General features: G+C 42.9%; 31 protein-coding genes and 1 non-coding gene across 70 annotated transcripts; 16 read left to right on the top strand and 16 right to left on the bottom strand.

Moving 5' to 3' along the window:
• The first annotated feature begins 49,116 nt into the window (after positions 1-49,116).
• LOC128757839 (adhesion G protein-coupled receptor B1-like) lies at positions 49,117-67,005 on the top strand. Its single transcript, XM_053863418.1, has 32 exons — positions 49,117-49,557; positions 51,550-52,358; positions 53,001-53,150; positions 53,227-53,325; positions 53,407-53,568; positions 53,731-53,895; positions 54,262-54,426; positions 54,503-54,667; positions 54,743-54,844; positions 54,912-55,018; positions 55,088-55,282; positions 55,398-55,466; positions 56,418-56,526; positions 56,612-56,755; positions 56,839-56,908; positions 56,989-57,091; positions 57,448-57,491; positions 59,107-59,233; positions 61,649-61,752; positions 61,831-61,933; positions 62,027-62,177; positions 62,309-62,378; positions 62,451-62,517; positions 62,599-62,684; positions 62,841-63,012; positions 63,082-63,177; positions 63,251-63,290; positions 63,369-63,985; positions 64,072-64,107; positions 64,194-64,298; positions 64,492-64,542; positions 65,162-67,005. Exons 2-32 carry the CDS (start codon positions 51,656-51,658, stop codon positions 65,357-65,359), a joined length of 4,575 nt encoding a protein of 1,524 aa, XP_053719393.1. The 5' UTR covers positions 49,117-49,557; positions 51,550-51,655; the 3' UTR covers positions 65,360-67,005.
• Positions 67,006-74,841: 7,836 nt separating this feature from the next.
• Positions 74,842-76,323, top strand: LOC128757739 (ATPase inhibitor A, mitochondrial-like). The gene is made up of 3 exons (XM_053863246.1): positions 74,842-75,036; positions 75,882-75,994; positions 76,059-76,323. The coding sequence occupies exons 1-3, from the start codon at positions 74,965-74,967 to the stop codon at positions 76,198-76,200; spliced, it is 327 nt and encodes a 108-aa protein (XP_053719221.1). The 5' UTR covers positions 74,842-74,964; the 3' UTR covers positions 76,201-76,323.
• Positions 76,324-76,601: 278 nt separating this feature from the next.
• On the top strand, positions 76,602-85,130 carry LOC128757097 (heterogeneous nuclear ribonucleoprotein R-like). Of its 5 annotated transcripts, none has more exons than XM_053862143.1 (13): positions 76,602-76,763; positions 77,485-77,639; positions 77,712-77,830; positions 78,711-78,818; positions 78,905-79,018; positions 79,112-79,288; positions 79,407-79,542; positions 79,623-79,828; positions 79,901-80,050; positions 80,468-80,589; positions 80,674-81,209; positions 83,209-83,265; positions 85,039-85,130. In XM_053862143.1, the coding sequence occupies exons 2-12, from the start codon at positions 77,486-77,488 to the stop codon at positions 83,250-83,252; spliced, it is 1,866 nt and encodes a 621-aa protein (XP_053718118.1). In that variant the 5' UTR covers positions 76,602-76,763; position 77,485; the 3' UTR covers positions 83,253-83,265; positions 85,039-85,130. The 5 variants fall into 5 exon arrangements, with proteins under 5 accessions (XP_053718118.1, XP_053718119.1, XP_053718117.1 ...); XM_053862144.1 differs by lacking the exon at positions 85,039-85,130 and adding an exon at positions 84,817-84,835; XM_053862142.1 differs by lacking the exon at positions 85,039-85,130 and adding an exon at positions 84,584-84,724.
• Positions 84,735-88,513, top strand: dnajc8 (DnaJ (Hsp40) homolog, subfamily C, member 8). Of its 3 annotated transcripts, XM_053862148.1 has the most exons (11): positions 84,735-84,878; positions 85,039-85,130; positions 85,591-85,659; positions 86,654-86,755; positions 86,859-86,915; positions 86,994-87,060; positions 87,140-87,234; positions 87,315-87,386; positions 87,519-87,610; positions 87,691-87,766; positions 87,998-88,513. In XM_053862148.1, exons 3-11 carry the CDS (start codon positions 85,591-85,593, stop codon positions 88,115-88,117), a joined length of 750 nt encoding a protein of 249 aa, XP_053718123.1. In that variant the 5' UTR covers positions 84,735-84,878; positions 85,039-85,130; the 3' UTR covers positions 88,118-88,513. The 3 variants fall into 3 exon arrangements, with proteins under 3 accessions (XP_053718123.1, XP_053718122.1, XP_053718120.1); XM_053862147.1 differs by lacking the exon at positions 84,735-84,878 and having other exon boundaries at positions 84,995-85,130; XM_053862145.1 differs by lacking the exons at positions 84,735-84,878; positions 85,039-85,130; positions 85,591-85,659 and adding an exon at positions 85,854-86,270.
• A 446-nt stretch (positions 88,514-88,959) lies between these two features.
• On the bottom strand, positions 88,960-90,157 carry si:ch211-81a5.8 (uncharacterized protein LOC560648 homolog). The gene is made up of 3 exons (XM_053862149.1): positions 89,708-90,157; positions 89,269-89,356; positions 88,960-89,204 (listed from the first exon to the last, which is right to left on the bottom strand). Exons 1-3 carry the CDS (start codon positions 89,932-89,934, stop codon positions 89,043-89,045), a joined length of 477 nt encoding a protein of 158 aa, XP_053718124.1. The 5' UTR covers positions 89,935-90,157; the 3' UTR covers positions 88,960-89,042.
• A 1,533-nt stretch (positions 90,158-91,690) lies between these two features.
• Positions 91,691-99,952, bottom strand: clk2a (CDC-like kinase 2a). 3 transcript variants are annotated; one of them, XM_053863528.1, is made up of 13 exons: positions 99,636-99,952; positions 98,567-98,787; positions 98,219-98,492; positions 96,928-97,018; positions 96,218-96,284; positions 95,831-95,947; positions 95,455-95,621; positions 94,915-95,009; positions 94,673-94,799; positions 94,202-94,284; positions 94,005-94,084; positions 93,851-93,941; positions 91,691-92,817 (listed from the first exon to the last, which is right to left on the bottom strand). In XM_053863528.1, the coding sequence occupies exons 1-13, from the start codon at positions 99,903-99,905 to the stop codon at positions 92,629-92,631; spliced, it is 1,872 nt and encodes a 623-aa protein (XP_053719503.1). In that variant the 5' UTR covers positions 99,906-99,952; the 3' UTR covers positions 91,691-92,628. The 3 variants fall into 3 exon arrangements, with proteins under 3 accessions (XP_053719503.1, XP_053719502.1, XP_053719504.1); XM_053863527.1 differs by having other exon boundaries at positions 94,673-94,802; positions 99,636-99,951; XM_053863529.1 differs by lacking the exons at positions 96,928-97,018; positions 98,567-98,787; positions 99,636-99,952 and having other exon boundaries at positions 94,673-94,802; positions 98,219-98,366.
• Positions 99,953-100,592: 640 nt separating this feature from the next.
• setdb1a (SET domain bifurcated histone lysine methyltransferase 1a) lies at positions 100,593-104,179 on the bottom strand. 3 transcript variants are annotated; one of them, XM_053862743.1, is made up of 10 exons: positions 103,982-104,179; positions 103,471-103,642; positions 103,288-103,394; positions 102,574-103,212; positions 102,237-102,404; positions 101,940-102,138; positions 101,791-101,864; positions 101,376-101,566; positions 100,848-100,966; positions 100,593-100,762 (listed from the first exon to the last, which is right to left on the bottom strand). In XM_053862743.1, coding segments are annotated over exons 2-10 (1,665 nt in total). In that variant the 5' UTR covers positions 103,638-103,642; positions 103,982-104,179; the 3' UTR covers positions 100,593-100,761. The 3 variants fall into 3 exon arrangements, with proteins under 3 accessions (XP_053718718.1, XP_053718719.1, XP_053718717.1); XM_053862744.1 differs by having other exon boundaries at positions 103,556-103,642; XM_053862742.1 differs by lacking the exon at positions 103,982-104,179 and having other exon boundaries at positions 103,471-103,792.
• Positions 104,180-104,293: 114 nt separating this feature from the next.
• Positions 104,294-108,202, top strand: LOC128757443 (homeodomain-interacting protein kinase 2-like). Of its 2 annotated transcripts, none has more exons than XM_053862746.1 (7): positions 104,294-104,442; positions 104,692-104,867; positions 105,035-105,127; positions 106,342-106,523; positions 106,592-106,715; positions 106,776-106,892; positions 107,035-108,202. In XM_053862746.1, exons 1-7 carry the CDS (start codon positions 104,436-104,438, stop codon positions 107,551-107,553), a joined length of 1,218 nt encoding a protein of 405 aa, XP_053718721.1. In that variant the 5' UTR covers positions 104,294-104,435; the 3' UTR covers positions 107,554-108,202. The 2 variants fall into 2 exon arrangements, with proteins under 2 accessions (XP_053718721.1, XP_053718720.1); XM_053862745.1 differs by having other exon boundaries at positions 104,936-105,127; positions 107,035-108,201.
• A 2,204-nt stretch (positions 108,203-110,406) lies between these two features.
• On the bottom strand, positions 110,407-124,780 carry cers2a (ceramide synthase 2a). Its single transcript, XM_053863806.1, has 11 exons — positions 124,408-124,780; positions 119,596-119,769; positions 119,341-119,458; positions 118,580-118,698; positions 118,447-118,504; positions 117,581-117,631; positions 116,514-116,606; positions 116,241-116,369; positions 115,428-115,534; positions 113,611-113,764; positions 110,407-111,578 (listed from the first exon to the last, which is right to left on the bottom strand). Exons 2-11 carry the CDS (start codon positions 119,766-119,768, stop codon positions 111,432-111,434), a joined length of 1,149 nt encoding a protein of 382 aa, XP_053719781.1. The 5' UTR covers position 119,769; positions 124,408-124,780; the 3' UTR covers positions 110,407-111,431.
• A 1,814-nt stretch (positions 124,781-126,594) lies between these two features.
• Positions 126,595-157,156, bottom strand: celf3a (cugbp, Elav-like family member 3a). 3 transcript variants are annotated; one of them, XR_008414326.1, is made up of 15 exons: positions 156,830-157,156; positions 155,121-155,273; positions 151,268-151,350; positions 139,321-139,369; positions 138,055-138,183; positions 137,661-137,740; positions 137,280-137,423; positions 136,960-137,104; positions 136,436-136,585; positions 136,215-136,274; positions 135,309-135,416; positions 134,209-134,352; positions 132,574-132,706; positions 131,857-131,960; positions 126,595-127,524 (listed from the first exon to the last, which is right to left on the bottom strand). XR_008414326.1 is itself a non-coding variant. In XM_053861739.1 (14 exons), the coding sequence occupies exons 2-13, from the start codon at positions 155,263-155,265 to the stop codon at positions 132,579-132,581; spliced, it is 1,365 nt and encodes a 454-aa protein (XP_053717714.1). In that variant the 5' UTR covers positions 155,266-155,273; positions 156,830-157,155; the 3' UTR covers positions 126,764-127,524; positions 132,574-132,578. The 3 variants fall into 3 exon arrangements, 2 of the variants coding, with proteins under 2 accessions (XP_053717714.1, XP_053717716.1); XM_053861739.1 differs by lacking the exon at positions 131,857-131,960 and having other exon boundaries at positions 126,764-127,524; positions 156,830-157,155; XM_053861741.1 differs by lacking the exon at positions 131,857-131,960 and having other exon boundaries at positions 126,765-127,524; positions 138,055-138,180; positions 156,830-157,154.
• A 1,667-nt stretch (positions 157,157-158,823) lies between these two features.
• rprd2a (regulation of nuclear pre-mRNA domain containing 2a) lies at positions 158,824-178,024 on the bottom strand. Of its 5 annotated transcripts, none has more exons than XR_008414449.1 (13): positions 177,622-178,024; positions 173,896-174,025; positions 172,148-172,299; positions 171,037-171,089; positions 170,839-170,965; positions 169,936-170,111; positions 169,422-169,749; positions 168,446-168,763; positions 167,605-167,778; positions 165,924-167,524; positions 162,569-162,692; positions 161,769-162,524; positions 158,824-159,833 (listed from the first exon to the last, which is right to left on the bottom strand). XR_008414449.1 is itself a non-coding variant. In XM_053864033.1 (10 exons), the coding sequence occupies exons 1-10, from the start codon at positions 177,794-177,796 to the stop codon at positions 166,086-166,088; spliced, it is 3,072 nt and encodes a 1,023-aa protein (XP_053720008.1). In that variant the 5' UTR covers positions 177,797-178,024; the 3' UTR covers positions 165,288-166,085. The 5 variants fall into 5 exon arrangements, 1 of the variants encoding a protein (XP_053720008.1); XR_008414446.1 differs by having other exon boundaries at positions 158,825-159,833; positions 161,769-162,499; XR_008414448.1 differs by having other exon boundaries at positions 158,827-159,833; positions 161,769-161,890.
• Positions 178,025-178,371: 347 nt separating this feature from the next.
• Positions 178,372-184,756, bottom strand: ciarta (circadian associated repressor of transcription a). Of its 2 annotated transcripts, none has more exons than XM_053862414.1 (6): positions 184,594-184,756; positions 183,293-183,604; positions 183,140-183,215; positions 182,978-183,056; positions 181,314-181,470; positions 178,372-180,276 (listed from the first exon to the last, which is right to left on the bottom strand). In XM_053862414.1, exons 2-6 carry the CDS (start codon positions 183,602-183,604, stop codon positions 179,887-179,889), a joined length of 1,014 nt encoding a protein of 337 aa, XP_053718389.1. In that variant the 5' UTR covers positions 184,594-184,756; the 3' UTR covers positions 178,372-179,886. The 2 variants fall into 2 exon arrangements, with proteins under 2 accessions (XP_053718389.1, XP_053718388.1); XM_053862413.1 differs by having other exon boundaries at positions 178,373-180,276; positions 181,314-181,473.
• A 1,847-nt stretch (positions 184,757-186,603) lies between these two features.
• On the bottom strand, positions 186,604-189,083 carry mrps21 (mitochondrial ribosomal protein S21). Its single transcript, XM_053862968.1, has 2 exons — positions 188,979-189,083; positions 186,604-187,443 (listed from the first exon to the last, which is right to left on the bottom strand). The coding sequence occupies exons 1-2, from the start codon at positions 189,059-189,061 to the stop codon at positions 187,263-187,265; spliced, it is 264 nt and encodes an 87-aa protein (XP_053718943.1). The 5' UTR covers positions 189,062-189,083; the 3' UTR covers positions 186,604-187,262.
• A 1,805-nt stretch (positions 189,084-190,888) lies between these two features.
• crabp2b (cellular retinoic acid binding protein 2, b) lies at positions 190,889-194,233 on the top strand. Its single transcript, XM_053863067.1, has 4 exons — positions 190,889-191,068; positions 192,731-192,909; positions 193,683-193,799; positions 193,872-194,233. Exons 1-4 carry the CDS (start codon positions 190,987-190,989, stop codon positions 193,920-193,922), a joined length of 429 nt encoding a protein of 142 aa, XP_053719042.1. The 5' UTR covers positions 190,889-190,986; the 3' UTR covers positions 193,923-194,233.
• Positions 194,234-196,287: 2,054 nt separating this feature from the next.
• On the top strand, positions 196,288-202,523 carry scamp3 (secretory carrier membrane protein 3). 2 transcript variants are annotated; one of them, XM_053862214.1, is made up of 10 exons: positions 196,288-196,620; positions 197,510-197,590; positions 197,815-197,925; positions 198,954-199,074; positions 199,149-199,277; positions 199,615-199,774; positions 199,955-200,056; positions 200,164-200,281; positions 201,358-201,515; positions 201,585-202,523. In XM_053862214.1, exons 1-9 carry the CDS (start codon positions 196,570-196,572, stop codon positions 201,505-201,507), a joined length of 1,023 nt encoding a protein of 340 aa, XP_053718189.1. In that variant the 5' UTR covers positions 196,288-196,569; the 3' UTR covers positions 201,508-201,515; positions 201,585-202,523. The 2 variants fall into 2 exon arrangements, with proteins under 2 accessions (XP_053718189.1, XP_053718188.1); XM_053862213.1 differs by having other exon boundaries at positions 201,358-202,523.
• Positions 202,524-202,981: 458 nt separating this feature from the next.
• rnf115b (ring finger protein 115b) lies at positions 202,982-208,777 on the top strand. 2 transcript variants are annotated; one of them, XM_053863274.1, is made up of 10 exons: positions 202,982-203,145; positions 203,582-203,776; positions 204,990-205,048; positions 205,132-205,189; positions 205,261-205,472; positions 205,604-205,654; positions 205,726-205,804; positions 206,881-206,974; positions 207,417-207,532; positions 208,253-208,777. In XM_053863274.1, the coding sequence occupies exons 2-10, from the start codon at positions 203,663-203,665 to the stop codon at positions 208,373-208,375; spliced, it is 906 nt and encodes a 301-aa protein (XP_053719249.1). In that variant the 5' UTR covers positions 202,982-203,145; positions 203,582-203,662; the 3' UTR covers positions 208,376-208,777. The 2 variants fall into 2 exon arrangements, with proteins under 2 accessions (XP_053719249.1, XP_053719248.1); XM_053863273.1 differs by having other exon boundaries at positions 203,559-203,776.
• A 2,133-nt stretch (positions 208,778-210,910) lies between these two features.
• ash1l (ash1 (absent, small, or homeotic)-like (Drosophila)) lies at positions 210,911-239,706 on the top strand. Of its 5 annotated transcripts, none has more exons than XM_053861820.1 (27): positions 210,911-211,070; positions 211,785-211,878; positions 218,333-219,076; positions 220,027-224,353; positions 225,340-225,991; positions 226,288-226,461; positions 226,548-226,642; positions 226,800-226,873; positions 226,955-227,000; positions 227,095-227,203; positions 227,595-227,801; positions 227,878-228,024; positions 231,486-231,594; positions 231,698-231,847; positions 232,055-232,122; positions 232,229-232,395; positions 232,723-232,875; positions 233,095-233,149; positions 233,474-233,606; positions 234,092-234,352; positions 234,628-234,714; positions 234,818-234,908; positions 235,545-235,683; positions 235,748-235,920; positions 236,363-236,529; positions 236,698-237,133; positions 237,523-239,706. In XM_053861820.1, the coding sequence occupies exons 3-27, from the start codon at positions 218,507-218,509 to the stop codon at positions 237,612-237,614; spliced, it is 8,682 nt and encodes a 2,893-aa protein (XP_053717795.1). In that variant the 5' UTR covers positions 210,911-211,070; positions 211,785-211,878; positions 218,333-218,506; the 3' UTR covers positions 237,615-239,706. The 5 variants fall into 5 exon arrangements, 4 of the variants coding, with proteins under 4 accessions (XP_053717795.1, XP_053717794.1, XP_053717793.1 ...); XM_053861819.1 differs by having other exon boundaries at positions 211,780-211,878; XM_053861818.1 differs by having other exon boundaries at positions 210,911-211,154.
• A 383-nt stretch (positions 239,707-240,089) lies between these two features.
• Positions 240,090-244,323, top strand: lrrc71 (leucine rich repeat containing 71). 4 transcript variants are annotated; one of them, XM_053863380.1, is made up of 17 exons: positions 240,090-240,227; positions 240,899-240,937; positions 241,020-241,097; positions 241,160-241,264; positions 241,342-241,417; positions 241,491-241,565; positions 241,636-241,704; positions 241,771-241,930; positions 242,284-242,367; positions 242,459-242,533; positions 242,645-242,761; positions 242,832-242,883; positions 242,963-243,021; positions 243,664-243,690; positions 243,796-243,907; positions 243,967-244,055; positions 244,153-244,323. In XM_053863380.1, exons 1-17 carry the CDS (start codon positions 240,158-240,160, stop codon positions 244,267-244,269), a joined length of 1,404 nt encoding a protein of 467 aa, XP_053719355.1. In that variant the 5' UTR covers positions 240,090-240,157; the 3' UTR covers positions 244,270-244,323. The 4 variants fall into 4 exon arrangements, with proteins under 4 accessions (XP_053719355.1, XP_053719356.1, XP_053719357.1 ...); XM_053863381.1 differs by having other exon boundaries at positions 244,133-244,323; XM_053863382.1 differs by having other exon boundaries at positions 241,007-241,097.
• A 747-nt stretch (positions 244,324-245,070) lies between these two features.
• Positions 245,071-246,757, top strand: rps27.1 (ribosomal protein S27, isoform 1). The gene is made up of 4 exons (XM_053861840.1): positions 245,071-245,127; positions 245,600-245,708; positions 245,778-245,888; positions 246,496-246,757. Exons 1-4 carry the CDS (start codon positions 245,122-245,124, stop codon positions 246,522-246,524), a joined length of 255 nt encoding a protein of 84 aa, XP_053717815.1. The 5' UTR covers positions 245,071-245,121; the 3' UTR covers positions 246,525-246,757.
• LOC128758274 (small nucleolar RNA SNORA35) lies at positions 246,297-246,426 on the top strand. The gene has a single exon (XR_008414478.1). It is a non-coding gene; the product is annotated as a small nucleolar RNA SNORA35 (small nucleolar RNA).
• A 673-nt stretch (positions 246,758-247,430) lies between the features above and the next one.
• LOC128756946 (small conductance calcium-activated potassium channel protein 1-like) lies at positions 247,431-302,412 on the bottom strand. 3 transcript variants are annotated; one of them, XM_053861836.1, is made up of 13 exons: positions 302,212-302,412; positions 266,495-266,666; positions 264,283-264,386; positions 258,596-258,826; positions 256,568-257,415; positions 254,292-254,387; positions 253,653-253,940; positions 250,613-250,734; positions 250,405-250,546; positions 249,985-250,095; positions 248,680-248,807; positions 248,163-248,241; positions 247,431-248,050 (listed from the first exon to the last, which is right to left on the bottom strand). In XM_053861836.1, exons 5-13 carry the CDS (start codon positions 257,384-257,386, stop codon positions 247,829-247,831), a joined length of 2,007 nt encoding a protein of 668 aa, XP_053717811.1. In that variant the 5' UTR covers positions 257,387-257,415; positions 258,596-258,826; positions 264,283-264,386; positions 266,495-266,666; positions 302,212-302,412; the 3' UTR covers positions 247,431-247,828. The 3 variants fall into 3 exon arrangements, with proteins under 3 accessions (XP_053717811.1, XP_053717812.1, XP_053717810.1); XM_053861837.1 differs by having other exon boundaries at positions 248,172-248,241; XM_053861835.1 differs by having other exon boundaries at positions 248,172-248,241; positions 250,405-250,734.
• Positions 266,170-292,649, top strand: chrna11 (cholinergic receptor, nicotinic, alpha 11). Of its 2 annotated transcripts, none has more exons than XM_053861839.1 (10): positions 266,170-266,356; positions 273,523-273,662; positions 274,073-274,117; positions 274,914-275,023; positions 275,111-275,190; positions 279,213-279,380; positions 279,461-279,655; positions 282,790-282,876; positions 283,629-283,684; positions 289,767-292,649. In XM_053861839.1, the coding sequence occupies exons 1-10, from the start codon at positions 266,305-266,307 to the stop codon at positions 290,499-290,501; spliced, it is 1,668 nt and encodes a 555-aa protein (XP_053717814.1). In that variant the 5' UTR covers positions 266,170-266,304; the 3' UTR covers positions 290,502-292,649. The 2 variants fall into 2 exon arrangements, with proteins under 2 accessions (XP_053717814.1, XP_053717813.1); XM_053861838.1 differs by having other exon boundaries at positions 283,575-283,684.
• A 1,523-nt stretch (positions 302,413-303,935) lies between the features above and the next one.
• snx27a (sorting nexin 27a) lies at positions 303,936-320,306 on the bottom strand. The gene is made up of 13 exons (XM_053862594.1): positions 319,935-320,306; positions 315,652-315,877; positions 314,827-315,019; positions 314,681-314,745; positions 314,208-314,312; positions 314,048-314,126; positions 313,738-313,901; positions 313,228-313,317; positions 312,827-312,976; positions 311,341-311,469; positions 310,836-310,895; positions 309,090-309,138; positions 303,936-308,369 (listed from the first exon to the last, which is right to left on the bottom strand). The coding sequence occupies exons 1-13, from the start codon at positions 320,237-320,239 to the stop codon at positions 308,299-308,301; spliced, it is 1,686 nt and encodes a 561-aa protein (XP_053718569.1). The 5' UTR covers positions 320,240-320,306; the 3' UTR covers positions 303,936-308,298.
• A 9,479-nt stretch (positions 320,307-329,785) lies between these two features.
• On the bottom strand, positions 329,786-352,621 carry LOC128757361 (PDZ domain-containing RING finger protein 4-like). The gene is made up of 9 exons (XM_053862578.1): positions 352,489-352,621; positions 338,847-339,112; positions 338,487-338,589; positions 336,144-336,242; positions 334,477-334,539; positions 332,547-332,648; positions 332,296-332,415; positions 331,156-332,172; positions 329,786-331,093 (listed from the first exon to the last, which is right to left on the bottom strand). The coding sequence occupies exons 1-9, from the start codon at positions 352,555-352,557 to the stop codon at positions 330,521-330,523; spliced, it is 2,412 nt and encodes an 803-aa protein (XP_053718553.1). The 5' UTR covers positions 352,558-352,621; the 3' UTR covers positions 329,786-330,520.
• Positions 352,622-359,992: 7,371 nt separating this feature from the next.
• cntn1b (contactin 1b) lies at positions 359,993-369,244 on the bottom strand. Of its 2 annotated transcripts, none has more exons than XM_053862203.1 (24): positions 369,102-369,244; positions 367,764-367,836; positions 367,659-367,694; positions 367,041-367,167; positions 366,791-366,972; positions 366,337-366,432; positions 366,063-366,275; positions 365,891-365,990; positions 365,642-365,826; positions 365,005-365,129; positions 364,684-364,801; positions 364,471-364,621; positions 364,274-364,401; positions 363,083-363,255; positions 362,895-363,018; positions 362,650-362,817; positions 362,414-362,563; positions 362,278-362,348; positions 361,957-362,209; positions 361,767-361,888; positions 361,500-361,689; positions 361,311-361,432; positions 361,017-361,173; positions 359,993-360,946 (listed from the first exon to the last, which is right to left on the bottom strand). In XM_053862203.1, exons 2-24 carry the CDS (start codon positions 367,813-367,815, stop codon positions 360,867-360,869), a joined length of 3,123 nt encoding a protein of 1,040 aa, XP_053718178.1. In that variant the 5' UTR covers positions 367,816-367,836; positions 369,102-369,244; the 3' UTR covers positions 359,993-360,866. The 2 variants fall into 2 exon arrangements, with proteins under 2 accessions (XP_053718178.1, XP_053718179.1); XM_053862204.1 differs by lacking the exon at positions 369,102-369,244 and adding an exon at positions 368,966-369,088.
• A 653-nt stretch (positions 369,245-369,897) lies between these two features.
• On the bottom strand, positions 369,898-401,414 carry nrcama (neuronal cell adhesion molecule a). 2 transcript variants are annotated; one of them, XM_053861728.1, is made up of 32 exons: positions 401,260-401,414; positions 400,710-400,911; positions 387,864-387,997; positions 386,705-386,722; positions 386,464-386,569; positions 385,778-385,971; positions 385,393-385,515; positions 385,145-385,315; positions 384,516-384,627; positions 384,150-384,334; positions 383,499-383,630; positions 383,276-383,419; positions 382,115-382,226; positions 381,887-382,053; positions 381,675-381,822; positions 381,031-381,155; positions 380,808-380,837; positions 380,046-380,147; positions 379,780-379,977; positions 379,643-379,713; positions 379,276-379,501; positions 378,381-378,496; positions 377,847-378,054; positions 377,652-377,774; positions 377,347-377,523; positions 377,241-377,267; positions 376,239-376,304; positions 375,427-375,549; positions 375,194-375,349; positions 374,679-374,810; positions 374,452-374,530; positions 369,898-372,902 (listed from the first exon to the last, which is right to left on the bottom strand). In XM_053861728.1, the coding sequence occupies exons 3-32, from the start codon at positions 387,949-387,951 to the stop codon at positions 372,668-372,670; spliced, it is 3,894 nt and encodes a 1,297-aa protein (XP_053717703.1). In that variant the 5' UTR covers positions 387,952-387,997; positions 400,710-400,911; positions 401,260-401,414; the 3' UTR covers positions 369,898-372,667. The 2 variants fall into 2 exon arrangements, with proteins under 2 accessions (XP_053717703.1, XP_053717704.1); XM_053861729.1 differs by lacking the exons at positions 375,194-375,349; positions 375,427-375,549; positions 376,239-376,304; positions 377,241-377,267; positions 380,808-380,837.
• A 1,881-nt stretch (positions 401,415-403,295) lies between these two features.
• Positions 403,296-409,317, bottom strand: LOC128757229 (calcium-independent phospholipase A2-gamma-like). 2 transcript variants are annotated; one of them, XM_053862337.1, is made up of 10 exons: positions 409,250-409,317; positions 406,576-407,319; positions 405,998-406,147; positions 405,767-405,918; positions 405,465-405,559; positions 405,227-405,398; positions 405,103-405,160; positions 404,841-405,035; positions 404,491-404,686; positions 403,296-404,316 (listed from the first exon to the last, which is right to left on the bottom strand). In XM_053862337.1, the coding sequence occupies exons 2-10, from the start codon at positions 407,215-407,217 to the stop codon at positions 404,042-404,044; spliced, it is 1,935 nt and encodes a 644-aa protein (XP_053718312.1). In that variant the 5' UTR covers positions 407,218-407,319; positions 409,250-409,317; the 3' UTR covers positions 403,296-404,041. The 2 variants fall into 2 exon arrangements, with proteins under 2 accessions (XP_053718312.1, XP_053718311.1); XM_053862336.1 differs by lacking the exon at positions 409,250-409,317 and adding an exon at positions 408,577-408,796.
• Positions 409,318-409,415: 98 nt separating this feature from the next.
• On the top strand, positions 409,416-412,992 carry LOC128756996 (dnaJ homolog subfamily B member 9-like). 2 transcript variants are annotated; one of them, XM_053861943.1, is made up of 4 exons: positions 409,486-409,504; positions 409,571-409,640; positions 410,885-411,117; positions 411,392-412,992. In XM_053861943.1, exons 3-4 carry the CDS (start codon positions 410,901-410,903, stop codon positions 411,748-411,750), a joined length of 576 nt encoding a protein of 191 aa, XP_053717918.1. In that variant the 5' UTR covers positions 409,486-409,504; positions 409,571-409,640; positions 410,885-410,900; the 3' UTR covers positions 411,751-412,992. The 2 variants fall into 2 exon arrangements, with proteins under 2 accessions (XP_053717917.1, XP_053717918.1); XM_053861942.1 differs by lacking the exon at positions 409,571-409,640 and having other exon boundaries at positions 409,416-409,504.
• Positions 412,993-417,389: 4,397 nt separating this feature from the next.
• On the top strand, positions 417,390-423,287 carry LOC128756995 (aldo-keto reductase family 1 member B1-like). Its single transcript, XM_053861941.1, has 10 exons — positions 417,390-417,463; positions 418,280-418,444; positions 419,787-419,903; positions 419,964-420,041; positions 420,950-421,072; positions 421,141-421,247; positions 421,590-421,671; positions 422,334-422,417; positions 422,487-422,569; positions 422,914-423,287. Exons 1-10 carry the CDS (start codon positions 417,398-417,400, stop codon positions 422,954-422,956), a joined length of 948 nt encoding a protein of 315 aa, XP_053717916.1. The 5' UTR covers positions 417,390-417,397; the 3' UTR covers positions 422,957-423,287.
• On the bottom strand, positions 420,913-430,697 carry akr1b1.2 (aldo-keto reductase family 1, member B1 (aldose reductase), tandem duplicate 2). 2 transcript variants are annotated; one of them, XR_008414344.1, is made up of 11 exons: positions 430,502-430,697; positions 429,603-429,770; positions 428,596-428,712; positions 428,342-428,419; positions 427,500-427,622; positions 427,137-427,243; positions 425,349-425,430; positions 425,203-425,286; positions 424,463-424,545; positions 422,313-424,403; positions 420,916-421,244 (listed from the first exon to the last, which is right to left on the bottom strand). XR_008414344.1 is itself a non-coding variant. In XM_053861939.1 (10 exons), exons 1-10 carry the CDS (start codon positions 430,565-430,567, stop codon positions 424,361-424,363), a joined length of 951 nt encoding a protein of 316 aa, XP_053717914.1. In that variant the 5' UTR covers positions 430,568-430,697; the 3' UTR covers positions 420,913-424,360. The 2 variants fall into 2 exon arrangements, 1 of the variants encoding a protein (XP_053717914.1); XM_053861939.1 differs by having other exon boundaries at positions 420,913-424,403.
• A 3,400-nt stretch (positions 430,698-434,097) lies between these two features.
• Positions 434,098-470,205, top strand: tfec (transcription factor EC). 4 transcript variants are annotated; one of them, XM_053861382.1, is made up of 9 exons: positions 434,098-434,134; positions 439,571-439,777; positions 462,674-462,910; positions 464,166-464,267; positions 465,897-466,017; positions 467,274-467,330; positions 467,426-467,501; positions 468,134-468,281; positions 468,711-470,205. In XM_053861382.1, exons 2-9 carry the CDS (start codon positions 439,577-439,579, stop codon positions 469,206-469,208), a joined length of 1,440 nt encoding a protein of 479 aa, XP_053717357.1. In that variant the 5' UTR covers positions 434,098-434,134; positions 439,571-439,576; the 3' UTR covers positions 469,209-470,205. The 4 variants fall into 4 exon arrangements, with proteins under 4 accessions (XP_053717357.1, XP_053717359.1, XP_053717358.1 ...); XM_053861384.1 differs by lacking the exons at positions 434,098-434,134; positions 439,571-439,777 and adding exons at positions 455,477-455,616; positions 455,806-455,941; XM_053861383.1 differs by lacking the exons at positions 434,098-434,134; positions 439,571-439,777 and adding an exon at positions 455,520-455,941 and having other exon boundaries at positions 465,897-465,942.
• A 2,582-nt stretch (positions 470,206-472,787) lies between these two features.
• Positions 472,788-487,280, bottom strand: LOC128757189 (uncharacterized). Its single transcript, XM_053862294.1, has 20 exons — positions 487,220-487,280; positions 485,286-487,083; positions 485,034-485,207; positions 484,750-484,923; positions 483,413-483,586; positions 483,042-483,215; positions 482,787-482,960; positions 482,592-482,638; positions 481,772-482,324; positions 480,634-480,706; positions 477,705-477,906; positions 475,771-477,568; positions 475,519-475,692; positions 475,235-475,408; positions 474,963-475,136; positions 474,433-474,606; positions 474,062-474,235; positions 473,807-473,980; positions 473,612-473,658; positions 472,788-473,344 (listed from the first exon to the last, which is right to left on the bottom strand). Exons 1-20 carry the CDS (start codon positions 487,254-487,256, stop codon positions 472,788-472,790), a joined length of 7,026 nt encoding a protein of 2,341 aa, XP_053718269.1. The 5' UTR covers positions 487,257-487,280.
• Between the last annotated feature and the right edge of the window lie 84,604 nt (positions 487,281-571,884).

The raw sequence follows: 571,884 nt of genomic DNA, 5'->3' as shown, positions 1-571,884 counted from the left end.
TGTGGTACATTCTGACCTGAATGAAAGGTGCTACACAAATAAAGACTGTAAATAATCATGGCTTATACTGTTGGTGCCCTTCTTAGAAGTACTTCAGTATTTTAATGCAGTTTTGTGACAGACCCTGAGCACTTGCAGACCAGCACGCAGCATACTAGTTAGGAAGAGGCTTTCATAAGCACCTCTTTGAAGCTCACATACACCCGAGGTCACTCATACACAGCACTGGCTTCTAAGTATTTTATTTATTTTTCTTTTTACACACTGAGGATAGGTCAAGCGGGCAATCTGCATGGTAGCGTCAATGGTTGTTTTGCTTTTGATATTGCAACCCCTTCCCAGGTCTGTAGTTTTGCAAGTGTACAAGTCAGTATAGAACAACTACTGTTGGTGGATCACTGGCAGGTCGCAATTTGCCCGAATGAGAGGGAGAGCATCCTTTAAAGTGGCCAGCAATTGAGAGGTGGAAATTACCCCCTCATCTTCGCTGTACATAACAGACTGCCACAGAAACTGGACTTACATTTCCAAAGTGACACAGCAATTGTTGGATGTGATCAAGTAGGGTAGAAGAGCACACGAATGTAGGTCACAGCGTTACAGTGTGGCAGGACAGGAAACAGCAAAATAACATAAATCGAGCGGAGCCTACTTCAACTTTCTTCAACCTTCCTGACAAGTGCATCGCCAGGTGGGTATACACAAGTATCCAGGCTGCAGAGGTAAGATAAACCGGTGAAGAAGGACAAACCAACCATGCTAGAAGGTACTTTTGGAATTGAAAAATTCACCTGGATCAAACTTCACTGCTACTGAAAGCACACACTTGTGACAGTATAATTACCCCCACATTACATTCTTTTTTTCCTTCAGGCGACTATATGCTACAAACTTAATGTTTGAGCCAGTGCAATTAGTCAGCAGAAATTGTATGCTCTGTTCTATTATCATTCAGTCATTAACTGACTGTGAGGTCCTTGACCCCAACACGATTCCCGGATTAATGATATTTAATCGGTTTCTGCAGTTCATTATCGCCTCTAAACCCTGGCTGCCACATCCACAGCAAACTTCCTTACACAGGAGAAGTCTTGAATGCATCACACCAAGTCACTTGGATAAGAAATTTGAATAGGAAATATTGTGTTCTATGTCTACATAGCTTGCTTATTATATGCCTATTGTGTTGTAGTCTGGACCACCTAACCGAAGACTGTGTCAGGACCGAGACAAGGAGTTGAGAACCTGAGATTGAGACGAGACCAATACCAAATTTGATATGGGACACAGAAGCATAAGTCTATTAGTAATATAGACACACGTTAATGTATTATTACACAAGTAGTTTGTTTGGTCACGCCACCTTATTGGTCTTGGATTTGGTCTCTGTATCCTCAGGTCTCGACCTCGATTTGAGGTCCACTGCAGGGCACATGCAAACAGACCACCACTCTCACACTGGTGATCATCAGCTGACCTCTGTGTGTCCTGGGACTGCAGGAGGAAACCCAGAGGGAGCATGCAAGGATGCAAGATCAGGGTTGCCTATCTGTATCATAGCACACAATAACAAATGCCCTCGTCACGTAACGCTGTCTAAAATTTGTTTTAATACCCTCTGAATGCTCTGAATATGGGTGTAAAGTTTCCTTCTACAACACTGCAACTGGCCATAAAGCTTGTTGGTGCTTTTGTGGCCGTCAGTCTGCTCACTGAGAGGTGATTCAGGGTTGGGAGGAGGACTGCAGCACTGGTGGCATACAAAGCATGACAACCGGAAGTGGTGCTCTCCCCAGATTCATCTGAGAGGGGCAGTAGAGAGCCAGGGAAGTCTCCTCTGCCTCTGCATCAGAGACCTGAGCTTGTGGAAGAACACAGCATCATGTAAGTTAGGTGTTTTCTCCAATGTGTCAAAACAAGTTAAAAACTAATAAGTTTTTTTTTTTTTTTATCTCCAATGAAGGACACAGCGTCTTGTCTTAAACATAAACAAAGACAAATGTGGGAAGCAGTGAGTGTGAGGCTTCTCTGTGTATCTGAGGGGGTGTGTGTCAGTGTTGGTGGGACAGAATGTGGGATTCATTTTTAACCAGGGAGCCTCCTGCTTCATGCCTGCTCATCCTTCTGCCTACGACCTGGGTCTGATGTGGGAGGACGTTGCGTGTGTCAGCTGCTGCTCACACGCCAACCGGGATTCGCTAACTGAAAATAAGATTAATCACAAAGAGTGGGTCTTTGTTTACATACTTATTATGTGGTGTTTTGCTTTGACTGGCAAAGTGAATCATTTGAATATTATTTATTATATTATTATTATATATGTATATTTTTTGTACTCTGTTTTTCATTTTAAATATATTTTTCATTCTACATTAATTCACCTTTTTTCTGTTTTCATCACATGTTTTCATGCATTACGTTTTCACATTATTTTGACGTTATTTACCAATCCATTATATTTAGCACATGGTAAACGGTAAATAATGATTCATCAATCTACATAGAACTGACATAGATTGATAACCGCTCACACACACTTGTACCATGATATTTGTGGGGACATTTCATTGTCATAATGCTTTCCCCAACCTCTCACCCAAAATCATGGGTCTCAAAATGATCCACAAAAGGGCTGCAGTGGTTGCATGTTTTTGTTCCATCCAATGACCTTTTCACCAGTCAGGTGTATGAAGACAGCAATCGAAACATAAACCGGCACCCACTGTGGCCCCTTTGTGGATCAGTGGATCATTGAGACCCCTGCCCTAAACCTAACCATCCAAAACAAGTGGCCAACCTAAACCAGAACTCTGGACCAAACTTAAGCACAATAGTAATGACCTTTGACCTTATTTTTGTTTTATTGTTTTACTCACACGAGTATGTGTGTTTCCAAGAATTGGTCCCCACAAGAATAGCTAAACAAGTGCATGATTGTATCTGACCTCCAGTATGGCTGCAGTGTTGCTGTGTGGAATGTGTGCTGATGGATTTAGCCTGGTCTGTTGCAGTTGTTTACTTTGGGCCTGCTCAGACTGAGCTCTGCTCATTAGTCGACAAATGCTGAGACATTGGTGCAGTTTTGGATAACAAGGAGAAGATCAAGACAAATAGATACTGTTTATATGGCTTTCTTTTGTGGAGCTCTGGAGCTGGCCGAAAGAAATAAGTTCTTCTTCGCTAGTTCGTTCACTCGCGAAGAAGACGATGAAATGGATCACGACATGAATAATGAACAACATGAAACACTGGTTGCATTAAAACTGGCTTCACAACACAGATGCTACTTTACTATATATGTGTGTATATATATATAGATAGATAGATAGATAGATAGATAGATAGATACCTTATTTTCTTATTCTTATTTAAACTCCCTTTATTTTTCTTATTAAATTTGTAGGACTGAGCCTTTGTTCAAAAAGATGAACTAGTGTAGGAAGTTATGAAGAGAGGATCCCTATATTGCTCAAACAAAGAAAGTTTTACCTGTTGTGGAAGTTCAGGTAAGATGACAAGCTTTTTCAGGGCAATTTCACCCAGATTACACCACAGAATGAATATTATTGAACATCTAAATGTGGCACACTCAATGTATTGACGTCAAAATTACTTGATATCCTCAGTCAACCGCAAACATATTCCATCTTTCATTAAGTCGTCTTCCTACGCATCAACTTTTCAGTCTCTGCTTGTTGTTGATGACATGTGGATCTAGGTCAACACTTTGAGTCACAATGTCAACTCACATATTGGGAGACTTAGTTTAAGACAATGTGCGCTGTAAGTCAACATGAAGGAGGCGCTGAGCTCTCACTGCAGCCATTTCATCATATGCTGTATTCATTGCCCCAGCAGGGTATGGACTCGACATTTGCGCCTATATCTGTGGGAAGACGGGGTACATCACGAAGAGTGAACATGTTGGCGGAGGTGTTGCTGTGCTGCAACGGCAGGGTTTGAACTCCTTCGTGGCATCTGTTTGCTCATTACTCCATCAATGACAGATGCTATACAGTACATGAGTGTGATGGACTGTCACCCACATCTACTGCATGTGTTGTCCCTGGTCAAAGCACCTATAGTCCTCCTCAAAATAGCATTAATTGTTCGTAAACACCATGTTCCCGCTGAGCTACACTTAGAATGGCGGTGGAGGCGGTGAGCAAAAGAAGGTAGATGATAGTTATAGTCCCTATATGTTCATAGCATGATGTATGACACCGTGTTCCATGTGTCGAGAGTGTCATGTATGACCACCATACGCCTGACACATCACAAATGCCTTCCACATGATCAGACAGTCCATGTACACAAAAACTCTAATTCATGCACTAGAGAAAAGGTCTTACTATAAGACTTGCGGATACAATTAAACAAAGGTGTGTTTTTTTTTCTTTCATTTAAAATAGCTTTCTGAATAAAGCACGGACATCTTCGAAATTTGATGTTCCACATCATGATAATAAAAATGTCTTTTGAGACGGGATGTGTTTTTTATGTGTTATTATATTTTCATCGATGGAAGTGGGAGTCATTCATTTGAAGCATATGTCTCACATGAAGACATGAAATTACAGAAATGTTTCTTATCTATTCATTTATTGGCATACGTTGTGTGTTTTGAATATAAGATTCAACATTTGAGTTCAAATTGTAATTTCTATACAATCTTGAATTGCACAAAGGGAAAGCCACACAAAAAATAACTGAAGATCTGAAGAAGACTGAAGAAGAGGCAAGGTCCTAATCTTTGAGAAGACAAAAACATATTTTATTAAAATAAAACATCTTTCAAATTATGTAAACATAAGCAGAAATTCATGTAAGATTGTAGTTTCTGTTGTGATGTTTTTACACCTTGATACATACAAAATGGAAACTTGTCTCTATTTGAGCAGAGAGTTACGGGTCTCTACACACTCGGTTTCATTCACTGACCTCATGAAGGAACGTCCACTTCATGTTCTTAATATAGAATGTTCTTTCTCTTATAAAATGCAACATTTGATTTTAGCTTTGTTGTTTGTGACATGCAAATTGTATCTTCTGAACACGATAACACATTGTTGATATTGACATCCTGCCATACACATCAGACATGTGTTTTCTAGTCCACATCTTCTTTATCTGTTCAAGAAACAAAAAAGGTGAGTCAACAATATTGGACTATTGGACTCCCCTGCAGCTCAAAACAGTTTCATTACATCCCATTGACTTGTTTTTCGTGTTTTGCAATAAAATGGCCAGTGGAGCAAAAAATAGCTTTCAAATCATTGTTCCCACTTTGTGTTTCAATTTTCAGAGTTGAATCTATTATGCTGCATTTACCCCGGCAGAGACGGCACTAAATGAAAACAAACAGCGCGGTGGGTCAGGATGGCGCCTCCAGAAACGGCTCAATCAATCTGGCCTTCAAAGAAACCGGCGTCAGAAAAGAGGTCTCCGTGATGAGCGATAATTGGAGTTACATTTTCATCTGGGTGTCTGTCTGTCAGGGAAGCTACTGCAACATCATTATGAAGTTTGCAGCTTGGAACCCTTTTAATCTGAAATCTACTCTGGTGAGCACAGAGATTAACACTGCGCACTGCAATGTTCACTCTATAATTGTCTCAGCTCTGTCTTTCAGGTTTACAAACCCAGGATCCTGCCACAAACAGATTTCTTAAGGTACTGGATGAACGGCTTGTTGAAAAGGCGCTCTTGACTGCCACATGGCTCTCAACCTTTAACTGAGGGTGATGCCCATCTATAGTTGAGGACTGCCACAAGTGTTTTCCACTTTGCAGATCGACATGGTTGCACAGCCAGAACGTGTATGCCTGCAGTAGTACTAACGTCATCTGACAGCATGTATTTCAATGAGGTAGAATCACAAACCAGCCTTTCAAGATGATGTTCTTCGATGCATTAAATGTGAGTGTGGTGCAGTACAGATGCTCTTAAAATGACATCAATCAAAGACCAAAAATGTTGACATTGCAGTTTATTTTCCGTATCTAGTAGTATTTTTCGTATTTAGTATCATCACCAGTCCCGCCACAGTTGCTCTGAAAAGCTTAGGATGGTTTCTTGTTCCTGGCAGAGATTGCAATGGGAGTCAATGGCGGGAGCCAGAGCGGTGATGCGACGCGTTGGTCTGTTGGACAACGGCGAGGCACATTTATAACTCGCTGTCACTGCCACATTCTTTGGCAGACGGATCTATCTATCTAAATCAGTGACTCTTGAAGGGAACGTGTTCAGCGGCTCACTGTCTCGGTCTTACTCCACCCCTCATTAAAGAGCCTTATGTTCATCTAAATGCACAGAGAGTCAACAGTGCTATTCTTCAGCCTCTAATCGTTGAACAGTGTATTTTTGGCCAGGACTGTAGCACGAGGAGCTGCTCTGGAATTGATCGTAGTTCTCTTCATAGTTGCAGGAAGCGGGTAATGAATTGTGAACTGCAGTGCATGTATTTATTTTACATATTATACTCACAACCAGTGTTGGGACTTTATAACCTGTAACGCGTTATTAAGTAACCCGTTATATGAACTACTTTATATTTTAACGCATTCCTTTACTCATTACTTTACTCTTTGAAAAATAAAAAAAAAACAGTGTCCATAATACGCATTAAAATCTTCCGTGGTGGACGTGAAGCCCACATTAGTCACGTGACGCAGCGCCGGGCATGTGAACAAAATAATGGCTGCAATCGGTGACGGCCCAATATTCTCATTATTTTTCCTTTTTATCTGTAAAAGACCAGATAAATATTGTAGTGGCGTGCAAACTATGTGGAGGCTCGAAAACACTATGCTCATCCAAAACAAACAATTCCAATCTGGCGAAACATCTGGTGTAACATCATCAAAGTGCACGCTTCGACCAAGCTCATGGAAAAAGCGCCCGAAGCTGACGCTACCATGGAAGAAGCCACTGCAGCCAAACAGCAGAAGCTTGACTTCAGAGCGCCTGTTGCACAGCCTTCATCTCAGAAGCAGTTGAACGCACTAGTAGCGAGGTATGTTGTGGAAGACATGCGACCTATCGCAGCTGTGGAGTTGTCACTGCAGTTGACGTTTCCAGTTGGTCTAGTTGTGTTGCTGATCATCAGCATCTGTTCTTTGTTCCTGCTACTACTAAGTGTTTTTTGCACTGCTAAAAGTATAGGTTCTAATCTAAATGATTCCTATAAATATCGCGATCAAAAGTTTCAATATTGTCATTCGTTCACTTGTACTCATTGCACCTTTACTTTGTAATGGGATTGCACTTGAAGTGGGTTATGGCTTATACAACAGGCCACACAAATAACAATAATGGGGCCGATTCTGTCCCAATGTTGCTCGTTCCTGACCCAGCCAGATGACCGTGACTGTTCTAAGATGATTATGTTTGACCTCCGCTATAATATACGGTTTAAAAAAATAGTTACTTTCGCTAGTAACCAGTTACTTTGAAAGTAATGAATAACTTGAAGTAACAAAGATACTTTTGAACGAGGTAACCAGTAACTGTAACTAAGTTACTCACTTAAAGTAACTTGCCCAACACTGCTCATGACCACGTTTTACTTGGGAAGCCAACTTGGGATTACTGTTGGTAAAGTCGTCTAGTGTTTTCTGGGGAAGTGATCGCTGGATTATTCAGCTCTTGAACTAGCTGTTGATTAAAAAAAAAGAGTACATAGAATGCGAGATGCTCCCGGTTTATGATGACTATCAAATATCTGAGTCTACAAGAGGGCATTCATTTGTCAAGCATAAATCTGTACATTCCCATTAGACTTTTTCTGCAAATCTGCTCCCAGGTGAATCTTGACTTTCTCTGATGAAAGGAAAGGTGTGAGGCATTAGATGAAAGAATTTCACTGAGCACAATTTGATGATTGAAGCATCATCTCCGCATGGAGATGGACAGTATATGATCACCAGCCCCACACACCGATGAGCCTCAGGCTGCCACGTGATGACAACACAGTGGATCCCCTGAAGATTCATGCTGCATCACCGTAGATGATATTTGTCGTGATGTGGCTGAGAACTTGAGGCCCATTCCACAAAAGAGAATTCATGTTTCTACTATGTTGTCATTGTTTTTTGTTTTGTGCTATTCAGTGCTGTATTTTCTTCTCTGTATCAATGACACGGTCAACAAACTACTGTACAGCTGAAGCGTAAATGTGAATTTGAAATGAGAATCCAGTCTCTTGCAATCAAGCTCTCACATACACTGCGTTGTATAACTACAACATGAGTATGCAATCTGACTGTCCACATGACAATGACAAAAGACTTGACTTTCTGATGGCACTGACATGTTCATTGACAGGAGGTGATCTATGGTGTTTTGCAACACATTTCTTTTGAGAAATACACTTACTGTCCTGCTAGTAGCAAGGATAATTCGAGAGCAGTATCAAAGCAACTGAGAAACCCCAAGCTTTAGTAGGTGCGACAGAGGATGCTGGATAGTTCATACATGAAGACGAGATCGTCTCTCTGAAGTGGTGCGCGATGGGATTTCGTATTGTGGCTAGAGCGCAGCATAATTGGTCTGTAGTGGAGCATGGCGCAGCAACTGCAGCATGGTCCTTGTATTTCCACTATCATAGAGCCTTGAACTGAACATGCACAACTTTTTACATCAACCGATCCATGGACCATGGCCGTCTAGCAAAACCCCCCACTCCTCCTACCTCCTAACCCAGAATTACGCCTCACTATTTGAGAAGCACTGGATTAGGGTTAGGGAATGCTGCATCGGACAATACACTCCGGAATTTCAACAGCGTCCACGCTAGCTCGCATGCTAGTATGTAAAATTCAGTGCATCAGTCATTTAACATCATAACATGCAATTTGTTTTGTGTTAGCACAGGCTGCCAACTCTCAAGCAATCGCCATGTGACTCACGCAAATGAGGCTTGTTTCAAACCTCAACTCCCCACTTTTGTTAGCCGAGCGACTTGCAATGTGAACAGCAATGTGAAGCGAAGGACATTTTTAATGAGAATTTAATGAGAATGAGAATTTATATCTTTTGAGTTGGGGACAGAGTGGGTTTTTTCATGAAGCGGAGTGTAACTTTTTTCATTCCTTGCATGTCATGTTGCTCATGTGGTCCAACAATGACTGGCAAGTCAATGTCATTTGTTTACATTTTTGATTGTTCTTTTTACTTTTTTTTTTTGCATTTTTTTTTTTATTCAACTTCATTCTTATGCTGTCACAAGTGGATTTTCATCTACAAGAGGCATGGCCGAGGCATCTGTCAAATGCTATACATAATACGTAAAAAACTGCGGCACTGCACCATCTTTCTGTCATGTCTAAAAATCGAGGGAGGAAATCAAGCAAGATTGTTTCTAAACCTGCACTGCTGTAATATTGTCTGATATATAGAGTATAGAATTGAGTCTGTTGTCATGTTTGTTTTCTCGTGCTTTTATTCTGTCATTCCCCGTGCATGTATTTCCAGTTTTTGTGTGTTTCCGTTTCCTGTTTGTCTCCCTTCAGCTGTTGCAATTGTGGCTGGGAAAAAGTGGGGGAAAAAATAATGGCAATCAGGCTGTTGCAGCACAAACATAACCATCAACACCATATTATTTTTCTTCAAGTGTTGGGTCTGACAGACAATTTATGCTTGACAAACACAAAATAAATAACACCTTTAAGAGAGTGAAAAATGTGGAAAATACAAGTTTAAATAAAACTGCAGAGAGATATTCTTTGCTCCGGGGCAAAATCAAATAGAATTACAGTCTATTATGTCACACTGCAGAGAAAGGCCAATTTAAAAAATAAAATGATTTACTGTTATTCATAGTCATTAAAGCCTTTATTGTTAAACACAGTTTGCATGTCAGATGCAGCCTCCTGAGTCATCACCCTGCAGCTGTGCGACATGTTATTAGAGCTGTACGCCTCAGTGCATTAAAACGCACCTCACTTTCTTTGCTTTCTGTCATCTCAAATTCACCGACTCACTCTATGCAAATCTCTCTCACTCCCCATCTCTCTCTCTCCGCCATTGGACGACCATTTAATTCCACTTTTCATTGCTTTTCTATGAGTCTCGCAAACACTCCACATATTGTCTGCCTCATCCTCGCCCACCACTTCCGCTCGTTCCTGGTAGCCCTCCCTATCGTCAACGCTCTCGAGCGCTTCTGTCTCACCGCCAGGTTCACATCAGAATAATGTGAAGCTGTTTCGCCTCTGCCCACAGCTGTGTGTTCTTCTGTTTGTCCGTTTTTTTCTGAAAAAGGCCTTCCTCTCATTATCCTTGGCCTCTCCTTTGTTCACTGCTGTCTCTCTCCTTCTTTGATCGTGGCTCCCCCGACAGCTGGAAAGTAATTCGCTAGAGAAACTGTACGTCTGCAGGACTAGCGAGGACCACTTTTAATTATTCAGGTCACCAGCACTCCAAACAAAGCACTAATGGTGTATGGAAATTCACATCACAAAATCACGCCTTTTCTTGTCGGCATCCATAATACATAGATGCCCACACTTGCATTGGAAACGAGAGCTACAGTCAGACGGGACCATTGACTCACAGAGAACCAACCATATACTGGAATGTAGCAGAATTATTTTGCTTTTTTTTTTGTCCCTTTGGACATTAATGGTTTTATTGTTGCAGCGCATTATGAGACTGTATGCCATGTTTCCTAGGAGCCCCGTTTGCTCCCACTAGATAGCTTGAGATATTTAAAAATAAAAAAATAATTCCATTTTTCCATCCTAGAGCCGTTTTTGAACACATGGAAAAATCTTCACTCAGAAAACATGTGCCTTGATGAGATCATCTTTCCATTACTGTTCTGTGCTATTTTGGGAAGTGGAACTTCTTTGAAGCCCAAATGGATCCTGAAAAAGATGTGTATTTTCACACCCGTACCTTCAGCATTCACTTCCTGTAGACCACAGACTTAAAATAACTGAGTGGGCAACGAGAAAAAATTGCACACCTATAGATTAAATTTCCTTCTTTTACTCCTTTGTCCTTCTTTCAGATTGATGGATGTCTGTTTTCATGGAGATAATTATAGGCCCTTTCTGTCACTGGTCATTGAGGGGTTTCTATAATAAGAGCCTCCGCTCTCTTCCCAGACAAGTAACTGTAAGTTGGAATCCTCACGAGTAGGTCAGTCGAACTAAGGTTGCTTAGAATGACTAAAAATCGATTCCCCAATTGTTTCACACATTAAAACAAGTGACACTTTTTACATTTCGCTTGCTATTAAAGCATAATGTCACCTCTAAAGTCACGGTGAATTGAGCAGAGCAGTAGAGTTCACAGCAAATCTTCAATTTTAATGTGTAAAATCTCCCCAAAGTGCCCATCCCATTTAAATAACACTCTAGAAAACAATCAGCACTGACCCCTAGATGGTCGCCACCTGTGGCATCATGTCCTATATTTGCTATTGTTAAGCTGATCCACCAAAAAAAGTCTTGTAAAATCATTCTTGAACTCAACTCAAATGTGTCTCATCATCATCTAGCTAAGCGTGCTAATATGAAGACCTCTCTTTGTGAGTTGTTTTAGGAACCTGCTGCCAATGTCTTTCAACAGCAAGTCTGCCATCAGTTTGCAAAAGTGTAGCCGTGTATGTTGGCTGGCATTGCAAAAAGAAGCTGTCTGGATAGCTGCAGATATCTGCCCTGCTTGTGATGGACAAGAAAGTGAGCTTCTGTCAATAAAGTGGAGTCATGACGCGTTTGTCTTCCTTGCATTTTGTTATGACAGTATTATAGTTGATCATTAAGAAATTATTCTGTTCCACTGTAAATGTGACCAAACAAGAACATTTTAATGGCAATAGCCGAGTTATTCAACTTCACTTGAAAAATGACTGAACTATGTTCTGAAATTCATAGATCCATCAACATAAAATGTATTTATTCAACAGTAGATCAGAGTTAGGGAAGCTGCCTTGCAAGCACCACTTGTATAGATACTATACTTTTTTTTTTAACTTAACTGCTTTTACTCACATTTAACTAGGCATTAAATAAGTCACCATTTGTGTAAATGAAACAAAATATAGTCAATGCGTCTATGTTGTATCATGGGAAGTGGCAGGATGGTTGTCCGTGACATGTTTTCGCCATATGAGTGCTGTGGTCCATGAGGTGCCACCACATTTTTATCATACGGATGTGTCTGATAGACACTCTTGAGCTGCGATGAGGAGACAATGAGACAGACAAGTCTCAATACATATCAATAACCACGTACACTGTATACCAGGTGTAGCAGGAGACAAGCTCTTGTGATGATCGACTGATGAAGGTGCAATTGCAGTGATGCTTGGATATTGAGTGAGAAGAGGAAGATGGTCGAATCAATATTCCAAGTGAAAGTCAGAGCTTTTATGTTTTTTTGCGTTTGGATCAATGGAAAATAGCTGCAACAACAGCTCTGGGAGAAGAGTGTGTTTGAAGTGAAGTGAGATCAAAACGCACTTTTGTCTTCATCTGGCCAAGACGGAGCAGGTTTGCTCATGCAACATACAGTAGGCTGGATGCTCCTTACTCATTACGACCACCCAGCTGTATGGAGAACATTATTTAACCAGCCAGGTGATGCGTAGGTTTAAGAAAGAGGTGACACTTTGAGCACATTTAAATATTTTACACTGAGATTTCACCCAGTACCTTTCTGTTATTTCAGGGGCATGAAGTCTGACATAACCCACTCTGTAAATGATTCACACTCCCTTTGCATGTCACCACGGGTAAAAATCACATTAAAGCAGCGCTGTCCCTCCAATGGAACAATGAAGCAGCGGTTTCATTTAGCATTGATTTCTCTCAGAGCTCACGCTGAGCCTTTGAGCAGTTTTGGGTAAATTTCTCTCAGACAAGCACAAATTAGATTTTCTGTGGGAACAAATCTTCAGTCATTCATTGTCAGTCAGTCATTTTCTGCCACTCACTGCAGGGCTGCGGCACATCCTAAATGTAGAGCTACAAGTGAGTTGAAATGGAGATGTTGCCACAGCGGGAACTGGACAAGCCAGTCCTAATGGAAGCAGACTGAAGGGGATGCAATGGAGGCAGTCTAGTGAACGGCGAGATGAAAGAAGAGGTTTCCATTTATTTGAAAAATAAAATCTTTTTATCATTAATCGTATGGGTTTGTATCTGTAAGAAAGAGAACTAGATGGTGAAAACTATCACATCCAGGGGGTCTGATGTAAATTGCCTGGGATGTTTGGGGAGAGCAAATATAGTTAAGGTGAAAGTACAAGAGTTCGGAAAAATATGGACATTTTTTTCAATGTAATTTCCTCCCTTTGTAAAAGAAGTGACACAGTGAATTACGATGTTGGACCAAATTGATTGAAGTCTGAAGTCGAAGGAAATCTCCAGACACATTCTAACTGTCCTATAAATAGTATAGAAAGTGTGACCATTATTCCTACTCATTCAGAAAACGTACAGTTTATTTCAGACGGGATGAATCACTTTGACATCTTCTCATTCTGCTTTGGGTTTCAGTGTGACGCAAGTGAGCTCTGATGCTCGGTGGGAGTTGGCAGACGACCGCTTCCCATGGCTCAAAATTGTCCTTCAAATATGGACCTATTCTCGCTTATCCAACATTAATTGCGTATGTGAGAAGACTTGAAGGGAAGTGATGTCAAAGTGTGGGTTGCAATATTATTTGGTGTTTTCTGCCAAATCTTTTTCTTCGCCTTGGCTGCAATTAGCTCGACAGCAAAATGGCTGTCTCACGAAGGCGCCACTGAATTACACTTCGATCACACTTGCTCCAAACTGGCACCGATGATTTAGTTTGTTTTTAAGGTATTTTTGTCATATCAATGTGGATTCCACTCCAAATCCATGTCACACTGTTATTATAGTCACTTTAGTTTGCTTTAAAAATACATTATTTTTGAACCACAAAAATAATGTCTGTCATTTGCTTTTGTCCATATAATCTTTTTTAAATCCCATACTTCTCTTGCCCTAAAACCCTCCAACGGCTCTTCTAGAGGATCCATGACCCCAAGTCAACCGAAAGACAAGCCTCCTTCAAGAACAAGGAGGCATCATGACCTGATTGTTCAGCCACATCATCTTGCTAATCTCCATTTCCAGTCTGTCTGGTCCAGCCACCCCTCGGAGAAAACTCATTTTAGCCACTTGTTTCCACAATAACGTTCTCTTTGTGATCAAGTTCAAGACCTAAAATATAGGGTTCGGATCTCTGACACCGTGTCTTTCGGTACGAGTCGCACTGCAACCATCCAATATTTGGAGCAAACCATTTATTGCAAGACCAAAACAAACTTTTCCTGAAATGATTTTTGGGGAGTGTGTGCACGGAACCCAAGTGCCAGTGGTGACCGGCAGCAAAGAGACTGGACCAGATTTAACAATGTATTAATCTACACATTAACGCATATGAACGGACAGGAGGAAGAAGTGAGGGTGTCTACGAACCGGGGGCAAACATGAACAGAACTGAGGAATACATCTGGGAACAGAAAGCAAACAAGAATCAGAACACTCACACACCAGGGAACACAGGACCAAAGCAGTCAATCACTTGCAGAGTACAAAAAAGTTAAGGAAGACAGAATACACATACACGGTCAGATACTCAATCGTGGTGAAATACAAAGTCCAGTTAAATACAACAGAGAGGAACATGGTGGTCAAAACTTACGCACGGGAAAAAGAGAGGAAATAAGTACAAACTAAAAGAGAGTGTTGGAAACACGCATGCACCGCTGAAAAAACAAAGTGTGTGACAGAAAAGAACTGAATCAAGATAAATTCATCTATAAAAGTTCAAGGATCAGAGAGTGAACACAAAGGGAAACTGGACCGAGAATCGTCAAGAAAGAGGCAAGTCCCCAGCATGGGGGCAATGACAATCTGGCACTCGGCACCGGAACGGCAGAGTGTAAGAGCAGGTGACGTCCACCGCACAATCAGTCCCGGGTGTGTGCAGATCAAGCTCAGGTGCACGTGGAGGGCAGAACACAGGAAATGAACAGACAAAATAAAAGCGGATCACGACAGAATGAGTTCAGTACAAAATCAGGGGTTGGCCACGACTCAATACCCAGTCACAGTGACATCACTCCTGCCTACATTTATAAATGTCCCAAACATTATAAGCACACATAATAGGTGCAAACATCCAAGTTTGGCTTCAAACCCTCATTACTTCCTCTTTTAAACCAATTACAAGTTGAAAAAATATTGAGTGCACGGAATTTCTGCATTCAAGCGTGTGACTCATCACAAAGGCCTTGGCTTGGTGCATTTGATACAAGGACCAACAAGCTTGAATTTGATGAACTATTGTTGCAATAGTGAGAGAGGACGACCGAAGACAGGAGAGTGAGTAATAGCAGAGTGAGTCAGTCGGATAAACGTGTAAGGATCGAGTCCTTCGACAGCTACTGCAAGTGAAAACATGGAAAACAGAAGAAGAGAAAGTGTTTTCGAGAGGACAAAACCATTAACTAGCTTCCACAATGTTCACCCTAAATTCAACCTTACACAACTTGGCTTGTTTACCAACATGCTTCAGTCCCATCTGTGAGATCTTCAACCATCTGGTTTTGGATTTTCACTGCCGAGATTCTGATGGGGCTTTTCCCTCAATATTCCGGGATTAACGGATAATTATCAAGTAAACAGTGTCCGTGAGGACACATGCGATTAGCAACAAGCTCAGAAACACTAAATGAGTGGGAACTTTTCACAAGTTCCATCATCACACTCCAAGTGAGGATGATTTTCACTGTGAACGATGAGTTTCTTGCGACATTTTGGGGGAGTGACGGGTGACGGTTCTCAAATAAGGGACAGAATATGCGGTGCCGCTTCAGTCAGCACACTTGAGCGCGAAGATTTTGTAGGCGCGTCCAGATGTTGCTGCTGATAAGTGACATCGCACCTTGAGCAACGTTCATGACATTCAAAATTCTAATTAGCACTTGACGAATATTCAAGTTGCTATTTCTTAATGGAGACACCACTGGATGAGTCGTTTTAGATCACAGGTTGCTTTTTTGTTTCTTGACCTTTTTGTTTTTTTCTTCTTGCAAAAAGAGCAACTAATTTACTGATTTTATCGTCTTCTAAAATGATGTTGGACCACTATTGAACACAGCAGTATGTGTTCAATGATTGGAAATATTTACCTTACAAAATGTACAAAAGCCCTGCCCATCGAAAACGTTTCGTTTTGGGGGCGCTGAAATCTCCCCGCCGTACAGACCCACTCCATTCACTTTGCTACTAAGAACCACTCGCAGCCAACAGCCCCACATCCTTGCCAGGCCAAAGCTGACGTGCACGGCGTAATTGAAACTTAAGTTACCAGCGTATCTTTCGACTCAACCAAACTGAGAACCATGAGGGAAGGTGGCGACAGAAACGTTTTTGAATCCATCTCCGACCACTTTTTGTGTCAACTACTGGTCAAATGACTGAGACATGGCTCGGTTCTGTCTGTCACTTCCATGGCTGTCGTATCCTCTCGTTCGCTGAAATGTTTTGTAACGTCAAAACAGAGCATCATAATGACAGGAGGACTTCAACATGTGAAACGTATGCATGCGTCAGGAACATTGGATTTGGCTGACAACATGTTACTTTTTGTTTGTTTTCTGAGAAGGCCATGTTTAGTAACTCCAAAGGCATCTCATATTGAAAGCTGTTAAGTGGACTTTTTCATCTCTTATGGAAACCGAAGTCATCCTTCCATGTGGCCAGTGCTTTTCGATAGAATCATATGTTCCCCTCCTACAGCATTTTCTTCAAAATAAATATATTGGATTAGGATGGGGTCATGAGTACTTGGCACCACCCTTCATACCAACAACTATTGAACTTATAAAAAAGGCCGAATGATCAAGAAAAATCATCTTAAACACTGATCTTTACGTGTGCTGCAGACTCTTTTTCTCTGCTGACATGGACTAAAGGGTGGATAATCATGAGCTCTCATTGTTGCTTCATGCTTGATGTTACTTGGTATATATAGCACATGGTTGCCCATATGAGGAACTATATGCACCAAGCAACCCATACCCCAACTGTGTCCTCTCTTTTTTTTTGTTTTTTTTTTAACGTGTTGGACGTGGGGGAAACATTTGACCCAACTGAACATTCAGTACCGAAGGCTGACACCTGCGTCAGCATTGGACGAAAAGGTCCACTTGACAAGGTGATGCCTTACAAGTGGGAACATTATATTATAAATATATAATACAAATGTCATTTTAACATTTGGCTTCTTCTAATTCATTATGGATCTAAAGTGACGTCAGGAAAAAAACATTTCAGGCACTCACCCCTTCCCGACTGGTGCTTGGAGGGCTTTCAGTTGAACTCCGTGAAATGTTCGTGAAGAGGGAGTCTTCAATTTTTCATTAAGGCGCAGCAATATTGCATCATTTATGTGGTATTTTTAAACCTATGTATTCAGAAAATTACATAAGTTAAAAAAAATAAGTAAAACAGAATACAAAGGTCACCCATGCGTCTTGATGTTTAAAGCCTGTACAACACCACATTTTCAACCCCTTGTATCCTCCAGGCTACTGCCCTGTTAATCTGTAGCAACGAAGATGTTCCACAACTTTAGATGACGTCACTCTATGCAACTGGGTTCAGTATATAGACAGCCAATTGAATGTGCAAGTCTACAATGACTAGGAGTAAGTTTCTCCAGTGACTTGATGTATGTGCTGTTCTTGAGATGTGATGTTATGTATATGTAACGCCCAGGCCATGATGAATGTAGTCGACATTATAAACTACAGAGAGGGCAAAGAAGGGTTTCAGATTAGCATTGTTTTGAAAAGGTAGTGGTATTGACAATCATGGTTTCAATATGAGTATTTTCATCTATGGAGTCATTCACTGGGCACAACAGCATTTTTCATAAAAGCACAACAAAGAAGCATGGGGAGAAAGATAGCAGTAAATAAGGTGGGAAGAGAGGAAAGAAATGGCAACACAGAAGTAGCAAAAAGGAAGAATGGCAGAGATGGTTGCAGGGAAGGAGGGAATGAGGTAAGGAGAGTCGGATGAGTAAACAGGTATGAAACATAGAAAGAGAAAAATAAGGACAAAGGATGGGAGGTCAAACAAACTACTCTCTTCAGGGACATAGATGGAAGGTAGAGGTAAGTAATAAAGAAAAGATGGAAAAGAAGTGAGGAGAGAGTCAAAGAAAGAGGAATCGAAATAAGAAAAAAATAAGGTCAAGACGGAAGAGTTTGAGAAGGTTGAAGTGGACAAAGAGAAGGATTCACAATAGAAGGATAAAGGCAAGAAAGAAGGAAAGAAGGTGGCAGAGAGGTCAGAAGGATGAAAAGAAGGACTGAAGTAACAAACACGGAGAAGACTTAGATCGATAGAACATGAACAACGAAGGAATGCAGGAAAGGAATAAGGAAATGAAGCTGGTGAAGAATGTACCGAAGTAGTAAAGAAGGTAGGAAGAAAAGAAGGACGGATGAGAGTCCAACCCACCAGGCTATGATTACAGTCATCCGTCACATTTGGTTTGTTCCTGTCTCGTTCAGTTCCTGTCTGCGTGATCATGACTCAGGCTGGAGGCCACGGCTCGCTCAGGTTTTCCGGAAAATGATATTGTTTTGTGTCTAAGGGACTGAGTTGACGCCAATCAAACGCAGGTACTGTGGTTACCATGGCAACAAAAGGCTTTCCTGTTCACAGTTCAGAGGAAGACTCATCAAGTCTTCTCTCAGGTGATCCCTCAGAAGTTTACTCTGTAGTTGCTGTACTGGCCTGTCAACCAGTCCAATACCCTGCTGCAAAGGTCAGAGAGAAATAAAGCTTCAAGGATGGCGTCATCCAGAATGTTCTGAACAGAGATGCAATTGCAATTGATGTCAATCTACCAGTCATCTCCATGGCCACATTAATTTGAAAGAGTAGGAGATTATGGTCTTGCACACAAACACAATTAACATGACATTTCTGAATATAGGTAGAATAGGTTGCTTCCATTGTCATTGCGGATGTAATTTACTACAAAACTATTCAGACTTCTTGGCTACTGGAGCGTATTAGCGTGAGTATACGTGTGTGAAAGATATAGTCAGTCTTCTTGCCTCTCTCGAGAACAAGACCCCGAGATACTTAAACTCCACCACTTGGGGCAAGAACTCTCCACCGACCCGGAGAGAGCAAACCACCTTATTCCGGTCGAGAACCATGGCCTCAGACTAGGAGGTGCTGATCCTCATCCTGGCCGCTTCACACTCGGCTGCAAACCGCCCCAGTGCATGCTGAAGGTCCCGGTCCAATGAGGCCAGCAGAACAACATCGTCCGCAAATAGCAGAGATGAAATTCTGTGGTTCCCGAACCGTATCCCTTCCTACCCCTGGCTGCGCCTAGAAATTCTGTCCATAAACGTAATGAACCGAACCGGTGACAAAGATATAAGAAAGTGAAAGATATAGTCACACCTTAAAAACATCCTTTGATTACGAAGTACATCAAAGCAAAATGGAATACTTTTTTGAAAATTACAGAAACACTGCAGGGTGCATATACTGTATGTCCTCAGCAATAACTATGGGGTTTATCTCTGAACTAGACTCTATTGGTTACATCTTTTGTTCAAAACTACCATGGCAACCGCCGCAGATGTAAACACCACAGTAGTGTTGTAGTACTTGAAATCAATCTTGGTCTTGAGACAAGTCTCAATACCACTTTTTTAGGGTCTCGGTCTCTGTGCTGTCCTCTCCACACGTGCCACTGTGCATCTATACAGCCAGCGAACTTGAAAAGACACTGTACACAAGAGATTCTTTTCTTGGTTTATGGTATATTGTAACTACAAATGTACACAAGGTGCACATTCAGTGTGGAATGAAACACATTGCAGCTTTAAGACCAAAGTTTCTCAAGGTTCAAACATGACGCACATGCAGTCTGTTCATGCAGCTTTTTTACCGAGCTCTTCGATTGCAACTGAGAAAATACACTATAGATTATATATGGAGAAACAAGAGCAACCTACTCTACACACGTATTCGAACGATTCTTATTTAAGAATTTAAGAAGATGTCTCACTCTGACAAATGTACTCATTGTTTTTAACGTTTGACAAAATGAATTCACCATATTTACCGTCACTTGTTAACTTATCTTGAACCTGAAGACATAATAGTCTCAGAGACTCCTTTTATATACTGTCCTATAAAGTATATGTATATACCTCCAAATGTCTTGGCCTTGACTTGTTCTAGCTACTCTCCAGTCACAATAATGTCTTGGTCTCGGTTGGTGTGGTTTTGACTACAACATTACATCACAGCACTAACATGCCATAGATTATTTCTTTTGTTTTGTTGTCTCTCTATCCCCAGCATGAACATGACATTCTTTACGCATTTAACGCAATTAAAAAAATGGAATTACATGATCTTTGGATTCCGAGAAGCCATATGCATAAGTAGAATTCTGTAACATTCATATCCCGCTGACATTATACAGAGTTGCCTGGTTATACCAGCACAGGAGGGCACCGATCACGAAATAGCCTCTGAATAAACAGTGGCTCACCTCCATTTCCTTCTTACAATTTTCTGCTACAAAATGAAATCAGAAAAAGTGAATTCTGGGTTTGTTCGTGTCCATTCTGAAGTAAAAAAAAAAAAATCAAAAAACAGGACTACACGGAAAGCTTGTTTTTCTGCATTGGGAATAAAAATAAGAGAACAAGACCTATTTTTTATTACAAAGTGACTCAGACCTACCACACACAGATTCCAAGGCCATGCTGGGATGTTCTCTGAGAACATTTAACAATAAAGCTAGTAGGACAGGGACATTCCTTGCATGCCATCATTTAGGTAAGACCAACAAATTCTCTGTTCACGTCTATGTGAAACGATACTTCAACGTCATGCATGTTTCCGCCATTAAACAGCCTTCACAATGGGTTAGCCACTCGGCTTTCCCGCCATAAGGTTTACAACTTTTTAATCTCCACTGGGTGTTTTGAGCAGTAGATTTATTTGGCTACAACTTCAGCATTACAATGAATTCCCCCACAAGTTTTGACACCTGTGACTTTCAATGTCTGGGAGCAGGACATCTGTTGCAACTCCAGCCTCCACTGTCTTCCGTCACTCTTGCCAGTGCAAAGCAACAACTTGTCAGTCCCAGCATTTTCCCTCGGCAACTTGTTTGACCAAGACTGAACTGTACTTTAAGGTTGTAATATTGTTGATGTCAATGCCTGCATGATGCAACATGCTATAGCAGATTTTCTGCCACCGCTACAGGGCCAGTGTCTACTCACTCAAAGACCCAAAAATTCACCTACATAGGCAGAGGCACGTGTCCAGCCACGCTACAGGAGACCTCTCTGGTAAGAGACTTCCATGGTGTGCCATCGGATTCGAACCTCTGATTTGTTGGATTATGGTGCAAATAACTGTTTTTCAGAAACAAAACACTTTTTTTGTGTGTCATAAAAAAAATGATGATTGACGCTAAGCCAGTGACACAGTACAGTTCAACAAATGCATAACACTGATTGAAGATGTCACTCTCAGATTGCAAACAAAGTTTCAGTCAAAAACCAGAAATAGAAAGAAAAAGTTGCTCGAGAAATAGTCCGGCCAAAAGGAAATATTTAAAAAAAAAAATGAATGATGAATCAATAAAAGCTTCTCCAACCAAAACCATGCAGCTATGCTCTCACTGTTCCAGGAAGTGATTTGGTCTATTCTTGTTATCAAGATTATTTTTAAACATATTACTTCTCTAGCGGTTGGCCTAGCAACATGGTCCTGCTGCTCCATTCCAGTGTCTCCCGGCATCAGATTTACGTAAGCTGGCCAACTCAAGTCGACATCTATCACTCCGATAATGTCACCCACTTGACACTTCTTTTACCTTTTTTTTGTCCTCTTTGGTAAATAAAAACTGCTGAGTAAAACTCAAAAAGAATCTGCTGAGTCAATGATTGAATTGTTAGTGGCTCACCTTGTTTGACCGTATTCTCAGACACTGAGAGCTGAGACACACGGGGGGGTCATTTTTTATGTGACCACCAATGATCTACTGCGGGATCTCATCCTAGATCATGATCGAGGTTCAGCTCCTGTATGGTTGTGGTGCAGAGGGGCTTGTTTAAATTCAAATCTGTCAAAAGGTATAAATGCCTTTGTCATTCACTTGGGATTCTGTCACTGACTCACCTCAAAGGTCATGCAGAAGAATGTTCCTGGCAACAGAAGCTTCTGCACGGCGACATCTGTCACATGTGCTTAGCGTGAACCCGATCCCACCTGTCTAGGGCGCCACTGGAGAATCTCCTAATTGAAGTGTTCTCCTTCAAATGACCATCAGGTTGCATGTGTTGGGCTCACAGCCCACCTTCATAGACAGTGCTTTCAAGCGCCTTGTGCTGGTCACCACCTCACACAGCGTGTCTTGCTAATTGCTTCTCATTCCACCATGATGTCCATCTGCCCTGAGTAGGTGTAGTTTACGCCTGAGCGCAGAAGCTGCATCCCCACGGTGAGGTTTTGTAGCAATGAGAGCTTTATTTGGAAGCTTCTTCTGGCTTCATCAGTCTTCATATATATACAGTGTGTGAGTGATAGCTTTGCCCTCTGGCACAATACTCCCAGTTGCAGATGACACTTCGACCTCCCATCCGTCCTAATTCACGTGACCTCCCCCATCAATAAGCAGGTTTGCATGATTTAAAACCCACACATGAATATAAATAGAAGATTCCCATCTCTGACGAAATACATGAAAGCTCAGTCATGACAAATGCATGAATGGGGGAGTGTGAAAACAGGAGGAAAGAAAAACCACCACCCTGGAATCACTAAGAATCTTTGTGCTCTCCGGATACCGGTGTATGGATGTGACTCCTACTCGCCCAAGCTGCTTTTACGAGCGCTCGCAAATGTGTGGGGCGGGATTCCTCGATGGTCTATTTTCAGCCGAGTGAAGTTGCTTTGAAAGATGACGACTTGACCCCCCCCCTCACTCAGCTCACACTGTATGGGTACAGAATATCTAAGTTAATGTGATTCATTTTTACGCAACAGATTCAGGCTGCTCATTGCGTAAAAATGTTGCCAATGACTTAAAGTGGTTATCACACCATAGGAGAGAGAATCGTCTGTAGTAATCACCCATCTATTTCCTTTATTCAAACTTAAGTGAGGGCAGAATCCTGAGGTTGACCAGAGGTTGACCTCTTGGCAGCACCTTCAGCCGTGATGATTACGTCTCCATCCTGGTGAACAAAGGGCAGAGCCAGAGGGCAGAGCTATTGATTTAGTGCTCTTCATTTGTAACCATAACTACAAGTCGCCTCTGAAAGTACAAGGACAGGAATTAGCCTGAAAGTTTGCTGAAGGGATGGGATCAGGAGAGGCTCCAGGTCAAAGCCTTCCTTCACAGTAACAGAAGCCAGTTTGGGTGGTTTTTCCAAGTTCTGTCATCTTGAGATGACATCAACTATGAGAAGGTCTCTATACTAGACTCTATACTTTGTTATTTGCCACGGTCATTTCAATAAATCCTCATGGCCGTGGCGCTTTCAATTGAAGCACATGCTCCTGACGTTATGGGCAGCGCATCCTGTAAAAAAAGATCTAGAGGGTGGGGTTAGGTTAGGCATGGTGCTGTTTTTGTTGTAAATGCAACGTGTCAATTGCTATTTAAATCCCATCAAACAGTCGTGCTTTTCAGTATTGATTGAGAGAGCTTCATTTGGGACTGAAGTGAGCTTGTAAATGTTTCCCTGCATCCGTGCTTAAAACACTACATGGGATAGAAACAATTTTAAAAAAAACAAGACCTATACCTCGTTTCCTCGTGTTCCTTTAGCATCAGTATAGTATGTAAAAGTCCACTTTCCAATCGTCGCTATATTACGAGGTTGTTATTTCTTGCACTTAGATGTCTGGTATCAGATGGAGTCAACACTGACATATATTTCCTCATCATTTCCTTCTTGGACTTGTATGACGCGTTTGGTCACCGCACCTAAGAATCCAAGTCCAATTACCACAAATGTCCTTCATTTAGCTTCATTTTAAATATTCTTTAATCGCTATTTTGTAACCTTTGTCCGTTCTGTGAAGGCTTGTATTTTGTGGTATTACTTCCTTGTGTTCTTCCTCTTGTTCCCTTGACAGTAGTAACACCCAGGTGTAATCAGCACACCTGTCACCACTATTCAAGTTTCCTGGTTCCACTTTGTAGTGTCAGAGTGTCCATGCTCCCATTTTGGTGAAGTTGAGAGCTGTATACGTCCATGGTAGTCTGTTGAGTTTATCTCTGGAGCTTGAGCTTTTGGTGAGTTTTGTCCCGTGAGTTTATCTGAACCTTCTGGCTTGTTAATTCTGGCTTGTTCTCTGATTCCAGTCAACATGTACAATTTAACAATTCAGTTGCAAGCATACCTTGTTCACATCATAAGGATCACAAGGAGAGCTAGGTCTGTATGTAAGCATGAATTACCTTCAATATCTCTGTTGTGTGCGTTTGTTCCAGAACATTTTATCACATCATAAATAAAAACACTGCAGCTCCTCATTTATCCTACATTGGCGTCATGGAGTCTCAACACACATGAATCATTTTGAAAAAAAAAAAAAAAGCTACCAACTGTACTAGAAGTGTAATTGCACATCCACTCATGGTTTTCTTTTTTTTTTCAGGCAAATTGATGCATTTTAAGTCTTTTCTGTTACACACAAAAACAATGTTAATGAAGTTATTCTTTATTGTAAGTTGATCTATATTTATTTCTTTTTTAATGTAATGTTAACAAGGATACACTGTTATGCAAACGTGTCCTTATAATAAGCTTATGGACAAATTATACTATTGCCTTCATTTTCTATGATACCTGTAACAACTAGTAATGGAGGCGGTCTAGTTCTGCGTACATTTGCTTCCTATTTTATATCAAATTGCATATATTTTCAATGATCTTGACAGCCACATTAAATCATTTGCTGTGAGAGTTAACAATAATGTATTGTAAAAAGATATGAAAGGGAAATCATTGACAGTGAGATGGAAGATTAATCACAAAGATGAAGCTCTGAACACAAAACAAACAATCATATCTATCTGGCTGCAAACATCAAGACTGCCAGACAAATCCATGTGAAGGAGCCAGTGTGTCCCTTTGCCAAGATTATGGCTGTGACAGTTACATTAAGATTTCACCGGTATTGATCTCCTTTCAAATGCCGTCAGGATGGGAGGGTGGATTATTTCCCTGAAATCATCATGTAACTCACTTGTCCGCTGTTCACTGCACCTTTGTACTCACAGCCTTTATTTCCTCATCAACAACCCTCTTCAGTTTTTCTTGACTGTTTTCCCCTGAAGCAGTTACAAAGGAGACGTCTCCAGGGTGCCACACACACACAAAAAAACAAATCAGATGAGTCATTGGATTACTGTAATTTAGTTTTGTCAGGGGAATGTTTGTTTTTGTCGCAGAAAATTGATGGTTAATAGAACAACAGAACATCTTATGGTGTTGTTGACAACAGCTTGAGGTGTCAACTTCATGCTGACGTTCAAGGCTAAACAAACCGACTTGTGAGATAACAGCCTTCAACCTAAGTAAGTTATTGCTGTTGCATCATCTGGAGGAGTGTTCAGTGCTTGCAATGAAGTTCACAAGCTTAAAGTACCTTGAAAATGTACATGGCTTTTATTTGAACCAGTCAGAACACAATTCTTGCAAATGTGCCTGCACTGTTGAGGCGCACTTTAAGGTGCCCATAGTAAAGTAAAACTGCAGAAATGTCAGCGTTCAACTGGTCCACGGATCTATACAAGAAGGCGTCAGATGAATCACACACTCGTGCAGCGAGTTACGTAAACTATAAAGCCACATTTTCTACATCAGTCCCATTATACAGAGGTTGTTTTGCACCGGAGCATAGATGGACAGTCAATATCCCACTATAGGACACGCAGACTCACTCTGCATGAGTACTCCTGTTCCTGAATTGAAACACCGATCGATGAATCAATGACACAGTTGCTGCAGCTCCTTCAACCCTTTCCCTTGGAGCAGTTAGTCTGGGGTGCCACACAAAAAACATTGGCTGCTCATGTCCCAGCTATCTACACTACGCAGTTTAACGGCTAGCAGCACACAATACGTGCTGTAAAGGAGTGGTCACGTGGGTTGCAGTGAGGACACCCCGAGGCTCTCCATGGTTGGTCACAATAATAGTTACTGAGCCATTCATGACTGTTCAATATGGGACCAATCTTCACGGAGAATTTGCAAAGCAAGCAATTCACAAAAATGTGTGTTAGAGATCTTGCCATTTTGCCTCTTCACAAAACATAAACCATTGCTGTTGATGAGTGGGTTTGTAAGATTTTTTTTCATGAGAGTTGAACTTATTTTAGTGAATGCAAATTGGTAAATCAGTCCCTTAATGTATTTCCTCAACGAAACACATCTAGGGGTGAAATGATCCTGTTATTAAAGGAGGATTTTATCTCCTGAAAAAGGAATGCAGCAGCATGAATGAGTGATGATTAAAATAGTCAATGAAGAATGCAAATGTATCTCTTTCCTCCGTCCCATTTAGCAAGGTCAATATTTTAGGAACCAAAAAATGAGATGTGAGCTAATCTGTCATTTATAAATCATTGTTAAAAGGCAAAATTTGGCGAGAAAAGAAGAAAAAATTGAATAAGGCAGAGAAATAACACTTAAAAAAAATTAAATAATATTGTAATAAGGTACTACTCAACACTGAAAAATTGAAATAGATCAGTAATCGATCGGTGATAGTCATACTTGAAAGATTTGGATTCTGACGTGGTCCTGTAAATATCTAGTTCCCTTCACTCTTCCAATCCTGCTGTCATCCCACAAAAAACATGGGCACGTTGAACATGGTTTCACTTACACCTCAGCTAGTTTTGGGCCAAAAAACAAATGATAATTTAGAAATTTTGGAGCCCCGTACAGCGACATCCCTTTCATCCTTGCCGACACCCTTTTATCACACCTGACACTTTTCTCCAATGACTCCATCCTGCCTGTACGTGCTTCTTCACCTCTTTCTCACACTCTCCATTGCCCTGGACAGTAGAAGTACTGTAATATAGTACACTGTATATTGTATGTACTGTATGCTGTATATAGTATATACATATATTAATTAAAATAGTCAAAAGAGTGAAAGAGAAAATTTGGCGTAGACATTTACCATAGCTTTTCCATACTTTGATCTAATACTCTCTGATACATTTCTAAATATCTCGCATTATTCATGTTGTTCTTTGGGAAGGTTAATTTCCCCCGCAACCGTCGCTCCTTCTTCCCCCGGTAATCTTCTATGCAATACTGTATTTTTGTCCCTCATCTCTGATGTTGTTGTTTGTGCTGATTTTATGGAAATCTTCTTCTATCGGGGCCCAAAATAACAGCCTGACCACACCGGGAGTTGTTTTTGAGACGACCATTGACGAAAACGTCTTCCCCATGAGGCCGTGTGCTGATGAAACACCACAGTGGGGAGTTAAAGATGATTGACTTCACACTCCAACCCACACTGTCCGCGGTGAAGACTTGTCACCGCCGCTTGCTGCCAAAATACCACCAGAATGACGCATCACATGTCATCTGTCGCTGCGTACATATGGGCCAGGATTGACCAGGATGGCTGCCACGTTATGTTGGACAAAACCGACCACTTGTTTGTTAGAGAGTTGAATCATCTGTGGCTTTTGACAGAGTGGGCCGCCCACGTTCCACTACGAGTGGCCTCAGTTTGCCGTCACGGGAATCCACGCCTGGGCTTTCCTGTTTTATTTATGGCCATGATGAATGAGGAAGAGTCCAAAGGTTTGAAATCACAAGGAGAGCCCACCTACAATCGAGTTTTGGTCGAATCGCGGCCAAATTCGTGTGGCGAGTCACTCCCACTGACAAACCTCCCATCAGCCGCTGACGTTGCAACGACAGCTTTTATACGTAACTGTTTTAGAGGTGCCCATTTGTTCTGTTTTTTTCTCCGGAAATCCAATCCCACATACTAGCTGAATAGCTTCGCATAGCGACCACCATTTCCACAATGTCGTCAGGCCCCAGTCGTGGTTTAACACTAATATCCACGGCACCTTCAGAGTCAGGACTTTAGGTCACTCACGTCTTCTTGTTTAAAAAAGTCGCTCCAAGAAGTCGATGAGTTGTGTTTTTTATACAGCACGGAGTACAATAATTGAATTACAAGAATACAAACGTACAACAAAAGGCGTCACCAGAACCAGGAGAAATAAACAAAAGTCCAAAACCAAAGCATCACCAAACAGAGTCTGTAACTAGAGCAACACGGAGCAAATAGACAGAGGGAGGCAAAATTCAAAACTCAGAGCACCAGGGTTTTAGAAAGAGTGAACAAAAGAGAAGTCAATGAACGGATAAATGAACGATGGAACAAGAGCAAGCGAGGAGAGCTTATTTACCATAGGATACAAAATAAAAGCGAATCATGACACATGCCATGTTATCAATCCCATGATTCTTTGCAGGAGACATGAAGAAGATTTCATTATGTCAGTTCCAATGAAGTAATGAGACCTGTGGGCAAAAGAAATCCAGAAAAGGGAAAGGTTTTATCATAGTATTTGTTTGGATGAATTTCAAAAAGTGACATTTCATAGCTAACACTGTAGCTAGTTCTTGGAACATGGAAGAGCATGATAGGGCACCTCTAACTTCTTCTAGTCCCAAACACCAGTCTAGTGAGTTTGACTGTGCACAGTGTTTAAAAAAAAACCTTTGGCATCTGTTGAGAAGAATTCAGCTGTTTATATCTGAGGATCCAAATACAATATTTGCAGCATAAAACTTCATAAATATGACTGCAATTCCCAAACTGACATGTTCAAAGAGCTAAACTGCCATTCCTGAAAATGCGTTTTTTTTTTTAAAATAATGATCATAAAGAGTTAGCCGACACGTTGATATTTATGTTTATAATGTGCGTCGAGCAGAGGTGCCCAGTGCTGCGGGACACAGGAGTGGTTCCCGACAGAAGTAGACTATGATGAGTGGAAGATCATGAACATGTGTAAAGAACGTGTTGCCTTATTTTGCACTGTGAGATGTTTTTATATAACTGAATTAGTTTTTCTCCGCTCAGTTGTCTCCTCTCATTGACGTGTCGCTGCCTAAGTGTATTTATAATCCTGGCATTTGGACAAATAACAGGCAGCCTGAGCGTTATTTGATGAAGTCGCCAGTCTGCCGTAAAAACTGCACCAGGCTTTAGGTGCGTCTGGCGGCTTGCTTGACCACAGTTTACTGTGAGTCTCACGCTGATACACGGCAGCCAGCAGATGCTTTTTTTTTTTTTAATTCAGTGTCTGGCACCGCAGCTCGTAGCAGCCCGTAACAGTTACGGCAGCACAGTATCCCTGCATCTCACAGTCACACAGCGATCTACCACTACAGTAGCACCTATAACCCTAGTGTTGACTATTTTAAATGACATTCGACTGACGTCCAATCTGACTTACGATCGGTTCCACGACCGGTTGATTGGAACCGATCCTGGTCGTAAGTCAGATGTTACTTGTATTGTGGTGTCCTTCAGTGCTTCAGGACTCTTGTCCCCTTTCTATTTATAGGGATACATTCTTTCCTTCAGGTGAATAATGCACTCAGTTTTCCGACAACAACAAAGGCGATAAATTACTGTTACTATTTTGCGGTACCACATTGCTAAAGCTGGGTGCTCTGTTGCGTGTTCTGATAAAATGCTCAAAAGGAGTTTTTTTGTCTATGAGAATTAACTGCTGCCCTTAAGTTTCAAACAAAATATCTGTTACAGTGGAATCACAAGAGCCTTTGTTGTGATAATGTTTCAAAGATGAACCCTTTGGTGGCTAATCTCTTTACTCTCTTCTATCACTGTCTCATCCTTTTGCACATTTTCTGCTGAGGCTTCCTTGTTTTTCACTCAGAATATGCAGACCACACAAATGAAAACTCCCTCAAAATATGCCTTCTTAAATGGTGACGCTCATTACTTGCCTATTTTATGCAGTTTTCAGCTGCGCCCTGAATGACCTCACCTCACCATTTATTTTCCAGGCGGGACTGGAGACCCAGACTTTGCAGGGGCAACTGTGCCAAAATTACCTGTAATGATTCGGTCTTTGTGTGTCTAAATTACAAGTCGTGGCTGTCATATCAAAACATGTACTCGTGACTTTTTTGGTCACGGTGGCTTGTTTTTTTTTCTTTTTTTTTTCAAATGCGAGTCATAGATTTCCGGGCAGAATCACGATCAGGTTTTACTGAAGAAATTACATGACAATACAAATTAATTTTATGACATTAGCTCATTCTTCCCCTGAGTGTTATGACTAAGTTTTGTGTTATTGTGCAAACACTTCCTTTCCGGTGTCATCAAATGGACTTTTTTTTTTTATTTGTAGCTATTTTTAAAGGACTATTCCTTAGTTTTTTGGGACCACGTTTTGTCCCAATATCCTCTTATATTCCTCATAACTGTCTCAATTACCACTCAAGGTGTCAAATTGCGACTCTATTCCAAGTGGACTTTAGCGTCAAAGTCAGTCTTTTGCATTGCATGTTGATACATAGGTGTTCCACACCTCATCTGCACGATGGCAGAGTTAGTCTTATCCACACATGCTCTGTGAGGGCTTGGCCTTATATCCACACCGTTCCGGTGTTTTCACTCACCATACCCAACACTTCTTAAAACTGAGTTCCAAAGTGCATCAGTGGAACCAGAAACCAGGTTTGTCCACTGAGGTGATTTTCTTGACTTTATCCCAATCCTTAAAATCCCTTGGCCTTATTTGTGATTCGACCCCTAGAAGTCCTTATCCTGGTCCAACTAAATGTGTTTTTATCACCGCTGAGCCCCATATTTTTTTATCATTCTGTGTTCAATCCCTAAAGTCCTAGGTTTGCCATTGACATTGACACATGCTCAGGTCTTGAACCATAACAGACGTTGACTTCAGAAAATGATTTCAGCTCGGTGACTATGGCACTGTGGATTCTGCTCAGTCGGCAAAACAACTACTTTCTGATGTCAGCTAATACTTCAACCAAATTCAGGAAGGGTGGCACGCATGCTAATGTGCCATGCGACCAGAGACTGGCACATCTGCTGCCTTGTTTACTCTCTCTTCAACACAGCCTTCTCTGAATGAATTAAACTTTATCACAATGAAAAGGAGAGACTGCAATTACTGAGCTTTAGTTGTGATGAATGACTTCCGTCTATTTTCCAATCAGCTTTCCTTCCTACCAAGCGAACCTCTGGTGAGGGGTTAGGGCTCGCTGTTGGCCAGTCTCCACTCCAATGAAGACTCCATACCATACCATATTTATTTATAAAGCACTACTAGATCATGACTAAGTTCTGTACAACTGTAAAATCAGGATAAAACAAACATTAAAAACAATAAATGCATAACATTTAAACAGGGAAGATACACAAAAAATTACTATATAATTATAGTAATGTATAAAAGCCAAAGAGTAAAAGTGCATTTTAAGAAGTGTTTCAAAAGTGGGCAGTGATAGTTTTAGAATTATTTGTATCGTTCAAATATTCTAGAGTTGCCATTAAAGATTGATTTATCTTTCTGCCGGCGGTGGAAGTCTGGTTTAGGTTAAGCTTAGCTATTGTGTTTGTTTCAGCCTGTCTCCCAGCAGGAGGTCAACACACTGAACAAACCACTCCAAATATGTAGTGAGCTTCAATAAGCATTGCTGTTTCATAGCATTCGTGTGCGGTGTGTGTCACATGGTACATATTGCATTGCATTCTTTACACAACATTGCTGTTGGGGCCAGAAATATCTCATTTGAAGGCATCGTGTTCTGTTGAAGTCTTAACATTGCTGCAAATCCTCATCTATCTTGCCATTTTCGAAATGATGCAGACTCTTTATTTTGTTTACCTCATCGAATGCAACATATATAATATACATGATATAATATTTTCCATATATTATTCAGCATGAGTGAATCAGACATCTCTCTCGCTCGACGGGCAGCTGCACCTCATCCCCTTGATTGCCCCCCTGCACACTTGAGGAGCGGTTGGAGGGCGTTGCAGTGCCAGTCGTGTTCCTCTAAACCTAGTGGTTTGCTGATCGTTCCCTCGCTGCTTTGTAGATTATTGCGTTGGTGTGTTTTTCCTGGTTTTTGCCCTGCGCCTCAGTATTTCAGTGAGTTTGTTTTCAAATATTTGTTCTCTCATTCTCAGTTCCGGTTCCTCGCGCCCGACCTGTCGAGTGATTTTCTCTTTGGACTTCTTGGACTTTGATCACCCTTTTGTGTTGAATTTGCCTTGTTTTATTAAGTACATTTGGACTAGTTCTGCCAGTTCCTACTTCCTGCTCCTGGGTCTCCACACTCCCCACAACAGAGACCTGTTGCCCAAGTCCTACCTCTCTATGAGGACATAATTTTCTCTTGTTTCCTTCCTTTCCAGTCCAAAATTGAAAAAAAAAAAACATACATTGGAGTTTGGGGAATTCCTTATATCACATAACAGAATTAGAAAAACTTTATTAATCCCAAGGGAAATTTTGTTCCTAACTAAACATGAATGGTAAACAACAAAAATATAAATATGAAATGTAAAAATCTAAAATGCAAAATACAAAAAAATACAAAAATACAAAGAAAGAGGAAAGAAGGCCATTGAGATGACAGAGATGAATTGTACAGTTTTATTGCCACAGGAAGAAAGCGCCACGTGTGTCTCTCAGTCTTTGAGAAGGCTAGTCTCAGTCTATTAGTCCATGTGCTTCATGTGCGTCCATGAGCTGATAGAGGGGGTGGGTGATGTTGGAGCACAGGATGCTCCATAGTTTCAGGAGCATCCTTCTCTCCATAACTGTCTCTAGTCCAGTTTCACTCACACCACATCACCAGCTTTGCGTATGAGTTAAGTCTCTTAGTGTCCACAACCATTAATCTGCTGCCACAGAAAACCACAGCAAACACCATGGACTCATAGAACATTCTCTCCATTGTCCCGCAGATGTTAAAGGACCTGAGCCTCCTCAGGAAGTAGAGGCGGCTCTGTCCTTTTTTGTAAAGGGCCTCAGTGTTCCGAGCCCAGTCAAGTTTATTCTCTATGTGGACCCCCTAGATATTTATAGATATATATCCTCGACCAAGGGGGTCACAGGAGACTTGGTCCACCTCAGGTCCACCACCAGTTCTTTGGACTTTGCCACATTGAGCTGCAGGTGGTTCAGCTCACACCATGCAACAAAGTCCTCCACCACAGCCCTGTGCTCAGTCTCCTCACCCCTGCTGATACATCCAGCTATGACCCAGTCATCAGAGAACTTCTGAAGGTGGCAAGACTCTGACCAATAACTGTGTGGTGTATCAATGGTGAAGAGGAAGGGAGAGAGAGAGAGCAAGTCTCTGAGGTACAGCCCTGCAAATGAACTTTCACAGGGAACATTATTCAGTGTTGATCTTTTTTATGTCCTTGTGTCCTTTATATTTTCGGTTTTTTTTTTTGTTATCATTATTATTATTATGATGGCTCTTTGTTGTCGTCACTTTATTTTGGCTTGACGGCTCCACACTTTAGTCGCAGGATATTGTGTGACCCCAGAAGAATTTTAATTCCAGACTGTTTGGTTTCAAACCATGGAGTAGTAAAGTCTGTATGAAAGGGATCCCCTCTGCTACATACTGTATATAGAATAGTTCTTCAATAAAGGGTTGTTTTCATCGGCTCGTGGAGCTGTCAAGCCTCCTCGCTGCCAAGACTGTGTCTTTTGAATTTGTGTTAAACGCCATTTTCTAATTGCACACATCAGGCTACCTTCATGAAGGAGCAGCAAATGGCAAGATTAACTTGTCACGCTGACAGCCCACCTATCTAAACGGGAGACATTGAATCATAGAAAAAGACGCCGATCGACAGCCAAGAGAGAAGACGTAAATAGAAGTGGCTTCATGAGTCTACTGTGCTGCACCCACTTGTCACTAGCTCCGCTGTGTGGGTTTGTCAGGAGCCTGCCAAACACAGTATATTCACAATGCGCTCAGATGACTAAAATGTCACATAATGATGGCGCTGTTGTGGGGCCTTGAAGAATTAAACAATGATTCAACTTTATGACGAAGTTTCTAAACGCTGCTTAATGATGTGTTAAATGTAGTGCTGACGGGCCTCAAAACTTTATCTAGACAAACAGGGGCCTTAGTGAATAGTTGCAGTTTTACCATACATGCTGCGGAATTTACTTGATGGAGCGTCACCGAACAGTTTAGAAGGCTTAAGGCTTCATTATTCTGGTCGAGCGTCACTCACTTACAAGGCACATCAAAATACATTAGCGCTGCAAATGAATACAGCAAGATGGGAATATTAAGATTCTGAGAGAAAACAATTATGGCAATATGTGGAGGGGAAAAAAACGACTTAATTTTGAAATACACAAGTTTGCGATCCAATACAAGAAGTTTGAGGATCATGTGTGAATTTCCATAAAATGTGATATATGTTTTTTTTTTTTCAGGCCTGCCAACTCATTTCATGTGGTCCGTAAGAGCTGGGACTTTAAGCAATCCTTTTTTTGTATTAATGATGTCATTCCTGGTGCACCACATCATAAAATGTGAACCAAAATTTGCATCTCCAAAATTTGGAGACTCAATGAGATTGCGCTGATTGACGAAAAATTTGAACCTCTGGAACAATGCATAAATATGCAGAAGAAAATGCTCATATCTCATCTACAATGTGGCTTCTTTTGAATTGCAGCACTAAAGAAGTGTAACTCTAGTTGGAAGTAAGTCAGATTCAGATCAATGTCACACAAAGTGAGAACCGGAAACAAGCCTTTGTGACATCACCTGAGGTAGATGCTGTTGCAGCACCATTAGTAAACATGTAAAAAAGCTCTCCAGCTTCAGTGTCAGAGGAAAAATGTTGCATGACAGCTGGATGTTCTAATCCAGTGAGCAGATAAGACAAGGTTTCTAACCAAGTGATGACGAATATCATGAGAAACAGGTGAAGCAAGTTTAAATAATGAGGGCCAAGTGGCAACCATCCCTGTTTTGCTTTGCAGGATCTGAAAGTTTGCTTTGAAATTGGTTTCGAAACCGACAGCAAATGCCCATGGTTTTCCAACATAAAGAAGCAATGATGGTAACTCTATCAAAACCACACAGAGAAGCTAACAAGTCCCACTGTACCCAAACGCATTATGCTTTGTACTGCTGACCTTCGTAATAGAGTTTTACATTACAGTTCAGTCTTGCCGAGCCCTCACGTTCAGACACGTCTCATCAGCCTCTCATAATAGTCCGAGTCGCCACTTCCACAGTGACGTGGTTCAAATAAAAATGTATGTCTACATGAACCTGCTCTCCTTCCTCTCCTTTATTTGCTGCTATTGCTTCTACTTTAAACACTTCTGTGCACTGTGCACCAGTGTTTGTTGACGTTGGCTACCTCTAGTTACATCACAAGATGGCAGAAGCCTCTGACCCACTGATGAGAACCTTGTCAGAAATCACAACGTAATTCATGGAAGTATATGGAAGCTACATTCCTTTTTAATAAATCGATAGTTTAACAAACTTCAGATAGAAGCACAGACAAGTGTTTTTTTCTGTAGGAGAACTACATAGCGGCTTTATGCAAAATGATATTGCCATTCTTTGCAGTTACCGACTGTTCCATAAATTCAGATTTTGCACTGTCTGTCACTGTGGTTAAGATCTTGGCTTCTGGTGTAATTGATTTTGACACATTTTAACAGCGAAAGTACAGGGCTATCTGCCATTACATGGAATTCCTTTTTCACAAATCTTGAACAACTCGTAAGTTGACAGCATAAGTGTCTTTAAGGGCCAAGATCATCTCCAGAGTAGATCTCAAGTTGAGTGAGGTGAAAATTGCCTGGGAGTCCTGGAACGGTAAAATTCAGAGAGAACATTTGGTGAAATCTTAAACCCAGCTGGGTGCATCTCTATCTCAATGGTCTTGCTACCTAACCGGAGTCTCTGGCTTGAATCACATCACTCAGTGTCCGTTCACCCCCTTGCTTTGTTCGGCCGACCTGACCTGATGCAAATCTCTTTTGCAACATAAATCTCTGATCCCCACAAGACCAATATAAGAAATTAATGTATGCTAAAGATAAAATTGCTTGAGTCAGAACACTGCTGTCTATACAAACGTTCACCACTCCTCAGCGACCAAGATCAAAAGTGTGGAGGAACACTGCAGTGCAGCAGTCGATCATCTGAGCGTTTATCAAAGCCACACAACTAAACGCCCTGCGGCATCGAGACAAAGCACATGAGTCGCTACATACAGGATGGTTTAAGGAGACGCAGGGGGAAATCAAATGAATTCTGTGAATGTGTTTGGGTGTTTGTACGGACTTGAGTGGTGTAGAGGTGGAGATGAAAGGGCTTGTTAAAAGGAAGATGTGAGGTGTAAAACTACAAAGCAGGCTAAGTGGGGAGTCAAGGATCGATAGGCCTGAAAGTGAAGGGACGATGGAGAGGGATGTGGACGCTCAGTTCATCGGGTTTCTCAGTCAGTGTGTGATGTGGTTTCAAAGTTAACCTCATTATTCGGCGAGTGACAATCTGCTTGTGTGTTCATCCGTGCATATCTGAAGCTGACTGAACAACACAGAACAGCATTTACACAGCATGACTCCAGACAAAAGGTGGCCACCACAAACACATCAGATTCTAGGCACTGCAGGACTGATTCAAATTCTTCACAAATACATCGCTGGCTTAAAGTTATTGATTTTTTACTGATGCAAATGAAAGGAGCTCAATAAAAGCAACAACTTAGTCAACAAATAGCCCCTTTTTTTAAGAGCTTGACCCCACTTAATGCTTAGTGTTTTGCAGGTGTTCTTTTTTGCGTTTTGTCAATATTTTCTTCATATTTTTTATATAGTTTACTTCTGGCAGATTATTTTATTAATCATTTGGCTATTCTACTCAAACAGAGGTTTCCATGAATCCCTTGATATGAATTACTCTCTATAGCTTGCATCAACTACGAGTGGAAGAACTCCATGAATTTGCGAACACAGGAATTTCTATCGCGACTGATGTAGACATATTGAATGTTTCTCCAGTCCCAATGTAACTGAAGTAGAAACGTCATTGAAGACATAAACAAGAAGCACATGCACTAATTTCATGGATTTAAGTCATGCTAATGTGCTTAGCTGCTGCTGTTTAAAATTCCAATTCATTTCTTGCTTTCATATTTCAATTTCACATATTATACACTATTATATTATAGTCATTTCATCTCGATAGTGACATCATAACCAAACAATCCAATGTTCTCATTCTCTGTTGGAAAAATCCTTTTTTTTTTACTTTTTTTTTTTTTTTTATATTTTTATTTATTTATGGTCATCAGCTCAAAAAATGGAAAAATGACCACTAGTTCAGCTGGATGAAATGTAACAAAAAGCAAATAATTTCATCGGCTAAGTCATGCTAATGTAATCTGCTGCACTTTTAGAGTTTCAAATTCCAATGAATTTCTTGCTTCCTGCTACATAAGTTTGGCAAAGGCTTCATACATCATTATAATATAGAAGGTGCCTTATGCTTTTAGAAGGCATGATAATGCTATGCATATTTGACTGACAGATTCTGATCATTTCAAAACTCTGCATCTCAAGCTATAAAATAGTAGACCGGACATCAGATGAAAAACGGTTGTTGCATTGTAGATGGCATCACCTGACATCAGTATTAACTTTATTGTCCTTGGCCCTCAGAAGTGGCATTGCCACCCTGTCGACTATATCAACGTGTCATTTGTAAGAAATGTAAATTTAAGGAAATGGACTAGATGAAAGCTCAACGATTCATTTTCACCGATGGATGTTTCGTCATTCTTTGTTCAGACATTACCGACTATACTGCAATGAATAACGAAAAGCCCTTGAAACTAGAGAATCCACGGAACACTGGCTCACAATTCACCCTTGCAATGATGAAAACACCTTCAGAGCACAAAACAGAGATCATCCTGTTGTCGCAGCAGCTCCGGCTCTCCTCTACTGCACAAGCAGAGAATGTGAAAAAACACTGTTTCCTGGAAGCCCAAATATGGCCAGGCTCGGATGAGGTGTGCAACAGATGAGTCATCACTGAGACGCCCACTCTCCATGCTCTAGCATTTGTGTAAGACAGACAAGGAGACGAAGGCGGTGAGACAGGCGTAAGGGAGGACGCGGAAACCGCAAAGAGCAAAATAACCTCAAGCCACTAACTGATGCTTTGCGCAGTGTGCCGTGCAAAAACCTGTGAATATGGATTGTTTTGCATGTCAGAGTTCTCTAAAGATCTCGTTTTTCTGACCACATTATTCTGAGCAGCCCTGAAGACACTGGTGTATGCTTGTTTGCACGCAAGGCATTAGGCCATCGATTTGTGTCATGGTGGGTTTTGGAGGGGATTCCTATGCTTGCACCTGCACTTTAGTTAAGACTCAAAAAGTAATCTCTTCATCTGCTCATGAACACCGGAATATGGAAGCATATGTCATAGCGTCTTACGGCTCAAGCAACATCGACCGCTTGTATTGGTGGGAAGCAGCACTACTTTGTGCCTGAACTCTTCACCCTATTTCAATGGGAGATGCCAGACTCCTACCAAATCTCAGTGACTTGTTCCTCCCACCTGTATTAAGTGTGAAATAAAGTATATTATAGACTATCATAGACAAGTCATTTCATCTCTATAGTGACATCATAACCAAACAATCCAGTCAGATATCAAGTAATAATATAACCTTCAGAACCTGAAACCAGAAAAAACAGAAAAAATATACATATATATACATTTTTATTTTTAAAATGTATTTCTTTTTTATGTATTTATTTATTTAAGGACATGAGCTCAAAAAATGGAAAAATTACTCCTAGTTCAGCTGGATGAAATGTAAGTGGCCCAAAAAAAATGTGTATCTTTAATAAATAAATACATAGATAATTTATCCATTAATGTTGAGGACGGCTTAAAGAATTAATGAAAGTCAAAATTATTTCAAGGGAGCTTGTCAATTGCAGCACTGAAATTTGTTGAATAAAGACAGTACAGAGACAATAATATTTTTCCTTCTCTGTCTGGAAGACATTGATTTTGTGCAGTGAGCAGTGACTTGAAATCATAGGGTTTTTGTCAGACAGAGATTCAAGTTATTGTGTTATACATTCGCTGCCAATGAAGCATCTCATCTTTTGCAATGGCTTTGAAGAGTCTAAGCAGCATGTAAACCATTTGTGACGTGAGGTTTATTCATAGAGATTTACAGTGTAACACACATTTCAGGGCTTTTGAAATGACTCTTGAAACCAAATGTAAGAAGTCATTTAAAAGTGCTTTGAATTCATCATGATATTAATTAGCATACGTCTTTAGGTTAAGTGCTTTTGAATGTTTTTTATGCTCATTTAATTTTTTTTCAATTATTTAAAAAATGTTTGCAAAGTTTTCGTGATTCCAACAGGACTTTTAATCTAAACTGAGTTGACGTGAGTGTGACTTCATTCTGGCATATTTATTTGTAGCTCTTGAATCACGTCATGCTTTTACTGCTATGCTAAAATAATATAATATATACTGTCAATATATACTCTACTATATTCATATTATTTAAATGAGCATTAACTACAACAAAATCCAGCAATTTAAGGTTGTAGCAAGGAAAACAGTCTTCTTTTGTTTGTATTATTATTAACAATAATAATAATTGTAGTTGTATGAAAACACTGATAAAGCAGATAACACTGAAAATAAATTTAGATTTTTATCAGTTAAAGGTTCACTTCAACATGAATGTCTTGCTTGCCAACCAAATAATAATTCAAAAAAGGTTGTGATAAAAACGGACGTACTGTATATATAGCTCAGTTGCCCACGTAGGTATTTGTCTGGTGTGATTTCTAGAACCTTCATCCATTTTGTGAAGAGCGTTCCCTGCTTTCACAGTGCGAGCACGTGACGGAGAAAGAAAGAGAGTTGCTGTCGAGAAAAGCCACGGAAGAGGATGAGTCACGGCACCAAGGAAAAGCACTGTTTGTGGCCTTCACCCTTGTCGGGGGTTCACCCAGCCACTCATTCACAGGTACAGCCATGTATGTCTTTCCTGCTGCAGCAGGGTTTCTCACTGCGGACCCTATTGTTTGTTGAATCCTCACGCTGACTGTCAACTTCAAAAAAGTCCAGTGAGTCACCTGGCAACAGGCCCTCCGTGTACTTCCCTTTATTAAAATGCACACCACCTGCATCAATTGAGGGGAACTTTAGAGAGGGTGACTAAGAGCGATTTGCTGTGCCCTGCATAATCTCATGCTGTTGATTTGAGCGACAGGGAAACCTCCACTTGATCACTGTGTTCTTGCCAACAGAATCAACAGACTGCTTGTTTCTCATGAAACAAAATGACACTGACCAAACAGGACGATGTGTCAAAAACAATTCCATTGCCAAATGATGTTCCACAGCTGGTGGTGTAAATGACAAAATACCGTAGTAGTATTTCTTCAGTTTTGTCCAAGCAGCCACATCAGCCAGCAAGGATCCGGAAATATAAAAGATGAGTTGTATTCCAGGCTCACTGTGAAACTGAAGCACATTTGAGGTGCTTAAAAATGATACTGGATCACAAAAAAAATCTGAATAGTGATGTCCAAAATGTGAACGAAAGAAAATACCTGCAGAATAGATGCCGTTTCTGTCATCAGACGTCATCAATTCAAGAAATGGTGGACACACCTCATGAAAAGGAAAAGGTTGCTTGTCCAGTGTGACGCACGTCTGTGAAGAGTGTGTTTTGCATCTGATGACTTCCGATAACTAAAATGGTTTTAATAGGGCTGGATTTAAAAGATTCAATCTGTATTGATTTTCTTTACGTGGCTAGATATCGATTCATGATATTCTGTAATTCATTTGCTACCGTCTGTAGTTTGAACCAGAACGTAGACATTAGCATTTTTAATAATGACGGTGAGGAGGCAGCAGGGATTTATGAGTGAGTGAGTGTTTTGATTGACAACCAAATGGTTTGAGTCCAGGTGACCACCAACATCCTTCACTGTGCACTATGCTGTTGCAACTGGTCAGAGGTTGCGACACCTACGTTCCTCTCCGCACTGCAAAAAGAGTCACGAAATTATAACATGTTGTATTATCGTAATAAGTTGTCTTATTGACATGATTAATATGGTGGCTACTGTTGCCACCAGAAGCCAAAATAAGTGCAAAGTACAGAACATGAAAAGATATTGAGCAAGAGAGAGAGAAGAGGGCAGTGCCACAAGGTGCAGCGACAGCCTTTTTGGAAACCTCCTTTGCGCTTGAATTGAGGAACATTTGAGTGGCTTCTCACTTTCTCTCCATTGACATCCATTTATATTTTTTGTTAACCTAGGTCTCATGAGGTGGAAGTAGATGGGCGTGACTTAGACTGCCCATAGACTTCCAGAGCCAGAGGAGACATGAATTCAAACTTCATTTATTTAAGTAACAGATCATTATTTTTACGGTCTTTTTTTTTTTTTTACTTTATCATGCATTTGCTCAGTGGGTTGAGTGCCATATACATTAATCCTGGGGTAATGGGTCTGCTCCTGGCTCCACTCAAAAAAAATTCTAAACTTAACCAATGTGTGTTTTATATGCAGTGGGGTGGGATTGAACCTGGGCCCAGGGTTGGACATGATGAAACCCGACCCATTGGTTCTGCAACAAGTACCACTTGGAATAATTTGGCTGCAAAATTTTTTGTTATGTATACATCAGGTTTGTAACCTGCCTTGTTCCTGAACACCCCATCAACTCCACAGTCGTAATGTTGACAGTTGGATTCTGAAGAGAAGCGTCTTGATATGTTGAAGAAAGGCACAGTAACTCTTGATACCGCTGAGTGTGTGGTATTAAAGAGGGTAGTGGTTACGTACACACAATTTTCATTCAGATTTGAATTAAAATGTATTTCCTTTCAAATGTCCTGAAAATGACAGGTGTTTCAGCCATCTGCTTTTATTGATCACTTAAGAATATGCCACCATTATAAATATCAGATATCGGATCAGATGTGCGTCTGAGGCTGTCCGGTCAGCTGACAGGGCAGAAGTGTGGCATTGATTTTTTTTTTTAAATGAAACCCTATTTCAGTATTGACAGACTCTTCCATCTCAGTCTGCTACAAAGTGGACAAAAAGCGTTGTGCTTTTAGTGACTTGGGTGGATAGATTCAAATAGAGATCATGAGTTCAATAGTTTTAGAATGGTAAAACATATTCGGTTAAAACTTGTTTTTTTCTGTCCTTGGACCGAGAGAGTGGTTCTCTCAATCCGAAACCTGCTTTAACACTGTCTTTCCTAGGATTTGTCTATGACCACAACTCTAACTTTTTACTATTGAATTTCATTCTGCCCCTTGGGAATGGTGAGTAATAACACCAGTAGTATCTCGAAACAGTTTGTGGCAGTAATTCGGTCATTAATTCACAATGACGGCTCCATGTCAGAGAAACAATCTGTTCAACTGGCCAAAGGCATTGTCTGACACTCATCCTCCTCTGCCATGCGCAGTCACTACATTTTATATTGTCGGTGATTTTAGCTAGGCAGTTATAACAAGAGCTGTTTTGAAAACATCCAGACTGACCCTTCAGGAGCAGAACTGCCTGCACTGGTTTTCGCTTCTGGCTGAGCACCAATTGCAGGGAGCAATTGGTGTGAGATAAGTGAAAAGGTTTGTGTTTCTCAACCAAAACAACAGCGGTCTGGGCAAGAAAACATTTTTTTTTTTTTCAAAAACCAAAAAAAATGCTCCGTCCATCCACCTATGCTTCTACTTTTGCTTATATATGAGGCTACCACAGAAAGATTAAATTCAGCTTGATAATAAATGCTTATTATAATCAAAGAACCTTATTTTCTTTTACTCAAAGGCTCCCCCTGACACTGAAGATTATCCTCACTTGGCCAGGTCGAAGGTTAAGACTATATTTGGCAGTGCATTTCATATAAAAGCACCTTATGCAAATCGATTACACCAAACAATGTATTTTACTGAGAATAAATGAGAAGGTGTGCAAGGGAAGTTTGGGAATACAAACAGAGAGGTATGATGTAACTCTTACCTCTTCCCTGCAACAATGTGGCGCTTGTGGTTGATGAAATGAAAGTAATTCAGCTACATGAGGATAAAAAATGGAACACTTTCAAAGAAAATATGTTTTGTTTTGTTTTTCCCTAAAAGTACTGTGATGTACTTGAAAAACAAAAACATAATTTAATGTAATTCTATTTGGTGAATTGTTTAAATAAATCTTTCACTTTGAAAATAAGCGCAAGTTAAAAAGCAATGTTTTTATGAACCAAGAAAATGACAGTGTCCAAATATATCCAGCGTCTCCCAAGGATCAGCGCTAAATGGACAATAAAAGCGGCGTATAATTTCCTTCGCTGGATGAGACATTGCCACTGAATATAACCCTGCGGTGATTGTAGCAGAAAATGAAAAGCGGCTAGTGGGCTACATTAATTGGGAAGAAAATTAAAAAAAAAAAAATGTGGATTGAAAATTGACTTCAACATTATTGCAGCCTAATGTCATCAAATAATACAGGTGAAATGATTGGAAGGGCGTAATTTGAGGTCTTAATTTAGTGACTCCAAAAGGCGTCGTCTTCTGAGAAAGGCTGTCAACGCGTAATTTGCTCATCTTAAATATGAATTCAAAAGCAGAAGCAGTAGTGATTTAAGCAGTTCATAATTAAAACACAAGCACAGTTAAAAATATTCCACCACTCACTCATGCATGGCAAAGGTATCGCCAGCAGCAGAGGCTCTGCACCACTTGGTTGACTAGATGACTTCGCCTGTCGTCACTAGACTGAAATAAGTGTCTCTAAAAAAGAGAGTTGTTTACAATAGCGACATTACGAGCGCTGACCCGGTGACCACATGAAAAATGAGCGTAGTTTCCACATTCATCAGCTATTTTTTCAGGCTCACCTGTCTCTTCTCACGACACAGTAGGTGACCTGCCTTCCTTTTTCCATGAAGGACACTTGAATGGCAGAAACAGGGCAACCTGTCCCGACGAATACTAAAAATCCTCTCCCCGGATCCCAGTGTACATTTTCGACAAAAATAAAGACACTTAAAAGGTGTTTTTTAGCACATGCATTTAGTTAACTGACTTCGTTCGAGACTAAAATCTGACTGTAGCTGGAATTTTCCCATGGTTGTGTAAGGGTCATGTTATATGTTAAATTAAAGAGGGTTAATTTCATTTGAAAATAAGTGTGTTCAATCTAGTGACACTATTCTCACTTCTATGACACAGATCTCTTATTCATCACTAAGATAAAGAAGTGGGGGAAGAAGATTAATAAGATTAAGAAAAGACTGTAAAATAAAAGTAACTGTGAGCTGCTGTTAGATAAAAATAATACAGCTTTATTTGTAATATTTATATGTCCATTAAAAAAGAAAATACTTAGATTTGTAGTTCATATTCCACTTTGGACCGTGTTGTTTTTGCTGGGGCTGACAACACACAAAGCATTCTGGGTGTTTCTCAATCCTAAAGTAGGTGCTGGCAAGTCTCTAAATTGAGGAAGATACTTTCCTCAGCCTTGCTCCTCAACTAGCCTCCTGAGAATCGGGGCCAGTCCTTGCACTCTGTGGGAGCACACGTTTTTGAGGTTGAGAATTAAGGAAGGAATTATGGAATTCACCCTTATTACTTATTACTGTTGATCAGCACAATCTCATAGTTTCCTTCATCTTGGGTGTGATATCACATTGCTTCATGTGCTGCACTTGAAATTGCTGCTGTGAAAAATGTTCCCTAAAATAAAGTTCATACATTATTAATCTGTTATTTCCTTTTTTTATAATGAATTGATCATAACTAACCTGTTAATGTATATTAATAGTTATTTGTTGTTGTTGTTGTTGTTGTTGTTGTTGTTGTTGTTGTTGTTGTTGTTGTTGTTGTTGTTGTTGTTGTTGTTGTAAACCCAAAGTTGTTTTTTTTTATTCTTTCAGATATCTCATATGTTATTCTTTTACTTGGTTGACCAGTCTTCTGAAACATAATCAAACTGGGAACCATACAATCTTTCAGTGTATTTTTGGTGCCTTCATAGCTGAACTGAATGTGACCTGACCACAGAGCGAAGCTCAACTGTCCACACCAGGTCATGGTAAATGGTCTTGAGTAACCATCGACCTTCCATGTTTCCTTCCGATAAACCATGCCCTACTTCTTTTTTTTCTCTTAATAACAAGATGTGCTCCGCCAGAGCGTCACCACTCTACCTTCCTTTGATTACTTCTGTCTGGTGCTGACCATCGCAGCATCCACAGAGCAGTTTTTAGACATCAGGATTTTGGCATTCAAACGACTGCTCATACAGGACTGAACATTGGTTTGAGTTCTAATCCTCTTCCCAAAAGGATGACGCACATCATCTTCTTCACGGACGCTTGACCTGTGTCGTCCGCTGTACTCGCTCCGCCGAACCGGAAAATAAAAGATACACCAAGATGGTGCATACTGAAGCACTTGAGCAGTCAATAAACAACGTGTCATTGTTAAGTCAAAATTCCTGCATCTATCTAAACGATCATCTTCTCCTCCCGGCTGTTTGGTGACCTTGTTTCTCAGTAATGAGAGGTTTCATGTCAGACTGCACATGGCGGGATGATATGGGAGCGCGTGACTGAACGTTGCAAGACATCACTGACTCTCGTGGAACAGAGTGAGGGGGCAGCAGGCAGTGGTGATTCCTGAAACTTGACTAATATGGGCAGTTGTTTATGTAACCAGTGCCCACGCCGCCCTCCCAACTGTGGCAGCACAGAACCATCAAACACTCTACCAAGTAAAGACGACCCATATGTGCGGACTTCTGAGCCAAAGACCAGCTGCCACCCATTGGTGTTAGCATTTTAGCACACGAATTGATAATCTGGTCATCTAAAGACACTCAAGGAAGCACTCAAGAAATTGTATCAAAGCATGTGAGCACTATTAACACTGACAATGACTGCAATTACTTTCACTTCACTTGGCAGAGAAGAATAGTATGAGAGTAGACGACATGTTGAACTCATGTGTCACATGTTGAACTCACCTGCTGGTTGAATCAGGCACATTTCATGTGAGTTCACAATAATGTAGTAATTACAATTACATACCTGCGTCATATCACCTGTCGTAATAAAAGAAACTCAGCAGGAAATATATTGTCTCACAGCTGAATGAATTCTTTTTAAAAGTTTTCTGTCTGTAAAGCATCACATGGTACATCAAAAGCACAGGACACGAGGGTCTGCTGAAATAGGCCGCGGCACAAAATGGGCAACTCCCATCCTGCTAGCTTGGTTGCTCAATACATTTGAGCATTTCGGGATTATGTGAAGCACTATATATGGTATGTAAATCTTTGTGTAGAAGTACTGGATAAAGAAACAACAGGTGCTTTAAGGTCTCAGGCGCCATCTAGAAATGTAAACTTCATGTAGACGGAAGGGAATACGACGAAAGATGACGAAACCAATGTTGCTTGTGTTATGGCTCATACAAGATATGGCTAGCTGCCAATATTTCTCGTGCAATAAAAGCCTTCAGTATTTTAGAATATTGACTTATTGTCGTATTGATTATATTATTTTTATTTTTTTTATTTTTTTATTATACAGCTGCCATCCTGCTTCGGCTGCCATTGATTTTTCAATTTACCGGACCCCATTTTGTGTCTTGTATGCTTCCAACCCTGAACCTGAATTTGGATAGTTACCATGGTAGAATTTATCTGTAATCCTGATTAGAAATTAATGTCTTTATTTGCCATTTTGCCTGGTGTCAACTGATTTTACTGTTTGACCTTGACAACTCGCGTTGGTGTTTGTTCCCCTCTTCATTAAGAGCATGGCAATGTCAGTTGCAGGTGGCACAGGTGCGTATTTAATCCCGCTTTCCAAGAAACAAGTAAATATAGTTCCTGATGTGGTGCATAAAGATGTTACCATGACAACACAGAATCATCTCTCAAACCATCTCTTTGGATGTGTAGGTCTTTCCTATGACTAAGGGGCCGTCAAGCCAAAAGACAGAAGGACATCTTAAATCTCATGAATTAAATATTATAAAATAGGGCAGTGTTATTACACTGCTTGCTTAAAATATGTTGTTTAATTTAATATTATTTTATTCAAATATTTTCAATATAAGTAATACAAATAATTGCAAGGTGTTTTCATCAATATTGTTCTACTCATTTATTTTGGGGGACATAATTAGCATAGCTGACTAAATGAATTTAATTCAGAAAGAAAAAAGAAGGGAAAAAATAGAAGCTTCTAAAAAGACTTCATTTGGTGACCACATGAAAAATGAGCGTAGTTTCCACATCCATCAGCTATTTTTCAGGGGTTACAGCGTTGCTTTCTTTTTTCCTACCTTTTTCCACAAATATTGACCTATCAGATTAGTTAGAGCCACTTAGATTATGACTTTTTTTCAAGATGTATCGTAAAAATAACCCCTAGTCCAGCTTCCTTCCTCTTCCTCGCTCTCCGGAATACACTGAAGATGTACGGCACTTCACTCCCTGACTCATGAGCGTGTGGAGTTTTTTTTTCCTACTCTGTCATGTAGTCACCCACATCAGGTTATCCCTTTTAGACAAGCACCCAGAACCACCTACAGTCCTGGGAGAGAGAGAAAAAGGAGTGAGTTTCTGAGGGGCGGGAGAGAAGAAAGGGAATGGAAATGATAGATGTGTGTACTTGGAAAGGACGGAAAGGTATTTCCTCTGCAGCTTTAAAGCAACAGGGATTTCAAAACTGAAATACAGTTGCTCTGGATGGGTGCCAGCGCTGTCTGCCACATAGATTTTAAACACAAAAAATATAATCGTTATCGGAAGAGTTGTTTGGAAAAGGTGTTTTTCACTGGTTACAGAAGAACGTTTCATCCTCTTGACAGTAAATAATCAGTATTCAGAGCGAATGACTTCCATAGCTTGGCTACCCTCAACTGTCATATGATGGAATTACTGTCAGACAGATGGTGGGAATTAGCATATATTAAGCAAATGTGTTTCATCTCTGCGGTAGACTGTTTGCAGGGCTTCAAAACCCAGAGTTCAGTTCCTCTAATCTTGGCTTTCTTTTCAAATAAAGACTCTGCACAAACTGCAGCAAATCATCTGGATATTTAAGGCCAAAAAATAAGATGTTTAATGCATCAACCTGACGTTTGGAGCTTCCGGGTAAGATCCTGCATTCAGTTTTCAGTTAGAAGGCTTCAACCTCACCACCACTCGTCCAGCCCTCTTTTTAGATAAGCACCCCATTCTGAAAAATCAAGTTTGGGGATTTAAGCATCTCATATGACACATTACTGCTTTTTTTTCCGTGGCTCTTCTTCATCCCTTATAAATTTCAAGTGACTGAACTGTCTTGGCAGGAAAGTCCTTTAAGATAATCCTCCTGGAATGCAGACAGAGCTGGTCCAGATCATGCATTTTAATTCAGCTTCAGAAATCTGGATGAAAAGTGACAGGAATAATGAGGTAAGGGTTGTCGTCGAAGGTTGTTTATTAACTGCGAGCTCAATATCATCCACGTAATGTTGTCATCTGACCCCTCCTCTCCCTCTCTCATCCTCATTGATTCAGCTGATCCTCTTTCCGGTACCTTTGGCTCTGCGTTGATATGTGCGTAGTTCGCTGTTGATAATCGTTTGTCTGTGTCTCCGTGCACACTCCCGTCCCTCCCCTCTCGTCACATCGACTCTCCCTCCTTCCTCTCTCGCTCTCCCAAGCACGCACACACACAGGGAAGGAGAGAGAGAGAGACTCGCTCCCACGCACACTCCCTCCGTCTTGCTGCTGTCTCATTCACTCCCGTGCGCCATCCACGCACTTGGATCGGGGGGGGCGGGGTGAGATATATACCTGCTGGAGGAGGCCACAAGCTTCACTGAGACTGGACCCACTTGCAGTGCAGAGACCACAAGCAAGAAGACTCCGAAGCCGGGAGTAGAAGTACCAACATTTTTTTTCCACTGGAGCTTAGAGAGCCGCGCTGAAATTCTGCCGTTCTTGTTCTTGTTCTTCTTCTTCTACCGCGGACTGTTGCTACTGGAGCTCCGATACAACCGATTGGTCACACCGCTATACACCAGATCCTTCTGGCTATAGCAGCTAAACATCGTTGGTAGTAAACTCTTTGGAGTTTGGTAAGAGTCGCCCTTTTTTATTCTTCGCTTGTGAGAGTGGACTGCACTGAGACTTGGGATCGAACCCAGCTTTTTGAGGGTAAACGGGCGGGGAAAGTTGGCGCAAACTTTCCACGGCTTGTCGAGCTGCGAAAGTTTTTGGCCAAGACTTCTTAAAAGTCCGCCTGATTTTTTTTTACGACATACGAAGTGCAAGGTAAGAACTTCTTTGCTTTCGGCAATTTATGTGAAAACCTTTGAAATGCATGTGACTCGATAAATCTAAAACTCTGCTTTGCACAGTACATAGTTTCCCCGCGCAGACTTGTCCGTGAACGCATCAACTTCTCCAGTTCGTCGCTGTCCATGGTGCTTAAACTTTTCTGGTTTTCTCAGCCTCTCGAAACCGACGGGAAACTTTGGCAATGGTCGATTTGACTTCAAATGAACCCTTTGAAAGTATTTAAATCATCCTCTCATGGTTTTAGACATGCAACATGATTCTTTTTTATTCCAAGAAGAATGTTGTCGAGCTTTCAATGACTGGGTTTTCAACATGCTGATCGTCACAAACAGATTGTGTTCCGTGATTCTGCACATGTTTTGTTGCTGAATATCTCATGTAGTTCACACATCCACAGAACTAAATAATCATGAGAAACCGGCACAAATGCATGTCACATTTTTTGTTGGATAAGTGTGACACCCCTCATATTCTGCACCATCAGCATCAATGCACTGAGCTGTCACAACACCCCATGTCATGATCCTTCTGCAGATCACTGCTCCGGCGCTTCCGGTCGGTGTTTGAGTCGCAGCGCTCTGCAGAAATGCTATTGACGTCACCAAATGGACAGTGTGTGTTTGTGACTGTGAGGCTGCATAGAAAATCACCACAGAGACAGCTGGACCTCTTTTGTGATTCATCTCATGGCCATTCATGGAGCTTCCGGTTGTTTGGAGGCGGTGGAGAGACTCCCACCATCACAAAGCAGAAGGGCTTCTGCTCTAACGCTCCCACAGACTCAGAGACACGGATGCACATTGACGAAATCATGACTTGTCTGCCTGAAATGTGCAGCAGGTGTTCCTTGAAGTGCACAGAGATATAGCCGTGGTGCGGCTGTACGCTTCATGGTATTGACTCCGCACCTCCAGACACAGTCCCAGTCTTTCAAAGCTTAATTAATTTTCCAAAGCTCACTCATCTTTTACCTGCCAATCAAACAGGAGAGTAAGGAATCAGCGTCTCCAGCATGCACGTCTGCAGCTGGAGACTCTGCAAGAGATATGTATCACTTGCACAATTGAAGAATGAAGTAAGGTGCTGAAGGTTTGGCATTAACAAGTAATATACGGTCACATATTGTGCACCATGTATTAGTGATTAAATGATTAAACAATAAACCCCACTTTTATTGTTATTAACCTCCTTTTATATTTTTTTCTTTTAGCTACCAGCAAATTCTGCCTTTGGCAATGTGAACTCCAAATATGTTTGAACACATTGCATTGCAGTTTTTTCCATTGCTTTGTGCAGCAGCGAAGCATGTGCCGATGCAATGCAATTCTGTGCAGGCGACTGAAGTATTCCAACGTGGAATCGCACCTGAATTCATGCAGCAAAGATCCCTGAAACATTTAGCAACCACTCAGTATTTTCCAAGTACTTCAAAAAAAAAGCCCAGTAATAGTTAAGAGAAGTGCATTGGACAAATGACAGCTCTAATAAGTTGCCCATGGCGATGCATCTGCGGACGTCAGACTGACGCACATCGAGTCGCAGCTCAGTTTAGTGTGTGGGAGGAAAGTAGAGATACCATTCTGCTGTGAAGGAGTGTAATTGCACCGCCATCGCAATTATCTAGCCGAGAGGACTGACCTTTTAAATCATTGTATCACTCATGATTATACCCTGATATGAACTGTGAATGATGGGAACATGCTTTATATGCATCAGATCAGGGTAGATGCCCCTTATCTCCAGTCCTGAATACACAAGGAAGCTGGACAAAGGCATGTGATAAGGATGCAATGGTGCAGTTAAAGAGTTAAAAAGATATTAGTTCTCATTTCACACTGCTGTCTAAGTCTCTTCATAAATACAATTTGCTATTTCAGCTGAGCATTGGTGCTGTTGCTTGACATGCTACTGCTTGAAAGGGATTCCATATTGATACATATGTTTATGTTTAATATCTCCCTACAGATTTAACAGGCTGTCCTAAGCACTGAAATTCTTCAGGAAAGTTCCCTGTATCAGTTGAGAAAGCAAAGTGTTCAAGAAGCATCCATTCACTCTTGGTGCTGACAAGATGGCGCTGTCAGCGTGTTCAGGCCCTTGTGTGGCCCTTCTCCTGCTCTACTTTGGTTTGACCTCCTGCACTCCTTCCGGACCGGCCTCTCCCACGTGTGCTACATTAGAACAGAGTCGCTTCTTCGGTGTGTTCTCCTCCGCCACCACCTTGCCCTCCACTCCGTGCTCCTGGACCCTGCAGAACCCCGACCCCCGTCGCTACACCGTCTACATGAAGATCACCAAGCCCACCGACTCCTGCACTCCTCGCCAGATCCGGACCTTCCAGTTCGACTCCTTCATCGAGACTTCCCGCACCTACCTGGGAATGGAGAGCTTTGATGAGGTTGTCCGGCTGTGCGACGCTTCGACCACTGTCACGTATCTGGAATCAAGCAAGCAGTTCCTGCAGATTCGCAAGGTTGCCTCAAGAAATGGTCTGGCAACGGTGACGGCGGAGAACGATGTCAGCGAGTTCAAGGCTGAGTTTCTGGTGGTCGGAAAGAGGAACCCAAGCATGCCTGCTTGCCAAATGCTGTGCCAGTGGCTCGAGAAGTGTCTGTCCAGCAGCACCCACGATTACCCCTGTGGCATCATGAACACCCCATGCCAGTGCTGGGAGGCCCCCAAGAGGAAGCCAGGGAGCTGCTACCGAGGTGGTGTCTACGTCGAGAAATGCCTGCCAGTTCCCAAGGACAACGGGCGCAGCGCAGAGATTACAAGTAAGTGTGCGCATAAGAAAAAAGGTGAGCAGACTCTGAGGTTAAATAAGCGATTATTGGATGGTTTGAATCATGTTCTCTTCGCAGAGCAGCTCCGCACTCGTGTGTCCTGGGTGCTGTTGAGATTAGTGAGCCTCCCTGCAGCTCTTGGACACAGTGGCTGTGCAGTCTGCTAACACAATCTAATTTGAAGTAAATCAAAGGGGATGGAGAACTTTGCCCATGCCTCTTCACACCTAAATTGCAGTGCTGGCAAAAAGAGCACACGTAGCCTGCCATTAATCTGGTCTTGGGAGTTGTGATAGGGTAAACACTTAGAGGACGGCCGCCTGGCGATAATGTGCCTGTCTGATGGCGGTGTTTGGAGGGGGGCGAGGGGGGTGACCTTACAGCGAGACGGTGATGGAGACCAAAGAACAGCACTCCCGGTTGGCATAGCAACAAGTCTGCATTACGTATTGCTCGGCCCAAGTTCAGATAGTCATGAGAGAAATGGAATACATTGCAGTCGCACACAAAACCATGTCCTTTTTCTCTGCAGACAGAAGCTTACCAGCATAACGTTTGCAGACGCTGAGTCATGGTTCGAATTCTGTGTTAGAAAGCATCAGAACTAAATGCCTTTCTCTGTGTCTGCTGCAGAAGGCTGGGCTGTGTGGGGACGCTGGTCTGTATGCAGCCAGGAGTGCGGTGGTGGGGTGCAGGTGCGAAGCCGGAGCTGCCAGCCTGAGGATGACATCTGTGAAGGAACTGTTGAAGAGGGCCGCGCTTGCAATCCCCAGCCCTGCATTGGTAAGCCTGCCACTCAGTTGCTCGACGACTGCCCCAGGTTCCACAAGCCTGACACGCCATTTGCTTCGACTATTAGGCAAAGAACGCAGCAGGAGTCAGGGTCTGCGTGCCATCGTTGGCTTGAAAAGAGAAAACGCTGATGAGCCTATTCATGGAGTTGTTGCCACCCAAATCGGTAATAACACTGCGCTTGACCACCCAGGCAGCTGTCATGTGCTTCAGCATGGAAGATCATTGTTTTGTCGGTCTGCATTAGGTCCTAAAAGTGATGAGTGGTCGAGCTGGACTGCGTGTTCAGTCACCTGCGGCGAGGGCTGGCAGAGCCGCACACGTGTCTGCGCCACCTCTTCATTTTCCAGCCAGTGCACCGGATCCCTGCGTGAGAACCGCCCCTGCAACAACACCGCCGTCTGCCCAGGTGAGTCTTCTTGGGATGTTTGTGCCAACAATAAATGGTGAGATAAAAGGGACAAGAAACTTCTGCCATCTAGTGGACACTTGGGGAATGACACTCCTGCGCTTGCTTGTTAAATCCATCAGCCATTTAAACCCGAACCTTATTCTTTGTGCCCCTGTGCAGTGGATGGAATTTGGGATGAGTGGACTCCCTGGAGCTTGTGCTCATCCACGTGTGGTCGTGGCTTCCGTGATCGCACCCGCACATGCAAGATGCCGCAGAATGGGGGCGAGCCCTGCCGTGGCCCCTCAAGGCAAACCAAGTTTTGTAACATCGCAGTGTGTCCAGGTGAGTCAAGAAATATGTGCGTGACTCTCTGTCCACAGGGAAAAACGACTTATTCAGAAAGAACCAATTAGATGTCCATTTAAAAAGTCAGAGAATGTGTGACACATCACACTCACAAAAGCCCAATCAGTCAGTGGCATTCTGTTTGTTATTGGTGACTCACCCCTTTGAAATAAGACCTTTTTTTCAAGCTATTCGAGGTTGTTCAAGGTGGGTGCCATGAAGTCGTAATTACTGTCTATGACCAGCAGATGTAGCTGTTGAGCTGTTAAGGTGTCGGCCCTCAAAAAATGTTTTTGCTAGTATTCTTTAATGATCTAATGACAATTGCTAGACACTTAAGACCACTGCTTTTCTCCCCCACAGTGGACGGCTCTTGGAACGAATGGTCCGCCTGGAGCGCCTGCTCTGCCTCCTGCTCTAATGGCACCATGCAAAGGACTCGGGAATGCAACGGCCCCTCATATGGAGGTTCAGAGTGTCACGGAGGCTGGGAGGAGACAACCACCTGCTTCCTGAAAGAATGTCCCGGTGAGAGTCAGTCATGAGCAAGAAATAAGAATCTAGCCAAAATTCCAAACTGATGACATGTTGCCTTGTTTTTAAGTTGATGGACGTTGGCATTCGTGGAGCTCATGGGGCAGCTGCAGCAAAACTTGCGGCGGTGGAATCCAGCAGAGGCAGAGGGTTTGTCAGGGGCCTTTCTTTGGTGGAGAACCTTGTCCTGGTGAGGCAGGAGAGCAGAAGCGATGCAACGAAAAGAGATGTCCAGGTGAGTTTTTGATAATTTTGTGAGGAAAATATACCGAAAAGAACAGATATAATGATACCCTTTGAATCTCCACAGAGCCCCACGAGATTTGCCCTCAGCAGAGCGCTGGAGATGTTGTCTGGAGGGAGACTCCTGCTGGAGAGACAGCTGCCGTCTCTTGCCCTACTGATGCTGCAGGTATGTGATACACTCAAGATAAATTCCCGCTTTATTTGCATGTGCACTCATTTTGCGAGTCCTTCAGGTGTGATCCTTCGCCGCTGTGCCCTCAATGCTGTTGGTCTTGCCACCTGGGAGAACCCAAGTTACGTCAAGTGTGTCTCCAAGAACTATGAGAACATTCAGATGCTGGTAAGATTCAAGGAATCCACCTTTCTCTTCAGTGTAAGATGCTCAGATTAACCTTCTGTTTCCATGTAGTCGAGGGACTACATCGCCAAAGCACAGATGGGCCAGAGTGTGGATGGAGTGGCAGAAGTGATTTCCCGTCTGAGATTCTCCTCTGACCAAGGAGCCAAGTACAGCGGCGACCTCCTGGCTGTAATGGAAATCCTGAAAAACACCACTGAACTCTACCAGAGCACACGTCTGAAGCTGAGCAACGCTGATGTGGAGGTACAACGAATGTTTGATAGAACATTTCAAGTGGCACCAAACTACATCTTTGCTCAAAAATGGATTCAGATTAATTCGTCGGTCGTCTCACGCCTTGCACTGTAATGATTTCCAGAACTACGTCCAGGCCATCAGCAACTTACTGAAGGAGGAACACCGTGACAAATGGGAAGAGGCACAGCTGGTACGTGATAACAAGGTGCTTGTATGAGTGAGAAAACAAGTGGTTCTTTTATCAACTCCAGAGAAGCTTTGAGTGCTTGTCTGCAAATTGGAGCAGAAGGCATCAGAATGAGTGTGAATCCTATGAAGAGTGGAGGATATGATAATCTACTGGAGCAATATGTAGTGCTAAATATATGCACAAGTGTGTCATATTACTGTATTACAAAACTCGTACTGTATTCCCAAAATCGTACCTGGTGCAACACAGATATTAGTGATGCAAAGTTATAACTGTTGAAGCTTTTCACACAAAAGAAGGGTTTTCTTTTGAACAGTCTATTGTGTGACCACCGTTAAACAATGACTAATATCACTTATCTATTCACCTCATCTATTATTATGAGATTTATTTATATGATTATAGCGGAATTATGCAGAACTTAACCTGGCCAATAGATGCCGCTAAAGATGAGAAATTGCAGCCTTGAATAAAAATGCACCACTGTACCAGCACTATTGTTGAGTAATATAATACAGCGTTTTCCGGTATTTTAGACTGTATAAACGCGTATAGAAAACTACCTCATCGAAGGGAGAGGCTGAATCACAGAAAATCACAACACCCACATTGCAATCTGCGAGTCTCTCTGCCATCCCACATAGCAGTGGCTCTAGTGGGGGACACATTGCTTATGCACCTTGCACCCACATGGCTGCAGATCTGCGTCAGAGAGCCACACTGTCCTCCCTCTCTCCCTCCCTCTCTTTGAAAGAGAAAGAATTGTAATGAAAAGATATGAATCAACACACTGCCCATTTATGGACTTTTGACTGCCCTGTGGTTGCATAGCAGCAAGAAACGTTTTATTCTTTTCTCCATCGGCTGAGTGAGTCACAACAGGAAGGAAATCCATATAAGGGCAGCATATGTCTCTAGTTTTAACTCTTAGAATGTCCTCTGTCCGTACAGACGGGTGCCAACGTTAAGGACTTTCTGCACCTGGTGGAGAACTTTGTGAACATGATCGGTATGCAGATGAGCGGCTTCCTGGACATCTATGAGGTCACTGAGAATCTAGGTGAGAGTCCTGTTCAGTGACTTCTCAATGTGATAATCATCCCTTTATTCTGACGAGAAAAATAACGTTTTCTTATTCCCCCCAGTGCTCATCATTCACAAGCGCCCCACGTCCACAAACACGAACTTCACCATTCCCACCAAGGGCTGGAGAGGGATGCTGGAATGGGTCAGAAACTCAGAGGAGAAGATCTCCGTGTCCCGGGAAGCGATGGCCATCGAGCAGGCTGGTAAGACTGAAGCAACGGTTCCCGTCAGGGATCAGTGTCTGAGGAAAAACGTCAGCGCAAACAGTCCCTTTGTTCTTTTTCAGACGCGAATGACGCGTATGTGACCGGCATCGTCCTCTACAGAAGCCTTGCCCCCATCATGTCCTTCCACAGGTGATATAACTGCTCTAAAATGGCATTTAAATGAATCCGCAGTGACTTGTCTCACAGTGTGACTTCCCCCTCCGTTACAGTAACACCACCTTGCTCAACTCCAAAGTGGTGACAGTGATTGTGAAGCCGACCCCAGCACTTGTGTCGTCCCCCGTCGAGATCGAGTTCCCCCACCTCCACAACGTGAGTCCCTAATGGCTTTACTCTGTCTAATGGAGTCTTCAGGGAAATATCAGCTGGCCTCCGGGTGTTTTCTCACCAGCCGGTCTGACATTTGGCTGGCATTTGCAGTGACACTCTGACTTTTGCTCATAGTAAAACTGTTAGTCCAGGCAAAACCTGCACCCAGTCGGTTGGCGTTGATGATGATCGCAGTGATGACTCACGCGGGGTAATTATAAGCTGATAAGGATCTGTTTTTAGTTTTTGCGAGGGAGAGGAGGATGAACGCAGATGGCTGGGCAAAGTGGAGCCTCACACGTTTATAGCGGAGGAATGTTCCTGTGTCTGCATACTCACCGTCTGTCTCCTCTTTCCAGGGCACCATGAATGAGACGTGCCTGTCATGGGACGAGAGCGAAACGTAAGTCCTTAAAACACGGCCCTACACTTGCGCACATCACCTTTCCCTGTTCAGCCACCACAGATCCCTGTGAGACACGCAGCTGCACCTACTCCTTACAGTGAAATACACTTCCTCGATAAGACACAGATATTTTGTTACTAAGCAACTGCTGCACATCACCATCCCCGCTCGCATATTGTTTAGTGGATTGAGGCACGAACCGTGAGAGATGGCTTGAGCCGGTTTATTTGTTTGAGAGCGTTTCATTACAGTCATAGGTCACACTGAAGAGTCAATGTTTGCTGCTCACATGACACCAGGGATGCATTTGCATCACTGTAAAAGCAGGTGGCCTTGCTGGGTTTGGAGAAGCCCTCCGGGTGGACCCTTCCCTCCAGAAGAATACACAGGTAGACCATTTGCATTTAGATAGACTAGTGGTGAAATAACAAATGCATTCGGGCTGCACCTCACCGTGCCGCCAGCATTAGGAAAAACAAACCTGCATCAGAGGAGGAAATGTAATCAACTGCTTTGGAGGAGGGAGGGGCCTCTGAGCCGCCGGAGAAATTAGATTCATTTCTGACAGCGGATGTGATTAATGGCAGGAGAGGCAAAGTGGAAACAGCAGAAGCGCTGGTAGAGTTTGGGGTCAGTTTGTGTGTGCGGTGCCGTCTGGTCACAGGAAATGCCTCATTAGCGCTGAACGCCAACAATAACCAGAAGCATTAGGATGAAATGATCTGCAGCGCTCTGTGAAACACCAAACAAACAGCCCCTGAAGGAGCAGCATGTCTGCTCTGTGGCTGCTTCTGTCAGATGCGCAGTTGGACTCTCTGCCTTTACCTCCTGCGCGTTCCCAGGCCTCTGTGCCGCGTGATCCTGAGCTGTTCGGACGTTGGCTCACAACAAAATATCCCACAGTCAATGATTCGGAAAAGTTGTACTCTGCTCCCTCAGGTGTTAGATTGTTGGGCATCTGCACGCTCTGAATGATTTATCTTTAGTGTGATGTGCAACTTTTTGAAATCAAACTGCAAAGCACGTCCACTGATGTGAATATGAACATGACTGCATAGTTAAAGATTATTGCTATGTAATAACCATATAATGACAAAGAAATGAATAGTGGTTATCCTTACATTTTGTTGTCGACTAGTTTCAGAAATTTGCAGTAACATCACAACCTGCATTTTTAATTCCATTTTATATTAATTTGTTTGTTTAAACGGTTTACATTGTTGCCCTCGTTGAGGACTTCTTTCAGAGGAGCTTTTCAAAGTAGGAGGAAATCAGACCGAGTGACTGATCAGAATGACAAAGGGGGGACATTTTGTACTTCGCCCCAAGTGCCCTGGTTCTTATCCAATAATCTGACTCAAAGAAGCCTGTTTCATTATTTCAGCCACAGTGGGAAATCATCATCAGTGATTCCTCTTTATTATTCATCATTATTAAAGACTGTTTGGTCCTCCTAGGATAAATCTGCCTTCGGAAATGTGAAGTAAAGTGAGGAATTGTCAGCAGAGATTTGCCAGCACTGACAGCCTCTCTCCCCCCCACCCCTCTCTCTGCCTCCCTCGCTCCCTCCCTCCCCCTCGCCTCTCCTCCTCTCCTCCCCTCGCCTGTGCAGTTCCTCCCTGCTCGGTTCGTGGTCGGCTCGGAGCTGCAGAGCGGTACCAGTCAACTCATTCAGAACCAAATGCGTGTGTGACAGCTTCTCCACCTTCGCCATCTTAGCGCACGTCAACTTCGACTCGGTAAGTCCGCCGATGTATCGCGCTTAAATGCCGGATGCTCTCCGACCATCCTTGGAGAATGTGCGCGCGTGCGAGTGCGTGTGTGTGCGAATGCGGTGAAGCTACTTGTTGTTTTTGAGCTCCGACCCTCCGGCTCCTCTTTGTCTCGGTGCAGGTAACCGAGGAAGTGTGCCATTGCGCATTGACGGACGACAAAATTGCATCCATACATCGCTATTTCACCGCTATTTTTTTTTTTGCTTAATTGGTAATTTAATTAATTAAGTTTAGTCTGCACTATTTGAGTAGCATGGTAGTCAACGTTTAGATAAATACTGCGTCCGTTCTACCGACCAATTGTCGTGTTTTAAGCCTTTTGTGCGCAAAAGCAGTGTGTAATTTTCCTCCTTGGACCGTGTTGCCACGGTTGCAGCTCCTTCTAGTTGCCTTGGTAACGGCTTCTGCAGCGCACACTGGGCCTGTGTGATTTTTGATAACGGAGGAGACAGCCCTCCCCCATCCTTATCATCAACCTATAAACATACAGCCTGACACAAACAATATGTTCTTCCCTTCATATCTGACCACACCACATTATATACACACACACATATATGTATATATGTATATATGTATATATATATATATATATATATATATATATATATATATATATATATATATATATATATATATATAGAGAGAGAGAGAGAGAGAGAGAGAGAGAGAGAGAGAGAGAGAGAGACACCATTTCCATCTCTTTTAGTTTTAGTCGATTGTTTGCTCCGCCATCCAATATAGTCTTCCTCATGTCTCTTCCTCAAATCTCCAGCTGTGGGGGGTGGAAATACAGGAGCCCATATCACGGTCAAGCAATACATGAATTCCCGCTTCAAATCGATCCCCATCACCATCTTTACTGCCCTCTTTCCTCTTCCTCTTCGGCCACAGCAGCAAGGCCAGGAATGTTAGTTAGGTCGACCAATGAGAGACAGATGTCTGGAGCCAACCCCCCCCCCTCTTTACCCCAACCCAGGCTGCCTCTCTGTCCATCCTTTGATGTGGGGTTGTGGACGGTTTTGATAACCACAAGGAAGATCATCTTGATACCACAGTCTGTTGGTTCGCATTTGTCGTAAAGTAGTTTCTGTCTACCGTTGCATTTCAGTTTTCATGTGGGGATGCCTTCTATAACCTCTGCATACTTACTGTCATTAACATAAAAGACCTTGCGGAAACAGCACAAATGGCCATCTTTTATGATTTCATAAGTAGCCATCAAGGCCTTGCTTGAAAGTGTCTATCAAAATTTAGATAACACAAAGTGTACCTTTGTTACAGTTAAATGGAACAGCAAATTCTTATTTAATTTTTTGCAATACACAAAGGAGTATTTCAAAGGCAAACGTCATATTTAGGTCAAACTGAAAGTCTCTCTCTAGAATCCCTGACACTCACTTCAACCCAGATAGAGAAAGTAGTGAAAAACTGCAATGACCTTGTTCATATCCTCCCGTTCCAATTTTTTCTTACTTGGCGTCAAAGACAACTCATTGGTCTGCTACCCACCATCTGTTTTGTGATCCACTCAGAGAGGTTTTTTTTTTTTTTCAAAATTTCCTCTCTAAATCAAATATTGGCCGCCACAGGCCGAACGTGTCTTCTTTGAAATCAGGTTTTGAGGCATGAGATGCTGTGAACGCTTTCCAATATAGAGGTAGAAGCATTTTCATCCCGCAATAGGAGGTTCTATATGAAAGAGTTAGCTCACAACCAGCTTATGATTTATGGCTTTCCTATCATATTTCAAGGACAACCTTATCAGAGGCGCTGGATTAGCTGTGAAACTAATTAAAGCCTAAAGCTTGTGAAAACTGAAACCTGACCACAATCTTCCAGGCGTGTGTCAGTGGCTTGTTCAACGGCCAGAAGAAGACTTGTATTATTGTTTCCGAGATGGTAGTAAATAGAACATGGAACTCTTGCATCGCACCAGCGACTGAATCCTTGCATCCTCGTGGTAAAAACAAGCTTGCGTGCATCTACTTCAGTCCCTTAATGTCATGTTCGGTTCGGCTCTGTAATTACGTCTATTACTTATGATTTAATCAGGTGTCTGGTCCGGACTGACCCTGGGACTTGAGCAACCCCGATAGTAGGAGAAGATATATGTGCACTATGCTCCTCGCCTCATTTGCTGCCTGGAAAGCTCAATGAAGCGACGTAGTGACCCTGACCGTTTGTTTGGTTTGCCTCTTCATCTTTCTGACACGTTCACCTTGGGGTCACCTTGCCTGAGCGGCGGCCTGATTGTGCCATTCAACTCTTCGCCTGCAGGGAGCTGTCTGCTGCTCCAGATAGCGCCTGGCTGCTGTGCGTGTGTGTGTGAGATTGAGTTTTTTAAAACCTGTTCTGTCCTGCCTCCTCTCTCTGTAGATCATGGACAAGGCTCTGCTCCCATCCGTGACTCTCATCGTTGGCTGTGGGGTCTCCTCTCTCACCCTGCTGCTCCTCATAATCATCTATGTCTCAGTGTGGAAGTAAGTCACACCGACAAGCAAAGCCCTCTCCTGAGCTTTGAACGGCACAACTCACGCTCTTCCTCTACTAAAACCTAGGTACATCCGATCGGAGCGCTCCGTTATCCTCATCAACTTCTGCCTCTCCATCATTTGCTCCAATGCTCTGATTCTCGTCGGACAAACTCAGGCTCGTAACAAGGTAAGGCGGCTCTTCGAGGCAGTTCCGTGTGCTTCCTTCGGAAGCTCTTCAGCGCTGCATGTCTTCACCGTTCCTTTCCCTGGGCTCCTCTAGGTGGTTTGCACTCTGGTAGCTGCCTTCCTGCACTTCTTTTTCCTTTCCTCTTTCTGCTGGGTTCTGACTGAAGCTTGGCAGTCCTACATGGCTGTCACTGGCCGTCTGCGCAACCGAATCATCCGGAAGCGTTTCTTGTGCTTAGGCTGGGGTAAGTTCTAGTGGCACTTTCCTCTGTAGTCTCCTGCTAACTTCTCTTAAACCTCTTTCGAGACCGCTTTGACTAGTCCTTGCATTATTGAGTAGCTTGCTAATCTTAACACTCTAATTCCTGCCGGACAGGTCTGCCTGCCCTTGTTGTTGCCGTCTCTGTCGGATTCACCAAAGCTAAAGGCTACGGAACAGTCAACTAGTAAGTGTTGCTTTTCCTTTGTGATTCAGTGTCTGTCACGGAGCGGAATATTTACTTTTTCCTTCTCTGTAGCTGCTGGCTGTCTCTGGAGGGCGGACTCCTCTACTCTTTTGTCGGGCCGGCTGCAGCTGTCGTTTTGGTACGTGTATATGTCACGCAGCACTTTTCACTAAATCACGTCGCCATTCTCTGTTTAATCGCACGTCCCTCTTGTAAACAGGTGAATATGGTCATTGGTATTCTGGTCTTCAACAAGCTGGTATCCAAGGACGGCATCACTGATGTGAAACTGAAGGAGAGAGCTGGGTAGGTCTTATTGATCGTTTCCGAGCACTTGGGCATAATCGCCCCCATCAGTGCCGTTAAAGCTGTATCGATTGATTTGCTTTGAAATCAAACCACCGGTGAGAAAAGTGAATGAGAGTTGACGGAGCTGATGTTCCGCTTGTGTTTATTCAACAGCGCATCTCTGTGGAGCTCCTGTGTGGTCCTCCCCCTGCTGGCCCTCACCTGGATGTCCGCTGTGCTGGCCATCACCGACCGTCGCTCCGCCCTTTTCCAGATCCTCTTTGCTGTCTTCGACTCCCTTGAGGGATTCATTATTGTCATGGTCCACTGCATCCTTCGCAGAGAGGTATGGACAGTTCTTTCATCTTTGAGGAACATGTAGTCGGAAATAATAAACTAATAATACTCATTTCAGGTTCAGGAGGCTGTCAAGTGCCGAGTGGTTGACCGCAAGGATGATGGCAACGGAGACTCTGGCAGCTCCCACCACAATGGGCACAACCAACATTTGGTAAAGTTGTGTTTTATTTGCTTTATGTGTGTCACTGCCTGGAGTTCCCGCTGATTTTATGTTCCGCTTACAGCAATCTGATAATGAGAAGGATGGAGATTCCGGCAGACAAGGTGAGGCCCTCGCTCCTTAGTTTAATAAAGACAGCTTCGGCTGAAGTCTAATGGATTTGGTTCATATTCCGCTCGTAGGAATGAAGAGTTCCTCGGAGGAGAAGATGTCACAACCTCAGCTTCCTCTCCCCATGGGCTCCAATTTCCACACTCTGCCCTCCAACCCCAGTAAAGCCCACATGCAGGCCGTCCCGGAATACTCCAGCCACACCCTCACACTCAAGAGAGAGAAGAGCCGCCTCGCCGGTGGAGTCGACCCGTCCTGCGGACAGCCCGTCTACGTGTGCGAGGGGGAGCTCTTCAAGCAGTTGGACGCGGATCTCGCTCGGGCAGAAGGTGGCGTTGCTGATGGCTCTGGTTACGTCGTCATGCCCAACACCACCTCTACCTTGAGAACCAAGCCCAAAGACGACCCATCAAAATACAACATCAGCGTTGAGCAGCTGCCCCAGGCTAGACTCATGCACCTGAGTGGACCCTACGCCGAGCCACAGGCAGCTTTTGGGATGAAGTCGATCCCCTCCGACCAGATCAGCGTGTCATATTCCGAAAGGGACTCGCCCATCCAGAACATCCACAACATGTCAAGCGAGTCCCACATCACCCACAGCAGCCTGGAGAACACTTTTGAGTCCATGAACTCCATGATGTCCAAGAGTGAAACCATCTCCACGCTGTCCATGAGCTCGCTGGAGGTACATTTGGATAAGATCTTAGCGCACATCCAAGTCCTCAACCATTTCATGAATTAACTGGTTATTTATGTTTTCTGTTTCTGCAGCGACAGAAATCCAGGTACGCCGAGTTGGACTTCGAGGTGACTATCATTTGTATTTGCAGAATTATCATTTCCATATTCTGGAAGAAATAGAAATTTAAATAATATCTTTCTGTATGCAACAGAAAATAATGCACACAAAGAAGCGCCACCAGAACATGTTCCAGGACCTGAACAGGAAGCTGCATCACGCTGAGAAGGACAGAGAGTCACCCGCCTCAGACAGCAAGGTAAATATCTCTTCATCCAACAACAGACCCATCAGACATCACTGATACATCTAAAAAAGACTAAACATTATAGACATCACAGAGGCGACTTGTGGTCACGACAACAATGACACAAACAAGTGATATTTGTCTTGAACCTCATTATATGGAGGTCATTTGAATAAGGATGTATTTTCTTCCTTCCTTCTTACAGTCTGTGAGATGGAGTGTGTCATCCGCAGGAAGTGACAAAACGAACCACAGCGTGAGTGTTATACAACCTCACACTCTTAAATTTAGGCATCTGATATCACAACTGCCTCAAAGATGAATCCTTCCTGATACTGTTATTTCTCTGCTTCATGACGGGGGAATGAAACCCGCGAGGGGTAGAATATTGAAGCCCCACCCAACACAATATCATTTTCTGTGTGCCTCAAATTCATTTCACTGCTCACGCCGCCCGTTGCTTCCCAGATTGTTCACATTCACACTCTGGTCACACTTGGATTTCTCTCCTGGCAACAATAGATGTGTCCCAATTAAAGACAATAACACCTTAAAGACACTTTTTCTCTCCCATAAGTAATGCTATTTCATTTTATAGACCAACTTATTCATTGCTATATTTGAATTATGGGCTTTATTGTGTCTTTTGAATTGATTGAAAATATTTGTTTTATCTTTTGTCATGGTAACACAATTGTCTATTTTATGGTGTTGTGTTGAGGAAGAGAACTATTTGCCACTGAAAAGGCTTAAAACAGCGTTCCTCCATAATGCAGCACGTCTTAAATGGCTTTACATAAAGCAAAATGTTTAGGTTGCTGTTGGTTGGTGAGCAGCTAAGTTCTAAAATGGCTCCCTCATCTGTATCTCTGCAGGATAAGCAGCAGGGTCCTCTGGAAAGACCATGGGAGAGTGTCCGGGGACTACCACAGTCGCCTCCCGCATGGGTGCGCAAAGACCTGGAGCCTCTTGCTGCCTCCCCTCTGGAGCTGCACTCTGTGGAGTGGGAGAAGACCAGCACCACCATCCCGCTCGTCGGACAGGACATTATTGACCTGCAGACTGAGGTCTGAGGTGATTCAACAAAGCTGCTGCCTAATTTCACCTCAGTTACCATTTTTGCTTTGGGTCCCTCTAATGGAGACCATGAACGGCCAAGAGAGTAGGTCCAAGAATCTGTGTCTTCAATCCTCCACCAGACCTGGAGAAGAGGATGGGCAGATGGTTGGAGGAGATGAAGTGGTTTGATGTAGCTTCTCTGTGCATACTTGGCATCTGGTGTCAGTGTCAAGAGTCAGCATTCGGTGGTTACCACGGACCAGGACTGGCCGTGGCTCCAGAGGCGCTTCACTCGAGAATTCCCTGAATCCTGCCGCCGAGGCTCTGCCGATGTGGTTGGCATGTCTGTGCATCTTTTTTCCTTCAATTCAACGTTGAAGAACCTATGAAATGTTGTGCCCGCCCTCATTGCCAAGAGGAGCAAGGGGAACTCTTGACTGCATCTCTTTCAGAAATCGGACTGTGAAAAGGAGAGCAGAGGGAGAGGCTTCACGCCTGGGTGCATTGTGTATCTGTTTTGTGGTTTATTTATTGACTTCTTTCTCTTTGTTTTAGTTTGAACGGCTGCGACTAGATACTTGAGTCGAATGCAAGACTCTATGAGAAACAAAGTATTTTCTTTTCCTCTGTAATAACCGTCCTGATGACATTAATACCTACTTGGTTCCAATTTCCTCTCCCCTGTCATGATGTTCAGGCACAGATTTGATCTATTTTTTTACGACGGAACACAATATTAGGTTCAAAAAACGATGGATCTGTAATGTGTTGTCAGCCGGTATGGACTGCATTGGGACAAACATACGGAGTGGTGATGGAAGTGGTTCACGTTCCTGGTTTCCCCCGGCACTTCTGTTGCTTCGATACTGAAACACCAGCACCAGGACTAACACAGACTCTCACACAGGAAAGAGCAGTGCCTCTGGAAATCGCTCGGAGTCAATGAGAGGCGGTGGAGAATAGTGCCGCCTTTGTTAGCACAAGACGCAGGCTCTTCCATGTTGGATTTAAGGGGTTTGCAAGACCTTTCATCATCGCCATTTTGTTTCTCAGCCTTGCAGGACTCTTGGACCGAGCCGAGGCTGCTGACACTGATAAGACTTCCAGCAAAGTGTCAGCTCCTCAAGACTTCAACACATATGTGTTTTTAGCCATCAGTGTGATACAGTGCAATATGATGGGCGCTTGATGCTCAAGCAAGATTTAGACCGTTTTTTCTTACCAATGTTTCAAATTTTGTACGGCATCTTCCTTATATTTACAAAGCATATAGATGCTTTCTGAGACTATTGTATAACAAATCTGTATTAGTAATTCAAGGAATTTATTCTTTAGAGATTTGTTAGCACAAGACTCCATATTTGGAGGCCTACGTGACTGGTAGACAATTGTGGATCTATAAAGCATTATCTAGTATGAATGATAGCTTATTAATATCTTTAAACTGTGCTTCAGGATATTTGTAATTACTCTGTGCTGTGTAGCATCGAGTAATTGAACCTCATGTCTTCTGTATCTGTGCGTTTTGATTCCCCTGTCTGGAACTCAACGGTATGTGCCACCACCTGACCCCACTGTTCCCTCAACAGCCCCCTCACCCCCCAGCCCTTCCAAACCTCCAGTTACTTGTTCCTACAAATTTCTATTTGTGATACACTGTCACACCTCGTTTTGTATGTCCAGTTTAACCACCTGTACATGTACAGTTTTCACAGCACAAAATGAATGTGAATTATTTCTAATAAAAAGAAAACTATATATTACGAAAGAAAACATGCATCTTGTTTTAATGACTGTGAAACAATATCGTACTCCATCCACCGGGAATCCTTTGTCAAAATAGTAACATTAATTCACAAATACCAAACAATGTTGAAATAATAATAACTGAGCAGAGATTACTGTGCTGTACTTAATGGCAGCAACATTGAGTGCACAAAAGACTACTCTTATCTTAGCTATCTAACCAAACTACAAAAGTATGACTTAAGGCATTGTTTGTTGTTGCCACTAATAAAATAAACAACAATATCCAATATCTTAGCATTATCTTACTACACATCATTCAACTTTATTGCCAACTTAAATATCCTTTATGAACCCAACACTGATATAAATTTAACAATTCTATATTCTATCTGCTTTAGACAACAATAAGGGTTCAAATATAGTCATGAGCTGCAGATTCCAAAACAGTTTTCAAGCTTTAAAGATGATAAAAGTCCAGTTCTCATTTGATCTATTTTCAGGGAATCAAAAAATAAGAAGATGGAAAACGAAAAGGCCTGTTTGACAGATGAGAGAACGCAGTTCTATTTGGAAAGCTTTGGCCAGTTTAAATTTAGCGTCACCTCCGCTACACAAAGCTCTGTTTGTCATTTTCACCTTCATCATGATAAGGTCTGTGTTGCTGTTAGCGATACCCTGCACTGAGGTTTATTCAGATGTGACGGATCACATCACGCATGGCTGGACTTTGTGGTGTTGTTCTACCTTAGGCCCTCATGCCATCTTAGCCATTGCAAATACCCACACATGTTCCTCTGCTTTTGACATAAGGGCAAGGAAGAAAGAGATCGAGAAAAGAATCTGAGATCCAAAAAATCCAAAAAAAATCTGTGCCCAGTGTTCTCTTGCTTCACCTGATCCAGAAAACGTGTTTCTGTGTGCAGGCAGTGCTACTTTTCTACAAGATGAAGTGGGTGAGCAGATGTCTCAGACGCTGAATTCCACCCAGTCATTTTTAACATCCTTCTGAAATCACCCTACTTTCTTTCCCTTGAGAATGTTTGTTGCCTTCTCTCTCTTTTGCTGTATATTTCAGCCAAAGAGACACAACTATTTTTGCATTCATATTTTTTTCTTATTTTAAATGTATTTATTTGTTTACTTTTGTAAATTACACTGGTGCCAGAAAAAACATCTTTCTTGTTTTTTTAAGCTACTGTATGTAGATCAAGTTTGGAAAACACTTTGACCTCAGCTGTGACAAGTGGATAACCCTGATATGTGATGAAGACTATGCTAAAGTAAACTATGATGGTGATGGAAGTGTGCTAGTTTTGATGAATTCTCCCCCGACATACAACAAAAATGCCACCATCTTTTGTGTGCGCCATGCTCCATTTCTTGTGGGACATTTGTGTAATTGCTGCTTTGGTGAGCAGTTTGTGGCATTTCATTTTCAGTCAAAAAGTTAGCACCACAGAACTGCGGCATGCTTCAGTGAAACGCATTATAAAAGTGAATGCAGAACCGCTTTTCTAGGACAGGATGTGCAGGTCCGCCGAGCAGGCAGACAGATTGAATATAGAATAGTCAGAGTGATGAATATTACAGTGAGGGACAATCTAAATGCAACTGAGAGAGGTATTTCAAACGTACAGGGGTTATATATGATAACCTACATTTATGTGGGATTCAGATTATTAACATACTCAGCAAACGTGATGTGCTGCATATAAATTTGAATATATTGTGCATTCCATGGGATAGTCTGGGCCATAAAGATCTCTTTACAATGTGAACTGTTCATGACACACATTTCCCACACACACACAGACGCACACATACCGCTATCTTTGTGTCATTGCCTTTCATGCCTCTGAACCGAACCACCCACAACAAATGGCGAACCTTAACCAGTACTCCAGTAACTTAAAACAAATTATGCTGACCACATTATTTTTGAAGTTTTTATCCTGGAATTGAGACCTACTTGTGAGGACAAAGTAAAATATCCTCACAGGTAGGTTGGTGTGTTTCCAAGACTTAGTCCCCACAATAGCTAAACCAGGTAAACACACATGTTTGTCCTCCTATTTTAGTGAGTATTGTCATTGCCATAATGCTTTCCCCAGCAAACCTTAACCTTTACTCTTAACCAAGCTAAAACCCCATTATAATAACACGGCTATTTTGCAGTTTGAACCCTCAAAATGAGGCTTAATACACTGAGGACCGACCAATATGTCCTCACTTTGTTGATAAAAAAAACTCATACAGATCCTCACACAGATAGAAGCACAAGAACACACTCACACATCTCATCTCAACACCCCACACTCTCTAATGTGAAATCCAGTATCAATTAGCACCTTGCTGTCTGCAGCAGCGAAGCCCATCCTTAGCTCTTAATTGAAGGCTGTTGCTATAGCAACAGCAGATTAGGAACCCCTGTTGGCTGAGAACTCCACGGCTTCACAGAGAGCTGAAGGATTAAGGCAAATAATGACGTGAAAACGTCCAATTGTTCTCGTCTATCTTGGCAGAAGTAGTAATAATGATTCATGGCCCCTTTGTCTTCTGTATAGAGACACGTATAAGCCACAAAATTAAATGTGATCTTACCATCACCATTAAATTCCTTTACGTAAGCTCTTTTAAGAACAATGCATTTACGATTCATGACAATAAATCCTAATTTTACATGGAAAGATTAGTAACGCGTTTTGTTTCTTTATTATTTCTTCATCATGAAGGCAAGACTCCCTCAATATTTAGAGCAGGACCTGCTCTACGTGCGGCCCGGGAGCCACATGTGGCCCCCTGACTGCATAAGTCAGGCGCTAATGAGGTCAGCGTCTCACTGAGGATGTGGAGGGGATCCAGCTGGGATGTTTAAACAGTGCAGCAGCGAATGATTTCTGGTTTTAGATGATCATAATTGATGTTTTTAATTCATCCGTCTTCATTTTTGTAGTATGTAGTATAAATGTATTTGTCACTTTTTTACTCAGTTGCTTTTTATGCACTATTTACCTTGTTTTTATGTCAGATGTTTATGACATTGAAATCTTCATGTAAAAATCATTTATTTTCTCTTACTCAAATATGAACTTGTTAAACAATATAGTAAAACGTTGATTTTTTTTTTTTTCCTTCCAAAGATTATTTCAATTCCTATTTAATTTTGGGTTAAATGTACAATCTTGATTCTTGGTGTCAATTTTCATCATTTACATTTCAATGTTGACTTAATAATAATTATTCTTCTCTGTTCTGGGGCTGTACCAGTTTCACATTCGAACATGGTCCTGGACGCGAAAGCAGAGCTCAAACTGAACCTATGTTGAGTTTCCGTCATAGGTAACGGAATCTAGGGTGCCGTGAAAGAATTTCTGTGGTTGGCTGGGCTGTAAAAATAAACAAATGCACCACGTGGGCACTGTGAGGTAAGGGCCAGTAATATTGACTTAATGGCACAACCATTAAATTTGATGAAGATATAAAATTAGTGTCTAGAATGAAGCGGTGGTTGAGTGAGATGGATGTGACTCAGAGAGACGACTCTGGAGAGCAGCCACCGCTCAAGCACCAAGTTTCCCCCTTGCCAGCAAAACCATTTGATCCTTCCAGGTGGCTTTTTGTCGACTGTCCTCTTTGAAATCCTCCATCGTGGTCATGGCTTGAACTAACTTAAGTTGAAATTTCTGGGATGACTTTCAATGGGGAACCCAGCTCAGCTCCATTCTCACAGAAATGAGCAGAACATCTGATTGTCCAGCTCAGAAATATGAGTTGCTCTTTCACTGACTAAGAGAGGTGAGTCAGGTCTTGAAGGTACATTAACACCAGCCGTTCAGTAAGTCGTCCCTGTACACCTTTGATCAGAGCAGAGACTCTTCATATTGACCGAGATCAAGAGTCAGACACATGTTTCTGCCGGGAGCTGAACGACAGCGTCAAAATCATTGATGCCTTCATGTCCATGTGCAGAGCTCAAGGAGGCGGGTACACGCCCCAAGATAACTCACAACCCAGGAATTTGACTAGTGCTTGAACAAATCTGTTTTGTCTTCCGGAGCATGACAAATCCCATAAGTATGACTCAAAGTCTCCAGAACTTTTACTGCAATCAAAGAAAGTCAAAGAAATTGTGGCACATGGAAAGAGCTCTTTGCAGCACGCATGCGGTTTAGTAGAAGTTCTAGAGGTATATCACAGTGCTGTGAAGTACAGTCAGCTCCTCTTGACAATGTATTGCAGTATAAAAGAAGTGCACCACCTGTGGTTTCTGCTGTGATGGATTTTAGCTTGGCGTGCGTCATCGGTTATAGTCAGCGCCACTTGAGTATGCTATCCTGGCTTTCAGACCCCAGGCACACTGCAGGGGGTGCCCGAACATTCGAAGGCTAATGACCGTTTCTGCTGTACAGCGCTGACAAAATGCTGAAGAGGTTTGATGTTGAGGTCCACTCAACACGATAAAATGAGTCCCCATGTGACTCACTGTAAATATGACCAATTCAAGTCAGAGCAAAAGCAATCGGCTTTGTCTCTAAACTGGCCATGATGCATGACAATTCTGAACGATAAAAACACACTGCTTCATTATTTCCATTCTTTGTTTCATTATTTCTGTAGGACAAATTAAAGTAAAAAGTAAAAGTAATGAACTAATAAAATATCTAAGCAAGGTAAGGTTATTAAACTGAATATTTAAAGTCATTAGTATAGATGACTAAATAAATAAAAAGATGAATTTTATTAATTCTGTATCCTCTTGTTGAGAAAAAAAAATTTTGGGGTTGAATTAAAACTGACAAATTGGAAATACGGAAATTAATTGATAGCCAAAGGGTAATGCACATATATTGTGTACTGTATATTTCACTAAAATTGGACTAACAATGTGTTGTGGGTTTTTTTCTGTTTACCTCCCATTGCATGAAGAATGAATGTTCAGCTGGTGGGACCTTACAGAAAAGTGTCCAGCCTTTGTTAACAAAGGACACAGCGAGGGGAAAGCACTCGAACTGAAAAGTGGCCTGTTGAAGTCGAGTCGAGATGAGAATCCATACAAGTGGATGGCTCCTTCTCGCGACAATCAAAGTGGCCATAACGGTCAATTCTCCTTTAATTATTGCTGAAGCTGAGCACCGAGTGATACCAGGTTACGTGGACCTGCTGTTCTATGGTAAAACGGCCCAATGGAACACAAAGATTCTGCCGCCTCTATCACGCTCGATTATCACCATGGCAACCAGTGATATCTGGGGGTTATCTGCCTGGGCTGCAGACAAATGAGTGTTCATACCTTTTCACTCGATTGAAGTACATTGTTGATACATTGAGACGCACAAAGTTGTGTCTGACATTTTGTTCATATTTCCTGCAGAGCTGATGTTTGAAGAAGGTTTACTGCACACTGATGTTTAATCAGTCATATTAAATTACCACATATGTTTCACATTAATGGTCAGTATCTTGGCAGATTTATTCACTGTATTTCATCAATAGGTGAAAATACAATTCGATCACTTGTTATGTATTTACAGAGCACTTTGCATGTGCGGTTACAGTAGAAGACAAAACAAAATTGTAATTTGAAAAACAGAGGAACACTGATGTACAGTGATATTGGCTCCTCCTGGGCATTTTCCATCAAGAGTTGCCACAGCCTCAGCCTCCTCCACTTAAATCTACCTTGATCATCCTCCCTTGTCATTGTCCTCATTGATCACATCCATGAATCTCAAACATGTCCATTGTATCTCCACTCCACAGGTCTGTCCTCCTTAACTGTAAAATTGCCATCCCATAATGCGAATACCGAAGTTAGTGATAGCTGTGTCCAACATTAGTGATCTGTATATGACCTTGTATATCTGTATATGACCTTTAATGGACCGGCGACCTGTCCCTGCCTCCCTCCTTATGTTGCTCGGCAACATGTGACCCCAGAATAAGCACCAGAAAATGAAGGGATGAAGGTCATATATTTGCTCACATTCATGAAAAAACACTTAAATTATGGTTATTTTTTTGGTGTTGTGCATATCATAGTTTCAAGTGCAAATATTTGCATGCACTTCTCCTGATGCAAGAGTGATAAAAGTTTATCATTAGAGTCATGACAGTTCTTTCACTAAATGATCACAATGGAGAATTCTATCACTTCTGCGTGACCTTACTCTGTCTTTGCTCAGGTCTTGGCTGTTGCCAGGTAACTATTTGCTATGGCAACATATGAGCCAGCGAGGAGAGCAGCTCTGAAAGAAGTCAGGTATCGGGCTGCTCTCTTTTCTCTGAACCGGAAGTGAGTCCAAAGAGCATTGAGTGTACTTAAATGCACACGGATGTGCTCATTTAACAAAGTTGATTCTGCTTCCAGCGATGGCAAAAAGTAAATATTTTGCAGCAGTTTATTTGGAAGTCTTCAACATTGAAATGTAGAGTAGAACATGTATGCATTTTCATTGTGTGTTTGCTTTTAAAATCTTTTCTTTCTCTGTGTTGCACATGGATATAAATAACAAATGTGCTTCTGATTGGACCTTTGTGGGTCAGGTGTACTGTAACGTTCCTGTTCACACCATTTCCAGGCAGCTCTCAGAGACATCCAAAAACCAGGTGGCATTGACACAAAAAGCCCATGAAATGACACCTTGCTATGCAGAGTCTCAGCAGCTCTCAAACTTTACAGTGGCTGATGGACATCATCAACACCTTACTTACCTTGTCAGATAGGAAGACACACGTGATCCTAGACAGAAAACCTGTTTAAATCTGTGAGGCGCTTGGAGACACTGATTTATCCTAAATGCATTGAATCATGCAAAAATTAGCAAATAAAAAATAACCAACTGTGTGTATGGATTCTGACAAATGGCAATATATATATAATATGTATTTTATAGTAGTAATATTAATAATATTTAATAGCTGCATTTACATACATTTATCTTAGTATGTTAGATTAAAATGACGACTCAAATGGCAATAGTGTAACTGCTTAGTCACGTCTCCGAATATGCACCAATACTGCCACCGGCTGTTTTACCAGTGTAACAGCAGCCAGACTTGTCCAAATTCATCTTAGAGAACGAAGGTTGCAGAATTACAGAACACTCTTGATGACTGTGTCCAATGCTATTTTGATCGTTTCTGATCATCAATGTCAACATTTCCTGTTGTCTAATCTTTACTTTGCCGTACAATTGTCGTAAAAAAAGGAGCGGCAGCGTCAGCGACCATGAGCTGAATGAAGACTTTTTTTTCTTTACCACTGTGACTCATCGATGTCCTGAACACCCACAGGCTCGGATATCTTGCCAAGGTTCTCAAGTGTGTGTCTCATACTGGGAGATGAGCCGTCCATCCACTCTCTTTGTAAATCAAATCAACATGGTGATGTCAGCAGTCGACCGGAACCAGACATGGAAACGAGTTCAACTCGAATAATACACTTGCTTGAATTTGATTTGGTTTGGATCTATCTAAATGAGGCAGTATATACATAAGACTCATTCAGCACATTGTTATTCTTATTGTTGTTGTTGTTGTTCTTGTTATTGTTGTTGTTACTATAAGAATATACATTATATTATTATAAGAACAAGAATAACACCGTCAGTTCACTTTCCTTACGCACATTATATTGTTATTATTATTATGTTATTATTATTAGTATTATTCTCAGAATATATATTATATTATTATTATAAGAATGACACCGTCAGTTCACTTTCCTTGCCACTTGGGGGCAGCAGCGAGCCATATGCTGCTTCCACCTTAGACGAACACTTGGAGGCAAATTTCCGCATATTCGTGATATACGTTGAAGCAGACAATCGTCTCGATCTTCTTTGCTGGCGTGTTTGCATCCGTCGCGGTAATGTCTCGATTTCTGCTGCGGTCAAAGCTAAGAGACTGTCTGGTCTCGCAAGTCAGAAAGCGGTCTGATCAGGTAATGACGTTTGACGTTAGCATGTCAGTATAGCATACTAGCTAGGCTAAAGGCTAATGCAATTCATAATTCAGTAATCGCAATAGGTTTTTTGACATTGCTATGGCTTAATGTTTCTGATCCCTTTCTGAGTTGTGCTTAAAGCACATATTACTGCAGTGTATTTTCATGAATAGCGTATACTTTCAATCATCGCCACTGCAATGGTGTTTTCCTGCAATGTCACTAAATAAACCAAAAGATTCACTGTGATAGATCGCGTGATGGACAGTGTCATGCTTCCTAAAAAGAAGGACATGAACGATAATCGAACAGTTCTCTGTTTTCCATGTTTAGTCTGCTACTTTCGGCCTTGACAATATGATGAGTTATGTAAACGAGTCGCTCCCATTTGACTGCCGATGCTGTGCAGTTGACTGTACGTGTCTTAAGTGGCCCGACTGAGGAAAAACTGCCTGATACCTGTTTCCCAATTGCACTTGAATGCTGTGCAACTGAAAATGCAGACGTGCCTCATGTGAACTCAACTTTCTGTGAGAATCGGAGAGTCCTTGACTCCACTTTATTTAATTTGGACTCCACTTGGTAGGTTGCTGCACTAGATAATGTTCCATCTAAATTCGCATACATGTACCTTTCACTATGCAACGTTCGATTTGTGTTCAGCTTGCATGTTGTTTCCCTATTATTCTAGCATTGATTGATATGCTTCACATTATTAATGAAATAATAATGTTCATGACAATCTCCTCTAACATTGTAAATAACTTACATGACAAGTTAGTTATTTACAGAGTGTTAATTTGACAAACATGATTATTAAATTATTCTTCTTGTGTCCCTAGCTTGGTGAGTTGGGGTCAGGGGCCGGTAAGGGCGGCGGAGGAGGAGGCGCAGTGAGGCAAGCTGGAGGTGCATTTGGCAAAAGGGAAGCAGCTGAAGAGGAGCGATACTTCAGGTGAGACGGTATCTTGTGGGGAGTTAAGTGAAACCTTGTTGACCAAGTCCCACTTCTCCTGCAGGCAAAAGGAGAGGGAGCAGATGGAGGCTCTGAGGAAGCACCATGCTGAGGAGATTGATCACCACAAGAAGGAGATTGAGCGCCTACAAAAAGAGATCGATCGTCACAAGGGAAAAATCAGGAAGCTCAAACATGATGACTAAACGTCATTTCATTCCTGCCAAAAGAAAAACAAATATCATATACCCTTATAAGCCCATGTGCTCTTCTGTATGAGATGTCATGAGTACGCAGTGACGAATAAAGTAACTTTTTTTTCAACAATAGCTGGTGTTTCCAGTTTTCTTTTTTAAATTACTAACTGTGAAATGAACCACATTGTTGAATGCATGAAGAATTGGTTTTATTCAAACTTTATTTGAATCAGAGTAATTCTCCCTCTTCTATTTCCTTAAAACAAGGGGTTGAAGTGGTCTTCTTTTCTCTAATAAAACTGTAAACTGTGTATTTCTTCCAGCTTATGGCGGTAAAAGGATGGCAATACAAAACACGCCCTATGGTGCGTGATCTCTGAAGTCTCGCGATGTTTGCGACGCCGCGGCGTTGTTCGAGCCAGTCGAAGACGAGAGTCTGGCTGTCTGGAAATTTTGTCTCGTGTTTGATTCCAGCTTGATATTTTCCACAATAGCTGGCTTTTTATACCCACGACGCGTTTTTTGTTTTTATACCGAGCCCCGCACTGCTGCTAGACTCTCACAGGTGTCCGGTGAGTTCGGCTAACTGTTTGTTTGCACGCCGGTTGTGTTTGATTTGTGTGAGGCGTCTGCGGCGCGCGGCCTACGATTGTTCTGCTAGCTCGCTTGCTAACCTGCGTAGACGTGGATAACAAGTACAAAAATACCTTGAAGTTGACTTGTGGCTTTTGTAACGTCAAAAGTAGTGCCAGGTAGGTGTTGTGGGTTCGTTGGAACATTTCAAACGTATTATTTTGAGCGCGGCATGGCGAGGGGGGCGGGACGGCCGCACACAATGCCGACACAATAACACAAACCTACAGGTCGCTTTCACGACATCACTGCTTATATAATGTCAAACAACTTTAACAACAGTGGACCGTTTTGAAATTCTAACCTCCTGTTTTGATGTGTCAATCATGTGGCATGTCTGGTTCCAGATTATCGGCTACCCGGTGCCTATCTTAGTGAATACATTTCTGTGATATAAAACTGTAACAAAATGTCATTTCCGTGTCGTCAAAACATCTCTGTGCATAAGAACGCATGTTCCTACAATGATTTAAAGGCCTCTTAACCATCTGCTTTTAGTTTGTAAATGTTAATATACCTTATTCGTTATATTTTAACGACTCTCACCGTTATAACTGTTAGAACCCGTTGAACCCAGATATATGAAGGAAGTTATTATTATCACCCGTGGCAGCCATACTTTGTGTAAACAATGCAATACTGTCCATGTCCATGTAACAGAATGGCTGGTGCTGAGGTGAACGGGAGCTCTGTCCTTGTAAAAGAGGAGGAAGAACCTATGGATGTGACCACCCGCACAGAAAACTACCAGACACTCATTGATGTAGGGCTTCCCCAGGAGGTGGCTGAGAGTCTTGACAATATCTTTCAGACAGGTGAGTGCAATAACTTCTCAAAGAGTTTGTTCAAAGAGACGTGAGTTAACAAGTTGTGTGTGTTAAATGTAGGATTAGTGGCCTACGAAGACCTCGATGAAAGGGCCATCGATGCACTGCGGGAGTTCAATGAAGAGGGGGCACTTTCAGTGCTGCAACAGTTTAAAGAGAGTGACTTGTCCCATGTACAGGTATGTCCATGGAGCATTTGCATTTGCTCTCTGTTGAATATCTGAAACATGCATAAGAGAAGGACAGATCAGTTTTGAAAACAAAATCCACAGATGTTGGGCGTGATTGTAATAAATGGTGTGCAAGTGTTGGTGGGGCTGGGACCTTAAGAACATTCAAGAGGTAATTATGGAACAAGGTTCTGTGTTTTCACAGTGGCCTGTATGTAGGTATGTGCTCTAGATCTGAATACATATGTATTCAGACGATATATGGCAATTTTTAGAAAGTTTGAAATTTGAACCCCCTGAAACTCTATTACTACTGAAACACTTTCTTACAGACAGCGTCAGATACACTTTTACATAGACACAAGTGTGATGGGACTACGATCGTGGCTCTATGCAGGCACTAATGATGGAAAATTACTGCCTTCAATTTGTCATGTTTTTCAGTTCAGGACGTGCTGACAAAAGTTTTTTTTTCATAAATATTTTTATTGCACAAATAGTGTAGAATACACTGGTAATATACCATAATATTTTGTTCTTGTTTTTCAAAGAAAAGAAATGTATAGATAAAATTTATTTCAGCCTTTGCTTTGAAAACAAAGCATCGTTTGCTCATTCTAACCATGTAATAGCACCACGTGCCACTATTGGGCTTCGGTGACTGTTCGCCACTGTACCTGAATGTTGTTTTTTTAAGCAGTATTGGGCCAATTATTCTGTGCATCCCTGTATGATGGTGTTTACAGCTCATGTGGAATACATTTCATTTTTATACATGTACCCTGTCACCAAAGATGTATTATGCTTTTCTAATACTTCAACATTGATCATAAATAAATCAATGTTCTTGTTTTGTTTTGTTTTTTTTTTGTTCCTTTCTTAAATTCAGAATAAGAGTGCATTCCTCTGTGGTGTCATGAAGACATATCGACAGAGGGAAAAGCAAGGAAGTAAAGTTCAGGAGTCCTCCAAGGGACCAGATGAAGGGAAAATAAAGGTAAATGAACTTGAACTTCAATGCTATAAAATACTTTTAATATACACGGTGTCTCCGAGTGAAACATTTGGGTGTGTGTTTTTCAGGCTTTGTTAGACCGCACCGGCTACACTCTGGATGTAACCACAGGACAACGAAAGTATGGAGGTCCACCACCTGATGGTGTGTTTAAAGGAGCCCAACCAGGAATTGGCACTGAGGTAGAGTATGGGAACATGAGAGTTTATTGCAAAATGCCGCTGGTGACTTCAGATGAGATTAACCTTGTGAACTTGTCATTCTTGGTCCTTTAGGTGTTTGTTGGTAAAATTCCAAGGGACCTTTATGAGGATGAACTGGTGCCCCTTTTTGAGTCTGCTGGTTCCATCTGGGATCTCCGATTAATGATGGACCCACTTTCTGGTCAAAACAGAGGCTATGCCTTTATCACGTACTGCAACAAGGATGACGCACAAAAGGCAGTTAAACTTGTAAGTGTGACACAGTTTATTATATTGGGAACAACATATGCTGAATCAGTTTTTCTGTCAATTTGTTTTACCTTGGCAATAGTTGGTGTCTAACACTTGGTGTGTGTTTGTGTTCCAGTGTGATAACCACGAAATCCGCCCTGGAAAGTATCTAGGCGTGTGTATATCTGTTGCAAACAATCGACTCTTTGTTGGCTCTATTCCAAAGAACAAGACCAGGGAAAGTATTTTGGAAGACTTTGGCAAAGTAACAGGTCAATATTGGCGTTGAGACACTTAATCTGCAGACATTAGAGAGAGGTTGACCATTTCACACATGTTTTTCCACTCTCAGAGGGGCTTCAGGAGGTGATCCTGTACCACCAACCAGATGACAAGAAGAAGAATCGAGGTTTTTGTTTCTTGGAGTATGAGGACCACAAGTCTGCAGCGCAGGCCCGCCGCCGCCTAATGAGTGGAAAGGTGAAGGTGTGGGGAAACCCAGTGACCGTGGAGTGGGCAGACCCTGTTGCAGAGCCAGACCCTGAAGTCATGGCGAAGGTCTATAAGTCTACCTTTTACCGTCTGTGATTGGTCTTTGCTTCAGATAGTGATCTTGTACTTCATCTGCAGGTGAAGGTTCTTTTTGTGCGAAAACTTGCGACTGCTGTCACTGAAGAGCTCCTGGAAAGCACCTTTTCTCAGTTTGGAAAACTGGAGCGGGTGAAGAAATTGAAAGACTACGCTTTTGTACATTTTGAGGAACGAAATGCAGCTGTGAAGGTGAGTTGTCACTTTTTATCTGAAGGAAAATGGTTTGATAACAGAAACACTGAATTCAGTTAAATACTGTCATCTGTAATCTCTATAATGTAATTGTGATCATTTATTTTTTATTTTCATTTTATTAATTTTTTGAGACACCCAAGTTCACGTTTAGAATGTGTTTTTTTTTTGTTTACTATTGTACTATTGTACTTGGCCTTTCATCAAGCCATAACAGGCAATACAAATTCATGCACTAAAGCCATCAGCTGTGCTGCAAGAACTTGTGTCTACCTCTAATTTCTTTCTTCTTCTAGGCATGTGTTCTGAATGAGTCTATAAATGATGCCAAATCATACTAGAGCATACCAGTCATTGAGGTTTCACTGACCGAGTCCATTAGTTCACTTATTCATGCGAGTCCATCTCTCATAGGCTATGGATGAGATGAACGGGAAGGAGCTTGGAGGGGAGGAGATTGAGATTGTCCTGGCTAAGCCCCCAGACAAGAAGCGGAAAGAAAGACAAGCGGCTCGCCAGACAACAAGAGGGGGAGGGTGAGACCAAACACCCACATTTTTTAAATGTCCCTCAGGTTTGAAGCTTAAGATCTCCCTTAACACTGTGACTTCTCTTTTAAGGTATGATGAATATTATTACTACCAACCTCCACGCATGCCACCACCCGGCCGTGGAAGGGGGCGTGGCAACAGAGGGGGTTACGCCTACCCTCCAGATTACTATGGATATGACGATTACTATGATGACTACTACGGCTACGACTACCATGACTACCGTGGTGGCTATGAAGACCCCTACTACTATGAAGATGTGTACAGCGTGAGGGGCCGTGGCACTCGTCCCAGCAGAGCTGGCCCACCTCCTCCTCGATCTCGTGGTGCACCACCTGCGCGAGGCAGAGGAGGCTACCCCCAAAGAGGCATGCCGCTGGGCGGTCCAAGAGGTGCCCGTGGAGGGCGTGGTGCCCCGTTCCAGCCCCAGAGGGGGCGCGGCCTACGCGGTGTAAGGGGCAACCGTGGAGGAAACGTGGGTGGAAAGAGGAAGGCGGATGTGTTTAACCAGCCTGACTCCAAGCGCCGCCAGACCAACACCCAACAGAACTGGGGGTCCCAGCCGATCGCTCAGCAGCCTCTGCAGCAAGGGGCCGACTATTCCGGTAACTATGGTTACAGTAATGACAACATGGAGTTTTCACAGGATTCTTATGGGCAGCAGTGGAAGTAAACGCACCAAATAAATTTGGCTTTGACAGACAAAAAAAAAAGAAGAAAATTGATGCATAGGTGTGGGGAAATTGGCCTCAATACTTCTGTTACATTTTATTTGCTATATCTCATTACAAATCTGTATATATATCTGTCTTGAATTGGCAATTGGCTCAAGATGATGATCTGGAAAGACCTTTTGGCTGAAGAACATAACAGTTTCTGGTTTCCTCCTCTTACTACAATTGTATGGCAGAACCAAAACGTGTCATTGTTCCTCTTCGTTCTGAATATTCTAAGGCCAAACATGAACATTCTCAAAAGTGGACATTGACTATCCAAAGTCTGAGGACATTAAATAAGAACTTGCTCATGCTTCTTCCCCTACCTCCCTCTCTTGTACTCCTTTTATTTGTGCTCCCCCATAGTTGCTTAGGGCCTTGCTTGTATATAAATGCGAATGCTTAGACCTTCATATTTCATTTTTTTGCAATGGTGGAGAAAAGAATCCACAGGAAGGATACAAAAAAAAACAAGATTTGTAATGTTCACGTGTATGCGTAGCAGTAGAGGTCAACAATTTGTGTCTTGTTTTTTTTCTAAAAAAATTGAATTCATAACTTCCTATGTTTTCTTTGAACATGCCCATTAGAGTTTGGTTTGGCTTACCTTAAAAGCCATAGAATTCTGTTCTCTGATGGTCTTTGTATTTATAACTTTTAAGTTTGTTTTCATTTCAATAAAACTCAGCTGAGAATCAGTCAATTGTCAGATACTCAAATTCAGTGTTGTCATTCACAATTATCACATTGGAATAAAGATGATCTTTTTCAGCTCAAATTTTCATACTCAAATTTTAATGAGGAAAATGTGCATTACAAAAGGAAAATGTGAAACTCTTTTTCTTTGACCAATCTTGAAGATTAAATGAACATTCCTGCTGACCTCTGCAGCATCTGCTGGACGACCAGGAGAACTTGAAATTGCTCTAAGGTTGTGCCTGTCTTTCTTTCTGTGTAGAGATGTACACCTCCAATCTGAACCTGTTATAAACATTACAGGCTTTGGCATTATTGCCAAGTGTCACAATGGTAGTCGCTAGTTAGCATGTAAGCAGAGCGCACCATGACTTGGCAGTTGTAACTAAGCGCATTGTCAAACAGGTCCTGATACTGAACCATGTGTTGGTCTGGTCACAGGCTCGTTTTTCCACTTTGTGAAGGAGGCCGTCATGTCGGCGTGCAACCAAGAATACTTTGGCCTAGCCCTTTTTTTTACCACACCTGTGCTCAGACCCATTATTCCCCCTTCTCTCGTGTTGCAGGTGGTGTTCTTACGGCCATTTTTTTAAACATTGCTGTCGACCTCGATCAGTCATATATGAGTTGTGTAGTGTTGAATGCCATGTTTTGGTTGACCCATGTCACCACTGGTGTCTAAAAGTCTAGCATGGAAGTATTTTTGCCCCTCAAGGATTTGAACTTTAGAACCAGCATGGAATTCACATTCTCCCACTTGAGTCTTGCCATTCTTCTCAAATATGAGTTTCTTTCCTCCACTTCCGGTGTTGGATACCAAAAAGTATCCAAACCTGGCTGACTTTTATCTCTGGCACTATACTGAAACATAGCACATGAAACGTGTACATCTGCTCACAAAAACAGACTGGGACAATCTTAATGTTGCACAGAGATCCTGAGACGATTCCTTGCGCACATTTGATCAGATCTTTTAAGTTACCTGGAATTGTGACCCCATTCTACAAAATCGCTTCATCTTCTCCACCTTTTCCTCGAGGATCAGACCATCCAAATGGTTCAAATTCAGCTGATCGTCAAATGAAGTCAGAATGGTTTTGTATACCAAAGTCCTCACCTTTTAACTGCCTTTTGACACTCTGCTACTATTGTTGTGTTTCATGTGTGTGTCCTCTTATTCCAACCTGCCTAGGTGGAGGAGCAAAGAGAGCGGCACCGCTAGAGGAACTCACCTGAACGGTACTGCAGGGTGAGCTAGCTTTGCGCAGAGTACTATCTCCTCTTCTGTGGCTTAACCAAAATGACTGAAGAAACGCCTCGAGTCCACCAATGATCAGTTTTGTCGTTTTTGCCAGCAAGCAAATTCCACCCCAAAAAAAAAAATCCAGGGAATTTCTGGTAATTTATTCTGTTTGCTTTTTACTCAATTGGAAAACATTGCAGCAAAAGTTCGACCTCAATTTCTAACTCTTTTAGAGCTGTAGTTTTGGGTTAATTTGTCAGTTGTTGATTCAATTATCAATTGACATCTGTCATGAACAAGTGATAAGCAACCTTCCCAGATTCATGTGCTAAAGAATTGAGAGCTGGTTCTTCCGGCAAACACTCTACAACGCTACAATCAAAGTGCTGCTCCAGTCAACGAGCCAGTCATTGTAATATTGTGTCAGACTGAGTCAACATAGTGTTGAAACCTTAAAGGTACAGAAGATATAACAACTTGGAACCAAAAAGTGCCTTATTTTCTTTTGCATTTTTGTTCATTTTGACTTTAATTTTGTGGTACAGTCTTGTTGTCCGCACATTCTTTGCCCTGTGCAATAAAACCATTGGCTCAGTTGCATATCTCTGGACCAAGGAATGGAGTCTGCTTTTCATTCTTGTGGTACAGTGGGCGAGCTACTTTGTAGGTCTCTCGAGCTTGAAAGTTCCAATTCAGTCTCAAATTCTATCATGTGACCATAAATATTTCAGGTGAAGTTCAGGTCCTGTATATACATGTAGCGTTTCTTTTGAGAGAAAGTGATGCATAGCCTTCAGTCTTTCCTGGTTCCATACAGCACAGTGGTATAGATTGTGACCTTTAAAGAGCCGACACATTTTCACGGTCACCAGGTACTCATGACTGACAACCGTTTGCAGTGTGCTGAAGTCATTTCAGGGTATTATCTTTCCAGCACACCCGTTCCTTAGTCTAACCTTGATCCAGTCTTTCAAATCTCGTGTTCCAGTAATTCATCAACACAATGGCACTTCATGGTTGAGTACTATGATGAAAGATGACATTTCCCTCCCCCATTATTCCTTGAGAGGCAAGTTGACAGCACTTTGAATGTAGAAGAGAGGCCATTACAAACTCTATTAATTGAACTAAGGACATGGCCATTGTTTCTTAAATCAATGGTTAAAATATTTTATAGTTCATCTTTGGTTCTCAATTGATTATTGAATAAACAAGTGGCTCTACAACTACTCTTGCTTTCCTTTGCTTTCCCTCTTTCTCAGTGGTCCCTACGTAGTTCACAGCGGAGCTAAAAGTGCCTTTGTTTTCCTCTTTTTTTCCCCAGAGAGGTGTGTAAATGAACTTTGTGAGACCAATCTTGGTTACGATTCAGTACTTGGGAACAGGCTGTTTGCCCATGTAGCTGTGAGACCGTCAGCTCAGCTCATGTAAACAAGACTGATGTAGGGACCACGGTTCTGAAGCCCGCAACTCCTTTGCACATTCAAGTACCGTCCAATTCTGGAGTGTCATTCTCACATCAGAACTGCGGCTTTATATGTTGCCTCTTGTCACCAGGCAGTAAAAGCAGCTGCCCTGGCCCCAGTGACTTACTGGCTCAGATCAACGGGGGCAGATTGGTAAGATTGTTCATCTAAACTGATGTGGTGGTTTTCTGCTTCCTTACCCACCGTGCCACGTGTTCATATTGCCTCCTGAAGTTTTCCTTTTTTTATTTCGTTTCCACAGGCTGCCTCTGCACGGTGATTTGATTTGAAGGAAGCTTTTGTTGTCTTCTAGTTTGCAGGTGACGGCTCCTTCTAAGAACGAGGCCCACACAGGAGGTCTGATCTCATTCAGAAGGGAAAGCCCCAACAAACCAGCTGCTCGAGGTACAATGTGATCAGGTCGTATTAAGATGGGGGGTGATGGTTACCATGGAGGCGAAGTAGGGAAAAACGGGTGTCGATGAGCATCCTGACAAAATAGATAAGCTACGATGACCTTATTTTTCTTCTTCTTCTTGGAATACCTTTCTTACCGTTGACTGTAGTGCTTTGTAGAGGGACTAATGTAATAAACAGACCACTGTCAGTTGGGCTTTTTTTCAGGGTGCGTATGTTTATAGAATAATTTTCAAGCATTTCTGAATCCTTGAAAATCACTCGCATACCATGTAAAGTTACACTTCTATTTTCAGACTGGTTTTACAGTGTGCATTCTAGCTACTAGTGTAAAAGTCAGCAAAAATCAAATATATTTGTGATTTAAGAAATATCAACCAACACCCAGGCTTTAGACATGAATGAATCGAGAGTGCACTGACTGTCAGTTGTCTTGTACTTTTCCTAGATGCTGGTGAAGGAGGGTTTGTCGTGTCGCAGGCCCTGGCTCAGCTCCACCAGGATTGAATGGAAATCTGTATGTGTCCATGGTAGTGATGATGAATAAACATTGGCTCAGTCGTGTGTGCTGTTCCTCCCAACCATCCGTGGTTAAGAAAAGCCCAAGGCTTCATAAATGTTGCCATCGTGATTCAAAGATTTCATGAAACATTTCTCTGTGTTAAGCCATCGCCTTCCTAACAATGTTGTTCAGTTAGGCTTTTAAATGACTGCGACATAATGGGGGAGGAAAGGTCTGGCAACAGAGTCACGTGAGGTGGGAATCTCTTTTGACAGAACGCAAATTCGAATCCATGACGTTTTCTCCCACATTTAAGAGGAATCTGTCAAAATTTTGAAGATTAAACGTAAGCGTTAGAGTTTATGAATCCGTTCGTCGCTTATACGATCACGACCACTTCAAAAAAAATTTTAGTATCGCGTCATAACGAAACAAAAAGTCGTCGAGCTTCAGTCGATCATTCGTTTGCATTGGCTGCGCAAACGCGTGCGGAAAGTGCGTCTAGGTTTACAAGCGGCCCGTCACTGGGTGACGTCACACATATCCAGCTAAAGATGGCGGCCGCCGGAGGAGAGTCTTCCTCTCACAGTGTGTCGGATGAATTATTCCAAAACTTCTACTCCGAGGTATGATTCAACACATGCGGATCTGGACGTCACGTTGTCGTTTCGTTGTTCAACTCAAATGTTCGTCCTCGTGATCTTACTTGCTCTGCTCACCCTGGTCCGGGCCCGTGAAGTTGTGAGCCGCAGCTAGCCGCGAGCTAACGTTATTCGTTGTGTTTATTTACTCACCGCTTATCCTTCCAAGTGAGGCGACACTCTCAGTGTTGGCGTCTTGCAATCTCCTAGACACTAACCTCCGGATATTTCACCGGGATTATTATTGTTATTTGGCTATTTTTCCATCGTGCAGGAAAGAGTCGACCTCAACACGTTGGTGTGTGTATTCTGAATGTTGCTGCCTCTCTGTTCACTCACTGGAGTGGTGTCTCTGCGTGCGGTTACAGGTGAAGCAAATTGAGAAAAGAGACTCTGTGTTGACCTCTAAGCAGCAGATCGATAGGCTGCTGCGGCCAGGATCCTCCTACTTCAACCTGAACCCATTTGAGGTACTGACGCTGCTTTGCTTCATTGTCCTGTGTTACTCTCACACACACGTATCCATCTTTTGGGTCCGTGTCTGCTTCTTTAAAAATATGTCCCTATTTCCAGGTGCTGCAAATTGATCCAGAGGCCACAAATGATGAACTGAAGAAACGATTCAGAGCAGTAAGCAATAAAGCAAGCAGTTTCCTTGAGACAGGCTCGTATTTGAAGACATCAATATTGTCTGTGTATTCATTTCAGTTATCCATTTTGGTTCATCCAGACAAGAATCAAGATGACGCAGAAAGAGCACAGAAAGCATTTGAAGGTATTTAGTTTAGGTCCCTGATCTGCTTCAGTAAATGGCGTACGGTTTCCGTCAACTGTGACTTACATTCTCAACACAGCTGTTGATAAAGCGTACAAACTTCTGCTGGATCCAGAGCAGAAGGGAAGAGCCTTAGATGTGATCAATGCTGGGAAAGAATATGTTGAGCATATGGTGAGTGCCTTGTGCCTATCGGGAAAGTTAATGCGTGTAAACACTGTACTCATGTTTGTTCTGTTTCTGCTTCCTCACAGATAAAGGAGAAAAGAAAACAGCTGAAGAAGGAGGGCAAACCACAGTATGTGGAGGAGGATGATCCAGAAGTTGTAAGAACTGAATTTGACCGTAATATACTGGCGTCTTACGTCTTGAATATTTGCGCTGTTGCTTCCTCCTACTGTCCAAAAGCTGAGCATCATCTATTTGCTTGCTGCTAATGTTGTTCTTCACATGTTTAGTTCAAACAGGCCGTGTACAAACAGACCATGAAGCTTTTTGCCGAGCTGGCGATCAAGAGAAAGGAAAGAGAAACTAAGGAAATGCACGAAAGGTAGACAAGTCGTGTCGCCAGCAACCTGCAGTATAGAAGGTATCTGGTCCACTGAAGCGCGTGAATTCTGTCTGCCTCAGGAAAAGAGCGAGAGAAGAGGAGATCGAAGCAGCAGAGAAAGCAAAGCGAGATCGAGAATGGCAGAAAAACTTTGAGGTTTGTTTCAGTGCAGTCATTGCTACTGCTATCTGTTGGTGGTGTTGTTGGTCTCGTGTTGAAGAAAGTGAAGGGAAGGGGGGTGCTCTTGTATTTCTCTTCTGTTCACACTGCTTCTTTGGATGCAGTCACTTACGCATCATACCACCATCACAAATACTAGAGTGTGGCAGTAGAACATAAATGATCATCTTCCCGCTTCTTTTTTTTTCCTCCACTCATTTAAACTAGGAAACGAGAGACGGCCGTGTGGACAGTTGGAGGAACTTCCAGGCGAAAGGAAAGAGCAAGGAGAAGAAGAACCGCTCCTTCCTCAAACCCCCCAAAGTAAAGATGGAGCAAAGGGAGTGATGCTAAAACCAGGACTTATTAACTCGACACAAACCAGTGTGTCCTTGTGGTTCGCCGTCTGAAGAGTAGCTGCCGTCGACAGCAAGCCGTCACCTAACTCCTCAACCATCATGACATGAGTTTTGTATTGTTTTTCTACTGTACATACATGACCCCTTTCATCCACCTGTGTGTTAGATGTTGTCATTTGACTTTGTTTTTTTTTTTCCCAGGATCGTATAGAGTTAAGATGCTAGCTAACAATAATGTGGGTTTTTACTGTGTCAAAGGAGTAGCTGCTTCATATTCAATCTTCCATTTCTGAAATATGAACGCTTGTCCAGCGTCACAAACTGTGTGTGAACCAGGAGTCCCACGTGTTGGCTTTTCTGGGAAATAAAGGCGCATGTGTTGTCACGTTTCTCACGCGTCTGTCGTTCAGAGGAGGGGAGCATGTGGGCTTCTAAATGGCTACAGAATTGGAGGCAAAAGCTGAGGATTTGATGCTGTGTTTTTCAACCGCTTTTTATGTGACGAAACACTTCCCGAAGTCCCGAGTCACACCATCGAAGGAACCGTGGCCCGTGCGCAATTGTGCTCAGTCGAAACTCTTGTGGTGAATCCCTTATTTGTGAAACATTGTAGCTACTGACACTCGGCTATTTTGACTTATTTGCGGGAACAAATTGCAGAAAATGTTTAAAAATACTCCAGAAAGAGTTGTTTTGGTGAGCTATTCTGTTGGACCAGAGGTGTCACACTGTCTTGGTTTTACAGGATTTGCAGTTGAAGTTAACGTTTGACCGAAGCTTTTGAATGAACCGTGTGTATAATATGAGAGCAATAAATCCCAACATTGAGTGTTAAAGCAAGAGCAGTTTAATTCCAAGTTTTCAAGTGGAGTCTCTTTGGCAGGCAGCTCTCTGGAAAAAGAGTCTGAACGTATTCACATGACTTTGCATGGGTCGCCTCCAGCGCTGGGTGCAGCAACAGCAGCTGATGCGTTGGCGCCTTGCATCATCCCATCAAGGCTGAGGCCCTGGAAGGCCCCAAAGAAGGACTCGTCCTTGGCGGCGGCTGCTGGCTTCTTGGCAGCGGCGCTGGTGCTCTGTGGGAGTGGAAGCAGCTCACACCTCAGACAAACCAACGACTCACCGGTGGCCTGGACTCACCCTGGGGAGACAGTGTTGTCTCCGGAAGTGCGACCTCCTCACTGACCTCTCCGCGTTCTTCTTGGCTATTATCGCTTGCTGCCGCTTCCTTGTTGGGGGAGAAGCGACGTCAAGTCGTTACACGTGTACAAGTCGCTTATTTATATTCTCTAAATCCTCCTAAGCCCACGACGCCTGACACGTTTAACACTTCAGTGGTCCAACGCTTGAAGCAAATCCTTGGTTGTCTCGCGCGGTCTTTTCACTATTTATGAAAAAAAAACTTTTAAAATGCCATTTTTAATCTTAAGCGTGACATTTGAGAGGTGTGACTCGACACTCATCTGCTCCATGTTCAAGCATCAATGGTTTCTCTGACCTCACAAGAGCAAAAGAAGAGTTGGCTATACTTACATACATATACTGTACATTCTCTCTCGGCATATATAACCAGGTTTACCTCTCCCTCTTCAGCTCGGCCTGGTAGGCTCGCAGCCATGAGTCTGGAACCTTCTGGCTGCTGCACGGGAGACTTCGTCTTCTGCTGATGCTCCTCCGTCGCGTGAAGCTGCTCCTGCGGACGGACGCTCGAGATTTGGCAGCGTTTTTGGCCGAGGAACTTTTGGAAGACACGCAGCCGTAAGTGAAGTGCTTCAGCGGAGCGCTCAGTGACAGGATGGAATCCATATTCCCAAATTCGCTTCTACAGTAAATGCAACCCAAGCAATGGAGCTCTCAGGCAGGTGCTACAGATCCATCGCCAGGTCGGAGATGACTCGTGCCTTCCTCGGTGTCGGCTCTTATGGGGATTTGACCTATGACCTGCCCAGACATGAAAACAGGATTAGATGACGCCACACGTCTGGCTGATCTCTTTAACAACGGGAGAAGCAGCAGCGAGTGTCTCTGCTGCTTGTTTACATCAGAGCTTGGGCATGAATGAGTTGGTTTACGTCCCATGGGTGATGTGTTTTGGAGAGGATGCGAGGTGGCTGGACACGAGCCAGGAAGGCATGAGTCAGCTGGAGTCGGTGACTCAGTCAGTTCAAACAAACTGTAGCTTTTAAATCCACAGCAGATCAGACAAGCTTCCGCTTCACCGGAAGGTTCTGGAGAGTCCAGTTGTTGCATTTGGTGAAGGACAAGATTCAGGATTATGACTTGGGCCACAATGATGTCATGTCTCATCCAACTGCTGGATTGTTGTTTACAATAGCAGCCTCTTTTCTTTGTGGCTCCATCTCAAATTCTCATCTCAAACTCTACAAATGATCAGCATAAGCCTGTTTTTTAATCCTAGAATATTTCCTGTATAGAACAGAGACATGAAATGTAGCACATTCAACACGTGTAATGGTTCCTGGTTGACCTTATTTGATGAAGACTCCTCAGCTGCAGCCGTGAGACACCATTCAAATGACGGAGACAATTGAGGTCAGTGAACTTGGCAGCGACTGGAAACAGGTGGATGAGATTAGGAGGCGACACCTGCCCATGTTTCCTACACCGGCGAACAGATCACTTGTCAGTCTGGAGTCAGGAGCATATCACAGGCATTTCTGCTGGATACATTTGGCCCACTCTGGTCCGCCTCAGTCACCCTGACCTGATCACCGGGCTCCGCCCCCTTTATCTGCTTCCACCTTACAATTCATTTAATTCAGTGGTTTACAGTATGAAACCATTTGTTTTTCAATTACACAAATGTAGTAAAGACCACTCATATCATCTATTGATGTTCGTACTTTAGTGTTTTGAGTGAAGAACAAGAGCAATTAACAAATAAATTTTGGTGTCAAGTCTTTATTCAGAGGTGAAAAAAAGATTTTATATTTCAGTGATCTTATTACAGTTTTTTTGAGACTTCAGTCTGTCATTACTGATGTCTGCCTGTGCTTTTATGTTTAACTAAACTACAAAAACTGTATTTTTAAGAAGTGTGTCACTTTTCAAACACAGAAAATACAAAGGCTGAAGAATATCACAAGTAGTGAAAAACATATTGAAAGTAGCTGAAACCAACAAGTGATACATTCTTAAATAAAAATATGAACCCTGAAGAAAATCAATTTGGTGCAGCACAAAACTTCCTCACAGAAGGGGTCAGGTTCATTGCTCCGCACATGGGATTCTTTGTTTTCCATGGAAATTGTGGTTCTGTCGCTTATATATACCTGAGATGGCCACATTTTTATGGAGACTTCACTGCTTGAATGAGCTCCATTATAATAACTGCATTATTATTATTGGTCGGAGAAGCACTGTCCAGCGGCTTTGTGATCCGTCTCACTAAGGTCAAACGGTTCCGTCATGCCTGCTGCTGCTGGCGCCCTCTGCAGTTTAGCACGAGAAGCTCAGCCGCCACAGACGGCAACTGCTTCTGAACTTCACGCTTCAGTCAATTTAATAAATGTATTTTACGAGCAAAAACACGAGGCAGACCTCTTGGAAAGATGGCCTTTAATTAATCTTCACAATCATACAATTATTTACACTTTTATACGCTTTATTTAATACAAAAAAGGACAAGTTGGGAACTCTGAAAACAAAAATAAATGCATGGCTCAATGCTACCATCAAATGCTCAGTCTCCACAGACGTCGCTGCGGAGATGTTCTTACACACCGAACAAGGCAGTCTGAGTGTTTAAAAAAAGTGTGCGATTGTCCTGTGATGAAGAATCACAGAGCCAATAACATATGAGAGTCATGCGCACACGCACACACACGCACTCACCAACACTGTAACAGATAATTTAACTTTAGGACAGGAAGTAGAATCCTGGAGTGTCCACCACCTTGACCCATCTCAATAGAAATCTCACTTTGTTTTTCAACATAAAAAAAAAAACACAAGTGCAAGTGCTGGTTCAGCGTCATTCAAAGATCACACTGGTGCAGCTTCCTGACTCAACAGCATGTTTGGCCCTGCACATTCAGCTGCGCCTCATTTTCCCAAGACCTCAGAACGGGTTTCTGCTTCTGCAGCTTTTCTCCTTCAGTCTTGTTGTAGGAATCCAAGGAGGTGAGCGGCCGCCTTGGCATGCTGAGGAGGGTAACAGGACGGATACCAGGAAGGAGGAGGTCCAACGGTCAGGAGGAAGACCAGAGCTGCATAGAGAGCTACATGTAGAGCGCACACTACCTTGTTTCTTTTCCTCACTCATGGTTCTTGAGCACCAGAATGGATTCGCACATAATCTGACGGTGGTTTTATTTTGGTTTTGGAAGAAACTGTTCCACCTCCACTGATGATACACAAGACTTTGGGAAGAGCCCGGGGAGATAGCAGTCCATGCTTCGACAACCGGGAGAAATGTAAACCTCCAGTTCCTTAATCTGTACCCCATTGTTGAGCGTCAGTCTGTGGAGGGTCGCGGGGTCACCGACTGATGTCGCGATTCCCCTCCCAGCTCTTGCTGCTCGTGGCTTCTCCATATCCGCTGCTCTCAAAGAAGGGGTGAGTCAGAGAGTCAGCGAGTGCAAGACGTTTTGAGGGCTCATACTCCAACATGCTTTCGATGAGGTCAAACAGCTGGTGGTGTTCCTCCGCCTCAGACAGCAGGTATCTCTGCAGGTAGAGCAGACAATATGGAGTGAGGATACGCTACATAGATTCATCCCATAAGACGACCGCAACTGTCAATGGGACACAGTCATTTTAAGTCTCTTTTATGACGTCTCTTTCACTATGGCATCCAAAAAGAGAGAAGAAAAAGTTAACAAACCCTGACTCGCGGTGTTTCATCAAGAGTCAGTAGGTTTAGGGGATGCATTTTTTCTAACCGCTCTCGTTTTGACAGTACAAGACAATGCCACTAGGGGATGGTGTTGCGCTCATCAACAAAAACTAACCATCGACGACAACGTGTCCCTGCAACTAGTTCTGTCCAGATACCTTCCCAATATGGTGACAATGTTTCAAGAAAACCACATTTTGAGTTCAATCTATTTTTTATTTTTTTAACCAAACAGCTCTGCGACAGCTGGTTCTCCTTCCGTTGGCATTTATGTTATATTCACAGGGGAAACGGAACTTAAAGAGAATAAAATAGCATTTTGTCGACTAAAACTAGACAGAAATATAACCAATGTTTGTTGAATCAAACTGGACCCAAACAGCTACAGGATGACTTTGTCTAAGGACTAAAATAATGTGACTTTTAGATAAATGTGAAGTACGTATTTGACTGAACTGAATAATAACTAAATGAAAGACTGACACAAAGTCTAGAGCTGCCAACTCCACTTATAACTGTGCGGTTTATCTATAATAGTAATTTATAAGTTAACTTGCCTAGACATACATGCTACGAAGCATGAGACAAGGCTCATTTGCGTGAGTCGGCAGCCTCAGCAAACCGAAGCAAAACAGGCCGACGCCCAGGGCGAATATTAATAGAATGAGTGCCAGTCTAAATCCACAGATACTTAATACAGTTCAACTTAAACGTACCAAGAATAGAAGAAAGGTTCACTGCAGTTTCCACTTCTTCAATTACTTAGAATTAAACCTTATATTTCCATATTTCTCTATGTTAAGGAAGCGACGAAAAGGAAATCAGATGACCGCTGGAATGACATGCTGTAAGGCCAACACTTACTCTTAGAGGTTTGCAGTTTTCTCGGACATATTTTCCTGCTGAGGAACTCTCGTCCCAGTCCAGTCGGCCGCGGTAGAAATATTTCTGCTTCCTGCAGTTAGAGGGAGCTCAGTCATGTGACGTCTTTCTACACAGAGCCGTCAGTGTTTCTCACCGTGTCTTCCGGATCATTCTGGAGGGGACGGGGCCCATGATTCGCTCCATCATGGCCAGGTGCTCTCGGTTGTCGTGAGTCTGTCGGAGTAGATGTAGGATAAATGAGGAAAGAGACCTCAGAGATAAAGGCTGAAGCTTCACTGTTGAGAGCGACGTTTACTCTGCCTAGTGCAGCTGTTTGTAGTACTGACGTACCTGAAACAAGGTGAAGCCGAGGTAATACTCAAACAGGATGCAGCCGATGCTCCAGACATCACAGGGATGACTCCAGCCCAACTCTGTGAAGGCAAACACTGACGTTCACTTTTTACTTTAAGCTCCATGTAAGGAATGAACGTTTGTCAACCATTCAGTCACTAAAGTCGCAGCATGTACGGAAGCTGAGCTGCAAATACGAAGCCTGATGTGGTTACTTCCTTAGACAGGCCGATACCGGACGCCTGTCACTTCAATATGAGCTGCATTTGAGGGTGCGTTTATATGAAGTACAGTGAGAAGGAGAGTGACGGCAGCGCTCCTTCTTCGACTGGTGACAATGCTCCTGTTCGCCCGTGACTGGAGCCAATTCAAGGTCAAACATCATTCCAGCAGGAATGAAAAAGGAAAATGCGGAAATAGCAGCAGAGTATATTAACAGGATTTATACATGAGTGTGTCTGTGCTCACCCAGGATGACCTCCGGCGCTCGGTAATGCCGCGTGGACACGATTGTGCTGTGATGCTCATGGTCAAAAGTGGCACTTCCAAAATCCACCACACGTATTGCTGTGTTCTTTATCGTCCTCTCTTCCCTCTTCTGACAGAAACGTGATTTGGATTAAATCAAGTATATTGCAAGGGAGTTCCCCACAAATGACATTCATAGTTAAGACAGGTAGGTCAATTTACAGACGGATTATCACTCTCACCTTCTCCACGTTGTAAGACATTGTAAAGTCTGAGTTGACAAACAGGATGTTTTCAGGCTTCAGGTCGGTGTGAGTCAATTTATTGTCATGAAGAACTGTGCAGAAAAGAGCATGACATTAGTCATATTCCAGGTGACCCATGCATGGAGAACGCTTGGACACAAAGCTTCAACATCGCCTCATGTTGGACAGTGGTTATGACTGGTTCACTCCACTTTGCAGGTCCAACAGCAATGATGTCTGCAGGTAAAACAATGTCATATAATACCTTCAAGGAATGGTCTATTGTGGTGTTCCAGATCTAATTTAGCACTTGATGTTTTACTTTCTATTTTTGCTTTTTTGCCATCGGTCCTCAAAAATTCATTATCAATGAATGAACTTGCTGAACCAAAGAAAGAACAAGCCGTGGTCTACAAAACAGAACACACAGCGAACTGAAAACTTTGTGAAGCATTACATGCCTACTGTAAATACAGCAAACTGGAATCCTTGACTGGTTTCTTTGATCAAGTTCAAAAGAGCCAGTTGAATACTCACACTTGACTGCCAGACAGATCTGGTAGGCCATGTGTCGGACCTGACAGATTGAATAGGGCAAGTAGTTGTTCTCCTTCAGGAAGTCAAAGGTGCTGAGAGCAAGGAGCTCAAAGGAGATGCACATGTGACCATGGTAGTCGAACCAGTCGTACATCATCACACACAAGCTGAAAAGTGAAGACGGCACACATTTAGACACGGAAATGTCAACATGGGAGCCAAGGATTATTATTGTCTGAAATGGATTTAACAATATGGCTGATTCAGAGAGTTTATACCAGAGGTGCTTGACAGTATCAAAGGTGCTCCATAAACAAAATGTGAGTGAGCTCCTGAACAACTATCATTCAACTGAAATGAAAAAATATACACTCACAACTTATTGTCAGGATCCTTCTCATTGATCTTCTCAAGGACATTTATCTCCAGGCGGGCTGCTTCTTTGTACTTCTCTACATTTTTGATAATTTTGAGAGCCACATGAGATCCTCCCCTGAGGAAACAAACAAAAAACATAACATTACACCAAATAGCCAACTGAAACAGACTTTCTTCCTTCTTCTTGCGATTAAAAGAGAGTAGCAATGGCCAGTCTATCAATCAAGCTGCTTTTCTAAATCCTTTCAATGGGAGTCTCAATGTGCTTCAGTCAATACGGGCAGATCCAGCAAGCCATCCACACTTGTTTCAGTGTATCACAGTGACATGTCACGACAGACTGCAGAATGGCAGCTGTTGTTTTACAGCTCCATGTGTTTCTCACCTGCGGTGATCAATGCACTGCATCACCCTCCCAAATGTCCCCTCTCCCAAAGTGCTGACAATCTCATCTGTAAAATGAGAGAGAAGCAGAGAAGAGGGCAGCGGGGGAAGAAAGAGGAAGAGAATCAGACATGTGGACCACGTAGAACACAAACTCATGGCAGACAGGCACATCAATGGTCTTGCCCAACCCCTGTCTACATGCCTGCCTACTTGATCTAGAACATCTGCAATAACTACAAAATGAAGGAAAGAATTCGACTAACATAGATGAGATAAAGGGGGCAAATGTAAAGCGCTCCCTTTATTTCCCCCCAACAATGATGATAGGTCCTTGACAAGTGTCGTGTGCTGTGTCTACCTGGCGTATGTGGCAGTGCTGTACGTTCTACTGGTGAAGATCAATCTTGTGGGAGATTATCACTTAAGGACCCACTTACGGAAAAATACAAGCTTGCTAGAACTACTGATTTGAAATGGCGTCACAGGAACAACAGTGGCAAATGAGATTCTATGTTAACCTGTGAAACAGTGAAAACACAGCTTTAAAGGAATGTAAAGTCCCTCTCAGTCTCTCGTGCAATTCACCCTGCTATTTTGAGCTAGATGGAAGAGCAGTCTAGCATCATCTGGCACTCCCTTGTCATCTCAATGCTCTGTTTCAAAACTCATGTGGAGAAGGGTTACGATAAGAGTAGGTGGCATGAGTACATCTCTCTTGCAGGACGTCCCCGCTCCGACAGATCAGGTGCCCTTCCTCGTCGTCCCTCACACTCAGTGCCCGCGTCCGGCTGTTGCTCCGCTGTTTTCACATCAGCAGGTCACGGCGCAACCAGAGGGAACGGGGGAATTCGGGGACAGCAGCCATGGCATCAGGCAGCAGTCGGAGGTGGAGGGATGAGGAGGGTGGTGTTGACGTGGTTGGAGGTGCGTTTGGTGGGGCGATTCACGCATGACACCACGTGAAGGAAATATATAACGATAGGAATATAGTGCAAGGGAACAAGTCAAAGATCACATCCTCTTCTCCTCTCCCCCTATACCTTTAAAACCACAGCTGCTAACAATATCCATTCAGCATCGCAAAAACCATTTCAGCAAATATGCAACTCATTCAACGCTCAAGAAGGGTTTAGAGAAAACAGTGGAGACAGGACTGCAGAGTAATCCAGGAGGAAAGATGATCGGTTCTTCATTCAAAATTACACTACCAAAGTGATGTAACAGCCCTCAAAAATGTAGCACTGTCATGTCTACAAATATATATGTCATTCAATGCACACCTGCAGAATAAAATATTTTCGACATTGTTTGGCAGAACATTTCCATTGTTACCATCTGCCCTGCTGATAATATGAAGCATCATTGCAGGGGGTTTACAAAGAATGAGGATCAGAGGAGCCTCAATGCTCATTTGACAACGTAATCAAATTGCTTTTAAAAAAGAAATTGGGTCACAAATATATTTAGAGTCTACACCTGGAGTTTATATTTAGACCCAAACGTTCTTCAACAACATACAGAAACCCCATGTTGTTCTTTGTGTCGTAACTCTGTGCAGCAGGAATCTCTTGTTTCCAAAAGGGTGGTGAAATGGTAGAGTAGTGGTGTAACAAATGAGCAAACCCCTCCACTCAGCTCTGGAATCTATACATTCTTTCTATCTCAGTCAGACATTTTTGTGGATGAAATCTAACAGTGTTATCATAAACCTATGTTCTAGAATATCTCATTCTTTGAAGACCCCAAAATAAATTTTCGGGATGACAATAAGCTACCATAAGTCGCATTATAAAGAAAATGTTCTACCAAAAAACCCACCCACGCTAAATTAATAATGACCCCGCAAAACAAATTAAAGCATAAAGATTGCACTACTTACCCAGTCCTGGGGCTGTGAGGAATAATTTGTTAGAAAGAGAAAGAGACAGAGCAGAGTGGAAGAAACCGAGATGGAGAGGGTGAGGAGAGGAACAGCAATGCCTGGAGTAACCGTACTCACCGATGAGGATTGGCTATAGGACCTGGTTCTACGCCGCCTTCGTTTGTGCTTACGCCTGCTGCCTTTCCGTCGGTACGACTCGTCGTGTTCACGCTCTCTCTCCCGTCCTCTGCGGTAGTCGTACATACTTGGAGAGAAGTTGCGTGAGTAGTAACTTTCAGCCGCTCCCTGGGGCTCCCTCTCAAGGTCGGATCTCTGATCCATGCGCCTGTATCCCTCGCAGTTCCGTCGATCAAAAGGCCTGTGGTCCATTGAGCGATTGTCATAGCTGCGACTGAATCACAAGACATATAATGGAGTGTATGATGACAACAAAGAACAATTATCGCTTCATAAAAGCAAACATACCTCCTTGATCGAACATAGCTTTCCTCCTGTCTGTGAGCACGTCCCCGTCTTCTATCTCTGTCGCTGCTGGAGGAGAAGGATGGCGATCTTCTGTGTCTGTGTCTTCGTCCTCGATCCCTGTCTCTGTCTCTATCTCTGTCTCTGTCTCGGTCCCTGCCTCTGAAACGATCATGGTAGCTGCCTCTGCTGTTCGATGACGAGTACCGTCTGGGATGAGGCATCTGAAAGATATTTATATATTTGTAATATTAGTGCCACAACACTAACAAAAGATCCTAATGCAGGTGCATACAACTAAAAGTACACCACGAGCAGCATCAAATAACTGTTTAATGTTTGTATAAAAGTCATATTGACTACAATCCAGTCGCATGAGGTCACATTCCCTTTGACTGCACAACACTATGTTAAACATAGTCATGTGGAGAAAACAGTCGTGACAGTCATGAGTGAACACGTTTGGTGTGTTTATTTCTTTTCGCATCATCATTATGGTTTGCTGACCAAACAACAACTGCTAAAAACAGACTGGTCTGAAATGACTACAACAGAATTAAGTGGTTTAAATATCACGTTCCCGGTCCATTAACACGTGCAAAATTATTATTTGTCATTGGCAGGGTTCGTGATTAACAAGAGTTGTGGTTATCTTGAGCCCCAACAAAATTCCAATTGTCTTTCAAACGGTTATATGGAAGGCTAAATGCAATGAACATAATATGAAATGCATGTTCGTCGGACAACGACGAGCAAAGGGAGGATACAAACTATAACGCGTCGCAAAATAACGTACTTATCTTGCAAAAAACAGCGTTTGAAGTACAAGCTATGGCGCGTGCCCTTTTTCGTTTGTCTCGTTTCCAGTGTCGTTTGCATGATAAGATACATATAAGAAAAAAATACGAACACAATTAAACCATTTTCTCCCAAAAACAATGCTCACTGACAAGTTAGCTCATAGCTAACACTTGCTAACGTAAATATTTCGAACGCCATTTTAGCATAGCATGTTGCTAGCAGTTTCGATCGCCGTTTGACGTCTTTACCTCAAATGTTTCTATTTATTTACCGTTTTAGCGGCGAGGCCAGTGTGCTTGTCCCACAAGAAATCCGTGATTGCGGTCCAGTTCAGCTTCTCCCTACTGGTAAGTTTGGTTAAAGTGTGTAAGCTTGCGGGCGCCTGGCTAACGTTTCCCCCGCACTGCTCGTTCTGGTTCAGACCGGCGCTGCTAACGCCTCCCTGCGCCCGGAGTGTCACTGCGTGGAGACACATCAGCAGCTTCCACTGACCCACTGCGCTCCAGCGTGTGGTCAAGTTGGGAAATGGATTGCTGGGCATGACATGTTGCTCTTCATCCTTCCCGCTTGATTTTCAAAGCACAAATTCTATGTCAAACTTCAAAGTGACCTTGCATTATAGCAAAACGACATCTCCCAAAACTGACGGCAGCGAGATCAGTAAGTTTCTGAGCAGCTGACTCATCATAAAGTGTATAGATTTGAATAATATGCATCGCATTTTAACAGATTGTTGACCTATAGAGTCAAATAATTATTCCCTTGGGCTGACGACAAACTCTTAACCTTAATCCAAACCCTTGTTTACTTATTTGGTGGCTGTTTATGTAAATAAATAAAAGGCAGAAAGCAAATTTCAAACCTCGCCGAAGACAGGACTGACATACTGCAATTACAATCCACCAAACCGATGAACCACCAACCAAGAGAAAAAAACTTACAGCACCATTTTTTATTTTGACCTTCTGTCTCAATATTTCCACCTGTGTTTTTAACAGTGATCTTGGAGTAAAGGATTGTGGCAAACATAAAAGGAGTCATAATATAGAAAATGCCAGTAGGATACAAGCATGTCATGGACCATACAAGGACTTATATACAAGGTTTTTGAGGTATACTGTTTTTGTGTTTTTTTTTCTGTTTGATATGCGTTAACACGAAAAACTCATAAGCTTGTATCATACTTAAATGTGCGGGAGAGTTGTAGAAAAGCAAGCACAAAAATATCTCTCATTAACTGGGAATTATTTATTCAACTCTTAAAATCCAGCATCATTTCATTCAAGATGCTCTGTCGCTCTTCTTTACTGTCAAGTCCCACGCAGGATGGGTGATGATGATGATGATGATGGTGGTCACCGTTGAGTAATCAAATCCATGATGCACAATTTAGTGTATCTGAAACACACAGGAATTTTTTCTTTTGACAAAGCGTATCATCGAGTGAATCCAGGAAGCATGTTAAGAAGCTCCGGTGACATACCATACAGCGGGTGAATTCTTCTTGTGTGACCAACTTTTCTCAATCCACTTTTTCTTCAGGTTTGCCATATGATCCAAGCGGAGCGAGCCTCTGTAGAGCCATTCTGTTTGTTCATCATTCTGAATGGTGCATTTAAAATGATGAGAGTATTTAGTGCGTGAGCATTTTATTGACTTCTTAGTTATTTGTCAATTAAACCACAAGAAAATGTAATTCTATTGCAGCGGGGGGTGGGGGGTGGGGGGGGTATGAACAGGCAGTGATGTGGCATCCCATATTGAAAGGCAACTGTATCACTCTTAACATTGTCCATAGAAAATGTAACATTTTATAATCACTACAATAACTGGGAGGGAGGGTCTTTGTTTGTCGAAACACATGACTAAGGACCAACAGATGGTTTGGACACATAATCCTCCTTTATATTAGAAGAAAAACAATTTATTAAAGTTGCTATTCAGTGAGGTCAATGTCAGTTTCATTAATGGTAAACAGAGATGAAGCATGTCTAGGACAAAGAATACTCACTTCATATTTGACTTGAACCATACTGCAGTCCGTCCTCAACACTTCACATCTCTGCATCTCTCCATCACGTTCTACTTTCAGCGGCTGCCCAACTGAGTACTGGATTTGAGGGGGGCACGGCCAGAACTGAATATACTCCTTCACAAATTCCTTGTGGCTTGCGTTACGTATATCGTCTAACGGGTCTTGCACTGGAGGAAGAAAACAAGAGGTGATCACACAAATGCAGAGTTTGTTTACATCCGAGCAAATTATGAGACCATCTGGTGTATATGTCGTGCAGCGGGTGAAGGCTCTCTATCTGAAAGGTAGTGCTTTATGATTATTCCTGCTCACTTCAATGTCATGTTACAAGTCAGACAAGCTGGTAAAGCAAGACAAGGCACTTTTAAGGGACTTTAAAAAATGCACTTACGCGGTTTGTACACCAGTCGGACAAAAGTCAAGCTCACATAGACTGTTGTTCTGTTGTCAATGAAGACAAGAAACCTAGAAATTATATTCCAAAATGAGCATCAACATGTAGCAACTTTGCATGGAAACATGAGGAGTTTTCAAACTTACCTTAGGTGGTTTTTCCTCGAGGGGATTTCTGCAACAATGCCAGGTCTGTAAACAGCACCCTGGAGGCCACCCACCACCACACGAGCACCAACGTACAGGTGTTCTGGCTCCGGAACAATGTCCAAAGCTATGTGGTGCGGAGAGATGAGAGTCTTCTTCTTATCTCCAAATAAGACCTTGTACTTCATCAGACCTTGTTCTGGAAATAGTTGGGAGATGACAAAGACATGAGCATGATGGACCACCCACACGGCAGCAGCTACTTTTGAATACAGTTAAACCAAAACATTCTTTCACCTTTCTCGACAAGAGCTTGTACTTCTGCTTTCTCCCAGGACATTGAAGACTTCTGGGCCAGAAGAACCATGCCCACAGTGATGTCCTTGTGCGGAACAGCTCGAGGAACTTTGGAGTTGGCGTCCGTCGACTGGCAAAGAGTGGTCACCATGTACACTGGCATGACACCTTCAGTGCAAGAAAACGGAAACATGTCAAAGACATGGTACATTTTTTTTATGGTAGCAAATACGAGAACGAATCATCACGTGAGGATAATCTAATCTAATCTATATCCCACTTTTTGAGAGCAAGAAGACCCCAGACAAGATAGGTAAGTCAAGTTAGTCAGACTTACTCTCTCCTTTCGTAGTCTTGTTTGTGGTACTTCGTGCCGGTGCTGCAGGTGTCGGTGGTGGTGGTTGTTGCTGCTGCTGCTGTGGTGCTGGTTTTTGTTGTTGAGGTGGTGGTTTTTGTTGTGGTGGTGGTTTTTGTAGTGGTGGAGGTTGTTGAGGCGGTGGTTTTTGTTGTGGTGGAGGTTGTTGTTGTTGTTGAGGTGATGGTTTTGGTGGATGCTTTTTCTTTTTCATGATTTTCTTCTTCTTGGATGATTTCTTTAACTCAAAATCTGAAAAGTTTTCATCATCCTCCGACAGCCACAGAGAACCTTTCCTCTTCTTCGATGACCGTGATTCATATTCTGAATCGTACTCCTCCTCTCCCTCTGGCTGCCACAAGGCATCATCGGATTCCATGTTTTCTACATCAGAATCATAGTTGTCTTCATTGTTGTTGGTGGTGGTGGTGGTGGTGGTGGCAGTCAGGCTTTTTGCGAGTCGAGCTTTTGGTTTAACATACTCCTCAATCTTCCACACAGGAAGTCTAGTTAAAATCACCACTGGGTTATTTGCCACAATACTTTGGAAATCCACTTGGTTCTCTTTTTTTCGTGAAAGAGAAGCTGATGTTTGGTGGGACAACTTCGAAAACACATCACCTACAAAGCAGTAGTCAGTCAGTCAGAACATAAGGACAATCCAGGCAGGTTTAGCAGGTAAATCATGACTCGCACCTGAACCTGACGGATCATCACTATCATCTTCAGAATCCACATCTGTGTACTCCAAACCAAGCGAAGCGTAGAGGGTCTTCACCTTTGATTCAAAATCATTTACAGACCTGTAAGACACAGTTTTTGAATTCGTGCACTGATAGGAAGCAAGCAACAATGAGTGTCGAACAAGGTCAAACATACTGGCAGAGATCCAGGAATAGTAAAACTTGACTCTGAAATCGTTCTATTAAATTTTGCAAGTGATTGCAATTGTCAACCGTCTCACTGTCGTTTAAGCCCATCGCCCGGACTCTCTCTGCGATCCATAACTTCAGCTCATCTTTTGTCATCTGCATTTCATCCTCCATTTTTGCTGAAAGAAACACCACAAAACACGTCAGTGCCATTTGACCTCACCAAGTATACTCAAACATTAGTTGTCCTGGGCTCAGCAGTAGAGTCCGGCTGCTTATATAATTTAAGTCAGTTGACTTGGAAAGAAGTTTAAAGGAAGGCTTTTCTCTTGATCATAAAGTCACTCCGGCTAAATGGTTTGTTTCACGTAAGACAACAGCAGAAGTCCCGCCAACGAAATCAGAAACGATATCCGACCCTAACTGACTTTTGAACCTAAACACCCGTTATTCCTTCGTCACCTATCGCACCTGAAGTCTTGTAATCGCAATTCTACGTAAAGGATGGCGGTCATTACCTGTAATCTAACAACAGCGCCGATGCGTGTGGCGTTACAGCAAACCCCCAGCACCGCTCGCTGTTGGCGGACTCTACTTCGCTTGTGTTCAGAAGCGCCCGTGCGCCCCCTAGTGGTGCGGAATAGTCATCTGGATTTGAATTATAATAGATAGGTATACTGTTGTGTGAAAGTGGTCGTTGATACTCTCGGGTTCTGGGATCAGGTGATCACAACGTCGCACTCAAGTGTTGACCTCCTTTTAAGATGAAGGCCTTATTAAAGACCAGAGCATGACATTTGTAAAATCAGAGCAATGATGACATACAAAGAGTCATCGTGGATTCCTTTTATTCATGTGAATCAGAGCCAAATAAATCAAGCAGGTTCGGGAGAGCCACCAGTCCAGTGTCCCGCTGATGGACACTGACTGGCGCTGCTCTGGCTCGGAGAGTTGCATCCTGTCTGATGCACCATGGCGAGTACGTACTTTAAAAACATGTGATCTGAAAATAGCAGTATTGTGTTCAGAGTTTTTGTGCTGAATGACTTTTGTTTTAGAATGTAAAGAGCAAGGATTATGCTTTTAATGTTGTGGTTGTGCACTGAAAGGCTCTACCTCCTAATGTTCTGGTGTCAGCCTATTTACACTTGGAGTCTCAGTCCACCTACTGTTAGATGTGGACCTGTCCTGCTGGTGGCCACTGACAGCCATGCCTTTTTGTGTACAGTTCAAATCCCGATACAAAAGGGAACCCTCCTCGCCCCTCACTTGGCAGTGCAGGAGCTTCTGGGAGAGGGGACGTTCGGGGTGGTGGTCAAGTGTCTAGACCTGCTCAACAAAGAGTCAGTGGCAGTGAAGATAGTAAAGAGCGGACACAGTTACACCCAGATGGTGTCAAAGGAGGTAAAACAGCAACACTAGAGTCTTAGTCACAGAGCCTAAAGGAGTCACACTGAAACCAAACTTTGCAGATTAAAATTCTCCAGCAGTTGCTGACTCTGGACTCAGACAGCTGCAGCCTGGTGAGATGGTTCGGATGGTTTCCCTATCAGTCACTCATCTGTCTGCAGTTTGAGCTTCTGGACCAGAGTCTCTTCGACTTCATGAGGAAGAGGAACTTTCAGCCGCTGTTGTTGGCCGAGGTCCGCCATGTTTTACACCAGGTGAGCTGTGATGACAGGGATCAGGATTTTTGGATAAGATTAGTTTTTGAAATTCAAAAGTTTATTTTCATAATAGATGGAATGAAATAGGAATGTGGTTTCTAACCAAATCATATATACAAATCAGAAGCTTAACAATGCTTCAATGCTATTTGCTTGCTCACACACATATGTATATGGCACTTCAATTTTTATACAAGGTGATGTCAAAACCAAAACATCCATGATAAAGAGATTAAATGAGATGAGCTGATGGATGGAAAATTGATGTTTAAAAAACTTATGATAACAAGAAATTTGCAAAAAAGATTCTGTGCAATCCATGCAGCAGAGTTCACGCATCACTGGAGGAATTCCACTCTCATTTTTAAACATTTTTGTACAGATTCAACTGAATATTGATCATTCATTTCAAATATTCAAATTTATTAATTATAAAACCAAATTAAGTCGTTTTTTTTGTCCTCCAACCTGTTATAATATGAAGCACACATAAAAGAAATATTGTTGGAAAAATAAATTATTTCTGTGTCTCATTGTGTCAGGACCGATATTTTAAATAATCACCAAAAGTCAAGTTTTGCGTTTTAATCCATTTCTTCACTTGTCTTAATGTTCATGTGCATTTGTGTCAGTTGCCATATTTCAAAATTAGGGATGCACCGATACCGGGCTTGAGAACTCCTACTCGCACTTACAGGATGGTAACCGATACCATGAAACCAATACCACTTATACCACAGTAGCATGCAGTTTTTGAATTTTACCAAATTTGTACTGTAGTACTGTACTGCGCTGCCTGTAATGATGTCACCCTTGTGTAAGAACAACATACTGAGAAATGATCATTTAACAGACAATATATGGAAAAATAAAAAACTCAAAGTAACGTTATGTGTAATGGCACAATACTCTGTATCTGTGAGTACTCAAATGCAAGTACATTACTTGTTTTGGAATAAAAATGGTATTGGTGCATCCCTAATTATTATTACTATTATTATTAGTACTGCTAATACTAATAATGATAATAATGATAACATATGAATAGACCTCAGTGGTGATAGTTGGAGATATTATTGAAGCACAAATGTACAGTAGAAAACTGTTGTCAATATATTTAAATCAAATCTTTTTAATCCTAAATTTCAATAGTAGATCAACAGATGTTTGTTCTGTCACTGGACTGAGAGGAAGTTGCTCATGTTCCTCAGATGACCACAGCACTACTTCACCTGCAGTCACTGAAAATCATTCACAACGACATCAAGCCGCACAACATCATGGTGGTGAACCAAAACCAGAGACCCCTACAGGTCAAGCTCATCGACTTTGGCCTGGCCTGTCATGTGGTGGACGCCGTGTCTGGGACAAACGTTCAGTCCTTGTGGTACAGGTGAGTGAGGCAGATGTCGGACAAAGTGCTCAGGAGGCAGCAGACAGGGATGTTTTCCTCACCTCAAGGGCACCAGAGGTCGTGCTACGAATGACATTTTCAGAGTCAGTGGACATGTGGTCTCTGGGCCTGGTCGTCTTTGAGATTGCGATGGGATTCCCACTTCTACCTGCCCGTCATGAGTACGACTTGGTGAGAACACAAAGAGGCTTGTGGTGCAGCAGCAGATCAACTGAGGATTGTTGTCCACAGATGAAGTTCATCGTGGAGACGCTGGGCCCACCTTCTGTCAAGCAACTTGGGTGTGGTCAGAGGAGCCGGTACTTCTTTGACTTTGTTGAAGGCAGCCAGAATATCTGGACTCTCAAGGTGCCTCCCATGGACCGAACAGTCAACAGTATTTTGTTTCCGCTCATCTGTTCACATGTGCAACACATCCCTGTGCCCTCCCATCCTTTCCAGTGTCTCCCCCACTTTCCCTATAAACTAACGGTCCGACCTGTCTCCCCAGACTCCGAAGAAGTTTGCGTCAGAAACTGGTCACTGCTATGTGGACAGCAGGTACGCCTCCTTCAGGTCACTGGAGGAAGCGATGGTGAGCAGGATTTGGCAAACAGGCGACACCGATGTGAACAAAGCACGCTGCTTTGTGCACCTGGTTCAGAGCATGCTGCGGGTGGACCAACAGGCCCGCGCTGTTCCTCTGAAGGTGCTGCGACACCCCTTCCTCACAGAGAAGCCTGTTGGTCCGCCTGCCTCTGAGGGAGCAAGAGACGGCATTATCGCCGACAACTGCAGACAGACGATACACCAGCCTGCAGGTGTTGTGTATTTTTGCACTCATGCTTCATGCAAGGCTCCACTGATGCACCAGCCGACCTACTTGGTGACACATCAGCACATCAACCCACACACCAACCGACCTACCGGCCTTCCACCCATCCACGTGCATCCCAACTTCACGTCCAGAACAGTGAGATGCGTGCCGATCTACCAGCAGGCCCAGGTACTGAACTATCTCCCCCGCTGACCAACCAGGACCTCCCAGCTCCAAGCTGAGTCAGCAGAAAAACATCTGTGACGTCCAGATTGGTCTCACCTTGTCAGACTGACAGTTCGATAGAGCCTGAGTCTTGTTGACGATCCAGTATTAAACAGCTCAAAAGACCTAGAAAGACCCATAAGCTGCACTCGGCAAACCGTGGAAACAAATAATAGTAATGTGGATCCAACAATTTCCACACTGTGGCTCAATAAATATCATGATCAAAAGAAAAAAAGTGATTTTATCGCATCTAAAACTGAGTCGACTCATCATACAGTGACACACCTCAACCCCCACCCCATCACTCATTTATTTCTGGACCACAATTATGCACAAAAATATGTCATCAGATATACAGACGTTAAGTTGTGCCATATAAGTAGCCACAATTGTCATTCTAGTGTTGATGTTTTAAAATAAAAAAAATCAAGCTATGAAATAACCTCCATTTTGTTATGTCGCATGAACTGGAAAATCTGGACAAAACTGCCAAACCTGGATTGAGAGGGAAATCCTGCATTACGACGCTTCATTTTTGTAAGAAGTGACTCAAGTATCATGTGACGTGTGAAGGGGACATCCTCCCCCAGATATCCATCCAAGCTGTTCTTTCCATTCTGACTAAAACTAAGACTGACTGAGGTTCAGAACAAACCTGAGAGTAAGTCGAAACTGGAATTTCGGATTCAAATTCAAATCTTTATTTACAGTGAATAATATCCGGTGTTATATTGCATTTGCTCCTGAATCCACCAGTAAAGAGATACAGTTGAAGAAGTGAAATCTTCATTAAAAAAAAAAAAAAAACGAATAGTGATTTTCTTTTATAAAAAAATGTCCATGCGCTCGTCCCCATGTGGTCAGGTGATCTGCTCCTCCTGGTAGGTGGAGGTGGAGATGGAGCCATAGGGGTCCACCACCGTCTGTGCGCAGCGGACCACGGTCACCAGCAGGAAGAAACATAGCAGGAAGAGGAAGAAGAGAGCGAAGCCCAGATCCACGTCCACCTCAAACTGGGGAGCCGACTGAGCCCTCTGGTCCATGAGGGCAACTTTGGTGAGCCGAGATCTTCCTCTGAGAAAGGTCGGGTTCAGCAACGCTGGGGGGAGAGACAAACTGGCTTGGAATTTGCAGTATATGATGACTCTTATAATTTGATTGTTATAGAAGGAACATGCAGTATGTGTTCTGTTCTCTGAAATTTAGTGAATCTGTGTTTAAAAACTGAAATGAAATTGGCACCCTGGTTCAGTCCGCACAAGTCTCACTCAGCACAAACCAGTATTTGATGTAAAATTATAAGTACTTTCATATATCCAGAGGAAAAAAACTAGCTGAATGTTCAGCAGCATGTACACATACATATACACTACTACGAGACTCATGCATTTAAATAATTATTTTTTCTAAAAAAAACAGCCGCAAATAAGAGCAGATTATTGTGGAAAAAGAGTGATTTCCCGCCGGTCATTTTCTACTCGACACACAGATTGAAAACGGTGACGGGCACTTACCATTCCTTCGGCTTGACACTGTCTGACAACGCAGCGCAACGGTCAGCGCACCATGGGCTCCAGTGATCCTTCTCAAGTCCAGTTACGCAAGACAAAGTCATCAGTTTCACGAGTCACTACTGTCCCACAACTCATCACAGGAAAAATGAGCCGTGCGGCACGGCACATACCTGCGCACGCACACCTCCGCACGTGCGTGGTGCGCCGGAAGACGCGCTCAAAGGCGCGCGCACTTGAACTTCATCGTCGCGTGTTTGCAAAAAACAAAACAAAACAAAAATACCGGTCGCTTCAACACAAAAGTATGGAACTTATTATAATAAGCGCATGTGCAGGGTCGCGCGCGCACACGCAGGATCACACCGCTGCACCTCACGACCTCCCCCCGGCGCGTAAAGCCTGCATTAATACTTAAGCAGGAATTGAATAACGGTCAGTGAATCAAACACCCGGCGTCTTTTGTGCGGCTGTCAGACGCAGATGCAGTTGGCTTCTCCCCGCCATAAGGCCGTCACTTCAGGTGACGCCGACCTCATTTATTAAACACATCCTGAGCGGAAGGAGAGAAACTTGATGTGAAAGCGGAGTGAAAGATTTCTAGGGAGGTGTAGGCCCAGAGGAGGTTCGGGGCGGAGGGTGGGAGGAGGAGGCGGCGGGACAGGAGATGCATTACAGATTAAATTGTGGTGCGGGCAGCAGGTGCAGCCTGGAAATTGACCCAGCCACTTTAAGATGAACGTGGTTACAGTGGAGCTGCCAGCGCTGGACCGGAACCGGGGCCGAGGCCGTGGAGGAGAAGTGATCTGCCTCCATATGAAACGAGCAATTAAGAAGTGGTTGGATGAAGGAGGGCGAAGGAGGACACCGGATCCCGTCGCGCATTTTATTTCTCCGTTCTTATGGAGGGATCAGAGGCACGGCCCATTAACCCATGAGCGCCTGGTGCATTTGGGCCAGGTGAGGCCCATGGTGCTGAGCTAGTCTTCACAAGTGGTTTGCACCGTATGGTGACTTGCCCCTGACTTACAGAGGAGGACTTTTCTACCAAGTTCTGACTTTACCTGCCAGTTTTTACAGTGAATATTGACACCGTAGAGATGAGACTTGCAAATATGAAGGTAAATATGAAGTCAGATATTAGTCAGGTATGAAGGTATAAAATGTTGTCATCTTTCACACAATGTTCCTACAGCACAGTAAATCAACATTTCATCAGTAAACAGGTTTTTTTTTAATCCAGGTGAGAAGCCTGCAATGTTGCCCCTTTAAGTCACCAACAAAAGGTTTAGTTTCAGAGTGAGTGGCTCGTGAGAGGATGAGTTTGGTCAGCCTGCAGAAGCTTCTGCGACTGGTGTGGAGATATCTCACTTGTTATGGAGAGAAGAACAACAAAAACACACAGTAGATATCAACAATTATTATTATTATTATTGTTGTTGTTGTAGTCAATCATCAGCATGAAACAACTCAGCAACAAAAAAGCAGAATAAAAACTTTCAGCTCTTGAGAGGAGCGATTGGACGTCGCAACACTGTTGACAACCAATGACAACGGATGAAATGATGAAGGCACTTTACAAATTTGGTGATTCTTTGGCGCGTTTTTTTTTTACAAATGCCAAGAGGCTGCGAACAAAAAAAAAAACAGAACGAGACCTGAACTTTCCGAGTGGAGAAACACATAGGCAACACTTTGTTTTCATAGTCAGAGATGGTGACCAAAACTATAAAGTGCATCTTAGGAGGACTCCGGGTGAAAAACAACACTGAGAAGAGACATGTTGGACTCTTTTTGAAGCTCTCACTTGCACATTCACTCTCATTTGCAACACCTTGCTCCAGAACCAGAAATGATTAAAACATAAAAGTCCAAACTTTTACAACAAACAAAAGCGCAGTGCGTTTCAGCGAAGGAAACACAAATCATTGTTGAGGTGGCAGCTTCAAACATCTAAAACATCAAATCTGATTTATTTTGGCTTCATGGGGCGTTGAAATCAACATGCTGACGTGAAGTGACAAGTCATCATGGACATCATGGTCAGCTCAGCTCAAAATCAGCAGTCAAGTTGCAGTGCTGCCAATGCTAGTCAGATAGGCTGTGCAAACTGCAGTGCCACCTCTGGTAACACCACTGAAGCTACAAGCAAATATGCAGGACACGAGATGACCTTCGAGCACAGTGACTCGAAGGGGTTTGTGAAATTTAGTGCAACCCACTGGGATGTGGAATCATGAGTTGTAACCAGCCTCAGAAATTAGTGTGGATGTGACTCTGTGTGAGACCAGAGTCACAATACCATTCTTCTTCTTCTTCTTCTTCTTCTTACAGTCCAGTTTGACCCTCTCATCAGTCTCCCTTCCTTCTTCTGTTGTTGTTGAGTGGCGTGTGCCCGTTTTGTATGTAGCCGTTTTTGTATGTGTCCTTTCTCTCCACATGATCCTCGTCATCCGATTCAGTTTCCTCTTTGTCGCTCCGCTCATCTTCAACGATTTGCTGTCAAATGGAGGAAAAAAAAGTTGACAAGAATTCGAGAAAAGTTAAACTCAAAACTAAAACCAGAAAAGTTTTACATTTTTTTGACTTTTTTTGGCTTTAATTTCTTGCCCATCTTTTGTCTTTACTCTATACAGTGGTACCTCGGTTTTCGAACATCCCACAATTCGAACAAATTGAAGTTTGAACAAAAATTTCGAGACTCTTTTGCTTCGGATTTCTAACGAAATTCAGAACTCGAACGCCCCCGAAATAAGCCGGAAAAAACATAACGTGCGCCGAGCGATCAGCTGACCCACAACACGCTTTGTTATTGTGTATAACGCAGCGTCTATATGCAGACGTGTCCTGTTAGCTCCATTTACTGACAGTTTTTTTCTTCATATTGAGGTGTAAAACCTTTCCTGTCTCCGCACTGGACCGTGGTACAGTGTCACAGGGGAGGTGCTGGCTCTCCACACCTCCGAGGCTGGAGCGCGTACACCAGTGTTTGATGTCCTGTTGTCTCGGACAGGGATGAGGCGAGTCTGGGACAGAGCGTGACTTGGTTTATGACTTTGTCACAGCCAAACTGCACAGAAGCGCACATTCAGAGCTGGACACGCACCGGGCACCTCTTCACTTCAGGAGAGACGTCACTCACTCGGCAACCCCTCCCACATGCAGCAGACACTCTACATTCACTCCTACAAAAGCCTATTTTAAGGCTTGGAACGCATTATCTCTTTTTCCATTAACTGTAATGGGAAAAATCGATTCAGATTTCGAACAAATCGCTTCTCGAACGGCCGTCTGGAATGGATTGAGGTCGAGAACCAAGGTACCACTGTATTATAATAAAGAATACATATATTAATATATATATTCTTTATTAGATATTATAATAAAGTAAATACATTATAATATATTTGTTCTTTCTTGGATTGTATTTTTATTTCACATTTGATTTCCCCACATATTTACTGATTTATATTAACAGGTATAAAGTATGAACATTCATCAATACCAGCACATTATGACATTTCTTTTTTTATTTATAAAACAATTTAAAATAGTCTTCTTCGAAATGTTTTATAATCATTTGACAGCCGGTCATGTTGCTGCCAGTTTAATATGGCTGGAAAGTGAATAGCCCGCCTCCACAGACAAGCGATATCTCCACAAGTCTCTCATTTCCGTCAGTATTAAGTAGTAGTAGTAGCAGCAGTTCCGGGCTGTAGCGCCCTCTGGTGGCTATATGACAACATTCGTTTTTATCCTCATTTTTTAATATACTTTATAATCATAAATAATTGATGAATATTCTGGGGGTTTTTTTTCTACTGTCACTTCCAAGTTTCAAAATAAACAAGAAAGTGTCACATAAACTGACTTGATTTCGCCTATGAGCTCATTATTGCTGCTCTAAAAATCTAAAGCTCTTTGAATTGAACATTTATTCCGTCCCTCAGGTGCTTGTGTGACTGCAGACCAATTTTAATCTGTTTTTGTCTTGTTTCCGTTATGTCCTGTTTGTCTTGTTATGATAACTGACTGTTTCTAATCATTTCACTGTAACAGCTGTAACAGTTTTGGCTTGGATTCATTCTTCTGATGGACATTTTCCCTCCCAATAGCCATCATATCATGTCATGTCATGTCCTTTCTTGACAGTGTTACCCAGTAGTTTTGATCTTCTTGGAAAATCATTTTTTAATAAAGTCAGAACAATGGAGCAAATCAAAGGAACTCACCTCCATCTACAGCTAAATGAGCATGTGTGTGGTTTACATTACAATGATGGGGAGAACCACAGATACTGGAATTGTTTATGAATGACACATAAGGCTTTAAAATAGAATAAAAAGTCAACATAATAAGTGAGAATTAAAAATGTGGAATCATAAAGAGTTAGAAATGAAAAAAGTCAGCTGGGACGCGAGCAGATGATAGAGTCATGTGTACGTTTTGTGTTTCATGGCTCAGACCTCATACCGATCTCACTGTAAAACATGAAGACGTATGTACAGGAAATGACTGTGGTTGAACTCACGTTGGCTGGCAGGAACTTGACCACCATGCGCAGGATGAGAACGGCCCAGAACACGTGCAGAACCAACAGCACAATCAGAAGTCCGTTGAAGAAGTAGAAGCCAAAGAAAGGCTTGTAAAGGGTCAGAGGGTAGACCCACGTTGTGTGTATGATCCTGGGAAGGAAACAAACTTATTTTAAGAGAGGAGAACCGAATTGACCGTTGAAATAATGAATGGAATGAACAAAACTCAACGTAGGATTTCAGCTTACATCAGCATGTGGAGAAGTGAAGCACAGTTACACAGTGGTGGGTGATAACGCTGTAAATATATAGTAAGTCTATCATATCATTTCTCATCCACCATGAAACATCTCCATTGTTTCAGCTCAAGCCATTTTGCATGATGCTGTGGACTCTGGGTCAGGATGTGTGTCGTCACGCCTGCCTTGTCACGAGAGGCAAAACTGTTTCACCACTATGAGGAGTCCATGACGGCACACCGTGCTCTCCAGCTCTGCTGCGTGTGGCAGCCAACAAGTCGGAGCAGCGCTGGAGGCCTTTGGTTCATGATTGTAGTTTACATATTTGAATCCAGGAAACTCTCAATGATGACGTTTGTAGATACAGAGTCTCAGAGTCCGTTGGTTTTGTCTATTGTGAGCGGTCTATTATATCAGCAGTCAACACACAAAGGGCTTCCTGCAGCACCGCTGCCGCCCCAGCACAGACCACTGCCAGCCTCGCTGTGTTCTGCCAAAAAACTGTCGCGCCACAACAACGGCAACCTTGCTGGATAGATCAACTAGCCTGTTGTGGTATACCAGCGTTGATGATGATCGTAACATTTAAAAATAAATGAATTGTCAATATCGTGTTAAAAATGTGCAGTATGTATGATAATGGGCCGACTGACATGTTTTCGTGGATGCAGTGCTTGTTTACACTGGTTACCCTCTGGTATCAGAGCCAACTGAAACTTCTAAAGTTTGGCAGCAACACCAATGTTGTGGAAACGCTGCAGCTGCGACTGGTGTCGGCACTGAGGAGTTCGAGACAGAAATCCTGCATCAGATTCACACCAACAGCAGAGTCTGTGTGAGTCAGAGAATGTGGCTTTGAAGAACAGAAGCCCAAATGTGAAGCATGATCTACCACACCATTTATTCTTGCTACATCCTCCACGACTTCTGTGACATGGTCAGAAGGAAGCGAATGAAGGACAGTGCGACCTCTGCAATACGTTCAGATCACATCACATGTCACAGTCCAGCAGGAGTCCAGAATAAGGACCAGATTCCCTCTCGGAGTGCAATGAAGTAAAGGGTAGAAGAACAGAAGAGGATGCAGCACGGAACATCAGATAACAATGATGTGTTGTAAATAAAGTTTACAGTGATCCCTGGGAGACGCTGGCCACCTGGTGCACGTGCAGTGCGTTCCACTATAGTGGGCGTCAGTCTGACAAAAAATGAGCTGAGCTAAAGGATGATACTGCAAAGCTGTCCTGCACCTTTGTATTCCTATTGTATTGTACCTTTGTATATTTTCCCACAGCTGAGAATGTGAGTTGTGCGAGTCGAGAAATTAATTTTTAGTCAGTAGATCATTGACTTTTAAAGTACAGCTCTCATATCTTTGGAATTTAGTGTTTTTTCTCCTTTAATAACCGGAGAGAAAACGCAACATAAAGTTACAGATGAGTTTCAATGATTGTACGATTTATTATCGTTTAAATTGTTGCCGATGTCGTGAAAATATTGGGATTGAACTTTTCAAGCAGGTTTATTCATGGTCATGGCAACAGGACAGGAAGAACAGAGAGCATTGTTCCTACCAGAAGGGCAAGATGACAAGCCGAGTGACGATAAAAACTGCAGCAAACACGGTGAAGATGATGTTGCAGGTTCTCCTCCAACCTGCGTAGTTGAACATCTTGGCCGACTGGAACAGAGAACAGAATCTAGTGTAGCATCGTGTTGACCACTAGAGGGCAGTCACCGAGCTCAATTGGTTTCTATCCAAGGCCGCGGTAACGACGCCAGACCGAGGAGCGTCTCAAATGAGTCGGTGGACAAAACTGTCTGCACATGGACTCTGACACATAAACGGCCCTGAACATGAGCTGGAAATGACCAGTTAAAAAAGCAAGTCGAGTTCAGCTGCAACCGAACACAAATCTTACCATTACATAACAAAATGATTTTAGACACATATAAAAATAGTTTGATCAATAAATGGCAGGGACAAACATTTATTTATGGGCGAAATTAGATGACATTTACATTTGTGATAGTAGCGCTACGGCAATTATCTGACACTAATAAACAGCAGTGTTTATTCAGCGCCTTCTGTGAACAAATGAGGTCCAATCATTAACCAGCAATCCGATAAGAGAGTCACAGGGCGCATAATGACGCTGTCGTCTGACTCTTTTCCCTTATGGACTTCAGGATTGCAGCCATGTCCCCAGTTACCCTGTACATTATACAACATCGGTAAACATCGGTAAATCATTGTCCACAAAGATGCTGCTCATCTTTTAGTGTGAATCGGAAGCAACTGCTGCGAAACAATTCATGCTGTTTTATTTGTCATGTACCAACTGATCGTTGGTATTTCTTAAAGAAAAAAAATAGTGGTAACAAACCTCCATCAGATAATCAGATGCATCGTGTACCAGCATGATCAGAGTGCCTCCTCTGATATAGTTGACCAGCCAGGAGAAGCTGATGAGCATGATGGTGGCCACATGGTGAACAATTTGTTCTTTGAAATCCTGCAGCGAGAGACACAAGAATCCATCACCAATGAACAGTTCATGACTGCGATTAAAATGCAGTCCGGAATTAACCATGGAAATTTCTAGGCACAAATGAAATGATAAAAATGAACTCTCAATTAAAAAGAAAAAAAACCTTACCTTACGTTTGACGTCTGAAGCAATACTGAAAACCAGCGAGAGGTAAAAGCCCAGTTCCATCATGTAATACCAGTACTGGGAAGTGTCCAGAGGCTGAGAAAGTGGAACACATTTGACTTAAATACATGTCATATCTTTGAGCTGAAAAATGACAACTGATGAATCATTTACAAAAAGATAATACACCAACATACCAATGATTTATTCGTGACTCAGGTTTTTATACATGTGTTGTTGTGTGTTTCACACAACTTTAGCAGACAGACTAAGGAATTCCAAAACTCTGCCAGTCTAATCCCTCCCTCGAGTCCACGGTTGGGGAGGGGGGCACCGGCACAAAGTCCAAAGTATAGCTGAACCGCCACAACGGTCTCAGTGTTATGGGGAGAACAGCTAAATGTTCACCATCCTAGGTGTCATACAGCAGCAGCAATAATGTTGCTGTTTTCAGAGTCGGTCTAACAGAGGCCCATATTTCACTCCACCCAGTGATAGTCAAAAAGCCATGCAACTGCTGTCTTTGCAGTATCAACACACAGTAATGGAGAACATTGTCAACATAATACAGCTCTGTTTGTAGCAACAAGACCTCCCAAATATTCTGTAAAAGTAGTAGTAGTAGTCTGAAGCTAGTGTGAGCAACACAGCTGATAGAAAGCAACAAAACCACAGTCACAATAAACACCAGTGATGCCATCATTTGCCAAACAACCTACAAACCCTCTACAGCACACCGGCTTAATGAAAACCCACAAGAGGATCAGTGACAAGACGTTACTCTCACCGTGCATGACTCAGACTAACAACAACAAAACTGAACTATGGAGGGAAGTCCAACTCATTACGGTCAATTGGAGCTGAGGTTATAAAACCATTGAGTGTAATGCTGATCCATCATCCTAACAGTAGCGCTGCAGCTGTCCCTCTATGCTTGTGGTCCAGCAGAACTTTCTGGTGCCCAAAGGCGGACCACAACAGCACAGTGGATAAATTATTCAGAGGACATTAGGAAACTTTGTGGTCAAAGATCAATATGAGGATGTGGTTCAAGTCCCAAGATTGGTTACCATTTTTGGGAAGTTCTCCCACATCAGCTTCAGATCGTAGAACCATGGTTTCTGCAGGAGGAGACACACAGATGTGTTGGTTATTGTCTCACATTCACACCATAACATTCCATCAATGAACACTTGGAGGATTAAACTCACACTACGAGCTAGGGTTCAGCCTTAGCTTGCAGGATAGCATACCTGTCTGCTTTCCTAAACTTTATTTAAAGAGTATGATGCCTGAGGCTGAAGACAACACGCAGCGACAGACCAGTTTAGTTAAGAGGATAGCAAACAGAGCTACACAAACTTAGTTAATGTAATTAATGCTCCTGTGAGTTTTGAAGTTTCCACTTCTTTCACAGGACAGTGGAGCTTCAGGAGCACAGGTTTATATTTAACATGTGCAGTAGACGGTTCATTATTATTTTTCTTTAACTTTGTTATTGCAAACGTTGACAGACACAAAAACTCATTGTCCCCTTATCACGCTTACTTCCTGGAGTAAAAGAGCAATGATATCCCTATCTCAGCAGAACACTCACTTCAACAGTTAAGAAAATAAGGATGGTCTAATATTGTCTTGCACAAATGTCAGGCACCGTTTTATAGGTCATACGAAGATGTTCTACAAGTGGGAGGAGCCTTGTTCTGCTGCAGGTCCACTGACTGTTTAATTGACTGGAACAGAAAAAAAGCGATTCTCTTCATGTTTACTGCTTCGAGCTAAAATAAACATAGGCAAAAATAAATATATTAGTTAGAAACTGAACCAACTGACTCACACCTCACCACAAACGAGTCCACCACACAGTGTCCTCACATCACACAAGGCAGTGGTTTTAATGAATGAAACAATGGTTTTGGCTGTATAAAATACTCACATCAATCAGAGCCAGCAGTCCAGCAAAGAAAGCCAGAAGGTAAAATGTGAATCTCCAACTGTTGGCGAGAACGGCGGCAAAATCCATCAAACAAAATGCACTTAAGTCTTCATCCAAAGGCTGCAGGTCCTACCATGCTTCACAGAACTTCTTCAACTTGTTGGGCCGCTCTTGGTTCCTCCGCCGCCTGAACCATCTCTGGATCTGTCGCACTGAACAGCCTGTCTGCTTGCATAAATCCTCCACTGAACTCTGAACAGGGGCAAACAGACAAATCAGAAACATGAGAGTGGATTTCAAGAAATGAGACGACCACAATAAAACAAAGAGGCCTCATGCAAGGTACGTCCATACGCTCTCTCGACACACCACCCCCACATTTTACTTGCGATTGGTGGTAGCCAATCGACATCAAAGCCACTTCACAGCGTCTCTTAAGATGCTTCAAAAGTAGGCCACAACAGAAATGACACAATGCGCGAGCAAGCAGTAAAAGCTCTTCGCTCACCAGTTCCCTGCAGGTAAGATCCTCTCATGTCGCTGACATTTAATGCCATCCTGCTGGCGAAACCATCAATTTCCCTTCCACATTGGCAACTGATGAACATGTCACTGTAGGATCAGTGCTCTGGCTGGTTTATGTGGCATGAATGGAGGCAAAAGCTTTCCAACTTGAGCATCAGTTGCTGCCCGTCTCCGCCCGAAACGCACCACATGACACATTGATTTAACATATACATCACCTTTGAGGCATCAGATCCGTTTAGAAATTAGATGAACAAGTATCTTAAACTCAAAACCACAGCCCAGATCTAAGACCTAGCTTCCTTTCAAACCAACAAAACATAGGTACACTAACGTTCTGACATTGTGACTGTCTTCCACAGCACTTACCTGAGTCAGATGCTTTGATGTGTTGCAGAAGTATGATTCCAGAACTGGGTTAGGTGCCGCACACACCCTTTCTTTGTCTCTGATCCCCAGCAAGGAGGCGAGAGGAATGGCTACCGTCCTGAGCAGAGAACACACAGAGGCTCACAGCGAATGAACACAATCTGCGTTATCTTTATCAGGAACATTTTCTACGACTTGAAAAGCAAACATTTGTGGGCCTCAAACAAGCAACACTGTGAGAAAACATCGACTTGCCTCTCAAATATTTGCCTTACGACGAGAAAGCAGAGCGCGATGGGGACGACGGCCCACAGGTCCTGAGCTTTGGGGAAGATGACCCCATCCTTGTCTGTGAGATCGGCCCAGCCGTGGCCTTCAGGAAACCAGATCCAGTCGGCCCAGAGAAGCTCCCTCAGCCGAGACAACATCCTGAGGATCAGAGACAGAAGGAAGCCATCGTGTTGTCATTGCTTGTAAAAGCACCAGACTGTTTCCAGGGAACATGACATGGCCTGATCGGTTCGGCAATTTTCTCAGCCGAGTCAATATCCGGATGACCGGAGACAGTGTGATGAGTATGAATCGAGTGGAAGTGATTAATCTGGCCTAGCATCTGACACAAAGACAGCACATGGCCACTTCCTCTACCACGAGGTTTGAAGAGGCCAGCACTAGTTGCATTCGTCACAAAACAGGAAGTGCTCAAGATTTGAGTGGCGTAACACCAGCAGAAACAGTGAAGAAATGTTCCTCACTGCTGTACTACACTATCTAGGCAGCTCCCTGAGAACCAGACTGGTTTGTTTACACAGACGAGATATAGCATCACGTTTGCCTCATGTCTTTTGCCACTGTTAACAATGTCCTGCAGTGGTTGGTTCATAACAGAAGAGAAATGTAGTAAGTAATCATGTTTCTAGAAGACCATAGGGCACAATCTTCTGTTTTTATATCGCAATGTAGATAAACAAATGCAAAAGGAAGACATGTTAAGAGAGATGTAATGAGAAAGCTCTGAAGGAAATACGGACAGAATGAAGCCACACAATGGTTTGTGGTAGAGTGATGAGAATACGATAACAGAGGCGTCTCAACATTCAGAGGCTCAAAAAGTCTGTTAAAAGTTACTCAGTGAGACACTGCTGCCCCTCGGGAGTGAACTGCATAACTGGAATAGCAGAGTGCTTTTTAATGAGTTGACCGTTCACCGCTCATTTATTTTCTAGTCATACACCCCAGGACACGGACAATGGTTCGTTCTGAACGCAGAAATATTTTATATGAGTTTAAGGCCGACAGGAAAACAAGCTAGGACAGGCGTTGAGTTTAACATTCTTTCAGTGGTCAATAATTATCTATTCATGTATCACATATAACACAGATGCAGGATGAAGTCCGCAGACATTAACATGGAAGCAAGTGGAATCTCTAACCAAGACGCATGTCATGGGTAAATCATTTCAACAGGTGCAGTCAAACGGTCACTAAACCAGCATTTCAAAAGCTTTTCTTTTTTGTGATGTCAATGCGGCTTGCAGTTTCTCTTACAAGAGGTCAAGGGGTGACCGCTGGTTAACACATTACATGTCCATGGAAGGCTATGGCCTTGACATAAGCTTTGTGATGGATTGTAACTTCATAAAGGAAGTTGAGTGATATCAACATCTGTAATCAAGGAGCCTATACCTGAACTAAATCTCATCTTATCATACTTATTTCCTTGAGGAAGCGAGTAACAACAATGATATCACTCTGCAGATGACAAACCTCGGCAGAAAACACTGCCAGCGTGGTCCTCTCGTAGCGTTAATAGTTGACAAATAGTTGATAAAGGTCAGCAACTCCAACGGTTTTATAGGTCATATAAAGACCTTCATAAGTTTAGCAGAAACTCGTCCAGCCACATGGCAGTTTTATTGACAGGAACAGAAAAAGGCAACTAAAAAAAAGGAAACTTTCAAGTATTACACTGAATAATCAACAGTAGCCATTGGACACCTTCCAGTGGCTACGAATCAGCGCTTGTGAATAAAACAGGTGAAAAGAGCCATTGAGGTTCTTGGATATTGTTAAGGATGAAACGTTAGCGGATTAAACTGACTTGGTGTGGCAAACTGGGGATGGGCAAATTCTTCCAATTTTGCTGTCATATTACGCTTATTCCAGTGTTGCTGTTTTTTAGGTAAGAGATTTTATTCAATCAGAATTCACTTTGTATTTTCAGGCTGCATGAAATCTGCCCAAGGCCTTAAGAATGAACATTGAGGGCGTCTGGGCAGTGAACGTGAAGGGGCACGTATAGTTAACAGATAGCTGTGATAACCAGATCAGATCGTGAGTTGTCAAAATCCCAGCTGATAGCCTGACTGGACCGAGAGTCCGAAGCCACGCCCCGGTCCCATAACCCCACCCCAAGCCCATTCCCCTCCAGACACGCCATGTCAACGACTGACTTTACAATTTGCTTTGTAAAAAAAACAAGCTGTAAACAACTATTTCTACAAAAATGACTTTTGAGTCTGAGTCACAGAAGAAACGCTAACAGAGATGTGAGTTCATCTCTGGTAAAGTTTCTCATTTGAGAAACGTTAACAGTTTAGCTGTTGCAACAGTCACACTTTCAGATGCAGGGGTCTTCTGAGCAGCTGTTTTATTCACCCTTGACCATAAATTTTGATCATTTCCATTTATATATTTATGCAAGATAAACATATAGTTGTATCAGCTGTGTATCTGTTTTCTGAACTTTCACAAATTTAAACATTCATTCATTCAAACAAAACACATCTCACATCGCTTGATGAAATAAATAGAACCATGTGAATTTTGATCCCTGTGAAACTACAGTGCTGTGAAATGCAACGCTCCACAGCACAGCTCTCTGCACAGCACTGCTCCAATTACAAACCTATGAGTTAGTTTTGTAGACGATTGTTTAACGTTTGGAACTTATCTGCGGTTTCCTCTCTCTCATCAGCGTCAGACATCCCATCAGTCACAGCGCGCTTTTATGCAGCGAGTGTGGCGACTCGAGAGATGAGGACAACCGTGAGATAAGACAATTAGGTAAACAAATATGGTGGCCATGATGGCCAAGCTACGACTGCACAAGGGAAAAATGGCAAATTTCGATCATATTCGGCGAAATTACCGGGAGGAAACACTCTTTTCAAGATGACACTAGGAGAGGGCGTTATACAGGCACTAAGAATTGGACATTTAGGGCATCCTGCTGAGGATACGGGAGGACGTCCATTGTTTCATGTTCTGCAGTTGGTGCATACCTGGGACGCCCAGACGTCCTCCTAGCTAATAGCCTGAGTACAGTACTGTAGAGCCTTCTTGCAGGCCTCACATTAAGACATGGGATCAAATGCCACCAAGATAAAGAGGTTCATCACACCAGACCAATGAACTCACAGACGTTTTATTGACATTAAAGCACTCAAGGTACTGTACTCATTTGTGTGTATTCCAGAGGAGTACGGGAGCAGGACTGGCTGGCTTACCCAGGCGGGGAGACGGTTTGTCTGTAACTTCCTACCATGTGCGGGAGCCCTGGCTTACCCCTCAACCGAGGCAAAGCTTTCCTTGTTTTTTTTTTTTTTCATGTTTAGAATGCTTTTAGAATTCATTTTATTCAATCACATGAAATTAATAATAATGTACCAAAATGCCAAATATAGTGGTATAATAGTAGTTCCACACGGTGTCTAAGGAGTGTCACCAATTCACTGTCAGTCTGACCACAGCTCCATGGAGTGATACATCTATAAGCTTCTCAAAGAAGCAAAAAGAGTAATATAAAAAGTACAATACAGAACGTACACCGCCTGTTTGAGTACTGAGATGACCTGAGCCACAAGCAAGACAAACACCGTGTTGGTCATGTTTAGATAAGGCAGAAAGAGGCTGCTAGTGGAACATCTATGAATTTAACAACTGATGAAGAGGAACACAGAAGAAGCGTGAACTTCTACCTACTATATGATGGAGCCATGTACACTCCAATAATTAGAAAAACTCATGAGCAAAGGACATGAAAAGTTCAATAACATGAAGGTAATTAAAACATTAATTTGACCCAAAAACTTCAATACTATTCTAGAGAGATAACTTGGAAGTTCTGGAAAAAATGAGAGGTGGGAACAAGGGGCAGCGATATTAATAAGCGTTCCGCAATATGCTCCTTTTCAGCCTCATGATAATGTTTGATGTAATGCTTATGGTATATGCACAGACCAAGTTACAAAAAAGGCACTTCAATATTAGAGTAAGCTCATGGCAAAGGTGACTTTTAATATTTTCCCTACTTTTGCAAAACAGTAAACGCCACCAAAGAACACTAACACAGCCTGGCTAATACAACACTGAGCTATAGTGTATTGCAGTGGTAAGTTGCATCCCTATTCCAGGGGGAAGAGGAAGATGAGGTGGTATTTATGACCGTCGTGTAAACCATAGAAACAGAGTGTGACCGGCCGATGCTTGTGAGACCTTGTAGACCGCCCTCGTGCGCACAGCCGCAGTTGAAAGAGCAGCAGCATCCTGCCACTGTTCTCTCTGCGCTGTTTGCGTAAACTCCGACAGGGAGTGGTACACATGAGGCAAGCGGGGAGTCTCCCGGACGTTAGCGGTCCAAACCGTTTCTTCAGTCAACATGACAACCCAAGACACACACATCCAACTTGTACACTTCATCGTCATCACATATGGCCGTCCATATTCTTCCAGTTTGCCAAATACAAACTTTTACGCACGTCAACGTTTGATCTAGAAATAACGTTCTGTTCCTCGGCCGAGTGCGCGCGTCCTTTGGTAACTCATCGACGTTTGGTTTCCAAAGCGAACAAGAAGAAAGCGGGCCTGCTTTGATATTCGGGAACCGTTTGACGCCCACCTTTGATATTCGGTGCGCTTTGAAGACTTCAATGTTATCACAACTCGACACGCTCACTTTTCTCGTCCACAAAACGATGCGTTGAGCACTAAGAGAGAGCAGTCGAGGCATCTGCAGTGACAACGTTAGTGGCGCACACACTTCAGCTAACGGTGCCGCCGACTTACCTGATTTTCCAGACGGGCAGAACGGTGAACTCCGTCGGTGTCCTCTGTCAGCCGCCGGCAGAGAGACGAGCGAACCCTCCTTTCAAACCTCCACCTCTTTTTTTCTGGTAGTTTCAGGTAGCTGTCGCCATTAATGACACACCAAACTTGTGGCACGCTCAATGAAACACTCTCTTTCCGCTTCTCGGAACTTCTCCGGCAGAAACCAGTAGAACTCGACGAAAGTTCTACTTAAAAGTTAACTTTATATTTCCCCGCCAAATTTCGCGACTTTTGACACGTTATGGTCGTTGAGCTGGAGTTAGCCGGCTCCTTGAATCAGTCAGACGTGGTGGGTATTATGGTATGTTCTCCGAGGGTCTGGGGGCGGGGCGCGAGCGGCTGAACATGAGAGACGTGACGAGGCTTCTGCCTGTGTATGGAGTGAGGATCGTGCCGCCGTTCCGCTCCTCCAAAAAAGAGCAGCGCGACACTTATTGTTGCTGTTATTAAGTACAAAAATCGCATTGGTGGTTGAACTACAAACAAATGTTTGGATCAGTGCAGCAAAAATGAATTAAGAAAAAACCTTTTCAACTATTGATTTGGGAGCCATATGTCATGAACAATCCTGGCTCTAAACTGAATTGGTTGGAACACATGCTGACATCTGGACCTGGGACTCGTTTTGAGAAGCTTCGGTACAACCAAGTTTACTATAAATTCCTGTCTGTGCCTAATGCCAGCTGACATAATGTAGCATCCATGTGATCGGTGCTTGTGGTAACAAAAGAAATGGACGGAGAAAAAGACAAAAATAAATACCTCCTGACTTATTTGAAGAATAGTCCTGATAACTAGAAAATTCGGAACAATTTAAAGCGTATTCATCCAAAAATACTCTTACAGTTACTGAACAGACCAGCATCATTTGGTGGAGGAAGATCGTGAAGCCAAAGTCTGGGCAGCTAGTGGCTTCCCTGAGGGAGGACGAGTTGGAACTAGACTGCCTCCTCATGCTTTGTAGCAGTAATCACCCCTCATACAGCCGGCGTGCTGAAGAAGGCAAGTCGGGGCCCATCTGAAGTAAGAATCTCACCCTTTTTTGTGGTTTCACACTACCTGCAAAAACTTGTGCTCTGATCAGTATCTCATTCAGTTGGTGGAAATGAGTGGATTCCCTGCATTCTGCTCATTGCAATATCATGCAAATGTATAATAACATAAGCTTATGACATGGAGACATAAACTGTTATCCAGTCTGTGTTGGTAAAGTCGGACTAATGCGACAAGTCATGAATCAGTTTTTGTATTGCACTCTTCTAAAAAAAAGTTGTAATCACGGTACATTTCGGTTGAAAATATCACGTCTTAATTCGATTGACTTCATTAATTGATGAAGTTTAAACGCAGCAAATACCTTTAAGTCTAAGACAATTCATGTACATTATATATTTAAAGTGCAAGGGAATGTAACACGGATCAGTACATTTTTGGTCCACTAGGTGGCGACGAAGACCTGACAACGTGCCCCTTATTTGTTATTTAAAAGCGCTAATATTTGTGTCTAGTCACGTTATGCGAAGATCCTCCCAAAACATCCATCTATTCTGAGCAAAGAAGCAGCTGCTCAACTCCAGCCTTCTTAGGTAGGTATCGGAGTAGTGAGGGGGCGATAATTATAATGGGGTTCACTTTAGTTTAGGTGAAATATAACTTAAAAAAAACAAAAACGTCTGTCTGTAATCTCCTCTCATATGATATTGTTGCTATGTTTCACAATGTCTTTTATACAAGACTAGGGTTGTCACGCAGTAGAGGTGATTTTTTTTTTTGTAACTGTTTTTCTTTTGTTTTCTTGTTTTTTTTTTCCTTTTCTTCTATTTATTTTTTATTGCAATGTTATTGACATAATTTCTTTGTTGGAATACTGTCGGGGGGGAATAGAGAAAAGAAGATCTTGATCAATGAGATGTATATTTCTGCTCTTATGTGTCTATAAAAATATTGCGAAAAAAACATCTGTATGTACAGTATTTGTACTTCTCATGAAGCGCTCTTAACGAGACATTTTGTCCTTCTCAGGGCACCGTAGTTCATACAATTTGCCCTACTTGCTGATTAGGCTGAAATAAACGAAGAATGTGTTTGTTTGCATGTGACAGTCCGCGCATGTCATAGCTCTACTGTGCTTTTGCTGTTTTCTTCAATCCTTTCACTTTCCAGGGTTGGTCTAGTAGCTCAGATGCGTGCAGATCATGATTGGATTTTCTATGCTACTGAAACTAACAGGTTCCAATGGCCTTCAGGCTTTGTGTGTGGTGGAGGCAAAACGACCCTTGGCAAAATGAGGTTCTCTGATCTCATCTCACAATAACACCACGCAGACCAGACACACGTTTATCCTAAATTGTACTTTATTTTGTTTTTAAAGACAATAAATAAAGAAACATTATTCTTTGTTACTCCCATAGGTACATATTTTTAAATTAAAAACTCTATCATAACTTTTTTTTCTTCATCGTCTCAAAGACCACAGGAATACTTCTATAGTTAAATCAATAGTAAGTCTCGCCTCAACCCCTCCGCACCCTTCCCTCCCAACAGATTCAGTGTTGAAAACAAACTTTAAATTAAGATAGAAAAAACCTCTGGCCCTTCCTCCCAGTTTTTTTTTATGTAAAAGTGGTGGCAGGATATTATTAGCTTGTTTTTTTTCAGTATGTACAGTGAGAGGAAGTGGCCAAATATAAATAATAAAACTAAATCTACTTAACAATATTGTCAATAGTAATCATAGAGAATAGTATTTTCTTTTCCCTCCAGCATTTAAGACGAATCACAATATACATCAGAACCCTGTAGAGTAGAATAACATCATTGATATGCTTTTTGTTAACATGTAGATCTGGCTGACAGTAGAGATTATGTACATGGTATAATCCAGCTGTGGAATGATTGGAAGTCCGGAGCACTTCTGTCAGTGTTCAACCTGTCCACTGCTGTGTTAGAAAGCGCACACATGATCACGATACTGCGTTAGAGAAGTGTGGCTCCTGTGCTATACGGTTGGTCAAGCAACCAAACAAGGCTGGGTCATCCCGAGTGGCAATTTTTTTTTCTTGATTGAACTCTTTCCTGGAGGCAGAAGAAGAGAGAGGAGAGAGCAGAGGTTAACTGAACGTAAGATTGCAAAGAACAGCAACAGTAGCCATGTTTGGAAGGACAGTAGTGACCAGAGTATTGAACTTCTTCTGAACAAGACACCTTGGGATTTCAGTGACACAAGAGTGGGGTTTTGTTTATGAATAAAGCTTCATTCATGAGGAGATCATTTCGTCATCATCTGTAGCAGGAGGATTAGTCCATCACACCACGATAGTTGCTTTAAATGAAAATAAAACAAACAACCTAATGAACCTAATAAAGTTAGAGTGAAGGTATGAAACTGACAAAATTTTCAGATTTTCTCTGTCATTTCATGAGAGAATTCTGTTTTATTAGTTCAGTCCTTTTTAGTCCTTTAGTCCTTCATTCCTTTTTGCATTAATTGATCTCTGAAAAAATAAATACATTTAAAAAATGCGTAAATCTTTTACACCAGTATTTTCTTGTATGTATAATCGTCACGTTTATTGATCTACATTGAGAATCTTAAAATAAAATTGATACAAAATAAAATACGATATAGTCAACACATTTTGTAATGAGTGATTACACTTTGTGATAACTGTATTTGTGACCTTTTGTTAAAAAAAAAAAAAAATAATAATAATTCAACACCAAAATAATCATAAATAAGAAGCACATTCTATGTTTTAAGACCACACTCTGCCCAGGACTTTTTGGGACGTGTGGTCAGCATGACATTAATAAATGGACATCAGCCAATCATCTATGTCCAAATGAAGTGTTTATATCTCCAGAATGTGCTGCTTTGAGCAGATATTTTTTCCATCACATTTTTCCTGAGCCAAAAAATAGCAGCACTTGCAGAAGAAACCGCACAGTGGAAGCAGGTCAATAGTTGGCGCTGTGGCCCCATATGATGAAACAAATTTTATTCCTGTTTGGTTCCTGACAAGAGCTGTTTTTTTGTTTTGGTTCTCACTAGGATTTGACAGTTGAGTCTGGAGAGTCAAGCATTAAACACTGGTGTCTTATTCAGAATCTCGCCTGAACATTCGGATACTGCTGTCCAGGTAAACAAAGCTGATCAAGAGTCCAGTCTTTAGAAGTCTGCATACACACGGCTTGCACCGAAGTCTGAGGGGATTCTGGGTAATCAGCTAGTGTCCATGCAAGTCAAACATTCATACTGCTGCAATTGTGTGCACGTTCTTGGGTAAAACTTGCTCATCCTTTTAGGGCAGGCAAATTCAGAACATGCACAAAGGGAATTCTGGGAAGTGTATTTCAAAGTTCACTTTATACATAAAGGTTTTAAAATGACTCGGCTCTACAGAAATCTGCAGGTTAGATCTTTTTTTTTTTTTTTTTTTACATGGGATATGTTTTACAGACATTACGTGCTTTACATTTTCTGGATTATCTGGATGCTTAATAATAAAAATACATGGCCTTGCTGAAGTTTTGTTGCCATTCATCCTTGATCAGAGAAACACAATCTACATATGCCAAAACATGGGATTCCATGAGAAACACTGTCAACCTCTGATCTTATTCAGAGGTGATTTTCACAATAATACATCTATCACTTATCAATAAATCTGAGGATCAAAATGTTTATTTTGGCTAAATATGTACGGGTTGATGTAAAATGTAGTGATCCTATTCAAGTGCTTATAGTGAAAACCTGCAGATGTCTTGTATCTCCATCTATTGGAGTCAAATATATTTTTCAAATATCATTATCTTCATGCCGGCTTTTGCGATTCAATCCCAGAATTCCTTTGGAGGAATGCAGTTCCTCAGCCAACAGCACAGGAGCAGCGTCATCCAGAACCTTCTTAGGTGAAGTGAGTTAGTCTGAGTCGGTACAAACACAAATAATAACATATTGTTTACAGTAATAGACACAAAACAACATGATATAAACACACACATCTTTTTAAAAACTCTCACACATGAAAACACCTCCAGTTTAACTCAAACACAGCAGAGAAAGAAACCATCAGGGCCTTCATGGTTCACAAACAAAACATCTGACTTTGAGCGCCCCCTATAGACATGAAACATGTCCTGTTATTGTTACTGTTGCTCACATTTTAGCCACCTACAGAGTATGAAAAGGCAAAAAGAATATGAAAACTGTGGTATCCAAATGAGAAGAATTTGGTAACATGCAGCGACTACAATATTTAACCCTACAAAATCTCTGTTTCAAATCATCTTTTTCAAAAAACAAGCCTTCCTCTAGCAATGTTCATAGTAACCCTAGAGTGCAACTGTCAAAGTGTAGAGAAGCCTAGGTTTTTTTTTTCTTTTTACCATAAACTTAAAAAAAAAAAATAATTTTAATACCAGTTCATTTTAATACCAGTTAATGCCAGAACTGGTGCCTAAACAAAATGCTCTGTTTCGCTAATTCCTTTAGCCTATACTTATCATTACGTCACTAGTCCTGATGTGCTCATTCAAGCAACCCATCGAGGATCATGGGATCACTGACGCACCAGAACGTACAAATGGTGCTACCTCTGCTCGAACCCCTTCAACATCACAGTATCATGATGAAACAGTGTTTCGTGTTTGATCTGTGACAGTGGACAACCCTGAGCTAACAGTTACGTTGATGGTTAGCATGGCGCTAACTGTTGTTGTCAGAGAAAGTTGTGTTTGTTTTTAATAATGTCACACACGTCTGTGCTGCTACCATGCTTGTTTTTACAGTGGTGTAGAGAAGTGTTGTTGAACTGAACTCAGGAAGTGCACTAAACGCATTGTATTAGATGTCATGTTTATACTGTTATTATACAGTATAAATATTATGTTATTTATACTGTGTTACACAATGAGCAGATATATTAAATGAGGTACATGCATGTACATTGTATTGAGTTGTTCACATGTACCGATGAAGACCTCAGTTTCAAATAACTGGAGCTCTCTGTCAACTGTTTCTGGCATCACAGGGTTCATTTCTGTTCATAAGGTCAGACAGCACGACTCATTCCTGCTTCTCTGATGCTAAATCCACGGAGCTTTTCGAACTCTAAATGACAGTTACTCAAGTTCCCTTGTCATTTGTGCAACACAGCAAACCCACCAAGAAGTTTTTAAACTTCTTGATTTGACTCTTTAACAGTCGATACAGAACAGTTCCAGTGAGTAGTATCATACATGGAATTGCTAAAATCTTAAACATACCCAAATCTATTAATACTTTTTTTTCCCATTGAGAATCAAGAAGAGAATCGCTATGGAACTGAATCATTAGGCAGTTTCGATAATGGAATCAGAATTGTTCAAATATTATCAATTCCCATCCCTAAATTCTGTGAAACCGTAGCAAAGTCAGCAGCTGGTCATAAGTTAAATTACAAACATGAAACATTTTATTGTGAGGCTGCTCTGTGTGGGAGTTGAGTACCGTTGAAAATAGAATCTGATAGAGCCCCTTCAATGGTTGTGCAGTTTTGAGCGCCAGGACTCACTAATATGTCTGTATCTTGACCCAAATGTGGCTTGGACAGATGCACGTTCTGGTTAGAGACTGATCATACCTACACTCTGAGTCATCATGTGACAAGTATGGGTCAATTTCGATGTCTCTCAGCGTAGCGATAAAATACATCTACTGCACTACAATTAAAAAAAAAAGAATGTCATAAGAACAGGCTGAAATTACGTATCTGTTTTTTCACCCTCACAGTTTTATGGACTTGTAAAGCACCGCAGTCCTGTCGAAGGCCCAGGGTTTGTGACTACAGCACAGCACCAACAGATACACACACAAACTGGTCACCCCTTTACAAGAACACCTTCACAACAGTTAGAGTCTCACAGAGAAACAAAATTCAGTCACAGAGCAAATTTGGAATCAAGTTACAACAAGACGAAACCCCCCTGCACTCACCCAAATACTACCACAGCAACCAACTAAACAGAGGGAGTGTGTAAGAATGATAATCATGACAGACAACAGAAAAGACAGTAATTAAATAAAAGACAAGGTCAAATGTTCAATTTCTGATGAGAATGTGGGACACTTCCTCATTTAGGTTTGTTGCTTTTATTTTGTTTTTGCCTTGAAAACAAAAGGCGTGTCATGATAATCAGTTACTTACAGATGCTGAGGTGAAGTGACAGTCAATCAGTGTAGGTAGGATTCAAACCAGGACAGAAAAAACACAGCAAACACAGACCACGGTCGCCACAGTAACCCGCCATGCAGTTCAGCATGGTGAATCAAGGCAACGGCCCAAAAAATCAAAATCAAAATATTGCTAATGGCAAACCATCACAGGCAATATCGCCACAGCAACCAACACAGCCCAATTAACTTACAACGCAGCGAGAAGGTAGGGGGAGGATTTAGCGGTTGCTAGGCAACCATAGCCATAGCGACGAACGTCTCCACGAGTTATGTATGGAGAGTCTTGAGAGTGGTTCTGATGTTTGGTTTTTTTTTTTCAGGAAAAATGGCATGTGGCACAGCACAAAAACAATAGAATGAAAAAGTGAAAGAAAAATTAATGACGGACAGCATTCAAACCTGCGACAAAACACTGGTTAAAGACATGGTCTGTTATCATTTGCAGCCAAACATGTTCTGAAGTGGTCATGTGACTGCTCTGCTTCTCTGATCACACAGTCACTCAAGAGCTGTCTAGCTATATTTTGGGGTTGTCTCTGAACGCATACCTGCCCCTTTAAAAGCGCCTGCAGGGAGGCGTGGCTGCCACTTCTGCCCTCTTCAGAAGCCTAAAGCTCTAATGACGCAGATGAACATAGTCTTGAAGTTGTAACTGCTTGCATTTTACTACACTGCCTGAGGGTATATGTGTTTACAAACAATGGCTTGTTCCAGAGCCTCTGAAGGATTCAGAGAGCAGTGGCCTTATTAAAGTGTACGTCCACTGAGGAGTTACTGACTTCTTCTGTTGGAAGACAGACTAACTACTGAGCTCCCATTTGCTTCCGTGATGCAGTCTCTATAACAGCGGCCTGTCAATAATCTCACAAGTCACTTCCTCCCTGATCACGTCCGTTGAAGCCACTCACCTCTTTCAGTAAGGCCTGTTGGCATCCTTGGGCCTCTTGAGCTGAACCTTCAGTCTCTTCATGCCGATCTGAAAACCGTTCATGGCCTGGATGGCAGTCTGAGCGCTGGACGGGTTGTCGAAACTCACAAAACCTGGACAGAAGACATACAGATGAGACGCCCTTCTCGATAGAGCACAGGCAGTCTCTTCCCTCAGTCTCTCTCAGTCCCCCACAATCTCTGTGGTCATAATGGTTTTGGCATTATATCTTCCACCACTTATGATATCCAGCATTGGTCCTGAGATCAACTAAGGAGAGAGCGTGTCGGCAAGATTTGGTTCAATCGTACAGACCATTTTTCTTTGCCTAACATTCAAAAAGAAAAAGCATTTGGATAAATGTGCAGAAGTTGCTCACCAACACTGGAATCACATCAACTTTTGCAAGACACCTTAATCGAAAACACCAACAGGTTCTGTATCACGTAGCCCAGTGTTTTTCAACTGGTCATAGACAGACTGTGCCGCAGAGCTAATGGAGCTAACGTCTCACTTCAAAACTTTATTGAAACCATAAAATTTTGTTTCGTAGTTTAGAAGTTGGCTAAAAACTAAATGCAGATTGTGATGAAATCAAAACAGTTATTTCAAATAAATTAATTCTCATGTACATTTGGCATATAACCCACTCCTTTCTGGAGACATTTTTAAGCAAATACTGTACATTTTCAGCTATTTGTTTCTGCAAATAGCATGCCAAAATACGAGAGATATTTTTTCACAAATTAAAAGGGATTTTCAACAGGACTTTCGACTGAACACTACCAGGATTTGGCTGAGGCTCCTTTGGTGATGTGCCTCTGGATTTTTTCAATGAACAAAGTGTGCTGTGTCTTAAAAAAGGTTGAAAAACACTGACTGAGCCAGACGCCCTCCAGCATCCTACAAGTGTGCCAAAACAGGTCATGTATGCTATTGTTGGTACTTACTAAGGGCAGGGTTTTCGGTAGGCTCTTTAATAACATTAACACCCAGTGTACCAGGAGTTTTCTCCAGAGCAGCGGCACATTTACTCCAACAGCCTGTGCCACCTATAAACTCATCGATTCATGATCGTTTTGGACACTATCTTGACTATGCCACTACAATAGAACAATACTGCATTGACATGGGTGATTCGCTATGATTCCCATCATGGAAACTGAGCTCCATGTTATTTGTCAGCTTTTGAACCCAGAGGTCTGATGTTCAAGACCCGGCGGAGACCCTAATTTGAACATCGTCCTGTCAATATATTTACAGTGAGGTCACACAAAAGAGATGGACTATCCTTGTGTTAATGTTCTTGCAGTGGAAAAATCTTTTAGTATGCTGTATGATGCTGCAAAACTTATAGAATTTATTCCATCATTTGTTTTGTTTTTTCGGTTTCTGTCTCTGTCTCAATCTCAAAAGGTCTTGCTATGGTCTCGGCTCAGGCGGTCTTGACTACTCTAAGACCTACATTAAGCATCTTAGCAAAAAAACTTAACATCTTAAGAACTCCTGCCAAAAATCAGTCGATCTCTGTTTAGTCCTCCATACATAAGCTTAAAACAATGTCAGAACACAGCTAAGAAACAGACTTTGTGTTCAAACAATAACATCAACTCACCAAAACATTTGCTTTGGTTGGTGGCTCTATCCACAAACACCTTGGCAGAAATGACATTCCCGAAGGGCAGAAACATCTGCAGGATCTCAGAGTCAGTGAACTCCTGCGGGAGGTGGTAGATAAAGATGTTGCAGCCCTCTGGGCCTAGAAGATGGAGGACAGATAAGAAGACACAGCATGACATTTCCTGTACGCGTTCCTGTGAGCACTCAATGTTTATTTATGGCTGCAGTTTCATTTCATTAACGTTATTAATGGCCAACGAGCAAAAAGCACTCCCGCCACTCATATTACAAGAGCCGCGACGCACTGCTAGCTCTAATAGCTGTTAACATTGTAAAGACCAAATGCTTGAATGTAATTTGTATTCCTGATTAAACAGGTCAGTCCAGCAGGAGTGAAGGGAAGAGATCAGATTTCACGAGGAAGTGTAGGGACACTGAAGACAGGGAGGCGATGAAGACAGAAATGCTGTTTTTATATTAATTGTTTTTGTTTGCCTCTGTGCACTTGTAAACATATTAACCTTCATCAAGGAGGTTTCCGCCTTCATGGATTTTAGTAAAATCTATTAATTTCGACAATGAGGAAGGAACACACGCACTTCATTTAGCTTGAGAGAAATGCTGTTATATTTTGGTGGTGTTCTGAAATATTACCTGGATATTAGAGATATTTGTTTACTTTGTGTTCAAGCTCATAGCTCATTTGACTGTTCATGATATAAATGATATTTCCAAATACTGATGAGGCATCTAGCTATAAACATTAAATAAACAAAAGACAATAAAAGTGATTATTATTATTATGAGCGAAAATTGAGGTTGACTTTTAATTGGACTGAAAAAGTAAATTCTGTGAAGAACCTCAGTAAATTAGTTATTTTTTTTTAGGTCAACCAAATTTTAATCAAGTGCGCTTTTTAATATTTTGCAAAGCTGTATTTATTACATATAAATGTTCATAAATATATATAGTGAATGGTGTTAAAATTTCATTTTTAAGCGCAGACTGTCTTCATCACTGTGACAGACTGCGTTGCTGTCAGAGCAGTTAAGTGAAAGTGTGCTCCACACTGTGGCAGCAAAGGCGCGTCTGACCTTCTCGCTGCTGCAGCTGGGTGGGCTGTTGCTGCGGCTGCTGGGCCACCAGGGTGGGCTGGTGAGGGAAGGGCTGACCCACTAGTCCATAGGCAGCAGGGTAGGTAGCTGGAGAAGAGAGGAGCAGGTGAGTGCAGAGCAGCTCAGGAGACAGACACCCTTCCTTCCTTTACAAACAGTATGCGACAGCCTGTCGCCCACAGACGCACCAAAACTATATTGGTCCTTGTGTGAGTCACTAGATGGAGCTGCAGGGTTGTAGCATCCGCTCGTATTTGCATGATTGGAATATAAATGTGTGCTTTTTATAACGCGGCCGTTATATAACGATTTAAGAAAGCTGAACGCTTCAGGAATCCATGATGACATATTTAATGAAATTTGGAATTGTAAACAGAAAGAAACGATCACAGCCCGGGGAGGAACGGATTTAACATATATGAGTGCTCATTTTGTTGGTTTTGTTATTGAGATTAAGATGTAAGATAATATCTCTGCTTTCTTTTTTTCCCCCACAATATTTAGTTTTCCTTCTACCTTGTAGCATTTCTAAACACTTTTAAGTATCCTTTTTTAAAATATAAATTTTGTGTCCTAATACATTTCTTAAAAATACATTACAATTTTTTTTTCAGATGACTCATGTTTATGAAAAACAGGTCTTCATGGCTCATCATATTTAAGACAAACTCCTTCCTCCAGGTCATAGGCTGCATCAGGAGATGAAAGGCATCAATGGTCACACTTTAAAGCAGTGGTGAGGGGTCGTCATTCTCACAGACAGACGGACAGTCAAAGATACATTTTAAATGTAGCCTCATGTTGTCAACTACATATTACAAAATAGGAAAAAGTGTAGTAACACTAGGACATTTTTTATACACACCTGATATAAGACTCGCTCACCTGTGTAGTGCTGCATTCCAGTGTACGCCTGCTGCAGCGGGTCCAGAACAGGACTCTGAGCTGTGACACAGTCAGTACATTTGTTATACATTCATTCCATTCAACTTTGTCATTAAAAACTTGGGCTATAAAATGGACTGATTTACTCACAATTGTTTTAGATACATTCATTTGATCATGTCTTTCACCTGCAAAAATGTCAACGGCAACATTGAGCTCACCTTGGTAGGCGTGGACCCCGTTGGTGTAGAGGGCCTCGGTAGCCGACTGGCCGTTGGGGGCGGTGGGCACAGACTGGTAGCTGTTGACTGCGATGGGCGGTGGCAGAGTAGGAACTGGTGTCGCTGCGATGGAGGGCGGAGTGCTGGTACCTGTGGCAGAGGAGTCATTTGAGATCAAACACGGCATGTACGCGTAAGGATCAGGAGTTCCAACTGAGAAGTGACTTTTAGCTTTGCAACAAACTTTCTCTCACAGTCTACACATGATAACTTCAAATCCCTCTTGCACTGTGTGTCCTTTAAAGTGGGAGTATTCCACAAAATAATAGCCCGCCCTCATAATAATCTTTGCTCCATCAGTGCAGTAACTAACCAAGTCACATTGTGCCTGCCAGACAACATATAACTAAAGCTAATGTTTGCCTTCTCCGTCTGGTTCTTCTCTCTTCATGTATCAGGGCTCATATTTCAAGCCAAAATCGAATCAGGAGCGGCCCGGGCCAGACATGTCGTCCTCTTATTACCTGAGGAGGGGGTGATGGATGCGATTGGTGTGGCGATGATGCTGCTGGGGTTGAGGGCGGCGAGCTGCTGCATCTGGACCGCTGCCACCGTGGCAACAGGAGAGAGATATGCCGACTGAGCCACCAAAGCCTGCTGCTGCATCAGCTGGACCAGAGACAGATTCAGAGCAGAGTCAAAGGAAAAGTGGATTTAGATATCAAATTAAGCAGCAAATCTTTTATAAGATGGCTCATCCAATGATATACATACACTTGGAAGCTGTCTCACTCAAAAGCAACAGATGCAACAATGGAATAAAGTGACTTGTAGCTTTTCCTACCGCCTGTGTGTAAGCGTTGTACGCCCCCAAATGCAGGGTCATGGGACTGATGACCCCCAACTGAGAGGCCACCTGCTGCATCCTCCTGAGACCTCGCTCCTTCTCAGAATCAGCAAACTTCACCACCAGACTGGACGATGCTCCCTGTCGAGCACAAGAGGAGAATCTCAACAGACTTTTTCACACTTCAGAATCACAAAGAAACAGTGTGAGGTCCTCTGTGTGGGTTTTTGTCATTTGTTAAGTGTTTTTTTACACTTTTCTTTCCCATCATGGTGACAGAAATGAAGCTTAAAGTATAGACATGCTGCTGTTGGATCTGCTGGGCTGCAGACACAGTGTCAAGCATGTGTATGAGTGTGCGCTCGCTCAGTAACCTACAGGTAGAGTGCGACTCCCATGCAAAGCATTGATGGCAGCCTGGGCCTCTGCGTTGCTCTGGAACTTGACGAACGCACAACCTGAATGACATAAAGTCACGTTAATGTTCAGATCAACGCTGACAGACAATTACACCACACACAGCTCCGCGTGGCAATAACCCATGACGTACCTCATCAGTTACCATGACAACACCAACACAGGCTACAATTGAACCTGAAGCATTAGCCATACGACAATACAAAAGTATCTGCCATGAGAACACACACACACATACATGTATCCATCTCAAACACATTTGCTCTCATTTTACAAGATGTGATTTGGACACGTTCCACTTCACTCACGCTTCCTTCCTCACATGAAAACATGTCAGGGCCATTAGTGACCTCACCTTTGCTGGTGCCGTCAGGGCCGCGGAGCACCGTACACTCCTCTATGCTGCCGAATGGCTCAAACATCTTCCTCACGTCAGCGTCCGCCTGCTGCTTCCCCAGCATGCCCACGAACAGTTTCCTGTCTTCTGAGGGAAAGGGGGTGTTCACCAAGATGGGAGGGAGATGACACAAAATGTTTGAGGGAAGAAGCAGAGGGGGGAGGGGAGGGTGGCAAGATGTCACCATATATACATGCATCACTAATCCGAAGACAGTTTGACAGAGAAGGCCCAGAGGGGGCGGGGGGTGCTGTTCTGGACGTCAGGACGTCCGCACACGAGACATGGCGGCTGGATGTGTAGTCATTATAATCTAAATTGCACTGACACAGCTTCCAGAGCTTTCAACATTGGAGATGAACTATTCTCTGGGTGATGAGTCATTACGGACGCATCTCTTTGACATCAGAGGGCGTGCTGGGAGTGCGACTCTCCACTTGACACGTTTTCTAAGGATTAAAAGAAAGCAGGTTCTCTGGGAGTAACACCCCGTCTTATCAGAAAACGGGAGTAGTGTCTGAGTAAAATGAGTCAGATTGGCCTGCCTATAGCAAACAATCCAGTTCTCATGTGTTCCATGGGAGACGTGTAGACAGATCTGTAGAGTCTCCATTTTTTCAAATCAGGCTGCTTCAGTTCGCTCGTCTCACAACCGCCACGTTCCATTTGTCCTTGGTAGCAAGTTGTATTCTGAATTGTAATGTCTGAGAAGCAAATGATGCATCCACTTAAGGCAAAAGTCTGACCGAGTATTCGCTGTGTAATGCGTAGCAATAACAGTGCAGTTGGAGGTTTGCTGAAGCTAATAAAGAATACTCATAAAGGAGTTAGTTTAATATTATTTAAAAGAAATAAAATAAAAATAATACAAAAATTGATTATTAAAGCAGTTTTAGGCTATGTGAGTCAAACCTTGTTTACACCCTGACTAATCCGAAGATCTTGTTCATACAGACTGGATATCAGTTTGTCTTGCTGTACCTCACTAGTACATGCTAACGCTAAAATGTGGGCTCTTCTTAAAGGGCTCTTGCAAACACTAAAGTGCTTCTTTTGGCCCCAGTAGTGAACAAGAAACATGGACTCTAATGGACGACCCATTTATTTTAAGTGGGTATAAATGTGTGGAAATCATTTTCATTTTTAAATGGTGGCAGAGAGAAATAAAAGAAATAAGATATTAGTGTTTTCATTCATGTTGTGTATTTGATGATTCACTCTTACCCCCTCTGCTCTCACTGTCAGCCGGTTTCACCTGGATGGGTCGATTCATCTGTGAAGGAAAAGACCGCACTTTAGTCGAGAATGAACGTCAGAGTTACACATTGGCTCACTGAACGTGACACTGCCTTCAAGAGAAAACAGAAGCACAAATGTTCTGTCAGATGGTAGGTCTTGACATGCAATCACATGTCAAGGTAGATCATTCCGTTTCTTCTTTCACAATTCACAACCCACCTCCGCCCTGCCTCCTCCTCAGCAAACCATTCACTAGTACCACTCATTCTCCTGACTGTACGAGACAAAATATATTATGAAAAAAAACAAAACACAATGAAGCTAATGCGGTGATGTAATCCCTCCACCTTCGAAAGCCGGACATTGCTGGGGGACAAAAATGTGTCATATGTTTGTGAAAGCTACAACGACAAGGACACTCTCCACCTCAAACATGAATGACATTATTTGTGAAGTCGTGTGTGTGTGGGCACGCGTGCTCGTGTCATTACGTTATCCAGTCTTCCACCCTTCAATCTGCAAGTCTCTCAAAATCAAATCTAATCCTGAAGTCTATCTGTCCATCACCCCACCATCACTCACACTCACACACACACACACACAGACAGCAAACCAGGAAAAGCACACACCCACAAGGGATTGGGGAAGTGATAAGATTAAGAACACTCGCCGGCTAATCTGGATTACAGGAGCACGCAGCATTAGAATAGCGAGAGATTGTGATGGAGAGCAGAGCGACGGGGGTATTCAGGGTTAGAGAGGAGGGAAAGGAAAACAGGAACCAAAAAGAGAAGGCAGCATTAACATTCACCTTTTCATTATTCATCAAAAGAAAAGCTGCTGAAATTCCATTTTTTTCCCCTCCTCTATAATTGTCGAAGCCCATTATTTAACAAAAGCTCGACCGAGCATCAGCGTCTTTTCTTTGGAGATCTGACACAGTGAGGGTGGAGGGGTGGGGGGGGGCGCTGCTGCGTGGAATAAAGACAGGAAGAGTATGATTGGGAGGGATTGAAGGAAAGAACATATGGGGCAGAGGATGGAGGAGGGGGAGGAGCTTGCGCCCAGAGCTGGAGTGACTCTGTTAACTGTGACTTAATGACGGTCTTAATTATGGAGCTGGTGACATTTCAGCCAGTCACTGATCCCGTGTCACTGATTAATCCGCCGCTGTCGCTCACTGGGAGACACTATTGATCGGGGGCCACGGTCCAGCGCCGCCACGACCCGCATGTTCAAACACTTCACAGGCATTTGAACCAGCAGCACCTGCTGAAAAGAGCCCCCTGTTGTTGAGCAGCCATTGACTGCTGCAATTATGGCCGAGGGACAAGTGAAAGGAGGAGGCCCTAGGACCATCCTCGAATCACTCATGCAAACATGACATCTGCTTCTGCGCTCTTTGGGGAATTTTCAAGGCAGGTGTATATCTTAGCTAAGTATTAACAGATTATATTGCGCTTGCTTTCCAAGGTTTTGCTTTTCCAAACCAGAACGGAAGGATGAGCCAGTCACAAGTGAGATTGAACTGACAAGAGGGGTGACATCAACATCTCACATTTTCCTGGATACTCAACAAAAGCTTCTCACTTCCTTCAAGTAGGTCAACCAAATCAAGAGGAAGCACTTCTGAGCACACGCAAAATACAGGGAAAACAGCTTGGACCTTCTGGAGAAGACGACGGTTTTCAGGATTCCCTCTGGATGTGCCTCAAGAATGCCTCAATCAATCTCACTTAATGTTTGCAATTGTTATTATTATTGTGGTAGTAACCTTGTATTTACAGAAAAGACCTTGAGATAATAAACCGAAAGGCACTGTCTCTGCCTGTGTTGTAAAATATGGTAATGTGACATATATAGTTTGATCATTTGAATCCTATTCACTTCAGCATGTTTCGGTACAAACAAAATTCAAACAATCCATTCTTTGTTACAAAACCAGGATTTATATGCCTTTGAATCTAAAACTCCTGTCAGAATAAAAAACCAAAATATTCACCCCAGTTACCAATTTTAAGAGTAAGGGAAAACAAATCGCATTCTTAGCAAACAATGACAAAAAAGGTCAAAATGAATCTTGAGTCAGATGCTTTTTAAAAAGGTGGACCAAGAAAGAACACACAAGAGGAGCAGTTCCCAGGAGATTACATGTTTAAAAAGGCCAGGACAACACATTAAAAAAGGCTTAAATATGTGCCCTACTTTCCTCCATACATGGATGCCAGTGTTGTTGACCTTCATGACTAATACAGTCAACTGGGCCATGTTGCGATCACTGGATTGACCCAGGAAAAGCAAGTCATGAACAAACCGCTTTTCGGGAAATTTTTAAAAAGTTGCACCACAGTACTGTTTAACACGAGCTGCCCAGAGGACGATTTCCGCGATTCGGCGGCAGAGGGACAAACAGCAGAGGCTGTTGATAAGGAGAAGCGTGGCAGATGGCGCAGGAGATTGGAATTTGAATATACGAGAGAGAGAAAACAGAGCGAGATGGAGGCCATCAAGGCTGGGCCACTTCAGATCGGCAGGGCAACCAGTCCGAGCCGCCTCTGACGAAGACACGGCTCAGATTGCCATCGTCATGACAACCTTGGAGATCAGGAGCCCACATCAGCTAAACAGGGTTGTTCTGAACAACAAGACAGCCGGAGGGCGATGAGTGAGAGGTGCAGAGTGGCACGGGGATTATATCTACAGGTGTGAGGAAACAAGGGGAAGATAACAATTACACCTGTGTTGGAAAAATACTAACAAGGCCGTTTTCCCTCAAACGTCTTGGGCTCTCGTGGCTATCAACACGCGTAATGAATGTGGAACAGCAGTTAAAGCCGATGTGAAATGTGTCTCACAAAAGACATCGAGCTGCTGGAGAAAGACAACAATTCAAATGTGTAGAAAGAGGGGCAGCGGCGCGTGGACAGAAGGGCACATCGTGGACGAGTGTTGCGCAAACAGAAGCTGGCGATGAGGCCTGTTGAATGCTGGCGCTGCCTTGAGAGCAGATGCAGGAGCGGAGAGAAAACATCTCCTCTAAGCCTCCGCGGCTAACACACACTTTACAGTAATTTGCTCTCTCCCTCCTCCTCTTGTTGCTCCCCCTCCCCGCCACTGTTGCTCTTAGGCTTGTTTACAAAAACAGGGGAGACACACAAGACAAACCTGCCTGATAAACATCCTATCAAACAAGACGTTCGGTCTCCCTCCCCTCGTCCCCAAACATGGTGATATTATATTGAATCATCGTCGATCCCAGCACCAGTCCTCTCATGTGCTGCGGCATAGACTTAATCTTTTTTTTTTTTTTTTTTTTGCGCTGTGAAAGGGATTTGGTGAGGATTATGACATATTAAATCCATAGATTATCCAATCAAATCACAGCTCGACCCCTTCGCAATAATGCACGACCCTCCTCAGGCGCAGCCCAGTCAACGCCGAGTCAATATTTTCATTTATGGTGCCATCTTTAATATGTCTCTCCAGAGATTGATGATTACTTATTTAAGTCGGTGCAGAGGGGTGATGTCTACGTGGACGTCGCCGTTATTAACATCTATTTGTTGTCTTCTGTGGAACAGAAGCCCCTCTGAATAGCAAATACATCAGCGTGGAGCATCTCTGCTGCTCTTTGAAGAACATTTACAGCAGGGGAGGGTGGGGGGTAGCTGGGAGGGGCCAGGGAGGAAAGGGGGGCACAAAGACAATTTTCTGTCTTTTCCTCCCCTCTGCTCCATCACACAGCGCTGGTCATTGCATAGTGTTGGTCGCCTAGCAACCTGGCATCCCATGTCCTAGCTGTCTCTAGGCAACCAGACCTGCGACCGTAATCAACCTGCCACTTTCCTCCTCCCCGCCCTGCGCTGTTCTCCCTCGCTTTCACATCTCCTCCTCGCAAATACACTTATAGCCGCACGCACTTGTGAAAACATCAGGGGATTGAAGACACACAGGTGGAAATTGGTACATACGAGACGAAAGAGAAAGAGGGAACAAAGGGGTGGAGGCGAGGAGGGGAGCGTCTCCATGTGGCACGCAAACTCCTCGGGATTCAAATCAATCTCTCAGCACTCACTGCACAAAGCTCGTACAGTTCAATAATTTTTAATCAATAATCCAGTCTTGGGCGTCAAAGCAGCTTTCCAGTGTCACCTTGTCCACCCACAAGATTCAATACATTTTCCAAAATCCACACTGAGCTGAGAGCAAGCAGACAATCGATCGAATAACTTTTGTCCATAGAGCACATGACATATACATTGAGAGCAAATAAAAAGTCCACACCAAAAATTCAAGACACCGCCCTCCCTAACCCCCCACACCTCCACTCACGACGGGCTTATTTCCTTTTTAAAGGCACTACATCCACATAGACCCACATTTCGGGCATCTGTACACTATGAGCCAGGGGGTCGTAATGCTTTGGTTGATCCAAATTAGTTCACCCTAATCCAAGTGCAGCCACAGAGAGGGGAAAAAGTGGAATGTCCTCTGTGGGATGGGAATGTGATCTTTCCTGAGGTGGTGGTGTTCATACAAATATAGATCGTTCTTCATGAGTGAGGGAAGGATGGAGCACTGCAGCTCAGTCTGGTGTGGTGAAGATAAAGGTGAGCTACAAGACAAAGTTGTTAATCTACAAGAGAGAAGATCAGGAGGAGTTGAGCCTCAAGGATCTCTTTGTAGTGGGGTGTCCAGGACATCGAGTGGCCATCCGTTTCAGCCGACAAAAACAACTTTGTCTCTCATGTTGTGCCAAAAAACTAGGTCAATCTGTTAGGGGTCTCAAATCATCATCAGAACCTTCTGGGCCCTGCCAGTCTGTCACACGGAATAGTGTCTCTACTTTGACTTCACATCTAACTCAACCACTTTTAAGGGATACACTGCATTTGCTGTGAATATACCTTTAGTATGCAACCAAGCTATAGGTTGTGGAAGAAATGGATGGACTTTCCACCCTCCCCTCACAACGGATAGAGGCATTATATTATATTTGCTTGCCATCGTCAAAGAACTATTTGCCCCATTTAAAGTTTACATCACTGTCTGCTTCTTCTCAAATATGGCCAGAAAATCTCTACAAATATGGACCTCAAATTCAGCTTTAAACTGAGTCACAGATGACTGAGCTTCCCCTTCACTAGAAACACATTGGCATCTCCTGTTATACTTATTATTACCTCATCATTACACATCAGTATTTGGTTGCGTATAACTATATAACACACAGCGAGACACGCTGTACATTACCAACACATGCATGAAAAAGCGACAGCCCTCTGAAGTTATCAAGTTAAAGCATAATCTTAGTTAGTCAGAATAGCTTCGTCAGACCAAACAAATCCAGATGTGAATGGAGTCAAGGAGAGTATTTAAAAAAAAATAAAAATCACTGCAGTTGACTCTTGATACTTTTATGTCTTCCTGCTGCTAAATATTCATGGCAAGCATTGTTTGACTCGACTCAGTGGAGCAGGGGGTTGAGAAGTGAATCATGGACAGATTTCTGTCTGCGTGTGTGTGTGTGTCACTCATATTTCTGATGCATTTCTGCTCCCGTAACATCCACCAGTATCCACACATGCATGCTCATTAGATTATCAGCCTTGGGTTCAAAGAGACTAATGAGTTTTGAAACAACAGCCCCTTTTCCCTTTTGTGTGTTTCCTCTCTCGCACACACACGACCGCCCGAAACACACTCCTCCACCATGACAGATGCCTGTATTTAAGCTGATAAACACACTGCCTGGATGCACATCCTGCCCCCCACCCTCACTGCCACTAACTGTTCATTATGTCAAACTCCCCCCATCCCCCCCACTTTATTGTCTCCCCCTTTCGTTTATCCAATTTCTCCCTAATTCACACCCAGGAACAACCTCTACAAATCCAATCTGTGTCCATCATAGCAGCCGTCCCGCAGTCACGTGGATGCGATGTGATTCATTTTCATCTATTGTTGTCACCTTCCATGTGCAAACATGCAAACACGGGCTGGAACTTAAAAAAATGATTTGAATGAACTCATCATATCAACATGCTGGATTCCACTGTTCATGGCTGAGTAGAGCCTGGATAAGTGTTTATAGGCATATTTTAATGATAACAGGAAAAACAAAAACAGTGGGAGGATCCACAATAATCACAATAATGGACCGTATTAATGTAATGAAATGTAGATTTATAAAATTACAAGATCCAAGGTTCTCACTTGTTTAGTTTTAATAGAAATATTGAGATCAGTTGTCGCAAAACAGGAAAGTATTTTGATGATTATAGCAATAATAAAATGCATTTATTTGGCACTCTCAACAAAGTGTATCAACAAAAAATATGAACCATGAAATTGATTCAGTTTTTTTATTTTAATAATTAGGAGACAACGATGAAGCTCTGCTTGAGGAAGAGATTTACATAAAACTAGGATAAAACAAAACAAACAAAAAAAATGAAAATTTAAATGCTGAAATGATCACAACAGACCACAACAGTGCTTTTAAAGGGGAAGAACCAGCAGTAATATACTTGGACAGGAATATAGTACTTTACATGTGGCACACACAGCTATACAAAGCTAGCAACAGAGGTTTACCAGCAAATTATTTAACAATATAGTGATGGGATGAACTAACCCAATATGGACTTAGTGTTGCGACTGTGTGCACCAGGTGGATTGATGTGCCAACCAGCTCACTATATTTTATTCTAAGCCTCCTTTAATATGAATATTACTTATCATCCAGAATAATTTAAGTCATGTGACAAATGTGTAGCACACATTGCCCGAGGAGTAGGGGATGGAGTGGTAGATTCACAGATCAAACTATTTAAACAAGGAAGTAGGAATCACACTATTGTTGTCTTGTCAAAAGAATCAGTGAGTTCAACAGTAAATCAGTGTCAGTCACTGACTGGTGATAGGTGCTTCTTCTTGCCCTTTAGATGAAATTAAATTATGCTATTTTTTTCCCCACAAAACTGGGCCCGACATCACAGCTCCATTTCATGTCAAGAAGCAATTTCAAAAGGTCCAGGGAACAAAGTGGTAGAGTTGATGTAACAGAACACTGAGCTGTAGTTAACAAATCTTCCTGACATATATATATATATATATATATATATATATATATATATATATATATATATATATATATATATTACTACACACCACTAAGAGTGAACAAAAGCCAATATGTTGAAAAAGCTTTCTTGAAAGGCAATAAAAGCAAGTGTAAGTGTGGAAAACTCTGACTCCCATTTTTACAACCACGTATCCGCTGAGATTCAAACACCCAACCTTTAACAGAGGCATCAGTAGGTTGCATCACCAGAGGTGGCCAGCTCCAAAACAACATCTCACTGTTGTTGCTACATGAATGATAGGACGTCACCAGCTTAGTTTTCTTCCAAGTGTACTTTGGCATGGTCACATCCGACGGGTATGTCGGACTAAACTGATGCCTCAATGTTGTCAAGAAAAACAAAGCCATTATTAGCATCTTTAATGAGGCGTCAGTTTAAATCTCAGTGTGATGCAGCACTGTTGCACATTTAATTGATTCTAATAAAGTTTTAAAGCCTGAACTTATAAATAAACACGACGTAGAAATTCAACCAGGAGAGACAGTTTATGGCTGCAATGTTCCAGCTGCTGAACATTTGTGGCAATAGCCTGCTTTCCGGCATAAATCCTGCGCTATATTTAGCTTATGCATTTATTCCAGACTATTGATAAAACCCCTGTCTGCTCGTTCTGAATCCTTATGGCTCACTAAATGTCAGGCTGAGTCAGACGCTCCACTTAAACGCCAGCTGGTTCCTTTTGTTTTTGAAACAGTGATTTTACACCCTGTGTGCCAACAATAAACCTAACAACTTCCTAGCATCTATACCTGCGAGTGCGCGCGAGCATAATCTGCGGGGACGGAAGCAAACAGACATTTAGGCGCACAAAGCACACACCTCCCATTGTCGGCACCAGCACGAACACCTGTCAGCTAACACACTCTTTCTCTCCCACGTCAACAATAATCAATAATCTATTTTTACTTTCAAAGGAAATGCGCTCATGCTAACACCTTTTTTTTTCATCTTGTGCAGCCACTTTTACCCGTGATCAGGTTATCATGACAAGTCATCATGTGTTGACAGCCAGCTTGACTTGTTATAAGTCAAAACTTAAAACAAGTCAAACTCAACGCCTGAAATTGAAATCCCAGTCCACAATGTGGGTAGAAAAATCGTATTCATGGGTCTTCTGTCTGGGCGGCTAATTTAAGAGCAATGCTTGTCTGCATTTAGTGTTTTCTTTCCATCTTCCATCTTTTCCAATTCTTCATCACCAGCGACTTATAATGCACTCGCAATCCATCACTGCATCATGAGATACATTGGCAAACATGCTTTTTAGGGTTATCACTTCTCTAGCTTTTGAAGAACTTTTTTGGCTATAACTGTAGGTCCATATAAAATGACATGTCAAGCAGTGTGACTGACCAACAAGTGACTATCTACGTTTCCAGGGTATCTTCTACCTTTCACACAACAAAGCTAGCTAGCGATTAAGTGGACCAGGTGTAAGTGTGTCAAAGTTTTTGCATGCAAGATTATTGAATGAATTTATATCAGACAAAACTACATTTTGTTGTGATATGTAAAACAATGGCCAGAGACACAATGATTGCATTGCAACCCCTGACAGGGACCAACTACCAAACACAGTACGCAATGCCAATTTGAAACATCTCATTGCAAAATCTCAAGAGTCTGTCCTCATCAGAAGCATCGGTGATCCCAGTTTATACTCTCACTGGCTCACGATGGAGTACAGCAGGGGTGTCTAAACCGGTCCTTAAAGGACCAGGTTGGTACGGGATTTTGTTCCAACCCATGTGGCGCACACACCTTCACCATTCAATCGATTTTCAGTCAGGTGCTGCTTGTTTCAGCTGACACCTGACCTGTTAAATCGTGTGTGCTTGACTGGTTGGAACAGAAACCTGCACCTACTGCAACCGTTTGTGAAACATTCCAGTGCATGGCACCTGGTCCATTAGGAGTCTTGCCAAACCGCTACCAGGTGAATTTGATCATACTGTAAGTGGAAAACGCCTGGACAGTTCCATCTCCTTGCCAAAGGTTCATTTTAGGATCATAATTTGGGATGAAGTCAGCAGCAAAATTGTCAATTTGGGAAGTTGGAGACGATCTTTTAGTAGAGGTCATGTGACACTGCAAAGTCACTTCATGACCTGGATGATGTTTGACATCTTTGGGTCAAGTTCTCCTGTGATCTACCATGGTTTTATCATCGTGCATCAGACCACATACACTACTTCAGAAGACTCATGGCGCCCCATGAGCCCTTGAAAGGCACTGTCCACTGCACAAAGGCACAGAGTCGGACACAAAACGGAAATGATCTCTCTGTTCGACATAAGAAGCATTGTATCAGTTTTTCTCATTAACTCCACACGACGCTCTTCTCTCTCCATCTCTCTCACCTGAGATAAAAGAGGAGACCAGGTGTCACCTGCTCGCTCGTACTCACTATTGTCAGCGGCGCAGAATTGACGCGTGGGACTTTTCAGAGGGGAAACGTTGGAAATAAGTCAGCCCTGGGTGTTAATGACATCCCTTACTTTCTCTACTCTCAGCCCCTTCAACCTCCAGCTCACATAATTGCTTTATTTCTTTTGTAGCGACTCATTCACGACATGCCAAAGTTAATTATTCTTCCTCGACGCAGGTGCAATTAGACGACAATCACACCACAGCTGGGCGCAGGGTGGGCCACCGCTCTTGTCTGCGGGGGCGTGCACGGAGCTAATAAGATGCTTTTTCTTCAAGCTGGGGAGGAGGAGGGAGCGAGCTGAGGAGGCGCAGGATGGTTTAGCTGCTTCTATAGTTTAGAGATAAGAGAGCAGAGGGGGGAGAAGGCTTTAGCAACGGGGGGGCTCGGCCCGCTGATCCCCTCCACCAGGTCAGGAAGGTCTCGCTACTGTCACGCTAACAATAGGATTTACTTTGTGAACACTCTAATTCCAGTCTGCTGCTTCAACCTGTCGTCCAAATTCCACCTTTGTCTACACATTTAAACCAAAGGAGGAATTGTGAGCTTCTATATGCGCCCGAGTTTTCCAGCAGCTTTCCCGCCCAGATTACACGTTCATCAGACAGAGGTCCAGAGAGACCCGTCTTCAGGTGGAAACCTGTGTCACCTGGGATGTAGTGGCTTTCCTGACTTCTAGTTTTCTATTTGCTTCAGGACAGGTTAAATGCATTCAGAGAGAAAGCCGTTTCTCCCCACCAAAATTCAGTAGTCACTCCCATAGTAAAATAAACCAGCAGCATTTACAAGCATGAACAGCAGGTGAAACACGTAGATGAGCCATTCAATACAGCAGAAAAACATCTCACTTTTCGCGAAAAAGAAAGGGGATAAAGCTTGCACCAGACAAAAAAAGGACCCTTCTGTAGAATAATTGCTACTTAAATCAAAATTTAACTTTATTCTCAATGACTATTAACTCTAAATTATGCCTCTGATGGTAAAGTGTTTTTTTCTTAGAATCGGCCCGAGCAAGCTGTGCGTGCTATTCATAGATGGTAAGCTTCACATCGGCTGACCAAAAGTACACAATGTATTTCCTCAGGTAAAGTTTGCTCTGCGGTACGCATCTGTGTCTCCACTGTTCAAGTTCAGATGGGTGCAGGAAAAAAAGGAAGCACCCCCCACATTGCCAAAAATACAACAGTAGTCACAGGAGGCGGAGCTTCACGTGTCACCACGAGTGGTGATTCGATATTGTGTTACCCACAGAACTCTTTACAAAGTCTGATTTTGCTGTAGTGCTGAGCGTCCAAATGCTTTCAGACACATAGATATTCAAAAGGAAATTACTAGTTTCATGCCCCCAAACAAATCAACAAAGAAAAGCTTGAGCCGTAAATAATTCCACGTATTTAAGCGGCTGATCAAATGGAAACATTTTAACATAAATATTTGCAATTCTCTTAATGAAACAAGATCACTTGCAGATATTAAAAATACATTCATAATCAACTGGTTGTAGAAGCAATTTGTTACCCACTTGACTCATTATAAACTCCCACAGAATCCTAAAATGAGGAGACGCAAATGTTGGAGAACCAAAATAACTGCGAGAAGCCAGAGAGTAGGAAGTCGCTTCACGCTGGGAGAACACATCTCATAATTCCTCGCCTTGTCACCTCTTGTCTTCTATTGCGCGCACGCTGCCGCTGTCGTCTCATATTTAGCTGCGGAAATGTCATTTGGCGGCACACCTGCTGTCAGGCCATGCTAATAAAGCCAGCTTTAACTTTGATTAGGATTCACAGGCAGCGGCGGCGAGATCACACAGAAGAAGACAAAGTCACTTCAGCCTGGTTTTAATCACGGCACGTTGGGAGATGAATCACGGCCTGACTGGACGGATACGTCTGGAAGCGTCACGTATGGGGAAGGCGGGGGGGAGCGGGCCAGCCTCTGACCTTTATTGGAGCATATTGGCTACAGGGGGAGCTGGGTCGGCTTGTCACACTCGCTTAATGTTCATAACATTTGTGTGTGCACCGCGAGCTTCCGCCACAATGTCAGATATTTGGCTGGGGTGATATTTGTGGAAGCAGACCTGGACAAAGTGCAGCCCGGGGGTCTCATGTGGTCACTGAAACATCACATTATATTTGGTGTGATATGGCCAGTGTTTAAATTGGACGCCGCTTCGTGTTTCAAAAATAGTGCTCTTCTCATGAATTATTCTCATCTCTAAAGTTTCCTGAATAAATTATTACGTTCTTATTTTGATGCTTCTTACATCCAAACCATCTTAAAGTTCAGGAACCAGTGTGAATGCACAAAAACACAAAATCCCATCTCCAAAAGAAGAGACGCACAAACTCACCCCAGGTAGAGTCTTCTGCTCATGCAAAGCATTCTGGGCTTTGAGGGCGGACTCACGTGCACAGTAGGTGAGGAAAGCACAACCTGAGGGCAAGATTTGATTCATCAATTACTGACAAAATGATGAGTGAATGCAAATAACACAGTTTTATGGCGAATAAGAATAGAATAGAATTTTTCAGTTCAACAAATTCAGGTGTCCCCATTGAGATGTTGTAACCAAAATGCTGAAGGAGGTGAAGTAAAGTTGTATTGATGATAAAACCTTACTTTTTAAAATTGAGTCGCCATTTTGGCCACTGAATCTGATGCTATTGTTAAGTACTCCTGGCCTTCAGTGGCCAGAGAAGAGAGGAGTGTTGAAGGAGCAACCCAGCTCATGGGAAGCAGGTGGACAAAGCTAGCTTGAGGTCTATACCTTGACATCACATTCTAATCCAAAGTGTGTCTGGTTTATCCCATGTGACTTTCACTAACCCCAGCAGGAGTAAAAAGGAAACCCACTGACTATGAGGGTGGTCATAACGTTTGTTTGAGGACATTTTAAAAGACGGCGAGCACCTTGAGGAAATTTTGTACACAATTTGTAGACAATTCTAAATACATATATAAAACGCACAATGCAAAATCGGGTCACTCAGTGCTGATGAGCACCATAAAGCTCCTTAATTTAGTCATGTAGTCAATAAAACCCACAAAAATCGAGTGTTGGCAGCGCCACATTGCTGTAACTAATCTTAATTGGCCATTTGCCCTCCACGCCTGCGGGCAGAAACATGCTGCCGTTTATAGCGCCATTATAAATCTGCCATTTCCTGCTTTGGTCGTCTTTAGCAACATTTGTGGCTCAGCCCACATTTCAAATCTTCTTACCTCGAAATTCAGACGACTCGTGAAAACAAATAACATGGGTATATTTAAAAACATCCTTCGGGAAATGTGAGGGAAAATGGAAAACAAAAAAAACACAGGGATCTAATGGTGGAATAAAAAATAGGCAGGGAATTCATGTTTAATGTCAGAACGCAGAACAGCGAGACGCCTTCATTGACCTTTAGGGTCCTCAGCGAGGGTGAATATGTAAATATGAGGCGAGCAGATGAGGTGGGTGGCAGAGCAGCCGGGCCACCTGGTTCCGAAGGTTTAGCACATTTATCTGGAACCTTTGTTCTTGTGCGTTCCGGCCAGAATCACAAACAACAGATGTGATAATTGAGGAGCGCGTCTCTGCTGGGATGCTGGGAGTCTAACCCGACCCAGGGGTGACTGATGGAAGCCAATAAAGGACTGACAGAAGAGGAATTACACTGACTGGATGATCTTTAGCTCACCAGTGTATCCTCACATTTGTGGTCGGCACGTCAACCCTCTGCTGCATGACCTTTGGGGTCCCCAGCAATAGTCGTAATAATCCATCAATAATTAATTTTGGTATTTATGAGTGTACTTATGAAAGGTTAACACCTGTATTAATCCATAATAATCTAAGCAAATCGAATAAAACAGTCAATTTACATCAATCATGGCAAATACAAAGTAAAAATCATCAAATTTACAACATGGATGGAAATGATTGTATTTTAGATGTTGCATATTTTCTCATCACCAGCCAGTTATTTCATCATATTGTCATCGCCTTTTCTGCAAATTTTATATCAGGCTTCATTGTTACATGTATGTGAATAGGGATTTTTTTTTTAATTGTTACAATAAAATGACACTTTCTTCCCCTAAATTCTGAACACAATTCATTCACTAGCTCTGCCAAGGCGGAGGCTGGGTTTTGGACAACGTCTGTTTTGATGAAAGGATCAGATTTTGGGGCATTTTGGCACTAGTTCAACAAAGCATTCTATACAAGCAAGAACACAAGAGGACATCACTGTAGATAATGTAACCTAACAGTTTGCTCTGGATCATGGTGATATTGATCCGATGATCCATAAGCTTTTCATGGAATTGGATACTGTACAACCCCAAATCAGACTTGTGTCAAATTTAATGGTTGCAAATACACATGCATCCATGATGAAATTTAAAGAAGGAGTACTTACAAAGTAAGTAGGTAAGTGGAATTAAGAAAAAGGGATTATATATTAGACATTGGTTGTGATCTGGATCACCGTGTCAGAAGAAGACAGCCGTGATCATAAGTCAGGCTTCCCTCAATAGCGACCTGACTTCTGATCGTATCCGCAAGATTCCACATTTCAACCAAATGTTTCCATGGTTAAAAGATACATTGAAAAAGACCAAGAAAATTCACTGTCAATATACACTTAATTTGCCAGTCTGGTGAGGTGGTTTCTATCCTGATGAGAGACTTGTGATATCGTTCATATCGAGGGGCCTTGGTATAAGGGAGGGAAGGGTTTTTTGTTGTTGTTTTGTACTTCTCTTTTAATCTATTCTACATTTGCACCTGTGTTTAATATTTTGTCTGTGTGTGTGGGGGTCCTTGTGGGGAACACACCAACTTGTGGGGACCTTATGGATTTGGATAAGTTTAAGCCTCAATTTGAGGATGAAAACGTCAAAATAAATGGGTCATTATAATTGAATTTAAGTTCGGTTTAGGTCCTGGTGATTTCTTTTGGATGGTTAGGTTTAGGGTGAGAGGCATGAAAGTCAAAACAACAAAACATACAATTACATGTAGTATAATCAAATTCATATTGATGGATGAGGATGAACTGGATGAATTCAGGCAGTCGGAGGGGAAAATATCAGAACCAACCAACCAAATGTTTAAATTTGAATTGGTGTCGACACCATATGAAGCCTTTAGAAATCATCTCATCTCAAGAAGGTGGAGTCAATGAGATCAACAAGTCATAAATGCTATCTGGTAAGCAATATGGTTTATTTAATTACAATGCACCGCTGGTTTGAAACACCAGCGTCTTGATGTGGCGACAAATAAAACAGCAGCTGTTAGTGTCTCAGCTTCCATTTGCCACCCTGTGCACGGGAGCTGAGCCAGAGCCCCTCTGAAGGAGCGCAAAAGGCGTCATGGACTCGGGCAGGCTGCCAGATTATGACAACAATAGCTCACACTCACACCTTCTTAAGATCTTAAATTGAATTTCAGAGCCGAAACCCAGGGGTCCTCAGAGGACACCAGACCGCTGCACAACATTCAGTCCATGCTAAATGAAACAACTTATTTAGATTACAGCGCCTGTCTGTTGAATCCAGTTAGTGAATATGTTACTTTGATGCTATTTAAATGTTCATTTAAAAGCCAAATTAAACCTCATTTCCAATTAACTCTTATGTATATGTATATATATATATATATATATATATATATATATATATATATATATATATATATATATATATATATATATATATATATATATATATATGTTCGATCACAGAGGGGAATAGAGGGGTTATAGGGTGTGTATACATGCATATATATATATATATATATATATATATATATATATATATATATATATATATATATATATATATATATATATATATATATATATATAGTGGCTGGGAACCGCAAGAACATCAGACACATAGTGAAGAATAAATGGCAACAGTTTTACCTTTTCTGTTCACAATCACTTTAAATAACGGAATATTATTAAGAGTATTTCTCAAGATGAGAGGAGAGGAGAAGCTCTCCGCTCAGTTTAGGGCCTTTGTCTTTGCTCAACATCTCTGGAGAGCAAGTTCGAGTTACGGTTTGACACAAAAGGTTATCCACATGAGCATCCCAGGGAGGCTTTAAGCATAGAGATATGGAATACATTTTAAATTCAGCCAACGGCGTATGAGTTCAGGACTCTATTTTAAGCTGCTGTTAGTGTCACTGACTCAAACTCTTGCAGTACCTTTGTGCATCCCTGTGTACTTGTCCTTTATCACCGTCAGCTCGTAGATTTTGCCGAACTGCTCAAAAATGGGCTTGAGGTCCTTCTCCTCCAGGTTTCGGGGTATCTGCCCGATGAAGAGCTTGATGGCGTCCGGTTCCTTCATTGAAAAGTCTGGACAAACAGAGACAGAGGTTGTCAATAGAGCCTGTGAGGCTGGAATCACACTGAACAGAAGGTGTGAGAACGAACCGCCGCTTCCTCACTCTGGTCACAACCCACTTCAGGAAAAATATATTTCACTCTTATAGAACTCAAGGGACAACATGAATGCTGTTAGTGAGTCTTTTATTCACTCGGTTTCATCCATTTTGGGTACTTTTGGGTTTTGGGTACGTGTCTTAATGGTTAATGTCCTTTTATGTAGGCTGCTTTAGTTGCTGCCAGGCAGCTGGAGGAGGGGTAGACCCTGCCATCACAAATCACATGAAACCAGCAACCATTTATACATACACTCACACCTTTGAACAAGTTAACCCCATATGTTTGTGGTCTGTGGGAGGAAACCAGAGTGCCATGCACACACAGGAAGAAAAGAAAAGAAGAGAGGGTGACATCCCTAAATCTGAAGTCAAACCCACAACCTACATGTTGCCTTTATCCTTTCATAACTGGGTGCGTTGCCTCCTCACATATTCAATAGAATTATTATGAACAATCATTTTAACAGCATAAATGTTATTAGACAATAATAAGCAGTTGGAACTAGGTGACATATTAATGTCACCTTGTGCAGATGACTTTTCAAGTTAACAGATTTGTGATGTAAGTAGCGACACACAAAGAGAGTGACACACAGGTGCTTTTATGAACTAGCTTATGTCCTCACCTGACTGGTCAGACTCAGTCACAGAGAGGGTCAAAACACAACTAAATACACTCTTTTGACAAGCAATCTTAAATGAAGTAGTAACATTTGGTTGATTTGGTGCTAAATGTTAGTATTGTTGCAGTGCAATATGGGACTTGCAGTGCGAGCAGTGCAGGTGCCTTTCACTGATGTGCCGGGAATGATGATAGACTTTGTGTTGCCGGTCATTCATAAATACATGGAGGGCAGATGTGGCCCACAGGTCTTCAGTTCAGTTGGAAAAAGATCTTCACGACAAATAAGCAGCGAGGCTGTCAGAGACCGGATAACCTGACTCCCACCCCCGTCGCACACGTTAGGCTGCTATTTTGACTTATATATATATATATATATATATATATATATATATATATATACACACATATATATATATGCACAGTCGTGCTACACTAATGCATCTAATTTATATCACATAATACATTTCAAGAGTATATATCAGTCTGATCCAACATTTATGAACAAATGGACGCTTCACATGGGACTTACCATTCATTAAATAATAAAAATATGATGCATAATCGGTGACATGCTCCAGAATGATTGCAAATCATGAAGATCAAAATCAGAATATATTCTTCTTTTTTTCATACCAAATATTTTTCCATCGCTATCGTGGTGATTATTTTTGTTTTTGTCTGCTGTAACCAAAAAATAAAAATAAAATAAAATAAAATAATAATGCAAGTTAGAAATAGGAGACTACTAGAGATGACAGGAGACTGGCGGGATACTCCACGTACTGCCCCCTCCTCCCCCCAACAAATAAATAAAGATAAATGTGAACAAGGGTCAACTGTACCTGTGGTTCTGCTCGTCTCAGTGAATGCGCGTGTGTCGTGTCTTCCACTCGCGGTTCTGTGCTAAGAGAAGGTTCGGTTCATGTGTGACAAGTCAGGCCTGATCTCTCCGTGGAGCGACACAATTGTCAGCCAGCGTCGCTCCTGTCATCGGCGCGCGCGTGTTTCCTTCTGCGGCGTGGAAACAAGTCAGCGTGGTGGAGCGAGCGGAGTGATGGACGGAGACGAGGAGACCGTGGGGAATTGGCAGTCTGGCCGCTCGTGCTCCCTCCTCTCCCTCCGTGTGAGTCTCGTTTGACGTCGTAAGCCGGTGTCTCCCTCCCTGACCATCCCACGTCCTTCCCTCCCCCGGGCCGTCATGTCTCCCGCCAGGGGCCGTCGACAAGTTACCAGCAGCAAAAAGATCACACCATTCATTTATCACTTCTTTGGCAAATTAAAAAATATATATATTTACCTTCCCCACCAAATGACCTGCGCTGTAAATTAAGTATCAATCGCGAAGAACGAGTGATAAAGAGGGAAAAATGAGTGATTATCAGATGGTTTCTTTGTTGTACCAACAGCTGAAGACACTTATGTATAGGTGAAGAAGCAAACGGCAGAATATTCAGTCATTTCAGGGTGTTGTTATTGTAATATAGCCTCCTTTCTGAGTCATTGCCATATTCTGTATCTTTTTCTTTTATATAGTACATCTAAAATCACACTATCGTTGTAGATTTCTTATCATATAATGCTTGTCCTTGTATTCATTTCAGATGTTTCGTGACTTTCTTCATACAACTTCTATTGTACGCTACGCAACTATAAAAATAAACTGTCGATTTTGTGTACTTTTTTTAATTTAATGTATAGAATAAAAAATAAACTATTAAGATGTGTAATACAACCAAGAAAAAAAAGTCGAATTACAGGAGTAAGTCACGCATTGTATAACCTTTAAATTTGAAGTGACATTCAATAAGATAATTTCATTTCCGCCAGAAGGCGTCAGATGGAGGATTTGCAGGATATTTATAGCGACTACAATTGAATTGTCTCCTTCCCCCTTATGCAAAATGCAGGAGGCAGTGACAAAAATGTGACTCTGGAAGATTAGCTTGAAGACTTTGACTTAAATATGAATTACAACAGATTAAGGCTCTCCCTTAAATATGTTCGCATCTCCTTTGAAACATTAGGAATGAAGAGCTCCTGCATGTATTATCATTACGATGGCTCACTTTGTGTAGGGGCCTCAACTGATGAAAATCACAGCGTCCACCATGAACAGACCGTTAACCGCCATCAGAATAATACCGGAGGACAAGAAAACACTGAGGCAAATGGACCTGAACGCATCATCTCAAATGATCTTGAATTGTTTTAGTGGTAACATGAGAATGATGAATCCCGCTTGTAATCCTGCCCTGAGGCAGTGATTTGGGAACGTGCCTTGTCAGGCCAAATGCGACGAGACACACCTGTCGAATAACAAAGGCTCACTTGACTCTTGAGTCCTCAACGTTGCTTCATAATATTTAGTTTGCTCATGCGATTTGCCACTGAGGATCACACTTTCAAATTGTGGTGCAGTTACTACCCGAAGATTGCGTCAACAAAATAGCACTCCACGTTTACTTGCTATAAAAATATTGATTCACAGTTTGTGAGTTTTTGTGGAAACACTTTGGCGGCTGATTTACTTAACTATAACTAAAAGGTTCTGAATTATGTTCATTTCAGAGGCCTTTAAATTGATGTTATATCCCATTGGAGCGCTATTGTTAGTTTCTTTTGAGGAAATGCTCCATAAATCTTAAATATCAGGCAGTAGAAATGAATTGATTCGTAGCACCCCATTGAACGTGACGGGTCATAATCACAGCAAATATTACCCTTGAGGGCCACTAGGCCCATACTGTGCTCCCAAGTCGGTAGAACAGGCTGGGATCACTTATTCTTTGGTTCAGTCGTCACATAACCAAAGAAAACTTTTCAGATCGTCACGGTACAGTATGTATGCTCTGACAGAAGTGGGGATTGGGGTGATGTTGAGTGGCATTCAATGTGATGTCACAGCTTTTGACCTCAAGAGCATGGTGCTGCCATGACTAAACTAATTTTAAAAATCCATAAGTAGTCAGATTTGGAAAAAAAACAGACATTAAAAAGAGATAAACAGTTGAGACTTGCATCATTATATGAGAGACTGCGCATGTCATGGTTTGCAAGTTGGAAGGGAAGCAATGACATTCAGTCAACTCACCAGCACCTCGGAAAGCACTGGTGGAACACAGGAGTGTGAAACGGTGCTCGAGTTGTGAAAAACAGTGAATTTGCACAGCACCAGAATTTTTATTACAAGTGAAACCAATTGCACAACAGTGGTGCTCCATATGAAAGAGCTAAGCCACAAGGCGAAGCAATCTTCGTCCTGACTCTCACCTTTTGTATGGTCATGAGCTTTGGGAAAGAACAAGACCTAGGATAAAAGCTGCCAAAGTTAGTTCCCTTTGATGGGTGGCATGTGTTTACCTTAGAGGTAGGCTGAGACTGTCACTCAGAAGAGACTCGGAGTAGAGCAGCAGCATCTCAGCATTGAGAGGAGTCAGTTGAGGTGGTTCTTGGGCGGCCAGGTGGGAGGAGACCAATGGGTCGACCCAGGACCCGGTGGAGTGATTGTATCTCTGCGTCTCAGGATCCTCCAGTCAGAGCTGGCAGACATTGCCCAGAAGCAGGATGCGACCCGGGGACAAATAAGCGGGCGAAGATGGATGGCTGGCGTGCGTCATATGATACAAAAGCAGCGTTGAATAGGAAGTGAACTCATCAATTCTCCATAACTTTCTTACAGGACCACTTTGAAATGTTTTTCTCTGTTCAAGTGCAGTGAGACAGTTAGGGTAGGATCCTTGGAGAGCTGCCTCGATTTCAGAACCTGGTCACAGATGCCGAGACAACTGCTTTGTTTTGTGCACCGCAGACGAACAGTAGGTCACGTCAACGTTAGAAAGAGGTACTCTGTTGATAAAAAAGATAAAATGATACAGTTTCACACAAGGTTGAAAGGCACTTTCTGCATTTCCTTTTTTAATTACTGCAGGTGAGCATGCAAAAATAAATAAATACAGAAAGATACAATTTGCACTCATGAAATTGCTCTCAAGTTAAAAGACTCAGGAAAAAATGTGGATTTCTGCCACTCAGAAAACATCATAATACATGCGAATGCCACAAATTTCATATTTTGGTGTTGCAAATGTACTATCTGGGTGCCAGACCCCATTTTGCAGCTGTTTTGCACATTCCAGTGGGTACAAACTATCAGTAAATCTGCCCTGAGGCATATTTTCTTTGCAAGTTAAGGTAGATCATCGCGGTGAAATATTTATTTTGTATTTATAATTATATTATATATAATTTATATAATAATAATAATATAATTCATGTTTCAAAGGAGATACCTCAAACACAGGCGCTTTGAAATGTAACACATTTCAGCAAGGGATGAAAATATGGATGTTTGATTGTACTGGATATGTAACATCCTGTTGAGTTCAACTATGCACTGTATTAAGAAGCAATTAGAAACGTACAGGACAATTAGTAGCAATATCAATTAGACTTGAGAAAGGTATGAAGCAAACAAATTCAGACACAAATCTATGTTTCTCTCTTTTCACTATTCTAACTCCTCGTTGTTATTATAACACAAATATGCGAGTGGGATTACGACGACTTTATGCATTTTACGTTTTCTCCTCATTGCAGACACTCCCTAACATCAAGCTACGCAAGTCCGCCTTTTGTTCTGCTTGAGGAGCTGTCCGTGGTTCTGACTCGGTCCAGGCCGTCAGAGAAGCGCGGTGCCGACGCGGGCCCCGTCACTATCGCTGATCTGCTCCGAAACATGGACACTAACCTGCATCTGTCACCTGGAGCAGCATGTAAACAATGAGCCCACATGACAGCGCGCTGGACACACCGCGCATGCGCCAATTACAGTCACGCACTGCTCGTTGAGAATTGTTTTTCTTCAGACAAACGCATCTCTGCAACATTTTCAGATTCTGAACGGTGTCGACAGACTGAGGGGTTTTATGGTTCAAGCCACCATCTGGAGTTAAGCCGAGTCCGGATGGACTCACAACAAACAGTCCTAAAATAGATGCGTTTCATTCGCCCACAGCGCCATCTAGCGACATCAATTCTCATGATTTCACTCGAAACCTATTTCACAACTCTAAAAAGGACACAGACTAAAAACATGTGGCGACTCCGAATAAATCATTCCGATCTCGGAGATTTTATTTTACAGACACGGAATATATGTAAATATGTACCAACAAAGCAGGAAAAACCACGTCGAAATATTGGCGTCATATAAATGAATAAAAAAACTATAAAAAAAAAAAAGGCATGCGGCATGGTTTCTAGGGGTGTTTTTGTTTTTTAAATTTGAAAAAGAATAAGTATATTTGTTACCTAGCCAGATAGCAATATCATGGAAGTAATAACTGATAGGGAAATGGTCTGCAACAGGGAAGGAATGGTGTGTTTGTGCGAGTGACAAACGGAAGGCTACTGCCACCTGCTGTTCAAGTGATCTCACTTGAATTAGATTATTAATGATATTTCAAGTGCGGACGTATCTCATGAAACAGATGACATACATGGAATTCGGTCAAGAAAAAGAAAATCACAATAACATTCTTTGAGGAGTTCTGTGCTCAGGACTTTCTAGTTTGTATAAAAATGGCCAAAGCTCTATATATGAATGAGAGCTTTAACAAATCTGCAACACATTTATCAAAAACTCCTGACTTACCAAAACAAAATCGGTTTTGTATCTCTATAAATAAATATAAATAAATAAATAATTACATTAAAAAATAAATTTAAATTAAACAGATTACAAATGAGCCTCAACATAAGGACAGTTTGCCTCATACTTACAGTAGCAGCTCCACTGCTGCCAAAACTGGAGCACATGTGAGCAAGACTGTCAGAGCCACATGGGGCATGAAGAGTGACTCACGTCACCAGATCCAACTGACAAGAAACTCTGTGTCCATTCTCTGAAAAGTATCAAGGAAATGTGTAAAACCTAATCACAGCAGGCTCAAGCAAAAAATGTAGTCATGACAAAACAGGATAAACAATGCAATTTCATTTTAATGTTAAAGGTGATGGAACTTGAGTGTCAGTGTTTTTGATCATCAGGCTTCTTCAAAATAGATAACTTGAACCTCCATTTAGGCCTGGAGTTTCAGGTGACGCAGTTTATGGAAGAACCAATAGAAGAGTGTGAACACAGTGAAGAACAATAAATTATATTGCATGATACTCCCCCAGCCAAGAAGGCCGACATTAGGCAAGTGAGCCCAAGAACAGCACCAGAGAGCAATAGAGAAAGATTGTTTGGCTTGATGATTCATAGTTTCTCCGACATCACCTGACCCAGGGCGACTCGTTCCTTGGAAGGCAGGTACCATCTCAGGCTATCAAACCGCTGAGTGGTCACTGTGGTGCAATTCATGTTCTCCAATCACCAGCGTGATACTAGCAGCGGGGCCAAACAATGTACTCCAACTTTCTATTCCTAGTTTGCTTCCCCAAGTCGCTGATCCATCACTTTTTGGTGCTGACCAAATCAACACATCCACAGGAGTTTCTGCGTTCACGAACTAGCAAGCAGGAGAAGACAAACTTCTGTAAACTGTAAACTTCCAAGAACATTTGTGTGATGGACTCACTCAAGTGTTTGTCCTCTGGAATCCAGCTAACAGCATCAAACAGCATCGCCTCCATCATCCTCCCGCTTCAGTCAAGAGTGGAAATGGCTCTTCATCAGATCCGACACTTCAAAGTCTCCGAGCCCTGAGGGGTGGTGCAGACATGAGAGGAGGGTGAGGAGCAGCACACCTCATTCAAAAATACAGGCGCTCATGCAGAATGACAATAACGCTGACAGCTCCACATGCCAGCAACTTTAAACAGCGTTTTGATGTATATGTGGCTCATAATTATTGCTCGGAGTTGGGTCATAGAGTTAAAAGGTTTGCGGTCCTCATAGAGGTGGAAGAGTGGAGCTAACACATTTGCACTGAAATGAAATTGTTTTTCTTTTAACCAACGCTACTATTAGATCAACCAAATAAAAATATATGACAATGTCTTTGATGTAATTTATGCACCAAAGCCTTGTCATGAAAGCTCTGAAATTCTCCACCAATCCTTTAGGTTTTGACAAAAAAAAAAAAAAACAATTCACAAGACATTCCAGTAGTAGTTCAAATGAAAACTTTACTCTACTGCACTTTAAAATCCACATACTACTGGGTCTTGCTGGTTTTACTGACTGAATGAATGAATTCCCACCACCTCCTTCACTATTAAGAAAAGCTTGATGTTCATGTTAAATATAGAGAATTCACCATAAGATTGTAAATAAAAAAGAAAACCTAAAAGGGAAAATATTTCTTAACAATTAACACTCAAATTATTGGTCACCCAAACCACCGATTTTCCTGAAACACTATCAAACTATTCTTCGTGTTCTTGCAAACACACCTCAAACAAAAAAACTCAACTTTCATGTGCGAAACAGAGTGATGGAACTTGTTCATGCAATTAAACAACATCCTTAGGAATTAGGAAGAGATTGATAACTAGAAAGGCACTGAGTCAGTTCATACATCCACTATTTTTACCTAATAATTTGTGTTTAATACATTCGGATGCAGCCATGCTGAATGAGAAAACCTTCAAAACGTTGGTTAAGCCAGAATTTGTTCAACACACCACAGTTTACTTATAACAGAGATACAAAAACAGATTTTGTTTTGCAAAGTCAGGATTATCTACGCCTCTTTTGAGCTGGTCATGTGACAGTAAGTGATAGAAATGAATAAGGAAACAAAACCACCCAGCGGAACATAATTCCCAAGTTAGCCAGTTTACAATCAACCCTAATGTTTTACATAAATGTATTTGGATAAAATCTGTTCATGAATGTACCAGCAGGGGAAATTAAAAAAAATGAAAAAAAATGGAGTAAATATATAAAGTAAAAATAATATGGCCCAAATAACACACTAAACATTTCACTGAGTGGATGGCTTTTTTGAAAAAAACTTTCGGAAAACTTTAAAAAAGCTTATTTGCTACAAAGCTGGGCTGCTACTAGGATGTTCCACACATTTTAGAGGAAGAAAGGTCGGTATGAATTCATGGGTTATAGCAGAATCTTAATCTGAAAACGAGGGATGGACCGCTACCGGGGCTTGAGTACACATACATAAAAAGGATATTGGTACCACAAAACCAATACCACTTCACAGCAGAGCGCATCTTTTGAATGTCATTTTTTGACAATTTTGTTAAATTTGTGTTTGCACTGCAGTGAAACTTGTGACTGTCACCCATGTACGAGAAAAAGATACCGTGGAATCAAATAACAGATGATATATATAGAATGAAATAAAATCAAAGTAACTTTATGTGTTATGGTGCAAGTACTCATAAACGAAAAAAAATATGGCGAGTGTGACAATCAATATTAAGAAACAAATGTAAGAAATTATTAGCTACAAAGCATGAAGACATTACACAACACTCAAAAGAGCAGAAAACTAAAAAGTTACTTACTAAAGGATAGAATAAGCAACACTTGAACTAAATTACGACACAGATATAAGAGACAACCGTCTACATCATCTACAATCATCAATAAAGATAATAATGTAATAAAATGGTTCGGTTTACTTCACTATGTAATTTACTTGGGTTAGCAAGTATTTATGGAGCGCTTGTGTTAAAATGTAACATTTATTATTTATTGAACTGATGAATAGTAACATTAAGTTGGAATAAGATAACGCAGTTCTTGCTGTTTATATTTTTTTCTCAAATGATTTTTGAATGGTGAAGAGGTAATATGGGCTCACAATACTACGGTTTCACAATATTTTAAAGAGGCATCTATTTAGACCTTTCAGTGGCATTTAAAGTGGTAGTACTTAACAAACATGAAGTAACTAAAGACCAGATATTGACATTTCTATTCAGAGCACATGACTTCATGATTTCTGGATTTGAGAGTTCTTCACATGCATTAAGGCTTTTAACCTTGTGGGTGAAGCTTCATGAAGCACTTTTTGTGGCCACTAGGTGGCACCCTCTGCTTTAATACGTTTGGCTCTGAACAAATAGTGTAATGAAATCTCGCATCACTTTCAAAGCCAGTGCACCTGAAGACCTCTCTGTCTGAGGACACCGCTTCATGAAGCTTCATCAGCCCATCACTGCCAACGCCCGCGCTTCCAAGTTTCACTTTGAGAGGACTGACTAGGAATAAGGTTCCTAGAGTGGACCGAATATGCTGAGTGTCATTGAGGGAATATGTACTGCCTGGGCGCGCTTACAGGCTGATTTGGAGAAAATAAATATTGTGTAGAAAAACCTTATTAGGAAACAATAACATTTGCGTCTGAAGTATTTCACACAGCATGTTGCAACTATGAATTATTTTAACAAAGTGCATCCTCTGAACCTGCAAGGTTTATTTTAAATGTATTGGAAGCCGCGCACTTCTCGACATTGAACTCGGTTCTGTAAGACGAAGGAATGAAACACAAACATTTGTCAACTCAGTTTTTTATTAGCCAGTACAGGTCAAACTGTTGAGGTGGAGCAGCTCCTCTCCAAAAAAATGCTTCTGCTGCGACTGAGTTGGAGGCTGGCGCAAAATTACTCTTGCACCTACTTTGAAATGAATGTGTGTCCTTCTCAGATGAATCCACAAACACAATATTCTGAAAAAAAAACATTCTCCACACACTCACCTGTTATGAACAAGTGGATATGACGCGTTTTTTCAGATTTAAATTATCAAAATCTACACGAAATTTCTTGTTACTGAAAAACTAAATTACAGCACCACTCTATGTCACAGCTGTGCTGCTTTAAAACACAAGCGCACACTCATAACCAAACACACACACACACACACACACACACATACATACATACATACATACATACACACGCACACAAACCTTTACAAACAAAGCAAAGACTTAAAAATAAAAAATAATTGGATATATCCACCTCTTGTTTTCTGTTCTCTCCTGTCTTCACTTCTCAGCAGCTCTGGCTTCTCGCGACGGTTGCATCATCTCAACACAACAATGCCCTGCTTCCTTTCAGCGTGGGTTGGGCCCCGGCAGGTCGGAACGACACTCCCAAAGGTTTGCGAACATCTCTGTCCAGTTAATATGGTAGAGGTTTGAAGGGTCTTAAAGGACCCATGCCTCTCCCACCTCTTGGACCTGGATATGGCCCACGCAGTCTAGGACCAGGCCCTTCGAACCGTGGTGCATAGGGGTGCACTCTAGGGTGAGGCCGATGAGCCAAGTGTGGAGGCCTCATTGGGGGTCTTGTGCGTGGGCGATGCATGCCCAGGTCTGGGCCTGGCATCCCCGGAGGGTAGCGCAGAGGAGGTCGAGGCCTGTGGTGGCCTTGAGGGTGGTACATGTCATCTGGGTGAGGCGGAGGGAGGCGCATTCGAGCCCTGAAGGCGGGGTTGGGGGGCCTCGGTGGAGGCTCGTATGGATCATTTGCATACTGTCCATCTTGATAGTAATCATTGTCAAGGTACTCCTGGTCATGGTACTGCATATCCTCTTCATAACCACGTGGATTGTCCTGCTGATGGACTGGGCCATCATAGGGCAACTGCTCTCTGGGCAGCATGGGTCTATGCTCATGGTCCTGAAAGTCCGCACCACCTTCACCTCTGGTCCTGTCAGGTTCCTCAATACATGCATTTGGTGCGGGAGGTAATTCTGGCACTTTCATCTCATTCGGATTGAAACCAAAGATACCGGGAGGTGGCATCTGTGGAACCGGAGGGAGGACGCTCCCAAAGACAGAAGAGGCTCTTTGCTGAACTTGCTGGGCTTGTTCTGCGTTGTACCCCTGGTTCTCTCCTGCACCCCCAACTGTGGGGTTGTAACCTTGTTGAAACCTCCCCTCTGTGAAGGTACCGCCGTGCCAGGGACCTCCCCTCTGGGTACCCTGACTGGGTGTTGTGCTTCCGTAGCTGCTCGACTCTCCAGTCACTGGCCCGCCGCTTGGCGCAGAGTTGGCTTGGTAATATGGATTCAAAGGTGCAGCTGCGGCTGCTGGTTGAGAGTACTGGAAGGACTGGTACAGCTGGCCGTTCTGGGGCTGCTGCTGCTGCGGAAGATAAGCATTCTGCTGCATGTTGCTCTGGAACAAAGTTGAACCTGCAGACTCTTCAGCAGCTGAAGACACTGCCTTCCCCATCGGCTTATCAAGAGTCTCGTCTTGAGTTGGGGTGCCCCCGCCCTCATCACGGACAGGTGTGCCACTTTGAGTATCTCTGGTTTGGATCCCCTCAAGAGCAGGAGAGTTATACTGGAAGTTACTGGCAGTCTCATTCAGCGTGCTTGCTTTAGCCTGAAAGCTGCTCATTTGGGGTTTGGTCATTAGATCTCTGTCTCTTTGTACCACCTCTGCCAGATTAGTGGCTGGGTTGTTCTGAGAAGCCAAGTGGGGTACTGAGGTAGGAACTGAAGGGTGTGATTGTTGAGGTGTTGGAGTGGAAGACGGAGAAGGAGTCTTGCCTGAACTGTTGGAAAGTGGAGGGATGTGTGTCGGCGGGCAGCTCAAAAGAGAACTGATGGCTGTTTTTGAAGGAAAAAAAAGAATATTAGAACACCTCACCTCAAAAAGATTTATCAAACATGGCTCATTCATAACTCACCGTCCTGGATGCCTTTCCCTTGGATTTTGGACAAAGCGCTGAGCAGATCAGCAGGGCTCATGTCGACCTTTGGGAAGAAAGGCTTGACTGCAGGTTTCTGTTCCCGAGGAGCAGCAGCAGGCGCTGAGGTCTCATTTATGTTGGCGCCAACAGCCACAGCAGGTGAGTTGTCCACTGAGTCATAAATGATACTTTTGTTAGTAACCAACACGACACACAGTTCATTCACATTTCTTTCCACAGTTCACCAAAGAGAAACTCACACACACTCTGTCCACTGTATATTGCGGGATTAAAATGCTACTCGCTGGCTGGTACTGTATGTTGCATTTCCGCCGGAGGTGTTTATTAAAGGTCACACTATCTTTTGTCTTTGGTACTTATGCCATGTCAAATTATGGGACTCAGCTCGTGATAGAACCTTTACACAACCAGCAAGAAAGCACCCACTCACAATGTGCATTCACATCAAACACTTTGTGCGACTCAGACCGTACAATCGCCGGTTTCCAGCCACCAAAGCGACTCACCCCCCACTCAACAACACACGTTACTGTGTCAAGCGCTTCAGCATTTGATGCAAGAAATGGCACCTAAAAGATTATTTAAAAATTACCCTGTCGCCCCAAATGTGTCACATCCCAAGTTCCCAATCTCCAATGGCTGTTCTATATTGATGTCACACATCAATCCTTTGCTTTTCTTATTGGGTGTGCACTCAACAATACCAATGCCAGGCTTTGGAACCTTTCTCAAGCAGTCCTGGGACCATTAGCATGAGCGCACATTCTGCAGCAGCACTGTTTGAATAATATGAACAATTTCTTGAGCTGTCACTCACCTGGCATTTTCGGGGTGACTGAATTGATGATGTTGAGAATGGACCCAATTTTACCAAAGTCCAAATCTTTAGCTGCTGGAGTGGGAGTTGTCACAGGGGCCAAAGCTGCTACCGGAGCAGGAGTTGCATATTGAGCAGCTTGAGGAACTGCTGCAGCAGGATTTGTGTACAGAGCTGCTGCAGGAGCTGAGGCCGCCGGTGGAACTGAAGATGCATGCGTCACTGCATGGGCAATTGTTGGGGCTGTGGATTGGGCGTTTGGTGCTGGTGGTTCGGTGCGATCAGGGGCCGGACTCGGCACTGAAGCATGCTCCTCAACTAATGTGGGAGAAGATGGGTGAGATTGGTCACAAAAAAAAAAAAAAAAAAATACCGTAATTTCCGGACTAAAAGCCGCTACTTTTTTCTGAACGCTGCAGCTTATACAACGACATAATTCATATATGGAGCGTCATCTCATCACATCAAACCGATGAAATCACCTTAAAGCTAGCTACCTTTAGGCGCTCAAAATGTGGCATTTTCGCGTGCGAGTCGGCAGCTCTGCCAACATAGCTAATCTCCTGGAGGATCGGAGAGTGGTAGCAGCTGAGACCGGCTGTGGTGCCGGAACTTCAGACACGTGAGCACTTTAATGTAAATAAAAGATGTGATGTGTTCATGATTCATGTTCAGAACATTGCGGAGTTTGTTTCAGGAGTAAGCACCCCATTTTCAAAACTAGTTTAGAAGTGATCCTCATGCATTTTAAACCGGGTTCACCACTGACCCTTCTAGGGTGCAGACAGCACCAATGCACCCACGGCTTACAGAGCCTATCGAGTAAGAACCAGATCTATTTTCCTTCTTATATCTAGTGGGTGTAAGCTAATATTCCAGTGCACTCTATAGTCCGGAATTTACGGTACATAAACATATAATAGAAAAGATGATGTACTGCTTTCAATGATCTAACTTTTATCTTCACAGTGCTTACACATTGCTCCTTTGTCATCCATTTCTACATCAGACAGGTCCATGTCCTCCACCTCCCGGTTATCGGTTTGTCCCACAGGCGGGGGCGACCCTCCGAGGATTGAGAGTGGGCTCACTGCTGGTGCTTCATCGTAGGCCTCGTCAGGACTCATGTCCATGGCAGGTTTATCATCCCCCAGATTATGGAACGGTGACTCTGAGCCAGTTGGAGAAGGTGCATCCATGGAAGGTGAGGGGATGGGGGACTCGTCAAAGTCCGGTAACGTGGCTTTCAGGGCGTCAAGCTTACGCTTCAATACCGTGACCCGGTTGGCAAATGTCTGGTAGGCCTGCAGAGGAAAATCTGAACTTAACAACCCTTCTACTTTTTATTGCATTTCTGTATTGCTCTTTCAATCATTGGTTAGAAAATCAAGAATGGTAAATTGGTCTACAGCAATACAACAACATATACTATTAGCAGTATAGGACGGAATGAGTCTCACATGATCACATTATGATACATGATCACTTACATTTGCCACAATCTTGACCTCTTTGTACTGCATCTCATAGAAGATGTCAGCATGGCTTAAAGCTTCTAACAGAGCAGGTCCTGTTTTGTTTTGTTTGTCAAAGAAGGTAACAAACTCTCGCAGCAGTGAACTCCCCTCCTCAAAATCCTTGGAGAACTTCTTTCCTCCAGCTTTATCTGTAACAAGGCAAAATTGCAGTTTAATTATGAAGCTTTATGTATTGTCGGGAGGGAACAACAGGAAGAATATGACATGACTAGAGGTGTGACTCGATTCGTAACAAATTGCAATTTGCAATTTCATATATGACACCAGAATGATGAAATTTAAGGAACATCTGGACATATGAGCTTAAACATCAGGAAGGAATTGCTGCAGTGGTAAGCAAACTCTTCTGCATGAAGTGTACAGAAAACATTTTATGGGCTTCAATCCTGAAACACTTTTAAACTTCCAATTTTCCATACATCAGCACAATCTCATATAGACTCCATCATAGATGAAGTAGTTGTGTAATGAGATGTACCTGGAATTGGTGCACTGAAAATGTTACTGCACCAGAAAGAAAAGTTTATACACAATACAATTGGCAACAATATTTTTTCTGATATTCAATTCAAGGAAATTAACACGTCAAAGACCTAATCTGAAATACATTTCATAGGGGTCAAGGATACCATAATTCCCAGACTATAGAGCCCACCTGAATATAAGCTGCACACCAACTAAATTTAAAAAGAGAAAAGTTTATGTCCACACAAATGCCGAACGTGAGAAAAATGTAGTGGTTTGACGCATGCCCTGTATCAAAGGAAAGTTAGTGAGATAAAATGCCGGGCTATTTTCTTAAACGCTAATGTAACATGATGTATTCTAAAACTAGGTGATGGTATGAGATTAGACCTTTGAGTTTCTTGAGCCCCTCCGTGCTGCAGATGTCAATTCGCATCGAAGCCAAATGTCTCTCCTTCAATTCCACCTCCTGCATGGTTCGGATGTGCGAGGACAGTTTGTCCACCAGGGCCTGAGGCTGGAAGTAACAGCAGACATTAATAAAATCATAGCAAAAATCTTGTACGCGTGTTGAAATAAACGTCTTACCACAAACTCTGCAACAACCTTAGACCGTAGATCATCTTTCAGCTCAAGTGGAGCTGTTGTGAAATGAAACAACAACATTTTTAAAAGTTGTATTGACAAGAGCAAAAATCTGAATCAGGAAAAAAAACGGTTATTCACCAGGAATGTAACAAAACTGTGTTTTTGTGGTGTTGGGTACCAATAATAATAAAAAAATGAAACAATATATAACACTTGTTGCAAACTACAGTTCTATTCTCGTTCCGCAACACACAGAACATCTAGTAAACTTTCGAAGTTCAATACTGTATGCAGACTTTGAATCGAACTTCACGCTGAAGCGTAACCACGACGACAGAGCCAACCATGGATGATACTCTACACCATAGACAACAGGGGAAGCAATCAAATAAAGAGCAAATATGTGAGACATGGGTCAGTCTAAATCATCTCTGACTGGTGCTGTATCACTCTTGCTTCGTCATCATCACCAGACTGTGCAGTGACCCGGGGGAGATATTGCTGCCATGGTGCCACTGCTGAAGTGGGTTGCCAGATTTGACTGCAGTGGCACTGAGCTCGCTTCAGGTCCATGGAACATTTTTGTTTTTCTATTTCAGTGATTTGAATAACTCCTTCAATTACATTCTGTTGTCGATCTCGGTTGGGTTTAGGCCTACTGAACGTCGTATGACTGCTTCATCAGCCTTTCTTTTACTTACCTTGCTTAACTCCACCAAAGTCTGACTGTGGCTGTTCTTGTGATATTGGGTTGAATATATTTGGTTACCAAATGTTCAGTGTATCCTTAAAAATGTTGTAACCCTGTAATCCTAATAATCCTAATAGAGGAAGTTCATACATTTCTAACATTCGAGATTGCCACCCTTGCAGATATCTCAAAAGTCAGCTACAGTGGTTTACTTCAAATGGCATTAAGAAGGAGATTCAGGATGAGGGTCGGCTAAGATGTGTAAAATGCTTACAATTCTACTTCCATGGTTTAACACTCTTCTACAGAAAATTTAAAACAGAGATAACTTTTCCATTTTAACAGAAAGATTCTTAAGCCAAAGGGATACACACAAAGGTAAATAGTTCCCGGAAAAGCAAAAGTAAAGTGCACACTCACTTTTCTGCTCCACCCCTGTCTCAGGTGAAGACTCAGCTTTGGAAAACTTATTGCGTAGTTCAGCGATCAGCGATCCAGAATACACACTTCTCTCATTCCAAATGGAGAGTATCCTGTCCACTGATTTGATCACTGCAGCATCACCTTTGTAGCTGAGCAGAAGAAAGCATAACAATGTGAGGACAGGTAGGATTATAAAAGATTTCAACATTAAGCATATAGAAACAGTAGCTCTAAACACAATGTTTCATTTTAAAACATTAAGTAAAATAACACACTTATGTCCTGCAAACTACTAAAGAAGTTGTAATGTTAGATCAAGCAGGTTTTAAAACAATTTCTCTCTCAGTGCTGGGATGAACTCTAAGTAGAGATTACACTTTTTTACTTCCCTCATTCGGAACAATTAGGAGTCAAAGCACCCTTTTCAACAAATATTAGACAAACCTCAGCTACTTATCTAGAAATAATAGTGTCAGCATTGTGAGGAACAGCAGTGTGACCATGGGAGTGTAGCACAAGGGCCAGTATTATATCAATGAGACCAAATGAAACAGTAGCCAATTTCCTAAATTCCATTCCTCAAGTAAAAACATGAAGGAAGATTCAATAAATGCAGATAAAGATACAGGGGTTATATGTGTTTAGAAGGGATGATGAAGATATATTAGAGACTGACTTTTAGATTTGATTAGATTACTGAGGTAAACTCCCAATGGGAAATGCCAAAAGACAAAGTCTAGCTGTATGAACTGCAGTATTCTAACACTCCGTTATAATGAGAATTTGATGAGTAAGAACTCTGCAGATTAAAGTTCCAAAGGAGCAAATTGATCCATAAGAAAATGTACAGCGTGTTTATGAGGAGATCAAATGAGGAACCAGATAAAAAAAATAAAGAAAATGTCATGAATGAATCAGGGAGTGACATCAATTCTAAATGTATCTAAGAGACTGTTGAAGGTGGGAGATCCTGAGAACTATCTGAGACTGTCAAAGGTTGTGACATTGTGGCGGTATGGGGCACAATCTGAAACATGGACTGCCTGACTTCTAAAACAGACTGGACTTTTCCAGCACGATGCCCACCAATTGGTACATGTGTTGAGAAAAACCCATGAGAAAAGATGAAGATATGTTTTGGAACTATTCTACCTAATATTACTCGAACAAGTGTTGATTCAGCAGAATATAAAAACTGCTTGCTTGCCACCAAGTACAGTCAACTAGAGTGGTCCCTTGATTTTTCACGCCAAGCCCAACATCGACAATGATTTCCACTAACATATAATTCTTGGTGAAAAATTAAAGATAATGCTCCACACAAAACAAGGTTTAAATTTGTAAGAAACACGCTGACGTTTGAAATTGGGGTTGAACATTGGTCATAAATCCCACTGCGATTGGGTCAAACGCAACCATTGAGCAACCAAAGTTAATGTGTAGAGTGACAACAGAACACCATGCAACCATTGATCACTGCGCGTAAGAACAAACTGTAACACCAACATTTAATACACTATGATAAGAAAGCTCCTATGTGACAGCAAAGGCAACATGAGTATTCAATTAGAAAATATGATAATCCTCAACATGTTTAGTTTAGACTTATAGTGACTTTGAAAGGTGATTCCAATTGAGTGAGACAGGGCGAGAGGCCACAGACAACAGAAATGGTTTATCAAGTACGGTCCTTATGTTGGAGGATTCTGTGTTTAGTCTATGTCCACAACCCTCCATTGTCTTACCTTAGTTGAACAAGGGCTTCTGGGAGAACGTCTGCAAATGCTGTCAGGTAAACGATTGCATTCTTCCTTTTGCAGTTTTGAATGACGTCATTTGCAAGAAAGAATAGGTTGAGCTTGTGTCTGGAATCACCTGTGGGATCAGAGACAAGCTGTTCAGTTTGAGAGACACACTTGATACATGCTACACTGCACAATGGTCACGTGATAGCCGGAGCAGACTGAGGATCCATTTTAAGGAGTGCATTCACATAATACTTATAAAAGAATATTCGAGAAATTTATAGAAGAAGAGTACAAGAAGCTTGAATCCAAAAACACATATGCAGAGGTGGCGAGGGAGAAGATTTGCACTCTTAATTCCAAGTAGCATTTCCAAAATACATAATGACACCTCATTTGTGTGAGGAAATAAAATAAAGGCGCAATATACAATACATTAAATTGAAAAATAAAACCATAATGGTGAGAAAACACGATACCACTTCATCAATATTTTCAAAAGAAACACAAATTTATTAATAATGTTTGTCAATTGTTATTTCACTAAAAAGTTTGATTGGGAAAAAAATGTATTTAGTAATAACAGTATTTCACTTTGTTATGTATTCTACTAATAAACCTCACCTGAATGTAATATATATTTTCACTTTGAACAAATTTACAGACCTAACACCAGGGCATCTTGAATTACATAATGGTTATTTCAGTGGCACTTGATTGTTCCATCAGTTTAGTGACTGAGCTTATTGAAGAATATGTTTTACTATAAGCAGGTCTGAAAGATTGCATTGGTTCAAAACAATATTGAGATGACAGAATGCAATTTTAGAATCGCAAAAAACTACAGTTTTAAAAGTGAAACCGTGCTGTGGAGTGGATGCCAGCTCCACGAAATCACAGAAAAACTAGCAACCTACTCCACCAGTCACAGAGGTGCCACGCTGTGACAGTACCATCTGATGACCAAGCAGTAGCAGTCAACTGTCCAATCCATGTCTCATATATTTGCTCTTCATTTGATCATTTTCTCGTTGTCATGGTGTCGAATATCAAGCATAGCCAGTTCCGTAACGGCAGTGAAGCATCAGCGTAATTTGAAGCAAACACAGTTGAACTTTGAAAATTTACCAGATCTACTTTGCATTCCATCGACTGACTCCCTCCCAGAGTGATCCATTGTACCCAGTCTAAACGTAGAAAAAAATGGAAGCGCCAGGAGTTTTTTTGTTTTTTTTTCTGTGACCGTAGCTGGGTTTATATTCTATACTGCAGTAATTTGTTCCTTTCTTAGGTTTTAAGTTCATGATAATTATATTCTTTATTTTCAGAGGTCAGCAGATGAATGATGTGTGTTGTCATTGAAGTAGTCACTGAAAGAGTTTAGAGGAGACAGGTTCATCTAGTGGGCTCTGAAAGTTCTAACACTGTTTCACAAAGCTTCATAAAATCATCACTACAATATTGTCTAAATAAATCGCAAGTACATTTTCAAATGTGTCATCGTTCAGCCCTAATTATACGTTAAGATAATGATATAAACCTCAGCAATAGAGTTTCCTTTCGGCCCAGTGCTGTCAGGTTGAACAACAGTAAAATCTGAGGGACTGAGTGTCCGTCGTTGATTGTCAATAATCTGTTTATTTATTATCTACAGATACAATTAAAAAAAAAAGCTGTGCGCTGTATGAAACCGAAACCCAAAAGCACGACACTTAGCCAATTGAAGTGTGGATGACTGCAGCTCATGATCATGGTTTTAATTGTACTTTTGACAGAAGAAACTCTCAACAGTTGAGATTTTATTAGATCAACCCGTGCGTCTGTCTGACGAGACTGCAGATCATCATGGTCGTCTGATCAGCTGATTTATGACCCGCTCCATGTCTGCTGCGATAGAAACACGGATCCAGGCAAAGCAGCATGAGGAGATTCTGGGGGATCTTATGTAGTTTTAGTAGTTTAGTAGTAGCGCATGTTTAATTCAAGAAAACAGTAAACAATGGCATCCGTAGTTACTGAGACTCTGTGATGATTTTATGTGATGATCCACAGATATGAGTAGGATATTGTATTGATATGTGATCCAAGTTTGTTAATCGAGTATGATTATATTCTTAACTAAACATGTTTTGTGTATTTTTTTATAACTCAATGAAGCACGCCCTCAGCATGTGCACATCTACTGTGGACATCCATCCATCCATCCATCCATCCATCCATCCATCCATCCATCCATCCATCCATCCATCCATCCAAATCCACAACAAATAGTGCACCACGATTGTATGTATTGGGGAGCCTAAATGAATATATGTGGGTTAACTGATCTCAGATTTACTGAGCGATCTCATCCTGCATTAATGGTCTCTTTAAACGCATCAGGTAACTCGCGATCCAGCCATCCTTGCATGACTGAGTGGAGAAACTGCCGCTCTGCTCTGATTCAGGTAGAAATTGAACAGCTGTACATGCTGTTAGCTGCTGTCATCTTATCATTGGGTGCGTTCAGGCAGAGCCAGGCAGGCGCACCAATCAGCGCCGATTTGTACAGAATCCATCGTGGGAAGTCAGGCTTTCTTTCAGCGCTGATGTCCGCAAGGATGACGAGTTTCACCCACCACCAATACTACAGTGGCTTTAAACAGCGTCTTTGGCTCGATCCTCTCAGGGACAGCGAGCTGATCCCTACACAATGCATTGTGGGAAGGTGGGGTGTCCAGAATTGCGCTGTTTGGCTCTGACATCATCAGTACCAAATCCTGAGAGAGTCCCAAAAACGGGGCGGGAACCAGGCACCCGGCAGTTGCTTCTGAACCACTGCGCCCACCTGACTTCCGCCTGGCCCCCAGGGCAAGCTGGGATGGAGTGGATAACCACCTGACTGACTCTAAAATTCAATGGCAATGAGATGTTTCACGTTCTTCGGTCTCAGACCACCATTTTTTTCTTTATAACGATTTTCATTTTATTTTTTTATTTGCATGGCCCTCATACACCGTCGTACACAAGCTACGTGTTGCTCTTGTTTCCTTTTTTTTTTACAAACTAGTTTGAATGCACCTTACAGGTAGTAAGTAATAATAATGTGAGCGCTACACATAAAGTTTATTTGCCAGGACCAGCTTCCAGGATCTGCAATTTTTCAATTCCAGATCCCACTTTAAGAGGCTTGATCGGGTTGATAACCGATACCAGGATCTGTATCAGTGCATCCCTAACTGTGATTAGGAATAACTTTATAATTAGTGACAGACTCGAGTCTTAAATTGTCATAAGTTTTCTACTCCACTAAATGTAGGGGTTGAGAACAGATATTTCCAACTGACACCATACTTGAAAACTTCATCCTATTGTAGTGACAGACAGAACTCCATCTTTTGATAAACAGTGAAGCTACTACTAGTGCAGATGTTGCAGAGATATGTATACGAGCAAATAAGCCATTAGAAAGCTCCACAACTGTACAACAAACGTTGGTTATTCACAACTTGCTGGGAGAATCACAACTAAGGACCCACTGCGGAAACAAGCGGTTGATTGGCTAAGCTAACAGTGACGTTAGATAACGTTGCATAAATAAAAGTAGTGTAAACTTTACCAACACGTAATTTAGTGGTGTATTCGGGTCAAGGGAGGTAAAAGTTGGACTTCTGGATGATTTATACTGGCTATAATTAGGTTTACCCTCAAACCGAAGCTACACATGCACCAGGAAAGTATACTTACATCTCTTCAAACACTTCAGCCAGTGTCGGACAATGACGCTGTGGTAGTTCTTGTTGGCGATGCACCAAGCAGACAGTCCCTGTATGGAGTCCTGAGTGTTGGTCACGCTCATAAACTTCCTGTCGACAGTGGACTCGAACGAGCCGCCGGAGGAGCCTCCTGCTCCCGCTGCCATGTCGAGACGAGTCGCTGAAACAGCCGAGGCTAGCACATCATCTAGCCTGCTGGCTAAACGGTGATAATCTAGACTCTTGTTGCGGGTGTTACCGAGATACCAAAACAAAAGTCGGGTTAGTTCAAACTTGAATAATCCTTAGATGTTTACAGAAACCACTCGGCGCATTGTGACGTCCTGCGCTACACTCCTTCTTCGTCCATCTTGAATGAGTGGCCTGACGTGGCTTTAGCACCCCCTTGGTGTTTGGGGTGAAAATGCATGATCGCCTTCCAGTTGATTTTAACCCGATCATCGCTCGCTGTAAATCGAATTCCAGCATTGTAGTGCAATAATTTAAAGTAATTTGCAACTCTATTGTAAAAAGGAATCTCATGGCAAAACATTTTGGATTGTAGTAATAAATATACATAATCAGGAATATAAATTTGAGTGAACACTTTTGAGCTCATGACTTAACAGTTGCAGAGTCTTGTCATTTTTCTTGTGTGTGTTTTTTTTTACAGTAGCGTATTTTATGGAACAAAGGGAAGAAGTTGATTCTGAAACAATAATGGAAAATAGTTTAAAGAAAACAACTTGCAGATGTTTATTCAATAATTGTGCTTTTTCAATAACAGAACATCACCAGGTACTATTTTAAACGTTTACCCAAAATCTCCATCTAACCACTTAAGGTCAAAATACGTATCACTCCATACAGAAAGAGGTTTGATGAAACATATGCAGAAGAAGTGTTGACAAGAATGTAAACTAAGACCTGTTCTGCACTGACTTGCTAAACCAATTTAAATACATGTAAAAACCAAGGCTGAGTGGTGACAATCCACCAAAGGAAAAAAAAAAGTCATTCAACATGAATGATAATCAATTGAAGACAGTGGTACGATGCTAACACACTATCAGAAGTAGGAAAAGGAATATTTGTTATTCAAATTTAAATTTGACGATAAAGCACTTCAAGTAACAGAGCAATATATTTTGTGTAGGCCCTCATAACAATATCCAAGAAACTTAATTCTGTTAATGCTTTTCTTGCCATATATTAACAACTACACTAGAGTTCAACACAAAATTGTTTCAAAACAGTCCACAGTATTTTGAAGCGTTACACTTTGATAGAAAACAACGCCACACCGAGCTACGATGACAGATGCGTAACATTTCCCCCTGTAACAAAAAGTGCTGTTTTATAAATAAAAAAGAAAAATAGTTTTTATATCAATGTTTTTTTTTACTTTGACAGGGTCCTCACCACTGTGTGAAGCTTCATATATTCTCTGTTATTAACAGTGAAATTTTTATTTTAGTTTTCTCTTAATTTACCCCCCATTTCACCAATAAACATTATTTTCCTTTACAAATCAATAAAAATATTTCTGATTTATTTTGGTTACAAAAATATTTTGTCACCATGTTGACAAGCAGTTGGCCTCTACTGCACATTATATTGCACTTCTGCTGAACATGACGGACTCACGTCTGTAAGAATGGCATAATTCAAAAGCAGTAACAGAGTAGAGCTCAGAATACTGCGTTTTATGTGTTCACTATTTGCATTCACATCCAAAAAAACATAATAATTAAATAAAAAATGGAAAATAAATGACATCCCTTCTGAAAATATTTTTATGTCATGTGTTAAGTTTATCTCTCGGAGTCACCCAGCTGGCTATTGTGTTCATTAACATAGGAATCGAATCGCTTTTCACTCAACACTTCACTCTTAATTTAAGACAATATTCTTTCTGTAAGGAGCAGTTACTTAAGCGGTTACAGCTGGACTGTGAATAGGGAATTGAAGATGCACAATTCATCTCAAGGTGCAAAATGAACTACTAATAACTAAGATGGAAGCATAAGATCACAGGCATTTTATCGCTAAACGATTCACCTGTGTCACTTATTCTCACCAGCCAAACAGTGCAAAGTCAGCAGTAGCTTTACAAAATAAATATGTTAAAAAGAATAGTGCAATGATTTAAATGGGGACGGAAAGTGCCACAATGCGTAGTCGAAAGTTGCTGCACGTCAATCTTTCTCCCTCTTTCTCAGAGTAACGATTTTATGGCTTTTTCCTAAATTCAAACTTATGTAATCCATTCCGTCTTCACTCTGACCGGCATCCTGCTCATCCAGTTGGTTACAAGTTCAGTTGAGGATAGCTGAGGCAAGACAGAGCTGGACGATATGGAGTTCTCCTGTGTACACGGGCTGCTACACTGGGAGGGTGGACGCATCTCTTCAGCAGATTCACGCTGAGGCCTTTCAAAAGTGCTTCTCTTCTCTGGAAACATGCGATGCTCAGACCACTGGTCATCTGCAGTTTTTTCCACCGGACGTCGGGGTGTCTTAGCAGCTCTGGGAAGACATGTCGTGTCAAACACTGGACAGCTGCTGTGTTTTTCATCTCCATGATTCTTTTGCCAGTCGGGGCTGGTGCTCGAGTTGTCAGGGTCCACCCAGTTCAGCTTACGCTTCTGGAATGAGAGGATAGAACCAAATATAACACACAGCAGAATCATTGAGCAAGGCAGTTTCGGTGTCGGTATCAGTCATGTGGTTGGGTTTTAGAGACTAGCTTCGGGTTAGTTTTCATTAGATTTAGAAAACAAACACAATAAAAATTGAAGGATGAGCTAATGGATCTTGATAAGCAACTGAGCATGATGAGTTGTGAAATCCCCAAACCCAAATGTCATTTTTCTGCCAAAGCTAGTTTCCTGTCTGCAGCATTTCATGAAGTGTAGTGCTTTAGAATATTGTGTTGTAAAGTCGAAATCTCAGATTCTGTTTCGGTCAATACAATCTGGTTATCATTCATGAAGTACTTCCATTTCAAATATATTTATGATGCCTCAGGAAAAACGGAAAAAAATGGCTGTTGAAACTGACGCCATCCCCTGGAACAAATACTTAATTTGGCAGCCAAATAAACAGGGATCTTATTTAATCTCAACTCACCAAGTGAAATCCTACAACTCTGCAAATGCAGTTAACACCACATTTACCAAGCAAAGTGCAACTACAGATCTGGTCAAAATGTTACATGCAGACAGAATAAATCTTCATCTTCATCTATCATTACATATTCACTCATCCTAACTTGTTTACATGAATAAATCAACCATACCAAAAGGGTGATAACCATTATAACAAGGTTAAATGAGCAAAACTGCTAATAATCATCATTCCTTCAAACCAATTTAAGAACATTTTGAATTCAACATAAGTATGAAGTAACTAATCCTCAATGTAATAATAACAATTATTTCCTTCAATTATCCATAATTTCTTCACAGTCAGTTCAGTTAGCGAATGCCTGGCTCCCGAGGTCTGGCTCTCTCAGAGCATCTGCTTCTCTCAGGCCTTGTCGTTCTTTACTCTCATACAATACTGAATTGTATGCTTGGTTGCATCACTTGAGTTTATGTATATAGTATATATGATATAGTGTGGTAGACTGGGTTTATTCATACACAGTAAGCAGCCAGTTAGTATCACGATTCCGTCATACCTTGACCGGCATGTGGAGCTGGTTCTGCTGCCAGTGAGGAGTGATTCTGGGTGTGGGCGTCTGGGATTTAGCACATGTGGACTGAAAAGCTGCCACATGAGGGAACCACATTTTCAGCATCATCTCAATCTGCAGAAGGTTATGTAGGTGTTTCTCACTGCTGACAGAAAGGATGGAAAAAAAAAAGTATTACCAAAACTAAACAAGTCTGAACAGCCTACTATAATATATATATATATATATATATACTTATTATTAATATTAGTAGTAGTAGTAGTATTAGTAGTAGTACTACTACTAGTCGTAGCAGTAGTAGTAGTGTTAGTAGAATTAGTAGTAGTAGAAGAATTAGGGAAGCTCAGCTGCCAACAAGGGAAAACATATTTTAGAATCAGTATCACATTATTTGATGAAATTATCACATTATTTCATTATAGTATCATGTTGGTTGGTTTGATTAATGATCTTCCAGGATCAGGCAACCACTGTTAAAATGATGGCCAAGGTTGATACTCTAGACGGCTTGTGGGTTCGGCCAGAAATGAGGGTTCAGTTACACACCAAGTGACATCTTCTGCACTCGCCTGTAGGAAAAATGTTTTTTCCTTAAGTTCACAAAGCACTTGCTGAGATTGAAGAAGTACATGGTGAAAATGTGGGCAGAAATTCGTTTCCTTAAAGCTTTGGAGGGGAGTCTTCACTCTTTCATGGTGGAAAGTGGCAACATGACGCGTTTTGTCAGGTTGATGCAGTGACGCGCACCTGTCACTGGAGGTCACTCCAGGTCAATGTAAATCGAGTTGAATAACCACATTCTTCCACGACTAATATTGATCTGCTAGTTTCATGTATGAGACAACGCAATAGAAAGTGAGACTCAAGTCCATTTTCTCTTCAACTGTATTTCACGTTTTTTTAAAACATATCTCACATCCAATCATGAATATACTATTATTAACGTAAAAGAACTTTAATGAGGTTGTATTTAAATAAACTGTAATAAAAACTTGGCCACTACAACTGTCAATTATTATAAGTTTATTCCCACAAACGTGTGAGTGCCTTCATTTTCCAAGCACTCAGACTTGTTTCTGCTTCTTCAATCCCTGTGAGTGTTTAGTAAACATCAGGAAAATACATGTTGCCTGCAGGAGATGTGACTCTCGCTGATCGTCCAGGTGGTACTCGAACACAACCATTAACATGAAATAACATGATACTATCGTGAAATAACGTGATACTTTCATCCACTTTCACGAAATGTACTCAAAATCATTTTCATATATTTTGTAGTGTAATCTATCCTTCTGTCGACATTATGTACTTTTAAGTCAAAGAAAAAGAAGTAAGATAACTAGGTAAAATAACACATAATAACACAACTGAAAAACAACATTTTGGCCAAGACAGCAATAGTTCCAATGATTATCTCTAATCCAAAAAAAATAACATTCTTTTGTAATCTCTGATCTTTGCCTAGGTTTCCATTTCAGAAAGTGGGAGGTCACTTATGGCAAATAAAATAGGATTTAGTCATAACTACTACACACACAAAGCAAGCAAGCAAGCAAGCATTAGACTTTGATGTCACTTGACCTATGTGATTATACTTTTGGAAAACAGTTGATCACACAGTCAATTAAGTTAGCGTGATTGTGGCTTACCCCATTTCAGGCCTTTGCAGCATCCCAAGAATTCTTTGTAGTCTGTCTATTGCAACAGCTTTCTGCGAGGTGGTCAAACCTGCAAGATAAATAGCATCATTTTACAGCCCAGTGTAATCTAGATTATTTTAATATCAACTCAGTGTCGTTCAGAATACAGACCTTTGTTATACCTCCCCGTCTTGAGTCTGTGTAGAAGTTGGTGCAGAGGGTAGATAAACCTATGTAAATCAGCGCACTGGAAAAACAATATGCAAGTTACTACAAGTAAGTTATTAAAACTTGTTTGAGAAGGAGATGATTAAGAAATCAGACCTTTTTTGCAAAGAACACATTTCCTGGGGTGCTGGCTGGAGATTCAACGGTGACGCCGTCCGCAGAAGCAGAGACAAGACAGTGTTGGGAATTCCCCTTTTTGCACTCGGCGAGTCTCTTCTGTGGATGGCTCAGGAAGCTAATGCTGGCTCCGTCAACCACTGAGAATGGTTTATTTGCCCTCATGTCCCACTCTCCTTCAGATACATCTGCTTCATCCTCAGTGTGTTCACTCTCGCTGAAGTGATTGCATGGTGTGGACGGAGGAGAGTTGTAAAATAACCACTTGGAAGATTCCAATGTGTTCATCATCTGATAGAAAAAAGAACAAAAATAGATGTATCTTTATGTGGCCTTTACCATGTGAACACAACTCAAATGAATCTCTTTCTACAGAGCCAGGGCTGGTTATGTCTTCCAGTTTGCCCCAGTATTCCTCCATAAGAGCTGGAGAAAAAGGATTTCTGGCTGGGCTTCTTTGTTTTAACTGCTGTAAATGGAAGAACATGGACAGATCTATTTAACATCTCACCAATGAAAATGTTTTTGGGGAAAGGGCAGATAACTAAAAAGAAAGTAGTGACAAGAAAAAAAAAAAGATAAAAGATAGATCCTAGTGTACCAAAAATGTACAGTGAAAGTACAAGTAGAAAATATTGCCATTGTTTACATTACCATCAGAAAAAAGTTTCAAACTCTAAAATTGGCAAAGAACTTAAGTACAACCATTTACAATCAGATATGTCTCGATAATAGGCTAACTGAAAATAAGAGACAAACTAATGCCGACCGTCAGGTTTTTTAGAGATATGAAAAGTAATTTGTATTGGTGCCTAACAAGCAAATGTGGCCAAAAAGAACAGCGTGTACTCAGTTGTTCACGTGACCTACGCTTGGTATTGTTTACAACATGAGGGTACCTTAGAGTCACCTGAGGATAACCGTTTGTTCAACCTAAAGTTATGTAGGGTGGATTTACCGCACATAACGACAGAAAGTCACGACGAAGTTACTCCCAATAACAAAGCAGACGTCAGTAAATACCATATTATAAAATGTGTCGTTGCATAACAGTTTGCCAGATGACGTTCTCTAAATTTCAAATTGTATAATAAGGCAAAAAATATATTACGAATAACGACCTTGTTTGTACTCTTGCAGGAATTAACCAAAATACAACAGACTTTGAGTAATTTGGGGGAAATAAAAACAATTACATAACGTAACCATAATGCAACAAGCTATCTCGACAAACTCAACTCAAGAGTTTACTGCCAAAGAATTAGATTAAAGTTGCTTACCTCACGGAAGTAAAATCGGAATACTTAAAAAAAGGAACTGCACTTTATCTCGTGGAAGTTTTCTTCACGCAGCTTCAGACACAAATATTTGACTGAAGGCTGAACAGACCGTCTGCGATCCAGCGTTGTCTTCGGTTAATGTGCGCATGCGTGCTCGCGTAACTCTGCTGGTACAGAGAGTCCTCAGTGTCGAGACATACGGCGCACGTGCGGGACTGACACAGCAAAGTAATTGGCCCGTGAAAAGTAGCAGTCTTTCTGATTGGTTCATGTTCTAACCAATCAATAGACTTGCTATCGTTGATTGGCTGGTTTTCGCTGAACACGGCTGCACGTGTTGTGAGTGTGGCTGGACTGAGACGTGCAAATACTTCTCTAGCTCTCTGTTACTATTACAGGTTTTATAGAAATATCCTGACGTTTGACCAAACCATAACTTGTATTGCCATGTTGTTCAAATGATGAACTTCTTGTTTATTTCGATCAATGCAAAATACTCAGGAATGATGGAGTGAATTTAAATATGGATATTTTTCTTCAGCTACTTTGTGTTTACATCATCAACTTTACTATATTATAAAGTTAAGGTGGTATCTTTCTGAACGGAATACATAATTTCCACTCTCTCAGCCACCTCACCCAGGAGGGCATTCTCCAAATTTGTGGCACCTAAGAACTGCCTGTGTTACAGTTGAACCATATATTAATGGAGACAGTTACTTTGGCCAAGGATGCCATGTTTTTGACAGTGGCGGTTAGTCTGTTGTCTGTGTTCAAAATGACTTGCGAAGTGAGGCACACAATTGGACAAAATTTTAATTTCATGTGAAACGGGACACAGAACAAATGATTGAATTTTGTGAGCGATCCAGATCATCGTCTGCAATGAGAGATATGACCATTTTCAATATTTGGGTGCAGGAAATTTTCTGAAGGATTCTTTGTCATTGGGTTATAGAGGGTTTGCACGGCGTGTCATCAAACCCGGAAGCCGCCATGTTGGAGATACTCACTGCTCAGCACAGAGCGGTACTGAAGGCGATTCTGCAGCGTTTCCTTGAAAAATGGTGAATTACGGTCGTGTTTTGGGTTGTACGAATCGTTCTGATTGTGAAAAACCTTTGGAAATTTATCAACTTCCAAAAGTTATGGCAAATAATGGAGAACAATACCACAAGTTGTCGGAAGGAAGGAGGCGCTTGTGGTTAACATCCGAATATTTTGCTCATTAAAAAAAGAAAACGTATAGCCTAAATGACCGTTAATTTGCATTGTATTGTGGTGGAAGAGAATACACAGAACTTTTATCAAAACAAGTTTATTGATGCCAACCCACACAGTTTTCAGAACGTTCCCTTAAAAAGCTCTCTTTCTCTCTCTCACACACACACACACTCAAAATGAAACATCAAAATATTTAAATCACATTCTCATATAAGGTGCAAATGTTGTCGACTCGGTTTCCTGACCCATCCGCACACCATCTGGTTATACTCCCCCGAACTTCGTTGACATTTCAGGTCCTCGGCGGTGGATGGAATAGGCGAAAAAACAGGTAATTGATGATATCAGGATACGTCACCGACGGCAGAATGTCCGGATCGCCGTTCACCCACGACGGCGGAGCCAGTTCGTACAGGTCTGCACCACCAATAAAGCTCAACTTTTCGAAGTGTCACCCATTTTCGTGTTCCCTCTCTGTATGTCCTGTCACTCCCAACTCGTTTCGACGAGCCTTTCTGGGTTTTTTTTGCGTTTTTCCATCGCACTCCATTCACAGCCTATGAGGATGTTTACAAAGAGTATCTCCAACATGGCGGCTTCCGGGTTGGATGACGCGGTGGTGATGCACCGTGAAAACCCTCTATTGTGTTGTGAGCGAAATGAAACTGCTAAGTGGAGGTTTGTACTCTCCAAGTGCTTTGTCTAGCGTTTTTAAATTATTCTTCGATTGACAGCAAAACAATGCACTGAAAGGAAGCTTAAAAACCATCAGTACCACTCACAATATATCAGTAGCTTTTTATTGTAGAGAATCAGTGCATCCCAATAGTTTTGCATCAAGGTAAATGGCAGACCAGCTTAAGGGGTTTGATATCACGTCTCTGTAGTAGATAAAGCCGTATAGTGTTACATAATCACATAATCAGATTAGTATACAGTAGAGTGAATCAAGTCTTAGGCCACTTTGTGAAGAGAAACATTTTACAGAGCTATTAATACTGGTGAGGTATCGAATACCACCACTTTATTTTTATTCAGCATAGGGGACAACATGAGTGTCAACATTTTAAAAAAGGATTTGTGGTCAGAAATCTAATACATGCGTTAGCCTTGTTATGCCATCTGTATTCAGCATAACACAACGGCCCCTGTTGTACCATTTCAAGGTCTTTAAACAGTGAGATTAAATTGGTGGAGCATGACAGTGTTTATTTATTATTTAATTTTCCTGATAACTTAATATTCATCAGACTGCTCTTGACATAGATAACACTTATTTTTTATATAGCAAACATCGACGAACAATAATGAAAATTGAAAATGCTGCATTTTCTTGCACATCAAATTCTTCCACAACCATATCACTCAGTATTTAAAGGTTGTAAAATGTCCATTCTGGTGTCCCATCTTTAGTCAGTCCTCTTCTGATCCACAACTCCATCACACTAGCATCCGAGCCATGGATCTTCTCTGTCTGTTCTGGAGATGAAGGCTATTTTTCTGGCCATTTCTGAGTGGTAGATACGCCTGCAGTTCTCGAAGTTCTTTCTCTGGCGCGCTATACAGGGCTTCTCGTAGTAGCGCTTCCGCTTCACATGATCAATGATCCCATCCTGGCTGAGAAACCTGGATAATACAAAACACATCCGTTGTTATACCATATCTTTCTTATATATAAATCAATGTTCATGCATATTTTATTTATTTTTACCAAGGAGTTCAGAATTAAGAATCAATAATGTGGAATTCCTGTGACATTCATGTAGTTCACTGAAATGGTTCTCAAGTGTTGAATAAATTAGGGATGCTCCGATCGATCGGTCACCAATCATGATCGGCCGATTTCAGTGTGATCGGTGAATGCCGATCACTACCTGTCACTGCCGATCACAACAACTGATCATGTGTGATAGCCCGAGCTCTCATGAAGCCCTGCTGGTTGTGATGCGTTCCTCCCTACTTGCTGCTCACTAAACAGCGGTATGTCTGCTGTGAAGATACTTTCAACCCGTCATGTAAAGTTTGCATCCTGCAGCACACGCATGGGAAAAGTCTGTGCAGGGAAGCGCCTTCAAATTAAATATGGCATTTAAAGCACCAGCATTTGGCAGAGTGCGGAGAGTTTTCTGGGCTCATGAAAGTGTGACCGCTGATTCATCTGCATGAGGCTGTTAGCGCAGCTGGCGCCTAGCAACATCTGCAGGTCTGTGCGTGACATTTGAGATGATAAAAAATAATAATTCATTTCACCGAGCTAGATGACCAGCCTGTCTCAAGTGTTGTTTACGCGGAGACAGAAACGACCGGATCAATTACCATTTTGGAGTCAGGTGCAGAGTTTGTTAGCCAGCTGAATCTGAAACTTTTGAAAACGTCCGGAGTGGAAGCTTTCATAAATGCAGTGCTCTCTGGCTTGGAATGCCGCAACGGTAGGTAAATCTTTCACGGACATAGCAGAGTCTCTAGAGATTCACCTGCGACGTCTCACATCTAATTAAATGTTTTTTAGTTGTCCTTTTGACTGAATAGCTGCATTCAGCAAGGCTTTTCTATTTTCTGCCACCTTGAAGCGCTATATTAAACGTGTCAGAATTAAAATGATTTAAAGTTCATTTTTTCACACAGAATGTCTGATCATTTTGAACAGAAATTAACTGTCAATCCATGTGATTGGTATCGGTGACCGGCAGCAAAAATCGTGATCGGAGCATCCGTAGAATAAATGTTATGTTATCTCCTTGAATAAGATTATCACTTTAGGTGTGCCTTTGTAGAATTTAAATAATCTGTGACATTAATAGATGTGATGACTTATAAATAGCTGCTTTATGCTTGTGGTCAAACTGTAGCTGTGTTGGCATGTTGGATGGTCGGCAAAATACACACTGATGACGTTCACCTGGCGATCACATCAGATAGCATCAATCACCAAGTTGCGCCAATAAAACATTGGGGATTATGTTTTTATTCCCAATACAGACGCCAGACCCGAAATCGAATTTCTATTTAGATTTCAAGGGCGACACGGAGTCCAAACAACATTATTGCGCATGCGTCACTTGTGACTTTGAGCAAATGATGTTAAAACGCGGCTAATATTAGCTCATTGCTTCTCATCAGCAAAGATACAGTTCAAAGAAAAGAATGATAAGATGTTTAACCTTGTCAAATTCTTGTACGCGGCGTCGACATTGCCATCCTGGACCATCACTGTCCTCGCAACGAAGCGAAGGTGCCTCGCCATGATGAGTGTCGGTGCATCTGAAACATCCACCGACTTGAAACATGGATGAGTAGCAAAGTTCCGGTAAGAGGTGGCGTGATTATTCACCAGACCGCTAGGTGACGCTTAAACTTTAATTGTTCCTGTAATTTAAGGGTAAACGACAATTCCAGGCCTTGCAATTTCAGTGATACTTTATTTCTTTATTTACGCGCGTTGACAAGTCACATTAATCACCTTTACAATTATTAACTCACTTGAATTCCATTATCTCAATTTTTTTTTGTACTTAAATATTTTATGTGTACAATCATTGTGTTACAAGGGCAGACAAAAACAACCAAAAATACTATAAATACTAGAATAAATGCAGTTAAATTTAATAAATATCTGGTGGTCAGACCTACCCTTCTTTTGACCATCTAACACTAATGTGTGTTCTGTGTGTCCCCTCATTCTATCCTTCTACTCCACCATGGCCGGCTAGTTATTCTCTATCCGTCTTTGTTGGATGCCACTCCGGATATTCATGAATTCATGAATTTGCACGAAACACTGCTGTCTTTTATGGTCTCTCATTGTATTAAAGATGGGATGAGTCCATCTCCCATGTCGCTGAAATCCAAGCTAGGATACAGTATCTGCCTTCTACCACACAGTGGAATGTTGGTGATTCATGTGGGTACGATAACATCATGGCTCCCTTTGTTAGATGAATACGCTGCAACATATTTCCAGATCCTTCCTTTCAGTACCAGACCTGATGAATTTTCATCCTCATGGCTCACACAGAGAAACTGAACAGCAGGCAAAATGATTTAGCAAAAATATGCATATGCATACAATATGCATACAAACCGATCGAGTGCTCAATGGAGAGTATGCCAGCTAAGTATAACACATTTATAATGTGCAGAAAAAGAAGAATATTTAATTTTGGACGGCTGCTAGTGTGGGGAAACTTATTAATTTTGCAGATCTGACACAAAACTGAGCATTTTACTAAGCTGCCAGGTTTGCTCTCACAGGAGGTTGATGGATCGTATCCAGTGTATATATATATATATATATATATATATATATATATATATATATATATATATATATATATATATATATATATATATATATATACACATAGCGAGCGGCTGACATTGTTATACTTCAATGACACGGTTACATGCAGTGTCGGGTGATGGCAGACCTCAGTTTGTTTGCAAACACAGCATGCAGGGGGACGGGATGTTGCGCACATCAGATATGAAGACACTGATGTGTGAGTGACACCAAAGGGCTTTTTATCGCCTCCAGCTGGGATCCTTATCTTCTGTCCTTTCCTTTGCAGGTAATGAATCCCCCAAAGATACAAACCATGTAAACTATTTCACTCTCTTTAAAAAGATGTGTTTTATTTAGAAGATATGGCAAAAGCAAAAAAGTTTTTCACAATAAAATAGTAATAACTTCGGACGATCTGAGCTTTATTCACAATCAAAGTGATGTGTAACATTTGTAAACACAATTGTTATGTTCACTTATATTTTTTTTATTCATTCAAGTGGATTTGTGCGTTCAAAATCTCTCACCTCACAAAAAGGATCCACGAAAAGTGTCTCCTCACATACATGTGACCACCTTCTAAGAAATAAAAGCATTTAGCAGGTTTATTCATTAACATCATGGTTGACTGGAAGTCGAGTTTTCATCTGGTATCTAAATCTTTCACCCCTCTGACAGAGGCGTGGGGCAGAGCGGAACGCTGGGGGGTTCCCTCCCTTCCACGCCTCTGCATTGGCTGCAGCATCAGAACCAGGAGAGACATCAGCCAATGAGTCTGTGAGACGGGAGGTGGAGACAGCTACACAAATCCAGATCCACAGTGCGGGGACAGACTCAGAGTCACTGCCGGACAACTTTTGCTCAAGTCGTTCACCATTGGCATCAGAATGGAGAAGAACATCACTGACTTCTCAGGAAAGTGGAAAATGAAATCATCAGAGAATTTTGAGGAGCTTCTGAAAGCAATGGGTGAGTAAGAGAGCAAGGACATCGCAGTACATTCATATACATTTTCAGAAATACAAGCTTGTCTGCTTCTGCCTTTCAAATGCAACTTTATTAGCATTGATTCTTCTGACTTCACTCCTGTATTTTTAGTCCTACTTTGTTTGGATGAGTTGATCCCTTCTTTTCAGAGCCAGATGGTTCTTTTTATGATAATATTTTCTAGCTTGTTGTATTGCGAGTTGCATTGAAGTTGCCCTTGTCAGTGCATGTGCACGCAAAATTAAATTATGCATTCTCAATCCTGCTTTTGATTTTAATAAGAAGAATTAGAATTTGAGGTTTGTTTATTAATATATGTGTTTATTGATGTGAAAAACTTTTCAACATTTCTCTGTAACTTTGCCTTTTTGGCTGCGAATTTCACGTCTGAGTGTTTGGATGATGGGATGTGCCTCATTGCCTTAAAGTATGAGGGCATATTTGTGGAAGAATAAAATACCTTTCTGAATCAATCAAAAGAGCCAGTGACTACTATCAGATCAAAACGTAAAATTTTCTCGGGTGTTGGAAGCAAACACAAATAGGGAAATGGAAAATCAAAGCAGTGGTCAAAAAAAGCAAGGTCATAAAAGTCCTGCTCTTTATAGCAAATCAATTTTTGTATGATCTTTTTTGGGTCATGATGATTCCTTACTAAAATTTTTTATGCTTCTTTTTTGTATGAATATAAATATAAATATATCTGATGCAGTTCGTCTCATTTTTAATAATAGAAATAAACATTCAGTTTATTGCACTTTTGTGGAAATGAAATCATTTGAATTGAAATAGTTAATTTTATGCAATTAAACAGTTGAAATGTATCTTATAAATAATCATGATGATATGTTTTCCTAAATATACTGAGTTTTTTTATTAATAAAAAGAAGACAAAGTTCACTCGCGGCTCCAGTGTTCTGCATCAGATTCTGTACTGGTGAAGTGAGGAGACATGGGTTCCAGAAGTGGGGGTGGTGTAAGGGGCTAGGGGTTCAGGTGAGGGCCAAGCAGTGGCATCCATTAAAAATGTGAAGACAAACAGCCTGTGGTGGAATGTCAGATTACACTCATCTGAGGCAGGGTCCTGCTCATGCGGTTGTAATTAGAGCCAGTGTAAACGGAACTAAGCCCTGACATGGGCCCCCGCAGCCAGCCGGCTCTGGGACTGACTTCCCTCCGTAGCCTCGAGCGTCCCTGCCCTAATCCCGCGCTGTGTGTATTTTACACTGAATACCACCACACTCACAGATGGGCAAGGCTCCAGGTCAAATAATCTTTGTGTCCTGCTACAATCACTGTGGTGTTTTCTTTATTGAAAAACTGGAAGAGGCAGCTTTTACAAGCACGACAAACACTAAATGCAATGTGTAATCTTAGGTCTAGAAACGAATAGTCCTGAATCATTCAAGAATCCTGCATCTTAGGTGGAGTGAGAATAAAGTAAATAACTCAACACTGTACATGTTAAGTGCTCTGCAACAGGCAGCATAAAATCAAATGTGTACTCCTGAAACCTTTCAATTTCAAAAAATGTAACTCTCTAACTTCACATAAAAAACACATTTGTCTCAACATTAAAAAAAAAGTTTTTTAAAATATTTCAAATTCGACCATGGCTTTTTACATTTGGTTTTCCTGGCTCAGGTGTAAACATGTTCCTGAGGAAGATTGCTGTAGCAGCTGCCTCCAGCCCTGCGGTTGAGATCACCCAGCAGGGGGAGAATCTGTCCATCAAGACATCCACCAGTGTCCGAACAACCCAGATATCCTTCACCGTGGGTCAGTCATTCAACGAGAACACGGTGGATGGACGACCATGCACGGTATGTTTCACCTCCTCATGTTCTGTCGTGTATTTGTAGTTCTGGCATAATCTGGTCCTGAGAGAACTTGAATGTGGTAGCTGTTGTAAAATCAATATTGCTAGTACACATTTTAGACATTGCATATCTGCCTTTCAACCACTGCCACCATCACTGCTACTGCTATTGCCACTTCCACTATTGCCAACACGACCTTTTGAGACCCGAGCCTTTCTACGGGGTAAATTTATTTATTTTCTCTGAGCAATTTCGGATGCGAAAGACCAAATAACTATATTATTTACTTATTTGTTTTGGGTGGGGTGTTGTTTCAAAAAACTGGACAGAAAGTTTTCCATAATTATGGTGTTAAGTTAAAGATGGTGTTAAGTTGTCAGTACACAATGCTACAGGAAGTGTTCCTCATTGTAGCAAATACATAATAAAAGATAAAGAGATTAAGTTATTTCTATGATTATTATTTATATGATCATTTATATGACCTCAGATCTTTCAGTTTACCTTTGGAGAATAATTCAAACCTTTATTAACATTTATACATGCATCATGACTTTATGCAAGGAACCTCAGTTGATATTTATTTGGTTTATTATCTGTGTAATATTCCAGCTGCAACATCATCTTGTATTTGTCTCAACTTTGACCACATGATGACTCTGTTCTTGGTTATCAAGAAAGAACAAAGCATGGTCTTGTGTCAGGCCTGAAAATGTTAAAACATGATCCAGCAGCCATGCACACATTTTTATGACCCTGCTATGTCTTAAATGAAGAGTGTTCCGACGTGGGAAACGGACAGCAAGATCAGATGCGAGCAAACTCTACAGAAAGGTGAGGGGCCGAAGACGTCATGGACCCGAGAGGTGACCAACGACGGAGAAATGATTCTAGTGAGTTTCAGGTGACAGGCTCAGCGTGAAAGAGAAGCCCCTTCTGACACCAGTCTTTCCTTTGCTCTGCAGACGATGACGGCCGGGGATGTTGTGTGCACCAGAGTTTATGAACGAGAATGAGGAAATGATTTAGACCTCCGGCTCCATGCCTGGTTTACATTTACCCGCCCCGTTCCCGCGTCTGTCAGTTGGGCCGAGCTTTGTCCTCTTCATCAAATGGGCTACACAACATGCAATAGTTCAAGGACGTTTTGAAATGTGTTTGTCTGTTTGTCTGTGTTATCCATGTGATCTCAAGGCAAAAGATCTTCTCCAGCAAACTCTTCTTATCATTATTACCTGACGCTTGCCTCTCATAAAACAACAAAGTATCGGCAAATGATGCATGTTATACACTAATAAAAGTATCCAGTGAATTTAATCTTAATCAATAAAAGCTGTTTTTGTCATAAATTCCTGTCTTCCGCTGCATTCCTTCTTCACCCCATTTTCCCCTTTCTCCATTGCACGTATCACCTTACATCACCGTTCAAAACCCCACACCCTTCCATCTTTCCGTTCATGGCTCGCCTTGTCCTCTGTGTGCTCTCGCTCTTCATAACTCTCCACAATATGCTCTCAATTAGTTCAAATACTCCCAAAGAAGTTTTATAAACTTGCTTTGAGAAGCATTTGGCAGATGCACCGGGGAAACTGGGAGTGGAAAGGAAATGAGTGAGGGACGGTGAGAGGGCAACAAGGAGAAAAATATTGCATGGTATCATAAGATTTACCCAAGAAAAAAATGTTAACAACAAAAACAACATTGTTGTGCGGTATTTTTTACTTCTACATTTCAAATCAGTAACCACAGATATTCTAATTAAATTTAAAATTACCAATAGAAAGAGAAAGAGAAAATATACAATAATTTGCCTCACAAATATGAGGCTTTATGTTGTTACATCTCACAGCAAAGCTTGGATTACCACCAGCAATGGTTTTTCCAGGTTCTTCGAGCAGCACCAAGACGTTCCCGGGTTTATGCGCACACTGAACAGAGAGGCTTAAGGTTCTCAGTGAGTAAATGTGTGTGTAATGTGACAGAAATCGAAAAGCGAAAAAAGATTTTGTGTGACTAAGAATGCATGACTTACACAACCACCTCATGTGTGCTTGTGCTCTGACTCGAAGTGTTGAAAAGGCTCAGTGTCTTATTGTGTCAGAAACCACAGTCCTTCAAATGCACTCTGGGGCGGATGGAAAGTTCTCTGCTCCTTCATTTAATGAGAAACCTGGTAGAAAGCATGCACGCACACACACACACAAACGCTGCCTGTCTCATTGGCTCTAAATGATCCCTTTGACTAATGCTTGCTGCCATCAAAGTTCTGGTCGAAACCTCTCCTTGTTAGCTGGGTCATTTTCCTCACACAACTGTTATGCCAGTTCATTCCTGAGGTAATGATGTCATGGACTGTGTATTACACGATTGGCTGTGGAATGCTGCGGTTTTAGGACCTGAGGCCTCCAGAGTAGTTTTCGATTCAGGGCCATATGGTTGAATCGCAGCTGGTGGAGAAAATGAAGAACTTCAATTTACAGGCAAACTCAGGTGCTGCCTGAGGAACTGGACATAAATGAAAATGGGAAAGCAAGTGAAAGTGGTAACTTGGCAATGATTGCTGTTTTATTATTTACACAGCTTCTGTCACTCTAGTTTGGAGGATTTTTTCTCATGTCTTCATGCATGCTCACTGTAGCATGGTTCTGGATCATATGTGGGTGGGAGGGAATAAGAACAAGAACATACTGAGATCAAGAACATTTACATTTTCTTTAGTTATACCTAGAGCTGCGGCAACGCGACAGTTAGATGAGGTGAGGTTCTGACGCCTGATGTTGACATCGTGCTTTGTAGAGAGAGTCAGAGGAGAAGCCAAAACAAGATACAGTACAAGGCGCTGAAGTGAGAGGGATGTAGGGAGTCGGTAGATTGGAGTTGCAGTGGGTGAAAACAGATAACTTCAGGTGCTAGGGTCAGTTGCACAGAATCAACACCAAATGAAAGTAACATAAAGCATCAAAACTTAAGATCAGAGAAGCGGTATATACAAGACCCAGTGTGAAGTGTACGATTATGAGCAGAAGCAGCGCCATCTACTGGTGACACATAAAACTTGACTCGTCATCTTAGCACCGAAGAACTGATGACGATGAACACATATTTTGTAACAAAATCGTTTTTTTTTTAAAATCTAAACTGAAGGTTTAGCACAATAAAATGTAAAAATACTTCAATATCAGTAGCGCTGCCCATAAACAATAATAATTACGAAATAAAAACCTCACCTATTTTTAACATTTCACAACCTTTGAATCAAGCATAAGCACATTTAAATTAATACATCTCGATAACACGGTTTTAAGTTCCCGTTTTTCCGCCAGCGTCGCGGACGCGGTCACATGTTTCCCTGCCGCAGCAGTCACATGACCGCCTGTCTGGTTACTCCCAGTGCCGCGGTTGTTATTGCTACGGAAGAAAACGTCAGATCGCCCTGCAGGCTCGTGACAGAAGGCGGCTCGAGTGTGACCCGGCTACCCCCGGACTGGCGGCTGACGTTAACCGAGTTTAAGTGAAGTGAAAGACATGTACAGCGGAGGGACAGCTCGTTAGCTGACTGTACTGTTTGTAGTCACCCAAACCGCCTGCTTATTCCTCCTTCTGCACTGAGCATCCGCTCCAAGTGGTTGCTACTGTCAGCTAGCTTTAGTTTGATCTGTCATCATGTCGAAGTACACCAGCTTCCCGGAGCCGCTGGAAGACAACCCATTCCAGGTGAGTCCAATACTTGTTGTCAGTGTTCGTTTCGCTTTTGATATGATGCTAGAACTATCATGTTTCACGCGCTCATGTGACCAGTGCTGTATCACTCAGGCCTTTGGAGCTGTGCTCGTGGCCTTACAAACGTCGTTGACCAGCACCAAATAGGTTTGAATGCTACTCAAACAATTGCTTTTCAGAGTCAAAATGGAGTTACGTTGACTGAGTGGCTCTCAATTGTATGGTGAACCGCTGCTTCTTCACAGGTGGTTGAGCGTCTTCTAAGGATGCTCTTTTATTTCTTTACCGAATAATTAGTTGGTGATAAAGCTGGCTCATGATGGTGTAATGTTAATAATCCTATAGCAGTCTGTTTGCCGACAGTAGCTTTCCGCACACATTTAAATATAATCGTGATCTAAAACCAACTCAATTGTGAGTCAATAATAAACCAAGAGGATCTGACCCAGATTTACTGGCACATATACCTGTAATTTATTTTATTTTAACACTATCATATGACTTAAATACATTTAATGTCAGGTGATGTGATCGCTCTGAATTCTTCCATCACCAGCTTTAAATCTAACAGGATAGGTTTTGCATGTAAAGCCTTGTGGAGCAACAACTATGGTGTCTTCAAGTGTGAAATGCCGACAATAAACAAATAAAGATGGGGTCGTTTGTGTGTTTCTAACACACCTAGGTCGTACGTGCTGGGCTATAACACATCAGAAACAAGTGGTTTGAAGATAAGCAGGTCAATAACAGAACTCCCTGTCCGACATTCTGATCAAAATTCACCTGACTCGGTTACGCTTTGATTTCAATACACAGAACATACAAGCTCTGAAATTTCCTGTTTGGCTCCTCTTCAAAACTATTCTGTCTTCTGTGCTGCCAGGACCCTGCGGTCACTCAACACAGCAGCAACACAGGATACGCTACGCTGGACCTTTACAACCCATTTGATAACACGACCAGGGTAAGTCTTTTTAGATTTCAGGTTCCCTTGATGAGCGATTAGTCTGACCAGAAATGCTCAGTCAGCAGGTCAGGATACATCGGTAGACCTTATAATGGTCTCACTTTTTTTTGACTCAGAAGTCAAATTATACATCAAGGTTTTGAAATGTTGGTTAGCGTAACAGAGCAAATGCTTTCAACTGAAATAACAGTGATTTACACTTTCATTTTTTGATGGTCCAGCCTCCTCCTCCCTATGAAGCCACTGCCCCGCCTGCTCCTCCGGCACAGACTCCCCCCAGCAGAACCACACCAACAGAACCTCGGAACTACGGATCCTATAATAACTCCCAGGTACAGTCAAGCAAGCTAAAGACCGTGGGTCTCTCGATATTTTTACGTTTCCCAATCCATAGCAAAGCTATCTGGAAATACTTATCAAAGAAAGTACTGTGAGTTAAATGGGAATATTTTATATAAACCATAAACTGATGTGTTAAATAATTGATATCATGTATGTGGTTTACTTAGCAGTTCAGAACAGCCAATGAATAATAAATGTGTTTCTCATTTGACTAAACTCAGATTCAAACCAGAGCTTTTAACACTGAACCACAACAGAAGCTACAACATGAGCAATGATCTGAGTGTTACAGGCCAACTACAGTACTGCAATACGTCTGCAGTACACATACTATGTAATACCACCTTAGAACGTAATCACCTACAACTACTCCACTCATAACAACTACTACTTAACCTTCTCTTCCTCCTACAACCAATACTGGATCAGGTACTGCTGCATATCCTTTTTCTTCCCACCACTGCCAGTAGTCTTAATACTTAAAACCCATGACGTCCTCCACCAATATTAATTCATCATTCCCTCAAAGATTAGTATTATTACCCCAATTCTCCAATTCTCTGGCTTCCATTATTTGTATTAAACTGATATTATTGTCATTTCATTCACCTCTGCTTTAAAATCTCCCTTCATAATTACTGAAAATAGTGTATCTGATTAATCTTTTTACACTGCTAATACATCTTAAACTTTGATTGTTGACTTATGTTCACCGCTCAGTTAAATAGAAAACATGGTCCCATCATGACTGCATGATCATATTCAATGCTCTCCAGGAGCATGTCTTCCTCCTTAAGTGTGACAGGTGTAAGAAGTAGACTGTGGCAAAAAAAAAAAATCAGGCATCATTAAAGGGTTAATTTTACTGTGGTTCCTGCTATTTATGCAAATGTTATGAGGCATCTGTCGCATCTTGCAAGTTCAGTGGACAAGTCAGGCATGTTTAGCTGTAAATAAGTAGCTCTCATTTCTGCTCTTTTTTTAAACCGTGACCTTTCAAAACGATTTTGTGTCCCAGCCAGTGGTAACTGCTACGACAACTGAGCTCCTGAAGAAGCAGGAAGAGCTTGAGAAGAAAGCCCAAGACCTGGAGAGGAGAGAGAGAGAGCTAGAGTCTCACGGCCTCGGCCCTGGAGCCTGTAAGACGGCTGTGTTTCAACCAACTCATTAATGATTTCCCTGAAGTCAAAGAACATGTTTTTCCCTTCATCAGCCCGTCAGAACAACTGGCCTCCGCTGCCATCGTTCTGTCCCGTGGGGCCTTGTTTCTACCAGGACATCAGTGTGGAGATCAGCCAGCGCTTCCAGAGGATTGTCACCTTCATGTACTACTTCTGGATGTGTGAGTGGCGCAACAACCCAGTGGATCTTTAAGATCATTCCAGGATGATGATGTTGTTTTGTTGGCTGCGATTCAGACGCCATAATTTAGATTCCATCTTTGGCGCCGTCATGTGGTGATCCTTTTGGACACTCAAACTGGCCTCTGCTTTTGCTGTGTGAATGAGCTGCGCAGTTATGGGACTGGTGTATTTCAGCTGTGCATAAGTACGTCCTGCTTGTTTGGGTATGGACTGTGGGATATTTGTAATGAGTGCACAGTTGCTGGTTAACAAGTGTGTTTGGACAAATTTTTGGAATAACCTTGAGTCTCTTTTTTTTTTTTTTTTTTGATCCAGTCTGCACCGGCACACTGGTGCTTAACCTCTTCTCCTCTCTGGCCATCTTCTGTGTGGACACGGCAAATGGTGTTGGCCTGGGTCTTGCTATCCTCTGGTGCCTCCTCTTCACGCCATGCTCCTTTGTGTGCTGGTATCGTCCGGTTTACAAGGCCTTCAGGTTTGTTTAGGAACAACTCGCACAACCCTTCTGAACACACTGCCATTCACTACATTCCTTTTGCTCTGATCACTCTTTCCTAAGAAGTGAATCAATAATGTTTGTTTTCCACCCATGAAAAATATGGTGTTTTTTAATATCAAATTACAAAGAAGACTATTTCGTGTCGCCTCTGTCCAGGACCGACAGTTCCTTCAACTTCTTCACCTTCTTCTTTGTGTTCTTCGCACAAGTTGTGGTCTTTGTCATCATGACCATCGGCATCCCAGGATGGGGGTTCAGGTTTGTGATTTTTTTTTTTTAGGTGTTCTTTTTAGTTAAAGATGTAAGACCACATCACTGCTGAAGCTCACGCTGAAACTAATATTTTCATCGTCTTTTTATTTCAGTGGATGGATTGTTAGTCTGGCTGCTCTCAAGGCCAGCGTGGGAGTGGGTGTGATCATGATGATCACTGCAATCCTCTTCACCGCCCAACTTGCTATTGGGGTTTTCATGCTGAAAAAGGTAAAAGTTCTATAGAGGCACCTCTGGGTTTGGGGTGGATGAGGCTACCTTCTGGAGAAAGAAACCTGAAGTTGCCATGGCAAATGGGTTGTGAAATATAACATTTTACCCTCTAACAATGGTTCTCAACCCTTTTTAACAATGTTCTCCTTTTTAAAATATTTTTCCAAACAAGTACCCCCTGACAGACAATACTTTAGTCACCCATAAACCACTGTCTCAGCACTGTGTAAATGTTTTAACTGCATACAGTTATACGTTATCATTATTAATAAACCATTTTACCTATTTAACTGGTAGCGTAGACAAATATATAAAAACAGCTTATTAAAATAATAATTAACTGTTTTAAATTCGTGCCGAAAAATTGAGACTTGTGGATGTAATTCCCACATACACATCAGGTATGGGGAGCCTAAGTCTCCGCCCCCTTCCAGTCGGTCCATAGGACCTAAGATTGGGGAAAAAAATGAATGCAAGTCTATGGGGAGATGAATAGCAGGGCTCTCATGGCATTAGAATGCATCCTTCAAATTCATAGACATATGAGGGATCTTTGGTATATTTCAAGCGAGATCAGAAAATAACTTTTGTCTTCTCAGCTAGCACAGTGAGTAAACCATGACTCCTTTGTTATAGTCCAGATGTCCGGTTTTCAGTGATCTAGTGCGTGATCATAAACCATCCTAGTACAATATCTGTACATTATCTGTATTGAATGTATCCCCGGAGGACCTAGCTCTAGGGGTTACATGTATCTCCATTTGAGAACCACTGGTTTATAGACTCAACAATGGTTTGGACTGCGGACGGGAAAACGGCTGAAAACCTGGTGGGGGTGTTGGGTCTCTTTGGCGTTTTACTGCTACTACTGAGGTTTACATTTGGTACTGCTGTATCATAAAGTGAGTTGGACACAGCATGATGCACCAACTGCTCAATCATTGGCCAAAGGTTATCGGGAGATGGGTCAAGTCTCAGTAGGATAGTTGAGCGACAATGTAGCATGTAACCTGATTAAAAAGTGTGAGTGTCTGGCTGTGTGGTGAGCAACTACATCAAGTTTGTCTCCTCAGGTCCACAGTCTCTACAGGCAGACTGACGCCAGCTTCCAGAAGGCCCAGGCTGAGTTTGCCACAGGTGTCATGTCCAACCAGGCAGTTCGCCAGGCTGCTGCCAATGCTGCTGCCAACGCTGCCCAGGGCGCCTTCACCGCTCCCCGATAAGAGCCAGGGTGGGTGAGAAGGAGAGCGGTGGGAGGAGTTTCTGCCTGGGTGAAGATTTACGTTTTTCATCCTGGCAGGTGACTGGAATATTTTCATTCCCGCCTCTGCTTGATACCAAGTGCATGAGCGACACAGGGGTTCAAAGTGTGCAGAGGAAGCAGTGCCAAATGAGGAGTCGTGTAAGGGATGTAAATGTGGTTTGTAATCGAGACACTGTAATAATAAAAAAAAATGACAGTATACAAAAGGACATAATTATGGTGATTTTGATAGCATTTTGCATACATGCACGAAGCTCCACGGCTCTGCTTTTTTTTTTTTTTTAAATCTGTTTTCATGCTACGCTTCATCTAAAAAAAAAAAAAAAAACATGTTGCACAACCACAGATAGTTTCTGTTTGATATTGGGGAAGTCTATAACAAGGAAAACACAACTGTCATATTTGCAGTCTGCTCATGCCAAAGGGAATGGGAGCAACTGTTGTCATTAAAGTGAAGCCTAGACTCCAAATACCTTCGCCAATAGTCTTACATTGCACATTATGATACATATAAAGTATAGGAGCTGAACTTTTGAGTGATTCAGAAATGCTCAGGTCTTGTTTATATTCATCCATTTGCAGACACATTGGTCAAATCTCTTCCATAAACCGCACGAGCATCTCTACTCAAATGGTGAGAGCTCACTTGTACAATAGATTTCCATCGTGGATACAAAAGTATGAATGTCTGTTTTCATTATTCTTGACGTTTTAACATTTGAAGGTAGTGGCGTGGCTTTCGCCGAACTTTGTGTTTCCTGTCTGTCTATAAGACGCTTAACACTGAAATGATGCCATTCATCAGTTGTTTTGGTTCAACAGCATTTCTAATGAGCTATCGAAGTAACTGTGTTTTTCTGTTATTTAAAAATGCCTCGACTTAAATGCCAAAATCTCGTTTGTGTTTGTCTTTGTTGGTTCTGTATATGGTGATAATTACAGTTCACTCGCTTGTTAAAAAAATAAAAGTCTCATGCTGAAGTTTGTGTCCGTAATGATTCCAATTCTGTTTAGGTTGACGCAATGGTATCAGGTTACGTCCAGCTGAGGCTTTTATTATGGTGAGCCTCAAGTGAGTTCCATGTAGCAGCCTGGTGTGACCTTCCAAAAAAAAAGTTGCTGGAGCAAATCCCAAGTTTTTCATGCAGCAGGTGGGGGCAAACTGGAAATGCAGCCAGGGCAAACACACAAGCAAGGAGGCTGTGTCCAGACGCAAAGTGTCTCAACGGCGACTGACCACTACTGCATTGTGCCGCTCAATGTCTTACTGCCTTTTAAATGCTGTTGCTAGGAGATCGATTTTTTTGCTCTTTATTTTAAAACAAAGGCTTATTATCAAGATGTCGGTAATATAAATTCATAAATAAGATGAAGAACACTGGTTGTATGTGTTAACAAATTTACTTTATTTCTATAATCCATGATCCAGTTTAAAACTGACTCTCAGAACAGCGATCTTTGGGTGAAGACCAAAACACTTGTTAGTTTACAGTGACTTCTAGTTTACAAAAACTGCCCACAGTTTAGGAGCACTGACCATATCGCTTGAATATTGGCCTCACAGAGTGAATATTGAGATATTGAGGAAGAAAAATGGGTAAATAAAGTCACTTCTAGACTAATGAACTGCTACGTTGCAGTGAAGAGTTTGATCAACGTGACTGAACACACATTTCCCAGCCGTTTTGCCTGACTATGTTTGGTATCCTACTTAATTTTTTGTCTGTAAAATATGATAAACTAAAGCCACCACCTTACTTCATGTTCATTCACAGACTTATCAAAGCAACATAAATCATGTGACACACACACACATATATACATACATATATATATATAGCTCTTCTGTTCAGAATAGGCTCAAATGGTTCAATGTATGTAAAGACTCTTACTTTGGTAGTAGCGACACCTAGTGCACAAGAGTGTAATTGTTTTGGTTGCTCTTTTAATGTGAATTAAAATGTCATGAAACTTTATTTCCATGACATGTTCCACTCTGATGTGAATTAGGTGGCATGTGGACTGTGTCTCAGCTCAGGTGGATTTAAATCCGGACCTATTCGCGGCTGCTCGGAGGTTCCACACCGACCAGGACTGATACGGACAGGACTTATATGGGCACTGCGACGTCAGGGCTTCGCTTCGGGGTGAATATGGCGGAGGCTGCTGCACCAGCGAGCCGGTTCTTCTGTCATGGCTGTAAATGCGAAACCAAACCAAAACTCCCGGTGAGTTCTTCTCCCAAACTTTTGAGCAACACACACACACACGCACGCACGCACGTGGATTCGAACCTCGGTTCCGGCACGAACGCTGCTCTGCTGCACCGACAAGACGTGATCACACTTATTTGCCTCCAGATCAGTTGGAATGCCAGTGTTTTTCAGTGACCAGGCTGCTGGCGGCGGAGGTTTACTAAAACTCGACACTGTCTATCTGTTAGTGACCAGTCTACAGGTCCGTGTTTCCATATTTAGACTCGCACGGTGGGCGTGTCTGAGTCCAGTTGTCTGCATGACATAGTCTGCCACCTGACCCCGGTGATGTTTGGTGAGGCAGAGGTTTTACGTCATATTTAATCAGTCGACAGTAAAGGGAATGCACATTTGTCTCCCTGACCACTGCGGTAGTGCAGTTAGAAGAGATGAGTTACAACAGATAACGCTGCAAACATACCAGGAGCACGGCATGACCATGTCTCATGGCTTCATAGTTGCTCGGGATTTTTGCGCGTGGATACAGTTCAGCTCTGTCGCTCAGACCAGAGCGAAGTGCGGCCCGAGGCCTGTAGTTACATGGCCACCGTCACATACGGCGAGTGTAGCACAATGACTTTTGTCTTTTTTTTTTTTTTTTACAGATAAGATCATAATATTTTGTATTTTGTTTGCCATTACATTTCAATTCTAAATGGGACTTGTGAGTGAGTTTGGCGTATTTTAAGTAATACATGCTTTATTTGTCAAATAGAATTTTTCTGAATGTATTGCAACTCAAAATAAATTCTTAAATATTAAAAAATATAGACTATTTTGGAATGATGTGCCCTTTCATGTTTTTGGCATCACTCTTTAACAGTTACTACTTAAATAGATCATCTTCATCTATCTAATGATTTATAATGAAGATCTCAAATTAAATGGATATAAAATGAGGTGTTATGTAGTGATATCTCATTTTATAATGTGTGATCACAGTAATTAATATCTTTATTTGCAACATTTGACCCTTTTTCCCCCATTTGATATTGTTTACATTTCCCCCTTTATTATGTTTGCTGGCCACTCACTCCAGTCCTAGTGTATTAAATTCAATTGCCCCCCCTTGCTGTAGTTTCTCCTCAAATGCAAGAAGCAGAACACACATTAACAAGTACAACTACTCTCCAGCAATTGGTTGAACTTCAGACTGGAAAACAGCCTGTGTTTCTCTTCTTTTTAGGACTTTACCTGTCCTTCCTGTGAGTCTGACTTCATTGAGGAGGTACCAGAAGACTCCAGGTACTGATGAGTCATCACTTTTTGATGTCGGGAACTCCTCACAAGTGATGTTTTGTGTCTTATTTTACGGCTTTGTGGTCTAGTCTCCTGGAAACCAGCATGCCAGAGACAAGTGAAGAGTCAAACTCAGTGTTCTCAGAAGTAGGTTAACTCAGCTACATGCTAAATCCCCACTCGTCTGACTTGTGTTGTTTATTGTTTTGCTTGACAAGTTATGGCAGTTGCTGTTCATGGAGCGCGCCGCTCTCTTGTCACACCCGCCATCTTCAGAGTCGGAGCAGGACGACAGCGAACCCCTGTCAGCTGGTCTAAGCCGTCACTCTCCTGATCCCACCGTCGTCGATGAGGATTCAGAGCCAGAGTCTCTGCCCCAATCCGAGTCGGAGCGATCGTCCAGAACGCAGCAGAGTCCTGCAGTGGAAGGGTGTGTGGACACGGTATAGAGCAGAATCAGAACTGTGTGCAGGCAACAGATCGTAACCTGTTAAATAAAGCCTTATATGTGGGTTCTAAAAGTGAATAAAACACACACCTTCCCTTCTCCTCTCTCTCAAGGATGCTGCAACAGTTCATGGACCACCTCTTTTCCAGTGATGGAGCTTCTCTGTAAACAACATACAGGTCTCTTTGTCAAGGTGTGATGATCTCCCCGCTGATATGTTTGATCTCTCTCTCAGATCAGATGTGCTGCAGCTGTACTCCAATCCAGGAGACTATGCGTGGGGTCAAGGAGGACTGGACAACGTCATCTCAGAGGTCAATGATGTGTGATTCTGTAAAATGTGGTATCTCAGGTACATTGGGTCCCATGTGTCCATTGGATTGTACAAGTGTTGCATTGAAGAAAGTATAGGGTTAGTGTACCAACAAGGCTGTACTAAAGTACATCTGAGTAAGTGTAATGCTCACGCCAGGCAATGCATAGTGAGTTCAGATTGTAAAGGCTGGTGCGTATCATGTTTTAAGTTTGTGTGTCTGTCGCGAGGTCAGTGACTGTTCCAGACCTCATCTGCTCAGCCATAACTTAGATCTGTGAGGTGGTAACACTCTCATGTTTCTCTGTCCGTCATTAAGCAATGCTGCTGGGATGGATTTTCCCAGAATTCCGATGAACCAAGTGGAACCATCATTATTTCATTTGGAGCTTTATGACAATGCATGTGATATCACTTAAGGGCAATGCAGGAATGACAGGCCTGTAGCCCCTTGAACACACCAATCATCTACTTCTGGAATGTTTGCAGCGTGAGCTCTTCCAACCTGTTCTTAATATTGGATGGCAATTTGGGCAGATCCTGACATCAGGGAGTTATTGGCTCTTCAAAGCGAGGATTAAACCCAGTCCTTCAGGCCTGGGGCAAGTTAACAGAAAGATGGGCGACATTTGGGCAGTTGCTGCTGTTGTTGAAGAACTTGGTTTTGCAGTATATAACACATGAGCACATATACAGTATATTGTCTTGTGATTTTTCTTGTGCGACATAATCACATCACCAGATTTTGAACTTGGTTTGCGTGAGCATTACTTATAAATATTCATTTGGCTGTCAGCTTGATGACTTTATCTATACACTCATCTAACTTCTGGTGGGTTCCTCAATGAGGACTCCCATTGAGGGTGTTCAGAGTTCTGACTCGAATGTCTTATACTATCTAAATGCCACGTATTTCATTTGTTTCCTTGGACATCCATTCCTCTCACCATGGTAACTTTTAACTGCTGTAGAAAGCAGGCTGATCTATTGCAATCAGGACGCTATTGTTCCATAGCAACCGCAGTTCATCATCCAGTTATGCCATCTCTGACATTGCTATCTGCATCAATTGTCTAGTTGGCTGAAGAAGTGGACAACACAGGCCCACCTCCTGCAGAGAAAGACATGATTTCCTCGCTGCCTACCGTTTTCATCTCTCAAGAGCAGACAGGTTCGACTCGTCCGCTTATCCATCATATCCATCAATACCCTGGAATTCAACCTGTATTACTGCTATTTCAAGTACTGCCAATAGCTACTGAATTTGTGGGAACTACTCCCTCTACTATAGCGATTACTCTACTACTACAACTGAATATGATGGTGCTTGCAGTTTTGCTACTCATACTGATTCTTTGACCACTAAGGCATTTCAGCTTTGTTTTCTACTTCTATACTGTACTAGCATTTTAATACTCTGGATATTATTGCTGCTACTCCTGCATTGTAGTACAAATATTAACTCATCTTTATACAAATCAATTGCTCTTATAAGACAGCCAACAATAAAATGTGTTTTTATATTTCAGAGTTAATGAATAACTGTATTCAATTTAGAACCCATTTCTTTTTTTCCTTGTGTGTCTTCCTCACATATTTGTTTGTCATCTCAGAGCGCAGACTGGAGTGTCCGGTTTGTAGAGAAGAGTATTCATCAGGGGAATCAGTTCGGAAACTTCCCTGTCTCCATTACTTCCACAGTGAATGTATAGTGCCTTGGCTGGAGCTGGTAAGAGGGACCACTGGCTGTGCTCAGTTTGATGAGATTGTTTGATGAATGGCTAAAGGTCTTGTGGTAAGGTCCAGTGGAAACAAGTGGATCTGAGGTGGTAAACTTCCCAACAACATACATGTCTGTATTCTTCTAATAGTACTTTAAATCAAAATCATTGCCTATATTGCCTTAAATTATTTCAGTATTGGATCATTATACAAGATTCTTTTTAACTTAGTTTAAAGCTTGGCTTTATTTTTTATGAAGCAATAGAATCCAGCATAGTCAAATAAAATCCATTTTCATTTTGAATGTTTTTTTTGTTGTTGTTGTCAGCCACAGGATGTCCCCTGAATGGTTCGTTTGTGTTCTGACACCTGTCTTTCAACACCACTATTATCTTTTGCAATTTGAGCCACTGACCCATTTGTTGGTCCACATCTTTTCTGTGTTAGTTTTTGTCAGTACACTAAAGCTGAGTTCATGTTATAATGGTAAGAGGAGATTTCGGCACAACATCACGTAGGATTGTCCTAGTGGTTATGGCTATATACAGTTCATAAATCAATATTTTTAATCACTAATCCAGAGTAGTGTAGCAACCTTTATGTAGTCATGAAGCCTCAGGATTTCTGATAGCAAACTCAAGTGTTTATAAATATGCTTTTGCGTGTGATAAATGATAAGGCCTGTAAAATGGTTTTTGTATTGAAGTTACAACGTCTCCTTCCACAGCATGACACCTGCCCTGTGTGTCGAAAAAGCCTGTGTGGTGTCGATAACACCATCCCAACGGCAGCAGGGCGCCCAGCTGCTCGCCCCATTCGGACAGATCCACAAGAAAGTCAGACGATCTGAAGCAAAAGAGGTCTTGGTCAGTTGTCCCACTCAGAAGGCAAGACCCTTGTTGCCTGTGATTCTTATGACTACTGAGTGAGTTTAGCACCAGTGATGGGGAACTCAGCTCAAACTCAGGTGATACAATTCTGTACCACATCGAAGGATGTTGCAAAAGTGGCGAATCCATCCTATTTCAATCAAGATGCCGAGATGTGGTCTTCCCAGGGCTGACCCCTGATGTGGTTTCCTGATGGACTGATTTGATGATATGAACTTATCATTCATGCAAAATGTTCCACAAAGTGAGAGCATCACACAGCTGTATGACGACTGTTGGTGAATCAGAATCCTTGTACTGTGAATATGTAGTGGTGAAACTATCGCTCCTTTTTGGGGTCAACCTGTAATTAAAAACTTGAACCTGTTGAGTTTATATCATCAGAATGCTGTTGTACTGAAACAAATTGGATAAAACAAAATGGGTTGTGATTCATTCGAGTATATTTTGTACAATATATGGGTTAAATGTAAATGTGCACCAAAAATAATTTCCTCTGTAATCAGCTAGGATTTAAATTTGAACTAAAAAGTTCCAAAGATATGCACCTAGCTGCATATAATAAAACAACATTTTACCTTTAGCAGTCAGCATAATTTAAAAACATGCATTCAACTGCTGCTGACCATGTTGCTGAAACCTATAAGTGCGTTTCCAAGTAGGCTAAAGTCCACCGTTTTGCTGTCAGGGTTTACATTTTTTAGTATTAAAAAGTATTTGATTTAGTATTTAAAAAACACACAATACAATTCTATTTCATCACTTCTCTTTTTGGTTTAGTTAATTAGCCATAAACTCCACTGACAGCAGCCACAGGCAGAGTCATTGTTTATTTATCGGCCAGTTGATACTGCTGATTGAGCTGTTTATACAGTGATGCTTTGTTGACAGTTGACTGTCACATATACGGTCCAGACTACACACACTTGCCCAACGTTAGCTTTTCAAAACACTCTAGAAAACTTGTAAGTAATTTGAGCTTTCTCTAATTATAACTACACTGGTGTGATGTAGTTAGTTTTCCTCCAAATGTACATTTACATTACATTACATTTGATGTGATCTTACTTTTACGTATTTATTTGCACAACAAAACAAGGAACTATAGGAAGCATGCAATAGTGAATACGTTTTGTGCTGTGAAGTTATATTATTTTATCGGAAATTGTTGACGACAATACACAGAAAATGAGTACATAAACCTAACTGAAAAAGGAAAATACATCTTCAAATATAAATAATGTGAGAAAGCTTTTTTTGAAGTCGAGTGCAGGTGAGGCCGGGTTGTGTCAAGTTTTCCTGATATGCACTATCATAAAGATACATGGCCCAGTTTAACATCTGGCAGACACAGGGCGGGTGGTGCAAAATTGTCCAAACTCGTCCCACTTCTCTGTCAACTTTGACTTCTGCCATCGCTTGGGAAAAAAAAAACTCAAAATGCTGCTCCTGCTGACCAACAAAGTTGTTATCATTGCTAATTTGCACTCACTAACTTGACACGCAGAATGGGCGATGACCAGGCTGACAGAACTTGGCTGCAGAGTACGATGCTGTAAAATGTTTTAATAGGGGCCCACAATTCACCTGCGTATTTGAGACAGCGTGTCAAGAAGATCAGGTATGAGTGGGGTTTTTAACCTCTGTGATGAAGGTTATCTATTGAGGTTCTTTTTGTTTTACTGATTGTAAACAGAATAGCTCCAGAAGGGACCAACGTATTTCAGTATGACTCTCAGGGTTGGTTGCAAGCTACATTTCTTACAGAGTTGTCTCTTATTCTTCTCATATGTCTTTAAGGAACTCTGCAGTGCTACTGCAGTCTGTTTGAGCTCATCATACGTGGAATATCTAAAGTGAAATGGATTGATAAAAGATACTAAAAAAAATCTTAGCTCTATGTGCTTTTCTATGTTTCTATGGAAATGCAATATACTGTATGATTCTCACGCAAACATCCAAGCTGTGTTAGTGCTCGGTACATGTGGAACCAATGGATGAGGTTATTGTATGTTTAGGGTGTTTTACATGTCTTAATTTCATCATTGGTTGAGCCATGTCTGCGATACTTTTACATTTTGTCTCTTGCATTCCACATAAACTCACAGTGGACAGTCATCAAATAAATCCTGTTGGATCGTTGGAGGAGAATGTGGAGTGCCCAAAGGAAACACTCGGTCATGAATGTGTCTCAAGCTTGACAGGTATTGAAATGAAAGGAATGCAATAAGGGTGTCAAGTCTTTCAAGACTTTTGTAGGACACAACAATGGTTTTGTTTCAAGTACCTGCAGACGCTTAGAGAAGTCACTCGCAAACTGCCTAGTACCCGGGCATTCAGTGGAACCCAAAAATAGAAACTAATACATATTTTCATTGACCAGGGGCCGCAGCAATCGCGTTTGCTCTCCCCTCCCTCCCTCCGTCCCTCTCTGTTTCCCGGGCGCCCTCCTCGCCTGGTCCGCCTCCCTCCCTCCCTCCCTCCTCTCTGGGAGAATGCCCGTGTTGTACTGACACAGTAGCGGGCTCAGTAGACATGGAGGCCCGATTAACGAGCCAGGCCCGCGCTGACACATCCAGGCCCAGCTAACGGCGAGGCGCTGTGTTTTTGGGAGCATCTGTGGACTGCTTTCGGACTCACTCGGCTGTCAGAAAGGTGGAATTATACGCGGACGAGGGAGGAATACAAGAAGACTCGCTTCGCCTCTGTTGATTCAACGCAGGCGCCATTTTGTTGACAGTTAGTGTTTTTTAATAACCTACGCTACGCGGCGTTTGTTTGGTCTACCGATTGGAATATACTCCCACATTTTCATGCGTATTCGCGATATAGCCTTTGGAATGCGATTGTACTCGGAATACGCTTTTGGCCGACGTGCTAGTGCATCGTTAGCCTCTGTAGCTGAGATGTAGTTACACGAGTGGCAGCGAGAATGTGACGGAGATTCTGTGCATCACTCGTCCCAAGCTCTGTCATATTCTCCTGGTTTATTTGGCTCTTTAAATAGTAGATGGTCGGTTTCCAGCGGAGAAACGAGCGCTTCATTGCCCTTCAGCGACAGCGACTTTCTGTTATTATTGGTCCGAGTGTAGCTGCTAGCGTCTTACTACATGTTTTTACTCTGATTTGGAATAAAGCCATGCGACGTAGCGATTTACAAATACCGAATATCATCGTCGTATTTCCTACGTCAGTCCTGTGCTATTGAGTTTATATTTTGAGGTTATGAGTATTGTTTAGACAGCACTGACTCAGACATAAGCAGATCTGCTTATTTCAATGCACCCACGTCCCGTAAGAATCAAATCTGTTTACTTTCAATCGCGGAGAGACGCTTACGTTTTTGTGTTTTGGTTCTTGCTAGTTCAGCACTTGGAGTTAAAATGTGTCCCCCACGTTGATGGACAAGACAGGAGGGAACGCAGCCGAATAATGTGAAGCTATATCTGGATAAATAACTGAGGTGAGTTTGATTCAAGAACGCGTCTCTTTTTCTGCAACGACCAGTTCAAATGAGCTCGTCGGATTTCATGAAGTAATGGATGCTGTTTCTTATATGTGAAGTTGTAGAACGAACTCATTCGTTTCAGGTTATTTAACAAGTGTTTGATGCTATTCACTGTATTGTACGCTTGTTCGTCACCGATGTATAGTCGTAGTTTTGTATTCTACTCGTGTGAACTTTCTTATCACTGAGGAGAGCTCGGATTTGTGTCCAAACTGACACCTGTCATTCCGGTCAGGGGTCTCTCTTCCAGTCTCGTTTCCTTCAGTTAGGAGCAGGTCCCCCGCAGCGCCCCCTTTATGGTCGGCGTCTGTTTGTTTTTTTTTCCTATATAGAGGTATTTGTTTGTAATCATTTCAGTTGTTTCGATTAGGATCTCTCGCTAAATAAATAACAGCACTCCCACTTAAACTCTGCAGAAGTATATAACAATTAAATATAGGTGCCTCTTTTCACTCCACCACTGTTCAAGACACAGCATGTTGTGCTTAGAAGGAATTTGGCAACATTTCCCCCTTTTCACCTCAGCACTGTGCTAATACCAGAGGAGTTAGGGCCATGGAAGTGACACAGAGCTCCAAAGGCAGACGCCAGACCTCCTATGAATGATGTGGGGGTGGGTGGCGTGGATACTATTGCTGTAGCCAAAGGGAAATCAGCAGTTATGAACGTGTGCAAAAGTGAGTAAGGAGGGAGGGTTTGAAGGGGAGGAAAGAAAGAAAGAGGAGGGGGCTGAAGAAAGTTGTTTATAGTCATCTGGACTGTACCATTTCAATGATTTTTGTTCAGTAGAAGGTGGCCCTGGTTCATTATTATTATTCGTCAACAAACGCAATTCAAGTCACTGTTATCACTAATTGTGTCTCAAATCAGATATCATTACTTAGGATGTTTGTAAAACAAGCATTAATAAACATAATGTATCTTGGTTTGTAGATGCTGAACTAAATCATCAAGTCAATGCAACATATTTTATTTACTGACATGCTGTCTTTTATTACCATGCCATGCTGAATTACTGCCACTTTTCTACTTGTCAAAACAACAAAAAATAGTATAAACAGTGATCACTAACAGTGATCTGCCATCAGCTACATTCAGTATGTGTGAAAAGTAACAACAAAATGACATACTCCACTTGCCATTGGGAGGCCACCAGTTATAAGCAGCTTGTTTACTTTGACGTAAGATTCCAATGAGGTGAATCTCAGTATGCTAAATCAAAGCAACTTGCAACTATCTTTCTGCTGCTTTTGTAACCTGAATTCTTGTTCAGGTTATGAAGTAGTCAGAGTGCTTCCCTTGTATTTCTGCATCAACTTCAGTAAACTACAGGGTTTTTATCATCGTGCCTAAAATTGAGTTAACATGGTCATTTATTTTCTATTGCTATTTCCTTGTGGGTTTTAGTACTGGAGTTGTTTTTTTGCAAATGTTTCTATAGTGTTCAGACTGACATGCTAGTCATAAAATTATGAGCACCTGTCACAGTCTTTTGCTGTTCCCCAGCTGTGTGGTTGCTTGGGTAGGACTGGCTTGTAAATGTCATCTTATGTTAACTTTCTCAACGACAATATCCACCAGCTTCAGTTGTTGAAAACGTTATGCCTGACTTGATGAAAGGGTGATTACTGCGCTCATTTAATTTAGCATGTAGTGTGAGCAGCCACATACCAAGGTATTCCACTGTCTGAAGTTCTGAAGACCAGCACTTGAGCATAAATGGTAGAATAAGTATTCTGGCGGTGGCCTGGTCTGATTTGCCAGTTTTCCAGTATTTCACCACAATTGTTGTATCAGTTGACACAGGTCTCTCATTTTCTAAAAGACGAAACATATCATTTTTCGTTGGACACTTGATACAAGAATACATCCACAGAAAAAGCCCCTTAAAATGTCAAATTGAAGTATTTTGAATTCACCTCAGTCACCACGTGTTTACAAGTAAAATCTTTGAAATTCTATCAAGTATATCCCCTCCTTGAGAATTCACCAATTCAACAAATATGTACACATGGCAGGCTTCAAGCTAGGATTTTGAAACAGGACGGACTACAAAGCCGCGCCCACAGCCCATTCCCCTCCCAACACACCATGTCAACGACTGATATAACATCTTACAATGTAAAAAAAAAATCCTGTAAACATGTTTGTACAAAAATAACTTTTTTTTATAAAAACAAACATCTGAGTCAAATAACTTATTTTATATTTTACATTTAATAAAACGATTCTTTCCCAGCTCTTTCAAGCTATCATGTCTCCAGTTTTCTTCATTTCTATGATATTTTCATGCATGCATGCCAAAAAAAACCCCGCCAATATACACCTTAAAGCCATGAGTTAGTTTTGGAGTATGGAACTTATGTATTTTCCTGCTGCCAGCCATGTCAGACATCTAATCTAATAATGACGCGCTTCCGTGCGAGATTATGCCGGTAAACATGCGATGGTCATGATACTACTACAAAAGGGTTGAGAAGCTGCGAAATTCTTACACATCCGGTCAAATTACAGAGTGGAAACACCCTTTTTCATGGAAACCAGTGTGATGAAACTATGAGTAGGGCACTAATAATCAGGAATGTAGGGCGTTCTGCTGAGAAAGTAAAAAAACGGGTTGAAATCATATATTTACTCATACTTATATATTCAATATTAATTCAAACATCTGTGTCAGTTAAATATTAGACAAGTTTTCTAGAATGTACAAAAGACAAAAACGTAGCACCAATAATCAGCATAGCCTTTGGAGAAATAGTAAAAAAGAAACCGTTCCTCAGTGAGATTTGGAATGTGACTGCAGACTTGTTTTGAGTGTTTGAGGTGTGAGGAATGTTTTGGTTCTCGTTTGGGCTTTCCTTGGGATGTGTGCCATTAGTGCCTGTCAGAGAGTAGGTGTTCCGACATAGCTGCTGTCTGAAAGCCCAAGACATTGCTATATTTACTCTTTTCGAATGCCTGGTGTATTTATCAATGAGGGAGAACGACACATGGAACTGAGTTGGGGCAAATGGTAGACTAAATGTGTTTTTGATTAAGGTTGGACCACAGTGACTTAGGTTCAGTAACTTTAGACTGTTTTCCACTTTTTAATTGAGGGGGATGTTGGAAAAGTTGGGAAAATCTATAAGACAACCCTGATATTGATGGACTGTGATGAGTCGGTCAGATGGGGGTTATTTTGATTTGGTATGTGTGAAATGGAGCAATCGAAGTACAAACAGAAAGGAAGGAGCAGGGAAAGCACAGGCAAAAAAATGGACTGCGTTTTCCTTTTTCTATGTGGTTCAACAAAATCTCCACTGTTGAGGCCCCGTAATCAAAAACAAGCAGACAGAGTCCCCAGCTATGCCTGAATGGCTTTTATGGTTTGATGCATTGGTCTTGAGGCACACTGTACTAGTCATCTTTTTTTGTAGGGATGCGCCAAATTGAAAATTTGAAGCCGAAGCGGAAACAAGTTTCAAATGTTTTAGATGATAATACTGAATATCTAATGTGGTGAAGATTTTTATAATTTTTTTTAAAAATGTTGCATATAGTCAACATATTTACATACATACAGAAAGTTCATTGTGTAGATGACTTTTTTATGTTTCACACTTTGATTTTCAAATAATAATATTAAAATTTCCCATTATATAATGAACTTTTAATATAAACAGATGGCTCTGGATTGTTTGGTTGAACACTCATTGCAGACTGAAATTCTATTTTCAGTCTCCAACACTTAAAAAGAACCGAAACCACTGTATGCAAACTTTGAATCACACTTTGTATTTAAGCGTCGCCATGATGACGGTTGGTACTGACCAGAACTGGCGCTTAGACACTGTAGTCAACAACGACGTGTGACATGGTTTGAAAAGTCAAAATCATTTCCACTTGTGTTGAACTGCTCCTGCTTGGTCACCAGCCGACTGGGCAGCGAGCCAGGGAGTCGAAGTTATCACTGCTGACGTGGAGAGTTGTGTTGCTGTACATTTCTCGGTGCTTTGAAAATGGAGGAGTGTGTTGCCAAAATTTTGTCAGCGGAGGTCATTTCACCCACGCGGCGCATTTTTATATCGACATATTCTACTACGTCATGTTGTTGATAAGAACTGAAAATCATCGTCCAGGCAGTTTTGCATGGTGTTTAATTGTGTCACACATCGCTATTTGGCTTTGATGACTTTTTGCCACTGAAGCCGAATGTCGACTTTTTGCATCCCAACGTTTTTGTAGGCGTTAAATCATGTCATAACGTGCTTTCTTTTAGTGTAGCGCTGTTTATCTATAAGCTGTTTAATCCATGTTAAGTTTGTTTTCAAAGGAAGTCCAACTTAACAATTTAAAATTCAGTTAAAAAAATGCTTAATGTATTGAAACTCGTACATCTGAGATAAATGGATGTCAAAAATTTAGTGAATTATTTGAAATGAAAGAATGGCAATCTATGGTAAATGATTTTGTTCTGCCTGTCAGCCTTCCGAGTCTGTGCCTTTCAAACTATCAATAGTTGGAGATGTATGAGCTGGCAAATCCTGTAATGGGCAGATAATGGTGAGTCAAACAAGCATGACTTCAAGACAGCTGGTACACTGATTAGTGTTGCAGACAATTTGGGCCTAAAATTGTGCTCTGGATGGAGCATTGATCAATTGCCTCACTAAAGAGCAGGTTTCGGCTGGCTTATTTAAATCTGTAATTCAACGTCTGTAAGGAGCATAGTCTTCATTTGCGTCATTACATTCTTTCACATCTGCATTAGTCAGGAGGTAAGACTCTAGAAGAAACCCAAATGTGGACTGAAAGTCCCTAAAGTACCAATCCCACTGGCTATGAGTAATCCATTGGAAAGATTGGGCATGTAAAAAAATTACCCCATGACCTGACATGTGATAATCAGCTGAAGAGGTTTGAGAGTACATCGGAGTAGACCATGAAAACCATGTTTATTTGTTTAACCTCACATTGCAGATGGTTGACAGTTAAAAGGTGGTATTTTACATTCAAATAGTGTGTTGTTATGGAATTATCAGATGTTGTAGAGTGCACGGAAGCTACCAGCATATCGACTGTCACTGTCCTTTGATACTTCTGGCAGTCAGGAACAGATAGTGAGATCCTCTGTTTAGTCCCAGAGGGCCAATAGGGCTGAGGTCACATCTCTGCTAACACTCTGAATCACTTCATCCTTATTAGGCACTTCAATTGGTTGGGTGAATCAGCTTCAATCGTTCACTATTGATAGGGAGTCTCAGCTGCATGGATTAGGTTGTCCTTAATTGAGACATTCTACCCTCTCTTATCACTGTGGTGAAGAGAAGCTTTCCCAAAGTACTGCATTTGCTCGTTTACACTAATGTCCTGAAAGTGGCTCATTTGTCTTGTTTAATTTTGTGTTTGGCACTGACTCATTCAGTACTGTAAGTGAATGTACCATAGTTCAATGTAAAGTGAGAGCATTCTGGAGCATAATTTATTGGAATCATTTATTATGTATAATATTGTATATTATAATGTTGTTTTGACTTAATTTTCAATATTGGTATTTCATTTAGTAATTTGGGCTATTTCCCCCTTTTTGGGGAATAACTTTTTTTTTTTTTAGTAATACTTCATCAGTACTTGCTACTTGCTAAGACCTGTAACCCAATTTGTGCTTTTGCTTGTTTCAGGGCTGCCCTCTGACTTGGCATCCATTATTGTTTAGACATTAAGACAGTATGTTTGATTGATAGTCGTAATTGCCACAATTGAAATTTTCGCAGATTTATTTAGGCAAGCATATAGTTGCTTGGGGTATCAGTGCACGTGGCAACAGGGTTTCCTGCTTTTTCCTGATTTTTGTTGTCGTTTGGTTTTGTTTTTACCCCTCAGAATGTAGCTCTAACTGTGTCTAGTTTTTGAAACCTGCCATTTTTAAGAGAAAATAACAATTTAAGCATGCTGTCAGTGGCAGTAAAAAGTAGGAGAGTGTGATTTGTTTCTAATCTAATCTAGTCCAAACAACAAACCCTCAGCGACTCAATTGTACACACTGTTTTGGCTGCATTTCACACATTTTCAACACAAACAAAGTTGTGTTGTATTTACATTCTGTACTAAGTTCATCATTGAACATTGGGTTCTAACTGCTCATGTGCTGCCCTTCCTATTTGGCATGGTTGAGAAGTTGCATTACAAAATGAACTTTTTATGAATGACTGACTGAGTTGGTGAAACTCAGGCTGTTTCATGTTTAGAAGTTGACATTAATGGTGTTAAGTGTGGAACTCCACCTCCTGTGTGACATTTAGTTTTGTAAATCATCAGTTGCTGTCATTTCATTTTTCTAATTTCATTTAGGTGTTCTATATTCATAAATGCACTTTACTGCAGTGATTAATGTGAAAATTCTCTTCTGCTTTTTGTTTCTTGACAGCAAAAGGACAGAGAAAGTGAAAGGGCAAACAGGAAGGAATAGGAAGTGAAAGCAGCCTCTCCAAAACCAGGAGACCTTCCTCCTTATGTTATACCCTTCACCCATCTCTGGTTTCCTGTCAAATACTACCTATCTCCAGTTATAGTTTAAAAATACACAATTTCTTCATTTCAAATGGATCAGAGGGGTCAGGGGAGAACAGCAACTCCTCCCCCACCCTCAAGTGCTCCTGCAGGAGAGCGAGATAAAGAGGGCGAATGTGGAAAGAAAGAAGATGAAGAGGAAACAAAGAGGGATCGAGAGAAGGATGGATCTGTTGCAGCCTCTGCTACAGGTGCCAGTGGGGAAGGTGGCGTTGATGGTGACCAGTCTCACTTTTCCATTAAGGAAAGTAGCCTGTCGGAGGGCAATGTCAAACTTAAGATTGGCCTCCAATCTGCAAAACGGACAAAGAAGCCTCCCAAAATCCTGGAGAACTATGTATGTAGACCAGCTTTCAGGGCAACAGCGAGGCACACAAGTCGTGGAGGAAATGGAGCTCGAGGAAACCGCACTGTGGCAGGTGACAAACTAATCAACAAAACCCAGAGTCCTGCTCAGAAAGGGAAAGAGAAGGAACCAAGTCCCTGTGTCAACAAAACTGCTCCGGCAGTTACATCCTCAAAATCTACAACACCACCACCACCTGGGAACCCGACCACCCCTTCTCCATCTCAATTGAATGGAACTGCACCTGCTAAAAGGGTAATGATCAATCACGTTTTATTTTGTTTTGGTAGAATTTATGCCTGGGAATAGCCACAATTGTACCAAATAAAATATTTTGAATATGTTGAAATTGCCCTCACAGGAGTGTCAGAGTAGTGGTTCCCAGCAAGTAATAACAGCATAATTGCATAGCTAAAGAGCAGAGCATAAATAGTTCTTCAGCTTTCTTTGTATTCCGCGTCACCCTGCCCATTCCCTCTGTCTGTCTATCCTCTCACTTTGTGGCCTTGTTCCATAAACCCCTCCCCTGGTTGACCCTTCTCTCTCGCGCTCCCTCTCTGTCCTCAGTCTGACCCTGATAAATGTCATTGAGTTGAATGTAAAGCTCCACCCACAGAAATTCCCAGGAAGGCTGGTTGGGCCGAAAAGAGTAAAGAATTTACTGATTTATAGTATAGGCCTTTCTCCTAACGTGCCACACTGGGTTTAACTTGGCCTGAAACATTTTCTTTTTCTGAAAATACATTTTCATTTCTTTTCTTACAAAATGCCGTTATTACAAATTTTTCTGCGGGGGATTTTTCTGAATCCAGTGTGAGAGCGCATAACAAATTTTAATAAATACCAATGTGAATAAAAGTCTGAAAACGATTTAAAATTTGAATCAATAAAAAAATCATTAAAATCACTGTGCCTCTTTGTTTTAAGCCTGAGCTCCAGGCCTTATGCAAATTCTAATCCATTTCTAATCCACCATTACATTTAACAATTCAAGAAAGAAGTTGTGTGTTTTAATCTCAGTGATATATAAATTTGAAATTGAAATGAAATACATTTTTTACTTTGATCACTCATTCTGATCATTAAAAAATGTGGATAAACTTTAGTCTCCAGTTCAATCACCAGTTCCATTGTTTCTTCTTTTGCACAAGTACAGAGATTTATAATTAACCATTTTAATGTCTGTTTTTTTTTTTTTTTTGCAGGGTTCACCAAAGATGGATTGTAAATCTAATATGAAAGTTGAGGCAAAACCCACAGCTACCCCTTCCGAGAGATCCCTTAATCTTCAACGCCTTCCGTCAGATGGCAAAAGTCAACCTTCTGGAAAGAAAACATCATCACCATTGCCTCACCCTCGAACATCTTCTCCCTCCCAAACAGTACCCGCTCCAAAGGACCCCACATTTGAATGTCTTAAACCTCCTCAATATACCTTCAACGCTGAGTGTCAGAGGGATAAAGACAAGACTGTACAGCCTTGTGGCACTCCCACTGTCACTGAGAAATTGGCTCAACTTATTGCAACTTGTCCTCCAACAAAGACTCCCAAACCAGTGAAAACTGTTAAGACGGACGCCACGCCTTCTCTTCTAAATTCAGGCTTTATGGCTCCGACTGCTAAACAGCGAGACAGAGCTTTGGCCAATAGGAATACGTATTCAAGAGTGCTCCATCTTTCTCCAGCACCTCCTGTGTCTAGACCTCCTGGTCGACCCTATGGATCGAAGAACAGGGATGGTTTGGAGAGTCCACCTGTGACTGCGCTCCGAAAGGAGGACACTGATGAGTGTGGGCAGGCCAGCAACTGTAGCACCAACATTAACAGTAGTAACAGCAGCAGTCGCAGCAGCAGTCCAGCACAAAACTGTGGTAGTAGCCGAGTGCCAATGTTAACTGCAGACAACAGTGACAAAAGTACAAACAGTACTAATAGTAATCCTAAGCCTCATTCACGCCCTATTCACAGTTTACCCCACACCGCATCTACGTCTTGTTTGACCTCATCATCCGGTACTCCCACTGCAGAACAGAGACCAGTTAGTTTTGGCAGTCACCGTACGTCACCTGATCCTTCACAGGAGTCCCCTACTCAGGCAGATGAAAGCAGTGCTAGTGAGAAGGAGCAGGATGCAGACAGTCCTGAGAATATTACCAGCTGTCCTTCCATCATGGGAGTGAGTAAGCCAGAAGTAAATAATAAGGGACCCAGCACTCACTCACAGCGAGTTGAGAGAGGGAAGAGTACCAGTCCATCTAAGCGCAGTCCCATCAGGGAAAGTAGACCTTGTCGGCCAACTACTCCTCCTGTTCCTGGAAGAAGAAGAGCATCTTCTTCACCAGAGCCTGATTGTGAAGATGATCCACCATCACCTCTCAGAGGTGAATCTGCTGACTCATCACTTGACTCTGATGCAGAACAGGAAAGCAAACCCCTTAAAAAGCGCAAGGAAAGAAAACATTGCTGGAGTGACAATCCAAGAGTTGGTTCAGAAAGTCCTTTTGAACGAACCATACATTTATCATCAAGCATGGAATCTTCCTCCCCAGTGAAAAGACCTGTGGGCAGGCCGCCAAATCCAAACAAGGTGAGACCAAATCCTTTGGTACAAAATTCAGTTTCTCAGCTGTTCACATCCCAGCCCCGAAAAAGAGGAAGGCCAAAATCTAAAATGCCAAGACTTGATGCTCCTTCCCATGGACGCATCTCTAGTAAGTTTGCTCCGTCCAAGGTCTTCTCATCTTTACTAAAATCCAAGGAAGAACAGGACCCCCCTGTTCTCCATCCAGAAGTTGATCTTAATCTTGCAAAGTCAATACCTAGAAAACGTGGGCGACCAAAGCGTCTACCTCCAACTTTACCACAGGAAAGTCAGCCTCCAACACTGGCACCAGAGGCAGGGGAAACGAGGGACAAAATGTTTCACAGCAAAGGGAATGGGCAGCTTATCATGAAGACTATAATAGGAAAGATCAACAAAATGAAAAGTGTGAAACGAAAGCGCATTTTAAGTCAGTTCCTCATTGGCCCAAGACCAGAGGATGTCCCCAAACCCACAACACCTGGGTTGACTAATTCTGCTGGCCAAGCATCCAAATCATTGTCCTCACTTGCAGCTTTTAGTGGGAAACTGGGACCCCAAATTAATGTCAGCAAAAAAGGGACAATATATATTGGCAAGAGACGAGGAAGGAAACCTAAGTCTTCATCAACCTCACCATCATCCCCCTTCCTGTCCCCAAACACTACTTCGCCTCTACACCACCATCAGAACCAACATCAGCTTTCTTCTTCAGAAGTTTTCCCGTCACCCTCTTTGTCCCAATCTAGTGGAGGACATAGTCCTTCAAGTGATGCCAGTTTTCTAGAGCCAGGATCTGTTCACTTTGCTGGGCACTCCCACTATTCAAATTCTCACCATAGACATAACGCATTCCCCTTTGCTGCTCCAACTTTTTCAGCCCCTAATCCTCGAAATTCTGGTCTTATTTCCCCATTGTCCTCTGTGGCTGCAGCCTCTGTCCAGAAAAAGTCATCTTGTCGTGGCTACTACACGCACCATCACCATTACCGACAGCAATTCCACCAACACAAACTTTCTCCCCCAAGACCTCTTCACCCCACCTCACCCGCCCCTCTCAGCGAGCTAAAAGAAGCTACCCCATCACCTGTCAGTGAGTCACACAGTGAAGAGACTGTTCCAAGTGACAGTGGTATTGGAACAGACAACAACAGTACTTCTGATCGCGGTGAGAAAGCTGGTGGGGCAGGTGGTCTAAGTGGGCTTGGGATGCCATTGGGCTTAGGCGGTGGCTTGTTAATGCCTGGGGTCATCAGTTCATCTATGGGCGCGGGGATGAGTGTTACTTCGAGAGGTAGACGGCGGCACTCTGCTGTGCTTTTGGAGCATCCTTCACCTTCACCATCACCGCATGGTGCAAGGTCATCACCTGATCCTCGTAGACCTCATCCAGCTGCTCCTCCCTCATCTTTATTGGGACACAAGGAAAAACATAAACATAAATGCAAACGTCGTAACCATGGCTGCCCTGGCTACGACAAGCTCAAGAGGCAAAAAAGGAAACGCAAGAAGAAGTATCTACAGTTGCGGGCGAGACGGCATGATCCTGATTTTCTTGCTGAACTGGATGAAATTGTCCTGAGACTGAGTGAGATAAGGATAGCTCACCGAAATATGGGACACCACCATGGCAGTGGTATATCCATGGGATTGGGAACAAACAGAGTACCAGGAGTGGGCAGCCATATCAGCGGTGGTGTTGGAGGACTAAGTGGCCCTCCACCACACCATTATGTCCACCGAGATATTTTGCCCACAATATTCAGGGTGAATTTTGGCAGCTTTTACTCACATCCCGCATACTCATGCGATCCCTTGCACTATGTTCGTAAACCAGATATGAAAAAGAAACGAGGAAGACCCCCAAAACTGAGAGAGTCCATGTCTGAGTTGTCTTTTGTACCTGGTCTTGGTTTCCCACTGTCAAGCGGGGGCTTTTATCATCCTTCATACAGTGTTCCTTACTCCTCTGGACCTCTTGGATTGGGATATTACAGAGGTTATCCCCCTGCCAGTGCACTCTTCCCTCATCCACACCACCAGTCACCTCACTCTTCTGCCACACATCATTCGCACCATTCAACATCTTTTCCCCCACCACCCCACTCTTCTTATATGCATCATCCACACTCCTCGCATCTCCTATTGAACCCAACAAAATTCCACAAGAAGAAACATAAGCTACTTAGACAGGAATACCTGGGTGGAGGAAGGTCTCCTGTCTTGTTTCCTGCCATGTCATCTGAGCTGTCTTTTAATTGGCATCACAAACACAAACACAGGCACAAGCACAGGGAACGTTGTGCTGACGAAGAAAGAGAGGACACTGTGCGAGGTGGATCAGGAATCCGTGCATCAAGCTCAGGAATCTCAGATACTGGAGATTCTGCAAAGGGGGAACGAGTTGGCAGCTTGGGAATGGCAGAGTCTATTCAGCGATGCCGCTTTGGACGTGATGCTTCGGGTAAAAGCACCATCAAGCAAGGAGCCTCCACTTCTGCCAACTCTCCATCTTCTTCATCCTCATCATCTGCTGAGAGGTACAAGCGCAAAGAAAACTCTTGTCTTGGTCCGTCAAGGCTAACGCTTAGTAGCAGCTCGAAGAGTCAACGTCCAGAGTCCTGGTTCAGAGTCGGCTGCCCAGATGCCTCTAAGCCACAGAGGAGTCATGTGGTTGCTGCTCAAGGTCATTTTTCAGATGGATTAGCTGAAGATCCTGATGGTTGTTCTGACAGTGAAGATGAGGAAGCACCCACACCAACTGAGGAAGCTGTGCCTGGTGCCCATGAGTCCCCAAACCTGACAAATTTGTTTGCCTCTGCCCTAACCCATTCTAACCTACGGGGAGGCAAAGGAAGGAAAAATGATGTCCAAGACAATGGCAACTTCTCACACATGGATCGGCCATTCAGGAAAGACTGCTCGACATCTGCAGAAAGAAGGGAATTTGGTAAGTGAATTTTGGCATCACGCATTTCTTGTGACTGCCAGTGTCAGCTATGGTTGAATATTATTAGGCAATGTTGGCAATGAATGTCAAGTTGTTAACATGTTTGTGCTTTGCTAATCTGTAAATGCATGTTTCTTAAGGGGGAGAGGGGAATCACAGAGCAATGTAGGCAGTATGGTGGAGTTCAAGTGAGGGCAATCCTGGATTAGATCTTTGGAGCCCAGGGTCAATCATTGGTCGCAGACTGGACTGTGCAGAGTTCGAGGGCCAAGGATAGGTATTAGACTGGCTGATGTTAAGAGTTTAAAATGTGTCTTGAGAAGATGTAGAAAATTGTTAATGCATGCTTGTCACTGCAGCTGCTGTTCTCGGGTTGAATAAATCATTGCTGCTGTAACCTCCTTTCACACTGCTGAGATACCGGTTAGTGGTCTGCAAGGGTCAGTGAGATATGGGAAACACATTTCAACTAAACCTTGACGTAAAGCATAGGGTGTTTAAAGTGCTTCAGAAACATGAATCAAAGACTGGGAAGTATACTTAAAATCTTGTAAAATTAAGTATTGTAAAGCAGACACTAGTTTCAGGATGTCTTATGACATCTACTGAGACAGCTGCTGGATGCACGTCTCAAAACATATCTATTAGTACAAACCTTTTTTGAGGCTCATTTTTATTCATGGGTAACATGCAATTAGCAAATTTTTATTTTTTTCATCAACACAGGAGATTTTGAATTGATCTTTGTTATGCATGCAGATAGATATGTTTGAAGCAGATGCAGCCACTTAGTTTAGTGTAATAAATTAATTATTACTAATTATGTAGTTACCTTAAATGTAACTATATATAGAATCCTTTTTGGAATTCTTTACATCACGGATGGCTTTTTAAGTGTGAATTTTTTTAAAGCACTGAAATGGACGTGCATTGTGAAAGAAGATGAGTGAGAGAGTCTAAAAAAATGTTTTTTTGTTAAATTAAAGGGACATCAGGTATTCAGGCAAAAGGCACAGCGACGGAGCAACATGAAGGATCTGTGAACCCCAGACAGCTTCACCACCAGTCTTCTCTTTTCCACTCACATGCAACGACTGCCCACCGCTCCCCCTCCCAAGACCTTCATCTGGAAAGGACTGGACACCACCTCTCCCATCGGATGCAGCAATCCAAGCACAGCCTTTACCATGTCAACAAAATCTTGCGTGCCAAGAAACTCCAAAGACAGGCGCGTACAGGAAACAACATGGTGAAAAAGAGGGGGCCAGGACGTCCTCGAAAAAACCCATTACCCTCCCCGCCATCATCCCCACCCCATGAGCTTGAGTTGAATCAGGCCAGACTTAAGGACAGAGGGGTAGAAGGACAAGCAGCGGGGAGGGTTTGGGAAGGAGATACTGTCAAAGATGCCATTGAATCAGTGGTTAAAGGCCAGCGAAGAAAAGGTCATAAAAGAAAACATTGGGAAAGAGAGGAAAACCAGGAAGATGAGGAATATGAGTTAGAAGAGGGGGAGGTAGTGGGGCCTGTAGTCACTTTTTTAGATGGAGATGGGAATTCAGGAATTCTGTCGGCAAGATCAAAACCTGGTTCTGGAAGGAGCTGGCTCACCCAGGAAAAGCTCAGTCACTTTCATGGGTGAGTTTATGTTGCAATGTTTTGGTCACAGAATAAGTTTTTAATGATTGCATGTCTAAGTTGTGCGATAACTGTAGCATATCTGATTTATTTGTCGAGAAGTCCTGTGTCTAAAAAAGGAGATTTTTGTCATGGTGATTTAGACCTCGGCAAGGAGTTTTTCTTCACCATGTTCTGTGTTGTAAAGTATTCTGTCATGTCAGTAGTTATAATAATACACTTCTCCTGTCACAGAAAACTGAAATGAGCACAAGGCTTCTAGAACTGAAACAACTTGATATATGCCTTGTTTTTAGTTCTGTGATTGGCAAGCAAGATGGCCGTCGCACCCCAGAACATCCAGGTACCATCTCCAGCGAACAAGATCCAGCTCTCGGCATTACCAGCCAGCGGGAGAAGAGGGTAGCCAGACCTCCCAAAAAAAAGTTCCAGAAGGCAGGCCTTTATTCTGATGTGTACAAGACTGAAGAGTGAGTAGCTATCAATCTAGTTATTTGCTTTGTGTGGGAAAACTCGACCCATGTAAGCCGTAATACTTCTTTCTTGCACGGCTTAGCCCCCGGAGCCAGCTGCTGCAACTGAAGAAAGAGAAGCTGGAGTACGTTCCCGGAGAACATGATTATGGATTGTTTCCGGCTCCGATACATGTTGGTGAGTTTTTCAAATGAGCTGTTTGTTTTGAGATCAGAAGTCATAACACTTGACTGTGTGTCATCCATTTTAATGAATATTAATCAGGAAGTGGTTTTAGCAGTTTTATCCATATAACCTTTATTTTCTGCACCCTATTTTTTTCCCTGTTCATTAGGGAAGTACCTGAGACAGAAGCGCATTGATTTCCAGTTGCCTTACGACATTCTGTGGCTGTGGAAACATGACCAGGTTGTTGTTAATATCGATTTTAAATTGATCAGATCATCTTGGAAGATAAAAGCATGTCTAAAATCTAATCTTGTGTTTCAGCTGCATAAGAGGCCTGATGTCCCCCTGTATAAAAAGATTCGATCAAGTAAGAATCAAAGTTGAAGTTTTATTTTTGACCATTCATCTTGATAATCACCAGCATTGTTAGTGCACATACTCCATCTTGTTTTGTCTCTCAGATGTCTATGTGGATGTTAAGCCTCTTTCTGGTTATGAAACAACAACATGCAACTGCAGACCGCCACAGGACTCCACTGAAAAAGGCTGCTTGGACGACTGCTTGAATCGGTAAATAGTGGTTTAGTGAACTGTTTACCCTCAGTTCCTCATTGAATGTGTGGCATTATTTTGTCGTGCCACTGAATAGAAATCTCTGGCTTTATTTATTTATTTTTAAATCCCATGTAGCTAAGCACGTACTTGTTCCCCACTGGTGTTTTTTATTTGTCTAACAAACATGGTTCTGACTGGGACTTAACCCTGTTACTGCTAACACTCAGATGAAGAGTCTCCTAGCGAGCACAGTTGGCAGGTTTAATGTCAACTCAGTATTGATTTTGATAATCATTGCTCATTTCTTTTTGTGGATTTTACAATGTAATTGTTTTGTGTGAACTCATGTGGAAAGAAGGACACTCAGATAACCTTAAAAATGTATGTGTTTTTCTATTTTCAAAAGAATGAGCTTTGCTGAGTGCTCTCCTAGTACTTGCCCGTGCCGTGACCTGTGCGACAACCAGCACATCCAGAGACATGACTGGGTACAATGTCTTGAGAGATTCCGTGCAGAGGGAAAAGGGTGGGGCATCCGCACCAAAGAGCCTCTGCGATCTGGTCAGTTCATCATTGAGTACCTGGGTGAAGTTGTCAGCGAGCATGAGTTCAGGTGAATTTAATCAAACACTCTCTAATGGGGACCTGGGGGGGTGTTCAATTCCTGATTTAACACTATTGTATTTTAGGAGCCGGATGATGGAGCAGTACTTCTCCCACAGTGGCCACTACTGCCTGAATCTGGACAGCGGCATGGTGATTGACAGCTACAGAATGGGCAATGAAGCACGCTTTATAAACCACAGCTGTGAACCCAACTGTGAGATGCAGAAGTGGTAGGTGAATTTTTCAATGTCACTGTGTTTTCGGGAGCAGTTTAAGCTTTGGCAAAGCCTTTTAAGGCTGTGCTATTACGCTGGCAATTTGTTATGGATGGGTACGATAAGGGGCTTTTATTGTTCTTAATGCGGGGTGCTTTCATACTAGTTGGATGGTTATGGAGGAAATGCTGTGCAGGTGGTCATTAAGTCCTCATCCAGGTAAATTGGATTCATAGTAGCAAGTCTGTTGAGAAGGAGCTTCCTGTAGACTATAATTAATTTGTTATAAAAGAAGGTGATAGTCTTTTGAAGCAGCTGAAATGAAATGATGCATACACTTAAGCTCACCTTGACAAGGGGTCCGTCTATTGTGGCGTTTATTAAAATGGCTTTTTAAGTGTGAAAATTCAAAAGCACAGAAATGGACGTGCAGCGTGAGAGAAAATGGGAAGATGCTCAGTAATAATCTAATATGATAAGGTTGGGCTACAAATATGCGTTGCTCAGGAAACCTTCAATGCTTATGCAATCATTACCTTCACTTAAGTGTTTGCCCACCCCTAATCCTACTAATGAATTTTTCATCAAGAAAACAAACAGTCAGGGTGTTGCATAACATAAAATGTTCTCTCATCGACCATTTTTGGGTCGCCAGTTTCTTACAATAACTGCCATCAACCCGGAATATTCAGAATAGCTGCATGCTAATGAGCCCTGACCTTCTAACACAATCTAAAAACTGCTGCTTCGACAAAATAACAATATGTAGGTCAGCAAACGATTCATTAACGTAATGCTGAGATTGAGATGAGTCGCCGGGATGTGAAAATATGTATACATCCGTTGTTTTTCTGTGATTTTCTCTTGACACATCCTATTTTATGTTGATAAACGTAACATTCTGGCACGTCGTGACTCAAGGAGAGTGTTTCCCACTGAATACTTGGGAACGAAAGCAGCATGTAATCATAATAAAAGGGTTCTAATTGTGGATTCTGCTCCTCTCACTTCTGTTAAACGAACTGGAAAATAGACAAGTGGTTTTCTAAATGGCTCCAGTTAACTGCTAATTGTGTTTCTGGTGATTTTGGTGAGATAGAGAATGCTTTATCTGCTCTGTAATTGTCAAGTGAATGTTGGCAGTGGTGCATTGAAGTTTTTCATAACGTCAAAATGAGTGGACATAGGCTTCTGAGTGGCTATAATGCTTGTAGAGGAGTGTTACATTGTGTGGATGACCTCAAGTTTCACATTAACTTGAGCAAATATTTGCTCAGAGGACAGCGCCTGTAAAGATGAAGGTGATTGAAGTAGAAAAAAATATATTGATTGTAATCTTATTCCGACAAAGTTTTCTCAACAGAAGGTGAAAGGTATTCTGTTACCTGGTTCAGTTGCATGAGGACTAGGGTAACTCAGCTCTCTCTCAAACTTCATTTAGAAACATGTTTGTTGTGAAAATACGTAGACAAGATTGCTTTGAAAAGCAGTTGTGTTTTGTCTTAAGAACTTGTGCAGAAGTCTGTTTGTTTAGGTTGTCATTTGTGCTGACTCGACGAGACAGTGGAGGTAGAGACAGTCAAGTCTTCAATCACAATACCTGCAACTGAAAATGAGGCATTAATTTTAAAAAATCAAATATTATTTGAGTGGTTTTTAAAGCAAATATTTCACTTTTATGTGTTTCATCTGGTTTTACTAGAACCATAAAAATGACATGATAATTCTGCTTAATTGGGATTTTTGAAAGCCCTGGTTGACGAATCTTTTCAGAGAAACACGAAACATACCTGCTTTAATTTCTAAGTCTCACAATCAAATCCAGACCGGTTCTGTTCTGTATGTTCTGTCAATGCAAAGATTATTAAATTTCAACTCGCTGGGTTTGTTCAGTAAGAGACAGTGGTTATTGGGCAATAAATGAAAGGTTACTGTGGAATAGAAGCCATCTCAAGGCTGGAGGATTTTCAGCATGAAGCCTGACGACTCATCCGTCTTGTCACAGAAGAGCGATTGCACATGCCCTGGACCTAGATACAGCTGTGGTGCCGGAAGACTAGATGCTGAGCCAGCTTTTTGCCCCAACAGAAGGAACGAATTAGCACACGGCTGACAAACACAACAGCATGCTTTATTCTGTAGCGACGGCCTGAAGCCCTCTTCTTCAGCGAAGAAGATGAATTCAGTTAAGAGTGACCCGAATAATGGGCCAGATCGGGCAAGTAAAAGACCTCTATTTTATCGAGATATAAGAGGTCTTGAATAAATTATTATTCAAACTCTGGGACTCTGTTCAGAATAGATGTCGGGCATTAACTCCGTGTTTGACGTGGAAAAACCCTAATCACACAAAAATATTAAGTCCTGGGAATGACTCATCAAGTTTGGGTGCAACCGAGACTGTGCTTTTATCTTTCCAATACCAACTCTGGATATGCATTATTTATGAGATAACTGAACTATCTGAAATGAAACAACAATGTTTCAAAGCGCAGTGATTATGATTAGATCGCAAGTAGTCAGGATTGCCTTTCCGTCCTGGAATCTTACTTCTAGTCTTGAGTCGTTCTAGCACTGCTGTAGCTACAGTTATGTTTTCAATACAGGGTTTAAAATAAACATTTGAGATGCGACTTGAAGAGTTGAGTTGAATGGGTAACAAGTTTAAACATCAGGGTGGAAGTCCTTCTGCACAGACCAACACCTTTTGTGCTTCTAGATCGAATTTTTAAAAACTTTTTGTGTGCACCTAGAATTTGTGTACAGAATGCGCCACTCAAAAGACACTTCAGTACGCCATTGATCTGCATAATTACACGAATACATTGAAAGAAATTCAGTTGTGGAAATTATCAAAATTAACCCCTAAAAGTCTTAGCCATGGTAACCATCAAATAATAATATTAATATTTCCCTCATCAGTCACACTACAGCAACACGCTAATTGTAATAATAGAACAGAAGATGATGGGTCTTGTGATGAAATAGAAGTTAAAATACAGGATCTGATGGTTGGAGAGCAACACTTAAAGAGGCGGAGAGAATGAATCGCCTTTTGGTCACTTCTTCTCTTAATAATCAAATTTGTTTAAAACCTCTTGTTGTAATGAACTGTTCCTCTGCTTCTCTTTAACAATTTGATACATCCAAAGGTTCTGGCGGGTAATTTATTGGTGACATAACAAGAACTACACTTGCTTTGCTTTGTTGGCTGTTATCACTTTTTTTAACTTTACAAATTATAACTGTTACTTCTGCAGATAGGTGGTATCTCTATCTGCACAAGTGTCTTACTTGAAGGTGTCATTGTAAATATTAATTTTAAGGTAATAATAAAATTCGCACTAGAAGGTATTGCTGCTGCTGTTGTCATATCTGACCATAGTGTAATTTATTTTTTACGCCAGTGTCCCTTAAAGCTAATAAATACTTCTCATTTCCATGAGCGTATTAAGAATTTGATTTCCTTTGTGTAGGTCGGTGAATGGCGTCTACAGAATCGGCCTCTTTGCTCTGAAGGAAATCAGCAGTGGCACTGAGCTCACCTACGACTACAACTTTCATTCATTCAACACAGAAGAACAGGTGAAACCACAGCCTTAGTTAAAAACATTCATTCAAAAATGTTCCAGGTGTCGTTTGGGAGGCGAAGGCTAAACAACTAAATGTGGACATTTTCCTTTTGCAGCAAGTGTGCAAGTGCGGCTCGGAGAGCTGCCGGGGCATTATCGGAGGTAAAAGCCAGCGCATTAACGGCCTACCGCCCAAAACAGGAGGCACTCGCAGACTGGGTCGACTCAAGGAGAAACGGAAATCCAAACACCAGCTTAAAAAACGAGTGAGTAATGAATCTATATTGCGATGCTGACAACCATGAAAATAGATAAACATAACCTTGTGCAGCCTAAGGACAATTTGGGACTGTGCGCTCTGTACGTCTCTGCCAGGTTCTGTTTGAATCAATCTTGCTGTTTTTCTTTTCCCATAAACATTATGTCAAAATAATCTACAGTACACGCTTGTATGGGTTGTGCTGCTGTTTTAGGAGGAGGAATCGAGTGACTCCAATAAGTTCTATCCTCATCTAATGAAGCCCATGTCCAACAGGGAGAGGTACATACTCACAAACCCTTGTGATCCTTGAATTAATTCAATATGTTAAACTAATTGGTTGATTTTAATATAGACAGACTCAGTAATCTCTTCCTTGTTATGTCAGAAACTTTGTACTGAAACATCGAGTGTTCCTGCTGAGGAATTGGGAGAAAATGAGGGAGAAGCAGGAGATGCTCAAGAGAGAGGGTGAAAGAGAACGAGACTCCAGCAGCCTGTCCTTGTACACTCGCTGGGGAGGAGTCATTCGAGATGACGGCAACATCAAGTCAGGTGTGTTTAAAATGTTATTGTTTTAATGACTATTTTGCATCCTTTTGTAATCACACTAAATGAAACATGGTCTCATTGAGTTGCCCCCCTTTGTATAAAAAATGAGTCCATAAATGAATTTTGGTTTGGTTTGGTTGGTAGTTCATACGTCACAATAAAAAATAAAAAAAAAATCTCTTACAAATGACATTGCCGATGGAAGAATAACTTGAATTCTGTACCTGGTTACGAAACTAAGAGTCTTAAGAGTCAAAACTGAGAGCTACAAACTTTACATGTGTGGTATCTCACTAATGATAAGCATAATATTGTCTTTTTCATTTTTAGATGTGTTCCTGACACAGTTCTCAGCCATTCAGACGTCTCGCTCTGTGCGTACACGGAGACTTGCAGCTGCTGAGGAAAACACAGAAGTCACTCGCACTGCTCGCCTCGCACACATCTTCAAAGAGATTTGTGACATGATCACAAGCTACAAAGGTCATTGTCAACCCACAGTATTGGTAGATGTGGTATATATTGATTTGCTATATTTGCTATATTGATGTTTACTTGTATACAAGTAAGTAGTCTTTGTTTAGTTGATTTCAGCTTAGACTGAATTTGTTTTAAATTCACTCTGCAGCAGACACTGTTAAAAAACCGTATACACATATGATCACAGCTTGACATCAGCTTTTCGCGTGTCTCTTTTGTCAGACTCAGCAGGTCAGACACTTGCAGCGCCACTTGTCAACCTCCCATCAAGAAAGAGGTAAGAGTTTGAAGCCTGCATGGCAAATGGGTCATTTATTTTGTTTGACTGTTTCCGTGCTCTTGTGTAATCTGCTTCATCAGTGTTCACCACCCACATCGCCCAACACATTTGTGTCAAAACCGTCACAGATCATTGTCAGTCTCAAGCAGCTAAGAGTGCTGTTATCGTGGTCCGGGCTTCTGCTGTTTTGGCTACAATAAATGTCAAAATTCACAGCAAAATGAGATGATGAGTGTTACAGTTGTGTTTATACGCAAGCCAGGGCATGCATTATATTAACTATGTCTTTTGAGCCAAAGCCTCACAAATCTTTTGTCACAGGAACAGTCAGTATTATGAGAAAGTGTCTGACCCGCTGGACCTGAGCACCATTGAGAAGCAGATCCTCACTGGACACTACAAGACTGTTGAATCGTTTGACACAGATATGCTCAAGGTTTTCCGCAACGCTGAGGTAAGCGGACAAAGCTTTGTATTTCAGATTAGAGCGCCCAGATACCGAGAGATTGGACAGGTCACATGACAACAACACGTGGCCTCAAAATGTGATACATTATGATAACTGCTGATCCTGTGCATAATTTACCTTTATGTAGCCCTGCTATTCAGGACAAGGGCCACTTGTGAGTTCTCCAAGAAGATTACAAATCCTTCTAGAGAGGTTTGAAGTGGATGTCTAAATTAGATCCACTTCACAGGTCTCTGTGGATCCATTTTGACTACTTGTGAGCATTTGAGGCTTCACAAGTATTCAGCCCATGCTAATATGAGACCAGTAAGAACATAGTGCTTTTATCGGCACAACACAACAAGTAAGCCATCAAGGATATGCAGACATAGACGTTCTTTAAAGGAGACTCAGTAGTACCTGAAACGCTTCTGTTGTCTTTAGCCACAGAGAATTCTGTGTATGCAACTTTGTTTTTTTTTTTTCACTAGAAATATTACGGCCGGAAATCCTCTGTTGGCCGAGATGTGTGCCGGCTGCGGAAAGCATACTACAGTGCGCGAAACGAAGCGGCTGTACAGATAGACGAGATCGTGGGTGAGACGGTTAGCGAGGCCGACAGCTCGGAGTCCCTGGAACGAGACCACAGTCACACACACGGAGGGTCCCACGACAAGGACGACGATGTCATTCGCTGCATCTGTGGGATGTACAAGGATGAAGGCCTGATGATCCAGTGTGAAAAGTGCATGGTGAGTTGAAGCCAGTGTTCCAATATGCATGGGCATTAAATAGGAAAATTCCTCCCAATTATGTTTTTTATCCAAACAAGATAATTGTATGATCAGAATTATAAAGTACTGCCTTGTCTTTCCATACATTAGCTATAAACAGTATTACATGGCTCTACAACGTAAAATCTCTTTTATAGATTTAGTACTGTTAATGTTGTTATTTTTAGAAATACTGTACCTGTGCAGTTCCATTACAAAAGAATATCAATCCTTAATTATTTCTGCTTCTTAAGGTCTGGCAACACTTTGACTGCATGCGGCTGGAGACCGAAGTGGAACACTACCTATGTGAGCAGTGTGATCCTCGGCCTGTGGACAGGGTACAGTTTGTTTTAATTCAACCAAAACATTTAATATGTTTGACTTTGGAGGCATCATTATTATATTTGGTAAGGTGGACTTAAATATTTTCCACTGGTACAGGAGGTTCCCATGATACCCCAACCGAGTTACGCTCAGGCTGGCTCCATCTACTACATCTGCCTCCTGAGAGACGAACTGCTGCTTCACCAAGGTACAAGTCATCAATGTGGCTGTAATTCAGAACAAGTTCTCTTTGTGTGTAACATCTAGTGCGTTGATAGTGTTCAATATGGAGGTTCTGAGGCGAGACTTAAAGGAAGGCAGGAAGGAGGAAGGCACAAAGGAAAGAGGAGGGCATCAGTTTAGGGTAAGAGTGCAGAGGAAAGGTTTAGAGGAGAGATGTTGTACTATACTTGGGTGATCCAGACAGCAGCTGAGGGAGTGAGGGCTGGGAGGAGAGAGGTCAGTGGCACACAGTGTGAGAGTTCGCTCCTTGATATCTGTCACAGACACCACAGCTCTAATGACTGGATCAATTCTGTCTTCATTTACCTGCATGTTTATCTGGTGTCTGTTCAATGTCACTGTCAGCACTGTAAAATAAATGAGCCGCACGTCAAGTGTGATGATGGGATGCCTGTGTAAATTTGACCGCAGAATATAAATCCCAAATAAGCGTTAGGTTGGTAATACTGAAGTTAGTAATCAGTTTACTTATTTGATTTTGGAGTAATATGCAGTCATGAAATGTACTCTTACTGTTATAATACATGTCCATGGATATAAATGCCCTGTTTCTGTCCATGAGTTATAAAGCTGCAAATGATTCTCTTCTGAAATTGTGCAGGAGACTGTGTGTACCTGATGAGAGACAGCAGGCGCACACCTGAGGGTCAGCCTGTCAGACAGTCCTACCGTCTCCTGTCTCATGTCAACCGGGACAAGCTCGACATCTTCCGCATAGAGAAACTCTGGAAGAACGAAAAGTGAGACTGGAGTTATAAAAGGCTTTTCATCGTTGCTGGTCCTGACTCTGCTTTTCTCTGATAGGGGTGAGCGTTTTGCTTTTGGCCACCACTACTTCCGTCCTCATGAGACACACCATTCCCCATCACGACGCTTCTACCAAAACGAGTTGTTTCGCATGCCACTGTATGAAATCATTCCTCTGGAGGCGGTGGTGGGACCCTGCTGTGTCCTGGACCTCTACACGTACTGCAAAGGTGAGAAAAGTTTGTGTATTATCATGATTATGGAATATGTGGGAGGATGAACAAGTAATGCAACACCTTCAGTTATCTGTTAGTATTTATAAGTAATTTTCTTTGGATGCAACAGTACAATTATTATGCATGTTTTTATTTAACTACAATTAATTAGTTACTATTTAACAAATTTTACTACATTTGAAAATAAAAACTGTCATGCCGCTAAACATTGCATTAAAAACAGCATTTTAGATGTGAATGGTGTGTCTCGCTCAGACCCCCGTAATGTAGACATTATTACTTTTAAGTTACTTGAAGAGTTTACGGTCGCGTTGGTCTCCTAAAAATACGGCTTGATCCAGAAGATGTTCTTGTGACACAGTCCATCATTTTAATGAAACTGACTGGTATATGCAAGGTACCCACTAAAGTGTTTCTGCTCCCCATAACCCTGCAGGACGACCGAAGGGGGTGAAAGAGCAGGATGTCTACATCTGTGACTACCGCTTGGACAAGTCTGCTCACCTGTTCTATAAGATTCATCGAAACCGCTACCCCGTGTGCACCAAGCCATACGCCTTCAACCACTTCCCCAAGCGACTCACGCCCAAGAGGGATTTCTCGGTAAGATTTGATGCTATCAGAGCCATGCATTTATGCTTGTCATGCATGTTCTGGATATACGTTTTTTTTTTTTATTTAACAAATGTCAAAATGTCATCAAAATTTTTTGTTGAACTGGGACATTCCTAAAGACCGGATCAAAACCATGATGTCAAAATTTGTTTTCAGCCTCACTACGTTCCCGACAACTACAAGAGGAACGGAGGTCGATCTGCTTGGAAGAGCGAACTACCTAAAGGATCCGAGGGTTGCGAGGAAGATGACTGCGAGCGGGGTGACGAGTTCCTACCGGAGGCTGACGAACGCAGAGTGGCCGAGGGTGACCAGGATGCGACCCCACAAGACCCTGAACTCCTTCCAGGGAAGACTGCATTGGCAGCAAGGGATGATGATGAAGAGGAGGAGGAAGAGGAGAGCCTGGAGCTGGAAAAGTGCAAGGAGCTGAATGTTGTTCCTACCGAGAGGATGGTGGAGATTCCTGACCTCCCACCCTCACTTGCCCCCTCCCCGCTGCACCACCCTGTGATAGGAAGGAGGGAGGCACAACGGGAACGACTCAACAAGATTCTGTTGAATCTGCTGCACAGAACGCCCAGCAAGAACGGTGAGGGAGAGGGCACAAAAACTGATTTTTGAAAGTCATAGATTACACCTCCCTTTTGGATCACTCTTTCCCCTCTGGATTTTGTGAGACTAAGTGGGGTTCGTGATCCTCCTGGTTCCTCACCTCCAGAACATTGAATTAAACTTTGCCTGAGGGACAAAGTACAGACTTTATTTTGTCTGGTTTTCTTCAATAGTCGTCTGTCCTCTCCTACAGTGTTTTCTTTTGCTACTTTGATACCACAGTGGGGTTTCCAGAACACCAACTTTTAGAGAAGGCCTCCAACTGCTGAGGATTAAACCGAGTGCGGAGGAGCCCTATAGCTTGGATTAGTGTCTGTCAGCTCTTTCTTTCTCAGCTAATCGCCCACTTTTTTCTGTTCTCTACAGCCATAGATGTCACTTACCTCCTGGAAGAGGGTGCAGGGCGGAGGCTCCGGCGACGGACACTTGGATTTGCTGATTTTGTTTTCAGGAAGTGAGGTTTCCGTTTGCGGGAAAAACATAAAGCCTTATACTGTTAGAGAAGGCAGCTGAAAACGGAGACACAGCAGAAAGGTGTCAAAAGCTGTGTTGGCTGGCTGACCGTCTCGAACAACAATGCACCCCAGGGGGCCTCTTCCAGTTTACCTCTTCCAAAACTGTGTCGTCCAGACACTAGAGAGGCATGAGCCAGGTCGGAAATTGCTGACTTAATTACTATTTCTGCTTCTTCAGCAGTTCCGGAGAGTGGGCAGAGCCGACATCTTGTATATTTATGATGCAAAAACATAGGAATTGTGGACGAATAGGTGAAAATGCTGACATTCAAACTGTACAGATGGAGGAGGATCTGACCAAGTGGTACAGAGGAAGCGTCCGCTCATTTCAGTCGGTAGCGAAGGAGAGTTGCTCCCCCTGTGGAACCTGGCTGCAACTTCAAATGGCTGCTTGAGGAAGCAAGAAAGTGTGGTTGCCTAAATGCTGCTTGTGAGAAAGTGAGGCGATGAATATAAACTGCACTTTTGGTACTGTGGATATGGTGAAGCTTATGTATCTATAATGAATACACACTAACACAATACAGTATTGGATGATGCAGTTGAAGCAAAGCAAAACCAGTTACATCAAAGTCTTTTTCCTGTTTAATTGTAGACTCATTTAGGTCTTTTAGGTCTTTTATTGAAGAAAGGAGGGAGGGAGGGGTCAAGTGTGTGATTTTTGTCTAGAGGTTTAAATTCTTCTCAGTCAGCTTCAGCCCTCGTTTTGAAGTAACATGATTCACCAGCTAAATCCGGCACGAGGGATACCGGCTTTAACTGTAACGCCTTACGCAGCCGCACTCTCCGACTGCCTTCGTGCGAGTGCGTGCCAGTCTCAATTGTGTGTCTGTATTCTTTTAGATTTCTTGAAGATTTACCTTTTAAGAAAAAGAAAAAAAACAAAAAAAAACAAGGGCTCGTTGGCAATTAACGGTTTTAAGAAAACTAAGGACAACAACAGTTAACATGAAATGTATCGTGATGGTCGTTATTTTCTTAGCTCTGATGGGTCAGGGGTGTAAATTGTATATTCAGGCAGGCGCGGAGTTCAACATTTATTCTTCCTGTCTTTAAAACTATACTCCTTATTGCCATGGCAAATGTTTTTTAAATTGCAACGTTCAATGAGATTTCTTGTCCTCCCAAAATGCCTCTTGAAAAGAGGGGCAACCTGCAATGTTCCTGTGTAAAACTGACAGATGCGACTTCAATGAGACACTAAGAGGGAGAAAGAGCGTTATGTATATGTATATATTTATATATATATATAGATATACACTTTACATCAGAGTGTCTCCAAAAGCAATATCTTAAATTTTTGTCTATTATTGTAGTGTACAGGACTCTGCCCTAAATGTATTATTATTCTAATAATATTATAATTTTGTTTTACTGTAATGAAGACACTTGTAGTAAAAGGATTTTTTCTTAACATGTCCCCACGACGTAAAAATGAATGCTGATGTTGGTTGCCTGTAAATGCAATTCATCTATGTGATCAGGAAGAATGTCACATCAACACCGCAGGCATTGGGACGTGGCGGTGACCGGGCAACACCTTTGTCACTAAATATTGTTAATAATATTTCTTTTTCTTTAAGGAGAAATGTACTCCTTGTTTTTTGCTGCAAAGTGTTGAACACTAAAAAAACAAACCAAGATGAAAAATGTTATGATATTTTTAAGTATAAAGTAAAAACTGTCAGTCCAGTACCATGCTATTATTATTATTTTTAATCTTTTAAATAAGAAATGGTTCCGTTTTGTGATAGCGGTCATTGTATGATGCTTGTTCTTGTATTTGTGCTTTTTCTCTGTGTGATTTGTTTAGTTCTTTTTAGACAATCACAAAATAAGATGCAAGCATTGTATATGGCAGTCAAGCGGCCATTTTGTGATGTGTACAGTTTGTCAACAACAACAGAAAAAAAAACACTTCTCTCTCGTTTCAGAGTTTGTAATTATGATTCTTAAGTCATGAAAAATGCTGTTGGTTTTTACTTTTTGTTTTATATTTGTTTTGTTTGTTTTTTAATAAAAGCACTACATTATTGTGACAATACTCTCTTGTACTTCTTTTTAAACAGGAAAACCGGTTGAAATTAAATTAAGCTTATTTCTTAGCAAAGTCAACTCACCTGTTTCAACGTTTCAAAGCTTTAGTTCATGAAAAGCCAACCTTCCCACGGCTGAATAACGAAGACTCGAGCCAGGAGTCGCTCACTGTAGCTCAAGTACTAACCGCGAGTGAGCGTATATTCTCGCGATAGTTCATGAAGTCGCGCTTCAAAACGAATGCGCAAGTAAAATTAAATGCATTTTCTCATACAACAATACTGTAGTTGTAGTGAGCACCTTATTTATTTTAACAATATTTTAAATACCTCATTGTTCGTATCATCCATGACGAAATCTCGCGGCTCGTCGTTGCCATAGCAACTTGGTTTGTGACAGACGTGTTTTTTTTCGTATCATATGCTTTATTTTAACCTGAAATAATCACGATGTCCAAAAGAAAAGTAAGCAAAGACAAGACGAATGCAGGGAGTCAAGAAGAGGAGGCTAAAAACAAAGGTAAACAACGAGGCTGTCGTAAAAACACTCGCTTTTAGCTAATTTTTAATGTTAGCAAACAGCAAAACTACTTCCAATTAAACCTTATATTACCGTTTGTTATTCGTATTATAACTTTATTTGCTGTGATGTGTTTACGCCTTTAAACTCGGACAGAATGCCTTTCATACTCACCAGCATTTTTCAAAGTGCTCGCTTCAATAAAACGTGAATGAGTTGCTGACTGAAACATTGGACAAACACGAGCAGAGCACTTCTTGTATTCGGTTCTGCCTGTTAAACAATATTCCTGCGCATCAATGAGCAAGAAAAAAGAGCCCTCGAAAGGTGGGATTCATCTCATGGCAAATTCACCGCGCACAAAACAAAAAGAAATCACAGGCCAGTGTGTTTAGTTCGTGTGTCTTTTTCTCGTGCAGTAACAATCACAACCTACAATAATACTGATTAAAACATTAAAAAATAGCAGTTTTTAATGTTTTTGATAAACACAATGATACATGCTTCGCCCCGACAGTGTCCCGCTCATGTCATTGGCCAGGTGGTCATAACATTATAGCTGCCATTTAACAATGAGGCAGACAGTTATTTTCTGCATTTATTCTGACATATAAGTGATTAAGCTACAGTTTAAAAATTATTTCACAGAGAAATATCTATATTTTGTACAGAACCAACCATCAAAAAAGACACGCCTGTTCTTCCAGCTGGTGAGCAGAAACACAGTTTTGTGTTCAAACTATCAGAATGTTTCAGTCAGGTGCAAATAATTCATTCAGTTTCCGCTGTCAGATGCCAAGGAAGGTCAAGATCCTAAACACAAGTCGCCGTCCGTTGCTGCGCTGCCCATCACTGATGGATGGAGTGCAGGTATGAAGAGTGAGGGCAAAATACGCATCCATGTGGACCCATCATTGCTTTTCACTTTCTAGGAGGTGAAACTGTGATAGACTCTGCAAAGGCGTGGTCCCAGATATGCAATAAACTGGAGCAGGATGAGAGAGATTTCTTCTACACCCAGTGTTTGAAGGTTCTTGGTGAGTGAAGTCTAAGGTAGGAGCAAGACTCGATGAAGGAATTTCACCTCCTCTCATTGCACGTTTCTTCCTCACAGGCTGGAAAATAAGTGAGAAAATGGTCAAACTGCTGTACCGGCTCCTACCAGGCCTGAAGCGTCTGGAGAAGTTTTCGTGAGTGTTCATCTGCTGAACCTCAGAAAGCCTCTGTTGTGTCACCATGTGCCTTTGCGTTTGACTGTTGCAGTTTTTCTAACACAAGAATGAGCAGTGAGATGTTCACTTCCCTCATCAACACAATCCCCTTGTGCACGAGTCTGAGGTGAGGCATTTTTTTCCTTATAACCTACTGTTATTCATGGTTTACAACCAGTGTGACATTGTTATCTCAGGGAGGTGACGTTGGACGGCAACCCTCTTCCAAATCACTGCTATCACCTGCTCTTGTCGGACGAATGCTCGTGAGTCGTCTGACACAGAAAGCTTGGTTCAAATATTCTCCTCATAACTCTGCGTCTCGGCTTCAGCCTGACTCACGTACGGCTGCGAAACAACCAGATATCGGACGAAGGCGCCGCTCTGATCGGTTGCGCTCTCTCCACTCCCAAGTCGACCAACAAGACACTGCTGTCACTCAGTCTGGCCTTTAACAATATTGGGGATGTTGGTGCTGGACACATCGCCAAGGTAATTCTGATTGTCGTAGTTGTCAGGGATGGAAACGATGAAACTTCATGCGCCGCATCTGTCTCAAGAACACGCTTGACCCATATTCAGTTAGAAAAAATGTAAATGAAAATAAAAATAGATTTCTATCACAAGGTCAGCCAGAATGTGTCCCCTATGAAACCCACTTCACCATGTAATGAATCCAACCTTAGGATAGATACGCTTGCCCTTCCTTTTAAATTAGCTCTAATAAAGGAGCAAAGCTTGTCCGTTGACAGTGTTAGATGAAGTGAAATGTTTCAATATATTTCTACTGTTGGGGAAAAATGCTAGTTTTGCTGTTACACTGCTTTTTCTGTCCTGTCCTAAAGGGTCTTCGACTTAATCGCACGCTGTTGTTTCTGTCGTTGGCCAACAATTCGATCGGAGACGCTGGAGCAGCTCAACTGGCAGCGGTATTTTATAAGCATCATTTATTTATAATATCATCTTATTTAGAAAAGTATTTTATTCAATTGGACTTTATCTATTTTTTATTATTTCCAGGTATTTTCTGAGTTTGCGCTCACTCATGATGAAATTATGGAGAGGAGGCGTCTCATTTTTGACAAACTGCAAATGGTGAGTCTTTCATCCAGCTGGTTATTGACTTAAATGGGACCTGACAAAACGTCACCAGACTTCAGAATCATTTTATTGTGATAATGTGTGTCTTGATGTTTTGCGTACCAGCCTGCAGCTGAGGTCGAAGTGCCTGTCCAGCCCAGTGAAACGTTTTCACCCACCGACTTGCTTCCCGCTGTGCCAGACAGCTCTTCCCCTGTCAACAAAGCCAACGCCAAGAAACCTGTGAGTGACAGATCAGCCCTGCTTCACACTGTGTCTGAGTTCATGACATGTGAGTCTGGCTTCTTCGCAGGACAGCAAAGCTGACGAGAAGCTCAAAAAACCTCCCAAAAATAACAAGAAAGGTAATCCGTTTTGTTTCCAAATCTAAATATTGTTTTGCTCACAAATAAAGCGATTAATGCTTTTGTTTCTTTCTTCCAGCTGAGATGAAGCTGCCTCCGTCTAAAATCACCAAGCCTCCACCTAGACCAATAACAGATGTATGTAGGTTCTGTACTACCACGACTGTTGCCAATAGTTCTCTTGTTGCTAACACTATCTACTTCTCCTGCTACTACTAACAGTACTACTCTTAATAATAGTAGAACTACTGCTATGACAACAGCTAATACTACCCCTGGTTGTGGTACTACTAGTGCTGCTACTATCACTACTATACTATCACACTAAAATAAAGATGTGATCTTGAAGGAGTGTGCAAACTAACCCCAAATACGAACCAGAAAGGATGGAAGAAGGGAAGGAATGGAGGATAAAGAGAAAATAAAGCGTGAGAAAGACAAATGAATAGGACAATAATTGTGAAATGAAGATCTGAACTAAGATAACGGTGTAAATGATGAATGACATGCAAAATAGTGAGAATAACATGACTTAAGAAAATACTAGCTCCCTGGATGTAGCTCCAGCACATGCATGCCCCTCTAGCTGTTGGCCCCGCTGTGCTCTCTCTCTCTCTCCATTCCGACTCATGGTGAAGTTGTTTGTCTGTGCCACATCTGTATCTTTATAACAAAAAGGCAACATCATGAGCAAAGCAGCAACTCCTATGTTATATGATTATTATTATTCCGTTCACTTCTTCTCTCATGATTTTTAAGAGTCTCTCTTTGCTCCCGCAGGAGGAATTCATCACACCCCCGGAAGAGGTTTGTGTGCTCTCGCTCACGAAGGAAATGATTTTTCGAATAAAACCATGGAAAGAAGAGGGCAGTTTGTGTAGCCATGGTTTCCCAGTATGATGTCTCTGTTAGAAGGAGGATGTGAGAGCGAAGGTGAACATACTGCTGGACAAAACTGGCCGGCGGAGGGATGGAGAGATTTTTCTGCCCGGCAACACATGTCTGGCCTCACTGAACCTCTCAGGTTAGTTGCTCAGGTCTTGTTCATCACCATGATTTTACAACCGTGTGATGTTTGGGAAGGAAACCACTTGACGGAGAAGTCGTTGGCTCACTTCCTGAGGTCCCTGCAGGAACAGGCTCCTGTCGGTGTGCTGCGTCTGTGTCTACAGGTGAGGCCCAATGTTTGTGTCATGTCTGTGTCAGGACAAAGAAATGAACCTCTGACGTTACACTTTCACATTCTTAGAGAAACAACTTCCCTCTCAGCTGTCCCACTTTCGAAATGATCGAGGAGCTGATGAGCTACAGAGACCCGATCATCAACAAACTCTTCACAGAGGAACACGCCTAAATGGATGGTTTTCTTTCTCTCAGCCAACATGAGACTGTTTTGTGTCTACGAGGTGAACCAACGCATGAGACATCTGTTCACCCAAGACAAACACATAAAAGATTTTGCACACTTTGATTTGTGTTCTTCCTAATGCAATGCTCCACTTTTTATTTGGTATTACAATAAACTTTAACAGTTGAGGTTTAGAGGATTGTTGAGCCAAATATGTCCATCTGTCACGTTAACTAGCCAGCCATAAGTTTGCATTGATTTAATTTATAATGTACCTATGTGTGTTGTTTCGTGAGCAGTAGATTTCACTTGTGGCATAACTTTTTTATTAATTTTATTTATAATTTTATTATAATTTTATTAATAATTAAACTGTATTGTATATTTGTAGACATTTATATATCAGGATGATTGTTCTTCACTCTGCATTTCCCCTTAGAAGTTGCCATTGGAAGTCAGGAGTAATACAGATTATAAATAAAAAAAAACAGTCATAAAAATGACAAGAAAGAAATTCAATTTCACTATTTGTGTATGATTGAAAATGTTGAATTTATATCGCTGACAAAATTGACTGTCACCTTAGAAAGGCTTACAGAAATTCGGGGAATGTTCAAAGGAAAATGCATGTACGTTCAAAAGAAAAGAAAAAAAATTAGAAGAAAAGTTCTTGTATATAAAATGAAAAAGGTGAAATATCACAAAATATAGGGTAGGAAATACAAGATTTGACTTTCGTTGTTTATCAATTACTTAAAAGCGGCATCGCCTACCTCACAAATATGGCGGACGAGCTCCTAAATTGTCGTCACGTCCGGCAGACTGCCGCGATATGAAGGCCTTGCTTCCGGTAAGACCTCCTTTTCGGCAGCGGCTGTCTCCACGCCAACATGCCAGTGAGTACAACCGCCTTCTCTCCAGTGTCAGTACCAGTGTATATTACCGTTGTGCTGGTTTGTTTTTGCTACATTAGAGCCCGTAAAACTTCAACAATCGCGTATCTGGTCTTAACTTATGATATCGGTCAGTATTTATGAGGAAAATTATCCGCAAACTTGCACATCTGAGCGCATTGTGACTCAATATGGCGGCGCGCACACCGCAAACATGTCATGGCTGAGATGCGCGTCTGAATTTGTTAACCGATCACATTGGGATTTCTTGTTAAGACGATGTGGTTTATGGCGTAGCTCCCGCTTACTCACCGATCGAACGTGTTTTTCGGGCGTGAATGTGTTTTTACGTAATGTGTAGCAGGCCGTCCGGGAAGCCTGGCTAACGTAATGGCATCCTGGCGCAGTTAGCTAACAGACATGAGGCGCACCAAACGCACTTCTGCTGAATCATCGACTCTGTCTCCATTTGTAGCTCGCAAAAGACTTGTTGCACCCATCCCCGGAGGAGGAGAAGAGGAGGCACAAGAAGAAGCGTCTAGTCCAGAGTCCAAACTCTTACTTCATGGATGTGAAGTGTCCAGGTAACGTCTTGTTGGACACGAGAGTCCAGAGAATGTTGACGGCACTAACGCACCCCTGACCTCCTGCAGGATGTTATAAGATCACGACAGTGTTCAGCCATGCTCAGACGGTGGTCCTGTGTGTTGGCTGCTCCACAGTCCTGTGTCAGCCCACTGGAGGCAAAGCTCGTCTCACAGAGGGTCAGTATCCAGGTGGTGCCTGAGAAAAGTGTTTTCTTTCGTTCACAATCACGCTCACTTGCTCTTGAAAGTATCTTGTGTGGCGTGTCACTTGGGCACTACTTCCTCAGAGGTTGTCAACGTTGGTGTAGATCTCCTGTCATGGGAGTGTCACGCTAAAGTGTCAGTCACATCAACAATTCAAATGGTGAATTGCTGTTTGCCTTTAGTTTTCCTCTGACTTCCCTCATCCTTTTCTGACAACTTCGTCAGCTGTGTTATGGCCTTTTACTTGCTGATCCCAGGCGATCATGTCATGGCTACATGTTGATGCTGCTTCAGACAAATGCAATGGCATAACACAGTTCTGTTTGGGGGACTGCGCTAATGTTTCATGGGATTGTACTTAAGCGTGTCCCTCATAGTCGTCGGCACTGTCAAGTGACTGGACCTCCTGTGTGGTGGTTTTCCAATCTCATTCCAGTGCTAGAGAAACCTCAGTTTGCAGAAGGGTTGAGTTAAACCACTGACTCCCCCCTTTCGAAGGCTGAGGACAAATCCTGTGGACCTTCTTGGGTTAATAGATGTCCATGCCGCTTGTATGACTCTTGTATGTGTCTTCTTCCAGGATGCTCCTTCAGGAGGAAGCAGCACTAGTTTTCCTCGGAGCTGAAGAGAACGGGATGGACTGGGAGATATCAGCGTCTTCTGTCCACCATCGGGTGGTCAGCTCAGTGGTCAAGGGTTCTGGAGACGGATCGGACATCTATGTTCATCGACCAGATGTTGCTGTAACTCTACCCCTCCAACCCTGTTCTCTTAATAAAATTTTCTTTTAAATAAAAGAGTTTTGGTGAATATGCTCGTGAATAATAAAATCTGACAATGAATTTCAATGACAAAACTTTATTTCAATTTACAGAATAGTGCTTTGAGACGTGTAATGTTTTTCCACATTATGTTCATCTTGACGTGACCAAAGAAACAGGGTGGCTTTTGTTTCGTGCTGTATTGAACATAAAAATGCAGTCTATTGATGTAAAGTTTCCATAAGTGCAAATGTAAGACACCATTAAGGAAGTACTTGACCTTTTAAATTTTGTCCAATTTAATTCACATGACTGCTGGAACTCTTTGCCCTAGCATATGGAACAAACTGATATTGGTACATCATGTCTCGTCCTAGTTTCTATTCCCCCCCCAAAAAAAAAACCGTTGGTGCATTGACACGTTTCTCCACAAGAGGGCGCAGCATGAACGCCATTTTCTAAACGCAGAGCTCCAATAAAATCGCTTTGAGCCCTGGTTTTCTTTGACACGTTACAAGAGTGGAACTGTGGGTTGTTATGCAGCTTAAATGATTAATTTATTTTAATGTAGGATTTCTCAGCACTATTTTGCCATAGATCGTGATAAGTGAGGCTGTTAACTGTATTAAAAGTGCATTTTCAAATCCTGTCATGTAACACCGATGTCACTTTGTGGAAGACTTGTTAGCACTGTTGGGTATTTTAGCACTTTATGCCTATTGTGTCTCACTGAGTTTATGGTCTACTTTAGTACTCTACACCTTCCGAGTCGTGCCGTGTTATTTACAGAAAAGTATTAACCATGGATGTGAAATCTCACGTCTTTGACCTCTGTGTGATATCGACTGGAACAGCACCTCTTGAGCACTGAAGAGGTTGTGGTCAGCCATCTCAAGCGTGCTACAGTGATGGTCCTAAACAGTTTATCCTAGCCGTGTGTGTCGGGTGAGTTGAGGTCACCTTCTGCTTTTGCCCACTAATATCAATGGCTTCATGAGCTGCAACTGTGACACCCGTCACCAGATTAGCAGTTGAAATTGATCATCGTGGTATGTAAGATTCATAAAAATGAAAAACAATTTGGGATGTTTCTATTCAAAAGCTAATGTTTTCATTCTACACTTTTTTTAGTCCCAGATCGACCGGCCGCCTCTAGCCGTCAGCGGCGCCAGTCTCGGCCTTCACCTCCCTCTCCCTGAGGAGGTGTCTGATGGAGGAGTTCTGGGTGGACAGTGTGCTGGACAGCAGGGGCATCAGGCTCCTGAAGCCCTCCCTCAGCTCCTCCACGTGCTTCTCCAGGACGTGGATGTGACAGTCCAGCTCTCCTCTGCAGCTCTGGACCTCAGACAGGACGTCGTACATCAGGTTCTGCATCTGTGCCCAAGGTCCCGGCCGAGAAAAATGAGTGACGGGCGACACGAAAAAAAGTGTCAGACATTTCACACTGAACTTTCATGGCCCAGTATGAGCTGCTGCATCCACTTGCCTCTCTCACCTTGCAGAGATCCACAAGTGTGTTTCCTTGATCTGCCAGAATCCTCTTCTCCATCTTCACTCGCCGGAGTCTGAACACACGCTTTCATTTACCGCGCTATATTTTGACCCCTGTCTGTGGGACCTACCGAATGTTCTTTTTATGTGCAGTAATCATATATGACTTAAAATGTATATTTTGTTGAAGCACTTTTCAGTGCTCAAACAGATTGACTGACATATGAGTCAGTATGACATGAACATATTATGGCATTTTACTTTAAGTACATTATTATATCGCATTCATTATAATCCTATTCTGGTCCCAACACTGAGCTGAACTAGACTGTATTTCCGGACTTCAGCAGTTGAGACATTGTGTTACTGGAGTCTGAACTACATCAGGGTAAAGCACCGACACAATCACACAATGAAAAACACTGGACTGAAATGCCTGTATGCTTCTGGACTCTGGGAAGAAATCAGAGTGAAGATCAGAGAGGGGCGTGTGGGGGAGACGTGGCTCTTACTGGTGGATGGCCAGCAGCAGCTTCCTCTGGTGCATCCGGACGCGGGTGTGATCCCTCTCCCGGGACAGTTTGGTGTGTTTGTAGATGAGCCAAGTCTCCCTCAGCACATTCGCTGCGGCGATTTTTATCTAGTCGGAGACAGAATCACTCGGGAGTTATTTTATGTTGATGAGCATCATAAAGTGAAAGTACTCATATTTCTACTTTGTAGTCAGCGTTGGAACTTTCCCAAGTGAGGTGAAGCTGGTGGAAAAGACTTTGTGAGCAAACAGAAACTGAAGCGGAGTAGCAGAGTCTCTCGTCTGAGCCTCTCAAACACCCGGCTTGGGATGAGGTGACCTTGTTCGCAATATTGCTCTGCACTCTGAAGCACCTACTGGAGACTCACCATCAAAACTCTGACCACGACTCCCACTCTCATGCCACTGTGGATAGCACATCGAGGAGAATGAAGTGTCACTCACTCAGAGACCCCCAACAACCAGCCAGATCCTCTTCTGCCCCACACGCACACAAATAACATCCCCCATTAAAGGTCTCATAAATGTTTAGAAATAATGGAATTTCAGTTGAATCCATAGGCCTGAGCTTAAAGATCAGCGTGGAAGTGCTCCAGCCATGAGTGAACTCTGCTACCTTGAGTGTGCAGAACTGCATATTTTGTGTTTCTTTAAGCTTCAATTTTCCGTCCATTAACGGATCTCATTTCGTCTCCTTCATCAGGGATGTGTTTTGCATCAAAGAAATGTCTAATGAATGAATCGAAATTCGTCAGTGAAAGCCCCATCCCTAGCAGGAATGCATTCTTTCTGAAACACATTGAAAAATGTCCAAATAATAAACGTTGTTGAGCAACATTCAGCATAGTTGTTGCAGCCCAGTTTCACCTCAAATTACCGTCACAGTAGAGAAGTGACAATGTTGTGCGGTGATGTGCGTGTTATTGAAGAGCCACCACAGATTTATTCCCAGTGTTGGGATTCGACTAGAGGTGAAAAAGGACAGAAGATATATGATCTGAAGATGGAGTCCAAGTATGGGCCAAGTCCCCTTTACTACTAACTTACACTTGTGTTGTGTTTTCTTGGTTTGTAGAAGTCAATTCCAGTGGAAAAGGTCATGGGAAGCAGTGGCTTAGGATGTGGTCTGTTTTATCAAATCTCTTGCCCATGAGAGAGTTTCAACTTGGCGGCCAGTTGACGGCCAACACATGAATTTGAGTCTTAGCTAAGTCTTAGCCTAAGTCTTCTTGAGTCTATCGAACAATAATAAAACATGTCCACAACAGCGTTTTTGATACTTCACCCTCTTGGAAATGTGCGAGTCCATCATGAAGTTGTGCACGTGTTTCTCTGCTCGAGTCAACTCCAACTTCCTGGCCACGACCGCCACCACCAGCACGGTGCAGCCAGCTCCCTGGGAGAGTCAGAGTTGTTACAAAGCAGGCATCAAAAACAGGCTCAGATGACCTGTTCTAATGTTACCACAAAACCTTTAACAGTCATATGCTGTTGTAATGCAATATATACTTGAACTTCAAAATCTCTTCTGCTCCGCAGCACGATCATGGATTGTGTTTGTGTGGCTCTGACACCTGCCCACCGTGTCCTCCTGCACTTTAATGTCCTTGTTTTAATCTTCAAAGGCCCGACCATCGCATTATTTTTAATCCCACAAAATTAATGCCCTAAAACAGAGTGAATCAATTCGGGGAACACTGCGTACCATGATCCCAGTGAGCAGGCAGATGCTGCGGCCACAGTAGGTGTGAGGGACCACGTCTCCGTAGCCGATGGACAGAAAGGTGACGGAGACCATCCACAGAGCCTCCATGTAGTTGCTGCTCAGGTCTCTGTAGTTGTGGTGCCTGCAGGAGCGGAGGGACCAGAGAACATTGGACTCGACACTCGTGCTGCGGCTCAACTCCACGTACCTCTCGCACACGTGTAAGCCCCAGGCGGCCACCACCCACAGAGACACACTGAACATCATCAGTACCGTGCCTGGGTACGTGGTCATCAGCGTCTTGCCCACGAATCTGGTGTTGAAGTGGATCTGCGGTGGCAAAGGCGGTCACAAGTCAATAACTTCACACACTCATTCTGCAAGTCCCATAACGCACTGCAACAGCTGAAGTTGAAGCAAATTGTTACAAGGGTCAATGTTTTTTTGTTCTTCGGGACCCTCTCTGTTGTCAAGATCGCCACCCCTGCTGGACCCCACCCTTGCTCGTCCTGCTTTGAGCCAACCATCTTGCAGGACGCACAAAGTGACGTGGTGGCCCCCAGACCTTGTGTTGGTCACCCATGATGTGAAGGAACAAAGGAACATTTATCGGGCAAATATAAATAATAATTCCTTTAATGTTACAATTCCTCAAGTTTATGTTTCTCAGTTTTGCAATGTATTTGTCATGGATTTTAATGGTTTATATATATATTTTTTTCTTTCTTTCTTTCTGTTTTTTAAATAATGCATTTTTAAGACAATTGGTAAGGTGGCCTCTCACAACATTCGTAGTCTATAGGTCAAATGTAATCTCCCGCCTCTGGGTTAAGCCTTTCATGTGTTTAATCATTTTAAGTTCCTGCGAGTCAGTGACTCATGCGTCATTCATATGCTGGTTCTCAAATGTGACCATGAAGCTGCTGGGGTGAGACCTGGAGCACAACTCCAAAAGCATTATTCTTCCGATACATAGGTTTTGGCTTTGGTGATCTGGCCTATTTCCGGTAGCACCTATCAGATTATATAATACTGGGATAAGACTTGTTTTCAATCTGGCTGAAACATGGACCGGCAGTTTGGCACCGCGACAGTGAGGCAAAGGTCAATCTGTCCACTTTTAAATAGCAGTAATAAGGGAAGGGATTATCGGAGGGGACGTGGTCAGCAGTGGCACAGGCAAGAGAGAGAGTGGGGCGTGACAGCGCCACTCACTCCAGCCGGACTCCAAAATAAACTCTGTTGTCATACTTGTTTGTTGTTTGAGTAGTTTGAAGTGAATGTTTTACTCTGAGCCATTTTTGAACAACAGTGGTGATAGATGGTTGAAGGTCATGGACACAAGCACAATGCTGCGAGAGCATCTGGGACTGGCCGTCTGCACAAGTATAATGGCTGAGACGTCTCTTGAACATCGGACAGGGTTAAAGGTCATCTGATGGCGACGGCTGTCCAACACCTCTTCTCTTATCTTCCTGCTACAGAAGTGGAGGGCTGAGATATCAAAATCTCAAAAATAAGACATGGACTTGGATCATTTTTTTGGCCCTGACAGCATGTACGTGGTGATTCCAACATAACTGACATTCCTGTGAAAAGTTTCTGCGAGTCACGCATGTTTATGTTTACATAAGCTACCTGAGCTCCTTCAGACGTCCACTCAAGATACCACAATCTTGTATTGTTAATTTTGTCGGACACGGTCGACCCTTCAGGTGACTAGCGTGTGATGGGAGGAGAAAGTAAGCAAACGTCACTGTTCGTTGGTGTCCTGGGAATCTATCCGCACTTCATCTTCCCACTTTGTTTCAAGTCAGCTCTGAGACCCTTCGGTTTGAAGGGATCATTTCAAGGGATAACCAGCGAGTGCCCTCGGTCTTATTTGGACACACTACACTTAGACATGAACTTGCTAACAGAGTGTTTGGACACGAGCGTTGACAGGCCCTTTTAAGGCCCACTGAGTATTTGTTATTCAGTAATCGAATCTCAAATACGCATCAAATGTAAATCTTGTTTGTATTTCCTGTGTTATATTTGGTTGAAGTTTGGCTCCCTTAAAAAGCTTTTGGGGAACAAGCAAAAAGTTGCTTCATGAAGTCTGTCGGTGCAGCGCAGGTGTTTATACAGTGCAGTGTGGCTTCAGTGTCTTCTGTTGCATTATTCAGAAATGGATGAATCATTCTTTTACCTGGATAACTGCAGATAGATGGAGGAACATAGTAGGTCCATTTTAAAAATCTATTTGGAGGGATCACTACAGTTGACCACGACTGTTTTATTTATTTTTTATTACTATTATTATTATTATTATTATTACTATTATTATTATCAAGGCCGGGGCATATTTCATAATCTAAAAACAACACAGTAGGGAGGATAATATGACATGAACAGCATCCGAAGCATACTTTTATTTATACACGACTGACTTTTATCATAATTCTGATCATCTGCTTATGTTAGACCACCAGTGTTATATAATAATGAGCAGGTGTCAGTCGTCTGGTTAATGTGCCTAAAGTAGCTCCAGCTCCAGAGTCAGAGTTTTTTAACATTTGACCTCATATATGTCATTCCTCATTTTTTTTAATCCAGAATTGTTTGGTTGATGACAGACCTCTGTGGCAGAAACAGCAGGCATTGTACCATGCTGATAGATACACTGCCTTCCCACCTCCACAAGGCAACACTAACAACTCATGTATTACAGTGAACACGCCACGAGAAAAAGTAGCATAAATGTGGGTTGACTCCTCTCTCTCACTTCTGTAGACCAATGCCAGTTGAAGGAAACTGACAAAACAGACTTGAAAAGGCGAGAACAAAACACTGCGCTTAGCATCGTAACAACCCCATATGATGCCATTCAGCCCATCGTTCAGGCCGATGTCTAGCGGCAGGATGGGCCTAACATAAGGGCATCACCAACATAATCCAGCAGGATGGAGACGGCGGCGTCACTAATCAAATCACGCCTGCCTCGGACAGCTGCAGCAGCTCTGCTCCACAGGAACATATGATCCCGAATGTGGCGGCAAAAACAATGCTGTTGATGGGGGAATGATATTACCCATGAAATGTACAGGTTTACTTATTCTGTGCAGTTCAGTATAGAGGAGCTGAAGACTAGGTCGAAGATGAAGCACGATCCATTCAGGAACTTAAAGAAATAAATGTCAGCTGAAAACAAGCAGCCAATCTGCTAAAATACAGATTCCAGATTCAACTAAAGCCCCTCAACTCACCTTGTTCAGCGCCCCGATGCTGCGAGAGGCCGTGTCGGTGAAGAGGCGGCTGTGCAGCATCATGGCTCGGCCCAGCAGATAGAGCCTGAGGAACATGGGCAGCGCCAGGACGATCTCCAGCTCCGTCTCTGTTATAGCTTCCTGAGAGTTGGAATGCTCAAAGTACTCCAGCAGACCCACTGGGTAGGGATGGATGGCCACCACGGCCAGCTCCACCGCGATCAGCGCCAGGCGCTCTGACGTCAGCGCGATCCGCCAGTCCTCGGCACCAATGTCATGGACATACAGCTACAGCAGAGCAGAGTCATTGGAGCTTGGTTCATTGCACATTTTATACACGCCAATATTTAGTGAAGTAAATATACGTTCCAGTTGAAGTTGAAAGATGCAATGTGACTGAATACAATGAGATTCAAACTGAAATATTTTGGACCTGAAACGAGACTTTAAAGGATCCCTAGAAGCTTAGAAGTGATATACTGTATTTGTCAAATAAAAAGTAATGCCATTTCATCCTTAGCTCTGCTCATAATAGAATATTTGTTGGATTTAATCAGTTATTAATGGACACCGGCACTTTCTCTCTGACCTTGAACGGAGCCACTGTATGTGCTCATCACTTTGAAACAAGCTGTTTACCTGAACTTCACAGCAGTGGTACGCAATGATGAAGCCGAGGAGGATGATGGTAGACAAACTGATGATGGACTTTAGCCCCAGCGAGTAGATGGAACTCTGTGGGAGAGACGCACAGGTTCATATTTATAACCATGCGAGGACTATGTGGGTTCCACCATATTGCCATAATGGTTTCTCCGGCCTCTCATCCTAAACCTAACCATCACTCCTAACCATACTTCAACCCATTTATCATGACCTAGTGATTCTGAAATACTGTCCTCACAAGGTGTTTTGCAAAGAATTGGTCCTCAAATGAACAACATAAACCCCTTTCTCACTCCCCCCATAACACACACAGAGATTTTTGTGGGGGCCTCTCATAGCCATAACCCTTTCCCCAGCCTCTCACCCCGAACCTAACCATCCAAAACAAATAGCTCACCTTAACCAGGACTCTGAACTAAACTTACACCCAATAATAATGACCCACTTATTTTGAAGCCCTCATCCTCAAACTGGGGTTTAACCTTGTGGGGTCCAGCAAAAAGGGTGTTTTTTTTTCCCCAAATTGGGCCTCACCAGGATAGACATGCTTAAACACACATGCGCACACAATGGAACACAATGTCAGCTGAGGGTCATGTCGATACAAGGCTCCTGGTGTAAGAGCTTCACTAAATCTCTGCCATCTAATCTAATCCCACATACATTAAATAATCTACTTGGTGGATTTAATGAACATGATCTGACAGGGATCTCTAGTAATGTCTGTGTTGACCATGCTGCATCACTCTTTATGACAAGGTTCATGATGATCAACTCAACAACGATCAAGGGTCATATTTGGTGAGGGCAAAATGCATGGAGAAAAAATAGAATACCATTTTCTGAAAATGCTATTTCAAATAACGTCTGGCGTCATCAAATATAACAAAACTCAGGAGCAAAACTTCTTCAGCTCAGTTCAAAAATAAAACTGTCATTTATGGTTTTGAACGTTATGAAATTGCAAGTTGCTCGGTAGGTGAGGAGCTTACACGTGTGTATTGCAGACCTGGGCAAAGTGTGGCCCAGGGGCCATATGTGGCCCTTTGCCTGTGTTTTTGCGGCCCTCATACGGTCAGTCTAAAAGTATACAACTGATAACTTGTCATTTACTTATACAACACATTCCTGACTTAATTTTTGTTTCTTCTTTTCATGTCATTTTAGTATTTCCCTCAAGGTTCGATGAATGAAATTCGAAAAATATTTTGAAATAAATCGCCTTTTTTTCTTAGATGTTTGTTCCATAGTTTTATTATGATTTCTATTAAACTAAAATGCATATAAAATTATTTTATAGGGTTCATGCCATAGTTAAACTTCTTAATATCCTTGCTTCCATTGAACCTTTTTTGGTTTATTTTGTCCTCATTACTTAAGATTTTTTTCTGTCACATTTCGCAGTCATCGCTGCCTTTCTTTTGGCATAATGGCCCCTCACAACAGTTACAGTTCATAATGTGGCCCTATAGGAAATTCTGAAAAACTGGCCAGTAGTTGCTGCTGCTTTTCATTTCCTCTTTGTTTTAGAGAATGTCTGGCTCACCTTCTTGTCAAAGCAGGGTGTATTCCATATGGTTGTCGGCCATCCTTTTGTTTGTCTTGTTGTTCAGCCTAAATCGTTTACATCAATTTTGTCATTAATTTGCGCTTCATTTTTGTGTGAATTCTTTGTCTTTTTGATTTTAGTACTGTGTGTTTAGTTAGGTGCTAATTGCACTGCAGTTACAGAGTGAGTGAGTCGGTGTTTGACTCTACGTCCTGTGGGAGAGAATATGCAAACATACAGTATGTTGGAATAGAAAATGACGCATACGAGTGAATGAAAGTGCAAGAAGTTAGTGACAAACTGAATTGAATTAATCAGTCATGCGTGAAGAAGTTACTTGAACGACTGCATCTGCAATCTAATGAGTCAGAGAGGGAGGAAGGTACCTGAAGCTGTGGGTGACAGAGTGACTGGCTGTGATTTAGTGCTTGAAGTGGGAGTTGGTTCCTAAGTGTTCTGGGAATTATTCAGCGGGAGAATGTTTGTTTGAGTCACTTCAGTAAATGAGCGCTCGCGATTCATTCCAAGGGCAAGAAATCACTGGTGACTCATCGGGTGTGTGAGTCACCAGTGAGCGAGTGAGTAAGTCAACAGTACTTACACAAGACTGACAATTGACAGAAACCCTGAGACTTCAGCTAGTGAGAGATGAGTGACAGGCAAGCTAAGAGCAGATGGCTTCATCCTGGTTAGCTCTGACCTTGCTGTAGACGCTCCAGGAAAGCTCCGTCTCCATGACCATCATCAACACTCCAAACATTCCCACCGACACAGCGCAGTCGTTCAGCTGCTGCCTCCTGAGAAACAGGGCCCTCCGGCGGACCAGCCTCCAGCCAATGTTGTGGGTCTTCCAGTACCTGTCGTCTTTATCGTCCTCCTCTGGACTATCCAGGGGGATCGGGCCGCTGCCCACCACCATTGAGCCTTCCAAGCCGGGCAGGTGCCCTTTGGCTTTAGACAAACTGGGGTCTTGATGCGCTTCGCTGTGGGACTCATCGTCGTCTTTACTGGTGATGATGATCTCAGGAAGGCTGTGTCTGTCGTGCATTTCCATGGAGAGGTTGAGCGGCTTCTGCCGAGCCCGTTTCTCCAGCTCGGAGCGACACCTGCACTTGGCTGGGGACGCGCACGGGGACCTTTGGACATCTGTGAAGGAGCCGAGGCTCTCCTGGACCCTGTGAGGGGGTTTGGCTTTGCACTGACGGTTGCGTGCAGCGGTTTGTTTGCATCCTCCGGGTTTCCTCTCACACCTCTTGTCTTTGGCTCGAGCTTTGTCTCCTCTGCGGTTGGAACAGGGCGCGATGTACAGGTGGCCATTGTACAGAGGTGTGGTGGCCATGGCCTGCGTCCTCTCCAGCCACACAGTGTGGTCTGTGGACGTTTGGATCGTGTGGAGCCTGCCACGTTGGGGAGAGCAGGCCTGTGCGGGGTGGGGGATCCTCTGTGGGAGGAGAGAGCGCATGTCTTCCACTTCACCTTCATCCACCACCGAAAAGTTCATGGAGGCGGAGTGATCCATGGTGGAGGCCTGTCAGCAGACTGTACAATCTGATGAGTCAGTAAAAAGCAAAGTAAGAATAAAAGAGGCGGGCAAGTAACTCGATGACACCTTCTCTAAAGAGTGGTAACAAGGACAACACTTTGCAGAGAGTCTCCTTAACATTCCCGTGATGTCCCATATTTCTTTCATCACATAAGAGATGGAACGATCCAGACAGAGGAGTCATGGTGAAGTCTGGATCAACGATTACTCTGTTTTGTGGCTCCGGCTGTTTTACCCTTTTTTTTACCCTTTTAACTTCAACTGTTACAGCGCATTTTGAGACTTTTCACCAGCTGGCCATCAAAACAAGACATAGTGTCTACAAATAATTCCAGTATATGTCGGGGTGACATGTCGAGACCAAATAAATTTTTATTCTTAGTTACCTTTTAAAGATTTTTTACCTCTCGCTGGAGTTGAGGTGTGTTTTTGTGCCTTTGTCTATCCACATCAATTACTGTCCGTCATAAATGTGTTCTGCTATATCTGAATCAACACAGGTTCAAATATCGTGTCTCAGGACTCATTGGTCGCTCTTCTTAAATGGCTTGTGACTTGCGTGAAGCTGACCTCCTATTTTGGCTCAGACTTATTATTGAGGAGGGATTACATAAGCATGTCCTGTCTTCCCTTCCCTTTTGGAGCAATGCATTAAGATTCAAACCTTTCTTTTCTTATTTGTCCTTACAATTTAAGGTGTAGACGTTTACATTTTGGAAGGTGAAGCTGTTTTTTTTAAGAGTTTTAAGTGACGAAAGAATCGCTCAGCAGCAGAGAGTTTGTCACTTAACAAGTCAAATAGGAGTCATTTCTTTGTCTTTGAAACTTCAACAACTCCATTAATGGGACAGTCTAAAGCAACACAGTAGATCACAGCAGAGGTTAAGCGTGGAGTAGAACTGCAAACGCCACTACAACACTGTAGTTTTACTTTACTCTCAAAAACTGATAAAAAGAGGACAAGGTTTTAAATGCATGTCAAGGGCAGAGATGAAGGTGAAATAAAAAATGAAAAACTTCTCGGACTCTAGCAGCACACCCACATGCACGCAAATACATGCAATACACATTTTTAAACATACAAGCAAAACTAAAAACTTTACTTGACCATTGAATTTGTTTTCTTTGCATGTTCTTGCAGGTGAAAAAAAATCGTCATCCTCAAAATCTAGATAAAGATCCTACCTTCTACACGTCTTCAGGCCTCCTCATTGACTCTTGCTTCTCAGTCTGTATAATTCCACCAAACCCGTCCTCCCCGTGGAATCCAGCCGGACCACCAAAGCCTCTCTGCCGTCATGGAACATGTGATCTGGTCGTAACAAGTGCCCTCTTTCTGTCTGGTTGGACCTTCCTGAGATCCATTAGCTGCTCCAACATGTCGGGGCCCCGCCCGGCCCGGCAGAGGTTACGAACCTGGGTGACGACATCTGAGGTAAATAATCACGACTCTCCGTTACAGGCATTTATTCCCTTATTTGGCAGCGTTTCCTGCTTAACGATTGTCCACCATCAGGACATCTTTAAGCTGCCGAGGGCTTAATGACCACAAAGAAGTTGCAGATGTTCTGTGGAGAAAGACGAGTTTCTTCATCTGTGTGAGCGTCAATTAAGTCATTGATTCGTTATTCTTGCCGGAACAGCTTCAAGCTCCTAATGTTTCATGTGACTTTGTTTCAAACTCCCTTCAAAAAGGGACATAATCTTCATAAGAGTCACCCAGTGAACACTCCAGATTAATCAGCAGGGGCCTAATACTTGAGAGATTATGAAATATGAAATATATCACCGAACAATATGCATGCCGACGGGGGAAACGTATTAAGCATTAAAGTCATAACAATGACATTCGGCATCATTTATTTATTTAAATCCCGGTGACAGATGGGTTTACAGATAATAGAGTGGCCGGCGAATGGAAAAGCCCAAGGAGCCCAGCGAGGGTGGGGCCACTGGCGGGATTGAGATGAGCATTATCTAATCTGCAGACAACATGCTTTTAAAGAAGGAGAGAAGGACAGAGGTGGCGCGTCGACGGAGCGACACACTGGGGGCTGAGTTTAACATCCACCTCTTGGTAGCAGATGAAATATGTCCGACTTCTGAGCCAGATGCTTTTGTCTGGACTTTTTTTTTTTTTGGCTGTATTCTGCAGACGGGAAAATCCCTGCTGGAAGTTGATACAGATCTGAGCCGAGAGTGTAAAAATACCACAACAGCCAGACAAATGACAAACTGACTCTGCAGTGCGGGAGCGGTGTCCCTAAATTATGTTGTCATTAATAGCGGCGAGGCTTCAAATTAATTGGAGCCTGAAGCCAGATGCTTATAAATCCAGGTGGTAGCTGCTGGTTAAGTCTCTCTGCTCATCTCTCCTCCGTGGCAGGAGGCCAGCGTCTCTTCAATTAGTCACTTTAACCACGCGTCACATGCTGGCAGCTTAGACAGACGAATTAAAGGCAGATTTTATGTCCACTAATTGCTGTGGCTGCGAACAGCCAACTCTTTGGAATCATTGACAAGTCTGACACAACTTTCATTTCATTTTTGTGCGCTGTGAAGATAGTGGTTTTTGTGTCAGACTGGTGCCTTCATTTGAGCCCTTCTTTTGTTGCTTGTGCGGGCAGCAGTGATCAGAGAGGAAGCCAACTCTCTGAATCTATTTTGACGTCTGATGGGGCATTTACTTAAGTTCTTATGAGAACACACAAGCCCACGCACAGCGACGGTTCGACGGCTACTCTGACCTGTAGCATCAGAAAAGTAAACAAGCCTTGCCAGCCAGAGTACTGATGCGCGTTACTGGGATCTTTTTGTTTTGTCTGATATGTTAATAGGCTGGAAGAAAATTGGAAAAAGCATTGCATATAAAAAACGCAGACCTGACATGAACCTGCAACATTACGTTCCACAGCAATCTTCTCCAACTACTATACCTCAGTAGTGAAGGAGCTCTAAGATTTTCATACGGTAACGTAGTATGTTTCACGCATCATGTCACAATAGATGTTGACGTCTTTGAAGTCGAATTTTACAGTTTGTTCATGGTTTTAGCCACAGCTGGTCACATGACTGGAAATAATATAAATGAATGGGGACATCTTTTTGTTGTTCAAAAATCCAAACTCGCCCAAAGAACAACAACAATTTTTTTTTTTTTGCAAAAGGAGCCCTTTTATTGCTGCTCGAGCACCTGCCCTACATGTTGCAACGTTCAATCAGAACTGAATCTGAATTAAGACTAAATGTAGAAGGGGCACATCATACTAGAACAGTTTGTCAGTCCCTACTATTTTATTTCCTATTAAAATAAACTATTGTATACAATATGATGAATAAGTAAAGAAAGAACCCAAATCTTCTACATAAAAATTATTAATCAAGAATTTAAGAATTTAGTAATAGTTGAAGGAATACTGGATCGATGTGAACATAAAAAATGTCAATGCAGCAAAATGTAGTTTAGATATAGCAACATAAACTTAGTCAGACCAAAAAAAAACAGTACTTTCACACAGACTTCATGAGGCAGACACAAAAACATGCAAAGAGCTTACATTTGGTTTAGGAAATGCAATGTTCCACTAAAAACAAACAAACAAAAAAAACAGTAGTAGTTTTCTGAACTATGTCTTGAATCCGACTGAACTTCTTTTGTCTCAACCAAGTGGTCCACTGCTGACTTTGTAAATGAAGTGACGTCTGGCCGCACACAGAAAGAAGTGTGTTTGCTGAAATGAATATGGAGTTTGGTGTGTTCTGGGAGGTAAAAATTTTAACCACATGCATCTGAGTTTACAACGAGGACTTTTTTGCATGCAGAAATTGAGTCTACATTTCAAGCGTAGCGTGTGTGTTGTTATGTTTTGCCACCGTGCACAAATGTTATAGCAACAACTGACACCATTTCTTTTCTAGTTTAGAGTGGTCTAACCTCACAGATGCTTTTACTTTAGAGATCTCTCAATCCCATTTTTCAGAATTGCTGCTCGTGGTTACAAATGCTGTTATGGTGAATTCACGGTTCAGTAGATTAGCTTGTACCATTGCCCCCAAATGCAGAGGTGTCAATCACACAAGCAGCCAAATGTCTGGACACAGTCCACAAAACCAGCAGAACAAAGTGTCTCCTTTAAAGGGATTAATATCAAATAACCATGTATATCCATGTCAACACACATACTTGCAATAGCCTGTCGGATGGCAAAGCTGGAACACAGTAATCCTCATTGGTCATGATGATGATGATGATGGTGCCGTTTTTGGTGTGCTTTGAATTCGGATTGAATTTAATAACCACTTCAGCCCTGTGTTAAAATGTTTTTAGGCAAATTAGCTCTAATGCTGTGCGAGCACTTTAGTACATGCAGACGAGAACCTTGATAAATCTGTGAGAGCACACGAGGATACTCCACTTCACACTGAGACTCTGCCACATGAAAATATATTTGGGTTTCTGGGAAAAAAAAAACAAACATTTTTCACATTGACCCCACCAAAACGCATCATTTTGAAAGCATCTAGTCACGTTACACACTTCTCAATCTGCACTCTCAGCAAGGAATCAATTTTCCCGGCCTCCACGCTAAATATTTCACAGCATGAATTGTTACTGGCTTCAGAAGCTCCAGCTCCGAGCCGTTGATGAACGTGGCAGCTCAGCGAGAGGAACGTCACGCGGCCAGCTCAGGACTGGAGAAGAGACACGGTGACGAATCAGACGTCACGCACAACTAGATGCTCTTGCTGAATACGTCGATCGCCGCGTTAAGTGGAGGCGACGTGTCAGCGTGGCCGAGACCGTAATCCAATCAGCAGAGTAATTAAAAACACACAGTGGAGCAGCTCCGCAGGCTAAAGGCTGCACTGTCAGACCTGATATTGAGTCTTTAGGCGGAGACAGTCGAGCCGTGACCAGGACTGTATTGAGGGGTCAATCACACTGGAGGAAAGAGGAGGCGAAGGTTTAGTATGCAGCATGAATTCGCTGACAAACACAATAGGCAGGACTGTCGCTGAACCAATACACTTTTGGTATTGATAAATAACAAAGCCGGTGATGCATGGACACGTCCTGTTGTGCTTGGTATCATTCTTCTGTGCGTCTTATTCTCAGAGCAATTCTCAAACCCATTGCTGGTTCCATCAGCGGCTGGAGCTGGAGCAACAGTCACTGTGGTTGTAGCCCATCGAGGTTACTCATATTTCTGTTCACTATTTTTTTGTACAGGCATCATATCACATTTTCTGGGGCTTGTTCCCAGAGTGCCAACTGGGTAATCAGCCTGCAGCTGTTGGTTCCTGACTGCATTTTTGCTCTGTGGGTCATCAGAATACCTGAGTTCTCCCTTCACCACCAGCTGCACTGCTGTCGTTGCACTGCCAGCAAAAGCTCCATTATAACACCTCAACTCTTGCAAATACTGTTTTTTTTTCCATCATGTTGTTTGTTTTATTATTTATGACTATTGACCACAGGTCTCACAGTATTGAGCCTGGGGTGTCAAACTCCATTGGGCCACAGTCCCAGTCCAAACATAATTCAACACTACTCTACTTTAAATTATTAGAGAATGCATTTTAGCATAAAGCATCACTGTGGTTGATCTGATTCCAGCATGTAACGCAAGTCACCGTTTTTTTCCTTGAGGCACAAACATACATCCACTTTTTTCGCACCAGCTCATCAATGTCCCTTCCGTCTGCTTGATGTTTCAGTTTTTGTCGGGATCAAGATGATCTGTTTGACACAGGTTTTCTGCCTGCTATTAAACAGCCTGACGCTTGAACACGGCCAACACTTAAGGTGCCGATTCTAAATGTTTAACGCTCTTACAGGCTGTGTGAGATGACTCGACGGGCAGGATTTGGCCCCTGGGCCTTGAGTTTGACACAGGTAGAAGTCACTGTCAATATCTATTTTTTTAAGGGCTCTTTCTTGATGGCAGTTGCGTTACAAACACATGGAAGTACTGCTTTTGTTTTGCTAAAATTAGTCTCAAAGCAAGTCACCATCTTTTTTCCTTTCATCTCGCTCAATTTCTTCCTCACCACTTCCATCCGAACATGAGCACGAGCCGGTGTGTAGTTAAGTTCCAAACCACCAGATGTCACCCACGCCTCAGTGCACCCAATCTGTCCTTTTATTACATTAAAGGGATTGTGTTTTTTGCCCTCTGTGACGGTGTGTGGCACTTCACTGCTCTAGACGCCCATTTATTTCGGCTCTGTGAGCTTGAAGATAAATTTGGGGGCAAATTTGCTCCGATTTAAGCTCTGAAGAGGCGGCAGCAGCAACAGGAAGCTCCTTGTGAGATGATGCATGAATGTCTCTTCCATCTGAGTTGCGGCTTCCTCTCCCTTTAGCGGTGACTTAGCCATCCTTCTTTACGCCTCCGAGGGCCACTTTCCACGGCCTGTGCTCAGCCGAGCATGAATCTGTGCCTCGGGACTGCGCAGGGTGTCTGACAGGCTGCTTGGGAGAGGGGTAATTCCGAAGGGCAGCGGAAGTAATGGGGTAATCTATTATACAGTCCAACTTCCAGCTCCTCTCTCTCTGAATGGTGGTTTCTCGCTGCATCTGCCCTTGCATCAGCATTTTGCGAGGACAAATGAGGAGCAGAGTTTAACTATGCACATTGCTGCTGCCCTCCTGCAGAGCCCAGCACTTTCACAATTAAACTGGACTCCATCTACCCAGCTGATTCAGAGCCCACCCCTGCTGCTGACACACACTCACACACACATGCCCAGCGGTGCATGACCACAACCACCGTAGGCTGTTTTCTCATGTGTAACCCGAGCCCATATATTTATGATGTGTCAGGCGACACGAGTTAACAAACCATAACACTCTCCTCAGTCAAACCCACCTGGCGGTCAGATGTGCACATAACTCGGATGAAGCACGAGCTCTATCTTCCTTTCTGCTATTCACGATGGTCCTGAACGTTGGGTGGTGACCAAGAGAACAAACCTGCGGAAACAAGAAGAGAAAACTCATTTCTCAGTGTGTCCGGACCTGCGTCCTATACAGCAGTGATTCTTAACCATAGGGCCGGTGCCCATGGTTGAGCACCTCCTAGAGGGCCACTAAAAGTTTGTCTTTTTTTTAACATCTTTAGGCCACGAGACACTCAGTTTTAATTTGAATTTCCCACGTATGGTGGCAGTAGTGTGTCACTGAATTGACTTGACAGCTGCAAATCTGCGATAGTTACTAACTACGGAGAAGTTCTTGAAAATAAAAAAAATGATAAAGTGATGTTGCCCCCCCAACAGTAAAAACGGTTCATGATCGCACCTGTTGAAGCAGTTTTGAAATGGCGATACTTTTATTTACACTTCACTCATATCCTCTTTGGAGTTTAAATAAAATATATCATTTTAATTTTATGATATTTAGACATGGTTTTATTATATTTATCTTATTCACCATTTTATTCTGTTTTTCCAATTTTCTCAACAGTTTGCATCAAGTGTATTTTTTTTCTTTAGTAAATTTGATGAATATGACTTGCACCTGCTTCTGCTGCTGGTTGGAGTTTTCCATGACAAATATCTTTGCGCTGATCACATGTATCATGTAATTTCCCATTTGTCCGGGGAAAGGTGGCCCCCGAGATAAAAAAAAAAAGGTTAAGAACCCCTGCTATACAGTACACACCACTTTAAACCATGCACCTTCAGCTTAAAACAGATGGCAAGTAATGGCCAGAAAGTTGTGTATTGAACTGACCACAGCACAAACCAGATGGGTTTGAGGGTAATGCCACGTTGTGACAGACCAAACCTTAAGTGCAGTCATTAAGTTTGAGGCGACCATCCAAGCAGCCATTCCAACTTTCCCTGCAGCTGCTAGATGAAGCTGGCTACAGTGTCATCACGGATATCACAGCCATTTAATGTGTCTGCAACTGCACTTCCCAGGCTGCCTCTCAAGGACAGGGCTTTTACAGCTGTATATCGCAACTTTTTGTTGAGATACAAACTTTTAATGAAACAATGTAATAACATAGTACTTCATGCTGCTTGGGACTTGATGTCAAATCAGCCTTTCGCGGCAGAAAAGACGCAGCTCTCACGCTTCCTCAAAGGCTTCTCATTCAAGACAGCGTGAGCAGATTGTTTTGGTCACCCAGTTGAGCCCTCTCATGGAGACTGGAACCTACCACAGGTTGGAAGCAAGTCCAGAATGAAGGAAGAATGCATGTTGGGATCAATATCTCATGTCACTCTGAATGTGACCTGGAGACATAACAAGCTGTAATCCACTCATGTCATTCCAAGACCTGGGAAGAAGAGTCGATCTGCAGCTCTGTCTTATTGTCCCGGGTCACTCATTGCATCCACATTGCCAGGTCTGGACTTCACAGTCTGCATCACAGAAAAACTCTGATTGGAATGGGGCCGTGGTCAGAGGTTTCCCAGGACTGGGTGTCTCTCAGAGCTTGGTGCTGGATTGGTTCAAGTCTGCCAGACTGAACTTGAGCTCTTCATTAGAGTCTCCATCTCTTTATTTTCTGAAGCGGTGTGAAACCTCGAGTGGAGGTCTTGTGGTAACCAACTCATTAAAAGTGCTCAGGCTTCATTCCACTGCCACATCATTAATATCTCTCCTTCCCCAGCTCTCCATTTTAGTCCCACCTCTTCACTGAGAGACAGGGAGAGAGAGAGAGAGAGAACAGAGATAGCTCACATCTCCTCCTCTCTCTCTCTCTCTCTCGTCTCTCCTCCAGCACATGCTCTCACTCCTGCCCACTGATGCTTGGTGGATGCAGAGCAGGGGATTTCCACCATCTTCCTGATTCTTTCTTCCTCCTCAACCTTCATCCTCCTCCTCTTTAAACAGCTGGAGCGTCTCCTCTTGTGCCTCGCCGCTTCTCAACACCAGGATGTGGAACTCAGCTGCTTTGCTTCTCACTGGTTTTTCAGCGCTGATCCACGGTGAGCCGCCTGCCTCCCTCTCCCTCTCCCTCTTTCTTAGTTTCAACAAGGCGTCTCTTTAATTAACAAAGTGCAATGGCTGTCTCTGATGTTGGGTTGGGAAGCCAAGCGCCGAAGAAGAGAGAGGAAGTGATTCACCTGTTTGCTTGCCTGTGCCGCTCATCGCCTTTTTGGATACACTTGCTGATTGGATGGAGGTTTGATTCTGCTGCATGAGCAACGTTAGCTGGATGTGAATGTGACGTCCAGGCTGTGCAGGGAAGCCGCTGCTACCTCATGCCCTTCGTTCCATCTCCAAATGCCAAAACGCCTACAAACAAACATTTTGAGTCAAGAAACCTGTTATGAATACATGCTGTAAAATAAGCTCAGAAACAAGAGCTGCGCCAGAAGTCAAAGGACTCCAGCGACTGGTTGCAACTTCTCTACCGGCAAACAGTAAAACGTCACGTTTAGAAGCAAAAGAACAAGCCACAGAAATGTGCTCCCTCCGATTGGGTCTTGTTCTGTTTGACATCCATCGACACACCATGTCAATCTCAGGAGACTTGGATGATCTCCAGCGCTTCTGCATGTCACATGGCGCCAGCTGATGAGGTTCTAAGATCTCACTCCATTGATTGGCCATGAAACCTTCAATTCAACTGTGTGTGGGCAATTTCCTTTGATCTCAGTCTAAGAAATGACTCTGAGGTAATCGAGAGATGCTTTCATCGTGTGGCGTCAGGGGAGAAGGTGATGCACTTCCCGGTTATTTAAGACTTAAGATCAAAACTTAAGATCCACAGACCATATCCTGCGACATGATTTCATAATGTCTCTTAGTCATGGGCTCACCACTCACTCCACTTGTCCCACAATGCAATGCAACAGTTGACGCTAAACGAAAAGCTATTTTTTTCAGTCGAAAGAGAAAAAAAAAATCAACTTGAAGATATGCATTTTTTTGTAGTTGAATTGAGACACTCGCTCTTGAGGGAAAAGCTAAGCTCCAGTGACACACCGAGCTGGAAAGCCTGCCATCATGTCACATTTTATTCTTTATACTTTGCATGAACTGTCTCAGCTAAATCGAGAACACCAGTCTTTCTAGCAAAGACAGCAGTGCTGTCGACCACAGCGTCAGATTTGAGTCCCACAAACATTAGATTACCAACCATGACTCACACCAAAAACACACCAATCACAATACAGCATGAAATGACTCACTGAGCGCATTTTTGAAAATTTTATTTGCTTGCACCATTTATGATTTTGTGTCGCGATTTAAGCCTTTTCTCCTCTTGTCTGTATTTCCATTCCCTTCACGCACACCAATCTCTTTTTCTCTGGCTGTTCTCGTAACAGGGCAGAACATTATTTTTTTTTGAGGGGAATCTTAAAATAAACCAAGCAAACCAAGTGCACATTCAAGAAGCCTCCATTTGCTCAGGCTCTGCCGAGAGCTCGGCGCTTTTCTTTTTCTTGGATTCAGGTAGATTGAGTGAGGATGATTGAGTGGGCTTTTATATAGTGATGGAGAATCAGACGTGTTGGACAGTTTCCCGCCGTGCTACACTGACACACCGACGAAAGGGGGGCGTCTTCAGTCTCCACAGTGCAGCAGCTCACGCAGGCTTAAAATGCCTCCTTTTAATTGTTTGTGGTTCCTTTTCTATGAGAATGAGACGGCATTGTGTAGCCAGAGGTCAATATTCAACACCGACTTGACCTGCCTGGCACCATGACCATCACATACTATGCTGCCCAATACATCCGTACCTCTGTATTTCGCTCCGAAAACGGTTCCATTTTCAGACGCTTTTGTTGCTAACACACCAATAAAGGGTTTCGTGTGTGAATATGAATGTGGTTGAAGTAGAGCGGTCACCAGACGGAGAGATTCAACAGAGGTATTCAGACATATTCTGGAGAGTCGCTGCGCATCTGTTCTATATACATGTGAAATGAGCCTTCAATTGCTGTCCTATTGTTGTGGGCTTTATTTGGTGACTGGCTTCGCACAATTTAAGGGACAACATGGAGCTGCTTAGTAAGCTTTAGTAACATTTTAGTCATCCATGCATAATTAACACTCATATATAAGTCATTCATAAACTGATTGAATTATTTACAGCATTTCTTTTCTCCTTTCATTTTCTTTGTATTGAAACTGACTGCGATGTCGGGAGACGTATTCATAGATTCTGTTTGGTCCATGTGTTGACGGGTGCAGCGAGGTCAGCAGTGTGGACTTGAAAAACAAGCAGATTTGTTTGGTGGAGTTTATCGTGAGGGTGTGAAATATCTCTGACAGAGCCTGACATGTCGCAGGATTGTTTTGAAGACAGCAGCACTGTTCCGAACTGAGCATGTTTATAATGTGATTATTTTCTATATGCTGAGGAGTCCAGCCCTCGGCGAGGACTCGGCCCTGAGGGGAAATACAGCAAGTCTGATTGACAAAACACATAAAATGTCAATGTTGGACACCTCACCAGGGTTGTTCAGAAAAAAAAACCTAGAAAGGAGGAGTAAAATTAAGCTTTAAAAGGCTGGGACATTTTGAGAGAAAAATATTCAAGTAACAAAGACACTAAAGGTCAATAAAAAAAGAGTATATATATATATATATATATATATATATATATACAGTATACATACATAAATAAAGTATGTGTGTGTGTGTGTAAATGGAAATAGTGTGTGGAAAAAATATACATATACATATAACATATATTAGCATTTTTAAATATTTCTTTGGCATAATTTTAGGCCATTTTTAGGTTAGAATAGATTACATTAGACTGCTTTATACACCTATTCTATAGGTTCACTCTGACTTCACAAGGGCCACATCAATGCAAGCAAAGGGCCACATGTGGCCCCCGGTCGCGCTTTGCCCTGGCCTGGTCCAATTGTAAGCAAAAAAGCTGCATGTTAGTTAGGTGCTGCTAGTTCACTCCCTGCCTGTGAGATGTTTCTTAAGATGCTGAGCGATTACTGGCCCAGTGGTCTGTTCTAAAGCAAGAGCACCAGGAGGTTGTCAGGGGAGATTTGGGCTTGTCATGTCCGGAGCTCGATAAACCGTTGAGCCAAAAGACTCCGGTTTGAGTCCTTTCTTTAAAATGTATAGTTAAATAGCCTAAGATGGGGAAGTCCACCCAGCCATAAATTCAAGAAGCGCATCACAATTCATGATCCTCTTCACTCTGGCTTGCTTTTCCTGTCCATCTGATTTATTCTAAATAAGTCCACCCTCGGTTCACTCAATATTTTATGTGAGTATTACCTCAGAGCATTTCAGACTAACTGAATTATACATTCATTAGGCCCAATTGTGGCCTGATAAGGTCTCCCACCCGCACCAACTGGATTAAGCTGACTGAATATTCTCCTGCTGCCCCTGACTGTCTGCTGTTTGCTGCCTCTTGTTTTTTCAACTTATCTATTGTATTCTGATTGACACCCCGGGCCCTGTTTTCTCTCGGCGAATGAGAAAAGCAGTCAATTTAATTACTGCCGGTAATAAGAAAAACCCTAGTAATAAGTTACGACGTTTGCCTTTGACAAGAAGTCAGAATGATGAAATTGGAGCGACATTTGACTGAAGACTTGATGAACGCGAGGGCTTTGGTTGCTATGGTGAAGCGGATATTTGCAGTGCCAGTTTACTAATTCATTCATTTCTTCATATTCAGTTTCAGATTTTCACTCTGACTTCTTCATAACATCTATAGTCTGAGCTCTTTGGTTTCTATCTTGGCTCTGTCACTTGTCTTCGTTGCTGTAAAGACACCTCCTAGAAAAACCACAGATGACTTGTCTTACTTACTGTTGTAGAGGACAGTTAAAGTCAAGGAAGGTAGCACTGAGGCTTTTGGCTTATAACACATTCCTGAACACTTCTCAACTGACAGTCACAGAAATCCTTTGGAGTATGAGCTACCTCAAGTGACTCCTTTATCGTACAGTCTTCATTCTACTATGAGTCTCAGGTTGATGGCAGAGCTCCAGTGCCCTTGTAAAAGTCAAGAGCCCTAGGAAGAGGTGTTTTCTTATCTTAGACTAACCTGTAGTACAAGCAGGCAGAAAGACAACAAGATCATCAGTAACAACGTGATATTAATGTTGCATGTAAACACACAGTCGACCCTCAGAGAGAACATGAAGGAGCACCGGTGCTGCGGAGAAAACAACCTCTTTATCGGCACAGTCTGGAACCAGAGACAACTATTAATATTCAGCTGCGGGGATTTCACGAGTACGTGAGAGGAGAACACTGTTAAATAATTCAAGTTTGTGAAAGCTATAGTTTGTCGAGAAGGAAACGTGTTTTAGTGAAAAGGAAAAGGGAGCAGTGAAGGCAGACCAGCGACGGACCGCAGATGTCAGGTCACCACTAAAGTCAGGGCAAAAAAGTTTTTGTTTCTTTGGAGTAATGTTGGCAGAATACACACTTGAAAGTTATGGGATCAGATGAAGGCCACAATATCAGTTATGTGGACTAATTTATTCCCCAATCTCCACATTTCCATATATAATGACATTGGTTTTACACCCTCATCTTATGAGGCGAGACATAAGATTGGGTTCATGAGAACCAGATGAGAAATTCATTGAACTGAACACTATTTTTCGCGACTGTCTACCTCAGAAAATAGTTTAACACAGAGGGTGAGGAGCAATACGGTCCCACTACGAGTATCGAGCATGGTTAGCAGAGTCATTGCGAGGACAGGCTGGGCTGACCTGTGCCCCTCTGGATTCTCTTCTCAGGTTCAAGATGAGAATGTGAAGCTGACGCGATTTCAGTTACATGGAAACTGACCCTATGTAACAGATAGTTGAATTAAGGCAGACACTGATGTTTGCAGATCTTTTTTTCTGAACTAAGTCACACACAAGTCACTTTTTTAAAGATTCATTAAAATAAAACATTCCTACTTATAAAGCATATAAATGACAAACTAACAATACAAAATGCAAAGTACAATGAACATGCCAGAATACTGGAATGTTGCCATATAACCTGACAGACCGCTCCCTTTAACAGAACTCAGCTGCTCGTCCAAAAACAATAAACTCCATTAGAATCGGTTTCGCCTGTGGTTCACTCTGGTCAGCTTAGCTTTCAGTCGTTAGCCTGTAGGTAGCGCTTGGATTTGGTGCGGTGATTTGAGGCCAAGCGTCTTGTTTCAATGGCGTGTGGGTGCACACGTTGCAAACTGCAATACGGTTGTCACTTTCCTGGACTGGCTGGCTCTGTCGTGTGCAGCTGCAGGTCTACTTTGCAGCCTCACAACAAGTAGTGTCACGTCCTGCAGAAATGTCTGCTTTGTTTTGTCATTGTTACATTGTGATGTTAAAGTTTATAGAGTAATATTGCTCATCATGTATGAATATAAATAGCATTATTGAAATAAATAATAAAATGTTTGTCATTTGGTTGGCTTATTGTGATGACATCAAAAATGCTAATATCGGTGCCGAGAAATCGGCCTGGCCGATCAATTGGTGCAGCCCTGAACAAAACACATATCAATGTTGCGAGTTGTGTTTTCTGCTTTTTGTGGTGTTTCCACTTTGTTGATCATGCGAGATCCCTCGATCGCTGCATGGACACAAGCTGCGATGAGATTATCGGGGCGCATTACATACTTATAGCATCAGTCAACGACAGATTCTTTTTACCATCTTCATGTGTGGGTCTCTGACCGACAAAAAAATGGCTTATGTTTTTGAAAATCCTCCCGATAGAGCCCTCAATCTTGCATATCTGTTGTATGGGGGTGTGGAAAGGACAAACTGCCACAGAAAGTCAAGCCTGAAGTCACTTAAACTAAGCAGACTACAAATAGATGTTTAGGTCACTCAAGACTACTTGGCAAGACAGGCTTTACTTAAATGAGACTTATCTTTGCAATTGACTCTTGCGAGAGCTTTTGCCATGAGAACTGGTCACATGACTAATAATTCATTTTCATCCAAAGGTATTTGTTTTTGCATTTCCACAGTGTAAGGACACTCCAGCAAAACTGCGCAAACTCCCTATATTTTATCTTCTCTGAGAAGGTTAAAATACACTCATATCATGTCAAGGAGAAGGTGGCTCTGTTGCATTAAGTCTGGAAAAGAAATGTGGAAAAAAATCATTTTCATTACATCACTTATTATATTAAGTGAAAAGTGACCTTGAATATTTGAATGTTGACTTTAAAACATTTTCGCCCCCATGAAGGGACTGGGAGTTTTGAGATGCTTCAGAGTGCAGACCTCTTTATGACAACCTGGCAGAGAGGTTCACTCCGCAATGAACTACTTGAAGGCACCAATGGAAGCTGAGATGGTAGCATCCGTACAAGAGGTCTCTGAGGTCCTAAGTACTGTGAAAACCCAACAGAAGAGCTTTAATGATGCATTTTAATACCCCATCAGACACCATGTGACACACCTGGGATAGTCTGTTGTTACCCGAAATACATGTGCATCTCAAATGTTTTCACAAAAACCTTTTTATCACGGTTGATTCTGTGATAAGAGAATGTGACGTGACTGATGGCACAATTTCAAATCCTTTTACATTTGCAAGAACCTTCTGTGACTCAGGTCAAAGGCCTCTCTGTGAATAAAACCACCTCCAATGATGATGAATGAGAGGCTACTAAGCTCCACAGATTTTTCAAACAGATCCCAACTTCACAGAAAGAGTTGGTTCCATCACGCAACCTCACACTCACTCAGCTATATTGCCACATGTGTGACATTTACTGTGGTAAACCTTCACAGCAGAACTAGACATTTGACAGTCTCTGTCTGGAATACAGATTCCAGTGTCAAAATCATTATTACAATACACTGGTTTCACAAAAATATTGACATTTTCTCAACTCAGGGTGCTTATTGAATTTTAATTTTGAATGAAATGATGGCTGCACCTTGGTATCATCGTGTCTGTAAACGCTGCTTATACAAGCATATTTTAGTGGAAACTGTTGACTGACTGAGGCAGGCAGTCAGTGCTCATGTAACATATTTAGTCAACATGAAGCATAGCTTTGTATGAACATGTTTTGTGCAAAAAACAAATGTTTTTTTTTCCATGTTATAGCCTCACACTCAGGAAAATTCTCCGGCCAAGCATCCTCGTCTTTACATTCCATTCATTTGCATCTGTTTCGTCTCAGTGTCGCTTCAGGGTCCACACCAGCGGAACCTGCTGAAGAACCTTCTGAAAGACTACAACCGGATGGAGCGGCCGGTGGGAAACGACTCGCACCCGATCACTGTCATCTTTACTCTCAGCTTGATACAGATCATGGATGTGGTGGGTTTTCTTCTCAGCCAGATGACGTTAATATTCATATTCCTAATCCGCACAGAGACAGTGAGAAAAGACAGAGGACGTCTCCGGTGTTTGATCACTTGATGAGATTTTAAATCCACTATTCATCCTCAGAGGGGCTTCCCCTCTGGTGTTGCCCTGGTGAATCACAGCAGATGTGAACATTTCTCTATCCAACGTTCATGTTAAAGCACAACAACAACAACAACAACACTCGCAAGAAAAAGATTTCTGTTGCCTGCCCTCTTGAATTAGCGGTTTGAAACATCAAAGACACTTGAGACACGCTAGCAAAGCCACACACTGTCAAGTGAAACATCAGAGATATCCACCTCTTTTTATCCATGGGAGCAGATGAACTAATGTAAAAATGGTTGTGTCATGTGTTGCAGGATGAAAAGAACCAAGTTCTCACCTCGAACATGTGGCTGCGCATGGTAAGACCTCCAGGGATGTTTGGATTAATCTGCTGCTGCTCGCTAACTTGTTTGGTTTTTAAAAAAAAAAACTTGGCCAACAGCTTTTCAAAACATGTTCAAATAAACAATGTGGATGAAAGACTTGAGGGGTTTGAGTTTGAATCCCAGACAGAAACTTGGCGGTAAATGGCCGCTAATTTAATTAGCATCAGCTGGAGACATACATTATTATGTTACTTAGTTTTTTAAAGCTATTTATATTTGTTCTGAAGAGAAATGTTGACATATCTATGCACATTAGACAACAAAGTATTATTTACATGGTCATGAACACAGATACGTGGCAAAGAAAGAGGACAGTATTAGATGTCCACCTGGATATTGGTCTGTTTTTCAGATTCCCCAGGTGATATTAAAAACAAAACAAAACAAAAAACAACAACATTGCTCTGGCAAACCTTCAGAGTGAGCCATCGGAATATTTTGGGGGATGTTCCCCATTGGCTAAAGTGGGTTGAAGGTGAGCTGAAGGCGGGATGCAGTAGAGTCAAATCTTGTACTTAAAACAAGTTTTGGTTCAGAAATAGCGGGAGCAATTGTGACCATGGCGTATATGGCCATGGCTGCATTAATAATAGTTCAATAGATACAGCAGAGGAGAAACATTAATCCATATATTACAGGCTTAAGCAACAATGTTTTCATATAATCAGCAAATACACTCAAAGGGAGAAAAGCACAGCATGCATGAACGTTGTAATTAAATTGACTTCTTGTGTGTGTGTCTGTGCGTGTGTGTGTGTGGGGGTATTAGAGCTGGTATGATCATTATCTCCAGTGGAACCAGACTGAACACCCTGGAGTGAAAAACCTTCGATTTACAACTGACCAAATCTGGACACCAGACATTCTTCTCTATAACAGGTAACCACACACACACGCCCTCACCCTCACAAACACACACACACACGCGTTTCTATTCTTCCTCACGCTCCTTCTGTACTTCCTCAGTGCAGATGACGACTTTGACTCCACATTTAAGACCAATGTTCTGGTCAACTCCAGTGGCTATGCTGAATATCAACCTCCAGGTGTGTTACTGGCTCTTCATTCCTTTGTCAACATCACTTAGTCCTCTCATTTCTCATTCATTGCTTTTCCTTGACAGTCTATCCTTCACTCGCCATCTGTGTTTCATCCATACAGAACTGCATGGCACTTGTGCCTTTTACATTAAAAAGGCTCCTAAATAAGAGATGACCATCCTCTGGTTTCCTGTCTGCCCTCAAACAGCCAGAGTAAAAGTTCCACTGGGTTTTCTTCAGGACGTTTTTTATATCCCAGATTACTGCAAACTCAGGAGTTAAACCCGGGTGTCGCTGCTGGTGTCACCACTGTTCCAACAGCCTAAAAGTAAAAGTCTGCGATTTTGGGTTGAGTGGATTCCACTCCAAGTTTATTAATAGAGCGATGCTGACTGTGATGTAGCAGCAGCAATCTTGTTCTTAAACACTTAAGGGAATGAAAAACACTCTTGGTGCCCTCAGACACCAGCAGGTTTTCTCTAAAATGCTTTGATATCGTTGAAATAATTACCTAAGAGCGACAGAAAAACGGAAGGAATATTTTGGGGACGGCACATTTCTTCACGCCAGCATGCAGACGCTTCCTGGTGTCACTCCAACAAACAAATATAGGGCAGCGGGTCTGCAGGCTGCGGGAGGTAAATCAAGCGTCTGGATGAGTGAATAATTCACAAGATGCATCCCAGTTCTCACCTCCTCTTGCATCCACAGAAGGAGGGGGAAAGAAACAGGCATCTCCAGTGCAAAGGTATTTCTTGTTGTGTGCACTCACAACCCTTTGAGTCAACAGCAACAGCCTTCACACTCCACAATGTAGCAGGTTTATTTTTGGAACTCCTGATTTTCCGGCAGTAAATCCAATTGTATGCATGCGTGTAGGTGTGTGAAGATACCCAATACACAAGCACTATACCTTTAGAGCGGCCAAGACGATATGCATGAGAGCAGGGAACTACTTTTTAAGTGGGCAAATCAATATTATGGATATTTATCCCTGTTGTAGCTGTCAGGTTGAGCATTTCCTTTACGTTTTAAAACACTAACTTGAGGCTCCAGCTACCTGAAACACGGCAGTATTTGGTCACACCTTATTTATTAGCAATGAACCATCATTGCTAAGACACCAAACTGCCACTGTAGACCAGGGCTTCCTCAGCATCGTTGAGCTAAGAAGCTAGAGACCGCAGCACTACCATCCGCATCAACTGTATGAAAAAGGGACAGCTATATATCGCTGGATTGCAATGCGCAATGAGAGACCATTACTTAAGCCAAAATCCCAAGATGCTAATCACAGTGTCAACTGTCAGCGATTTAGAGTAGCATGCTTGGAATAAGAATTGCTTCACCGTTCAGAAAATTATCAAAGGACTGTCTTCTCTCTACTGATGTCTGGAGTGATAACAAAAAATAAGTTTGCTGAGATAGTTGGGACTTGTATTAGTTGTTGGAGTGAGCTTATGTTATTGGCTAATAACAATAGACACTAGACACATTACACATGACAGAGGTACAGTAGAGCAGCGTTTTTTTTTTTACCTTTTTCAAGTCACAGCACACTTGGTTCATTGACAAAATGCCACGGCACACCACCAAATGAACCTCGGCCAACACGCACTTGTGCTTTAAGTCCTATACAAAATCCCTATTCAATTCTGACACACTTGCAGAAACAAATTGCAGAAAATGTATTTGTTTCAAATGTGTCCAGAAAGGGGTGAAAAATATGGCAAAATATGTCATGATTCATGTATTTATTTACTTACTTATTACTCTTACTTTTTACGGTTTTATCACTTCTCTTTTACATGATGTCATTGTAGTTTTGAGTTTCCAGACAAATCCTTAGCATGCTTTGCCTGAACTTGCTTCATAAAAAAGTAACAATTCATAAAAGTATTTTTCTCTCTTCACATTTGGGAGCACATTTATTTTGTTGCGCATTTAGTTTTTCGCCAACCTTTAAACCACCAAGCAAACTTTGACTGTCTATGACTATCAATAAAGTTTTGAAGTTGAGATGTCACGTTAGTCATTAGCTTTGTTAGCTCTGTGGTGCAGACAGTCTTTGGCATTGCGGGTCAGACAAGGATCACTCCCTCCATGGTTCTGTTTTGAAAGTGTGTGCTCAAATGAGAGGCCGTCAGGTTTAAAAACAGCAGGATGTTGCGCATGTGACTGGCTTCTTCGCTGTGAGTGTGTAGGAAGAGGAGCTCCGCGCACCACAGCGGCGTTGCTTTGACCGACGGACAGTGCCTCAACATACTGTAGCTCTACAGTGCAGAGTATAGAAAGAATGTCAGCGAATCCATGTGATCTCCTCACCTAGGTTGCTCGTCTTAACATTCTAATTGTAATGATTTAATAGCATCATATCGCCCACCTATGTCTCCGTGCAAATGAGGTGAACTTGGATAATTTTCCCACGGCACACCTGACACTCACCCGGTTGAAAAACGCTGAGCTGGGACAGCAATGGCTACAGTCCCACAGTGCCCTTTGTAACTGAGGCCTGTTATGATCACCATGTAAACCTTCATTTAAGGCCTTTATCATCACCCATTCATCTTCCATACACAACCATTTTGCAGGTCATGCACAAGGGTAGGAGTGTCGGGAAGAGGAAGTTGAACACAGTTAAGTGTGATAGATAATTAGATAATTCTCCTTCCCTCTTGCAGCTCCACTCTTAGTTCACCCCACTGGCTCATTTGCATGTCGGCACACTCATAATGAATGTCTTTGAGAGCTGCGGGTGCTTAACCCAGTGAGTTGCCAAAAAAAATCGGTTCATGTTTCAGGAAGCACTCGACACTGGTGTGTCATCTGCATACATTCTTGTAACATATGATAAAAGGGCAACTTAGTCAATTCAAGAAATGGAACTGGCTTCCACATGGCAGCCGCGGCACTGCATCAGTCTGGATCAGAAAAGGCCAAGCTCAACAACATGCACAGGAACCGCTCGGGGAAGTTAAAACCAATCGTCTGTTTACACAGGGAACCAATTCCCATGGAAGGCTGGAATACTAAAATAATGGGGATCAAAATGAAACTATTTGTTGGAGTATTTGTTATAAACTTTGTGGCCACACTTTAGATAAGGGAACATATATTACCATATTTAAGCCACTTATTCATATGTGTATTTGCAGCATAACAGTCACAGAGTTTTTTAAGACTGACTAGCTTTTACCCTGGAATAGTCACTTTAAACAATGTCATACTTACCAAGCACTAACTGTATATAAACAATTATTTAGTCTATTAATAGTTAATATGTGTGGCCCAATCTAAAATGTTACCAACTTTTATGTTATTTGATCCTGTTGGCGTGAAAACAACAACCGTCAATTGTGGTGCTATGTGAGTCATAATATGTAAATGGAAGATAAGAAGTTTATTTTTACCTAATAATAGAAACTGTGTTGAAATTCATGTAATGTATGTAGTGTAGATGCACTTGTTACCTGTCATGTGCGAGAGTACTGTCTCAACTCAAGAGCTGGACACGTGATTCAAACACCCAGCAGTGTGTGGCCAAAGAGTCAAACGGATGTGAATCATTGCTGGAACTTAGCTTTCTGCAGTTTGGCTGGTTTGGAGCAAAGCACTTAACATAACACACAGACTGTAAATTAAACACACTTCTACTTGGGTACTGTAGCAGAGCTCCATTCACAAGCTTCAGAAACCAATTGTATCCACACGCTTTTCGCACAGTACAAAGCTCATATTTTTAACAGGTATATATCCATAAATGACAGCATTATTTCTCAAATATTCCACATGCACTTTGGTATGGGTCCAGTCAAGACTGGGTGCAGATCATTCAGCAGGGGCTGAGGAGGAGGACTGTTGTCAACTTCATACAGGCAGAAGGTTAACTGTAGTCAGTTTATTAGGAGGCTTCTCATGCAAACATCTGGATTTCTGCGTCCAGCACAAATCTCTTTTTGAACAGAAGTTCATAAAAAAGGTGAACAGTCAGCTGATCAAATGCTAAACTCATATCACTTCACACACAGGGATCTTCATGAGCACCTGCAATGTGGACGTTCGCTGGTTTCCCTTCGACATCCAGCGGTGTAAGCTGAAGTTTGGCTCATGGACGTACGACGGCTGGTTGCTGGACCTACAGGTGAATGATGCCGACATTTCGGGCTACATGGCCAACGGAGAATGGGACCTCATTGGTAAGAATCGGAAGCGATTCATCACATCTCCTTCAGCCTTGCCTGACTGCAGCTCTGTATTTTTGTCTGGCTCTATTTAGGGGTTCCTGGCACCCGGAATGAGTTATTCTACGACTGCTGTAAGGAGCCTTATCCGGATGCCACTTACATTGTTACGATACGACGACGAACTCTCTACTACGCGTTGAATCTGCTCATCCCTTGTGTGCTGCTGTCTTCAATGACCCTGCTCATCTTTGTGCTGCCGGCAGACTCTGGGGAGAAGATCTCACTGGGTGAGCCCACAAAAAGCAGGCTGAGAAATACTTTAGAATGTGACCTGGCAGAGGTTATAATTAGACTTTGGGGGATAAACTCAGAGTATCAGAGACTGAATGACAAAAATCTTCAAATTGCCTGAACTTTCTCAACATCTGGAACCTTTGAGTTCTGTTGACGCTACTGTCAAAATGAGCCGTGTAGCCGGTGAGCTTGTAGTTTTGCTGCGTCCTCAAGCATGCTGCAGTGAACACAGGTTGACGTGTGTGTGTGTGTGCAAAGAAAGGACCGCCACAGTTGGTGTGTGTGACATGCCATTGTAGATGTGTGTTGTTGCTTGTGGAGGCACAAAAGAGCATGTGGATGTTTGTGTGGAGATATCAGGGATGCGCCTCTGGATGGGCGAGCAAAATGCATTGAGAAATTATTAAAGGAGTGGCTGAAGATGTTTAGGGATGAAAAAGGGATGAGGGTGAATGGGAGGGGGATGCAGGATAATATAGGGGAGAGTTGTGAGGGGGAGGAACAAGAATGGATGTGAGAGGTGACTGATAAAGACATGTGGAATTGGGAGAGGATGAGAAACGGCGCAACAAAGGAGGGAGAAATGGAGAGGGGAGGCAGACAAACACACACACACACACAGGGAGTGTCTGGAGATATTTGTGGGGATCTAATTTTAAGCTGCTGAGATGCCACAAGGAGGGTGTTTATCTTGGATGTCTATGAATGCTTTACTTAGAGAAGCACAAATTATTTTCAGGAGGTAATTTAACATATAATAAAATTTTTAAAAATGTAAAAAAAAAAGATATTTGTAAATCAGCACAGAGATCAGATTAAGTGATCCCCTTCCTAACAACTGACAGTGACGTGACAGGCCTAGTGCTGTTAGTATCCTGGTTAATAGTATATCAGATGACTAATAAAAGTACCTACAGCAGCCTTACTATTTGCACTTCAATTTTTTTTTAATTGTGTGTCTTATTCTCCTTCCTGTAATCGACCACAAATAATAATTTTATTATTTAGAACATACATCTTCCACATCATTAAAATTTACCTTTCAGAAAATCAAATACATGATTTAAATGTTCTTAAATTGTTCTTAGGCAGAGAAATAAGGTGAAAGCCACATTTTTCCATGTTTTCATCTACAGTGTCAGCAAGATGACGCGTCACCTTAGTACATGTACTGTATATAAAGGAACGTGGGAGCCACAGTCTTCATCCATTTCAAGTAATTGACATATTAAAATAACAAATCTGCATGAGACACTGCATGGCTAAGATGTTGAGTGAGAATGGAGTCGCAGGCCCCTGCAACTTTCAATATACAGGTGGTGTTTTGAGCAAGGTGGCCATTTTGTAAACATTTATGAAACCCAGAGACATTTTAGACATTTAAAATTGTATTTTGATGCAAAGGTAACCTTTCAGTGAGATTCGGTCACTGAGCATATCATTTGTACGACTGGGTGTCCAGCTGCAGCAAGGTGTAGCAGTGGTAGGTCACGCACCCTCAAAGCAGTAATGTCTGTGGTTCCATTGCAACTTGCTCTTTCCAGTGTGGAGTTTGTGCGCGCTCCTTGTGCTTTTCCACTCAGGCTTCCCCTTTATGGGTTAATTGATTATTCTAAATTGTCCGTGGGAGTGTATGTGTGCTCTGCGATGAACTGGTGACCTGCCCAGGGTGTCCTCTAGCAGCGATAGGCTCCACCCCCACATCGCCCCAGCAGGTGAATACGCTGCAGAAAATGAATAAATGAATACCAAAAACACATTTACAAATTTCTCTGCATTTGATGTGAGAACAATGTACATTATTTACATCTCATTAAATGACACTACATTCATTCCATTTGGGAAATTATGATTGAGATGGGAAGCAGCGACACCGTTGTCAAACTATATCTGTTTAGCAGCTCGATACAGGATGCATTATGCCGCATTTCTGCTCAGGACAAAAAAAAAAAAGCCCGGCCTTTTATCCAGAGCCAATTAACCTATCGATGTAATTAAGGCTAGTGAATTGATGAGCTGCCTCCCAGGAAAAACCCTGTCACCGGCTCCGTGGCACAGACACAGAGAGCCACAGCCGCGGCCCCAAGGTTAGACAAGCTGCTATTTAATACGCCTTGATTCATTTATAAGCGACAAAGGAGAGGGCAGTTTAATTTTTCCAATATCTATAATGGGCCATCAAAGTGAATCTCTCCTGTAGGAGTTTAAGTGAGACGTGTCAGAGTGACTTCATAACGCCAGCTGAGCACGCGGGGACTCCCGAGTTCTTTGCTGCACCATTTTAGAGAAGATTTATTCAGAATCAGAATCCAGAAAGAATTTCAGCGGTTATGTTTTTTCCCCCCCAGAAACTGCAACACTTTTTACTCATTATCCCAGTTTCGGATTGTGTATGTGTTTCCTACCGACTATTGGGTTTAATTGCAGTCACCAAAAATGGCTTTTCTCGTTGAGAGAGTGAAACTGGGCCGAGGTTTAGCACGATGACTAGGAGTTGGAATGCCACTATTCCCAGCAGTGTGCTCACAGAGAGGCTATTCAGGCAGAGCAGCCCCGGCGCTGAGGATACTAGGAACACAGGGATTTAATCCGGTGATTCGAATATTTGCCAAACAAAGTGAAAATGTATTGCTTCAAGCACACAATCTCAAATTACAGTTTCACTATGTTAACAATTACGTGATACTGACTTATAGCAAATGTATGATTTTCTTTTGACATCACCATAACCAGGGGTGTGAAGCTGATCCACAAAACAGCCACAGTGGGAGCAGTTTTTTGTTCTAACCCAGCAACAACATACGGGTTAACACCCCCCCAGAAGACCGTCTACATGGCTAGACTACATTCATTCAACCTTAAGACCAAAGCTGAAGCCACAAATATGCAAAAAATATTTTTGTTCATTAAATACATAATATAAAGTATGAATTAAAAGTGCCCATCAAGAAAATGTTTCCTAGTTATACAATAGTAATAGTAGACATACAGTCTGCATTGACAACATTTAATTCATTTGTAAGTGCACATGTAAATAACCATGATGGAGGAAACCAGACGACACACCTGGTTCAGACATGGATCCTTAAATCCAGGCTTACAGTAATTGCATCTCTTTTTTCCACAGGTATCACCGTCTTACTTTCGCTCACAGTTTTCATGCTGCTTGTGGCCGAAATCATGCCGGCAACTTCTGATTCTGTGCCTCTCATAGGTACGTATTTTGTCTTTTAAAACAAATCAGCTAAAAAAGCTCAAATAAAACAGAACAAAATAGGGCACAAACACAAAAGGGACAAACGTAACAGTCAAAACTTGCTCCTTGCCCCTTCCTCCACTCTACAAATACAACTTCAACATTTGTTCAATTCTCATTGTAACTGAAAATTGAAATTTTTTTTTAGCTGTGCCAAACACAAAACCAAAGTATAGATGTGTACTGTACTTTCACATGGACTGTCATCTATGAATTCTGCTCATTTATTACTCTAATATTATCTGTGTGCTTCACCATAAAAACAAAAAAATGAATAATTTAACCATGTTGTATTCTCTGCTTCAACTGCCAATCCTGTTGTGTGACTATTATTCCAAGTAGTTTTCACCTGACTCAACAGTCATTACTGTATCACCTTCAGTTAGTTTTAAGCATTTTAAGTTCCATCTATTTTGTTACTTATCAAAATATACAAAAATTTCACACCTTGTTTTGATCATAATACATAAAAAATATCGCCATCACTCCCACAATGACAAAAAAAACCTTCTGATCTGATGTCCAAAAGTAATTTGACAATGCAATATCTTACTTTGCAGCATGTTTTCAATGTTGTTGAAATACGTGTTCTATTCTGTTTTATGGATGTTTTTAGAACGTCACAAATGAAAATGATCTTGTTCCGCTTCTGCCAGGCCAATACTTTGCCAGCATCATGATCATTGTTGGGATGTCTGTCGTTGCTACAGTGGTGGTTCTACAGTACCATCACCATGATCCAAACGGAGGACACATGCCAAAATGGGTGAGGATTAACTTCTTCTCTCCATCATTTGAATCAGCATTAAAAACTGTGGAGCCTTGGAAATCATTGATCCCACCCCCATATGTATGATCTATTTATGGTATTAATCTCCATTTAAGTATCACTCCCATATGCTTTAGAGTGACATTTTATTAATGTGTGCTCCTGTGCCAGCTCCTCTCCCCGTTCTTCGCCGCCCCGTCTTTCCCGGCTATGACTCATCCGGCAGTGTCAGTCTGCTTGAGCGCGTTTATCAAATGCCTCAGTGCAGACTTCAACAGGACTGAGTTTCAAAGCACTGGGCTTTGTAGGCGGATTCAATTTTAACTCATTCTTTATTCTTGTATTTTCTTTTTCTTTGATGTCAATAATGCCGCAGTCTTTTTCACACAATATCATTCCAGAGTTTAGTGTCAAAATATAAATTGTGTGTGAATGTGTGGAGCTCATGCTTTGAATGAAAAAATAATCCACAGCAAGCTAAAGCAGCCGTGTTGTGGCCTCCTTTAATGATTTTGTTCATGCAGAAAATCGGTAAACTACTCGGTTGCTGGTGCTGGGGACTGATACTAATAAGTGTAAGGAAGTTTTTACTTATTTGATTGCTGCATCGTGGTTGTTTGTGGTATCTTATTTTTTAACTCAGTGAGTGGATCGCTGCAGTATTATGGCTCTGTATAATATTTTCATAATGATAAACTGATTGTCTTTCTGCGTGGGACTTCTGGTGCGGTGTTTATTGAATATGTCAAGGCGAGTGGGTGATTAAATAATTCTTCATATTGTTTCAGAGTGAAGTAGCTTGACAACCAACCAGGGAGACTCCAATCTGCTCCGAAACATTTGTTATTGTATTACACAAGTGCAGTCGCAACTAGCAGTAGGATGAGTCTCTGCAACACACGTTTTCTCAGGTAGTGTACAGGCCTGCACATTATAGCCCAAACTTTTTATTTTTTTAAGCTTTCAAAAAATCTATATATTGACAATATACTCATTTACTTCAGTTCACTTTTTTTAATTGTACTAAAAACACATATGTAACAAAATAAATAGATATAAACTTGAATTTGTTGAGGCGAGAATGTGATCATGTTTCTTTCTGAATACTGAATCACACAGTAAATTAACAACAGCCAAACATTTTAAACTTCTTCAAAAGCAACAAGTGCAAAGAGAACAACACAAAAAAGTTTTTTTTTTAATGTACATAAATATGAAAAAATAATAGTCTTTTCAATTATGATGTTCCGTGAGTAGTTTCAAGGGTGACTGAAGGGACTGCTCAATGTTGCTCAGTAACCAACAATATGCAAGCAAACTAGCGTTTTCCAGAGAATGTCTGGATTGGCACCAGTGGTAAAAGTTGTTGCTTTGTTCCTGGGACCAGGCCTATGGGGCTGGAGTGTGTCAGCAGTTCCTGCATGATGAAGCTATTGATACTGTAGACTTGTCTATAGTGTTCCTAAGACCTGAATCCAGACGAGCACCTCTGGGACAGAGTGCACTGTGCCACATCCACGCCGCAAACATCCCACTGCAGACTATCCAAAGGTTGACTGAAAGCCTGATCCAGGTCTGGCAGAAGGTCCCTCAGGAGAGGCTGTCTCGTCAGAAGCAACACAGTACAACACACACTGCTGACCCTCATTGGAATTCTCACTGAAGGTGAATCACCCGGTGATCCAATGTTCCGCTTATATTTTCAGTATGACTCTGCATCCAGACCTTCATAAGTGAATTAACCTGATTGATCACTATTGCGCCCAGGATTTTGGCTCGAGGGCGTCTTGGGCGTCATGTAAAAATGGACGCCCTCCGGCACCCGGACGCCCTGTTTCCTCAGCAGGACATCTTAAATGTATTATTAGTACCGGTATAATGCCCAACTCGTTGTGTCATCTCACTGGTTTACATGAAATTGTGTTTCCGCCCGGTAATTTAGCTGAATATGATCCAAATTCGCAGATTCTCGAACCTTTCGCAAGCGTATTTTGGCCATCGTGGTCGGCATATTTGTTTACTTCCATAATCTGGCGGTGATCCAGACCTCACAGCATGGAAATGCGCTGCTATTGACGGGATATCAGACGCTGATGACAGGTGGAAACAGCAGCTAAGTTCCAAACTTTAAACAATCGTCGACAAAACTAACTCATTGCTTTCTGATCGGAGGAATATTAGAAAGTCCCCGCCACCCCTGCATCTCAATGTGTTACTGAGAACGTTTGTTATTTGACTCAGATGCTTGTTTATTTGTTGTTTACCAAGTTATTTAGTACAAATAGATTTTTACACTTTTGTTTTATACAAAGCAAGTTGTTGTCAGTCGTTTAAGCGTGTTGGGATGGGGTGGGGTTAGGGTGGGGTTAAGGGATGGGGCAAGGTTTTGGACGCCCTGTTTCAAAATCCTAGCTAAAAGCTATTTGTTCTCGACAACTTCCACTAAGTAATAACTTAGAAATCATGAAAAATGGGACATGATGGTCTCACAGTAGCTCAGACACCGATACGAGCAGTTGAGAAGTGTCCGTAGAAGATGCTCTGATTTTCGTTGGGAGTGGAGGAGCGAAAAGGAAGGATAAGATCGGAAACAACTATATCAGAGGGACAGCACATGTAGAGAAGTTTAGAGCCAAAGTCAGAGAGGGTTGGACACACAGAGAGGAGTGACAGGGAACATGTTGGGAACAAGTGTGTTACATGCAAGTAGCAAGCAAAATAAGTAGAGGATGAAAACCATTGAGGTTCATGTGATAGTGATGTGATGAAGGAGGATGTGGAGAGTGTAAATATGAATAACCCCTTCTAATGCCGTGCCAACTCATTTAGCTGAGTATCATTTTTTCAGAACTCACTCTGCCAGCTGGGGCTGGTATGCGCTGCGTGAAGTTATGAACAGACCACCACCATAGCTTTGGCACAAGAATAAAAATGGTTCCCAGGTCAAATAGCAGGCCCAGAATGTATCTCTCATTCCAGTCCTTGGCCTGACACCATAGTGTGAAGCCACAAATCGAGTGGGGGCCAATCGGCATCCATGATGCCAAACCTCAAACCTGCTCTAGATTGGCAACTTTGGAATGGCTGCCATTAATCTGAATCAAGCAGTTGATCGGTGACATGAGTGACAGTGAGCATGTCGCATGTACACCTATCCTTAAAGTCAAAATGACATAGCACAGAGTTTTAAAATCCCCACCCCCTCGAGCCCAAAGCCCTTTCTGCACCCAGGCTCAGTGCCAAGGTTTCATTTTTGAATCCAGTATATTGTGCGCTTCAGGCATGGCATGGGAAACAGCCAAACACCTCTTGAATGCACTTATTTGATATTTGAATGCGCTACAACAAATAGAATCATGACTTGACATTTTCGCGGGAGAGCAAAAAGGTCAGCACTTATTGATGCTAAAAGTGTGTTGAATGCATGACAGTGCAGATGGTGTAGGTATTGGCAGTCAGCAAGGACAAATTGTTGATGAATGGCCTGTTCAGCAAGTCCAATGGCCAATTAACAAGCTAATTGATGCGGTTCAGGAGGTCATCGAACCAGCGCAGTTCATAATTGGAGCCCCGTCACGAACAGCAACAACATCAGGAGCCGCTAACTCGCCAGAGATACGCAGCCTAAACTCAATGAGTGGTCATCTGGACCTCGGCTTGTCAAACGCTCTACTGAAGCCGTCTGGATTCTAATGTTCCATTTTGCTCTCATGCAACATGACTTCATCCAAACACTGCTCTGTTTACATGTTTAAAACACAACTAACCCTTGCATCTTCCCCCGCAGTAGTTTTTCTCCACAAATGAAGGCATAGGCTGTAAAGGCTCAGCCTCAGTCAGCCTTGAGTCCCAGTTTTCTTGTTTGTACATTTGTATTCTCCCTGAACCCTGAGGTGTACTAAAGGCCGAGTCCTTCTTAAAAGTTACAGTTATAGAAGTTTTTCCTTTTTTGTCTTGATGCTCTGAATGCAAAGCTTGACTGACTCGAACAGACCTGCACGATCATATCTACAGCACAAACAATAGTTGAGATGAAATCTATTATGCAGACAGGCGTATTCTTGAACGGTTGTTAGAAATCTGAAGTGTTTATGAGAAACCTTTTTAATATATGTTTGTAGGCGAAAACACTCTTGTCACAGGCATGAGAAAAACAAACAAAAATGCAGGAATACTTGAATTATGTTAGACCTCAGTGTCATTTTAAAGCATGGCATCTTCTGGAAATGCCATTATGCAACAGATCTTTAGTGCTCAGACAGACACACTGGCTTGATGTTTCTATCAAGCTCTAATGTATTTAAATCCACTTAAAGCAGTGTAGCTACATTTTGCAGAGAGTCATGAGGCTGAAGACAGCACAAATGTAAGCCTGCACCTCATTAGCTTGAAGGTAGAGATGCGTGGGAAGATGCGTATCGAGATCCTACTTATACTGCAGGAAAGATACAGAACCATAAGTTTACTAAATATATCATCTCTTTTTACCATAAATATCATCTCTTTTTACCAGTTCTCATTAATTCTGCAATTTTCTGTTTCAAGTGAAACTGCAAGCACAGTGTAGGGCTTTAAACTTAAAACACTTGATGAAAATATTGTACTAACACATGAGTGTTACGAGTCAAACATTTCTCACGGATGAAATGGAACTACAACATTTATATGCTACCCGTATCGATTAATATCGACGATCCAACCACGTGGATCAGTGCTCGCCAGGTCTGTACATCCATCTAACATCATTTTAAAACATAATTAATCGATAATATCGATATTAGGAAAATAAAACATTTTATTTCATCATTACAGACTTTTAGAATGACAAACACGTGAATATTGGTCGATGGATTTGGCATGTCTGCGACTGTGACGGTGATGTCACAAGCGGAGCTTTGGAAACATTTGGAATTTTGCAAGACAGATGTTCTAAATAGGTCGCGGTGTGTTGGATTTGTAACTGTGAAGTAAGTATTGCGGCAACGCGACCAAACCTGAGTGCTCCATTGTTTGTTCATTAAAATGAAAGTAGTAGGTGATCCACCTGGAGAAATGTTTCAACTGTACTTTTAGTTTAAAAAACATCAACTGAAGTAGTTCGTTTTTTTTTAACTATGCAGAAATGTTCTACTATGAACCAAAAACAAAAGGTACCAGCACCATTTGTTCAGGTTGAATTAAAATTCCACCTAGTTGCATTATTTCACATTTATACAGGTTAGAATTTGGGCTAAGAAGCTACTGAATCGATTTCAAGTAACTGAATCATATCATTCATGACCCAATACCGTCTGTGAATCGTCAGCCTCAAACTGTGGTGCGAATCAAATCCTCAAATCGAATCATTACACCCGTAAATCATATATATCCTAAGTTCCATAATGCACTGCAAGAGTTTAAATTATAACAGCAAGGTTTCCCATAATACTAATACTAAAGAAAATGTCACTCAACAATGGCAAGAGACATTGATCTTACTGAAATATTTTGGTTGTGATCCATAGGTTCATTCAGATTTTCTTCCTATCGTTGCTCATAGGGGGCCAAATTAAAAATAAGTGAATAAAAATAAGAGAATAAATTAATCAACTTTCATGTGACTGTCGTGACACACACATTACTTTATGATGCAGCTGAAATATTAATTGATGGACGTAGTTTTATTCATTTCATTGTATACTGTGTATGATGTGAAACAGCAGATGTGAGCGCTGTGAGTTTTTTTTTGAATAAGCACTTGGTAAAGCAAAAGTTCAGCTCTCAGACAGGCGGTTGAAGTGGCGACTGAACCATCAAAGCAATAAGTAGTGGCTGGCAGAAGCTGTTATGCAAGTGGCATGAAAATGGTATCAGCGAAAGATGCAAAACAATTGCGATGGATAGAACTAAAAATAGTGCAACATTATAGCCACGTGCCTAATGAACAAGCTGGGAATCCTAGTTTGCCATTCCATTCTTGAGTTATGAAGTTGTTTTATTGATTCCATGCGGTTTTTAAGTCATGTGAAATGCGTTTCATGGCCAGGTAAGTGCTGTCAAGTCACCTGATTTTAATAGTATGTCTTCATCCTCTCCAAAGGTGCGACTGGTCCTTCTTCAGTGGGTGGCCTGGTTTTTACGTATGAAGCGACCTGGAGAGAACGACAACCCAGAGCGGCCGCCCTGTGCTCCACACCTGCGACGCTGCTCTTCGGGATCCCACAGTGGAAGCATCCCCAACCCTCCTGACCCCACTCTCCATCCACTGCACCCACAGAACTTGGCTCCAATTCAAACAGGACCGCTTCATGGAGGACACCCTCACCTCCACACGCAATCTAGCGCAAACAACAATGGGAACCTCATTTACATGGGCTTCCAAAGTATGGAGGAGTCGTCCGTACACTCAGAACCTGTCCAGAGGAATAACATCTCTGCCGGACCTCCTAGAGTGGCAGGGAGCCCGCCTCCGCACCTCCCATCTCAGTTTTGTAGTTCCCCACCCCCACCCACCCCTAATGCAGACACTGTGGGTTGTCCAAGCACTGTATCGAGTGGAGGGGGCTTCGGAGGTGGAGCAGGGCTGGGAGGATGTTCTTCAGCTGGAATCGGAGACCCCCAGCTTCAAGCCATCTTAGAAGAAGTGCGCTACATGGCAGACCGCTTCAGGGAGCAGGATGAGACTGAAAGCATGGCTGATCAGTGGAAGTTTGCCGGTGCTGTCATCGACCGCTTGTGTCTGGTGGCGTTCAGTGTTTTCAACATAATATGCACCATCTCCATCTTGATGTCCGCTCCAAACTTTGTGGAAGCTATTTCTAAAGACTTTGTTTGAAATCCAAGAACAGGGAAAAGGGTACGAGACGCATGAAAGAACGGTGGAATATCGGATGAAGGCTAGTGTGGGCAGTGTTCCAGGAAAACACAATTTTCTGGGGACTAAAGGTACTGTGATTTGTGACCTCGAGGAGCTAGGAAATGGAAAAACAAATTGTTTTCTTTGTGATATGTCGTGTTTCGTCAGATGTGTGGGAGAATCGGAGCTGAGTTAATACAAAGTTGCTTATTGGTTTCTTGACGCAGCAAAATGGATTGAGATTAATAACGAAACTGAGAAGAGGCAGGAGGAAAGTAAATGAAAGTGAAAATAAAAATCGAATGCAACTTTGACAAAGTCTTACAAGGGAAACTGACTATCAGGAGGAAAAGGAAAGGCAGATAGATTGAACCTGATAAGTAAGAGATGTTTCTCTGCCTTTTTGCTACTTATTTTCCCAAAGACGGAAGACAGCCCTTCACTCCCACGCGTTGGAAAAAAAAGTAGATCTTTTAAAAAGATGTGTCGAGGAGCAGGCGGGTAAAGAAGAATAACATTGCGCAAGGACAGAGAACAAAGAACAGCGGTAAAGGAAAAAGACTTTATCCCTTGCGACACCGGCAGACTGAGGCAGAGTTTCTAGTTTGATGTCGATACACACACTGTGGACGAAAGATCAAGAACATGACGGGACAGACGAACACCAGGAGCTCATCTTGGATTTAATCTCATCTGTCTAATGACCGTCACGTTGGACGTCCTCAGTTTATCCTTAGAATGAAACATCATTAGAAAAAGATGAAGTTATTACCGGAGCGAATTCCCACGGCCTTATCTTTGGGGGCACAATTACCAATCTTCAGCAATCTGCAGAGATCAAAAGCTCCTTCACAGAGGGCACACTGAGCGACGCTCATATCAGCAAAATAGAGGCAGGTAGTCGGGGCAGAGTGGAGCCCAGGCATAACAATCTCTCCTTTAGAAGCAACCTAAATGTCACTAATGGTTTCCACAACAGACACACAAGTCAAATTGGACTTGACTTCAGTATTTAAGGGTGGCTTTCGGAGGCTCGAGCTGTGTTTCAATGAAAAGTGTCATCCTCTCTTTCTGATTTTATTTATGTATTTATTTTGTATCAAAAGAAACAATTTAATATTGACTATAATATTGATGCATTTCACACAGCAAAACAAATAATGAAAATTGATGAATAAAAAAAACTGCCTTAAGGTATTTGCATTAGTTTCAGACAAGGTTAAATGTGTTTCTAAATTTCAGGGCCACGACTGAGGAGAACAGATTACAATTGGTGTTGGCTAAAGAAGACACAGAAGATTAAAAAGCATCAGGGAGAGGATTTTAAACAACACTGCTGGACTCAGATGTATTGGAATCTGCTCCAACATGTGCTACATGAGGGTTTAAAACCAATGGTGACTCTTTGAATTTGGAATGTTGTCAGTACGAAACAACCCAGCAACTGATGATATGTGACCATCATTCATAATACTTCACAACAATGTTGCAAATGCATCTTTAAAGTACAGAATATTCCTATCTGAACATATTAATGCTTTCCATTAGACCTCTTGTTTGGCAGGTACCTATGCACTGACTATGCTCCTTTTATGTTAGAATTCAAAAATTAATCAAAACGAGTATTCATCTGCGTGAAGCCTGAGATTAAGAGATCACAGTATTGTGTGTGCAAGCGTTACACATTGTGGAAAAGCGGCGAATGAGGCAATACAAATTAGTTCCAAGGACAGGTATTAAAGTATTTCAAACTTTGAAGAGTCTCATCTACACAAATGGCATCCAGATACCCCCCACCTACGTTACGTACAGAAACGTAGGTGGGGGGTATTCGTAGGTATAGGTATTCTGTTAAGGATTCTGCTGTCAGATGATTTTTCTGGAACAATTACCTGGATCTTATTTTTGAGTTTATGTTTTGGACTAACTCACCGTTTCAATCACTATACACTACAACACCATCATCAGCAGCAGTTGTTTCATGTTAAAAAACAACATGTAACTGCTACTCGACATGAAATCTGGACACTGAGTTCTGGAACCTTGACGGGGGCACAACAATGACATGATGACTGAGGTTATGAAAAGGCATTGTGTCATTTATGTTTTTTGTATTTTCTCACTGTGAATAAATGGGAACAACTCTAACTTGTACTCTTTCATATTTTAAAGCCTTGAAAAATGCATTATACTCTTCTTTATTACTATTTAATTTCATTCAGCCGTCTCCAGCCAAAGCAACTCCAGCAAGATCGTGATTCTAAAATAAGACATGATGTTTTATTAAGTCTTAACACTGGATATTGTGAGACACTTTATGAATACATTTTAAGAAATTTTCTCTGTGTTACATAACCCTCCTCATTAAACATACACAGTATCAATGATCTAAAAATGCCAATACTTAATTATGATTTTTTTTCTGCTAATTTTGGCAAAGAGGAGCAACAACATTTACATTTCCCTTTAATTCAAACTATAGAAACCTCTTCAATTGATCATGTCTAGATTTCTCCAGGATATTTTTCTGTTTTGCACAAGAATATAACCAACTATATTTATATAGCACCTTTCAGAGCGCTGATTTTTATTTAGGCTCTGCTCACTGAAAGCTGTTGTTTTACAATTCTTCTAGATGGTTTCTCAAGAATGGATTTTGGTATGGTTCAGTTGAGCGGACTACAGTGTAAGATTCAGGGTTAACTAGCCACATAAAGAGCTTTCCCCTATGTTGTACTTCTGATTCCAAAACTGTTCCTAGTTTGTGAGGGTCTAGATATGAAGTGAAAAACAAAGGCAGCCAGAACTCATGACGCACATGGTCACGGGTGAAGGCTTGTCACTTGGGTCAAATCTCAGGAACGGTTCTTACAGCTCGGTGTCAGAATATGAAGCGTACCCACGAGCCAGGTGGCAAAGGTGCTAGCCTCTATTAACACTGACAAAGGCATCAGCACCTGCCATGTCATGTCTATCAAACATCATTTCAGATCAAGCCCCCAGCTTTCCCTGTCCCTCTTGATTCACAATGTTGGAGACTCAGAAGGGTCCGTGACTCATACAACATGTAAAGCAAATGACGACTTTCCACCAGACATTCATTTCAAATAGCCATATACCAAAGCCAGTGACAAAACTGGAGATGCAGGCTATCCAAGTCTGAACTGCACAACAAAAGTTTGGGATTTCTGAACAGGGGTTAACGCTTAATTTAATTATGATAGAGTTTAGGGGACGTCAAAAGCCTTCAGCAATGGAAATAGATCACGCGACTCACCATGGCAACACATGAAACAAACTGTCGCTCCTCAGACTGAGAATGGAATGAAAACATTCATGAATGTTTAATCAGAAAGTGAACACATTACAAGACAGAACGATGGCCAAGGCAGTGTTACTGTTAAAGAGAGAGAACATAAGTGTTTGAGCGCAGCCTACAGACTCAAAACAGACTTGAATGGATGGTCTCTCACTAAAATGAAGTATAAAAAACATTTTATGGCATAATTGAATTGCAGGCAAGTGTGGCGTTGTTCACTCTGTCCTCATCAAACAGCAGTTATAGAATAAAATGCATTTAATCATCAAATAAAGACATCTAATCTCTATAGTAATCATTTATTAAAGCTGCTGTGATGAATACGAAATGAACACAAACGTATGTAGTGGTATGTTTAACATTAGTACTGTATGAAATTGCCTAATGTAATCTAATGTAATCTAAAAACCGTGTACGACCTATAGGATACAGACTAAACAGTTGCGCTGTTGTAGGTTCTTTTAACATGTGACTGCTACACCCAGCCCCCATTGCATGTAGCGTGTGACACGGGAGATCAGAGTACTTAAAACAACTGTTCATTCATTTTCTGGAAGCTGCAATAACACTTCACATCCAGGTGGTGTAGCATCCAATCGGGGGCAGGATTTCTGTAGTATCTGCAGGGTTGGGTCAAGGGGTAACTCAGTGTTTTGTTCCCTCATACCGGGTCGCTAGTAACTGACAGAGTGGTTTGCTGATCCTGCTTCATGAAACCGAGAACTCAAGAGTTTCTCTTCACTTCCCGGAAAACCCACTCTGGCTTATCACTTAACCGCCTTTCTGAAACGGGCCCAGCGGTGACATGAGCTTTGACAGACAATAAACACAGCAATATGGCCACGAGATGGATGGCAGGACAATTTCATTGGACGTACAATTAAAATAGCAATCAGGACACGACCCATCTGGCGCTGTTTAACAGGCCGTCCATGATGTTGACTGTTGTGTGAAGCATTTGGCCAATAAAAGGCACTTTAACAAGAGACACGCTGGAAATGGAAGTAAACAAACACGTTGTTCTGTTCTATTTCGAGGAACATCCATTTTAAACATTTTTTTTTTTGTTTGTTTGTTTCAAGACATGTTAGCAAAACCACGTAGAGATTAAGCGTCAGATTTTTTGGTTCCCAAACCCAGGAATATTGACCAGTGAGTATTACAAGGCATGAGACTAAGTGAAATATCGTGACTTGTGCAATTGGTCCCTCACGGCTTTGTGACATATTGAGCTAAGTAGTCGTTCACTCATCTCATCAGTTTCCTGTCTCTTTAATGTCTAGAGTCTTAGCACACAGTGAGTAAATATCAGTCCTCAGGGGAGTTTAGTGACGGATGTTCTCCTACTATCTCATGTTGATAACTAACCATTGAAATCTGAACACACCACCTTTAAAGAAGGATCGGCGTTTACTGGTCGACCCCCATGTCTCCATGAGTTGTCTGGCACGACACCCGTAAAGAAAAGAAAAATGACAGAGCGAGGGGATCAGAAAGTGCTGACACATAGTGAGCGCCGGACAGGACTTTAATTGATCACTTGTACGGAGAGAGAGGGGAGAAGAGGATTGGAAGAGATGGGGACAGTTAATGGAGGAAAGAGGGGGCATGTTGGGTAATTCATCGGATTTATGAGCGACGGTGGCTGCTATATGGCTGCTCAGACGATCATAACTCAGACGCAGACATCAAATGAAAGGCCACTGTGCTTTATCACAGAAAAGAAAATATAAATTCAGCGAATAAACACAAATTATGAAGCATATTTACACAACTTGTGGTCCACCTGCTGATTAGTGGATGCTGTGTGGCCTTCAGTGTGTGACTCAGTCAGCCTTGAGTGAAGAGTCTGGGGTGTATTTATAGTGGTGTGTGGTCTTTATTCAGCCACTGCAAGGCTTCCTGCTTGATGGACCTTCTCTCTTCCTCCCCAGGCTTGAAAAATGTGCAGTGTAAGCAATCTGGCGCCACTTAGATTTACTGTGTTCACTCATACGGTAAGAAAGAGGAGCAGACGTTGGGATTCTAAGGAAGAAAAGCAAGGAGAGGGCTGTTTACAAATGCACAGAATCAATGGGTTGTTGTTCTTACTCACCCAAATCTTATCTTATCCAGAACACTGACCTACAGCTTTGATGTTATACAGATAGCGAAAGACAGCGGAAGCCCACTGGAGGCACATTAGACCGCACATAGATAAGTGAGTGGAGATGCGCGAGCTAAAAAAGATGCAGCGAGTGCCCAGAATACAAATGAGGCAGGGATAAATGTAAAAGTTAACCTTAAAAACGGCTTAACGCAGCAAGTGATCGCCAAGGGAAACGGCGTGAATGCTAATACGTGATGCTCTGATTCTCAGCATACATTTGCACAACAAAACAAATACCAGCTAACTCTGTATCGCTATGAGCTTTCAGTATTACTTAAGGTTATTGGAGGTTGTACTTAATACTGCGGGGGATGAATAAAAGGTTATTCTGCCAAATAATCTGTTCACTTTTTGATACATTTCCTATTGTTTCTCCTAGAACAGGGATATAGAAATGATAACTTGAACTTCATAATCCCGCCAACTTTCCTCCGCAGAACTCGATAAAGAGCTAGTTACCCACAGCTATTCTGGGACTCCCAACATGAAAACAATGGTTTGGGGCAAACCAGTCTCTTTTCTGTGCAGCCAGTCGCGACACACGTGGAAGCTTCCTTCCTACACACTTAAGCACTGCGTGGGTCTCAGTCTGCTGCGCTGCATGATTGCATCCCAACATCCAGCAGCCGAGCCTGATCAATGCCTTTTAATTACCAAGGGCCCAAAGCACTGGTCGATAGCGCTGACGAGAAGCAGGAGGAGATGCTCCAGACCGTGATTGATGCGCACTCCTCCCTGCGAGTCGCCCTACAGATGTGTTGTTAGGCTTGATTAATCCTGCCAGCCATTCACTCCAGCGGCCGCGGGACAGACCAGCCGGGGACCCGGAGGTCACGAGGTTAAGTGGGCACCGAGTGTTGTGTTGTGCCTTCAGCAACAATGCTCTCTCACACGGTTCATCGTGGCTGGATGAGGCTGTGTGTGATTGCTAAGCATGTAATACTGCATTATGTCAGTTAAATTGTATTGAGATATGAGATATTCAATCCCTTTAAAAGCACTATAAATCGATTTGGTATTTGCTTCTCTGGACTACGCAGGGATAATAAGCTTAAACAAGACAAATTAGGCAGAATACAAAGAGAGACCGGAATTCTTGGAGGCCAAATGCGGCATCCATCATAACAAGAAAAAGCCCTTTGTTAGCGTTTTGCAGCACATTTCAAACTGGGCATATGATAGAACGTTGAAAAGTACATTGTTCAGTCAAAATATGATTCTAAAAAAATTCAAATACAAAGCTGGGCAGTTGTCCACATGGGGCATAACCAGGAGTGATCAGGTTTTGATTCAGGAGTGACATAGGTTCAGTTTCCCTCAAACTTGGATCGCTAGAAAACACTACTGTGTTCAAGCACAGCAACCAGGAATTTTGAGCGTCATGTCCCACGACTGTCCACTCATGATGAGATGCGTCATACTCACAGTGGGTCCAGAACAAACTGTTGAAATCAAGTGGCATTGATATTTATTAAACTTCCTGTAAGTGATTAGAGCTTTGACTCCTGCACAACATTCTAAAGCAGGGGATCTTAACCTTTTTGATATCGGGGCTCACCTTAAGCAAAACAAATGGGTCTTAGGCCCATGCAAGGAATAGAACTGATTCTTTACTGTGATCACTGATTTCTGAATTCAAAAATATGGATTTCATTTGTACGCAATAACCGTACATGTGAACAAACCAAAATCTTGTGAAATTACATGAAACCATGTGATTAGCGCAAAGATATTAGTCATCGAAAAGTCCAAACAGCAGCAGAAGTCATGTTCATCAAATTTACACAAGAAAAAAAGAAGAAAATACACTTGAAAATTGGAAAAACTGTATTTCATTAATGAAATTCTGAGGAAAATAAAACAACATCTAAATATAAAACATTCTATTTTTTGAACATAAACTCTGCAGAAAATAAGTAACGTATGAATGTATCGCCATAAAATGTAGTAATTAATTTTAAAAACTGCTCCAACAGGTGAACAGTTTTTACTGTTGGGGGCACCATCATTTTCTTTCAAGAACTTCTCCATAGTCGGTAACTATCACAGATTTGCAGCTGTCAAGTCAATTCAATGACACACTACTGCCACCATAAGTTGCAAGTGTATTAAAACTGTAAAACCAAAAACTTCCAGCGGCCCCTGGGGGGCACTCGCGGCCCAACCATGGGCCTCTGCCCTATGGTTAAGAATCACTGTTCTAAAGGACTTTAATTTAACAGTTAAAAAAGTTTAAATTAACAGTTGCTAAGAGTGGGAGAACTCTGCCATTCACATCTCAGTCTATAAGAACTGTTTGGAGGTCTGTAAGGGGAGGGTAGGATGTTGCTTTATTATTTCATTGCCATCTGACTAATGGGCCTTTAAAAAAAAAATTACATCCACCTTTTTTAATAAAGGTTCATTCCAGCAGTTAATCTTCCGAAACTCACCTGCCAAGAGTCTTTGTTCCGCTGCATTCTGTTCTTTATGAAGTCATGAGGTGAATTTCTTGCCCAACGGATGATGAATACCGAATACTCAGCCTGTCATTCATCTATTTTTTTTCTCGACCAAATCATGTATTTTGAAGTCAATGACTGCTGTCAAGGTTACGCATTACTGCCAAACTTCATGTTAATGGCACCACGATCAAATCTAACATTTTAAAGTTGTTATGAAACATCTCAGAAAACAGTGGTTTTAAAATAAAATAAAGGCATTTGGTCGCAATTAACAAAATGCTACATGGGAAGAGATATGAACATTGCTTCTTTGCTCAGAGGACAATTATTTTGGTGGAAATCCTTATTCATGACGATTTCCCATCAGTAACATATCAACCCAAAGTCAGGTAATGAACCAAATTTCTGAACTAAATGCCAAACAAACAACGTATAATCTAGTAAAGATACCGTAATTTTAATAGGCTTTAAAGATTTAATAAGTAAAACAAAATACATCCTTCAGAGAAATAAATTGTAAAAGCTTGGCAAAGTAGGAGAATGCTAAGGTTATTATATTATCTTAAATATTTTATATAATCTTTTTTTAAGGAAATAGGATTTAAACTAAAGTTCAAAAGTCATTTTTCTCATTTCTAAAATAGCAATTACCTCCTCAGTCTAGAGGACTCCATCATGGTTATGCAGCAGGAACTGACAAATCCTATTATACAGCCATAATGCAGCTCACTACTGACACCCCAAGGAACAGAACTGACTGTTCTTAGCTTGAAGAACGGATCGCCATCCCTATGAAATCCTATTTCAATTTTTCTGAGATCATAGAGTCCATTCCTCAAATTACATGCAACTGATGAACTCGCTCCGTTCACACACACAGCAATTTCGGGTCCGTCTTACTCAACAACTGATCAGTAGTGGTGGATCTCCTGAGGATGATGCAATGCAATGCAACTCTGTAATAAATGAATGAATATGGAGCAGTGAAAATACAAAGAAGAACTAATCCTTGATCTGTACTGCTAATTCTACCAGCTTTATACAGTTTAAACATGTCTGAACTGCATAACATTTAGTTTTCAAATGCTAATTTTCCTCAGCATGACCACTCACAGGTCAGAACAGTTATGTGAACACACAATAACACACATTGAATGTTTAATATGGAAGGAACAGCCTATGTTAGAAAACGACCAAGCATCCCAATTTATTGCACTTTTCCCAGAACGGCAATCAGGCTGACAAACTCTGTGTCTAATGGGCAATTTGGGACGTCTTTGCACTTCAACTGTATTTTGATATCATCCATTGCAACAAGTTTGACAAAGCTTTGCTGTCGCAAGATTAGCCACCCCAGTGTGGGTCATGTGTAGGATGGAAATGTGACCGAGGGATCTGAGATGTTCCTTCGCCAGCGTGATGTCATTGCTCCACCAAGTCCTGAGACTCGCTCCAGCCCTATATATACTCTCATCTATTGTAGGCTACCAGGTTCAGAAGTTGAAAAGCACCTCAACTTTTTCAGTGCAGACATCTACAATAACTATGGTTTATTTATATGGCACAGTCACAAACTGACATATATAAAATAAAAGAATGAAAATTGGACAATTGATGAAACAGTTGAATATTGTCCAAAATTGTAAAGGACAGCACAGTTCAGATAAAAGCATAATATAATCTAAAAAAGGTCACTAAAATGACCACCAAATCAACACATAACAACCACTCTGTAAAAATGTGTTTTTAAAGGGGATTAAATGAAGGCACAGACGCAGCCAGTCTTATCTCCTCAGGCAGGCTGTTCCAAAGTCGAGGTGCCATGATGGAAAAAGCTCGACCCCCCTTTGATTTCAGCATCCACTTTGGAACAACAAGAAGGGACCCGCCCGAGGATCTAAGACTGGGAGCTGGCTCATACTGTAGGTGGTCAACATTTCTCTATAAAGCAGGGGCTAGAGAGGCTAGACAGATTAGACATCCTTTATGCCTACCATAGTGAGTGCAGCTATTTTTTTCTCCCTTTTCACATAAGCCCAATTCTGGACTTATTTTGGCTTTTATAAAGATGCAGAAGGAAAACCTGCGTGTTTCCTCCTCGAATCTAAGGACTCATCTCTATGACCACCGCGCTCAACTATACAGCGAGAGGTAAGTGAGTTACTCTAATATGAAAAAGTTGCAGTCTCTCAATCTAACGTTTCTACACTTCTTAAATAATAGACACAGTGGTTCCCTAAAATTCTAATTTTAAAGCAGCAGAGTCTGCACATATCTGCTCACGAACCTGATCTGTACTGGAACTAGCGTGAAGTGTTTCCACTATGTGTGTGTTTAATAATAATAATTAAGGGTGTTGGTGATAAATAATCCCAATAACATTACATCTTCCATGTCAAGTGAGGCGTTGCCAGCAGAAATGAAGTGAGGAAGTGATCATTACTAACTTCTTAAAGACAAATGGTTGTGAAGTGATGCACTATTCTGTCATCCTTCTCATTAGACAAAGCCAAATGATGTGATTCATTAATGAATAATGCATTTGTTTTGCATTTATTTATAGAGTGGGCGTGCAGCAAGCAGTGATGCAACTGCTTCATCTCCTGGGGAAAGACTATAAATGTGTTTTATTTAATTTGATTACATGGTTTGTGTATTTCTTAAACACCTGCAAGTTATTATTTGTGTTTGAGTCATTCTGTGTGTTATGCACAGTGGATGAGTGGTGTGCACTGTTGAGTCTGTCTGTTGGTTGGTGTGACTGCTCTTCTCAGTGGCCGCAGATGGCGTATGCAACGTGACGTGCATGTTGATGTTAGAGGTGTAATGGAAGCCAGAGAAGCTTACTAGTTTATTTGTCAGTCGCAGTTATTTTGTCGTCTCCAGAAGAAGGATTTCAATAAATCCCGTTAAAAGGAATAACTGGATATTTTTCTTGCATTGGAAGACACACGTTAACTACAGGCTCGACTTCCACAACAAAGTGTGTTCTGGGAAAGAATAGATGGAACCACACTGACAATTTGTACCAAATAAATCATAGTAAAATGATTGTGTTAAATGATTCAAGTGTGGTCAAATACTTATTGAACATTTTGAGCACAATACCACGATACTAATGGTCCCACACCCTTACATCCCTGATAAACTTGCATCCTTACAAATGTTACCTTCGGTAAGAGATATTTTCATAATAAATCCAAACATGTAAAACAAATTTTTCCGAACACAAAAATGTGGGCTATAAAGAACATGTTGATTGAAGGACTTCTAAAGAAAAATGCGTTTCATTGCACATAATATTTATCATATATTTTACTGACTTATTGGATTGTTCGAAAGACGTCACTAAAGATGTATTACATTGAGGGAGGGAGCCCAGTTATGTAACCTTAAGTACAGGCAAGATGCAATGGCATCTGACCATGACCTGGAATGTGAACGAATGACTCTCAGTTTCTCTACCTATGTAATATAGTGCATTATGAGGCGGGCATTTTGGAAACTTTAGCTACTATAAATAACCAAATACATGCATTTCAATTTGAATTTGATACTTATATATGCAGGAAGTATATATAACTATGTGTCTATATGACTGTAAGAAAAAAATACACAATGTAAAACCCCTTTAAAGTGAAACATTGCCATTGCTAGCTCCTATTCGTTTTTTTTGTTCTCATTAACAGTGCCACATTTTGCACTTCTACTCTACGTCAAAGAACGCAGACTTAGCAGGTAGACATAAACACACACACACACAGACCTCAGACTAACCTGCACCTGTCCAGTCGAAACGGCCATTTTCCCCTCCTTCCTGAACTTTCCATGGATCGGTTCGGAGTGACAGTGAGGAGTGCCGCGCACCTTCACCTTCCTGCGGCGCTACCAAAACAACTGGCGTTGTGAGAGTCAGTATATACTAAATTTCTCCACTGGGTTAAAACTCCGCTGGACACAAATGTCGTTTAAGGGGAAAAAGAAAATCGTAAACTTTGTTTTTAACTCACCAGACATCCTGTAAAACGGCGCCCCTCACAGGACGGATGTCATATTGCAAACTGCGCACCATGGACAGATCACGTCACTAGGGGCCGCAATGTGGACGTTTACAATACTAGAAAAGCGCTGACAATATTACGGCTGCTCGATAAGAGTGAGACAAAAAATAGAAATTAAATTGATGCCCAATAATTTTGGCTAAGACCGTAACAATTCGCAATTTATAATGTACTGCGATAGCTGAAAGCTGTGACCCCAAATAATCCCATGACAGTTCATAACAGTACCATTGGCCATTTTAATTCAGCAATATGTGTGTAGTAAAATATATTTATTTTTATATAATTTCTTGTCATATTTTAATTTGATCGTCCAACCAGTGTGGTGACATTCAGCATCTGCCCCGAGGTGTAAATAACATGGGTGTGCTCCCTGGAGACTCCCTGCCAGGCAGTGGAGTGTAATGGGCTGGTGGACATTTTATTAGTGTCAGTGCTCTCCGCTCATGGAACACTGATGTACTGAGCAGCACTTCTGCGGCTGCTGCTGGTATTAGCATTAATTAAGGAACAGTAAAACAAGAGCTGTCACCTCCAAATGAGACATCGCAGTCCATCATTGGACTGGATCGTGGCCAAAACCCCCCACAGAAATTTTACTTTATGCTGCCTTTTGATAGTGAGCGGGAACACTGATCGGCCCACTGCCAACAAACTGTCACATCTTTTCTCAGCAGGCCTGCTGATGAAGCTCAAAGTGCTGCTGAAAACACAAAGAAAAAGGCTGTCGCGTTCACTTCAGCGACAAACTACAGAAAAAGCGGCTGGATTTCGTGCCAGAAACGTTGCTCTTAATCTATTCGCCGTTATTTAATTCAAATAAATGTCCTAGGATTTTCATTTGGCAGCTCACCAGAAATAAAGTGTCTTAAAGCCTCCACATTGTGCCTTATTGAGAGTTAAAGAGACATGAAAATGCCGTTTAGGGTGATTTTTATTTAAAAGCCTGATAGTCGACGCTGCAGATTGGTGATGTAACTATGTCTGAAAGAGACAGATGAGGTCCCCCCGGATGGCAGCAGAATCTATATACTGATATATTTAACAGAAGCTGCAAATTCTCCGTGATGGCTTTTAATTTGCTCCGCGGTTAAGGTAAAAAAAAAAAGATGACAGCAGGAAAATTATGGAGTTGAAGTAGAGCGTCTTTCGTGAATGAAACGGCGTCTCTGGGTGTCAGTACGGTCAAGGTCTGAAAGGTCTGGTAGCTGGCGAGTATGCAAATGGTGGCAGCCATGCCTAACACACTGTGTGCTACTGTTGCGTAACCTACGGAAACGTAAAGAGAATTCTGAGCAGGACTGTTCTTAACAACCACAATTACATCTTAAAAAAAAAAAAGGAATATTAACAGCGTAGAAGTGAGGCAGTTCTGAGGTCAGCTTAAGAGTAGCACTTCAAGGCACTTTATATGCAAATAAAGACGCAACATTGTTCCCAATATATAATTTTATTTAAAATTCTTGTACAATTTATATTTTTACACATTTTAAAACATCTTTCTCATATGGTTAGTAAACTTTATTTGTTTTAAGATATAAAACTCTCCATTTTGTAGTCTACTCCAGCATCAGGTGTTAATAACATTGAAACACACCAGATTGATCTTTTTTTTTTAGTTTGTGGTTAGACAGTAACACCATGTCCACACCAGTGTAGAACCAGCAACTGACATGAGTGTAGGACTTATCACCACCCTATGCCCAGAACAGGTTTGCTTGAATAAATCAGAGTATGAGAAATAATAGTGCATTTGATCCAACAGTTATTTTTTCATTTTAAACAGCTATATACAGGCTATGTTAAAGACACACACACACAAACAAGGCTTCCGTTTTCGACAAAAGTCCCCGAACAGTTCTAAAACAGCACTTAAAACCTGCCTTCATTTAGTCCAGGACAGGAACTGCTGCAGCCAAACAGCAGAAAACACTCAGTGTTTTAAAAGCATCGTTTCACTCTTAAACGGTGTCAGCTCCCGCAGAGGTGCTTTCAAACGTTTGAATCTGCTCCAAGGTCGGGACAAGGTTTGCATTTAAAGAATCCTCCCTTTTAACAGCTTCATTTTGAGTTCATATCCTGTAATGATGCTTAAATGGATGTTATTTCCCGAGGTCATGCACCACACACCTTTTCAAATAGTTTGAGAACTGCGTCTTCAGCTCAACAGCAAAATAAGGAACCAGGATAAAACTGAATGCCTCGGTGACATCAGAGCAGGACCGGTCACATTCCCTCGGAAAGCAGTTGGGGTTTATATGCCTTATAATTGCTCCTATAACTTTCCATGATCATAAACACTGATTATGCTCCTCAAAACGATCTTATCATTTTAAGAAATGGAGGTTATTTTTGAAGTCTGCTCCAATTTGCCTAGAAGGGAAGTATAAGCGAGGTTTCTGGCCTCTGGCTGCTGGTGAATCGGCTTCTCTTTGAGGACGGCCAGCACCAAGCCCATATGATGAAAGCATCGCGGCTCCAAAAAGGACTGAATCATCACAAACCTGACTGCAAACTCGGGAGTTGCAGGACTGACAACAATCTTACATCTGCCAGTGCAGAATATTTTAGATCATAGTAGAAATGGTAGCAGACTCCGTTGTTACTATAGCAACTGCATCGCTAAAGTGGCAGCTGTAAAACACAAACTGAGGTTTTAGGCCTTTCAATGATCCCAGCATCCAGAACGCAGCACTGACTGACAAACAATTATATAAAATTGTCCACCATACAAAAACATTCTTTTCAGCTCATTGGATTTTCAAACAGTGGTGTCGGACAGGTACCTCACGGACACGTGACGACAAGCGACAGACCGCACAGATGGTGACACGGAGTATAGAATGGCACCTGGTGATGACCAATGAAGACACATCAAGAATCGATTTTTGACAAAAGAAATCTGCTCTTCATCCCATTGACAGTAGCTCAGACCACAGACGACATCAAATGGTAAATAAAACACTGCTCTGAATGCATTACTGGGAGGCATCGGTGGGCTTACCGGATTTACTCAAACAGAGGGTTGCACTGAGCTAGCGGCAGCAACTTAGTGCTGCCACGGCAACCGCATCCCCCGTGATGATTGGCACCGACCCTGAAGAGGGGGCAATCTCACCTTGTCCACCGCAACACAAGGGAACGGGCTGCGGTTCTGCACCTCTGATTCTTATTCCATCCATCTTGAAATTGGCTATTAATTTGGACGTCAAATTGACCCTCCAGCAATCTTCACGTTCTCAATCCCTCCATCAGCTTCTCATGTGCTGCCTCGGTCGGGAATGTATTGCTATGGGAGGCTGTGTCACTGCAGCCTTCACCCGCGAGGCAGCGTCTGAAGGAGGGCAATGAACTGAATATACATGGTCGCGCATGTTTGCCCTGGTGTAAAAGTAACAGCCTTGAAGGCTTTTGTCAAAACAAAAATGTTTATAAGCTCCAAATAATAAGCAGAGCAAACAACTTCACATGTGTTTATTCTCTGTGTCAATCTTCAAAGCTCAAAATTTAGGTGCTTTTTTTTTTTTTTTTTAAATCCAGGACCTTCCACTTCAATAGAGACAACCACAATGATCTGCATTATCTCAACCACCATATTTGCTTTGTAGTCATGAAACATAAATTTAACCAATAACATGGTAGATCATTGACTTATATAGGTATGTGCAAAGGTTTTGTCTTTCTAACAGGGCACCCCCTAAAACCAATGATGTCTCCTGGATCTCCACTTGGCCACAATGATAACCTTGAAAAGAAGGCAAAACTCTAGCTCGCCCTAACCAACATTCCTCCCAACAATGTTCTACGATCAAACTTTTTTTTTGTCTCAGATGAGGTAAACCTCTGCTGACCGTTCTTGAGCTCCCTCACAATAATAGTTTGACTTCAGAACCTGCTGCTGTGGTTCTCCTCTCATACACGTGTTCCCCAGTCCCAAAAAGGGCTCAATAGAGGCTGGGATTCTTCGCACAGACCCTCAATGTTTGAATGAGTAATGGGCAATACAGGCTTGTCTGTAGTCATATCGACTTGATCATCCTGCTTGACCGTAGGTTTAAACCGGGGACACGAGTACTGGGGCTCATCACCATCACTAAGCAGCAGGAAACAATTGAAAGACATTGTATAAATCAGTCAGACCAACACAAAAAAGTGGCTCAGCACGCCGACTGCTGGAGCCACTCGTCTCCATCTGTTTGGCATCTCTTCATTTGCGTTCACACAGGCAGCACAGCGCACACTTGTCCGAGCAACATCACCACGAAATTGGGCGCACACAAACATACATTGAGACACTATGTGAAAACCTGACTTAAACAAAGGCATAACATAAACACAACATGCACCTCAGTAAGACTGTGAAACACTATTGTAACCAAAGTGAACCAATTGCAAAGTTATTACAACTTTATAGCAGTTTCATGAGTTGCTAGTGTTTCCACCGAGAAACAGAGCCCTTAGAGGGATAAACATAACTATTGCGTTAGTTTGCTTGCCAACATATCAACTTCCATTACAGAAAAATGTAAGGAATAAAACACCTGACTTTGCTTAGAGAAACATCTTGTCATGTGCATTCAACACAGAGATCCATAATACTGTTATATCATCTTGTCCACTCACAGACACGTCTCACAATGGACACAAATTAAAGTAATACTTAGCAGGTAGCTTTGTTAAGCCCTCGTGTGTGAGTGAGCTCGCTAGAATTTCGACCTTTGACTCCACCGCCCTCTGCTGTACGTTCAGGAAACTGCAACTGAGCAGGTGACTCGTTTACAAGGACTGGTGAGCAGCAGTGTGTATTAACGACAACATCATTGGAGTTCATATTTAACCTGAAAAGATTACTTTAAAAGCCTAGTGTCAAATTATATTACGTTTTAAAGGCTATAAGGCCAACTAATTAAAAGCAGTAATCCTTACTCCTGATTTCTACCCTTGATAAATAAAGCCCCGTAGCAATAATAGCTTGTTTTGACGTACACTGCTTTGTATCTGAATGACAAAGTAGAACTTTCAGTCCATGTAAACGCAGCTAAGCACTACGGTCAGTGAGCTTCAATGTACAGACTCATCCAGCATTTGTATTTTGAGTGTTTTGAGAGTGTATCCTCCAAGCTACGTGCCATGGCCTCACTTGCCTGAGCTTAATGTTCACATTAGTATTTAACGCTGCCATGACAAATTTACACTCACGTCATCTCGACCGAGAAGTGAACAGAGAAAACGGAGATCACATCGGGCAGCTCAACTCATATTAGATGAAGAAACAAATAATTACAGCTTTTATATTATCTATATATATATATATATATATATATATATATCAGAAAATGATCAATAAAAGCACACACAAGTAACCACATGATCTGTTTTCTGTTATCTACATTTGTGTTACCTGGGGTTTGTGGAACAGAAAGCCACGTTCATGTCCAGCGAGAGAAGCAACGCTTTCACTCTCAGCCCCTCCGGAGTCGGCTCCCCTCCTGACAAAGAATTGCCACTGTCTTGCCAGGAAGTCAGCTTCTAAGTCGAATGGCAACTCCTCGTCATGCCGTATGTGCTACATCTGATCACTTCTGCTTAGTTCCTTCACCACTTCACAGGAGGCGTGTGCATGGGAGGACAAACCACAGAGCTATGAGGGTTCATCAAACCACTATGACCTTTGTTTGTTAACTCCTTCCTCCATGGATATGACAGATGTATTGAAATTATGAGTCGTAAGGGCATGAAGTCTGTTGCTCTGGTTCAGATGAGAGGGGATTGGTGATGCCAGTTCGGTTGGTAAACACCAGTTTTACGATGTCACAATCTCTCCCCTTAGGTGGCGCCATGGTTTCTGCTGTGATTCCAGAGGAGGCAGGAACTCTGCAACAGTACAACACAGCAAAAGGTCAGAAGAAATCTGTTAATCTGTTGTTTGCCAAACAAATCTCTGTGCTGCTTATCAAACATCTCTGTTCAAAAGCATGTGTTGAGATCAATATTGTTTTCCATATTTACAAAGGCGAAATGAATGATGACGATAATAAAGCACTATGACTGACATGGTTACATTACTATTCATCGTTACGGAGTTACTATTATTCTTTGAACTTTGAAAATGTTGACCAGCACAAATGTTCAATCTTGTCTAGCAAATTAATATCAAGTTTCCATGCCTATAATATTGAAATGCAAGCATGACATGTTAAAATTGTATCATTTCTTAAGAGGGCACTTACATCTGAGATCATCTTTAACTCTCATTTTCAATATGTTAAAGTATAAAAAAATTGAAAACATTTTCTCGACAGCTGAAAGCAAAGTTCATTCATAGTTCATCACTGGTTTCGTGAAAAGCTGGAAAATGTTTTGAGGCACATTTTTACTTTTGTCTCTGACATGTGCAGATGAATATCTCTAAAATCACGAGTGACTTGTATAATATCGACAAGGCACAGGAATCACTCACGCACTTTATCAGCAACAACAATCCATCTTAGCTCGTGTTGAACAGGTAGGCCTTCATATTTTGCATTCCATGTGTGTTTCTTACAAATACGTACGTCAAAAACTCACATGCTTGTGCCATGTGTGGATTCTTACCGGTGCTGGCGCAGTTTTTGTTGTCTTTGTCAGATGCCTCATCCTCCACCTGGTCAATCAATGAAAGAGAAGTTAGAAAAGGTAATCTCAGTTTTATGCACAGTATTTGTTTATGCTAATATTTGTGAATACAACCTTATTAGTAGGCATTAAAGCATAACTCATCACTACCTAGGGTCAAGTAGTCACAACCCCCTGCGCATTAAAAACTCTTGATGAAGAGCCTCATTCTTTGATTTGATTTCTACCTATTTTACACAACAAACACAGGTAACTTAATATAACACTGTATTCCATGAAAACATTACAGCCCGCACTGAAGAAAGCAAAATAACTGCCAGTTTAAGGAGGGAACAAGCAGAGGTCATGAGTACGAAAAACAGCGTAGCAATGTACAAGAAGAGATTATATGACAAACACACACACAAGGCATTGCTGTATCGATCAGAACCCGGAAGAGCAGCCTCAGAGTATGGGGTGCCAATACTTTTTAGTATCGACCATTAGAGGTTTCTGTTGCGACATTTAACATTTGCAAGGATTTCTGACCATTTTTGTAATTTAAATTAAATTGTTATTATTCTATCAACTATACAGAGTTAAAGCACTTGGTGCCACTTCAATTTATTTTTTTTTATTTGTTATTTGTATATCTGTTATCATAAAATTGAAAAGAATGTTATTTATTTCCTTACTTAATTTTATTTAAAAAAAAAAGAAAACATCTGACGATATATATATCATTACATGCGTCCAAATATTTCGTTTTTCTTTTTTTCTTAATTTTTTTAAAATTACCACTAAATGATAAGATGCTATACTACTACATAATAAAATAATATTGATTATGAAGAAAAATAGAAGTTGGATTTGTATTTATTTGAATTTTAGAGGGTTTCTTTTCCACACAACTTACTTTCCATACACTTATTGATTTTATTTTGATTTCAATTTTATTCAAAATCGATTGAAAATAATTACTTTTGGTCACACTTTAGATTAGGGAACATAATATTACCATAAAGAAAGAATGTATTGGTACATATAGTAGCAGCATATCAGCCAGTAATTGAACATTCTTAAGTACTTGTGTGTCTTGTCTTGTCATGCCGGACTACATTTTACCCAGGAATGGTCACAAAAAGTTCCCTTCAAACAACATCATAATGACTGATTATTGACTCTAAAAATCAAGTTATTAGCTTATTAACAGTTAATATATGTTCCCCAATCTAAAGCGTAACCACGATTTTAATGGCAATAATAATAAATCAAATGAATGATTACACTTCGTCATTGTGTGGAACCCCTTGATAGAAACACCATGCAACGTAGCACCACTGGAAATGTAATGCCCCAATATGGAAGCTCCATTTCAAAGCTTAGCCTTTATTGATTGTCTGTATTTATTAAGTAAATGATGGGATATATAAATATATGGTCCAGATTTTCCTTTCCCACTGGCAAAACTACCTTACAGTGCATTCCCTTTTTTGTACCCATTAAAAATGCAACCAAAAAATATGCTAAACATTAGCAGCAGTAGCGTTGTAAATAACTGATCAAAATGTAGGTGGTGGCCACGATATGGCTGGTGCATATTTTTCAGAAAACAATTGAACACCTCAAAGACACAAGAAGTCCTCACAGAAGGTAAAGCTTCAAACTATTACAATGGTTGAGCCTGATTTACAATTTCAGGGTCGTGGTCTTCCTGAGAACGGAGAGGAAGGGAGGAGTCTTTACCTGTTTCCTCCACTTGAGCTCACAAAAGACCCGCTCAAAGCACTCGTGCATGTAGTTGAACTGGAAGAGAGAGCAGGAACAACTCACAGCTGAGACATTTCCACCCGACATCATAAACCAGGGTCTTTGTTATATAAAGGGGAGCAGTGTTTATATTTAATGGAATCCCCATGACCTTTGTGCGCCTGGAGCAGCAGCTAGCATATAAGAGCCTGACTTTAAACTGAGGTGTTTCAGGCAGTGACTAGAAATACACAGCATCAACACTGGCAGCGCTCTGATCTTTAACTTTCTATTTGATATACAAAGAATCCATCCAAAAATCATCTTCTAGGTGATGATAAACCTTTTTCTTCAGAATCACATAACATTCTTGAATAGAAAAGACAAAGCGAATCTAAGTTTACCATGTAATCCACAGTTTTTTTTTTGTTCTGGGGAATTGGTAGCATCTAAGTAAGTATTAAGTAAGTATTTGAATGACCAAACAGATGTGCTCACTCACATATGGAGTAAAGATCTTGACCCAGCGAGGCTTCTTCTCCCCCCTGGAATATTCAAAGCAGAACGCCATGCCTTCCTCGTCTGTGTCCCAGCGTTGCATCTCCGCCCACTCAAATGCTATTACTTGGTTCTGAAGAAAAGATGAATCATATCAGATATGTTCGTACACACCGAAATAAACTTAAAAATAATCTGTTTACTAAAGCAACACACTGTGATTCACTCCACTCAAAATATCAACATAAAGCAAATACTGTGAATACAGCACAACAGTGTCAGAGGCCTCATTGAACCAGATATTGACGGAACAAGTCACTTGTGTAAAGCGTGAACCACCACTTGGAAAAATAAAAAACGAGTGAGTACTTTCTTGTTGTGTTTTTTTGCCCCGTACAGAGATGTTTAACCCCTTCATTGGTAAACAGGTTTACTTAGATAACATAGCAGTACAGAGGAAGGGTGTGCTATGAATTCGTTTTTTGACTGTGTACAGTCGGTTTAAATGGGGACAAACAATAAAAATGTGTTGGATTTTTCCATCTTCTTAACATAACTCATAACAAAAAGCATTAGAAGCGAATTGCGATGAAAGTTTTCACTCTTGGCCATTTATTATTCAGTTTTTCTGCCAACTGATCTGCTCAGTGTGGTTGGACTTAAACAGAAAAAAAACTAAAGTGACACACAGGTTCAAACATGGAGAACAGCAGCACCCATGTCTGACTACAATGAAATTGTTTTCCAACTCATTTTCTAATGCATAAACCACTTTACTACTTGCGGTGCAACTGGCTCATTAACACTACTCGATATCTCACTTTCTTTTCCACCCTGGATTTGATCTTTCACTGGGAAGCCTGTATCGGTGTCAACATGTGGCAAGGCTAAACCAGTGAGAGTGACTCGGTGGTCGTTCCAACTAAAAGATGAGCCGTGACCCAAATCAAGAAATAAATTGAAATTACTTTCATGAAACATATCCTAAGGAAACAAAATAAGCATTTTCAATCTTAAACAAAACAGAATATAGTGTAGTTTAACAACAGTTTACTCTAAGAAAATCAGCTAAGTATTTTGCCCGAGTGCCTGCAACCCCCCCCTCACCCACAAATGGAGAATCAATACTTTAGGTGCAGGTCACCTTGTTTCAGTTGACATGTGCAGTCAAAAGTAACAAATCTGCAAGATATTGACTTGTTGGGTTGTTAGCCATATTGCACTTGAAACACAGACTCACATCAGGAGGAGTTCTTCTACTACAAAGACGTCATGATTAACCAGACCCTCTCTGCTTTTCATCACCCTCACATGCACTGCACACTTCATCGGTACATGCAAGCAGAGCTATAAAGAACAAACAAACTCTGATCCTTTACTGCAATGATATATGTATATCCTCACCAGCATCATAATAGGGGCATTGTTAAATAACAATATGAGGAATGCAGCGCGCACACATACACATGCACTCACTCACACATACATACCTCTAGTGTTCCGTCCTCGGTACAAGCATGCAGTTTGAAATGATGAATGCTGATTGCTGTGATGACGTGTCCCTTCCTCCTGGAGTCACAGGAGCAGTGGGGGAAAACCAGCTCATTGTAGCCTTCACAGGTGCGCAACAGGCTCAGGTACTGATGGGTAGATGAAAAGTTAAGACTCATCCAACACAGCACAACACAAACAAAACAAAAATCCACAATAAGATAAACCAATTTGTTCGATATAAATTTAATATCAACTACTGGATTCATCGTGAGTGAGTGAGTGTGTGATCACCATTTTCTATTTGCTCTCTAAATTGATGATGGTTTTCGTTGGCGGGAGGAAAAAAATGGCACTCTTCTAACCCCCACCCAAAACAAAGATGAGTCTGTGGACTAACCGTGTTCATCTTGCGCTGCTCTGCCAGTTTCTGCAGCTGGTAGGATTTGTCCTCTGTTTTTATGAATCCCTTCTTCACATCCTCCAATGCCTGAAAAGAAAGGAGGAGGGGCGGTGAGCTGGATCATTCATAGGGCCACCAAATTATGCGATTGTGTTTCAAAATTTTGAACCACTTTCTAACTTTGAAGCCTCAGAAATGGTCTGTGTAGTGGACACGGACTAAAATTGGCTGAATGTGTAGCGAACCCGGATTCTTCTTTTCACCCAACACCCACTGACGTCTCAGTTACACGATAGCTATGCTGATCCCAATGAGAACTTTGCAGACTGATGACACTGGCCTCAACATTGGAAATACATATCATCTTTAGAGGACACCAAACCATGCCTCATGTCTCTGCAGTACTGCTTAGGAAACGGCTTGCTTGCTAACTTAAATATGCATGGTAAACAACAACAAGAACACTGACTCTTCATTTCCACCGCGGGACGTTTCCAGGTCAAATACCTGGTGAAAACAGTAGTGCAGTGCTAGTGGGTTGTCTCGCAGCAACTCTTCCTCCTGAAGGCTGAATAACCATTTTCTTAGCGCCAAGCAGGTCCCGGGCACCGCTGATGTGTAGTTCTGCATGTAAAGCTTGTGTGGAAATTCATTCGGCGCCAGCTTCCGGACTGAAAAAGACAAAACCGAGGGATGATGATACTGAGCTGGAAGCGACATCTGTGCTCATATTACCGGTCATTGCTGAACCAAAGCATAATGACTGTGAAAGTGGCGACGAGAAGTAAAATTCAATGGCGATGGAGTGAGTTCTCACCGAACGAGTGGTTGATGACCTCGAACAGGGCGAAGTAGCTGGCCATAATGCTGTCCATTCCGACCTTTAATACCAACGCCTGGAGGAAGAGCGATGCTGGTGAGTCAGGCAACAGCAACAACAACACTGGACAGAGTGTGTGCAGGTTTAGGGTTTCTACCTGGTAGACCTGGTCAGTGGTGCTGTTCTTGCGAACCCTCACAGAGATGGTGGTCTTGTCAGGAAGAGCGACCCGGAGCTCTACATCAGTCAGACCGTTGTAGTTCTGAACAGTGATGTAACATAAGAAAAAGTATGAGTGACTCCTTCATTACTAAACTTTTAATAAGTCCCTCTGTTGTTGCTCAAGGTTAAATTGAGAAGTAAAAACAAAACCAAATAAAATAGAGTAAATAAATAATAAAGTTAATGCAACATTAATGGATTGGAAAAATATGTGAAATGACTTAAGAAAAAAATGATTCCTTTAACCTCGAACCATTTAGTGCAAACAGAAATCATTGATCACAGAATAATAAATTAGCTTTGTGAAAAAAGTCCTGGCGACTGACAAAAGCCTCTAGACAGAACATGTATCATATAGCCGTGAGGAGTTCTATAATGATGAAGTTATTGTTCTTGGGTGCACTGTACCTCATCTGACTCGGAGAGAAACTCTTGCATGATGTCACTCTCTCCAATTACTCTCACAGAACACACTACAAAAAGACAAAGAGAAAAATGTGGAGAATGAAAGGAAAGCATTTATACAACAAAATGAAGACAACAAGTGATTTTACCTCGCTCAAGATATTCCTCCAGGCCTCGACGACGACCATCCAGCTGCTGTTCCGAAAGAGAGAAAGGCCATTTTCCTGGAAGCTTTGGGAAATTAAAGTTGGAAAACTCCCTTTTCAAGTTCTGGTGGAGTATGGCAAATTCTCTGTAGCGCTTAGAGCACAGCTGTCTTCCTGACATGTACACATTGTATACCTAGAAACACAGAGAACAGGAAGAAACATGACAAGCTGTTGAATGCAAAATAACACGATGGGACGTCATGCGCAGTTGAGCAAGGTTGCTTGGAATTATCTCACATTATATATATATAGAGAAAAATAATCGATCCAAATAAATTTAAGATTATGTTTACAGGTTCAGTGTAACTATTCTGGTATCAAATTAGAAAAATGTGATTCATCAAGATTGATTTATTAATAATAATGTTTTTTTTTTATTGTTTTTTTATTCAAATCAACATTGCAGTGTGCTGGTAAAAGAATACGTTTTTTGAATCGTAAAGGCTGCAATTTGTGCCACAGAGCTGATGCAAGTTCACAAGACCATGGTTTCACAGGCGTCTTCGGTAGTGACAGCACCGCCCGATGACCATGCTGGTGCGATTCGACAACAGTTTTATCTGACACATCTAGCAGATTATCTGGACTAGGATTGTTTAACTCATACAGTCTGCATCCAGTGTTGAGCAAATTACTACTCTCTACTCTACTTTTTATTCCTGTTTTTGCTACCTTAAGAGTCCGACCATCCAGCAGGTTCAGAAAACATTGATAGATCAACTATGTATCTAAGACAAATGGACAGAAACTTTAAAAGGCACTTACCACAAACCTCTCTGAATGCTGCTCTACGTGTTTGTACGTAGGAACTGAAATAGGCACGGCCTGCTTGTCGCTGTAGTCGTAGTTTGGCTGGATGTCCTCCCCTCCTTCCAAGCCATCAGCCTCCTGCGGTGGAACTGAGAGCACAGCCAGGACCAGCTCCTTCTCCCCGGCACGGATCAGGTCCACGACCTGTTTATGTGTGGCGCCTTCTACACTCACGCCATTACTGGAGGGAAAGAGGAGCAAGAAGAGCTGTGAGACACAAGTGATCATGCCCTTCTACAATAGAAATCTCCACCTGGAAAAAAAAAATCCTATGTATACTATGTAAATGAATGGAACAATCATCTTAAGTTGTCATTTGTACAATAACAAAACATGTGCTTCAGCTGAACTACTCAATTGTTCTTTGTAGATTGTATTGTGAGTAGATCTACATGCACTGAATGTACTTGATCAAAACAGCAGTGTATTTGTGACCATATAGTCATACATGGAATATGGTGAATGATGAATATTCTAATCGCTTTTTGGACCAGTGACACACCTCCCTGCCAGGCCAGATGGTGCTGGCATCAGGTATCATTGCTAATCTTCCTATGAGAAACAGCAGGAGAGCGGAAAGAAGCTAGCATGCTGACGCCAGTTTGGCAAACGCACACCACCGAAACCTTTCCCTTACACACAGCTTACATTATAGAGAACACACCAAGACAGTAGGTAAATGAAGAAGTACAAATACAAGGAGGCTCAATCTGTAAGTGTGTGTATGTCAGCCATTGGCTGGATAATCAGCCATGTGAACAGACTGAATAAAACATCAATGTTTTTGATTCACTCTGATCAGCTGATTTGTTTAAAGCTGACAAGTGTAGTCTGCTATCAGTCTTGCTCAAAGACTGTATGCAAAGTACATTTGTACCACCGTCTTTCACCACTGTAGCCTGTTGAATCATAAATAGTTGGCTAGAAGACATTTGAGGCACAGACGTCTAATTGTCTTTCTCAAAACACATTGTTCAGCCCAGTCTGCGATAGCATCCAGATGAAAACACTGATACACATGAAGTGAAAAAGAAACAAAATCAAAAGTCTGATCATTGTCTTTTCAATCACCATTTTATCACTATTTATGTTTGTGACAAAGTAGTACTACAGTACATGAGGGATTATGATTTTTCAAAGATCTCCGCTGCTGAGATCCCAATAAACTAAAAATAAACTTAGCATCATCAATTCAGTTTCAATTACGTTTTAATCTGATACTGAATATTGAAATTACAAGATCAACAAATTAGAAATCATGCTGATACTAAATTTCAGAGCTACAAATATCGCATGCACGCTTTCTCATTTGAAGCCACCGTCTGACATACACAACCTCACCCCCAGTTAGAACTGACAGAACACAGTCTGTGACATTAAGAACATCTCATAAACTGTTTTTTGTGTGGAAGATGGACGCGCATTTATGGAAAATTGCACAGGGGGAACCTATTTGAAGAATGGGCAAAACAAGCACGACGGAGCTCCCAACAGCTCTGCCTCTCTCAACGAGAGAGCTCCAACCTGTGTGCAACGTCGTCACAACAGCAGTGACAGTTGCTGGTTGGAAGTGTACTGAAAACCACTGAAGACTTGAAAGTGGATGACTGCAGAGGAACAATTGCTCATGCTTAAACTGAGACAGCTGTGAATACACCGAGTGCCTCTTGTGTCACTCAACACACTGAAACAAAACTGCAGAAATTGCAGAAAGAGCAATCATGTATAGAAGTTTCATAAGCCAAAAAGTCACTAAAAACATGGCATTCTACATCAGAACCACTTGATAATGACGGTTGATGATCAGCCTGTGCCCGCAGAGTGCAGACGTGGAGTCTTAACTTCAGTATGAGCTAATGTATGAGGTGAACTGTGAAACTTGAAGAAAGAGTAGATCACAAAGGCTAGTTTTACAGCTTCAATAACTGGTTTAAGTTAATTTTGAAGGAGTAAATGTTGACTGTTGTTGGTGCACCGCATGACAAAGGATTAAAATATTTGTCATTTGTATTCTCACCTCAGTAAATGCAAGTTGATTTCTGTTTTATTTGCATACATTTTTTTGTTTATAACTACCACAAATCAAAATGGAACGAAATTTTGGGGAAAATGTTTAATAATGCCCATTATATTAATATATAGCTTAAATGAACAATGTCCCACAATTCCAAGGGTCCGAAATGTACCGTGCCAAGAGCATTCGGCATCTGGGTTAACTGCAGGCTCATCCTAAATAAAGAAGCCTCACTGCCACCAGACCTCATTTATTATTTAGCATATAAGTTAATGTTACTTTGCGCATGAACGTCAAGATCTAACACAAGGGAATATTCATAGTTTTCACTCCAGTGATGTTGGACTTTTTCAAATTATTAAAAAAAACATATAAATAAATTTTAAAAATGTCACCATTTTAAAGTTACAGACCACACTGCTCATCAGGCAGCTGCTTGATGATAAAACTGGTCAGGTCCTCTCGACGCTGGAATTTTTTTTTTTTTTTTTTTTGCCACAGACTTCTGCTTACATCAGCTGCTTTGAAGAGTTGACTTGAAATAACTTTCTCAAAGTCTCCTTCAGTACATTGAAGTTGAGTACCAAGCACGGTGACGCTCAGTGCAAAGTGTGTTTCGTAGTCTGCGGTGCTCAGCTTTGAAAAATGACACCATCCACTTTGATCCAGTTATTTCCATCCAAACTAGCTATAGCCTCATCCGTGGCTAAGCAGACTTGTGCCAACAGGACAAAATTCATTTGTTGTGAATTTAATGCAGGTTTTGTTTGAATACATGGAATATTTATTGTGCTTTTTCTTTAAACAAAAGGCCACTAAGAATATTTTTTTAAATGCAAGAATAATCAAATAAAAGTAACTCTTTGTAAAAAAAAAAAAAAAAGGCTATATACTATTAATGCAATATCTAAAAAATAAAGAAAAACTAAATGACCACACGTGATATTCCGTATTTGGCCGAACGCATCACTTTATTCAGCTTTGGTCACAACTTTTCATTTCTGTGCATCGCTAGTTTCGGCTATGTCATGACACACTACACTACACAGGGCGTGTTTTTGAAGAGAAAGGTCATCAAAACTTTATTCACGTTTGTAATGAGTAAGCAGCACTATCAGATCGCCACCAAATAACTAGCCATCTTTAGAAAAGCAAAACATTAACAGATGCATATGAATAAAGCAAGTTCTGAATTGGTTAATAAGTCACACGGTGTCCACTGACCCACGTCACATGATCCAGAGTCAGCTAAGTTTCAAATGAGGAAATAATGTTAAAGGATCAACAAGCATGGTTCCTTGTTTTCGTATCTGTCCTCCACTGTGACTGAAGTAAGAAAGTCAGTTTCTGTTCCCACAACTGCTGTCAGTGGACCAAGAATAGCACAAAATACCACAAATATGGTAATCTCCCATTTCTTTCTTTACATTTCGAAGCAACATCTGTCAGGTAACAATAAATAGTATCATGGTGTTAGTGATCGGAAACAGAGGAAGTTTAAATAAGACTCAGTTTCCTCGTTTCAGTATCATAAATCACTTTCTCTCTCTTTGGTTAAATGTGATGCAAGCTGACTGAGGCTGTCAGCACCACATAGTTCAACATCACAATGGAAACAAGACAAATGATTTGTCTGAATTTCCAACAACATCGTTCACTACAGCATCATTTGTATTACAAACAACCTCGGAATTCTATGTTTTTACAATCTTAGGTAGTAAATAACACCGGCAAACACCAACATGGAAAATCTCTAACGTCCAAATATTGGAAACATAGATCAGGCCATTGTTAAAGCATCACACCGAGATGTGACTCTTGACTGGAAAACAGAGTCGGTGCAGTGAAGGAGAAGTGTGGTAGGTCGCAGAGACGTATTACGAGCACAGAATTGTAAAAAAAAGGAGTGTTTTCTAACGGCTAAAATGACGTGGGCTACGCTGCTAACATGCTAAAGCTAATCAATATGCACAGCCAGTAGTGCTACTTATATAAGCTGTTTACGCAGAGACACAGCACCGAGCAACCACCTGGAATCGGAAGCCACAGACCCAAACTGTGGGCTTCAGCTGCCGAGAAGGAAAATCCAGACGGAGTTTGTCATGTGAGCGCATACTTTTGTTATCATAACAGACAAGTGACGCATACCGTGAAGACGGCTGGTAACTCGTGCTTCCAGCAGAGCCCGGAGCGAGACACGGGGAGAGACAAAAATCGAACTTACACCTCCAAGATGCGGTCTCCCTTCGCGATGCCAGCCCGGTCCGCCGCTCCTCCAGGCAGGACGGCGCTAACGTGCTGGAGCGGAGCGTACAGTTCCCCGTTGATGCTCCGCAGTTGCCCCCCTTCACTAACTTGGCCGCGCACATTGAACCCGTAGCCGGACTCGGACTTGACAATCCTCACCACCCGGGGACCGGACGTCACCATGGTGGCGACGTGGCCCGCGTTTGACAAACCGACAACCATGCCGTTTCGGAACGCCGAAGGAAGCACAGACTGACTGTCGTCGCCTCCAACATTCGCCATCTTCTCCGCAGGCCCTTCCTTCCTCCAGTCGGAGCCGTCTGGAGCTGATGCCCCGGCGCGTCATCTCCCGAAGCCCCGCCCATCGGTGACGTCGGTTCAGGAGGCGAGTCAGTCCAGAGAAGGCAGCTCACTCAACGCAGTGTCTACGTTGACCCGAGCGTTTCCAACATACACGGAACGAGAGGATTATTTAAAAAAAAATCACGGAAAAGTAGTAAAAGTACCGCCGAAATGGTTGAATTGCACTCACTGTACTTCAATAATTCCACATTAACTCGCAGTCTATGCGAAACAGCAGCAACAAAACCAAATAAGTGATCCGAACATTTAAAAAGTCAAATGTCTGAACCAGAATACTAGCTCACTTACTGCTTTTTATGTACTATTTAATTATTCTTATTAGTATTTTTAGTTCTTCTTGGACATGAAATGTAAACCGTTTTTCGTGCTGCAAAAAGGGCTTATTTGAAATGAGTATTCATCCTCAGGCCTTAATTCTTTGGATTCTTAGGTGTGCTGGCTCAACCAAACTGAGCAGGAGGACTTACATTAGCTCATCTCACATTTACCACAGAATTCACACCATCTAATCTGTCACCTGCAACGGTCTTGGAAACTGGAGAAGGGCCGCCGATTCCTATTTCCACGCATATCCTCCTAAGAAATACTTAATTTTTAAACTTAATACAGATTTATCAACGTCAATGTCCATTGTGATGTGCGTGTTTTTTTTTCTTCCGTTTTATTATTAATACATTATTTAAGAATTAGTCAAAGTGAACTTTTACAAAGAAAGAAAACCAAAATAATGAATGAGCATTTATTCCAATCCTGTCATACATTCAGAACGTGTTGCATGACAAGTTACATGACAATTTTATAACTGTAATATCTCATGGCTTCTTAGGTGATATATTGCATATTACTTCAGTTCATTTTATTCTGTCAATATTTCTTCTTACATGATACAGAGACTGAAAAGGATCATAGTTCTTATCATTTCTGTCCCTTATTCCCACATTCCCCATTTTTTGGATCAGTAGCTGTGTGTAACATTGTGTCTGTCCCTTTGTGTGTCTGTGTAGCATTTCTGCTTCTAAGCATGATCAGCACTGTTTGTCTCCTTCTTTGCCCTCTCCATTATATACGTCAGCTTGTTCTTATATTGTTCTTCTATATATTTATTTTTTGATCAAGTGGTTTCTTCTTACATACATTCTGTAAGCCTATAGTGATCCATGGCTTCTTGTGATATTTGTTTTTACACAATACTAGTGGGTATACAGTTCACAATATTTGTCAATAAGTGTAAAGGCATCATTTACTTTTTGATTTCCAGTCTTCCTTTTATAGCGGATTTCTAAAATAATGAGCAAACATCCACAAAAGCTTTTAAAATATTAGCATTAACTATATTATTAAAGCTAGATCAAATTATTGATGAAGTAAATACTACTCTACGTATGACTATATTAAACTGACTTTGCATAGCAACAATATCAAAGAAATGTATTCACCAAACTGTGACTTCAGTCAGTCTGTCCCACATGAAGTGTAGTTTCAGTCATTTACGTAGCAATTTATAATCTAAACATATAATAGCAATACAGTCAGCTGACCACGAGATGGTGGCGTTGCACTGCACAGATTCACAAGTCAATTTAACCAGCATTTCTCTCATCACTCGATTGAGTCGTGCCACACGAGTACTGTAGTTGCAGTGGAAGCAATGATGCAACTCAAGGTAAATGTAAAGTTGCTTATTACAATGAAAATCCACGAACTCAAATGTTGCGCTCTGTGTTTCATGCTATATTCCTTCATCCCTCAGCCACGACCCAAGAATGTTTATTCCAAGTTTGTTTTAGCTCTGGTTTGAAGATCACTCACTGCCACCTAACGCAGTTCCACAGAGGTGTCCGAAGTAACAACCGCACAGTGAAATGACTGTAGATGAGCTCTTGCAGGTTATTGAAGAGCTTCTGAGCTCAATGCTCGTCTTCCACTGCCGCCACCGACCCATCAATAAACTTGCCAATAATCTTGGAGCGGACCTCAGAGGTGCCGAGTGGCTCATAAAGTGTAAATGATGGCCCAATAACTGCGCGGTGCCAGGCTTTATGTCTGGTCCTTTCAGAGGCTCAGTGGTCAGATGATTCATCAGTCCATCGACCACTGTCTTTCAGTCGCTCAAGACTACGGACTGTTATGGGATTAGGCTGTAGGGGCCCAAAGAATGGAGGAATTAACTACAACTTCAGTTAACATTTGTGCGTTCACACGCGTGTGTTTCAGTGGTTTACCATCAGGAGCCCCGGTCTTTGTCTCATGTCTCCAACTCCTCAATTTCAATCCCAAGGTCCCTGTTGTCTGTTGATACGGACGCCGCCAGTGCAGAATGGCTCTTTTCATAGTCCATGTCATCCATTCTTATGGGCCATTAGGCTCCACTGCGCCTCCCAGTTGGTACCGCATAGGCCATAATCACCCCATTCTATGGTACATGACTGCTAGTTTATTTGTTTTGGCCCAAAACTTTATTTAAACAGTGAAAACATTTCAGAAATCCATCAGATTGTTGCTCCCAGTCACAGCTCTGCGGCTGATGCGCTTGTTCAAAGGCTAAACTTTCTTTGTTTTCAGACCCAGACCCTCATTCGCCAGTGAAGTACTTGATCCTGTAGTTTCAAGGTAACAGAATCACTCAAAGACTCCAAACTCAGTTAATGGTGCCCAATTCACATTTCCATATTTTCCTTTTACCATCTTGTTTGATTTTCCCTTCCGATAATCAAAGTCCTCGGCGCATGACCCAGATTCAGATAGCGGAAACAGCAACACCCACTGTGCTCATCAAACAAGCGAGGTTTTCCACCGCCGACGTTGGAGTGAAGCTTCAGAACGTTTCCGTGTTGGGAATAGAAACACCAGCGTGGATAAGAAGAGCTGATGCAGAGAGGATGAGCTGCAGTGTTTGTGTGGAAGATGCTCCACAGGTTCACGAGTCGCAGTCGATGACAATTTTTTTGAACGACTATGTCAGTTTCCACTGACTCCCTCACTCCGAATCTCATCAGTTGGAGTTACAGTGGCAGCTTCGGGCCACATCCGGCGTCTTTTTTGACGAACTCTGGTGCTCACCGTGCTCTGAAGCAGGGAGCCACCTAGTGGACATCATGAACCGATCATTCATCTTCTGCATCCCTCTCGATGATGTCATCAATGGCATGACTCAAGCATCTTCCCATCATCAGATGCATGCAGGGTTTATCAGGGTCTTGATGTTCCGGGGGACGGAGGTGAGATGAGATCTGAGGCCGCGGCTAACGTGTGATAGCATCAAAAGCCAGTAATGAGCTCTGCTAACCATGTTTAAGGAGCACCATTAGGAAAAAGAACAGCATGATTATCTTGGATGATGGATTTGTGCTATCGTGAGGTAGCAGAGCGAGGAGAAGGAGGAAGTGAGAACACATGAAGATGGAAGTCCAGCCCTCGCCAGTATGATCTTGTGACTCAAACTCAAATCCACAGCTCAGTACCTTGTCATAAAAGGTCCGGAGCCTGAGGTCCGGCATCAAGACCTCCACTAGAACTTTCAGGTTGAGTTCATACATGTCTAATCTCATATTATTTGGTTAACACTAACTCAGTTTTCACTTGATCCATGACGACTGACCATGGACCTGCCCATGCAATGATGATGCCTTGTCACCCCACTGTGACCCAAGGAAAATGTTGACCCAGTTCAGGACCTACATCATGAACTTATACCTTCAAACACACCGGCATTAGAACGGCTGGACTTCAGGACAGAGCTGAGACATGAAGAAGAGATGCAGACTTCAGCTCAGATGTCACGGTGGAGCTCAGACACCAGGGGTATTGTGAACTATGAATGAGTCCCAGGGGAATTCTCCCTCGCATCGCGAGACGCTCTCTGGAAGCATAAGGCTTCCCTCTTCACAGGAACATGAGAGACGTTCCACGTGCCACTCTTCTCCTTCCTCCCTCTCTTCTCTTAATTATTCTCTGACCGTAATCGCTGTTAATGGATTGTCTCCTGTCCGTCTTCACCGCTGGCCATCTTACTTCTCTTTCCCCCAGTTTAATGCCAACCAGACGGTTGCCGTGGTAACCAGCCACTAACCTGATTCAGTTATCAGTTTTCACTGTGGATATGGAATTGAAAAAAGAAAAAAAAAACTTGACGGAACGAGTCACTTTGAAGGCGAAAGATGGGAATGTGGAGGCTCATAAATATGGAGGACAATTAGAACTTCATAGACCATCCAGTGTTTGAAGCCATTTTTTTATTTACTCCCCATTTTGTCCCTGTTGCTCCCCTCCCTCAGCCGTGATGTAGTTACTCAGCACGTTATTTATAGCTTCAGCTAAAAGCCCTGCATGAACTTCACCAGTCTGTTTCAATATTCAACTAAAAAAACATTACAGATGAGACCACCAGTCAGTTTAAATCCCACATGCAGAAGCTCTTCAACCAGCACTGTTCTCCTGCTGACACTTTATAATTCATGTTCTCATACATTTCAAACCGATTGTACAGTAACATTACTATTTTTCCCTCCATTCCAGGGTTTCACTGTTTCAAGAGGAGACATGGTCTGCAGTCTGGAATCAGAATCTCTTCATCGTTGCCAAGTGGTCACGTAAGATCTGGCTGTTTGGGGATCTCTATAGTGCCACACTATGTTGCAGGGTACATTCGTGTTTTTTTTTTTCATCATCTGTAGAATTCTGAATAAGGTAATTCCTGACATCCTTTCTTAACTCTTGACAGCAGAGCCTTGAATGGAACCAATGGGTGGTGTCCACCATTAATGAGATTTGTGGTTATGATTTTACTCACATCTGCAGAGATCAAGAAAGGTGACTCAAAAAGTTCGAAAATAACTGCGAGAAATACTTGGTCAGTAACTGGACTGTGTTAACCAAGTGACACTTTAGATAGGGGATCATATATTCCCATAAATAAACCACTTATATCAGACCTGGGCAAAGTGCGGCCCGGGGGCCATATGCGGCCCCTTGACTGTGTCTTTGTGGCCCTCTTATAACTTATAGTTATATAACTTATAACTCATAATTTTTTAATCCTGGGTCCGTTTTAGCCAGTCATTTTTGTTTCTTTTTTTGTTCGTTATTAGTATTTCCCTCAAAAATTGTCGAAAGAAAATTAAAAAGATATTTTGAAATAAATTGCCTTTTCATCTTCAATGTTTGGTGCATATTTTTGTTGATTTCTATTAAAATATATATATATTTTTTTTAATAGGTTTCATGCCATATTTACACTTCTTAATATCCTTGCTTCCATTTAATCTTTTATGGTTCATTTCCTTACGATTTTTTCGTCATGTACCAAAGTCATCGCCGCCTTTCATGGGGCATGATGGCCCCTTACAATAGTTACAGTTTATAATGTGGCCCTTTAGGAAATTTAACTGCCCACCTCTGACTTATATGTATGTGTATTAGCAGCATAGGAGTCTGTACTTATTAGCCTTTTGCTAAGCCTGACTTCATTTTTACCCAGAAAAGTTCAGTCTAAACAGCATCATAATAATATTGATTATCAACCGTAAATAAACAAGTAATTCATTTTTTGATAGTTTAGAAGTGCTCCTGTCTAGATGGGTCTCATTTTGACCACAAATGTGTCTGTGTTCTCACACTGATGCACAAGACACGTGGCAGCTAGGATGATAACAACAACAACAAACATGGAGGAATCCCTGAACAAAAGCAAACAACAGCATCTGTTTGCTTTTATTCAGGGAGGTTTTTCACTACACAATGGCCAGGGTTTCCACTACTCTGAATGTACTTGAAATTCTTATACAATTGAAATTCTTATACAAATATTTTCACGACATTAAAAGAGCCTTAGTTGAAATAAGGTAATATTAAAACGATTGATTTATTGTGCTATTGTCAAACTGATGCAAAATATTTTGTCGTTTGAATGTATGTATGTATATGTATATATATAATATATAATCCTGCAGCGGCTTTCTCCCACTCGTCTTTATGTCGTCGGGGGTTTACTCTGATGCTGCTTTATGATTCTGTTTGATGATACGATGAAATATTCACCATCCAAAGATCATCGCGTGCGCTGGTTTCTTGTGCAGGAAAGTTGTCGGAATGTGTGTGTGTGTGTGTGTGTGTGTGATAGAAAGAAAGAGAGCCGTAAGGGAAACATTCACTTGACAGTTTCCACTTGACAGTTGCTCAACACCACTCGATGCAACTCACCTGAGGCGGAGACGTCCTTCACCGCCATCTGTCCGTCTTTCGTCACTAATTAATTCGTCCTTGGACGGAAGTGAACGTGAAGTGCTTCAGGGGGAGAGATTTTCACAGATGCTCAGCAAGACAGTGAAACGTCTTCAGAAGTGGGCACTGGAACTTCCACAGAGCAGAGAATTTGATGTCTTTTTAATATACTAATTTGCGTCTCTCAGTTTTCAGCCTTGACTTACACCACTCATGGTTCCACAGACATACCATGTTGCAAGTTTCTCAGCCTTCTTATTTTCTTTTTAATAGGATTTGATTCCAGGCAGACACGTTCAAGAGTCTGGTGAGTGAAGGAAGCTTGGTCAAGCTGGGGAAGGTCTGAGAAGGTGATCGGTTGCAGCCTGCCACCTCTTCAGGACCCAGAGACGTGCAGGTCGGATCAGAGCCTCTTCTCATCCTGGACATGGACTGTTTGTTCCTCTTCCCTCTGGCAGGAGGCTACGGTCCATCCAGACCAGAACCTCCCGTCACAGGAACAGCTTCTTCCCCTTCGTCAGACTGTTGAATTCGTGAACAGCCTTAGTTGTTTATTTTATTGTATTTTATTTTATTTTCAAAACACTTTCCTAGTTGGTAATAAATAAATAAATAAATTAGATTCTGATTCTGATTCTGTCATGGTCGACTCGAGCCAAAGCTCACGTGCTTCTGCAGTCACCCGTGGGCACCAACTCAGAGGACCTCCACTTAAAGAAAATGCGTATTTTCAAGTCAAATAAGTGTGTTCATAGATTTGTTATTAACATTATTTTGATGCAAATTATTTAAAGTCTTTTTGGCATTGGGCTAAAATCCTAAAAAGAAAAAAAACCATGATATGATTAAACAAATAGCATGGTACATTATTTTTTTTCCAATCTTGACTCGCCCTCCCCTCAATCTGAAAACAAAAAAAAAAAAAACTGGAGTCCCAGCATGTGTTACAGAACTGAAAGTCTCCTGCATCCTGTATGTTTTTCATCCTCTATGGGTGGGTCCTTAATCTGGAACCCATATTTACAGCATTTTGTTGACATAGTTACTATTCGAGTGGTACTGTGGTTTAGCACCCCAAATAAATGTTCTTGCTTCATAAAAACAGTTCGCTACAAGAGGATTTTACTCACTTTCAAATATGGGACGTTGCAAATAACAATCCTCCGGGGTGACAATTTGATTCACCCTGAACTAATGATGAATAAAATGTCTCCACCAAAATCTCCTCCACCAAATTTGAGGACATCCCTTTGAATCTCCACGAATACAGCCAAAAACAACTGAATTGGATTATCTTCTGATTGTTTTTGTTCGGTAATTTTATTTGGAAGTTGTTATGATTCAAATACATAATGGAACCTTCTGTTATTATTATTACTTTTGCATTCAGCCAATCGTTTTTAAGAGTAAAATGTAATCTGAGAATTCCAGTAGCACCTGCTGAACAGCAAGTTGATAAGTACTTAACAACTTGATAAGTTGTGAAAACTTGCAATGCAAATAGTGAACACATCTTGTTGAGTGTAGCCAGTTCATGGTTTTTAATGTGTACTGCAGTCCAGCGCGGGTCTGAGACGAAGCACCACCCTCAACATGAACTGGACAGCTCCCACTTGAGGTCTGAAGGCTTAGGATCGACGAAGGATGACAAGGATTCTGCCTGGGTGGAAGAAAAACATGTTTGCTTCCCCTGATTCCAATTGGGAGACACTGAGCTGCCGATTAATGATTTATCTGATGTTTCTGTCAGAGCAGTCGGGTGGAGACTTTCACCTGCTTTAATGTGACGCTGGGTGACTCCGTAACGCCTGTGTAATGGGTTTCATGTTCTCATGTTCCGGCTTTCTGTCACTATAGCAACACTAAGCTTTTGAAGCAGAAACCTGTATTGAAGAGGCCTGTTGGTTGGGTTACAGTGGAGTGAGTGATGACACGTGAATGATGTCTTGCTCTTTCCAATCCATTGAAATTCTTGAAGGTCATTTCAGGACACGGGTCTCAAACTGATCCACACAGGGGCTGCAGCGGGGGTGAGTTTTTGTTCCAACCAAACAAACCCACTCAGTTTAACCAAACAGGGGGCAGCTGAAACAAGCAGCACCAGACTGACAACCAACTTATTACACTCTTCATATATCCGACTGGTGAGAAGGTGATTGGCTGGGACAAAAACCTGCAGCCCCTTTGTGGATCAGTTTGAGTCCCCTTTTTTAGGACGTTTAAGGGTGGTTTCATCATCGAGAAGGTTTTAGTCAGTGATGTACAGATCCAGAAATGATCAACGAATAGTCTGGTGATCTTCAGTAACTTGGGAAAAATCAGCGTCTTTCCTGCTGACTTGATCCCGGCTGCACTTTGTCTTGGGAAAGAGCGCAGTGGACTGGGACTCTTGATGACCGGAGTCAAGCCCGCACCAAAACAGAAGCCGATTTCAAAGTAAAAACCACAGAAATATACCTTATCGTTTGAGAAAATCCAACTCATTGGTCCCGTGGAAGACACCCAGGAAGTTAGAACTGATGTGTTTTTGTCTTTTTTAGGCTGATAAACACCTTTTATTGACAGACAGATTTGCTTAAATGAATAATGCTGCCTTCTACAGTAACTGTTTTCACTGCTGTGATCTTGCAGCTGTAGCATGAGGAGACCTGAGGAAAGAAGGAAAGGAAGAGGAAAGATGCAGATTTTTCCCAAGTTACTGAAGATCACCAGACTATTCATTGATCATTTCTGGATCTGTACATCACTGACTAAAACCTTCTCGATTGTCAGTAATCTTGCTCACTTTGTTCAACGTGTTGTGAGAGCAGTGGGGACAAATCAAGACGCTCCGTATTACAGTACGAACTTGTTTTCGCTATTTCCTCGTAAAATAAACCACACAAGACTGTTTCATATTTAGTTTTGTGAAACGCCACATTCTGTTAGAGCCGTTGCGGAGGTCCGTCATCAGTTTATATCTGAGGTGACGATGACTCGTAGAGCTAAGAAGTGACTGACAAAAGAGGCGGTCAAGCCGATGGTGCTTATAGGTTGACGCGCGACTGGTGACGACTTCCTTGAGACGTGCTTCGTCGTGAGTCACAAACCAGCTATTTTGCACAGAGCGCCACCAGCTGAAGAGAAAAAAAGTACATCGTCTGAGGCGCAGAGGTGAAATGGTGGAAAAGGTGGCAAATCGAACTCACCCGTGACAGAACCCGCAGTGTGAAACCGCCCTAAATCCTCAGGAAGTCGGAAACATATAGGAAGACGTACTTTCCATCTGTTTTTATTCCCCAAACAAACATACAGCAACACTGACCGGATGGCTTCTGGAAAGGCAGCATGTTCTGAGGTCACATTTTGTGAACAAATTTAAAACACATTGTCAAAACAGAATAAATTAAAAAAAAGTAGCAAAACCATAATTATATGGACAGAAGCATTTTTTTTAAATATGTGTCATTACATCACATTTAATTTGAGGAACAGCTGTTATCGCTGTCCACTAGAGAAAGAAGAAGCAAGTTCTTGATAATAAATAATGCTGTAGCATTGCACTCCATACTGCTGTGTTAATGGTGGTCATAATGGTGGTACCTGGAGACAGCACCCCAACTAAGAGAAGGTAACAGAACAGACCCAGGGATGAAAGTCTGTTAGTTACAGGCTACTCCTTAATAAAGAATTGGACAATGAAGCCATTTCTCCCATAACAACATAACATGGCCAAGTCTACAATTGTGTAGGAATCTACTTAAATAATCACAATCAGACGTTCAGTGTAAAAAGGTTCATACAAAAAAGTCACAATTACAAAGAGAAAAATATTTCCTTTGCCGTATAAAAAACCTGAAAAAAGTGAAGCAAAGTCGCGCCATTTGAAAACTGAATTTGGTGTGTTGCACATACACAGTAAAGACAAAATCAGCATCCCAGGACCACTGGTCCATCTTCAGTGGTGACGTCCAGAAGTGAGGCCCTGAGCTGAGACTTCCCTCAGACCGTTGTGACCGACAGGAAGGCATTGTGGACTTTGGAGCCCTCAGGGACTCTGGCTCCATGACTCATCAGCTCCTGGATGGTCAACCAGTTGTCAAGAATCTTCTTGTTACGTTTCTTCATCATCTTCTTGTGACTGAGCTCCAAAATATTTATCTCCTTCCGTCCCTCCGCTCCGCTTTGCGGCCCCTCCTTCAGACAGTCCAAGCGGCTCCTCTGCATGAACTCCCTTCTTTTTCGCTGCTCCCTGGCTCGGGCCAAGTGCTGCTTCCTCTCCTCCTTGCTCCAGTAGCGACCCATCTTCATCTCACTCATGGCGTCATCGTCAGTAGTCATGCCCCCGCTGCGCTCTTCTCTGATTCTCAGAGCTCTTTCCTTCAGGATCCGATCCCGCGCCGGTCTCCGAGCCACATATCGAGTACCGTCAGCCCGCACTTTGACCTTCCACTCCAAACGGGGCTCCCCAGAGCGCCCACTGTGGTGCAAAGGATCCCGGCACACACTCAGGAGACTCACCTGGCTCTGGGAATACTCGAGAGAGGAGTGCTGCTGGAGGAGTTGCATGTAGCTCTGAAAAACACAATAATGTGTGAATAAAAAAAATTAAAAATCAACACACTATTGAAACTAACCTGAAGCTGCTGGGAATGTGCTGGGCCATGGTAAGGTGTTGTTTGGTAGGAACCAAAAGTCAGTGCCCTCCTTGAACCTCTGCTCCTCCCTTTTTTCTCGCAGCGCTCATCATCTGCTGGCAAAGCCGGGTCCGATTCGGACCGGGAAGGGTTGCTTTGGTCAGGGCTGCTTGAGAAAACACTACATTGGTCTGGTGGTTTAGCCCGGCTGGGCGGGCCTAGGGGTTCTGGAATAGGGATAGGACTTGAGCGCGCAGGAGTGACATCTCTCAGGTTCTTCTGGTTAGTGAGACTGATGTGGTTTCTCAGGGAAATATCCTGAGATCTCTCCACGCCTAGTGGTGTAGACCGCGCACTCTCTGCCGTGTTGTAGGCACTTGAGCTGTCCTTGTCTGGGATCTTGTCACTGTCCAATCTCTCGGGGTGCTCGTGGATGTCCGCCAACCCGCCACACCGTCTGTCCTTTGACCTTCGCCCAGGTGACTGCGAGGCTTCAAGCTGCTGACTCTGGCGGAGGTTGTGGGCCTCCATGATACTTTGGCACTCAAGCTCAATGCTACGCAGCTCCTCATTCAACATCCTTAGCTCGTTCTCAATCTCTCCCCCCTTTTCTGCGTCCTCACCACTGCGTCCTTCGCCTCCCCCCTGTTCCGTCAGGCTGCACTCGATACTGTGGCGGATAGAGTACACCCCGCACTCGCCTCCTTTCCTAATTTGACACTTGAGCTCTAAAAGTTTCTGGAAGTGGTTTTCTAATCCAAAAATCCCCCGACCACCTTTACGTACACTGACCACCCCTTCATGGCACTGGCCTTTGGTCTTCGGACCTGGCTGGCCCTGTCGGGTATGTGGATGATTCGCCCGCCATTGGTCCCTCAGACACTGAGCTGGACTCTTTCTGCAGAGCTGGTCCAGTAAAGGGTGGCGCTCCGGCCTGTCAGAGCTGCATCCAAATCCACTGTCTTTGTCTTGATTCTTGGAAGAGCAGGCCGTGTCTGTAGTCTCCTCATCGCGATACTGTTTAGAGAAATAAGAGAAACAACGATAAAGCAGGTGTGAAATACAGGTCACCTGGCACCATGAAGGGCGTGGTTGAGAGGCATCAGGTGTCGTCTGTGAGGAGAACCAAGCTTGACTCACCTCATCTCTCTCCTCATAGTCAAAGCTCTTCTGCTCACTCTGCTCCTCCAGGATCTCTTTTTTCAGCTCCTCCACCATCACTTGATGATCCTCCTCAAGCCAAACCTCCTCCTCCTCCATCTGAAATAACAAATACCTTGTCAGAAATCTGTCTCGCCTTTTTGCTCCAATCTCACAGACGCGGTTCAAAGCAAAGGAAGCGTGCAGCATTTAATTGACAAGTTGTCAAGATGATGGAAAGGAGAGTTCACCTGCAGCCCCGGTCTCGTTACGAGAAGCAGGATGTTTGTTTCTCCTTCACTCGCCAACAAGGCCACAGCGTTGTCTTTGTCCTGCACTTCACAGCCGTTTATCTGTTCATGAAAGAGATGAGATTTTGATCGGATCATTGCCTTGTGGCACCATGTAGTGTTTGCTTAGACAGTATCTCAATCAAAATATCCTCGAGTGAGTTCTTCTGTAAATCTTGCCACGTGTTGTCACTGAAAATGGTACCATTCTGTGTCTGGTTCATTTTTAATGGGTTGTCCCAGATGATTTTTAAAAGTGCTAAGTACAAAGTAGGAACCAGTTTGGTAGCATGACCCTGCTCCAGAATACGAATTCAAATCCTGCAGAAACAGTTTAACAATACGGACAGCAAATAAAATGGTGAAAGGGAACTGTCTGTGCCCTTGTCATACAAGGCTCGAAATAATGTGATTCCAGTTAAAACAAATGCGCAGGAGAGGTGTTTGTTGTCTATTAGTCCTTACTTTGACAGTGTAGATTAGGGAACATCTATCACCCTATATAAACTACTTATTCACACAGTATGAGAATGAGCAGCATATTAGCCAGTAATTCATCTTCATAACGTATTGATTCGTGTCTTGCTAAGACTACATTTTTTTTCCCTGGAATACTCACAGAAAATTCACACTAAACTACAACATAATTCCCAAGCACTTACAATTATTATTTTTGTAACTTTAATTTAATGACTTCCAAAATTCAGAAAGGCACACTGGAGAGAGGCAAAATAAATAAGAAAATAAATGCTCAATATAACTGTTTACACTGTGTTACACACTGTTCAGCTTTCCTCAGACCAAAGTTCCGTCGACATGCCACTTTGTTTCAGAAAGTCATGATGTTTTTAGAAGTCTGACCACAAAAGCTTATTTTTTTCTAGTGCTTGAATGTCTTCGCACTTGTATGGAAATGCAGAAGCTATTTTCTTTTGGAACCTTTTCAACAGGACAATCGAGCAACTAAACCCACTTGATACGAACAGCGTTTCATCCGTGTACAGCTCCATCCCTCTACACCTGACCATAGCTCACCACAGAAAAACGCCAACAAGAGAAACCACCTGTCCAACCCTTAAAACATATATATACTTGTAACAAGCTCCATTCTCTTCTCATTCTGCCCTTTCTAATTTTTCCATCCTCTTCACGTCCATTTGTCTCCCCCTTCGTTAGAGGAAACGGGTCGCCGCCCGCTTGCTGGGGGACGTCCACTAAGTGCAGGAGAGTCTGTCTGCTGCGAGCGCACACATCCAGACACACAATTAACTGTTGCGTGACAGGTGGCGTTCATCTTCCCCTCACTAGAGTAATGGGGCTGTCACTGGCAGATAATAGGGCCGAGAGTACACCGGGTCTCGCCCTCACAATACTCGAGAGGAAACAAACGATGGATGTATGAAATGATTGTTGTGTACACTGGATGATGGGAGGAAGACTTTCCATTATGTAGGAAAAAAATATGAGGATACAAAGTAGGTCACAATTTGTTGAACATACTTTGGTAGTCATCCTCACCAACACTTCTCTATTACAAGCATATTGTTCCAGCAGCAAGCGGTGTGTTTTTCCGTCACACATTTCCCGAACAAAGTGTGTACAAGTAAAATATTCTTTCAATGAGTTTGTGTTGTTTGGATGCTACTTATCTGCAGTCTGATTAATGTGGCGGCGGCCAACGTTGTGTTGCTTTGACAAAGCACTTTAATTTCCCGGGTAAATGTGGTGATTAAAGAAAAGACGCGCACATAAGTCTCGCTACTTAAATATTCAGATGGCAGAATGCAGATGGGTGGAAGGATCCAGGAATGCTGAAGAGACACTTTTGGGTTTATCACGTGTTTTGCTCACTTTCACGCCGTGAAACTGCGGTCCAGTGCCTGCTACTCACTTGTAAAATCCGATCCCCTTCCTTGATGCGGCCGTCTCTTGCTGCGATGCTGTTTGGTTCCACCTGTGAATGAAACACAATTTGATGTCTCCAGGGAGCAATACACACTCTCGCCGAGCAGATAAGAAATGAAGCGATGCTGTTTGAAAGGTTTCAGTCACACCAAACCTGCTTGCTCAGAAAATTAAAACACGGATTCTACAGATACAAAACGAAATGGAGACAAAGCACACAAGACAATGTGAGAGACAATGTGAGGTGACATCTTCTGGTTGTTGTTGCAATGAGGATGAAAAGAAATTTCCCTAAGGCAAGCCGTTGTTCTCTATAAATATATTCATGTGAGATCCATTTACGTTTCTATGTTTTTATCAGCTGTTGAGGTTGCTATTGTCACCTGCATTGACAGTCTAGAGAAAGAGCGATCAAAGTCTACAGTAGACCGACTTGGGAAAAATGTGGCCCGGGGGCCATATGCAGCCCTTTGCCTGTGTTTTTGCGGCCCTCATGAGGTCAGAATAAAACTATACAACTTATAAGTTGTCATTTTTCTGTTATTTTTTTAAATTCTGTTTCCGTTTTAGACAGTAATTTTGGTTTCTAGTTTTTTTTTTAGTTTAGTATTTTCCCCAAAATTCGTTCAAGTTCAATTCAAATATATTTTGAAATAAATTGCCTTTTCATCTTTGATGTTTGGTCCATAGTTTTATTATGATTTATATTCAAATAAAATGCATGTAAAATTATCTTTTATAGGTTTCATGCCATATTAACACTTCCTAATATCTTTGCTTTCATTGAACCTTTTTTGGTTCATTTTGTCTATGTTACTTAAGATTTCTTTCCGTCATGTTTCATAGTCATCGCTGACTTTCTTTTGGCATGATGGCCCCTCACAAAAGATACAGTTTATAATGTGGCCCTTTAGGAAATTTAGCTGCCCACCTCTAGTCTAGTGCATCATATTGTAATAACTCCCGACAGCGCCTCCCTCACACCCTCTGCTTTGTGTCCCATAATGGGACTGAAACCAGCAGCTGCTGTCTTTCCACATTTCCATCTAATTCCCACTGTCATCAGCCCTGGTGAAGATTCCCTCATGAGTTTCTCTGAACAGTTCGGAGACGTGAAATTTAAGTTTGTCAGTGAAATCATCAGGAGGAGTCGGGGAGGACTGTTGCTCACAGCTAATTAGAGGCGTCAATTAAAGCATGGCGGCGGTGGAGGTGTGAAGGGGACTAGTGGGAGTTAGACTCTACTGTCATGTCGCCCCCCTCTGGCGTACATCAACAGTGAACACAGTTTACCTCTTTAGACCAGCTGTTGGCCACGGAAGACTTGTCAAATTACATTGATGTTTCTACGGATTGTTGTCTTCTGTGTGCTCTGGTTTCCTCCCACGGCAAGAAAACCTGACTCTGATACGAGTGGGGTGTTGTAATGTAAGGAACTAGACTACAAAGGTTCTCCCAAACCAGCTACCATACACTATAAATCAAATCTAGTATAACAGTAAGAGGCGGAAGTCAGTTACTTCTGAGTGCAAAAATATGATTGAGAACTGGGGAAAGATCAGACCTGGTCACCAAATGCTGTTCCCACCAAAGTCTCAGCAACATGTGGAACAGGTTGGAAAAAGGCATGCCACTGTCGACAGCACGTTTTACCTGACTGACGTAGATGGCAATGTCTTCCTCGTCATCAGTCCGGTAGCAGAGCGTCAGTCCTAACTTATCCAGTTTGTTCTGTCTGTGCAACTCCACTTCCTATCGAACACACACACATTTATTACCCATCAATCAGTTTGCAGTTGCTGCTGCTGTAACACACCAGTTTCCCCACACGACCTGGAAGGATTTCACAGGCAGAGAGCATCTTAAATTATCGCTCTTTTGGGGAAGACGAGACAATACTTTGAATTTACATTAACGTTCCTGTGATGTATTCTGAATAACAGCTGCAGGAAAGCATGAGACCAAGCATTATTATCTGCCCATTAAACATCTGTATGACACAAAGTTGGAACTGTTGTTCAAGTCACGCCCTTCAACTTCAAAATTCAGGAACAGCAGTCATGGAGAAGGCACTTGCTTTCAGGACCAGTTTAGTACTCGGTTTTCCATGAGTCAGTACCTGGGTGGTTGAGACAGAGATCAGCTATGTCAGGGAAGTCTGTCTCTTCCTGCCTGCGTCTCCTGCCCTGCGGCAACTGGTGACGGCACGACCTGAAGTTTCTTTGATGGAACCTCAGCTGGTGACCGTTTGATCTGAGCTGGATGCCAAGGTGATCACACCAGGAAAACTCCTGCTGTGATCGACATCAACTCAGCGCTGGCAGACTCATTCCAGCACTCTTAAGAAGTAAAATGTGGCGAGACCGGGGAGGGGGTGCAAGGGTGGTACGAATAAAGACAGGACCATCCCCCACCTTTCTACCACTGCTGTGCAAAACCATGCGAGCGTGATTGACAGCAGGACTAATTAATTTCTGTGGCATTTAACGGGTGAGTCCGACACCGACGCCCGGCCGGTCATGGTGTTTGGCAGCTGAATGAGGATCATAACATCATGTGTTTCTACAGGATTATTATGGAAGCTTCAGCTGAACTGTGAAGATGCTCCATTAGACGCCACTCGATCATAATCGGCGCCCTGTCGCTAATTGAATATTGACAGCTGGACCCTGACACCAACTGACAATTAGCGTAATTGTTCTCGACAGATTGTGGTGCAGAAGCAGCGAGCAGATGCTGGCGCAGGACAAGAGATGGAAAGTTAGTTGAACATCTGTCTGCTAGTTTTGTTAACAGCGACGTCGTGTTTAACTTGTCTTGTTCTTATCGGAGCTTGGATCACGAGAGCAGATGCCCAGGGAAAAACACAGACTTCCCTTCTCAGGCATTTCCAGGCACCAAAGAGGTGAACAGTTGGCAACCAAATCTCATTGTTTCGCTCACCACCAGAGATGAAGGCAGGAATATGGAAAAGAGTTTGGGTAGCCCATACCCCACCACTGACCCCCCTGGCTGTTCATTCAGAGGCTGTACTGTTTGACAGTGATTTTCCAATTCACTCCTGTGATCCACTTGAAGGAACTGGGTCGACTGGAATGCATTGAACACAATCTAAATTCAAACTATATCTCCTGGTTCCAAGCTTGGGCTGTGAGCAGGATCTGCCTGGACATAAAGAGACAACCACCTCTACACGTTCATGTTGTTTGGTCTTGGGTCTATTTAGTTGTCAGCAGCAGTTACTGTTACTGGGTTCCATCATCTGGACCACACACTTGTTGTGGTCCACCTAGAATACCAGCTGCTCCTCTACCATCACCTCAACCAACATCTGGACACATCCTGGTTAATTATCGGACCATCCCTGGTTCTGAATCTCAGTTCAGTCGCTGGAACAAAACACATTATTATTCAGTGCTGAATAGATTTTAACATCTGCGCCTCACACGATAAAAGGTTGTATGCTCACGGGGCTAAGGCGTTTGGCACCTGTCTGTATCAGAACAAATACAGCAGCCGTGTTTTTTGTTTGGTGGAATTCCCAAGCTTTCCTGTAGATCAAAAGAAAACACTTCATGTTCCACTTAGATGCACCTGAACGCACCGCAGGGAGCAGAGTGAGACGCCTGATGAGGTCAGGGAGGTGGTTCTGATCCGGGTCTGACACCTCGCATGGGACCACAGCTGGTGGAGGATGCGTTTTAATGACCCTCAATACAGTTTGTTGAACCAGGAAGCGTTTATTACGAGTAGCGAGGAGCAGACATCACTGTCTGTGACCTGGTGCTTCGACAGACAGTCAATGCACCACAGACCTCTCACTTGCAATTTTTGTTTGCAGGGCAAAACTCTCATTTGCTGCTGTTAGTTATTAATAAATGTTCAAAAAAAAAAAAAAAAGCACACAGCTTGCTGAGGACATTTTAATGTCCTTGCAAGATATTTTTTGGCACCATTTTCAGAGAGAGAAATACCCACTACTGCAGCATAAACTACCTCGTATTCATAGTGGTCCGCTCTGTCCAGGTCAGCTGGGATGTTGGAGCAGTACTCTGGGCATTCGTAGAACTCGTGCTCCATGGTGTGGAGAGAGTGACAGCTGCGAGACAAGAAACACAGTTGCTTTGGCAATGGTGAATGGAAACATCGTCAAACAAAGGTGGGAACTTCTGCACAGGTGTGGAGGCACTGCTCAGAATCAGTGGTCAATGACCAAGCCACTAGAGTTAATCCAATTCAAAGGCAATGTTTTAGTCTGTTTGAGCAGGAAAGACTTGCTGGTCATACATGATGGCAGGACTCAACACAACACCTACCAGGATTGAGTTGCATTTTCAGAGTCAATGTTCGACTCACCTGTCTGACAAGAGGAAGGGACAGATGTCTGGGACCGGCGGAGTCATGGGTCTGAGCTTTGCCAACGCTGTGATGTGCTCAAAAGTAATGTCCGTTTGTGTACACACATCCACCGCATATCCCTCCTCCAGCGACGTATCATCGTTGTGACCAATAGCTGCCGTGCCTCTGACTGGACTCCGGTGGATGACCTGGACCACGATGGGGTCCCGCCGGTTTGACACCCTGCCATCACGCTCTGTCTTGGAGAAGTCTCGACCGTTCACCTGTTGGTGAGAAGATATTTTTAAAGTTTGTTATGTCGACCTGGAATGGCAAGTCAAATGTTGTTGTCCGGTAACCTAATGTTTGTTGGTATTCCTTCCCTTCAACGTAATAGTGTAGCTTTGGTGCTCCACCATGTTCACGCCTTGTGTTTTTGTCTGAGCCAGAAGAGAAGCTCCACACCAGAGATCATCCTGATCCCATGGGCAGCAATAATGAAGCAACTTGGCGTTCCTCCTTCGCATCACTCTGTAGTTAAAGGTTACAGTTGCCAATAAAACCATATCCCAGTTGATCCAAACCCGAGTTTGTCCGACCTTCGATTTAAAGGTTAAGGTTCAGAGTTCTTTTGGATCCGACTTGGGTCGCCCATCGATTAACTGCTGCTGTGAAATACCATTTCACAACTCGCAGCTTAATTTTGAGACTGCAGACGGAGCCACTCGCAACCAGACTAGACGAGGCGTACAGTACAGTGTGAGGATTTTCCAGCATGTCTTGTAACATTATTATTGAAGACCAACAAGACAGCAGGTATAACAGAACGACAGCGGGGGCAGCTCTGATGTGCCTGGGCCATGCAAGACTGCCAACTGTGTTAAGGCCAAACAAAAAAAAAGCGAGCACACCACAGTATCAGAACCAGAACCAAGACAGCAGATCCCCAACTGTTCAGCTCCGTTCAGATACCCTTTCAACCTTTCAACCCTGACCTCACTTTTATCTCTCTGACGACGGCAGGGTTTTTCTCCCTCATTGTCACAGGACAGGCAGCTCAGGTGCCTTGAGCTGCAGGGTCATGTGACCTCGACTCGCTGTCATAAATGTCTCATTTCAATAATAAAAAGTCACAGACGGCCATGTCTCCAGGCAGACGACAGGTTTTTAAAAAAAAAACCTGAATGATGGGCGAGCCGAGCTCGGTCAGCCGAAACTGATGGAACGGTGACTGGAGAGCGACCAGATGATAGAGCGACATGGATGCCAAGAAACAAGTGGAGCATGAGAGATTTTTGGTTTGTGTAATCTTCTCACCACTCACCATCTTATCTCTGAAAATATGTTTGGAGATTGTTGTTTCACAGTTCACATATTACATTATTCCATTGAATATTTATATAGAAAGGATTTAGTGAAATAAACTGTTCCTAATAATAACAATAAACTATTAAAAATATATTTAATTTGTTCATAACTATTAAAATAATTAAATATGTTGAACAACTAAAAGTAAAGTGTAAATCATATATTGTTCAAGTGAAAGCTAAAGTGAAATATTTTATTATTTTTTATAAATGCTCAATAAATTATTTTAAAGATTATCATTTAGAATATGATATTTCATGATACTTATATATATATATGTACTGTGTACATTTTTTAAATGCACAATAAATCATTAGACAAAGACAAAGACTGTCATTTAGAATATGATATTTTATGACACTTTTTAAAACCCTCTGTTCAGATACTTAAAGATACTTTAAATAAATAATAATGATATAATAGACAAGATTAAAATGAAAGTCTTCATATATAAATACATTTATATAGATAGCTAGATAGATAGATACTTAAAGATACTTTAAATAAATAATAATGATATAATAGACAAGATTAAAATGAAAGTATATATATAAACAATAATTTTAGTAGAAAAAAAGTGATCCTAGTCTTGTGTTTTCAGCCATGTTTCCCTCAGACCAGGGTCAGCGTGAGAGTCAATTACTGGCTGAATGAATGTGAACAACAAAAGCGCTGACACGACAGGAAAAGCATGATTTTCCTTCCTCGTTCACTCCACTCAGCTTCACTTTTCCCGCCTGGCTGTTTTCTGCATTTCGTATCGCACCAATTAATCATAGTGACAAGCTCCTTAATGAGAACCAATTAGCATGATAACCAAAGATGCAAATGAGGACGCGAGCAGGAGGGAGTGGAGCGGCGCACTGAGCGAGAAGACTAGTTGAATGCTAGTGAGCTCTTGAGCAAGCCTTGTTAAGTGGGGTTTTAACAGCGAGACGACAAGGCCCGGCTAATTGGCTGAGCCGCATGAATGTGAGCCGCCGTCGCCGCCGTCGCGCACTTCCTGTCAGCAGGAGATTAACCCGACCAAAGTGATGCAAGTGAAGACAAGGAGCTGGCGATCAAACGGTGTGGTTTCATGGCACTGGTACTATAGCTGTACTGTGTGATGGTAACAGTAGGAGTGAGTGTCAAGGTAGTACTGTGTGATCATGGGATCCAACTGTGGAACCCAGAAATTATTATTGTGATACACTAGTAGAGGCCATGACTTCTATAGTCATGGTGACAAGAAGTTGTGGCACGTCCTGAAGAAACACGCGGCCATTTGGCTCTTTCTTCTGTGTGGCTCTACACAGAGTCTCCACTGCTCGACAAGGTCTGAAGGTCTGTGGCTTCAGACCATAACCAAGGAACCAGGAACACAGACAACATCCGACATCCTGTGATGTCGATCAATGACTAGCGGATCAGAAGTGAGTCATGTCATCCTGTGGTCGACGTCCATCTCCTTTGATCAACCTCGTCCGTCTAATAGTGAGTCGCTCTCTGGCCTCGTCTCCCAGCAGCAACAGCAGTCGACTCCTCACACATCTGATGTAAGTGGAGGGAAATCAAAGGTTATCATCCGTCAGCTGCGTCTCATTTCCCTCCACACGCCGGCCGCGCTTCCTTTCAATTAGGTCTCATGAATACAGACTCATCATGCCGCTGCCTTCTCTCTCCACTTGTTTTTAATGACACTTTTTACATGCCTCCACTCCCGAGTCAAACTGCGAAATGAACCAACTGCCAATTAAACATGATTTCTGCAAATGAGCGACGTGCGCAATAAACCATGATGCTACTGACTTATTTATTCCTCATGTGCCTCACAGCAGCGGCAACGTTTGTCGTCTCTCTGGTAGCTGTTGCTGCTATGTTCGTAGAAGCAGTCAGAGTTAAAATAGACCACAGTCAGTCATGGCCTTTTAAAATCTGATTTTCCCGTTCTGGAATTGTTCCAACGAAAGAAGGGGTCTGAAATGATTTGGACAATGATTTCGTCCTGTTAGGTTTTGTGATCCAACAAAAATACAGCATGATGAAAGAAGAAAACAGAAACACATCTAAATTTAAAGATATGTATCATAGAATATTAGCTGCACCCACTAAATTTGAGAGGGAAAATAGCTTTGTTCATACATAAGCCGCACCGTTCCATAAGCTGCGGGTGCAGTGGTGCTGTCTGCACCGAAGAAAGGTCAGTGGTGCACCCGGCTTAAAAATGTATGAGGATCCCTTCTAAACCAGTTCTGAAAATGAGGTCCAGCATGGAGACTGACTCATGACTCCGTAATGATCTGAACTTGAATCATGAACTCCTTGCATATTTTATTTACATTAAAGCGCTTAAAATGCGCTGTTCATCCGCATGTCTGTCGGTCCAACACCACAGCCGGTCCCAGTTGCTGCCTCTCGTCTCCACAAGATCGCCTCTGTTGGCGCAGCTGAAAACGCGCGGGCGAAAACAGTGCATTTTGAGCGCTTTAGGGTAAATAAAATACCTGTGATTTCATCAGTTTGAAGTGACAAAGCTCAATATTTTGCCAGCATGACACTCTTCAGCCTGTAAACTATACGTCATTGGTTCAGACCACGAGAAAAAAATAGCGACTTATAGTCCAGAAATGACGATATACTCAAAATTTTGATTATTCAAGAAAGGTGAGAACAAAAAAAATAACACACAACTTTATGATTGAGAACGAAAAGAATGATGGCACGATGATAAAATACGAGGGAGGAGAGAAGAAGAACAGATATGGGAGGTGAATCTGCGTCTGTCTTCAACTAAAAGTGTCTCTCTTGGAACTCAACAATGACTAACGACCCCGACATGCTGAGCTCATTTATCTAAGCACTATCACCGGCCTGACTAACGGCCGCGACAGGCCGCCATGGCAAACTGCATCAACAACACATTCATAACCCACGGCAGTGCAACACACACAGGTTTGTATCTCTATCCTTGTGGGGACATTGTGAGGTTTCTCATTGCCATAACCCTTTCCCCAGCCTCTCACCCTAAACCTAACCATCTGAAACACATGGCTCACCTGAACCAGGACTCTGAACCAAACTTACACCCAAGTTTAATGACCCAGTTATTTTGAAGTCTCCAGCTCCAAATTGAGGCTTAACTTTGTGGGGTCCAGCCAAATGCTGTCAAGAATCGGTCCCCACAAAGGCCAAAGGATAAACAAGCCCACACACGCACAAACACACACCTCTTTTACAGTACAATGGAAGGAGACACCACTTGGAGTGTGAAAAGAAATCGAATATATAACTCTGGACTGATTGGTTTATATTCTAGATGAGCAACTTATCACACAAGCGCGAATCATTGCGTATGCAAATAGACAAACACAACAACAGATCTCTGCACGTACCTTTAACATATCAGGAACTGGCTAAATAACAATGAGAATCAACACAGATCGACACAGACCAACAAAGCATAGCACAGAAAAAAAAATCTTGATCAAAACAATGCAAATTACTTCGCATTTCTAAACACAAGTGGGGAACACAAAACATGCAAAGCAATGTGTGAAACACAGCAACACTGAAACATCAAACCCCAGATAAGCTGAATACATTTTAAACTTGCAAGTAAACAGTAAACAAACAGGACAATTTTATGACAGAAATACAACGAAACCTTTTAGTTACCACTAATAAAGGCAAAACCTTGCATGACAACATACAATAGAAGCAAAACAAGCAAATAAGATCACCTGATAAATGAGGAACTCACAGTACTGGTGACCTAGTCTTGAATGACAGCGAGCGTGTCATCTATTCATCTCCGACTGTCGGCCGTTAGTTGCAGTATTTTTGTGTTTTCGGCTTCTGGGCTGCTTCAGGATTCTTAAAAAGCAACTACCATGCATAACTGGAGCTCGCTCCAGGCCCACGTAAACTGGAACCAGGAGGAACCGGAGGCCTCATGAAGAGCGCCGCCTTGAAAGAGGAGACCGACATAATTAGCTCCCCAATTCAACTTCGGTTCGTCAATCAGCTGAATAGTTGACGAAGAGAGAGGCAACAAACTTCTTTTTGCTCGCAGCTTCAAAAACACTTTTGCTTCTAAAGATAAGATAACACTTTAGCAGAACCTTCTTGCTGCAGGGAGTGAAGTTCACGCCGGTGGCTGCTGCTCAAATTGATTTATGCAAAAAGCCCATGAATCTTTCAGTTTCCCACTCGGCGCTAAAATGTTTTCACTTTCAGGTTGAGCGTGCTTTCTTAATTATGCGGAGAATTATTGCCCCGAACCACGAATGTGTGAGGAGTCAGCGCTGCCTGCTTCGCTTGCTCATTATCATTTTAAATATCTGCATTAACGCTGTAGTCGGAGGGAAATGCTTTAGAAAGATGGCTGACTTTGGGGCGTAACTTTCCAGTTACCAGCCTGATGAATTGAGTGCTCTAGAATTCTTCAATGATTTTTTTTTCCCCATTTTGTTTATTTTTCTTCATGTATCTTCTCTCTCAAGTATGATACTCATTACATTGTTTGAAATTATCCTTCTTTTGTCTATATATTGCATATATTTTCTTGTTTAAAGTTGTTACTGTTTCCTTATTTCTTGGATTGGACTTCCTCTTAAACGCATTTGTATATCGTCCTCTCCCTTTTAATGCGTTTTAAGTTTTTTTTTTGTTAATACATGAAATGATCTTTCACTTTTTCCACATTTTTGTAGATATTTATGCATCATGTTTTGAAGATTAACATACTAACGCTGCTAAGAACATTCACCTTTTTCATTCTTCTTATACAGTATATCTGAAAAATCTTTAAAATCTAATTCCAATTACATTGGAGTCATTTTCTGCTTGTTGTTCAATTTGTAAGCAACATTTTCCTCATTGTTTATGATTTATTTAGACTTATTTTCATGCTTGTGTGTTTGAAGAGGAGTTTAGCTCAAGCACTTTGATGAATCTTTCGGCTGCTTTATGAAGAAATAATTTGTAACCTCTTTGTGAACTCCAGATGAATTATGGGGGTCTGATCTGTGGCCCCCGGGAACCTCAATCTAAATTATTGCCCATTTGAGTCTCGGGGGTCTGCGGAAGGGTCCCACTGTTGAGTGGGGATGCTGACTGGCTGCTGTTCTCGTGGCAGCTGTCAGATTAATGGCGATGTAATGACTACTGGGAGGACCGGAGCTCCAGCGAAGCTTCGGAGCCTCGTCTGGATTAGAGTGATGCCAAACTGGAAGAGCTCACATGACAGTGGTTCAGCGGCACTATAAAGCAAGGAGTGGATATGACACTCAGTGGCAAGATTTTTGAGGATGTGGGCCAGCTCATTGGTTGTTTGAGGAGTTTGTCAACTCATCCAAGTATGCAATGGGGATTGGGATGGCACTATTCATCACAGGGACTCTGGTCCACTGGACCTGCGATCACAGCTGTTAAGGCAGTGTGGACAGAATCTGATGCGAGGTGGACGTTACCCCCAGGATTGGTGGGCGTCTAAGATGTCCCTCCTTCCCTGCAGAGGTCGACAGAGACAAGTCAGTCATCAGATCCTCAGTGTAGAGAAGAGTCAACAGAGAATGTCCAAGCACCTGGTCGGCAGACCCACTGGCTTTAGCCCACATGTATGAAGTCAAGTCTCAGACAGCTCAAGGGCAGAAAAGATAAACTCTGCTCCCTCCTCCAGGAAACCTTCAGTGCTCCCCAAGAAGAAGTGTGGCACATGAGAACCAGTAGTAGGTGACAGCCGGAGTGGACAACAGCATAAACAGTGTCAAGTCCATTCATCAAAATCCGCAAAACTATTAAGAAGCATGAACAAGAAATGGCTCCATCAAAACATGTCCCCATCCCCGGTCAGCACCCCTCCCCTGCCACCACCACCACCACCACCTTCACAGATGGTGGACTGTCATATTATCTGTAACTAGACTCTGGGAGCGTCTAATGACTTTCAAGCTCAAGTTGGTTAAGTGGGAACCGAACACCCATGGCCCAACGCAACCTGATCTCCCTCCGGACCACCTGGACCCGGAGCCCAACCCGAGCTCTTGGTTGACAGCCTGCAAAGCAGGAAGAAGGTAACAACAGCTGCTTCTGGACTTGATTCTGAGAATGCTCCAGCTGAGTTCTGGTTCTGATGTTCATCCTGTCTGAGCCTCAACCCTGGAAGGAAGGCAACTTGTTAGGTGCAAAACTCAGTGCACAATTGCTCTAGGGCAGGGGTCACTAACCTTTTAGCAACCACAAGCTACCCCAAGGGCACTGTAGCCCCAGCGGAGGGCTGCTATCGGTTCAATACACACTTCTGAAATCACAATATATAATGGATGATAAATGATATTCCTATCAAACACTTGTCTCAGTTCTCACAATAACTACCATTGGTGTAACAAATAAAAGGAATCACAAAATCAAACATAATGCAATGATTATTGCATGAAAATTGAAATTATTATCAGTATGATTTTTTTTAAATTTACGTGTATGTATGATAACGTCATCTGGGAAAACAACAAATTCACTCAAGGAGAATTTGAAAAAGAAACAAAAGCAACAGATTCTCCAAAATATGGCAACATATGAGAAAACAAACAGAATGTAGAAAAGATTTATCTGAAGTATGAGAGTGAAAACATCTAAACTGAAGTCATGAAAGCGAGGTTTGGACTGCTGACTCCACATCCCGGTTAAGACAGAGCAATTGTCAACTTGCTCGGGAACAAAAGCCGATCCTCTATTGTCCTGCATTTTGGGCCTCGGCTGCAAACGCCAGTTCCTTTATCATCCCGAACACTCCTGCTGATCGGCGGGCGACTGATAACAGCTGATTTTGTCTGTCGCTAAAAGCCTGAGTGACATTTTTATACACTTGTGAAATAATGCGCACAATGCGACTGATGAATGGACACACAGATCCTTCTTTGTGTGTGTGTCTGTGTGTCAGAGCGTGTGCTAGGAGGGGTTGTGGGAGTGTCACTCTCCCCACAGAAAGAGCTTCATTCTGGGCTTATCTGAGCTGACACAGGGGGAAGATGACTGCTGGAGCAGAACCATGATTGTTGTCATTCAAGCCGGACACACACATGTGCACACACACACACAAACACACACACAAAATGCAGGCAAATATAGGAACATACTAATATAAAAATAAATACATTAGTACAGTCTAAGCATCAGAGAAGTGCAACACTTCAGGAGGTTGTCAACACAGACATTCACAACAATATAAAACCTTAACAGACCTAACCATCCAAAACAAATGGCTAAGCGTAGCTATGACTCCTAACCAAACTTAAAACCAATTATATTAACTAGTTCTGTTGAAGTTTTAATTCTCAAACTGTGGCATAACCTTGTGGGGACCAGCGAAAATGTCCCCACAAAGCAAAGTGTCCTCACAAGCAGGAGTGTTTCCAAGAATTGATTCTCAGAAGTATAGCTTAACCAGGTGCAGACAGGTAACAAACAACGGCTTCATATGTGCGCATACACATTGTTATTGACACAAAAGACAGATGCTACACACTGCTTCATCGATACCAGACTCAGCTGTCTGTCATGTGACTCAGGTGTTTTAAATTCAAGGCCAGAGACAAAGAGGATTTGACTCACAAAGGTCAGATACAGAGCTGGGGCAGAAAAATCTTGAAATTGTGAAAGGTCACGTCTCAGTGCTTTTTAGAAGAATCCGGAGCTGACACGTTGACAGGTCACATGACATGAAGCGCACTGACGTAAAACAGCGCCATTCAGCTTGTACAAGCCGCTCTCATTAGTCAACACAGAAGTGACTTCAAGTAAAGCCAGCCAATGTTCAGCAGGATTATGTGGTGTTTTGCATCAGCTGATGCTAAGTGCTAGCTGTCTTTTCCTATTATGGGTTAGCATCAGGCCAACAGAGACTAGATGCAGTAGATTGCTATTGAATAGTGCTCAATATGTACAAAAATTTCAAATTATTTTCCACTATAATTTGGACATACATTTCTCTGTCCTTTTTTGTTTTTGTTTCAGAAACTTGTCACAAATAAAATAAAAAAAGGTGTAAAATGCATGGATACTTAATAGGCACAAAAGTACATTTTTGAGTAGATTAAAAAATGATCAATGGCACAAATGAATTCAGAATTAAAATTATTTTTAATAGATAGATTCGAAGATAGATTCGATGAAGCCACAGTAACACTTGTTTCACTTGTGGAGATTTCATGTCCATTGCTGTCCAGTCTGGCCAATCCATTTCCTGGTTGAATTCCTCATTTGTCATTTCTTAGAAACACTTTCAGATCAAGGCAGAGCCATTGATGTGAGTGAGCAGTCACCTGGTCCAGGTCCAGGTCTGGTGTGGGCATATGGAGGGAACAGCTGACTATCCGTAGCTTCCCTGCTCTCTGACATTGTTGCTGGCAGCTGATTGGGCGAGTCTCCTGTCTACATGCTGTCCGACAGGCTGGGGGAGCAGCCGAACAGCAGTCTATGGTGGACACGTCCATTTGGGAACCCCAGAACTGTCTTTTGTTTGTGGTCATCTACATCTTCTGTGTGAGACGAGCGGTGGGAAACTGGTGGGTTCTCTCCCAGCTGTGAAGTTCTGGCACTCCATTTGGTTCCATTTGGTATTTTCAAAACCAAAGGTTCTGTGGATCACCTTCACCACCAGGCATTTTCATCACACTTCGCCTGTTGTACCTACGGCTTGATCAATCTGATTCCCAGTCAAAGGCCACAGAGCGGTTATGCAGTTTAGGTCACGGTGTCTTTATTTTCTTGTTAGGACACAGAATAACTCTAATAAGCACCAACATATTATTATAAAACTTTCACTGCTTGTTAGAAATGTCATTGCTGAGAAGTGATTTAGTTGAGGTGACGTTTATATCATTTATTTAAGACTAATATTATTATTAAGTAGTATTAATATTATTATTCTAATGTGTTTATATTATGTACTGGTGACTTAACCACATAGTTATGTCAGTATTGAAGCAGTCCTGACTCAGATATGCAAGTGGCGTAAACCGCAAACAGAATCTTCTTCAGGGTTTCCGCCAGGATTTTTTTTGAAAAAAAAAAAAAAACACCAAAAAAACAAACATAATGCGGCCAATCAAGAAGCGATAGAGAAAGATGCAGATGGGAAACCTTTGACTTACACCGAATTGGTGACAGCAGCAGTTCATCTCTTTTGACTGTATGTCCGTCTGGAATACGTGAGTTCCATGAGTAATGGACTGCAGTCATTATGAGGTTTATTCCTGGATCTTTCCTGTTAAAACATGCACGTCTAAAACAATCTGCGTCACGCATTATCTGCTTGTTTTGACCCTTCCACTTAGTTTAAATACGTTTGATCACGTAAGATTTTTCAATTTTTCTGACGCCGTGGCGGCTCTCATATAAGAAACTCTGATCTTCACACTTAAACTACATGATAGCCAGTCAGAAGAAGGACTGTGCAACATTGCCAATTGTCCATAATATTGGTAAAAACGCAAGGTGAGCTGTAGTGGGTCGCCTGGCGCAGATTGTGCTCGCTTTGATTTATTTTTTTTACAGACAGTTTAGAGACACCTCTCAGCTTTCAGATGACAGGCTTGCTTTTATGGTCATCAATGTTGCCATAGCAACAGAAGGGGGGAAAATTTTCCCATGTAAACAAAACTCCAAAATGCCCTCCACCCCAGGTGGTAGACATCTGAGTTGAACAAGGATTTTTTGCAATTATATGAGAATAGCAAGCAGTTGGCCGATATAAGTTTACAGTAAATCTGAAAATATCAGCGCTCATGAATGAAGTCACAGTTATTAACTTGGCCCGGGATCTATACGAAGCCAGGAGTCTCACATCTCGGCTAAAAAGAACATTGATCTGCTTCTGTTGCATGGGCTCGGCTTCTTCCTGCCGGCTAATGAGCAGGTGGAGTCTGGCGGTGAAAGTGTAGCTCCTGGAACACTGTGCCAGCGTGAAAGAGGAGAGAGAGCGGTCGCACCGGGAGGCTAATGAAGGATGGAGATGGAGCACAGAGGGAGAAAGTGTAGACAAGAGAAAGAACTGTCTGAAGGCTGGGTTGTCTCTCTGGATTCACGAAGCCTCTCACATTTTGGTTCATAAGACAAAGTCACACTGACACAGTTACTGAGCTCTCCTGCGCACACGCTGTTACACACAGTTTTCCTGGCCGGCTGCCACAGCGCTGCGACTCCAGCAGCGAGAAATCGAGGGAAACCATAAGGGAGATGTTTTTTGTTGTCGTCTCCGCCAGTTTTTGCAGACGAAACAATACATGTACTGCTGTTGTGTGCCACACACCACCTGCCTGCATTGACTTTACAAAGAGGTTTATACCATTAATCACGGCTCACTGAGGTTGAGGTGACAGTCAAGACGACATTCATGAAGGAGGCTGCTTGTGAACAATGAACGCCTCATTTGGAGAGGAAAAATATGTCAACAAGACACCGCAAAAATTGATCAGAATTGATCAGAGTCCAAATATAACCATTGTCTTCATTGTGCTGACGTGTGCTGTGCGTTTCCGCAGAGCGAGGATAGCAGCACTTGGCTACATGAGCAGCTTCACCATAACTAGTACAGGTCACTTTTTGCTCCAGCTATGAAGGCATCACAACATCTTGAAGAGTGTCCCTCCCACATCAGCAAAGGAACACATCCACAGGTGCCCTCACAGGACCACGTCAATCTCAACTTCTCAACAGCCTATAGCGGTTGCAAATAGGGATGCGCCGATCGATTGGTCCGGTCGATTTATCGGCGCCGATATGGTCATTTAAGAGATCACCATTATCAAGTGACACTGCTGCAGCTACTAGGAAAACCACACTACTTGTTGTGATGAAATCACCTCTACCAATTTGAACGCTTCCAAGAGGCTAACGGAGCGACAGCTAACTGGAGCTCTCAGCAGCTAGAAGTGCATCAGGACCCCAGATATTCATTCCCTGGTCATGTAGTCGATGAGAAGTAGAGCGGTCTGTCAGGTTATTAGGCAACATTCCGAATTAAAGCGATGAGTGAACTGTACATACAGGGTTTGATCTGTTCATTGAAAGGGGAATGAAAGTGCTCAAGTTTCAACCCATACTCACTAGGTTAATTGGACACTTAAAGATGCCCCTTAATTGTGTGCGCGTGTGTTTGAATAGTGTCTGCGATGGACAGGCGACCTGTACTGTAGGTATGAATTTTCTGGGTAATTTAGTTGTGGGTGAAAAAAAAAATCAGTATCGGCCCAAAAAAAAAGAGGCAAAAATACAAAAGGGGCACACATTTAAGAAGAGAACTGAAGCGTATCATTAGAACGATTTTAGCACTTGTGGGAAGACTTCCACACAACAATACCGGTGCTGGATCTGGTTTCCAGCCGAATGAAAGAGTGCACAGCGCTAAATGATGAATGAGCCACATGCCGACCCAGCACAGTGTCCGAGTGGCAAGCAAACTGGAGTTTTCTCTGATACTGCAGTCGATCCCACCATTTAAACCAAAAGCCTCTCTAACAGAAATGACTTTTCTTTGCAGAGCGTCGGTCGAATACTTGTACTGTGGATTAAACATATTCAAGATCAAAAGAGTCTGACCCCTGCTATTACCGTGTTTTTCCACTTGAATAACTGACTTCTGTCATTAATCATATATAAGATTTGGGACTGTTTTTTTTTTTCATTTTGTTTAGAAATTTTTTGTTTTATTTTCCATGACTGTCTATGCTCTATACTTCAGTTCAGCACTACTGGACGAATTTTAACTGAAGAATTGCTTCAGTCTTTTTATTGTGACATTAGAAATAGACAATTTTCACAGAGAATATACCTGAAACCATTCATGGTCACTAGCTATCAATGACTGACGCTTAGTTGGTTCTTATCTTCTCAGTAATTTTGAGTTGTTAAGAATGGTTGTTTTTGCTTCTGCTCCCGTCTATCTAATCAGTCAGCCAAGGTCGCAGCAACACCTCGAGTTAAACATTCACTCACCGTCAGAAACACCACGGACGGGCAGAAGCTCCTGAAGAAGGAGTGACGCTCCGTTCTTAGAAGGGAGTTGTTTTTGTGTTATAAGACGAGGTCAGCCCGACGAGCCAGCGAGCGCGTGCGAACGAGAAGAAAGAAGTCTTGTTGGCTTCCCGACAGTCGCCAGGTTTCCCCGGAAGACCAACTTCTCATCTGCCGCTGCTGCAGTGAGGATACAACTAGCAGAACTCACTTTGATGGAGGCGCGCGCGCACGCACTGGCACTAACTGGCTTACCTCCCTCTTTTCCACCCGCATCCTCCTGCTCCTCCTCACTCACCTGGGCGATCTCGTACAGCAGTTTGTAGTGCTCCTCTCGCTTCTGCAAGGTGCACAGGTTGCAGCCCATCCTCGTCGTCTCCGGCACCGAGATGCAGATGTGACTTCCGTCTCCCCCCGGGGGTCGAACCGTCCTCTCCCCTCTCGCCCCCCTCCGTCCTTCTCAGCAGAGAACCGCTCCGCCGCTCCGAGGCATCGCACATGAGGAGAGAGTGTGAGAGTGGTGTGTGAGTGTTTGGGTCACATGCTTCCACGCCACTCTGCTCACACACACTTGGAGCTCCCGGAGACACACCTTCCACGCGCGCCCACTTGCGCGCACGCGTCCTGAGCAGGGAGCTGATTGGCTGTAGTAGTGAGCGAGTGATGGAGGGACGTCTCATGCGCGTGTGTGAAGGCGTGCGTCGTTGTTTTGGGAAGTCAGAAGAAAAGCCGTGTAGTTTGCTTTGGTCTCGCATTCATTGGCATGACGTTTTGCGTGCGTCTCTGCATTGTTTATTCATTTAGTTGCGTCTGTCTGCAGCGTTGTTCTTGGTCCTGAGCATCTTTACACCTATTTCTATCTTTGTGAGGACTACTCATTGATATTGTGCTCATCGTAAACCTTATGAGGACAGACCAAAATGTCCTCACAAAGCAAAATGTCTTGTCAAAGATTGGTCCACAGAAGAATATTAATACAAGTAAACACACACACGTTATGTTGGTCTATGTTTTGTGGGGACCGCTCACTGACATATTGTTGTCCCCAGCCTCTCACCCTAAAACTAACCATCCAAAACAAATGGCTAGTCTTAACCAAGACCCAAACCAATCTTAAATTCAATTATAGTGACCCAGTTCTTTTGAAGTTTTAACTTTAACAAACTGAGGCCTAACCTCAGGATCGGCCGTAGGTCCCCACAGGGAGGGATGTTTCTGAGATTGGTCCCTACAAGTAGAGCGATACAAGGACACACACACATTCAAATAAATTGTTGGAGAAGAACTAGCAGATTAAATGAGGACATGTTTTGGAAAAATCTGAATTAATAACATCCTGAGACGAGGACAAGAGCAGCTCTTGGTCGGACCTCTTCAGCAGAAGCGATCAAATCCGCCCATGTGGGCTTTTATGTGTCGATGCAGCGAGGCAACCAAATAAAAGAGCAACGTTTTACCCTGAAGGGTTTTCCTCCACCTTGAGGGAGACAAACACTCGAGCTGAAGGTCGAATGTTTGTCGCTCCAACGGCACAAATAAATGAGCAGCCGGTGAAATGGCTGATAAAAAAACTTGAAATAAAAAGATGAATTTCATAAATATCAAACGTGCTTGAAAGTTGAAGAGGACAAAAACAACGGCAAGACTCACAAACGCATTTGGTCCCTAAAATGAGTCCAGTCAAATGGGAAAATATCATCATCATCACCTTCATCTTTACCGTATTCATCACTACTACCAGCATCTGGCCTCCTCCAGTCAGAATCGCTGGAGTGCTTTGAGACATCTGATTCACTTCCTCATTTAAAATTCAGAAGTCTCATAAAAGTCAAGGAGTCGAGGGATTTGAACCTGACACTCTCTGAGTCTCGAAGCTCTGCTGCTTCCCTAACAGGACGAATTGTGTGCTGGGTAAGATGATTCTTTAAAAACAAGAGCACAGATATACCAAGACACAAACTGACTTAAACACAACGCAAAGACACAATTAGACACACACACACATTAAGTCCAATTTCCCCACTGTGGGACAAATAAAGGATTGAATATAATATAATATAATATAATATAATATAATATAATATAATATAATATAATATAATATAATATAATATAATATAATATAATATAATATAATATAATGTATACATTGAAGTCAGACACAGTCACATTTATGGGCACACACCAAAGCCCACAAAGAAACATACATGTACAGTATGCAAGAAAACACACACAAGCAAAAATAAATAAATAAACAAGTAAAGTAAAAATGAATTAAAGAAGACGAGGCCAACCAGAAACACTAACTGTAGCCAGTTAAAAGGCCATATTCAAACGCAACACTTGGTAGACACACAACAACCACAGGTTGCCACTGACCACTGCGGGTCTAAACAGTTTGGACAGTTGCGGTGCTCTCAGTGAGGCAGGTCATAATGTTCTGTAGACCTTGTTTGGGATTATTGATGCCAAGAAACCTCATGTTGTTCTGTCATATTGAGTATGTAAAGGTCAGCCTCATGACCTCCAGTGACCTCTGGCCACGGACCGCTGCGGACATAAATCCTCATTAGTCACTGGGACGACAAACTCGTTTGTCATTATTTACATGTTTCTCACTGACAAGTAAATATGTCAATCATGTTTATTGCCAATATTATTCCTGTGACTCTTATTCTGACAGACGTTTTGTGGAGTTCACAAAACATCTCACAAACCAAAACACTGAAAACACAGGGAGACGCTGACCTACACGCACACACAGGTTTGTCACCATCTTAGTGGGGACCGTTGCTTTCCATAGTGTTTTTTCCCAGCCTCTCACCCTAAACATATCCATCCAAAACAAATGGCTCTGAACCAAACTTACACCGAATTATAATGACCCAGTTATTATAGTCTTCATCCTCAAATTGAGGCTTTACCTCGTGGGTCCAGCCAAATGTCCCCACAAAGTCATACAGACTTCACAAGGATAGTGTTTTGTCAAGAATTGGTCCCCACAAAGCAGGATACACAAGCCCACACACACACACACACACACACACACACACACACACACACACACACACACACAAATAAGATCCCCACACATACTCTGAATATAATGTAACTATACAGAATACAGCACCTATGTGAACACACTGCTGCACTCCACACAACACATAGACAGAAACGAACAGCAGACAAACCCATTGGCATTTATAACTCACAGCCATACAAAAAAAAAAGATACATTCACAGGCACACAAGAAAAGCCTCTTAACATTGATGACAGAGATGACAGTTCAGGACTGATGTGGGGCCCCTGGGACCAGATCCTGTGACGAGACCAGCACCTCCGAGGAACATTAGCAATGAATGATTTAAGGTGACAAACGCGGATGGTGAACGTGTCTCCTGTCTCGGTGTCGATAAAGGATCTTTGTTTTGTCACAGGAGCTGTGGGGACAATAAATGGCTTCATGGTTCACTACAGGCCGGAACTGTACACAGCAGTGTAACCCATCAATTTCTGTGGAGCAGAAGTCAGGCACTGCTTTGCTCTAGAGCTCTACGGCAGTCCGGGTCCAGGACTGACTGACTCGTGAACTCAGTGAACCAGAGTCAACATCTGACCACTGGTTGGCTTCAGGGTCTCTCTTGCCCTTATCCTCACATACAAACAAGAAGACATTCAAATATACGAAACTGTCGCCAAAACAGACTTGAACACACTGAACACAACCCTGTCCAGATCTTTAACTCACCAAAACACATGCAGAGTCCACAACTAGGCACATGGCCAAATATCCAAAGAGTCTCCTGAACAGACACAATACACTCATACTGGTCCGAGCCTCTGCCCAGTAGATGGCTGTAGGCCTTGAGCAGACCTCGATCAGAAGTGAAACACTGAACAGACACTCCAAGCCAAGGACACTGTTGAAGGACCCAACGACGAGTTGAGACAACTTCAGCTGAACACAATGTCCGACTGGGGGAACGATGGGATCGATAGTGGCGTCCGGCAACCTTTGCGCGGAGCTGTCAGTGATACATCACAACTTTATGCTCCAAATAAAAGTCCTTGTTTTTCCATCTGCACCACGCCGTGGCTGCTTTACGATCCAATATCTGCGCGGGTCTTTACGGCCGCCCAGGTCGACCCGCAAGGTCGCTACGCTGCTTTTATTGGTACATAACAAGGTGAACGTCGTAACGCTGTCAGCGTCCTGTTACGGCGTTTAGATGCTTGTTAAGTCGGCAGTAGCTGTCAGCGGTGATGGACGCGTCTCATATTCTCCAAATCATTCCATCAATGTGTCTGTGTTGTCATAGCAACCTCGGTGATAACAGGGAAGAGGGAGTGGCAACATCATGTTCCTGCGTTAGAACTTTCACTGCCGATGTACCAAAGCCCATCAAAGAGGCATACGCATGCAGAGGTGCACACACAGAAACTGGAGCTCCAAAAAGCATCCACAAAAACCTTGCATCAGTCGGACGGTGGAAATAAACACATCAAAGCGACACACAAAATAATCACATAAATGGTCACCAAAGCGACACACACCACAATAAGACACACAGTGAGATGCACAAATAGAATACGAAAAAAAACAGAACCCCAACATACTCATGCACTGAAAGAAGCACACCAAGCAAGCACCAATATAAAAACTGTGTATACAGAGGTGAAGACACATTTTACATTCTACAACACAACATACTGCGCATCGCAAGATTCATTTGTTTTGAATTGATGAGCTGCTGTTTGACTTGTGAGTCTTCAGGTCACTTCAGGAGTTAGTCTCAATATTTGCAGGTTGGAGTTAGCAGAAATACTGTCACTCAACTGCAGCGAGCTCCTCAGAAACATGTTGTGAGCCTGTCGGTATATATATATATATATATATATATATATATATATATATATATATATATATATATATATATATATATAAAGTTTGTGTCTTTGCATATATATATATATATGTATATGCAAAGACACAAACTGACTTAAATACAGACACAATTAGACAGACACATTAAGTCAAATTTCCCCACTGTGGGACAAATAAACAATGTAATTTATTGTTATTTTATTTTGTTATAATATAATATAATATAATTGTGTGAATTAACATGAAATATGCAAAACACACACACACACACACTCATTGACATGATGCTTTCCCCACCCTCTCTTCCATTACTTAACCATCCAAAACAAATGGCTAAACTTAAACAAGACTTTTAACGTAGTGAACCTTTTGTTTTGAAGTCTTCATCCTCAAAAAGAGACACATACTACAATGAATATAGTGTCACTGTACAGAACACCCACAAGTGAACTCACACATGTGTAGTAGGGCCATACATATGCACACAGTTGCACTCAACAGGCCACAAAAACAGCTGATTAGCGACATGATAGTTTGTTATCGTCCCTGACAGACGGCGCCACACAGGAAGTGGTTTCAACTGGGTGCAGGAAATGAGACGACTTTGCAGGTTCTTTTCGTGGTCTGTGGTGCGAGTCTAATCTGGCCGTGGGTGTGTGCGCGAGTAAGAAAATTATTCAGTCGCAGTGTTCCTTTAAAAATGTCTCTGTGAGGAGACGATAACAAACACATGATAATGGCAAGGTTGTTATTTAAAATGATTCTATTTAATTCTTCCTTTTGAAATTCATTTAACCTTGAAGTCATAATCTGAAGACACATCACCCTTAGATGTATTTTTTGTCATTTTTGGTCAACATTTATTGTTCTTAGTCCACACACAGGCTTGCCATAGGGACCTGGATAAACTCCTCAATCGGGTGGTTTCCAGGAGACATTCAGTCCAGAAGTGTGAGCCCCTCAACTAGTCTTCTAGAGATAGGGTGACAGAGTCTAACTCTGTGGAGAAATCTCTTTTTTTCTTTTCTCTCACCTTGACCAAGTAGGTCTGTCTGCAGGAAAACAGGTCCTGGGCACAGGCAGAGGAGGCATACCAAAACTATCGTCCATTCATACTTGAGTAGAAAACCAGTGACTTCATGCTTCTCATACCAACTCATATTTTAAATTACAATTCACTTGGTCACGGTGACCTTTGTAGTCTTGCTACTGTATGACCTTTACAGTGTTGCTCAAAATACACTTGAGATGATCTGTCTTGTTCCATTCCTCAGCACAACATTGTAACTCAAGAAGTACAGTGCAATATGTTTGTGGTCCAACCTGTCTTCACATAAACGTGTGTTGCACTTTAAAGGGTTTCCTCGATGTTGCGTGTCCTCGTGTACATGTGTGAACCAAGTTAGATTATAAACTCCACCGGTGGTTAAACACCTGCTCTGTAATGCATCACTGTCTGAGCTTAATTAGTCTGAATCCCTCTGATGCTGACCTCTGACCCCGACTATTGCGGCCCCTCACTTGCTTCTACCAAGGACGACACTCATTGACACAGAGGTCAGAAGCAACTAGCTGAATTCCTGTCACTTTCATCCGTTCCATCGTTCCTTCAACTGATTTGATGTTTTGTTTTTTTCCACTGAATGTTTAACTACATTTTCAAAAATTTTATTTGGGGAATATATATTAGCCATTAATAAACAAATCACTTTCTTTACTGGTAATAGTCAGTAATTGTGGTGGTGGTCGGAGTCAACTTTTAGTGGGTTGTTGTCATGTGTGTTCAACTCAAAGACACTGGGCCCAATACAGCATGCTGGGTCAGACTCCACCCGCTAAGCTGAAATTGTTTAAGTGACATTTTTTGTGAGATTGTTTGTCCAGCGCTCACTTGAGTTTAAAAAGCAGAGATTATGAACATTTAATCTGGAAAAACAAAAGATAATGATGACGGAAGGGCATATGATGAAGTCAGTGGTGAAGGAGTGAATGCATTTAATAGTAATGCTAAAACTTGCCACCAACATTTAAAACAGATATTGACACTGAATTGTGTTTTGACTCTTGTTTTCCCATCAGAGAGTGAAAGCTACACTACAGGTGGTGCATTTAATAGTCACTTTGTTCAGCCAGTGCTGTGGACTGTGTCAGACATGGTGGCTCCGCTCATACCACAGGTTTTTTTGTGGGATTCGGGTCTCCATTTGAAGCAACCCGGTCTCCTAATCATGCCACCTCAACTGGAGCACTGCCTCCCATGGAGCTGAGATGAGGGCCATGTTGACGGAAATGATGCTGTTCAGGTTGTACAGGCTTGTCACTGCACCAGTGGGGAGCTTGTGTGCTGACTTTGTCAGAGACTGAGGCCCACAGTTCAAGAGGATGACTCCTGGTGTGTGGTCATGGACCCATGCAGGCCGTGTTGTTCATCACTCAGGGATGTGGTGGAGCATGTGGAGGAAAATGAAACAGAGCACAAGAAAGGATCCCAGCCAACTCACATGTACACACACACTCACAGGCCCCGCCCATCGCCGCTCGCCACTCTGATCCCAAGTAAATGACTAAAACATTGATTTGAGTCTCTCGGGGGAGTTTCTCCGTTGTTTAAAGGAGCAGTTGGGGGCTCATACGTACACACACAATAAAGCAGTGAATTAATGATTGTGTGATGTGTTGAGTAAACTGAGAACAAGATTCCTGTTTATTGTTGAATAATTCATTCTCTGACCACCAAGTGGAAAAAACAATTAAATATAATAAATATGATTTATTATAATATGAGTTATGTCTGTTCATGAACACTGGCAAGCTCACTAACAAAACAACAATAGTTATTATAGAATGATTTTAACTGAAACGTCAACATGGATATACCGTTAAATTTCTGTGTTTTATTGACGTCAAGAAGAAGAAAGGAATCATAAGCACGGATTACGATACGGGGATGTACTGCCTCCTGCTGGCTGAATCCATGTATCACCTCCGCTTGCTGTGTCGACTCTCTCTGTTCCAATTTGTTTGTATTTTCAAGTGTCCAACTTTCCACGTTTCCCTGTTTCCCTCTCTCACTTTTAGTCCAATCCGTCATTCCATCTTGGTCATTTCTTTTCTCTCTCACTGTTCTTTCTTAATACCGGTCTTTATCTTTATTTTTTTCTTCCTTTTCTGGCCTTTTCTCCAAGTAACTGACAGCCCCTTGTCCTCGCACTCTCTCATTCTTTCTTCTTGGTTTTCTCCCACCCTCACTCCATTTCTACTGTCTCACCTCTGCCTTTTCTTCTTGCTCTCTCACTCCATCCTTTTGCTTCATCTCGATGTCACTCTCTTCTCATTATTGCTCAGCCACCCTTTCTCATTTCACTTGTCTTATTTTCTTGATTTTATCACTTATTCTTCCCCCTGTTCCTTTCTCATGTGGCTTTTTTTAAATTTCAGTTTCTTTTATTTGTTCTTTATTGTTCTCTATTTCATTGTCCTCTTCCATTCTCAGTCTGGTGTGCACATATTGATGTCTGAGTGCTTACACACACACACACACACACACACGTGTACCTTTTCACTTGACAACAGAGTTGATCTTGTTTATTTAACGTTCCTCTAACTTGGTTACATTGTTGGGATCCAGAGTCTCCTCCGACTCGACTGCTCTAAGATGAGAAAATGACCAAGTACTAAAACGCAGTGAAGCCGTTTGTTTATGTGATAAAGTGCTGTAATGTGAAAGATGGTTGAGTGAAGCCAACGACTGACAAGTGAGGGACCCCGACGCCGCGCTGACTGTTGAGGTCTAGATCAATCTCATGACGCTCAGCACCAGCAGAGTGAGAGACACGAGGCTGAATGTCGGCGAGGTCATTGAGGCTTTACCTGTGCACAAACAAACACAATTAAAGACCGTCTGAGGAAACGTTTGACTGATTCAGAACGTTCATTTTACCCAGGATTCTGATCTTGCGAACTGGGCCGTCGCCTCCCTCGTAGCGGCCACGAACCATAAGCTCGTAGTCTCCCCACTGCGGCATGGGGAAGTCCATGAAGTGCCAGCCAGTGACGTAGACCTTACTGTAGATGTAGCCAGATCTCCTGAACATGACCTGGGGAACACAGTCATCCCCGTCAGCAAGTTACTATAAACTTTGCTTCTGTTTTTTGACGACAATGTGAAGCGAAATACGTCATCAGAGATATCAAATCCATTTTTTGCTCAGCTAAAAAAAATCCCTCCACCTACCTTGTAGTACAAAGGGAAGGAGACGTTCCCAAACCAGTCGTACTGGATATGATCCCACCACACGTACAGCCACTTTCCTGTCCAAGAGATGTAACGCCACATCCTGGGAGCCTCGGAAGGAGCTGAAGAGACATGCACCACTCAGTGACTGGGGTTGGGGTTGGGCACCACCCTCAATGCAGGACTCACGTGGTCTCTTGGTGAACATCTCGCAGTGTTCCCCGGGAGGCCCCAGTCCGGCCCCATTGTAAGCTCGCACCTCAATGAGATAGTGGGAGTCCGGCAGCATGTTCTCCAACCTTGTTTGATTGACAGTAGCAGGAACAAATATGCGATTCGCACCTGGTTCAGGGTCGTCATACTTTCTCCAATATTTCACCTTGGATAGAACAAATAACAGATGATGGAATGAGGCTTCTTAAAAAACATCATCTCCACTGGCAGCCTACCTCTTACCTGATATCCCTCAATGTACTGCTGCAGACCTGTTCCAGTGTCCACCACAGGCAGCCACCACACCAGAGCCTCGGTGGACGACACCGGCCTGGCATAGACATCGGTCGGAGGCTCTATCGGGACTGAGAAGCCGAAAACATTAAAGTGTGGGAACAATTGGAGAGACATAAGAGAGAAGTCTGGGCCTCACCATCGCGTGGGTAGTAGACGACCTTGGTGAGGCTGTACGGACCGTCACCCTTGATGTTAAATGCCTTGATTTTCACCTGAAACTCTCGCACCTGGAAGTCCTCCTCAGTGATAGTGAAGTAGGTATCTTGGTGAACGTAACGTCTTGTCTCGGGATCGGAGATGGTCTTGTACCACCAGTCTAACGCATCATGAGGCTTGAAGGCCACAATGTATCCAAAGTTCTTACCATAGAAGAACCATGGCTCTACAGGCTGTGGGCCAGCAGCGGTTATGTTACTGGAAGCTCTTAATTCAACGAGTGCATTAGTCATAAAAGTACCGTCCACGTGATGATGATCTCGCCGTTCCTTCCTCCGTAGCCGGCGACATTCGTCGGTGAAACCACAGGAGCTGGAATTCAAGACACATTTATAGACACGCTTCATTTCAAGTTTGATGGCAAACACACTTTTTACCTGCATCCCAGGTTTTGATCTTGAGTGAGGGTATGCTGGCCTCTCCAGAGCCGTACTCATTGGTCGCAATGATCCTGAACTGGTACTCCATCCAGGGGTACAGGTCTGTAACATCTGCCCGTTCCAAACTGCCGTCCAAGAATTGTGGTGCTGTAAAGTCCATCCAAACACCATCTCATATTCCTGTTCATGATCACCATCTAGTGTAGGAGGCCGGATGTGCCAAACCAACTCACAGCTGCTGGCGTTTCTCCAGTCGTCCTCGTACAGCGCCCAGTAGTGTCTGGTCTGGATGGTGTAGAAGAGTATTGGGCTGTTGTGCTCTGCCCCCTTGGTCCACTGCAGCCTCACCCATGTATCCCCAATTTCCTCCACTCTGATAACCCCAGGAGGTCCAGGAACACCTGGAAAAGAAGAAGGAGACTCTCAAAAATGAGGGACCCATGGTAAGGAAACCGAACAAAAAGATAAGGAGACTCACCAATGACCTTCAGGTCTGCGTAGGCCATGTCATTGTCCACTGCTGTCTGAGCGGTGCAGGTGTAGCGGCCTTCATGCCAGATCTGGGAATTTTTAATTCTCAGGTGTCCACTGCCTTCTTCAGTCTGGGTCGGAACCACACAAATGAATATGTGAATTGTTTGCAGAAGTCAATGGTGCGGTTCTTACCATCACACGTTCATAGTGCTGCCACTCTGTGTCAAAGTTGATGGTCCTGTAGTCCACAGCCCAGATAAAGGTGATGTCCAGCTTTGGATCATAGGACGCTGAGCACTTTAGAATCACCTCATCACCCACTTGGACCTCGCTGTCTTCAGGTGCCACGGTGATGCTGGTAGCATCTAACAGTCGAGATAATCAGAGCTGTTGAGGCTTCGTTCCTCTCTGCCTTCTCCTCACAGTCACTTCCATTCTGCCTTTTGATTTCATCTCTTTCATCAGAATGACTTGCTTCTTAGGCTTAAATGGGACACAACTGTAGTATTGTAGTTGCATGTTAGAGTACTGGACACCCTTCTTGTTGTTACAGTTTGGTTTATGGGTTGTTCAAGCTCTCTAATCTCCTCTTCCGTCACAAATTTGGGGCAATGGAGAAATCTGGCAACACATACTAGGCCGCAGTTTTGATGAATTTCTGTTGTCATGACACTGTTTAACGCCTGTGATTGGCTCAGCTGCCCTGCTGAAAGGGCAGTTTTTACAGTGCCCCCCTAGCTGGAGCAGTGCCCCAACCACCAGTGGAATTAAGTGAAGTTAGGGTTAGGTCACAGAGCAATGGACGGAAGATTAGGAGATAAAAATGGTTTGGATGACATCGGAACTCGATTGAACACTCAGGGATGATAACTGTAGCTTTAAAAGTGTCTTACCCCTCAGGGCGCTTTCACACTGCGGGTTCTGTCTCGAGACAAAGCTCTTTCGGCTCAGAGCGTATCCATACAAACATGATAAATGCCGGGCAGTAAAGGCTCTGATCGCTGTCTAGAACACTGAGGTGTGTAGCTGGGAGCTGCACGAAACAGACTCGCGGTGTATGCAGATGTTTGATAACTCGCGTGTTTTCACCTTTATTAGGCTGATATACACCTGATTTTACTGACAGACAGATTTGCTTAAATGAATAATGCTGCGCTGTACAGTAACTGTTTTCACTGCTGTGATGTGGCTGCGGCTCAGCTGTCAGGAATAAAGGGATATCGCCTGAGGCGTAGCGGTGCGAGGCTGCGCAGCAGGGGGGGAATCGGACTCAGGCCACCCGAGACAGAACCCGCAGTGTGAAAAGCCACTTATGAACAATCCCACAACCATATCTTTCCCCAACACTTTCCCAAGGTAAACAGAGTGACTAGACAAACTGACCTGTGATGGTGAGATAGCCAGAACTGTTGGACTTCCCTCTGTCGTTCTCAGCAAAGCATGTGTAGGTCCCCACATCGTTCCTGGTGGCGTTCAGGATCTCCAAACTCCCATCATACAAAATGGAAATACTGATCCCAGGAGAACAAATATCAGTCAAAGCAAAACTTCCCAACTGTTTGAAGATCACCCAAACTGACCGGGAGCTGTTGAAGAGCAGCTCTTTGCCCTTGGTCCAGGTGATCCGGGGTTTAGGAGCAGCCCTTGGTTTACACTCGATGACCACTCGAGCATTTTCGGCCCCCAGCAGCTGCTTCTTCACTGGGTTAAACTCAAACGTTGGAGCACATGCTGTCGTGAGAATATCGCAGTTAGGTTTTTGCTCAGATCGTTTTTGTTTGAAACCGTCTCACCGATCACTCGCAGCTCTGCGTTGGCGTATTTGATGCCCCAGTAGTTCTCTGCGATACACTGGTACATGCCTGAGTCGTCAAACGTCAGACTGGAAAACTTCAGCTCTCCTTTACCGTACTGTGGACACACATGGATCCTTCAGCTTGTGGTGGAATCAGGTCTGATCTTAATAATGGATAGAGGGAGCCTTCAACCCAAAGCTTCACCACCTCAATCTGACGTCTTTGATGCCCCATGATGAGAGGTCTGACTCTGCCCACAAGGGGCTGGTCAGCGAGAGGTAACTGTTGGCAGCAGCTCTACTTATCAGTCATCCTCACCATGTACCCGTCTTTGTACCAGCGAATGAAGGGGAAGGGTTTTCCCGCCGCCACACAGCGCATGGTGTGCTCTGAGCCAATGTCCACTTGAGTGTTGTTGATGGTCTCGGCCCATTCTGGAGCAGCTGCAGAACCGTGTAGATAAAATTGTTAATATTGTAGAAACCAGGTTAAGGGCAATCGGGCAGTGTCCTAGTACAGGGGTGGCCAACCAGTCAGAGGCTCGGAGCCACATTGTTTTACTGTGCTGCTGAGAAAAGCCACATCCTACAGATATGTTAAGCTGTAAGGCTCACCTGAACAGCTGGTCACGTGACTCAGCGGCAGTACAGCAGTTAAAGCGCATGCCTGCGTGTCACAAAGTTGCTGGTTCGCGTCCACCATATGTCTTTTGTGCACATGTATCTTTCAAATTCATACATTTTACCATGATCCTCCTCGGCGGCGCAGATAGAAATGTGTGCGGCATTTATTTTACTATTCATATATATTTGTTTATGTGGCTCATGCCACCAATAATGTGGTCCCTGTCTGTGTGTGTGAGCGACGCTGGAGCGTCTCATCTTCACTCCACTGAATTAAACAGACTTCACGACGATCAACAATGAATAACAGGTGACACACAAGTTGCACTCACACTCTACATAGAGCCAAGCCTTGTGCCAGTCCTTCCCTTTAGTGTTGATGGCCTCGCACTCATAACCTCCCACATCCTCGTACTGGACGTTGTAGAGATGCAGCACTGCGCCTGATTCGCTGATCTCATGATTTGCAGGAAGGTCGGTGGCGTCTACCTTTCTCCAGACGATGTGCGGGATGGGACTGAAGCACAGAACATGTTGTCACTTGAGCAAGATGTGAGGAGAGGAAAACCTGTGCGACCTACTTTCCCAAGGCAAAGCATTCCAGAGTTATGTTGGACGCCAGCATGGCAGTGGTGTCCGGGAACTTCACCCGGATGTCTGCTGGGTACTTCCGCTCCTCACCTGCGTGGAAATCAAAATAAATGCAGGAGTGAGACAGCCTGGTTTGTGGTGCTGCTTCGTTCAGACACACACCGTCGTCCGGCGGCAAAGGGATGAGTGGGATGAACTTTGAGAAGACACTCTTCCCTATGATGGGACTGGACACGAAGCACGAGTAGTTTCCTGCGTCCTGAGCTTCCACCTTGGAGATGTACAAGTTCCCCGTCTTCTGGGAGACGAAGCGTCGGTGGTCCGTGTGCAAGAACATGGGGAACTCGTTGTAGATCCATCGGTAGGTGACTTCCTCTGATGGATGACACAATGTTTTCAGACTTTGGGATGATGAACAGAAGAGGAGGATCCTCACCTGGCAGAGCTTTAGGAGGAACACACAGCAGGACTGCACCCTGACCTTCTTTTACAGTGACCGGATCTCGCTCTTCCTGAGGAAACTCCTCCAGAACTGAACCAGGATCAGAGATCAGAGTGGGTGAGTCAGCACATTTAAAGGTCTCCATGAACATGTCGTATTCAGAACTTAAAGTGCCACTTTGTGTTGACAGTCACACCTCGCCTCTTCATGTCCTCATCTGCTTCATCCATGAACCTGTCTGGTTGTTTTCCTGCTCCTTTTTCCAGACACCTCCATGTCTAACATTTCTCGACCATCGTGATCCCTGTCCCCCCCCCCACTTGTCTAAACCTTCCGAGTCACTTCCAAAGAGCATCTTCAACTCTGACACATCTAATTCTGCTCTGCTGTCTTTTTGTCAGAGCGACTGACCCTCTTCCACTCATCACTGAAAGTCAAAGGGTCTCACATCCGAACTTGACGCGAGCCTCTTTGCTGATGACGGTTCCGTAGATGTTCTTGGCGACGCACACATATGTCCCAGAGTGCTTTTTGGGTTTGGGGTTGGTGATGACCAGATTGCCTCCCACCAGGCTGTAGTGTTCATCTGGCTGCTCCATCAGCTTGATCTCCCAATTGTCGCGGCGCCACCTGGTGGAGAGATATTGTCACTACACACTTTTCAGGCTAAACTATAAGCCTGGGAGAAGTAGTCACACCTGTACGAGGCAGGTGGGTTCGCTCGCGCTCGGCAGTTCATGGAGATCCTCCTGTCAGGAGAGTCCTCCATGTAGACCACATCCACCGGCTCCTCCTCGAAGATTGGTCCATAGCCGGTCGCATCCTCTGAGGACACATTTTTCTCTCAAATATTAAAAAAAATATTCCTCCAAAAAGCATGGTCACAATCTCACACACTTGGCCAGAAAGACTTATGGAAACCTGTGACAACCGCAACAAAAGCATTTGCATCGTTTTGGGAATGAAAATATATGATTTTAGATTTTACAACATGTAAAACACAGTCAAACATTTAGAAAAAGATGAAGTAAATATATCTTTTTAAATTCCATAGAAATGGACAATAAACAGATTTTTACTTTATTATATTATTTATTTATATTATATATAAATTTTTGTCTATGAAACTCCTAATATGCCAAACAAAAGAATTGTAACTCTTAAGTCTAAAAAAACTCCTCCTCTTTTTAGTTTCAGTTATCTTCACTGAGTCCTACAGTCACCGTTCACACTTCCACCACCTGACCAGCAGGGTGGCACTGCACTGAACAGGCACCGTTGGCCTGAACAGGAGCTTTTGCGTCGACTGCACTTACCTCCAAATATTCTGGGCTCACCGAACAACACAGCCCCTGAGGAGGAAAAACAGATGTCAGGTGGAGCAACAAAAACAGCGACGACAACGTGCTGGTTTTTTTTACCGGTGAGAGAAAGTGAGGCGAAAAGGGAGAGCAGGAGGAGGGTGAACGCCATCTCTCTGTGAAGACCTGTTCACTGCAGCAACAACACAGTCAGAGCGTCAGTGACTCAGCACATATTGCAAGTGTCAAAGACTGCAGGTATCCAGAATGAGACTGAAAAAATGCTCAGAACACATCTGAATAGTGTAATAATCAGAGAGATTCATTCGGAGTTGATGAGGCTCAGTGTATTTTGGGATTGTAAGGATTAAGCACATATCAATATCATAATAATAATATCATCATAATGGTGAGTGTTCCGTTTGGGAGAGAGCAAACCCTGTGTTTATAGCGATTGTGCTACTGAACATGAAGAACTGTCAAGGCCATCTTCAGAGGTCTGAGTGGTCCGGACAGCGCCAACATGAGCATGTGCGAGGCCACGCCGGGGCACTTTGAGACATGAGACATGAACACACTAACTTTGTGCAGCAGCAGAGGAGGCACAACAAAACACAACATTTCACCAAAATATGAGCTTTTTTTTTTATCTCAGAGTAATCTGCTCATCTGATTCTGATCGATTCGCCAGGGCGTAATCCTAGAATCTAGGTCACAACTGGTTTAATCTGGCAGTGCTTGTTTGGAGCAGTGAAGGGAGGATGCGAGCAGCCGCCTGTCTCTCCACAGCTTGTGGTGTTCAGTGTGGTTTGTCAAATTGTGGACGCTTTCCTGGGAGTTTGGTAGCTTTTTAATTGATTTATTGAATGTTAAGAAAATCCTTTCATTCTATGCTCTTCTTCTTTATTTTACAGTTCTACCATTAGACTTCAATAAAGTGAAGCCAACCTCGTACTGTACGTTTTTATCGCTAGAGCTACACAAAAACTAAAAATATTGACATCTTCTTTTTGTCATTTTACAGAGGTTTAGGAGTTCTAGTAATGCTATAATTAAATATGAACCATACAAGATTATTCTGTGTATGTAATTGGACCTTTTTTTGGGAAACATTTCAGTTTTCTTGACAAACAAATTGCTACACATTAATGGCTGGAGTTTGGAAACTTTCTGCGTCTCTGTTTTTCATTGATTCGATCATAACATCAGATACCGGATCAGAGCCGAACCAGAACCGCTCTGGACTCTCGTGCTCGCCAACATCCGTGCACGTTTGACGCAGTTTCAAGGTCTCCTCCCAGCACACACACACACACACTCACTGTCTGCGCAGCTCTGACATCAGCACAGTACCACTCTGCATTGCGGTACCGGCGGCGAGCCCGGCCCGGTTCACCTGAGCCCCGGTCCTGCCCCATCACACAGCCGAACATCCGCTCAGACGCCTGTAGGACCTACCTGAGTGCGACAGACTGCAGGATGCTCGGTCCACTCACCACATCCCGCAAAAGAGACGCATCGTCCCGCAGCCCGCACCGTCCCGTCAACAGAACTTCCTGCTGGAGGAGAGAGCATGTGGTACAGCGGCGCGAGAGGCGGGGCCACAGGGTGATTGACAGGAGCAGGGCTGGATGTTGTGACTGGTCCACGGCGATATATATGTATATATATATATATATATATATATATATATATATATATATATATATATATATATATATATATATATATATATATATATATATATTTCTATCGCTTTTTTTGCACTTTATAATATTATTTCTTATTTATTTATTTTTTTCTGAGCATGTTACAAACACAATTTTCCTTGGGATTAATAAAGTGAAACTGATTCTGATGTCATCCTGTCAGAAGTGTTCTTACTTCTGATTCTACATATCAGTTAGTTTTAGGCGTGAATGATTATTAATTGAATTAATGATCATTGTTGGGGACCAGTATGACCAGTACCTTTGTGTCAGGGTGTGATGGAGACTTCTGTAGAGGCTCAGGAGGTGGAACTCCTCGGCTCCCAGAGAGCCGTCGAGTCACACATGAGTGAACATGAAGTGTGTGTCCTTCTTGTCTAAGGGTGGTTCTTTGGTATAACCCAGAGTGGCAGCAGGTCTTGGGGTGTGCTGCTAGTTCATGTTAATATAAGTCGGTATGATGGTGAGATCAGGGTATGATAAGTGGATGAGTTTCGGGTTGGAGTTCGGTTTGTGACGAAGACACAAAGACATCTTTTCCTGAAACCAACATTTAATACTTAATCATTTGAAATACAAAATCTTTCGCAGAATTGTGGTGTGGAATTGAAGACAGCCGTTCATGCTCCTCATGTTTCATGCCTTCATAAGTTTCACATCTTGCCCATATGTGCAGGTCATTCAAAACACTTAAGGCGTCAGAACGTCAGTCGCATCTGCACACGTCGTCAGAATTCATCTTTCAACTGTGAGAACAGGAATAAGCAGCCAGCTAAGTCAGTTGTGCACGTTTAATTTTCAATGGAAACAATAAAACATATTCAGATCTTTACTGAAATGGTCAAAATTCTGACGACAACTTTTTCACTCCCAGACTCACAATCACAAGTGAAAATAACCGGTGACACCTGATTGCAAAGTCCTCTGACGGGTGTCAGAAAAAGTAAAATCACAGCAAATGATAAAACTCTAAATAATCTCATCACACTCACATTTGTCGCGCGACCCACAACGCAGCTTATCTCTCAACTCCGCCCCCCCCACCCACCCACGACCTCGACTCAGTGCTCAGTTACTTTTCATCGTTCACAGTTGACACGTGGAAACACAAATAAACTTGATGCAAGTCATGATAACCCAAACATAATGACGTCGGAGGAGGGGGCGGGGCTTAAACTGCTTGCCACAAAATTAGGTAAAGCAGGGCCACGCACGCTTTGACACACAAGCATGCACATTCACACACACACACTCTTTCAGTAGCAATGGTATAAAACCCAGTGAGTGCTCCCCATACACTTTTTCAGCTACAGTTAAGTGATGACAAAGTTTGACATGTGTGTTAGTGTATCATTCTCAGTGAAACCAGCAACAATTAAACTCTCACATTCAGAAACGGATACTTTCAGGATGCTTGTCAAGCCTTTGTGACAGACAGAAACTCCGGCGTCTGTTGGCAGTAACCTGGTGCTAGTTTGGCAGTAGTTTGGCGTAGCAAGCTGAAATGATGAGGTGAACAAGAGATGTCAGAGCAGCCAGCAGCAATCTTGTTTGTTCAAACCCATGGCGATGCTAAATCACTGATCACTAAACATCATGCTCTGTTTGTCTGTTGCCTTCCATAAATAAACTGTACAATTTCCGACTGTCTTGTGAGTTTTCAAGCTTAGAAAATGAAGAGGCCAGCTGTCGCCACAATAGCACATTGTTCACTTTCTAAACCTTTCCACATCTGGGGGTCAACATGGCCATTACGCTCCGCTTGTTGTGGTAGTCACTTTCTTCAACACCAATTTTGGAAAAACAGACTCATGTTACGCAAAACAAAGAGCAAAATAGTTTTCATACAACCGCTCGTTGCCACAGCTTCTTCTTGTTTATTTTCAAAATTGTAATAATGCATCTTCAATATTGTGCAATAGAAGCCAATGGTCTTCTGGTTTCACGATGAAGAACAAATTTGTGCATCTCAACTCAAAGTGAATGCTGTCGTTTCCGACCAAAATTCTGCCTCATTGTTCAGTGAAACAATTTGCTCCCTCAACAATTAGCGTCTGTTAGAGCTGTCAGAGTTTACCTTTCAACTGCAAAACAACAAAGACATGCTACTTCTTTATTCTGCGTGGAAATGTTTTTTGGCAGGGTTGCAGTTGGAAATCAGAATAGCTGTCATGCACCACTCGTCACCACACTGACTGTCGTTGATTTTGTCACGAAAAAAAAAAAAAAAGAACAAACTGTAACATACTTTAACAAAGGATCTTCTTCAGTTTGGGTTTCCATGCACAAGCATCCCCCGATGTAACTTTATGATAAACAACAATTCACTGCTACTGATCTTAAGCTTATCAAATGTAAAGGATAAATAAAGCCAAACAGAAAAACTTAATGTGGTAAAGGAACTGATTCTATTTTGGAAAACATTTATAATACTGGCTGAAGTTGCAAAATAAAAGCGGTTTGACTGATAAAGATAACATTCACTAGCTTGTACCAGGTTGACCAGCAGCGCCGACACATTGAGCCCTCTGTTCGATGAGGTCCTCAAGATGCGCATGAAAGGAAATTCTGCCTTAATGCGTCAGTGCATGGAGCCGTGACTGACGTTGTTAGAATGACCGCAGTACCAGGGTTGGGCCAGCAGGGAAAGGTTACGAGCTTCAACATAGCAGACTACAATTTGAAACTTCAAAACAAAAATCCAGAGAGATAAGTACTGCGTCCAAGTGTGAGGCAGGCTCTAAAGATTCTGTGCGACTTCGCTTCATTGTTGGGGGATTGTGAGCCATTTCCTGCTGTTTCCGATACCTACCTGTGGCTGACCTAAAATAGTCAATATATCTATTTACAAACGAATCACTCGTCCCAAAAAAGACAAATGCTACTTCTGCTATTTCATTCCTCTAAATATCAGACACCATTAAACACAATCACTCGTGAACCAAACTGTTTACAATCTCAATGTGTACGATGCTTTTTGGGGACCATGGTCGTATCCATGCAGATGTTGACTAATGTGTTCGGATGCATATTTAACTTCCTGTGGGACATTTAAATAGTTAAAATATATATTTAGGCTATAAGTTCGTAGAGTTTTGGCACCAACACGCGTCTACATTCTTGTATTGCTTCCTCTTCATTCGTCCCTGCTGGGGGAGGGGAGTCCGTGGTATCCATGGTGACCACGAGGGTCAGATGATGCGGGAGAGGATGAGGGGGTGTTAGCAGTCTTGGCGACAGGTAACCCTGGAGAGGGCCACTGGTAAAGTAATCTGCTGGCCCACTGCGGCCACTACAGCAGAGCGGTGGCCGCCGTTAGACGAATGAGTTCATGGCGTTGACTGGCGACGGGGCTTCTGAGCTTTCATTTCCTTCGTGAGTGTCCTTCTCCTTTCGACCACTGTATTGACCGATGAATGAGCCATCCTCATTAAACTGTCCGTCCCCACCCTCCCCATAGTCCACGAGACTGTCGTCGCTCTCGTCGCGGCGCACTGTCCCGTTGGATGGTGTTCGACTGCCCTTCAGTGGTTTGTGGTCCTCCATGTCGCTGAAAGGAAAACAATAGTGCGATTAAAAGCAGATGGAGTCTGAGTCTTTTCTCAGGCAGAAACGTCTACTGAGGCCAGTGATGCAACTGTTTCTAATGATGGGTTAGCACTTCCGGATTAATTTATGTGGTCACACTTTTGCAGTGCAGTTGCAGGACTGCGCTCCCGACCTGGCTCCCAAAAGCACTGCACAGTAGCAACAAGTGACCGAGGGGTACAGTTCAGGGCATCCAGCAGATGACCAGCAAACTTGCACCAATTCTGAATGCAGCGAATTCATTGGTTTCATGCATGCATGACAGAGAAGATGCCAAGGAAGAGACCCAGACTTTTACTCCCTCTGAAGTTCTGAGAGGGACCATCTACAAAATTCTCAAAAAGCCAATCCCTAAAGACTCCTGCATCAATAAGCCTTGCCTCACTCCAGTCCCAGGCTGTAAGAGAAAGAGACTAAGCTTCAAGGAAGTCAGAGAAAAAGCCCAGATCCTCAGCAACAAGAACACAGAGGGAATCACACCTGGACGCTTGGTATTTGTTGAAGGTCCTATATCTTGATGGAAGTTCCACCTGAGTTCAGTGAGAACTCTTTAACAACTTCTTTAAACTTTGGCAAGTGAGCTCTTGTCACACGCAGGAAACTGGCTACCATTCAGATGCACATTTTAAAATGCAGATGACTGTATTGAGTATTGAGTGAATGAGACGAGTGGTACATTTTGAATTGTTGAAAAACATTTTGAAAAACATTTATAAAAACAAAAGAAAACCGATAAAATATGAAGCTTAAAATGTGGTTGTGATTTCTTTGTGGTGTCATGTGACTTTTTAACCCAATGTTTTCAAAGGGGAGGAAGTGTTGTTTTTGACAGTGCTTTCTCAGAACTCCGGCGTTGAACCATCACTCTGATGTGTGTTGAGCATGCAGCATGACTGCTGGATGCTGAGTCCATGTCTCAGAACGGCTCCTTGTTAGATGTCGCACCGTGTCCTCATGCAGAGCTCAACTACTGACAGGTGAACAAGAAGGACTCAAGAGGTCACAGCGCCACCTCTCTCCACGAGGGCAACATAACTCAATAAATTGAATCAATGTACGTTGCATGTAAATCCGGACAAGCGATGCAATGGCACTCAGCGGCTTTATGGAGCTATTGCTTCAGTCCCACCCAAAACATGATGCACTGGAGGCACGGACTGGACCACACATGGTCCATGTTTCTCTGGAGATTATCTAACAAAGATCTGAGCGAGCGGCAGTTATAAGCACTAACATAGGTGAAAGAAGCGAGATGAGGTTAGTAGCTGCTTAAATTCTACACTTAGTCGTCAAGCATGACACTCATGGCTGGGTTTAACCAAGGTTGCTGACTCAAGACTGAATCGCAGACACCTGAAAGACGTGCGGCACATGCGTCAGCTCGTCTTACCTCTCTATCGACCTGAAACTCCCAGAAAGAAACGGAAGTCATCAAACGAAAATATACAGTTGTGTTTTCAGGAGAGCTTTAGACACACACAAGGACTCGGCTGACAACAGTCAACTCTCACCTGTACTCCCCAAACGTCCCATCATCCTCCTTCATGGGCTGGATCTCCGGGTCCTGGTGCGCTTCTTCTTTCTCTTTCACTGTAAATACAGGCCCATTTTCACTGACCAAACAACTGACCGGCAGGCCAACACCCACAAGACTATAGACTTCAGCGAGGCTACGTTGGCTGCATCCCCCACCCCTACTTTCCGCCACCACCCATCCCAGTTGAGCTTCAGATGTTACCAGGATATTTGCCGCCTTTGTTCCTCTTGATGAAGCAGACGATGAGCAGAACCAGGATGAGCAGCGCGATGGCGCACATCAACCCAATGAACCAGCCCTGAGTCGCGATGTCAACGTGCCGACTCGGAACCGCTGCAACACACAGAGGACATTGGAGTATTCAGTCAGAGCAGAAGATGGAGAACGGTGAGGCAAGACCAAATGAGATGCAATGGGACAGAATCAGATGGTGGACTGGAGATTCAGTCCGAGGAGTTGCTGCCCGGGTTTGTTTTTAAGGCCGCACTATTCAAAGAGGTCAACCCGTCATTTAGCACTTCTTCTTCTGCTTCAAGTGGCTTTTGTGAAGATATCAAGTTCTCATCTCCAGTGATATTCAGATGCAAATATGAACTGTTTTGGGATGGAGTTATTTATATAACAAGACACCACGCCCACTCCTCCTCTTCCCCATGTCAACCTCAGATGATGGAGACAGACAAATGGAGCTCAGACTCAGAGGCATGCAGCCTCACCTGGGACCGTCACCAACACCTCGCTGGTGCTGTGGGGCGTCGCACCTGCCGGGTCCCGGGCCACCACCCGCACCCTATAGGAGGTCCCGGGTTTCAAGCCCTTAATCATGTGCGAACGAGAACCGTTCACCTCCTCCTCGGTCCAGTCCTCTTTACCTGGGGTTTCAGGAGAAACAGGGACTTAGACGAAGACCCGGATCTTGGGCGGGACCAAGGCGGAGAGGAACTCTTACTGTTCTCTACAATGTACTCCACGTAAACTTTCTTATGGTGGCCAAAGTATTCCCAACTGATCACGGCGCCGTCCTCCGAGACCGACGTGTTGACGGCACCGAACGCTGGGCCGACTGGGGGCGCTGAGCACACAGGACAAGTCATTCACACAGGAGCGTACACACATGCACGCACACGGAAGAGGTGTGTTTGATTAGGATTAACTTTTTTTTTCTATAGATGATTTTATTGATATTGAAAATGATAGAAATAATGTAGTATGTCACTTTTTATTTTTCGTTTAAGATATTCAAAGGTTTTTTCAGGTTTCAAAGACATATGAACTTATACAAGTAAAAAAAATAATGTAAAATAATAACTCATTTTGATAGATAAAAAAGTAGCAATAGCTTTAGAAACAACACAAAATCGTTAAAATGAACTGAGGTGTAAACATCTAAAAAAAAACAACACACAGGTTAAATGCTGTATGATCAAATTAACAAACCAAGTGAACCAAAAAATAAATAAATAAATAAATAATTGACTTTAAAATAAAAAAATGTGTAATCACAAAAGTAATAACGTTCTACCACTGCAACTACTAATAATAATCATTATTTTATAAAAATTAAATGTCAAAATAAATGAAAATAATTAATAATTACATTATGAAGCATAAATAAAAAAGGTAGATAAAATAATTAAAATAAATAATGATTTGAACAAAAACTAAACAAAAAGTCAGGAAAATTGGAAAAAAGTCAGAAGACTAAATGACAAGAAACCAATTCAGGCAGAAGGGAGTGAGGGGGTGAGAGAGTGTAGGTACCCTTGAAGAGTGGGGGGACCTGGGACTGTGTGATGGGGGAGGATGGGGGGAAGGGCTCAGTGGGTCCTGAAAGGACACGAGAGTCAGACAGACACCAACAACACCACGACTGAACACACATGCAGGGGGAGGAGCGGCGACGCATTTTGTTTCATGCAGGAGTTTGGGATTAAAACGTGCCATAGTTCGACCGTGACGCAACAGTTTAACATGCAGATTAAAGCGGCACAGCTTCAAAGGGCCGTCGTCCAAACGTGTTTCATTCACACCAGCAGGTTTAATGTGTCAGAGCAGTGTTTTTAGACCAGAATTATAATTCAAAATTTGAGTCAAAGAAAATAGACTAAGGAAAAATAAGTAATTTTGAGATTATAAAACACATTTCATAAATGAGGCTGGAAATAAGGTAAAAATCATTGAGAATAATGAGATTATAAGGAAAGGTAATAAATATTGAAAACAATAATGAAACAAAAGTTTGCTTCAAGACAAAATACGAGAATTTTGTAAATACAGTGCAACAAAAACAAGATTAGAGAAGAAATGCACTTGAGACAAATCTTTCACATGACCAATACAAAGACTGGAAATTGGGAATTTGGCTTAAAATCTTACTTTTAAGATCAAAACTTTTGAGTAATTTGTGCCAGTAAACAACCCAGACTAGGTTTCAGATCACAGGAAAAGAGTGAGGCATTAAAAGACACACTCCAAGATTATTAGTCAAAATTGAAAAGTGGATCAAAACCATGATACCACAAGGAAAAATGATATATGATGAGCAAACTAAAGAAAGAGAACTAAACCAGGTGACAAAATCAGATGTCAAGAAAGTAGGATAAAAATATGAATAAAATCTAATTCACAAAAGGCAGAGTTAAAAGAGAAAATAATCTACACATTTTTGAGATTAGGAATAAAAACATGTTTGTGGACAGACAGGGCTGCTGCTTTTCCATCTATAGCACATGCCAGGACAATGGCTTGGTGACCCCGAGTTACCTTTGCTGGTCTCTACTAGTGGGCGCGCTTCAGAGGGAAGGAGATGGACAGAGGTTACAGACCCGGCCTCTGAGGCTAGCAAACCCCATGAGTGTGCAGAACTCACTTGTCTCCACCAGCGTGGACACCTCCTTGGAGAGACCCGGTCCGGACCCCTTGGCCGTCATGGCACTGACGGACAGGTTGTAGATTGTGCTTGTGTTGAGACGGGTCAGAGTGCAGGTGGTCTCGTTGGCCAGGAAAGTGATCACCTTGACTGGACCCAGTTCACTGGTGCCGTTGACTGAAGGAAGGCAACAAGTCAGCACTGTTTCTCGGTTCCAGATCTCCTTATGTTAAATCTCAAAATTCCCATCATCTTAATCCTTTCATTTCTCACAGAGTTACATGTCCCTGCAGCGAGTCACCTACCCGGTTGATAGGACAGTGTGTATCCAGTAAGGCGGCCATTGTGGCGCATGGGCGGCCCCCATTCCAGAGCCAGCGAGTCAAGACCTGAACTGACCACTTTGAGGAAAGGCAAACGGCCGGGAACTGAAAGCAAAACCGCGTTTGCTTGTCAACCATTTGCTAAAAGACATGATGACCAGCAGAGATTCCACTTACCGCCCTCTGGGGTCTGGAAGGTCTTGCTGGTGCTGGCCGGCCCTTCACCTTTGCTGTTCAGGACCCTCATGTAGAGAGTGTAGACGCTGTAAGGCTCTAGGTTGGACACTTGACCCACTGTACTGTTCTCGCTGAACGTCAGGACCTGCTCTTCGAGCTCCTGCTTTTCCCCGCCATCCTGCAGCCCTCGCTCTCGCTGGTAGTACACCTGCAGGGGTCGCAAGGGAGTTGGCATAATCTGACGTGCAACTGCAGTTGTGTTTTTTTTATTTGGTGGGTAATTGGTTTTCATTTAAATTGTATGGTTCAAGTGAACATTAGTCTGAAACTAAAATGAATTAATATTATTACTATTATTATAGTTATTTTTTGTTTAAAAAAGACAATGAATTTTAGAATGTCACAACTTATATATTTAAATATAACGTAAGTGTGAACTGGTGATTCAGACCTTATATTAATTAAAATTTTTTAAAAGTTTTTTTTTGTGTGTTTTCTCTCACATCTGTTTCCATCAAAAGCGCCAGAACCCACCTTGTATCCCTGCAGTTTTCCTCGGACTGAAGCGGCAGCAACGGCCTCCCACTGCACCTCGGCCTGGGTGCTGTCTTGGGCCACAACTTCAACATTCTCTGGAGCAGCCAACGGCGCTGAAGAGAAAACAGACATTTGTCAGAAAGAAAACTGCTGCTGTCTTTCAAGAGTCTTTCCCAACATAGTAAAGCTCCAATTCTGAGATTCGCGTGTACTCTCAAGCCGGGAATAAGAAGTTAAATAAAAATCAGGATCCCTGAGAAACAATTACTTATTGTTGTTGTTATTATTATTTTATTGAATTTATATTTTTATTATTTTATTTGTGTTTAGTTATTATTTTTTAATACAGTTTTGACTTTTGAACTCCAATACTACTACTCTCAAGTGATATTTCCATTTTTCTCTGTTTTCATATTCCCTTTGTATTTTTTTCCCTGTTTATTTTATATATTTATTTATTTTTATTAAATAAAATTACGTTTTTAAAAATTTTGACCGACATGTTTCATTTCTGATTGATGACTTGATTAACTAATCATCTTTTTGTCGTTTTTAACTTTTGTATTTTACGTATTTTTATGTCTAATGATTGTTAACTAGATTTTTTGGGGAAAGCATGATTGATTTCATATGGATTTTTTCCTCATCCTGATGAATTTTTTAATCATTGAATGATAGCCGTTTCTTTTCCAGATTTTTGGGGGAATTCTTTTATTATTTTGATTATTATTATAGTTATTTTCATTACTATTTCATTGTCATTTTTACTTGTTTATTATTATATAAAGGAAGTAAACATGTCCCTTGCATTCTGCAAAGGATTCGAACTAAACTTTGAATTTCCATTCAGTCCTTCTTTTCAAAATTCCTGACATAATTTCAAGAGACTCACCGTCCTCTCCCGAGTATCCAGTCACGACTGAGGGTTCCGGGCCGTTGCCATAATCATTCAGCGCTTGAACTTTGATCTCGTACGGGACATAAGTGGCTGTTCCAGTCACAATATATTCTGAAGTGTTGGCCACCGTCGTCGATGCCCATTGTTGATCCACATCCATCTGCCGCCAGAAGACTTTGTACTGCAGACCAGGACCGTTGGACTGGAACCCTGTTAGCGACTATAAGAAGACCCTGTTAGCCAGCAGCTAAACAGGACTCCCTTTCTTAAAGACCCACTCTTAGCTAGTTGACCTGCTTGCAACAGGCCTCTGTGTTTCCTTGTCTGTTTTGGTGGGATTACATGAAAGACTGCAACGTACCGTCCAGCTGATGACCATGTTGTCCGGTTCTGACCCAACTCCTTTAACATCGGATGGATTCTGATCAGGAGCTGGAAAACGAAGAAGATTTAAGAATCCGAGTTCTTGGTGCAGGTCTTCCGCACCGGGTCCAGTACCTGCAGGGCTGGTCCTGTACTGGGGAGACGGCAGGCTCGGATCACTCAAACCCATGTTGTTCTGAGCCAGAACTCTGAAGGAGTAGTAGACGAAGGGCGAGAGGCTGAGCTGGGCTGAGGTGCTGGAACCAGCGACCTCTGTTAGGTTGACCCACTTCCCCGGCTCATGCAGGAGGTCTTCATACTGGATCAGGAACTCTGGAAAGAAACATTGAAATTACCGATAAATAGTCTCCTGGTCCTGCCTTGCTCCGGACCAAACCTACTCTGAGTGGGGCTGTTGTGCTCATCTCCAGGGGTCCAGGTCAGCCGGACACCCCTGTCTGTCTGGTCGCCCAGTTCTAGGCCTGTCGGTGGGTCCGGTTTCTCTGGAAGACCAGGAGGAAACAATCAGGTCCAGACGCTTGGGACAGTTTTGGTTTTCATGACAAAATACACAGCTTTTCTGCTACTGTGGCCTAATATTCACTCAAAAAATCTATACACTAATCGATTTCTCGAGCAGAACCCCAGCGTTCTGGGCACCATAGGTGCTCCTCACTCGCACATTTGGCCCACCATCACTGAGGCGTTAAATCAGGACCGCCTTGTTTGAAGGTTTTAAAGTGCAGCTTCAGCGGCGAAAGTCCTGCCAGCTTTTGGGATTGATGAAGGTAAAGTGGCTCCAATGGGACTTTCACAGCTGGAAATGGCACTTTGACTTAGATTCATCATCCTGGTCAATGACTGGTTCATTACTAGAGTCTTCCCTAAAGGTCATGTGATAGCAGAGTATGACGTCTAGAAGTCCAAGTAACTGCGACACAAAATTCCCCCCGGTAGGGGGCGTCAAACGCCAGATACTGAGGATAATTCCACTGGGATTTGCAGGGTCAGAGCTGAAAGTGAGCACTTTTGTGGGTATGGGGTTCAACATTTTGGGAAAATGACGTTAAGATGATCACAAATGTGAGCATGGACTTGTGGACGGTGGGGTTTGGAGTGAAATGAAGCAAAGGTGGAGAAACTGGTGTCAAAGGAGTGTTTACCATAGACGATAGCTGGAGTGGGCGTGGCCTCTGAAGCGGCAGGAAGTAAAGAGTATGAGACGACAGTATTAGCAGCAAAGAAGAAAACTGGGGCATTAGCAGGTTCGGACAGTCTGAATCCAATTGTAGGTGAAGTCAGAACAAGGTTCTGTTCCATTTGTCTTCATCTATACTTGAACTTTACATCAGGAAAACAAAGCAAAAGAAGACGGGGGCTTCGTACCGACAACCGTCAGCATGGCGCTGGCCGAATCTTGGTCCAGACTGGTGTTCATGACGCAGGTGTAGGTTCCCTCGTCCTGGTGGATCACGTCCCTGATGACCAGACCGTCGGCGCCAACCTCAAACCTGAACCAGATTTGAATCCAAAGCTCACTTTCAAATAATAGGAACACACACACATAGTTGGATTTCTGTCATTATGAAGACCTCTCACGGCCATAACACTTTCACCACCCTCTCACCCTTAACTTAATCATCCAAAGCAAATGGCTAACCTCAACCAGGACTCTGAACCAAACTCACGCCCAATGAAACCCAAGCCCAAACAAATTTCACTGATGATTTAACCTAAAACTTGTGAGGACAGGCCAAAAGGGCCTCACAAAGCAAAATACACTACTCACATGTCTGGCAAAACATGCCTACACATACACACCCACACACAAATGAAAGAGCACAAAACCAAATTAAAGAAAACAACACACTAAGTCTGTAATTACACAATATACTGTACAATACAAAACAACTTCACTCACATACACTTGTCTTGGGTGCAAGAGCACAACACCACACAGACTTGGACATAAAAGGTTAAAATGTCTTCAAAAAAACAAAAAATACACAATATATATAATACAATAAGACCTCTCATCATCAGGCAGTTCTCCGCTGTCCTTGAGCCAGGTGACAGTGGGAACCAGCGAAGGGTCGTGTTTGACTTGACACTCAAAGACAGCATCCATGCCGCGCTGTACCACCTTGTACTCTGGCTGCTTCAGGATCCGGGTGGGTTCTGGCGCAGAAACACATAAGAATGAGATCAACATGTTCTTGGCAAACAATCTCCACACTTCTACCTTTGACCTCTAGGTGCACGTGGTTCTCCTTAACGCCGAGGTCGTTGGTGGCGATGCACGTGTACTTCCCACTGTGGGCTGGCTGGGCCACGTGGACCTCCAGGGTTCCATTCTCATGGATCACGTAAGCATCCCCGGTCTTGATGCTGATCTTTGAGTCCTTGAACCTTCGACATAATCACATTATCACCGAAAAGCACTTGTGCAGAAGTTGAGTCTAAGACGTACCATGTGATGATTGGAATCGGCGATCCAAAGGAGGCGCAGTCCAGCAGGGCACGGTTGTTGGTGATCACCTGGTACACTTGGTCGGGCCGGGTCAAGATCCGCGGAGACTCAGCTGCGAACACAAACAACTCTAAATCACTGTCTCTGGTCCCCGGAAAGAAAAAGACAACGATTTATCGACTCATGCAAGCAAAAGGCTCGAGACCCAGAGAGGAGAAGAGCACCTCCGCGCATGTGCAGCAGTTTCCCACACCTAACTAAAACACTGTTTTCCACAACTTTCTAAACACAATTATTATTGACGCGCTCGCTTTGCGGTGATGCAATGTCCTACATCAGCAGCAGAGGACGCCACATCGCACAGGTCCTTTTTTACAAAAAAATCATAATACAAACGCCTCTGTACAAAATAAACACGTGTTCTATGAAGCCAATACAGAAAAAGAATCCATATCAGTCGAATAAATCAAAAAAATCTACGGATGTGAAAGTACTTTAGCCATTAATACTTCAAAATAATGTAATGTAAGCAACAAACAAAAATATTTTTTCATTTCAAAAGCAACCATGTTGAAAAACAAAATGGAAATCTCCATTTTTATAGCCTGAAATAAAAAAAATGTATCAAGAATATATAATATTTTGGTTGTCATTTCATTATTCATATATAGATTGTATTTATATTAATGTATTTTAATGTGCTTACATGTAATATCAAATACAAAAGTAAAACAAAACAAAATAAATTATTAAATACTAATTTATGTTCAGGCATCAGCATTTTTGTTTATTGTTTGGGGAAAAATATTCATTCAAAATGGATGATATTTGACAGCATTATAATTTTAGAAGATATATGACATAGAACTTATCTGAATTTTTGTTCGTACCAAGGGTCAATGCATCAATATAACATTTAATTGTGAAAAAAATAAATATGTATTATTAAATTATTATACTATTACATAATATTAAAAATAACGCAGTAAGGAATATACTAAATAAATAATAACAGGAAAACAAATCAATTTATCTAGCCACCTTTAAATAATTTTGAATTGCACTTTTACACTGGTTTGTCGAAGGCACCTATGAACAGTGAGCACATCAAAGTTCTAAATTCTCTTCAGATTTCGGACAGAAAATGAGGAAGGTGCTCACCCAGGACGCTGACAAAGGCGTTGGCCATCAAGTAGCCGAACTCGTTGGAGGCGTTACACTGGTAGACGGCGCTGGATCCGGACCTGACGCTGCCGAGTATCACCGTGTCACCCTCGACCTTCCTGCCAGGGTCCTTCGGTGCGTCTGTCACATGACAAGCATCAGAAACATCTCTTTCCTGCTCATCATTCATCCCTCATCTGCTGATGCCAATGAGACTCACTAGCGATGGGAATTCCGTTGATGAACCAGTCGATGATGGGTTTGGGGTCACCACCCACCCGGCAGGTCAGTATCCCTGTCTCATTTGGGGCAAGGATTAGATTCCGAGGAGCACTGACCCAGAAAGGTGCCGCTGCAAGATGGAAAGAAAAATATTTTAATTTGGTGAAAATATCCAGTTCCAAAATGAACAAATGGAAAAAAACATTGACACATTAAATATCCCCCCAAAAATTCTAATAGAAAACAGTCAAAGTCTAATTTGGATTGACAAAGTCATTTATGAATTTAAAAAAGTGGGGGAAAAAAATTCGGCTTTCAAAATTGTTGCAATATGCAAAAGGTTGGCCATCAAGCCTCAATAAGGAAAAAACAGGATTCAGAAGATTTACTATATTTATGAAAAAAAGCTTCATTCATTTTGTTTTGTTATTAAATTGTTTATTGAGAATTTCTTTATTATTATGATTTTTAAGCCTTTTGGAGGTGGCAGTGTAAAATACTGAACATCGTAATGACGGTAAGTACTGCTAACCCAAACTCTGTAAAGTAGGTGTAAAGATTTTTAGCAAAGACATTGTGTAGCAAATCTAGAGAAACATTTTTTTTATTTTAGATCTGAGTTCTTCACAAAAGAGGGAAGACAACTGACCTTTAACGGTGACTTTGACTATGTGGTGAGCGACGCCGAGGCGGTTGGAGGCCGAGCATCGGTAGTCGCCGCCATCAGCCTCCGTCACCTCAGAAATCTTCAGTGTCTTCTTAAAGCTGCTGAATGTCAATCGAGAGGTTGGAAGCTCACTTCCATCTTTCTTCCAGGAAACCTCAGGCGTCGGTCTGCGGAGGAAACAATGACGGTTCAACAGTGTGATCTGCAATTTCAAGTTGCAGATTCAATTTATTTTTGTTATGTTTTTAAGAAAAGGTTTAAAAAAATATAGCCCAAATAAGTTTCAAGAAAACAGAGTGGAATTGACGTTTGACTGAGAGCATCACGATCATGTGTCTCCACACTCACAGTCCCTCAGCGATGCACTGAAGCTGCAGAGTTTCTCCTCTCAGGACAGTGACGGAGCTGGAGCCTCCTGAGGGAGTCATGAAGGAGGGACGGCGCTCGGCAGCTGGGTTTGCTGCTCACACACACACACACAGACAAATGAACATCAATACATACCAACCGAAAGAAGACAAATGGACACGCAAAGAAACAGGCAGAACTGCAAGTATATACTGTAAAACACAAATGCGAAGACAAAAGGGCACATTAAGAAAAGAATTTCTCAAACAAAGATTTTTCTCGATAACAATATGTCCAGATAAACACTGAGAGAACCACTGCTCTGAATTGATTTGAGATGAATAGAAGTAGGATAATAACATCTGTATACTAGAAATGATTTGACTCTTTAAAAAACATATTAAAAGATAACTTCAGATAATACATTACCAAGATTTTAAGACAATAATGAAATAAAATGTATGATCTATCACAGATGAGGGATGAAAAACAACATTCACTGTCACTTAAAAATAAACAAAACGTGGCAACAAGTAATGAAATGTGAATCAAAAACTAAAACAGAAAATCAAAAAGGAACGCAACGTGGTCATATATATAGTAAAAGACAGACAGACAGGTGGACTCACTGCTGAGCACGGACACAGATATGGGCTGCTTCTGCTGGATGGTCTGCGTGTGCGGGAAGCGAGCGTAGCAAATGTAGTCCGTCCTCGTGTCTTCCGGGACCATGTTGGAGAAGAACAGGTCTCCGTTCAGCGCCTGCGACACGCGTTTGTCCAGCGTGATCCTCTGGAAGTCTGTGGGAAGACAGCAAGCTTCATCAATAGCATCCGTGTGCAGCCTCAGGTACGTCCAAACATCAGCGACGACTCACTGTTGTCCATCCAGAAGATGACAGGTGGCGGCAGACCTGCAGGCGGGCGACACTGCAACACCAGTGAGACGCCTGTCTGCACCGTCAGTGTCTCAATTCTCTCTTTAGACCACAAGGGGGAACCTGAAAAAATAAAACATTAATCCCAGCGTTCAGCTTTTCTCCTCTGACACGGAAGCTGAAGAGCTTTTTAAGACATGTTTTAATGGTGCCCCGGCAGGATTCACCTCCAGTGCCTCCCAGTTTGACTAGATTGACAGCTTTGTAATTCAGCAGAACAACCTTTGCAGACGGTAGATCATTTCATATTATATATTTATGCATTGAGGCGTGTCGTTGACACTTTGAAAAAATGATATGAATTTAATGAGAAGTTGGTTCTCACGTGACTGTCTGATGACGATGTTGTTGGAGACGGCCATCCCGTGGTCATTTTGCGCCGTGCACTGATACGTCCCCTCGTATGCCTCGGCCTTCTCGCCACTGATGTCGATGACCAGAGTTCCAGAACCGGGCTTCATCAGAACTTTGGAGTCTTTCTCCACATCAAAGTGAGAGCCGTTCCGAGTCCAGGAGAAACTGAGAGAAGTGAAAAAGTGAAAATAGATAAGAAGAGCTCTAAATACATTTAATATTAATTCATTCAAAACAGCCACAGCAATAACAACAAAGGTCATCAGGGGTCACGGCTGGACTCCATGGCAACAGTTGCAGTTGTTGGCATATTTTTAGCCCTCCATGACAGAAAGTATGAAGCATCGCAGTCATTTCAGTGTGAACACAAATATGTAGGTTTCTGGCATCGATTGTCTCCATGGCAACAGCTGCTAGGTTGTTTCTTCCTCATCATCAGAATTACCAATAATACCACAATACTAAACACACAGTTCAACACAGGTGTTCGATGACAACACAAACAAGGTCATCTCCATGGCGCCTGTTGCTATGATGACATTTATGTCCTGAAGATCAAAGTCAGACCAACCCTATATGATCCAATATTTCCACTGCATAAGGACGTTGGTTTCCATGACTGCACGAAAGCAGATGAAGTGAAAGGCAGTGCCTCACCTGGGATGTGGCTTCCCTTTGGCCTCACAGTGGATGACGATGTTTTCGCGCGGGTCAATGATGTAATCTTTCGGGGACTGCGACGTGATGGTGGGCGGCTGCGGCACTGGAGCCGGAGAGACACAGGATGAACACACAACCACACAAACATGCAGAAAAAGATGCAGCTTTGGAGCAATAAACACAAAACACTGCAAACAGAGCACGACACAGGACACAACAACACAAACTTGGAACTTACATCCTTCCAGGACTTTAGCTGAGTGCCGCGAGGAGAGAAAAGGGTCAGAGGTCACATGTTACAGAATAACATTTATAATGCAGATCTTTTAAATTATGTGTGTGTGAAAGAGAGCGAGAGAGACAGAGACAGAGAGAGAGTGAGAGAGAGAGAGAGAGAGGGAGAGTAGGACCACTAATCCTCACATTACAAATGAGTCGAACATGAAAAGTGAAAATGTGCGTGTTCCCTATGTTGCTTCAACGTGAATCCTTCATCTCATCATCGCAACACTCAAGTCTTTTCAGAACGTTCATGAACGACCTGCTGAACTAGATTACAGTGATGAGAGCAGACGAAGTGGCCAAAGCGCAGCCACATGCGGATCTTCTCTGAACTTATTTGACCTCCAGGTCAGAGTAAAATAAATAATTAATTGCTATTTACATACTAAATAAAATTCTTTTTTAAATCTGTTGTTTTAGGTTTATGGTCTATTTTTCTTCTCCCATCGCCCCAACAGTCCTACTGAAATGTTCAATGAAAACAGATTTTTGTTTTTAGGCTTAGACTTCCTTTATTGTCATTGCACAAGAAAACACAGCAGCGAGACGTTGCATGGCCTCCGGTTCCAATAGTAATGCTTACATAATAATAATAGTATGTATACAATAAATACTAAGGAGTGCAAAAACTATTACTGCTGAGAACAAATTAATGAGTAATACCCATTTGAACACCATTTCTGGTCCCTCAAAAAAAAATAAAAAATACATTGGAAGAAGACCTAATTTAAAAAAAGTGTATTTACATCATATTTACATGTTTTTCCCGTAGTTCTGTTACATGTTATTCACCACATAGAAAGATAATTATATTATATAAAATTATGGTTTATACTGAGAATGTTGGAATAAAATGTATATAAAATGATGCTTCAGTGAAAATAGGCATATAACACATTTAAAGAACATACAGTAGAATGTCATTGTGAAATTACACCTTCTCCAATTTTCTCCTTGTTTTAAAATATTGCAACAAAAAGTGAGTTCATTCGCTGCATCTGATGTGACATTCAATAGTCCACCTCAACATTAGAACGTGCGGCATTCTGGATTTGTGTTCAACTGATCTAAGAGAAAAAACATTTGTTCATTTAGTGATTGGAGGATTGACTTACGATCAAGAGGCACTTCCAGCGCTGAGGTCACATGACTCGACAGTACAAAAAGAATGACCCGGAGTCCTTGTAACCAGTTCCAGTCCATGTTTTAGTTGCCTGAGCCAGATTCAGCGAGCGGTCGATTCCACCTGCTGGAGAAAAACAGCGTCACAACTTGGAGGCAACGGAAGACTTCAGAGAAGAAGCAGTGAGGTAGTCTCCGTGATACGCAGCTCTATGACGTATGCCCACTGGAATGGTCAGCAATTTCCATATTGTGTTTGAAAAATGAGTGAGGATACATAAGAACATGATAACAACAGGGTCCAGCATCGAGACTGACTGATGATAAGCTATGATGAGATATTGCCTACTCCTGCTGCTCTGGGAAGCACAGCAAGCCTGCTACACAGACTGATCCCCTCTTTTATAAAAATGTAACCATGGCACACAGCTCTGCCTCAGTCAGCGGGAGCGCTCGACCCCTGTTTAGACAATGTCGTCCTCCATACAATGCCCACATCAGCTATTTTTGTCCATTACATTTATTAATGGTGTCATTGGAGCACCGTGTTAATATTGTTGCTGTCTCGTGATGCTTGTAATAAACACCACTCTTTCACGAGGCTTTATGGATGTGTGAGTGTGATGGGGCTCATGAGGTCCAGACATACTCAACTACATCATTGAGAAGAAGCAGCTGCCGACTCAAAGGAGGGAAAACAACAAACCTTAATCCAGAATTTATCTGAATGGCACACAAGGAGAGCCACGAAATTCACACTGAGACTAGGAGTACACCCGCCCTCAGTAGTCCCAGAACAGGACTACGAAGTGGTTATGTAAGTCTGTATGTCTGTGAAGTTTGGAACCACTCAAGTTAAAGTAAAATCAAATAATAAATCATTTTTTTCAATAAATGGAAAATGTAGCCTCAGAACAGAACGGTAACAATAATCGAACAATGAAAACGGGAAAAACATTTTCCACAGTGAATCAAAATTGTAGAAATAAACACATTCTGACACACTCGACATGGCGCTTGGAAACGACCTACTGCTGTCACATGACCTCGAGGAGGGAGAGTAGGACGGAGTGATGTACACATGTGAGAGCGCTGAGTCGGAACAATCTGCTGCACACACGCACACTCTCTCACAAACACACATACAAACAAAATAGAAGCATGCGCAAGCGCACACACTGGCGGTCACAAAAACACCAAGGCGAAACAGACTCACACACGCACGGCTCAAATACACACATTGAAAAGACACACCAGCACAAAGGGACAAGATGCGTATCCCCATGCATTAACATGGACACACTGAGAAACACACATTTATGTAGCACACACAGATTGAACACAAGGTCACAGGCTCACAGGCGGGCTGCAGCGCCCCCTCTGGCCTTTTTCTGTCACCATGATTCTTCTGATGATAATTAACATGACAAAGAAACACAGAAGACTGCAGAAGTTGGAGCAGAACATGAAGCGTCGGGAAAATTCTTGGAAAAATACCTCCTTGTGAGGACATTCAGCTTAGTTAGGACAATTTTCCCGATCTTAACAAGTTCAAAATAACTTGGTTACCTTTAACCTGGTTAGCCACTTGTTTTGGATGGTTAGGTTTTGGGTGAGAGGCTGGGGAAAGGGTTATGTCAATGAGAAACCTCCATAAATCCTAACAAATATAAATACAAACTTGTGCATGTGTGTATGGTGCCTGGGCGTACTTGAGCTTTATGCACATTTCTATTTCACTCTGTGCACGCATCCATGTACATGTGTGTGTGCAGCAGCAGCAGCAGCAGGCGACGCTGAGAGGAGCGCTGACCACTGAAGCAGCAGCTGATGATGATGATGATGATGATGACAATGACCTGAGGGGGGGGAGAAAGGAGGACCATGATCCTGCAGCTCGTCTTTGTCGGACTTTGTCAGAATAGGATTCGGCATCTGCAGCTCAGCACTTGTCACTTCCAGTTTCTCTGAGCCAACCACATTTGTGGCGTAAAATGTATTTAAAGATTCTAAACCAGGTTTCTTCTACAAATATTGTCTTTTTAATGACTTCATTTGCACAGAATGAATGCATCCTGATCTTCCTTTAATCTTTATCTTCAAGCGTTAAACTGAAATTTAAAAAATTAAATCAAAAAAAATTAAAAATTCCCTCAAATTCCCCCATATAAAAATAAATGGGGGAACTAGAGACTTTTACTAGAGACGTTAGACGTTAAAAAAATAACTAAAAAACACATATAATAATAATAATAAAAATGAAAATAAAATTATGAAAAACTAACCGGGTGAGATGTAACAACATAAATGTAAAATCTATAAATTATAACAAATAAAAGAATGAAAAGCTTAATACCAAATATTACTGTTATCATGTTTTCATGTTTGTTCAGTGAATATAAATTAAGAAAGATTGACAAGCTTAAGCAGTAAATAATCCCATTTTAAATTAAAGGGAGAAAAAAAACTTTTGGTAATAGTGAACAAAAGAAAAAAACAATAATGTCAATATAAAGACACACATCAAAATTCCAGCCTTAAAAATATCAACGTTGAGATTCTAAATAAGTCAGATGGCTCCATAATGCATTCTAAGATTGAAAAGTGAAGAGGATAAGATTCTGGAGAATGAGATTAGCACAACGGTTCTGCTGATGTCACAGCGGATGACATCACAACCAGTCATCACAAACACGTTCATAAAAAGAAAAAAAAAATCACTCAGTGGTTTTAGCACTGGCATCTTTTCACACTAGCTCATGAGCTCTTTGTCTCCAAATCCCCTGAACCGGATCAGACACAGACCCGCGTGTATCAGAGCAGAGCATCCCTCACACACACACACACACGCACACACACAGGTTCAGTGAGAAGTGCTGACCGTCAGCAAGTCAGCGCCTCACTCAGGTCCACGTGGGCCTCTGGGAGCTTTTGTCCTCTGGTGTCGTGTTGACTTCTGACATCCGGGTCGCTCTCCATGGCTCGGGCCAACAAAAGGTGTCGGCTCAGGAACTTAACAATGCGTACTTAATCGGTGACTGTAAATGAATCCCGGCTGAGAGTGGTGGTCTATGGCCTCCGCCCCTTGACTGGGGCCCAATTCAGACACATGGTGAAGAAAGAGCTGAGCCAGAAGACAAGGCAATCGAGATGATGTTGTTCAGGGAAAAGGAAGTATGGACGTCTCTATTCCAGCTGCTGCCCCAGCCACCTGAGCACTGATGACCACAGCCAGGTGAAATTGGTCAGTGTACTATTTTTGTGAGGCAGTTAAGCTGGATTCCACTCAGTATCGCCTCTAACCATTCGCTTCCTTCAGGTCAGAGGTCATATTTTGCTGCTCTGTTATTGATCCTGTGAAGAAATGAGCCCACTTCATCCGCTTAAGTTTTTTTTTTTTTACAAAACTTACTTTCCTTCCGCCTCCAGTTTAAAATGCCGCTATTAATTCAGAAATGTTTACAGGATTCTTCTGGCCGTGACATCATCATGCAATCATCCCACACTGTTGGCAGCAGCCATCTCAGCGGAGAGTTCAGCTGTCTCCAATGAACTCTGAACTTGCTACTCTCACCCACATATATAGGTTTAAAGCCATGATCCTCAGCTGGAACTCCACTCAACAGATGGCACGAGGGAAACCAGCGCAACCTGCTGTACCTTCAATGGCACGACGGCCCCCTCAGCCCTCCCTCCTTCCACTCCACTTTCCTCTGCCGACCTCCTCATCTGTCCCTCCATCTGTGGGACCATACATTATTAAACAACAGTCTTCATCCTGGACACTCAAGTGAGACAGCAAAGAAAGTGCTGACCAGCTCTGCAGACCAGCAGATGAGCCCAACACAAGACATGACGCTCAAAAGTCTCCAGAGTGAAACTGAAAGGAAAGGCAGTCACAGCTCCACCGCAGGGCTGAAGGATAGTGAATACGCATGGTGCCACAGCGAGTCTCACCTCCTTTATTCTGAGCGCCTCCATCTGTCAGGGCACCACTGTGAATGCCATTGCAAGTATATCGGCGAGATGACGCCATAGGAGAATGGGTTTAGTGAAAAACTAGTGTTTTGAGTTTTTCTTTTCAGATAAAAAGACGCAGTATATGCAAAAGACGTGGAAAGTCAGATGTTTACCATTGGCTGACTTCAGCTGTCAATCAATGGCACTGAACAAGGTTTGAGGTTGAAGGAAGTAGCTTATAATAATAAGCATTGTTTATATAGCACTTTTTAGAACGTTGTTCACAAAGAGCATCACATGCAAGACAAGAGGAGGAATTGCCATATTAATATCTTGAATGTCCAGATCTCAATATCGATCAATAATAACAACATACCGTTCAGCGGTACCGTATTTTGGTAGTTGACTTGTCAACAACTATCCTAACCATTAGTCGACAAGTCGGCGCACAGTGAACAAACACGCCAAGTTACGGACAGACAAAAAAGTGCCCTGTTACATTTTTCATTGTTTGGGTGGGTGAGCACAGCCTGTTGTACCAACTAGGAGGCAAAGCAGGAGCCTCTTTGGCCACACATGAATGGGTCACTCAACGGACTGACAGCTGTTTTGTGAGACTGAGAATCAAATAGCGTGGGTGAAGCAGGATGCTTACATTTAATATCAAATAAGCCATGGCCAAAACCCATTCAGAGGTCATTTGTGATTAATGGCAAGTTAATTATTTTGTATCGATTCTGAATGTACCTTCAAGGAAGATTTATCCAACACAAGTGGCCAATAATGTTTACAACGCTATTCTTTTAGGGTGTCTTTTTCACCTTTTCAGTGCCTCTGATGTCATGAAGAATTTTCTTTCTTGACAGTATCTGTAATGTTTAGATTAATTTCAGTGACAATGACAGCACTTTGGGATTAAAGAATGACATTGAGAAAAAGAACAATAGGAAGGTAAAGGAAAGCTAGTAAAGCAACCACCTGCTAGCTATGACTCAGCAGATGACATAATAAATAAGCTTATGTGGAAATTTTTAAAGGCCATAAGTATGAAAACAAGGATGGAAATCATCAATAAATCATAAAAGATTGAAAAAAAAATGGTGAGGTTGTGAGGATCTGTGTCTGTTGTTTGAGACGCTAATAAATTGCTATACCACGCACACACACACACGCACATTAAATGAATAAAAGCTCTCAGTTGGTCTCAGGGGAAACCCCACCACAAATCACTCAAAACATCTTCGATCGATAAACCAGACCGACACTCATTTTCATTACAACACACGAAACAGACACCTAAGTACTGTAAGTGGAGCTGTGAGGATGATGATGGTGATGATGAAAAACAGGAAGGTGATGACAGGTGACAGAGGCCCAACTGTGAGCCATTTTAAACGTCAAAGATGCCGAACAGAAGCATTTGCCAAGCAGGTAAACGTGACCTGGAGATGAGGAAGAGGAGGTTGTGAATGCTTCATCAAGAAGATGACTTTGTTACCATGACAACCACTGGTTGACTCACAGAACCAGGTATTAGATATATGGTGAGATATGAGCAGGTCTGGGCCACTTGGCTTCATCTGCTGCTCTCGCAACCCGATAACAGTGTTCCGAGCCATTGCAGTTGTACCAGAAGTATCAGCAGAAGTTGAAACAATAGCAATTGTAATAGGCAAAGAAAAAGCAGTGATGGTCGAAGTAGCAGTACTGCTTGCAGAAGTGGTGTCAGCAGTAGTACCACTCGTGGTAGATAAGAGTATCTATATTCCATAAAAAAAAAAGCACCAGCCGTTTGTGCTGAAGACACGCGCCTGAGCGGATCTGAAGACGCTTGCAGCTACTGTGTCACTCTGTGTCTGACAGAATCAGAGCAGGGAAGTTGGTTACTGTGACGAGTCGACTGGTTTTTTTTCACTCCCTGTGAAGATACTGGTGCGACCACACACACTTTCTAAACACCCGAACAAAACTGTCTTACTCAATGCATGTCCAACACACCAGGCAGGCTCCTAACCCTCAGTGAGACTCTTGGACTACAGGCATCTGCAGCACAGTCAGTGAGCGAAGCTGCGACTCCAACAATAAAACCCTGCATCTCTTCAGGAAAGCACTGAGTGTGAGGTGTCAGCATCGCCGCGGTGACAGGTTGACCTATTGTCGTGACACATCCAGCGCCGGGGGTCATCAGGGCTGAGGGAGCAGCACAAAAGGAGGTGTAAGGGAATGACAAAGATGGAGACGGATGGAAGAAGACAAAGAGGACAGAAGAGGAGACGAGACGGAGGAGGACAAAGAATCTCGGATCAAACAAACCAGTGGTTCAATATTGACTCCTGCTGCAGTCGGAGGCCCACTGGGCCCATCGGGTCGTTCCCAGATATCCATTGGCTGCTATTCAGCAAGACAGACGGGTACCGTTCCTCAGGAAAAAAAAAAGATCTGAACTGGACCTGAGAGCTTCATTTCAGTTGACTGCTATTTTAGGAAACACTCTAGCGACTTTCAAGTCGTGAGACTCTCAAATCTACATCGCGTCGCAGATACGCTGGAATTCAGTCAATGTTGACTTTGACGCAGAAGTGCAAACGCTGCTGGAAGGTTCTCAGACTGCAGACGAATCCGGAGGGGGTTGCTGGACACTGTCCAGAACTGTACCTCTGACACAGCTGACAGATCTGAGCAGAGCATAAGGTGTCACCATCCCTTACGTGAGAGATGTTGGGGATGTGTTTCGGACACGTCCGAAGTGGAGGAGGACCTGGGACAGACCCAGAAAACTGGAGAAATTCTGTCTCTCAAGGGGAGAGGAAAAACGTAGGCTGCTGCGCTGTGAAACAACTTCACATAAGATGGAAAGTGATTCTTTTTAGTTCAACCGGATGTTAGTAACATGCATGCGTACATAGATTTAACAGGAGCAGGAGTGAGCGCTTCTGCCCCTGAACGAGGCCATGGCGCAGTGCTGTAGTTTGTTTATGTTGTTGGATTTAAAAAAAAATAGAATATCAGATAAAAAACATACAATTTCTAAATCTAGACTATTTTAAGTAAAAAAAAAAACAATTTTAGTACGTAAAAAACTTCATCACCTTTCGTGAGACAACCATACACATGCGGTTACCAGTGAACGTCAGTTGGTAAAACGTGCAATTTCCGCTTCCAGCACCGGAATTTCCAGCGGACCAGATCAGGCAGTGACAACAAGATCATAACCAAGAAAGAGCGACACAATTGTCCAAGATGGCGGCCATGTTGCACATGCTCAGAACACCATGTGAAACTGTTCAAGTGGATAAGAGTTTGAGAAATAAATGAAATCCTTTCCTAGTTAGTCAATTTCCAAACAACTCTGAGAGGTTTATTGGGCTCCATTAAGCCTTCTGAGACGTACAGAAGCTTCTATGATTGAAGGAAGAAATTATCGATTACTAATAGATTAGCACTGTGTTCAGAGCGAGCTTGACACTCACAGTCAGAGCTCTCTTTCCCCCTTCATCTATGACGTAAAAAAAAAACTTCATTATTCGTCATAAAGTTGGGATTAAGATGTTTTTTCAGAAACAAATCATTCAATTGGTCAGGAATTTAACAAAAAATCTGGTTACAACACAACACACATGATCCAGCTACTTTTGCATGTCAATGGGATTTACCATTGAGGTTAGCTTTCAGTTAGCACTTGCCAAACCACCCGTTCTGTTGACACAGTCATACCAATATTTGTTTCACTGAGTTGCCATAGATACCATCTTTTAAATGGTATACTCAAGAAAATAGTAGGTACTCTGTAAAAACAATTGCAAAAGCACCCATATTACTTCCAAAATCCACCATCAGCCGACAATTATGACAACAAACTTAACTGAGACATTAATGTTGGTGAAAAGATGGATGTTCATGTTTCAAACAGATCATCTCAGGTGCACCAGAGTCGACAAAATACAGATGACAAATGCAGAGTTCATGTCTGTGTAGTCGAGTCCAGACACCATCCAAACATCTCCCTCGTCTGCTCCACACATTTATCATTGCAGCAGTTTTGGTTTTCACTGAAATGTCAACACAAGCGGCCCAGACGCCCAACTTTTGTCAGGAAAACAGTATCTATTTTAATATTCAGTCAAAAAGTCATTAAAATAACCCGGCAGCTGAAAACCCTTTGAGGAAACGCCGTCCTCTTAACCCACATACTCCCGACTGCTGCCTCCCTGACAACATCACCGACTCTCACTGAAGGATCAGGACGCAGGGAATGAGCTGTGACATCAAGACGAGAACAGATTTTTAAATTTTCAGACCAATCGATTTAGCAGCGCTGATGGACTTGGTGAGGTTTTGGTGGGACAGCTTTCACTCTCCCACCAAAACACCCACACACATGTCCCGTCGGACCAAAGTGCTGAGTGGACGATCGCATCAAAGCAAAACAAGGTGAGTGGAGCTCGCTGCCTGTGATTGGACGCAGCAGCTGCCAGAACAGCCAGAGCAGCACATTGAGGGGCTAAGCCAGACACCATCACGGCAAAAGTGAATAACAGATGAAGAAGTGACGTAGAAAAACAAAAGCCGAGACATGCCTTGTCATTGTCTGCCTCATACTGAAGAAGCTCTTTCGGGATACTGTGACACTTACATGAATCAATTACAGTAAAGCAAGTAGACCTCTGTACCCAACAGCAGTCATTCGCCAACCTAAGTTAGATATCTATGTAAACGAAAATACAATCTGCCTGAAAACAACGCAGATGTTTGTGAAAAGAACAAATGCACTACAGGTCAAACTACTCCACACTAATATTGCACTGACGAAACTACAATACTAGTGAATTATAACAGAAGATGCTAGCAACTGACCGTGTCATAACAGACCAGGGTTTTGACATCCAACAATGCCGCGATGACCTTTTGTTAGTGTCTGTCTGGTACGAAAAAGTTTCCCAACAGAACGGCATCAGCATTAAGTAGACGTTGTTCCGTAACAATATTAATGGAGGACGAGCTACAATGCTAGCAAGCCATCTTCAGTGGGCTAAAAACATGTGATTAGTAAAAGCGCTGTATTTTTTCAGCCACAGGGAAAACTAGAAAGATCATAATTCAAATCCCCCCAAAAAACATATTTAATTAACAAGAACGTCGACAGTGCGATATGGAAAAAAAGCTCTTTAACGGATCTTTGACCCAAATCCTGGCAGATCACTCCTGCGAGGGGGCGGGGTTGAGTCCATGCACCGGGATTATATTTGAACAGCATCAAATCTTCTAAGAATAACAGCTGTTGTGGTGTTCGGGATTACATTAATGCAGAAAAGCCAAAATAATATCATTTCACCTTTTGAGAATTTGAAGCCGAAAACACACATAGAGATTCAATAGAGGAGAAATCAAAACACAGGAGGAAGCGGTGTTTTGTGGGCTTTCATTTCGGCTCGTCTCTCTTTGCCGCGACAAGCCGACAGAGAACTGTCATGATTGAAGACGCTGCATTGTTCTATCTGTCTCTCTCATGCTGGATTCTTTCCACAATAAGACCTCAAGAAGTCTGCAACTTGGGGAAGGATCTTGTCTGTAGCCAAGCCAGGACATCCCTTTCTGTTCCAACTGAGAATCCTGATCTCATACGTAAGAGTTGAAAAATCTCATTCCAGTGAAGATCTGAGGGCTGGGTGTCAGATCCAAAAGAACTGGACAGAGATTCTGAACCAAACCACTGACCTTGTCGGCAAAAATGATGACCAGAACAAGAAAAAATGATCTACGTTAATAAACTATTACAAGAAGGGGGACTAAAACCAAGAAAACTTGACACAATGTCACAATACGTCATAAAAACCAAGTGAACTATAAAATATTTTCCAGACTTGGACTACAGATCCGACCAGACCCAATATTGCTGATCAGGTTCCAGAGCAACACTGTGCTGCAGCTGCCAGCATCGCCTCTCCGCCATCTGTTCCTGTCGGAATCTCACCGTGCGACCAAAAAAACAGAACCTCCAAGCGCAGCGCTCACTTTCACCAGGCTGCACTCCACTCTTGAGTCGTTTTCCTGCCGACGTCTGGACACCTACGCAGGTGTCAGAGATGAGATCCACAAGAACCCAGAAGAAGCCAAAAATAGCTCTGAAAGGTCTGGATATTTCTGGTCCCAATATCGCCGGTGTTTCTATAGCAACAATCAAAGACTTTGCGAAGTAAAGTGTTGAAGTGAGTCCAGTCCATACCTCACTCACTTTTTGGAGTGAGAAATGTTGTACAGTTCAAGCACGAATTTACTCATCTTGACTTCCGCAAAAGATCACTTCCTGTTCTGGAGTTACAGAATAATTTTGTTTCAGCAAGTCTGCATTTTCTTGTCTTGATTATATATATAATTATGATTATTTTTCTGATGGTCAGGTTTCCATCATCTTCAATGAGACATCCATGTCTTCTTCAAGCATTTCCAATCGTCAATACTAGCTCAAGCTTTCTATTCTGAAATGAATTTGTAACATTTCACTCGTATATTGTGACCTCAAGATTTTTTTACATTATTTAAGGTTCATGCCAGCCTTTGTAATTTTCCTTTTTCACGACAAAGTTGTGTTTTTCTATTGTCATCTTTAGCTCATAGAAATGTTTGTGCCGTTATAGACATGGAGATGTCTTTGTCATGGCCCAACTTTTAATTTTCATTGCGTTTGTCATCCACGTAATCTAGCTAACCATTTAGTCATGTTCCACAAACTTTTAGTTTCCAAGCTGGCTATGAATGCTGCATTTTTTTCATGACAATAGAGATATTTTCCTTTTTAACAACTAAACTTTTGTTTGGACGTTTAACCATTATTCAGTGTATTGTGCCTTCTACGTGACTTCCTGTGAGTGAGTTGAGTTTTTCAGAATTGTTCAGAATTCATTTAACCTTTGATTTGAGTCAATAAAAAAATCTCTTCATTGAGTCACCTGAGTTCAGTTACTAAGCAAAAGTATGAATGTTTCGCCACAGCAATGACGTCCAATTATGACCACAGCACCCCTTGGGTACACAGACATCACCACACAATAAAACTTGATAACAAAAACACAATGTTTCAGAGTGGGACTCAAAAGTCACCAAACAATCTGGAATATAAAATACCTGCTTCAGACTCACAGGAGTAGATATAGGAGAATTTAATGACTTCAGTCTTGTGAACCAAGGGGCGATGGGAAGATAATCTGAACCTCTGTTGTGCTAAACGTGTCTTTATGGAATCTAATCTGATGATCAAGCAAGAAGATAAAATAATCTGTGTCATTTCATTATCAATCTAATGAAATATCTCATGGCTAACTTGAATTCAACTTACTTTAATTGTACAAATACCCAAAGAGAAAATATGAATAAACCAAGTCACATGCCCACATAATCCACTTAATCTACCAACTACCGCTGTCAAAAGTGTCCCTGAGGGAAAATGACATAAAAGAATTATCTAGTCTTTTCTCAAGTGTTTTTGTTGCAGCGAAACAAGGTTATCCGAGCAAAATTATCAATTATCTCATATTAAATCTGCATGTTTTCAGCCTAGTGGAGTGGAATCCTCCACCCTGAACTGTACAGCAACATCATATATAGTCGAGGGTCCTTTCTCAACAGATGACTGATTATAATCTCAAACTACAAGGCACCATTATTTAAGAAAGTTTTCTTTAGACTCTAAAATTCACGACATCATGATACAAAGCAGTCACTCCATGAAAACTTAAATTCAGAATGTAGCTGTTATAAATAATCCAACGCAAGGATCTATGAAATATTTATCCTGTCGTTTCTCAAATTGAGCACACAGTCGCACTAATCTTGCTATTTGATGGACAGTGTCCCTGGTAATTTCATATTAAATTTCAACAAAGAATGAAGACGTTGCAAACGGGGGTCCACTCAGTGAAATAACTGAATCTTTCTCTCGAATCTTAAAAAGAAAAACACTCAAGAAACAACTTAAAAATATACATGATTTGACTGCCAGAACAGTGTCAAAAGACAATTTGTTTCAGTAGGTTAATAAATCCAGATTGCGTTGCCTTCACCATAGTATTGTATAATCTGCTATTTAAATCAGCAAATTATCATTTCTGAAAGTCATAAATAATCCTGCCAGATTATAAATAATGAATATAATCTGACGACCAGGGCCAGATCAGAAGTGTAGATTTCTTTAACTCGGACTATATGATAAACAGAGGGAAACTTCATACTGAGTGTAGTTAATCCAGATTGCGGTTGAAAGGTGTTGACGTTCAATAAACGATATAACCGGGATGTATTGCTAACTGATCTACAATTTTACATTGAAAACACAACACGAGATAATAAAAAACCGTTATTCGGGAGATCACGTGTCTGATGGAGTGAATCTGCAGGTGAAATAATCCAGCTGCCGCATCCTGTGCAGATTAAGGGACGTAATCTGACTATTGAGGCCAATTTATTATCATTCCGGAGATAAAATCCGCTCCAGCAGTCGCTGCCATCAATCAGTCAAAAGGTTAATGGATCACAAGGCGAGCTCTAGATGCAGGTCCAGATCTTAATCCGGGCCTGAGTGCGAGTTCATTCTCCCTGCGTCTGTTTTCATCCCACCACTGTAAATATGACGGAGAACCACCGGCAACGTCTGCGGGCCTAGGCGCACCGGCGGCACGGACAACGGACCCGCATCCTCGCGGTGGAACCGTCGGCCCGGTTCAGACGCTCCAGTGTCCATGTTAGAATAAAGACGTGATGTGATGGACGGTGGCGATTTTACCTGCTGAACCCTGCGCGGCGGGAGACGCGTTCACTGACCGCACTTCAGTGGGAAAAGGCGTTTTTGAACAGGGGAAAAATAGAAATGGAAGGATGAAACTCACCGGCAGCTGGTTCCTGGTCCACCGATGCTGCAGAGAGATGAGGTGTGTGAGTGTGTGGGGGGAGTGTGTGTGTGTGTGTGAGACAGATTGTGTGTCTGTGTGTGTTTGCGTGTGTGTGGGTCGGAGCTGCAGCAGCTTCACAACCAGCAGCGGCCAAAGATCGTCTCTGTTGCTGCTGCTGACAGGGAGTGTCACTCGGAGTCTGTGACGAGAAAGCAAACGGTTGTTAGGAGTCACACATAAAACGCTGGTATTTTGGATACGTGCCCCTCGTCGAATTTGAAAGAAAATAAAGGCATTCTCTCTGTAAAATCCTCGGGTTCCGTTTTACCGGCTCTTATACGAAGAGATGGAGACTCACGTGGACGTTACTTTGCACGTTTCTCTATTTTTCTAGCGTAACTCTAGTGTCACAGCGTACATACCGTACGTACCTTACCAACCACACAATTATACAGCGCCTTAATAATAACATATTCAACAATACACAAAGAAATAGTCTTACTAAACACAGGAACTAGGTAAATATATAAATTTCAAACGAGAGTACCAGGAGAAATGTCACCCTTCAGTCCGAATTTCAAAGTGGGAGTAAAAAAATGTCGCAGGGTTCCCTGAGCCGCCATAGAAAAAAAAAAAAAAAAACAACTTAACAGTGCAAACCGTAAATATGGGGTCGCACTATTAACCACGATTACCGTACTGAGTGATATGATTTGACAAGACTACAATCCAGTTGAAGTGAGACGTCTGTCAGAGAGCCCAGCGTTGCCGAGGCGCCCCCTCTGGCAGGAAAGAGTGGTGCAGCTGACAGGAGCGAACAATGAACAACACACTTTTGAAATAATGCGAATTATTATTTTCAACTTAGCAGAATGGTGATTCCAATAGCATTTGCTCAGGCCACGTGGTGTCGTTGCTACGACAATAAATGGCGTAGATAGTTTTCCAAAACTATTCGAAACGGTAATTGGCATTTTCGGTTTCCAGAGTGATGTGAACGAAGGAGTGGAAGAAACGAGATGCAGGACAGTGAGGAGAGGAGAACACAGATGGAGAAGAATGAAAAGCTGAAGAAAGACATGTTGTAGAAAGAGCACTGCTGATGAGAAGATGCAGGAGGAGGAGCAAAGGAAGGGAAAAAGAAAGGGAAGGAGCTAAGACAAGGAAGCAAAAGAGAGAAAAATGGAGCAAGGGGGAAAGAAGAGGGAGACAAAGTAAGTGAAGAGGAGAAACATGAAGGACATGAGGATGAGAGAGAAAAACAGCTGAAAGAGGGGGATAGGCAAGAGCTAAAAGGCAGATGACAAAGGGAGGATGGGAAGAAAAAGAAATGAATGCAATGAAAAAAAGAGGGATGTGAAGATGAAGAAAAAGAGGGGCAAACTCAGGTTAACAAGGAAAGGGGGAAGAAAAAGACTGAGATGGCATGAGAAGAGGTGAGTGGGGAAAAGCATAAAGGAGGAGAAGAACGTTTACTCCATGTGGGAACAGGAAGCAGAGAAGAAAGTGAGAGGGAGGAGAAATCAAAGATTCAGAACATGAGATGATAAAGAGAAGCAGGTGGAAAGAGTATCAGAGGGAGTGAGTCCGGGTGAAAGAGGAGAAGATTGATATGAGAAAAGGAAGGATAGTGAGCAGGTTCCTAGTGTCAGACACCTAAGATAAGAGAACAAGAAAACGACTGTCTGACCAGTAGGTGGTAATGGCAGATTTGGTCACATGACACTCAAAGTCTTACCTGGTACGAGCAGTTGAGTTTCTCCAGTCGTTTCTTTGAGTCTCGTGTTCCTCTCCTTCACAGGCTCACCTGCGCGGCCAACAGCAGTCATGTGACTCACTGACTCGGAGCATTTGCAGCGCTGAAAACAAAGTGCTGACTCATGTTCTCGCATATTTGCATTGAACGTTGGCTGATGGTTGATGAAGACCAAAGTTGCAAACACTATACTGTTGCTAGGCAACGTCGGTGGAATCAGGATCACAGCCTGAGCAGCAGACAGACCTGTTGCACTTCATGTAAATACCCTAGTCTGACCAGGACACAGACACTGACAAACACATGGTGAGAGACAAGCACATCTCTTGAGGAAAGTCTAAGGAAAGATACAGTGAAAGAAACAATCACAAACTGCAATAAAATGATTGCAGGAGACACAGGAAGAGAAGTAGACAGGCAAGAGAGAGAGAAAAAGTAAATAGAGGCAGGCAGAGACAGCAAAGAGGAAGAGGCCATTTGCAAATACATATAGGGACAAAAGCAGAGAGGGTTATTACGTGGTGAGGGAAAAAAATCTGAAAGTTGACATAACATGAACAGTATTGGGACCTAGAAAAATAAAAAATCTGCCCTCTTTTAGTTCTGTGGGCAAAGAACTAAAGAGCCCATCATCCACCTCTCTGTCATTTCTTTCTCAAAGTCGCCACACAGCCCCAGGTACCTCTGCAGCCCATCACTCCACTGTCCTCCAGTTCAATCCCCTGCCACCATTCTCGCCCTGCTGCTGTTTGCTGTCACCGTCTACTCAGTCTCTGTGCCTCGCCTGCCAGCAGCCTGTCTCCCCAGTTTGAAATGGCACAGACAATTAGGCGACAGAATTTATTTCAGGGTTTCAGTGTTAAATGAATTATCAGTAACAAAGATAGATTCCAGACTGTTTGTGAGCTCCAACATGCAGCTTCACAAAAAAGCCCAAATCACTTAAATTGTAAACACATTCTTTATTTTCAGTTTCCTGACAAGGTGCTTCAAGTTTTATTTCATCTTCAGGGAATCAAGTCAGCAAGTACTTGTCTGGATTGAATCAACCCTCAGATTAGACTCCAAAACACAGAGGAGTTGGTAAACACTTTAGTGAGAGAACATCAACAGTGAAATCTGTCAGAACACCTTCAGCTTATTTGTAGAATTGAATTCCTTTTGCCAGTTATATTTTGCTTTATAAAAAAATGAAAGAAATTAAAAAGAAACATGTTGATTTTAACATCAAATGTGAACTCTGGTTTTGTAAATTAAACAATTCATTTAAAAAGAGTTCAGTGATTTTGGTCAGTGATTTTTTGTTTGATAAAATATCACCATAAAAGTGCTGTGTGGTGGTTAAATTAGTTGGTTGTTGGTCTTAATGCAAGAGAATGTGACAGAATCCTTGTTTCACCTTCTCTAACACTGCCATGGTAGTGAGTCAAGTTTTAAAGGTTAAAAATGAAATCAGTGTGTTTCCTGGCAATACTGTGAACAACATCATCATGGTTGAAGGTTTCTGTGCTTGGACGCCCAAAAACGTTGATTCCAGTCTCTGCTGTCCCGCTCCACTTCCCTCTCATACCTCCTATAGTTTGGAACGGAAGGGTGGACCTTCATACATTGCAGCCTTCAGCTTGGCCCACTCGGCCAACCTCTGAATGGCACCCTTTTCCTGGCCCAGAACGCTCGCTGCCTTGCGCAGCTTGGCGTCATTGCGCTCCAAGTAGCGCTGGCCCTCAGCCATCAGGAAGTCCAGCTTGTCCACGCGGCTCTCGTTCAGCGGGACATCCTCACTCATGTGCGGGTTGAAGCGGAAGTAGGTGTCCGGGGGCAGCAGGGCGTCAAGCATGGTGTGGACCTCTGATCAGAAGAATCATGACGGAACAGCAACTCATTCGAAGCAAGTTCAACAGACACAGAGTAGCACTGAACATATTCACTGATTCTCCCTGAAATGTTACTGACACCAGCCGCTCAGCTGAGTAAACACTTTAATCAAAACCTGATCTATAAGAAGTGTTATGTTGTGGTCACCTTCTGTGTCAGTGGCGCTGCTGATCACGTTGGTGAGCTTGTCCTTCAGGCTGGTGTACGTGGTCCCGTTCTTGCTAGTGGTCTCGTGACGCCCGGTGCCCAGAGACAGCACGCACTGCAGCGGTGTGTTGGGCCACAGACATTTGCACTCGTGGATGGCAAGTGCCGTCGGGTTGTTGATCAGGAGGCCACCGTCCTGTCGAGGGCGACATGTTCACTCACCATGTTTTCATGATCTTATATAAGTGGATCAGTACTCCATCAATACTACGTGCTAGATCAGGTTTGACCGCAGTATAGAGGTTGAGTCTGAGGTTTAGAGGTCTAGTGCCCCCTGGAGGGATGCACACCTGGTGCAGGTCTTTGCCCAACACGAACTCCTGGAAGTAGCCAGGAGCGGCAGACGAGGCTCGGATGGCCTGCCACATCTTGTGCTGACAGTCTCCAGGGTAGTGGGACCGGACTCCGGGCATCAGCCTGTAGTTCCTGAACACGAAGGCTTTCAATGGGAGACCCCTGTTGACGATGGTGCTCACTGCTGACACCTGGTGGACACAAAACGGTCATCAGCAAAGCTCATATATGTATGTAACCCATAATGGTGGAACTCACTTTGGGACAGTGGGGATCTCGGGCACTCTCAATCATCCGGCCCTCGCCCATACGCTCTCTATTAACACAAACAGTTGTTAAGAACCAAAACCACCCTCCTGAAGGGCCAGATTCTGTAACTAACTTGAGGATGTTCTCCCAGATCTCGCTGTCGTAGAAGGCATGGCTCCATCCCATCTTGACTGTCCCCACGATGACGTTCTGCTTGAAGACATCGGAGCCCAGCTTGCGGTACATCTGCTCGCACTCCTGCAGGGGGATCTTGAAGATGCCCAGCATGAAAGCCAGGATGGCTCCTGAGGACGGGGAGACATTGAGAGAAGCCACACACAGAGACCTTCTCGACTGGAGCAACCACTGACCAGTGCTGACTCCGCAGATGTAGTCAAAGAGTTGGTGGACTCGCTTCCCCGTCAGGGTCTCCAGCTGGTGGAGGGTCTGCAGCGCTAGAAGCCCTCTGGACACGGCAAAAAAGATTGAATATTGTCACTGTGTTTTCTTTTTCCTGTGGTTTCCTTGTTAGCAATCATAACTTCCTATGGATCTTCATGTGACCCTTGAACTGAGATCCCCAGGAGCGGAAACTACATTCCCTGTTTGAAGCGTTGAAGATGATGTCCATGCCTCACGGCTGGAATTTGACAATGATTTACACATGACTCACCTGGTTCCGCCTCCGTCTATCGCAAGGACTCGAATTCCTCGCCCTCTAACAGGATCGTTGTAGCCAATCAAAGCCAGCGCCTCTCTGACCGCCGCCTGCAGTCGCACATCAGACGCCTGACGCAGGCGCAACAAGCACGGCAGCGCCCCTTCCTGGACAGACCACAGCATCAGCCGTGAGAAACAAAAGGATGACAGTACAACTCTCTTTGCAGACGATGCCCACTTCTACCTTGCTTGCGACGCCCCGAGTTTCTGGGAACTCAAGCAGGTGAACACTGAGCTGCTCTACCCGATCGGTCAGGATTCGAACATCTGTGACTCTCTGGAGACCTTTGACCAGAGATCGGGTCCTGTTGTCCACACTGACTCGGGCAATGATCTGAATGCACAGCCCAAACATTACCGATGTTACAAAACCCTCAATGGACTCAATGTCAGTCTACTGTTCAATAAGTAATCAATTAAACCACCAAACAACATTGAAATGCATTAAAAACTCATATATTGCAAGGATAAAACAATTCATTAACACAGGCAATAAATTATTGTAGATGTAGCACTTAAATTTACAAGAAAGAGACGTGTCAAACCGACTAACCGAAGTCAATAAATGTGAATAAATTGTTTAACTAAGCTTGATGCTTATGATGATGAGGATTTTAACTGAGACCAGTAAAGCATATCTAATCCAATTCAACGATTTCACACAACTTCATCCGATGTCTGTCACAGGACTACACTATGATGAAGCTCAATTAGCTAGTGAATCCATAAACACAAGCATCAATAACATTATAAATACTCCACCTTCTCCCTCTGAGCCAGCAGGCGGCGCTGTGCTTCTTCTTCCTCGTTCTTCATCTCAGTCTCCTTCACTGGCGTCTCCTCAGAAGCTGCTGGATGTTTCTCCGATGTTCCACTTTTGGTATCGGACCGGAATTTGGGCACCAGCGGAGCAATGTAGCTCCCGACAAAGGCCTGCACACTGGGCCGTGGGTACGATAGGTACTGTGTGAAGCCTTTTTTGGGAGAACTGGTCGGAGCTGGCTGGACAACAGGAGCGGTCGAGGGTTCTGGAGCTGAGGCTGTGGAAGGTTTGGGTTCAGGAGGCTCCGGGACGTGCTGCTCCCCACTAGTCTGGCCGAAGTAACTGTTGATATGCTGAGCGAGCGTCCGGTAGGTGTCGTCCATGTTGGTACTCAGGGTTGAGGGATGGAACAGCTGTAGGCTGGGTTTGGGCTTCAGGTCAGAGTCCGACATTTCCTTGGGTTGGTCCACGTGATGCTCAGTGGCTGCATCTTTACAGCTCAGCGTCTCGGCTTTGACCAGAACCTTCTCCACACTGGTGCCGTCGGAGCTTCCAGGCTTAAGGCGAGAGAACTTGGAGATGAAGTCGGTGTTGCCGACAGCTTTGGTCACATTGTCCAACGTGCTCCTGATACGAGACATGCGTCTGCTGAGTCAGCACCTCAGACATCCATCAGAAGCAACGATGAACAGGTCACCATCATCACCCAGCTGACAGTTACTAATGGGGACACGGTGAGTCACCTGAAGTCAGAGAAAGACAGAGTTATTCAATAAGAATACATTAAAAATACACGCCTTTGTAAAACAACTTTTTTCTCATGGGTAACCAATTTTGTTAGCATTAAAAATGAACATATTTGAGTATGACCATTCATTATTGTTACTACTACTATTTCCCCAGGATATCTAATCTAATATTCTGGTGACTAAAGATACGAATCTTTGTCATGATACTTATTAACACTACCCCATGCTGCAGTGTCCAAACACCAACCCCGCTGCTGTCAGAAGACCCGTCTCCATGGGAACGGTTCCCTAACAAAAACATGACTGCTGAGGACAGGACTTTGTGACAGAACTGCTCATCAAAACATAAGAGCAGAACTTGGCACCTATTGATCCACAACCGGTCTGGTTCTGTGGAAGACTCAGGGTCGAAATGGAGGAATCCAGCAGTTCGAGTGGCCTGGATCTGCCTGCCGAGTCCATAACACTGACCAACTACCTGCGGAGCCCACATGAGACTGACTTTGTGGTGAAACAGAAGTGTCCTGCTCCTGATGATGATGGTGAGAAGCAGTGGGACATGGTCAGCTGGGTCGCCAGTCAACACTTCTCTGAGACCGTGGGTAAGAGGCAGATTTCAGAACACATCCGAACGTGGGACCTCCCTGCGTGCTGGTTCTACAGCCTGGACTTCCTGGGTTCCCTCGATGAGCCGGACCGTACTTTCTACCACTACCAGGCCCGCTTCAGCACCCCGACACCCCGGGCACCGATCAAAAGCACGGCCAGCGTCTTCTTCATCGTTGACGTGTCTCGGTCCAAACACCCAAGTCGTCGGCCCGTGGACACCCACTTCGTGGTGGAGTCGAACCGGCTGGTGCACACGCCGGGTCGGGGACAGTTCCGGGAGAAGTGGCTGTCGGACGTGATCGAGAGCAAACGCGCTCTGAGAAGACGGTATCTACCCTGAACCGACACCGAACCACCGGTTTCTGGAGCCTTTCGAAGATGCTACACTGCTGTTAGCTTGTTTTGATAGCGGGTGGCTAATGCTACTGCTACTTTTGCGAGTTCATGTTGACGCAACATTTATCGGTTTCAAATATGCAGAGCTTTGGCCAGTGTGTGTGAGTTTTCATTCAACTTTTAAGACAAAGACTACGGCGGAGTTAGGATGTGAAATGCTAACATAAACACGCGTTTAATAGCCATTAGCCTAAAGCATCTATGTGAAGATTGAAAACATGACACTTTGATGAAATACCGCCTTACCGAATGAATGGTCTTTCGAGACGTTCCTTGAATATATATACATATATATATCAACGTTTCAGTCGCAGCACTGTTTGGTAAACGTTTGTCGCGGATGTCGTGACGTCATGCTGGAGTTTTGAAACATGCAATGTTTGATACAGCCTATGGGTGGCGACATAACAAACGTCAATGTTGACCATCCGCTGCTGACGTGAATTTCACAATAAAGACTTGTTTTGTCTTCTGCTTTTCATGATTGCACTACCGTTATGTAATGATCAATTCACAAACACATGAAGAATGTTCAACAGGAAACTAACTCTCAAGTTCGACAAGAAAACACTGGCCATGGTGTGACTGCCGTTTGTTACAGAAAAAAAAATCCGCTTTATGAAGACAATTTTGGATCAAGAAAAAATATTTCAAGAAGACCTTGACGGTCATGAGGACCAGGTCATGAGGGTCGTCACAGAAAAAACAAAAAATAATTTAACCATTTGCTGAATCACCGCGAGTCAGCAGAGGCTTTTAAATCCCGTGTTTATTAAACGGACCAAAGAGAGAATTGGTCTTGATCGCAACAACCGTTTTAAGCAAAAGAAAAGTTGATGTTAAATTCAAATTCACGAATGTTTACAACAGCTAGAAATGATTGCTTAGAAAATGGTTCATTGAAATGTGTGACACTAACTTGAGTTTAAGAGGAAACGGCGGTACGCGAAGCCGGAAATTGAAGGGTGATGCCTCTCTTGCGTCTTTCCGGCTCCTCGCCAAGCTCCACGTGCGCTTTGTTTCCACCAATCAGCACGCTCGACGTAACAGCATCCAGAAACGGACCAATGGCGTTGCGAGTCGTGGTGAAAGCGCTCAGGAATGCGAGTCGTCAACAAGCCGCCGTCAGCTGGAGCTTGAAGGTCCCCGCGGCGGTGCAGCTGTCCGGCTCCAGGTAAGGTCCAACTACCGACTCTCCCCAAAGTGACATTAGTGTAATGACTTTATTGTTCGTTTAAAGCGTGAGGTAGAGGAAAGAGGTGTGAAACTGCCTGTTGCTGTCGAGGAGGACGTCGAACTCTGGCGCTTCGGTGAGCGCCACTGTTTGACATTTCAGATTCTGTCTCTTGTCATTAAAATAGAGTCGCTCATAAATAAAAGAAGAACGAAAGCATTGCCACTGTCTGCAAACAGCAGAATAACTGACGAGTAAATCTAAAGCAGCGCTACATGTACTGTATATATTGATGTGCTAGTGACACCGGAGACACTTGTGTTTAGTTACTAATGTCGAACTAAACGTCACAATAGACATTCAAAGATTTGGGTGAAGAAGGGTTCTTATTTTTGTTGTTGACATAGTAGTTGAAATAATAGTATAGTAGAAACAGGTCAACTATTTATTAACGCCTGTCCTTAACATGGTCATCACCTTCCCTTTTATGAATGTTTTTTTTATCTGCTCGCATGCCCCTTATTTTATCTGCATTGTCTATGACTTTCTATTTTATTATTTAATTTTTTTCATGGTAGAACTTTTTAAAATCTTAATCCTCTTCTGGTGTTTCCTCACACTTGACCACCCACACGGGGCCTAGTGTCAGTTGTCTAAACAGGGACTAGATGACTAAGTGATCCGCACACGTGATCCAAACCTGGTCCCAAATGTGGGGCCAGGAACATGCACATTTTGAGAGGCTGGTGCTCAAGTCCAAAATAAAAAAAGGGCACCCGTCGCAAACAAATATGATTATTGTTGTTGTTGCTTGGTTGGTTTGTCACTGACATTAGCAAACTTCAAACTTTAGATCACCCTTGCAAGTGAAGTTGCGGTCGCATATCCCTGTGGAACATAAGGTTGCCAGTTTGTGTCGGGCATTAGACTGTAATGCCTTACACCCTGAGCCAGTTTTAAATGTCAATTCAAATAACTAGGCTATGTAGTGTTTTATAAACAGCCAGTCGACAGTCCAATATCAAAATACATCTTTTTTTAAGAATGAAAGGTAAAAAAAATGGGCTCCAGAGGGGGTACTTTTTTTTTGCAGGGCTGGTGTATGAGCACCAATAGGGTGTGTACGTCCACCCTAGCACTTCCTCTACTTATTCTGAGTTTGTGTCATTGCTTGTGTGTATGACGTGGTGTGTTTGGTTGATTTATTTATTTATTTTGGCACAGATGCAACTGAGGACCAAAACAGCCAAAATAACTATGTGCTTCACTCGTGTAGATTTGCGACCTCCTCAGACGTGTGAAGCCTTCTGTTGTATTTACAGTGCTGGAGGTCCAGTTATCAAAATCATCTGATCATTGACCGTCTGGTTCCTCTCTTAGAGCAGTAATCGGCGTCATGGCGGCGACACTGATCGTTCTGCTGCTTGTGGCTCACATCCTGCTCTACACCGAGTTGGTGCTGGCGGACGGCGACTACTACGACGTGCTGGGAGTCACCAGGGACGCCACTAAGCGCCAGATCCAGAGGGCGTTCCACCAGCTGGCCCTCAAGTACCACCCGGACCGGAACAAGAGCCCAGGAGCCGAGAGGAAGTTCCGACAGATAGCTGAGGGTGAGAGTCCAGGATAATTCTGTGGTAAAAGTGTAATAATAGTTGTGATGCCGCCCATTTCCTTTACGCTGGGATGAGGGATAATTGGTTATTGGTCCGATATTGAAAAAAAAATGCAGACAACAAGACTGGGGCTAAAACACACCAAGGTGTGGTCACGACTGAAACCACTTTAATAGCTCTTTGAATCAACCGGCTCTTGTCTGACAGCCAAAACGCCAAAGAGGTGATAAATATTTGACGTGGCGACTAACAACATCTTTTTGTCCACTAGCATATGAAACCCTGTCGGATGACGAGAGGCGGCAAAACTACGACAGGTTGGACCGACAGCCTTTGCCAACAAGTGACCACAACTTCAAGCAGTTCTTCCAGTCCTTCAACTTCGATGACGTCTTCAGGGACCCGTTTGCTCAGTGGCCTGGTCACCACGCCCACCGGGAGGCCAAGGGTGGCCGGAGGAGAGGTTCACAGCAAAGAATGTTCGGAGACATGTATGATGACCTGGACAAGCTGTTCACGTCCTTTAACGCGCCACACTCCAGGACAACATTTGCTGGTGCGGAGCGCCACTGCAGGACAGTGACGCAGCGGCGCGGGAACATGGTGAACACCTTTGTTGACTGCTCCTGATAGGTGATGTCTGCCGGGACGATAACAGGTTTTACGACGTGGAGTTGCAAACAGAAGCTAATCGGTTTTGAAACTTAGTTCCTGAACTGATACTGAATTTGTGTGTGTGAAGATTGCTGACTGTGGATGATGCGTGTGGCCAGGTGTGTTGAGACATTGAGTCTCACGAACACTGTCCACTGTAATGGCTGCCAGTGTGCAGGTTATTTAAGCAATACTTAATAAGTCTAATTACAGTTTCGGTCCAACCCTGTAACACAGACTCTCAGGTTGGCACTAAGCAGACATTGCATTAAGAATGATATTTTTTTATTGTGAAGGGAGTTCATCATCAACTGTTACCTCTTGTGGCTAATCTCTCGACAGATTCCATTTTGTCTAATTTAAGAACAAACATCCGTCGTCGATCACTTTAGCAAGCTAAGCATGAAATCGATGCGGCCAACGTGCAATATTTTGCTGTTCACTTTGCCTCTTATAAGAATAGTGTTAAATGTCAGCAGCTACAGCTTCACACACAGCAATAACTGATGTTGATCAGACTGGGGTGACATTCTGACGGCTTGGAGTAACACGGTGAAGTGCTCATCTAAAACTCAATCATTCGAATTAGTCAATATTTTATTGTTCATCAGACTGCATCATTGTTCCTTAATGACTGGGAAATGGATTATGGAACCGTGTTATGTTGTAATCATAGCAACCATAGCAAGTTCCCTGGGCGGCCATGCTAACCGAGTACTTCATTCACTTTAGATGGACGTTGGGATGAGGATAAGTGACATTTCGACTGAATCCAGTTGTACATTTACAAACCAGAATTATTATAATCCAACACTGAACCAAGTCTGACGTTAATTTGAAATGTCATTTGAAATCCCAAATCACAACACGTATCCGATTCACTGAGAATATGTCGGATTAACTCAAAATGTCCATGAGATCCATGAACTGAGATGATCTCCATGATCCCAGAGGAAGTCAAGATAATTGGATTAGGTGTGGACCACCGTGCTAACCTGAGGAAAAAGGGTTGACAAGCAAGTCGTCAGAAATATGACCAGCTGATCATCTGACTTACTGATCGATGTGTGAGCTTAGCTGCTGGGTTTTCATGTTCGCACTTTCCGTGTTGTTTGACTTGTGAATGAATTCAAATATAGATATATATGAATATAACTACATCCTTTCATCAATATTTATATCAGATGTGCAAAGATTACAATTGTAATAAAGTATTAAAGATGCACTCAGTTTTTCTCAGCTCATGTGTACTAGGCATCACATTATGGAGGTTTCCAGCAACCTTCTGCCAAGTCTGTGACATGTGGAGGTGGGTCCAGAGGAGATGCTACAGAGGGATATCAAATGAAGGACTGTGTCTATGAAGTTGCCATCAGTGACTGCATCACAAAACCCTGGCTCGCACTAACACAAAGACAGTTGGTGCACCAAGCACACACTCGCTGTACTGTGTCACAACAACCCAGAAGAGACAAAGAACATGAGCGTAGAGAACACACATTAAAAATATACACAAGATGTACAGACAAGATGAGCGTTAACACGCACAATACACAGCAGAAACAAACATGACCCACATTGTGACGCAAGGAATGACGTTCGACTGTTTCTGTTGTGGTAGGCATGCAAACTTGACAAGTCATCCAACACTGTTGGTTTGGTTGTGTGGCTCGCACCGTTGCTTTTTTCAAAGTGAAGAATAAAGTTTACCTGTGACTCCTGGTTGCCAGCAGGATGCGTGGAACACTGCATTCCGACAGACCTCTGTTTTTGCACAGTGGCTATTGGGCCGGTAGAGTTGGCCACTACAAAGCATTTGGGCACAGTCAGCAGCTCGACAGTCTGACGGCCACCCTGTTTCACATGATGCCAAAAGGTGGATGGCTCATGGCGGCTATGTAACATCTTGCAGGCATAACTACGTCATCTGATTCCACACTTGTAAAACTCTCAGGCTGATAGTCTCTTTGTTACGTAATCCCACATGGTGTTTGTGTACTATATCTTGATGACTATGACACCCTTGATGGCTGACTTTCTCCAACCTACTTACCTCCATACAGTCAGTCTGGATCACTATGTTAGGGTATGAAAGGGTTGACAAGCATGTGGACAAGTCCTCAGAAAAATGACAGTCGAATTAGACATAATCAGTTTTGCTCAGCTCATAAATACTAGGTATCACAGCGCAGAGGTTTCCACCATCAGGCTTTCAGTGAAGAAGAGAAAGTGCCCTGTCACACTTATGTAACAATTTTCCAGAGAACACATCTGACAACTTTACTATAATGTCCATGAATAGTCACCTTAATACTTGGAATAGAAGTGAACCTCAATTCATCGCCATCTACTTATCTAAGACATGAGTTTTCACAACTCTTACATTCACAACTGTGATATTGTCATCGGAATTCTGATTATTGTTTATGACGCCATCTTTCAAGTGAAGTGATACTCACGCCAATGAGACATGCTCACACACCACACTTCCCATGTTTCACTCATTTCTAGCCGAGAAGCTCATCCACCCAGCCAGACATTTCCTGAGATCAAGCATGATAAAATGAAGGACAATCCCGGTTGACTCTTCCTACACACAATGATTTTTGGTCGTAAATATTTCAACATTTCGGGGGTAAATTCACCTTTAACACCCCGCTGACAAAAGGATTCCCTTATGATAATCGGGTGTTTATCATCCTTGGTCAGGACGGTGCAAAATTGGGACAAAAACATCCCAGTTATTGGTATGTGCGTGGCAGCTTTCAGGTGACAAAACTCAGTTATGCTTACCAGCTTCCTACTGGGCCGTGTTCATGGCTGTCATTTGACATGTTGCTACCAAATCCATCTGTATGACTAACTGTCTGTTTCGTGGCCTGGTTTGCCCAGGGCCCTTAACAGGTTCCCATAGCCTGGTGCCCTAAAGTTTTTACTGCTATTCACCTCTCACATCTCACTCTCACGTCTTGGAGTGAAGTCATCCGTTCAATTGGTGAGTTCTGTGATAGTCGGCCTTGGCCTCTATGGGGAAGTTGAGGGGTGCAATATTCAGGGGTGGACACCAGGTGCAGATTCAAATAACCATTGTCATGTAACTTGTCATGTAACATCTTCTCTTTTTCACAACAGCGGTAGGACTGTCGGGTCAGAAGCAGTTCCTCTGCCCTCCACATCTTCAGCAGATTTTGCCTTACCATTTTTTCTTCCTCAGTTGCACATTTTGGGAGATCACATCTAACAGGGTCTCCCAGTCTTTGTGGGAGCTGTGGTCAATTCGAGCAGGGTTTTTTCGGGGCGCAGGTACACCACACTACGTGTGTACCACCCACAGGCCAATGGAAGGTGTGAAAGAATCCACAGATCACTCAAGATGTCTCTGCGTGCTCTGATTTCAGATGGTAAATAGGTGCATTGTTTGCCTCTGATCATGCTGGGTCTCGGTTCAGCCTCCTAAAAAGACTCTTACACAATTTCTATCTGAGACCTTTGCTCCACATTTCTGAAAACAGTCGCTGGTCTATTGAGTCTGATCCTGGAACCCATTTACAGGTGTTCTCCACAGGGGTTTGGGCCAGTGAAGCTGGTTTTTGAGTGTTCTGATGGTCCATTTGGACTACTGGAGACGGGATCAAAATCAGAAGTTGCTGACCTTTTTTTAACCAAGGCCACTGTGTCACCTGAAGGTTTAGAACACACTTCGGAAACAATGAAATGTATATAATGGATGGTACGTTTTGAATGAATGAATGTTTATTTCAATCTCCTCTAACACATTGTAAACATGTTACATGACAAGTTACATGACAATGACTTTTAAGCCACGACACACTTTGTTCACTGGAAAAAATCCTGAGTCACACCAATAAAGGAACCTCAGCCATAGCCCAATTGTGCTCAGTCGAACGTCGTGTGGAAAATCCCTTTTAATTTATGAAAAATTGTAGCTACTGACACTCGGCTATTTTGGATTTATTTGGTTCTACGTTTAGTTTTTAGTCCACTTTTAAACTTTGATGGTCTACGAGTGTCAGTAAAGTTTTGAAGTGAGACGTCGCGTCACAGTTGCAGACTGTCTTTGGCATTGTGGGTCCGTCAAGTAGCACTCCATTGTTCTTTCGTGAAGGAGTGTGTGATCAAGTTAGAGGCACATCAGGTTTAAATAAATAATGTGTGCCACTGGTTAAAAAACAGTGCTGTCGACTGTCCATTTCTGACTCTAAACATGACCAGCAGTGTCTCTCTGTACTTGCTAGCTCAGGAACTTTCAGAATTCTTGTTTTAGCAATACAAGATAAATAACTAAAACAACATGAACAACTATAACAAACACAAACAACAACACAAACATACATACACACAAATATAAGTGTCGAGTTAACAATGGGGGTGCAACTAGGAGTGTGGGTGTGCATGTGTGTGTCAATGAATAAACACATAAATCCCTGAGATTCAAACGCCTCACAGTCCATACTGTTGCGTTACTTTGGCAGGTTCTTCACAATAATTACCAATGATGTGACAAGAAGGATGATCATTGTATGATTTTTTTTTTAAGGCCTGCAGGCGCCACATTGTTGACCCCTGAAGTGTTCACTTGTGCATGGGATGGCGTAAAATCAGCTGACATTTGACAGCTTAAACTTTCTGTCTTTGACTGTTTGGAACGAAAAACTGCAACCAGTGCGACACTTTCCGGAACAGTTTGGTGACCCATGGCGACCTGTGGGTCAATTTCCAACTGGTAGTCCGAAACAACCGTAACGTGACCCGCTAAGAACCGTACCAACTCATGACGAGTTGGTGGCTTCATTGGGGCAGCAGCTGATCCTCTGTTTGCTCCTGTTTGAAGATCCTGGATTATCACTCACTAGCGCCACCTGTGATAATAGCTTGGGGATGTAGTTGATGTCATAGTGATGTCAGAGTGTTGCGTGTTTGTCATATCCCTGTATGGCTTCTGCCGGATTACGCGGCTGCATGACCATCTCCAACCCCCAGTGACAACGGCTCCCTTGACTCATTGTTACTTCAAATTAATTCTTTCTAGGTCACAGCTTCAGGGTCTTTCTCCTGACTGTCACAAGGGAAGACGATGGCCGATCAGCCTGCTTCAGGCAGGTGCCAGGAAATTCCATAATTTAGTGTTTGTCATTGAAAATCTGTGAAAAGCTGCTTTCATAAAATTATGTCAAAATCAGAAACGTAACTAACACGAACAGTACAATGTTACGTCAAACTGTGGAGAGTCTCTGTGTATTTCTTACACTGCATTTGTTTTTGTCAGGGTGATTAAATGAGTAATAACTCTCCCAGTGATAGTAGTAGTATTTATATGGATTTATTCGATATTTGTCTACAAAATTAACGGTTCATTAAAAAAAACTTCTCTTTCAAAAGCTGCTTTTATAACATCTTATATGAATCCTCAGTCCTGAGGCTTGTAATTGAAAAACTGTCTCCACAAGTATGTGTGCATCCACAAATTAGTCTCCACAAGGACAGCCATACAAGTATACACACACACACAGACACACACTTAACTCCACCTCCAGCACTCCACTGCGGTACTTAAAGCTGCTGCAGCTCATCGGTTCTTCACTCGAACACAGAGAACAGCACCATGGTTGCATCCGTACTCCTCACCAGTGGAGCGAAGATGCCCATTGTGGGTTTGGGCACCTGGAGGGTAAGACTCCTTTTCACTCTTCACCTCTAGATTGCAGAGCAGGAACTTTTATCTTTGAAAAATGAAGTACTGTACTGTAGTAACTAGTAATAGTGCACATTGTTGGAAGAGGGTACTAGCAGTCTTATTGATATTACTACTGTAATTAGTTATTAGTTTAAACCTCTAGTTGTACTACTACATGAAGTATTTATCGCCAATGTCCTAATCTAGTAATACTGCAGTAATGGTGATCATAACGCACTGTGTATTTCAAAGCACCTTTAGTAAGGTATAAAGGCAGTGGGAATTGTGATGATGGTGAAGGGCTGCGCACAGACTGTAGTGTTGTAGTAGTGTTAGTTGTACTAGTGCAGCAACACTCACTGTCTTAAAACTACGATGAGTGTGGAACTGGTTTTCACAGTTGGAGTAGTATTATTACTAAAAAGTCCAACACAGGCGAACATACAGAATTTCACTGAAACGGAAACGTCACTGAAACGTTCCGGACGACCCAGCGGGAACTTCTGCTTGGCTCCTCGGCCATGCTGGGTCTGATCTTTGTCAACAATTTAGTGAGTTAAAAATGATTGACGGCAAAAGTTCAGTTCCCAGACAGGGACTGGAACTGGCGGCTGCATCAGGTGGTAAGTGCAACAGGGTAATACCAGACACAACAATAGTCAAAGTCAAGTCAAAGTCACAGAAGAGCTTGCTGTTTCCTCTGGTGTTTCCTGGAAGGCGATGCCTCACAGGGCGTCAGTGACCATTTGGCTGGTGTTAAAGTGCTGACTCCATCAAGGAAACGTAACCACCTGTGGTCTTGTTGAACAGGCAGAGGACAATGTCACCGAGGCTGTGCAAGAGGCCATCAGTCTTGGGTATCGGCACATCGACTCCGCCTACGTTTACCAAAATGAGAAGGAGATTGGCGAAGGAGTTCAGGCCATGATCCAGAAAGGAGTGGTGAAACGGGAGGAGCTGTTTGTCGTCAGCAAGGTGACGATTCTCATGGTGTCAACTCTGATCTGAGCTCTCCTGATGCCTACGTCTCACACTCCGACATCCAGATGTGACTCTCGTCCGTGCTTCTCTTGCTCTCTGATTTAATGTCCGTCTCTCACTTCAGATAAATGGGAGTGAGACAAGCTATGAAATTGTTAACAATACTAAGTTTGACATGTCTGGTGCGATGAGTGTGCTGCAGTATGTCACGCCCTCACGCCCATTGAGCTTATGTCAGTCAGCCCTGTCACGCAGACTAATCGCTTAAGAAGAAAACAATAGGAAATCACTGGTCTCGAAGCTGACACCACCTGACCCGAGTCAAGCCTAAGACTAAAGCATACCAGGACCGAGACAAGATCAGAATCCTGAGGGAGCGAGACAGAGTAAAGTCCCAGACCGAGTCCCAGACTGCGACCAAGGTTCAATTGGATTAGCCATTGTAAATCCAATTGGACCAGCAGAAACTGGACCAAGTTCTACATTCATGAAGTTTATCAACTCTCTTCCTACCCGTTCTCTTTGGTCAACCTCACACCATCAGCATTCTTTTACATATTCAAACTGTTGTTGAGTGATGGCCCGGTTAACTGAGCTCTCCCTCACAAACGTCACTATCCACTTGTTACCGGGGCTCTGAAAGAGGGACCAGCAGGAAACAGGCAGCAGCAAAGGGACCAGTGAAAACAGGTGCATCCACAACACACAGCGACCACTCCTTGGAGCATAATACCATTTTTACTGACTGACTGACTGACTGACTGACTGACTGACTGACTGACTGTTATCTCCCTCAGTCATTACAATAGATGATTCTACTATACATGAGGACTTCTGGTTCAAATAGAGCAGCTTCTACAAAGTTTTTTATTATTATATTTTTTTTAACAAGGTCTTGCACCTACCCAATGTTGGTCTGTCCATGGGCTCTTAAAGCATTCCAAAATTCATTGTAAAAACTCAGTCCATTAACCAGATGGAGAACCACCCGTTTTTTTTCGCCTCTCGTAGAGCAGCTTTCGACAATGCTTATATGTAGAGAACCTTGAAATAGCGACTGCGACCCACAACACACTGCGAAATTGCATAACTGATCAGCCCGGATTTCAAATACATTATTTACAGCAGAGGTCAAAGGCCAGCAGCTGACTGAAGTCATGTGAGGAGGGTTCAGCTTAAGAATGGCGGGGTCAGTCCACACATTGTCAGCCCCATGACGTGCGACATTGACATTTGCAAGTGGACTTGTCACGCTACCCACATGCCACGCTGTTGGCTCCCTTGCATGACAACGTCGTTCAACCTGCAGAGTAATGGTTGTGTCATGTTCTTTCAGTTGTGGAGCACTTGCCACCTTCCCTCTCTGGTGAGGAAGTCTTGCGAGAAGAGTCTGAGCGACCTGGGACTGGAGTATCTGGACCTCTACCTGATGCACTTCCCCATGGGCATGAAGGTTCACAAATGACTCAGCCATCAACTGCAAACCTCCACTACAACACGTTTCTCATTACAGCCTGGAGATGAGCTCTTCCCTCTTGACGAGGAAGGAAAGATTATTTCAGACGGCTGCGACTTCCTGGACACGTGGGAGGTAGGGCTGAACGCCCATCTTTAGTCTCAGGCTGTGTCCCATTTCTCACCCTAACACTTGTTTCTGACCTTGACACTCGATCATGAGTAAGTGTAGTGTGTCCCAACGGCGGATCACCTTTCCATCTCACCCTGTCCTCTGATTCCTCTTCTCTCAAATCTATAAACCTCATGTCCTCCTTCACCACCTCCATCAATCTCCTCTGTGGCCTTCCTCTCCACCTTCTGCCTGGCAGTTCCAACCTCAACATCTTCCTACCAATGTACTGGCTCTCTCTCCTCTGTACATGTCCAAACCATCTCCATCTAGCCTCTCTGACTTGGTCTCCAAAACACCTGAGCACATGTGCTGTCCCTCTCATCCTATCATCATCCTGCTCACTCCCAGAGAGAGCAGCCTCTTCATCTCTGGATCTTCATTTCCAGGATACAAAAGTACTTTATTTAAAGACAATGTTGGACAGGACAACGGGGACATTTTAGTAGAGGACTACTCTTCTGTTTACTTTCTCTCGTATCACACATTAGCGACGCAAATGGGCTACCATGTCCAACAACATGAAGAATACAACATGTATGTTCAAGTGTATGTTTTTATTTCTTCTTAACAAACAACAGTTGTTAACATGTTAACGTCGTCATATCTATAACACCGCAACATAGCGGCAAAGCTGGCTTCGGCTGCCCATTTCTTCTCCGTTGGTTCACCAAACCAAGTGAGATTATCACTAAGGTTGCAAAAACGCTGGAGCGAGCATTTCCAAAACGTCTCCAACACTCGATACGCAGGAAACAAAACAGTGGCAGCCAGTGACATGTTATATTTATGTGTGACGTCATAAAGAGTTGTCCCAATTCTTAGGGACGTCAGTCACTTCACTGATGCTTACTGTGTGTTTGGATGCACAGGCCATGGAGGAGCTGGTAGATGCCGGACTGGTCCGGGACATTGGCCTCTCTAACTTCAACAGCGAGCAGATCGAAGCGATCCTCAACAAGCCTGGTCTCAAGTACAAGCCGGTCGTCAACCAGGTCAGAGGAAAGGATGACAGGCGGAATATTAAAAAAAACAGCCTATATCTAACTTTAAATCCATGCAGATCGAGAGCCACGCCTACCTGAGCCAGGAGATGCTGATCAAGTACTGCCACTCCAAAGGCATCTCTGTTGTGGCCTATGGTGCCTTGGGATCACCTGGCCGACCCTGGTGAGACGACAGACGCTGCACACAAGGAAGTGTGTGTAAAAGTGGCGACCTTGCTTGATGAAGCGAAGGTCACGCCTGGAGCCTCTGAACCAAATAGACTTCCTTTTCTATATGCACAATCTTTTGACACCAGACTCAACAGATGCTGTCAAAGCCCTGCAGTATTACACAAGTAATATAAGTGTACACGCCAGAATTCCATTGACGCCAACGGCTCTTCCTCAGTTTCCACCCTCTGATAGGTGTTTTCAGGGCACCAGTGCCTTCATTTGCTTCCTAGTCAGGCAAGTGAAATTGACTCCAACATTGTTTTTCACCACTTGGTTCTGTATCACTCTGCAGGGCCTCAGATGAAGAGCCCACCTTGTTTGAGGAAGCAGAAGTCAGAGCCCTTGCCGAGAAGTACAACAAGACATCCGCACAGGTGTTGTGTCTACTTTACTTATCTACTCTATGGCTTGAATTGTGTTTTTATCATCACTATTTCTAACCAGTGCTACCAAATTCAAACATTTGGACCCTTGAATTTCCAGTGTTATAGTTCATTGCCAATTCAGCACAATTCATTCAACTCATTCAGACTTTATTTGGATATTTTTGGAGTTTGGCCTTCCACTGTACCCATCCGTACCTACCAGGTCGTGTACCACTGGTTCTGCTTCCTGGTATAGTCCTATCCTGCACTGTCCTCTAAAGGGAGGCAACACTCAAATGGAGGTGCCACAGTGATCCAGGAAGGTCTACAACCTGGTGCTCATGGAATGGACACTGGCAGCAGGTCTTTTTGGCATCAAAATATTGTCTTAAAACATCCTAGAAGTCTAATGTGAACCCAGGGCGTAGCCTTTGTCAGGGGTCATGAACTCTGCCTAAACCCAAGTTCATGAATCATGCGGCAAAAAGTGCCGGGCTGTGCCACCTGGTTGCCACTGGAGGTTTTGTTGGCAATGCTAAGGTCTGATGACACAAAGAAAAAATTTGGATCCTCCTGACAGACTTGGCCAAAGTAACTTGCGCTCCACTGGTCTCACTACACAAATGGTCAGATCACTCTTCCTAACTCACCACATCCTTAACCTCTTCCAGATTCTCATCAGGTTCCACATCCAGAGGAACGTTGTCGCCATTGTCAAGTCCATAAAGCCACAACGGATCAAGGAGAACTTCCAGGTGAGCGAGTCCTCTTCAGAACCATGCCGGCGTGGAGACAAAATCTATACGTTTTCTCATCTGTCCCAGGTGTTTGACTTCTCCCTGACTGAGGATGAGATGAAGACCCTGCTGAGCCTGAACAAGAACTGGAGAGCATTCCCTGTAACCTGGTGAGCTGACTTGTTCGGAACATTAGAACCACCTGACCGATAGGGTCATAATGGGAACCTTTGTTACCTATTGGGCTTCATTAAGAAACACACAAGAATGATACCTAGCCTTCACACAAAGATAGAGCTCACACTAAAACCCACAATATCTCAAAGAACAGTGCACAACAGACCTAGAAAGCCACCTTATTAGATGGGGAAAAAAGTGTGTCTTCGGCAAACCTGGGACCAGGATGAATGTCAGGTCCTCAATTACATTAAATGAAAGACAATGAAACTGAAGTTCTAGTTATGCCATAGAAGTCAGTGGTCATCATGTCTCACTATCACTTTCTGCTCTCCAGGGGATCCAAACATAAAGACTTCCCTTTCAATTCAGAATACTGAGGCTGCACTATCAGATGCCAATTCTGAAACAACGAAGAGGATTCAAAATCACCTCAGCATTCCAACTCTTCTGTCACGCCAGTTCACTTCAACCACCAGGATGTTTGAATATCTGACAACGGATGAAAGATGGCAGCCGAACCACTGACTCTTCTGCTCCTTTGAGTTTTTGTTAAGAAGTAGCAGACATCCATGACGCAAGAGATGCATTTTCACTGCTGGGTCCCTCACTCTTGAAGATCCAGGAGTCGTCCAGGAGAGTCTCACAGTAGAACCGCAAGAGAAACTAGTTTGGAGGTCAAATACAAGAAAGACAATAAAGCCAGTATAAATGAACACAATTCTGAGTGTCACCTTTTCATTGACTAGCAAACACATAACAGATTTCTGCTGCTCCACACATTTATTTGATTTAGCTTTTCGCCTCAGTAACAAAGGGATTCTTTTCAAATGTGCCGACTCATCGCCTTCACAGTCTCTGACCCAGTAACGCCAAACCAGAGCTCATTTGTTTGTACTTGGCAAATGAAATGTAACAGTACGGGTTGTGTAAACATCGAGAATATTAGATTCTCTGTAACAAAAAGGGAAGTGTACATGTTTGACAGTCCAAGGGAGTGTGCCAGGAAATGTTGCAGGTTTTACTCACAAAACTAGGAGAACATATTCAGTGCAGGTAAAACTTTCTCACCCTCACTGAGCTACGAAAGACAACCGTCATTTAGCGGTTTGACTGAAAAGAAAATTCAACTAGGAAACAATGAGCACACGCTAAAGAGCCTATCTCAAATGTTCGCTAACATTAGCTTGAGTGTCTTAAACTAGAAATTCACTTCATGCTCAGCAAACAGCAGTAGGTAACTATGATAGATGAGTGGATTGTCAGTATCACAACAACAATAGCTAGTGTTTAGCGCAATAGCTAGCAAGAAATTAACCAAACAAAAAACAAAGCAGCTGTAAGAGATCATGCCCGATTTCATTTTTCATGTTAAACATTTTGGTGATTTCATCATATTTTAGCCTTTTTAATTTGGGCTGTTGCATTTTTCCAATGCCTGGGATTACAAACATGTGAGAAAGAAATTCCTTCCAGTGTTTTAGTAAAAACAATGGGTCTGAATTAGATTAGCCAAGAGATGTACGCATTTTAAGATAAGTTTAGCGTGGATAGATTACTTTTCTTTTTCCAGTCAATGTTTTCTTTTCAATTGAAATGTCATTCATTTACCGCATATCATCAGTTTTCTACACATAAATACCAGATGTTTCACACTGTCATGGTGAGCAACCATGAGACAACATGTGATCTGAAATCCACAAATGACTTCATCCGTCAGAAAATCTGACATCTGACACGAGTCATTGATGGAGAAGGCTCCAGCAGCCGCCGGCTCTTTCGGGTCAATGCTCGGCCTTAAAGGGATAGTCCTTGTGCTTGCGAGCCCTGCAAAGACCACAAGTGTTAGTGATGCCCTCATTACACACCACAAAACACACACATACGCGGAGCAGGGACAGGCTCGCCAGTTGCGGTTGAACGACAGAATCGCCTTCATCTCATCCTCGGTCAGATTGAAGTCGAAAACCTGAAACAATTGAAACACACCTGTGAATATTTAGCTCAAACAGTACTCAAAAGTCAAGGATTTTGTCTTGATCTCTCAACTGTTTAAAATAATAAAACACAAATAAATACAATTTCAAAGGCATTTTGTTTGTTCTGTTGACATCTGTGAATTGGTGATCGTTTCCTGCCGTCCTTTTTCTAATGACATGGATTCATCCCTGCAAAATCCTGCTGTTTCTTCTTTCATCATTATTCACAACTCTACTGTTGAAACAGTGAATGAACCAGTGCAATGTCACGACATCGCATGCAACATCACACCCTGCGATGCTGGGAGTTGCCACCTCAGCAGATATGTTTACATTTGATTGTGCTATTCTCAAGTGATATTTTATAAGCAAAGCCAGCAGTACCTTATTTATTCAGTATTTAGTTCAGTAGGGAAAATACTTTTGCATCATTTGTGTAGTTCTACACACCAGCTTGTCATTATTTTAGTACTGAATGAAATGTTGTTTAATGATCTCTGAGCATTTAAAACTTTTTTATTATATTATTAGGTTATTATATTTGAGCTCGTTGCAACAATACTGCGAAAGCAATGCTACCTGTAATTATTTTGGTCACTATAACCGTGACATGAAAACGCCGCATCCTTAGGTCTACAATTCATTACCTGAAAGTTCTCTTGGATGCGCTGGGGTGTGACGGACTTGGGTATCACAATCATGTTCCTCTGGACATGAAAGCGGATCAGGACCTGGAGGCAAACTGGTGAGCAGGGCAGTGTTAGGTGCAAGTCTTGATCGAGGTCTGGAATACCTGGGCTGTGGTCTTCTTGTGGTTCTGGGCAATGGCCTGGATGGCCGGTTCGTCCAAAAGAGACGGGTCTTCCGGTTTAGCCCTGAAACATACAACATTTCAGCACTGATGACAGCAAGGACGGTAGCCGACTGAAACACACTCTGCCGCAAAATGATTCATGCCCCATGAAAAGAAACATTCCAGTTTAGATTCATTTAGAAAATAATTAATTTCTGTGTATGTTATGTCTTCTCAAACCCACACATCAGTGGATGAACTTTACTTTCAGTGAAGTAAATATAAGGCCAAAAGTTGATTTTCACCCATGTTCAGAATTATTCATCCCCCTGGCAAAATCTCAGAAAAACATCTCATTTATCTGGAGCATGGGTGGCCAACCAGTCAGAGGCTAAGAGCCACATTGTTTTACTGTGTTGCTACGAAGAGCCACATCCTACAAATATGTAAGGCTGTGAGGCTCACCTGGACAGCTGGTCACGTGACTCAGCGGCAGTACAGCAGTTAAAGCGCATGCCTGCGTGCCACTAGGTTGCTGGTTTGCGTCCAGCGTGTGTCTCTTGCGCATTTATTCTTCTAATTCAAACCTTTTACCATGATCATCCTGGAAATATCGTGTAGATAGAAATGTGTGTGCCATTTATTTTACTTATGTATTTTCTTACGTGGCTCATGCCACCAATAATGTGGCCCCGGTCTGTGTGTGTGTGTGTGTGTGTGAGCGACGCTGCAGACTGGAGCGTCTCATCTTCACGCCACTGAATTAAACAGACTTCACGACGATCAACAATGAATGATATGTGAAACACATGCCATACATTTAGCATAGGGAATGACAAAGTGAAATGTGGGGAACAATGTAATGTAAATTGTGTTGATCGTGGATCTGATGACGGTCTCCAGACCGCGACTCACATTGGCGACTCACATCTCACATTGCATCTTATTTCCTCTATAAACAACCATCTCAACAGCAACTTGACCAAAATTCCAGCTAATGAGCTAGTGGCTCATTTGGTGAAGAGCAGTGTGAATCTAGGGAAAGAGCTGCATGCGGCTCAGGAGCCGCAGGTTGGCCAGGCCTGATCTGGAGTTATCTCAAGATGTTTGATGGTGGAGCGTGATGCCTGTGTCACTGCCTAGTCAAGCGATTCAATTGGGGCCTTGGTTGTTGTGCCGGGGTTGTTATTGACCTCTCCACAGATTTTCCTGGCAAATCTGGCAAAACACTATATGCCTCCTGCCACGTCCACTGAGGTTTTCAACAGTGTTGAACTTGTTGTACTTGTTGATGATGCTCTGGACTGTTGACACGGGACATCATACTGCATGGTTATGACCTTTGATATGGCATGAACAAGATCTTCACAGAGCTCCTTGTTCTCGGCCATAAAGATCAGAAAAGGAGACTGGCCAGAACATTTTCCCTCTATTTATACTCTTCTGGGAAGACGCTGTTTTGATCATTGCATATTAGCTGGTCGACAAAACAAATGTTCATTCCATGGGAACATCTTGAGTTAAGTATGGAAAACAAAAAATGACAGGATTTTCTGTGCTTTTTTTCCAGGAGTATAATAATCAACTTCTGGTCATATATTTACTAAAGGAAGTTAAGCCACGAATAATGTTTAAATGCAGTGAAAATGTAATGTGTTACTGACGAGGCATGGCAGAACGAATGTAGAGCAACAGTGGAAGCCAGTCTGAGTCGAAATGCTACAACAGCTCAAGTGCAAGAGTAAGCACAGGTTACATAGCGAACAGTGCAAAAGGTGAGTGACTGACCAGGGTCTGTCAGGGGAGCCCAGTGGGCTGTAAGCAGTGACAGTGATGCCCTGAGAGTGGCAGAACTGGATCAGGTGCTCTTGAGTGAGGTATGGATGGCACTCCACCTGTGGGCACAAACCAAAGCTGCGGTGAAATGTTCCACCAGCAGGGGAAGAGGACAAGATTTGGGCTGTGTGACACTGATGCGGACAGATTGTAATGATCATAAAAGGTCAGTGGCCCGAGGGAGAGCTGCTGTGCTCCATTAGGTCAGAGGATAGCAGACGAGAGACAGAAGAGCAGAAGCAAAACAAGATTCTGGCTGTGGGGAGCCAACAACCGTTCTCATTTAGCTCATCGATATAAGAGGGAGAGTCAGACCTGGTTGTTGACCGGTTTATGTTTGAGTCCCGGCTTGTTCAGCACTCGCTCCAGCTGCTCCTTGTTGAAGTTAGACACACCAACCGCTTTGACCAGACCGGCATCCACCAGCTCTTCCATTGCCTGGTTTGGAGATGGAGCAGAGCTTTCTGAAAAAAACGCTATGACCACACACTTGTCTATTCATCGATCTACAACATCAGGGGTGTTCGGAAATGTTACAGAAAATTAAGGCGACTCAGCATTTTTCCCCCCAAAGTCAGTGCACACAAATGAAAAACTACAATAATGTCCTGTGCGTGTGGAGATTTACTCCATTTCCAATTCAGTAATGACATGAGAAACACAGCCGACAAAAGGCGACACATATCCTTCTGGCACATGTCGGTTAGTGCTGTGCTTTCAACCAGGGGTTTTTAATCACAGAGTGTTTTACAGCGCCAACTCCGCCTTGTTGTTTTGGAAAGAGTCTGCCAAGAGAGACTCATTGAGAGAAACATTGGAGGGAGTGTGATGTGAAGCTGGTGCGACACAAACGCCAAATATTGTTGCCTGCAGGAGGGACAGGCACAGCACTCTTCAGCTGACCTGTCACATGACAATATTGCCAAACTTTTGGCATCCTCCACCTTTGCTACACTGTCAATGTTCTGTCCCTGCATTTTCAAGACAGGTCAAATACATAGCTAGCGAACTTCTGAATGAAATGCTGTTTGAGGTTAAGAAGTTAACTGTGGCTGCGTGAACGAGAACTGTTCATCTTGATCAGAGGAACTACAGCGTTATATATTTAGCAATGGTAATTATTATACGTAGACACCAAACTGCACTTCCTGCTTTACCTCCCAGGTGTCCAGGAAGTCAGTGTCATCATTGACAGTGTCTCCAGCGTTGTCCAGAGGAAACAGTGCATCTCCAGCCTGTAAAAGTAAGTGGAGAAAAATGATGACCAATGAGGATTCCAGTTTCCTGTGATGTACAATTTTAAGGAGTAAAGATATAACTTGCGTATAAAAAACAAGCAGCATCTTAAAAAAATGGTGCAGCTTTGTCATTTTGAAGACGTCACAAATCAGTGCATAACTGAAAGACTCACCTTGAAGCCCATCGGCCAGTGGACCAGGTAAAGATCAAGGTAGTCCAACTTCAGGTCAGCAAGGGTTTTCTCACATGCTTTCCTAACCATGGACTTCTCGTGGAATGTGCACCAGAGCTGCAAAAGAGAAGGTAAAACAATATTTTCTCTGTGCTTTTACAGGCAGTGTTGTGATCCAGACCACCTAATCTGAGACCAAGACATTGAAGGGACCGAGATTCAGTTGAGACCAAGACCAAACTGAATGCAGAACAAACCACTGTGGACAACAAACTACTGCATCATTCCAGTTGCAGTATTTCAGATCAATATTTATGAATTTATGAAGCTGAATGCTGCCTTTTTTTGGCAAAACTCGGCTGAATAAATTCAGCCACAGAGTATGGCAAATATATTGGTCACATCAATATTAGGTAGTCTGGGTGTTCCTCAATCCTCAAGTAGGTGCCAGCGAATCTCAAAACTGAGGAAGCTACGTTCCTCAATCTCGCTCCTTAACTTAACCTCCTACCACGACAGCCTTTGCACTCTGAGGGAGCAAGCATTTTTGAGGTGGAGGATTAAGGACGGAATTGGAATTCAGTCTCGGTCTTAGACTCTCCATAACTTTTTACATTTAGATGTGGTCAGTTCAGAGTGACCTTTTGCCAGAAGAGACACATTTAATGTCATTCATTTACGGCTGCTGTGACAAGTTACATTTTCACACAGTGGCAAGAATAAAGTTGATCTATCTATCCATCTAACATCCACAGAAAGTGCTTTGTCGTCTCACTACTTCGTGTCACAGTTTGACCAGAACTTGGATACTTCTAAACTGCGTAAAATCCAGTTTCTCATCCCGTGTAGACACACCACTTGGCTACCTCTCCACTCTTGCTACTTCCTCAGAGTGATGAAACACAAGGAAGGACGATGCACACAACAATAGAGAAGCGTCTTTTGTGCACTGTAATTGTGTTGTGAACGACAGCCCATTGACTTGTCATCACAGCGGTCAATCTCACCTTGCTGGTGATGAAGATCTCTTCTCTCTTGACCACGCCACCGTCGATCATGTCCCGAACTCCTTCTCCAACCTCCACCTCGTTCTGGTAAACAAACGCAGCATCGATGTGGCGGTAACCAGCTGAGATGGCGGCTTTTACCGCTTCCTTCACTTTGCCAGGAGGGGACTGAAGAACACCAACAGATACATGAGTCAGATACTGTCAGATATCAGGGAGATGATGAAGGCCAGCAGCAAGTGAAGGACTATGAAAACAATGGCATCTGGTTTCTGCAGCAGCTTGAAACCCTCAAAGTTGCAGGATATGAGACACCTCTGTGTCCAGTGTGTATGTATTTGTCTGTCCTACTATGTGTTGTAAGAGGTACACTACACTTTGGTATCTTTAGTATGTCTTAAGGCTCCACAAGTTTCACCACAAAGCATGTGACATTTTAGTCATAACTGAAATTAGGAAGCACAAAACGACAATTACTGACAGAATCACAAGGTTTCACCACAAGACATAAACAGTTAAACAAGCTCAACTCAAATCCACCTTCTTGAACAGATTTGTCTTGGTAATTTTAGTGAAAATGTTTCAGAATTCAAATGTTGGTTGCCACCTGGAGACGTGACATGACATTTTCTTGGTTACATTGTTACTATCAAGACTTTCACACAACATGTCAGACGTTTATCTTTTTCCAATTCGGTTTTCACTCCTAGCTTCTGTACGTCACATACGTAACAAACGTGTGGTTTGCATCTAAACTTAGCAAGTGCTAGCAAACCTGCTGATAGTCTCATGTTTCATAAATGTAGTATCATGAAGGGGAAAAACTACGCTAGCACCGAAGCATGACGACTTCATAGGTAAGTGAACACACACATACACAAATAAGTTCAAACACGCACCTTCCATGTACCAAGTCCAACAATCGGCATCTCTGCACCTGACGACAATTTCACGGTCTTTGCCATGGTTTTATCACAGCAGGCGAATAAGTGTGGTCGTAAATGAAGCAAAGGCTGTAGCCAACGGCGGAAAATTCAGCTGACAGGAACGGCTGCTTCAGAGTGAGCGTCGTTTGGTAATTGATTAGTGATGTCTGCGTGCTGAGTTTAAGGACGCCATGTTTGAAAGGTCACAGACCGAGCAAAACTATAGATGGAAACAACAGAAAAAAAGAAAAGTTCAAAATAAAAACAGTATAAACAATGACTGTAAGGCGGGTAGTAGCAGTTTTATTGATGGATCAATGAAATCGAGACGATTTTAAGACATTACTCATCCAAAATGGCCTCATCCTTGTTCCATTAATCCCTTTTTTTTTTTTTTTTTTGCATTTTACCGACCGTTCTGAAACACCTTTGATATTTTTTTTAACCTATTTTTTTAAAAGTAATTTTATTTTAAAGGACGTCGAAAATAAATGTCATTACATTTAGTCAAAGGGGATAATTGTGTAAAGTTTTTGTAATGCTAGGACTCCTATGATTGGGAAACAAATGTGGAAATAAACAAGAAAAAATAGTAAAGAAATAGTAAAGAAAAAAATCACTACTTAAAAATGTAAATACTTACTCAACAATTTACCGCGATTGAAAGATCAGGCGTTATTCTATCGTTGAACCACTTGAGGGCGGCAGCACTAAACACAAACAAGTGTGACTGTGTGAAGAACGGTATTGTTTCCAACCACTTTTCAAGTCAATTGCTGGTTGATGTGGGGTCGCCATTTTTCTCTTTATTGGCGCGCTGTGTCAACACTAACTGAAGTGATTTGTGTATTTACTACTGACTGTTGGTGGACAAAATCGTGTGTGTAAGTAATTTGTTCTTGTTCAGTGGTTTATAGATTTTTTTTTTTATTGCACATTGATGTGATGTGAATCACTTTCTATTAATGAAATAGAGTACTCACCGACAAGTAATAAATAATACCACAACAACCATTTTAAATGTTGATGCATTGAGTTATTTTATTTCATAAGCACATGTTCCCCGAAGAAACATGACATCACTGCCACAGATTCCACTTCCAACATTTCAAGATATGTTGCACCTTGAAGCACAGTGTAACACAATGCAGCGAGGGAACACTGTAGTGGAGTCATGAGCGATGATATTTGATGAGTACAAGTACAACAAAAAAAAGGCCAGCATCAGTGTGAGTCCCTACTGTACACTGGTATCACTATTTGGGACATCCCATCCCAAATCTTTTTAAATAATGTTGTGTGCCGACGATGCGGTGTTTTATTTTTTATAGCATTGCTCTTTTTATGTTAAGTGATTAAATGTATTGTGAAATCTTTTTTTTTTATGATTTGTGTTTAGTAATTACTGACTGTGTTAACAACTGTTTTATGTCAGGTGATTTCTTGAATATTGTTTGTTGTTCTTATTGGTTGTAAACTTTTGACATTTGTGTTCATATACTTGGTGTTAAGATATTTATAGTGTTTTGAGACTGATTTCAATGAATAGGTTTTTGTATTGTTTGTTATTAATGGCTTGGTAATTTGAAGTTCCATTTAATAACATGCCATTGTGTTGTGTCTTCAGCTTCCACAGTTTGTTTTGTTATTTTGTGTTTTATTGACCTTAGTTGTATTGTCTCAGTCAATGTTTGGATTGAAGGTTCATTGTCATATATTTGTCATATGTCAAGTGACTCTTGTGTTTAAGCGCTGGAGCTGTATACGGATGAAACGCTGTTTGTATCAAGTTGCTCGATGCCGATGTCATGTTACAAAGGTTGAGAGTTCCAAAAGAAAACAGCTTCTGCATTTCCAAACAATTGCGAAGACAGTCAAGCACTAGAAAAAAATAAGCTTTAGCGGTCGGACTTCTGATAACATCATGCCTTTGTGAAACAAAGTGGCAACGGAACTTTGGTCTGAGGAAAGCTGAACAGTGTGTAACACAGTGTGACGTCACAGTATTGAGCATTTATTTTCTTATTTATTTTGTCTCTCTCCGGTGTGTTATTCTGAATTTTGGAATCATTAAATTAAAGATAAATAATAATAATAGCACAATTAAAAAAAACATTTAATGACTAATTTTTGGTAAGTGCTTGGGAATTATGTCATAGTTTAGTGTGAATTTTCTGTGAGTATTCCAGGGAAAAAAAATGTAGTCTTAGCAAGCCACGAATCAATACATTATGAAGATGAATTACTGGCTAATATGCTGCTCATTCTCATACTGTATGAATAAGTAGTTTATATAGGGTGATAAATGTTCCCTAATCTACACTGTCAAAGTAAGGACTAATAGACAACAAACACCTCTCCTGCGCATTTCTTTTAACTGGACTCACATTATTTCTAGCCTTCTATGACAAGACCACAGAGAGTTCCCTTTCACCATTTTATTTGCTGTCCGTATTGTTAAACTGTTTCTGCAGGATTTGGATTAATATTCTGGAGCAGGGATCAGGGACAGGACAAGCCCAACAGTTGTGTTTAGAGAACTGTCACCATGATCACAGTTGTTTCCAGTAGTTTCTTTTTGCGTTTCTTTGCTGATGCTCACGTCAATATGTGTGATGATGTCATGTTTAGTCGTGTGTTGTTTTATTGGGATTCATGTTTAATACGGTGGCTGTTGTGTGAGAGGTCATGCATCCATCAACTGAGGAGAAACGATGGGCACGAAGAAGACAAAGAAAAAGACCTTCTATAAAAAGGCAGAGGAGGAGATCTGATTTGTGACTCTGCTGACAAGCACGGCAAAACAGAAGCTCTTTCACCCAAACATTCCAACACATTAACAACTTGGAGCTTTTCTTAGACGCACAAACACGTTTTTAACACAATTTGGAACGTGAGGCGCTCGCTTGCACACACTCGACTGTGGAGGGTTTGTCGTCTGTGAGGAAACAGAAGGGAAATTGTGTTCTCTCCTGGGGACGAACTCGTTGTTAGTTTTGCTGGCAAGTTTGAAACATTAATAGTTTCATCACAAGAAATTATTTAAAAAAAACCAGGCAACTATTATCTTAAAAAGAAAGCAAATTCCAGAATTCAGAATTAAAAAAACAGTTGACAATAAAGAAAAAGTAACTATACAGAAATGCTCAACAGTGAAAAGCATCATCACTGTTTGAATTCAAAGAAAGAAGAAAAAAGTCAAGAATGAAAGAAAATTGTAGCCTGAGAAAAAGAGCAGGAACCAGTGTATTAAAAAAAAAAAGTCAGTAAGGAAACAGAAAACAAACAAAACGGAAAATGAAAATGAACTTTAAAACGTCACAAAAAAGTTTCACCACAAAACACAGAACTTCAGCGATCCAGGACGGGTCACTCTGGTCCTCTGTCCATGTCCTGATAAAAACCTGTGGGCTTTGCAGTTGACACTCAGAATCCAGGTTCTGGATGTTGGTCACCAAGTTTGGCAACATGAAGTGTCAGTGATGTCATCACCGCGCTTCGCCCCGAGAAAAGAGGAAACAGAATTCTTTAAATCTGCGGCGCTTTCACTTTGTTGTGACATCAACAGCTGATCGTTGAAGAGACGTCACCAGGACAGAGACTCAGGTGAGTGAACTTTGACTCAGAGCAGACTTTTAACAGATGTGGCAGAATTGACAAACAGGATCCTCAAACAGTCAACAACAACTACTTTTTATCACTACTTATTTTCCCTTCAATCAGTTGGAATGTTTGTAAACAATGAAAAACCTTTCATATTTAACTGTCGGACTTTTCAATGATATTTGCACTTTTTTTCCAGAGATTATTGTTGCTTATTGTTATAATGACCACTTTTTTGATTGTTATCAGAATGATGACGCTGTGATTTCTACTGGCAGTTGTTTGTGACTATTAGTACCAAAATTGTAATGATGGCCTCTTCTATTATTGATAATCACATATATACATATATCGCTATGACAACATGCAGCTGTTACATTATGGATTAAATCACAGTTGAAGAAAACCAATAACAGGTCACTGGTTTTCTCGCCATCACTGATCAACCACGCAGCAGCCTCCTCAGCAACCAACACATAGCACCACGCAGTAAAACCCAATAGTGAAACATCCTGCTGCTTGATTACTCTTCAAACCCCAAAATGATATTTATCAAATCACCATGGTTTTTCTCCTTCAAAGGAATAAAATTGCAATTTGAGCCGTTTATGTGCATTTAATGTGTTCAGGGAAGGAAAAAAAAAGCTAATAAATGAATGTATCTACTGCCCAACAATGGATGGGCATTTTATCCCAGAGACAAATGTGACTAATTTGATGTTATCAATATTAGATTGTCATTAATATACTGTATTAATGTCTTAAGATGGCGGTGGCCATGAGTCCAAAAAGATTGCGTTGAGTTGGGAAAAGGAGTGAAAAAGAGTGAAGCACTGAATTGTAGCAGCTGAGGGCTATTTACATGTATATTGTATATATTTTGGTTTATTTATTAGTTTTTTTAATGAGGCAGAGTCTTGGTGTTGTGTTGCGTCGGGTAGGTTCTATCGGGTAAATCTGCCAAAAGTGGTTGGGCATCTGCTGTAAATCCCCACAACAGCACTCCATTACACTTCCAAATGTACGAATTCTTTCAACTCAATTGAACTCGATTTACAGCCCTCTATTGTTTCCTTCATGCCCTACTGACTCATTCAGTAAAGGACAGAACATCACAACATCCAGCATCAGCCATCGTTGTTAGCGGCAAGAATCCGTTCCTCCTTTCTTTTTTAAGGAAACAATTGATAACAATGTTGTTCAGCTTCTGTTTAAAGGAAGAGCTCTTCCTTCAGATTAGATGCAACACTTCTCACATAAGCTGCGACTCTGCCCTAGTGATGATGGAGCCTCCATGTGGCAGCTTACTCTGAGTATTGATAGACCTTTCATGGCATGTTTTGAGTTACTCATTGTTCTTTCAATCTTTAACAACATGTACAGTCCTGCTGCCAGGTTCATGACCTGATGTATACCTTGAGTGAGAACGACATGACATCTTGGCTCGATCCAACCTCACTGCTACTGTTGTCATTTCTAACTTCTGCTAAGATTTCCAGAAGAGGCAGTATACTACACCAGCCAGTGGCGGGCCACCAGAGCCAGCAAGGCCTTCTCTGCTGGCCGAGCATATTTATGAATAAAGTGAATTTCATTTTTTATGTACAGTCCCAAAATATATTACATATACAGCAGCATATACAATAATAATGCTCATGTCATAGTATATACCAGTGTTGTTTTTCTAGGTTAGAGTTTTTAATCCAATCAGAATGTGTTGTCATGTTGGAGGCCTTCAGCAGCAAGAGTGCAGGCGCAGGTGCCCTCAGAGTGACTGGACACATATTGTTGATGGATAGTTGAGATAGCCAATCAAATCTCACGGCGTACGTGACTTGTATACGTCCTGTGATTGGATACTCATACTGTCATTTCAGGACCAAACGCTACTCTTTTCTCGCTCGCACTTCTTGAATGTCTGCTTTCCCTCTATATATATGGTGAGTGGACTTGACTGTGGGCCTTGTTGTGAAATGCATGGCCTGCGCAATGACTTCAGCTGATACTAATCCTCTCAAAAGTAAGACTGTTAATACCAGTTATGTGAATACAGCCATCCTTTCTTTTGCTCGCACTTTTTTTTCCTTTAGCAACATGACTTGACCACTAGTATCAGCTCCAAGAACAATAACTATTGCTCCAAGCACTGATGTTGGAACAAATGTTAAACCACGTCTCTTCTGCTGGTAATACGACCACAACCATACACTTTTAAGTGACTATCTCCCTAAGTTACTAACCTAAGTACAACTACGAACAATTTTACTACAATCCATGAAAGAAAGACACGACAGTGCTTCTGCTATTTCAACATACATTTCAATAACTTTCACATTACTGCAACAACTAGTACCAGTAATGCGACTTTCATTTCTACCGCATTCACACCTGTTAAATCCAAATATTTCTTCTGTACTACTGATGCTGCTGCTCTTCAGATACTACTACGACTACCACTTCTACTACTACTACTACAAGTCCTACGACCAAGAAATCTAGGTACTCACACTCACTAATTCATGCTGTTAGCACTGTGTTACTGAGTGTGAGTTCTTGTTGATCAAACCTTAATATTATGACCACCACCTGCCTTTATGTCCATAGAAACCTCAATCACAACATTAAGTATTTTTGTGTGTGTATCAGAATGACACAGCAGAAATAACTCAGGACTTCCTCTTCCGTGTTTCCTCAATTCTTTAGTCACCTGCTTTTGTTGACAAATAGTGAGACGGGAAAAAGGAAACCCGCTGAACTTCTGCAATTGAGCGCCATCATCACGGGAGAGCGTGCATGTGTGAGCTGGGCCGGGGAAGGGTGGGGGATAGAAGTGAGGGAAAAAGTATTTTTATGCCTCTGCTGTTACAGCTACTCGTACCACTACGTTCTACCATGACAACTTATGTTGCCTCTCCCAGGACAAATAACAATAATCCGAGTTTGATCACTTCAAAAATGCTGCTAATATTTCTACATGCAATTGTACAACTACTACTGGTACCTTATCTTGCCATATCTACTGATTAAGAATTATACTTTTTATACCACCGCTTCTACCACTCCTTTTGCTCACACTGTATCCATTGACTTCACAACTACTTCTACTATGAGTCAGACAATTGTTAGTGTCAGTACTGCTCTTGATAATGTTGGCCAACATTTGCTACAGAAACTACTTCTAACTATAAAGCAGTAGTTCCTACTACATCGGCCCTGCTCTCTAGCACTGCTCTCTAGTGTCCCCCTCAGGAGCCTCATGCTAGCAGTCACCAGACAGACAAGAGGACGAGTGCAGACTTGAGCTGCGTGCGGCAGACGGGCACGGTCACATGGCGCACGCGAGCAATGACTCAGCGGCACGGATGCAAGGAGGAAGTGTTGCACAACTCATCTCACATTTTCTGAAAAGAGAGGACAAATTTGGTTAACAACTGATGGAATACCTCTGCAGCTAAAATTGATATTTCTGATCTTACATCTGCTGTTACTACTTGAAATACTGCAGTAGTTACCCAGTTCAACTCAATTAATACTTGTGCTGATACTTTTTATAATCAGGTTATGACTAATGTTGCCACTACTCCTCAAATATTACTACTGTGGCAGTTATAGTTACATTACAAATCATACTCCTGTAATGACACAGGAATAATCAATGCTTAGGAGACTTGTCGACAAAATGTACTTCAGCTACATAACACAATACACGCACTCAACTACAACTTGCTGTACTTGGTTACCAGTCGAACTCATTTATTTTGTGCCACATCACACATTTCAGTCATGTTGGGAGTCATTTTTGTAGTTAAACTACTCTTCCTACTTTCTACTCTTTGCCAGGGAAATGATTTTTTTTACAAATTAAAAATGAAAAAAACTTTCTGCTACTTTCGCAACTACTATAACACAGTTGAATGAGTACTATGCTTGCTAATACAAACATAGTGATCCTGCTGTTAAACCCGTGTGGACAGTATTGAAATCAGTTGACATTCAAGTGTTATAAATTTCAATTCCACTGAACAAAAAAGAGGAGACTACAATAAGTAGTTGTGGTAAATATAAGCGGATTAACCCACTTCATCCGGGAGGACAATACTGTGACTATGAACCTGCCAGTGAGGAAAATCAGTGGCACAGTTTGACTCCTGGATCCTCGTCTTTATCTCCGCTCACCGACTCATGTCTGGCACTGAATCTCCGGTGGTGGCCCTGTACCCGACTGGACGGGACAATAATTTAGAATTAGCCGATGACAATGAGAGGGAGAAGCCAAAGATGGATACAAATGTGATGGAAACGGTGAAGAAGAGTGGAGTGACGAAGAGCAGCGAAGCCACTCACAGTCCACCAGAGGGATTTTAATGAGGCAGCCAACATGTTGTGGGCATGAATATGTGTGTGTGTGTGTGTTTTGTCAGCTGTGACACCTCGGTGATGATGAAGTGTACTTCCTGTCTCCATGTGGGTGATGAGGATTTATGACAGTAACAGTGCAGAAAACATGATGAGTGGATTTAGTGACAATTATAGAGGTAACTCTAGGTTTTAATTACAATTTTTTTTTTAACTTTATTACTTAAGACTTTTTGTTTTAGTAGTAGTTCCTCTATGTGGTTTGGTTTCTTACTGACCACTTTGTGTGTCGATTATAGCAACATACTTTAGTTTCGCCATCAGTTCCGACTTTTCGTTGAATTATAGCAACAGCTTTTTGTTCGAATTAAGAGGGAACTTTTGTCTTCGGTGAACAATTTCCATTAAGTCACTCTTGGTTTCAGTATTTCTAACATTGTCATTTTTCTCGAGGGTTCAACTGTTGACCACTTTAGCTTCGTCGCCACGTTGAAGGAGGTTCTGCTGATGCGCAAGCTCCCATCAGTGGTTCTGAATGAAGACTTGTGCTCGCAGCTCCATCTGTCTGACCGGGAGAAATGTAACAAAAGCCCAAAAGAACATGACCCCCACCGCCAGTTAACTCAGAAAGATGCCTTGCTCATGGGCAAACAGAGACACTCACAATGTTTGGACAAAGCCTCGCCAGTTAGTCTGAATGAATGGCTGCAGTGCAGATAGGTGGATGGAATGATGGCTGGGCTTTATCAACCTGCCTGGACACTTGTCGATCAGGACCCCTCAAACTCTGAATACGTTTTGTCTCTTTGTTTATGCGGTTGCATTTCCAGTTTTCCTCTAATGGCTATGTGACACCTCTTGTCAGGGGTGAACCCCAGAAGGCTCCTCCTGCTACCTGCTTAGTTGACTGTGAATAGCATGTCCCAGTCCTGCCCCCACACATGATGTGCCATGACTTTGTCCCAATATGAAGATGCTGGTTGACCTCACTGCACCGCTCTAATCAGATTACAGTTCAGAAGAGCCTGATTTAATCTGTAAAATCGCCATAATTTGATAATGAAGCAACAACTCTATTTTCAGATTGAAATGTTCCCGGCTGCAGGAGAGGCCATCAATCAGAGCTCTGGCGGTGCGTGGGAGACCGGACTGGGTTCACATATTTGGCCTGGGTTGTCCCCGCCATGGAGCCGGCAGACCACACACCGTCCCTGGTTCCGCTGTCCTTACAGAGGAGCTTATGAGCAAACGCTGCCTCTGGCCTGGCGTCAAACCCGGAACACATGGAAGGTAAGAGAAGCGAATGACAGAACCCACAACTGTGTCACCTTTGGAAAACACATCAGAGGCTTTGCTGATCAACACACATTTCCCTGTAGCTCATGTTGGATGAGAAATGAAGAGCGTGTTTGGCGAGTGTCAGGCCAATTGCTCGGATTATTATCAGATTGAGAAATCTCAATGAAACATCCATGAGAGACTCAGGGGTGAGCTCTTGCTCCGTAATAACCGATGTCTGTGGAGGACTGTGTGACTCTGGATGACATCAGACATGAAGCCAACTACAGCAGCGAGAGGAACCCAAAACATCCTCACATTATCTGACTGGCTGGTGCACATCAAAGCAGTGTCGGCGGCCTTTTGTGCATACGCCAGCTGAGTGCTCCATTACAACCAGTAGGATAAAAGGAGTCATAGATGAAGCTGCAGACAGAGCTGGAATTCCGGAGATTATTGAAATAACCACTGAATTCCTGAAATGAATCAAACGTATTTTTCCGCTATGATTATCGTAGCACCAGAGTTCACCTTTTTGGAATTCCACTTTCTTATGCCTCTCTCTTTGATGTCATGTTCTCCTCCTGTGTCTCACGTTTGGAGCGAAGTACTTAAAAATGAACATACAAACATACACAAACTATATGAGTTCAGTGCCTCGCCCCCAGTCGTCCTCATCTCTGTCTGTGTTGCTCTGAGCAGCGTTTCGTATCAATGCGCGGGAACTCAGACACGGATGTGCACAATGTGCCAAGCTCTCAAGTCTCACACATTCAGCGTGTGACTGAGCATCTTTTACGCTTAAGATCAGTGTCCGCCGTGTGACACTGCTATATATACACAATGGAACATAAAGCAAGAAGAAGAGGCGGTGCTTTGAAGTGAACTGGCTAACACTTAAGTGCGGATTAATGTGTTCTTCTTTTGCTCGCTGGTGAAGTTGCTCGTGATTGGCCAAACGTGTGTATGCAAAATGTAAATGTCCCACACACACGGCAGTGTTGCCCGTCAACAGGAGGGAGAGAAACGATTGCTTGTTGGTCAGGTAAAGAAATTGAGAAAGAGGCAAGTAACAGTTTAGTCAGTGAAAGAAACATATAAACACATCATTAATTTTAGCCTTTTCCACACAGGCAGTAAGCACAAGCATCGTGGACTGATCCACTAGGTCTCAGACTATAGTGGCCTCCAGTGGACAAAATGCAAATCTTACAATGGAAGCTTCATCGATCATTTGTTAGAGTTGCTTCTCGTGCTTTGATACCCACTGCCTTTAACTGTGTAATGTGACTGCAATATCCTGATGGAACTGTGTCAGTTTACGTAATATATTAGATTCTAGATACATATGTTGATTATATTACATTACTATTATTCAATCAAAGAGAATTGAAAGGGTTCTATTTCCACATTTAAAAAAAATTCAAAATCATGTCTTCCTTTACTCAATATGAAATATGAAAACTGCAATATTTCCATAATTGTTTAAAATGTTCACAAACTACTACTGCAGTCACCACCACTAAAACCTGTGGGAAAACACTTGTTATATACTTGAACAAACATGTGTTGTCCTCATACAAGCACTCAGAGAAAAGGAGGCTGAATGCTTTTGCACACCACATTTTTCAGTTTTTTATTTAAAAAAAAAATGAAAGTCATGTATAATTTTCCTTCTACTTCACAGTTATATTTATGTTTGTGGTCGGAGTTCAAGGGGTATTCATACTTTTTCAAGCCACTGTATATGCTTGAATTACAAATATACTCATGTGAACTCGACCGCACATGGTAAACATAAACTTCACATATAACCATACAGAGCAAGTGTGAACCACAAGTATACATATATCAATAATGGAGTTTCCATCCACCCATTCTCATCTGAATTTTCACAAATAGCGAAGCATTAATGGAAACACACAAACAAACGAATTAAAAATTCATGCTTGGAGGAGGTGGATTTCTGCGTATCAAAAGAAATTGCAACTTTTTGCCATGGCAATAGGTTTTTTTGGATAAACAATGATGCCACGGCCCCTGAAAGGCCCCACTCCACTACACATTGGGGTACATTCTGCAACAACAGTTCAGGCTAGTGTCTACATTAACTCAAAATCTTCTGCTCCTCTGTCTTTGCAGAGACAGATGTACTTCAGACATGTGAGCAGCTGACACTCTTCACAGAAGCCAGTCATTTTTTTGCTTCGGATTTCGAACGAAAATCCAGACCTCTAACGCCCCCGAAAAAAGCTGGAAAAAACATATCGTGCATGCAGACGTGTCCCATTAGCTCCATTTACTGACTGTTTTTTCTTCATATTGAGGTGTAAAACCTTTCCTGTTTCTGCACTGGACCGTGGTAGAGTGTCACAGGGGAGGTGCTGGCTCTCCACACCTCCGAGGCTGGAGAGCACACTCCAGGGTTTGATGTCCTGTTGTGGGCTGGAGCTGGGACAGGGATGAGGCGAGTCTGGGACAGAGCGTTACTTGGTTTATGACTTTGTCACAGCCAAACTGCACAGAAGCGCACATTCAGAGCTGGACACGCACCGGGCACCTCTTCACTTCTGGAGAGACGTCACTCACTCGGAAACCCCTCCCACATGCAGCGGCCACAGACATAGAGGAACAGCGCACCTGCAGCAGACACTCTACATTCACTCCTACAAAAGACTATTTTAAGGCTTGGAACGCATTATTGCTTTTTCCATTCATTGTAATGGGAAAAATCGATTCGGATTATGAGCAAATCACTTCTCGAACGGACGTCTGGAATGGATTGTGGTCGAGAACCAAGGTACCACTGTGTCTAGGTTATTGGATGTGTGAAATTTACTGATTCTCTGCAACATCTACCTTCCACCATGTTCAGTTAAACTGGAGCGTCACAGCCAATAGGCTTTTCTTTCACTGGATTTTCTTTTCTTTTTTGGGAGGACTTATGTCACCTACTGGTGCCATGGGAATTCATATCTGGTGGTCCAGATCTGGTGGGTGGTCTGGTGAGTCAGAGTGAGTCTCAACACTCCTCTGACTTTTGTCGCTTCACAGATTTCTTCACTCTTTCTGTTTCATTTGTGACAATCAACCAGCCGTCACATTATGACCACCTCCATGATAATATGCAGCTTAGCGATTCCCACCCAGAACAGCAGCTCAGGCAGTCGGCTTCAAGTCTGCAGCAGATTGATTGGGTCAAACTGATACCTGCTGAGAAAGAGTCAGTATCTTAACAGCTCAAATTTGCCTTCCTCTTTTTAGCTAGCCCTCTCATGTAGCTTAGCAAACCATGGTACTGTTGACATCGCAATTCCATTGCAAACACACACACGCACATTTGACACCTCATCACTGTCTTGCAGTGCATTGTGGGCCGGCATTTTTGCTGGTAAGTGTGAGACAGATCAAAATGGAATGAACGAAAGGAAAGTTTATGGACCCCACAGAGAAAAGGTCTTCAAAAGGTTTTGTACAAATAAACGGAGAAAAATGACCTGACATCATATTGCTTAAAGCTGAGCTGGTCCTCTGGTCAATGGTGCAACTCATTACACCATAGGAATTTTGGAACGGCACGTTCTTAAGAACTTGATGCATGGTTTGATGTAAAAGAAAATGTAGAGTAGAGAAGCTCCACTTTGCCATTGTTTGCTGCTCACAGCTAGATTAGCTAATATACATATTATATAGGAATGTGCACACATTTGGATTATATATTCCATAAATTCAAACTCACAACTGTGAAAATGCTGTGACTCCACCAATGTGTTTGGGCTACTCACCACATCTTAGTTACCTGAGGTTGTTGGCTTTGCCTTCACGCTGGAAATGAGAAAACTCTTAACCCGCCATAGTTCAGCAGTCATACCTTTTTGTTTGAGAAGAAATTCAGACCATGTTTTCTGCCTCCAAACCACACACACACGGTCATATTATCATGTTTTGCAGGTAACCAGGACTCTGAACCAAACTTAAATTCAGTTATAATGACCAGTTTTAATTGTCAAATATGAGGCTTAACCTCATGGGGACAAGCAAAATGTTCCCACAACTGCTTGCGTTCCCCAAAAGTAGGTGTGTTTCCAAGAATCTGTCCCCACAAGTAAAGCTATACAAGTACACACAGACAGAGCAGACGTATCATAATCTCCTCCCAGCGGGGAGTACGGGGTCTGAGGGCCACCAGGCTCTTCAGGACCCACCAGTGTGTCGGGGTGACGTGATGGTATGAGAGCGACTCGGCTGTCCTGGGAACTCTGCTGATTAGTGACACGTCGGGTCAGTAGTGACTAAGTCGGGTGTTGATGGAGCTGATCACCACTAATTTATTATCAACACTTTCACTTGTGTGAAGACAGTGTGAAGTTCTGTCGATACTTTTAATGTATTTCCTCATTCCTGTTGAGAATTTTCGGAAAAAGGAAAAAAACAACGACTACTGCTCATATCAATGAAATAAATAGTGAGTATTCTTCAACAATGAATGAATCCAGCGGCAAAAAAAATGTCGACACGTCTCAACAAAAGAGTGAAATGATCTCTGTCGCCTTTGATGCGCCTCTAAAAATATCAGCTTAATAACTGACTGTAGACACGTGGAACAAGGAGCGTTTGTTGCCGAGCCTCTGTTGCCACGTTGCTTGACAACATAATGACAGTTAACTTGTTAAGACAGAGTTGACCAATCCCACTCAGAATTACAGTCCAGATTGAGTTAATGGAGTTGAATTGGATTTAGGCAGCATCTCTCTATTGTCTCTCACGCTCCCACATTATCAGGTGGATATTTTTAGTTGTGCGAGCCAACCGGCGGCCCTTCGGTGGCTTCAGTGGCCCCAGAGAAGCGCACGTTATCAGAAGGAGCAGGTGCCAAAATTCCTCCCTGGTTAAACCTCAGCCGTCATTCCAGCCGCCTAATCCTGTTAGCTAATCGAGTGAGGCGCACAGGTCTATTCTGTTCGGCTCACAGAACCAGAACCCTCTAGTCTGAGGACTAACACTGTCTGGAGTTACACAGTCTGGCGTTACTCAGTGGTGTTACGCTCTGTGGCGCAACTGTGAGTGTAGAACGGTGATCTAACTAAGTTCAGTATAAAGGCAGTCTAGTTTAGTACTGTGAGGAGTTATGTAAATACTTTATGCTGCATTACATGAGGACATTGTACGCACAGTGTGTACTATGATGACCATGTGTGTATCAGATTCTGAAAGCAAAACATGAAAACAAAATTGAAATTGCTAGAACTGTGATGTCTTTCTGACCTTTGATCTTGGTCACGGTTGTGATGTCATTACTGCAGGTACTGTATGCTTCAGTAGAGCCGAGCTTAATTTCCTCCTACATAAGGAACACCGATGATTCTGAGTCACATTCATGCAATGCGTTTCAAAAGTGCAGATTCGAACCATGACAGGCGTTTTGATTCAGTCCGGCTGCGATCGGACCACAAGACTGTCAGCGTGTACGCAGATTTCTCACAGATGAAATTCAATTCTCCAAACATTTCATTGATATCGACATTTAATGTCTGTTTCATCTGCATGCACAGCCAGACCAACATAAACTCAGTCAGTCCAAGGAGAGCACAGTCCACCGTGGAACCTGGTTCCATTCAGAGGCTCAGCACGAGACAAGAAAAGAAAAGGCCATAATATTTTTTTTATATTTGGTCAAACACAAGACGAGACAACTTAGGGACACCAGCAAGATAAATCAGTTACAATAGTGAAACAAGACCAATCATATTAGAACATTCCTTTCAGGAATCCAAAGTGAGACCAAGACTTTTAGGTCACTTTCACAAGGCGGTTTCTGCCTCGAGACACAGCTCTTTCGGCTCAGTCCGAGATGTTGAACACAAGCGATGCGGTTTTGGCCGCGGACTTGATCCCTGCTGCAGAGCTGCACTTCGTCTCGGGAAACTCTCACTGAGTGGTTAGCTTCTCACCTCTGGCGGCTCGGCGCTAGAAGACGGAAACTACATGTACAGCGTGACTCCACACAAACCCATGATGCCAGACAGCAAAGGGTCTGATTGCTGTCTGGGCAGACAACAACTTCACAAACTCCCAGAACACTGAGGTGTGCATCCGCGAGCTGCAGAAAAATCATGACAAGACTTTCACGGTTGAAACCAGAAAAGCACTAACCACCTCCCACTGGTGTTCATTCCAACACAAAGCAAAGAGAGCAGTTTTTACCAATTTAGTCAAGACTTTGAAGGGTTAAATCCAGACATAACATTGAAAAGGTTGAGTAGATAAGAAGGATTTTGCGCTTTAGTCTGAGGCCTTCACGTGATGGGATTCAGGACAAGAATATTCAGGCAAGACTTTTTGCATTTGAGATTATTAAGACTGACCAGTTCAACAGAAGATCAAAACATTCACGTTTTCATTCAAGGACCTTAGTGTCGAGGCGATGAGGGACACATTCAGGCTCACTCCGAAACACAAGACATTGAGTTCAACACATGACCATATGCTTTATTGGCTAAGCTCAACACACAAATCTTGACTTTGTGGAGGTTGAGGCAGCGACTTTTGAGAAATCAAAAGTTTAAGTTGAGGCTGTAGTATTTAATAGTATTTTGTCCGTTACGATACTGGATCAGGTGTTTCGAGTGCCAACTGACATAACAAGGATTGTTGCACCTCAGTTCTGTTGTCATGGCGACAAGGTCTCGAGCAGAACTAGCAAAGAATCGCAACAATTCAAAGCGTCTGCCCAGGCGGAGGGTGGTGTCAGCGTCGGGCGAATCCTCAAAGAGAGACGGCTTGCTCAATTAGCCAGGTGAACTCCGACCTTGCTCAGAATAATTAGCGGGATAAAGACAAACGGCGCAGAAGCGGCTCGGTTGAGCGGCGGCCGGACGGTGAAACATCAAAGAGGCGTTAATTGGCCCTGTGGCTTTCATTCTTTGGCCGATTTCTCTCAAGTCATTGACTCAAAATAATGGCCTCAGGTTCATTATCAGCGGTCAGATGTGTGTGAGGTTTTTGTGTAGGTGTGTGTAAGTGGGTGTGTGTGCGCTTGTGCATCCAGGAATGTGTGTGTCCACTCGGCTTTGGCAAACTTGGATGACATCAATCTCACTCTGGGAAAAGTGCTGGAGAGCAGCGAGCACTCTTTATTTACATATTTATTCAGACATTTTGGAGGTTTTCTTGCGTTTACTACGATGTTGGAGTATAGCTGGTACGGGCAGGTGAGTACAACGGTGTATTCTCAGACTGTCCATGAATTCCTGCTGGTGCTTGAAGCGTATTTATTATTTTGTGTTGGACTGAATGCACGTGTCATGTGATCGCCAGATGAATAGCAGCCTTGTGTTGACAGGATGACTTGTGTTAAAACACAAACCTAAACATAGATACTATCAGTTTGGACTTAATCAAATCAGGTTCAATGGTGATTCATTTTCTCTGCAAATGTGCTTGTAAAAGTCACTGTCATGATGTGAGGAGCACAGCAAAGTTTACAGCTGTAGTTACAGCCTAGAAATCTAATTTCAATGATCATTTTTTCTTTTCTGAGCGATGGTCTTCATTTCCTGAGCGCGCAACACAGAGGAGCAATTGTTTAAAAAAAAAAAAAAGGAAAAAAAAGTACCCCAAACATATCTATTTGATCATTTGCCTTTTACTGCTCATGTAACCAGTGGTTTTTCAAATGAAAAAAAGTCTAATCAAACAAATGAAATAAAATGTTGGATAACACTAACAGGTGAACAACATGAAAACAAACATGTCACCATGTGTATGAATGCCACATAGGTTTTTGTGCAATAAAAAGGAAGTTACATTGGAATGAAGTCATCACATGAGTTCCATTAAATACAACTTAAAAAGAGAGAGAGGCAGATTGAGGAGAAAATGTTATTAATCAAAAATAGAAGAGAACTACAATCATTTAAAAGATTGATAATTAATACAAATTGATTTGGATCTGTACCAGCCTCAGTGTAATACAAATAAATATTTTTAGGGATGAAAAGCATACAGTAAATATACAGTTAAAACACTGAACACACGTGAAGATTGTATTTATTATGCTGTATATGTTGTTAATATTTAAAAACCAGTTGACCTTCCCTTGTGAAATGACAAGTATAAGAACCAGAAAGTGGAAAGTGGAGGTTGTAAATCATATCCCATCCCATGTGCGGGAGGTGAAGTATGATAGGTTTTGCTCTCGAGTGAGGGCGGAGTGAAAAATGGATGGATGTCATGGTATCTACAGGACACCTCCCGGGTAGGTATTGAGTCAGACCCGAGACACAGGAGGGATCTGACATGCTGAGACTAGATTATAGTAATTCCTAGTGTTCAAAAAGAGTTCAGTCATCCACAAGAGACTCAGAGTACAGCCGGTTCTCCCACAGCTTGAGGGGATCAAGCCAAGGTGGTTATGAATAACTTCACCAGATTAGCAGCCAAAGAGAAAGTGGTTTGTTGTGGGGGAGTGATCTAAGGCTTGGACAGATGTGGGAACTGCAGCGAGAGTCTGGATCGAGTATTCTGGAGTAGGAATTACGTGTGGGCAGAAGAGTGATTGAGTTAAAAGTCCCCTCCTTCAGCCTCTTTCACCCCCTCCATCGTGACAGTAAGGACGTCTCAAAGCGCTTTTGTGTGCGCTGGCTTTGATAAAACATGAGCCAATTGAATTAAGTCACAGCGACTGAAGCAAAGAACGTCACAAACTTCACGCTCCTTCATCATTCCAGCGTTCAAATCAAGACTTCAGCAATTCAATTTCACTTTGAGAACCAATTCTAACATTTAAGACAACAAAGACGCCACAAAATATTAAAATGAATTAATTAGTAAGAGAAAAAATAGTTTGGAAGCAGCATTACAACTTTTAAAAAATGTTGACGAAAGCACAGTGGGAGCGTTCGTGATTGGTGATATTAGAGTGTATCACTCTAGCCTGATTCAACATTTTGTTTGTCAGTGGCATTAGAATATAAAACCATTTCCAAAAAAAAAAAAAAAAAAAAACATTTGAGACTTAAAAAAATAAATAAATAAAATAAGACTTCTCCACTGCTGTCGATTCGTGGTCTGGACATAGCTTGTAAGTGTTTCAGTGGCTGTGCTAACTTGTTTTTACTATCCCTAGTTGAGGCATGAGGTTTGTGCTACGCATTATTATGATCATATGGATTGCTGATTGATTCGACACATTTCCACTTCCATGGTGTCAAATAGTGACTACTTGCAAGTGAAGTTACGCATCCAGTGCAGAAGTCAACCGTCCATGTTGTGCGTTGAAGGACACAGTAGGTCTTTGTATGACCTAACCCTAACCACAATGACCGAATATGTGGATTCTGTTGTCATTGTTATTACATGTTTAATGCACATGACAGTTTCACGTTATTAGCTACTAATGTTGCTAGCATCTAGCTGTGATGACATGATGACGGCAACTGGCGGTCAGTCAGTACGTCAAGGAACCAATGAACAAAGAGAATGAATGTGTGGTTGAAGTGTTAAGAAGAGCCAGTGGTGAACCTTCAGACGTAGCGGTCGATGTTGACAGAGAACTTCATCTGTTCCACTACTGGAACTGTTGGAGACGTGGGATTGGACTGCCAGTCTCAGGTGTGCACAATAAAGCACACTATATATGTGTGTTTGTGGTGATATTTTGATATTCTTTTTTTTGGCTTCTTTTGCACCTTCACAAAGGCAATGAAAAGTTTCACAGCTGTGGTCATCCAAGTGGTTATCAAGTATTTTCGATTACACTCGTGACCCTTTTTCTTCACCTGGAAATGAGAGCACAGTGAAATTAAAAAGTGAGTTGGACTCAAAAAATGACTTTATGTAACACACCCCTGGGACTGGTGGCCCGGTTCAACTCTTCAGCGACTTTCAGAGCACAACATACAAGTTTCTATAGCGTTGAAACGCTTTGTTTTCTTTGAAGCGACCATGGTTTGTTTCCTCTGCGTGCAAAGCCATTCCTTTGATTTCATTTGAGTTTTGCAAATTCTTAAAAGTGAAAGACACTTGTGTCCAAAAACGCTGACACTGTGGTTTTGTAGCAGTTGTAGATGTCAGTATCCTGGACTTTTTGTCTCCAATGATCATGCTCCCGTCTGATGGCTTCCTCCAGCTGAGTTCTTTTTCTGTATGTCAACCTAGTACCAGCAGTGTTTCCACATGGTCCCACTGTTGAAGACTCCGTTTCTTTGGTCTCAGATCTCAGATTTCTTTTCAAGGTGCAACCTAAACCTCCTGCTATAGGATATGTTCCTTTTACCGGAGGAGTAGCCAAGGGACCTGAAAGCTGTTCCCAACATCAAGCAGCATTTCATCTGACTGATGCTTGGTGACTAGCATGGATGGGCGATGGGAAACCTAAGTGAAGTCAGACTCAGCTTGTTAGCTTGTTACGCTGGAGCGCCGTCAGGATCCGACAGCAAACCCCAAATAAGTCACAAATCAAATTTATCAACGTAAAAACGTATCAAACAAAGATATCAACATAAGCGTGGATGGAATTTTAACTGGGAGTCTAACGAGAGCGACTTCATGTACCTAAGATCTGAGCCTGGACTGCTGGACACCGGCACTTGTGTTTCTTTACTTAGCAACTGTCTCATCAGATGCTTATTCATACATGACTGAAATATGTTTTCATGCGCACCTGAGTGTTCAGAATTATTCTTGATTTATTTATTTGACTGTTTCTTGTTGTTCAACGACATTTCTTTTCTATATACATATTTTTTTTTCTTTGTAAGAATTTGAATTACTGCCACTAGGTGCAGCCAACTCTAGGTGTATCTGTATTTTATTCTCATTTGTTCTTTTGATCATAAAAAATACAACAAATACCTGAATAATTTTCAACATTATGTATCATATTATTAAGAATAGATGAATTTTTATTAGACAATAGCATAAATATCTATAGTATATTTTCTGTTTACATTTTGCCCATTCATTGTTTTGTTTACATACTTGTCAGCATTTGTATTTCATTTATTTTTAATTTAATTAATAGAGTTTTTCTGCAAAAGATTATTTAGATACATTCAATTTTTCACTCCAAATTTTGCACACTATATGTTCCATGTTCTTATTTTTGTCTCTCTGTAATGAAATCGTAACAAACAAACCCCACAATGTATTCAAAGTCCTCTAACAGTACAAGAGCTACAATACTACAAGTGATTCATGTAAAAATATAATGCATGGATACGATCACAGCATTTCATTCAACGCTTTTCAAAGCACAAGCTCCAACAAACAGAGTGCCATTTTGTCTTTGCTGCTCAACATCCCCAGATTTAAATTCAGGTTCCTGTTGTCACTCAGAAGCACCACTGATCACTGAATCACTGCTCGCCCTGCATCAAAAGTTACTTTCGGTTTTGTCTGATATGTAGTGGTGAACTACTCGATAGTTGATCGAGTAAAACCCTGCACGGGGGAAAAGCTCTACAGGGTCACAGTAAGTATTCAACAATATCAGCTAATGTTTGCTATGTTCTACCTTTGACACTGAAGCAACTTTTAGCACCAGAGCAGTCTCCTGTTGTGACGTCAACTATGCAGCGTTTGCATATGCAAATAAATTCATATTTTCACTGGTAAATAAACCATAAATTACGCGACAAACTTAGTCAAAACTCACATCAGTATTTATCATTTAAATTGAGGCAAAGTGGACCAGAAAATAACTCCCCATAGACCTCCACTCATTTTTTTTTCGACCTTAGGTCCCATGGACCGACCAGAAGGTGTGAAGACTTAGGCTCCCTATAAAAGCAGCAATGTCTGGAGGATTGTATTTTTTAGTTTTGTAAAGATCAGCGAACAAAATGAACCCTGGTTCGATGCTCCCAGTGTAGTACAGAGTTTGACACATCAGTGAACTTCATGAACCGCAGGTGATTCTCATCACTGCACACAAGCTAAACACACAAACCCGACACAGTCAGGCTCTTATATAACCAGCTGGAATATGCCTGAAATGGCCACAAACTGTGGCGGAGCTTTCAGGTTTACTCAGATATGAGCTCTACGGAACATTGAGCCGCACCCTTTGGAGTCTTCACACTCTCCATGATCGTGGAGAAGCGCCTCTTCTGTTTGGTCACAGTGGCTGTCTTAATCAGGCCGTACAAAGATAGCAGCACAAGCGGACAAGGAGCCTCCTTGTCCAGCACACAAACCATATATTATTAGTTCGGCTAAGGTCAAAGCTGATCTAATTTTCTGCTCAGATCTTATTAAACAGCTATTGCATTATTTCATTTCCCACAATCGAGTTAGAGGAGGAGCCAGTAGGAGGAAGAGGAGGAAGAGGAGTCACTGCCAGCCCACAAATGCGCTTCATGTATACCATCGTTTTGATGATCCGTGGGTTCAAAGGTCAGACAGGCAGCGTTCAAAACTCACTCTTCTCCTTTTGAAGACAGAAAGTGCTTTATGACACGTATACAAAAAACACAAGCATGAACATGGCGTTCCTTTGACGCATTAGTGAATTGTGGCGTGAAGATCAGAAAGTTCAGTGTGATGCGACTACAGTAGCTGCTGCTCAAGTTGTTAAACAAAGTGGAACAAATAAACACTTAAAGTTTTATTATGGAAACAGCTACTAGGACTATGAATGAGATATTTTGTGTATTATTGTTCATATCAGGTCGCACTAATAGAAAAAGAAATTCATCAACGCGCCAGTGTTTTATGGCCCAACCATAGTTTGTTGTGGCAGGTTTTTATTGCAAAACTTGGAATTAAATAGCATCAAGTCGTACTGTTTTGATTTTGTTCCTGCCTTAAAAGAGTCCCTGAGCAGAACAGTACAACACAAACATTTGCTGCAGGCTACGACTCTAGTGTTGAGGTGTGTGATTTGTACCTGTACACTGCTTTCATTTTATTCAAACAAACTACAGTGGTACCTCGGTTTTCGAACGCCCCGGAATTCGAACAAATCGGAGTTTGAACAAAAATTTCGAGATTTTCTTTGTTCGGATTTCGACCGAAAATCCAGAACTCGAACGCCCCCGAAAAAAAGCCGGAAAAAACATAATGTGCGTGGACCGATCAGCTGACCCACGACGCGCTTTGTTATTGTGTATAACGCAGCCTCTGTATGCAGACGTGTCCCGTTAGCTACATTTACTGACTGTTTTTTCTTCATATTGAGGTGTAAAACTTTTCCTGTCTCCACACTGGACCGTGGTAGAGTGTCACAGGGGAGGTGCTCGCTCTCCACACCTCCACTCCAGGGTTTGATGTCCTGTTGTGGGCTGGAGCTGGGACAGGGATGAGGCGAGTCTGGGACAGAGTGTTACTTGGTTTATGACTTTGTCACAGCCAAACTGCACAGAAGCGCACATTCAGAGCTGGACACGCACCGGGCACCTCTTCACTTCTGGAGAGACATCACTCACTCGGCAACCCCTCCCACATGCAGTGGCCACACACATAGAGGAACAGCGCACCTGCAGCAGACACTCTACATTCACTCCTACAAAAGACTATGTTAAGGCTTGGAACGCATGATTTATTTTTTTATGATTTATTAATTGTAATGGGAAAGATCGATTCAGATTTCGAACAAATCACTTCTCGAACGGCCGTCTGGAATGGATTGTGGTCAAGAACGGAGTTACCACGGTACATGGATCAACAAATGATTTGTAGCAACCAAACCTGTAAGGTTCAATGCCACTAAATTCTTCCCTAGTTTTTCTGAGCTGGAACTGTCTGATGATTGGAAGAGAAACCAATTCCAGACTTGCTGGAAAAATCAGTTTGACTGAGTGCACTGTTTATATTTTTATTTTTTATTTCTGGCGCTATTGTGAATCACTTTTGTGCATAGTACATTGTGTTACACTTCCTTTGCGATGCTCGGTCTGCTGCCCCATCACACATTAGACTTGAGCAGCGTGATGTGAGACTGCTGGATGTCTGTTGACCTTCTGCCAAAGTTGGAGATTAACATCAGACCATGACATCATCACTGTTGATTTTTAGTTTTTGTGATGCTCCACTGGACAGCGAGAGTCAAGGATGAGGTGCTCCGTTCAAGACTGCGTCCTTACCCATAATTCCTGGCTTTGTCCTGGTCAGCTGACTAGCTGCTCCGTGAAGGAGGCGCAACACTCCTGTGACTGTTCACTTTGGACCTGAACTACCCCTTATTATGTGAGTGTGTGTGTACATGTATTTATATTCTTGTGTGAACCAATCCTTGGCAAGACACTGTTCTTGTGAGGACATATTTTTTCAGTTCCTCAAAAGGCTTTGAGTGTGAAAAACGTCAAAATAACTGTCATTGTAATTGGTTCAGTTTGGATCAAAGTCCTGGTTAAGGTTAGCCAGTTGTTTTGGATGGTTAGATTTAGGGTGAGAGGCAGGGGAAAGCGTTATGGCTATGGGATACACACATGTGTGTTAGGGTGTGTGTGGCATGTGTGTGTGTGTGTGTTCACGTAAAGCGATTTACACGCACAGGATCAGGTGTTTTAATGAATTCAGCGACAAAATGAAATTATTCTATTTCCACTAACCACATCACCTGCAACTAACCCAGACTTCACTCCCCCTCAGTACTGTACTTCGTAGTTTGATACACAGTAATTTCAGTTATGTAACATTACATTGAGACCCTTTTTTCTTTTTTTGCGTCACTTTAAGCTGTTGTTTTTAATAACATAGACCAGTGTTTTTCAACCTTATTTAAGCCACGTCACACTTTGTTCATTGAAAAAATCCTGGGGCTCATCACCAAAGGATTCTTGGCCAAAGAGCAGCTGTGCTTCGGCAAAAGTAGAAAGAAGTCCTGTAGGAAATCCCTTCCAATTTGTGAAAAATTGTAGCTACTGACTCTCTGCTATTCTGACATGCTCTTGCAGAAACAAAATGTATCTGTTTAAAAATGTCTCTTGTGGAGCCTCCTTCAGTTTGTCTGTTTGGTATACACTTGTAAAGATATAGTCACAATTCCTCCTTCAACTAGGGATGGTGGGCTGTGGGCAACTAGCCATGATAGAGGTGTGTGCACTGCGGGTGCTTTACAAGTTAGTTGTAGTTGAGTTGGTGAGAGTTATGATCAAATACATTGTGTTTCTGTTCTCTCTCTGTCATGCAAATATTTGACAACGCAGTTTTATTAATATTACAAATGCAAGTTTAAAAAAAAGGAGTTTATTTGTGAATGTAAAAACATATGTAAAAACATTCACCACTTATTCTAGTTCCCATTGAAATGTTTTTTTTTGGTCTCTCTCATCGACTCAAGCTTTATTTAATAGAAATGTCCTGAAAGTTCATCAGTGTCAGACAAAAAGGTGAAGTGGGGAATTTCTAAATCTGAGCAGAAATGAAACAGATGAATAAGAAGGACAGGAAGTGGCAGACAGAGAAGGGGAAGCGGGAATGTCAGAGGAAGAAAGAGGAACAGGGAGAGAGATGAAAACTTAAGAATGTGAATGTCAATGAGAGCATGAGCCATTGTTTCATTAGTTCCACTTGATGTCCCTCTTCACACTCACTTATTGACTGGCTTTATTCACGTTTAGAAACATGGATTGCAAACTTCAGTGTCAGAACCTTAACCTTCTGCATGCTTCAGCCTTCAACATGAAGGGAAGTGCTGAGCTGGGATCCCTGTGGCCCAGCTGGAGAAGCTGCTGACCGCTGTTGACAGTGACACAACTCAAGAGTTGAGGAAGAGTGTTGCAATAGCAGGCAGAATATATTCATGGTAAAAATGGATAAGACGCTTGGAGAAGAAGATGAAAACGAGGACGAAGGAGAACGGGTCCGTGGGAGCACCCGGAATGAGGTGTCGGGAACTCCGATAAGAGGTATGGTGTGTGCAGCAGTTCTGACAGCACGGAGGGGTGAGACTCAGCGAGGGAAGTGGGGCTCGGGCAGATAACCCGGCAGAATATGCTGATCTGGCGTCAGGAAGCACAGAGTTTGTGGCGTTGCATGAACTTTCTGAGTGGACCCCAAACACCAGCGCAGCAGTTTCTGCCCCCCTCTAATTACAGGAAACAGACCCAGAGTGTGTCAGGGCTTCCTCTGCTGGTCCTGCACACTTCTGCTTCTTCAGAATCAGGTCCAGGCGCCATGAGTCGCTGCTGTGTGGTTCAGGTTGTCACCTTGACGGAGATGCAGCTGCTGCAGGTAGGCTAATCGTGGCACTGGTGGGACTGTGGGAAAGAACATGGGTTGGGTGTGAAGGGGGAGGGGCGGCGCCGTGAGGTCAGGGCCAGAAAACCACATTAAGATGGTAATAAATAGTGGGCATTGATGGCTTGAAGCCAGCATTAAATTGTGATGTCACACTTACAGTCGCAGGTTTATCTAGCAAAGAAGTACGGATGCTCTGGGAGCAGCTCAGTTAAATGCAGGTCTAAAAGAGTCACGACTGCAGTTCTTCAAGTCAGACTTGGTTGCCAGGTATCACTACTGTTATGCTGCGAATGTGATGCTCCAACTGGTGACCACTGACAGCGCGACCTGAGGTATAAGACTGATGTAAACTGTCAACATGTTTGTGGTGCTGTCATCACTTCAGCTCCATATTATCACGTTTATGAAGTGAAACAAGAAGTGGGTCAGACTGAAAGTTACTTGGGCAACGACTAAGCGAGTCTCAGACAGGGAGACAGACACCTGGGAGCTAGTTCCGGTGCTCGCCTCCAACTGACGTCGATGTCACCAACAAGGTAACCGTATCACAGAGTTAGTCAGGTGTTGCATCAGTCCTCTTCTTATGTATTGTTTTGTATCTTATCTTGTTAAGATATTGTATGTAATGATGAATAACGCAATCGGTATCTTAGATTATGAAGTGTACAATAAGTAACTTTTGTTATTTCAGTTTCAGGCGACTCCCTGCCCTTGTAGTAGGTCACAGTTAAAAAGATGGTTAGTGTGAAGATATGCTGCCTTCAGATGCAGCTCAGAAATTTCAATTGTCTGGGTCATGAATATGTTTGATAATGTTTGGCCACATTTTTCCAATGTGCATCTCACACAGCTGAAGGTCATATACAGTAAATGATTGACTCTGTGTCCTCTTGATGTATGTCATCGTGTCATTGTTGATCGTTTAGAGTGATTCATTTCTCTTTGAATATTTTGCCGTGAAGATTGACTTACACTATTTTATTGAATAATTACTACTCTGTATGGATTACACTGTACTGGCTTATCTTTTTACCGCATTGTTAACCTGAATCTCACAAAACTTTGATTCATACTTGAAGACAACCTCGGGATGTAGATGCACACATTTTGGCTACCATTTGCAAATGTGTTCCAGAATGCTACTGCCATCTGCTGCCCCATTAAACTTTTTACCTAGTTACAAAATAATAAAAAATAATAAATAAATGGGTGAAAGTATTGGTATAGATCAGTGCAATGACTTCAGCCATCAGTCTGTCATGGTAAAGAACGAGCTGAGCCAAAAGACAAAGCTATGTTTCATCTCACCTGTGGTCATGGGCTTTGGAAAGCGACCGCAAGAATATGATTCAAGAATGATTCAGTGTGTGGCTGACTCTCACTTTAAAGAGAAGCTCAGTCATCCAGGAGAGACTTAGTGAAGACAAGCAGCTCCTCAGCATAAAGAGAATATAGAGATGCCTCACTAGTTATGTGTTCACCTGGGAGGAGAACTGGATGCACAACCAGAGAAACTGTTTCTCTCAGTTCTCCTGGAGGTGTCTGGGCAGAGGCAGGTCCGGGCCTCTGTGTCTGAGAATGAGGAAGAAAATAGATTTGTTTCCACATGCATGGTTCTCAACCCAATGGTTTTCCAGCTCCCACTGAAAATATCTGTCCATGTTCTTGTGTTGAACCATGTTCTGACTTTTCATGTTTTACAAATACTGTTCTGCGAGATTTTATTTTTGGGTAATTCATGCCTATAAAAGATTGACTTTAATATCAATATATTTTATATTTGAATCATCTTTGCTGTTACTGATTTTTCAATGCGCTCCAAAGACTTGGCCAGACAAGAGGCGTAATAACTAAATATGTGATGCATTCATTCAGAGACTGTTTAACCGGAGATGATAGGAATACACATCCAAGATGAAATCAGATATAAATCACGGGGTAATAAATGATCAAGTACGAGGTCAGAACACTGTAAAGACGTGCAGGCACTGATGTCTGTGCAGAAATAGCCGTGTAGCTTCAGACGCACGAATTAAGTGATTAAAATGTCTCCAGTAGAGATAATGAAGTTAGGAGGACACAGATGACCCTTCTAGGTCAGACAGGAAGTGGATGGTGGAGCTATAAAAATTGGGACGGAAAAATGAGATAAGTTTTTTGTGGGTCAAGTTTGTTTTTTGTTTTTTGCTTTGACAACAATTGACACCAAAGTCTGCTCTATTCACATTAGACATGTAAAGCTTGCGCTCTGACTTGACTCCAAGTTTCATGAAGGTGCTTTTAGTTTGGCTTACAGTGTCAGTACTACTGCTACTACTATGACTACTATTACATATTATAAGAAGAAGGTGAAGAAGAAAAAACATTACTAATATCTTAACAGTAATGCCCAGCCTTAGTTTTGTTGACTCTTAACTTGTAGCATCAGGCTACATTGAGCTTCCTATTGCTGAGTCGTCAGTATCGAAGATCCTGTAAAAGTTTCCTGGAGTTGGAGAGGCTTTAACTGTGGAGTGTTACAGCTTCCATGTATGTTAATGTGTTTCCCTTTTCTCATTGCTTCAGAAGGAAAACAGTGTAGAGAATCAAAAAACTAGATATCTTACTCAGCACCTTAGCATTTTATTTACTCTTGTTTTGCATCATGTCACTCCATCTCATATATGTAATACACAAGTAATTACACGCAGGAATTTAAAAATCTTAATTGTATTGATCAGTAAGTTTGTCACTTTTGACCCCTGAAATACTGAAACATCGAACAGAGAAGACCTAAACTTTTTGAGGTCATTGAATTTCTTAACTGGACCTCTTATCTCATGTTGTGACAGATATTGTTTCACGACATTCCACTGTCTGATTTTCAGGCTAAGATTTTTTCATAGCTCCTTACAGCTCCTTAATATCAAATGCTCATCTTCTATCATATGACCCTCAGTCTATCATCAAATATTTGCTTCCGTATCTGATCTACTATCTTTAATTCATCACGTACCTAAGTACCTCTTATCTTGTTTGTTTGACCTCAGAATAAATTATTTTTATTATACGTCCGTAAATGCGTGACCTCACATCAAAATGCAAAACGGAGCACGTTGACTCACTGTCACGTCTCACAGCGAATAATGGTCAAAGCAGAGAAACGTGACCCCTCGGTGAACCCTGGAGCAGCAGGTGCTAATACACACAAAAAGTGTGTGGAAGTTTGGAACACTTCCAATGGTCTCCAGAGCTGAAACTTAGATGGTTATCTCTGCTATGTTCCGTGCGCCGCCGCTAAGGTCTCAACAGCAGCGCCATTGTGGCCACGCAAACTGAAGCCATTAGCTGCTAAATCCAATCAGTTTCCTCTAAGTGGATAACTAGCGCGTCTCCGGCGTTTACACTAGTGAGAAAGTGCAACCAAGACAATCGGCGGTCACACCCGGATTCTCCTGTGCCACAGAGATATCACACCCATTGATTTCATGAGACTTTTCAAGGTTTTACAGACACACAGAACATCCTTTTGTTGCTCGACTGAGTCGCTCAATATTTGATAATGACCAGTGACATAGCAACAGAAAGAATAAGCTCTTGTATTTACACTATGTTTCAACAATGTTTGAGCTGCGCCACACATTTTCAGATGTTTGTGACAAGAGTGCACTAACAAAGTTGAGCCACGCTGGTAGCAGAGGGACTCAACAAAGGCAGGTTTGGGGTGACGCAATTGATGACTCTCCTGTGTTGCTGATCTTCAGGTGTATTCATGAGCCAAGATGTCAACATCCTTTCTGCTGAAACATTTTGTCCGTTGGTTTTATCAGTGGCAGACGGACAGCGTTCTAATCTGAGTCTCTCATGGTAAAGACATTTTCTCTCTTAGTTCCTGCTCCGCCGTCTTTTTACTGATAAGAATCGCTTTGGGTAAAGTCAAAAGTAAGTCCTTGCGACTGAGGTAGAAGACATTTTTATTCTAGACACTTCTGATCATACGCCATGAACATACACTATAGAGTACAGGGACAGAGAGTCATGTCAAGGTTAATATAGCTTGAAGCTGGGCGCCCTAGCATTGAGTCGCCTCAGTTATTTACCGAGAAACGCTCACAGAGAGAAATAAATAGACGTGATGAACGCGTTAAAAAAGGATCACACGTCAAAGTGAAATGAACTCTTGTCACGTACTATACGCCATGTATGTCAGCACGTTGCTTGGCAACCGCATGACTGCTGACGTTTGAGAATGTGAGATGTGAAGGAGAATGTTGTGTAACCCTGCAGTTGCTTTGTGTTTCTCAAAGACAAGTCAATTGATCAGAAACAGAAAACATGCAGTGACTGGAGTCACAGGAGGAAGAGTTAAAGCGAGTCCACTGATCCAAGTGACACAACTGCTTTGCTTTGAAGTTAACTCAGTTCTGCGAGTTCCGCATCTTAGATGATGGAGGGATTGTGTGTACTTCAGGTGTGTTGGTGATCCCTGTTTCCCTGAAATACTATTGAAATCACAATGTTATACACATGGCGCTTCGAAAGACACAAACCCTTGTGAGCTCTCCTTAGCATGAGCTGCATGTCCTCGCATCGTTGTCACTATGAGATGTGCCACGGCTTCAGTGGCAGAAATCGGGGATTCTGTCTTGTCGTTGTGATGACCAATGACACGATGGTAAATGCCTCTGCTGTTCTACTGTAATAAGCAGGTTTGAGCGACTGTTCCAATGAGTGGGCTTTGGTCATTTCCACACCCAGCGTTAGCAACAGAAATCAGAAATATACCCATCTAACAGTTGCCACTGATCATCTGAGGCTTTGACTTTTGCAAGTTTCATTTCGTCAGAATGTCATTCATGCATTCACCATCCGTCATGAGTCGCTTCCGTGACTGTTGCTGATCAATTCTCCCGGAGTTTTCCACCCGGAGAAGACAAAGGTTCACTGGAGTTCAGAAGAAGCGTCGTATTTTAGCTGTGTTTCAAACGACACATTCTAAAAACATAATTGACAGTGAAACTGATCTGAAGTCCCTCAGAGGGAACAAAGGTCAATTGTGCTGCCCAGAACCCCAGAGCAATCAGAGGACGGTGGTGCTGGATTGGCCAGGCTAGTCGGGGTGGGCGGGGCCACACGGTCCGAGATAAAGGCCGGCGTCCTGCAGTGATCAAACCCACAGCCCTGTTTGAAGTGATTGTTCTGCCGGGACTCTTGAAGACCCACAGCTTTGCTCCCTAATTAGTTCATTAGGGCCTTTAAAAGACTCGGGTCCGCAGGGGCCACACTCGCTCAGGAGCCCAAGTCCCTGCAGGATAGGAGCAGCAGCAGCAGCAGAGTCGGACCTGTTGCTCGTGGACGCAAACTGGAGTGTTTCTGAGAATGCCACACTTAACTGACTGCGGCTACTACATGATGCGGGACGCGACCAGAGCCTCCAACGTAAGCGCCTCGTAGCGGCCGTGTTCATTTTTTTAAAATGTAAATGAACCTCAAAATTGAAATCAGCAGAAAAGTTTGTATCACGAAATTTGTATATTTGTCTTTTATTTAAATTCAGATATCCAATATTATCCAGTATGATTATAAATACCGTATAAACATATCTATTTATTTGAAAAAAATGTTTTAGAAATGTCGCTGTTTATGTGTAACGCAAGTGTGAGCTAGCATTTTAGAGTTAATTGTTATCAATGTCTAATCACGCATAAGCGTCAGATTAGAACCGCTTTCATGCATTTTGATTGTACATTTAGAAAAACAGATTTTGTGCACAGTTCAGTTAAATTAGAAGCGGGAAAATGTGTTGAACATGAATTGTTGTTTGTTTAATTCTTGTTCCTCTGCCTGTCCTTCGTGCACTCTTGCTGTTGTCTGTGTTTGCCTGTGACACTTTGTTTTGAGCTCGTGACTTTGTGCGTTGTCTTCTTGTTTTTAATTGTGTAAGCGTTTAATTTTAAATGGTCTTGTTTGTGTATGGTTTGTGTGCATATTCCTGGCCATGCGCGTGAACCAGTGCGGGGTAGTTTTCGACGTCTAATGTTCATGCAGTTTCAGTGTTTGTACGGTGGTTGTGTGTGTGTGCATGAAGGTTAGCCAGGTTGCTGTCAGCAGCTGTGTGAATGGAGCATGAATGATTTACGATTTCTGTCACACGACTTGAGCATCGTGAAAGTTGCTCTATACATGTGAGCCACTACTATTGAAAGTGTGTGTTTGGAGGTTCATTTTGTGTCCTTGCTGGTGTCAAACTAGCACAGACAAACTTCTGACTTAATATTGTTCAGTTTTGGATACGTGCCCATATGTTGATATTTTTGTGTGGGTGGGCGCTTATGTGGGCTACACTAGCCCCCTTATGGTTTATGCTGGCGGTGCGCAAATTTTGCTGTCCGTTTGTTTCTGTATTCTTATGCAGTGTTGATAGGTTGCCTGACGTGCTCGTGTGTAGTTTGTCACTGTAGGTTTGTGCGTTTCATGTCTTGTTGAATGTAAGTGCTTGCTTGAGTGTGATGTTTATGCGCAGATTTTATTCTGCATACTTTTAGATAAACACATTTTTTTTAGTTGTTTCACTGTATATTGTAGTGCAGTTTTGTGTCTTTTGATTTTACCATTTTTTTTGTGCAAAATCAATTTCGGCTATTTTTTTATCTTGTAACTGCCTGGTTGGTGCAAAACTGGCGCGCACGTTTGACGTTCTGGTCACATGACCTCCCACTGACACCATCTGGTACTGTGCTGCAGGTTCAGAGCCAACTAGAGAACTCCAAGTTCCACCTCCATCAGAACCAGAATCAGCAGGTGAAGCAGTATCTGACACTGAGCACCAAGCTGGCATCCGCGGCCGGGCAGGGACACGCCCCTGGCCCTCCTCTGGCCACGGTGCCCATCATGAGGAACAGTCACATGACCAGCGTGAGTGACAGCAGCAGCCCCAACAGCCCTGTCACACTGCTCACCATGGCCAACCACGACAGTGAGGTGAGCCGTCTATGGAACAGTAGAACATGAGCTTTCATGGCCACTGTCATTGCCAAGATCTTCACTGACATGTTTATTTACAATATGGTCCGACACGTTGAAGATTTAATCGCAAGAAAAAACAAACTCGACGGATCTCACAAATGCAAACTGCAAAACTATAATCAACAGAAAAGTAAAACTTCAAAACTTGAAAATAAAAACAGAAATCTGAAGCGAAGAGGATTCCAGGATCCATGATTTACAGGCTCTGCTCAAGGATGCAGAAGCTCGGGCGGGACTTAACGTGCTTGAAAACGATCTGGTGACACTGACCATTTTGTTTGACAACCGGGTTTCGAACCTGAACGTGGGTCCGGACAGATTGATGAGGGAATAAAGCCTCTCTGATGTGCTCATCAATAACTTCACACTGATCACAGGAAACAGATCACCGATCAATCAGTCAAACATCTTAAATGACCTCCGTTTTTCAAAGTTCTAATATGACTACAAATAATAATACTATTTACCAACCGTGAAAAAGTATATATATATATATATATATATATATATATATCAAATGACCTCCGTTATTTATACTTTTTTTCACAGTTCTAATACTTATTATTTGTAACTCTGGACCGTTCTGGGTGGAGTTTGCATGTTTTCCCTGTGCCTGCGTAGGTTTTCTCCGGGTACTCCAGTTTCCTCCCATTGCACAAAGACGTGTGTGTGCCCTGCTATGGACTGGTGACCAGTCCAGGGTGTATTCCCGCCTCTCGCCCAATGACTCCTGGGTTAGGCTCCAGCACTGCCCACAACCCCGGACAGGACGAAGCGCTGGTTAACTTAAGACGGATGTATAATCATTATTTTGTTGCTCAACTTGTATTGTCAAATGTTTCCTAAAAACACAATTATATTTTGATCTGGCTATAATATAGTTTTAGTTATTTTCAATATTATCTGTCTTTCTATTTTTTATATTTTAATCTAACACTGAAAGTTATCTGTGTCAGAATAATTTTTTCATGGTGAATTTATCAATTCAACTTTAAATAATTTTCTTGCAAAAATCATTTGAATTTTTAACAGCATTTGCGTTAAAAGAATAGAAAAAAGATGTCCTAAAATAAAAAAATGAAATGAATAATCTCTTATGTGTCCCAAATAAATATATAAATGTTTTTTCCTCTGTAAATTTATAGACTTATTCTGGACTGCTGTGACGGTGGGGCCCATGAGTGAAATGTAACTGACTGCTTTCTTTTAGTTTCCGATGGATGAAGTTATTGATGACCTCATTAGTCTTGAGTCCGGGTTCAATGACGGGGGCGTGGATTGTTTGGATCCAAAGATCATGATGCAAAACAACGTAAGTATCTTCTACTTGTACGTCACCACATCGTCTCTGTCACTAGCTTCTTCTGCTTTCAGCGTCCAGAGTGTGTGTGTGTTTGTGTGCGGCAGCTCAAGCCTGGTGCCAAAGTTCATGGGGCTTAGTTACATTTCTTACTCAAGATAACAACACTGATAATAGGAAAACTGGAATTTTGGGGAATGATCGCAGAAGCAGCGACAAAGAGGCTGATAAAGTGACAGAGAGCGAAAACAGCGAAGATAGCGGGACAGAGGGGATAGAGGGGCGAGCAGATAAGAGAGGAGTACTGGACCAAAGCAAGGATGCTCCGGCTACATCCCCTCTATTATCACGCCTGAACACATTTGCAAGTGGGGAAATCACCGGCGTGTTTTCTTGAACCACGAAAGGGCTTCCAAAACTGCTCAATGTACAAGTATTCCAACGTTGCACATCACCTGTGGCCAAGTACTTTGGGTAGTACAAAATGAGAGATGCAAGAAATGAGTTTTCTCTTGACCCCATCGAAGGAGCTGGGTGAGAAGCTGAGTCATCCAGCAAATATGCAGAGTGTTCCACTGGGAGGAGGTCCCGGGTCAGATGCAGGACGCACGGGAGAGTTTGTGTCACAGTTGAGCTGAGAGTACCTCAACACTCTCCAGATGAGCTGGAGCGGAGATGGTAGTCTGGACCTCTTAAATTCAATGGTAGCCACCACAACCCGACCTCAGATGAGATAAAGAAAATGGATACATGAATTAAAAGTTTGCAATGTTCAGGACAGCTAGCTAGCTGAAGAGAGCGAGCTGAAGGTAACACAGATACCTTCAAACTCTGTGAATGTGGCGAGTTGTTACAGTAAATAACCGAAGACACTGTTGGCGGATAAGAATTCCACTGCGACCCGAGTCCCCCTTGCCCCGACTATCTGGTCAGATAACCTCCTCTGTCTGTTTTGTTTCCTTGTCTCGACATTATCGCTCCACCCCAGCGAGATTGGACACGCATTCAGACACAAGAACATCGTCTTGCCGTAAATACACAAATGCAAATTGGTCACGCATGAGGGCCGGCGTGCTAATTGTGGACGTCTTGCCAGTTGGGACAAGGCGGCATTATGGCAACAGCGACCCGGGCCAGACTGGACCTTAAAGCAAAACAGTTTTGCCTCTGTTCCCGGCATTGACCTAGCCTTGCGTATAATCTGTTGCTGGGCTATTTTCAACACTGAGGGGTTCTCTGTGTCCAGGATGGTAGAGGAGGAGGGGAGCGGAGCGCATCGTTCAGAAGATCAATGTCCTCAGAGTCGGGGTCGGAGGTCATTGACCCTGTTTGGTTCTTGTTAAGTCCTTTGTTAAAACAAGGCTGCACGCAGGAGGGCATGTGAAGGCATCACCCCAAAGATTATTAATCTGAAAATTATGATACAAGAAGTCATTGTTTTAGATGTGGATTCTGGCCACACTAAAATTAATAATGACAAAGAATAAGTCATGAAGAAGCATATTCATGAGCTGATATTGGTGTGTGTCTACATCAGAAAAGTAGCCAGACTGTCATTGGTTTATTAAACTGTTCACCAATCTGTTATGATCAGTTCTCACTAAACATGTTACTGAAACATCCTGTTCTGTCGTCTTCTAGGTGTCGCTCAGTAGCAGCATGCTGGACGTCTATGGGGGTGAACAAGGTATGAACGCCGCTAATGGTGGAATGAGTCCCACATCTAACCCTGCAAAGCTCACTGTTAAGAGGGAATACACAGGTATGAACTCGCACCGCTAGCTTCAGTGCGACTAGACCAAAATGTGCCTAACAATTCAGGCCATTCTACACATGACTATGGAACCTGTCCGACATGAATATTGCATCATAATCCAGATGATCTGACAGACTAATTTCACCATCATCAGAATCTCATTGACTCGACAGCCAGTCTGGTGGTATAGAATTATTCATCCCACTGTTTTAAATGATTTTCTTTTAATTCAAAAATATAAAAAAAGAAACCTTTAGATCTGGATTTACATCAACATAGGAAGACATGAGGTTATCGTCCGACTGGGGTTACATCAGATATGAATGCCAATCTAGAGCGTTCAGTCAGCAGGTTAACTTGAACATAGTTAACTAGAATATTTACCTGGACTGAGATCTGATCTGATTTGAAGTGTGAGTGAATCTATTTGAGTAGTTTGGAGTTTAAATAAGTACTGTTCTAATGTGGTTTAGTTGGAGTTGTGAAAAATATTGATTTCATCTGGTCAGCACAAATGCATGTGGAATAGGCATAACAGTCAGGATTCTCGAGTCGAATGTTGACCACCAATTATTTTGATCCTAATCTGGTTGGATTTATTCACTAAAATAATTTCTCTGGAGAAACTGAAAGAAAGCTGGTCAAATACCGTATTCCCTGGCATCGCATCCCGGACAATTTGTGTGACATTTTGGGAATACAAAAGCAGTTGAAAACATGCAAACAGGAACTTTTGGAACTCTTATCCTGTGAATTTATTTGTCACGTTTTTCTCAGACATTCCTTCCTGCCGTCGCGCATCAAGTCGCCCAAAAAAAGCCACCAGGCCTCGAAGCACAAATCCGTAAATCGCTGTCTGTTTGGTTGAGCTAGCGGAGGACAATGCTACGTCAGTCACTGCTTAACTGGCCCTGATTGAATCAACTGTGACAAATTAGGAAATCCAATATGGACTCCATAATTCAATAATTCGCGAGAATGCAAGTACCGATGGCAACGTTTTTTGCGTCACAGCCCAGTTGCAAAGCTAACTGGCTTAAAAATGCTTGCCGTTTTGTGAACGGTAGAAATGCCTCATTGGAAGAATCGGCTTCTTTCAGAGACCTAGAGGTCAAACTGTAGTGGCACTCACATTCCGTCCGACCCCGACCACGGACCGTGGCGCTCGTGTTCGTGACTGAACCTTTTGTTGTTCTGTGTGCTTTTCACGCCCTTGCTAAATCAGCTGGCGTGGCTAATTGGTTTTATCTGTTTTTTGGCAGAGCACGACACCCGAGTGATGGCTAAAGAGCGACAGAAGAAGGACAACCACAACCTCAGTAAGTTAGCTCCGTGTTGGTTAGCGACATGTTTACGACAGTTAATCTGTGTGCGTGACGTCACAAAGCAAAACTTTTTGTTTTCATTTGTTCAGTTGAACGCAGGCGGAGATACAACATCAACTACAGGATAAAGGAGCTGGGAACCCTTATTCCGAAGTCCAATGATCCGTAAGTGAGACTTGACTTCGCGCTACGTTAACAGTGATCTCTAGTGGAAGATTTGTGAGCTGCAGTGCCCGGATGAGAGACAACTGACCCTCACTGTAACAGCTAGCCCTGAGGGAAGAAAACAAAGCACGCAACTCTGTCACGTGTTGCACAACAAAGACACATCTCAGCCATGCTACTAACCTAACACTGCTGCTTGACTAATATTACTCCTCAAACACAATAGGGAGCCTATGTCTCCGCCCCCTTCCGGACGGTCCACGGGACCTAAGTTCGGACACAAAATGAATGCAAGTCTATGGGGAGATGCAAGTTATTTTCTGGTCCACTTTGCCTCATGCCCAGGATCACACATGTGCTGTACCTCAATTTAAAAGATAAATAATGATCTGAGTTTCGACTATGTTTGTAGTGTAATTTATGATTTATTTGCTTGTGAAACTACGTAAATTGGACTACAAATGAAACATCGCATGTATGACGTCAGAAGATAGCAAGCATTGTTAAACGCATGCTGCCTCTCAGTCAACCGACTATTGACCGACTGATCCATCCCTAAGATGGAATCTTGATTTGAGACTGAAAGAGCCAGGGCTCAGTTGTTTGACATCCGATGGCCATGTTGTGTGCAGCGACATGCGCTGGAACAAGGGGACCATCCTGAAGGCGTCGGTGGAGTACATCCGCTGGCTCCAGAAAGAGCAACAGCATGCACGCGAGCTGGAGGGCCGGCAGAAGAAGCTGGAGCAGGCCAACCGACGCCTGCTGCTCCGGATCCAGGCAAGTACATGACCACCTTTATCGATGATCTCACTTCCTGTGACATCCAATTAGGACGATGGTCATACTTCGAGGTGCAGAACGTTCCACCTCTGATCCTTTTGACTTTTACCACAAACAGCATTTTAACAAAAATTCTTATAACTTACTTTATGTCTTTGAAGTCACAGCGAATCACATCTATCATTAAAGAAACACATTACGTTTTACAAAAACTCAAAACAAGTCATAAAAGTCAGACTGTGTGAATGTCTAAAAGGTAAACATCAAGTTAGAAAACTATCTGAGCCTGGCCTACTTAAAGACTATGAAAGCAAGATGCCAGTCATTTCTACATTTTGACTGCTTCAATCTTATGATTGAATCTAGATCTCCACACGTCTAATGTCTCCTGTAGCATCGACTAAGTGTCCAACTCCACTCCTATAGGAACTGGAGATTCAGGCTCGAGCACATGGTCTCCCCAACATGGCAACAGCGCTGGGGTCTGCAGAGGTCCCAACACACCTCCTCAAGCAGCAGCAGCAACAGCAGCAACAGCAGCAACAGCAGCAGCAGCAGCAGCAGCAGTCATCAACGCAGACCCCCCTCTACCAGGAAGACCCCAACGCTGACTACCTTCAGAGGATTGCCGTGGTGGCCGGGGTGCCCTCCCTGGCTTCATCTGGAGCCGTCGCCCAGGCCGGACAGCCTGACCACCTCTCAGGGGCGGACGGCTGCACCACCTTCTCTGACCCTCTGTCTCACTTCACGGACTTCTTCAGCGCCACACTCAAAGAGGAGCACCGACTGGACGAGATCCTCATGGACGATGCGCTGTCCCCCTTCGGCGCAGACCCGCTGCTCTCGGCCAGCTCGCCAGGGGCCGCGTCCAAAGACAGCAGCCGTCGCAGCAGCTTCAGCTCGGCTGAGGGAGATGAACTCTAATGTTGGAAGAGGGCTCCGAGACCCTGTCTGGAACATCAAACCTCTGCAGCACCTGAGACCCCTGGGCTGTCTTCAAGCCAAAAAATGGAATGGAGAAGAATTCATATTTTTGCATCAGTACCATTCCAAAAATTGGATGTGTAACGAGTCATACATCTCCAAACTGCAACTGAACTAAATGACATTCTTCACAACAGAACCAAATTGTCTCTGGTAAATATGCTGTAGGTGAAATACTGGTAATGTGTCCTCCAGAAGAACAAGGACCACCACAAGGCTCAAGTTTTGGTCCAACCCTCCAAACATATTCCTGCCAACAGGATGTTGGCCCAGAAGAGATAAAACAAGAAGAGCAAGAAGAGAAAAGCACACCGGTCCGAAGAAGGAAAATGACCCAAAAATGTAAATGTATAGACGCAACTGGTGTTTAGCTGTTTTAAGTAATTTAAAACAAAAAATATTTTGGGACATTGTCTCTTAGTTGGCCTCGGTTGGACAGGATATTCCACTTTTCCTGATCAATAGATGGGTGGATGGATGGGTGCAAGAATTTAGAAAAGTACCAAATAGATGAAAATATAATCTTAAGCGCTTTGCAAGTTCAAAATGTTCACTACATAATTTTTTTCCACAACTGCACGCATGGAACTTCCAAACATTAAAACGTGACCACAAGATGAAATGTAACCATCGACTATGCAAATGTATAAGGAATATTGTGGTTGTGTCAACAGGGCAAAGAACAAGCCAAAGGTGATGAGTGTTTTTAACTTTTAATATATTTATACAAGCTTTTATATGAACAGACCAAAATCATTTTCTGTGCGCGTCAACACCTCAGTGTTTCTGACTCAAAAAGATGTCAAAGATGTGAAACGGTGGTGGTGTGGCTGCTCCTCCTCAAACTTAACTGTTTATATATTTATATTGTTTTAACCCAGGTATTCTCATGAAACTATTATTATTCGTATGTAACATGTTAACTTTTTTATTCTTCGCCCGGCAGGGGAAATAAATAAAACTCATTTTTGTTAAAGTGTGTTTTGTGTGTGTGTGTGAGGAGGGGGACCAGTTCTTGATAAAACAATATCCTTGTGCGGACATTATGTAATTTATATTTGAGTTTAATATTTTGGCTCCTGCGCGACTGGGTTTGACACTGTCTTTCTCGGCAACATGCAAACATGCATTTCCTCTTTCACGTTGACTGACAAGGAATTCATGTCATCAAAAAATGACGGGGCGGAGACTTCACCTGTCGGCAGCTGAGGAGGGACTGAGGACGTCAAACTGTCGAAGTGAGTTTACCAGCGTCCAGTGGAACATGGAACAGCGACAAGAGAGAGGAGACTTGCCCGCAGGTCAGTGGCTTTATTTGACTATATTCACTCATCTGAACATTAATGCCACCTGAACTCAGACTCATGAATTAAAACAAAAACGTGAAAAGAGAAGTGACACAAATGGAAAGTGAGTTTGAGGGGCAGTTGAGATGGTAGAAAAACACCATAGAAGACAACACACTGTCAATGACCTAGTTCCACCACTTATCTGAGGCGGGGTCGTGGGGGCACTAGCCGGGAACACAGAGGCCCAGACTTCCCTCTTTTCAGAAACAGCACGTAACCCAAAGACCCTCAATATCTTGGCTGCACGATATTCTATAGTCTTGAAAAAAAATTGTGAACAGATTTAGGGACAAGGTGCAGCACTGAACGTCCAACTTTCACAGACTCATTAGTGGGAATCTGGGTGTCAGAGGGTGTCAGCTATGAAGACTCCACTCCCCCAGTACAACTGGCCAATCTAGAAGTACAAAAAAAAAATGACAAGAACATTCCACCAGCATGTGCTTGCTTGTGACAAACAGGTTTCACGATCGTGCAGAGATGATGATCATGACCGAGAGAGCAAGGTCCCGGATACAAGCGGCTGAAATGGGTTTTCTCCGAAGGGTGGCAGGCGTCTCCCCTTAGAGATAGGGTGAGAAGTTCTGTCACTCGGGAGAGGCTCGGAGTAGAGCCGCTGCTTCTCCACATTGAGAGGAGTCAGTTGAGGTGGTTCGGGCATCTCATCAGGATGCCCTCTGGACGCCTCCCTTTGGAGGTGTTCCAGGCACGTCCAGCTGGGAGGAGACCGAGGGGTCGACCCAGGACCAGGTGGAGAGATTATATCTCTACGCTGGCCTGGGAGCGTCTCGGGATCCCCCAGTCGGAGCTGGTGGATGTTGCTCGGGAGAAGGGCGTTTGGCGTGACCTCCTGAAGCTGCTACCCCCGCGACCCGGCAACAGATAAGCGGACGACGATGGATGGATGGATGGCAGAGATTAGATTTTCAGATTTTTGATTTGCAGCTGATCTACATAGTTCTTGGCGTGATGACCGCGATGACCAGGCCACAGCTCACGGGTGAGATGAAGACCTACATATCAGAGCCCTCCAGAACTCTCCACCTTCATTCTTACTGTAACTTCTGCGTTCAAGAGCCAAGCGGCATCCAGAATCTGCTGAAGATCTGGGCCTGGGCCAGCTCCCTGTCATGGGAAATCCATTTTCCTCAGAGTTCAAGTTCAGAGCCTTCATGTCAGAGGTGAGCGTGTCCAGGTGTGAGACGCTCCGGTGCACATTGTAACATGGATTTGTGCCACCTTGATCAGAGAAGTTACCTCATCACATTTTAGTCCTCTTTGGTTTACCACCAACAGGGGGAGATAAAGCCACAAACTCCCAACCTATATCAACCATTCAGGTTAGATTATATTACATTAGATCAGATCCGATGGCCTTTATTAAACCCTCGAAGTCCAACCAGACTCTCATGAGTGGATTGTTGAGACCAACAGGAAGTGACTCACATACCAGTACATCAAGAAGAAGACAAGCAGCTCCTCTCTGCAGAGAGAACCATCAACCTGTTCCACTGTCTGAACGAGCTGAAGGACAGTTCTCTGGTAGAGCAGCTGAGATCAGGAAGTCTCTCAGATTTCTGTCATCTCACACTGGACCCTATGACAGCACACCAGCGCCTCCTGCTGGCCAACAAATACAGGACAGTGGAATGGTGGAGGAGTTCATTCAAAAGTGTGTGTGTTTACTTTTATAATTTTGGTTCCCGTGGTTTATGTACTTCTGTATGTTTGTGTGTCGCTTTAATATGTCTCTGTGTTGTATGCAGCTACTACATGTTTGCATTTGAAATTTGTGTGTTCGTGAAAATGGTTCCATCCATGTTTGTTTATTGAACGCTATTTTATTGCCATGTGCCACGTTTGCACCAGACTGAAGAAATGACCCTCGAGAAGTGAAAAAACACTAAGGCTCTGAACTGTGCCTTGGTATGATGAATAAATGACACTTGATAGAAAAAGTTCATCTAGTTGATGATGAAATGAAGGTCAGACAAGATTTGTGGATGGACTGAGACTTTGTGAATACATGAACTACAATGGTTTGCTTTTCAATTGTCCTCAAAATTCCCTCCAGTAAAGTGAAGCATGACTTATGAACCGTATTTCTTTATTCACAATGGAAGCAAATTTAAACAATATAAACACAGTATTTCACAGTATTTATAGTATTTCACAGATGATCCTGAGACAGGTCGCACAGAGTCACAGAAGAGTCAGGAACAGCGTCTCGAGACAGGCCCCAGAGTCCAAATCCTGGGTAGAGCGGTTGAGTGAAGGAGGCGATGAAGGTGTGGAGGTGGGTCAGAGCATGAGGGGAGATGCTGTAGAAGGAGACAGATCCAGCGGGATAGTCTACAAACACACCTATTCTCTCAGAGAGACACGAGGACTGGACAAAGTGTCCTCTGTTATTGTGATAGAAATGAAAACCGACTCCATCTATTATTGTCAGACTCCAGGACTTGTCGTTTTCTCCAAACTCACACTCCTCCTCTCCGCTGTCCCTTCTGTAAGCCACAGCGACGGAGACGTCTCCTCTCCATTCCACCTCCCAGTAACAGCGATCGGTCACACTTCTCGTGCACAGCAGCTGAGCAAAGCGGTACTGTTTCACTGGTTGGTCCACATGGACCTGGATCTCAGGCACATGTTCCACTGTCCTGTTGTTGTTGGACAGTAGGAGGCGCCGGTGTGCTGTCTTTGGGTCCAGGGTGAGGTCGCTGAAATCTGGTAGGGAGAGGAAGACACCTGTGATGATGGTTTTAAGAAGCACTGGACTGCACGCTTCTCTTTGTGCTTTAATGGGGCAGTGGCGCCCCCCAGTGAAGAGACTAAACACTAAGACAAGTGGGAAACGATGACAAGGAAGGAAACAATCAAGACCGTGTGTATAAAACATTTGTTCTCTTTAAAAAAAAGGTTCAGTTATATTGGTGCACAAATCCTCCACAGCCTGAGAAGAAGACTATTAAGTACCAATGAATTCAGACTTACATTTGAGCAGACCAGGTCTTAACCTCTGCTCTCCACTGTGGTCCACCCTGAAGGACAAAACAGTCAGAATTGTGGGACACAGAAACAGATCACACCCGGACTTAACATATCGAAGAGTCTGAGGAGATTCTGGATGAAATGTTTGTCCAGTTTGCAGCTCAGTCAGCTGCTTGTCAGTCAACTCTCTCTTCATACCTGAGAGTGACCAGCCTCCAGTCTGGACTCTCCAGTCCAGCAGACAGCAGCCGCAGTCCTGCTCCTCCAGGGTGATTGTAGCTCAGGTCCAGCTCTCTGAGGTGAGATGGGTTGGACCGCAGAGCTGAGGCCAGAGAAGCACATCCTGCCTCTGCAATCTGACACCCTGACAGACTGTAAAAAAGAAACATCCTCCACTAAGGGTCTAGAACTTCATGCAACCATCCATGCAACAGGACTAAAGAGAGGTCTGACCTGAGGGTCTCCAGGTGACAGTGAGGACTCTCCAGTCCGACAGACAGACGCTTCACTCCTGAATTGTGCAGCTGGTTGTCACTCAGGTCCAGTTGTGTCAGACTAGAGGACAGAGAGCCGAGGACTGAGGCCAGAAGGGGACAGCTTCTCTCTGACAGTCCACAGTGTTTTAGCCTGCAAAGGAGATCTTAAGCATGAGCTACACAGGTCTGATTCTTGACTGTATTCCTGACCTCACGTTGACTCTGTCGATCATTGACAGTGATTTTAAATGATTTGTAGGACTCATCGTTTTGACTGTATAGTTTTCACGTTTCACTTTTGACTGGCAGAATTTTACTTCCCCCTCAAAGACTTCACAGAACACTGACCTCAGGGTCTCCAGCCGGCAGTGTGGACTCTCCAGCCCGGAAGACAGAAGCTCCATTCCAGAATCCTGCAGCTGGTTGTCACTCAGGTCCAGCTGTGTCAGGCTAGAGGACAGAGAGCTGAGGACTGAGACCAGAAGGGGGCAGCTTCTCTCTGACAGGCCACATTGTCCCAGCCTGTAAAGCAGAACAGCCATGTGGTTTCAGACAAAGAAGCACACCAACCTCATAGTAACACAAAGACTTGCTCAAGATTCTCAGAGCACAGCTCCTTCTGAAGATCTCTCAAGTTCTCTATCAGCCTAGAGTGCACAGTGTATTGTACTGAGAAGAGACTTCATTACATGGGATTTAAGGAACACACTTAACCCAGTTCCCATATCATGATCCGTTTCAGTTGAAACTTGGATTCCAAAGTTGACTCATGGGACATGCAGCATGTCCTCTTTGGCCAGGAAAGAGCCCAGCTATAGTGGGAGCCATTGAAGTACTGACAAAATTCACCTCACTATCACTTGAAGTCATATTCTCACCTGAGATTCTCTATTCTGAAGTCAGGGCTCTCCAGTCCGTCACACAGCTGCTCCAGTCCTGGTCCTGCTGGATGATTGTAGCTCAGATCCAGGTCCTTCAGATGAGACGGATTGGACCTTAGAGCTGAGACCAGAGAAGCACAGCCTTCCTCTGAGATCTCACAGCCAGACAAACTGGAATCAAAAGAAAGAAAACATCCATCACTCTGTGTCTGTAACTTCATGAATCCAGAAGAGAATTCCAGATGTGAAGGTCTGAAGAAAAGACTGACCTGAGTGTCTCTAGGTGACAGTGGTAACTCTTGAGTCCAGCAGACAGGAGCTTCACTCCTGAGTCCTGTATTTCATTGGCACTCAGATCTAGCTCTGTCAGACTGGAGGACGGAGAAGTCAAAACTGGAGAAAGAAGTGGACAACTTTTCTTCGACAGTCCACAGCTTCTCAGCCTGTAAAAAGAGCAGTTCAACTGTGTTTTCTCTTAGTGAATACAGGTATGGGTCTTGGTTTCACTTGACTTTGGTAGTTTAGGAACGTTTCCATTGAATCCTTCTCTAACCTGAGTGTCTCCAGTTGACAATGTGGACTCTTGAGTCCTGCACATAGAAGCTCCACCCCGGAGTCCAGGAGGTGGTTGTCACTCAGATCCAGTTCTGTCACACAGCTGGGTGATGAGCTCAGAACGGATGACAAGCTTGAACAACTTCTCTTTGACAATCCACAACTTCCAAGCCTGTGAGAAGACACAGAAATCAAGCGTGTGATATTTGTAATTCAGCTCATTGGAGATGTTTGGGTTTGATCCACCTACAGGACTTTGTTTGAAGCTTTGACCACAGGCAGCAGTCTGAGAAAAGCCTCCTCAGAAGCACAGTATTTCTTCAGGTCAAACACGTCCAGATGTTCCTCTGAGGACAGTAAGATGAAGACCAGAGCAGACCACTGGGCAGGAGACAGGTCATCTGAGGAGAGACTTCCTGATGTCAGTTGCTGTTGGACCTGCTCTAACAGAGAACTGTCCTTCAGCTCATTCAGACAGTGGAATAGGTTGATGGTTCTCTCAGCAGAGACAGTCTCGCTTGTCTTCTTCTTGATGTACTCAGCTGTGTACTTGTTGGTCTGTGAGTCACTTCCTGTTGTTCTCAACAATCCGCTCAGGAGAGTCTGGTTGGACTTCAGTGAAAGACCCAGGAGGAAGCGCAAGACCATGTCCAGGTGTCCGTTTGGACTCTTCAGGGTCTCGTCCACAGCTGTCTGGAGGAACTGTTCATACGATTTGCGTTTAAAGGTTCTAGAAAAATGGGATGTTTGTTTGGATTCCAGCAGATTGACTCCAGAGTTAGAGTATTTCAAATAGACATGGAGAGCAGCAAGAAACTCTTGGAGACTCAGGTGGACGAAGCAGAAGACTGAGTCTTGGTACAGTCCTGTCTCCTCTCTGAAGATCTGTGTGAACACTCCTGAATAAAGCGCAGCGGCTCTGATATCGATGCCACACTCTGTCAGGTCTGATTCATAGAAGATCAGGTTTCCTTTCTGCAGCTGCTCAAAAGCCAGTTTTGCCAGAGACTTAATCATTGTCCTGGTCTCAGGAGTCCAGTGTTGGCCTGTTCCAGCGCCTCCATCAAACTTCAGACTCTTAACTTTGGCCTGAACCACCAGGAAGTGGATGTACATCTCAGTCAGGGTCTTGGGCAGCTCTCCTGTCGCTCTGCTCTTCAACATGTCCTCCAGAACCGTGGCAGTGATCCAGCAGAAGATGGGAATGTGACACATGATGTAGAGACTTCGTGAGGTCCTCATGTGAGAGATGAGGATGCTGGTCTGCTCCTCATCTCTAAACCTCTTCCTGAAGTACTCCTCCTTCTGGGCATCAGTGAACCCTCGGACCTCTGTCACCATGTCCACACACTTAGGAGGGATCTGACTAGCTGCTGCAGGTCGTGTGGTGATCCAGACTCCAGCAGATGGGAGCAGATTCCCCGTGATGAGGTTAGTCAGCAGGACATCGACTGAGGTGGACTCTGTGACTGAAGTTAGTACCCGACTTTTGAGGAAGTACAGAGGGAGACGACACTCGTCCAGACCGTCAAAGATGAACAGAACCTGGACATCATCAAAGCTGTTGAGTTTTGCTTCTCTAGTTTCAGGAAAGAAGAGATGAACTAGATCCACCAAACTCAACTTCTTCTCTTTCAGCACATTCAGCTCTCTGAATGTGAAAGGAAACACAAAGTGGAAGTTCTTGTGGGCTTCATCTTCAGCCCAGTCCAGAGTCACTTTCTGTGTCAACAGGGTCTTCCCAATACCAGCCACACCCTTCGTCAGCAGGCTTCTGATTGGATAGTCTCTGTCAGGTGAGGTTCTGAAGAGGTCCTCTGTTCTGATGGTGGTTTCTTGTCTGCTCGCTCTTCTGGCTGCAGTTTCAATTTGTTGGACCTCATGCTCTTGGTTGACCTGGTCTGTGCCCCCCTCAGTGATGTAGAGTTCAGTGTAGATCTGATTCAGGGGGACAGAGTGTCCGGCCTTAGGGACCCCCTCACACACCCGGGAGAACTTCTTCTGCAGCCTCCTCTTCAGTTGAGCTCCACACTCTGCAGCACAACTCTCTGTATGACAGAAGGTCAGTCAGAAGATTCTGAAAGGTGATGCTGGAAAATGATCTTTCTCTCTCTTTTTTCATAATTGATCTGGTGCACACTTCACATAACTGTCATCATGTTGGAGGTGATTTAATGTTCTTACTGCTCCACAAACGCTCTGCAAGATCCTCCTCCTCCATGTTCCTCAGGAGGTGAACTGTGATCTTCAGGAATTCCTCTCTGATTCTCATTACCGGCTCCTCTTCCTCCTCATCGCATGGCCCTGTTGGGTCATCTGGACTCAGAACTCTCCAGAATCTGTTCAGCTCCTGGTCAGCAGACTTGAAGAAGTTCTTCTTCAGCAGCTGGAACGGAGTCATAGAGGTTGTTGAGCATCTCTAGAACTACACAGACCAGCTGAACTTGAGTTGAAATGAAATGAAAATCTTCACTCTTTCATGCACATGCCTGCCATGTAGAGTCCAGATGTGAGTTGTGTTGCTGAAGTTGTGTTGCTGAACGTTCTAAGAGCTGTTGATCCAGTCTATGAAGAAGAGGTGAAGACAGACAGTCAATAAGCTCTTGTTGTGTTGACGGTCTGGACACCATTCTGCCACAATGAGAACATGAACTGGTGAAACATCTTCTCACCTGTCATGTAAAGACTCCAGTCCTTGTTTGAAGTTGATAGATTGCAACATGGAGTGGTCACAGTGAAGTTCAGACTCCTCTGCTTCATCCTGATGGATCCTGATAACATCATAACTCTGGTCAACATTCAAAACTTTCTCCATCCTGTTAGACTCACAACTGAGTCCATGTGTTTTAAGAGTTTAGTAACAGGGTTTGGATTATAGTGACAAACACGACAAGAGCACTGTTGAGATGTGTGTGTGACTGAGGTAAGAGCTGTGTCTTTCGCAGAAGGAACGTGATACAAGCAGGAGGTTCACAGCGCTAACACACTTGAAGTGTGACCAGCATAACATCTCTTTTTAACAGAATCTCACCTGTTAGCTGAAGATTTGTGTTTGAAAAAAATGGGGTTTTCCATGGACTTGTCACTCATAGACATGTGGCTGGGTGTTGGTCCAGGTGTAGATGCTGGTTCAGGTGGAGCATCTACACACACACACACACACACACACACACACACACACACACACACACACACACACACACACACACACGACAAATTGTGAATAAGAAAAACAAAGTTTTTCATGTACATTCACATTATTATGTGAATGTACCCAAAAAAAAAAAAAAAAAAAAAAAAAAAAAGAAAAAGTTCACACCCAACACGGAAGAAGTTTTGAATACACATGGCCGCAAGTAATGATTAATAATCCAGCATGTGATAAACAAGTAGCTGACTCAAGAACCAGGAAACACAGAGATTCAAGGATTCAAATTTGACAAATAATACATCACGGGAGAAAAGTCCAAAGGAATGTATTTATAGCAAAAATAAAATAAGTAATGGGATAAATAAATGGAGCCACTTTACAAAAGACACAGCGCAGGATTAAATCCACCGTCAGAAGATTTCTTCAAATCGCTTTATCATAGACGGCTCTTATCAGCGGGGTCGAAGTTCCTACTCAGCCTTGACAAACACTCGTGCACACGCCACTTGGTTTCACCTGAAAATGTTAAATACTCTGCTGTGTTTCAGCCTCAGATCAGTCTGATTATTATGTCAACAGATATATAATTTCCTTGTTTTAACATGCCTAGATTTGCGTAACTCATCTGAACTCTTCATTAAAGACCATCTGTCTGAGGATTCGTTCATGCTCCTCTTCAATTTGCTCCTGATTCCTGGCATTCTGAGCCAGAGAGTCACTGACCTGTGAGCCCCTTTATTCTCCTCCTCAGCTGTACGTGGTCCATGTTGGCTTCCGCTTCTTCTGAGGGGAACCTTCCAAACAGGAGTCTAATAAACTCAATCCGCCTCCTGACGTTGTTATCAAGGCCAATTACTGATATACTACCACTGCTATTGGCTCACGCTGCCAACTTATATTGTTATTAGCAAGCAGCTGTAGTCGCAACACGTGATGAATACTGAGTCAATACCATCTCAAAAATAAGCTGATCACTGATAGCTGTAGTCGCAACACGTGATGAATACTGAGTCAATACCATCTCAAAAATAAGGTGATCACTGGTCACCAAACAAAAAACAAGAGAATTGCGAGTATCTGAAAAGGGTTTGTAGTCTTGAGTTCAACGTGAGAAATCAAATACTACACAGATTTCATATGTAATAACAGGACATGAAGTTATCGTGCCAGACAAATTCAATTATCGTGCCAGACAAATTCAATAGTGACAAATTCCACATTTTTTTTTTGTTTTCATGTTGCCAACTTGAAAAAAAAACTGTCTCTGTCTGCTGTGCTGTGAACTGCATTCTCATTTTTGAGCACCTTCAGCCAGGACATGCTCATCTGAACATTAATGCCACCTGAACTCAGACTCATGAATTGAAACAAAAACGTGTAAAGAGAAGTGACACAAATGGAAAGTGAGTTTGAGGGGCAGTTGAGATGGTAGAAAAACACCATAGAAGACAACACACTGTCAACGACTTAGTTCCACCACTTATCTGAGGCGGGGTCGTGGGGGCACTAGCCGGAACACAGAGGCCCAGACTTCCCTCTTTTCAGAAACAGCATGTAACCCAAAGACCCTCAATATCTTGGCTGCATGATATTCTATAGTCTTGAAAAAAAATTGTGAACAGATTTAGGGACAAGGTGCAGCACTGAACGTCCAACTTTCACAGACTCATTAGTGGGAATCTGGGTGTCAGAGGGTGTCAGCTATGAAGACTCCACTCCCCCAGTACAACTGGCCAAACTAGAAGTACAAAAAAAAAAAATGACAGGAACATTGCACCAGCATGTGCCTGCTTGTGACAAACAGGTTTCACGATCGTGCAGAGATTAGATTTTCAGATTTTTGATTTGCAGCTGATCTACATAGTTCTTGGTGTGATGACCGCGATGACCAGGCCACAGCTCACGGGTGAGATGAAGACCTACATATCAGAGCCCTCCGGAACTCTCCATCTTCATTCTTACTGTAACTTCTGCGTTCAAGAGCCAAGCGGCATCCAGAATCTGCTGGACAAAGATCTGGGCCTGGGCCAGCTCCCTGTCATGGGAAATCCATTTTCCTCAGAAGAAGTTCAGAGCCTTCATGTCAGAGGTGAGCGTGTCCAGGTGTGAGACGCTCCGGTGCACATTGAAACATGGATTTGTGCCACCTTGATCAGAGAAGTTACCTCATCACATTTTAGTCCTCTTTGGTTTACCACCAACAGGGGGAGATAAAGCCACAAACTCCCAACCTATATCAACCATTCAGGTTAGATTGTATTACATTAGATCAGATCCGATGGCCTTTATTAAACCCTCGAAGTCCAACCAGACTCTCCTGAGTGGATTGTTGAGACCAACAGGAAGTGACTCACATACCAGTACATCAAGAAGAAGACAAGCAGCTTCTCTCTGCAGAGAGAACCATCAACCTGTTCCACTGTCTGAACGAGCTGAAGGACAGTTCTCTGGTAGAGCAGCTGAGATCAGGAAGTCTCTCAGATTTCTGTCATCTCACACTGGACCCTATGACAGCACACCAGCGCCTCCTGCTGGCCAACAAATACAGTGGACAGTGGACAGTGGAATGGTGGAGGAGTTCATTCAAAAGTGTGTGTGTTTGCTTTTATATTTTTGGTTCCCGTGGTTTATGTACTTCTGTATGTTTGTGTGTTGCTTTAATTTGTCTCTGTGTTGTGTGCAGCTACTACATGTTTGCATTTGAAATTTGTGTGTTCGTGAAAATGGTTCCATCCATGTTTGTTTATTGAACGCTATTTTATTGCCATGTGCCACGTTTGCACCAGACTGAAGAAATGACCCTCGAGAAGTGAAAAAACACTAAGGCTCTGAACTGTGCCTTGGTATGATGAATAAATGACACTTGATAGAAAAAGTTCATCTAGTTGATGATGAAATGAAGGTCAAACAAGATTTGTGGATGGACTGAGACTTTGTGAATACATGAACTACAATGGTTTGTTTTTCAATTGTCCTCAAAATTCCCTCCAGTAAAGTGAAGCAAAACAGTCATGACTTATGAACCGTATTTCTTTATTCACAATGGAAGCAAATTTAAACAATATAAACACAGTATTTCACAGTATTTATAGTATTTCACAGATGATCCTGAGACGGGTCGCACAGAGTCACAGAAGAGTCAGGAACAGCGTCTCGAGACAGGCCCCAGAGTCCAAATCCTGGGTAGAGCGGTTGAGTGAAGGAGGCGATGAAGGTGTGGAGGTGGGTCAGAGCATGAGGAGAGATGCTGTAGAAGGAGACAGATCCAGCGGGATAGTCTACAAACACACCTATTCTCTCAGAGAGACACGAGGACTGGACAAAGTGTCCTCTGTTATTGTGATAGAAATGAAAACCGACTCCATCTATTATTGTCAGACTCCAGGACTTGTCGTTTTCTCCAAACTCACACTCCTCCTCTCCGCTGTCCCTTCTGTAAGCCACAGCGACGGAGACGTCTCCTCTCCATTCCACCTCCCAGTAACAGCGATCGGTCACACTTCTCGTGCACAGCAGCTGAGCAAAGCGGTACTGTTTCACTGGTTGGTCCACATGGACCTGGATCTCAGGCACATGTTCCACTGTCCTGTTGTTGTTGGACAGTAGGAGGCGCCGGTGTGCTGTCTTTGGGTCCAGGGTGAGGTCGCTGAAATCTGGTAGGGAGAGGAAGACACCTGTGATGATGGTTTTAAGAAGCACTGGACTGCACGCTTCTCTTTGTGCTTTAATGGGGCAGTGGCGCCCCCCAGTGAAGAGAGTAAGCACTAAGACAAGTGGGAAACGATGACAAGGAAGGAAACAATCAAGACCGTGTGTATAAAACATTTGTTCTCTTTAAAAAAAAGGTTCAGTTATATTGGTGCACAAATCCTCCACAGCCTGAGAAGAAGACTATTAAGTACCAATGAATTCAGACTTACATTTGAGCAGACCAGGTCTTAACCTCTGCTCTCCACTGTGGTCCACCCTGAAGGACAAAACAGTCAGAATTGTGGGACACAGAAACAGATCACACCCGGACTTAACATATCGAAGAGTCTGAGGAGATTCTGGATGAAATGTTTGTCCAGTCTGCAGCTCAGTCAGCTGCTCGTCAGTCAACTCTCTCTTCATACCTGAGAGTGACCAGCCTCCAGTCTGGACTCTCCAGTCCAGCAGACAGCAGCCGCAGTCCTGCTCCTCCAGGGTGATTGTAGCTCAGGTCCAGCTCTCTGAGGTGAGATGGGTTGGACCGCAGAGCTGAGGCCAGAGAAGCACATCCTGCCTCTGCAATCTGACACCCTGACAGACTGTAAAAAAGAAACATCCTCCACTAAGGGTCTAGAACTTCATGCAACCATCCATGCAATAGGACTAAAGAGAGGTCTGACCTGAGGGTCTCCAGGTGACAGTGAGGACTCTCCAGTCCGACAGACAGACGCTTCACTCCTGAATTGTGCAGCTGGTTGTCACTCAGGTCCAGTTGTGTCAGACTAGAGGACGGAGAGCCGAGGACTGAGGCCAGAAGGGGACAGCTTCTCTCTGACAGTCCACAGTGTTTTAGCCTGCAAAGGAGATCTTAAGCATGAGCTACACAGGTCTGATTCTTGACTGTATTCCTGACCTCACGTTGACTCTGTCGATCATTGACAGTGATTTTAAATGATTTGTAGGACTCATCGTTTTGACTGTATAGTTTTCACGTTTCACTTTTGACTGGCAGAATTTTACTTCCCCCTCAAAGACTTCACAGAACACTGACCTCAGGGTCTCCAGCCGGCAGTGTGGACTCTCCAGCCCGGAAGACAGAAGCTCCATTCCAGAATCCTGCAGCTGGTTGTCACTCAGGTCCAGCTGTGTCAGGCTAGAGGACAGAGAGCTGAGGACTGAGACCAGAAGGGGGCAGCTTCTCTCTGACAGGCCACATTGTCCCAGCCTGTAAAGCAGAACAGCCATGTGGTTTCAGACAAAGAAGCACACCAACCTCATAGTAACACAAAGACTTGCTCAAGATTCTCAGAGCACAGCTCCTTCTGAAGATCTCTCAAGTTCTCTATCAACATCAACAAGGCAACAGATGGGTGGTTCTGACCTCTCCTCTAAAGCTGATCCTCAGTAACTATTTCTCACTCCACAGTTTCCACAATTACACTCAGTCTTTTTGGTCAGTAACCTTATGCCACAGATCACAGACATACTCCACTCCTGGCATCACCTATGTCTTTCAGATTCAGCGTAGAGTGCACAGTGTATTGTACTGAGAAGAGACTTCATTACATGGGATTTAAGGAACACACTTAACCCAGTTCCCATATCATGATCCTTTTTGGTCAAATCTGGCCCCTTCTGTCCCTCAGTATTTCGGTCCTAAACTCATACCGACCCATCACTTTCTCATGTCCCCTCTCCCCTTCATCGGTGTGTCCCTTGAAGTCTGCTCTTATCGCCAATCTCTCCCTCTGGAGCTGGTCCCCATCATTTCTTTTAGTCTGCTCTTGAACTCATCTCGCTGAGCTTGATGCCACCCTGTCCACAGGGCTGACAAGTTTTTTTCCATTTCATTTAAACTGTTAAGACCCACTGTACCATGAAGCATCCTTCCTTCTTGATCCTGGGGCTTTGTCCACAAAGGCAGCCCAAACAAGAAACTTGGATACTGTCTTGTTACAACTGAAACAGAGCCCGTTTCAGTTGAAACTTGGATTCCAAAGTTGACTCATGGGACATGCAGCATGTCCTCTTTGGCCAGGAAAGAGCCCAGCTATAGTGGGAGCCATTGAAGTACTGACAAAATTCACCTCACTATCACTTGAAGTCATTTTCTCACCTGAGATTCTCTATCCTGAAGTCAGGGCTCTCCAGTCCGTCACACAGCTGCTCCAGTCCTGGTCCTGCTGGATGATTGTAGCTCAGATCCAGGTCTTTCAGATGAGACGGATTGGACCTTAGAGCTGAGACCAGAGAAGCACAGCCTTCCTCTGAGATCTGACAGTTAGACAAACTGGAATCAAAAGAAAGAAAACATCCATCACTCTGTGTCTGTAACTTCATGAATCCAGAAGAGAATTCCAGATGTGAAGGTCTGAAGAAAAGACTGACCTGAGTGTCTCTAGGTGACAGTGGTAACTCTTGAGTCCAGCAGACAGGAGCTTCACTCCAGAGTCCTGTATTTCATTGGCACTCAGATCTAGCTCTGTCAGACTGGAGGACGGAGAAGTCAAAACTGGAGAAAGAAGTGGACAACTTTTCTTCGACAGTCCACAGCTTCTCAGCCTGTAAAAAGAGCAGTTCAACTGTGTTTTCTCTTAGTGAATACAGGTATGGGTCTTGGTTTCACTTGACTTTGGTAGTTTAGGAACGTTTCCATTGAATCCTTCTCTAACCTGAGTGTCTCCAGTTGACAATGTGGACTCTTGAGTCCTGCACATAGAAGCTCCACCCCGGAGTCCAGGAGGTGGTTGTCACTCAGATCCAGTTCTGTCACACAGCTGGGTGATGAGCTCAGAACGGATGACAAGCTTGAACAACTTCTCTTTGACAATCCACAACTTCCAAGCCTGTGAGAAGACACAGAAATCAAGCATGTGACATTTGTAATTCAGCTCATTGGAGATGTTTGGGTTTGATCCACCTACAGGACTTTGTTTGAAGCTTTGACCACAGGCAGCAGTCTGAGAAAAGCCTCCTCAGAAGCACAGTATTTCTTCAGGTCAAACACGTCCAGATGTTCCTCTGAGGACAGTAAGATGAAGACCAGAGCAGACCACTGGGCAGGAGACAGGTCATCTGAGGAGAGACTTCCTGATGTCAGTTGCTGTTGGACCTGCTCTAACAGAGAACTGTCCTTCAGCTCATTCAGACAGTGGAATAGGTTGATGGTTCTCTCAGCAGAGATAGTCTCGCTTGTCTTCTTCTTGATGTACTCAGCTGTGTACTTGTTGGTCTGTGAGTCACTTCCTGTTGTTCTCAACAATCCGCTCAGGAGAGTCTGGTTGGACTTCAGTGAGAGACCCAGGAGGAAGCGCAAGACCATGTCCAGGTGTCCGTTTGGACTCTTCAGGGTCTCGTCCACAGCTGTCTGGAGGAACTGTTCATACGATTTGCGTTTAAAGGATCTAGAAAAATTGGATGTTTGTTTGGATTCCAGCAGATTGACTCCAGAGTTAGAGTATTTCAAATAGACATGGAGAGCAGCAAAAAACTCTTGGAGACTCAGGTGGACGAAGCAGAAGACTGAGTCTTGGTACAGTCCTGTCTCCTCTCTGAAGATCTGTGTGAACACTCCTGAATAAAGCGCAGCGGCTCTGATATCGATGCCACACTCTGTCAGGTCTGATTCATAGAAGATCAGGTTTCCTTTCTGTAGCTGCTCAAAAGCCAGTTTTGCCAGAGACTCAATCATTGTCCTGTTCTCAGGAGTCCAGTGTTGGCCTGTTCCAGCTCCTCCATCAAACTTCAGACTCTTAACTTTGGCCTGAACCACCAGGAAGTGGATGTACATCTCAGTCAGGGTCTTGGGCAGCTCTCCTGTCGCTTTGCTCTTCAACATGTCCTCCAGAACCGTGGCAGTGATCCAGCAGAAGATGGGAATGTGACACATGATGTAGAGGCTTCGTGAGGTCCTCATGTGAGAGATGAGGATGCTGGTCTGCTCCTCATCTCTAAACCTCTTCCTGAAGTACTCCTCCTTCTGGGCATCAGTGAACCCTCGGACCTCTGTCACCATGTCCACACACTTAGGAGGGATCTGACTAGCTGCTGCAGGTCGTGTGGTGATCCAGACTCCAGCAGATGGGAGCAGATTCCCCGTGATGAGGTTAGTCAGCAGGACATCGACTGAGGTGGACTCTGTGACTGAAGTTAGTACCCGACTTTTGAGGAAGTCCAGAGGGAGACGACACTCGTCCAGACCGTCAAAGATGAACAGAACCTGGACGTTGTCAAAGCAGCTGAGTTTTGCTTCTCTAGTTTCAGGAAAGAAGAGATGAACTAGATCCACCAAATTCAACTTCTTCTCTTTCAGCACATTCAGCTCTCTGAATGTGAAAGGAAACACAAAGTGGAAGTTCTTGTGGGCTTCATCTTCAGCCCAGTCCAGAGTCACTTTCTGTGTCAACAGGGTCTTCCCAATACCAGCCACACCCTTCGTCAGCAGGCTTCTGATTGGATAGTCTCTGTCAGGTGAGGTTCTGAAGAGGTCCTCTGTTCTGATGGTGGTTTCTTGTCTGCTCGCTCTTCTGGCTGCAGTTTCAATTTGTTGGACCTCATGCTCTTGGTTGACCTGGTCTGTGCCCCCCTCAGTGATGTAGAGTTCAGTGTAGATCTGATTCAGGGGGACAGAGTGTCCGGCCTTAGGGACCCCCTCACACACCCGGGAGAACTTCTTCTGCAGCCTCCTCTTCAGTTGAGCTCCACACTCTGCAGCACAACTCTCTGTATGACAGAAGGTCAGTCAGAAGATTCTGAAAAGTGATGCTGGAAAATGATCTTTCTCTCTCTTTTTTCATAATTGATCTGGTGCACACTTCACATAAATGTCATCATGTTGGAGGTGATTTAATGTTCTTACTGCTCCACAAACGCTCTGCAAGATCCTCCTCCTCCATGTTCCTCAGGAGGTGAACTGTGATCTTCAGGAATTCCTCTCTGATTCTCATTACCGGCTCCTCTTCCTCCTCATCGCATGGCCCTGTTGGGTCATCTGGACTCAGAACTCTCCAGAATCTGTTCAGCTCCTGGTCAGCAGACTTGAAGAAGTTCTTCTTCAGCAGCTGGAACGGAGTCATAGAGGTTGTTGAGCATCTCTAGAACTACACAGACCAGCTGAACTTGAGTTGAAATGAAATGAAAATCTTCACTCTTTCATGCACATGCCTGCCATGTAGAGTCCAGATGTGAGTTGTGTTGCTGAAGTTGTGTTGCTGAACGTTCTAAGAGCTGTTGATCCAGTCTATGAAGAAGAGGTGAAGACAGACGGTCAATAAGCTCTTGCTGTGTTGACGGTCTGGACACCATTCTGCCACAATGAGAACATGAACTGGTGAAACATCTTCTCACCTGTCATGTAAAGACTCCAGTCCTTGTTTGAAGTCGATAGGTTGCAACATGGAGCGGTCACAGTGAAGTTCAGACTCCTCTGCTTCATCCTGATGGATCCTGTTAACATCATAACTCTTGTCAACATTCAAAACTTTCTCCATCCTGTTAGACTCACAACTGAGTCCACGTGTTTTAAGAGTTTAGTAACAGGGTTTGGATTATAGTGACAAACACAACAAGAGCACTGTTGAGATGTGTGTGTGACTGAGGTAAGAGCTGTGTCTTTCGCAGAAGGAACGTGATACAAGCAGGAGGTTCACAGCGCTAACACACTTGAAGTGTGACCAGCATAACATCTCTTTTTAACAGAATCTCACCTGTTAGCTGAAGATTTGTGTTTGAAAAAAATGGGTTCTTTCATGGACTTGTCACTCATAGACATGTGGCTGGGTGTTGCTCCAGGTGTAGATGCTGGTTCAGGTGGAGCATCTACACACACACACACGCACACACACACACACACACACACACACACACACACACACACACACACACACACACACACACACACACACACACACACACACACACACACACACACACACACACAAGACAAATTGTGAATAAGAAAAACAAAGTTTATTTTCATGTACATGCACATTATTATGTGAATGTACCCAAAAAAAATAATAATAATAAAGTGCACACCCAGCACGGAAGAAGTTTTGAATACACATGGCCACAAGTAATGATTAATAATCCAGCATGTGATAAACAAGTAGCTGACTCAAGAACCAGGAAACACCGAGATTCAAGGATTCAAATTTGACAAATAATACATCACGGGAGAAAAGTCCAAAGGAATGTATTTATAGCAAAAATAAAATAAGTAATGGGATAAATAAATGGAGCCACTTTACAAAAGACACAGCGCAGGATTAAATCCACCGTCAGAAGATTCCTTCAAATCGCTTTATCATATACGGCTCTTATCAGCGGGGTCGAAGTTCCTACTCAGCCTTGACAAACACTCGTGCACACGCCACTTGGTTTCACCTGAAAATTTTAAATACGCTGCTGTGTTTCAGCCTCAGATTACTCTGATTATTATGTCAACAGATATATAATTTCCTTGTTTTAACATGCCTAGATTTGCGTAACTCATCTGAACTAAAGACCATCTGTCTGAGGATTCGTTCATGCTCCTCTTCAACTTGCTCCTGATTCCTGGCATTCTGAGCCAGAGAGTCACTGACCTGCGAGCCCCTTTATTCTCCTCCTCAGCTGTACGTGGTCCATGTTGGCTTCCGCTTCTTCTGAGGGGAACCTTCCAAACAGGAGTCTAATAAACTCAATCCGCCTCCTGACGTTGTTATCAAGGCCAATTACTGATATACTACCACTGCTATTGGCTCACGCTGCCAACTTATATTGTTATTAGCAAGCAGCTGTAGTCGCAACACGTGATGAATACTGAGTCAATACCATCTCAAAAATAAGCTGATCACTGATAGCTGTAGTCGCAACACGTGATGAATACTGAGTCAATACCATCTCAAAAATAAGGTGATCACTGGTCACCAAACAAAAAACAAGAGAATTGTGAGTATCTGAAAACGATTTGTAGTCTTGAGTTCAACGTGAGAAATCAAATACTACACAGATTTCATATGTAATAACAGGACATGAAGTTATCGTGCCAGACAAATTCAATTATTGTGCCAGACAAATTCAATAGTGACAAATTCCACATTTTTTTTTTGTTTTCATGTTGCCAACTTGAAAAAGAAAATGTCTCTGTCTGCTGTGCTGTGAACTGCATTCTCATTTTTGAGCACCTTCAGCCAGGACATGCTGGCACCTGGCTGCCGAGAGATTTTCAACAGGAGCCCATTCAGTTCAGGAGTTTTCAAAAGACCACCAGAGTCCCTGTCTGCAGACCCGTGAACCCTCAGGTGATGCCACATGTCATCTCACACAGTCTGGACCATCCCACAACAGACTCACACTGCGACCACTCCCACCTCTTCATCTCTACAACAGCACCTACTTCATTGGAAGGGAAACCATCCTCAAGTTGATCCTGCGAAAGTAGTTTTTCCTCCTGGGTCAGCACCTTTTGCTACTTTAGCAGTAGTATTCATCCATAACTTCACTAATTTCCTATCCCTCTTACTGCCTCAGTACTACCACAATTACTCCTGCTACGGCAACAATACGACAACAACTGCCTCTGCTGACCTTGATACTTCCCTTGCCGCTAGTACTCTTACAATTACTGCCAATTCTGCTACTTCTGCTATTTGCAGGACTGGTAATACTTCTACAGCTAGTGGTGGTGGGCTTCTTCTGTTCCTATCTTGTTACTTATCAGCCCAGTACTACAGCACTCCTGCAAGTTTTACCTGTATTACAAGAGACAGCAACATTTTCAGTCAAAAAATGATGGAGCAAACAGATAGAATGATGCAATACTACCGTATGTTTGAGGGTTATCGGATGGATTCGATTCCATTCACCATTTTATATTTCACTATTTCAATATGTTGTGGTAAAATAAACGTGTCACAATAGTGTCAGGACTTGAACAGCAGGTGGCAGCAGAAGCCCGCTGCTGGACAGCTTTAGTAGGTTACATGGCAGTAACCCACTACTTCTACAGTTACTACCACACATACTTCAAACTCTTTTCACGCTACTAATCCTGATAAACTACTCAAATACCACCCCCTCATCTGAAAGTGCTGACAGTACCCTTACAGGTAGTCATATCACCATTATTACTCCTCTAATATTATATATAAGAATATAGTGATATGCAAGTAAAACACATACTTCAATGACCAATACATTGATGGTGGTACATCAGCAGTACCACTATCAATACAAACTCTCAAAACTCTCTCTACTATCTCACAAGAAATACCCCAACTTTAATACAACTTGCTCTCAAAACGTTACACTTCTAGCACCGCTACAACCCCAAACACTTCGGGTGATAATGACTTGCATTTCAAATATATTTCCTGTCACCACACATAATAAAACAAGCACTTCCACTACTACCACTACCACTATGGCTGCTGCTACCACTTTCACATACTATCATGCAGTATGTATTTAATCTAATGCGATCTCAGTTACTGCAATAGATACGGTACTGATCTACGAATGAATAACCTCCGCTTTTAAGTGGCGTTATTATTTGCATTTTTCGGGTTGTGTCCTCTTTGTGTCCACTCCTTCGATGACTGTGTGGGTGCGGATTTGTCTCTCGAGTGACTGTGTGGCTCCACCGGTCTCCTCAACACTTGGCAGTCTGCAGAGACACTAACATGACATGAGCGTCGCACAACTGTCACCTGAGCTGATGACACCGCAACAACACACACACGTCAACTTGTCCAACTCTTAATTACTGCGGGAAGACACAAACAAGTGTTGTTGAGAGGAAGAGTGACACACACACACACACACACACAGTGTGACAGAACCAGAGCACAAACGAGGGGGAAGAACAAAATGACAGGTGGCGCTGACGTTCCAACATCACTGTCAACACTATTTTCAGCAACAACATGGCTGCCGCCCGACGAGCGCGCTGTCGCCACCGTGACGTGAGGAACTACGATAGATGCTACGGTCCAATACTTCTGCTGATACAGTGGGCTAAATACTTCGCTAACTATACTGCTGCTGCCACTTAAATACTACTATTACTGCGATGGCTTTGATGGCTTAAATACAACAAATGACTTTTACTATTCCCATCAATTCTATGAAACTAGTAATAGTATTGTTTGTATACTGTTACTCAGGAATGAACCTACATAAATACTTTCACCTCTTCAAAGTTGCTTCTCTACTGCTTCTGCGGAAATACTACTAATTCTACCAGTGTCTGAATTGTTTGACTAGTACCACGACTTAAACTGACACTGGGACGAATGCAATTCATGCTAGTACACACAACTGCTTCAATACCACCAAAATACAGTCTAAATATCACTTATTTCACTGTAAACGTTTATCAGATCTAAGCTATCAAGTTAGTATTATTGATGACTGACTGTCACTAACTGAAAACACACACATTTGTGGCGATTTCGTGGAGAACACTCATTGCCGTAACCCTTTCCCCAGCCTCTCACCCTAAACTGAACCATCCAAACAAAAGACTTTAACTAGGACTCGTAACAAAACTCAAACTCATTTATAATGACCCAGTTATTTTGAAGCATAAATGCTCCATTTGACGCTTAAACAAAAGGTCCTCACAAAAGACAAAGTTCGCCACAAGGAGATGTGTTTCCAAGACAGAAACACACCCACAGATGTGATCTGCAGAGCTCTCATGAATAGCTCCAGATGCCAGATCTATAACTTCAAACAAATTGACTCACAATTACCGCAGTGGTCACACACTTCCAGATGTGTGGCAGATGTGGTCTGAGGGGGGCGATGGCGAGCGCCTCAGCTGCATCAGTAAAAATCGGCAGTGCAGGTTTTAAATCACGCACAGTGGGGGTGAAGGGAGGGGGGACACCTGGGACGACCCGCTGAGAAGCTTCGTGAGCAAAACACATGGACGGAAGGGATCGCGTTTGTCTGCTCTGACGTCATATTTCATATATATATATATATATATATATATATATATATATATATATATATATATATATATATATATCTCAACTACATTCGAGAGGGGGAATGAATTAGGGCGCATGTGTGAATTGATGCCACTCTGGCTTGGCATCTTCTGTCCCAGGAGGTTGAATATGATAGTTTAATCCTTGTGGTATTTGGAGAATACTCATCGCTTTCTCGATTAACTCATTTATTTTCAAGTGTAAAATGGAGATCCACATGATTGGGGAGCGCTGAGCTGCATGATGCAAATGTCAGATTTGGGCTTGGGGAGGGGTCAGGGTCCGTCAGGGGAGACCATCAACATGATCATCATTAGTACAGAAGGGTAATTGGCGCAACGTGGGCCCCCGTGTTTGGGCCTCTAACCGGCGTCTTGTCTGCATTATTCATCTGCGCCTCCTCTCCGGCCGGGCCAGCGCAGCCCGACTCATTTATTATAGATGTGAGAGTGTTGGTTGAACGCGGGTCCAACCCGGTCAGAGCCAGAACCAGGACCAGGGTCTTCGCCTTGTGTTTCTCATCAGATCTCAATACCCCATGTTTGGACATGAGGACTTTCCAGGCTTCTTCCTTCATGAGCCCTTGGTGTTGACTTCTGCAAGCCAAGTCAGAAACTCTCAGTCCAAACAAAGGTTCAAGAGATTCAAGCGCAGGTTCAGTTGCAAGACACACAAGATGACATCAGTATTCAGTGGTGGCTAGACAATGACACAACTTAACCAAACACCATTTTGACACATGACACTCACAACCACACCAGCTCTTAAGCAATGCTACATTTATTTAAAGTTTTGCTGGACTTCTACTACAGAGACAGCTATGACAACAGACTGTACTAATGCACTACTGCACTAAGTCAAATGATATGATTTAAAAATGAACTGCAGATACTACACTACTGATACCATTACTCACAATGCTGCAGTCAACAATTCCACAAAACATGAGTGAAAAAACTGTACTAAAATATTATTAAAGACCACTTCAGCTGAAGAAATACCAGTAAATAATCTTGCAGCTGCAGCAAAGTTGATGGACAAAAAATATTAGCTAAGATGGTGTCACTCATATTTACTCCTGCACTATATACTCTATATATTATATACTATATACTAAATTATACTATATACTATATGCTAAAAAGCAATTCCCCCCAGAAAGATGAAGTGATTCTGATTCTGATTCTATATATACTCTACTGGCGAAGATGCAAACGTGAGAGCCACAATGCTACTGATGATACTCGAAACACAGGGGACTGTACTGCCGAAGAGTTGTGCGGTTGAACGCTGCAAAGACAAATACTTGAGCTCAACTTTTCCAGCGACTTCAACAGCAAAGGTCAGTCGTCGGCAGCGCCACAGAGAGGTCGATCCCCGAGTGTCTGCCACAGACCTCCCCCAACCAGGCCGCTCCTCTGCTCATTACTCGGACTCCTAATCTACCTGTGGCCGACCGGGATCGAACCCCGCTGCAGGCGCTCACAGACCCGACTAAATAAAGCGAGCAGGTCCAGCGCGCCATGAGCTCACTGGCGCTGCAGTACCAGCTCCGCCAGAAGAGGTCAGTGTTGCCTCAGGATTTAGCTGACTTCCACGGCAACTGCTCCCGGAGACGGAGAAACACCGATTACGTCGTTAATTATCCGTCAGATAGAGTAAATCAGATACAATTAAAATGACATTTTTTTCTTTCAGTTTTACGGCTGGATTCATTATTTTATTTCGCCAGAAGTTGGCGCGCGGAAGGCGCCGAGTTTTGGCCACAAACACGCGGAAACTATTCACGGCGCTATTGGCGACGACGAACTCGTCGCAGAGGATTGTGGGTCTTTTAATGCGCAGTTCCGAGAAGATCGGGACGAACGCAGACGGGACGGGTGGAGGTGGGTTGGAAAGCGATTAACATGGGGCGTTCATTAGCGGGTCGACAGGACGAGCGGGGCCAACAGGACGGGACACACGCACACACACACAGCAGCTGTAAGATCACACATGGTTAACGACACACATGCAGGTCACTGAAACACACATTGAACCAATACACAACTGCAAAAGTACCTAATCGACATTGTCAATAGTTTGTACAAACATAGACATGTACACAACCTATACACACAGATACAATAATAATAATGATGATGATAATAATAATATAAAGCACAAAACTATGCACTGTAAAAACACACTTACTATGAAACCATTTACACACAGATCAATATAAAACAGACAACGACAGAGAACTCTGCACAATATAAATAAACAGACTTCCACACAGACAGAAAAGTGTTGACACACAACCCCATAAACCACACAGTCCTCAAATAAAATGCAAACAATAAAATGTCCTCAGAGATTCACATTCATTTATTGACAAGGATGAGCATTTCCATTCATACACTCATTATAAAATTTCAACACAGAAAAATCAAGAGGTAGATACACAAACATACAGTTCACAGGAAAACAGAGGCGCAATATAAGCACTGAAATATAAATCAGATGCAGCAATAATATAAACACAAGGACAGGATGAACAGAGCACTGAAACACACATGCACATTAAAGTATAGTAAATCATGAACACAAACAGGAGTAAAGAAATGACCACACATGTGCCTTCAGAAAAAGAGAAACATAGAAAGATTCTATTGAAAGTGTCGAACACAAACACACACACAAACAAGAAAAAACAAAACACACACAAATTCTGTGCAATAGAGAAAACCCATATAAAAACAAAATCAAATGAAAACATGCACAATGTTGTGTATAAACATACGACACACGGGAAAATAGAAGCACATCAAATCTCAGTATGCATATTTGAGTAGAACACAAACAACGTACGCATACATTAGAACATAATAAACGCACACCAATATATAAGCAAACACACGTGCCTGTGTATAAACTCATGATAACTGCACACATACACACGAAACACTGGCCCACACCTATTGTATGTAGCACACAATAAAAATTCAACACAAACTTAGAGAAATAGACTACAAGCACAAGATTAATAAAGACACACAATCACAACTCTGAATGTTGAAAACAAAACAATCCACAAAAAAATCCAAAGGAAAAGGCTCGAAAAATACACATGCTCGCACAATAGCAAGAAGAGATACCACAAGAGTGATAGTAATACAGACGATGTATTAAGAAACAACTTTGTGTGCGTGTGTGTAAAACCTCATTAACACCCCATGTTAATCGCTCTCAACCTATTCCTTTCTCTCTCTCCCTCACACACACCTCCATCACCTTCCTGCTTTCTTCCTACCTCCATCCTTCTCCATCATCTCACACCCTCCTTTCCTTATTCATTCCTCCTTGTGCCATGGGTCTTCAACCCTTCTCTCTTTCTTCCTCACTCCTTCCACCCCCCTTCTATCCTTATATTCCTCCTTCCTTCTTTGTTTTCTCCCTGTTTTAGTCCACAAAGACTCAGACATAGTCAGAAATAGAGAGAAACTTCATTGTTGCCTCATGTAAGGAGCGGAGGAAAAACGGAAGAGAGAGCTTGGCTCTCTGTCTCTCCGCTGAGGATCAACAAGCTGCAGCAAACACCATCAATCTGAAAGAAGAACGGGACGCGATCAAGAGCGCTACTGCCACTTCATAAATAAAACCATTACACTGGACACACACACACTCACACACACACTCGCACGCACACGGTCTCCAGGGAGCAGTCGCAGCTTTACAGGACTTCTGGGAGCCGTGCCGGCAAGTAAATATAATCTCCGGTTGTTGTCTGTCACAATCTGTGACAAAATTACTCGGCATTTCAGACACACACATGCACATTTGTTTCGCTATTTTTTTGTGGACCTCTCATTGACATGATGCGTTCCCCAGCCTCTCACCCTAAACCTAACCATCCAAAACAAATGGCTCATATTAACCAGGACCAAAACCTAATTCTAATAAACCAATTCTGCTCAGGTTTAAACCCTCTAAACTCTGTGAGGAAAGGCCAAAGTCTGCTCACAAGAGGGTGGCTTGTCAAGACTTGGTACTCACAAGGATGGCAAAACATGCCCACACACACCTCCTCACACACACATACAAATGATCGATTAATATAAGAAAGCTGGATGTATGATGGAAAAACAAACAATCGGATGGATTGTTGACGGACAGACAGCAAAGTTCGCTCCATGTCTCTTGAACTAGAAGCGAACAAACTTTCTCAAACTGGATCAGAACACGTCCCTGGTGGCAATGCACTCCGGGACAGGTCCGCCCCGGGTCTTCCTGGTCGTTCTTAATTCCACACACCACCTTGAGGCTCCTCCTCTTTGTGACCAGTGCCAACTTAAATCCCCCCTCGGGCCTCGAAGGGACCCTGACCGCTAGCCCTCGCGGTGGCACGGTTATCTGCCCAGGTTATTAGCATAACCTGCCACCTCTAGTAAGGTCCGATCTTCACGACAGGAGATAAGAACCAGAAGCTACAGGCTACTATTTGGAGGAATGCAGGACTCATTTTTTGGAAATAAAAATGGATCAGGAAAAGAAAGTTTGGTACGGTTTCAGTGGCGACCAGTGTTTACTCTGACCTCTAAATCAGTCCAGTCCAGTCGCCAGTGGGTCTAGCACTTTCTGTTTCTTCTCTTCCAGTGACATCCAAACCAGTTCAGTCCAGTCTACCTATATTTTGTTTATCAGCACCATTTTCATTTCTCACATTTCCTGCTTTTCACCCTCACTTCCTCCTCTTCCTTCCATCCAGGATACACCTTCATTATCACCATCATGACCCACTACACTCTGAACCAAAAACAAAGACGCGCAATAAAAACATTGAAGTCAAACGGACAAACATGAGAAACATTAGAGTCAAAGTGGCAACACAAACTGTGGTTTATCTTGTCATAACTGATCAACAGTGGTGTGGCCAGTGACATCATCTTGTTCGTCTTCACGACGACCAAACACGCTTCCCTCCATCTGCTTGCACCTTCGTCCCCTGTTGGCCTGATCACATGATCACTGAGGATCAAACCTGCACCTGGCTGGTAAACAGGTGGTTGGCAACATTCCAAACACCTCGCTCCTCCTCCCCAACTGTGGGGGGCGATGAGGCGGGCCATGACACTGATGCCTCCCATCATCAGCCCCCGACTGCTGCCGCTAATAGACCCTTCACACACCCTCACCTCCGTCTATGTTCCATTAGAGACATGCCAAGACTGTGTGCATGTGCGTTTATATGTGTGTGTGTGTGTGAGAGAAAGGCATTGTCTTTATTGCTTGTTGTTGACACGGATCCCTTTAGCCCTTAACAGAAGTCAGCAGGAGGCTAAGCTGCTAACCACTTTGACTCAAACACACACACACACACACACATGTACACAGCAGTCGAGAAGCATTATTCAGCAGGTCAACAGCTTTTCTCACTGCTCGCAAGCATGTGTTTGTGTGTGTACAGTGTGTGTGTGTGAGCGCTCCAGGCGAAGGCTCTCGCAGAGAAATTATGTTCTCAGACTGTTGCCCTCTTTATCCTGACAGGCGAGGAAACAGCCACAAATAAATAAGCAGCTTTCTCTCTCTCTCTCCCGGCTCTCCTCTCGATCCTCGCTCTCCAGACGAAAACAAGAATGGTGTTTTATCGCTGCTGCGGCGGCGGGGGACCCCGTCGCCTGTGCTGGTGTGTTTGTTGTATTTGTGCCACTTAGATGAGAGCGTGGGAACCACACTGGGTCATCTGAGGACGACACCGGTGGGAAAATATGCTTCTTTAACGTTTACAGCACCAGAACTGCTGTTTTATTTACCCTTTTAACAAAAAAAAAGAAAAACAAGCAGAAGGGGATTTGTGACAGTTATGGATCAGAGTTGAAATGTTTGAATCAGATCATCTCTCTTCAATTATTGAGCCAAAAGAAACCATTAATAATCAGTGCACCTCAAAACAGGAAGCTTTGCGGGAAAGAATTCTGCCTCTAGTTCAACTTTGAGTGTCTCCCAGATGGTTGAACTTCTCGTGCTCTGGCTAACACACAGCGGAGAAGACTCAGTTCTTGAAGCCAAAATGGTTCAGTTATTACCAAAAACACCCACAAGAAAGAGAAAGGCTGTAGATGCACCGGTCGTTTTGGCTCTTTCAGATCGATACCAAGTCTTTATATCTGAAGACACGGGACTCACCCAACTTTCTGTCTCACACTCCATCCTTCCCTCATTGCCAAGACAACTGGGAAAGGGTTTCGTCTTCAGTATGGACAGAACATTCCACCGTTCTCCAAGTTAGAACCATTGTCATTGCATTGACGCTAAAAAAGCACATCTATCTACGGAATAATTTGAGAAATGAGTCTCGCAGAAATTACATGATATGGAGTTGGTAATGGAGCCCCAATGTTAAGATTATTTTTAGCGTTAATGTGTCCAACAAACATGTATTAGAGACAAGTTAGCAAAGCAACATGCAAATTTGGTGGCGTGACAGTAGCCTTCTGAGAGGTTCAACTAAGTTTGACTGGTAAAATAAATCAATGATGAATGCTAATCAAATGCTAAGCTAATACCTGAAAACGAAAGACAAAAAGAAACAAAAATTATTTCTCCAAGAAAAAAAAACAAAAGAAAAAGGCAAGAATAAAAAAATGCAGGAAAGTCCTGAAAAATAAACAAATAAGCGACCAAGTCCACATGGAAGAATTTGTGTAATAAAAAGGGGCAGGTGAATGAAATTTATGATGCTGAAAAAAAACAAAACAAAAAAATGACAAACAGTAACGTTCATCACATTCCTGAGTTCCCACCAGCTGTTGAATAAACAACGACAATGCACAAGACCACACATGAAGAAAGCAGAGCTGGGCGCATGAGCTGCCGTCATAAGAAGCCAAACAAGCGTCAAAGCCTTCTTTCATCCACATGGACCACAGTACTGAACATCGGCAACACGGAAATGCTTCGCTGACATCAAGCCAATCCTGAAAATCCTACTGAAATCTTTGAGTCACGCTGTTGACAAAGCGAAGGGCCAAAAACATACATCCACAGGTGGAACTTAGGATCAAGAAATACGGAAAAAAGAAATGAATAGTGATATAAAAAAGCAATCGGTGAATCAAACGTGACAAAACAGGACAGCAGATTGGTGTTCACTGATGTGTGTGGGGAACAGCGGGGTCACCTGTGGTAGATAGCAGCACTTTCATTTCCCAAACATCAGGGCAGACCTGGCTGGAGGAGATTTCCTGGAGATGAATTAGTCCGGCACGTGGGGGTGCGGGGGCGTAAGGGAAGTCTAAAATAATAAATATAAGTGGGGCTGGACCACGGGTAATTAGTGCAGGCTCTCAGACATGGAGGACGACAGCCCAGCTCTGGAGGTGCAGGGGCCCAGTGGTGAGGGCCCACGTTTAATTAGCAGCACCATGATACCCACAGGAGCGGCGGGGGCCCCCGGGCAACCCCGGCGCTGACTGACAACCTCCAATTATAGATGCACCAAGCTGAGCGCGCCCGGACCACCTTCACGCACCTGAGCGCCACCTAAACAATCCGGACCTGGCGGGCAGACGACGATTGGCGAGCCACAAATTGGCGTCTGGATTAACGGGAGGCGGCGCCGCCTGGGGGCGGCGTGGGAGTCAGACTCGCCCGGAACGTTTACAACCAGGATTAGTTTTCCGGAGGATTTAGCGTAAGCCGCTAGAACGTTGGTGTCTGAGAGATGACGAGAAAAACGACTTCTGTGCTGGACGACAAACAAGTCAGGGAGTCGTACGCTCCCGAGTCCTTCTGAAGTGAGCAGCGCTCCGGGGTGGGAACTCAACTTCCTGGACGACCAGGAATGTTTTGATGACTGCAGTTTAAGTTCTAAAAAGATTCATTTTTTTCCTAAGTGAAGTGACACAAGCACACTGAACATCAATAACATTATGACCACCTGGGTGTTAAACAGCAGATAAACCTGTCAAACAGAACTTGGAGGTCATACAGACTTCACGTTAAAAAAAAAAAAGTGGAGCAGCTAAAATGAGGATCAGTGCCAAAAAGTCTGACACCATGGTTCTTCCAGTTTGCTATCGTAGAAGGTTCCTTGTGGCGTTGTGAAGTGTGGATGGAGTGAGATGACGGACTGACAGATCAGAGAAGCATCTTCAGTCACAAGGACTCCATATTGGTATGTGATGGTGACTAAATAACAGAGTCCAAACTAAGCTCTACAATGACGGTGCGCCTGCTTTCACCTGCAGGCGCAGGCTGTGGTTAGTGACTGAAAGATCACAAGTACAAGGAAAAGTAGGAAATGTTCTCTGCAGTTTGTCTGGACTCTTCCTCCAAGAGAAGCACTTCACTTCGCCACCAAAGGAGGTTTCACAGAGAAATCTGCACCTCTGCTGGTGGATTCACTTCATGATAATTTTTTTAAAATAATTCACAGTCTTAAAAAAATAATACAAAAAAATCACTACTTCATTGTGATGTTGACAACATATTATACCTCTCTGGCTCTGCTTCAAGTCTCTGACAGGTGACAACGCTGCAGAGCACAGTGAAAGAAGCTGACTTAGTCATCTGGGTCTTTCAGTCGCCCGTGTTAAGTCGACCTCTAGTCCCAGTTCTGTTGTCATCGAAATACCCACTTAACAGCAGGACACATCCTAGAATGGTGTTGGACCTCTGCTTCAATAATCTTAGAATAATATGACATAGTATTTTAAAGAGCCCTGCGCTCAACCCCTTCCAACGTTTCTCGAATATAAATGGATGAAAGGATGTGATGATGTCATTCACACTCCCGCACACACAAACGCATGCACATTCACACGCACCTAGAGAAGCAGCAGCTGACTCACATTAGACCCAATCAGCGCAGTCTTGAGCAGACCCGGGGCAGCGAGCCCAGACTGGGTCCGTTGTTGGTTATTGGAGGCGACAAATTGGACTCTTTTCACAAAAAACGGGGCAATTTGCAGCGAAACGCAATTTGTCATAGCTGCACTTGGTTTGATCGGTCGTTGATCGTAAATCCAGCGCCGATCAAACCCACGTGTCGCTGTTAACCTCTTCAACTCAGCGCCTGAAACATGGACGGGATCAAACAGCCTCCCGATGTTCAGAGGGTCTTTAGATGACGGCGGCTCCTCAACAGCCTCTGAGCAGCTCAGAAATACAATGAAAGTAAAACTAACAAAAAGTTTAGTTTTTACAAACAAACAAACAAAACACTTGTAGGCATCGAGATTAAATACATACAGGCTACACAGGAATGATTCATCAAAAATGAGCATATTTTATAGGAAGAAAAACAATTCTAAATTGAATCAAAACAGACAAAAACATTCTTGACTTGTCTGGGAGGAAGTCCTGTGCGGAGCCGGGACGTGTGGGAGACTGTCTCTCAGTTGACCTGAGAACAGCGTGATTTCCCCCCACAATGGCAGGAGGTGGTTTCCTGGGAGAAGGAGGTCTAGGCCTCTTTATGAGGGAAAGGAAATGGAAGGACCAAAAAATGTGGTTCTGTTCAAAAGAATAAAACTAAATAGGCTGATCTATAAATGAATTAACTCCCTCTAAAAGCAGGAAAGTCCTGCGTCCCTCCCCCCGCTGCTACATCTGCTAGCGATCATCATTTGTTACACGTTCGCCAAATCAACAAAGAAAACATAACGTAAAGGCTTCCACATGGCGAGGCGTTTCTCCTGAGTCCACACTAAACGGTTCTGAGTTATTCAACATTCCAGTCCAGGGAGCTCTGGCCCAAAACAACCAGAACCACCCGACTCAAACTTCACTATTCTGCATAACTTCTCCCCCCAAAACTAGGACTTGTTTCCCTTGCAAATGGCTTCAACGCTCTATTGTCGCCTGATATTCCTACACTTAAGTACCATGAGGAAAATTTTCCACCACTAGAGGTCACCATCTCGATGATGGCACTCTCACACAGATTGACTTGGTACACGTGTAAATAATGTGTAAGGACCTGAAGGGCAGTTCGGCTGCGGCCTTGTTGCCCATACCTGTGCACTTGTAACACCTTGTAATTTGCCACTGCTTTTTACAAATGGTTCTCTTCAAAAGATCCCCGAACGTTGTTTGCTTCCCATCACTTCACCTGCTGCGTCCTCTCCTCCTGGCAGACTTCCAGCTCTGGGCGAGAATCATCGTCCCACCTCCTCATTAGCGGCGCAACAGATCGCAGCGAGTGTTTGCATCTGTTAAGTGGCGAGTTTAACGTGATAAACAGCTAATGTTGTTTGGCTTTGCAGACAGAAGAAATGTACTCCCCCTGGTTCGCCTGTCGGTGCGAGTGCAGCATGTTTGTGTGTGCGTTGGCATTTGGCCGAACACGTAATTGGAGACAAACAGAGACGAGAGTAAAGCGCCGATGAACTGAATGCAGTATTTTTGTGCGTGATCTTCTGAGCTTGATGAAGCTGTCGTCCCCTGACATCATCATGCTTATCGTTGACATCATTGACGCCATTTTTTTGGCCACATCCTCCAAAAATGTGACATACAAGTAACATCCGACCGACGACTGGGTTCCGACCAACCGGTCAAGAGTCAGATTGGATGTAAGTTGAATACCATTCAAAATGCCCGACACGAGGGTTATACAGGGGTTGGACAAAATAATGAAAGCAAAAAAAGCTTTAAGGTGTTTCCATTATTTTGTCCAACCCCTGCAGGTACTACTGTATAGGATACACAATGTCAATCTATTGCGTTTTTAAGCAACTTTTTCTATTGAATACTTTTATATACCAAGCTGTTTCCAGCCGTAACGGTTGTACGCGTTGTTGGGTTGCTATGTGCTGCAGTGCCAGACATTGAATAAGAAATTTAAAAAAAGCATCTGCTGGCCATGGTCGTAAGTACAAGTGGACGTAAGTCGAGCAGGTCGTAAGTTGGATGTTACTTGTATTAACAAGCATTTACACACCAATACACAGACAAGCACACACTCATACATTTTAGCAAACTGCTGCTGACAAACACATGTTTGTATTTTGACATTGTGAAGTTTCTCATTGCCATAACCCTTTCCCCAGCCTCTCACCCTAAACCCAACAATCCGAAACACATGGCTAACCTTAACCAGACCTCTGAACCAAACTTAAACCCAATGATAATGACCCTGACGTTTTCAATGTGGACCAGCCAAAATGTCTGCAGAAAGCAAAGTGTCCTCATAAGATCAGTGTCTTGTTAAAGATTGATCCAGAATATTACATGTGCACACACGCTCACACACTGAGTTTACACCATATAAGCATACATTTTTCACAGTCAACTGGACACTCGAGGGCCCCGCACCACACGTTGAGCTTTGACTCAGTTGTCCCGCCTTCCTCTCCTGCCTCCTTGTGGCTTTTACTTCCTGCTCTAAAAAAAAAAAAAAAGGCCAAGGTAACTCACCCTTTCCTTCACCACTCCCCCACTTCACGCCATCCCTCCCACGGGTCTACGTGATATTTAACTATGGCTTCAGTGGCATTTACTAATTTTATATTCGCAGAATTGATGTCAGATTGTGATTCGGCGGCAGCGGCAGGCGGAGCAAAGGTGTCTGCAACACGTCCGCTGTGTATACACTGAACTATTCACAACACGGTTGCTGACACCGCCGCTGCCGCCATTTTGTCCAGAGCGTCGCCGCAATTAGAGCCTCACCTCAGCGTCCAGAAACATCCAATTTGTTGTCGGGCTGGAAAAGGTGAGGGAGGGAGGGGGGTCACGTCTTGTTGACAGAGGTCACTGGGTCGATTCCGGTTCTTTGGGGACAAAAGGAACAGGAAGTGACACGGCCAGGCTCATATTGACAAAAGTTGCCACTGAGAAATGGAATAATGAGGTTTATCATTGGCCCCATCTGGCTCAGGAACATCAGGGTTTCAGTCAGACTGAAGTTTCCACACAACACAAAAGCAAATGCTCTTTAATAAATACCCCACATACTTGAAGGATGCAGCAAGGACGGCAAAATGTGAAGCGTTTACTGTCAATGTGGAACGTCAGCGGGAGTGAGGGGACAAGAAAACCTTGTGAGGACAGGTGAGGGGGGGTTTGACCAGGGAGGGTGGCGGTATTGTCTCCCTCCTCCTCCCCAGTCACCACCCAGCTGCTAAGCTTCTTACTGATAGAGGAGAGCCGAGCGTCGCACCTGCAGCTCATCCCTCCATCAGCTCGCCGGCCGGCACAGTGAGGCGGAGGAATCACACATCTCTGCAGTTGAAGCCAAATCCCCGGGCGAGTATCCGTGGTGGGGTGGAGGGTGATAGTGGGGTGGGGGTGCTTTGTGCCCCAACTCAATAAAATAATTAGCTGCCGCCGCTGATCGTCCTGCGCCGACATGCAAAGGCGGGAAAAAGAGCTCTGCTGTTTTTATGATCCCTCTTTTCTTTCTTTTATCTGCCCAAGTCGCTGACGCGGCTTTTCTATGGCGGACATGCGGGGGCGTCACAGACACGTGTGGGCTCCACGCCCTCTTCTGTGTTACGTCCGCGGCTCGCCAGATTAGCGAGGTCGCCAGGTCACCGGAAAATCAGCACAAACAGTCTTAAATTAATCCGCGGAGGGGAATCGAGGCGTTTTCATTCCAGAACGCTCCTCTGTAGCAAGATTATCCTGACGTGTGTCGGCTGGCGGCGCCGAAGAGCGTCGGCCCTGTTTTATAAAACTTGTTGAAAACGCATGACAACAAGGTCTTTGGCTTTGGAGCCACTTCCGTTTCCTGGTTGTTAATGGTGTTTCATGCAATGAGTTTCATTTTTCCTCTTCTCTTTTAAAAATTCGTTTTCATCAGCTTTCATCTTTCAACATTTATTTTCGGACAAAACAAGCATGTGCAATGCTCAAAAAATACAATCATCTTTCGCGATTGATTACGTGTGCATGTGAGCGTGTGAGAAATCCTGAGGTGGTACGGGGGAGTTTCTGACCGTAGACGACCTGTTTCATTAAGAAGTGTGCTCCTCCGGTCCAGTCGAGGAAGCTCTCTGGGATTTCGAGCGATGTGTTCCACATGTGGCGACGGCCGATAGCGCGACGCCCACATCTGTAAGAGCCATGACTCACGAGCGGTTCAGCACGTGTTTCCTGTAAACCGTTCCCTGGTGAACGTTGCGGTCCGACCAGCGGTTAGAGGAGACAGATCAGGGAGAGGAAGGCTGCCCAGGATCCCGAACTCCTCGGTTTGATGTCGTAAATGTTTAACAACGACGGATGTGGAGAACATCGCAGTTCGTTACGAGGGTCTTTTTAATCCTGGAGCGACGCTGGAGTTCTGTGCGAGGAGGCGGACAATCACGGAATATCGGATCGCCAGGCCATGACTGCTGCAGCGACAACACTTCGCTGCTGTGACAAAATTTAGGGTCTACAATCGTTGCTGTGTTGATCCGAAACACGTGCTAAGCGCGTTTATGATCGGCAAAATTTACGTTAAGTTACACACTAACATGCTCTCGCGCGCGCACGCAGGAGGCGGGTCCTTCAAGGTCAGTGGAAGAACTACAGCGATCACACAATCCTTTGACTTCACCAATGCACTTGAGTGTGATGTTGTGTGCGATTGTGATCCTCCTCCAGCTTCTCCACATTAAATCTCACTTTGTGCGATTGTTTCTTTCACCTGCGTATAAGTAAAAGGCTGCAATTACTGGTCGCAGCCGAGCGCCACGGCAAGCTTTCCGTCGTTAATTAACTCAGTGTCTGCCATTCTTCTAAACTCGGAATAGAGAGAGAGAGAGAGAGAGTCACAGCAGGAGAGAGAGAGACTCCTGAAAGGTGGAGGAGGAGGATGAAAGTATCAGAATATTCTTCTAATTGTGAGGTGCAAAAGTGAAAAGGCTGCGACACCAAGAGTGAGAGGAGGCGCGGATGTGGACGAGAGAGGGAGGTGGACGCTGCACGTGTGTGTGTGTGTGTGTGTGTGTGTGAGAGAGAGAGAGAGAGAGAGAGCAGGTGACAGACAGGTCCCCAAGGTGACGAGCGATAGATAAAAACTCTCCTGGGAAATTTCTCTCATTAGTCCTCAGACACACTTCGGTGACTCCAGAGTGCTGGATTTCACTTTTGTCACCAGAAAGAAAAAATACATAAAAATATTTCTCAGTTGAGGAGGAGGTCACCTTTTGGAGGCGGGATCAAAACGCTCAGTACGTCATCGTGTTGTTATCCAAGCCTCACTGTCAACAAATACACAAGGCAGCTAACATCCATTATTCTCACAAAGACACCTTGCTATTATTCTGTGCTGAAAGCTGCCATGCTAGCCACAAACCATGACCAAACAAAAAAACAGCACTATCCTTTTTGCATTTAGAATGAGTTATCTGCAGTACTGACCATGGACACACCCCAAAATATAAGATGGAGATGGATCAAAAGCAAAAGTTCAGCTCAGATTTTTCGCACAGAAAGTTCAGCAAAACTCACAAGAAGCCCTACAATGTGTGATGGAATTTTAGTTTTTTCATGACCCAACATCCACGATATCAATTAACTAAAATCTATGCAGCTGGACTAGTCAACAACTTAAAATTATAAAATGGAATATAACCCGATCGGACATCTTTATTAAAATTCATTGACAATGGAAACAAGAAATACCAAACAATATCAGGTTTGAAACCCAATAAAAACATGTTTACGCCCTCTCTCACTGCAGACTTGAGGCCCATGATCTTTTCAACTCAAATTTAAATAGACTTTTCTTGAAGAACTTGATGATGATGAATAATGTGGTTAAATTTCTTTCTCTTAGTATGGAAAGTATGGAACCGAGCAGATGTTCTAACTCAGTTAAGTAAAGACCAGTAATTTAATTCGTTTGAAAATGAACAAACAAACAAAAAAATGCGAACACACGTCGGCCATATTGCTAAGATGAACTTCTCCTCCGCACCGATTGTTCACCACTTAGCGAAAAAACTCTGTCCGCTGTAAGGCACAAAAGAAGAGCAATGGTGTTGAACGCTGGGCCGGCCGACGTATCCATCTTGTGGCGCGCGTTATCTCACCCATACAAGAGGCAGCGCGGAACAAAAGAAGCGCCGCTCCGAGTGTGACTCCAGTCATTGCCATCTTTTTTATTACATCGTTAGCCGCATCAATCTTTAGCCACAAAAGCCGCGCTGGCTCGTGTATCTGCGGCAAGACAAAGCCAAACCAAGACGAATGAAGCGGAGCATGTGTGATTGTTCGCGGAGGAAGCGCCGCTCTTTTCTTTCACACGTCTTGACAACAGCGGCGCGACAACAAATGTGACCTTTTTTCTGAGAGCGAACTGGCGGGAGGGACAGGTGCAGCCGCGACAAGGAGAACTCCTTAGAACCCAGGTGCTGTGAGCGGAGCAGAGTCTCTGTCTGAATGAGCTAATCATGGGGGTCGCAGACAGGAGCCTCAGGTGATGTTTACTGTGTCGTGTACTGTGTAAGAGTGACAGAGCAGCGAGGCCCAATTCAGACTGTAATGCAAGGCCAAGAAAAAAAAATACATCAACAAAAAACTGACAGTCAAGATAAAGGAGTGACAAAATGCAATAATCCACATAAATCCTGGTGGTGAATAAAGTACAGTGGTACCTCGGTTCTCGACCGCAATCTGTTCCAGACGGCCGTTCGAGAAGCGATTTGTTCGAAATCTGAATCGATTTTTCCCATTACAGTTAATGGAAAAAGAAATAATGCGTTCCAAGCCTTAAAATAGTCTTTTGTAGGAGTGAATGTAGAGTGTCTGCTGCAGGTGCGCTGTTCCTCTATGTGTGTGGCCGCTGCATGTGGGAGGGGTTGCCGAGTGAGTGACGTCTCTCCAGAAGTGAAGAGGTGCCCGGTGCGTGTCCAGCTCTGAATGTGCGCTTCTGTGCAGTTTGGCTGTGACAAAGTCATAAACCAAGTCACGCTCTGTCCCAGACTCACCTCATCCCTGTCCCAGCTCCAGCCCACAACAGGACATCAAACCCTGGAGTGTGCGCTCCAGCCTCGGAGGTGTGGAGAGCGAGCACCTCCCCTGTGACACTCTACCACGGTCCAGTGCGGAGACAGGAAAGATTTTACACCTCAATATGAAGAAAAAACAGTCAGTAAATGTAGCTACACGTCTGCATACTCTCCTGGATGACAAAATAAATAAGGATGTTGAATAAGAATGACAGACAAAAAATAAAAGTAAGATATTTTGTACATTTATATGCATAAAAAGGATAAGGTATGCAGACAAAAGGAGATGGAAAATAAAGCGCCACCAGCAGGTGAGGATGTGTTCATAAAATGTCCAAAGAAAAGTCGGCATGGAACATTAATGTGCGACGAGCCGTCGCCCTTCCCGGCTTCCTGCCTCCACGAGGTCATTTCCTGTCAGACGGTTTCTCGCCGTAATTGCTCCTCTGTGTCGGCATCATCGTTACCAAAGAGGTGGAGGGAAGAAAGCGAGGACGCACGGGAGTCCGACCTGCCCTCTGCGATACGATCAGTCCATTATACCCGACGCTCCTCATCGCACTCGTTATCCCCGCGGGTCAAAGGTCGGGCCCGACTCGTCCCAAGCGGTCATTTAACTCTTCTTACCACAACAAAGAATGCAGATGACATGGCTGTTGCATAAAGGGGTCACGCTGAGGTTAGGCATTGCATATTAAAGGGGAAAAATAAGCGCTTCATCCGTGCTGCTGTTTTATTAATACACGCAGAGGCGAGAGGAGACTGCTTCCGTCTCTCAGCCACATCACGTGGACGGGGTTGGATCAGGACCGTAACCCGTGAGTCACAAGTCACGGTCGGATTTATTCCCACCTTCCCATCATCTGTGCAGGGGATCTCAGACATTATGTGCCTAAGAGGACAAGAGGAAGTTGCTGATATAAACCACTTCACATCAGTAACTTGGAGTGGATGGAGGTGTTGAAGAATCTGTCAATAAAATGTTCTCCTGAAAAATACAAAACTTGTCCAACCACTTCCTTCACACCTGCAGAAAGAGTGGATGTTCTGCTCACCTGAGCTGAGACTGATGACTCTTGTAAGACAGCGATGTATATCCTTAAGAGTCCTCAAACAGCTAAGCTCACAGGACAGGAAGTAGCTTAGACTCATAAAATCCAACAGGATGTGAGGCCAACTCATCTGTGAGACTCTCTTCTCATCTTCAGACTCATCTTCAAGACTCAGTTAATGTAAGTCAGGTTAATGTAAACAACACTGGGCCAGAACCGACCCTCTTTTTCGGCAGAGTCAGTTTACAAGAAACACTTCCCTTCAAAATAAGCTGTGAGTCAAGAAGTGAGATTCATTTTTTTGATGGAACAGAAAATACTCTGGACTCATCCAATTGGGCTCACTTACATGCAGAAAAGGTTAAACCTGGTCAGCAGTCTGAGCAATTCATGTCCATTTCGGAGGGCTCTGCTAGAACTTTGGTCACAGTGACACTTGTCTGAACAACTTCAGGAATCAGGTTCTCTACCTGTTGAATATGGCATGAGAACTGCTTCAGGAGAAACAAAGTCCCATGGACCTGAGATTCCAGAACAATATACGATCCCAAACGGTTGTGTTGTCTGATAATTCCTCCAAACTCACGACAAACGTGTGTTTCTCCGTGATGAGACAGACCTACTGTTTGTGCCCCCCATCTCTATTAACAAGCAACAGAGGATAAAGCAGGCTCCCCCACCTGTCACAGCCCCTTCCCCCCTCACTTCTTCGCAGGAGACCATGTGACCTGGACCCTCACCGTCAGACCCCTTCACTGACGCTTAATTAACTACAGAGCCTGATGTGTGGCGCTGTACATTATGTTAATGGGTTTCCTTCAACGCGTGCTTCTCTGTGCGCGTGAGTCTTCATGTATGTTTGTTTCTGCGTGCGAGTGCCGGGAGGTTATGTTGATGTTTCCCAGTGCTATTTGTGTGTGTTCTCCTGCCCAACTCGCTGTGACTCTTTGGATCTCTGTGTATGCAGTATGTTGGTTTTCTGCATGTACTGTATGTTTATTCTGTGAGATGTATACACGCAGCGTCCGCCCACGTTTGTGCCAGTGTGTGTCCATGCATGTCCACGAGTGTGAGTGTACTTGTTTGTCATGCTTTGTGGGGACCAATTCTTGACAAAACACTATACCTGTGGGGACAGTATGCTTTTGTCCGGACCATTTGGCTGTCTCCCACAAGGTTAAGCCTGAATTTGAGGAATACGGCTTCAAAATAACTGGGTTATTAGGATGAAGGTTTAAGTTTGGTTCCTGGTTAAGGTGATCCATGTGTTTTGGATGGTCAGTTTTAGGGTGAGAGGCTGGAGAAAAGGTCGTGGCAATGAGAAAACCTCACAATGTCCCCATAAGGATATCAATACAAACATGTGTGTGTGTGTGTGTATGTTGAGGTGTGGGAACAGAGACAGAAACACCATCAGACCCAAATCAATGTTCATCTGTCGCGTGTAAATGAAGCAGTAAAAGTCAAAGTGTGTGTCGCTCTGACCGTTGACCCTGCCACACACCTGTAATTGTGCGTGTTGACGATGAAACAGCTGAAAAGGTTCGATTCCCGTCTCCTCTTGTTCCAAAAGCCCAGAGATGGAGGGGGCCACTTCACCTCCCGATAATTCTCGCCGTGACAGTAATTGTCAGTTGCTGTTCCTTAAGGTCATATCAGTCTCCCCCCGAAAAGAGGGGAGGGGGAGCAGAGTGACACTGCAGCCATTTAACATTCCAACTACTGGAGGAGATGAAGCTCCAAATTCTGTTCTAGCCATTTTGTTATTTTGGTTGCTGCCAGATCACATTTTGATGATTATTATTATTTTCATTTCAATATATTATATTTATTTCCACGTTTTGTTACTCCTCGTATCCCAGTCTTGATTATGCATATATATATATATATATATATATATATATATATATACATGTATGTGAAAATATTATTATTATTATTCTATTATTATTATAGTAGTGTTATTCGTATTATTAATGATAAATAGAAGGAAAAATAAATGGAAACAAAAGTGGATTTTATATATGTATTTACGTATATGTATATTTATTTGCATTAACATATTTCCTTTTATACTTCCCACATTTCTCTCTCTCTCTTTCTCTCTCTCTCTCTCTATATATATATATATATATATATGGAAAAATAAATGGAAACAAAAGTGGATTTTATATATGTATTATATTTGGATTTTATATATATATATATATATAGAGAGAGAGAGAGAGAGAGAGAAATGTGGGAAGTATAAAAGGAAATATGTTAATGCAAATAAATATACATAAAGGTAAATACATATATAAAATCCACTTTTGTTTCCATTTATTTTTCCTTCTATTTATCATTAATAATACGAATAACACTACTATAATAATAATAGAATAATAATAATAATAATTTCATATAGATGTGTGTATCACACAGAGGGGTGGGGGGGTACTAGATAGACTGTGGGAGAGGAGGTGCAGTGGCGAGGGGAGTTGAAGCGATGGACGAACACAGTCGCAGGTTGGGAGTCGCAGCAGCCACTTGACCTGAGACACTCAGAACTAATCTGGTATTCAATCCAGCGTGTAATGACTGCTCGAGCTGTCAATCCTGGCCATCAGACACACGAACGCACGCACACACACACAGGCCCCTGCATGCAAGCAACGTGTAGTTGTGCTGTTTCAATCATTTATCCACGGACAGCACACACTTTTTTCTTATACTGTTCCATTAATGAGGTCACTGGTGAATGGAACCACAAGTCCAAGATGCCCAGTTGCTGGGTTGGTGAGACGTCTTGGACAGGTGTCCAGTCCATCACATAGACACAAAGAACTCACACTTGCTCAAACATAAAGGAAATATACAGTCTTCAATAAACCTCATTGGTTTGGCAGGAAACCAAAATGCAAGGGAATAAAAAGAAAAACAACAGCTGCACTTGCGCTGAAATAATCCAGCACTGTAAGTGCTGTACCTGTACAGTATCTTATTTAGTGAAGGGTCTTTATTTCTCTTCATTTCTACTATTTCATCAGTGGAGCAAGTCAGATGTGATGTTTTGAGCTTGTGTCACCCAGGAAGTCTTTGACAGCAGCCTATGAATTTGATAGCAGCCAGTTCATTTCCGAATTATTTCAGGTTTTCACAAAAAATGCAAGTAAGCAAGCCTTTTAAATAAGTGACACCAACAGTGCTTGACAGAATAGGCGGATGGTAGCAGTAGGGCATTGTGGTGGTTGTGGTCAGGATTAGTAATAAAAATGTCATTAATGTCTACTACTCACAAGTAATACATATGTATTCGTAGTAGTCAGTTAGATGCAAGTATGCAAGTGAGCATAACAGTGAGCAGTATTTTCAAGTAGTAGCAATTGTATTAGCAAAACGCAGTAGTACTTCACAAGTAGTAGCTGTACTCAATAACCAGTGGTAGTAGTAGAAGTACATGAATTAATAAGTAGTGGAAGAAATAGTGGGGACTTGGAGTAAGTAGTATTATTAGCAAAGGTGGCAGTGCAGGTTGCAGCAAATGTTAGTACTTCCAGGGTATAGTAGTGTTTGTAGTAATCTATAGAAGCAGAATTAAAGTTTCAATTCCCTGCACTTCCTCTTTCTTCCTGCATGTTTTTCTGAATACATCTCTGTGAGAAGAGCGGCACTTGTGGCTCCAACTAAAGCACTGTACGTGAGTCATTGATTCAGACTGGTGGTGTTGAGTGGTGGTGATGTGGTTGGACCATAACCGCAGACTAAGACGGACGCTTGAACACGATCATTGACTTGTCATGTGGCCGCCATCCTCTGAGTGACAGCTACCGACTCCTCACCTTGCTAATCGCCGGCCGTCACGCGCGCTGAGCAGCCGATTAAAAAGAATCGAGAGGACAGTGAGAGAAACTGCTGCCAGGGCCGTTCATAACACACGGTTGTATGAAGAGGGCCATTAGGGGCCCCCGACCCGGGAGCCATTAAATCATTTTAAATCAATGTAACATCCCATTAGTGTCAGTGCCGGCCGCTTAACGGGCCCGAGCAGAGGGATCACTGCCAGACGCTCCATTTGGACTCAGTCAGGTGCTTATATATCCTCACCTGGGTCCTGGAGGGTCGTGGGGGCCCCCAGGTGGGAGTCCCTGAAGCTCCTGCTTTGACTCACAATGTTACTGCATAAGGAGCCACAGTGATGAATTAGACATGATGCAGGTAAAGACGCGGTTACGCTTCAGACGGACGCACCAAGTCATCGGGGAGGAAATCAGGATTCATGAGCTCCATCTCAGTCGCACATCTGACTCCGCTAAGGAAGAAGGAACTTTCAAATCTTCTCAGAGATGGCAGATCACAGTAAATCACAGACGCACCGAAACAGTCACTTACTCACAGCGTAGGAGATGACATCACTTCCTTTTTCTGTATTTCGGCATAAAATTGAATATAGGTTATTTATGATCTTCCAACGTCTTTAGACTTGGAGTATTAGGGCATATAAGGAGGAAGTTACACTTCAATAAGGAGATGAGAGACCACAGGGACTCAAGTGTTTCTGTGATCCAGTAAGAATCCCTTCCACTGTCCGTGACAATAGTCAGATTTTTTCTCCTTGAGAATGTGTTTCCCCAAAATAAGCTTTGAAGTATTCCAGTCGAGATTTGTTGGAGTCGAACCACATGAACGTCAGCTGTAAATTCAATTGTTTGTGTTTCATAAACCTTTCAGGAGCCGAGTTCTGCTCGCCTCTATTTCTACTCATCTGCCTGAATGAGCCCATTCTTCAAAAAGTTCTCCGTTACTCAAGATCCAATGTATTAAAATGAGTCAAGCAGATTTACGTAAAGATTCCACCCAATTTACTTCCGGGTTGCGGAGGCAGCAGTGGCAGTCCAGACGTCTACGCGGTGGTCAGTGGTGATCCTGAGGGACAGTGACCCCATCTGAGTGAGGGACTTCCTGCAGAGTCTGTTGTCAGGCCCCTGCATGTTGTCGCAACAGGGAGCTGGGAAACGGTGTAAGCTGAAGATATGTTGCGCTGTGGTATGGTGGGAGAAAAACTACATGCATCTATTCACTCCCCGGCTGGATGATAAATAGCGGACCCTCGCTGCCCTCCGAGTTCTTAGAGGAACAAAGCGGTGATGAATGGATCAATGCCAGCGGTCCAGGGAAACCGATAAGAAAGATATGCCAATGACAATTGGGGGACAGCGGTGACCCGGAGAGTGGGTCTTTGGGGTACGGTCCCCCCTCCCCCAGAGGGGACTTTGGCGATGGAGCTAGGATCACCATTAGGGGGAAGATTAAGTGGCCCCTGCTTCCTCTCCCACTTAATTATACATGCAAGTCCTCGCCGTACGGCCCACTGCAGCACCTCGCAAAGCTTTGTCTCTGCCGCCAGTCTTTGATTGCTCGTTGGCCGTCTCTCCTGACAACCGCTGGGCAGCGACTCAAGTCCCATTGGCCAAGGTGTCAGGGAGCCGCCAGGGAAGCAAGAGAGGAAAGAGACTTGGATAAGAGACAGACAGCGCCGGTAAGACGTGCGTATTTAGTTTTCATTACGCCAGCAGCTTGAACGGGAGTGGGGTGGGGGGCGGAGGAAGGGGGACAATGGGGTGGGTGGAAAAGAATGTCCTTGTCAGAGCGGGAGTCTCCTGAGGTGCCAAGAGGCGTACGGGTGCCATCCCAATGACACTCAGCTGACAAATATGGAAGCCCTCAAAATAGAGCAGTTCAAGCTTGAAAACAATGGCTTATGAATAAACAACAGGACCCTGAATCCGGCTAATAAACAAAATGACACCACCAGGGACCTGAGGGGGCACGAGGGGCCAGGCAGGGGAAGGATCTGCCAGGGCTTCATTTCAACACATCGTCTGCATATTAAGAAGTGTGACTGTGTGGTAGAACCTTAATAAGTCTGTCCCACTTCCCCTCCATTGAAAGTTGAAGGGAAGTCCCGCAGCAGGGACCCGGGCAGGACACAAATGACCCCTGCACTCAAACGAAAAAACCTGTGATGCAAAAGTTCACATCCAGCGAAGGCCTATTGTCTTCAGATTCAATGCCTTAACCTTATCCACCTTTCTAAAATGGCAGCTGTGCAGAAGTGGTCTTGGTCTGCAGTGATGAGGACCAGTCAAAACTGGTCTACAGAAGCTAAGCTCATCCAGCTCAGACACCCAGCGATGGTGTGGTCAACAGTGGTCAGACCAACGAGGCCCTGAGTGGCCTATCATACCATTTACTGCTGACCACACAGCTCTTACTTATCGCACACCGAGGCGCAAACGTGTTAGTACTTTGGTAAAATCATCAGTGATCAAGACCATCGAATCTTCTCCAGTGTAGCTCCAAGATGAGTCGCTGACTCATCGACATGGATACAGGGCTCACGGTGAGTCCTACTCAAGAGATACTACAATACTAAGACAAAGTGCGGTAAGTCTCTCAGACTGCTGACCAGCAACACTCTTCAATAAAAGTGTTTTCTGATTCGAGAAACTTCTAAACAGTCATATACACAGTAGTTACCGGACGTGATGTCAAGCTAAGCCCGACCTCTTGGAGCAGTATGAACGCTAAAATGTAAACAGGATTTGAAATATATTTCAAAAGAGAGGAAGAGTGAACTTGATGTCCTCGACCTTCCAAGAACTTCCTGAGGCCTGAATTATTAACCGTACGTCACTTAAACATCAGCACGGATGTTGCGTGACAACATCTTGACTAATTTACTCAGCTGGTCAACCAGATTGAAATAATAACCCAAGAACGAAGACCTCAATTATTGAGGACACAAACTTTATTAGAATTTTCTTTATTAATTTATTCGTGCATTAAGATAAATCCGGGCAAGTGGAAACAAGCAGTGGTGTGTGTGTGTGCGTGCATCATTCCGGCGGCGAATCCAAATATATATCAATCTTGTTGCTGCCATTAATGTCACTTTCAGCTCATCATTTCCAAATTCCACTCAATAATTTACGACTGCCGGCATGAATGTTAATGCCAGATTGCAAAGAATCCGATTTTCATGGCGTCCACTCACATGCAGAAACGACACAAGTCTCACTGGAAACTTTCCTCTTTATTCGTAAACACTTGATTATTTACGTGAAAGCTAATGTAGCTAGGTTTGGCCACGACTGCATGCCAACATGGATTCCATCAGTGCCATCAAGCGAGAGATTCAGAGTTTGAAGTGGATAAAAATGTTGAGTAAAGTTCCATTTTATAAAATTTGAAAGAACTTTCACATTTGTCAGAATTTGTTAACGCAAGATAAATTTTTGCTGAGTCATGCCGACACAAAACCCGCCTTACTTCTAAATGTACCCATCCAGACTTGAAAACTTTTCACGACTGTTTTTTGATCCGACAAGATTTGACATATATTTGAAGTATTAAAGCTGTGACAACAAACTATAATGGTTGGCTTATATGAGTTTGGCAAATTAGCCTGGTAAAATCTATTTTTCAGCTTCAACATCCTGGTTTTCGCAGGTTCAGTTCTTCCTGCCACCAAACCACAGCTTTATATTCAGTGAGAGAGTGTCACTCCGGGCGCATGCTCAAGTCACTGACACCTTCCTTAACTTTACACTTCAGACGTCCTGACACATAAAGCAGCATCAGATCCTTCGATGGAGGCCCTGACTATAGGCAAGTGCGTTAAAGCCCAACCCTCCAGCGCGTTTCATTCTGTCCCAAGTGACCCCAAAAACTGGATGAGTGACTCATTGTGTGTAGTATCCATGTCCGGATTTGTGCAACACCATCTGCAAAATCATCAGGCAACATTACTGCTGCAAATACAAGACAACCATTACCTCACGTGATTCATAAATGTATTATGAAGTGTATATATAATGTATGTAAGAAATAAATGTATGATTCCATCTCAGATTGCAATATCAAGTGCTTGCTACAGTCTACACGTAACATCACAATCGCATGAGTCCATGCAGTACTCACATCCTCAAAGGCATGAGTCATGAAAGCAAATAATTGTCGCATTATTCGAGGCAAAAATTGGCTGGAATTATCCACAAAGGTGAATAAAATATTTAGTGTTGACTCGCAAGACTATGTGCAACTTAAATATCAGGAGATGGCAGCATCCTCAAATGTGTTAATTCCCTTAGAAACCAGGGGTTGGCATTTAACATTGCTTGCATGCAACTACTAAATGTATGGAATTGAATCAAATAAACATTGATGTACAAACTCAGGCTGGACTAAGATACTATTGGTAATACTATTGCTCTAAAATGGTAAGGCTATAACAGTCTGCGTGTGTTCTGTGAGTCGCTCAGGTCCCTTCGGGACGTAGATGTTGATTCTTCTTCATGGAAACAAGCAGCGAAAAGTCGTCCGCACCTTCATGACATATTCACGACGGTGGCTTCTTAAAACATGACAATTAATTATTGACTGCGTCCCGCGAACAACCTGCTATGCTCCACTTTCCACTTGGACCCACATGTGGTTCTGATCCAGGGCCGCATCAGAGGAAAAGATGGAAGTCATCATCATCATCATCAGATTTACTGAGACGCACTTGAACCCTCACATGGTTCGTTCCCCGCCACGTCCAACGGCCTCATTAAAGTTTCAACCATCTGGGAAACGCATCAGACCCTGTCTGGTCCTGGACTCAAGTCCAGAGACCAACAAAGGCAAAAAAAAAGTCCTGGCTTGAGTTGCAAATGAATCCTTAAATCCCAAAGCCTGATCGCTGAATTTGTCATCATACACAGAGGTAGACTTGGAAATGCATGAATGAAGTTCTTCAGGCACACAATTTCAGCAAAATAATATCAGCAAATGCATAACTTCATTCATTCGGAACTTCATCTTCACACATACCCCAAAACCATAACTGGATCCTCAACTGCATGAGCAGATGTTGAGAACACTGAATTCCCTTTTCAGTACATTCACACTCTTCAATGCACAACTCAAGCTTCAACCACCTGACTTCACGTTGACACTCATCCTTCACTGTTTATCTAGATCCTCAAATGCTTCAATCCTTTTCAAATCCAAACTCATATGGCGAGTTTCTTCTCTTGTTTTTTTCCTCCAGTTTGATGTATTGATTCATATTTTCATCTCGTACTTGAACATCCACATTGTAAATCATTGGCGGCGCGTTGAAAGTAATGCGCTCCAATCCGAGTCCTGGACTCATGACAAATTCATGGAACACGTTTTCTGTTTTTAACAACACATCTCTTTAAATGTTCCTGTTTGGCTGCCAGAGGGCACCACTCATTGCCAGGACACGGGAAGATAATGAATCTGCGCTAACGAACTTAAGCGCTGCCTTTGTCTGTAATTCCAGCGCATGAATTATTGAAACGGCTTTAAGAAAGAAAAGGAAGATACGGACTGCTGTGATGTGTGGTCATAATTGTTTACATAATTCATCAAGTGATCATCACGCCGGCGCACATAAATAATTCTCCAGAGATCACGGCCGCGTTATTTAATATGGATTATAATTAAAAATCAAAGTCATTTTTGAAGCGCCGCAGGACTAATCACAGCCCACACACACGCACACACACACACAGACACACAAACACACACAAAGAATCAATAGGGGGAAAATCAATTAGAATGTGTTTGCATGTGCGGATCGACGTCCTGAATCATCAGGCCTATTGATCCCGGCCGCTGTGATCTTCATAAAACCAATTTGTACGGCGGGAAGTTTGCTCTGGAAGCCGATATGTTGTTCTTTGTCGCCCCCGCGCCTCCCCGACCCGCCCCCCCTACACCACCGCTCTCTAGTTAGCGTCAACAACCGTGGAGAGTGATGAATCGGAAGATTCGCAAACGCAATAGGCCCCGCATCAATCACTTTCAAACTTTTAATTGCCGCTACATTTGTGTGTTCACGTGGTCGTCTGAGAGAAGGGGAGGAAGGGAGAGTCCATGTAGGACCAGATCAGAGCCGACCCTTCTCTCCCTGGTCATGGACTGTTTGTCCCTCTTCCCTCTGGCAGGAGGCTACGGTCGATCCAGACCAGAACCTCCCGTCACAGGAACAGCTTCTTCCCCTCGGCCGTCAGACTGTTGAATTTGTGATCAGCCTCTGTTATTTTATTTTATTTTATTTTATTTTATTCATGACGGCACTTTAACACAAAGCACTTCCCTAGTTGGTGGGATCCCCACTGACCATGGCAATAAAGTGGTTTCTGATTTCTGTTTCCGATTTCTGACGTGAGAAGACCCGAAATAGTTTTGAGCAATGACGTCTGTCAGCGACACATTTGTGGCTCAAGTTTCATGTTTAAAGTACGCAGTGCATAGGACAAGTGGAACAAATGGTTCCTCTGCACATGAAGGCGCACATTTGAGAATATTCAATAAAACAGAGGGCTTCATTTCAACACATCATCTGCATATTAAGAAGCATGGCTGTGTGGTAGAACCTTAATAAGTCTGTCCCACTGCTCCTCCATTGAAAGTTGAAGGGAAGTCCCGCAGCAGGGGCCCGTTCAGGACACGAAACGACCCCTACACTCGAAGGTAAAAAACGGTGATGCAAAAGTTCACATGATGCATATCAGCGAGAGCTGTCTTGCGAAGTTTTGAGTTGAATTACAGCAATCTTCAAGATGTTACATAGGTCTGAGATTCATTAAAAAGAAGGGGGCGCCACAGCTGCTGCTGGGCCTGACGTCACATTCCAAAAAGCAGTGATGCATTTGTGGACTTGTTTCCATTAGTACTGTTACTTCTCTTCACTGAATGCCCCCAGACTTGACCGAAGACCTTGAACTTGACTGGAGTCAGAATCCCAGACGCAAGCATGTGACCGGAGAGTCCTGCTCCATTATTCACAGCGCCGTCACTGCGTCGTCGCAGCAGAAGAAGACATCTGCACTCACCAGTCACTCGTAATTACCAACCATCGTCTGCGAGACCCCCCCCCTCCCGACAGCTGATGCTGACTGATGACCTTCTCGGGAACAAGTTTCCCCCGTAACCCGCCCCCCCATTAAGAATCTGAAGCCCTCCATGTGACCCTGGTGAGCCATTGACCAGCGGAATCATCGGCGTGGTCAGTGCGGCTCAGCGTTCACAATGAGATCTCCGTAGTTGCTGTCCGGGGTAAAGAAATATGAGCCCCCCCCCCACCCCGTCAGAGGCATGGGTGGGATCGGGGGGCTAATTTGACACAGCCCGCTTGGCTCGCCATAATTGCTCCGTCACTGTCAGTCCTTGAGAGGCCTTCTCGCCGCGCAATTTGGACACAATTACCGTCCGTTTACCAGCGGCCGTTAAACCCATCAACCCCTCTGTAGACCCCCCTCCCTCCCCCCACCCAAAAAAACCAGCCCATTTGGCCAGCGGCGAGGAAGAGCCACGCCTCATCAAACGCCGACGCGGCCCATTAATGAAGACTGTTAGCATTTCTCTTCAACTTCTCTGCCTCTAATAAACATGCAGTGTTCCATGAAGGAGCGTCCTCGTCCTCCTGACATGATATTTATTGTCTGCGTTGGCGGGGGAGGAGGGTGAGGACGACTTGAACTGCTGCGTCGGACCTGCAGAGGAAATCCAGCCGTGACACTTTTGCTTAGCGTAACCTTTTCAGCGCTGAACTCCTCAACGCTCCACCCACAGAGTCAAAGTTCCACTGAAAGATGCGCTGCACGAAGACCTCTGAAAAAAGTACAGAAGAGCTGACTGGGAAATGACGGGACGCATGAAGTCAAATACTTATGGACTGAGTTTAAGATGATGTTAAACATCAAAGGACGAGGTCGAGATGGAGTCACACACAACATGAGGTCAAGTTAAAAAAACATATGAGGATGCTGTTCTAGCCACGGATCCTGCTTTAAAAAAGATCTAAAAACCTCTACAGATCGTCTGGAGGAGTTTGAGTTAACTCCAAGATGGTGGCCCACATTAAAGAATATATTTATTCATACAAGGAGTTCAGCGCTTAAGGATCAAGTCAAGGATAGAGTCACAGCAAGAGTAGATGGATTTAGGTTAGAAGCATTATTAAGAAATATATAATTCGAGAAGAAGATTTTCAGAGTAAACAGTTTCATTTTAGTTGTAATTAATTCAAACATTTTAGGCCTTAAATCAGCAAACATCTGACAGGTCATGACTGCGAGTCAGTGCTGTGGCTCAGCAGTGAACCAATGCCGTCAAGCATGAACTCCTCAAGTCAACTCAGTAACATGCTGAGTTGTGGACCTCTATCAGCATTTGAACAGCATTTGCGGCGCTTGGCTTCACAGAAAACACCTGACAGCGGTCGGCAATAATGCAGTCAACGTCGCTGCTGTTTCTCTGCTCGCATGTGAAATTGACTCTTGTGTTTCTGACAGCTACACGCAACGGAGAGGTTGTGATAAGTGACCAACCCTACCATGAAAACTTGGTCTTGTCAGCGAGTTTATGTTTCCTGTCAGCTCCCTATTCCTCATGATATTAGTGAGTGTGTAGCTGCAGTCTGTTTTGCATACACTTATGAACACATCATTGCGGGTTTGTGTGTGTCTTTCTTATTACCTTTTCTTTTGTGTTGCGTGTGGGTTGTGTTTAGAACCTGGCGCTTTAATGCTGGCACTGTATCGTCACTAAATGTGGAGCATGTTACAATATGAATTTGAACACTTGAATAACACTCTTAAATGTTGTGACAATGTCGACTAACGTGCAACATTATCAAACTTTTTGAGTGTCACTGAAGTGGCTGCAAACAAGAGCTATGGTAGCTCAGTTAATGAAGAAGAAAGTGAAGGAAATGCAGAATGGAAAAAATCTGATTTCACACTAAAACAAGGCCCACGACACTTTTGTTCACTTTATTTAGCTGGCATGTCAGGATGACTGCACACAGCAACTCTCAGCAGGAATATTCAGATGATGATAGGCGCAATACAGTACCAACATTTGGGGAGCCATTAGGCTGTGACCCATTTCCACAGCCGCCACACCTTTTAGTGGGAAAATAGCTCCATGGTAGGAAAGATACAGCAACAACCACATGCAAAAAGAACCCCTAAATTCGTACTTGTAAGGATGATAAAGGTGTGACACAAACACACACACACACTTGTGGAGGGAATGGGATGGCTGCCCAGCAGATACATACCATTATTTTGTGGACGAGAGAGAATTGAGAGTCAAGTAGGAGGCCCAATGAAATTGCAGCTAATGCAGCCACATCGAGAGCTCAAGTGCGTGCCTGTGTGTGTGTGTGTTAAAGGTAAAATGGGGTCTCTTCGCTGACAAAGGTTTAGGATGACTGATGGGTCATAGGGCTTTCAAGAGTAAGTGTGTGTTTGTGAGAGGTTTGTCTGTGCTACAGTATGTATGTTTGTCCAGTCTACGTGTCCTCTGTCTGTCCATCCATTTCTTTCTTTCAAGAGTTTGTGTTTGAGTGTGTATCTGGATGAGGACTGCGTGTGTGAGTGCAAACCGGCACAGTTTGTATAAATGTGTGTGACTGAAAAATGATGCACAAACAGTGTATTGTGTCCACGTCTTAAAAGTTTGTTTGAGTTTTGTCTGTGTTCATAAATCTGTGCGGTAAGTCTATAGATGTGTTTGTTACATTCACCTCTTTATCTGTGATTGTGGATATGTGTGTATTTAAACGCGGTGATTAGTGCTCTTCTAAATGTGTATTTCCGACACACACACACACCCTTGTCAACACTCCTCTTCATGTTTCCTCAGACTGGGTCCAACAGGCTCTAGGGGGAGCCTCTGATCTGAAGCCCGACTTTGCGAGTGTGACAGGCCGAGCCTGTCGTATCGCCGCTGAGAGCCCAGGTGAGCGGAATGAAAAACACCGTGATGCATCACAACGAGAACAAACACTGTTTTGTTTGGAGCCATCAGTAGCATCGGCGAGGTTTTGGTCTTCGCCGGCAGCGCGTAGGTGCTAGCGGTGCTCCGTTTAAGCGGCTTATTTTCCGGCATAAATAATAAATTCAGACAGACGGGCTCAACATAAATGACACCTCGGAAGTCGGGCTGTTTAACATCCCGAACACCAACCAGTGACAACCAGTCAGTGTCAGGCCTTCTACAGAGGAGGGGGGGGCGCCGATTTTAGCATCAAACGATTGTCACCTCTTTAAGCCAAATCAGAAATAAGAAGAGTCTTAATCTGCAGTTTAATTCTGCTGCCGAGACTTGCCCGCCCACCAGCCCTGCCCCCGCTTAGCCCCCTTTTTTACATCCAGACATTGATTGCGATCAATCACCGCTAATTAAGCCGCACCTATACACATATATGTCACATGCTAATGGGCTAATGATACGGGTATTTAACTGCCGCTTTAATCTCGCAGCTAGCAGCGAACACATAATAAAGCTCTCTAGCCGAGTGTTTCCCGTCTCCTTCGTGTAACTAAGCGTAGTTACAGGCGCGGGTTATTGATGAAACAGCAGCTAGCCGACACAGCGCTCCCCGCATGGGTACGACCAAATGTACATTTGAGAAACGATAAGCATATGGAGCGTCTTTTAAGACCTCGCAGGGCGGTTTCATTTTTAATCCAGTCACGCACGAGAATACTTGCTGAGTCATTCCCGCCATTTCCAATTCTACTTCAAAACATTTAAAATATAAATGCCACTCCTTTCCTAAATCTTAGTCAGCATCAGTACTTATTCTGGCGTCTGTCCACAACATTCGTCCAACAGTCCCCTCAACTGGTTGTTGTTTGTACAGTATAACTGGACGACACAACACCAGCTATTGCGAAGTAATTCTCAACTTTATAATAGACATCTAAACATGCTAAAGGCTAACAAACAAACAAGTAAATATTGTTGATTTTATTTAATATTTATGCCACTTTTGTGTGAACTGTGACTGTGGGCAGGTTGTTTCCGCCATTTCCTTACAGTAAAAAAACTCCCGTGTAACTTCTTCATGTCAGTATAGTTCCAGCCATATTCAATCACAATGGCTTTTCAAATGAGATGCTCACAAAACAGCCAACACAACAAACTAAAGACAAAATCTCTGTCATTCTTCTGCAACTTCAAAGGGTCACTGACATCAAGTCAACCAAGACAGAAGAAATACTGTGCTTTCATTCTGTGAATACACTATAAACAACCATAAATAATCATGTGATACAGACGAGTGTGAAGCCTGATCATCAGTACTTGCTCAAACTCCGGCGCCATCTTGTCATGTAACTGACGCAACCAACTCTGTGAACAAGCACTACTGAGTCCACGGAAGCGGCGGATGTGATGTGCCACATCAGCCAAGATTTGAGCCATTTGTCAACATTTTTTTGAGGGAGAAGAACAGGTTCAGAGAAACAAAATGATTTGTTTTTATTCAGACCATGTAGTTCGAAAGCAATGACTCGCAGTTGTCAGAGGATGAAAGATCAGACACTGCGGAGAAAGTTACAGTCTGACAGCCATCGGCTCCGTAACTGAGATGGGTGATAAACTCTCTGAAGAAGGGACAACAGTACAAAACATATGATGCGTGTGGGTAAACACTCATGTCTTGTTTTGACACGACTGCTTCTCTCCACTGCTTTGATATGTTTGTTTCCGTTTGAAAACTGTGGGTATTGTTGTCAGTTTCAGAACCTGCTTCAGTGAAACCTCAGGTTCCTGAATAATGGCGAAATGATCGCTGAGTACTGACGACGATTAGAATGTGTCGCTGCCACACAACAGTACGACATTGCTTTTTCGGGAACTGAAGCTGAAGAGCTTGTTTTCCGGCATGTAATGGATGCTTCGACAGAGGCCGACTTTTGGGACGTCACGTTTCTGAATTGAATTTGAATTCAGTTCTACTCTTTTTTAGTGTTCTAATTCATATTAATGCATAGTTCCACAGCCTTGTCAATCCATATTACCTAAAGCCTGTTAAGACAAATGATACATTTTTCCGGTTTACAACCTTTTTATTCTACAACTGGAAAAAATATGAATCTGAATATGAATACGTTCAGCTCCATATTTTGATCCAGAAAACTGATGAGACAACAATGAGAGAAGTTCTTGAATGCTGAAGTTGAAGTTGAAGGCATTTTTGTTCATCCGTTTTTTTAAAGTCAGCTAGGACTCCAGGATTCCAGGAGAGCAGCTGCATTATGACCATTTTAGTTTTGTCAGCTGCACTGCAGAAAGTCATTTGATTCCCTCCGGTGGCTCCCCACACACACATGCGGCCATCAGGAGGCTCCAGGCTTGACCGTTGTACTTTTTCCATGACACGTCTCGGTGCAGGATTCCATTCGAGCAGGAAGCGATTCGGCCGAGTTGTTATGACGAATCGAGGCGAAGAGACAAAATCGAGAACCTGTGTTTCATTTAATCTCAACAAAAGTGTGATTCACGGTCCGGTCCGACTCAGTGTGAGGGAGTTTGGTCTAAACAGGAATCCAAAAGGGTAAAGCTCTTCCATTTAGTAGGAGACTGAGAGACAGCACACTGTCAACTGACAACTGAGGAGTAAGTTCTTTCTGCAACCAGAAACGTCTTGAATTTTTACAGTGAGACCCTGAGAGGCCGGTTGCTAAAGACAAAGTGGGTCCACTCATGGTGTGTCCCACAGACCTGAGTCTCTATGACTGGACACGAATAACATTTCTAACAACCTTCCGGTCACCCCTAAAAATTAAGATCAACGAAACAGAAACATGGCGGTGACATCACCATGTGGATGTCTCCTCTCACCTGAGTCACAAACAACAGTTAAGTGCCGAACTTTGCACAAACATTTGAATGTGAGTTTCGTCCTTGCGATTCCCTGACTCTTTGTAGCTGACGGCGTTCCGCCTCTGTGTTGCGTGGAGCGAAGTGGGGAGAAGAATTGGAGGTAAACTGCTGGTTGTTTGTGCGACTCGACTCTCTCCTGCTGCCTCCGAGTCCCAAGTGATAATTATTTGATCTTGTTTGCTTCATTATTCATCTTGAGGGAGTCGGCGGCGGGCGGCGGGATAAATGCCGTATGAAAGGCGTTGTGCATCTCCACTTTTATCCCGAGTCCCACAACAGATCAATTAGTCAAACTAAACACTTAATTATTCATCGCTTTGCTTAGTGTCCTGGTTTCCATCAACAATTCGTTGGAGAGCCAGCGCCGCGTGATTGAGCGCCGCTTTAAACGGAGCGGATGCCACGTGAGCATGTGAAGAGACGGAGAGCTGCACATTATCAAACACGTCCATCACTCCAGGTGACTTCCAAACAGCCTCCGCCCCCGCGTGCGTCCCCTGCTCCCCTGAAAGTGACGCGCCAATCCAGGCATGTCTGGCGACAGAGACAGGACCTGTGTGACTGTGGGTCCCCTCACAACAAAGGCAACACAGGTCAGCATCAGGGCCAGTGAGGAGGGCCAGACTTCATGGAAGTGTAGGTCATTGTGGAGAAAAAAACAACACTATAGGGTTTTAATGTGTGTGTGCGACTATTAGCTAACATGTTTAGGTTAGTTACTGTATTCTGTTCTGTTGTGTGTACCAATGTTAAATTCTTCCTGTTTTATCTATTTTTTTTCTATTTTTTTTTCCATTGAACTTATTATATGTATGTGAACCTGCATAATATTGTGTGTCACTGTTTGTGTAGTTAGATTAGTGTGGAAACCAGTCTTTATGTATGAACCTTGTGTTCCTGAGTGTGTACCCACATCTTAGTTGAGAGCCAGACCATGAAGAAATATTATTATTTATCAGAGAAATATTATTTGAGTTGAACATTTATTTAAATTTTATACATTTTTGTGTTTGGAAATGGACCTCACATGGACATTATGTGATGTCTACAGACCTGGTCCGTACATATGTCTTTTGTCAGAAGTGAAGAGACTGAATGTGAACACCTCAACATGTCAATCAAACACTGATCTGTATTTCCAAAATCGGTTTAGTTGACTTCACTAAGCTACTGTCAGCTGGATTTGGAGGGGTGCGACATATGGGTCGTGTGTTTTATAGACATATGCACTGGCACACACTTGCTCTTTTCTCTTCTCCCCCAAAGTAACTCATAAAACGGGGTCAAGCAGTGGAGGAGTTCAATGTCAGCGCCGTCGCACACTGCCCGTCGGGGTGTGTGTGATTAAAATAACACACAGGGATGTTTCATGTCGTGGCAGCAATCAGACCATATTTGCAGAAAATATTCAGATCAGATGAATTTTAATGAGGTGTACACTCGAGGGGGAACAGCGCCGGTGTCGCAGTGGGGCCGGAGCCAGAAGACAGCAAGGTGCGTCAACTTTTCCCTCCATCTCTGATGAAAGAGGGAGACAAATTCTGGGGGTTTGCACAGATTGCTCTGCGGTTCCGGGTTGAGCAATTTGAATAAATTATTTTGTGGAAAAAATGGCTCGGTGGGGTTCATTTTGTGAGAAATGATATTTTCGCGGCAAAGGTTAATTTTGAAGGGAGCTTTGAATGACTGCAGAGGGAAAGAAAGAAATAGAAAAGGGGGTGGAAGGTGGTCGGGGGGGGGCGGCGAGGAGCAATGGGCGTCACGCAGGAGAAGGGGCGACTGGAGGGAGGCGGTTATTAAAAGCGATTGCATTCCCTCCCGGATGTCTCAGGAGAGCAGAATCAGTGGAGATGTTAAACCTTCCTTGACACCCCAGTTGGATAATTGTGGGTGTGGGAGCTAATCAGCGGAAGATGTCTCCTCAATTTAAATCTTGTCAGTTAGTGAAGATTAGGCCCCGCTGTCCCGGCCACCATTAGCTTTGTTGCATGTCAAGGCGCCGCCGAGGTGAGTCCGCTTGGTCCAGCTTGCATAGCAAGAGGGAGGAAAGGAGGAGAGAGGAAAAAAAAAAAAAAGCGTTGTGATGGAAACCGGCAGATTTATTCCAGCTGAAAGCAGAACAGCGTTACCTCAGTGAGAGCCTGTTTTTGGGGAGGGAAACGTGTTTGTTACAAGTGACCTGGACCGACACCACTGGGAAACACGATTGCATTTTAGGAAATTTTACTCCTCCGCGTCATTCCTGTGGTCCCTGGGTTGTTGCCAGTTGCCCAAGCAGGTATAGGTCCCCAAGGTCCTCACTACTCCTTAGCTTTGCCCTCATCTTCAGAACAGAAGTTCTGCGCTGGAAGGAGGACATCGCTACTATCAGACCCAATGCAGAACATTCCCTCTCAGCTTCCCAAACCGCACGGAACAAGACCACCCCTCAACACTTACCCAGGGAGGCGCCGGGAGGGAGGGCAAAAAGTAGACAGCGAGTTTGCAGGTACAAAGCAAAGTGCCATTCAAGGCTTGTGGCTCCGATTGGCTCCCACTTGCCTTGCTAAAACCGGGCAGCCCCAGACTGTGTCCGGTCTCCTGCAAACAGGATGCAGTGGCAGGTTTGCTATTTGCACAGAAGCACAGTCAGGGGCCTTGAGTCACCCCAACCACAGCCACAGAGTCAGCATGGTTGGCAGGCAGGACAGATTTAGAGGGTCAGAAACACTCTCCAGGTTCCCCTTCAGATGTCCAAACCACTTTTTCTCAGCAATGGCCTAAAAAGCAATATGGTGGGCAGCCTCAAAACCCAAGACATGGCACAGAAGTACATGTGAACCACATGTGCAGAGGGAGGGATCAACTTTGGAGCTTTTCTGGTGGCTCTCCAGATGGACATAGTCCAACGTAAAGATTCTTGCACCAGCCTCAAAAAGACTTGGAATATACCTATAGAAGACTGTGCTCCTCCTGCACTTTAGGCGCTGTTGCAGCTGCACAACCCACATAGCTCAGCGTTGTCCCACTGACCTAACCATCAGGTGCCCAACACCATACTGTTAACAAGAATGGAGGGGACACAGAAGACGCAGCCCCTGTGAGACTGTGAGCCTGACCATGGCCACTGCCTGTTGAAGACCAGCTGGATTCACTGCTCTAAATTCACTCCATCCAGGTTCCTCCGTAGCAGTAACTCAGTGATAAAGGTCACAGCGCATTTTCACACACCAACACAAGCACACACACACACACACCAACACACACTCAGAGATCCGAGAGTCCATATTTTTAATTTGAATTAATGAACAAGCAGGAACATTTTAAATGGTTTATTTACATTCACTTGATAACAAACATTGTCCAATGTTGATTTCATTGTTTCACTTTATTACGTTAATTTTACAACATTCACGTTTGAAGCTTTCAAGCATGATGTCTATATTTTGTTTTGCAAAAATGAATAAATATAATGTTTTTAATATTTTATAACATATATTTTAACATTTCCATATATATAATGTCATATATTTTAATATTTAACATATTAAGTTTTAAATTTTAATATTTTATTGTAATATTTTATTACTTTGTACTGACTGAATGATGATGCTTTAATTTAGAAAACTTTTTTGTTAATTAATTTAAATTAAAATATAAATCATCAAGAAATGTAATTAAATGTCTTCGTCCGCATTACATTTCCTTGTATTCATTAATGTGAATTATTAATGTATCCTGTGTTTTACTCAGACGAAAATGATCTGATGTTCATTTTGACTTTTTAATTTATTTATTTGTCATCAACATGTAAATGAAGAGACTCGGGAAATTAATTCAACCATTTGTGAGTGAGGAATTCTCTTGAAGGGAGCATCAAGGGCTGCGTTTAGTGTATCAAAGGGGAAGGTGGGGGGGGCGAGGGGGACAAGAGAGGGGTGTTTAATCTCATCTAATAGTTGGGGGGGGCGGGACATTAATTATTGATAAGGCTGGCAATTGATTGGTTAATAAGATAATGTAATTGAGAAATGAAAATCATCAGAGTGGAGTGTGTCTGCTTCCATCTGTGTGTGTGTGTGTGTGTGTCGGGGGTCTTAGGGGATGGCCCCTACACAGGCTCCCATCATTACTGCCACACTATAAAAGCAGAGTGGTGATTAAAAGGACTTGATTGATTTGACTCTCGTCGGGATCAACGCTTGCCCTCATTCCGTCACTCCGAGAGGAGGGAGAGAGAGAGTGAACCAGGGACACGGAGGAGTAGAGAGTGGGAAGGAGTGAGGGAGGGAGGGAGAAGGAGAGATGCGGAGGGAGAGAATGAGAAGGGGAGAGAAAGGTGAGGGACCAGAGAGTGAGAGGGAGGAGAGAGACTGGAGTGAAGGAGAGAGACAGGTGAGCAGAGTGAGACAGAGGAGAGGAAGAGACGCAGGCAGATGAGGAAGCAGTAGAAAGAGAGAGAAACAGAAGGAGGAGGGAACAAAACCATTCACCCTCCAAATATGTTGTGTCCAATTCCATAACGCACTTATAGGGACTCATGTATTATATTTATGTGTATGAATGGATGTTTGTCGATATATGTGTGTTATCACCTGAGTATCCCAGAGTTTGTGTAGCTCTGCGTTGGTGTGAGTAAAGAACTTTGCACAAGAGTAACTGTGACTCTCCATGTGTTTCTCCATGTACTGACATGCTGTGATCCACCTGTGTCTCAGGTACACAACCCTGACTTCATGTGTGGGTGTTAGCAGGTTTGTTTGTCAATACATGACAACGTACGCTTGTGTGTGTGTTCATTCAGGTCTGATGTATGAGTTTGTTTGTGTTTTAGCATGAGTGTTGGTGGACTGACAGTAGGAAGTGTGTGTGTGTGTGAGAGAGAGAGAGTGTGTGTGTGACTGTATGTCCTTGTCGTCAAGAGGTGGCTCCACTACCTCACTTTTCATTCCCCTTTTGTCTGCATCTGCTTCAACACACACACACACACACACTCATGTGCATTGATTTGGTCTGCAGCAGTGACTGATCTCTGGAAGTAGAAATGAGTTCAATACTAATAATGATGCTGGAGGTTTGTGTGTGTGAGACGAGACAGACGTCAGCGACAGTTTTAATCGTCCAAATTTTTACATTCACCCCCAAATCCAACTCTTCTGATTTGGCTTGAGAGAAAATGGCGAGTCTGGCTTTTTCTTTCATCCATTCCTAACAACTTTTTTTTTCTTCTCCCCACTATTTCCTCCCTCTCTCGCTCCTCCCTCCCTCTGTCTCCTCATCTTTGTTGCGCCTCTTCCTCGATACATTTCATGCGCCATAAAGACTCCCCTTCCCTGTTGCATCACATAAATCTGCTGTAAAATACAAAAACGAGGCTCGTAAATATTTAAGTTGTTAAAACTGTTGTTGAACGCTGGAAGTCACATGACCGCAGAGAGGTCACAGAAATCAACTCAACTTCTGCTGTGCATTAGAGCCGTAGCACACTGAACACAACCATTATTCTCATTTGAATCTGTACAAGAAGAAACAGTCACACTAGCAACGCTTCATCTGTCTGACCTGAATCAGAGTCACACACTGGTGTCAATGATATGAACACAAGTTCATTGAAATCATTGGAAATGAAAACATTATTTCAATACAACCATCATTTAAAAAGATCAAAATGCAAACACAAACAATGTACAGGTTAAGTTAAAAACGTTTCTATTCAGACCACAATAAATAGATTTACAAAAATATTAAAGCCCATTTAAATAAAATCTCTCAAGCATAAATATTCCATATGAAATGTAAATGTAAATATTCGGCGATACCGAGGTTATTACATGTGAAGCTAAACAGCTGTTGACTTGATTTGATACTGTATATATATATATATATATATTTATATATACACACACACATATATATAGTATTAATATATGTATACAGGTATATTCAAATATGTATATATCTATATATACAGTATTAATATATGCATATATACAAGTTCAAGTATGTATGTAAAGTATATAGTATGTATATATATTATCATTATCATGAGGTTTTCTTAATGTAATATCACCAAAATACAAACAAAAAAAACATCAGGTAGACTGGATCAAACTCAAACCCCTAAAATGCACAAAAAAAAAAATCACAATCTACTGTTTAGTTTACAAAATCAAGTTTGATCAAACCAAATCTGGTGAATCTCAAATGCTAAATTTATTAGCATTGAACCCCGCCCCCCTCCTGACTCACCTCCGGCAGGTGAGGTGTTAATTCAAGCCGCCGCTACACGGAGGTGGAGATCAATAGATAGAGGAGGTGTGGGGGGTCAGCGCAGCGCGCTCACCTACTACGCTGAGGCCCGACTAGATTAAGCCACAGGGCTCCATCTCCACATGGCGTGCGGGTGAGGGGTCAACCATTTACCCGGTTCATTTGGAGTCCGGCGCAGGATCTGTGGGCTCGTGGAGCGGCAGTGAGGGATTAGCGTAAAGACAATAAAACACACCTCTTTTCTTCTCTGCCTCCAAATAAAAGATTTGCCCGTAACAAGCGGCGTTTTTGAATTACAGCTGCCCTCTATAAAGGTGTCTTCTTTAGAGCCCTTAATTGAATGCGGCATTATTTCCGACCAATAATAATCGCTAAAGTTCATCCGTCCATCCGTCACGCGGCGACGGTGGCAGCCGGGATCTATTTCACCGGCTTAATTTATTTTCATGATTCACCGATAATGACAGCCGCGCCGGCTGTACATCAGAATTAACCTTCATTGCAGCGAGGTATATTACGATGACAGTCGGCGACACATTTCACCTACACAAAGGGCATCCTCACCCCCCGCGCCCCCCCTCACCCGTACAATCATCCTCGGCTGACCAGGATCCTTTGATAGCCCATTCATTCTCATAGGGAAGCAAGCGGGACGCCTCTCTCCCTCTCCCTCTCTCTCCCTCCACAACAGCTGACTTTGACTTTTCCCGTCAATTAGGCGTTTTATTTAATTTCAAATTACAACCCCCACCCCGCCTCCACCACCACCTCCTCTGCTCTATCTGTTATTAATGCATTGTGGACAAGTAACAATGGCGCCGTAAATGAATCAGAGGACATCAAGTGAGATGGAGGGCACACATTTCCATGGCAACCTTTAATTGTTACATGCAGATCTACGGAATCCCACGACTGGTGAGTGAAAGGCGCTGAGCGGAACTACACAAAAACCAAGTTGTCAGCGCAGCTGAATTGCTTCCTTGAGCAACATGTAAGTGTGCACACAAAAAATATCCCAAAATATTTGTGTGTTCACAAGTGTAGTGGAGTTGCTTGTCTGAGCAGGTTGAGAAATATATTAAATATATAAACACACATGAGCCTTTGTGTATACAATGTGTAGACATGCAACCGTATTGACGTGTATATGTGGAAACACGTGAGTGTGCATGTGTCAATATGTGTACATAATATACTGTATACAGTGCAAGTGTGGATGCAAAAATACACAATGTCCACACACACACAGAGTTGTGTTCATGTGCGATAGTTGTGCTTGCGTTGGAATATGTTATTGTGTATGTACGTTATGTGTGCGCACGTGACGAAGAAGTGCTACTATACACAAGCGCATGGCCTTTTGTGCATGTGTGTACGCACATATAGAACCTGCGTGCTAATATGTACACAGCTGTACACACACGTGTGTATGTGTGGTCATGAATATGGATGCGCCTGTCGCATTTAAATGTGTGCGAAAATGTTCGTCCGTTTGGGTGTGTGGGAGTTTGAGTGAGACTGTGTGTGTGTGCACGTGTGTGTGTGGACATTAATACCATCAATGTCCCATTTACATACAAATGCACTCGTCTTCATCTTCCTCATCATCTCCCAAGAATCCACAATAGGGAGGGTGGTGTGTGCGTGCGTGTGTGTGAGTGTTCTCACTTGCCGGAATTCCAGAATCATCTTGGGAAGAATGTTATTGATTATTATGTTTTATTCTCTCTGACTTCACTTCATTAGAGGATATTGAAGTATTGGGACTCAAACACAAGCTTCATTACGTCCAGCTCACTTTGGGGGAGTGGGTGCCAGTGGAAGGGAAGGTCAGGGGGGGATGTGGACTTTTATTAAGTGTAAACAGGTTTTTAAGGTTGAATTTTAGAAACTAACATTTCAGATTTCTAGTATTGCAGCTGCTGTGGCGCTAACATGCAGGATACCACATGCGTGATAAGTCTTGCAGGTGCTTTTCTTTCAAGCAAATCTATGGTGTGTGGGGGAGAAGAAAAAAACAATAGAAAACTGACGAACAACATTTCCATCTTTCAGCAATTTCTGTTTTACCAGCGAAATCGCAACCCTCACAGAAATATAAATATCTATATAAGATGAGAAGAAAGAAAGAAGAAAGAAAGTTGTATCTAAAAGTATGCTAACTTGGATATGCTGCAAAACCAGTCTAAAACTACTCAGACACTTTTACTACTTTTTTGAGTGAAAGCGGAGAGTGGTCATGAATTTGAGATGTGGGGGCTGAAGTGGTCGCACATTCATCAGCGCCAATCCGAGCGCCAACTCAAAAAAGAAAAAACAAATTCAGGGCAGTTTTTCGACGGTTGCAAGTACATGGTAACTGTTGCAGAATTTCATGTTAACTGCGAATAGAACTGTGTCGACACATTCTCACACCAATAGCCTACTATACTGACGTTTGCAAGAGGACTGTAGCGTCACTGGGTATATAAAGTGCCTCAAATGATCGTACGTTTCAGTCATGGCGACACAGATGCCAGCGTCACTATGGAGGAGGGGGGCTACATACACATAGGGGGCTCTATATACAAGTGACATTCAGTGTAATCCAGCAAATAGAGCTTCCAGTCCTCTCCGTCGCTCCCCATCCCGGCACGTTACGAGGGAAAGGAAGACTGTTATCCTCCATTGAAACGTCAATACAAGTAACATCCGACATCCGACTTCCGACTTAAGGTATCGGATCGGTTCCAACTAATCGGTCATAAGTCAGATTGGATGTAAGTCAATTGCCGTTCCAAATATCCGACACGAGGGTTAGAGGTGCTACTGTAGTGGTAGATCACTGTGTGAGAGTGAGATGCTGGGATACTGTGCTGCCGTAACTGTTGTACGCATTGCCGGGCTGCTACGTGCTGCGGTGCCACTGGGTGGACGTAAGTCGAGCAGGTCGTAAGTCGGATGTATGTTGTATATATTACACTACAGGAATGAGAATAGGTTGACAGTGCAGCATGTGGTCAACACCCAATAGCAGCATTGTTAGCCAAGATAACCAACGTTATCCTTCCGCGATTGCTGCCCCCTGCTGGCACATCACTGCCTTCACACTCGCACAACTAGAGTTGGCGGACACTTTTCTTTCCGAGAATCATTAGCATCATTTTGTAAAATTTTTAAAATGCGCGTCGGCATTTTTCTGATCTCTCGGAATTATTCAGGAACAAACGGAGATTAGCTCGCAAGCGGACTAATGATGAAATCCTGATTACTCGCCCGTCGCCGCCGACCGAGACTCATATTTTATTTGATGGCTAATATTCCAGAGTGCACACTGGACAGTTCAGGAAACTTCATCCATCATGCCCTGCACCCCCTCCCTCCCCTGAACATTCAGATGTGTGCTTATAAGCTCTGGGTATTAATATTCGCACTGGGTGTATTTTTGTGCGCTCTGCGTGCTTCACATTGTAATTTGGTAGCTTATCTAATCAATTCGTGGCTCCGCGGCTTCATATCGGCCTCATGAAAGCGCTCGGCTCCGTGGCACCTTCAGAACGTTATAAATAATGAAGAAACGCCTTTAAAAAGAAAGAAGTGCTTAAGGAAAAGAAAATTTTGATTAGAAAAGTGTCTTTTATCCTTCCAATCTTTCACACTCCGAAGATGCAGAGGACTCCGGGCAAGCAAATCCCCCCCCTGCCCCCGCCCACATCTGACCAGGTGAAATTATCACAAGCATTACCTCTTCTTTTTTTATTTTATTTTTTTAATAAAAGTGCTGACAGGGCAGAAGCAGCTGTTTCGATGTAAAGACAAGGCTTTCATCTCTCGTCCTTGAAAACTCGGAGGGAACTCAAGAGAACTATAAGCATTCAGACTTTTTCCGACTCTCGATGACTAGTTTCAGACCTTTAGATCATTGTGAGATGTGTTAGTAGTAGACCAGATGAAAAACTTGTCCCATTTTGGGACTTATGGTGTCATTGGCTCTTGCTCATCTCCATGAGTCCTTTGGTTGCTAAACAGGATGTGACTAAGACATGTTAAATTCTACACATCTAAATGAATCCCTCTCATATAGTTGGACTGGAACTGAGCCATTCACGTAAGGCCACGGACACAGGCAGTGGGTTTGACTCATGGAATCAGAAAATACCACAGCAACAATACTTTCTACATATCTGAGTGAGTTGCTGCGTCAGTCCCTCAAGTTGCCGGACAACAACGAATCATTAAAGCAGATTTGACTCATAGCATTTCTGACAAATCTGAATGAGTTCTGGTGGTTCAAACAATGAGGAGGTGTCATACGGTAGATTCATGGAATCACTCAATGAACAGTCATTTCCACTGACTCAACTTGGGGGCGTGGGGGAAGTAAGGAACAGAAATAACTGTTCCTTACTTTCATGACTTTTGAAAAATCAACTCATTTGACCAATGTGAATCAATAATTTCAGTCAGATCTGTGACTCACTCTCAGGGTATATATCGTCAATAAGAAGCTCTTTGGCATTGTTTCCATGACAAATGTTTCGATGTATAAAAGTCAAGCGGTTTAATGACACACGTCCGTCCTGTCGTGCTGCTGTTGCTATGGCGACAAACGTGCCAAAAAAAAAACAGTGAATGTTTTTATGTTCCTCCATAAATAAGGAGTGTTGGGTTGATGAGCAGTGAAGGAGAGTCAAGTCAGACACATACACTCAGGCCTTTTATGGCGACAGAATCATCTCCACTGTGTTTTCTAGATATTAAATGTTCCAGTTGGATTCATCATCCAAGAGGTGTGTTTCATCTTTGGACTTATGTTCAAGTTGCTGATGCAGCTTGTGGTGTTTTTCTTACGTACTAACTGTAGCTTCCATGCTAACCTGCACAGATGTCCATGTATGGACTCCCCGGTTTGTCCGTTCACTTGCGCCACATGAAAACCGGGATAATCGGCAGCTGACTCAGGGCTCCACTGAGCGATCACCTCAATCATTCTATTCTCCGCATGAAATGGCGGTCACTGACCTACAATAGACATTTTAGCAGATGTCAAAATGCCACTTCATGTTTTCCGTGTTTTTCTTGTTGCATTCACACAACTATTTTATCAGAACAGTGGAAACATCTGTTGAACTCCTCAGTTTATTCTGAAGGACTCGGTGGTTTCGGGAGGAAACTCCTTGTTTCAACTTCCTGGACTAATCCAAGTTCAAGGATGGAACAGTGCCGGCAGCCGAGGCCGGACCTGGGCGCTGGGAGCGGGGGCCAGTGTCCCCCCCGCGCCCACCCCTGAAGCTCGCCTCAGGCCAGCCGCCCTCGGGCTATTGCTCACAAATCGCCTCCCGTTTCCTGATCAAACGTCCCAAAAGAGGTCCAAAGTGTGCGGCTCAGCGAGTGAATAATTCACCGCCGGTGTCGTCACAAGAGCAGCACCGGGAGACCGGCGCCGCCTGGACTGGGCCGGGTTTAAGAAACCAGCGATGAGCAAATAGGAGGAAACGCAAACATGTTTGAGAGATCAAAGCGAATCTTTAAGTCTGATTCTTTTTAATTAACCAGTCTTCCCCGTTAAGAGACCGGGCTTTAGCGCCGCTGATGAAAAAGGACGAGTAACGTGTGGAAACAAGTTTCCATCAAAGGGGGGAAAAGAAAAAACGTGATCAGACCACCAAACATGAGCTTGGACTGGGAGAAAGATCCAGTCAGCAAAAAACTTTCACAACTTATCCCAAGTAAATTAGAAAGGAAGTTTGTTTTGACGTTCAGACTCTCTTTTCTTGTTCTATTCAGACGCTTTTTACTTGTGTTACACAACTCCACCTGATTCTATTGCCACTCTACATGCTCTCTCATTTTCTGGTCAAATAATTTCCGTAAATCTTGGACATCCAGGTATTTATTTTCAGTTTTTATTTTTATACAATGACATTTAAGTATTTGTTGTGACCGTAAACTTTAAGGAGGCGCATTCAGATTTGTGGCCGTCACTGGCAGGTCGGTGCCTTTATGTCTTGAAGTTCATTCTTAGAATCATGATGGACTGTGTGTGTGGGCACTGGTGGTAGCAGTGAGTCTGAAGATCCATACATATTCATTTTAGGAACACATTTAGGAGAAGTGCAAGACGTTGAAGATAACTTTCCTTCAGGATCAACAGGTGCCACTCCTGTTCACCTCTGTATACTTGAGGACAAGAAAAACAAAGGCATAAAGGTGAGGGATGAAGGTTGACTTGCAGCTTCGACCCCTGGCTGAAAATGAATGAATGTTTATTTCAATTCACAGATACATTGCAGCTAAATTACAGACATTTCTTTTCATTCCAGACTCGACGAATTATATATGACTGTTTTGAAAAGCTTCTTGATTGATGAACTGCATAAAATTCTGTCAATATTCCATGATACAAATGGCCCAAGAAGGAGAAGAAGAAGCAGGAAAATCAGTTAGAAAAGTGAAAAAGCAGTGGGTCAGAGGCGTCGCTTGGGCCCAACAGCTCTGCGCTCCACTGGCTGAGAGACTCCACACTAGCTCCCCCTGGTGCTTGCAGCATGCTGCCCTGGCTGGCTTCCTGTAATGATGTTTGGACGCGTGGCTGCTTCAACACCTGCCGCGGGAGGCCGAAGGGTTAATCCCGACCGCCACTGGTCCCTCACTGTGGTGCTCCGAGCTGCTGACGGCAGCAGGCAGGGCACGACGGGGTAACGGGAGGCACACAGCGCCGCCAAACTCCTCCCCCACTGTCACCCTGTGGCGTGATGGAATGAGTTGCAAGAGTGCGACAGGACACCTGGCAGGCGGGAAATAAATGAAGTTTTTCTTTTCTTCAGTCAGCAGACGACACAAAACTGACAACGTTGCTGACAAGAGCTGACAGCGAGTTTTGTTGGAATGAGCCTTAGCATCAATGCGGCTCGAAACAGCCTTAGCAACTCAGTTCAAGAGCGTGGTTCTCAGGAGGAATAGGGTGGAATGTCCTGTCCATGTTGGACATCAGTCCTCAGGTGAGAGGAGCAGGAGCAGGGTGGTGTGAGGGGGAGGAAGGACTCTGTGTCTCTGTATCAATCTGTCTTGAAGAATGAGCCGAGCCCAATGAAAAAGTTTACCGCTCAATCTACATTAAGACACACACCTGTCGTCACTTGTTTTTCCTCTACGGTTCTCAAACAACTCTAAAAGCAAGCTGAAGCTTTCATTCAGCAGCAATTAAACTGACTCCACATGACTCAAACACATTCACTCGGATGTGAGTTTGACATGTAAGAGATCTTTGACTTGCGCTCATCCGTCAGCTGAATCCTTTCCCTCTTTGACACGAGCAGCGATGAAAACCAAATGTACATTTTATAAAGTTCCCAGCGGACGTCAGGATGTGCGGCGCTGCCAGCTCAACTTTCTCTGTGATGAAGAAGACGAGTGGCCGATACAGTGATTTAAATGACCCTTCCCTGGCTAACGGCCTTGACTAATGCTAAGTGTCTCCTTTCCCCGCATGTGTAGCTGAAATATGTGGAGAGCTTCTGAATAAACATCAATCCGGCCGGACGAGATGACGGGCGTGATCGTAAAGCGGAGACAGCCGGCGGGGGCCACGTCAGCGGGCCCGGGACGGACAGTCGGCGCCGCTGATTTACGCTGCGTCTGGCATTTGAGCCGAGCGGGAGAAAGTATCAGTCAGATTTATTTGACTCCCGTCTTCCCCCGGCGAGCTGACAGGCCCTCCAGTCATCACACGTGGAAGCGCTCCTGTGAGGAGTCGCCAGCGTCCTCGCTCTTCTCTTTGGAGGAGCTCCAATTACCCTGCGTGCACCGGTGCCACCTTCAAGTTGTTGTGCTGCGTAAGTATTTGTGCACTTCCCCTTCATCTGCCGTCCCTCAACCCCAGAACCCGGTGGTCCCGGACCTCATTACTGTTCAGCGCGGCCATTCGCGAATCAGCTTATGATAATGTGCCGGTCGTAAAGGAGCGAGGCCGCGTCCAAACGAGATCATCCGCGACGGCGACGACCTTTCTGCCGAGGCAGTAAAGTGGCGGCCCGTAGCGAGCTCTGTTGAGTAAGCAAGTTACGAGGGGAGCGCCAGGAAAGAAATGCTCTGGAGGAGTTTGAAGTGGGATCAGGCGACGCACATCTGAGAGGACGCTCTGCTGACCTGAAGGTTCAACAACACTCATGGCGACGCCAGGGTTTTTTTTTTCGTGAAACTGTGATGTTTCTTATTTCGTAGCTGTTTTACGATACATTTGTTTTTACATTCCACATTCTTTTCAGAACTATGATTTTAATCTTCAGGTTAATTCGTCAGATGATGTATGGTTTAATACAAGTAACATCTGACTTACAACCTGTTCGACTTACATCCACCCGTACTTTTGTTTATTCAATGTCTGGCACCACAACTTGTAGCATCCCAGCAACGCGTACGACAGTTACAGCAGCACAGTATCCCAGCATCTCACTCTCACACAGCGATCTGCCACGACAGTAGCAACTATAACCCTCACGTCAGCTGTTGTGAATGGCATTCGACTTACGACCAGTTGGCCGGAACCGATCCTGGTCGTAAGTCGGATGTTACTTGTAGTTTTTTATTTTGGATGGTTGTGTTTCTCTCAGTGACATTTTTGTCAATTTCGAATTTCTTATTGACACACATTTGTTGATATTTTTACAAAATTTTCATTTTTAAAATTTTTCTAATTTTAACTTTTGAACTTTTCTTCTCCTCAGTTATTTAAAAAACAGTTCTATTTTTTAATTTCATATTTTGATAAAACAATAATTTTTTATTGAATTTTCTTTATTTAGTTCTTTTTTTTTCACTTTATCAAACATCCACAAGTTTCACAAGTATCAGTCAGCAGTTCACTTAGTGCTGCGTACACACGCCTCTTGGGCTAAAGAACACCAAACAATCTTGCGTCAAACATGTTCGAAGTTCGGTGGAAGTGACCGAAGGACCGACACCAGGGTCAGTGTCCGGGGCTGTATCAGATTGGAGATACTCCCTATTTCCCAAAACCTCAATCAAGCCACCGAGCCACAAGTCAAACCAGCACAAGTTGAAGCAAAAGATTTAAATACAGCCAGACTGCAATTTTAAATAATTCTGCCGAGCGGCCGATAAATTCCCGAGCAGAGGTTAATTTGGCGAGTGGGGGCAGGAAGTGGAGCCGCAATTACCTGCTGCCGTGCTTCCCCTCCGAATGCCCCCGGGGCGCCGTCTGGATGTCACCCGGAGGAGCGGTGGAGGTTTTGGCAGCAGGAGGATGCAGCCGCCAAAAACAAGCTAATCAGCCGGAGCTAAATGCTAACAACATGTCGGGTCAGCGTGAGTGGCGGGGACGGAAAAGTTGGAATATTTCACAACAAAACCGTTTTGGCAGCTGAAGTTGCCGCCTCCCCGCAGGTTGCTTCATCACGCCACCGCCCTGTATAATTGCCGCCTCTCCTCCGCCTGGCCACATCAGGCCGGTCCAGACCTTTATTTCCCCCGAGGTTCTGTCCAGAAGCTAGCAAGGTCCACGCTTCTTAATCAGGCGGCGAGTCAAGCTGTTCTGGCGGCGTGGGGGGGAGCTGGTCAAGCTGTGCCGGCATGAACACTTCCAACAATGTTTGGTCTCAATACAAACATGGCTTTAATGCCAGACGCCACGGCTCTGTTTGACTGTCTCCTGACTCGGCTGGTCGTTAGCCAACTTCAATGCGCCGCCATGCTAATTGCACAACAAGGAATTGGCAGATTTAATTTGGCAGCAGATATTAATATGTATCCCCCGGGGCGGGCCGGAAAGTTGACAAAGTTTTTTTTATAAGTTTGTTTGTGAGCGATGTCAATGACATCACAAGGCCACCGTCATCATGATTTGGATCTCAAATGTCCTGCAAAGAACATGGATTGAACGAAAGCGTCAGAAGGCAAACTGGACCAACCAAACTCGTTTTTTTCTTTGCTAGTCCAGTGTTCTTCAGTGTCCTATTTTTGACATCTTTCTTTTTCCTTTGCGGTCGTGCAAAAAGTCATTTATTACTATCAGCATTAGCATCTAGCATTAGTTACGTTGCTGACGTGCGGTCAGAGAATATGGTGTTCAAGGGTTCCGGTATGAGGTGACCGCATTGCTGAGGGAACACGTTGGTGAAGAAACTGTGTTGCCAAGGAACTATGATACTTGTTGTATAAGCAACATGAGGAGTTTTGAGAACACAGTGTTGAGGGCACGCGCTAGCAGGCTTCATCTTTGCTATGGGACACAAAGAAGCGTTTGTTGGACAGTTCAACCCGACAGGCCTCCCCTCGTCCTCGCCTCCTTATCCTCCCTTTTTCCGCTGTTTAACACTGACAGTATGAAACCGGAGTTAAGCAAGAATAAGCAGCGCTAACACAAACACATCAACGTTTCAGTGAAGCTCCAGAACAAATTTTAGCTGGAGCTAATTGTTTGTGACTGTTGGTGAAATCTGCAGCAGTGGGAGCCCTCTTCATCCTGAGCGAGGGAACATCTCCTGCGAGTCTTTTTAGCAGCGTATGTACAAATAAAATAAGTCTATTTAATCATCCGACGCTCAATGGAGGTGTCACTCTGACGCCTTTTCACTGTCAGCCAGATTATTCTTAAACCGCCGCACGCGATGTTGCACAAGCTGTTGCTGTCGCGCATGTTTGCGTTCTCATTTGCAGACTTCAGAGGAACAAGACGGTTATTTTAGAGACAAACAGACAAAATGTAATCAGGCCAAGAACAAAAGCAGCGGCCCATTTTTATTATTTTTTTTTCTCTTGAAGCGAAATGAAGTGAATCGCACTGAAGGTGCGTTCAGGTACAAACTCAAAGGACATAATGCATGAGGAGGAGGATGAAGAGGGAGGCAAGGAGGAAGACGGGAAGGAGGATGGAAGAGTGAAGGAGGAAGACTTGGAGGAGAGGAGGAGGAAGAGGGAAACGGCAGGTTAATGCGACGCAGGGCGGGGAGTCGCCTGCTGATTTTAGGGCTGAGCGTGCAGGAGATCTGCATCCTGGAGGAGTGTTTGAAGTGGGATGGAGGAGGCCGAAATCACATGCTCTCACAAACGCACGCACACACGCAGACTAATATTCAGGAGAGAGGGTAACGAGTGGAGATGAGAGAGAATAATGGAGAGAGTGGGAACTCTCTCCGAGGAAAATCTGAGGGTGGTGAGAAAAATCGCCAAAATAACCAACAAGACAGAGTCACGTGATCACAAATATGACAGCACACATCCATATTGAGTGCCATGTATGGAAAATGGAAATGTGTGTTCTGGAGTGAAGTGAGGAGTCAATCGCCGACTTTTACAACAAACACATGAACTCAAAGGAATGTTGCAACCGAGCAAACAAAATCGGCCAGTCAACCATTTTCTCTACAGTCAGATGGCTGTGAAAGTGAACTATATATATTTATATATATTAGTGGTGGGATTCGATTAAAAGAAATCTAGTTCATTGGAGAATTTGTGATGAATTAATCTCAATTAATCGCAGTTTAATGGTATGAGAATATTTGCCACAAGAAGCCACATTTTTCAACTTGAATGGATTTGGTATATTACTGAATCCACTGATGGACCCATACATACATTTAAACAACAAAATATTTTTATTATTTTGCATCAGTTTGACAATAGCACAATAAATCATGATGGTGGCTATATTCAAGTTTTTATATCACCTTATTTAAACTAAAGCCCTTTTAATGTCTTGAAAATATTTGTATAAGAATTTCAATGTTATAAGAATTTCAAGTCCATTCAGAGTAGTGGAAACCCTGGCCATTGTGTAGTGAAAACCATCCCTGAACAAAAGCAAACAGATGCTTTTGTTTGCTTTTGTTCAGGGATTCCTCCATGTTTGTTGTTGTTGTTATCATCCTAGCTGCCACGTGTCTTGTGCGTCAGTGTGATCAGTGGACCAGGAACTCATGCACTTACAAAGGTTCCCTGTTGTCTGGAGAGCAAACTGTTGAATAAAATGAAATATTTTTTCTCAGAATTAATTAGTCGTAATAATGTTGTAATTAATTAATCGTAATTAACTTGTTAAAGCCCCACCCCTAATATATATATATATATATATGTATATATATATATAGATTCCTCCATGTTTGTTGTTGTTGTTATCATCCTAGCTGCCACGTGTCTTGTGCGTCAGTGTGATCAGTGGACCAGGAACTCCTGCACTTACAAAGGTTCCCTGTTGTCTGGAGAGCAAACTGTTGAATAAAATGAAATATTTTTTCTCAGAATTAATTAGTTGTAATAATGCTGTAATTAATTAATCGTAATTAACTTGTTAAAGCCCCACCCCTAATATATATATATATATATATATATATATATAAAACAAAAGTTAAAAGCACACAAAGAAAGAGTCACGAGCCAGAAAAATGAACACAAAGGTGACAAAAAAACAAAGTGAATAATCATAAAAAAGGACGACCACAACACCTGCCGTCCAAAAGCGGATCAAGAATAAAGAAAAATGAAGTGGTGAAAACTGAAAGAAGTACACAAAGGAAAAATTTGACCTGACGGAAAAGAAAAAATATAAATAGAAAGCTTATAGAAAAAATGAAAACCAAGTGAAGCCTGCAGAACGGTGACCATAGAAGTAAAATCAAGAACAGAAAAAGGTTCTTCACAGGAAAAAAGTGAAACCAACACAAGAGTAAAAGAAGTAGAGAGTAAAGGGGACAAAAGACAAGAAAACAACCAGGTTAAGAGAAAACAAACAAAATATCAAAAACACTGGCAATAAAGTGCGATAAGAACAATGCTGGCTATTGGGTTTCCCGTCACTGTGTAACCAATACAGAAGTCATGGTACTGTTACAGTTTCTGCCTTTATGAAAATCTAGTGAGAAAAACGTGTGAAGGGATCAAACACGGCTCGCAACAGAGGAAGAAATCCAAGTTGGATCAGTCAGTTCAACTGTCAACTGGATGTTTGTTGGCGTGTTGGAAGTCGTCGTGGAATCACGCTGCTGTACTTTATCACCGATATCATGCAGGTCGATCAGTTTACTCTGGAGAACCTGAATTCTTCTTCTCTGGAAACACTGTTCTTCACCTGACGCGCGCACACACACAGAGACACACACCTTTATATTCCCAGTGATGTGGAGGATAAAGAGGATGTTTTCCCTCCCTCCGTGTGTTTGTCCCACAGCGCTGCCTCTCTGACGGCTTCCTGCCATGAGGGGCCGGGAATCAGCCGGATGAAGGAGATTCAGGTCCGCTGAGACACAAACACACACCCTCCTGCTTCGGCACAAACACGGATGCTGGTACACACACATGAAGGCCTGAGAGTGAGCGAGCGAGAAAGAAAGGGAGAGCGGGACGTTATTTATTCATCAGTCTTTTCTTGTAGTCGGGAGGCAACAAGCCCCTGCAGCTGTAAACACACCAGCAGTGCGCTCCGACTCGGGAATAACAAGTGCTCCCCACATACGCCTGAACAACATCCTCACTTCTGTTCGGGTCCTGACATCTCAGCACTGGATGACAGCGAGACAGGAGAATTGAGTTTGAATTGAGACAACCACAGAGTTTCTCGGATAACACAGCGTGGAGTCTGGACAGTCTGGGACTCTGGTGACCTGACCTGAACTGGACACTGCGAGGACACTTGCTCATCATTTGATCTTAATCCGGACGCCAACTGCAGGGCAGGGAAAACAAAGAGGCTAAGACGACATGTGGAAGGTTGAGGTTCCTGACAGGGACCGTTGTTTATGTCTGATACTGTCTGGAACACCAGCAGTAGCTGTCAACTCTGTCATGGTGCCACCTCTCATCCTGAGCCAGTGGTCATGACACCAACAGCGGACCTTTCAGGTGGATCTTAACTGGATCCCAGACTCAAGTGAAGCTGGACAGGTGAAGAAGTTGGGCCACCACACGAGGAACATTGCAACATCATTGTCCAAGAAAGATCCTGATCACCTGTCACACGTGCCGTTCTGCTATCATGGAAATCAGAGCATGACACATTGCCAACTGCTCCCACACCAATGTCTTCTCCAACTTTTTCCAGACAGGAAGCTTGAACTGCGATGATCTTCTTCTTTTCCTTGAACTGCTATGATGATTTGCTGAAAATAACTATGAGCCTGTGTGTTTTCTTTTTACATCAACAAGCAACTTTTCATCCTTCCCTCTCCAGAAAGGTTTCTGACCAATGGAATACTGAATCAAGGTTTATGGAATGGAAGCGCAACCACTTTCTCATTTAAAAAATAAAATAAAATCATTTTCTCCACATGATTCCTTCACATTTATCTCACACTCCCTGAGTTTCATCCCCTCAATGTGGCACTCAAGTCACGTGTCGCCACACTCCGTCCGAGGCTGATGGCTATCAAGGAGCCTGAAGTCGGGCAGATGAAGCGAAGGTTGGTCAAATGCCGCCGTCTTTGTGTGGAAGACGTTTCCGAACTAGTCTCACCGCAACCCTCACCTGAGCAGCTACACCTCCAAAGTTTGGGATGAAAAACAAGCCGGCGTCTCCAATGTAGGTCAGCCTCTGCTGACAAAAGAACGTAGACTTGATTTTGCCGGCGTGATAAATCGATTTCTCTTCTTTCATCGGGAATATTAATTGAATCGGGACGGCGGGGAGCAAAAGTGCTGCAGGATTCGGGACGAGGCATGGCGGGGTAAAAATAGCTTCCCCTGCAAACAGGAGGTGGATTATCTCTCTGTGGCGGCGCGGAGAAGTGGCGGCTGTGCTCGGGACCCCTACGGAGCTGCGTTCACACGGGCAGAGGAGCGAAGAGCCACTATTGTGGATTTATTGCATTATCATAATGTGATGAGCACCACGTCGCCTGACACGTGTGGCGACAAGGAGAGAGCCAGCGTGGGATCTTCCTACTCAGATGCTCACACTTATTTATTTAGCCTTGCCGCGCCAAACGCTGTTCACTGTTATTCACCGCACTCTTTTTCCACGATGAGCTCGGAAATTCATCTGTTGATTTAGTTTATTTCCACAAATGAATGTTTTTACAAAACGTGCCTCTACAATAAATAGTCGTCATTTATTTCGTCTGTTTTGCGTCAAGAAACAAATCATTTTTAAAACGGTATTTAGTGGTGCCATTGTTTGTGAGAATAATATTCAGTATTGTGTTTGACGTTTGCCCCGAAAGTACGACTACAAACCAAAAAGCACATTAACAAAAACAGAATCGCAATTACAAAAACAAAATGGCAAGCCCCAAAACAGAAACGCAATGACGAAAACGGAATCGCAATAACATTGACGCAAACCATAGGAAGGGGGAACCTGCTATAAAGCCTGTTGTTGCTTGGACATATTGCACAAGACAGTTGCGATTTTGTGATTCTGTTTTTGTAAATGTGCTTTTGGGTTTGTGGTCGGTACCTTGCTTTTGTGTTGTCTTTTGTCCTTCGGGGCCACCGTAGTAAATGCTCGAAAATGGAGTTGATCCGACGAACATTTTAAAATAAAAAATATGGAAGAAAAAGTTGTAAGATTTAAGGAAAAAACGGATCGCTGATGATCAAGGACGACTCCCAGGGCAGGATTGTAGTTGCGCAGCTGCAGAGAGGTTCTTGGGTTGCAGCCAACAAACAAGCGCGCCTGTGTTTCCTAAAGAGATTTCGGCAATAACCGTAAAAGAGTCTCTCGTTAGCGGCGCGATTTTCATTCGTCTCTGGCGGCTGCTTATGAAACCAGAGTGTGAAAAGGGGGGGGAGGAGGAGAAGGGGGGGGGCGTTTATTTACTCTGCATTATGTTCCATCAAGTGGTTCAGCTCAATTAGGGGAAGCCCCCGGTTTTAAGTCTGGAACCCACTCGGCTGAGAGCCACCAGCGCCGGCTAATGGGCTGTAATTCCTTTTGTATCCGTTTCCATGTGTGGGGGAGACGAGGGGGGGGGATCGGTATCATCAGTAAAAACAATGCATCAATTAAGCAATTGGCGAGGAACAAACTGGGCTGCGTTCCAAGCCTCCCCACGAGGCGCCGTGCCAGGGGGCGCCGGCTGACTCCACCCACAGCACTGGGTCGCTTCTCAGCAAGGCAAGCCGCTCCACTCGGGCCGGGGAGCGGTGCCAGCGTGGAGCTGCGGAGGTGAGGGTGGGGGAGGGGGAGGTGCGGGGGGTGCGGTCACCTCTTGGCTGCCGAACTGATTAATTAAGACTTGAAGGCGCCTGGCAGTGGCGGCGGCTCTTAATTGTGGTAATTGGGGTTAATAAGGCGCCGTGACACGCTCACAAGTTGCGTTGCCAGCAGACGGAGAACTGACGGAGGTTAAACACTGATGGTGGGACGGATGAGGACGGGAGGGGGGGGGGACTTGGCAGAGACTCCTGCCACCTGTTACGCTACAGAAGCCAGTGGAGGGCTGAGCGAAGAGGCAGAGCTGCGAGACGCTGCCGGCCGGCGGGAGACGACCACGGCAAACACGGCCGCAGATTTACTTAGAGTTGCCTTTGGTACGCGCCACATGAACGCTTCATTCTCTCGATGGTGGGGCAAACAACAGCTTGGAGTGGAAGATAAACATCAATGCAACTGCAAACCAACTTTCAATGGTTGTTCACACACGCCTCATCATTTTGTTCAAGTGATTCAAACCCAAGTGATGTCTTCTATCACCCCCTTCACAAATACACACGGCACTGGTCAATTTTTATTTTATGCCAACTGATAGCTGGAACTGTACAATAAACGCTGAAACTGCAAATACAGCAGCAAATTGCGCTGAAACTTCAGTCGTGGAATTTTTAACTACAGACTAGACTGTAACTACTGCAACATAATGGCAATGCAACCCAGGCCATGTTCAGACTGCAGGGTTTAATGCTCTTTTTTTTTTTAAAGAATTTTTTTTTGAGAGGTTGCTCACGTTTCCAAACAAATGTGGCTTGTATGTGTTTCCAGTGTGAAACATGCCAAATGTCCCGCACGCACACTGGAGTCGACATCACACACGGAGCGTTTGCTCAGAGTTTGTTAAAAGCATGTGAGCGGTGGAACGTCTCTGGTCATTTTAAAGCTGCTGTCCTTGACTACATTTTTATTTTGAGATGGTCAAGATGGAAAAGAGGAGTTTTTTTTGTTTTGTTTTTGTGTCGCAAAGGCAGCATTGGACTCGCAGCCAACAGTGGTGAGGTTCTTACATGAGATTCCCACCACTTTCCCTCTGACAAGAAGAGCTTTTACAGTACACTGTGAGCGCTCCATGATGTGTAGGTCAGATGAATGCCACCTGGTCATTCAAACTGACGTCGCTTGTCAAAATATCGACTACCAGATATCGGATTTAGGACCACATCAAGTGGCCTGGGTCCCATTTGAAGAAATCGGATCTGGGTCGTTCAGACAGTCATTAAAGGATCAGATACAGGTCTCATAGGGTAAAAAAACGATCCGATCGTAACCTATGATTCCATCGCGACTATAATGTCACAGCAGCAACTTTATAAACTACAGCAACATCTGCAGTTTCAACCACAAATGACCACTGTAAGCAGTGCAGCTACTAATACAACTGAAAACTCAACTTGTGCTGCATCTTCATGAGCTTCTTGAACACCATCAAACACCAACGTGAAAGCAGCTACACGATGAGTGCGACACCTCTGCTATGGAAATATGTGTTTACAATGGCCATTTACAAATATTACAGTGATACCAGAACTGCATCTACATTTTAACTGCAACTGTCACAACAGAAGACTTATCACAAGATCATTTACTACAAATCCTGTTACTTTTAAAACGGTGCAAAAACAAATGGCGCAGACAACACGTGTTATTTAAACAGTTCAAATAGTACTGAACTGCCTGTGCAACGGAACAGATGCAACAACTTTTACGGCAACGTCGCACCCTGCAATAAATACTAGCAAAGCAAACATTACTCTAAGTTTCACTTCCAACACAAGACACAGGCAGATCAACATCTGCTGACAAACGTAAAGTTGCTCTGTCGTGGTTCCTTCACCACAAAGTCGTCCAGTTCCTCATTAATCATCTTCACAAGAAGAAAGTAAGATGCCTCCTCCCACGGTGCCCGGTCGTCCGGGGTGCACTCCAGCGGTTTGAGCGGCGCCGACAAAGTTTGGCAGAGCGCGACGCCGTCACCTGCCGACGGCGATGTGGGAAGAGAGACGGCTCATTCCCGGTGGCGTCCTGCCGTCTCCCGCTCTGTCAGGGAGGCTGAGACAATTAATCAAAGTCAGACCGGGCCGGACGCCCCGAGTCACTCTTGATCCAGAGTCCCACATCCCGGGTACACGCAAAAACACACAGTGCTCAGTGGTGGGGAAGACATTCATGCCACTTCAGCGAAAAGAATTACCATCATCTCTGACTTTGTTTTCACGTGAACCGGGTTCGGCAGCTTACGCAGACACACGGTGATGAAGTCTTCCCTCCAAACCTGGCAGGACTGAGAGCTTCTCTCTCTGTCTGGACTCTTACAATGTGCTGTGTCAGCAGCTCTTCTCCAAGGCTCAGATGACAATACGCGGGAGCTTGAATGTGGTTAGCGTTAAAGGCACACTATAATTTAGGGCGAGGGATTAGTCAACCTCAATTGACAATTGCAGAAAATTTCCAGATGATTTCGATTGGCCATCACCTTGTCTCCAGATTAAACACTTGGATACACCTCTCCATCCAGGCCACCAGAGGTCAGCGTGTTCTGCACGTGACTGATGACGGCAAAGTCCAAAAGGTAGTGTGTGCATTCTGTCCTCGCACAAGTGAGCTCTTGTAGAATGTCTGACACTAGAATTTAGCACATGTATTCTAGTGAAATATTAGACTAGTCAGTTGTTGGTGTTTTCGTGAAGTCCGTTTGTAGCATTAGCATTAGCCACCGAACTGACTAGTTCCGATAGGGCAGGAGTGGAGGTTATTATGGTGTCATTATCGTAACTTTATTTTGTTTGCATCATTGTAAAGTGTGAAGTTAAATATTTTTCTACACTTGTTTAGTGGTAGATTGTTCCTTGTTAAGTATTTCTATTTTTTTCTCAATGTTACTAACTTTGTTGCTTGTTAAACTGTTCAAATAATTGTGGTTTCTAGATTTATCATTACAGATGCTTCAAAAACTGCACTTTAAAGACAAACCTCCTCAGGATCTGAGCCAACCAAATTTGCTCTTTTGCTCTCTGTTATGTTCCTATCAGATGACAACAACCTCCCTCGACTCCTCGACCGGAGGGGTTGGTTTCAAACTCTATTTTTTCCAAAACTTTGATGGAAACACACCCACAAATGTGGCTGAGATTGGAGCTACAGGTATCCACCATTTGCTTGTGTAAACTACATCGTGCTCCATATTTCGAAAATGACATGATGTTGCTTGTTGCAATTTTGCGGCTGTGGCACTTAAATGTTTTAAGTAAAATGCACTGTTTTTCTTTATGTCGTTTTTGGCAATGATCAGTACATTGAATTAGAATGTTGATGCCTTGTTGTTGATACCTTTTTTCTGTTCAGAAAAAAATGTTCAGTTGTCTGGCTTGACCTGTAACAAGATACTTTGTACTTCATTTCTTCATGTTGAGCCGGGTTGTTGCTTGTGTGCAGATATACATAGCATTGATGCTAATGGATCCTGAAACTGCCAACTGAGGTTGAACCTCAAGGTGAATGGTGACTCACATTAGCTTGGTTTAGTCTGCTCAACAAAGAAGCGGAGAACTAGTCTTCTTCATGGGTACTTTTGTCGACGACACAACACTCCCCTCCTCTCTCCTCCCAACTCTGGATTCAGATGAAGCGCTAATGGCGTCTTTAGGGACCTGGCATTTAGCACATCTGAAGGTCCTGGCTTCCTCCCGTCCCATCGAGGGGCCTCCCTTCAAAGAGCGGCGGGCTGCACTCGGCTGGCCGGACCCGTGCGCTCTTCTGCGTTTGTTTCAAGTCTCGCTGTTCTACAAGCGCCCGTCTTTTGTTTCAGCACCAGATTCAGAGACCCGACCCACACCGGTTGAGTTGTGCCAAAACCAGGAGTAAGTTCAACAGCTGTGGTACCAACAGAACCGAGTCCACCTCTGCTCCGGTACAACAGTGCCAAACACACGCTGACCTTTAAGAAATGATATGCTAATAACTAGCGGCGCTCGCAGGGACCTCAGAAGCCAGGAGAGTTTTAATCAGGTACATTTTAAAGAAAAGCCGGCGGCCACGTAATTGATCCCAAAAGAGAGCGACTCCCTCCTCGCCGCTGTCTCCTCACCCTTGCTCCTCGCAGCAACCCCAGGACACAGTTTGGGACTATAAAGAATGTATCGTACACTTTGTTTTGCTCCCCAGGAGTTTGTGGCTCTTTAACACAAGCAAAGCACATTTTAATGACGCACGTTTTTGAAATTCGAACACGTGCAAAGCACAAGTTCTGGCCCGCGGTGGCGCCACACAAGCATGCGAGTTCTGAGAGTTTGTTTATCGCTCACAAGTTCTGCTGCTCCTCTTCCGTCACCTCCAAGCTCCCTCCCAAGAGGAAGAAAAGCGAATGACAAAATTGCATCTAAGGAGCCAGAGTTTACAAAAACGCGTGCAACATTTCAGTGAGTTTCTCCATTGAATCATAGTTGCTTTCAATTGTATTTTATATGCTTTTAACGTTAGTGTTTTGCCACACAGTTATGACGAATATTGACCGATCTATATGCACTCATCGTGACTTTTGTAAATCATAAACTTCTTGTGATGTCAAGATTGTATTAAATGTTTCATTGATTTCTTGACAGATGAAATTGTTTCTCTTTAATTTGTTTCTGAAGTCTCCTATTTATAAAAAGACTTCATATTTTTATGAGACCCAGTTTACATTATTAATATTACAAGCCCAACATGTAATATGTGTCTTTTAAAAGAGTTGAAAAAGAGACTTTTGCAGAAAAAAAAAACTAATGTCATGTCTGGTGATGCAGGTTTGTTCGAGGAGCCGATGACTTGATAAGGTTCCTCTCAGGTCTCCGCCAGCAGAGTAAACATAACTTGAGCTTGGCTGCAGTCTGGTTCTGGTCTCGTTCTGATTACAAACCCGAAGGTTCCGTATGAGCAACTTGAATTTGTCTCAGCAGCGCAGCAACCATGGGTCCGACGCCTGACGATCCAACAATGACATAGGGAAACTGTCGACAGACACGGTTTCGTGCCTGTGACGGGGAGGATTTTGTTCTGTGGTGGAGGGAATCTGATCTCCAGCACTGCCGAGTCAATCAAGTCATCGTGTCCCGCTTCAAAGGCTCCAGTCAACACGAAGCACAAACTCAGAATCAGAGGTGAAACACTATATATATACTAATTTGTTCTGTTTTGTGTACAATGTTTCAAATGTCTCACTTAAGATCACCTGACATAAAAGCTAATGAAAATGAATTACCGTAATTTCCGGACTATAGAGCGCACCAGAATATTAGCCGCACCCACTATATATAAGAAGGAAAATAGATCTTGTTCATTCATAAGCTGCAGGTTCAAAGGTCCCGACACCACTGCTGGTCTCAGCCGCTGCTTCTCGATTCCAGACCTCCAGGAGATCGACTCTGTGGACGGAAGGCTCAGACTGCGAGAAAAAAGTTGCAGCTTATAGTCCGGAAATTACTGTATTTCATTATTCTCTCTCTCTTTTTTTTCTCATAGTCTTGAATTGATGGAATGATTTTCTTGACAACATATTTATTTTTTATTTATTTTGTGTCATTTACGATTGGTTGATTTCAAACATAAGTCAGATTTAAAGCTGTTTTTTCTCCTTATATTTAAATTTTCAAGCTTTTCCTCTCTGTTTTTTTTCCATTCTTTTTGACTGTTTTGTGTTTGCAAGACAGAAAAAAATGAAATGTAATGTGAAAATGGACATGAAAAAGAGAGGGAAAATAATCATGATTTAAAAATTGGCCTCTTTAATTAGGAGCAAATTGTCGTCAGCCTCCGGGTGAAACTTTAATTCTCCGATTGAGAATCTGTCAGCGTCTGACTGAAGGTCCGCTCTATTCACCCGCGGCTCTTAATTGTTGCTTATGAATACGACGCCTTCATTCAAATGTGGTCCATCCACAAGCGCCGACTCTCTGATGCAACAGCCAGCCACACAGCCGATTGGCTGTGGGTCGCCGCAGCAGCCAGCAGAGGTCAGCGGAGGTCAGTGGCGCCATCACACGCCGTAATTGTCTTGTTAGTGACAATTTAGTCGACAATTTCCATCTGCGAGGTCCGAGGGAGGCATAACAAACAGCACATTACATTCACACCCACATGCACTACATGAAAACTTTTTACAAGACTACATGAGTCAAGTTGTCATCTGCAGACTAGTCAGACACAAGCGTACATATAGAGAAAAATGTGAACAAAGACAACTATTTCTGTTCCAAACACAACATCAAAACACCACTGATACAAGTTTTAGCACAGAAAAACAGACTCACAAACATATGAGATGTAACAGCCACCAACATCCGTATAAACAAGCATATTCTCAAAAACACAATTCAAACAGAAGCAGACTTAAACTGAAAGACAGAATTAAACATAGCAAACATATGAGATGCATGAGTGTGTGTTTTTGTGTGAGTCCAGTGTTGTCTCGCCGAAAAATCCTAGTTGTTTTCTCCCTGTTTTAGTCCACCCATCAAGCAAGGAATCATCTAAACTTCCCAGCGGTTGGTTGGTCCTCAGCCAGTCACGGTTTACTTCAACCTGGCTTTATTTGCAGGTTGAAAAGCCTTGAAGCTGAGCAGAACCAAGCAGAGCAGAGAGCGTGAAGAGTCGGGGGCAGCACGAGTCGTCGTCCAGACTCCAGCGTGTGTGTGTGTGTTCATGAGAGAGCAACAACTGGTCTGAGGCGCCGGAGGAAGTCAGAACAGTCAAATTAAACATGTCCGCCCCAGAACGCCCCACTCCTGACATGAAGAGTGAAGTAATGAAGGTTGTAATTTCAAGTGTTCACGCGCTCATCAACCTTCATTTATTATTGATCAGACCAACACAACCTTTTGATTCAGAGTTTTCATTACAGGCGCCGGGCCGAGCAAACAAAAGATAATTAACAGGCGGAGGGACGTGAGGTAGAGCCTCCCCCACCTGAGCCCCCCTCCCCTCCCCACCCGCTCTCCCTCACTGACTCTCTTGACAATGACGGTGAAGAGGAGCCTCACCCATTCACCTCCACTCAGTGTGGCCATCTACCTGTGTGGACACAGGAGGTCAGGGGTTCACTGCCCCAAACCACCAAATGGAAGAGTCAACATGTTTCAGAAATTCCACATTTTCAGGTACAGATGAGAAGCCTGCTGAGGTGGAAGGACGAATGGTTGCGACAGATGGACAGTTACATAGATGGATGGATGTTGGAGAATTAGACATGGAGTTAGATATACAGACAGATGAATGGATACATGAAGTCGAATGGCCACTGAGAGACAAATGATGGTGAAAGATAAACTGGAATGAGGTGCTGGATGGTTGATAGACAGTGGGTAGTGGATGACATGGGGTGCTGGATGAGTGAGTGGATGGATAGGTGAATGAAGTCATGCATATTTGGTACAGAGGCGATGTAATGAATGAATGAATTTATAGACAGACTGCAGATTAAGTGATGTGAATTGAAGTGAATATTGCACGGAAGGATGAATGGATGACCATGTGAGATAAATGTATTGATGAAGTTGAAAAGAATGGACGGATTCATGGTCGGACTCGTCTTGAATTAGAGATGAATATGGTGACAATGAGCAGAAGGAAAAATGGACTCATGAATAGATGAAAGAAATGATAGAATGTCTGGGAGTGGTGAGGGTGAATAGGTGAATAGAAGGATTAGATTAGATTACATGACCTTTATTAGGGGAAATTCAACATGAAAAATAAAAAAATAAATACATAATAATAATAATTGCGTGGACATAAGCCGACACAAATGGATGAAGTGGTAATGAATGGATGAAGTGTTGATGAATGGGTGGATGGAGAAGGGAAAGGAATGCTCTCATTTATCGCAGGGTTTTGATGGACGGATTCATAGATACGATGGCTGGATGAATAGCTTAAGACACAAATCGATGCTGGCTGATGAAAGAGTGAACTGTGGCGATGGACTGACAGCATTTTCTATGGAGATGAAACTTTTACGAGCGAACGCCAGCCCATCTCCACCTGGCTGAGGAACCTTCGGCTGCTTCAGGCCCTCCTCCCTCGCATCCGTCACATCCGTCCATCCAGCCGCTTCACGCTCAAACTGGTGAGTGGCGGCGAGGAAGTCTTCCCGGAGCAGGGACGGCATCCATTTTTAAAAACTGCTCAATAAAATATCATACGGTCGCTCCACATTCCTCAGAATTATAATGACATGAATATTTAAATGTAAATGCATTCCGCGCACGCCGCCGCCGCGCTTCCTCCTCCCGCCATCAGATCTCATTTTCTACTTAAGCTCCTCCATCATGTTTATGCATATCCACATGCATGATACATATCTCGCCTCTCCAAAGCTGCTCAGTGATAATTTGGCGTGACTCTAATGGGGAGTGACTCCTCATTGGCGAGCTCCTCTTTACCAGCAAAATAAAAAATAGGATCAAAACTGTCTTTCATCTGGAACAGAGACTGTTTTTCAAACTTCCTCCTCCCTCTCCGCCGCTGCTGCCAGTAAATAGATCAAAAAAAAAAAAAAAAAGGAGGCGCCATATTCGATTGGAGTTTTGAAGCTTTCTGTAATTGGACACATTTAATTGAGATCCCTCAAGCAGCGTAATTACGATGCAAAAGACGGGATCCTGCCGTGAAGTTGCACTCGACAGCGGATGGCAGGAGGAGCACAGAAAAGAGACAAGTATGGATTGATAACTTCATGGCGAATCTTTACGTTCCAGAACAGAGGCGGACTCTGGTGGGTAGGCGGCGCTCTGATCTTGCCAGCGCGCCGACGATCACGTCGCTGATGTTTGCAAAAACCTGATCACATGCTCTTGACTCCCAGCACTTGATCGAAGATGTCATTCATAAGTACAACTGTGAGCATGAGGAGGTAGTTTTACTTTCGCTTGGTCGACTGTGGCTAACAAACAGAGCAACAACTTGCGACTGCGAACGAGACTTGTTGACAAAACGTCTCAATAAAGTTTCATGACATAAACGCAACAATATCCTCAACAAAAGGCCGATACTTTTTCTACATCGTCCTCAAGTCTGGTGTCAACCTGCCGGGTTTTTTCCTCACACGTCCACAAACTGATTGTTGCAATTCTGTTTCAACAACTTTTTTTTTTTGCGAGCTGCGATATGTCCCACAACAGGGACCTCCAGCGTCTCAACACAAGTTGGAACAAAATTTGTACATTTTTAAAACACATTTACATACATATTTGTACGACCTTCAAAGCATGAATATTACACCTTTTTCAGGTTTCTATGACTCTCACTCGATTATCAGCCCTCCAATCGTGCTCATAACAACCTCATAAAATCTGTCTTGTCAAACGTGAAGTTTGTTCCAGCGATAACATATCACCCGTGTACGATTCTTTTGCATCAAGAGACCATGACATAAGTGTTACTTTCATGGACTCTAACTTACTTTCATGGGAGTCTAACATTTCTCTGAACGTGTTTTTAGGATGACTGTCTGAGATCATGACCTCCTTCCTCGTCCTTAGTCCACCATCATTCACAGGTTGCCGTCTCCCACGAGCGAAAGGCGACAACAAGAGGCTAAAAAGGGTCGAGCATGAAAAAGGTCAATTTCAACCTTCTTGATCCACTGACCCCAGAGTCTAGGGAGGGTCTCTCAGGGAGTCTCACCCAAGTGCTGAAACCGGGCGGCTTTGAAGTTGGGTCTGGGAGGCAGGGAGGTTGCTACTGTGCAGCTCTGTGTGTGTGTGTGTGTGTGTGTGTGTGCGCGCGCCCCCCTGGTGTGTGTTTGCGCCTGTGGAGAGCAGCTCGAGGTAAATGACAGCAACATGGTCACATCCTTGGATGAAATGGGAGAGGGAGGCGGACGGGGGTGCTTGGCATTTCCTGTGCTGACGAGGCCGCCTTGTTTGTTGCAGCCTAATGAGCTCTCGGACTCCATTAATGAGAGGACTGAATCCATTATCATCATCATTTCAAAAGGAGAGCAGGGGCTCTAAACAGCTCCCCACATTAGCGGGACTTACCCCTGTTGCACCATTTGATCAGCAGGAGCAACGGGGGGCGCACACGTGCGCACACACACACGCACAGACAGACAGGCACGCACGCGCACACGTGCACACACACGACACTCACTGGTTCAGGCAACGCTCTTGATGTGACTACATGCATACAGACTCATGAATTACCGCAATGGTGAGCACAAAAAGGTTACAGTCACATCAGTTCATTTTAGAGACGCATCAGAAGCCACAGATGGAGAGTTGCCTTTGGACCAGCCACATGCAGGTCACAATGGGTCACTGTCCCATTACAACTGGTGAGGACACGACTTATTTTGTTCAAGAAGGACAGTCAGCTTAGCACTGCCATGTCCGAGACACCAAAAAAAACAAGCACTGGCTATATTGTCATCATGCTGGAGCAATAGGGTCTGCTTTGGCAACACCACCGAAAAGGCTCAGATGCAACCGTAACCACATCAAATTTCCAAGTCTTTCTTTCTGAGCATGAAAATGTCTATCCCTCCATCCATTACAGACAAACAAGATAACAAGAGAGCAAGACTGCACTCTTTGGATCTTCAACTTTGAAAGAACCCATTTTTAAAGTCGGAATTTCCCGCGGTTCTTTGGGATGTAAACAATGTGAACCTTGTAAGGGAGACACTTGGACGTGGCTGGGAGGAACGCCAGTTTAGGTCCAAATGATCCGGTCCACGCTCACTGAGGTTCCAGCGGTCGGTGCAGTAAGCGGTCCTTGTCTGGTGTGTCAGTGCTGCGGGACGCTGAGGGCCGGCCGGCGCTGACAGGATCTTCTCTGGCTCTGTGACGACTGGCGCCACAAGGCCCTTAATTGGTCCTGTGATGTTACAGGTGAAGGTGGTGACGGGATGGAAATGGGAACTGTCCCTCTCTGCAGGCGTGTCATTAAACCCCTGCCACCACCAGACCCACAATGTGCTACTTGAGTTTTCTTTTTTTTTTTTTCTCCAAGTCTCCATACGTGGCTTCTATAAGAAGCACACTTAAAAAAATAGAGACTGTAAATTGGGTTTAAAATGAGTCATGCCGGAAGCAGAAAAGAGTCAGGCTAGTCTTATAATGGCCAGTGAGTCAGCTACATGTGTACAATCATGGGAACACAGCAGCACCAATATGGTGTCTGAAGACTTAAAGCTGTTTGGCGTCAGCAGCGAGTTTGATAACAGAAACCTGCACCCACAGCAGCCCTTCTGTGAATCAGAGAGTCAACTGGCATGTGTGGAACTCAAGAGATTTTTTGAGACAAGCCTCTTTTCTGTAACCCCACCAGGTCACGAATCCCCAAATCCCTTTCCAGCTAAACAGTCAGAGTCAGACGTGTGTGACTCAGCTGAAGCATCGCGCAACATTTGGCAGAGAGAGTTACCAATAGTGGGTCTGGTCCACTTTCCACCTGGTAAACTGCCTCGATATTTACTGTTGCCCAACAAGATGAGCCTGCGAGAACGAGTCATTCATGTATTCCATCAGTTTCCTCCCTTTTCTGTGTGGGGTCAGCATGAGCATAAGCTAACTTCATGTAAGAAACGTCACTCATAGGGATGCACTTTGATGTGCCAGCATTATAGATGGCATGAGTCAAACCCACTTCCTGTCTATTCAGATAGGTGAGATTTAGTCTCTATGTTTCTCGCAGTTTGAGTCACAACGACTCGGATCTATGTCTTTGGATCTAAGTTCAAGCAGTTATACTTTTCGCCAACTTCTATTCAAGCAACTTCAATGAGAAGACTCACTGAGATGTGTTGGACTAGCGAGTCATACCCACTTCCTGTCTGGCAAGGAGAGTCACTCAGATTGACTCTAATACACGGTTTGATTCGACATCTCAGAGACTCGCCGCAGCAACAAGAAGGCACGGACGCCGACGGAGATCAGTGGAACACGGCGTGGTTGCTAACGGTTGTTGAAACGCTGGTATCAGCAGCATTTCAGCTCGACAGGCAGATATTGACTCTCCCTGCCGTCGAGTGCTCCCTCTTCATCTTCTCGCTGCCAGTTAAAAGCCTTCCCCGACGTGGCGGCGTTCTTTTCGGAACAAGAGGTGGCGGTGTTCTGGCAACTGCGCGTCGGTATCAGAGAACACTCTTCGCTTCAGTTTGATAACTTTGCCGCGGTGCCGCTCCACCTCCCTTGTCCTCCTGCGTGTATCTTTGGAATTACTGAAATGTTAACGCGCCTCCGCCGCCTTTGATATTTAAGACAAAAGGGTAGAGATGCGCCGAGTGCTCGCACGCCGACGCCGGGCCAACTGGAGGAGAGAAGGAGGCCCTTTAATCTGGCTCTTTGTCACACTCCAAAGACTTCCTCCTCGGAGCCCACCTGCAAGTCTCCATCTCTGCTTCATCCCTCGTCTACCTCGCTGCCCTTTTCTCGCTTCCTCAATGCAGCATCAAGACAGAAGGCGGCCATTAATGAGCAACCATTTCATTACAGCCACCAGTCACATGGCAGAAAGGCAAACGAATCAGACTCGGCAGAAACCAGGGTTCAACACCAAACTCTGAGGCTGCAGACTTCAAGGGAACCAGGACCAAACAGGTTCTCCTGCTCATCTGAGGGCTCACCTGACGCCGACGGCACAATACAGCTCTGACATCGAGTGAAGACAGACAGCAATACGACAATAATAATTAGTATAGTCGCACAAAAACACACGCTGAGAATAGCATCAAACTAACACACCAAAGAGGCAAACACACACTCACATAAGCAGACCAACATGCAACTGCAGATGACACAAAAACATAGACACAATGTGAATTGTGTGCACAGACATATATGTTCACACAAGACCTACCAAAGTGGGCACCAGGAACCACAACATATATAACACAAACACATATGACAGACTGTACACTATTAACTGAGACAATCAGTTAGACACGCACACAAAGCCACTTGTCAAATGCAAGTCATGTTTATACACACACAACAATTGTACTAATGTTAAATGCCCCTGCACACACACAGTTATGTTTTAATGTTTTCTGAGCACCTCTCTTTGCCATAACCCTTTCCCCAGCCTCTTCCCCTAAACTGAACCATCCAAAACACATGGCTAACCTTAACCAGGACTCGATCGAACTCCCCAAGTGCAGGTGGCACACTCTGTTTCTGCATAAGCAGCATGGCTGGAGTCAGTATCCGAGGGACTTCTGGATCAGATGAAACAGAAACAGAAGGTTTGGAGTTGATAGTCATTACTTCTGCCATGAGCGCACACAAGACTTCATCTGACAAACTTGAAGAGTGAGTGCACAACCATGAATCTGAGAATCTCCAATTCATGTGCGCACCACCCATGCGTGAAGAGTGAGGTGGGAACCTCCTCGACTGTTGGTGTACTTGGGACCTTCAACACGTAATAGAACTGAAGCTCTTTACAAGCTCCAACTAAGCTGGTTCCACAGTCTGATCAGGCAAACAATCTTCTTCAGGAGATAATGAAGAAAGAGGCGTCCATGGACTCAACATCCTCTATGCACAAGTGCACCAGCAAGTGTAGATATGGCCAGCCCAGTGGGTTATTATTTTATGTGTTATGTTATTATACAATGTTTTGTTGAAGTTATCTTGTCAGTAGAGTTCTCAGTTAACTGTGTTCTGGATCAACTGGTCTACTTTCGTCTTCTTCGACCTCTTTCCTCACAGGCTGAACTGACAGAGTTTGATTCCAGGGGTCCGTTTTGGAAAGGTGGGTCAGTGAAAGTCTGAGTTGTTTTCCTGGACATGAGCAGAAACCTAGGTTTAGACTTCATGAAGCAGAATGAGCTAACCTCAGGGTCAGTTACCGGGGCAACATACACCAAGGACCAAACCCTGAGTTTCCCCTGTTGAAGCGCATCAAGTTAGAAGAAATCCCTGTTGGGAGAGGATGACGGTCATCTCCATTGGATATTATGTCATTCCTGACTGAGAACTGTGTCTTTCAGGAAGCACGCTTTTAAATATGGTGTACTTACGTGTCACTCTCTGCATGCAGAGGGGGCGGGGCAAAGGAGAGCTAACCAATAGGAACAATGCTAAGCTCTAGCAGTCATTGGACAATCGCCTTTCCTCTTCAAACATTGAGTCACTTTTCAACACCTGCTCTGAAATGACTGCTACACATTCATCACAGCTTCTCTGATAAATGTGAACAATAACAATTTGAAAAATATAAGAATTAATAATAATAAAAATAATTGTATTCTATCCATTGCTGTGGACAGGCTGAACACCACCACACACTCAAGTAAATCAGTTATACCTCACTATATTTGTATATTTTATCTTTTGTAACAGTCCGTTTGTGCTCAAACATTTAAGTTGAAACATCCTTTTTGTTCATCACTCCCACCCTTCATCCCTCTCCCACTTGTCAACGTTTCCGTCTCCACTGAGAAGAAGTAGTACGAGCAACACTTTGTTTCACTGTTGCCATGGCGAATTCATGTATTCATCGATGAGGGCTTCATACTGTAGATGTCCTCATGCACAAGCTGAACGTGGATCACCTTTGACTCAAGGTTCATGAGACTAACTGCTGAGTTTTGCCGCTCACAGTTGGACAACTTGTGCATCCGGTTTTTTCTCAGGGTTTTGTGAAACAGCTTCTAGTGACAGGCTCCTGTTGTCGAACGTAAAAAAAAATCTAGAATTCCCATTATATGCTCGATTGTTTTGCTGCCTTGCTTCCTCATGAACAAATAAACATGTGGTACCAAAGTAATAAATAAAGATAATAAAGTTTTATAACTTACTCATAAGCAAATATTAATCAGTGACACATCAGCATTGACACACTTGAAAACTTCTATGGACAGAAGTGAGCGAAAACCTGTGGGTGCAGTTGTGAAGAGAAATCTGAAGGGGGAGTAGGAGTTCCTCACACGCAGAGATGAGCAGTGAAAAAAAAAATGTGCATAATGGGCTAATGCTAAAAAGCACAGTGGGGCATCAGAGCAGTTTCAGTTTGGAATTACTTTTTGGAGACCTGGTTTTTGCTCCCCACACTATTTTCAGTCCCTAGGACTTTGTTTGGTGCTGTTCCCCACAACATTGTGAGGTGTCTCCCCTTGCTTTCCCCAGCCATCCAAAACACATGGATAATCTTTACCAGCACAAACTTACACCTAATAATAATGACAGTTATTTTGAAGTCTCCATCCTCAGATTCAGGCTTAACCTTGTGGAATGTCCCCACAAAGGCATAAGGTCCCCACAAGGTTAGTGTTTGACAAGAACAAAGACAGGATAAACAAGCATACACACACACAAATCAAAACTAAGAAGACAAAATAAAGCGTTTTCTACTTTGCAAATCCGAAGGAAATATTTAAGTCACATGACGAAGACCTCATTAATTTAGTGTGTCGTGCTGCCCGGGGACAAGTACTGTCACCCCCCACCCCCCTGCCCTTCTCTCCCCCCCGACTCAAAATTCTGGAATCTTTCTAGTGCAGTGGCCTTCGTTTACCAGCATCATGAGCGGGGCCGGCCTTATCTCAGCGAGGAGGAGGAGGCAGGGTGGGGGGGGACTGTGACAGCGCTATCTGACAGCGTCGTCCTCCCCCTCACTCCTGTCAGACAAAGAAATTAATACCCCCACTGACTGTGTTTTAATTAAGCAATTTCATGCAAATTACACATTTTAGATTGTCAAATAAAACGCTGCAGCGCAGAATTGTGGGCTGCGATCTGATACCCACCAGTTATTCTCCCTCCACCGCACGCGCGCAGACACAGACACAGACACAGACACAGAAGGAGCCGGGATGCTAATTTCTAATCTATTATGCAAACACTGGAGATACTCACAGTGATTTCCACGCCTCCCTCGGATCACACCAACCCTCCACTTCCACGAGTGTTGCCGCCTCAATAATCCGTCTTCATTTCAGGAACCCAGATTTTCCAGGAACGGCGCTAGAGAGGGAACAAACATGAGTTCTAATAACCCGGTTCCATTGCTGAGTCATCAAATTATCTTAAAATCATCTGTAGTTTGACCATCTTACCGCTTCGATACACCTGACTGGGCAACACAGGCAGTTTACACTTGCATTACTAGCAGATTTAATCGCTGTCACATATATTTTTTAGATTCTTTTATGATAGAATTTTCCTGCCTAACACATTATGAGAAAATATCACAACAGCAAAGATTATTTTTGTTGTAAAAAGGAACATTTTATTTTTATTCCCTCCAGCAGAATTGTGCTCTTAGCCACGTCGGTGAAACAACACATTTTAGGAGCCAAAATTGAGAAGAAGTCGAGGAGGCCAGGAGCCATACTGGGTGAGGTGAACTGGACAGAGCCAGGGTCTGAATGGGAACAGCGCTAGCATACGCAGATCAATAACATTAGCGGCTTATTTCCAACTCATTAGAATCTGAGCAGCACTGCAACCCCCGTGGTGACGCCAACATGAATGTGATTCATCTGGGGTTGGCAGCGCCCCTGTAGAAAGACCCCACCTTGGGACCGGCGGGTGTCACCAGTCAGTGTGCGCACGCGGGAAAAGGAACCCTTATTAGCTGAAAGCGCGAGGAGGGGGTCTGACTGTTGCTTTGTGATTCAAATCCATTTAATCAAAAGGTGTGTTTCAGCGACACAGCACTTAGAGGTGTGTGTTTCCGCTCACAATGACACTCCAGTCAATTGCAAGCTGCTTTCTGATTGTGGAGAGAAGAAATGGCAGCATTAGCGTGGAGGACGGCAGACTAATAGCAGGGTCTGCCGACGCCTTTTCAGGGCTGGTGGACTGGTACTGCCTCACCTTTTTGTGCTGCGATATAATACAACCGACAGAAACAAAAGGCCACCGTGTGCCGAAACATTCAGGGGGCAATTACAGGGGGGCGCCACGTGTTTGTGCTCAACATGGTGCCACACTCGAGTCCTGAGACTTGAACCCCTGTTGACAGAAACACTCCTTCCACTCGCCCTCAATTTTTTTTTTTTTTTGGATTTGCAGCGCTGGTGTCAAATTTTGACGGCAAGCGGAGATTTGAGCTTTGACATCGGGTTCAGTAATAAAGTAACTCCAGAGCTGGCTTATTCACTAGAGGGCATCCTCGAGAAGCAGAGCCACAGCTTCTACCCATCCAGGTGGCTTGGACTCGTAGTTTCACCCGGACTGTCAGAGAGGGGACCTGGTTTCCTCCAGTCTCACACATGTGACTGAGTCTCATTTTTTAACTTGGTATAAAAGAAGAGACAAGGACAACTAAGGAAGTTCATGTGATTCCTTTGAAGTACTACACAGGACAAGATAAGGCGGTTCAGACTCATTCAATGGTGAGTCCCACAGGTCTGTGTTGCAAAGCAGGGGGGTCTGCAATTGGGTCTGGTCAGGTTCGGCAGGCAGGAGGGGGTAAATGTTGTTTTTTTTTTAATATATTGAACTATATTATATTATTAAATACATATCAATTTCTTGAAGTACTGTTTCTCTACTCATGTATCCACCCTCCATACCTCAAAAAAAAAAAAAAAAATAAAAATAAAAAATATATATATATATATATATATATATATACACACACACATACACACAATTTGTATATCCTTGTTATTTTGTTTGTTATTACCTGTCTCACCATCAACCTTGTGAAGCAAGAGGTCGCACTCTAACCACTATTCTACCGTAAATTCCTGGGACTACAAGCTCACGGGTCATTGGCCGCCCTGCTGGTCATACCTTAGCTTTATCGTGCTCCATGTTTCCAGAGATTCTGACTCATGAAAGCCTTCTGTCTGAGCAACTCCGTCTAAATTGTGAGCTTCACACATTTGTGCGTACATTCTGCTCCACTGGAAGTTCATAGTTGTTGGTAACTACACATGGACATGAGTCGAAGGGATTAAAGTCACCAACAAATACAGTGATGACTCCATACAGGTGCTGAGTTGAGGTGCCTGTGACTCAGAGTACAGAGTTGATCTAGCAGGGCCTGGTTTAACTTGCATATAAACAACAGCACTAGCACTTCACAATAAAAGTCTCTTTTGAGTCTTCAATCCTTCAATCCTGACTCTTACCATGAAACAGAACAAGTGATGTCATCTGTTATAGCTGGATGCAAGTGCGTGACAAGAAAGTGCACAAGCAGATTTTTAGTTTTTCTATTGCCCACATGAGTATTTGATGGAAATGCAACAAGGCTGCAGTGCGCCACATTGAGGCGCTGCACTGCCAGGCTCGGCTGTAATACACCAGGGGCAGTGACTATCAGAGGGGGGATCAGACGTCTTCATGAAGACCAGGCGAACAGATGTTTATACTGGGGTCGGCAGACAAGACTTGAGTAACTCGAAGCCGCAGCAATGATGTCACATGTCCGGACGCCACAGACAAAATATAATCCCGCATTTGAGCACTTTAACGTATTGAACGTATCTTTTCCAGACGCATGTTTGACAGTGACATCCAGTGGTCAAAACCAGACCCCGAAATGAAGCTTTTTTTTGTCTTACACAGCTGCGTTCTGAGCTCTACGGTATCAAGGCTCTAGTCCAAGTCGAGACACAAGTCTACCTCCAGGGCTGAAAATCAAGACGGCAAACCACCGCTCCGGCTCTTTCCATCTGAAATGCAAACACAGCCGTCACAGACGCTCAGGACACCTGAGCGATGGGTCCGAGGCGTATTGACTGACAAACCTGCGACAAAAAGTAATTATAATTGATTCCAGATATTCCAGCGAGCACGGATGCTGCCGCCGCCGCCGCCGCCGTCTCTCACTCAGCACCGGAATCTGAATGTGGAGTGGTGGTAATTAGGTCACGCTGTTAAATTTTTAATGATCTCTGAAATCATATTCATGCTGGTGGAGTGTTTCGGAGCAGCCGGAGTGAAACATCGCCATCTGTGACACCGACATGACGACCTGCCGTTTAATTGTGCGACCTTTTCGCCCGAGCACCGCGGCTATTTAGCGGCCAGATGAGCAATTGAGGAGCGAGAGGAGCAAGTGTGTTGGGATGAAACCTTGAGCGTGTGTGTGTGTGTGTGTGTGTCGCTGCTGCATATTTCATGTCGTCGGGGTCAAAGGTCAGGCCAAGAGTGAAGAGAGAAAACGTTGTAGACGTTTAACTTTCTGTAAAAACACAAGGACCCACAATTAATCGACACAGATCATCCAAACAGGAATGCAGGCACTCAGAATCACAACAGAGACCCATTACACACCTTTAACACAAAGCTGTGCAAGATTCACACATTCTACAAACAACACTTTCTTTACAGAAAACACTCAACACTAACAATCGCACGCATGAACAACAATAAACACTCATAAATATTCAATACATACAGCATAAACACATGTAAATAAATAGCTACATGTTAATATGAAGATGCTGACATAACTGCAATACCACTGTAGAAAAAGTACACAAGTGAAACACACACATGCAGACCAAAATGACACAAACACACAACATATACTGTCATTTAAAAAATAGCTGTACATGAAAACACACACAAACAGAAACAGAACTACTAAAATACAACAAAACAGCCACAGAAGTATAAACAAAGTTATTAATAACCACCCAGTTACACCGCCATATGCACAAACAAGTATACACCAATACACAATTAAAAGGACACACAAGCTGGTACACACAACAATGGAAACACAAAAATGCAACCATGCGTGCACACAACTTCATCTCTCATCTCATTCACACACTGACCAGACTCATGACCAAAACACACATTCACACACATCCACACAATTTTGCTCACTCATACACACTGGTCCTTGTTCTCACAACACAACCAGGAAACCAAACTCTTAACACTTTTAACAACAGGCAGGGTGAAACCAGCTGGCAGCCATTTCACCTCACAAGTGCACAATCCTTGAAACGGGTCTCACTGAGTCTCGCTGCTATATTTACAACCACCACAACAGCATCTATAGTTTCCAGACGGACCAGCCTTCTGGTCTGTGGCTGATACCTGAGAGCATCCGTCGGTCCAGGAAAAGCAGTGAAGCGCACCCTCGACCCAACCCGCTGCCCCTGCCCAGGTTTGGCACCGCCTCGCTGAGGTTATGGAAACCCAGATGTTTTATCTGAACCTGGGATCGGTCCAGTTATCTGCTGAGAGCTGGACCCAGAGCAAAACCTGGACCTTTCCAATGATGCTCCTTCTCATCAAGGCTTATCTGATGTGATTCCAACCAACCAAAATAAAAAGTAGTGGCAGCTCCACACCAGCCTCACGCAACCCTCCTCTTGAAACCTGATAATGAACACAGCGATGTGACACTTGCTTTAAACTTGCCACACAGTTACTAAAACACAGAACATGGGGGAGCAGTAAACTGAATCTTCCCATTATATTAGGATATTCTAACAATGAAAGGATGTCCCTACAAGAAGTGGGGTGACCACCGAGGTGTCCAGAGTCAAGGAGTGGGACGGGGAAAGCCAGTTCAGCGCTGCACGTGGAGGGGAAAGTGTGGCGAGGAGATCTTTTAGCAGCAAAAACAATGAGGGAGACGACATCATGGAGAGAGGTCAGCCTGGAGATGGGGGTGTCTATGGGGGTAACAAGTTCTGCTGACCAAAAATGTGAGTGAGGTCAAGAGAAACCTCCAGATGAAGAGTGAACCGGTCGAAGGTTCTGGGGATATAGATGGGTACTGGAAAAGATCTCTCTGGTGACTGACCAGCTGAGATCAAGTCTGCTGTGAGTTTTAAGGTGATGGGACAAGAGCCAGACAGGGAGTCTGAGAGGTAAGAGAGGACTCACAGGTAAAAGACTGACGTGGCTGCGGAAGGGTTACTGTAAGCAGGTAGAGGTCAATGTGACTATGGAGTATATAAGTAATGTACTGTATGCTCACCAAAATGTTCCCGTTGTGAGAAGAATAAAAGCAATCTTGAGTTCAGCAACAGGAGTCACCCTTGAGCCCAGCTGCTCTGCAACTCTGAGGTAAAAAAAAAATCTATTTTTTCTCCCTCTGGCATTTTTTATGTATGTGGACATCAAAGGTTCACAATTTATAGAGTCATTTTCTAACTTCATCGATGTGTCTGGTGTCATATCCCCTTCTTTGTACTGAACTATGTCCCATCTGCCAGCAGTCCAGGATTCCAACAGTCAGTCTCTATTACCGTATTTTGACAGCTGACTCTGTGATCTGTTTCATGGTGTTATTTTCACAATCTCAGGTGATAGTCACAACACAATACTTGAATTCTGAAGTGCATCACAAATCCAGAACTGAACCACCCATGGTGTCACAGACCAGAAGGACATGAAGAAAGTAAGTGAGTTTGAGCGTTCTATTCTATGGGTTTTCCCAAATTCTGTGGCTGTATTGATCGTTTTGTCGTGTTTTGACACTTGGTGTCGAGGTTCTGTTCACAAACAATCCTGGCGCTGTTTGGAGCAGACTGTCTTCATCTCCCCCTGCAGTGACACCATGAATCGCGAGCGACACAAGTGAATGACTTATTGTCATGTGAGCGCGTGTGTGACAGTCTTATCTGTGCATAGCAATATTTCCTCTCACATGCTCACACATAGTGAGGTGTGACATCCCAACCAGATTGTGAGAATAGATGGCGGCGGGAAGGAAAGACAAAGAAAGCGGCGCTGGAGTTGGGCGCAGAGCAAATGAATAGAAATGGCACCTTAAAAGCGACTTAACAACTTGCTGCTTTCCTTCATTAGCTTGTCCTGCCATTAATACATCAGCCTGTGCCAGGCATGAAGGACAGGCGGCGGGATTACACCCCCGACTAGACCTGGAATTAAAATTCACGGCCCGGCAACACTTCAGGGAGGGAGAGAGCGCCAGGGAGTTTATGAGATATAAAGTGGAGGATGTTGTAAAAGAGCAGGATAAATAACTGCGCCGGGAATAAATAGTCTATTAGGAGGCAACACGACAAGGCGCATAAACACTTTACTGCTTCAAATCATGGCGGAGCACCACCCCGCGCTGCCGCCGCCGCGGCGGGAGATTAAAGAGGCAGAATTATTAAAAAAGTGTTTTCAGCGGGGGAATGTGATCCGACACAGCCGAGCGTGTTTATGTATTTATCTATTTACGCTGGAGTTGAGCTGTCGTGTTTGGAGATGCTACACTGGCTAATGAGGGCTAAGCCGCTGCTTATGAGTTAAGCTGCGGCGCCGTGACGCGGCCTCCAGAGGAAATCAATTGGATAATAAGCGGCGGTGTCGGCGTGTCAATATCGGCTTCCGACTGCATCAAGGAGACGACGAGGCGCAGAAGGAGTCCCGTCTACCAGAGGCACGGCAGCTGATAGGAGCGTTCACAGCGGAACCTGCTACAGATGTCAGCAGGGCTAACACTCCATGCTAGCATTATAGCGCTATTTGCTACAACCTGCGATCAGAAAATACTGCGTAAAGTAACGACTTTTCCACCCCAGATTTTTGTACTTAAATTTATTGTTGGTCCATTTATGTTCCATTTATCTAGGTGATCATGTTTATCTGTTGTTCACTATTTAGACTTTCATTTTTTTAGATTGAATGTCCTTCACATTAGACATTGTTTGTTTGTCCCATATTGGGGAAATTCCACTATGACAATTATAAACCCCCCCTTAATTTTTATCTTTTTCTTTCCCACCTTGTCATTGTCCATACCTTTTTTTTAAATCACTATTACTATTAATATTTCAAAGACATAAATTATTCAAAAAAGCTGAATGAAAGTTAATTTAATTTTTTCTTCCCTATGCTGTATATATCCTTTTTTTAACCACATTGTCTTGTTTGGTCAACTATTCATTACTTCCTCTTTTTTCTAACATTTACATTGAATTGTCAATATATTTTTTTGATGCATTTACGCAACTATTTTTGTTTTCAAAGGAAAACGGTTTTTCTAAATCAACCCTTTTATGCAGAAATTGGAAATTTTGTGCTATTGCTAGTGCTATTTTTACAGTTTACACCAAAAAGGTAAAGAAGACTATCTTTGGAAAAATATTTGTATCAAGGAGTTAGTAAAACTTTCACTCTGTATCACAAACAAACAGCTCATATGCGCCAAATTTTTTCCATTTTCCATTTCCACCTGGAGGGTTGGCAGTAGAACAGGAGGCAGTGGCATGTAGGGCAGGCGGCCATTAACCATCTTCAGCGCTCGCACGTTGAGTGGGGAATATCAGAGAGGAACTAATGCAGATGTGAAGCAGACAAAGAAACTAAATCATTGAGCGACTTTGTAGTAATTTTCTCGAATGTTCCCGCAGTGATGGTGTGAATCACACACACAGGCGCACGCACACACACACACACACACACACACACATTCAGATAAAAGGTAAGTAATATGCTTTATTAACTTTAAATATGCATGATGTTTCAGAGGAAGAAAGTGCCGCGTCCGAACGCTCCTGCACTCGTTTCTCTCTT

The sequence above is a fragment of the Synchiropus splendidus genome, chromosome 4 (assembly GCF_027744825.2).
Source record: "Synchiropus splendidus isolate RoL2022-P1 chromosome 4, RoL_Sspl_1.0, whole genome shotgun sequence".
Lineage (NCBI taxonomy): Eukaryota > Metazoa > Chordata > Actinopteri > Syngnathiformes > Callionymidae > Synchiropus > Synchiropus splendidus.
Note: the sequence above shows the minus strand (reverse complement) of the source record. Positions and strands in the feature narration are given on the sequence as shown.

Excerpts from the sequence above, each read along its gene's own strand:
- LOC128757739 (XM_053863246.1), top strand. The coding sequence starts at position 74,965 with ATGTCTCGATTTCTGCTGCGGTCAAAGCTAAGAGACTGTCTGGTCTCG. Across the intron at positions 75,037-75,881 it reads TCAGAAAGCGGTCTGATCAG|CTTGGTGAGTTGGGGTCAGG; the intron begins GTAATGACGTTT and ends TTGTGTCCCTAG. Across the intron at positions 75,995-76,058 it reads GAAGAGGAGCGATACTTCAG|GCAAAAGGAGAGGGAGCAGA; the intron begins GTGAGACGGTAT and ends CTTCTCCTGCAG.
- rprd2a (XM_053864033.1), bottom strand. The coding sequence starts at position 177,796 with ATGGCAGCGGGAGCAGGAGGCTCCTCCGGCGGCTCGTTCGAGTCCACT. Across the intron at positions 171,090-172,147 it reads GACAGGGGTGGAGCAGAAAA|CTCCACTTGAGCTGAAAGAT; the intron begins GTGAGTGTGCAC and ends ATTTCACAACAG. Across the intron at positions 167,779-168,445 it reads AGTCACCCCGAAAATGCCAG|TGGACAACTCACCTGCTGTG; the intron begins GTGAGTGACAGC and ends TTTATGACTCAG.
- LOC128756996 (XM_053861942.1), top strand. The coding sequence starts at position 410,901 with ATGGCGGCGACACTGATCGTTCTGCTGCTTGTGGCTCACATCCTGCTC. Across the intron at positions 411,118-411,391 it reads GTTCCGACAGATAGCTGAGG|CATATGAAACCCTGTCGGAT; the intron begins GTGAGAGTCCAG and ends TTTGTCCACTAG.
- si:ch211-81a5.8 (XM_053862149.1), bottom strand. The coding sequence starts at position 89,934 with ATGGATTCCATCCTGTCACTGAGCGCTCCGCTGAAGCACTTCACTTAC. Across the intron at positions 89,357-89,707 it reads GCCGAGCTGAAGAGGGAGAG|GAAGCGGCAGCAAGCGATAA; the intron begins GTAAACCTGGTT and ends TCCCCCAACAAG. Across the intron at positions 89,205-89,268 it reads GACAACACTGTCTCCCCAGG|AGCACCAGCGCCGCTGCCAA; the intron begins GTGAGTCCAGGC and ends CCACTCCCACAG.
- scamp3 (XM_053862214.1), top strand. The coding sequence starts at position 196,570 with ATGTCGAAGTACACCAGCTTCCCGGAGCCGCTGGAAGACAACCCATTC. Across the intron at positions 199,075-199,148 it reads CGGCCTCGGCCCTGGAGCCT|CCCGTCAGAACAACTGGCCT; the intron begins GTAAGACGGCTG and ends TCCCTTCATCAG. Across the intron at positions 200,057-200,163 it reads ATCCCAGGATGGGGGTTCAG|TGGATGGATTGTTAGTCTGG; the intron begins GTTTGTGATTTT and ends TTTTTATTTCAG.
- tfec (XM_053861381.1), top strand. The coding sequence starts at position 455,702 with ATGCTGATCTGGCGTCAGGAAGCACAGAGTTTGTGGCGTTGCATGAAC. Across the intron at positions 466,018-467,273 it reads TGTTAAGAGGGAATACACAG|AGCACGACACCCGAGTGATG; the intron begins GTATGAACTCGC and ends GTTTTTTGGCAG. Across the intron at positions 468,282-468,710 it reads GCCTGCTGCTCCGGATCCAG|GAACTGGAGATTCAGGCTCG; the intron begins GCAAGTACATGA and ends CCACTCCTATAG.
- setdb1a (XM_053862742.1), bottom strand. The coding sequence starts at position 103,676 with ATGGCACTGACGTGTTTTGTGGTGTTTCTTTCAGCAAAAATGGAGGAT. Across the intron at positions 102,139-102,236 it reads ACAAGCTCTTGTCGAGAAAG|AACAAGGTCTGATGAAGTAC; the intron begins GTGAAAGAATGT and ends AACTATTTCCAG. Across the intron at positions 101,567-101,790 it reads CCGACTGGTGTACAAACCGC|TGCAAGACCCGTTAGACGAT; the intron begins GTAAGTGCATTT and ends TTCTTCCTCCAG.
- clk2a (XM_053863527.1), bottom strand. The coding sequence starts at position 99,905 with ATGCCCAGCAATCCATTTCCCAACTTGACCACACGCTGGAGCGCAGTG. Across the intron at positions 95,010-95,454 it reads GATCTGTCTGGCAGTCAAGT|TTCTTCATGACAATAAATTG; the intron begins GTGAGTATTCAA and ends TTTTCTGCACAG. Across the intron at positions 94,803-94,914 it reads TGTCTTACAACGTGGAGAAG|AAGAGGGAAGAGAGGACGAT; the intron begins GTGAGAGTGATA and ends CGTTTCTGTCAG.
- rps27.1 (XM_053861840.1), top strand. Across the intron at positions 245,709-245,777 it reads CATGGATGTGAAGTGTCCAG|GATGTTATAAGATCACGACA; the intron begins GTAACGTCTTGT and ends GACCTCCTGCAG. Across the intron at positions 245,889-246,495 it reads CAAAGCTCGTCTCACAGAGG|GATGCTCCTTCAGGAGGAAG; the intron begins GTCAGTATCCAG and ends GTCTTCTTCCAG.
- celf3a (XM_053861739.1), bottom strand. The coding sequence starts at position 155,265 with ATGAAGGAACCGGACGCCATCAAGCTCTTCATCGGGCAGATACCCCGA. Across the intron at positions 138,184-139,320 it reads TGACAGTGAGAGCAGAGGGG|AAGACAGGAAACTGTTCGTG; the intron begins GTAAGAGTGAAT and ends CCTTTCCCTCAG. Across the intron at positions 135,417-136,214 it reads TGGAATGCAGCACTACACAG|CTACCTACCCTGCTGCCTAT; the intron begins GTGAGCGAGTCT and ends TCTCTTCTCCAG.
- LOC128757189 (XM_053862294.1), bottom strand. The coding sequence starts at position 487,256 with ATGGAGGAGGAGGATCTTGCAGAGCGTTTGTGGAGCA. Across the intron at positions 485,208-485,285 it reads AAAGCTTCAAACAAAGTCCT|GCTTGGAAGTTGTGGATTGT; the intron begins GTAGGTGGATCA and ends GTCTTCTCACAG. Across the intron at positions 483,216-483,412 it reads TGCCGGCTGGAGACCCTGAG|GCTAAAACACTGTGGACTGT; the intron begins GTCAGTGTTCTG and ends TCTCCTTTGCAG.
- LOC128756995 (XM_053861941.1), top strand. The coding sequence starts at position 417,398 with ATGGTTGCATCCGTACTCCTCACCAGTGGAGCGAAGATGCCCATTGTG. Across the intron at positions 420,042-420,949 it reads ACTTCCTGGACACGTGGGAG|GCCATGGAGGAGCTGGTAGA; the intron begins GTAGGGCTGAAC and ends TTGGATGCACAG. Across the intron at positions 421,073-421,140 it reads ACAAGCCGGTCGTCAACCAG|ATCGAGAGCCACGCCTACCT; the intron begins GTCAGAGGAAAG and ends AAATCCATGCAG.
- cntn1b (XM_053862203.1), bottom strand. The coding sequence starts at position 367,815 with ATGGCGTTCACCCTCCTCCTGCTCTCCCTTTTCGCCTCACTTTCTCTC. Across the intron at positions 365,827-365,890 it reads GAATGCTTTGCCTTGGGAAA|TCCCATCCCGCACATCGTCT; the intron begins GTAGGTCGCACA and ends TCTGTGCTTCAG. Across the intron at positions 363,256-364,273 it reads TGGCTATCTCACCATCACAG|ATGCTACCAGCATCACCGTG; the intron begins GTCAGTTTGTCT and ends CTCGACTGTTAG.
- akr1b1.2 (XM_053861939.1), bottom strand. The coding sequence starts at position 430,567 with ATGGCAAAGACCGTGAAATTGTCGTCAGGTGCAGAGATGCCGATTGTT. Across the intron at positions 427,244-427,499 it reads ATAAACCGGTCAACAACCAG|GTGGAGTGCCATCCATACCT; the intron begins GTCTGACTCTCC and ends TTGTGCCCACAG. Across the intron at positions 424,404-424,462 it reads CGAGCCTGTCCCTGCTCCGC|GGCTCGCAAGCACAAGGACT; the intron begins GTATGTGTGTGT and ends TGGTCTTTGCAG.
- nrcama (XM_053861728.1), bottom strand. The coding sequence starts at position 387,951 with ATGGACTGGAACTGGTTACAAGGACTCCGGGTCATTCTTTTTGTACTG. Across the intron at positions 379,978-380,045 it reads GCACAACAGCCCCACTCAGA|AGTTCCTGATCCAGTATGAA; the intron begins GTAGGTTTGGTC and ends GTTTCTTTCCAG. Across the intron at positions 379,502-379,642 it reads ACATGGTCATCAGCTGGACG|TCGCTAACAGGGTTCCAGTC; the intron begins GTACGTTGCAGT and ends GTCTTCTTATAG.
- crabp2b (XM_053863067.1), top strand. The coding sequence starts at position 190,987 with ATGGAGAAGAACATCACTGACTTCTCAGGAAAGTGGAAAATGAAATCA. Across the intron at positions 192,910-193,682 it reads TGGATGGACGACCATGCACG|AGTGTTCCGACGTGGGAAAC; the intron begins GTATGTTTCACC and ends TCTTAAATGAAG. Across the intron at positions 193,800-193,871 it reads ACGACGGAGAAATGATTCTA|ACGATGACGGCCGGGGATGT; the intron begins GTGAGTTTCAGG and ends TTTGCTCTGCAG.
- LOC128757229 (XM_053862337.1), bottom strand. The coding sequence starts at position 407,217 with ATGTCTCGTATCAGGAGCACGTTGGACAATGTGACCAAAGCTGTCGGC. Across the intron at positions 405,560-405,766 it reads ATAGACGGAGGCGGAACCAG|AGGGCTTCTAGCGCTGCAGA; the intron begins GTGAGTCATGTG and ends TGCCGTGTCCAG. Across the intron at positions 405,036-405,102 it reads GAGATCCCCACTGTCCCAAA|GTGTCAGCAGTGAGCACCAT; the intron begins GTGAGTTCCACC and ends TGTGTCCACCAG.
- cers2a (XM_053863806.1), bottom strand. The coding sequence starts at position 119,768 with ATGTTGTCTCGGCTGAGGGAGCTTCTCTGGGCCGACTGGATCTGGTTT. Across the intron at positions 116,370-116,513 it reads CTTCAGACGTCAAACGTAAG|GATTTCAAAGAACAAATTGT; the intron begins GTAAGGTTTTTT and ends CTCTCGCTGCAG. Across the intron at positions 111,579-113,610 it reads TCAAGTTCCTGCCAGCCAAC|CAAATCGTTGAAGATGAGCG; the intron begins GTGAGTTCAACC and ends TCCATTTGACAG.
- LOC128757361 (XM_053862578.1), bottom strand. The coding sequence starts at position 352,557 with ATGGGCTGCAACCTGTGCACCTTGCAGAAGCGAGAGGAGCACTACAAA. Across the intron at positions 332,416-332,546 it reads TAACGAGACCGGGGCTGCAG|ATGGAGGAGGAGGAGGTTTG; the intron begins GTGAACTCTCCT and ends TTGTTATTTCAG. Across the intron at positions 332,173-332,295 it reads ACTATGAGGAGAGAGATGAG|TATCGCGATGAGGAGACTAC; the intron begins GTGAGTCAAGCT and ends TTCTCTAAACAG.
- LOC128757443 (XM_053862745.1), top strand. Across the intron at positions 105,128-106,341 it reads TCCGCCATGTTTTACACCAG|ATGACCACAGCACTACTTCA; the intron begins GTGAGCTGTGAT and ends CATGTTCCTCAG. Across the intron at positions 106,524-106,591 it reads GTTCAGTCCTTGTGGTACAG|GGCACCAGAGGTCGTGCTAC; the intron begins GTGAGTGAGGCA and ends CCTCACCTCAAG.
- dnajc8 (XM_053862145.1), top strand. The coding sequence starts at position 86,007 with ATGAATCCGTTCGTCGCTTATACGATCACGACCACTTCAAAAAAAATT. Across the intron at positions 86,271-86,653 it reads TCCAAAACTTCTACTCCGAG|GTGAAGCAAATTGAGAAAAG; the intron begins GTATGATTCAAC and ends GTGCGGTTACAG. Across the intron at positions 87,235-87,314 it reads AAGAATATGTTGAGCATATG|ATAAAGGAGAAAAGAAAACA; the intron begins GTGAGTGCCTTG and ends GCTTCCTCACAG.
- LOC128757839 (XM_053863418.1), top strand. The coding sequence starts at position 51,656 with ATGGCGCTGTCAGCGTGTTCAGGCCCTTGTGTGGCCCTTCTCCTGCTC. Across the intron at positions 62,379-62,450 it reads GGCTACGGAACAGTCAACTA|CTGCTGGCTGTCTCTGGAGG; the intron begins GTAAGTGTTGCT and ends CCTTCTCTGTAG. Across the intron at positions 63,986-64,071 it reads TGTCCATGAGCTCGCTGGAG|CGACAGAAATCCAGGTACGC; the intron begins GTACATTTGGAT and ends CTGTTTCTGCAG.
- lrrc71 (XM_053863380.1), top strand. The coding sequence starts at position 240,158 with ATGTCCAAAAGAAAAGTAAGCAAAGACAAGACGAATGCAGGGAGTCAA. Across the intron at positions 241,098-241,159 it reads CACTGATGGATGGAGTGCAG|GAGGTGAAACTGTGATAGAC; the intron begins GTATGAAGAGTG and ends TTCACTTTCTAG. Across the intron at positions 243,022-243,663 it reads CACCTAGACCAATAACAGAT|GAGGAATTCATCACACCCCC; the intron begins GTATGTAGGTTC and ends TTGCTCCCGCAG.
- LOC128756946 (XM_053861835.1), bottom strand. The coding sequence starts at position 257,386 with ATGGATCACTCCGCCTCCATGAACTTTTCGGTGGTGGATGAAGGTGAA. Across the intron at positions 254,388-256,567 it reads CCTGGAGCGTCTACAGCAAG|AGTTCCATCTACTCGCTGGG; the intron begins GTCAGAGCTAAC and ends TCTCTCCCACAG. Across the intron at positions 253,941-254,291 it reads ACCACTGCTGTGAAGTTCAG|CTGTATGTCCATGACATTGG; the intron begins GTAAACAGCTTG and ends GCTCTGCTGTAG.
- ash1l (XM_053861820.1), top strand. The coding sequence starts at position 218,507 with ATGGATCAGAGGGGTCAGGGGAGAACAGCAACTCCTCCCCCACCCTCA. Across the intron at positions 227,204-227,594 it reads TTGGACGACTGCTTGAATCG|AATGAGCTTTGCTGAGTGCT; the intron begins GTAAATAGTGGT and ends TATTTTCAAAAG. Across the intron at positions 227,802-227,877 it reads GTCAGCGAGCATGAGTTCAG|GAGCCGGATGATGGAGCAGT; the intron begins GTGAATTTAATC and ends ATTGTATTTTAG.
- ciarta (XM_053862413.1), bottom strand. The coding sequence starts at position 183,604 with ATGATGAACACATTGGAATCTTCCAAGTGGTTATTTTACAACTCTCCT. Across the intron at positions 183,216-183,292 it reads ATGTGTTCTTTGCAAAAAAG|TGCGCTGATTTACATAGGTT; the intron begins GTCTGATTTCTT and ends TTGTTTTTCCAG. Across the intron at positions 181,474-182,977 it reads CTGCAAAGGCCTGAAATGGG|CAGTGAGAAACACCTACATA; the intron begins GTAAGCCACAAT and ends CCTTTCTGTCAG.
- LOC128757097 (XM_053862140.1), top strand. The coding sequence starts at position 77,486 with ATGGCTGGTGCTGAGGTGAACGGGAGCTCTGTCCTTGTAAAAGAGGAG. Across the intron at positions 77,831-78,710 it reads GTGACTTGTCCCATGTACAG|AATAAGAGTGCATTCCTCTG; the intron begins GTATGTCCATGG and ends TCTTAAATTCAG. Across the intron at positions 80,051-80,467 it reads AACGAAATGCAGCTGTGAAG|GCTATGGATGAGATGAACGG; the intron begins GTGAGTTGTCAC and ends CATCTCTCATAG.
- chrna11 (XM_053861838.1), top strand. The coding sequence starts at position 266,305 with ATGTGGAACTCAGCTGCTTTGCTTCTCACTGGTTTTTCAGCGCTGATC. Across the intron at positions 274,118-274,913 it reads CGAACATGTGGCTGCGCATG|AGCTGGTATGATCATTATCT; the intron begins GTAAGACCTCCA and ends TGGGGGTATTAG. Across the intron at positions 279,656-282,789 it reads TGGGGAGAAGATCTCACTGG|GTATCACCGTCTTACTTTCG; the intron begins GTGAGCCCACAA and ends TTTTTTCCACAG.
- mrps21 (XM_053862968.1), bottom strand. The coding sequence starts at position 189,061 with ATGGCGAGGCACCTTCGCTTCGTTGCGAGGACAGTGATGGTCCAGGAT. Across the intron at positions 187,444-188,978 it reads GCGTACAAGAATTTGACAAG|GTTTCTCAGCCAGGATGGGA; the intron begins GTTAAACATCTT and ends TGTATTATCCAG.
- rnf115b (XM_053863274.1), top strand. The coding sequence starts at position 203,663 with ATGGGCACTGCGACGTCAGGGCTTCGCTTCGGGGTGAATATGGCGGAG. Across the intron at positions 205,190-205,260 it reads CAAACTCAGTGTTCTCAGAA|TTATGGCAGTTGCTGTTCAT; the intron begins GTAGGTTAACTC and ends TTGCTTGACAAG. Across the intron at positions 205,473-205,603 it reads CAGAGTCCTGCAGTGGAAGG|GATGCTGCAACAGTTCATGG; the intron begins GTGTGTGGACAC and ends CTCTCTCTCAAG.
- snx27a (XM_053862594.1), bottom strand. The coding sequence starts at position 320,239 with ATGGCGAATGTTGGAGGCGACGACAGTCAGTCTGTGCTTCCTTCGGCG. Across the intron at positions 313,318-313,737 it reads TGCACTACTGTTTTCACCAG|GCATTGGAGGATGTGAAGAA; the intron begins GTATTTGACCTG and ends CTTTCTTTTCAG. Across the intron at positions 312,977-313,227 it reads AGCAGCGCAAGATGAACACG|TACCTGAGCCTGTTGCGCAC; the intron begins GTTAGTCCACAG and ends TCTACCCATCAG.